The sequence below is a fragment of the Stegodyphus dumicola genome, chromosome 6 (genome assembly GCF_044657685.1).
Source record: "Stegodyphus dumicola isolate Sdum_Otavi_A_Nest chromosome 6, ASM4465768v1".
Lineage (NCBI taxonomy): Eukaryota > Metazoa > Arthropoda > Arachnida > Araneae > Eresidae > Stegodyphus > Stegodyphus dumicola.
In genome coordinates, this window is record NC_140773.1 from 46,053,540 (window position 1) to 46,581,756 (window position 528,217).

Below are 528,217 nucleotides of genomic sequence, written 5' to 3' on the forward strand. Positions count from 1 at the left end.
TTTCGTAGGACTTTTTTTTTTTTTTCCTGCAAGAATTCTGCAATTAGAATTAATGCTTTATCTCTTTTAAACCATCGATGTCTAGTAAGAAGCAGCATCGCAAGCATAGCCACCAAAGGGAATTTCACGGATTCTCAATAGTCCCATTCTTTTCTGAAGCTCACGGTTATTCAGTTAGAATGTCTTTATGTAGCATAAGCCTGGACATAACGATTAGCAACAACAAGCAGAATGTAGATTCCAAAACTCTTTACAATATACTCAGTAATAAGTCATAGTTAAAATAATCCCTTTTATTAAATGTGGGACATAATATACGAACAGAAGAAATAGAGAAACGGAAATATTTTCTTTTGATTGGAGAAAATTTAACTCCCCTTTCTGATGCTGACGATTTTTTCTCTTCTGATGTAATAGCTTATGTTCGTTCTATACTAAAGTGATATCATAATTTGAATCCATTGCATTCAGAAATTGAACTTATTGAATTAACGACCAAATTATAAAATATACTTTTACTGCGCCAGATAAAAATATATTTATTTTTTAATTCGAAAAGATACTTATTAACAAAGATATGATCATTTTAGCTGTAAGTATTGAGCGTACTTTATAAATATTAGAGACTATCTAGTTTGATACACGGGTAGAAATTTCGAAATATACATTCAAGATGCTTATCTGAAGTGTTTAATCTTATTTCACATTTTTATGCTTTGTACGTGAAAAGGTTGCTGTCAAATATACATGTCTCCAAAGGTTGTTCTGAACGGTGTGAAGTGCTGGGTGTTTCCTTCATTCATGTAAAATCATAAAAGTACACGTAAATGAATTTTGTTTACACCATTGTATTTAAGCATATACGTTTCATTTAAAAGTTTCCAAATAATTTTAACGTTAACTGAAACTTGAATAATAAATATTTTGAATACAGAGTTTTCTGAAGTCTTGATCTTGTTCTTAGATTCTGATAAAATTGCAATTAATGCCACGTATGATTGGTTTTTACATTGTAAGGAACTTTCTTCTTCCTTATTGCGTGCCTTTGTAGCGTAATTCGGAGCACGTCTGGCTGAAAATCGGAGTCGGAAGGTTCGGAATTTTAATTGTTTTACAATTGCCGCACGAACAAAAAGTATAATGGACGATAATTCAGGACCATATGGATTTGACGTCTGGATCCCCTCTAGTCGCTCTTTAAGTGTGAGAGAGAGAAAGGAATTTTCTCCTTCATCATTGCGTGTTTTAGGATGCAAGTGGAAAGCACGTCTGGATACTAATGGAGATCCGCACTTCGAACCCAGGTGAAAGCATTGCTGATTTTTCTTGTTTTGTGCCCCGAAATAATTAAGTGATTCAGTAAGTGGCACCCAACCATAATTCGTCAACACCAGAATTTGTCAACTGCGTCCTTTACTGTTCAGTCTCATTTTAAGTGGGAGAGTTTTTCTTTCAATTACTGCGTGCTTTCGTGTTGTAATAAAAAAACACGTCCGTCTAACAATTGGAAGGTCTGGAATTCGAATTCCTGGCTAAGACATTGGTGATTTCACATGTTTCCTGTTTCTATAAATACTAATCACTTTACAACATGAACTTTGCCCACAAATTTCCAAAATGAATCAAGTACCTGCTCTGAGTTGGAGACTCTTGTAAATATCAAGTTAGGTTAGATTACTTGAATATGGCAAAGCCATAAAGGCTATCTGCCTCAGAAGAAGGATACTTCGAGCAGCACTTTCTGAAGGTAACAAGCTGGTATTCACGCTACACGTGGGAAAAACCACGAAAACTAAACATACAGTCAACCAGTTCCGCCAAGGATAGAACCCAAATCAAATCAAATTACCAATATACGGGAGCTCCACAGTATAGAAGCTTTATATATGTAAGTTAAAAATATGTAAGGTAAACTTTCTGATCTCAATCGGCAATAGCTGTTTTTATCTTTCATTTTAATTTGGGTAGTTTCCATTATAGTCCAAAATATATATCCAAAAATAGTTACAATTTATAGTATATCTATTTGAACTGCGTCATTTCAAAATAAATCTGCATCATAGGATCTTACTTAACACTGCATTCCAAGTGCGTTTTAGCCAATCCCTTTTTTTAGACCAAAATCTTTTTTTTATACTCTCCCACGCTTCTTCTAAATTGTGCAGGCACTTTTTCGCTTGTTTGCTTTGAACTAACAAGCCTGGCTTGCTGCTCTGTATCACCCATTTTCTTAAGATTTGCTAAGAAAAAAATGTAGGTGCATATTGCAGCCATAAAGATGTGAATCAGAATATGCTTTTGGAGAATTGCTTTATCCAGAAATAAAATTATATTGCATCTACGGCTACGTTTGACTGCAAGTTTTATCCTTCTATATACGGAATAAAGCTCTTCAGTCAATTAAAACTAGTCGACATAGATTTTCAATCGTCTCGTGAAATTTCAATGAAAATCAACGCTGGCTTAAAATGCAGTTTATCTATAGAATCCAAATTGAAAGTTCTAACGACTAATGATGTGAAATGTCTATTACAGTTACTTCAATTCATAGCTTATATATATATATATATAAGCTATATATATATACATAACTGTAAGTGTAAAATGTAATTCCTTATTTATTTGCAAATTAATAACTCAGTTTTTCATATGCATTGTAACTTCTGCAACTACTATTTTATACTGTTTTAGTAACCCAAAACAATGTTGGAGATGGAGTGATAGGGTGACTAAGGTCACTTGTTGAATTATAATTAAATTTTTATACCTTTCATAACTTTCAGAAACATTGTATTGGATTTCCTGTAGTGGAACGCTACTGGTTGTGTTGAGTTCGACTGTTACTTTGACAACGAACGGCTTCAAGGCGGTAACATTCCGTTCCAAGTTTTAGCTTTTTAGCTTAAGTTTCTACCTTGTTATTTTCCACCTATTTATTCGTCTCTTCCATTTTTAAAATTAAATATAAGCATTTTTTAAATTCTTTTTTGTGCGCATTTTATCTGCTTCTGGTGACTGGAATATTTAAACGTTTAAAGAATTTTTGTAGAAATTTCTACCCTTTAATTAAGTAATACCTCAGTTGCGCTTATTTATATAATTGTGGAATGATTTAGTGAGTTTTTGCTTGATTATTAAATTAAGTTTCTTTTTATTACACATATATATATTCATATAAACAACTTTGTTTGATTCCATTGGCCATTGGAAAGAATAATATGCTATTTAAATTTTCTTATGGAAATTTTTACTTTAGACTGAATTACCAGCTATGAAATATTAAATATTGAAATGAAATAACAAAATCTTTAAACAGTTGAGACGCCATAATACCGATAACAACTTTAAAAGGAGAAGCGTGTAATTTATAAATATCTTAGAAAAGTTTATTTGAAAAAACCTCTGTGCTGCGTTGGAGAGTCCTCTTGATAATAGTTCTAAAGTTGATTGCATTTTCAAGGATGCACTATCTTATCAATCAGTTCCAACCAGATGATAAGGCTTTAAATATTGAAAGTAGGTCTGATTTTAATAACAATGTCCATCGTAATCAATTTAACCTATAAAAAATTATTTATGACGGAACTTTAAACTCTGAGATAGCAATGCTAAAACTTTAATGAATCAAGCCTTACAGTGAAAGTGAAAGTGAAAATGAGTTATTTGTGTAGATGAAATGAAAAATGAGCTGGCATCTACTTCCATTGCCAAAATGGAGGAAAAAAATCATATGTTTCATATTAATTGCTTGAGAAAATTGAAGTCATTGCAAGAAACAGGAGGGGAAAAAAAAAAAAAAAAGAGATAGAAACATGAGTCTTAAAAAATTTAAACGATAAATACATCGAAGAAAACAATTAGCTTTTCGTAATTAAAATATTACTATGTTACTATGTTATAAGTACTGAGGTTTTATAAACTAGTGATTTCGAAGTATAAAAGTAAGTTCGTGTAAAATGTTCGCAGTTTTTCTCTTAGATATATACATCTTCAAATTTAAAAAAAAAAAAAAAAAATATCAGTACAGTCTTTCAACACATGCGATCTGAGAGCTGTATTACTACTAAGAACATAACAGTAAGTACAGAAAGCAGTGCTTCCTTTTACTCATTTAGAGCAAGCTCTTTCAGTGGCATAGAACAGTTTTATATTACATGTTTTTTTTTCAATGATTATTAAACACCAATTTGTAAAGAGAAAATTCTTTTAATAAACCAAAATACATACACAGTATTAGAAGAATATTAATCTCAGCGATGAATAGAGAGTTAAAACGAACTTGTAAAAATAGAATGGAAGTGTTCTTTCTGATACACCCGCAGTATCGAGATTCTTAGCGCCCATGTGCTATAGGAGGGAATCAGGACGTGACTTAACAGTGGCGTAGCGAGGGGGCGGGGGGCAAGGGGGTGCATGATGCCCCGAACGCCGCTCGTAGAGAGGGGCCAAATGGTCTCCAAACAAGATTTTTCGGAAAATTTCAGTTTTTATTTTGATCGATTTCTGGAAAATATATTTAAAATTAATAACTATTATAATATAATTAATTATTTATTTTCTTGATTTGCCTGATAAAATGTATAATAAAATGTTTGCAGTACATCAACCAAAACGTTTTTTCTGACCACTCTATTTCTCCAAAGTAGAGATATTTGTATTTTTTTAAACAAAATCCACGTATATCTCCCGCTTTTTATTTTAAAACGATAACACAACCTTGTCCCGAATTTCTCAAACATATCCAGTTTCCAAAATCCGATTCCATAATCTGGAAATGACAATTTTGGGAAAATCCTAACGCTTCCGCTACAATGGATTGCGTTTGACTCTCTGTAAACGACTGATTGCCTTCCTGGCTACCGATTCAACTAAGTCATCTTGCTGAGACGTCGCATATTCACTGCTACGAAGCATTCAACGCATGTCAATTGCTTTTAATCTCCTGTTACAAAAGGAATACTGCAGGTCCTTCCTTGCTGCTTATCTAAAACGCATAGTTTTTGACGTCACAGACTAAATTTGCATATTCACAACTTTATAAACGCTATAATTTTCCTTTATAATCTCTTCTATTTCTTTTTGTTCAAAAAGGTTATCGATTATATGGTTATTTCATACCGAACCCACAATATCCCCTAACTGTTTTGAGCAGTGAATGTGACTGCATGACGTTACTCCGCAGTAGAAAAGAAACGGAACCTAAAACTCCACTACAGATCTATAGAGAAAATGTTTTTCCAAATCTAAGAGTCGCACTTCAAATACTACTTACTATTTCATTATCAAATGAACTATCTATGAACGTTGTTCAGCAAGTTAAAATAAATTTTCATATATTTACAATCAACGATGAGACAAGATCCCCTAAGTCAGTGGTCGGCAAACTTATTAGCCAAAGAGCCAAATATGAACATTACAACAATTAAAAAAGAATTGGGCTGCTTGTTTAGTAAACTTTTATTACACTAAATAAAACTAAATTTAACACTTAATAAATATTTATTAAGGCGAACTAGGTGCTTGTATCTCCTTGGAAAGTTTGAGTGAGTCAGGTTTGTATGTTGTTGTTTTTAATTTTAGGCATGATTCCCAGCTCTCATCAATAAGGCGACTTCTCAGTTTACTCTTGATAATGTTCATGCTTGGAAAAGATTGTTCGCATATATATGTAGAACCGAAAAGGGAAAGAATAGCAAACGCGAGCTTTTTTAGCTAATCGTAAGAGTCAGAAATCCTGTTCCAAGGTTGAAAATGATCATGTCTTCCTTCTCCAGTTCATTCAAAGCAGACCACTTGTGTTGTGAACTAAGATTTTTTTTTCTTCTCCAATATTTCCAATTCCACACAAAGACGTTCGAATATTAGAGCGCTATATCTCCTTGTTTTTTAAATCCAACAATTGTACTTCAAAGCTACCAATGTCAATTTCAAAAGGAGAAAATTTCAACTCGGTTATCGTAGCATTAAGAGGATTTTTGACAAATGCTAAAGTTGCTCTGCTGTTTTTAAATTCCTGAAACCTGCTGAGAAATGCTTCTCTCATATTTATAATTATTGTTTTAAAATGGTGTTTATCAATAGAGGAATTATTTTCTTGGCGATGCTTCAGCAGGCTTGGAAAGTGAAACAATGTTTCCTTTTCAAAATCCTGTGCAAAAATGGATAATTTGTTTTCGAATGTTATTACTTCTTCTAACATCGAAGAAAATTAAGTTTACTTTTCCTTGTAGTTTACGATTAAGCTGATTTAGATGAGACGTAGCGTCTTCCATGAAATAAAAGTTTTGGATCCACTGATCGTCTGTTAGTTCTGGAGAGTGAACGCCCTTCTCAAGGAGAAATGCTTTAATTTCCGGAAAAAGGGACGCGAAACGTTTTAAAACGTTCCCTCTTGATAACCGACGTAACTTGTTATCAAGCAGAAGATCAGCGTACTCACTCTCCATTTCAAATAAAAATTCTTTGAATTGGCGATGATTAAGAGCTTTAGCTAAGATGGAGTTGATAATGGTAATCACTAATTCCATAACTTTACAATTTCTTCCGGAAATGTTTGCGCACAAACCGCTTCTTGGTGAATGATACAATGGTAAACAAGTGTCTCGTGATTAATTTTTTCTTTCAAAATAGCAACAACCCCTTTTCTTACGCCGGTCATACTTTTGGCCCCATCTGTTGAAATCGAAACAATTTTATCGAGGGGAATATGATGTTTATCCATACACTCAATTACAGTATTGGCGATATCTTCTCCACGCGTCTGACCTTTGAGTGGCAATAATCCTAAAAGTTCTGATTTAGGGCTTGAATGAGACACAAATCTCACAAACAGTGAAATTTGCACTGTATAATTTATGTCACAAGACTCGTCAATTGCTGTTGTTAAAGCCGAAACTAATTTCAGATCTTCGATATGCTGGGTGGTTATATTCGAACACATTTGTATTTGTACCAGAGCCGCTTTTAAGGAGTCAAAGAGCCACATGCGGCTCTGGAGCCGCACTTTGCCGACCACTGCCCTAAGTCATCTAGCATTTTTAAGTGTGGAAAGAGAAAAATGAAAGGATCGACTTTAAAGTAAATGATAAATTTGCGCCATTCAAGGTAAGAAAAATGTATACATAGTAATTAATTGTATTTCATGTATTATATTATTATTAATAAGTTCCAGACCAGGTCGAAGTGCACGTGATTGAAGCGAGATGAGGGCAAATTAAAATTTTTAAGTTGGCTGGTGGTGTGTCTGACAATTTTCGATCTTTGGCACTCCAAGCACGAACGTGTCCAGTTGGCTATGTCCTTTTGCATGCTAGGCGATACGAAACGTTGCTGTATCAGTTTCCTCGAAGCTTTGATGCCAGGATGTGACAGACGATGTAACTCACTAAAAATGGCATGGCGAAGCCCGGAGGGAACATAAGGTCGAAATCTTAAATCCTGAACATCACAATGAAGTGATTTTCCAGATGACAGCTGCATAGGTTGCAAGTTGAGATTGGTGGAAGATTTGCTTTTCAAGAGGGTTTGTAGTTCTGAATCCCGGTGTTGTTCGTCCGCAAGGGCAGCAAAGTTTATTGGCGAAGGAACGGCTAGTTCTTCAATACGAGACAAGGTGTCAGCTACAATATTCTGCAAACCCTCAATATAACGGATATCTGTTGAAAATTGCCCTATGAAGTCTAGGTGTCTCATTTGACGAGGAGAAGCTTTATACGAACGCTGTTGAAAAGCATAGGTTAAGGGTTTGTGATCTGTGAAGATCATGAAAACGCATTCCTATAGCATATGTCGAAAATGTTTAACAGCTCCATAAATTCCTAATAATTCGCGATCGTAAGTGCTGTATCTGGTTTGCGCTGGTGAGAGTTTTGATGCGTCAACGTGTAGAGACATTAGGTTATTTTTTGGAAGCAGAAGAGATGAAAAATATGCAACGCCTTCGCCGGGAATCGAACAGCAGACCTCTGGAGTACCGGCCCAGCGTGCAGAATCACTCCACCACGGAGGCACGCTAGGAAAGCGGAGGAAATACCTTATATACTCACCTATATAAAGGGCGACTGGGGTTTTTAGGGGACCCAATAGCCAAATCCTGGGTGTGGAGATTCCTCATCCAACACCCCTTTTAGTTCGGGCGCCACTGTAGAGACATTAGGATATTTGGAAGCAAGAGAGATTGAAAAATTAGCAACGTCTTCGCCGGGAATCGAACCGCGGATCTCTGGAGTACCGGCCCAGTGTGCAGAACCACTACACCACGAAGGCACGCTAGGAAAGCGGAAGAAATACCTTATAAACATAGAGCGATAATGGTTTCAATGCGGAAGGATACTGCAAATTTGTTGTCGAAATTAAATCATTTTTGCATTTTTGGAACGCTTCGCGAGATTCTGTGGTCCAGGTTATAACATTTTTATCGTTTTTCTTGCTTCCAACCAAAAAAGAATTTAGAGGTGCTTGTATGGTTGCTGCATGAAGTAAGAAACGTCGACAAAAATTGAGCATAGCAAGAAATCTTCTTATGTCCTTCACTGTAGATGGTTCAGGGATATCGTGGATAGCGGTGACTCTATCTGGAAGGGGTCGAACGCCCTCAGCGGAAATTTCATGACCAAGGATGGATGCTCTTGGTTGAGCAAACACGCATTTGGAAGGATTAAGACTGACACTGTACCTTTGAAAACGTTCAAAAACTGTTCTTAAATGTGATAGGTCGTCTTACTCTGAAGAGGAGGCGATTAAGACGTCATCAAAATAAGGTACACAAAAGTAGAGGCCGTTTCACACCTGATTCATAAGCGTTGGAACGTTTGAGCAGCTTTACATAAGCCGAAAGTCATGACCGGAAACTCAAACGCAAAATTTATATTAAAGTCAATTTTCTACATCCGCAGTTTGACAATATTCGATTCTCTAGAATCTTCAACGAATGCAAAGTTTACTTCCCAGCTGTAGACACCATACCAATGGTTGCATTTAAATATCAAAAGACGTTAAGCAGCTATCTTACTAACCACCTTGAAATAGATGAGTCAGCAGAATGATATTGCAAATTACCTATTTACAGTACTTACGTAGATGCTCATCACCAGCACATAATTACTGGCAACCTGGATATTATACAAAACGTTCAACTAAAAACATTAATGAGTTATGGAGTAAAATATAGACCATTGAGACACATAAACAAAAATTACTGGTACAAGACTTTCGAAAACAGCATCAACGAATTTACAGTTAAAGCAAGCTGTCAACTGAATTTACCTATAGATACCTTTCTAAAATGGAAAGATGAAATACTTAAAACATATTTCCACAGCACTTAATCACCTCAAGTTTCAAAGTACATTAAATTGGTCACAACTACTGTCTGATATTAAAAATTAAAAAAACTTTTTTCTATTACCAAAATAAATACACCAAATAATAACCTTAGCATTACATGAAAACAATTCTACACAACAACTATTAATAACGAACTTTTCAATGCAACTACTTATCAATTAGCAACAATACAGAAACATCTCTAATTAACAGAATTAAAAATTTTCAAAAAAAAATTATACCTCTTTAAATCCAAGATACAACAGACTTACTAACCTATATGCTCTTTCCAAATTCCATAACACACCCTTAAAATTCAGGTTCATAGCAAATGGCACTAATAACTACAAGAAAAATGTAGACTATTATTTTGTACTTGAGCTTAAAAAAATTTGTAAAATTATTTTCAACGTCTGTAACACTAATCATAAATATTGCTGGATCATCCAAAAATCACATTCCTGTCATTAATGCCATTCAGTCTATCGAGATACAAAACATTAGCTGCTGTGCCTTTGAAAACTTATATACGTCACTTCCATTAAAAGAAATGCATACAAGACTACTAGATTTGCGTAAACTCTTCCTTGCTATGCTCGCAATTATGAGCTTTAATAAATGGAAAAACCGACCTAAAATGCATCGTTTTTCATAACCACATTAAATTTCAAAATCAACTTTTTAAACAAGTCAGAGGTATCCCAATGGGCGCACTTTCGAGTATTTCCGTCTGAAATCTCTTTTTATTTATCAAAGAATTTACCTTCCAAAAAAATTTACAACATCAAGATTTAAATTACTACACGCACACTTACAGATATGTAGATGATCTATCTTATTACAATTAATAATTTCAATAAGATTGAAAACTCAGAGATTTATCTAAAATCCTCTTAATAAAACTAATCATTCGCAAAATATCATCGACTATCTTGATCTTCAAAAAAATTAACTACCAAAAAATTCTACTTTTTGAGAAAACAACAGACTTCAATTTCAGTACTAACGAATTAATAAATTGGACTTCTAACATCTCCAAAAAGTTATTAGTAATACTATTTTAAATCAAATACAACGTATTAAAAATGTTTGCACTGACAAATCTACAACGCGAAATCATGTTACTTATTGAATTTCTCAAAAATAATCGAGTACCTAATCGTTTTATTAATAACTGTCTTAAAAGAAGAGGGCGTTAAACACTCTCTCTAAATTATTTAACTTATAAGAAAATTTGCTCCTAAACCTGAAGAGGCAATATAAATCGGATAACTGTCAGTTGGAGGATTTGTACATAGTGCAATTACAGAAATAATTGCATAAAATGTCAAAATATCTTTTTTTTTTTTTTTTGATTTCTCTTATTTCTTTTGCTGTTACTAAAAAAAAAAAAAAATGAGCGTATTTCATATATCCTGAGTCTGCTAAAAGTTCGTTAGTAGTGAAAATTCTTTTTCTTCTTTTCTTCCTCGTTACGCCAGGACTATTAGCCAGAAATTAATTAATTTTCATTCACTAGTCAGTATAATATCAAAATTTTAACCGACGCATTTACACTCGCAGAAGTGTTCCGCAACCACTTCCCTCCCACATACCAAAAATAACTTCTCAATGTTCACCGACGGTAATAATTCACAGCATCCCCACTGCCGATCCTTGCTATCCGATAACACAGCCTACGACACATTTTTTGAGTAAGAAAACGACGCGCACACATCACCATCATCCCACTAGAAAGAACGTAAGTTAATTAATTCATATTCTGGCCTTTTTGCTTATTATGTACATTTAATTTTGTACATTTCCTTATACTTTTTTATATATATATTTAAATTTTTCAACTTATATTTCATTAATTTTACAAAGATTGCATTTTTTTATGTCTCTCATATTTATTACGATTGAGTTCTATTTCATAAATATAGCAAAGATTAACTTCTGTTTATTATATTTATGAAAAGGGTTTTTAAATAATATGCATGAAAGGGAGCGTGTTGGGGGACACTTTACTTAAGTATAATAAACTATTTTTACTACTTAATTTGGATGTATACGAGCCAGTTTCACTTAGAAAGTCCTCCATGAAGGCATCCCTCCTCTTAGGCAGATAGCCTTAGTGTGCTTTGCCATAATTAAATACACCAACACCAACTACTTAATTTGGCGATATTAACTCGAGATTTCTAAAAAAACCATTAACTTCACAAAAATGCTACATTCAAAATGAATTCTTTATAGTACTCTACTTAATTAATTTGGCTATTATATCTCGAGATTTCTAAAAAATCCATTAACTTAACGAAACTACTTAATCCTAATTCGTCTCTTTAATCTCACTAATTGAATTAAAGCTCGACTACAATTTTGGCCTTATCTAAAATTGCCAGTTTGGCATCATCATTCTTACTTGAGTAAAAGACGAAATACCTTCGCATTTATTAATTATTTTTAATTGAACGGGAGTTGGTTTGTTCCCCTTGAAAAGTCAACCAATTTCCGATCAATGACGATAATTAGGTGGTTTATTAATTTTCATATTAAAAGTTTGCATTTCTATTTTTCATGATTTAAATTCAAGTTCCTTTAAAAATATTATTAGCGGGATTAAATTTCCATACTTCTGGATTACTTCATGTAGATACATTTTACTAAATTTATTTTAGATGGTAATATAATTAATCTTACTTTAGTAAATAAATTACTTTAGTAAATAACTTTAGTAGATACATTTTACTAAATTTATTTTAGATGGTAATATAATCAATCTTACTTTAGTAAATAAATTATTATATATATATATGTATATTTATATACTTTTGGTACGGTTGATTGAAACCCAAATGGGAAGTGCACATCTACATGTTATAGCAGTCTTATATACAAAAGTTCAACGTTCTGAGGCTACTCGTTTGTGAGTTACGCGAGATATATACATACATGCGTACTTACGTACAGACGCCACAAGAAAATCTTTTCAGAATTCATTTTAAAACAGTTTTATAATATTTTGGGGAAAAAAAGGGTCCTATATTCGGTGTTTACGTACAGATGTCATGCAAAAACATTGTTAAACTGCATTCGATAGCGGTCAAAATGGATATTTTCGTTGGAATACGATACCCGAAATCTTTCGCGATTACAATACTTCCTTTTTACTTCATACAAGGAAGTAAAAACAGTTTTATTGTTTAAAGTGGATGTAAAATCGTCTAGATGCCTAACTGGATAAATATCTGGAGTAGTGATTGAATTTAATTTAGGTAGTCTCTACAAGGTCGCCAAAGCGCATCTTATTTTTTTACCTTGTGCAGAGGATACTCCACCAGCTTTTATAAGCCTTTTTGCATCAAATAACTGAATTCTGCTTTTGCAGCAGCTAATTTATCAGGCGCTAGGAATATAGCCTTAGCCGCTATTGGAGAAGCTTTAGTTTTCATTACGTGCGTAACACCATGAGTATGCTTATCCAGATGCAGTGTTAAAACAAAGAGAGAATTATACGTTTTAAGTAAATCATTAAATTCATGTAATGTTGTAAAATTGTAATTCTGGGTATAATATCTTGGCATACTTTGCCATCTGACGCGATGTTAGTCATACTCTTTATTAAATTTTTTAATTACACATTTATAGCGCCTGCATAATTATTTAAAACGTCTGCGTCCAAAATTGGTTGCGAGCCATTAGCAAAAGTGCATGGAGAAATATAGCATAGACCTATGTCTAAATTTACTAGATGAGTTTCTATAGACATAAATTTTTGTACCATTTGCTGCAACTGAAGTGAGCAAACATCTTACTTGTATTTTGCAGTTTTTATCGAAATAACCGATGAGCTTCTTAATAAAACATAAAATTTTATTATCAATTCATGTATATAGATAATTTAAATACAATTTTATCCGTTACAGCTTCGTACTCCAGCTTATTATTGCTGTTTCTTTCTCTATAAATTTTTCATACATGTCTAAACTAGTAAAACTTTCAGAATTACAATTTTAAACATTTTCTGACGTTTCTGAGCAACGGTTTCACGATACAAATATGATGTTGCCACTCCAGTATAAAGGATAATAAATATAATTATTTGTGAAATAATAAAATATTACAACCTCTTTCCCCTTAAGATTATCTTTAATTCATATTTTTATAAATTAATGTTTACAATTTTTTCCCAGACAACACAATATCAACACAATGCATAATTGAAATAAAACAAATAACATAATAACATACAATCAGGAAGAGAGGAAAGAACAAATTAATTTTTTTTGTCTATATAGAGAAACAAATTCTTTAATCAGGCCAGGGAGTACGACTTAGTGCGTCTACACTTTTATAATTTTCACCACTTCGATGAACGACAGTGTAATTGTAGGGTTGTAATACTAGTACCCATCTCATAAGTCTTGGGTTTAGACTCACATTATTTTTGAGCCAAAATAAGGGATTATGATCGGTCATTAAGAGGAATTTAGTATGTCCGTCTAAATAACTAAGTTTGTCCGTCTAAGTTTCTTTACAGCGAATATTATGGCGGCGCATTCCTTTTCTGTTGGTAGAGTACTTTTTTTCAGTTTCTGTAAACTTATTACTGAGTATAATACTGGCCATTGTCTCATTCATCTTTCTGAACTAAAATAACACCCATACCAGAGTTTGAAGCATCAGTTTGCAAAATAAACTCCTTATTGAAATCAGGTGCATGTAGTATACTAGACATCTTTTGAAACAGGTTTTCTTTAGCTCTTCAGATGCTTTTATGGACTCTTCTGTCCAATTTATTTTAAGTTTACTTTCAAAGTTTTGGTTAAAGGTGCTATTATAAATCAGAACATGGGAATATAATGATTATAATATCCCGCTAATCCTAAAAACGCTCTGACTTGACTTTTTGTGGATGGCACGGGAAAATTAAGAATAGCTTTGACTTCACTTGGCGTTCTTATACCACGACCTACAATATGTCCCAGATATTTTACTCTATCTTGAGCAAACTTACATTTTATAGGATTAATGGTTAAATCAGCGTCCTTTATTTTTGTAAAAACGGCTTTTAGATCTCTTAGATGTTCTTCCCAGGTGTTTGAAAAGATTGCATGTAAATATGGAACTGCAAAGTATTTACGACCGTGAAGGAATTCGGCCATCATTTTGATAAATGAAAATGGTGAATTTTTAAGTCCGAAACCCATCCGTAGAGTCTAAATGTGCCAAAACTTGTAACAAAGGTGGCTAATCTTTAGACATTAGGTGTTAACGGTATTTGCCAGTATCCCTTTGTTAAATCCAAAAAAGTTGTATATTTTGCGCCTGCTACAGTTTCCACTCGTGGTTCGTTATTAGGCAAGGAGAAGAATTGTGTTTTATTCAATTTATTCAATTTTCTATAGTTGATACAAGGTCTAGGATCTCATCCTGCTATTTCCATTAAAATCATAGGAGAAGTGTAATCTGAATCTCCTATTTCAATTATTCTATATTGAAGCATTTTATCAATTTCTGTTTTTAATATATCTGTTTGTCTGGTTTACAATGGATCGGTATGTTTTCTGTCAACTGAATATCATGCTTTATTAAATGCGTTTTCCCAGACCTATTAGAAAAGATATTTGCAAATTTCAACAGCAGATCATGCAATTCTTGAATTTCTTGTTCATTTAGCTTATCATTCAAGGAACTATTTTCTTTAATTTCCTCAAAATAGAACAATGTTGATTCAGAGTCAGTTGTTGAGAAATTTTCCTCCATTTCATCAGTTTCAGATTCATCTTCTGCAATCTTAAGGTTAGCCGATTCTGCTCGCTTATGATCAGGTTTCAACATGTTAACATGGTAGACTTAATAATGGTCTTTTTTTCCTTCGAAACTCACAACATAATTAGTGTCGGATAATTTCTTCTCAATCTTTCCAGGACCTTTACATTCAACTGCTAGTCAATCTGGTTTACTCGTTGATACAACTAATACTAAATCTCCTTCAGAAAATTCTCTTTTGATAGATTTACGATCGTACCATACTTTTCTTTTAGTTTGCATTTCCAACATTTTATCTCTTTGTATCTTTTTAACTGATTTATCAATTGGAAAACATATTCAACAGCATTATTTCTTTCGTCTGCAGGATTCATCCATTGTTCATATAATAATGTTACAGGTGTTCTAAGATTTCGACCATATATACTAATTCTGCAGGTGTAAATCTCGTACTCTCGTGCTTGTTCTTTAAGCAAATAAAAGCTGCGGGAACTTCTTTCTTCCACTCTGGGGCTGCTTCAATACACAAGACTTTTAAAATTCGTTTGATTGTTCGGCAAAATCTTTCAATAGGGTTGCTTTGCGGATGATGTATTGAACTCCTAGTTACTTTTATTCCAAATTCAATGTCTAGATTGCTCATGAAGGAAGTACCTTGATCAATTTGTATTTCTTTCGGGAAACCCATTCTACTAAATATTTATTTATAATATGTCTTCAATTACAGACATAGTGCCAATATTAGGAACAGGTACAGCATCCAGATATTTTGAAGCTAAATAAATAGATGTAATTAAATGTCTATTGCTTTTCGGTGTTATCGGTAAAGGGCCGCATGCGTCGAAGTTAATTTTTGAATATACTTCTGCAAAAATTGGACTAAAGTCAAAGGTGCTTTCGCTTTATCATTAGATTTTACCACTCTTTGATATGGATCGCAAGTTTTAACATTCTCTTCTATTTGTTTATAGCAATTAGGCCAGTAAAAGTATCTTGCTAATCTATCTTTAGTTTTGACGACTCCTAAATGTCCAGATGTGCTATCATGATATAATGACTTTATTTAATCCCTATAACTTTCAGGAATAACAATTAATTCCCTTTCATTTCCATTTTTATCTATTTTCTTTTACAACAACAACCCGTTCTCTTTTACTTTGAAATAATTTGTCTTGCTGACATTTTCATTTTTAGCTTCTAAGCAATAAATCTAGATCTCTGCTTAGATGTTGAGATTCAATTAATTCCTTAGAAATAACATTCATTGCTTTCTTAATTTCCTTGTCTTCCTCATCAGCTTGCGGTAAAATGACTCAATAAACGTCAGTTCTTATAGTTTCTCCATTTCGGTGTCTGTACTTCGATCTTCTTCACGAGTTCCTTTTACTTGAGATCGTGTCAAAACCGCATTTTTCCTTTCTAAACTTAAGAATGATTTATCTTTGAACAGTTGAGCAGTTTTGTTACTTAATACGTATCTGCCAGGATTATGTGTAACAACGGCTGCCTTTGTCTTTATAAGATCAAGTTCACAATTAATTTCAACTTCAGCTAACGGTACACCACTAAATAACCATTTAAAAGATACTGTACCCAGACATGTATTCTCCAGTCATTTTTGCGATATCTATGTATTTTCGAGAAAAAATATCTACTGTGGCTCCTGTGTCTCTAAGAATAAGCATTTCATACCCATTAACTAAACCGTTTATTGTATATGTCTCTAACAGATCATCATTCGAAGATACGCAATTTACCTTTTTATTTGGTTTTAAAAGAGGGCATTTGAGGCTTAAAATGTTCGTATGACCCGCACTCGAAACAACGTGGTCGATATCTTTTCTCATATAAAGGCTCTTGTTTCTTATTTTGTAATTGATTTCTTTGTTGGACATCTTCTCTTTGTCGGTAATCTTTCTCGTATTTTGAATCATGCCATTTATCAGAATGCTTAAATTGAGGCAGATGCTCTATTTTTTTCACAAAATTTTCTTAACCAGAAATTTTTGTAAATGATTCTTTGTTAACTCTCAGTTTGATTGGCAGAAAATTTTGGTTTCATTATTTTTTCTCACATCTTCAAAATCTTCAATTTTCTTAACCATCTCAGTAGGAGAAATGATGGTAGTCCATTCATCCATAAAATGTTCTTTGAAATCAGAAGAAGTAAGCTTTTTAATTTGATCAACAGCATGAGATCTTTTAGCTGTTCAAAAGTTTTAATGTTTAAACCGTTAAGCCATCCTTCTAAATAATTCTTTAATGCTTAGTAGAAATCCTACCAAGTACTTTCAGTAGACTTTCGGTGTTTATTTAATAGTTGTCGAAATTTTTCCTCGCTCAATTTAAATCGATGTAAAGTTTTTACATATTCATACTTTTTCGTGTCCTCTTCTGGTTCTCTAGCAATAAGTTGAACACTATCAGGAGGCACCAATGAAATACGTTGAGACACTTGATTTTCAGCAGGTATATTCATAATTTTAGCTTGGCGCTCAAATAACACCAGAAATAAACTTATTTCATCTTCTTTAGGGTTAAGGGGAGTCATCACTTTTGCGTAACACAAAAAGTGAGAATTTTGGCTGATTTTCGAGTTTTAATAAGTCAAATTGTTATGGTCATAGATATATGAAATTTAAAGTGTTTCATCCCTATACATACATGATTATGTTTCTTGATTTATTTTATTAAGAGTGTATAAGAATTTGTTTTATATAGGAAAAATAAACTATATTTTCCGAAAATTTAAAATTTGTACTGAAGCACTGGGCGCAAACTGACAGTAGTACAAATTAAGTTACAGTAATAATTTTTAGAATTTTGTGATGAAACATTATTAGGTTCACCTATGTAAATTTTAAAATATCAAAGAATATTAATACCATTGCAAAAAAGATCTTAGAAAAAAGAAAAATTATTAAACTTTTTTTAACTAAACTTATATAAATACTTAAAAAATAATTAAAAAAAAAAAAGTAGGTTCAATTTTTAAGCAATATCTTCATGTACTTACTCTGAATTTTGTAAATAAATAGCTATGATGGATTTTTTTAAAGAGTGCGTGCAAGTATGAAGGTTTGGTTTGGTTTATTTAATTATGGTAAAGCACTCTAGGGCTATCTGCCTAAGGGAAGGGATACCTTCGTGGAGGACTTTCTAAAGGGAACTGGCTCGTATACACGTTACACATGGGGAAAACCACGAAAACACCCATGCAGCCAGCCCGTTCGCGGGATTCGAACCTCGGATCAAACTACCAGTGTTCAGCGACTTTACCGCTCGGCCGCTGGTGGGCCGCGCAAATATGAAAATCACCATTTTGAGAAAAAATGGTTTTAAAGTTTAAAGTTTCAAAATTTTCAATATATTTTCTTTCAAATAAAACTAAACAGTTTAAAACTACCCAGTCGCATACACCATACCCTCCTGTTCTTCAACAGCTGTTACTGCAACAAGTTGTTTCGCTCCTTTTCTTGCTCTGCGGTCATCTATCGTAGATATCTCTGCCTCTATTTCGGCTTAATAACTACGACGTTGATCAGTGTCTGCTGCAAACTTGACTGCAATATCACCAACTCGGTATTCAAGTGGATTCATAGTATGCAATCGTCCAGCTTGACCACCGTTGTATATAATAACTGTCTCATTCACTGCTGTCTTAATAATATTATAACCACACCCGGAATTTATAGGACACAATTTCCAAATAAAAGTATTCAACGATTCATTTGGATTCTGTGTATGTCCTCCTAAACTCTTTTTTAAAAATAATGGCATGCTAAGATTTTAAAATATATCTTTGATAACATCCATTACAGGTGGTTGAATTGAATTTTTATGTTTGCACGATTTCATATTTCCACTCGCATTCGCTCTTTGATATGTACACCACGAATTATAACCACACCCGATTTTGCCAATAATTTGGGCAAAATTTGTAAGTAGGTTCCACGTCGGTTGAACGTTTGTGGTAAAATGTTGCCCACACTGCCTTTTGCATATCTTTTACAGAATCGAAATGCTTTCTAATTGCATTTCCATAATAAATTGTCAATTGGTTTATAATATCATTCGTAAGGCGACCTTTTCCACTGTGAGTTTTACCGTCACTAAGTTTCTTTCGCTTTCGTAATCTAGCGCCCATTCTTTTATGAATTTTTGAAATTAAAACAATCTACGTGTGAACGTTCGTAAGCTGCTGCGCGTACAAATGTAAATAAACGTCAGGTGATGAATTAAATGCTTGACCTGGCAATATTAACCTCAGAATCGTTTTCTTTATTTCATAATTTTTGAGGTTCTAATTCGAATATCTTTATTATGCCGTTTGTTTTAACAAACTCAAAAATACCTACAGTTTCTAAAAATGCACCCCCCCAAAAAATTTTTTGATTTTTTGAGTGTGTAAACTTAAAATGATAACTCCCCTTAAAACGGGGCATGGCACTGTAAATTCTGATTTTTAAAGGCTGCTGAAGTAACTGCATATTTTCTACCAGCTGTAGTCTTGCAGTCATTGCTTCCAATTGAAGATTCTGTAGCTTAAAGGCTCTAATTTGCTCTTCTCTTTCGCGTTCTTCTTTTCTTTCTCTTTTTCGCGTTCTTCTCTTTCGCATTCTTCCTTTCTTTCTTTTTCTTCTCTAATTGCAGCCAGTAGTTCTCGAATAAATTCCTCATCAGAATCGGGACTTTCAGTAATCAATTTATGCAACTGAGCAATCTTAAATTCAGGTCTCACAGTTAAACTTAACTCTTCTGCCAGTACTTTTAAATCCTGTTTTCTACTCCTAGCTAAAAATGACATGTTGAACAAGTTACCTTTAATAGGCTTTCTTTTAAAATTGAATCTTAAACATCGTACTTGTATTAACAATATATAATTTTTGGCGAGATTTAACTGTTAACCAGAGAACAGGGGCTCCATTACCTAGCTGACATGATGTCTACCTTACACGGATTAAAGCCCCTGCCTCCAGAAGCTATTTATTATAACTAAGCAGAATAAGTTTACAGTGGCATACAAGGCCTTCAAGAACACAAGGGCATAAGTAACATAGTCATTAATAGAACCTAAAGAAAGCATGTTACAAGTAGTACCTATAGCATACAAACAATAAACCGAGTATACTTTCATAATTTGTACTGAAAATACGAAATACTTTCAAAACTGAGTCCAACTAATTTAAATAAAAACTATGGTACAAACAAACAAACAAAATATAATACATCCATTACTGTATTATACACAATTAATTTCAATTAGATTCACAATATCAAGAAGAACCATTCAATTTAGAAAAAATGCATAAAGATAAACTAAGACAATAATAAACTGCCAAATAAAATTTCTTCATATGAATTCAGAATTAAGAAACAATAACTTTGATAACTGAACAATATTATCATAAAATACACTGAACCTGAGATATTATTACAATACAAAACATAAATTTGGTTTATAAACAAAACCACTCCAAGTAACATAAAACTCTACATCAGGTTTGCTGGCAACGCGATAGAAATACAGTACAAGAATAATGCAAACATAATGATATGAAAAATTTCAAATTCAAAAACCACATTCATTCAAAAATAAGTCAAAGAAAATTATTATAAAATACTGCCTTAAATGCACATTTTACAATAGAGAACTCAAGTAAAACCAATCAAATTCACAAAAACAGGTCAACTATTCAATTCAGAAAAGTGCAAAAAGGTATACAAAAAAATTATTCTAGATTAGGTTTGCAGGCATCGCTAAGACAAATGCAATACTAGAAAAATGCCGACATAAAATTTTACAGAATTTTAAAATCAAATACAAAATGCATTCAAGATTAAAGTAAAGAAAATTAATATAAAATAACTATCATGAATGCAAATTTTTATAATAGAATTCACATTTAATGCTTATCAAATTCACCAAAGCCAATCAATTCAAATGAAAAAAGAATGCATTAAAGTATGCAAAATAATTAAAATTGTCACAAAAATTTTCTGTTAAATTTAATTAACAATTGCAAAACTGAAGAAAATAATCATGATATATATATATATATATGATTAAGAATGATTTCAGTACCATACAACAAATACTATGTGTGTCACAAATAAAACCGACTATTTGTACAATATAAGAAAGTAATAGGCTACAAGTAACCGTTACAATTTATTAGAGCATAGATGCATTCAATATCAGATACGTCTGTTCTACGTAAAACCATTTCTAATTTTAAATCAGTAACATAAGTAGTGGAAACAACAAAACTGACAATAATAAGCATCAAACACAATAAGTTAAACAATTACCATTATGCAGTTGTAGGGTTTATATTTATTTTAACTAACATTTATTTTAAGTTTAAGCTATCTTTCCTGTCAAGCCTTTACTTTCCCCTGGAATTGCCAATGCCAGAGTATGTAAATCGTAGTAGAACGCGCAGAGTATTCAAATTTTAGCAGAAGTAATTTGAGTTAAATAGAAGGGAAACGATATTTGTAAGTGTGTGCTTCTTGAATCACGAGCGTGAAGGTTGCTAGGTATAAATTTAAGAACCGCGCGTTTCGGTCTGTGTGCCTACTTCGGCAGTTAGTTGAATCTTTCAACTTCTTAATCAGAAAGTTTGCTGAATCTCAGCTGTATCTTAGAACGCGGTTAAGATAGTTACAATTATAGAGCCTCGTAGATAGTGACTTCGTGAGTTATTCATCCTGTCATTCATTTTTAGTTGTACTTTTCTATTTTTGTTTAACCGCCGGGTCGGCGTAGTTTGTGAGCGTCGAGGGAACGCAACTGTGACTTCTAAAGTGAAATAAAAAGGGAGTTAAACCCTTCTTAAGAGTCTGTGTAATTTCCAGTTCATAGCAGTCACTACTACTATTGCTGACAAGTTGGGGCCTCTGAACATCACATTGGCGCCCGAACACTTTACGATCTGAAATGGCCGAAAACTGGATGGAAGCTCCTGTACAACTCCAACAACAAGAAATGGCGAACCAATTAGAAGGATTTGGATACCTGGTCCAGACGATGAGAGCATCAATCAAGCCAAACGTCAATTTCGACGGAAAAAATTTGGTGGCGATATTCTTAGAAGGCCTCGAAAATCATTTCCAGCTATACCCTGTGCCTGAAAGACAAAAAGTTGCCACTGCCACATCTGCACTAAGAGGACAGGCCTCACTATGGTGGAAGAATATAGGAAATTTTTATTAGGGGAATTCAGAGGCCAAACATATACCTTTGAAAATTTCAAAATATCATTATTAAAGGCCTTCCCCATAGTGAAAGACCGAGCAAAGCTAGAAGCCGAACTGTATAGTTTTTATCAACGTAATATAGAAGATTTGACGGACTTCATTCTGCGAAAAGTTAAGCTGATAAACATGCTGTATGGGTAGAAACCCGACGCAGAGATTATTGAAATAATCTTACCAAGATTGCTACCTGCTGTCCAAGATTACGTCGAAATACGAAACCCAAGCACCTTACAAGAACTCTTCGAGTTGGCGGTCAAGTTCCAAAATCGCAGAATAGCGGAAAAAGCTAGAGGGGCATCGTCAAGTCTCAAGGTCTCCGAAGGCAATCCTGAAATCAACAGACCGGAAACACAAATCGCTCTTATGGGGAAAAGAGCTATCAAGCCAACTCATCGAAGCTCGAAGGTCAAGGCCCCAAAAGGAAATTTGGAAACAACCGTCTGCGTATCCAGAATACAGAAGTTGAAAGGAAAGCTTTAAACGAGTAGAGGGGCCTGTAAAAGCGAGGGTCCAGACCCCGGAAGTTTCGAAAAAACCCTCAAGAAGATACCTAAATACGGTCGTGGTAAAGAACTCACAATTACCGATTATACAAGTCCTGGTTGGCGATGTACCAGTAGAAGCCCTCATCGATACAGGGGCAGAAGGTAATTTATGAATGATACATTTTTTAAGAAGAATTTTAATAGGTTACTAATATTTAAAAATAAAAACACAGAAATTATAGCAGCGCAAGGAAAAACTTGTCAATGCATTGGGAAATTATCATTACAAATACAGGTAAAAGATGAAAGCCTCAAAGTATTAATTTTTGTGGTCAAAAATTTGCAGAGTCCAGTCATTTTAGGCATGGAGTTTTTAAAGGCCGCGAAGGCCAAACTGAATTTTCAGGAAAATTCGATTATGCTGGAAATGGATCGGAGGGTGGTGGAGCCAGTGAAACAACCGCAAGTGGATCTTAGCCATTTGAATGACCATGAAAGCCAAGCCATCCAGCAAGTGGTGAGTACTTTTTCGAACTTGTTTTCAGAACGGGCTGATAATTGTCAAATTGTTACGCATGATATACAATTAACTGCCGACAAACCCTGTAGGACTAAACCTTACCGGTATGATAAACAGAAAGAACAAATAATTGAAGAACACATTCAGGAAATGTTGAAGAACCAGATAATAACGCCCATAAATAGTGAGTACGCGAGTCTAGTCGCACTATGCAGAAAAAGAATGAGTTCCCTCCCTCGGATAAAAGGGCTTGGAGGTTTGCTATCGATTACAGAAAACTTAATAGTGTTACTAAATTCCCAGTTTACCCTTTGCCGGTTATAGAGGAAATTATTAGAAAGATTAAGTCTACGAGATACATGACTACGTTGGACTTAACGTCTGGCTACTATCAAATAGCTATGAGACCCGAAGACATACATAAAACCGCGTTTATCACAAAATCGGGCACTTATGCATTTTTACGCATGCCCTTTGGGTTGTGTGGGGCCCTGTCAACATTCCAGAGAGCTATGGACATTGTTCTAAAGCCTGTCCTAGGAAAATCGACTTTAATCTATCTAGATGATATAATTATAACGAGTAGTATGTTGTAATAACATATTAAAGATATAGAAGAGGTTTTTAAATTATTAAAAGAGGCCGGTCTTACAATTAACGCATCAAAATGCAAGTTCGCGACTAAAGAACTTAAAGGGTTGTAAAATTTCGCAAAAGGGTATAGAAACTCAAAATTCAAAAATAAAAGCCATCAAGAATTTCCCACCCCGCAACACCGCCAAGAAACTTTCTTCTTTCCTTAGGTAATGTTCTTATTATCGGTCGTTCATAAAAGATTTTGCGAACATTGTTGAACAGTTGGTAGTAATTAAAAGAAAGAGAAGTAAATTTACGTGGACAGCAGAGCAAATACTGCATTTGAAAGGTTAAAAGAAGCACTCATCAATCCCCTGTTTTGAAATTCCCGGAAGGGGACGAAAACCTGGAAATTGCAGCAGATGCGTCGGACTATGCCGTAGGTGAGGTTCTCATGCAAAATGGCCATTTGGCATTTTTTAGTAAAACTTTACGCAAAGGAATTATACAGCTACAGAGAGAGAAACATTAGCCGTATTAATGGCTGTACACAAATTTCGAGTTTATTTCGGCAAAGCGCCAGTAACAGTCTTTTCGGATCATGCGGCTGTTGGTAGACTTTACTCGGGGAAAAACCTAAAGCCCAGGTTAATAAGATGGGCTTTAAAACTTCAAGAATATAACCTAATAATTAAATATAAACCGGGGAAGGAAAACAATGTTGCTGACGCACTATCTCGAATAAAACTGGATGAGGAAGGCAATGAACTCAAATGCGCTGTGTTGACTTCAAAAATTTTAGATTCTAGAGAAACAATTATTGCTGAATTGAAAGCTGATCCTGAATTTGGAAGTATCTATGCGTATTTGAAAGATCCCGAAAGCTTTGAACACACAGATATCGAAGCAATAAGAAATAGAGCAGAAAACTATGAAATAATAGAAGCAACAAACGAAAATTTCGAATATAAACCAGTCATCCCAGCCTTGCTTCGATTAAGCATTTTGAAGGAATTACACGACGCGAAAACAGCGGGTCATTTAGGGGTCAGAAAGACTTAAAAAGGGTACGCGAGGCGGTATATTTCCCGCAATTATACAAAATAGTAACTGCGTATGTCAGGTCCTGCAATCAATGTCAATTAATAAATGATATTAATTACAGCCCGGTCGTGTACTTAAATAGCATTCGCGCTTACATTTCCGAATGAAATTTTAGGCATAGATCTTCTTGGTCCTTTCCCCCAGAGTGAGTTAAATAAAAATCGTTTTCTTTTAGTAATTGTAGATCATTTTTCAAAATGGACAGAAACTGTTCCACTTAAACGCGCGTCAGCCAAAACAGTCGCAGATGCATTCTTACACAGATACATTTTAAAATACGGTGCACCGATAAAAGTCATTAGCGATAACGGTAAACAATTCGTTAGCCAAATTTTTGAAAACATTTGCACTTGACTTGGCATACGCCATATCAAAATGGTTCCGTATAGACCACAGGCAAACATCGCAGAAAGAGTTAATAAAAATATTGTAAAAATAATTCGAAGTTATGTTAGCACACATCACAAGCGCTGGGATGGTTACATAAATGAGTTAGCTTATGCTTTAAGAACAGCAAATCATGATACTACGGGGAAAACTCCAGCAGAATTATTTTTAGGACGGAAATTAATTACGCCACTAGATAAATTATTCTTTGTGCAACAAAGAGAGGAAGAATTCAAACAAAAAGATATACAGAAACTCATTGATCAGGCGATTAAAAGTTCGGATACGGCAAGAAATAGACAGAAACTGTACTATGATCGAAAACGCCGTGAAGCAGATTTTAAAGTTGGGGATAAAGTGTTAAAGCGGAAATTTTCTTTATCAAGTTCCCCAGACAATATCACTGCAAAGTTGGCTCCAAAATTTGAAGGCCCCTATGTAATTCAGGAAATCAAGGGAGTTGTATTGTACATTAAGAACGAGAGAGGGGAAATCTGTAAAGCAAGTCCCGACCAGGTGAAAAAATATTATAATCAAAATGATTTTGAAATCCTTAAAAGTTTCTTGCAGGACTCAAGCGCAAAAGAAGTGGAAGGTCCAGAAGTAACGCCACCTGCTCCACCACCCAAGAAGCAGAGAACAGAAGAAGAACCTAGCCCTTCTACAAGTCATGCTAGGGTCCCAAAAAGAAGGAAGGAAAATGGTCAGACTCCAGCATTCAAGAAATGCAAGAAATCAACGCCGTCGCGTAAAGAATCTTTGGTAAATAGGAAAAGACCAGTTACAACGTCCCGCAGTAGGAAATCTGAGTCGAGGAAACCACTTCCAGGGCCGGATAGTCAGGAGGAAACAAGACCGCCGTTCACGAGAACAAAAAGACAGAAGGAGGAACGAAAAGATTGCCACCAACAGAAGAAATTCAAGCAAGATTCCAGACCGGAGGCCGCCAAGACCAGCCGTCCAGGGGCAAAACGGAAAAGACAGGAACCCGAAGACTACCACCCCAAGAGGCCGGCGTACAGAGGGCGAAAAAGAAAAGTCACCATGGAGGAAACTCAAGAAACTCAAAAGCGGAGATTGACTTCTATGAATTCCATAACTTGGGACCAATTCTGCCAGAAGAGGATGTCGGAGTTTCAAGCATTGAAAACTCAAAGATAAGTTAAAATCTTCTATAAATTTTTTCTTTTGTTCTGAAATGTTATGCGTAAATACGAAGTTCTATGTTTTGACGGAAGTAAATTTGTCTCGGTGAGACTTAGTTTTGTTTTACTTTATTTAGCTAAGGCAAAAGTATTATTTTCTTTAAGTGCAAAATCTAAGAGCAAGCAGTTCCTGTTGGTCGAAAGACTAATTCTGTTATGTTAAAGCCAAAATTTGGTCGAAAGTAAAATAACTTCGTATTCTTGCATTAATGAAAAATTTAGTTTCAGTGCCGCCAGCTTGGCGAAGAAAGCGTGAAGTAAAATTTTATTTTTATCTTATTCATTTTATGGTAAATTGTAAAAATCATATGTATTAGAATTTTGTAAATATAGGTAAATACTTGAAAGTTCTGTAAAAGTAGAATTTAGTCTAGAAGCATAAAATTTTAGATGCTAAAATTAAATGCTCGAAAGAAATGAATTCAAATTTAAGTACTAAACAGCAGATAAAATCATGCTTTAGAGCGAAAGCCTGCATGTCTAAAGATGAATGAGGGGGAATTTAGAATGAATGTGTTTTGTAGGGTTCTCCACCCACACTTGAATTTTAAGAATGTTAAACATAGCTCATCGAGTTTCAGTATGTCGATTAAGGTGTGTCTATTTGGTTGTTGGAATTCTAACAAATCATTGTGGTTAGGGGAAGTGTTGTAATACTAAAACACGAATACTCCCGTTTGACACCATACATGGTGGAGAACCAGGGTAAAGTTAAATTCATGTTTGAATACTTTTTAATGAATGTGAATTAAGCAGTTAGTTAAGGAAAATAAAAGGATTGAAAACGAAAACTTTATCCAGTGTTAAGAAAGTGTAAATCATAATGTATTTAGAAGATACTGATACTTATTCCTTCCAGATGCTGGAAGGAAGGGAAAAGATTGATTGCTGAAGACCAGAAAGGATCCTGTAAGAAGAGATGGTAAAATTATGCATCTACAGAAATTTATTGTAATTTTATAGGAAACAGTTGTTTTATGTAAACGGGGCTCTTGAGTTTTAGATCAGAACGTGGAAACGTTTTCAACAGGTCGTTTCTAGGACCTGCTTCCAAGTTTACCAAATTCTGGCAGCGCAAATGTAGGGCTTATATTTATTTTAACTAACATTTACTTTAAGCTATCTTTCCTGTCAAGCCTTTACTTTCCCCTGGAATTGCCAATGCCAGAGTATGTAAATCGTAGTAGAACGCGCAGAGTATTCAAATTTTAGCAGAAGTAATTTGAGTTAAATAGAAGGGAAACGATATTTGTAAGTGTGTGCTTCTTGAATCACGAGCGTGAAGGTTGCTAGGTATAAATTTAAGAACCGCGCGTTTCGGTCTGTGTGCCTACTTCGGCAGTTAGTTAAATCTTTCAACTTCTTAATCAGAAAGTTTGCTGAATCTCAGCTGTATCTTAGAACGCGGTTAAGATAGTTACAATTATAGAGCCTCGTAGATAGTGACTTCGTGAGTTATTCATCCTGTCATTCATTTTTAGTTGTACTTTTCTATTTTTGTTTAACCGCCGGGTCGGCGTAGTTTGTGAGCGTCGAGGGAACGCAACTGTGACTTCTAAAGTGAAATAAAAAGGGAGTTAAACCCTTCTTAAGAGTCTGTGTAATTTCCAGTTCATAGCAGTCACTACTACTATTGCTGACAAGTTGGGGCCTCTCAACATCACACAGTAAAAATCTAACAGTCGCTGAAAGTCAATTACTCACTCCCAATAGAGATGATCTGAGAGAATTATTTACAGAAAAATTTAATTCCTGACAGAAAAGCATAATTTCCTTAAATTTCTTACTCTCACTAGAGTTTTATAATATCAATTCAGCCCATTTTGGCCTGTGTTGATCTAAAGGTTTATTCAAGTGAAGTGTTTTAGTAAACGAGCAGTGAAAGATAAAGTGTTCAGGGCTCCCAACTCCCCGCAAGAACAAAGCTCAGTCGTACGTAGTCCAAATCGAAAGAGATATGTATTAAAAGGTCCATGAACAGTGAAAAATTGAGTATAAAAATTAGATGTGCTTCTTTGACTGAGTGAAACTTTTGGAAAGAAAGAGAAGACTCGTCTTCCTGTGGAGTCATTAGTCCATCTTTCCTGCCATTTCACAAGCAGTACATTTAAAGTCTTGCTCTTCAAGTGTGAAAAAGGCAATTTTTTTGGATTTTCAATTCTGTTGATATCATTAGCAGCCCATTTAATTAAAATATCTGCTTCTTCGTTGCCCAGTATGCCAACATGAGCTGGCACCCAGGTAAGAAGTGGTCTTTCAGATGAATTAAATCTTATCAATTTCTCTTGAATACCTTGTACAATCGGATTTCTATTCGTAATGTCTAAGATAGCCTGCAGACTAGATAATGAATCACTGAAGATCTTAGTCTTGCCCGATAGATTTCTTTTAACATAAGTGAGAGCAGCGTTTATCGCTAAAAGTTCTGCCTGAAAAACAGTATTTCTGTTATCAAGTCTTCGAGTCCATGTATATACCTTTTGAGTATTGTTAAATACACAAAATGCACAACCTGTTCCACGTTCAGTTTTAGAACCATCTGTAAATAGAGCAATGTCATTGGCTACTGGAGCCGTGTAGTATAAATTGACTGCAGGTTTGAGTTTTAAAGAGGCAGGATGGCCAAGATTAGATGGAACCCGTAGTTCATAATCATTTACTAGGTGATGTTGGTTCCATAAATCCCCATTCAATCGTAATCGTAGGATCCGTCCTAAGAAAGAGTCTCTTTGAGCCTGCAGATCTAATGGAGGTATACCCGCCAAAATCTGCAGTGAGGCTGTCGAGGTTGTTCTATAACCTTTGGAAATAAGCAATAGCTGATGCCTCTTTATTGAATTCAGTAAGCCACTCATAGTTTTGTTCATATCAGAACCCCAAATGGAGACTCCGTACAGTCGCTGAAAAAGAACTCTTTCAGTGATTGTTTTATACCACAGCCGCAAGATTTTTGGGGAAGTACCCCAATTAAGGCCCATAGTCTTTGTCATGCCATTCGTAAGAACGGCACATCTCTGTTTAAGATGTTTCACATGTGGAAAACAAGACAGCGTATTGCTGATAACAAAGCCTAAATATTTCAAGGTGTTTGCACATTTTATGGGCCTTCCATGGATTTTTATAGACGGATTTCGACGCATTTTTCTTTTCCTACCGATAAACAACATAGTAGTTTTTTCTTCGGAAATTCTTAATTTATGCATGTCTGCCCACTCTACAAACTTATTAATCGCTTGTTGAGCTCTTACTTCAATGTCCTTTACGCCTGAGATAATTAACAGAAAATCATCGGCATAAGCTTGCAGAGTTACTTGTTCAGTATTTTCAAACATACCAAAGGCCGTATTAGCGACTAAGTTCCACAGGGTTGGTCCTAAACAGGAACCCTGTGGACAGCCTCTTTGCAAATCTTTTATTAAAATTTCATTATCAAGGGTTAATTGAATTTTGCGTTGTTCCAAATAATTTCGAATTAAATTCAAAATTTCTACGGGGCAGTTTGCGCTATCCAATGCATCAATTATGTCAGGCCACTAGACCGTGTCAAATGCCCCACGTATATCAATGGAGATGATTAACGTGTGCCTGTTCCATCCCTGTTGCCTTTTACTGTGTTTAGCAGATTAAAAACAGCCATTTCAGTTGAAATCCCCTTTTTAAATCCAAATTAAAAGTCGCTGATCACTTTATTTTCAGTTAGAAAATAATTTAGTCTGTTCAATATTAATTTTTCAAAGAGTTTATTTAAAGAAGAAAGAAGACTCACTGGTCTATAAGAAGACAAAATAGCAGGATCTTTACCTTTTTTGCCAAATAAAACTATTTCGGCAATTTTCATCTGCCGTGGAAATAAAGCCAATTTCCAACATGCTCGATATAAAGATAGCAACAATTGGGGGAATTCTTTGAAAAGTATCTTTATGATAATATTATCAAGACCGTCTGGTCCGGGGGCCTTCTTAGACGGTAGAGAACGAATTGTATTTTCTAACTCCTCAAGCTCCAGCACGGCAGAGTCACTTAAAGTAGAATTCCAAGTTTGATTTTTAAATTTTTCTCGCATTACTTTATGTAAATCCATATCGTCAATCTCCAAATCCAATGGAAATAACTCATCTAAAATTTTTTATGTTTCTCTCCCAGAGAAGTACACCCCGGAGCTACCTCTACTGGCAGCTGAAGAGGTCGAAATACTCTGTCCACTTCAATCTTTTGAGTGATGCCATAAGGATTTTCAATAACTGCACGAAATGCCTTCCAAGATTCACTTTTTATCTTTATAATCAATCTTTTAAAAATTGCTAGTTCCTTCTTATAAGAAATTTTAAGTGAATGCCTTATATTGTCATCCCTTTCTTTTTGCATACGTCTCCTCAAAGCACGAACTTTGTTCCTTTTTATGTTGAGCGAGTCAGACCACCATGATGTAGAGGTTTTAATCCGTACTCTTTTCGACTTATAGGACGCTGTTGCTGCATCCATCAATGAACCAATAAAAAAGTCGTAGTTATTTTCTAAATCCTCTCGAGAAGTATTAGATTCAAATAAATTGAGAAATTCATGGACGAAGTTTCTCAATGAATTTTTCATGTCCACCATATGAAGTTTTAAATCTACGTTTCAAAATTATGTCTTCCGAGATTCCAATTTCAAACAAAATAATTTGATGATCACTGATAGATAAACCTGTCAACACCCTCTAATTTGTTATAGAAATTGCAAAAGGAGATGAAGCTGATGTAATATGAGGTCAACCCTTGGCTCTGACAGTCAAAAATGTTGGTTCTGAATCGGAGGAATTAAGAACACATAGTCTGTTTTCGAGGATAAAATCAAGAACTTTAGCAGCCCTATAATCTTCTTGATTCCCACCCCAAAGAGGACTCGTAGCATTAAAATCACCCGCAATAAGCAAATGATCATTATGAATAATATGTGAACAAAGTTCAGTTAAATTTCTATCTAAATCCGCCGTCGGTGGAAAATAAACGTTAGTAATATTAATACTTCTATTGATAAATTGCAAGCGAATTGTCACTGCATCTAAAGTTCTCGCCACAAAAAATGGATTTAGAGAGCCGTTATATATTATCAACGCTTTAAAAGAACCAGAAAAGAATATCTTACTACAGTTTGGTAATCCAATGATCTTGCCATCTTTGACATAAGGTTCTTGTAAGAGAGCGAGCTGTATTTCATTTCTAATCATAAAATCAATAAAATTTAAAGTAGCTGCCCTTGATCTCTGTAAATTTACTTGTGCACAAGTCAGACCCGAGATGCTCTGAGTAACCGGTATGTTCATTAAGCCTGTCAATTCTGAGTGTTGCTGAGGCGAAGAATCTCCTGCCTGTATAGCGGACATTGTGATGAGCTAGCCTGATGTGATGTCTCGTACTTCGTTCCTGCAGAGGCGTTGGAGTGAGTACAATTGACGCAATTTTCAATGCTTTCGGAGCACTCCTGAGTAAGGTGGCCCTTCCCGCACTTTGCACAGGCCGGTGGATATTTGCAAATTAGACTTAAATGACCAAAGGCTTGACAGTAATAACAACGCGTCACTTTATGAAATTCTCGAAAGAAGCACGATGCGAAACCAATAAAGACTCTCTTCAGGTCCTTCAACAATTGTGCCTGTTCTCTAGACACCTCAACAAGCCAGTTGCACGTACCGTCTGTTCTGGGTCTGGGTTCCCTTGGAAAAACAAACTTCTTCTCACTTGATGATAAGAGTTCTTGAAAAGCTATTTATAGTTCCTCAGAAGTAGTATCCTGAGGAACGCCCAAAACTATGAAAGACACCCTTGGTAGTCATGGAATTCTCAGGTCCAAATGTTCCTTCAAATCAGAGTTTTCCAAAATGGCTTTTTTCAATGTCACTAATTGCTCTTCCCCTTTACAACGAACAAGTAACTCTTTGGCTCTTGTTGGACGAACTTGTAAAATATTTACTCCGAGCCTTTGCGGTTGAATATTCTGAACTAATTGCGTCTTAATACTGTTTGGCGATCTACTTGTATCTTTAGGCTTGATAATCAAAACGTGATCCTGTTGAGCTGGAATCTTCCTTACCTGTGAAGGCTTCGAAGGCGAGACTTAACTTCTCATTTACGAAATTCACTCTAACCAATTGAAGAGAATTATTTAAACAATTTTGCCAGTTTAGCACAAAATAAAATAATATTACGCCGGGTTGAAGTGTAATACACAAGCCTATACACAAGCCTATACACAAGTCACTATACACAAGCCTTGTCGGCGATAACTCCTTTGCCAGTTAGGCAATACAATGGAATTTTAACCACATCAGTTTGACGATTTTACAATCTATCTCCACACCTGGTTGGAGATTACATAAACAATTTTTGCCAGTTTAACAATATAATTTAGCTGTAATACATTGGGATGACATTCTTATATCTAACCACACGCCTGGATGGCGAGAACTAAGAAAAGACTTTTGCCAGTTTGACAGTACAATAAAATCACAGTACGTCAGTTTGACGTTCTACTTATTTTTACATATTTATTATTTTGACGTTACTACTTATTTTCTACTCGCCTGCTTGGCAACAAATTAAAAACACTGTTAGCAGTTCTTTTTTTTTAGTCCAAAGGGGCAATTTGCCCTGAAAGACTATTAATTTCGTTTTGGCATTTTGCGTCGAAAATTTTAAAAGGCTGTATCACTTTTCAAATCGTTGCCACCATATATTATCGCCCTGTCTTATATTTAAGGAAATTAACTGATGAAGAATCTGCATAAATGTATGTGTCTTTCCTTCATTGTGATTAAACAACGGTACCTAGAACCATCAAAATTTGAGTAACGTAATCTTCCATACAATATGGGACAAAATAAACAAAAAAGTTTATACAAAGAACAGTAAAGCTCAAATAATAAGTTTTTAAATACTTCTTTAAGACAAATGTCAATTATAATTCTAGGCTAAATATTTTTAGTATCAGTAATTTTAAACAAAAACTTAACACTATTTAAATATAATTCTGAAATGAAATACTAAAACTCAATAAACACTTTTTTTATGAAAACCAAAAGTTAATCTTTTCTTCGGAGATCAGCAATATCCTGTTCTGACAACTCTTTGCTCGCAATCTTGTTTTCAAAATTTCAGCACTTTTTGGGATTAGGAGACCAGCACTATCGAATTGATAACTGCAATCTTTATTTCCAGTATCTCGGTGGAACCGCCAAAAATGAATGTAACGTATTTTTCAGTTTTATAGAAATAACCGACGAGCTTCTGAATAACACATAGAATTTTATTCTCAATTCACGAAAATAGATAATTTAAATAGAATTTATCCGTTACAGCTTCACACTCCACCTTATTATTACAGTTTCTTTCTCTATGAATTTTTCATACATCTCCAAACTAGTAAAACTTTCAGAATTTCAATTTTAAACATTTTCTAACGTTGCCCAGCAACGGTTTCACGATACAAATATTGCGTTGCCACTTCAGTATAAAAGATAATAAATATAATTATTTGTTAAACAATAAAATATTACATTTAAAATAGATAATTTAAATAGAATTTATCCGTTACAGCTTCACACTCCACCTTATTATTACAGTTTCTTTCTCTATGAATTTTTCATACATCTCCAAACTAGTAAAACTTTCAGAATTTCAATTTTAAACATTTTCTAACGTTGCCCAGCAACGGTTTCACGATACAAATATTGCGTTGCCACTTCAGTATAAAAGATAATAAATATAATTATTTGTTAAACAATAAAATATTACATTTAAAACGGCTTTGTGGAGCAGGAGGTAAAAATCAGTTCCTGTGTCAACCAAAAAATGTGTGAAATCACAAAGAATTTAATGATTCAGTTCCGACAAGAGATCCACCCAATTCTTGCATTTGTCGCAATAAAACAGATGAGGGTTTACGGCTGAAAGCCTAAATCGATATCTGTCAAAATCATTTTTAATTTTTGTAATTTAGAGTCGGCAAAAACTTCAATTAATCTTTTTTTAAGTGTGTCATTTGCATTAATTACTGGGGAAGAATCAATTATGTCACATACCTGACTTAAAATATCGATCGAAATGAGGCCCACCACGATATGATATTTCCTATCATCGGCAGTTATTCCCGTTAATGATCTGGCTTTCAATTTGTTGAAATCATATACTTAGATTACTTAGATTTGAGCTATGGGAACACTCGTGTCCATGTGGGCTGAAGGAAGCCTCCAATTCTTAGATTATTTTTCTAGAACGGTGGTACTTTAACGGAAATTCTGTTGATTTCAGCTGCTTGCACTGAAACAATAGTATCTTCGTTTACATATATGTCATAACTATTAAAAACGCTATCTTCTTATGTCTGGAGTCGCCAGTTTGGGTTTTTAGGTGATTATTAAACACCGATTTGTAAAGAATAAATTCTTTTAGTAAATCAAAGCACATACAAAGTGTTGTGATAACAATAATCAGAGCGATGAACAGAATATTGAAACGAACTTGGAAAAACAGAAGGCAAGAGTTCTTTTTGACAGTCCTGCAATGTTGAAATTCTTAGCGCGCATGCTGTAGAACAGCGGTCTTCAACCCTTAGAACCTCACGGACCACTCCATATATAATTTTATATTTGGAGAACATCTAATATGAATTTAAATAAAGGTAAATGCATTTATACAATAATAGTCAGCAAACAGTATTGGATAGGGACGGCGGGCGACCAGGCAGAGGCCCTGTAGGCCAGAGCGATTTCGGGCCGATCAAGAAACTTGAAAGACCGAATCGACACAGATGACTAGCCGAGACCATGGAGGTAGGAAAGGGAGGAGGGGCCATTCCGCGCTAGAAGTGAAGCACTGCTTTGAAGCTTGGGTCACCAGACGGAGTGTTCTTTGTTTACATTCAGAAGCTCGCTTGACAAGATTCTGATAGTATTTCGACACACGACAGTTCCATAGAAATCGAAAAAGGGACACTCTCGCATGAAAGAAACATTCATAGTGTGATGGATAATAGCAATTTGTATACTTTACTGACATTTACGCAAAAATCACATCTTGGTTATTTTTCGATAACTAACAACAGCGATTTTGATTATGAATTTGTTTTATAAAATTCTAAGCTGTTGCACTACAAAAATATAGATTTTAAGAAAATTGCTAAAAGAGATCTGCCAAAATTTATTTTCTAGAAGATTTGAAAAGTTTGAAACTTGATCGCTAAATGTAAATATAAAATTATGTATGTTAAAATATTTGTAATTAGGCACATAGGTCAGATTAAGTTTTTATTAAATAGAGTAACGCATGCATGGGCTATCTGCCTAAAGAGAGAGATGCCATCGTGGAGGAATTTTGAAGAAAAACTGACCTTTGAGTGGGTATTAAAAATAATACTTATAATTTTCATTCAAATTATATTCATATATATTTTTATGTAAAACTTTCGGGTGTATGCTAAATTAGTGTTATTTCAAACTTATTTTATTACTTTACACGAAAAATATAGTGAATGCTCAGAAATTAAAGATTTGCACATGCCGGAAATGATAAATAGGAAATATGTATGGGTATTTATGCATGTGCTTGCAAAAAGGATGTATCTGCCTTTGACAAAATAATTAAATATTCATTAAATTATTTATAAATGTATTTGAAATGAAGAATTTATTCACTTATAAACAACTGTGAAAGTACTGTGAAGAAATCTAATGATTAAATGTATCTAATTTATAATGATTATAAATGTTATCTAAATATATAATAACCTTAATATTGAATTGTAAACATAAATTGAAATCCTGTTGACAAATACGTTATAAAACTATTTAAGCAAGCATTGTTCGTATTGGAAAGCAATCTGTTAAAAGGTATTGTAAAGCAAATGCTATGAGATGCGCACTTAAGAACGTAATAAAGAGTTTTGGAATATGTATTGTTGAAATGAAGGGTAAAAAATAAATCTGATAAGTATAATTAAAAGAATTAATCCCTTTACATTTTATAATAACTCAGTTACAAGTTTTAAATAATACTTAAAAAAAAAAAAAAAAAAAAAAAAAAACTTATTTTATTTCCTTTCAGAAATGTTCAGAGAAAGTCAAATACTATTTAATACCTATTTTATTATTAGGAATTAGCGAAATAATTATTTAATTCCTAATAATTCTCTAATTTAAAATGAACCGAATAGAGCATTAATTATAAATTGACTTACATTTTTCGATTTAAAAGAAGCCAAAACATCATGTCATATTTAAGAAAGTATTTTAGGAAGAAGCTCTATAAATAGAAAAGAAATAATGCATAATTTTAATATTAATAATACAATAAACTTTGATCTTAATTTTTGTACCTTAACCGAATAAAATCGAATTACCTTAATTTTTTTCTAATGTAATTAACGAAAACTTGTGAAAATATTTCATTCAAATTAAACCATTCTGAAAAAACTGTCCTGTGAAAAGTATAGCATTTAATTCCGTGCAGAATGAAATGTTGTTTAAAAATATGTTGTTTTCACATACTTAAGACTCTGAAGTGTTGTAAAAAAAGAAAATATATACATTTATATGTATATTTGCGACGTAATTACAAAATATTTACACCCGAACGCGTCAAATCCCATAGAACTCAATGGTAAATGACCCAATGTTTTGGTCACCACGTAGGGATCGCCGGTGCTTCAGAGCAGGGTACGGAGAAACTTGTTTAGGGCGACTCCATCTTACTTCCTACCTCCATGGCCGAGACAGCCCTGCGCTTGAGGGAGATATGAATGCGCGAACCGCATATCGCACTCAAACTTACATGAGGTACGGTAACTGTAGACTGTATTGTAGAGGTAGAGTAGAGCCTATAGTTGACAGTGGTTGACAGTCGTAAAGTAGATTTATGAAAATACAGTACAGTCACGTTGTAATTTAATTGTGAAATTGAAAATATTGCATTATAAGTATATAAGAAATTTACTATACAGTATTAAAAAAGACTGTACAGCAAATTTTACTGTGACACTGAATAAAGTAAGATGATGACAAAATATATTGCAGTTGAATTTTTCTACATTACCTTTTAGGCATGTAGAATGGATAAACGAAAAATCAAAGGAGATGCACAGTTCGAGAAAAAAGACAAAACAAATGAAGGATTCTGAAAAACATTGCTTAGAAATCACGGATATGTATCCTAGATTTTTCAAAACCAGCACCTTCTCCCACTACAGTTCCTGCGCAAACACAGGAAGGAGAGGGCACCACTTCAGAAACATTTGAAGCTAAAATATTCAAGACACGTGAGGAGAATTCGGTGCTGCTAACAACGGAAGTAACCAATATAAAAATATTACCGCAGCAACAGCAAGAGCATCACCATCGTCGTTTTCATTATTTGTAATTAACATATTATTTTTCATTATTTGTAATTAATATATTTGTATTAATATATTATTCTAGTTCGCACGACTGACAGCAGTTTAAGATCGACAGGATTATATTAGCAAACATCCTTTCCAGCCTTCAGCTTCAAATTATTTGCCTTTTGTTGCTCATCTAGTTCCTCATCTATCATCTTAACGGACGTAATAGAAAATAGTTGAGTTTCTGTAAAGGAACAAACGGATTATTCTGCTTCATTTATTTACTTTAATCCTACAGCTCTAACGAAAGTACTAGGAGGTTAACGGAGGAATTAGAGATTGGAGCCATATAATACAGCAAGGAAATGAACATGAAGCGAGTATAATTCATAATAAATGTACAAAAGCATATATTATGAATCTAAAACAAAAAGACATATATAGTGCTTTGTTTTCAGAAACGTCGACGGTCCTTCAAAAAAGAATGCAATAGGCCGAAAGCGAGTTTGGAAGTAAATACTGAGGTCGTTCAATTTATCGGAAAAAGAGGAAGTGCTTTCCGAAGTCATAGGAATGAAAATGCGCGAAACTTAACAGATGTTAATGTTGATGACGGAAATTTCCTGGAAACAGTGCTATTAATTTCAAAATACAAAACTGTTTTTTGGCATATCAGTGTTATAACGAAACATGCTGATCGTCAACGTAAAGGGAGTAGCGTAACATTGTTATCTAAAATGACGATAGATTATGCCATAACTAGCATCAAGAATGTCATGAGACGGTTAATTTAAGCTGACATTCAAGAAGTGAATTTTTACTCACTTCAAATTGTTACTATTATTGACATAAATGGACCAATGTTCAGTTATTATTCGGTATCCTTATAAAGAAAACATATACGAAAGAGTGATAGTATTTTATCTGGAACAGATTCCACTGGACTCGGTATGAGCAATATGATCATGAACTTCTTAGAGAGCATGGACAGTGATGTCAGAAAATGTATCGGCAGTTCTACAGATGCCTCGTCAAATATGCGCAGTGCTTACAATGGTTTTACTAAATGGTTGAGTGAAAAAGGTACCTCACCAAACTCATCTTTGGTGTTGCTCCCATACTCTAAATTTAGTATTGGTCGATTCTATGAATAGCGTTTTAGAAGGAACTTCTCTTTTTTTCCCTAATAAATGAGTGTGGCAAATTCTTTAAAGAATCCTATCAAAAAATGGATGTGTGGAGAGGAATCGATGATAAAACCAGATCTAGGAAGCTTCATCTCATCGGTGAAACTAGATGAAGTTAGAAATACTACGCCCTAAAATAAATTTTTGGCTCTTTCGATTGCAAACAAAATTGTTTATACGCAGAATCAATACTTGCACTCTAAAAGTATTGCTTCCAATGATATACAAAATACACAGATAACGACATATGACTGCAGACTAAAGGACTGGATTACATTATAGCATATAATATGGTTAGGGAAGCTACAAGCTTCTTTAAAAGCCATTTCTGGAAACTTTGATTTAATATTTAACACATCAAAATCGTTAGCAACTAATTGCAATAATAAACGGTTGTGATATAATTATAGAAGTAGAACTACCTACTAGAAGATGTCGAAATGTGAAGCAAATGGACGATGAAAAATCCTCCAACTATAATTTCAATTACCCTATCAAACTATTCGAAGTTACTGTTTTTAATTCATAACATAATTTTATCGATGGAAAGTACATTTAAAAGACGTAGGAAGTTGCATGAAAACATATCTCTTCTCGAGCCCCTAAACTTTCCGAAGCCATTATCGCCAAACTCTTTCGACTATTTCGACTGTCTATATTATTATGGCACTATGCAGGTGTAACAATTGGTAATCTGAAGGATGAATATCAGGACCTAAGACGCAAATGGGAAATACTAAAAAATTCAATTGAAAATCGTTATTTTTAATCTGATACCGAGTCAGAATTAGAGTATGCTTTATCTATTAATGAGCATTCATCCAAAACTAAATGCAATTTTTGCAAAAATTGCGTCTTGTGTTTGTATAAATTACTCTTGTAATATAATTTAATATATAACGCGTACTCCAATTTCTTTTTCCTTATAAGTTTGTAGTTCCTTATAAGTTGATGAACATAGAGAAGGCTACTTTGGCAAAAGCAAAAATTGAAGATATAATGAAGGAAATATTTTCTTAGATGCCTGGAATTTAAGAATATTTAAATGGCTAATTATGAATCAACCGCTGTTTTGTTTGCATAATTTGTGTGCATTTCCCCTAAACTATCGTCAGCACCGCGCATATTTGACGCGCCATTTGTAGAACTACCGATACATTTTCTGACATCAATGTCCATACTCTTTAAGAAGTTGATAATCATATTGCACATACCGAGTCCACTGTAATCTGTTCCAGATAAAATACCAAATAAGATACCTAATAAAAACTGAACATTGGTGCATATGATTTACGTCGATAAATAGTGTCAGTTTGAAGTCACTGTTATTTATTGTTTGTAGGTTATTTGAACATACACACACACATATATATAATTGAAGTGTTATTTTTATGGTATGTTTTATTATAAAAGGTTTTATTATTTAACGTATACTTTTATTTAATAAAATTAATTTTTTATGATTATGATGATGACAATAATAACTCATATGTATGTATAATAACCCATATGAAATGTAATTCATATGAATACCCATATGAATACAATACCCATATAATAATAATATCCATACAATAATAACTCATATGAAATGTAACTCATACATTCCATATGGGGCCTTAGGACCGGTATATGTTTTCTTGCCAGGGCCGATTTCTTTGGCCAATGCGCCACTGTCAGCAAACTAAACATATTTCGTTCACATTGAAAAATTACATGAGAAGTACAAAAATCTTACCTTCTTGTATAGAAAGCTTCACATTTCCATATCACTGAAAAGAAACTTCACGAAGAGCAAAATCAAATCGGCAAACTCAAATCAATATCAATAAACTGATAATGTTATGCCTTCGATTTTTATTTATTGTAAACATAACAATAATCTCTTACTCAGAAGTGGCGCCATCGATCAAAAGTTAGACAAAACAAAAACGGAAACTTCCAGGGATGGACTTAAGAACAGGAATGCAGATGATTCAAATAAAAGTCCATCAAGTTGCCTACTGACACGGAGAAAAACTGTGTTATTAACGACTACGATAGCATATGTTTGTAATTCAAAAGGTAAAGCGAATTCCAGTTCGCGCTAATATTGATAACAGCAGCATATCCATGGATGCCAACTCTCACTTTCAAATGTTGCTAGATACATCTGCAAAAGTAGCTAAAATTCGCTGAATTCAGAAGGAATTTCGCTAAAAGTAGTAGCTAAAATTTAAAAAAATATAATCCATACTCTATAATATGTTTTGTTAGTCGTCATTTTAAACTCAATCTTCATATAAACATAAATATTGGATAACCAAATTTTTCTACGGTCCAGCAAAAAGTTATCACGGACCAACGGTTGGCGACCACTGCTCTACAGAGAGAGAAAGAAGCACGTGACGTCAGCTTCGATGTTGAGTGGGTAGGGGGGAAAACCCCACAGGTACAAACCGCAAATATTGCCCTAAGTGGGTTAAAATCGTTAACAAATATCGTAAAATTTGCATCATCTTATTATATATTAAATTAAAATGCTTTACAGTTTTAATTCTATTTCTTATTACTTGTGCATATTTATAAATTGCCTAAAATTAAAAATGCTGATATTGGTAACATGAAAAAGGAAATCAGATTTTACTACTTACATTTCAGTGGACTTATGTCAGCAATTTGAAAATGAAAGTTTATTTTTGCTTTTAAAAATTTTCAAGTTTATTGATTCAGTTTAATTTTTTTTATAAAGTTGGAAAAAGTTAACCTCAGTTTGGTTTAATCTAAATACTTGCTTAAATTTCAATGTCTTCGTCACGTTTTATGTATCAAAATCGAAAAATAAAATAAATAAAACCGAAACGAAAACTAAAGATTTATTTTTGACTTCAGTTAGGTGTATAAAATTAATTAATACAAATTAATTTTCGATTCTCGCTGGAATAACAGACACAAATGATTAAATTGCTATTTCTAGGAAGTTTTTCTATAGTTGTTTATGGTGACAATGTTTGTGGCTTCATGGTATATTGTTCAGGCGAGTGTTAAACTGTTCTATAGTATCATCAGTATCTTAGTTGTTTGACATTCCATTTAGCTCGTTTTTAAAGAATGCTATTAAAAATAAATCAACTTGCATCAGTTTTAATCTTGAGCTACTTAATTTTAGTAATACCAGTGCATCTGCGATCAGGATGTTGTCTGAAATGAGCGCATCCACACTATTTATTGCCACAGGCCATATTTGCAAGAATTGAATTAAAAATATCCGTCAGTCTCTCTGGGTAGTAAAGTGTATACATAATTTCCTGTGGCACATAAAGATCATGCACACTGTGACGGGAATGATATGATGCAGATCATTGCCACTTATATTAGTATTTTTGGAACCCTATTCGGCATGCTTGGCATTTAAATTCCGGCCTACAATAATAGGTATGTTGTGGAGGATAATGTAGGAAACGGTGCTTTTAGTAAGCCTCTTATTTAAAGAGTTTAAAGAGTTGAACTGGAGGGAACGGTTACAGCCGAAAACATCGCGGCAAAAACAACGCGGACGAAAACGTCGCGCAGAAAACAACGCAAGGCGAAAACGTCGTGCTACAAAACATCGTGGGAGAAACCATCGCAAAGAGAAAACATCGTAATTCTAAAACATCGTGGTACAAAATATCGTTGCCGAAAATAAAGCGATTCAAAAACTTCGCAGTTTAAAAACATCGTCGTCGAAAATATCTGGTAAAAAATAAAGCATCTAGAAATGATCGCATGACGATAACATCGCTGATACGATTTTTTTCAGGCTTTAATAACTGTAAATGGATATTCCCATAATGATTTGTGAGCGCAAGATGGAAAGAAGAACAATTTTACTTTCATATTTTTATTAACTAATAAATTTTTGCTGATAAAGTAAGAAGGAAACTTAAAAAAAAAAAAATTAATGCAACTTATAGCACTTAATGAAATTTTAAACCGACATAGTTAACTAACAAAGGCCAGTAATAAATCGTTTTCATAAAGTTTTTACTGGTAATTTTTCATGAAAAAGTGCAATCTAAAAAAGACAAGAAAAAGGAAGGCAAGTAACTACATGTCCTTATCTATAAAAAAAAAATTGCTTCTGTAAAAAATAAAAAAACTTTATAAGCAAAAATTTATTAGTTAATAATAAATATAAAAGCAAAAATTATCCTTCTTTCCATCTTGCGCTCACAAATCATTATGGGAATATCCATTTACAATTATTAAAGCCTGAAAAAAGCCACTTGTCTGCGATGTTATCGTCATGCGATGACTTGTAGATATTTTATTTTTTACCACGATATTTTCGACGACGATGTCTTTAAACTGCTTTATTTTTTATATTATTAAGTTTTTGAACCGCTTTATTTTCGACGACTATATTTTGTACCACGATGTTTTAGAAGTGCGATGTTTTCTCTTTGCGATGTTTTCTCCCACGATGTTTTGTAGCACGACATTTTCGTTTTGCGTTGTTTTCTCCGCGACGTTTTCATCCGCGATGTTATCGGCGGACACCGGAAGGAACAATATGTCACGTGGTCTAGAAGCATGATTTAGAGAACCACAATCCCGTAACATTTGCTACTGTCTTGGAACAGCAAAGAAAATTTAAGAATTTTTTATTTACATAAATAAAAATCTAAAAAGACGTTAGAAATAAAATTTGGCATTTGCGTTGTACCTAAAGAATTGAAGACTATTTTGTTTGTCTCTCTATCGAACTCCTAACATTTGATTGACAGTGTTTTGAATTATGAACCTAATAAAGCAGCTGCAACGAGACTATTTAACTAAACACTGGGACTTTCCCGGGGTGTAGATTCCATGATGGAATCGGATCAAGGACAAAGAATCCCAATGAAGGCAGACTATGAGAATATATCCACCGATATTCTAATCAGTGTTGCTGTAACTGTAGAAACCCATAATAACTGATTGCTTCACAAACAAAATGAACTCCACTTCATGACCAGGATACTTTCAATTTAATTGCCTATAGGCGCATGAAAGAATCAATTACTTCCATCTTAAACAATACTAGTAAGTCCACACCAAAAGCTTAGGATATAACTTGTACAGATGGCAAAATTATCAAAAAACGAAGCAATCTTCCCAACGAAGAAAAAATTAACAATAACGCAGAAAATAATGAAAATTAGTTTAAACCCAAAATAACTTATAGAAGATTTTCATTAATTCAGACTTCTCAACCAGACACTGAAGAATAGAACAGATTTGTAATCCTGACATAGAAGATGAAATGGAGCATGAAACCACCAATGGTGAAACAGAGAATAATGAGAAAGCAGATGCTGTTATCATCACGAAATCACACAAAATAGCCAATCAAATACTTCCAGTTGTTATTTCTGAAGAAAGGTTCTAAGTTTTCCTCGACTGATCACAAAACTTCTTCTAAAATCGCTACTGCTAGTTAACGCTACAAAAAAGTTTGGTACTTCCCTTATTATAACGGCCCCCCAAGATTGAATCGCTAATCAACCGAGATATATCGCCTCCTCTTCTTGTACCTCGCTACACCTTCGTTTTGCAATTACCAACAAACATTTAAAAAATAAAATAGAAAATACAGTCAAATATCTATCTCCACAGGCAAAAATTTATGTGAGCACTAACGTAATTAATGTCAAAATTCATTTTTGAAGCTGCAATTCATCTAAAACTTTTATTATCTAATTATCTTAAAAACAAACCCTTGCAATAATAATGATATAGTAAAAAAAGGGAAAAGAAGAGGAAGAAGATACAAATTCATATAATAAACTTTATCTCAAAGAACTATTATGAACTGTTATAAATTATGACTGTTAGTCTATTATTATTATACTAATTACAACAAATGTCGATATACTATTTATACTGTTATATTATGCTATATTATGTGTTAAATTATACTATGTACTATTTTGAATATTAACTTTAAAAATAAACCGAAGTGTAGTGGGACTACACCTATATTACTTATAGTAAACATTGGGTGTCCCGCTACATTTCCACCTGAACCTGAACCTGTACCTCGCTACATGTTATATCTCGGTTGGTTAGCGAATAAATTTGGGGGGCCATTATAACAAGGAAATACCAAAGCTTTTTGCTTCTAAATTCGAAAGATCTCATACCACCCAGTCATCTAGTCCCACACGGTCTATTATTATTCCAACAGTTAATACGAATTTTATAGTTAACATCTTTAATATTAATCTTTCGGAGGACCAAATGAATATACTGAAGTATAACTTCAAGTTTTCACAAACTTATAAAACTTTAACTCCCCAAATCATTAATTATAGCGATAATACTGTGACATTGAGCAAAATTTCATAAGAACAGAAAGATAACACTTGACGCTTAATTATACACACAACGTTAACTTTGTCTTTAATCTTACTCAAAAGTAAAAGAAGGCCTTAAGTAAAATTTATTCTAAATCAGCCATTATTATTTCCAAAGCTGATGAGGGTGGTTAAATCTTTATTATGGAGTTAAAGAAACTAATAAGTGAAGGTCGGTACTGCTTAATCCTTAAACATTCTTCGGCCTATTACTTCATATGAACTTAATAATTAAAACCAGTACAAATCATTTAATATACTTTTAACTCAATTAAACGTCTCTTCTTCCATCTACCTTTTACTACGCTAGATTTATGTTCTTTTCAAAGTTAAAAAAATTTTCAGACATTTTATCCATTAGTGTTTATCTTATGAACACTATTATGACCTCTATTAAATTATATGTATTATATAGAAATTAAATTATATATATGTGACGACGTATCCATTTAGATTATTATTAGTCCATTGTTGGTGAGCGGTTCAAAAGTGTGGAATATAGGTCACTCATCTTGAGGTCGGTCTCCGACTGCTGAAAGATTGGGTTGTGTTAGTAGTTTTACATACAGAATACAGAAATGCGTCATACATAAATGACAGCTAGTTATTTCTTCTCGGAAGTCTTACTCGAAAGCAATAAGTGCAATAAAACCTCTCTAAGATAACCACTCATAGCTCTAGATGATTTTTAGGTCCAAAGGAGCTTTGTCTCTGAAGGATTATTGTTTCCGTTTTGCGATTTTGTGTTGAATCACTATAAATGTCAGTTTCACTTTTCAAACTGTTGCCACCAAATGTTAGATATTTGAAAAAATTAAGTAAAGAAAAATCTGCATAAATGTATGTATATTTCTCGCATTGTGATAAAACAATGTACACAGAGCCATCGAATTTTGAATGACGTAATTCTCCTACGAACATGGGCATGCGGAAGACCAAATTTGAAATTTGGAATTTGTTTTACTATCGATTTCATATTTTGTAAAACTTTAACGAATTTTTGATGAACAAACTCAAGGATTTCAAAGCCAGTAATGGAAACACTCTACGGGTGTGTGTGTGTGGAAACCTTTTTATCTCCAGCGCGCGAAACTGTGTATCGGAGTTTATAAAGATATGCTTACTTTAAAATTATTTTGCGACATTGCTATTGAACTGAATTTTATGGTTTGAGTGCAAAGAACATGATATTTAATAAATAAAGGTAACATACAAAACGTTAAAAAACACCCCTTTGGACGTAATTTAAAATCTGAAACCTTTCAGATTTTTTTTTTTTTTTAAATAGTTGCATTAGCTGTGATATTCAGTATTGACGTTTATTTATGTTTTCAAAAACAACTGTCTCTTAAGAAGATAGGAGTCATCTGAAGAAGATAGTCTTTATGACAGGAATCGCTGTATATAACTGGACTTCTTTTATCCTAAATTTTAAACAAATACCTATACATTTTGAAATCCTTGACAAGGAGAATATTTTACATAGATACCTTTTTTCTGTTCATAGACAAAACGTGCCTGATTTCATGTGTTTTGTATTTTCATACAATATAGAAAACTAGAGTTGATGTTTTAGGAAGGATCTATTGCAATAAATTTCTGATGTATTAAAAAGATATGATCGCCATTGTTGATAGATATGATCACTCAGGACAGTTTTATAATTCAAACAAAAGCAGCTGTTTCTTCTAAAGCACAGTTCTTTTAAATTATTAAAAAGAAAATGCGTTCTAAAGAAAGAAAAATAAGTTTAACTTTTTAATTAATGAAAGACAAGTTAACCTTTTGAATTCACCCTTGTCTATCGAAAGACGATCTCAAGAGGTTGCAGTTCTCGGGCTCTTGACGTTTAAATAAAAAAATCTGAATTCTCCATAAGGAATTTACTGAGGATTTCATCATGCGTACTCAGTGGGAGATTTGTTAGTCTGAATCTAGCATCGCAATGATGTGGTTGGGGTGTTCGGTTCTTCTTTGTTTGGTGCTGTTTTCAACAATCAAAGCTCAGTGAGTAGATTTATTTTCAAACATGTCTTTAAAATAATCTGTTACGGCAATATCGGAGTGACATTTAATGTGCCTATATACATATGTATAGATGTATTTTTTTCCAAGTGTTTCAGAGGTTGAACGAAACCTAAATTAAAAAAGTTTTCGAATCTCTAGAATTATTTTGATTAGAAGTGGAAATAAAAAAATGTAATATTAAATTTATTAATTAAATCAAAATTTAAAATTTTCCTTTAATAAAAAGCAAATTTTATTTATTAAGGTAATGCAGATGAAATTTAGTAAATGAATTACATATTTAAAAACTTTTGAATCTTGAGTTTCATTTTCTCATCATAGCTAAACAAGCTATATTTGATTAATAATTTAAATTTGTGACATTCTTCCGGAATTTTTTAAAAATTACAGTGAGTGAAAAGGTGGGAAGAAGAATTATTTCGTAAATAAACAAAGAGAAGCTCTTAACATGGAACGCTAAATTCTCTCCCCAAAATTAAGAAAAAAGTGGTATATTTAGGATTTTTCAAGTATATCTATCTATTGATGATCCAAATAAAAACGCAACCTTTTATCTATATTGCTTATAATTAAGATATATGGCTTAAAATTTTATTATACTGATTTTTATGTAAACCATTGTCTACAAATTAAGCAAGGGCATATGTTGAATATTCAGAAAGGGTTTGTTGTTTAACACCAAATTTTTGGTAAATTATATTATTGTATTATATTATTTTTAGTAAATTATTTTATCGACTGCTTTAAAATTAACATAAAAGTAAAGACATTAAGAGAAACTGCAGTTTTTACTTCCTTGTGCGAAGTAAAAAGGAACTGTAATCGCGAAAAATTTTGGTTATCATATTTCAATGAAAACATACATTTTGATCGCTATCGAATACAATTTAACGATGTTTTTGCGTGACATTTGCACGTAAGGACAGAATAAAGGACTCTTTTTCCCCCAAAAAATTTATAAAACTGTTTTAAAATGAATCCTGAAGAGATTTTTTCGTGGCGTCTGTACGTACGTATTAAAAACGAGTTGCCTCAGAACGTTGAAACATAGGACTGCTATAACACGCAGATGTGCACATCCCATTTTGGTTGCAATCGGCAGCACCAAAAGTATATAAATATAAATATAAATTTAACAAACATTCTCTATTCGTAAAAAGCAAATTAAAGTTAATAAATTTAAATGAAATTTATTATTGTTGCGAACTAATCTGCAATATCATTTAATAAATTCTGAGAGTATATGTAAGTCAAGTGCAAGTATAAAAATAAAATTCCAAAAATTATTTAATCCTAAAAAACGTATTTATAAAATCGCATAAGTGAATGATTGTTGAGCAGGCAGGAGACAGACTTATCAAGGGAAAGTTGCCTCCAAACATAACTCTTCAATCATTCAATTCGTGTTTCGTCATACTTGCACTTGATTTACATATGCTCTCAGAATTTAAATGATATTGTAGATTAGTTAGCAACAATAATTAATCATTTATTTGTTTGCATTAAATTTCATTTAAATTTATTAACTTTAATTTGCTTTTTACGATAGAGAATGTTGTTAAATTCAAATTTCATTCCTTGCAGCAATGGCACAAGAGAATTATTTAAAATTAAATTTAACTTTACTTTATTCTTTTGAAGCAAATATATATATCTCCATTCTGTTACTCCGCTCAGTGAGCTCAGTTTTTTTATTCTTTTATGTTTATAAATTGTGCATTTTAAAAATGATTGATGAATTATGTTGTTCTGGTTAAGATTTTTATGCTTTTTGTTAACCTGCATCCAATAAGCGTGGAATTATCAAGAATTTAAAAGTATTTTTAAGTGCGGCTAAGCCTAATTTTTGATTACCATGGCAGTCATGTTTGTTTACATTTGTAACTTAGCAGAATAGTGGATTTGTTGCCAATCTAGAGAAACTAAGCTTCGCAACAACACAGTAACATCTTCTTTTATTATTGCAAATTAAATTATGTTTAATTAATTCTGGACTTATAATTTAAGTTATTAGCTTGTTTTGGCGTAGAAACTGTAATTTTAATTGTAAAATTTTTTTAAAATTGTTTTAACTGTATATGGTGTTTTATGTTTTTCTATACCTTTCAATTTTTAATGAACATATTTTGAATTTTTATGAATTTTTGGTTTGCCGAGAAGTGAGAACTGATTTAAATAGTAGCGCATGCGCATTAGGTAAGCAGCGCTGAAATCGCCTTTTTCCTTTTTTATTTGTTTAATTCCTTTTATACATCGTTTTAGGCTTATTATAGTATTTGAACAAAACATGTAATTCTTCAGATGACATAATTTTTGAGCACTCTGAGTTATAAAATGAATGCTAATGCTATTAAGTGAACGTAGCGCCGAAGTGTCGCTATGGTAAATAAATATAGTGAACTTTAAAGAGTGCATTTATTCTATTGTGGTTTATGCGCTACCGACGAAGTTGATTTAATTCAAAATTCGTTAACTGTTAATTCAATATGCTTAAATTAAATGCACTAAAATTGTGTATAATTTAATATTCCGTATAAGGAAGTCATGTGGTATACACATCAGATTTTTTAGTGTTGTGATCATATGACTACTTTATTTCATACTTTTTAGAGCGAATCAAGGTAATAGGAATAGCCTTAAGATTAAAAAAAATAAAAAATTATTTTAACGTTTTTTCCATTAAAAATATATTTGAGATGAACTTTTTTTAAATTTACAATTTTATTTTAAATTAAATTTTTTTTGGAAATTTTTAATGTTTTATTTATTATTAATATCTGATTCAGCAAGCAACTTTCAGTGCGGCCGTTATACTTTATTAGGTAGTAGTGCGCGTCATCTATTAATGAAACGCTACACGAAACCTTTTGTATGCTATCGCACACAAGCAGATTCGTTAGAATGTAGTTTTATGACAGAAATCTGTACCTTAAAAATAACCTTTAAATAAGAACAATAAATTAAAATATTTCGTGGTTCGGATTATTGCTAAGTTTATTTAATAATTGTTTAAAGTCCAGCTTTTTCTAAACTTCAACAAAAAAAAAAAAAAAAAAAAAAAAAAAAAAAAAAAAAAATTGGGGATATTAAAAAAGAAATTGCTTTTCATTTAGAGAGCTCACAAATTTAGTTTTATTGTAAGAACCAGATCTTTTGTCTTTCTACTGGGATATATTATAACTTCACGGTAAACATACATATAATTTCGCAATACGCATAAGTATAATTTCACTCACAATACACGTTACAAATTTTTAATTAACATTCTAATTAGAACAAAAATCCTAATACTGTTGTGTACTAACTGATTATGCTTTTTGAGAAGCAAGCTACGGAATCGCTGTTTTACTTCTATAGTATTCGTTTGCATGCCGCCTAGACGGTATAGTGGTTAGGGTCGCATAACTGCGAAACCGAAATATGAAACTCCGGGTCCGAATCCCGGAGAAAGCATGGACGTAAAATTGTTTATTCTTTCATAGGAGGTAACGGTGGCCGGCTGTTAGGTGCCACCACAATAAAATGGGCTTCACCTCTGACCTTAGGAGTGGCCAATGCCTTTATAGGCAAGTGCCTGCCATTGGAAAAAAGTATTTATTTATATTATTTGGAATAGAAGACTAATCAAAATCTCTAAAATCCAAATGAGAAAGATTCTGATCATCCTTGCAGGAATTTGTTTTTGCTGATTCAAATGAAGATCTCTTCTAGATTGGTCTTGTGCTGAAAGGTCTGGTCTTATTTTAACACTTTGCGGGCCGCGCATTTATCGAAGCGCCGTTACGCTGCCGTCGGTTCACGCAGGTTCTACTGCTCACCAACGGTGATATTTACGCAATTTTTCGAAACATAAGTAGTTGGTATATAATTACTATTAAAGAAAGCACTAAAATAACTGTTACACTATTTTATTCCAATTATATTTTTTAATTAATACTAAAACGTTTTATTTAAAAAGTTTAACTCCTAGGATCTATAGTTCTTTTTAGTATGATAATTCTAAAAACATTTTCCAACATGCAGAGAAACGTTGCAGGAAGCACACATGTATGTATTGGAACTTCTTTTCTTTTCGGCAGTGCAGACTTTACAGGCCCTTCGCGGGTTTTGAATTCTCCCATTATCACTAATACGTGTTATTCTATGTTTTCTCATGTTCGTAGTAAGTCTGCCTGGTGGATCAAACCTCGGCGATCTTTTATCACATTGAGCAGCCGATCTTGATTGTTGCTCCTCTTCATTCCCATTAATCCATGCTAGTGCAAGGTTTAATAAAAATTGTTTGAATAGGATTTTCAGAATTTTTGATGTATATCTGGAACACGTTGAGTAATGCACAGTTTATGAGATATAAAACCGTTTTTTTTGTCCATTTTTGTTTTGCGAAGTATGGAATAACACGATAGGTATTGATCGGCGTGATCAACACCTTTCATAAATTTATTATACTCTTGTATGCAAATTGGTTTAATGCACTTCTTTTTGGTTCTTTTACTCACACATTCGATCATGTCTGCTGAAGTTATCGTACAAATCATCATTATCAATTTTTTGGCCGAATTCCATTTTTGTACCATAATTTTCCCTTTTTTACGAAATTCCATCGACTTAGCACTCCTCTGTTTACTCTAATTGTGCCACAGATGTTTGTTTTATGCTTTAGTAACTCCTCTGCAACCTTTCCACATATACATTGTGCCATAAATTTAAATATGGCGATAGCACGGACAATATTGTTGCAATTAGCGATTTTCCTTGCGCGCAATATATTTCTAAATTGCATATATAACCAGATGTTGCCTCACACACCATACGAACTAAAATTCCATATTTTATAATTTTCGCAGGATTATATGTACGAAAAGATAGCCTGCCCCTCCATGGAATGATACCTTCATCCAGCGATAATTCTTTCTCGGGTTCATAAATTTTTTGAAACTTTTCTACCAGGTACGAGTAAACTGGTTTTATTTTATCAAGCCTTTCTTGGCAATGCTCATTATTATTGAAGTCCCAATACTTCTATAACTGCCGAAATCGGTTACTTGACATAGTATTCCCAAAAATAGGTGTATGTAATCCAGGGTGAGTAGACCAATAATCGTCTTGTTCTGGTTTTCTTACTATTCCCATTAGGATATCAAACCCCAAAAGTTTTTTGATTTCTACAACATTTGTATCAATACAAGCTTTATTCTTTTTGATTCATTGTTGTTATCATTATTCTGCTGATTATGCTATAAGTTTGTTTGTGTGGCAAACAAATTAAATAAATCGTCCATAATGAACAATTCCACAGTTGATAATATATCTGGTGTGTATGGTACCTGTAATCCAAACCGTTCCAGGCAAGCATGAAAGTTAGGTTTAAAATCAACTTCTGACCAATCATTTGCCACAGAATTCTCTTTATCACTTTCAGATTCACTAATTATTGGTCTTCCCTTATTTTTGAATCGTCTCACAATTATATCGCTCCCACTGTCCGAATCACTTTCACTATCAGAGCAATTATCCTCTTCTGATAACAGATCAGCATATATTTCCTCATCGAAGAACATTTTGAAGGATATCTTTAAATCTAACGTAAGTTTCCGATATTTGAAGGCAGCGAAAGACAGTCTCAAACTAACAAAACAAGCGTCCATGAAAAAAAGATTTCAATAATAGACAGTCTGGTCAATTGGAAGAGGAAAACAGTTGAAACCAATGTTTCCTGATCGTCAAATGTTTTGCTATAGTATGTCTATCTATACAAACGTCGATGTGAAGCATCGTTGTTGACGAAAATAAGTCACGCGTACGTGACAGCGGCCGAGAACTGTTGCCGAGCAAAAGTCACGCCAGCGTGACAGCGGCCGATAACCGTTGGCGAGCAAAAGTCACGCCAGCGTGACAGCGGCCCGCAAAGTGTTAATAAAACAGCGATATTTTTCGTGTATTAAAGAGATACTATAAGCACAATGGAGTTCATAAATTCATCCTTGGTCTGCGCACTTATTCTGTCACTAAAAAACAACTAACAAGACCAAAACACAAACAAAAAATAAATAAATAATCCGAAAGCTTTCAGATTTTATATCACGCCTAAAAGGGCGTTTTTTTAACATTTTGTGTGTTACCTTTAAATATCATGTTCTTCGCACTTAAACCATGAAATTGAATTCAACAGCAATATCGCAAAATAATTTAAAAGAGCGTATTTTTAGAATTTCCGACACACACTCTTGCTCGCTAGCGATAAAAAAAAATTTTCTTTTCGTACAGTGTTGCCATTGCTCGCTTTAAAATCATTAAGTTTGTTAATAAAAAAATTCGTTAAATTTTACAAAATATGAAATAGATAATAAAACAAAATCCAAACTCCAGATTTGGGCTTCAAGATGCCCATATTCAAGTGGAGGATTACATTATGCAAAGCATCTAGATACACTACACACACACACACACACAAAAGAGGGGGGGGGGCAGTTCTATATCTCGCGTTCTACTTGGCCGATTGACGAAATTCAACTTGCGTTTTTCATGTCTCGAAAGCACGATTTAGGATATATATTAGACTTATATATAGCATTGTTCTAATATCGGTATTTTGACACAAAATTGGACTTTTCCTGAAATAACATACCAATTTTTTCCACATTTCCATTCTATTACGCCAAACTACCAGGTTTTGTAAAAATCGCAGAAGTAGTTTTTAAAAAAACTAGGTCTCAGAATTTTAGCTCCTCAAAGTTAATTGAATTTGGTATATATTTATTAATCTCTCTTTTTTATTAAACTTATTCGATTCTTCCTTTCACATTTCCAAATTCAGGTTCATTCCAAATAAAATTCACTCATTTTTTATGATTTATTTTTAAAATTTGTAATTTTAAATAATTTTTATAAATTTTTCAAAAAAAAGTTTTTGAATTATAATCTATAAAATTTTTACCATCATCTTAAAGTAGAAGTTTTTCTAAGCATACCTGCAAAAAATTACAATTTTTATTTCAAAATTTCCGAAGATATACGTGAATTTATATATTGGCGTATTTTGAAATTTGGCATATTTGTTGAAAGCGATAAAACATCAGACACTTTGCTAAAATTATTTGGAAGTAGAAAGGATGCGACTTTTTTCCGTTCATACACAATGTAAAAAGATAGGAACGAGGGCCCTTTTATTCTGCTCCAGCATAATGGAAGGGAAAGGAAAATTGGTTGCTATATATTTGGAAGTTCGCCAAGTGAATTATTCTCGGCCAAGTTGAAAAAATTTCTCCAAGGTAAATTTTGAATTTTTCCGTAAATTTCGGAAGAAATTTTACAAAATTTAATATCTAGGCATAATTTTAGTCGTAGAATCGAAATATGGAAAAATATTGGTATGTTATGTCAGAAAAAGTCCGATTTTGTGTCAAAATACCTATGTTAGAGCAATGCTATAAAAATCTAATATATAACCTAAGTCGTGCTTCCGATACATGAAAAACGCAATTTGAATTTTGTCAATCGGTCCAGTGGAACGGGAGACATAGAACTGCACCATTTTTTTTTCGCAGTGTAACGATGTTTTATCACAATGCAAGAAAAATACATACATTTATGCAGATTCTTCATTATTTATTTCCTTTAAATATAATGTAGGGTGATAATATCTGGTGGCAACAATTTGAAAGTGATACAGCCTTTTAAAGTTTTCATCGCAGAATGCCAAAGTAAAATTAATAGCCCTTCTGGGCTAACGCCCTTTGGGTTAAAAATTGATAACTCTAGGTACCGTTGTTTTATAGGAATGCGAGAAATACACATTTATGCGAATTCCTCATTATTTAATTTCTTTAAATATAATGAAGTGCTCTAATATTTGGTGGGAACAATTTGAAAAGTGAACCGACATGTATAGTGAATCAACGAAAAAAAAAAAAAAAAAAAAAAAATTCTGAAAGCTTTCAGATTTTATATTACCTTTATTTATTAAATATCATGTTCTTTACACTTAAACCATAAAATGCAATTCAACAGCAATATCACAAACTATTTAAAAGAGCATATTTTTAGAATTTACGATACACAGTCTCCCTCGCTGGAGATAAAATTTTTTTCCCCGTACAGTGTTACCATTGCTCGCTTTGAAATAGTTTAGTTTCTTAATTAAAAATTCATAAATGCTTTACAAAAAATGAAACAGATAATAAAACAAATTCTAAATTTGAAATTAGGCTTTCAGATGCCTATATTTGGGTGGAGACATACGTTATTCCAAAATTTGATGGCTGTAGGTACCATTGTTTTGTCACAATACGAGAAACATACATACATTTATGTAGTTCATTCATTATTTAATTTCTTTAAATATAAAACAGGGCTCTAATATTTGGTGGCAACAATTTTAAAAGTGATTCGCCGTTTATAGTGATGCAATGCAAAATGCTAAAACGAAGTTAATAGCGCTGGGCTAACGCCTTTTGGGCTAAAAAGAAAAACTCTTTCTTTATCATCATCATTTTAAGCTACTAAATGGCTAATATTTTGGATTTGTGTAGTATGAAAATAGCTTTTGCTCTTATTTTTATATTTACTGCTTTTACTGCAAATTCCCAATAAAGAAAAACCTCCCTATAATTTTAAATATTTTTTTGTTCCACAGAAATTTCAAAAGCTAAATATCTGTTGAATTACATCTTTTAAAAGTACCTCAGTTTTATTTTCACTCGCGCATCCAGTTTTTATAAAAGGTACTTCGGAACTAAAAGATTAAGATACAATAATCAAGCTACAATAACACGCTGAACAAATATTAATTCAGAAGTCAAACAACAAAAATCAGCGTTATATTTTCAAATATCCACAGGACTAGTTTCGATGGTTTAACCTAACCATCATCCTCAGCTGCAAAAAAGCAAATGGAATTTCTGGTTCAGAAATGAAAAGTAATCAGATTTTAATTAAATATATAGTATAATATAAATCTAAAGCAGAGAAATCGCCTCTAGCATACCAAACTGAAGTGAATTAAATTTCTTGGTAAACAATGAATATTCTCTCCATGTAAGCTGTAACGCAGTAGAACGCGATTCTCTTACTTCATGTACTGCGCAATGAAAGGAAGAGAGAAGTCTTTTTTCGCTTCTGTTTTGTTGATTGAATATGGTACGATCTTTAACCTACACTGTCGTTTTTTTATAGTCTGTTATTTAAAACTAGGCAATTCAAAGTCGTAGCGCCTCCCACCCTGCAACGTGTACCATCATGCCATCATTACCGCACAGAAGGAATTAAGGGATTTAAGCAACACATTACAGGTTTCGACTTTTTTCCGAAGCAGTCATTGCTGTGGTTATGGGTCATGGTTTGGGGGTAAGAAACAGCCTTAAAGTGCTTATTCTAAAGTAACAGGCTATAGTGGGGGATCAACAGAGAAAGGCGGCACATGGCAGTGTGCAATTGTTTCATTTTCAATTTCTGATTAAAATGAATGATTCAGTGCATAAGTCAGATTAAACGCAATTCACAGCGATTTTATTATACGAATGAGTTGGAAAACAGTAAGTTTTTCCCTATATTTTAAATTTACAGGTATGTGGTGGATGCATTGCATACCCTCAGACCCATTGGTTATAAAAACACAATATAGAATCTACTGTATACTTACTATATATTTTCTTGGTTTGATATGTATTTTTGTTTGGTGATAATGATCCGAGTCATCGATACATTTTCAAAGTGTTTTTGATGTTTTATATCGTGTTAAAAGAGTGAAATTCCTAATAAATAATTTAGAATTTAAAAACACTTAGTCAATTTCTCCGAGGATGCCATGCCTACGTTTTTCTTGAAACAACTATTTGTTAGATTCGGGGTTTAGGGATTCTGATAGGGACTCTGATAAGTGTTTTTTGAAGGTTGTTTGTTATGAATTTCCCTCATCCAAAAGTACTGAATGTGGTATTGTGATTGAATTGGAAAGTGTGTTACCCAATGAATAGAATAATTTTTATTTTATACAGATTGTTTTCAATGTATGGCCAGTTATTTATAGAAGTAATAACAATTTCTTTTCAAGATAAAATGAACGCAACATATTCTCACTGAAAATAGTGAGGGCACAGCGGTGTACATGAAACTTTGTAGGTAAACAAGTCATTGAGTATGGAAATACTTGGATTTCTGGGACGCATACCGTATCAGTAAAAGTTTAAAAATTTGATATTGAATACAGGCTCATGCCTAAATTAATTATTCAAACATAAAGCCGGTAGTTGCTGGACAGACAGAAATATGACAAATCAAAAGAAATAAAAAAGCTTTGTGCATAATGATTGACGCTCTTTGGCTGATCCGCAGTTCAATACCTTATATCGGTATGATAACTGAATATGCTGGTAGTGAATTATTTATCCTTATCTAAAGTTTTACAGCGAATGAATGCTCATAATTCTGAGATTATAAATGATGCCAGAAATTAATATCCTCATATAGTTAAACATTTAAATATTCGAGCACTACTTTTTTAATGAAATTTAATTATAAAATAAGATATATTATTTCTCTCCGAAACGTGGAACTGATTATAAAAGATATTTTTGTAATGAAGGATAATTCACACACTGAATTGAAAAAAACCGAAAACCAAACCAGTATCTTATTCAAACTGATAATTTGGTTTTAGATGATATTAATTCTCATATTATCACTTTTAAATTTCATTCAAGTTTTCCTCAAAGGCTTTATCAAAGGATACATAAGAACAGGCCTTAAAAGTGTTCGAATTTTATTACGAGAGCAAGGATTTTTATCTAGGAGAGTTAAAACTTAGTTTTTAACAAAATTGGAGATTTTGGTTTTAACAAAATTAATTATCATTATACTTCATCATGGAAACAAATAAGCTTTAATCCCATTTGCGAGATAAATAGGGATAATTTTGTCGACTGGTTAAAAAAAGGCTTGAAGAAAACTTCAAAAATCTAGCAGTCTATTTCGAGATTTTTAAAACCCTGTCGTAACACTTTAGTAATAAGAAATAATTGAGTGAGAAGTTTAAAATAGTGTATGAATTTTGATGAAGGCTAGAAAATAGGCAGGTACAATGGATCTTCCTCCCTTACTATGGAGGCTCAGTTTTAGAAAAATTAATATAAAAGCAGTAACTTTTCATTGTATTTTATAACAGCAGTAAACTTTTATTGAAAATAATATAATGGAATACATAGTCATAACTTTCCTGTTCCTTATTTTTGACTCGTAGAATTCTGCGCAGGAAAGTTAACTAGAATAATTTTTATCCTTTTTGTGAAATTAAGAACGCGTTAGAGATCATAAATTTTAACTAAATGAATCCTATTATTATTAAATTGCGAAAGTTATAATAGAGCATTTTTTAGTATTTTTGATTTCTTAATAGGACACTTCTTAAAGAAATTTTGTTGACACTCTTTTGGTTTCTTCTATACTTCGTCTTTAAACAAATTTTATTACCAAGGAAGGAAGTTTTTAATAATAAATGAGTATAATACAGGGTGTTTATAAAGTCCCGAACCCATTTTGATGTTTAATAACTCATAAAATAATGAAAATGTAAACAAACTTATTGCATTTATTGATGGAATAACTTTTATATATTCCGTTTCAGGTTTGAATATCTTTACTTTTGTAAATATCGTCTGAGTGTGTGTTTAATTTCAGATAATTTCATTTTCCAGTCTAAATATCTGTACTTTTCTAAACATCGTCTGCTTATTAATTGAATTTTTCTCTCTTTTGTTTTTGGCAACTATTGCAATGTCATGCTTGCTTTTGATGCGTTTGTTCTAGTATTTTTGTATGTGATGTTTTATTCGACCGGATATTAAGGAGAATGCATGCACCACAAGAGAAAGCACAGATTTTATGGTGGTTCATAGAAACGAAATCCATAATGCAAACACAGAGAAATTTACCAAAAAGATCCTCCATCCAAAAGCAGCATCTTGCGGTGGAAAAAGAGTTTCCTAGAAACTGGAAGTATCGCAGATAAGAAACGTTCCGGACGTTCCTGCACAAGTGATTTTAATGTTGAGCGTGTCAGAGAAACATTTTTACACAATCCTAGAAGATCTGTGAGATCAGCGGCAATATAATTGGATATGCCAATTTCGACGGTATACAAGGTAATTAAGAAAAAATTAAAATTGCATGCATACAAAGTTCAAATTGTTCAAGTTTTGGAACCGGACGATAGGCCCAGGAGGATGGCCTTTGCAACAGATATGCTAAGGAGGATAGAAGATGATACTGTATTTCTGACGTGCATAATGTTCTGCGACGAAGCATCCTTTCGTTTTTCTGGCATTGTTAATCGCTATAATGTGCGCATATGGGGATCTGAAAACCCCCATGAATACCGTGAGGCACAAAGGGATTCCCCAAAGGTTAATGTGTGGTATGGACTAATGCACGACCGAGTCATTAGACCTTTCGTTTTTACAAAACAGACGGTCTCATCAGTCGTATACTTAGACATGTTGGGAAACTTCGTATTTCCACAACTAGAAGAGCTTCAGCCACATGTCTTTTTGCAACAAGATGGTGCACCAGCTCATTGGGGTACCATCGTTCGTAGTTCTTTGAATGACTATTTTACGGGAAGATGGATTGGGCGAGGCGGTCCAATTCCTTGCCCACCCACATCACATGATATCACGCCGCTGGACTTTTTTCTTTGAAGACTTGTAAAGGACAACGTTTACAGGAGGAGAGTGTCTCGAACATTGACGATCTAAAAGTCAGAATTACAACCACAATAGCCTCTGAGGATGCCGACATGCTTGCCGGTACCTGGCGTGAAATTGAATATCGACTTGATATTCTCCGTGCGACGAAGGGGGCACACGTGGAAGTTCATTGACAAGGGTCATGAAACATTTTGAGTCTATCTAACCATTTATGTTATTAATTTTAATCTATATTTATTATTTTATGCGTTATTAAACATCAAAATGGGTCCAGGACTTTATAAACATCCTGTATTATTAATATCTTATTTATATAAAATTAGCAACAATTATTTATTAATGATTAAGCATTGTTCTGTGAGAGGTTTGGAAAGAAAATTTGTGGAATGTGGATTGCCTTCCTCTGTTCCTTTACACTGCTGAAATGAGCTTTAAAGATATGAATGTCCGAAAGAGCAAACTTTATGGGTATCTTTCCAACGCTTGAAAACCAATTTACCAGTTTTAAACCAAAGCTGTAGTGACTAATTCTGCAGATTGATCTTTTAATGGCAACGCTCCAATCCATCGTGTATAACGATCCTTGTTATTTAGAAGATATTTTAATCGTTTGCAAATAGGTAACGGACCAACCAAACCTATGTTTAAATACTGGAATCTGTGTGGAGGTACTTTGAATTTTCCAAAAGCTGACTGTGTATATTTATGGACTATATACAGTGGATGGACAAAAATATGGAAACACCTTGTGAAACGCATGTTTGAAAAGAAAGATTGATTTTAATGAAATATGTAGATGGCGCTGGCGTTTTTGACTACTGACGCCACCTATACAACTTCATAAATGTGCTAAACAGTTCAGTTGTTGTCGGAGTACTGTTATGTGAGGTTGGCATTGCATTATGTCAGAGTTAACAGACTTCGAATGTGGGTAAATTGTTGAGCACTTATGGTAGCTGCTTCCGTAAGCAAGGTAGGCGAGGTGTTTAATGTTTCAAGAGGTACTGTATCGAAGATTTATTCCGCATATTTGAAAAGCGGAAAAACATCATCTGCTAAATCACAGCTCGGACGAAAGTGTGTCCTGAGCGATCGTGACAGACGATCATTAAAGGCAATTGTGACGAAAAATAAGAAGACCACAACTGCAAAAGTTACTGCTGAAATGAATGTTGTGTTACCGAACCCTGCGAGTACCAAAACAATTAGAAGGGAGCTTCATAAACAGGGAATCGCTGGCCGTGTTGCAATTGAGAAGCCACTCATCAGTGATGCTAATGCCCGTAACAGGAAAAGGTGGTGTTTAAGTCATAAAGCCTGGACTATAGAGCAGTGGAAGCGAGTAATATGGTCTGACGAGTCTTCTTTCACATTGTTTCCCACTTCTGGCCGAGTTTACGTCTGGAGAACGCCATCTCAAGCCTATAATACAAACTGCTTGTTGCCAAGAGTGAAACATGGCGGGGGTTCTGTTATGGTTTGGGCAGCCATATCGTGGTTCTCTGCTAGCCCCATGATAACTGTGTCAGGGCACATGACTGCCAAGACTCATGTGAACATTTTGGCCGATCAAGTTCATCCCATGGTACAAACTTTGTTCTCCGATGGTGATGATGTCTTCCAAGACGACAAAGCCCCTGTTCACACAGCTCACATTGTCTAGGACTGGTTTTCTGAGCACGAGGATGAGTTGTCCCCTCTCCCCTGGCCACCACAGTCACCAGACCTGAATATTATCGAACCTTTGTGGTCTACATTGGAACGGAAAGTGCGTTCTCGTTATCCACCGCCAACATCGTTATCTGAACTTGCCACCGTTTTGCAGGAAGAATGGTATGATATTCCCTTGGCAAACATACAGGAACTGTATTTATCCATTCCGAGAAGACTGCAAGCTGTTTTGGATGCCAACGGGTTTCCTACACCATATTAAGCAAAGAAACATATTTTTTTAAAGGTGTTTCCATATTTTTGCCCAACCCCTGTATATTTGGCATGGTAAACATGCTGTAGTCCATAGTTGACGGCCTTTTTTTCATGTAGGCCATATGAAACGTTTCGTTACCAACTTTATTGTAGATCTTATTCTAGGGTGAGATAAGTTATGAATTTATGAAAACATTTTCTGCCGAAATTCTGCAAGTATGTACGGACGATTATAATTTGTATAAATATTGCGATAGATTTTCTTATCGCTGTCCGGTGTAGGGATTTGTAAGATTTGTTTGGGTTGCTTCTCAATATCTCCAAATACTCACCTTTTTGACTCTGCTATATAATTTGCAAGTCTATTGTAGATGGCACAGAAATGGTGTATATATGGGGGAGTATATTATCAACGGTATTTTAATCTCCTTGGATGAATATTAGTTGAGAATTTGCCAGTGTATGAAAGCTGACTAGCTTTACTTGGGGAGGCTTTTTCGAAATCTTTTTGGAAAGCAAATGCTATTAGTTTAGTATCAGTATTTATTGTAAGAGATCGACCGTTTAAGACGTATTTAAAATGTTTCATTGCTGTATAAATGGCTAATAGTTCTCTGTCATAGGCACTATATTTTCGCTGTGTTGGTGTCAAAGCTCGGGAGAAGAAACCTAAGGCTTTAACCTTCAATCACCTGAAACACCTAAGGGTTGTTTTTCATTGTCCGCAATCTAATGTAAAAGAGATCCAATGACAGTATCGGGGGCATCAGTTGTTAATGATATTTTGGCCTTTTCGGATGGGTGAGTTAAACTGATGGTATGACTAAGAACATCTTTTAAAGCTCGAAAGGCGTTCCTGGTTTCTTCCGTCCAGGTTATTTGTTTTCTGCATTTCCCTTTGATACCACTGAGCAATGCTATTAAACGTTGCTGCAGTTTCGCACAATTTGGTAGGAATCTGTGATAAAAATTCACCATCAATTCACCAATCATAAAAAATTCACCTAAAAATCGTCTTAAACTAGTGAATGACTTTATTTCCGAGAAATTACTGATTGCATTAACATTCGTAGAAAGAGGTTTAAGTCCTTCATCTGAAACTTCGTATCTCATGAGTGCAAGTTTAATTTGACCAAATTGCAGACATCATGTCAGCTAGGTAATGGAGCCCCTGTTCTCTGGTTAGCAGTTTGACCGAATTTATACTTTTCCGCATTAATGCACAGATCATATTGTTTAGTCTCTCACAAACTGCTTGCACATGCTGCCGATGAGTTTCTTCATCGAGAGAGGCTATGCGGATGTCATCCAAATAGCAAAATACGAATTCTAGTCTTTTCAATACCTTATTCATGAAACGCTGGAAAGTTTGGACCGCATTGTATAAGCCGAATGTCATGAATGAGAACTCAAATAAACCGAAAAGTCTGAGAATTGCTGTTCTTGGTATATCTTCTTCGCGAATCAGAAATTGGTGGTACATTGTGATGAGGTATATGGATGAGAATAATGTTGTTCCCGCTAAAAAATGCAACTGCAGTCTGTTAAAAATGGAAGACAGTATCTCTCCAGAATCATAACGTTGTTTAACGCTCGGGAGTCCTCGTAAGGTCTCCAATCATTTGATTTCTTCTTAGTAAGATGTAGTGGGTTCTCCAGTTGCTCTTAGATGGTCTGCATACATCCATTTGGATAAATTCAAATCCTTTTTAGCTGCTTTCAGTTTATCGGCTGATAACCTCCTAGCTTTAGCAAAAACGGATGGACCTGTTCGCTTCCACAATTACAAAGGGCCAGTTGAACAATCGTCTGAGTCCAAGATCAAGCTTGAGTAGATTTCGGCCATATGTTTTGATTTCCGTGCCATTTGCAGCCAACAGTTCTGCCCTTGTATACATTTTAAACCAGGTGGCCGATTCTTTGTCGCCAACGAAAAGACGTCTCATCTCCCCCCTTGTCTCTCTATTGTTAATGAGAGACAGGGGTCCATATTTCGCAGGTTCTTGTCCGTGATCCTGATGAGAAGATGCACGGTGTTTACTCTTAAATGACTTGTCGCTGAATTTTTTGTAATAGTAACAGGTATCACTGGACTTGTAACAAATATAACTTTTATCTCTTGATTTGGATAAGGAACGATGATTGGGACGACTTCGCTGTTGTCTAGATAAAGTAGAAACTTGTAAGCTGTTTTCGGAAGCTTTCAGTCAGTCCTGTGTTTACATTTATGGACGAAGTAGCAGGTACTTGGGGGGGGGTCGTAGGATTTAATTTCCAAATCTTATCAGCCATCATTGCCACCTTCGATAAATTTTCGCCAGTAACAGATATAATGCTGCACGTATTAACTGGTAGACGTTGGAGCCGCTATCTCTTTAGGAAGGTATCTGATACTTTGTCGCCTGCCGAATTACGCATTTCACACAGCAGCTAAGTATTTTTTATCACCAAGTTCTAGTTCACTCAATATTTTCTGGGTTTTCTATCACCAAATCTGCATATAATAAAGTTAATCTGCCCTTAAACGCCTGATATTTGCCGTCTTGTTGGCAGACTAAGCAAAATATCGGATACTTTTGACAAAATATCGGGTTCGTTGGAACTTATCACATTACTCTGTTTGGTCAATAGCTATTTTAGCATATCTAAATTGTGCTTCTAGTTAGAAGAACCATATTTTCCGGTCTGATTTCCAGGAAGAAAGAAACTTCAATGCTTACCCTGGTGACAGCCGCGGTTGTTGCATCAGCTTCAGTTTCTTTACTTTCATCGTCGTCCGCCATAGTAGAATTAGGCGTAACGGATGTAAAGTTGTCTTTATTCAGTTTATTTTAAGTTTTTTTATGTTTTAAGCTTTTCCAGTTAAAGATTTTTTAGTAAAATACATTTTTTTAAAGTTCATTTAGTTTTAACAGATTTGATGCATTTTCAAAGTTTTCAATAAATTTATCAACCCAATTGTATATAATATCACCAAAGACATATTGCACTATAGAACAAAATTAAAATTTTTAAAGTTGACTTAGTCGTTTCAGAAGTATATTAGTCCCGCGTACTCGGAATTTTATACTTTTCAAATGAATAAAATTAATCGAGGTCAGAAAAAAATACGGGGTTTTACAGTGGGCAAGTAGCTACTTACAACGCTGTCAATAACACATATTTAATAACGGGTGAATTATTTATAACATGCGTATAATGACATTTCCCTTCTTACACATCATAAATAGAATTGGATCACATCCAGGTAAATCAGTTAGGTGCCTAGAATGTAGGAAAATGATAAAAACTCTTCTCTGACTCCGATAAGACTAATATTTATTTAGGTGTATAGAATATAGGAAAATGATAAAAACACTTCTCTGACTCTGATAAAATTAATATTTATTTACATTTATTCATTCGTTGTTGCCAAATTCTGCGTTACAAGGGATGGAAGAAAAATGCATAAAAGATTTTAAATTGCAAATAAGGTGAGATTGACTTCTTTGTTTTCTAAAGATGCTGTATCTGTGTATGATAAACATTTATTATTAGGAAATATAAAAAATATACAAGGTTTAATGATATCTCCTTTTATCTATAAACATCAATCAAACATTTCGATGATTGCCGATGAACTATTCGAAGAGTCATTTTTCCAGCATTATGTTCAGCTATTAACAATCATTTTTTTTAAAACTTTGACTCCTGAGCAGCTCTAAAGTTCTGCTTTTGAACGAACATAAAGCACATCTTGCGGCATCTAAGCTATCGGTAAACTTTAACATATATTCCACGTAATATAATGGTCGTTTGATGGTCTTTTCACCATCTGGATCAAGATTTTACTGAACAACTTAAATATAGGGACTCGTTTGTGCAAAATTTATTGACCTTCGACTGCTGTATCAATTTTTTCCAAATTCAATTTAATATAAAAAATACCATTTTCACAGCTGCGGTTACTTGGGAAGAGAAAGCAATAAAGTGTTATCAAAAAGCATGGCGAAAATTGTGGACAGAAGTATTTAAAAAAATTCTTTCGAAGAAGATGTAATTATTGAATATCCAGTGACCATTTCTTCTGAGTTACTGAAAAGTCTTCCTTCGAAATTTTCTTATTTTCGTTTTCTGAAACTGAAATTATTGAATGGATTTAAGATGTAAAAATTGAACCAGTTTTCGAACAGTTGGGTGAGAAGAAAACAGTAATTCAAAATCTGAATCAAAAAAAAAAAAAAAAAAAAAAAAAAAAAAAAAAAAAAAAAAAATTGAATCTTAACATAAAAAAAAGACAGAGAAGTGACTAATCAGGAGTTTCAGCAAAAATCATTTATCGTTAGGCTGATGAATAGTTAAACACATTTGTGATAGTTGTTAAAAAATATAATTTTGGAAAAATAGTGAATATTCATTGTCTACGGAATGATTTTTCTAAACATGTGACATCTTCATTGTGGGCGTAGCTTACGTTTGCTCATTGTGTCATTGATCAAACTCAAGTTGCTATATCTGCAGTGTGCAGTTCGAATATTTACTTTATTCCATGGTTTATCCCTAGTTCGCTTTTCGAAGGAATGAAAGGCATCTTTTTCCTTTTCCTACTTCAGGTATATTAAAGAGTAATGAAATGTGAGATGAGTGAATTTAATATCTTGCATTCTGTTACTTAAGCAATTGTTGTGCTAAGTATCAACCAATCTAATTCTTACAGTTTCTATGCCAGAAAAGTTTGAAACAGGCGTGTTAAGGTCGGAACTGAATTCTTTGCTTAAAATAACTGCGTCGCTTTGAGGATTCCAGTATCATAAGCTATTTAATAATCATATATTTATTTATCGTTATTTAATTTTATCGTCATTTAATTATCAGATCTTTTCTAATCATATGGGGCCTTCATTAGCTCAATGAAGTGCAGCAGATTGACTTAGCACAGACTCAACTGATAGGCGGAGATATTTAGTCTTGTAGATGAACGGTTTTGTAGATCATGTTCTAAATATGCTCTACAGGTTCCATGTATGGCGGTGTTCGCAGAAAACATTGCAGCAAAAACATCGCGGACGAAAACATTTCGGAGAAAACAACGCAAGACGAAAACGTCGTGGTACAAAACATCGTCGGAGAAAATAAAGCATCGCAGTTCTAAAACATTGTGTACAAAATATCGTCGTCGAAAATACGTCGTCGTCAAAAACTTCGCAGTTTAGAAACATCTTTATGGAAAATATTGCGGTAAAGAATAACGATAACCAGTGCATGACGATAGCATCGCAGACATGCGTTTTTCAGGTTTTAATGATTGTAAAAGGATACTCGCATAATGACTGAGAGCGCAAGATAGAAAGAAGGATAATTTTTAGTTTCATATTTTTTATTAACTAATAAATATTTACTGAAAATGTAAAATGGAAACTTAAATATAGAAAATTAATCCAACTTATAGCACTTAATAGAGTTTTAAACTGACATAGTTAACTTACAAAAGCCATTAATAAATTATTTTTTTATAAAGTTTTACTGGTAATTATTCAGGAAAAGCATAATCTAAAAAAGAATTGACAAAGAAAGATAAGTAACTGCATGACCTGATCTGTAAAAAATTGCGAAGTTAATTATGAGATTATTTTCTTCACTTTTGTTAATCTGATATTCTTATAGTGAAAATTATTTCTTGTTTTGTTTAAATTTCTTCTTCTGTTTTTTTTTTTAAATTTATTAGTTAATAAAAAATATAAAGTAAAAATTATCCCGTAACCATGTCTGGCAATCTTAGATGGCCGTATCTTCCTTTAGAATTGCCCCAAATGCTCCTCAAACAAATCGCGAACGATCTGGGCGCGTCCACATGGCGTATTAACAGCTGTTATGAATTGATAACACCCGCTTATTGCTTGTGGTATTCTATCTTCAGAATAGTTTTGGTTTTCGCAAGCATGAAGTGCAGTGATGAAGGTTTAAGTCTAATAATTCGAAGGCGTTTGCCTAAAAATACTTGTTTTAAAATGCTATATTACTATAAATAAAATGTGTATGTTTGTTAACCAATATCATGATTTACGCGAACATCACATAACTCTGTAATTAATTCTTCGTGCCAAACGAAACTTCAGTTTCGTCGTTGCACCTGCTTGTGATTATTTCATCGCTATTGGGTTTCTATAACCTATAAATGGCTGCAAATGGTCACAAAGCAACTAAAGATAGTAGTTTCCCTTTAAAGATTGACTTAGTTTGACTAGTAAACATAATTCATGCCAGGCGAATACGCCCATGTGCATGTTGGGATTACCACCAACATGCACAATACCTTGTTGTAGACTGGATTCACAGCTTCATACAGTCTGCTTTACTTACAAGACCAACAATTAGCTCGTACCAAATGGAAACATGATTTGTGGGACAATGCTACGTTTTCCTATTACCTAGGGCTTAGTGCATGTATTTCAAAGCCTTAGTGAGTGTTGAAACCCAATCAGTGTTACAAGTAATAGTACTAGATTCGTTCTTCTGCCTGTTGTACCTATCAAATCCAAATTTTGCTACTGGGTTCTCATAGACACATCTCTCGCGCATTCTTCATTGACTGCAGCAATCAGTTTGTATAATATCATTTATCTCATATGGCAGTGATCATTTATCTCATATGCTTCGTTATAATACGGTATGAAGCGAGGTATTTTAAGTTTCAACAACTTTCGAAATGCTATAATAACTGGAGCTTCAATTATCATCTTCTATATTTAAAATAATTTAATTCTTATTTGATAGCCATCATCACATTATTAAATATTTCGTAAAACCTTCAAGAGTCAATAAACAGCACTGAAATTTTTAACGCGAAGCCAGCGTCGCTTTTAAAAGCATTTAAACATTTTGGTACTTACGTATTAACGCAACCACCTTCGTGTAATTTAGCGATTTGTTACAGATGGAAAGGTAAAATTTACTCATCGGGTGCAAATTTGCAATTTTCGCGAGTTTTTTTAGGAAGATTCTCTAACTATCGTTATTTATTGTTAGTTGGTAGACATCAACACATGAAAAGTAAATATATTTTAGCAATTTAAAATACAAATTTTAATAATTAGATATGAACTATATGTTACATTAAAAAACAAAATACTTGAAATTTTCGCGAAGTCTTTCTGTAAATTTTTGGCGTTGTTCTTCTACCCATATACATCGTGATCTCTTCTCGCTTAAAAATACATCAGAGAATTGCACAAACTTGGCCATGCGCATTGGCTTCTTATCGAACTCTCCTCATGATTGTTTCCTTTAGCAATTTTCTCGAAATATTGTATTTTTGCTGAACTTTTACAGCAGTTTCTTCCATTATTGGAAAATTCCACAACCGATAATTTAAAATAGATTTGAAGGCAAAACATGATGTCACGATATGTATATCAAAACCAGTGGAACTTGGAATACAACAAAAAGAACGCTTTTGATGTATTTCCAAGTTCCACTGGTTTTTCTGAAAAACTGCGTTATCTGCCTGAAGAATGTTTATGTGCATAGTTGCAAGAGTTTGCACATTCTGAAAATTTGCCGATTTCCACTAAGGTGGTTGTAATAACATGTAAGTATCTGCCGCCCAACCGGGATAGTGGTTAGCGACACTGTCTGCCATACTGAAGAGCCCAGGTTTGAATTCCAGAGAAGGCATAGATGTTTTCATGTGCGGCATGGGGACACTCTAAATATGCGGCAAGCCGAAAGTCCTCTTGAGAGGTTCAGGGTAGGGAAAGAGGTGTCGGAGAACCTCGGACCTATCCCCACGGTGTGCTGTTCTTCAAAATTAGTGGCGGAACTAAGCAAAGCCGTTTGTCACCTTTACGCTTTACTTCCCATTAAGTCACTAATCTTTAGTGTCCAAGCCTTTTGCCAACTATAGGCGCAATCTTGCCTGCTTGTCACGAAGAATTTCGTGGACTTGCTTTGATAACAAAAAACAGTCACAAAAAGCAATATTTAAATACCGCATTTTTAACCTACGACTTTTTGTATTTTTGCCTACTTTTATATATATATATATATACCGAAGAGCCATTACATTATGACCACCTTCCATCTATAATAATGTGTTCATCCAGGAACAAAACCACTGCGCGTGCGCGGTTGATGTTGGAGTATATAAAGCGCATTGTCTTTCCAAACAAAGCGCGATTAGTGACTTAATGGGATAATGGGATAAGCAGCTGATTTATCAGACTTCGATAAAAATCAAATTATTATGGCTCGGCGACTGGGACATCAATATCAGAAACGGCGCGTTTAGTGGGCTGTTCGCGTGCAGTTGTTGTGAGCACATATCGAAAGGGTGTATGGATCGTGAAACGACAAGTCACCCACCAGCAGTGTGTCGTCGATAGCGCATTTATTCCAGAGAAGAGCGGAGATTGCTGTGTATTGTTTGCTGTGACCAAAGAGCTGCAATAGCCGAAATCACCACAGCTACAGCAGTGGCGACCCAGACAAACTCAATAAACGGTGCAGCGTACATTGCTGCGTATGTGCCTACGCAGCCGAAGGCCGAAGCATGTCCCTGCACTGACGGCACGCCATCGTCAGCTGCGTCTGCAATGGGCCAAGAAGCACAGGAATTGGACATTAGAAAAATGGAAGAAAGTTGCATGGTCCGACGAATCACGTTTTCTGGCCCATCATATCGACGGGCATGTGCTAATATATCGCCTCCAACTATATATTAGCATCTTGTGGAGTCAATGCCATGTCGGGTGCTGGCAGTTTTGAAGGCTAAAGTTGGTCCTATATGTTATTAACAGGGTGGTCCTAATGTAATGCCTGTTTAGTGTATATATGCACAAAAGATATATTTATCTGTACATATTTGTGTGTGTGTGTGTATGCTGTACGCGTATGCCTATGCTAGCTGTGCTTTTTAATTTTTAGTACTTTGAAAAAAAGTACTAAATATTAAAAGCTTCTCAGAAAAAGTTGTGTACCTTTACAATATTTCTTTATGTTGAAAGAAGGATTTCGTGAAAGAAAGAGGGTAGATTTCTTAAATATTTTATCTCATTCTGTTGTTTATTTTTAGGTCTTTTTACATAACTGCACCAAATTCTTTACGAGTGGGTTCAGACCAAATAATAGGAATTGCCATTGATGGCAGAAGGAAAGCTTTGGTTAATTTCTACATCCAAGATCACCCAGAAAAAAGGAGAAACATAACACAGTTACCGATAGATGTTAATCCAGGTGAGATAAAATTAATAAGTGGTACTACTAATTATTAGAAAAATCTCTCTTCTGTATCTTTGAGATGCTTTCTTTTAGTGTATGAATTTTGAACAGTCGCCAATCTTTGGTTAGCATGATAAACATATAAATATGGCTAGTTCTTCACTCAACAGCCCGGCGTGTGACGACTTGCTTTTACGATGACCAGAAACTAAGACTAAATATCAAGTCTGCCGCCAGCATGTACACACATGCATAGCTTTTTAAGACGCAAAGTAGCCCCACTGTTAAGCATCGCTTCGCCTACAAAATGCCCTAAGTGATATTTGTGGATGTTGTTTATTTTTTGTCATTTGATTGCTGTGATAAAAATAAATAATATTTGCAGTAATAATATTGCAATATAAATTAATATTAATATTGCAATATAAATTAATATTAATATTGCAATATAAATTGATAAAATATTTGCAGAAAGGCATTATGCAATTATTTTACAATTTTAGAGTACTCAACTGCTTACCACAATAAGCAAATAAGGAAAAAGAATTAACATAGCAGTGAATTTTGTAGGCGTAGTGACAAAAAAGTGTTAAACGAAGTTCATTAGCAGCTGCTAAGGACCGAAGATTCCTATTTTTTTATTCTGTGTTCCTCTAGTATTTTCTGAGTCATTATAGAATGCGTAAGTCTTGGTTATATTTCATCTTGATGACTAATAAACAAAATAATATTTATGAAAATTCTATCGTAATAAAAAATATGATAAAATACATAAATTTAAGTTTTAAAATAAAGATTATAAAAATGAATGGAAAAAATTCAGGGAAGTAGCTATCTAAGAAAGCTGTCATATTCAACTACTTAAATGACAATAAAATATAAGTCTAGAATAAAGGAAGTAATTAAGCATACAGTGGGCATTTATTATGATGTTCAATTTTGACAAAATAAAGAAAAGGCCTGATTCATGATATGGAAATGCTGTCAATTATGTGAATAGATCATCACATTAATAGGAATAATCTTAGGAATTTACTAACAAAGCAAATAAACGCAAGCAGTCTATCTGATAATTTAAAAAATTGACGAGATTGTAAACACGGCAAGAAAACATTTAACGCTATTAAAGTTAGTTTTATTGAATTTAGTTGATAAAATTTACATAATGTGTGTGTAACAAGAGAAGAGTCTAGTTCTAAAAAGAAATAATAAAAGATGAAGTTTATTTTGTAGAAATTATATTTAATGTAGATGCATCCGGACTGCCCTGGAAGAGAATGAGAAAATTCGCTTATGTCTACAAAGTGCATCGAATCTTAAAGATAAGATTATGCTTCTTCTTGCAAGCATATTATACTGGTTTTAAAAGAAAACTATTTTTTATTTACCGTTCACAGAAGAAGAAAAAAAAAAAAAAAAAAAAAAAAAAAAAAAAAAAAAAACCATAGCTTTTAAAAGTACTGAGAAGGATAAATTTTCGTATTACTTCAGGCGTTATTCCAAGAATTGGATGATAGCTGTTTTATTTGACGACTTGCTCTTAAATTGTTTTATTTCAGATGTACTTGCCTACAACCTTAAAATACCTTTCTTTTAAAATTAATTTATTGCTCAATGCTGCAGGTCATCCTGATCATACGAGACTTGGGCAAAAATACAAGTGCGATATATCTATTAATCCGAACAATTGTGATTTAACACATGGATCAAAGTTCGAATGCTAAATTCAAGTATTTATTATCTAAGAACTATATTTCCTGAAACAAGGACTCTATTGCATCACTCAATTTTTGGGAAATTGAAAGAATAAAAAAAAAAGGAAAGTTGCGATATTTGTTTATCTTTGCAAAGAATTAGTACCTCACTGAAATAACTTCAACGTGTGGGCGAGGACTTCGTTGAAAAGAAATGTTGTTGTCTCACAAAACACTGGAAGAGTATAATGAGCATGGTATCATGGAAAAAAATTAGCAAAGATGTTGTTTAAATTGCTCTACGCAAAATCTAGGTATCCGTACAGTGGATGTAGAAAAATAAGTGAATATCGTAGAAAGTGAACTGATTGAGAACGGTTTGGTTAATTTCCAGTATGAAATAGCTGTAGAAAAAGAAAGTAATTACAGGAAAAGGAAGAATAGAGATTTTATAATAAAAATACCATAAAAGGATTACTTGAAGCTCTTTTTAAATATAGGTTAAATCAAAGTTGACAAAACTGAAATGCAAATCAGAGCAAAAATTGATGGAGATGCAATCAAATGTTATCTCGAAATATATGGGGGAGGGAAAATAACGAATTTTCTGATTAAAGAAATACCCCCGGTTGCAATGAGCTATCCAAATGAGTTACAATTACGTAGCCGTTAATTTTAATGAAAGATTTCATTTACATATTTTCTTTGATTTTAAATGATTTAAATAACGACTATGTGTTAATTTAATAAATTATTTATGTAAATAATACATGTGTATACAAAAACTGTTTATCAGGCTTACAGAATTTTACACTTTATATTAATGTTAATAATTTATAAAAATATTATCAGCGATATCAAGAATAAAGTAAATTGAGGAGTACGTAGGAAGATATTTAAATCCTACAGAGGCTTTTAAGCATGTTGAACATAATCTCTGCGATACCTAAAATTCGACAAGCATGTTACAGTAAACATCGCTTAATGTGATCGCGGTTGATGTTATAATTCAGAAATTATTATCGAATTGTCAAAATCACAGCTCTTTATATAAGGAAACATGGGAAATATCGTGAAAATTTTATCGTGAAAATTTTAAATTGAAGTCGCCAAACAAGTTCAAAATGGGAGGCCTGACAGTGCCACACCTTTATGCAAGTCGACTGCTGTTCCAGAAAGGCATAAATCTTCATAACGGTGCCGTGGAATAACACGACGTACACAAACTGAAGGTTACTTTCTCGCTTGGAAACTGACAGTGGGCATCCTTATGCGAAACAGGCGTTTTCCATAAAGGTGCGCATACCTTTATGCAGGTACGATTTTCTTTTTAAATTACTGAATAATTCCCTAAGCAGAGGATGAAATAAAGGTTCGGCGCTCTTATAAAAAGGCTAAATTTTCATAAAGCAGCTCGTATCTTTATAAAATTGTCGGACTGGCATAGTCGAAGGGATCCATTATTCAAAACAATTCACTATGTAAATATTTTACATGCTAATATTCAACTATAATTTTCGTTAGCTTATGATTGAATGGTAGAAGAATTGGGAGGTTTTTAACATAACTTCTATCACGTTGTTTAAGTCTTCCGCGTACTTTCAGCAATCCATCTTCATCAGTGAATAGATGCAAATTACTTAACTATTTGAACTTACAACCCCGTTTTTACGAATGCAACAGATTTCACTCAGAAATGATTGCTTCTGTATTAATTTAATTAATATGGTCTCCAATTTTTTAATTTCCTATGTTCCTGTTAACCTTTGCCTTTTTTGAAAATTCCTCAAAATTTATAAATAAAGCTTGAAACTTGAACAATTTAAGAATAACTATTACTTGTAGCAGTAAAATTAGATAAAATATATTACTAATAATACTAAATAATTTTAAGCAAGAATCAGCATTATTCAGTTTTACGTTGACTAGAAAAGTCTTTTTGGATCACGGCATCCGGAATATCTATGTTAGAGTATTCTTGAGTATTAAAGAACCGAGGTATGCAAAACCTCAGATTACAATGAAAAGTTTGTCAGGTTCGTTTCCACTTGAAATCAGATCTGAAGGATTACTATCCGATGCAACGTGTCTGCATTGCCAGGTGGCTGAACGTGAGTCCTTCTGTGGTTCATAGACTTTGGTGACAATTTCTTACTTCAAACTCGGCATCCAAGAGGTTCAGCCAAGGAAGGCCAACCTCTACGACAAGTGCTGATAACCGATGTTTGTTGTTATGCTCACGAAGGAATAGAACTTCAACTCAGATTTAACTCAGATCCTCACTAGCTCAGGCACTGGAAGGTTGGTGTCAACGTTAATCGTAAGTAGAAGGCTTCACGAAGGCGCGAGGCGGCCGTCCATTTACATGCCCCTTACATCATGTCATAGAAGGGAACGTTGAGGTAGGCACGTCAATATGTCCACTGGATAACTATTAATACTAATCAATACGGGCTGTTTCCTTTATGGATGAGTCCAGAATTAGCATCCACATGGATGGAAGGCGTTATTTGACTTGAAGAGAACTTAGAACCCTTTATCAGCCATCAAACATACGCGAAAGAGGTGCATACGTAGGAGGCAGTGGTCTGTTTTTGGAGTAGTATCTCTTTGAGTGGACGCACAGACTTCCATTCTTTCCACGTAGAACCATGAATGCTCAGTCCTACAGAGATGAAATTCCTGATGCGTATGTGCCCCCTTATGCCGGGGAAGTAGGTGATAATTTCCTGCTGTAAGGCAACTATAGACCGAACAGGGCTCACATCGTGGATGATTATCTTCAGTAGCAAACAACTCAGCGCATGGAGTGGCCAGCTCGATCATACGACCTGAATCCTCTCAAGCATGTTTGGTAAGCTTTAGGAAGACGTATAGATGCTTTTAATACTCCTATTCAGACCCTAGCTACGATTGCAATTGCTTTGGAATAAGAATGGCTCTCACTTTCTACAGAACTGATAGACTGCATTATTGACAGCATCGCTCATTTCTGAATGTGCTGTATTGCTCATAGGGCAGATCATAATCCATACTGAACGTATTGTTACTATACCAAACTGACACATCCGACTTGTTCATTTCATACATATGCTAATTTCTATAACTCCATGATTGTCTGGCAATTTCTTTTCACGTTATTTGATACCTTATAGTGTGTTGCATATTGTGAGTCAGTTGCATTAAATTCTACATGTAACATTTTGAGTAATCGTCATTTTTTTATGTTTCCTTAATTAATGATAACCAATGTAGTATCTCCTTGAGTTAAAATTTGTAGTAGCACCACTCATTTTGTTAAAATTTGTAGTAGGAAAATATGTTCTGTGTGTGGGAAAAGATACCACGAGAATCTCCATTTTCCGTTGAGAAATAAATCATCATCATCATCGAAACTTTAGAATCTGAGTATGAAAAATTTAAAACGAAACATCAGCGAGAAGTTCCAGTGCACATCTCCTTCTGGGCCCAGACTTTTGGTCGAAGAGTGGTAATGGTCTGTTTGTATTGGTTCACTAAAGTACCGCGATATGCTTTATTAATGATTTTATGGGAAAGTTACATACAGTTAAAACAATGCTAGGCATGGGCAGAACTTCTTGTTTCAGAATCATCAGAGAATGTGCGAGTAGATTCCCAGTGAAGGCACATAAAGTATACATCTTAATTTCTGGGTTAAATAATTTTTTATTTATAATTCCAATGAGAGTCTCAGCATGAGTTAGCAGTAAAAATAGAAGTTATATGAGAAGTTTGGACTTTTCAGTAATACCAAAAATAGCGCAAGATTTGAATAATTCAAGGAAAATTGATACTTTAGTATCAGTTCACGACTTTTGTAACATAAAATTAACTGATGAAACTTTTAATGTACCAGAACTTGCAAAGGGCATTTAAGGACCAGAGGATTTCTTTGAAATATTAAAACCGAGACAGATTCACTATGAAAACTCGAGTTTTCTTTTGAAAATCTATGTATATGTGTTTATTGTGTCAGGAAGACTACATCAGAAAAACGAAATTGTGTACATTGTGAGTTAATGAAGCAATGAGAAAGTTTTGGGAGGTAGAAGCTGCCGAAAAGAAGAACATGAAAAATAATGAAACCATAATATATGAGGATTTTCAGGAAATTTATAAAAGGGATAAATCGGATAGATATGTTGTAACTATGCCTTTAAAGGAATATTCCTCATGCCTATAAGAATGAAAGGACATATGTTTAAAAAAGTAACAGCCTTAGTGCAAAAAAATTCTGTTTAGATCCTGGTTATTTAAACTTATACATAGAGTTTTTAGCAGAGTATGAGCAAATGTGACCCATGTAATGGAAAAAGAAAATGAGAGTTGTTCATACTTTTTATCCAAATTAGGTGTGTATAAACCTGAAAGAAATTTCACTAAACTTAGGATGTATTTATCACATAATATCCTACAACGAAAGGAAACTCGTTAAACTTACTACTATATAACGGATATGCGACTCAATGTTGCCTTATTGATTAGGTTTAGGAACCATAGCTTTACATTTACTGTCGATGTAAAAAAGTCTTCCGCGTGATCTGGATAACTCCAGAACAGAGAAAAAATTGGATAGAAAAAAATTGATGAACCAGCAAATGTTGTAGGGTTCTCCACTCTTTTTCTACTCAAATGAACATTGAGGAACCTACTGAACAGCTTAGAGACTTATCGCTGAGTTCAAATAATTGAAGATGTAGACTCAGAAGGGTTAAACTTCTTTTATTTCACTCAAAGTAAGATAACAGTCGAATAAAGCCTCCACTCAGGCTTAAACTCAGAATAAGAAATAAAAACTAAACTATTACTGAACTAGGAGAGACTTAGCCAAAGCTAAACAACAAGTATCTAAGGTAGTTGGCCCTTAATTTAAATTAGCCGGCGAATATCGAAAGGTACGTAATATAGGGCCGAGCGTAACAGCTTCAAGAGAGACGTAGCTCGAAGGCAAACAGGCGCTAATCAGAATTCTCTCTCTCTCATGAAGTAAGATGAATCTTCCTTACGTACTTCTTCGAACTCATTTGTATTCAAAGGGATTCTAAAAACTCATTCTGGTAGGAAATTGTAAGTAGAAACAAGAACTGATAGGAAAGGTTATCATAATTAAAATAACCGTTATAAAATTAAAATATACCTTACAAAGTCTTTGAATTAGCGACTATGACGTATGCGGAGCATACTTAGCAATGCATATGCTATGAAAATTAGACATAGATGAGTTCAAGAAATTTTTATTAGCTGCTTCGATAATAATGTCTGATATATACATGGACAGCATTTAATCAGGATCTGTCACGATAATTTGGGCTAAAGGAGTACAATATCAATTAACTGTAATTTTGAAAAAAGGTAGCATATGCCTTCACAACGCGTATGCTACCTTTTTCTATTTAAAGACTTTTAAATAGAAAAAGGAGGTAAGTGTTTTTTAATCTATTTTCAATAATAATGAGTTTAACAACAGTAGAGAGTCAAATTACACATTTTTAACAACTAAAGACACCAAAACATTAGGAGTCTTTTGGAATCCCAAGGATCACTATTTTACATTTAAGATGAAACATGAGGATGTAATTGGGGACATTAAGAGAACTGTATTGTCAACGATCGCGCATTTCTTTGACTCACTGTGATTTCTAGGTCCTATTATATCAAAAGAGAATGTGCTTATGCAAACGTGGTGGCAACTGAAGATAGATTGGAATGTCGTTGTACCAGAAGAAACTGAAAATGTGTGGCAATGATTTATGAAGTCTTTACATACAATAAATAACATAAAGAGTCATAAGAGAAGATGCAGTAAATATTGAGTTGCATAGATTAGCAAACAGCTTTAAATTGGTTTAATAGGCAGTAATATATGCCAATATGTCAATGCGAATGGAAAAATGAAGATAAAGCTGACTGAAAGCAGGTCCAGGGTTTGACCCATAAAATAAGTCACTGTACTGACACACTATGTAATGGTTCTCCCAATGATATATAGCGCAAGGAGCATTAAAATTCGACGTTATTAGAATGATCCCATGATCGTTTTATGGTGTTTGAACAAGGATACTGAGCAGTTAAAAAATTTAATGGCCAATAGAGAAGAAAACCATTCAAGAGATGTCGGACATGTAGCAGTGGAGACAAGGTACATCGGAAAGTAATCATGCAGATTTGGTTTCGCGGGGAGTAGAACCTGACAAACCTTTCACTATAATCTTTGGTTTGTGTACTTGAGTTCCTTAGTATGCAAAAATATTCTGATATAGATGTTCCAGATACTGTGATCCAAAAATGCTCTTCTAGTGTACTTAAAATATTCAATGATGTTCACTCGTATATAAAATCATTTAGTTTCAGCGTTATTTACAGAGAAATGGGGAAAAAGGAAAGGCGAACAGAACGCTTATCAACAGAAATGGTAAATCTGAGAAAATATGAATCAAACTAATATAGAAGCAATTAATTCTTTGTGAAATAATTTGTATTCGTAAAAACAAGGGAAGGAATTTCAAAAGGTAAGTAATTTTCATCCATTCATTGATGAAGATAGATTGTTAAGAGTAGGTGGAAAACTTACACAGCGTAATGTAAGTTATGCTAAAAATACTAATTCATCTACCATCCAGTCATAAATTAACTAAAATCATAGTTAAATATTATAATGTAAAAGATTTACAAACAGGACCTAATGCTTTTTAGGTTTTAGGTAGTGAAAGGCAGAAATTTGTGCAGAAATGGAGTGCAAAAGTGTGTAATTTGCTTTAAAACTATCTCTAAATCAATACAACTGTTAATGGGTAAATTACCAAAGGGTAGTTGGAATATTACCAAATGATAAGGAATAATTAAAAACTATCCATTCTGCTTTATAACCAAGGCCATACGTTCGGAATTAGTCACAGGTTTTACTTCAGCAGCTTTCGTAGATACACTCAAGCTGTTTATGTTAAGAAGAATGTAGTGTAGTAAGGTGCACACAGACAATGCGAAAAACGTAATAGGAACAATGCTTAAGCTGGTAAATCAGGCAAATAACCTTTTGTCATAATATATGAATTCAGAGACTGTTCATTATTACTTTTCGCCTTCTAGAGCTGAAAATTTCGGAGGCCTCTAGAAGGCAGACATTAAATCCCTTAAATATTACTGGAAAATTGTCCCAGGGAGTCAAGTCCTGTCCAATGGAACGACAAGCGATTACTATTTTTAAGTGTAATACTGATACTGAGTGTTCTGAAACTCAACGGGTTTCACGACCCGGGTGAGCAACTAACTCTCACGCCCGTCGACTCAGTTGATGTCACTCGAGCGGTTTTAAATACCATCCGAGCGCAAAGCACTCCACCATTGGCATTTTTTCCCAAAAGACTTTCGCCAGCAAAGAAAAATTATAGTACTTTTGAAAGACAGCCATTAGTCAATTACTGTGCTGTAAAATACTTTAAGCATAACTTAAAAGGACAAAATTTTATTAGCTACACTGATCAAAAAATATTTAACCCGTGTGTTTAATGTTTAATTCAAGTCTCATTCCATGTCTCCTCTCTCGATAGCGTATGTATTTAGATTTTATAGCTCAGTACAGCACAGAACATCAGTACGTTTCTGAGGCGGCTAATGTAGTCGCTGATGCACTGTCTCGGATTGGTGCAGGGGACTCGGTAGATTTTTCAGAGATTGTAAAACAGGAACAAAATAATTATGAGTCTCTTTATAGCTTAATCTCTTTATAGTTTAAGTGACTTAAACCCCCAATTACGCTGGAAATTTTTTGTGACAAAAGTAATAACAGAGTTAACCCATACGTACCAGCTAGTCTGAGACAGATAATCTTCAGATCTCTATATAATCATTTCCATCAGGATTTCCCTGCTACAAAACGCCTTATACAAGATGTTGGACTGTCAACAATGCAAAATTGCTAGACATAAGCACAGTCCACGTCAACAATTCGCCTTACCAACCGCAAGATTTGACCACATCCATTTAAAATTGGTCGGGATATTACCTTCCTCTCAAGAATTTTAATACCTACTTACATGTATTGATTGATTCACCTGACGACCTGAAGCATTTGCTATCAAGGGAATATTTTCAGAAACTGTTGTTCGCACATTCATCTCGGGCTGGATATTTCGTTTTTCATGCAGTAATAACGGACTCTACAATAATAACGGACCAGGGTAGGCAGTTCCATTCATCTCTGTTTTACTTGCTGTCAGCCTTTTTGGTCATAAAGCACATACCAACAACTTCATATAATCCAGCCAGCAATGGTTTGCTTAAGCGTTTCCATCGCTTCTTGAAACAGGCACCTAGATACCATATTAGAAACCAATGTACTGATTCACTGCCATTAGTCCTGTTATGAATACGACCAGCCTTCATATCTGAACTAAAGTATTCTATAAATGAGTTGGTATACGTTTCCACTATACGTCTTTCTAGAGAAGTCCTTGTTCCATCTACGCAAAGCAGCGTTGAGCCTTCAGAATTCGTACACAGGTTCCAAAACATTATGTGGAACTTGTCACCTACTCAAACTTTATAGCACTCCTGTCATGCCATCATTCGGCACGATGCAGTGCGAAAACCATTATAGCGACCTTATGATGGTGGTTGAAGGTAAGGTTGGAATCTAAGGTGACTTCAAGGTTCGTAGTCTTGCTTTCCGAGGCAATTGGTCAAATAGGTTGGGTTTAGACACATGTTTATTTGAATTTCCTTTTCGGAAGATAATGGCAAAAGACATTTGCGTGTTTACGAAGATAGCCATTCTAAGTTTCAATGTTCATGGAGGTCCAGGTAAATTGAACATTTTGACGTACTGTTTTTATATTCATAGTTTGTATGAGTACAGCGGTACATCCCCAAACACTGCAAATTGAATTTTGTGTTCATGTAGGATGTCATGAGTATAGATACTAAAGAGAATGGAGCACAACACGCTGCCATTGGAAATTCCAGCTTGATGTTGCAAATTGTGGAAAGTTGCGATCATATTCGAGCATAGAACTTGTAGCTGTTGAGGAATGAACTGATGATTTCGATGATATAATCAGGCTGTAGGGTTGTACATGATCTGTTAAGGCTACGTAGTCCAATAACCCTAACAGGCATGAAGCGAACTATCGCTATGTCTGAAGCATGAAGCGATGAGAAAGTCGTCAAAAGGTTAAAAAACTTTTTTATTTAAACAGAGTTTAGAATAGAAACGCCCTGTCTTGTTCTACAATGAAAGCCACAACTCATGGTGAATTCAGTCAGATTTAAGTGAAACGTTGAACAGCAGACGACGATTGCTTAAATAAATATTTTTGGAAGTTGATTCACTATTTTACCGGAGTGTTAAAATCAAAGTGCCAGCAGCGATAGAACGAAACGCGGAACAATTACATTTACCAGAGGTGGCAGCAAACTTAACACATAGCCCGTATTCAGAAACACACTCTGTCTTAAAATCCAAGAATATATACTGACTACTCATTTGCATTCTGGTGAGAAATACGGAAAGGAGAAGTAATAGTAAAGACCGAAATTATAATAACTGGTTTATTTAAAATAAAAACATTTCAAGACAGCGTGAGTTGGGCGAACTTATACAGAAAGCTACTGTACTGCACCCTCTGAAAAGCTTTAACGATGTCTAAAAAGACAACACCAGTGAGTAATTTGCAAATGAACTGCTCTGTTGCTGTGTTTATCACAGGCCTTGGTGTGGAATTCTATGACTTATTCTGAATCCAAATCATTCAAGAGGAAAGTTCTTAGTAATATTGTAGTGGTGGTGTAGATGACGCAGGATGACCTTTAGCGATCTTAGAAAGGGCGCTGTATAAGCTCGTGAGCCTATACTTCTGCTGGAAAGTATGATTTTATTGAGCTAGGGAAAAATAAATATCGTGCATTGTATAGTTTTTATATATATAGTATATAGCTTTCTAGCTTTGAGGGAAGTAATTGAGCTACAAGCAGAAATTTATGTTTCTTTAAATATTGGTGATGGCATTAGGAGCAGAATGCTTCGCAGCCTTGTTACTGATTCCATAATGTTAGGCAGCTTTTCTATTTTTGACTGTTTTGTTGATGCTCACAATTTGCGAGGAAGTGGCAGTCGAAGGGGGGGTCACATGGTCTAAGTTGTATAAAGTTGTTCATTTTTCTATTGACTTTAGTGATAATATTATAGTCATATGGCCAGGGGTTTGTGTGGATGATGTTTTCCAGCTCATCAGCAAGCCAGTCTACTTTATCATCATCAGAATAAATGATTTTCGGTGAGCCGTTGAGTGGAAGGATTAGCATCTACCTTTTAGTAAGTTTTCTGTTAAAATCTAATAAGGAATTATTTTCAGTCGTCAATGATTTCAGGAATTATTCCCATTTCTGCTATTTGGAAGTTTTCAGTTCTATTTTAAATTATAGGATCTAACACTCTTTGGACTCATAAACTAATCTAGATCCTATTAATGAACCTGGCGATTTCTCGCACAGGCGTGAAATATACCAGCACAGAAGAAGGGTAAAAATAACCCTTTATTAATTTCAACTATGAACAGAAAGGCATGTACTTCGTGCTTTACCAATAACACCGACAACTTGCTGTGAAACTAAGAATTTGTAACACAATAAATCCAACTGTGTAACACAAACAGAATTTGTAACACAATAAATCCAACTAAATAAGAATTTTTTACCTAATAAACCAATAATACTAACCTCCACTCTATGTCTATCTTCGATGTATCTTGTTTGGAGACTCCAAATTTAGTAATAACTGGAAGATGATCTGAGATGAGCTTGTTCTTGACCTCGAGCATCATGGGGAGATTGGTGTTTGTATGCAAAAAGTCTAGGATATCGTGCTTTTCTCCAGTGTAATTAATGTACGTAAGTTCATAGACTGCAGTGGGCCTGCAATATTGATGTACTCGGTAAATTGATGTACTCGGTTTTACGCTGTTATTTGTGGCACGACAGCCTCCATAAATGTGTGATATTGCTTTACATAGAATGTTATCCATGACAAAGTCAGTGAACCTTTTTATGCGAAGGATTGTAAGCACAGATGAAGAAAACACTTTTCAAATTAGGTAGATAACTAAACTAGTAACCTGCTCGTATTCCTTAGAATTATTGTCCATAACAAAACCATTTTTTCGTGTTTCAGTTATGATACACATTTATAATGAACTAAATTTATCTAACTATTTAATTTTTTCTATTTATTTTATAAAATTACTAAGTTAGAAATTTTCGGTAATTAACGGTATCTGTTTCAAATCCATATACTAGGTTTGGTGGTCCATAATTTGTCTCAGCTGATACATAAGTAGTGAAAATGCTTTCTGACAAAATATAGAACTAAGCTTATTAATTTTTCAACTATAAAATAAATTAGTAATTTCAAATAATGAAGTTTGGAAATTTTAAAATCAAATGTTTTGTTAAAATCTTTAATACTGGAATCATTTTGTTATTCCCTTTTAGGAGTTCCGAAAATATTTCCTATTCATTTGAATCCAAAGAATTTCCCACCAGGATTTTTGGAAGATAAAAATTCTGAGAAGACAGTCTCTCTAACTGCTCACAGTGAATTGTTTCACAAAGAAATCATTTTGCCTATAAACTTTAATGCTGGTTATGTTTTTATTCAGACAGATAAACCTGTTTACACACCAAGAGACAGAGGCAAGTTTTTTTGCTTGTTTCTTTAAAATGTATGTAAACTGATTTTATCTAAAATGTTTAAGATAGTCTTTAAATCAATAATTTAAAAAGTTTTCAATTTAGAATGTTTTTAATCTGTGCGATTAGCAGAGAAATGCATAATATTTTGTGAGCAAAATTTCTTGTGCAAATGTTTCAATTTGTGTTTACATCCAGTAAATGGCATCCTTACTGAAACAGTACATAAATTACTATGCTGTAATAAATTGTGAATGAATCTGCTGTCATTATTGAATATTTCGAAGAACAACGATGATATTCTGGCTAGCATAAAATTATTTCTGTGGGGATCATTGATACATGCCATTAACTAAGCATTGCTAGTTGTATTGGTGGGATCACAGAATATACAATGCTGAGTATACAATGCTATATAGTGGATATAATTTAGAATTATATCCAATATATGTCACTGTATGTGAAATTAGATGAGTATGGTACTGCAATGTATATCCATTATATGAGTATGATACTGCATTTGTATACCATAAACAATAGTGGGTACACCTTATTCAATATACACTATATGACATTGCATGTGGTATGATGATGCGGTATAAATTAGAGGTTAAAGCCGAAAACATCGCAGCAAAAAAATCGGGAACGAAAACCTCGTGGAGAAACGTCGTGATACAAAACATCGTGGGAAAAAATAAAGCAAGGAGAAAACATCGAAGTTCTAAAATCGTCGTCGGAAAGAAAGCGGTTCAAAAACTTCGCAGTTTAAAAACGTCGTCGAACGTCGAAAATATCGTGATAAAAAATAAGGTACCTACAAATTATCACATGACGATAACATCGCAGACATGATATTTAAGGTTTTAATAATTGCAAATGGATATTCACATAATGATTTGTGTGTGCAAGATGAAAAGAAAGATAATTTTCACATTCATATTTTTTTATAAATGAATGAATTTAAAAAAAAGCAAAACAAGAAATTTAAATAAAAGAAGTAATTTTCGCAATAAGAATATCAGATTAACAAAAGTAAAGAAAATAATCTCATTATTAGCAATTTTTTTATAAATAGAGTTATGCAGTTACTTATCTTTCTTTTTCTATTCTTTTTTAGATACTTTTCATGAAAAATTACCAGTAAAACTTATAAAAAATAATTTATTAATGACCTTTCTTAGTTAACTATGTCAGTTTGAAATTCTATTAAGTGCTATAAATTGCATTAATTTTCTATACTTAAATTTCCATTTTACATTTTCAGCAAACATTTATTAGTTAATAAAAAAATATGAAAGTAAAAATGATCCTTCTTTACACCTTGCGTTCACAAACCATAATGCGAGTTTTTACAATTATTAAACAAGTATTAAATTTTACAGTTATTAAAGCCTGAAAAAACGCATGTCTGCGATGTTTTTTTCATGCGATGATTTGTAGGTACTTTACTTTTTACCACGATATTTTCGTCGACGATGTTTTTTAATTGCGAAGTTTTTGATCCGCTTTATTTTCGACGACGATATTTTGTGCCACGATGTTTTAGAACTGCGACGTTTTCTCTTTGCTTTATTTTTTCCCACGATGTTTTGTACCACGACGTTTTCGCTTTGCGTTGTTTTCCCCGCTATGTTATCGTCCACGATATTTTTGCCGCGATGTTTTCGGCAGATACCAAATAAGATGAGTATGCAATGCCAGAATATGCAACGATATAAAAAACTGGGCCATTAATACTTGATATAGTAGAATTAAAAAAATAAAAATAAAAAAACTTCCTTACATTACACATATTGTTGTTATATATATGTTGCTAACGTAATAAAATATAATATTTTAAATCTTTGACTTTTGAATCAATTATATGCACATAAGAAAGTCAATTCGAAGTATAGAAAGGACTACAATGTATATTTTCGGACAATTAAGTTGCATTATTAATTTACATGACAACATCTATTCCTTTTATATGACAAAGAAATAAAAATTAAAACATTTTAAGAATATGTCACAAAACGACATTTAGAGTACATTTTTATTTTTTTGTTGTAAACAGAGGAAACGTTATGCACAGGATGTTGGGTATTGCTTGTATAGAAGCTGAATTCGATGTCCTTCTGACCCTATTAGACTGACAAAAGAGTTTTCGCATAAAGATAGTCTACTTCTGTTGGCTGAAATAATCAATAGTGCATATTTAAAGTCGACTAGCAAAATAGCGGAAGCCGGAACAGGTTTTGGCGGTAGTACATAATTGCAAGCGAGGCTGCCAGAAACTCTAACACATTCAAAACTTAACAACTAACTTATATTCTACAACTGATTTGTATTCTGGTGAGCACTAAACAAAAAAGAAGTATCAGCCCATAATAATTGGTTATAAACATACAATCCTACAAGAACTTTTATGTAATTTGTTTTCCAAATAACATTTAAGTTAAAACTGTTGTGGTTACATATTTAAAAAAAAATTATTTTCATTTATGAAAACATGATGTTCAGAATATTGTAAAACACAGACTAGGAGGTTAAATATAGAATAAAATAATTGTAAAATGTCTAAACATTTTTCAAAATTAGCGAGTAACTTACTATTTTTTCCATTCTGCAGATATCTTAAAATATTTTATCATTTGACAATAAAAGATTACATCACAATGAACTAAGAAAATGTACTCATCAGTGATTGGGATTAAATTAAAAAATGGACAAAAATCGTGTTGTATTAAGGATTCTGAAAGTATGTGTGTTTAAGCATAGCTAGGTAATTAGAGATTTTATATTTTGCTCTTATTGTATTTGTACTTTGTTAAGTATGCGAAAATTATTTACTGTATTTTGAATTGTTATTTGTTGTATGTGTGTAATATTTTAATGTTTTTCTGAATATTTTAGTACAGTGTGATGCTGTAGTGTGACAGTCTATCTTAACTAGATACCTACAAGTATTCAACGATATCATCCCTAATGAATGCGCTGCGTGATGTGAGAAATTTCTATTCTCACAGTAAGAAATCTTCGTATGAATGCATTATCATTTTTGAAAGTTACATCAAATAAAAATTAATTTACTGTAATGAATGACTCTCAGAAACAGACTGAAGTGACTTGAAAATATCATTTGCGAGAAGGAATCACAAACGGAAGCATTTTTTAAAAATTATGATTTAATTGACTAATTAAGATGAGCGGTTTCTGACAAACTTCAGATTGGTGTTAAGTGGAAATGACTTATAAGTCTCCATAACGTGGTATGCTTGTTGTTAAAGCAATGCCAAGAAATTGGCAGCATCCACAGAAGATCGGGCCAGAAAAGAAACCATGGAGTTTCGCGGAAAATGCTCTTTATGATCTTGTCAATGTTATTAGATCACAAAAATCTGAATTCCATGTGCCTGTTGTCTCCTACAATGTCTCGGGAGCATCTGTTAAATGGGCATCTTTGCTCTCCACCCTTAGAGATTTTGGAATGCCCTAAAATATTTATAGAATCTTTCTTAGTTATATTAACGAAAGGAAAGTTGTTTACAGATTTAATAAGGATATTTGTATTGAAAGTATAATTTACAAAGGATGCCCGCAGGGTTTCCGCAGTGCCCCGCTGCTCTGGAACACCGTAATGTAGAAATTGTTAAAGAAAGAATTTCCAAATGGTATAAGAATGTTTTGTAATGATGATGGCAATTTATATGTAATTCGTGAAAACTCTTTGGAGAAATTAGAGAAACTGTTTTCATTTGGTGTAGATTTAAGAATGTGGATTGAAAAAGAAAAGCTGAGATTAAATTTACAAAAACTAATTTCTTATTTTAGCCAAAGGGTGTGGAAAAAACTAGACCACCACTACAAAAATATGAAGATGTTAGAATTAAATATGTTGAAACCTTAAATATCTTGGTGCCTTTTCGATCGTAAACTGAATTTTAAAGAACATTTTAATAATATTTATAAAAGAACTAACTCTATTCTGACGTATTGTAAAAGCAATTTCTCAGCTGAGTCATTAGTACTGGAAAGTAACATTATTAGATTATTTTACAAAACAATTATAACGCCCATTATACTGGGGCTCGGAGTTCCAGAGCCGAAGACCTGCAGCAAATCAGAAATAAATTAGACACTATACAACGACCCTGGCTGCTGCTTCTGACCAGATACCTTAAAAAAGTCTCATCGAAAGTCGTTTGCATATTGGTTGGTATGCCGCCCCTCTCGATATTTTGTTGTTTTTATTATGATAAATTTAAATTACGTTCACAAAATGTTGATTTTGTTATTTATGGGGGTTTTACTGCATACAATATATGTTTTTTAGTCTTTAATATTAACAGTATACATCCTGCATTAGGAAAAGCAGTGGAATATCAGAGACGAAATATTTTCTTAGGAGAATTGGATATATTTACTTCAGGTTTCGGGTTATGATAATGGAATTGGTACGACATATGTGGTTTACTTGTTTGGTACAGAAATGGCAAAGTGTTTGTTTGGACTATGGCAAAATTAGACTTGAACCTTACAATTCGGTTTTTCAAGCCGAAATGTCTGCTTTCATATTTGCTCTTAAATAGACTGATAAAAACCTAACTATAAAAACATATATTAGTATAGTATATACAGACTCATTCTCTCATTTGGAAGCACTAGCAGATGCATGCTGATAACACAATATAAAAGATCTCCTACATAAAAGATCTCCATGTGAAAGTTGAAAAAATAACATCAACTGAAAATGAACTGGTTGAAAGCCCATATTGGTGTTATAGGCATGGCAGGGCCGACATAACCGGCCAAAAAGGCTGTCATAGGTAATGCCGGCGATCTGTTGGATATTAAAGCATAAAAGATAATTGTTATTGGCAAAATCAAGGATTTCTCTTATGATTGCTGGAAAGCGAAAGGGACAATTCCGCGAAAAAGGAAAGATTAATTTGTTGAACTTTGAAGTTTCTAAAACTATGAGACTGTTGATTTTGATTACAATCAAATAATAACTGGACACGGGCGCTTCCAGGCGTACCTGAAAATATTTAATTTGAAAAATAATAATCTTAGTAATTTTTATAGTGCACTTCAACGAAATGCACGACATTTCGTTGAAGACTGCGTATTATTGCGACATGTCAGGGAAAAATATGATAACATAAAGGAATTCTATTGCAGCAGAAAAGAGATTAGATTTGTAAAGGATTTTTGAACTTTATGAATGCCAATAAAACAATATTGGGAATTTTGATTTGATGTTTTTAATTGTATTTTAGTTTTAATCTGTATTGAGTGTGCTGCGTTAACCATGAGGCCGATTATTATCGGCCAGGAGGGTTGCAACACTCTCGTATATTACTTTACATTACCTTATTTCTTAGTTTGCCTCAAAAACACTAAGTTCAGCTTATTTTCATGGATAATAAAGCTGTGACACATGTAGTACAGTGACTTTAGAATTCCTTGAAAAAGGGTGTATTCACCAGTTAAAAAGGCAAGTTCGGGCTACGAATCTCAATTATACAAAGAAGGTTTGTATTGTTATGAATTTTATACATATTATTTAATCATTAGATTGTTTTGATACAGGAGGCATGAAAAATTTGCAAAGCTCTCGCCGGGACTCGAACCCTGCATCTCTCAAATACGCGTCGAGTATGCTTCCAATTACACAGCGAAGGCATGCGGAAAGGAGGGAGAAAGTAGTTTATAATATATAAATAATTTTAGGGAAATTACACGTGAAATTGTAGTATCTTTTGTACAGTGTAACATGAAAAGTCTGAAGAGAGTGAAGCTCTGCTGGAAAAATACGATTACAAGGCAAAGCCTATTTAGCATTGAAGCAAATGACTATCTCGCTAAACTGATGAGATAGCACCGAGCTGGTGATGGTTTTTGTGACTGATAGAATTCGCCAAATGTCGCTAAACTTGACAACCATTTCGCGACATTTTGGTCCCGTTCCTGTATAATTATTGTAATAACTTGACCCCTATATGTAATGTAATATTATCAGGCTCTTATATGTAACTTTAATCGTATATGCCTTCCGGTAATTTCGAGAAATGGAAGATACTAGAGATTTCTCTGCGGCCGTAGAAAAACTAAATAAGTGTGGAGAGAGTATGAGTTTTCAGTTTTCTAGTTGTGTTAAATTCGGAACATTGAAAGATTTCCGTGCCAGCTTCGCTCTTTAGATGCGCTTTACATTGGGTTGTATGTAATGTTCTTAATAGTTTAAAATGATAACTACTGATAGTGCTCTGTCATACCGAGAAGAGTTGTAAGAGTACTTTTGTGGGAGGTTCTAGAATTGTAAACCTTTTGGTAAAATAAATGTTATCAAGATATCATCGTTTCTGTGTGTATTCAATTTATTACGAACCACACGCACGCATCAGTATTATATCGAAACTCATTGCTTACCTTCAAGTCGACTTCGAACTATTCAACTGTTATATATTTTGTAAAAGATTATTATTTTATATTTTTTCTCTGTATTAGAAGATTGTAACTTATGTTTATGATGCAGTTTTCTTTTCTAGAAGAAGAGGGTCCTATGTCGCTTTTCTTCCATTATTGCCTCATTATACATTAATGTGTTTCTCTTTCAGAGAGATTTGTTGATGGTGCTTATCTCTTAATTTCGTTCATATTATATGATGTATTTTTATTATTCAAACTAACATTGAATTTAAATTTAAATATTTTATTTTCATGTACTTTTTAATACTGATATATCTTTCAGCTCATTTCCGAATTGTAGTCCTTGGTGAAGATATAGCACCATCTGACAAAACATTTATATTCCAAATTAAGGTAAATTATTTTTTCATTTTAATGTGTCAATACACAACAGTTCAAAGAAAAGGGGAGACAGTTCTATATATAACATTTTTTTTCTCCGAAAAATAATAAATTAGTTTTTATCAGTGTAATATTTCAAATATTTTAATTTAAAAGTCATCCATTTAATAACTTTTTAAAAAGAGCTGTATTCAAGTTTTTATAATTGTTATTTAAAGAAAAATGGTAATAGTTTTAAGTTTGGAAGTAGAAATTGCGTTTACTTTCACTAATATGTCGTCTGCATTTTACTTACTGATACATTAAATGAGCAAATTTTTTAAAGTTCTCAGATATCACAGAAATACATTTAAGTTTTGCTTCCAAATAATTAAATATTACTTACTAAAATAAAAGCAAATTGAATTAAAACAGCCGTAGAATTTACATAAAATCCAAGATGGCTTGCAACGGGAAAAGTTTCAAGTTCCCAAAATTGCATGCTTTAATAAATTTGACCTCTTTTAATATGTAAAGTTCTGAGAAATACCTTAATTATTCCATTTTTCCCAGTTTTATTAAATTCTTATTTATTATTTTATACCAATTAAATATGTGTAATTACTTAACTTACTTACTGCTAAACTTTAAAACCTGATAACCTTTAAAAGTTACATCGACTTATTGGAGAGTTATCATTTCTTATATCCCACCAGCGGCCGAGCGGTAAAATCGCTAAACACTGGTAGTTCGGTCTAGGTTTCGAATTCCTGAGAAAAGCCTGACTGCATTGGCCGTTTTCGTAATTTTCTCTATTTGTAATGTGTATACGAGCCAGTTTCCCTTAGAAAATCCTCCGCTAAGCACCTCTCCCCATAAGCAGATAGCCCCTGAATGTTTTGTCATAATCAAATAAATCAAATCAAACAAACATTAATGCAGTGAAAAACAAGTATTACTATTATTTATTGCATATTTATTGTTGACAGCTACTCGCAGGAACTTTAGAATATATTAGCTGGGTTACACCTTCGCAAAGCTAGAGCACTGACTAGCTCGGACAATAAAAAAAGCACAACCAACTTCCAACACTTGATAATGTCAGTCTTTTACTTCTACTTGGAACTAACGGCTCTCTAGCCAAGAAGAAGCACTAATAGTTGAGCTTTTATTCAGAATTATACCGGTTACAGTTTCATGCTAATATTAACCCAAGCTGTTTAGTATAAAATTTTCATAGAGCTTCGGATTGAGCGACTTCGTGACGAATAAAGTATAAAGGAAAGTAGCAACATGAAGCTAACTATTCTTAAAACTTGAATAAAACGCCACACTCGTCCTTTCCAGGGAAAAAGAAACCTCTGATATAAAGTTTTCAAACAGACTGCATGAAAAGTTTTTTATGTATGTGACCCTTGATGAAGCGTGGGTTTATCTGAATGACTACAATAAAAGAAAGTCTATTTATTATGGAAAAACGTAGAGAAGAAAATATACTAACCTTGTTCCGTCAATGCAGAGAAAATTTCAGTAAGGAGTTTAGGGTTGTCTACAGTGGAAAATAAAAAATAAGAAGAGTGGGAATTATGTGAAAATCAACTGAACGTACTATCAGATACAGTTTTACATCCGATATTTACAGAAAAAAATTTATTTCTTTATCTTAATGACTTTTGAAACGTGAAATTTTATCAAGGCAAGTAACAAGTCATACTTCGAAAAGTACCACCGCATTCCTTGAAAAAATGAAGATACATATTCCTTTTCGACACATTCCTGCGAATTCACATGACCATCGATAATTTCCTAATATTTGGACGCTTTCTTAATTGCCTCGCATTTACATCCTTAAAATTCTATGGCTCCTTTATATATTTAAATTTTTTCTACATCCTACAACTCTCTGTAACTCTCTAATGTGTATTACATTGAGTCTTATGTATTACAACTGATTTTAATCCCTTTCTGGTCAATCCTGTTCCTTCATAACACATCTACTACAGTGGTTTCGTTCACTAGATGGTCTTCGAATTTTAAGATATACTTTCGTATCTTCAAATTCGGCCTAATTATGCACGTGGAGAAATATTTTGCCGTGCACAGCTATGTAAGAGATACATGATCCACATGATCTTTGAAAGTCTTATTGAACCCGATGAAGATCCAGAGACCAGATTTCCAGTTGCTACTAGAGATGTGCATAAAATGCCTGACATCTTTGCTAACATGCGACAATCCATACGCCGTCTGGAACTGCTGTTGGTAGTCTTTCTTTCAAACATCTATTGCAAATAGTTTAATCGTTAAATGCGTTTTAGTTACCTGTCATTCATGTCTTCCTTACGTGTGAGCACTTAACACTCGCCATTTCCGCACACATATTCCATTGCAAAATCTCTTACTTTGGTCCCGTGTACATATCTCAAAGTTTCCCAGAAACGCGTATACATTGAATGGAGCAGCCAGCCCGCCTGCCCACGAAGTGAACCTATGACATAAAATTGGCTGTCTCAGGTTGAAGCCACAGAGCCCGAATAAAGAAAAAACATTTCCCCCAAACAATTTAGATTCACCCTGCATATACTATATCTGATATACAGTATATCGCATAGGATTTATACAAAAACCGAATATTTTGAAAAACCGGCTTTCGAATTCAGTACTTCCAAAAATTCGGTTTTAACCGGTTTTCGAATTTTTGGCGAAAAATATGGAAAAATATTTTATTTAATTTATATAAATAACAAAAAACGAAATCAATATCAAAATCAAAATATGAGAAAATAAGGATTACATATACATATTACTTACACAAAATAACGAAATCAATATCAAAGTCATATAAAAAAAGAATTAAGGATTAAACATATACACATTGCTCACACAAAATAACCAAAACTCGAACAAAAATTTCACATAATATTTATATTATTTTCACTAATTTTAATTTCTGACTGACTGACTGACTGATAACTTATAGCCAGAATACCACTGAGATCAGTAGTTTATTTCTCTCAAGAAAATAGATTTTTAAAAAACATAAAATATCCACAGAACGGTGGTTAAGTAGCGTTCTTATTTTGGACACAATATTGCCTGAAACTGAAAATACTCGTTCACTAGTTACTGAGCTTGATTTTTATAGTTTTCAGGGCATCAAATAACAGATCTAAGTTTTTAGTTCTTTTATTCCGTTGCTTCAAATATTGAAAATTCAGCTCTCAGTGTCGTTGGATTTGTAAGTTTTTTTTTTTCAGGGTCTTCAAGAAACTTATGAATTGATTTTTCCATGGCTTTTTTTTTAAAAAGCATTACTTTGATGAGTAGTTTAGGTTCTTCGATTTGCTCTTAATAAAAATCGGTTTCCACATAAGAATTTGGAAATATTCTAGACGAAATCTTTCCAGATAACTTGATAATTTCGGTTTTTGAAAGCACACTAGATTTCTTCGCTGAAATAGAAATGTTTTGTGGATTTTGCAAATACAGCAAAAGAATTACTAATTCTATAAGGTACTTCTCCCGTCTTGTTATCATGCCTTCGTAGTGTAGTCGGCGTGTATTCGAGAGGTCCGTAGTTCGAGTCCCGGCGAGGGCATTGCTTATTTTTCATCCGTTCTGATTCAAAAGTACCTAATGTCTCTACAGTGGCGCCCGAACTAAAAGCGTGGTGGATGATGATTCTCCACCACCAGGATTTGGAGATTGGTTCCCGTAACACCCAGTCGCCCTTTAAAAGGACGAGTATATAAGGTATTTCGCCCGCCTTTTTAGCATGCTTTCGTAGTGCGCCGAGTGTAGTGGTCAGCACGCTCGGCGTGTATTCGAGAAGTCCGTGGTTCAAATCCTGGCGATGGCATTGCTCATTTTTCATCTCTCCAGATTCAAAAGTACCTAATGTCTCTACAGTTCTACTTGTCTTTTTACTTGAATTCGTTCTTCCAAAGCATGTAATAATTTGAAACTTACTTCAGTGTTTAAATTTTTTAGTTCATTTAACAGAAATTCAACTATACCTTCACTTGTTAGAAAATTAGCATCCCGTCGCCCTAAGCCTTCAGTTGCTAGATGAATCGGTTCCAAGACGTCGGAAGTTCTAAAAGTTTATGATATTGAGTTTCATTCCACATATAAGAAGAACCAAAATCATTCAGTGCTAAAACAACACATTCTTTTACTGCCAGAAATCTTCCAATCATGTCATCCATACTATTCCACCTTGTTTTGAAGTCAAGAATTAAATTTAATCCTTTCCTTTTTTGATATAATTTTGAAGAATGGTGTTTCTTACTCGAGATTTTCTAAAGAACTTACAAATTTTTCGAGTTTGTGGAACTGATTGTAATTGTCAGACAAAATAGGAATAGAATGGCCTCGGATACAAACATAATAAAGAGAATCTTCATAATCGGTTATATTCGTATTCGTCTTCATCTTCCGATTCCTCACTTGAAACATTTATTTCGCTTCAGCTTCAACCATTTCTCTATGTTTTATAACATATCAGTAACTGCTAAGTGGATAGCGTGTGAATAGCATAGTTGATTAATTATAGATGATAATTTGCCAATTTTTTTCACAACAGCAGCACCATCATTTGTTGCTGCAACTATGTCAGTTTCTAAATTCAAGTTGAAATTTTGCTGCCAGTTGCATAGAGTGAACAGCAAATGAAATAAGTTGAAAATAAATTTTTACATAATAATATAAATTTTTTAAACCGGTGAATTAAGAAAACCACTTTTCGAATGTGACAAATTTACTTTTCAAATCCTAATATCGCAAAACGGGCTTTCGAAAAATGAAAAATTCAATTTAAGTATAGAATAGACCTACTGGAACGGGGAATATAGAACTGTTCCACCTTTCTGATTCACGTTAATACGTTGAATTATAAATGCATGCTACGTTGCAAAATTTATGGTTTAACATTTTCTTCTTCGTCATTCTGTCTTGGTGTGGTAGAAATAGATTTATTGAAAGTGGCGGCAAAATTGATATCTAGATCAGTGGTTCTCAACCTTTTGACTAACGTGTACCATCTAAACAAAAATTGAAAACCTTTAGTATCACCGTTACAGAGTACTACTACCACCACCACTCTTGAACAAAGCTCAGATCGCACAAATTTACGCGTGTTAGACAAAAGACTCAATCAGGATATTGGGTTTTAATTTTTGAATTCAATAATTAAAAATATTTTGCTTCTTTGAGTACCACCTATTCTTCTATTGCATACCACCAGTGGTACGCATACCACCGATTGAGACCCCCTGAACTAGATCACTGAACATCTTATGTGTACTCATAATAAGCCTAATATCTCCGAAAAATAGTTCGAATGCAAAAGCATATAGTTAAAAATGTAAAACATGTTCATTAGAAATACAAATATCTTTAAATAGATAGAATTCTCAACCCTATAAACTTAAATAAATAAAAAATAAAATAAAATAAAAGATTTTAAGTGCATTTTTTTACGATTGAAATGAAGATCACGTATACAGCAATTTATGTGAGATCTGTATAGTTTATTAAACAAATTTAATTAAACCATTTTTCTTTTTAAACACAATCAAATTTACGTTAATTCACAGCAGGGCAAAATGAACCAGAGAGAAGAACTACCTGACACAGACCGCCAAACAGCCTATACATGGTAATAATGTCCTGTTCCCAAATTTTATCTAAAACAAACACCTAGCGGGGCAAGCCAGGTCAGACTTGTAGTACCATTGCAAGTGCCTGCCTCGCCTGAATGGACCTACCCGATTAGCCGCGTAAGCAGAGCAGTCAACTCACGCTTTGCTGCCCCTTTGCCTAGTCAAGGGAAGACCCACGAAGAGGACAGCAGGATACGGCCGAACATTTCTCAATAAGAAATAGTTCCTTAATGTCTGAATGAACCCTCAAATTACTGTCATTTAGAAGAGTGATCTCAAATGGAGCAGCCCGAAACACCTTTACGTGGCATGCGAAAAATTTCTTGCAAGTTAATTAACATTATTATGACTTTAATTATTATGGAGAAATTTCAAGAAAAAGTTTAAGATTTTTATGATGTTGAGTCAAATTTTACATTATTTTCATTGGCATTAAATACAAACTTGAGTTTCAGAAACGAATCTGAATCTCAGTAGCAATGGGACAAACTTATTCAGAGATTTTAGGTACAGATTTGATTAACCATTGTTTGTACTAGTAAGAAGGCAAGTACCCTCAGTTACACATTTTTAAATAAGAATCATCTCTTTGTTTAGAAATACATTTATATGCAAAACCGTTTCCCCCCAGCTGAAAATTAATAAGCCTAAAATGGAGTTTAGGAATACATTTATATGCAAAACAGTTTCCACCCCAGATGAAAATTAATAAGCCTCAAATGGAATCAGACTAATTGATGATCATCTGCAATTGGTGGTAATAGGTTGTTATTATTTATTCACAAGTTTTGTCCCATTTAGAAAATTTTCATAAGTTATTTATTTTTAAGTTAAAATAGTTATTTAGTGGTTAATTCAAAATATTAGAATTATTTGAAATAAATATCATTCTGAAAATTTACTTTTTAAATATGAGTACCTTTGAATTGCGAAGTGTAATAGAAATTTCTTGCAGTTAACAACCTCTATTTTTCAGACAGAAAATAAACTGCAATTTTTTCCCTTGCGTGATTATTACTGCTGTTTATGTATGATAAAATGAATATTCAGCAAATAAACTTAAAACTCTAGTTTTAGAAATTGGTTATGTTAAAAAAATCCTTTTATGTTGGTGAAAAAAAAATTCAGTCCATCAGCTGATTTTTGATCGCGCATCAGGCTTGCATGGAATTTTAGTTTGGTTTAGACACATTTTCGGATAGCGATCAAAAGTTTGGCTTTGTGAGTATGAAAAGTTCAACTGCATATTAACGCGACTTCTGTATTTTATGTATACTGTCTTCCAAAATTTAAGCATGTGACTGCAAAATCAACAAAAATGGAAAACTAAAGTTTTGAATAACACCAAACTGCACATGAAGCAGCAAATGCATTTATGCATCACACAAAATAAATATTATGTACAGAGACGAAATTGTAAATCATATGATGACATGGATAAACAGATTTGGATCATTAAAAAATTGATGTTTAAAGCTAAAAACAAACTTTATTTTCTTTCCACCATCGACAGAACAGCTGGCCCACTGGTTTAGGTGCTTTTCATCCTGTTGGATTCCGCCAATGAAATAATACATTAAAAATTAAAATAAAATCTGCAGCTTAGTACTGTGTCCTTCGGGAATTGACTACGCTAAGTGAGGAGCACTGAAAGAAGAACCAGAACATGTAAAGAAAGTGCATGGTGGGGACTGTTGAGACTAAGGGGGAAAAAGTTGATGGTCACTTATCTTGAACACTGCAAAGTTGCTGCTGCTTGCAGGGCATGGAGGTAAGAAAGGAAGGAGTGGCCAACCGGCACTAGAAGTGAAGCACTGCTTCGAAATTTCGGTCACCAGATGGGGTCACCAGAAGATTTGCACATGCCGGAAATGAAAAATGTGAAATATGTATGGGTATTTATGCATGTGCTTGCAAAACGCATGTATCTGCCTTTAACAAAATACATAAATATTCATTAAATTATTTGTAAATGCATTTGAAATGAAGAATTTATTCATTTATAAACAACTGTGAAGAAATCTAATTATTAAATGTATCTAATTTATAATGATTATAAATGTTATCTAAATATATAATAACCTTAATATTGAATTGTAAACATAAATTGAAATCCTGTTGACAAATACGTTATAAAACTATTTAAGCAAGAATTATTCGAACTGGAAAGTCCTCCACGAACTTTTGTACCTTAACCGAATAAAATCGAATTACCTTAAATTTTTTTTATAATGTAATTAACGAAAACTTGTGAAAATATTTCATTCAAATTAAACCATTCTGAGAAAACTGTTCTGCGAAAAGTATAGCATTTAATTCCATTCAGAATGAAATGTTGTTTAAAAGTATGTTGTTTTCATATACTTAGAAGTCTGAAGTGTTGTAGAAAAAGAAAATATATACATTTATATGCATATTTACGACGTAATTACAAAATATTTACATCCGATCGCGTCAAAACGCATTGAACTTAATGGTAAATGACCCAATGTTTTGGTCACCACGTAGGGATCGTCAGTGCTTCAGAGCAGGTTACGGGAGAAACCTGTTTAGGGCTACTCCATCTTACTTCCTACCTCCATGTTGCAGGGAGAGGGAATGGGAAAAGTGGACGGAGCATCAGAACTTCGTCAGTGACTTTTACAGGTATTGCTCCGCCGCACTACTGTACCCGCTGGGCGTTCGGTTGGTCCGCATCAGATGCCAGCCTAACAGGACACTTACATGGAAACTTTACATTAATTCTAAATTTACGTATTGTATATACAATTACAAAAACACGGTATATAATTATTACAAAGAAATTAATCGATTAACAAAAATTGGATTATAGCAGATAAATATAACATAATTACTTCGAACATACATAATAAAAACATTCATTGTACATTGTACTTCACACAACCAATACATTTACATTAGTATATCTAATTACATCGAATTACATTAAACATCCTTTTAAGAAACTAATTAGTGAAGAATTTTGTTTTGTGCATCTCCTAGTAGACTGTCGTATTCCTAAGGTAATCTAAGGTATCTTATTATTTCCTATCTTATTATTATCCTAAGGTATCTTATTATTTCCTTTCATTTTTTATCATGTTACACACAATGGCATCATTACTGAAGTCTTACATTATTTCTGCAAATTAATGTATCATAATTACAGAAAATATACATTAGAAAAATCATATAATACTTATATTTACATTAATATGTCTAATTACGTTATATATTAAATTATTTTGTTTAATTAATGATTTAATTATTGTAAGATTTTACCTCATCTCCTAATACAGTACAAATTCTTGATGTAATTATTCTGTAAAAACAATTCATATCATATTTAGTCTGTTTCAGGCATTTGCAATATTTCTGAAATCTTGCATTATTTTTTTAAGTTCTGGAATAAGTGGTATTTATACAGACGTGATAGCCATCTTGACATAGGTCTTCTCTTTTGTATCAGAAATGTTTCTTCATAATCAAGGAAATCTTTTGTTGTAATTGAGGGATCGTTAGTAAGCATTTAATGTACTTAGGCGTAATTTGTGACCTTTCTTTGCAGTGTAGCTCTTTTGTGAACTGGCACTTGAAGATATAGTACTGTGGGTAGCCATTTTCCCCACATGAGCACTTGTCTGAATCTCTCAGATTTCGTGCAAAGTAGTATGTGGGGAAAGGACCATGTCCAGATAAAAAGATGTTGATAAAGAAATTACATTCAGATTAGATCATATGTGGGTTTTTTTGTAGACTTCAGCATTTTGCTATTCAGCTTGCCATTTCTTTAATGTAATTTTTTTCAAAATACGTTTCGCGTACGATTTTGGGAATGGGACATTGAAGGCAGAGATGGGTCTTGAGCTGCATTCTTAGAAAGCGCATCTGCCCTTTCATTTTGGACTTTTCCTACATGCGCTTTTACCCATTTTATTTTTATAGACGTCCTGTTGTGCTGTGATTTTAAATCGTAGATATCTTGTACTACACATAATTAGTTTTTTTGCATCATCAACAGCTTTAACTGCCGCTTGGTTTTCACTGTAGTGGTAACGCATGTTAAATGCCTTTGATGAGCCCATAGAATAGCATGCTTTATGGCTGAAAGCTCAGCTTGGAAAACGCTGTTGTTGTTTCTTAGATGTCCCTTCCCTTCTGTTGTTTCTTGTTCTGAGAGGAGTGTTAAGAACGCGCATTTTAATTCTTCGTTTATCTTTGACCCATCTGTGTACACTATTGGAAATGTAGATACAATGATGGTTTCTTCTTTTGTAGATATGAGTTTTGCATATACTGCAGGGTGTCTTATGTAAGGATTTAGAGGCTGTTCGAAATCAAGGGGGCACAGGTCTTGATCTTCTATGTTTTTCGAGGTGGAATAACGTGGCAAAGTCTGCATCTTCTTTTGCTTTCAGATGGAGGGGTGGGATGCCTGTTAATACACAGAGTACTGCCGTTGAGGTAGTTCTGTATGCTTTTGCTATTTGTAAGAGGAAGGGGCGTTGAATCGAAGCTAAGAGTGTTTTTTCTCACTGTCATGGGGTGAGTCCATGCTGATGCCCCCATAGAGGATTATTTTTTCGATCACGGTTTTATAAAGAATGTTTTGCATCCTCGACTTGAGGTCTCACGCTGTGCCTTGCATCCTTGCGAGGGCTCTAGAAATAGTCTGGGTCTTCTTCCGAATGTCCATCAGGTGTGGGATCCAAGAAAACTTTTGGTCAATTTTCATTCCAAGAAATTTTATTTCTTTTAAGATCTTGATTCTTGTATTATTCATTTTAATGCAAGGAAGCCTTTGTAGCGATTTGCACGGTTTTGGAAATAAAATAATTTCCGATTTGGTCTCTGAAGTTATTAGTTTTTGATTGACGGTGAAAGAATATAAAGTGGAGAGAATCTCATTACTATTCTTTTTAGGCTGTCTCTTGAATGCCCATTTGTTACAAATGACACATCGTCGGCAAAGACGACGAATTTTGTATGGTCCGGCCATTTGTAGAAGGTGATATAATTGAAGGTGACGTTTCACAGGTCTGCACTTAGACAAGAGCCCTGTGGACGCCCCCCTTATTATTCTTCTTTCTACTATGCAGTTGTTGCTGATGATTATCGTTGCTCCATTTGTTAGGAAACTATTTATTAGCTTGAATATGTTTTGAGGGCATTTACTGTGGCGCTAGGCTTCAAGGATACCAGGCCACCACACGGAGTCAAACGCATTTTTGAGATCCATGCAGAGTACTGCTGTATGGAGAGCTTAAGATTTATTCCTATGGGATTTGCTGTTGAAGTTCAATATATTTTTTAGTTACTTTTCACTATTATGATATATGTTAGGCATACAAATATAATAGAGTATAGATATACATATAGATGTAAAGATAAAATCTGAACAAATACTTATACATTATAAATCATGAAACAAAACAAATTACAAAGTAGGTTAATAAAACTGTGCATTTATACACGTTGGGTTTATATCGTGCAAAAACTAACAGCAAGTTATACTGGCAATATTGCAGACTCTTATATCCATATTATGCACTAATAGTAATTACAAATACATTAAATGAGTGCTGAACTCCAAGAATTGCATTAACATAGAAAATGTCATGTTAGGTTGTAGAGACATTAGTTGTTGACATTATTTGTTCTGGAAGCAGGCAAGAGAGATTGAAAAATTAGCAACGCCTTCTCCGGGAATCAAACCGCGGACCCCTGGAATACGCGACCAGCGTGCAGACCACCACACCACGAAGGCATGCTAAGAAAGGCGGGAGAAATACCTTATATACTCCCCCTTTTAAAGGGCGACTTGCATCTTTGCGAAGGCCGTTTTAGGGGACACAATCGCCAAATCCTGGGTGAGGAGAATCGTCATCAAACACCCTTTTATTTCGGGCGCCACTGTAGAGACATTAGGTATTTTTTGGAAGCCGGCAAGAGAGACTGAAAACTTAGCAACGCCTTCGCCGGGAATCGAAACGCGGACCTCTGGAATACGCACCCAGTGTGCAGACCCCCACACCACGAAGGAATGCCAAGAAGGCTGGAGAAATACCTTGTAAGGTACTAAGTGAATTAAAAAATACGATAAAATATGAGCGCGGACTGATTTCCGTAACATACATTATTAAGCATAATACCTGTTTGTATATACTTAAGGTACAGTGCTCCTTGGTAAGGTAAAAAAATTAAAAAAAATATGTACATATTGTGCTCAGTGCAAACGTTTAGTACAAATAGTACTAAGTAAGGTACTACATCCTTAGTATAAAACTAAATAATTAGACACAGATAATAACTGCGAGTAAATATTCACAACAATACAAGCTCGATTAATAATTTTTAATAATATCCAACATATAGCATCTTTTTTTGCTCTTTACCTTTTGTTTAATAAATAAGCTTTACAAATAAGTGAAATTTGTTTTGCTTCTAACTCTTCCTTTGCCTGATTTTGCATTATCCTTAATTTATGGACATGAGTGTAAATAATTGCATATAAATAACTCAAATGTAACAATTAGACTAAGAATATGAACAAATCAAATTTTAGAAATATAAATAAACTCGATTTTTAAAAATGTAATGGCAGCGCTTGATGTGTTAATGCATGTTTTTAAGTACTTCGCATGAATTTGCTTAATTTAATTCTTAAATCATCTCATTCCTGAATATTTGACATGTTTCTTGCTTTCTGTCATGAATTATTAACTTCACTTAAGCCTGCTTCCAAAGGTAAGAAAGGAGAAAAGTCAATAATGTTGGTTCGGGTAACTATTATTCTGAGATATTCCTCTCGTACGACTTTTAAATTTTTAAATCTAACGTACACAAGTGTTTCGAATCAGATTTGCTCTTGAACATCCTCTTTGAGTGCAGTCAACACTTCTTGCATCATAATTAAGATCAAATACATCGTAGTTCTGTGAGTCATACTGGTAAGTTCAAATTTTCAGTATCTTGGAAGCAAACATTAAAATCCTTTTTTTTTTTTTTTTTTAATTTTACAAGTGGCTTATATAAAACAATATATATTCTAATCTGAGGAAGTTTTGCGTTCTCCGCACTTCTTTGTTTGTGTTTTCGTGTGCTCTTGTTTTTTTCTATTGCACTTTTTGCATGAAATATGTGCATATTTAAAAATATTATCGATTATTAAATTGTATTGAATATTTTTTTACTCATCGTTATTTTATGTGATTTCTTCCTTATTTTATGGTCTAACTCTCCATCAATAAATAATTCATGATCGGTTTTACAGTATTAATAATTTTTTTGTAATCAATAGAATCTGCATTTTGCAGATCAATTAACTACCCGTACATATTCAGCTATGGACCCCTTTTGATCATCGTAGACGCCTTTAAAATTTCATTGACCTCCAGGGTGTTGATAATGATTCCTTTGGGAACCCCTATTGTAGTCCACTGACGACAGGCCACTGATCATTATGCATTTCATATTTTACAGTTAGCTTATGATACTTCTTAAGTTTTTTTTATTTTTGTAGGCGTAAAATTTGCAATTCGCAATGCATATATGTAATGCATTATTTTAAAAACTTAAGTAACGCAAGTAATTTAAATATAATTAAAAACCCTAAGTATTATAATAGAAACTAAATGCTTAAATTTTTTGCATTAATAAAATTATTATCCACGTTTTTTAACAATATATTTCATATTAAATGTAAGTTATTTTTTGTTTCTTTCAGAATCCTCAAAATATTGTTGTCGAAGAAACAACGTATAATAAAAAACCTAGGACTGCTTTCACTAGTCATAAATACATATTTCCAACTCATGCTATATTTGGGACGTGGTCAGCAACTGTGAAATTTGAGAATGAGGTACGAGATATTTTTCTATGAATTGTAATTTTAATTCTTAATCTTTCCAAATTGCATATATTGAATGGATTCCGTTTGTGCTTATTTAACAATACATTTATTTACCTGTCCCTCAGAAATTTATCATACTTTTGTATTGTAATTTCGTTCTTTTGTTTTATAAGACTAGCCACTTACGTGGACAGCTAACTGAAATAGTTATTACAAATATATATATAATTATAAGTAAGGTTGTAAGAACAAACGAAAAAAGACCAATATTGGTCAAAATTTTGCACATTGTGCTGCAAAATTAAAGAAAATTAGAAGATAAATTTTAGTAAGCACGCCAAAAAGTTACCGAAAACTGTGGTTCCGTGAAAACTCCAACATAAGCATATTTGGTTGCTATGAAATGTGTGAAAGAGGAGAAAAAATATTTGAATATTTACAAGTTAAATTAATAAAAAAGCTATATGCTAAACAAATTAGGTAATTTTTAACACAGTAAAAAAAAACAAATCAGTTGAACGAGGTAGAATAAAGATAGTAGGCTAAATGCTAAACGAAAAAAGTAGATTATAAAACACAGTAAAATACTAATCAACTGATCAAGGTAAAATAAAAAAAAATATATTAAAATTAAGAAGCGGTAAATGGTTAATTAGCCCAATTCGAAGTTCATTTTGGCTTTTCAAGGGAAATTTTTTAAAAATGAACTTCGAACCAAGCCAACTCCATTACGCGTTTCGCCGGAACAGACAATTGAAACTTTGTACGACAAATTTTTAATGAATTAAATAAACTATGTCAAAAAACGTTAGTCTCAATTCTCTGTTCCAATTTCTCGACGCGTCCGCATATATTAAAACAGTAAGGTGTAAAAAATGGAAAGGCAATTCCGATGTACAGAAAAAATAAATAAATAAATAGCGGTATGCTATTAGTCAAAATATACAAGAACTTATGGGTTGGACCTGCGAGCTTAAAGAATTAAAACTTGCAAAGGAACCGTAAATTATATTTAAATCCAAAAGGAAAAAATAACAAATAAGACGACAAGCAGCATGGATCTTGCCAAGACCTAGAAAAACTTTTAGAGAAAAAATTATAAAAATCAGACCTGGAACAAAGCCGTCTTCTTTGGTGACGTGGAAACTCGAAAAGCGCTTGCAAACCCCCAAGCGCTTCCATTGCCCTCCAACTTGTCGGATGACGTAGAAAGGGGGAAAAACAATGTCACTGGGCAATAGCCAATGCCAAGTGACTGTCCGTTGGCGGCAACCTGACTCATAGCAAAAGGGGGGTGAAAGGCGTTGAAAAATGTGGAAAAAGATCAAAATGGCGTCTTGTCATAGTAGTTTGAGGAAAATGGACTGGGTAAAAGTGAAAATGGCTAATTCAGCAAAAAAATACCTAAAATGGCTTCTTAAATAAGAGAAATAATGAAAAAAATAGTAATTTGTTAATTAAAGTCGTAATTCTTCAAGCTAGAAGGCTTTCAAGCTGCCAGAAACGAAAACCGCCCGTTAGTTAAGAACAGAATAGAATTGGCCATCAAAGTATTTTTAAAAGCTATTTAAAAATAGTATTAAAAGTATTGTGTCAAATTTTAAGAGGAAAAAAGACGTTGTGACAAGAATTATCTGTACATTTATACATTAGATCTTCAGAATCAGCCATCCACTTTATACCGTTCCATTGGGCTTTAAGTATAAAATTTCATTATCTAACTCAAAAAATCTAAAAATTGGTAATGCTAATGCCAGCTTTTTTTAAAGTATTTTAAATTATTTTTTGAGGAATGAGGTTATTTTTCAAAATTGTCACGAAGTATAATATTTCTTCTTCAAGGTGTTTTGCTGTATTGCAGATTCTTTTAATTCTAAGCAGCTGTGAGTAAATTGCGTTGAGGATGACTCTTTTAGAAATATTGGAATTCCAGTTGGTTAATTTAAGTGTTGAAAAGTTGAATTCTCTTCTTTTGTCATAGACTTTTAAAAAATTGTAATCTATAATATGCAAATCAAGGTAGACTATATTATGTTGCACGGTATTTGTAGTATTAAGTTTTAGGCATGAAGGGTAGATATTAGCATTTTCTATCTTGTTGAAATTGTTGAAGGCTATTACATCATCAATATATCGAAAGATGTGTTCGTAAAATTTATGATCTTCCTTAATGAGTGAACGTATAAAAGTTAATTCTTTTGTAAAAAGGAATAATTTGCAGACAGAACTTGAAAGATTAGCTATCATTGGAATTCCCTGTATTTGTTTTAAGATGTTGTTGTTAAATTGAATAAAATTATTGAAAAGTACGCATGAAAGAAAAAGTTGCCATTTTTCAGTATTCATTATTGTAGAAATTTGTGGAAATAATTCAGGAAGAGCAAGTAAACTTTTATGAATTTCTTCAAGTGTTAAAGTAGTATAGAGGTTTTCAAACTCGTAGCATTGGATATGTTCTATTTTAAGTGTATTTAAAGTATTTAGAACTTGTTCGTTACTTGAAATCATCCAGTTGCAATGTAGATCTTTAAAATCATAACTATTAATAAGGCCATGTATTAAACTAGTTTTTGCGCAAAGAGATAATCTATTTCTTTAAGATAACTTTTGGCACTATTGGCAATGAACCTAAATTTGATCGGAGTCTTGTGAAATTTTGGTAGTGCATATAGATTTGCCAATCTGTTATTATATTTCCCGGGGAAGGATTTTAAGTTTTTTATGTAGTGCATTAAATTTATTGAGAAGAATCTTAGTGCTGGTAGTAATCTTTTGGTAGGTGCAAGTGTTATTCAATTCATTATTAGAAAGTCGAAATAAAACTTTTTTCAAATAACACTAAAATTGTTGCTAGCTTTGTCAATCTTTGTGGTGATAAAGTTATCTTGCTGTTTCTGAATAAGAATTTCTAGATGCTTTTTATTGTGTAAATAATTGAAATTGGGTAACTTAAAAAGCATAACCTGAAATTCTTTAATTAGTGCAGCTTTCCATTCAAGAAAAGTAGTAGTAGGTAAATTGGATTTATTACTAGCTAAAATGATAAATTTATCAAGATCATTATTGAATTGTTTAAGGCTAAAGTGCTTATTAATACTGAAAGTATGACGAAATTTAGTGCCAAGTTGCATAAGGTCTCGCAATTGTCTATCTTCAATGATATTGAAATCTCCAGTAACAATATGTTGGTGATAAGGATCTACATATTTATTGTAGATAGGAAGTTGGCAATGACATATACTATCTCCTTTAATATTGTGGTGGTTGATAACAAGCTGACCTAAGGTCTTTTCAAATTTAAAACAGGGCTTAATTTGAAGTTGTTGGTCAGGTAGCAAGTGTTGATATTTTTTAAATATGCTTGGAAATTTTAACTGATTGTAAGAAGGGTGCTTGAGTTGTATTGTACAAAAAATTTTTTTCTGAAAAAAATTACTATTCTTTAGTTTAAAATTGCAAAAGTCTATTATCAGATCTTTGACTATTTGGAAACATTGAGATTGTTGATCAAGTATTTTAATAAGATTCCATAAGGTAATATTCTTAAAGGTATGAAGAAGTTTTATAGAATTTTTTGCGAACGCTTTATTTTCTAGGAAGGAATTTAGATTTTTAATAATTAATTTCAGATCTTGTGTTGAAAGAAAATTTTTGTTATTAGAATTACCTCCTCATGATCCTCTGGTAATAATATTGCTAAAAAATCTGAATTGTCCATACATAGAAACTTCTGAATGCTTATTGGTGGTATTACTTAAATAGGCATTAAGTCCGTAAGGATAAAGTGACCTTTTTTGAAGTATGTAAATGGATTCCTTAAACAGTCTTAATTTAAGTGTCCGGTACAACATCTAGCACACTAATTTCAATGTTATCAAAATTATGTATATGAAAATGCTCAAGAATAGCAGTACGTTGCCTATCTTTTGTGAGATTTGTGTTGTTATTTTTAAAATTTTTTATATGAGATCTATGGTTATTAATTCTGAGGTTGAGAGGGTTTTTGTTTGACCTATATATGCGACGGAACATTCTTTACATGTTATTTGGTAGATATATATATGAGGGGGGGGATCGCTCAGAAGCCAATGTGGTTAAGCTCATTTTTTGACATTTTCTCGTTTGTATAAATTTAAATGGAATAAGCTTCTGAATATGCTGCATAATAATTTCAGAAGCCATAGTGAATAAGTCCACTTTTTATCAATATTATTTTTACATAAACTTTGAAATAAAAACTTACGTCTTCTTCTCCTTTTGGTGTGCACTAATGAGAGATCTTGTATTACTTCATCGTAACCAGAGAGGTGGTTGAATGTCGTCTGTGTGTTGTTCTTATTTCAATAAATTTTTCAGAGTTCACATACTGTATTATTACTAGGATATAACACAGCCCGCAGTAGGCATTCACATTTGGACGGAAGCCAACACTGAACAATGGTTAGTGATACATAAACGTTGACATATTAAGTGTTGATGCTTCAAGCATTAGCGTCTGTTACAAAGAGTTGCATGATTCAACTCCTGTGATACTAGAAATTCGTTTGGAGCAACAACGCGACTTATAGTAACTCATTAATTCAGAACATGCTAGCCTGCGATGAGCACTTGCTCATCAGATGTTTCAAATTTACAACCATTGTATAATATGTAATACTAGTAAAGAAGATTGTCAAAAAATATTGAGTGACGCGTTAAAATTTAATGTTAAGACATGAATTTCAAAATTACCGCAGGCTGAAAGAGAAAATTATTAAAATACTTACGATACTTGGACACAAAACTAAAATTAAACAATTAATTATAATTATAAAATTAAGAATAAAATATTAGAGTCATTAATTTTCATATTGACAACGTGGCAACGGTGAAAGTTTGCTGACAGAGCCTTTAAGTACACGATTCATAGCTTTCATGTCTGGAACTCGCACTTTTCCATCAACTCCTGGATTGAGTTTAATCACTCTACCTGAGCGCAAACTTAAAGCTGGTAAATTACCATCTTCCACAAGTACCAAGAAATTTGGTTTGTCTTTTTGCCATTTTGGACGTCCTTGCAAATGAGACGAAAGTTGTGAATCAGTTTCCAACGTTCAACAGGCATTACCTTATCATTGATCACATTTGGTTCAGGAATGGTTGTGAGTGCAGTCCCAATAAAGATGTGACTAGGCGTCAAAGGAATTAAGTCATTGGGATCAGTAGAGATTGTCACTATAGATCTGGAAATCAAGCAAGCTTAAACTTGAGTTATCAAAGTGAGAAATTCTTCAGACGTGAGCAGGTGGGCTCCAGTTGTTCGTTTTAAGTGATTTTTCGTTTTCTAAATACCATCCTCCCATAGGTACCCGAAATGGGGAGCAGAGAGAGCACTGAATTTCCAAACAATGCTTTCTTGTGCTGATTGGTTTTGTAACTTTTCAGATGATGAAGTTGATTGAATAACCCCTTTTGATTCACAATCTGCACCAAAAAAGCTAGTCTCTTGATCAGAAAATATCTCCTGCGGTTTGCCAGACGGGCATGAACATTTTTAATGATACTAAAAAGGCTTCTCAAAAGAGATCACTCACAGCCTCCAAGTGTACTGCTTTAGTGGCGAAACATATGAACAGACATGCATAGCACTTGGTCGGCTCACTCCTCTTCCCTTTGTAGGATTTCAAAAGGAATGACCCAGCATAATCAAGGCCTACTTTGGAAAAAAAAAACTCTGTTTGGCACAACTCGAGATGCTGGAAGATCGGCCTTTATTTGAGATGCAGTATTTGTACGATTTTTGAAGCATTTTAGGCGTTTCTAATAACTTTGCGTACTTCGTCGCTATAGTTAATTATCCAATATTTATGTCGGATAGTTGAGATTGTAAGAGATGTTCTATTATGAAGATGAACTTCATGAAAATGCCTAGCTGTTAATTCAGTGACATAGCGTTCCTTAGGAAAAATTACCTGATGCTTTTGATTTTCAGGTATGTTTGCGTTTCCTAGCCTATTTCCAACGCAAAGAATATTTTCGTTATCCACAAAAAAATTCAAGGAGATAATTCTGATGTTGCAACTGATATTTTCCTCTACTGTTAATGCCAGGATTTCGACTTTAAATTCACTTTTCTGGACTAAGCGCACAATAGTATCTAAAGCTCTATTAAGTTCAGGATTTCTTAAAACTCCTTCAAATTTTAATGTTGAAAAATTGGTATTTTCATAAATCTAAGACACCATGTCATTACACGTTTGAGTTTATTCCAAGAAACCTATGATTACTGAAGTCACCACGAAACCAAAATTTATCGTCCATGTGATCTATCAACCTTGCACTTCATGATACAACGTCTGCAGGATTTTCAATTCCTTTGAAAAATTGCCATTGAGAAGGGGAGATTAAATTCTGCATATCTCTAACACGATATTTTTTTTTACGAGAGGCTTCCAATTATTGGCAGAGCTATTTATCCAGTGAAGCACTATTTGAGAGTAACTAAAGCAATTAATATTGCGTTCATTGATATTAAAGAGTGTTTTCAGATAATCAGCTATTCTTGCAGCAATAGTAGCTGTCATCAACTCCAAGAGAGGAAGCGCAAGCTTCTTTCGAGGAGCTACTCTGCTTTAGATGTCTCCTTGTCCTTGCAAAGTATGTCTTCTTTAGATAGTATAGATATACTCTGCTTTAGATAGTGTAAAGTCGTGTGAGTTTGAAGGTAGGCTATACTACTGTATCCTTTGATACTGGCGTCGGGGAACACAATTAGGATTATATATTCTGCATTTATTGCTGAAATACTCGAGAAGTATCTTCTAGGACTATTAATCTTAAAGAGTTCCTCGATTTCAGAATACCATGTCAAGAATTTCCTTCTTAGCTCATCAAATACCTCGAAATTCCGATCATAACCATATTCCCACAGTTCTTGTATCATAAACATAATTTCATACGTAGGAATTAATCCAATTGGGTCATAAAATTTGGCTGCAGTTTGTAAAATGAGTTTGCTATTTTCTGTTCATTAAATGATTCCCTGAATTGTGTTACATCTAAACTTAAATTGTTTTGATCTGCATCCCACTTCAAGCCTAGAACTTTTGAAAAGTTTTTATTTAAACTATGTTCCTCAATATCTATTCCGTTTTAAATCCACTATTAATTAAAAATTCCAGAATTGCTGTTCATTTTACGAAGATGCACCTTTCAGAATGTCCACCGCAGTTCTCGACAAATAAAAGACTATCATCGTTTTCTGTCCCAACAGAAGACCATCTGCATATAGAAAAATATATAACAATTCTGCCTCATCATAATGTTCCCCTTTATATTTTTTATATACCTGGAGATACAGAATCGTACCAACCAATCTCAGTGACTTCCATTATAGTCAAGACATTTCTTTATATACCTGGAGATACAGAATCGTACCAACCAATCTCACTGACTTCCATAATAGTCAAGACATTTGAAAGAATGATAACTGCAAGAGTAAGGTTTTATCTGTAATCAAACGAGATTTTGGCAGAAGAACAGACTGGTTTCCGAAAAGACATGTCAACTACTAATTTAGTTTTGAAATTGGCTCACAAAATTAAAACCGGTTTCAATTCAAGGAGAAGCTCTTTGGCTGTCTTTGTTGATTTCCAGGAAGCCTACTACACAATAACCAGATGGAGCAGGAATCAAATTATAAACGAAGTAAATTAGGTCTACTTCAAGAAGCAGTTAGCAGCTTTACACTCTTTAACATTTATATAAATAATGCGGTAACCAAGTTAAAAAGCGTTAAAGGTATTAATGCTTGTATGTTCGGCAGACAATGTTATTATTTGGATAGAAGCAGAAAATTCCAGAAAATACGATGACCAAAGGAAAAAAACTTGAATTTATAATGAATAATGCACTTGAAGTCCTGCAGACCTGGTCCAAAGAAAACAATATGATTATAAATAAAACCAAAACAATTTACCAGTTCTTCTCTCTGAGACACAGACTTTGAATTAAAAATAGACAACGCTTCCCTTCAAAAAAGCATTAGTACCACATATCTAGGTGTAGTGCTGGACAACAAATTAAACTTTACTTATCATGCGAATGCTGTTATAGAAAAAGTAGAGAAAAGATCCTCAAATTTGAAAAGACTGGCCGGTACCAAATGGGGAAGCTCACAGACTACCCTAAATAAAATTTACAACACTTACATTAAACTTATTTTCAAATATGGAAGTGAGGTGTTAATCTCTACCACACAAGGGAAAACTAACTCTTTGGAAAGAGCCCAAAGCAAAGCTGTTCGAATTACCACAGGGGCGGTGAAGACTACCCTGATTACAGCTATACAAAGCTATACTTCCAACCCACCAATTGCTACTGAAATCAAGAAACAAACAATTTGTACATTTGTTAAAATGAAATCATCGCATAGAGCGTATTGGATGAACGAATGCAAACCAAGTACTATGAAGACCCAAATGTCTCCCTTAGAGGCTTGTGAGAAATTATTACAGGAAAAAGATGAAAACAAACCAATGAATTGTAACAAGGTCTTAGCTAATCCCCTTAAATATACTGATATCAAATACCAGCTAGATATATATGACTTGGTAAAGAAAAACACATTTTGTATGTTATATGAACAATACTCTGAATCTGAATGGACCAGAGCAAGGTTTCTTAAACTGTGGGTCGCGACACTCAAGGGGGTCGCGGGACCTGCAGCAGGGGGTCGCCAAAAATCATAGCAGTTTTGGTATTTCTTTAACTTATTATAATAATTTTACAATTACCAAATATTTTTACACTATGTCTCTGAAAATAGATAAAGAAAAGACAATACAAACAGAGGAAAAAAAACGAAAGCGTTTCGACACATTCTATTTATAATATAAACGTTCATTTTTCTTGCTTTGCACGTGACGCTGTAATTTCGTCTGTTACTTATTTAAAATTTTTACGTTATTTAAGAGGCGTCCCAAGATTCACTGTCAGACGCAAGAGTTGCAGATGGAACGAAGTTGCCTGCGCGCGCTAAGAAGACGCATATTGTTGCGTGCGTACGGGTTGGTAATAGATTGAATGCACAAGTCCCATAAAACGTTAACAAAAGTTATTTTTATCACAAGAAATAACACAAAATGCTGGAATTTTTTCCTCAGAGATATTCTCACAATATCACAATATCGTGCAACATAATCAGTAGCTGTCTTTTAAACCACTAAAAACGTTAGAATACAACGCAATCCACAGCGCAGAGAAAGCTAATCCGATGAACAAAATTAGAGCAGCTACGTAAAGAACAACAACTGAGCTGAAATGTTCTCTCGCTGGCTTTTACAGCTTATAGAATCGGCCACGCGAGACAGTTCCAGCAATTTCTGGAAAGCAAAAAGAGTATAATTACGGTTACAGCTAACGTAGTATAGAATTACATTTATTCAAAATTAAATATAAGTTACAGAGATAAACTTTTATTCAATGTTAAACGCACGTGCTCTTATATTTTTAATTTTCCAGTGTGGCTTTCTATTAAAATATGTCTTGTACTGCATTGCACGGGGAAATAAAACAATTTTAATTATAATTCTACTAAAAATAGCTAACTAAATACAAAATCCGTAAAACTGCCCCCTTCCCAAGAACTGTAAATCCCGGGCAGTACAATCCCTGGACAGGAAGCCAAACTTACAACTAAGGCATCAATCTAATAACAAACATTACATTACAATAACAAACAAAAAAATAATACTTGAAATAGGTAACATAAAACAAATCAAATACTATATAAATTTAGAAACAAAAAAGGACCATGGTCTTAAACTAGTTACATTATATACACTATATACTATGGCCACAGTAAAGAGCCAGCCTGTCGTAATGAACGACTTTAGAGTTTGATGACTTACGGATCCGAACTACGACGTAGTGCAGCCTGTTTAGGACTGTGTAAAGACCATCCCGAGGTCACTGCAGTTTACATCAGAATCCTTTTCGTCGAATCGGATTCCACAAGCATATCTTATCTCCTCCGTTGAATCGATGTCCAGCAGCTGTCGTATCGTACCGGGTCTTCATCTTTTCCGTCGCCAAGTTGACTAGCTCTCATGAAAAACTGCACCACTACAAAACAGGCATGGATATCTTGGATGTATTTCTCAGGCGATGAAGAGGCATAGAGAGGACGACCAAACAAGAGGTCATAAGGCAGACGAAGGTCACGACCGAAGAGCATCTGAGATGGAGAACAGCCAGTAGTCTCGTTCGACCCTAGTATGATCTCGGCATCCTTCTGAGCAGGGTCTTTCAGGCAAGGCGTTGGCGTTTCCAGGTAGGATCCCTTCTGATGATGAATACTTATGTCCTCTGATACTGGAAGCAGTTTGTTGAAGTCCAAGGAAAAATTGTATTTCATAAAAAGTCCAATCCGAGTATGCAAGGATTTGTAATATCTGCCACATATGCCGTGTGGTGGTAGGCGGTACTTCCAAGCATGATGCTCACAAGTTCTCATCTATGTCGGTTAGAGTAACATAGGATGGCGTCCAAATGAGTTTATCTTGAAATTGTGGAGCTAAATCTTTCCGAATGATGGTAACATTAGCTCCTGTGTCAATGATCATATCGCATGGACCGCATGGACCTCCATTGATATGCCCATTGATGGATAGTCCATTACTGTTGCCACTCACTGCAGAAATCTTTAAAACAGAGTTTTTCACTATCGTTCAAACTCCGCTCCACGATATTGTCATTAATTTATTACTTGCGTCGTTGCTGGGTAATGGTCTTATTTTTCATGTCCTGGGATGTTCTACATGTCCTTCGTACGTGGCCTCTAGCTCCGCAATTCCAGCACTTTCGTTTCTTGTCACTTCTTTTACACCTCCCGTCATTTAAATTTTCTGTTTAAATCGTCTGTCTTATTTTCCGTGCTCTGTAGTTTTCTGGAGTTCCTTCGTATGTGGCCTACAACACAGCAACTCCATCACTTTGGAATTGATTTCTTTTCACTTCTGTTCGGTTTCAAGGCGTTGACTTGTCTCGTACGATCATCTGTTTTATTTTCCGTGACCTGAGGTGTTCTGCAATTTCATCGTATGTGGCCTTCAGTGCCAAATTTCCAACACTTTATAGCCAGTTTATTCTCACACCTACACTTAATGAAAGCATTGAATTGTCTGGATAAATCATCTAAACGAGCCATCACTTAATCTACTGGCTCGTGGACTTGCACAGCTCTGACTGATTGGCAGACAGTACGAGTTGCTTGCTGGGCTGCATGAAATTTCATGGCGTAACCAGAACAGTTTTTAAGTCCTTCACATCCGCCGTTCGCAGTGCTTTCTGTATTTCAGAATCCCGGAAGCCGTCGGTGGAAAGGGCTTCTCTTGTTTCTCTCGGGCACTCCGAAAAGGAATGTGGGACAGCCTTTCTACATCAGTGGCGAGCTCCTGGAGTATTCCCGTGTTCTGTCTTGACTGGATTTTAATTGAAGCTTTTAAAGACTTTTCGCCAAATCTCAGCTCCATCGCGCAGGATAGAGCTTCGAAATCTAGCCCTTTGTTTTCGGGGAAAATCTGAAGGATATCCGCAGCGTCTGCTATCAGAGAAGCGGTGAGATGACAGGCCATCCATTTGCGTCCGTCATTGTAGAATGTATCTTACATACTTGCCAAGAGGTCTTCCCATCATATGTGGATAGCTTCAGAGACGGACGAGTAGGCACCAATAAAAATTTAAAGCCCTCAGAATTGCTTCCTACTGTCGCTATGCATCGCTTTAATGTGTCAACTTCTTTGCTGACGACAGCAGAATCCCTGTCTTTAATTTGTTGTTCGATTTGTCCTTGCACGACAGAAACTCTTTCTTTAATTTGTTCTTCGATTTGTTGCTTGACGGCTGAAACTCTTCCTTCGATTTGTTCTTTCACAGAAGAAACTCTTTCTTCAAGGTGACCAACTTTATTTTCAACAGCGTCTATTACGCCTTCTATAACCTGAAACTTGTTTTCTGTTATAAAGGTAATTTCTTTTTTTTTTTTTTCTCTTGACCTGCTCCAGTCTTTACTTGAACGGCTTCCATGTCTCCTTTAAATGATTCTTGACAAGCTTCCATCTTTTCTTTAAGGGATTGTTGGCCCTCTTTTATCTCTTCTTGGTCTGCTTTCATTCCTGCTTTAAATGCAGCATATCATGCCACCAACTGCCTAACTGTTCCTCCATCGCTCTTGTTATTGGCACTAAAATCCCTCTTGTGACAACAAAAAGTGTTACGTGCGTACGGGTTCGTAATAGATTGCATGCACATGTCCGATAAAAAGTTAATAAAATTTATTCGTACTAAAAGAAATAAAATAAAATGGTGGAATTTTTCCTCAGAGGTATTCGTACAATATCACAATATTGCTCAACATAATCGGTAGATATCCTTAAAACTACTAAAAACGTTGGAATATAACGCAATCCACAGGGCAGAAAAAGCTAATCCGATGAACAAAATTGCAGCAGCTAAGTAAGAAGAACAACTGAGCTGAGATGTTCTCTCGCTGGCTTTTATAGCTTTTTGAAACGGCCGCACGAGACAGTTCTAGAAATTTCCGGAAAGCAAAAAAAGTATAATTACGGTTACAGCTAACACAGTGGTGAATTACATTTATTCAAAAGTAAATATATATTATCGAGATAAACTTTTATTCAATGTTAAATGTACGTGCTCTTGTATTTTTAATTTTAGGACGTAGCTTTCTCTTAAAATATGTCTCGTGCTGCATTGCACGGGGAATAAAACAACTTTAATTATAATTGTACAAAAATAGCTAACTAAATACATAATCCGTAACAATATGAACATTACCTGAGAAGTTGACTCATGCTAGTCTTTAACTCTCTTAACTTTACACGAACATAAAATTCCGTTAAGAAGGGTGGCTTTCTTATTCATTACACATGAACATTTCTGCCAGTTGTGAATGTATATTGACTTCGGGTTGTATGTATATTGGAAGAAAAGAAATCAGGGTACAGAGTGAGAGAGTTGGTTTTTAACACATCTTGCGCGGGATGTAACTAAAGTCATTTTGTGCAAATTGGTAGTCGAGCACAAGTAAGGACAAAAGTCGTTTTTTACGAATTATTGTTATAATATTGTTATGGGTGAACTTTTGTAATGTTTTTACAATAAGGTGGAGCACACACGAACACTAGACTCCTGCATATTTCAACGTTAAAACGCGCGTTGCAAAATTGCATTCCTATGAATGAGTTTTGCTGATGCTTTTATGCTACAACGAACATAGCTTCCAGCTATGCATTGACATAAATCTGGGAATTTGAGCGGCGTACGCACGCTATACAGCCGACAATTTCGCCAAGCGCACGCTGCTCGTACGTTGTCCACAAGTAGTGCGCATAATTGAACTTCGTCGCTAGGAGCGTCTATTTAGCCCTCGTGTGTTTCCAGCCTAATTTGAGTTTTTTTTACAGCAAATTTCTAAGGATTCGATAATGATAAAATAGAATGTGAGGATGAAGAATTGTGTGTAGATTAGCTTGTCGAATTGCGAGGACGGAGTTATCGATGATGATTCTGTTAATGACGATATTCGTCCGAGGACTATTATCCGACGAAGAATTTCAAGCCCGTATTCGGATGGTTTTGATTCTCAAGAAGAATGGTTGTCAGTCAAAATACCAGTCTTGAAAGAGTTTTTAGGTAGCTAAGAAAACGTTCCGGATAGTACAGCGGATTTTTGTAGCTTTATTTGTTAATCATGATTTTTTTACATTCTTTGTAGAGGAGTTAAATAGGTATTCTTAACGGTATCCGGACATAATCCCGACAGCCGAAATCCCGACAAGCCAGAATCCCAACAGACGGAATCCCGACAAGCCAAAATCCCGACAGGGTCAAAATCCCGATTGTCCAATATCCCGACAGGGTCAAAATACCGACACGGGCGAAATCCCAATAAGGCCTAATGACCCCTTAACATACTTCCACAGCTGCAACTAGTATATGCTTTGATGACTAGCAAATCTGAAGAAAATTACAAAAGATTATTCCAAGATTTATTTGATTTCTCTGAAGAAACTAATATTGAACTGAGGCCATCTAGAATCATTAGTGATCTAGAAAAGGCAGCTATAAATGCTCCGCGCACTCAAAATGCTGTCGAGGATTGGCATAGAAGATGGGAGACCTTAATTGGACGGGCCATGTTGGCGTTTATAACATCATAGAAGGATTTCAAAAAGAACAGGAGCATGTGGAATACCAAGTTGAATGCATTCTTCGCGGAGAACAACAACCAAAACGTAGGAAGGTAGATGATGACAGAGAAAGGAGAATTATGACTGTTGTGGACGATCGTGATAATCGACCTGTGATGGAATATCTTCGTGCTATCGCTCACAATGTGTCACTGTAAATATGTCGTTTGCATTAAGTGATGTTTTCTTTTTCTTAATAAAAAGAATTTTATAAATCTTCATTTCAAATTTTAACGGTCATTTCAATTTGTTAAAAATTATTTTAAGTAATGACATAATTTTTATGATTTTTTTATTTAAACTTTTAATTAGTAATATGTAATAGTTAGTTAAAAATTGTATTTTATTAAGCTAAATTGAGTGTTTGTATTTAGATATTAACTTGTCAGGATTTTGGACAGTCGGGATCTCGATCCTGTGAGGATTCTGGACACTCGGAATTCTGACCCTGTCGGGATTCTGGCTTGTCGGGATTTTGAATCTGTCGGGATTTCGACCGTGTCAGGACTTTGGGTTGTCGGGATTTCGGCCCTGTCGGGGTTTTGGACAGTCGGGATTCTGGCTTGTCGGGATTTCGGCTGTCGAGATTATGACCCAGACCCATTCTTAACCCTTTAATTAATATTGACCCATTCTTAACAAAATCACAACTTCCAAGAAAGCCCTTAAATGGAAAGACATATTACAACTCAAGACATGAAGAAATTTTTAGGTCTTATTCTTCTTATGGAACAAATACGTAAGGACGGAAAAGAGGATTACTGGAGCACTCAATTCGCGTATAGAAACTCTAATTTGTCCGAAAATAATGATAAGATACAGATTTCGTATGTCATGGAAAGCCTGGCACTTTAATAATAATAAAGATTTGGCTGATGGATCAGACAGGCTTTCGAAATTCAGATCACTACTGAATTACTTTGTTCCCAAGTTTATAAATGTTTACAAGACTATTCAGCAGTTGTCTTCAATGAAGGTATAATACTTTGAAGGAGGAAGTAATTTTTTTAGAGTTTACAAAAAAATATGTTTGTAAAATATGGAATTTCAGTTTCTATACTGGGCGAATTACTACAGGCTACATGTGCCATTTTGAAATATATTGGGCTCAAGAAAGTGATTAGTAGAAAAAATTCAGAGTTTTATGACCTTATACAGACTTGTGACACCATATCTATATGAATAATTATTAGAGTAACGTGGAGAAACGCTTTTACAAAATAAAATTATATTTTAGCACTATTCGAAAAAACAGAGGATTTCCGGTTTGCCTAAAAACCATTTTTTTAAAAGAGGAGAAATGGCCTTCAGAAGAAGAAGAGATATTTTAGTAAAGTATAGCAATCAAAGAAAACAGTGTTTCTCATATCGACAATACATTCATCTAAAATGAAAGGAAGTCATAATTGACAGAAACACAAGGGAAAAATAATGAAACCTAACACGGTGATTTACTTATAATAAGTACATGAAAGGCGTTGATCAGGCCGACCAATATCTATCACATTACTCCATTCTGAGGTAAACAATCATATGAACAAAACGAGTTGCTAAGTACTTTATAAACTGCACATTATTAAACTCATTTGTTATTTGTAATTCCGTGAAAGAAAAGAAAGTAAGGTACAGAAAATTTTGAAACTCATATCTGTCCATTGGCTCACTGATGAAATTCCACCAAAAGTTGATCAAGACTCAGAAGAACCAATACCATCAATATCTGGCATTAGAAAAAAGAAGAATCTCCAAGGAGACTTTCCATGGACATGAGGGAAAATACACCAGAAACCATCGTCGGAACCGAAAGAAAAATACTTTGCGACAATGTCTTGTTTGTTTCGTCAAGAAAATACTGAATGTAATCGATATACGTGCAAATTTTAAATAAACTCTTGCGCAAATGTAAAAGACTTTGTTCAGTAGTGATTAAGAGTTGCCGACAGGAGGCGCTGCTAACGCGTTATACTCTCGACCTACGTAATTTGAATTGAGTATTCTTTTCTTTTGTGTACTTGCTGTAACAGATCTTACAACTTTGTGATTGAGAATTTAAAATGTTTTGGAGGCAGATCGTTCCTCTACAACAACAAAATGATTAATAAATACATAATAAAGTAAATATCTTTCTGGTGATAATCTTTGTTATTAAATAGAAAGTCAACCAGCTCCTGAGTACAGTTCAAGTGGTCCGTCGAGAATCGAAGGTGAGCTCTCCCATTTTAATCACTATTAAATTCGAAGAGTATAACTGTAATAAATATGGAAGCTCTAAAAACTAGAAAAAGAGTGTTAAAAAGTTCACTGACGAGGCATAAAGATAAAGTTGTTTCGTCATTAGATGTTTCAGATTCAGTTGCGTTGCAGCTATTTGAAACCAAAACTAATGAAATTTCTAACGAACTTAAATCTGTATTTTATGCAATTTTTGAAGCATGTAAACCCGAAGAATTGGATAAATATGTTGAGGATAAAGAAGATACAGATGATATTGTTGATGAGTTGCTATTGATGATTAAACGTAAATTAGCAGTAGTAAAAAATAAGATGAATTCTGAACATTCTGTTTCTCCTGTGCCGAGTAATAATAATTCAAATGTGTTTTCGGATGTTAAGTTACCGACGCTATCGGTAACAACATTCAATGGTAAAATAGAGAATTGGATAATGCTTAAAGATATGTTTAAAGCTAGTATAATAGAAAACAAATCTATTTCGAGTAATGCAATGAGATTGCAAAATTTAAAAGCTAGTTGTAAGGACGAAGCTCTGAGAGTAATACAGTCTATTTCTATTTCGGATACAAATTTCGATATAGCTTGGAAACTTTTAGAAGATAGGTATTCGAATAAACGTGAGCTTTTAAATGCTATAATAAAAAAGCTTTTGAATCAGCCGAGTATTAGCGAGACATCTAGTTCTATTCTAAATTTAATTGATGTAACGAACGAATGTATTCGAACTTTAAATATTTTAAACTACAAAGTAGAAAACTTATCGGAAATAATGATTGTATATTTGATAGTGGATAAGCTTGATAAATCGACTCGATACTGGTGGGAAAAGGAATTAAAAAACTCGGAAGAATTTTGTACGATTGAACAATTACTTTCGTTTTTACAAAGCCAAGCGAGAACGCTTCAAAATAGTAAAATAAAGGAGGTAAAAAAGAGTAATAATTCTCCACATAAAAAACTTACGAGTATGATATCCACTTCTAATACGAAAAACATAAATTTGAAATGCATAAAGTGCCGTGGTGAAGAATTCCATTAATTATATAAGTGTCCGGAATTTATACATCTTTCTGTCAATGACAGGTGTGAATTCGTGAAAACAAATAAGCTTTGTTTTAATTGTTTGAAAAACCATTCCGTTCGAACGTGTTCGTCTAATTATCGATGTCAAAAACGTTCAAGAAAGCATTCAACGCTATTACATTTCGAAAATGAAAAACAAAATAAATCCGAAAGTGCTCATATTTCAAAGCCGGAAGTAGGGTGGGAGAAGACGACAGTCAGTCTAAATCCGAATGCTGAAAAATTGTTTATGACTCTTCTTCTACCAATAAAGAAAGTATTTTCGCCGGCACAGCTGTAAACGGAATGCGTCAGACCAAAAATGTTTTACTTTCTACTGCGAATATTTTAATCAGAGATTGTTACGGTGAATTAAAATCAGTTCGCGCTTTGTGTGATGTATGTTCGATGACGTCATTCTTAACGATTGAATGTGCTAATTCGTTAGGGATTAAAAGAGGAAAAATATCTGTTGCGGTTTCTGGATTAAATAACACGAGAATAAATATTAATTCTAAAGTATGTGCTTCTATTTCAAACGGTATTAATTTTGAAATGAGTTTAGAACTTTTGTGCGTGCCTAAAATCTCGGACTCCATACCAATCAATAATATAGAAGTTCCGACTGAACATTTTCCTCAAAACATTAAGTTTGCTGATCCAAACTTTTATAAAAAGAGGAAAAATTGATGCATTATTAGGCGCAGAGGTGTTTTATCAGATCTTAAAATTCGGTCAAGTTGAAGTACCCAATTCAGAGCTAAGATTTCAAAATTCTGTTTTTGGCTTTATAGCCACTGGCAGCATTTTAAGTTCAGATATTAAAAATACGCGAACGGTTCACTGTGGATTAATTAATAATTATAGTGATATAGAAAATGAAATTAAAAAATTTTGGCAACTTGAGTCTATAGGAATTAAAGATGATCCCTTTGAAAATGAGATAGATCAATCTTTAGAAACATTTGAAAAAACTGTTCGTTTTAAAGATAACCGGTATGAGGTTCAATTACCGTGGAAAAGAGATTGGGGAGAGCTCAATAATAACTTCATCGTTGCTAAAAACAGACTTAATTTACTTATGCGTAGACTTCAAAAAGATCCAAATCTTCATTTGCAGTATATTGAAACTTTAAAAGACTATGAAAATAATAATATTATAGAGAAAGTTAGATGTCCTAAGGAACCTGTTGATAAACCTGTGTTCTATTTGCCACATCAACCAGTTTTTAGAAAGGAAAGTGCAACTACAAAAATGAGAATAGTATTTGATGCAAGTTCCAGTCATAAATTTAAGCATTTAAGTCTAAATGATTGCCTGTGGTCAGGGCCAAACCTGAATTCGAACATATTCGACATTCTTGTTAATTTCAGATTAAACAAAGTCGCCTTTACTTCAGACATAGAGAAAGCTTCCCTACAAATTTTATTAGCCGAAAAGGACAGAGATGCAGTTCGTTTTCTGTTGGAAGAAAATGCTAAAATTCAAGTTTACAGATTTAATCGTGTTCTTTTTGGTGTTACGAGCAGTCCATTCCTTTTGACTGCTACTTTGAAAACTCACCTGAGAAAGCACTCTGAAGAATTCCCGACTACAACAGAATGCTTAGACCGCTGTTTGTATGTGGATGATTTTATTTCTGGAGCTGATAATGTGTCGGATGCTTTTAAGATCTCCACTCAAGCTACATCAATTATGAGCCAAGCTAGCATGGTGCTACGGAAATGGACTACGAATGACAATACATTGATGCAGTTTTGGACATGTGAAGGTTTCGATACACAGCCACAAGTCAACACTATTAAAGTTTTGGGGCTGTCATGGAATCCTGCTGAAGATTGTCTAATATTGGGAAAGCAGAGCCTAGTGAACAGTCTGTCTAAAAACGAAAGTACCAAACGATTCCTACTACGTACAATTGGAAGGATTTTTGATCCGCTTGGGTTGCTTTCGCCGTTTACTATTCGTGCAAAGTTCATTCTACAAGTCTTATGGATGAAGAAAATTTCTTGGGATGAAGAAATACCTGTAGATCTACAAAAAATATGGCTTCAGTGGTGCTCTGAGGTTCCTGATCTTTCAGAGTTACGAGTTCCTAGAAACGTGCTCAATTTAAATATACAAGTGCCAACCGATATCTTAGAACTACACTGCTTCTGCGATGCTAGCCAAAAGGCTTACGGTGCTGCTATTTATGCAAGAGTTGTGAAAGATAATAACATCGAAGTGAATTTATTGGTTAGCAAGAGTCGAGTGACACCACTAAAGGAAATCACTCTACATAGACTAGAATTACTCGGTGCTTTGCTTGCCGCCCGACTAGCGAGTAAAGTCAAGAAAACAGTGGATTTAAAAAAGCCCTCCTTAGTGTTCTTTTGGACGGATTCAAAAATAACTCTCTATTGGATTAAAGGATCTACGAAACGATGGAAATCATTTGTTGCCAATAGAGTTAACGAAATACAGAGTTTAAGTGATACCAGTGCCTGGGCACACTGCCCTGGGAAGCAAAATCCAGCTGATCTCCTCAGCAGGGGAGTCAGTGCTGACATTTTATTGAACAGTGACATTTGGTGGCATGGACCCCAATTTTTGAGAGAAAAGACTGATGTTCCGGTAGACAATAATGACATTCTAATTTCATTAGATGACTTTTCTGATGACTCTAATGATCATTCTCCTATTGTCTTTACTGTTTTAAATCATAGTTCTATAGTTGATGATATTCTTTCCTTGAGTAATAATTATTTAACTATTGTTCATGTTATGTGCTATGTATTTAGATTTATCAATAATGTAAGAAATGAAAAGCTTACAGGTCACCTTACATTTAGCGAGTTGAGAAGAGCGGAAATCTATTTATTTAGGTCAATCCAACAAGGTGAGTTTGTAGATGAAATAAAACATCTTGAGAGAGGTGCCTCAGTGCCCAGCAATAGCAAGGTAAAATCTTTAAACTGTTTTTTAGATAAAGACAATGTTTTAAGGGTTGGAGGCAGACTGAAACATTCTGACCTCAGTACATATGAGAAAAATCCAATTGTTCTGCCAGATAAGCATCCATTAACTTTAATAATTGTGAGATATTATCATTTAAAATATTTGCATGTTGGTTCAAATGCATTATTGTATCATGTTCGACGTAAATTTTGGGTCTTAAATGGCAGAAATGTTTGTCGTAAAGTTGTTTTTCAATAACTTGTTTTAAAAACAAACCTGTTTTTGAGACTCAAATAATGGGGGATCTGCCCAAAGAACGAGTAACACCTTCTTACCCATTTAGAAATGTTGGAACTGACTTTTGTGGACCATTCCACATTAAATTTAAAAATCAGCGTAAGGGTAAACTAAACAAAGTTTATGTGTGCATATTTGTATGCTTAAGCACCAAAGTTATCCATTTAGATTTTGTCTCTGATCTTACTTCAGATGCCTTTATAGCTTGTCTGGAAAGATTTTTTTAGTCGCAGGGGTAAATGTGCGAAATTATTCAGTGACAATGCAAAGAATTATGTGGGTGCAAGCATTGAGCTCAGAAAATTGCATAAATTGGTTAAACACCCAGATGAAACACTGACTAAATACCTGCTAAATGAAAACATTGAGTGGAGGTTTATTCCTCCTAAATCACCAAACTTCGGCGGCCTTTGGGAAGCCGGGGTGAAATCTTTTAAGTTTCATTTGAAACGAATTATTGGCAATGCTCATCTGTTTCTTGAAGAATTTCTCACTGTAATTCTAGAAATTGAAAGCGTATTAAATTCCAGACCTCTTACTCCCTTATCATCCGAGTTTGATAATTTTGAAACCTTGTCCCCCGGACATTTTTCATAGGGAGGCCTTTAACTTCAATAGCTGAACCCCAACTTGTTGAGATACCAGAAAATAGGCTCTCAAAGTGGCAAAAAATAACGAAATATAGTCAACAAATTTGGAAGTTATGGAAGAGAGACTATTTAAATAACCTTCAACAACGTAGTAAATGGATGTTTGCTAAAGATAATGTTAAGGTGGGTTCACTTGTGTTAGTCAAGGATGAGCATACGCCCAGTACAAAATGGTTAACAGGTAGAATTGTAGAAATAATTTTTGGAAAGGATAAAAAAGTTCGAGTGATTAACATAGTATTACCAGGTGGTAAAATGTTAAAAAGAAATGTGAGAGACATTTGTGTTCTTCCTGTGAATTGTAATTAGATTTATGTATTGTATATTGTAATGTGTTTCTTTCCAGTTTTTATATTGCATTTATGATTTAATGTGTATTTTAAAAATTTAACCATTGTATTGCTATTGCTTACAATTGTTTGTTATTACATTGTGCTTTAAAACAGTGTATACTAATTGTAATATTTTGAAACCCGTAAGGTTTCAAGGTCGGGAGTATGTTCAGTAGTGATTAAGAGTTGCCGACAGGAGGCGCTGCTAGCGCGTTATACTCTCGACCTACGTAATTTGAATTGAGTATTCTTTTCTTTTGTGTACTTGCTGTAACAGATCTTACAGCTTTGTGATTGAGAATTTAAAATGTTTTGGAGGCAGATCGTTCCTCTACAACAACAAAATGATTAATAAATACATAATAAAGTAAATATCTTTCTGGTGATAATCTTTGTTATTAAATAGAAAGTCAACCAGCTCCTGAGTACAGTTCAGACTTCACACGTCGAACAGAAAAAAAGACATCGCTTTGAAAGACATCACACTTTGAGAAACCTTTAAATTCTTGATTTTCTTAGTTTTCGATTTTTGAGAAAGATTTTTGCTTTTTTAAAATGAATAAAAAATTAATTTCTAAAGAGAAACTAAAAGTTTAATTAAACAAAACCTTAAGTTCAGAAACTACAGCTATTTTGTGCCGAAGTAATTTTGCGCAAGAATTGATAAAAATCGCCCACTATCTGGTGAATGTATTAATTTATACGCTCGAATTTATTCATGATACTTTTAGGAACTATAAAAGTTCAGGGCTAATCCCGTAACGCTCAGAGTGTTAAAAAAGCAAAGGTCATCTATAAGAAAAGTATCTACGAAGCAAAGCTCTGCTTTTGGAAAAAAGTTTTTACAGAGGCAACGCAACAGTATAGCCAGGCGTAGCATCCTTCTAACGACAAAGTGAATTATGGATGTGGTTGAATTTCTTCTCGATGGTATCTCTCGTGAAGATGACCCAGAAAATTATCTGGGATGTCAGTCACTTATACCAGCACGACAAGGAACTACTCCCTTCAAAAGTCAAAATAAACAGAATAGTTAATGTTCTTGCTCCTTGAAAAGCCCAGGTCCGTACGGGATTTACAACATTCTGATCAAAATCATTCACTAGACGTTTCTACAGTTTATCATGGCTTATCTCTTTTCAAGTTGGCGTTTTCGGCATTTCCTAACGAATACAATTACGATTATAGTTACAGTAACAAGTATATGACTCACCACGATATCGTCATTGATAAAAATGGTATATCCCACATATACTAACTAACTAGAGAACTGCACCTCCCTCATGGGCCCACCAGTACCAAGCTTGGGGTCTTTATTGGGTGCTATTAAAAAATTGCATTCTGCAGAATAGAAAAATAGTTACATAAGGTTACACGATATTCGTGGGCTCATGGTTTATGTGCACAGAAAAATAATTTGACAGGGTACTGAGAATTGGTTATGTAAATAAGCATAGTAATTAAATTAATTAAAAATCATAATTTGAAATACTAACGGAGTATGAAATACAGTATGAGAATAAAAAATACAAAAATGCCAAAATACAATTAACAAAAGCGTATATATTGAGAGGATTACATATTTATGAAGTTGGTGCTTTGGTATTGTGCATGCATACTTTTGTTTTGTAGTTTGATTTATGGGTTCACAGTTGATTCAGTCGTATGTTAGTTGTGTATTGTAGTAATAGAAGGCACTCTGTTGGATGAATGACTTCCTTCTTTTGACTAGCTGGCCATGTCTCTGTGGTCTTTCCCTACGAGTACCAAGACAGCGGAGCTGCCCTTGTTCTTGAAGGAAGATAAGACCCCCAGCGTACACGCTTCTTATGTATATGTGTTCATACGGCGCCAGGAAAGCTAATTGAGAGAGTGATGCTTATCAGGCCTTCTCTATTATCATGATAATTCCAGTGGCATGGATCGGCACCAGTATGGGCTCAAGGCTCGTCGATCATTCAGCTGAGCAAGCATTCTGCAAACGTTTAGATGTAATTCACATCAACAAATGAGGAAACAGGTACAGAGCAGCCATTGCCTTGGATATTAAAGGAGCCTTTGACTCCCTGTAGAGGCCTGATATCATTAACTGTCTGGAATATTAATTTAGAAGCCAAACACCAAAATCTTAATGTCTGGAATATCTCAGTTGCACGACCTTTATTCGCCATCTACTGCGCAACCATTTTGAGAAAAAAAAAAAAAAAAAAAAAAAAAAAAAAAAAACGTAAATCACCCTGAACAAAGGGACGGTTCGAAAGAAACTTGAGAGGGCGAGTACTGAGGGATCCTGTTTTGGAACGATCTCTGAAACATCGTGGCCAAGAGTGCCTTCTCTCTATTCCTTGCAAAAGGCTACGCAATCAGGCGCTTATGGCCTACGCAAATCATTTTCCGCTCAATGTGATCAGTCTGTAACAACTTGGAAAGTCGGATCTAAGAGTATCTTTATATATTTTCTTGATGTCTTGGAGTCTTAAAAAAGGGTTGGGTACTTTTCCATTTCTCCGGCGCAAATCTCGCCAAGCAGACTTTATTGGAGACAACACACACACACACATTATACACATAAAAATGTTAAAAAGTGTTACTTCTAAGAACGTTTTACTTTGGAGGCATAAACATTTTAATATCGTTTAAAACTTTTTAAAATGGGTTTTTCGTTTCCCTTCTCCACATAAATTGACAAAAGGGGCAGCGTCATTGACTTTCGTGTCCGAAATACAATTTCATTTCATGATTATTATCACAAGTAGCAACTTTAGGCAGAACACGCCTTTCGTTTGAAAAAAATTTGACATTTTATTTCTTGGTACCCGGCAAATCCCAAATTGTCATTGATTTTTCATCCATTTTTGATGTATTAGGAAAATCACGTGAATTTAAGAATTTACTATGCTTTCATGGTAGAACATCCTGATTCGCCGGTTCATATCACGTGACCTCAAGTGATCTCATCTCACGTAAACTATACTACAAAGTCTAATTCTCTCAATAATTATCTACACTAATTTCAAGTTAAATAATTTTGACTAGGAAAATACCTTCAATATAACTTATCAGGTTCAATGTTCCTCCTTACCTTCTTCGGGAACATACAAGGACCTGACTCGGAACAGAGAGCTTACTAAAGCTATGTTCACTAATTGTGGTAAGTAGACAGGATACAGACGAAGGGTATACAAAACCCTTTATTTTTCTCTATATACAATAAATTCCGTACTTCGGAATACACTGACCCGCTACTTGGGGTCTAACGTAAAAGTATAAAAATAAAACTAAACTCTAATTTAACTTTAGAATAATAAACGTGGAAGATTGGCCTTATATTAACAGGAAGCGTATGTAGTACAGAGACTGTGAACACTACAATACGTTTAAATTTATCAAGAGGATTAAAACCTCTGGCCTGGAAGGCAAACAGCAACTAAGTAACTTCTAAGGTAAGCGGCCTGCTTTGACTCACTGCTTCCTCTCTCTCGCTTGGCAAAAAGCCACAACTTAAATACTTGGCGTTCGCCAGACAAACTTTGCATAAAAACCTTAACGCTTATAATTCTGGCCGGAAGTAGAAAATAAGAAGTGATAGTAAAGATTTAAAATAAAATAAACGTTAGTAAAACTTAAGATCTTTACATACTTCCAGCAAGAGTTAATTAGTTTGAAACTGAGGTCTAAAACGACCTTGTTGAAAACTTTTAGCTATAGAATCTAACGCGAGGCCAATCTTTTACAAATATTTTTCGCTAGAAACTAGAAATTTAAAAGAAAGAAATTTTTTTTTACAATAGCAGCTCCCAGGATACACACTTTTTTTTCATCTGTACTGCATCTAAACAGGAGCTTTTATTCAATTCTGGTTCCTTCCAGATCTCTGGAAGGAAAAGTAGTTTAATGAAATGTTACACAATGAAATGGCAAGTAACATATATAATTATACTTCTCTTAACATTCTTATTTCATTCATGACTATTTAATTATCTCTCCCCGTGCTCTCTGACATGTGTTGTAAAAGAACACCAAACACGAATGTGTTTCTGTCTACGTGTTCCACACTTCCTCCTACAATAAAAACACTAACGTGTTAAAATTCAACATAACCAGACCTCTTGACACACCCTAATTTCAACTCTAAACCCTGAGGTACTATTCTAAAAGTGGCTAACTCTAAAGTGTAGCGTCAGAGAGCCTAACTACATCATTCAACCTTTAACACATATTCGCCATGTTTTAGTCGGGCCCACCAGCGGCCGAGCGGTAAAGACGCTGAACACTGGTAGTTCGGTCCGAGGATCGAATCCCGCTAACGGGCTGGCTGCATGGGCGTTTTCGTGGTTTTCCCCATGTGTAACGTGTATACGAGCCAGTTTCCCTTAGAAAGTCCTCCACGAAAGGCATCCCTCCCCTTAGGCAGATAGCCCTAGTGTGCTTTGCCATAATTAAATACACACGCCATGCTTTAGTCTTTTTACAGTCACACGAATACAAAAAAATTTTAACATTCACTTTTACCATATCACGGTATTTCTTAACATTTAAAATAACAGTTCACATTGTATATAAGAACATATCAACATGCCGTTAATTTTACACATTTGAAAACATACATTAGTAGTGCATTGTTAACTTCTATTCTTTTCAAAGCAAGTGCCAATTCTTTCTACATTGAAATAATACATTTCAAAAAGTCTTTCAGACTAAACTTCTTTCCTGCTAGAATGTTTTAAATAAAATTTATACAATAAATTTTACAATATTTAAGTCTTTATAAAACGCTATTATACATCAACTTTAGTTTTACGCGCGAGTAATTGAAAAACATAATACCCAAAATCGGTAACAACTCATTTCTCGCCCTTTTGGCGATAAAGGTAGACCTCGCATGAGGTAAAACTTCTTGAAATCTGCCACTTGCAGTAAGAATGAAAGATTAACTTAAGTTTGCAAAGTAACATAAAATTTTACTTATCTTTGTGATATTCGGACATCCTTTTCTGGGCCCAGTCTTTAAAGGTATTGCAGATAGTTGTTTGATTTATCCTCCTTCTTGTACGGGCTCGTCCTTCAGTGCCTTCCTCTGGAAGCTTCCTTTTTTCACCAGTTCGGTCACCCTTGAATACCTTCTTTTTCTCCTCTGCTTGTGGTCTTGGCCGTTTGATGGCAGCTGGTCTTGGCGGAACCGGGAAACTTCTTTCGTGTGCCTGCTTGGACCTCGTTGCTGGCCGTTCAAATTTTCCTTGTAACTTTTCCTCCGCCGCTGATGGCCCTTCCGCAGTTCGGCGACATTTACTGCGGAGAGTCCTGTCGGATGAGTAGATCTTCCGTTTTAGAGCCGGGTTATAGTTGCCGTCATTTCTCCTGGTTCTCTTCACATTCGTCGTCCTTCTCCCTTCTTCATTCTGGGGGTGTTCGTGAACTCTCTTTTCTGGACGGTGGAATGGCTTCTTTTTCTTGCTACCTTCAATTTTTCCGCGGGGCAATTTTCTTTTCACTTGCTCCTGCCTCTTATTGGCTTGCCCTTGTACTTGTCGTTTTTCCACCTCTGGAGCTTGTGCCTGCGGTGTCTGCCGTGCCGGATCCTGCAAAAGATCTGAAAATATTTGCATTTTATTACGATCGAAGTAGGGCTTGATTTGATCAATGTTTGCGGAACAGGTTTCACCATTTCTGGCTTTTAACACTACTACAGCGTGAGTTATTTTTTCTATAACATATGGTCCTTCAAATCGTGGAAAAAATTTGGCAGTTTTATCTTCTGGTGCTGAAGAAAGTGAAAGCTTAATTTTTAAAACTTCATCCCCTACTTTATAAGTTACTCCCCGTCGTTTCAAATCATAATAGAGCTTCTGTTTTCTTTGTGCTACTTCCGTATTCTTCTTTGCTTCGTTAATTAGTTTTTCTATATCACCCATTTTAAATTCTGGCGCTCTTTGTTGCACATAAAATAATTTATCTAACGGCGTTATAATCTTTCTGCCTAAAAATAACTCAGCAGGAGTTTTGCCCGTTGTATCATGTTTTGCGGTCCTAAGGGCGAAAGCAAATTCATTGACATAGTTATCCCAGCTTTTATGAAAATTTTTAACATAACTACGGATAATTTTCACTATATTTCTATTGACCCGTTCCGCTATATTTGATTGCGGCCGATACGGGACCATTTTTAAATGACGTATGCCCAGTTTTTAGCACATGTCTTCAAATATATTACTTACAAATTGAGGACCATTAGCCGATATAACTTTTAGGAGCGCCCCGTATTTTAAAATATATTTATTTAAAATAGAATCAGTAACTAATTTCGCGGATGCTCGTTTTAAGGGAACAATTTCGGTCCATTTACTAAAATGATCAACCATAACAAGGAGATAGCGACTTTTATTTAACTGACTTTTTGGGAAAGGGCCGAATAAATCGATGCCAATTATTTCATTTGGAAATTCGGATTTAATACTATTTAGAAACCCGGCCGGGCGGAAATTAATATAATTAACTGCTTGACATGTTGGGCAGGACTGGACATACGCCCTTGTTAACTTTTGCAGTTCAGGAATGTAGACTGCCTCGCGTACGCGTTGGATAGTTTTTCGAATACCAGCATGAGAAGCTAAAGGGCTGTCATGGAGCTCCTGCAGGATATTTAATCTAAGACTAGCTGGGATACCAGGTCGAAATTCGTTGTTGGAATTCGTAGTTTTTGTATAGAATAATAGACCATCTATTAGTTCGTAATGGGCCGCCCTATTTCTTATCGCCACAATATCTTGGTGGCTAAAATTTTCAGGATCCTTTAAATACTCATAAATACTTCCAAACTCAGGATCCTTACCCAGTTCGGTTATTACAGTTTCTGGGGAATTTATTGTACATGCTGTAAGCATTGCCACCTTTACGGTATTACGTTGTTCGTCTATTTTAATTCTTGATAGGGCATCTGCTACGATATTTTCCTTTCCGGGTGTATGCTTGATTACCAGATTATAATCTTGCAGCTTGAGTGCCCATCTTATTAACCTTGGGGATAAATTTTTCCCTGAGTACAATCTAGTTACCGCCGCATGATCAGAGTACACTGTTATCGGCGCCTTTCCAAAATAGACTCGGAAATTTTGCACTGCTAACAGAACTGCAAGTGCCTCTTTCTCGGTCGCGGAATAGTTTCTTTGTGTTTGATTTAAAGTTCGGCTAAAAAATGCCACGGGCTGCTGATTTTGCGAAAGTACCGCTCCTACCGCATAATCCGAAGCATCCGCTAAAATTTCTAAATTCTCATCCTTTTCAGGAAATTTCAACACAGGGGCTTGCGTTAATGCTTGCTTTAATTTTTCGAAAGCACTATTGGCTTCGACCGTCCACGAGAATCTTGTCTTTTTCCTTTTTAATTTTAACAATGGTTCAGCGATAGCTGCAAAATCTTTTATAAAGGACCTATAATATGAACAAAGTCCTAGAAAAGAAGAGAGCTTCTTTGCCGTGTTTGGAGTCGGATACTTTTGTACAGCGATTATTTTTGATTCATCTCTCTCGATCCCTTTTTGAGATATTTTGTAACCTAAATATTTTAATTCAGGGGCTGCAAATTTGCACTTTTCGACATTAACTTTCAGACCGGCCTCATTTAATAAAGAAAACACCTGTCTTAAATCCTGTACATGTTGGTCGAGATTATCACTAGTAATAATGATATTGTCTAAATAGATAAATGTGGACTTTCCAAGAACAGGTCTTAACACAATGTCCATGCATCGCTGAAATGTTGCTGGGGCCCCCGAAAGACCAAACGGTATACGCAAAAATGCATAAGTGCCAGACTTGGTTATAAAAGCAGTCTTAGGCACGTCCTCAGGCCTAACCCCTATTTGAAAATAACCAGTCGTTAAGTCTAAAGTCGTCATAAATTTGGTTGATTTTATGTTCCTTAAAATTTCTTCTATGATCGGTAACGGATATACCGGATATTTAGTTATGGAGTTTAATTTACGGTAATCAATAGCGAATCTCCATCTTTTTGGATGCGTCAAAGGATAGTCATTATTTTTCTTACATAAAACCACCGGGCTAGCATAACTACTTGAGATGGGCGTTATGATCTTTTTACGTAGCATATCGGTAATATGCCATTCTATAATTTTTTCCTTATTCTTATCATACCGGTATGGTTTTTGACGAACTGGCATTGCATCTCCGGTGTCAATACTATGGTTAGTAACCTGAGTAAATCCTGGAATATCACTAAATAACGAAGCAAATTCACTTACCACTTGTCGGATTCTTCCTTGCTCGTCATTAGAGAAGTGGTCAAGTTTTAACATCGGCGGTTCAGCGTTTTCTGTACGAACTGGTTTCATTGTCAGCTTAACTGACGCTTCATTAAAATCCAGCGTAGCTTGTGCTTCTGAAAGAAAATCTATTCCTAAAATTATATGTGCTTGCAGATTCTTTACTATAAAAAACATCACCTTTACTTGTTCGTCCTTGATACGGATATAGAACGGTACTTTACCTACGCACTTACATTTTTCTCCTTGCGCCGCTAACACTGTCGTATTATCCGAATTATATATGCGGTATTTGCGAAAATACTTCCTAAAAAAATCTTCTGCCACACAGGAACACTGCGCGCCTGTATCCAGGAGTGCGGTGGCTGGGATATTATTCACCAAGACTTCAATCTTCGGAAGAGTCAGATTTTTCACCATTACTGTATTTAACTTGTAGGAAGAGGGGTTTTCTTGGCCTTCGGATTTCCGCACCCTCCCTTCAGCAGAAATCCGTTTTAGTTTAAATTATTTTTCCTTTCCGTGCTTTCCTTCTTTTTCCACTGGCCTTGAGACTTTTATCCTGGGTTGCTATTGAACTGTCGACGTTCGCCGGCTGTTTTTGAATGCTCGGGTTTCCTTGCCCACTGATTCGCTTTTTCTCCGTAGCCGTGTGCTTGAGTTTGCTGTAGTCTTGACGTACCAAATTGGTTTCGCTGTTGATATTGGCGTCTTCTTTCGACGTCCGCCGTTCTTCTACTTTCAAACTGGATTGCTAGCTCAAATAACTTTTCCAGTGTAGTCGGATTTCTCAATTCGATAAAGTCTTGCACTTGGGGTAGTAACCTCGGCAAAATCACTTGAATTATTTCAGGATCCGGACGGTTTCCATAAAAGAGCTTGAAAACGTGAATTTTTCTTAAAATAAAGCTCGAGAGGTTTTCGATTCTTTGTTGATATATACTGAAAAGTTCCGTTTCTAATTTCGCACGATCCCTTACAACAGGGAAGGCTTTTAGTAGGGCAGTCTTGAAATTTTCGTAAGTATAGGTGGGACTTCCTGCTTGACCCAAGAGACTTCTGCCTATACATTTGAACCAGTTAAGCGCTTGGCCCCTCAAAGCGCTGGTAGCTAAGGTAACTTTTTGAAACTCGTGCACGGGGTAGAGCATGAAGTGGTCATCCAATTTTTCCAAAAAACTGGTTACCGGTGAGTTTCCATTAAATGTTGCTTCTGGTTTCATCGAAGCGCGCATGGTCTGGACGATGTAACCAAATCCTTCCAGGGCGGCAGCTGGCATTTCTGGATTCTGAGCCGTTTCTGCAGGCAGCACGGGTTCTTCTTGAAACTCGGCCATGGTTATTCTTCTTCGTTGGGCGCCACTATCAGGTTCAATGTTCCTTCTTACCTTCTTAGGGAACATACAAGGACCTGACTCGGAACAGAGAGCTTATTAAAGCTATGTTCACTAATTGTGGTAAGTAGACAGGATACAGACGAAGGGTATACAAAACCCTTTATTTTTCTCTATATACAATAACTTCCGTACTTCGGAATACACTGACCCGCTACTTGGGGTCTAACGTAAAAGTATAAAAATAAAACTAAACTCTAATTTAACTTTAGAATAATAAACGTGGAAGATTGGCCTTATATTAACAGGAAGCGTATGTAGTACAGAGACTGTGAACACTACAATACGTTTAAATTTATCAAGAGGATTAAAACCTCTGGCCTGGAAGGCAAACAGCAACTAAGTAACTTCTAAGGTAAGCGGCCTGCTTTGACTCACTGCTTCCTCTCTCTCGCTTGGCAAAAAGCCACAACTTAAATACTTGGCGTTCGCCAGACAAACTTTGCATAAAAACCTTAACGCTTATAATTCTGGCCGGAAGTAGAAAATAAGAAGTGATAGTAAAGATTTAAAATAAAATAAACGTTAGTAAAACTTAAGTTCCTTACAAACTGACATAAAAAAAAGACAGGCCAACAATGTTTAAAAATATAAATTAAACGGAATTATTTCCTAATGGGAGAAAAATTAGAAAAGAAACAAAAAAGACATGCTGAATTTACAAAATATATACTTTCAATTAAACACAACTTTTGCATTATGACATTAAGAAACACAACATTAAGAAAAACACGTGCAGACCGAAATTTAGATTTAGGTAACTCGGGGAAAGAAAATATTTGTAATAAATAACCATCAAACTGATCACAAAAAATGTTATTGTGCTATTTTAGCATAAATTTCTTTCTTTGTTTAGTTCTTAAAAAGGGCTTTTAAGATGCTACCACTGCCCAACAAATATTTCTATTTGTGTTCATATCTTATTTTGTTGCACATCTGCACTTTGAAAAACGATTTTATATACTTTTCTGATTAAATTAATAAACCAAAAATTAACTGTATGCATTATGACATTAAGAAACACAACATTAAGAAAAACACGTGCAGACCGAAATTTAGATTTAGGTAACTCGGAGAAAGAAAATATTTGTAATAAATAACCATCAAACTGATCACAAAAAATGTTATTGTGCTATTTTAACATAAATTTCTTTCTTTGTTTAGTTCTTAAAAAGGGCTTTTAAGATGCTACCACTGCCCAACAAATATTTCTATTTGTGCACTCTATACATATCTTATTTTGTTGCACATCTGCACTTTGAAAAACGATTTTATATACTTTTCTGATTAAATTAATAAACCAAAAATTAAAAAAAAAAAAAAACTCATGGATTAAAAACATTAATTTTCTGAACTGTTATTTCCAGGATACAGTTAATCGCACTGGCTTCTGATAATACAGTTAATCGCACTGGCTTCTGAGTCATTCATATAAAGATTTTAATGAATCCAGATAATTTTATTTCATGGATCCAGCTAATAATTAATAATAATTGAAATGAATCTACGTTTATTGCTTTTAAATTTCTTACTTTGTATGCTAATAGCAATATAAGTTCGGAAGAAAAATTAAATGTGTTACTGTATGCTGAATGACAATACACTGCCGCGTAGGAGGTAAAAATATATTTATTTCGGCAGTGGCACCAATTTTCTTTTAAATCATTCACTTTCTCGATTTGAAACAAAAATATTTTACGCTTTGCAGAGTAGCAGTACAAAGCTTTCAAATCAAAGTTTTTTTTCATCAAAAGCTTCTTAAATTCATACAAAATATGAAAAAATCAAAATAAAAATTCGGGCTTCGACCTGCACATGTTAAGGGTGGAGATCTACTTGTGTTCAAAATTTGGTGTCTCTAGTTGCCCCGCTTTTCCACAGTGCGAGGAACGTGCATGCATGTATACATACAGATTCTTCATCGTTTAATAAAGAGAAGGCCAAGTACATTCTTTAAATTTTCATTACCGCTAATAAATTAACATGGCTCGATAGATAAAGTTCTTAGGGTCTTTATCTTTAGTCTTAGGGATTTAGTTATCGCGGTACATCTGCGAAAACTTAACGATAAATTCTTCAAAAATGCGCAGGAATGTAACTTTATGAATCATTTCAACATGTTTCATTATGAAGTTCTCATCGATGATCGATTTCTTCGACCTTTCGCAGCTTACATACTCAGTGGAAACGAAAATTTCCCCACCTAATACCAAGTTAGTGGAAATTTTGATCTGTACATAGTGATTTTACTCTTATTTTCTTTTACTTTACTCCAGAATACTGCTTTTCTTCAATATTCAAGAAGCACTTTTAAAAGTCAGCGCCTGGGAGAGTGACCTCCCCCGTGACCTAAGAACTTGAGTTCTATGTTCAGCCTTGTTGTAGGACTTTCTGCATTTTTTAGGACTGAAATTTCTGGTATTCCTTATATTTATCATATTGAAGAACATGAGAAAAATAGTGATTTTTCGCTATTGCAACCCATTATTTAATTATTTAACTCTTTTCATCAGTTTTGGACAAGTTTACGCTAAGCGAATCAGAATGCCTGATTCCGCTCACGTGATATGTGACTTATTCTAAGTATACTCTGGGATAGACATTTTGAATTTGTAATATATGTATTTTGTGTTAACATTTGTTCTGCATTTATTTTGTTATTTTGTAACTTTTACTAAAATTATTGCTTTCCTGAAACATCTTCGACTGTTGTAATGAAACCATGATTCTGTTTACACCACCCCCATCACGTTATCATGGACTCAGAATTTCAACTTACAGGACTGCTAGACTGTATTATGTGATGAAATTTGGTTTATTCCATATGTTGTTACCCTGATGATTACTAGAAAAATTTCCCTTTTATGTAATTATTTCTGCAAATTTGTACATTTAATGTTTTCTTCAGCATTTCTAACCTAAAATCTCGCAACGTATTAACGACTTCTTCACACCTCACGTGACAAGGTAGTCACGCCCTCTCAACATCTGCAATCCTGACTTAGGTCTCACTCATGTATTCTCCTACTTTCAGCGCTCTATAGCAACTAACTCAGACAGCCGGAATTCTTCCTTTTCGAATTCTGAAAATAGCAGTTAACATTTGCATTCTGAACTGAGTAAAACGTTGAAATGTTTTCAAAAAATTGATTTTAAAATTCAAACCTAACCTTTATTAATGTAAGAATAATTTTAAGGTAAAAATGTGCTTTAGCCCACTGCTTGGCAATTTTCAGCTGTGACGATTTTTTGAAAATCGCTAGTAAAAGCTCAGAAAATGTTGCATAAACAAAGTTGCGAAGGCGGAGCTAAGTAACGTCCATAAATGGGTGGGACTAAGCTTGTGATGTCACAATGTATTCTCTATAGATATAGATACAAGTATAATAAATTGTTTGTATTCCAAATTACCATGATACAGTAAGTGAATTGTACCAGTTATTAAAACTGTAAACAGCGCCTCAGTCTCTCCTACTTGTATTTCATACAGGGTGAATATTTTTGCCCATGTGCAGAACAATTTGTATTCGCTCGAAAAACATCAAAGAATTGCACAAACTCGGTGTCCATGTACACACCGATCTATTTTTCATTAAAAAAATATCAGAGAATTTCACAAACTCGGCATTGCGCACTACATTGACTTTACCCATGTACACTTCGATCGATTTTTCACTTAAAGAGAATCAGAGAATTGCATAAACTCGGCATCGCGCACAACCTTGGCATTGCACACTGCCTTGGCTTTGCTCATGTATACAGCGATCTCTTTTCACTTATAAGACATCAGAAAATTTCACAAACTCGATATTGGCTTTGCTCATCTTCTAAGATTGAGCCGAAAAGATAATAAAATATTAAAAATAAGCAGCTTTAAAGAGAAAGTTAAAAGAAAAAAATTTCACTTACCCTTTTCAGGAAAATGTGTTTACAAAAAAATTCTTTTTGAGGGGCTTTTTTTTTTTTTTTAAATTTATGTCGGGGGTGGAACCTCCCCCGTCTTAAGAAAGTTTACTCCTTTTTATTAAGAAAATTTACTCCTTTTTATCGGCCGTTTCCGGCGGATAAATCTTTATGATTGCCGTTAAAAAGGCACGATAATGTTCATCACTTAGTGAGCGGTTGTGCCATTTTCGCCACATATATTCCGCAAAATATGAATCAAATTCGCCATCTACGTGGATTGTATTGCGACGTAAATGACGCTTAATTCCAGATCAAGTAACCTCTATGGAATTAGTGTGCGCAGTCTCGGGATCAAGGAAGTACAGACTGTGGTTGACAGTCAGATGGCCATAACCTAATTTTTTTAGTCCACCATATGTCTTCCAGCAGTCTGAAACCACAGTTGATCCCGGCAACACCCATTCAACTGTCACTCTCTCCAAACTCACTTTTGATCTATTCTCACCCTCTCTAAAAAACATCTGTTCGTCCCTCTTTCTATACCACCAATTATCCAATGACTGTCCACGGGCTTTCCTCTTCCGTACTTCATTTTCCCGAACTTGTTCTCATCCACTTCAACTATTACTCCTTCACCACCAGTTGGAACGCTATCATTTATCACAGTCGTCATACACACTTCTCTGCAAAACATAAACCAATCAAGAACAGCATGTTCATGCAGTTCTTGAATCACAGATTCATTTCGCATTTTCGAAAACCAACACCTCGTAATTCTCGAAATATCACATATACTCAAATGGCTACGGCTAAACCATGAACCTATCCTTATACCCCTGCAAACATCATGCGCATTCACTTTTTCTTGCTTTCTACATCACCATTACACACCCATCGATACTTTCCTTTCTCTCACACTAACGCATATCACCACATTTCGAACAAACAAGAAAAGTAGCAATCAAACCAAATTTCACACATCATCCAATGACGACACGATTTATTTGCACTTCCAATAAAGTAATAAATGTACATGTACATTCACTCACCTCTCTCAGCATCACATAGAAATCCATAGCGACTGTTTATTTAACGAAATATGTGCAGAAAAATGGCAAAAACACACAGGAAAAAAACCACTCGATTTATAACTACCACATAAGAACATTCGGTACTTTTCCGTTTCGCTGGCGCAAATCTCGCCAAGCAGACTTTGTTGGCGACAACGTACAGTATACACGTAAAAAATGTTAACAAATGTTAGGTCTAAGAACTTTTCATTTTGAAGGCATAAACATTTTAATATGGTTTAAAATTTTGAAAAAAGCCAATAAATAAAGACAATAAATTTGTAAAAAGACATTAATTAAAGAATTTACTATAGTTTCATGGTTTAACATCCTGATTCGCCGGTTCTTATCACGTGACCCCAAGTGATCTCATCTCACATAAACTACTAATTCTCTCAGTAATTATCTGCATTAATTTCAAGTTAAATCTTAATTTGGAATACAAGTTTAAATGTAAGAATTATTTCAATTCGTACGAACAGCTTACTCAGAAATTATGTAAAACCGCAGTGCTTTACTTTACTAGTGTATTCTCATTAGAACTGATGAATTTAATCCTTGATTTTTGCCTCTTCTATATTTTCGCCAGCGGGTGTGTTGATTGCATCATAATTGACTTAATTACCGCGAATGGTCTTAGGGAATAGCATTTAGCTATGTCTTGTAAAAATTCTATGTAATTGTATGGCAGTATTGAAAGACAATCAATTTGATAAGAAATGGCTGCGACTTGTTTTGAAAATGAGGCGTAAAAGGTTACCAGCGAAGATATTCCGTTTGGCATCAGTTGTACCATTATTGGCGACTTTACCGTTTGCGCCGGCAAAACGGAAAAGTATCGAATATTCAAACGACAATTGAATTAACTGCTCAAATTAGCAAGTAAAAATTCCAAAACAAATCGTCTGTTTGGAAATTCTTTTTAACTGCAGGTATATTTTTAAAAGCATAAATTATCGCCTGCTACTTGACAATTTGTCTTCGGATATTTGTGCTCTTTCCGAAGAAATTTATTCGTATCTAGTTATTAAAAAACGCTGTGAAAGCCATGGCTTTTCGATATCTAAAGGTACGATAGGTAATATTGTCAACAGGAAATTAAAAAAAAAAAAAAAAAAAAAACAGCAAATATAATTAGATTAAAAAACAAATAAAATCTGAAATTTAAGATTTTACATTACTCCCCAAAGGTGCGTTTATTTAGCATTTTGTGTGTTACCTTTATTTATCATGTTCTTCGCACGTAAATCGTAAAATTCAGTTCAACAGCAATATCGCAAAATAATTTTAAAATGAGCATATTTTTAGAATTTTCGATACATTTCGCGCGCTAGAGATAAAAATATTTTTCCCCGTATAGTGTTGACATTGCACGCTTTGAATTCGTTGAGTTTGTTAATCAAAAATCCGTTAAATGTTTTACAAAATACGAAATATATAATAAAACAAATTCCGAATTCGGGCTTCCAGATGCCCATATTCTTGTCGAAACGTACGTTATTCAAAATTTGATGGTTCTAGGTAGTGTTGTTTTATCACAATGCGAGAAACATACATACATTTATGCAGATTCTTCATTTTTAATTTCTTTAAATATAATACAGGGCCCTAATATTTTGTGGTAACAATTTAAAAAGTGAATTAATGTTTATAGTGAATCATAATATCGAGTTAGCCATGTTGGCGCATTTATTGCCCATTCAAAAAAAGTCGCCAAGCAGTGGGCTAAATTGCATTTCAGCCAATTTTAATTTTTTTAGAATGCTGAGAAGTTTAAAGTTATGTGCTTGATCAAAAGAAAATGTCCAATGTGAAGTGCAGGGTAAAAATTTTATGTTATACGAGTAAAGCTGAAGCGAATAAACCATGTTATAAAAATTATCTTCTGAGCTTTCTTGTTTGAGTGGATTATTTTCGCTTGTCGCAGCTGACGGCTGTAACAACGCTTTGTTTCTCATTAGTATAGAAACATGTCAAATCAAAATTCTTGCCAAGACTGCTAAAGAAGACAGGTACCAATATTTCTAAATCTTCTTTCTAGAAGATGCTTAGATAACATTTAAAATCCTACCGTCTATATACATTTTATGCATTCATAATCTACTCATTTATATTTTTTCTGTGCTTTCTATCTTCAATTAATTATACAAAGAATTTTGTTTCACTTAATTATCGAATTAATTAAAACTTTCAGCTGGCTGAAAGCACAACTGTACATTTTGAATTTCAAGAATATGGTAAGTGATAAAATTTGTTTTCTTTTAAATTTAAGATCAATTTAAGTTTCAAATTTATAGAAAAGATGATAATTGTGATCATAAGCGCTGGTTAACATTAATTGCAATAGTGTAACTGTAACGTGTTCTCTCTGATTGTAATACAAATTAATATTTGTATGATTATTATCTTTTGTATACTTACTTATTCGGTCATTAGATTGAAATCTTTCGTCTTTTTCAGTGTTACCAACATTCACCGTTGAACTCAAAACCGAAGATGTAATTCTTGAATCTTCTGAATTCATTACTATTTCTGTGAAAGCAAAGTATGCTCCCATTATTAATAATCTTTAAATTCTTTAGGTTTTTTATGAGTATCTTTAAATTAATCACTTATCTTAAATATCCTACAGTTATTTTTGGAAATATATTAACTTAAAGTCGTATCATATAATCTCCTCAAAAGGAATTATATAAAGATGTATGTAAAATGATTATAATTACATACATTTTTGAATATTTTTGAAGAAAATAAAGAATGTTCTTAAACAAAATGAAAATGCATATTACTGAAGAAAATTAAATAAAATACAGTGAAGACGTAAGATGAATGTAATTTACGCTGTAACCATGCACTGACTTTTCTAATGTTTTGAATATCCAGATTTCTTTTTTAAAATTTGATATCAACTATATTACTATATCTCTTTTAATGATACCTTCAGTATTATCATTAAAATTTATTCTGTTACTTTATTATAAATTTTTAATTTCTTAAAATTTTAATTTTATTTTTTAATTTTCTCTAATATTTCACAAAGTTAAAAAAATTCATTCCAGTAATTAAATTTATTAACTTTATCATTGCGTTTCTCTCTACACCATTTTATTTTTTCCCTTTTGTCGGCGAATTTTTTCAGCTTAATAATAGATCCCAAATTTTCATTTTCCATCTTATTAAACTACCGTCCTACTAATCATCTCGTACAACACGTATTTCCAATTTTCTTTCTTTCCAGTTACATGAATGGGCACACTAAATCCAAGAAATATCACAGATTTTTAATTTCATATTTTCTTTTCCATTCCCTTTCTTATTTAATTAACTGAAGTAATTATTAAAATTATTCTATTCCCTAATTTTAGGTCTATCTTTGCTTGTTGAAGTATTTCACAATAATAGGCTAATAGCTACCCTTAAAGTTTTTTTTAATAATTTCATTTGTAACAGTTTTTTTGAGTTTTAAAAAATATTGATTTAACTTGTTGCTTTTCAGTTCCCTAACTGTTTAATTAGTTTCCAGAATTATTGTTTTGAACTGTTTATGTTTTTTCACGAACTATTACGTTGAACTGTTTAAGTACAGTAGTTTTAGTTTGTCGGAGCAGATTATATCTTGACGATTGGTTTCAAAAATCTTAACTTTTTAAAACTTTTATTCTTTATTTCATGCATTCTTTCTTTGTATTCTGTAAAAATTTGATGGCCTTAAATTATTTTTATTAGTTTCAATTTTTTTGGCATTTTCTTTTATAATCATCCACATATAATTCAGAAACGTTGCACTGTTGAAAATTTGTGGACTTCTCCTTGAAAAAGACCAAGGAATTTTCAGCTACTTGTTTTGCTGTAATTTTCTTAAATATTTTGTATAAATATTAGCTGTTTCTGTTAACCCAGAATTACTGAACCTGATAAGATCATCAGTGAATCTAAAAGTAAGATTAAATTTTGCTGTTTGATCATGATTTTTTATGAAATTGAACTCTTGTACCCCCCCCCCCAAAAAAAAAGACTGTAAATAATAATTGCTTCCACGGGAATATCATTAATCTGTAGGTATCTTTAAGATAAAATTATGAAAAAGTTAACATTTAACATATATATATCTATATACATACATACACAGTCTCGTCCACAAAAGCCCTTAAGCAGACTTTATGTCGCCAATCGTTGGTTGCAGACATATACTTGCAATTATAAAATGTTTTAAATGATGCAAAGATTCATGTTTTCATCATTTTTAAATTTAAAGAAATCAATTTTATAAACATTAACCAAAACTAACTTTGTGTACGTTTCTCCGGTTCCTATACTTATATTTAGGAAAATTTTGTATTCATAACAAAATTAAACACAGCGAGTTTGTCCCCCGTAAGACAAAAATTGATTGAGATATTTAATTTAAAAATTTGAGACTTTTGACGTCATATTCAGTTTGTACTAAAATTCAGTTAATACATAAATTAGAATAATTCGGGATTAATTTTCCTTTTAAATACCATTCAATGATTTCGTTTTGTGATTTAATACCGTCTAATTCATAATTTTGTTTCATTTGGTACGTCAAAAAGTTTTTTTCAGACGTAATTCAGACGTCTAAAAACACGTTATTAGTATTCTCATGAAGTTCTATTACTTCAGAATCATAATGTAGTAATCGTAAAAAAAATTCATTAAACTAAAAATATTTAAAAATTTTTAATTAATGCAAATCGCATTACGATTTGGTTTAGATCCAATATCGTAGCCAATCTTTTCTAGAACATGAATTCTATACGATTCTCTAAACAAGGTATCTATTTCGCATTTTGAAAAAAAAAAAAAAAAAAGTATATATATATTATTCAACACTTTTTATTATGATTTGTATGTAAATGCTCGTCACTTGACCTCACAACAGCAGAATTTTTTTTCTAAACTTTTGTTTTATTTTTAATTGCGTAAACATGCAAACATTTCGTTCTTCTGTTACGTACGGCTTCTGAATATAATACTCGACCTACCGAATATCTCGGTCAATATTTGTCATACGGAAGTCAAACGTTAGACCGGCTGAATATAGTATAAAAACATTAGATTTTGCATTTTATATAAAACTGAATTGTCACACGTGTGAAGTGTGTGATTATTAAATATACGATTACAAGTACTTAAAGTAATAAAAATTTATATAAAAGGAAATTATTAAAAAAAGAAATTTAAATTATTCTCTCTCTTAAATAAAGAACACGAATATAATAGAAATAAAAAGGTACTTCACTGTTCACCAAAATCAAATACAATGTGAAAAGAGCATAGAACACCAAATATAAAAAATATATATGTAAATTACCTATAAATATATAGTTATATTTTTATTTCAATTAATACTATTGGTGAGCGAAAAGGGAAATGAATTACTAAGCAAATCAACATTTGTTAAAAATGAAATAAAATGTAGGTGAAATCTAGTATATGTTGAAGCAAAAAATGTGATTACAGTTTAAAGCTGTAACTTGGTTTGCTGATTTTGCTTTCCAGCACAAACGCGCTTAAGATATATTAAACTGCTTGCCCTCTCAGAGTCTGGGGATTAATAGAGGAGTGTTAACAAGAACTAGGAGCTGTATTGGTACTTATTTTTCGTAGCGAACTTGGTGAGAATGTTAATTCGATGTGTTTCTCCATTGGCGAGAAATAAGCGGTTACCGATCTGAGCTTGTACGAGGAATGTTAACAGATCTAACTGGTTTTTCGTAATTGCAGTTTTAACAATATAGCTGGTGTTCATTATCAAATACTTATTATTTTCACTATTTTCAATCTTCCATCAGCGAAAAAAGAAGCTATAGCTAATGTTTGAGGCATTACTAGCAGTAATAGCTAAACTGTGGTCACCAGAAAGAATCTGTAAAAATTGAATTTTATCGTATATACATATATGTTTTTTAATAAATTGGTAATAATATTATATTAGGTAAAAGAATAAATAGAATTTTTTGGTATGTTTAACAATAAAAAATTCCGGCATGTTTACATATGCTGTCATTTTCAATAAATTGCTTATACACGCTATAACATAAAATGCGACGTGCCAAGAACGAATTATCCAAATGGGACGAAACTCGGTAGATTCGGCGCACATATTTTGAAAACAAAATGTTAGCAGTATCATAGTAATTGAATATTTTATTCATGGAGTTAGCTACACTTTGATCTTAGCCAAAAGACCAAGAAGCTAGAAGAAAAAAAATTAGTAATGAGTATTTTCACTTCTGGCCCTGATGCAAGCTGTTATCTGGGTGCTTGCCATACACGTTCCAAATTGCGAGTTAGATCGATATGATCCTCGAATGATCGAAGACACCTGCTGATCAGAACCTAAAAGTGGTCTCATGGGGAGAGATTTGGCGAATGCGCCACCCAGAAAAGCGTTGGAGAAGCGCGAAGAAACGATGCAGAAAAGTGTGCTATTTACGGCTGGGAATCTGTTGAAATGTAAGTCTGAGATCTGTTAAAGTAAGGGCAAAAATACAGGGCGTAGAACCTCGTCAATGTGCCGCCCTGCTGTAAACTTGTCACGGATGACAAACAAATGGGGTCCAGTTATCAAATGAAATAACGCTCTATGCCATAACTGCTGGCTGTCGGGCTGCGTGGTGGGCGGCAGTAGGTGACTATCGCGTCGCTGAGCTGGACGACTTGAGAATCATCTTCGCTGCTTATCGGGGCTCAGTTTGAAGAGGGACACATATGTATCGATCCTGCGATTTGACAATTCTGCTTTCTTTAGTACAAATGCACGTTCTCTCTCAAATGGTGATTTCTGCTCATACTATCCATGAACCCTTCTACGAGGAATTGAAATAATGCACGTGGATCGACGGCCCCACATTCGCATGGATGGTATACACCTTAGCATAGGAATGTCTTCTGTTTTATATACTATCCGGAAATGAAATTTTTGACACTGTCTTTCTAAAAGATGATCCAACTGAAGATTCTCCTACTCAAACCACAATCCGTAACTGCAATGACATTCCACAAACAGACAACGATATTCTGTTCTCAAAACAAGAAATCAAGCAAATAATTAAAAACCTAGCTTTAAAAAAAGCACCAGACCCAGATGGCATAGATAATGACATTATAAAATTAATCAATCAAGCCCATCCTGACATAATCTGTTGTTTTTTGCAATCGATGTATACAGCTCTCGACCTTTTCTCATTGTCCGAAAATTTGTAATAACTTCAATAAGAACAATAAAAGCAAATCTTATCATCCGATAAATCCTTCCCCAGCCCTGGGAAAAGTTTTAGAAAGATGTCTTATTGGCCGCCTAAAATTTCATGTTTACAGCAAAAACTTAATATGAAATAACCAGTTTGGATTTCAAAAAGTCATGCAATTAACCTGCTTTCAACAAGTCATGCAATTAATTTAACTCTTGAACAATTTAGAAACAATAAAATCAACCAACTTCATTTTGCAGTAATATGTCTCCACTTAAAATTAACTTTTAATTCTTTATGGTGGCCAACAATTTTACAATCGCTGCGTTCCTTTAAGTGCCTCAAAATTTATTTCTAATTATTCAAGATTACTTTCAAAAACAGGAAAAGTATGATTCTTTACAACAACACGGAAATTGTGAGTAATCAAGTCAGAGGACAGGGGTCTTGCATGAGTGAAGATCTTTAGAATATCACTTTCAACAACATCATTGCCTATCCATGGCCAGATCACTCAAAAATCGTAGCTTTTGCAGACGATGTAGCTTCGTATAAGTGGCCGTACCAGAGACATTTTACAGGATAATTGCAACGAAACACTTCATATATTTAACCAACTTTGCAAAATTCAAAAACTGCTAATTTCACATACTAAGCCCCAAGTCTTTGTCATCCATAAATCACGGCAAAATATAACTAAAGCTTTAGCTCTAAAAATTGAAATCAAAAGATCAAATCTGTGAATACAATCAAGCACCTCGGTTTAACAATCGACAAGAAATTCTCCTGGATTCCTCATCTACAAAATATTAAAATTCGTATAACATCAATAGCTAACTGCCTACAACGATATTAATGGATATAACTGGGGCTTAAATCACCATATACCACGGATTCTTCTAAAAACAGTCATATCAAAAATGGTAAATTAAGGAGCCGGAATTTGGGCACAACCAATGGCAAGGAGAAAGATTAAATAATTCAACTCAATTCAAAGGCCTTTTACTCTTCGCATTACTCGGGCGTATCGCACAACTTCAAATATAGTACTTGATACCTTAGCTGGTACTCTACCACTATCAGTCAGTGCAGAAATGGAAAGCGCCTATATGAAAGTCCTTCAAGTTAACCAAGCCGCAGAATTTAACAACCAAACCTTTCGGCCATCCGACTATGAAAAGAAAATTAACGCGAATCGTATTTATCCAGCGCTTTGCATCAGCAAAATAAAATTCCCCATGTCTGCATCTCCAGTTTCTTATATTGATGGACCAAAAAATTGAAGGAAACGTTGGTTCCGCGGTCTATTTTCAAATTATCAAAATATCATCAAATGGAAAGGCCATCTCCATAATAATAATAGTGTTTTTCAAGCGGAATTGTCAGCCATAAAAGCAGCGATTGAAATGGCTATTCTCAAAAATCTCCACGAATGTAGCGTAAAATCTGTCTCCCAAGCAGTTATTCTAGCGATTAAGATTCCCTTGCCTTCCTCTCCATTGATATCCGACATAAATTCTCTTCTTGGCAAAATTTCAAACTAAAAAACACAAATTTCATAGATCAAAGCACACAGTGGCCATTTTGGTAATGATCAGGCAGATGAATTAGCCAAAGAAGCAGCTATTAATCAAGATGGTACAGAAATCATCATTCCGTGGCCTCGCTCAAATTTTAAGTACCAACTAAAGCAACTTGCTTCAAAGTCTTGGCAAGATATGTGGAACAATGCTCCACAGGGAAGATGCACATATAACTTGATCCCCAATGTAAGCTTCACATCTCTGTACTCGAATTCTTCATTCAATTACTATATAACAGGACACGGACTTTTCCCCACATATTTCTACGCAAGAAATATGGCGAACTTTGATATCTGCATACGTGGGGAACAGGAAACTCCTGATCATTACACTTTTTCATGCTCTTTACCTGAGGATATTCACATAAAATGCCCACGAACTGATCTCCTGGCATTCCAGAGCTTTGTAATTAAAGATAAATATCAATATCCAAAGTTTCAAAAAATTATGCAACGACTCTCTTCCTACGGCCTAGATCTCTGTCAAGTCCACATACTGCATAAATTTAGTGAACATTTACATGCTGTGATTATGGACAAAATTACTCCACTCGTGCATTTTATAAACTGCAATAAACCTTTATATCTGAAATGACCCACGGACACCCACCTCTTCAGCATTATTATTACAATTCATTATAACATTGTGTTGCTAGTACTAATTATAATTATCTCATTATGTTTATCTGTTTACTAATTATGTTTATCTCTTATTTTTGTTGCACCAAAACAGATGTTCAATTTAATTTGCGAATTTCAAATTTTATTCAGAATATTTTGTAATCTACTTATGTCCTACGTCATTATTTTTAACAAATACTGGATGCGGGGCGTACGGTGGGGTTGCACGATGTATCATAATAGCCAAACTGTAGACCATTTGGAAAGCTTCAGACTATGTGAATTCTTATAGAACTTGCAATTTCCCCATTTTTCTAAAGAGTAAGTATGGGAAGGCATTACCAGTTGACCTATGGTACATCGCTGTTGTCCCACGTTCTTTTACCTATACCTATAAAATGCTCTGGAGCTCTAGCTAGTCAGTCATTGGCCGCCAAATGTTAATAATTTGTATAGTCCGTCGTAAGTTTAGGAGTATACGCAGTTTCGTCCCATTCAGATAAGTCCTTCTTGGTGTGTCGCTTTTTAAATTATAGAGTGTATAATTATATTAAATACGAGAGTTAATGTAGAGTATATTAAATAAGTTCTGTTGAATTATGTTGTTATTTTAAATAAACTGTTGACAAAATTGTACAAAATACTATAATGAATAAAAACAAATTTATAATAAATTCCTTCTCACTTTATCTAATAAAGTAACTTGCGTTAAGTAGATATTGAATAAATTGCCGCTTATTGTAATCAGTTTCGTTTTCGTGCAAGCTTATAATATTTTCCAACCAATCGCATTTTCTTAAGCCGAAACTGAGCCAATACCCTTTACTTTCGCCAAGGCTGCTTCAGAAGATAAGTACCTCTTTGCTTGACAAACATTGGTTTACATTGAAAAGATATGATACATTAAATGTTTTTCTATTCTAATGTTTGTGAATTAGTAGCTCAATGGAATGTGTATAGACAAACAAAAATTAAAAAGTAATGGCTCACGTTGTTAATGCTTTGGGATTTATCAGAAGAAGGAAATATATATCAGTGATGGCCAGTTGGTAGCTCAAGCAGAATATGCAGTCCTTGAGATCGCTTTTGCATCCCATCGCTAACGAAGATTTATATATTCATAGAAGGATAAGTTGAAGTTAATAACACAAGAATCTTGAAATAATCAGCGCTTATTAATATTTCTAACATGATCTTAAACATTTGCAAAACTTAATATATTGTGTAGCCAGTTATATCAAGACGCGAGTTAAATTGGCTCCAGACATACAGCAAATGGCTGCCTTTGTTACACTACCTGACAATGAAAATGCAGCACCAAGAAGGAGTGGTTCGAAAGTTAGGCAAATTTCAGGGTTCCAGCGCACGTTGAAGGATATATAAGGAAAGGAACCTGCATTAAGTTCAATATTCGTACCGTTATTTCTACTAGGGAAATCATCGTAGGAAATTTTTTTTTGTCTCAGAGGACGCGTGTAATAGCAAGCAGTTCCAGGCCGTCGTCAGCGGAGGCAGTTCAAGCAGACAGACGATTTTATGAGGGGCATGTTGATTGGACTGAGAAATGCAGTCTGTCGAATTCTCTCCCAGGATTAGGTTGGACCTGTGCATAATATTTTTCTTTCATGATCGGTGTCCAGAGCCTCACGCTACCTCTCTCCCCCTCTAATTAATCCTGAAACACTTTCAGCCCCATCGCCATCATTCATAAAGTCATTGAAGGTGCTGTATGTCCAAACAGAAAGGTACGGAAAAAAATCCAGGCTTCAATTTACATATGCATGTAAAGCACAGTAAAATGACATACGGCCAATGTTCGTTATACCAAAGTTCATTTGCAGCGATCAGTGCATCAAGTCCCCAACGGATAAGAGTATATTAATTTCACATTTGTTCTAAAACCTAATCCTTGTAACATTCATTTTCTGTAGAATGCAAGGGATCTTTATAATAAGCTTCAATCAATTTCACTTTTATTTAACAAATTCATGTAATACATTGATGGGAAGTGAAATCTCTAGCACCAAGAAGAAATTTAGAGAAACGAAATACAGGCAAACTATTTGTCCAAGTAACATATTTATTCGATTAATGTTTTAAATTAACGGGTTAAAGTATGCGTGAGAAGAACCATTTCAAATGTGAAATGGTGGTAGATTAATAACCGTTATAGACACCATGTTGTTGAATGCAAACATGCAGACAGGCATGCATTGTGTTCCACAGGTGCCGTGTGTCATTTTTTGTGTGAAGTTAAATGTCTGCTTCACTTCGTCAGTCAAATTAGCAACGGTGAGTGCTGGTTGCGGATGACGATGGATTTGTGGTTCAGTCATATCCTATGCGTATTCGATGGGAGAAAGAGCGGGTGATCTCGCAGGCCAAGACAACAAGTCGACACTCTATAAAGTAATATAGTATATAACTGGGGTATATGTGGCGACGAGCTTTATCCATTTAGAAAATGCTCCATGGATCACTGCTCGAGAATGGCGTCACAACCAGTGCAATCACTAGTCTGACGGGGAAATTCGCTTTCAAGGAGTGTGGGATAACGACCGATTTCAGCTTCTGGTGTAAATGTAATATATATACGGCGCAAACAGCTTGGTTCCAAGCTCTCAGTTAGCCTTCTTTTAACCAACATACAATCATCACTGGCATAAAAGATACAAATGGCTCTCACTTGACAACACACTCCAGTGAGCTCTAGTGTGACACCATAGAAGTTGGCAATGATTTGGAGTCAGTGACATGACGGTTGGAGAGCTACGGTTGCTCGGAGTTTTCCCTCAAGTAATTGATTTGTTTGCTGTGCCATTTTGGTACCAACAAAAGTTCAAAAGTCTGCAGTGCGATGTGCCACAGACATGCTAAGATGATGGCGATCTTCCTTTTGAATGGTGGCAACAGTGCGGCAGTACCCCGGCCTTCTTGAGACAGTACCTTCCCATGACCACTAGTACCACCACGCATGCACAGTAGATACATCCCTGCCAAGTGTTTCTGTAATGGATCGAAAAGGGAATATATCTTCTCATAACCATAATACACGGCCTCGTTCAAACTCAGTAAATTGCTGATACTGCCGTCTTCGTTTGCTTAAAGTCATTCTTGATTAAACTCCAGCTCACAATGCTCAGTCCGGAAGATAAATAAAACACAGGAAGTTCACTTTGCGTATTAAAAGCAAAATAATTTGCATGTTCATAATGGCGCTATTAGCGCCAACTTTAGTCGCCTAGAGCGAAATTTGAATAGACATCATATTTCAGGTGTGCCAAACACGTCTCCCAAATTCTGTTTACCCAGCACAAATCTTTCTTGGTGTTCGAATTCCATTTTCCATTAGTGCAGTTTAAATCTGCTTGAAAACAGACCTTTTTTTATATGAAATTTCAGGTATGTACATGGAGAAAAAGTTAAAGGTTCAGTGAAATTTCGTTTAGCGGTCCAAGGTGAAATTCCTGAAGCAGTCATATTTGGTTTATTAGATGCTGAGGTAAGAGGATTTATTGACAAATAGTTTGAAATATATGTTCTCAATAGCCATCTTAATTATAAGGGAACAGACCTTAGATTTCAATATATATTTCAAAGTTTTTCTAATAGATATTTTACTTTTAATTGTATATTTTAGTTAACTGTCTATCAATTTATAATCTTAATATATCCCTTCAAAATTTTGGTAATTTATATGTGAGTCGGGCACTCATATTTTATACACTCGTGCTTACCTAGTGTCAATGTCAAACATTTTCAATATAGTCAACATCCATAGCAAAAGTACAAACAGTGCAAAAACAAGCTGAAATATTAAATTGCATCATCGTAGACTGGAACAACTCAGTTAATGATTTATTGCATTGTTACAGAAATATAAGTAAGTAAAAAAAAATGGTTCAAAATTGATGGTCAAGGTGGGTGCTAACATTTAACTCCTGGTGTGTGATTCAACTTAAAGTGGATATTCAGCTTAATAACTAGCACTGCTATCTTGACGTATTGGTGAATTGTTGTTTTGAACAACTATTTAATGGTAAACACATATCAAATTCAAAGTCCTATTTATATTCTTAAGTCTGGTGTTTTACAAGTAAAAATTAATGGAAACTAAAGCAATGTTTTGTCGAATTAAAATTGTAATAAGACAAGGATGCTTGCCTTAGCTATAATGTAAATAACTAACAACATTCTAATTTTAAATATTCACCTACGTTACAGCTAAATCTTTAAACCGCTAACCAACAGCACAGTTACTATCAAAGCTTTAGTCTTTCTCTGATTCAGGTTGAACTAGTTATAGGTGAAGCACATCGGCGATGTGGCAAATGTTCCAATGGGCAGCAGTTAATGTTGTACAACTACTATTTTTAAACCAAGTCTCATGCGCGAAGGCTTTAGCTGTAATGTAGCCATACAAAATGAATATTTTAGATTAAATTTGTATACCTGTCCAATCTGATCGAATATTGTGATATGATATAAGAAAGATAAGATAAATCTTAACGCAAATCTAACTGTTAGTCAAACCACAACATTGATTATTACAGGCTTGTTTTCTGCAGTTAAAAAACTAAGTAGCCATATTTGTCCGGAGCACGAGTATTTAATATTATCTGCAGTGAAAACAAGCGGAGATTTCTTCCCTTAAGTATCGATTTATTCAAATGAAGAGTTCTTAGAATATCAGTTTTTAGGAAAATTACATAAGTTATAATGCAACTGAACTGGTATCTAAACTTCAGACTAAATGATAAATATAATTTCACAGGCATCAAAATCGATTATTCAATATATATTTTTCTGAGTTCACCAAGCGTACTTAAGGGACTTCTTCTAAGTGTCACGAAACCATTTTACATCTAGCTAAATGAGCCCACCAGCGGCCGAGCGGTAAAGTCGCTGAACACTGGTAGTTCGGTCCGAGGTTCGAATCCCGCGAACGGGCTGGCTGCATGGGCGTTTTCGTGGTTTTCCCCATGTGTAACGTGTATACGAGCCAGTTTCCCTTAGAAAGTCCTCCACGAAAGGCATCCCTCCCATTAGGCAGATAGCCCTCGTGTGCTTTGCCATAATTAAATACACCACACACACCGTCTAGCTAAATAGTAATTTAAATGCGATTTGTTAAAATAATTATGTTGTGGTAATAATTTATTTCATTAAAACAACTGTGAATAATTTTGGAATATTGTATTCAACTGCGTTTGAAAACAGAAATAATTTTTTAAAATTATTATGTTAATAAACTAAGTTACTTATGTAACTTAATTTATTAACATAACACAACATAATGAGAAAAAGGTGTTATTATACTTGAAAAATGCTTTTATAGTTTTTAAGTTACTGAGAAAATATTAAGAAAGCTATTGTTTAAAAAGCTGTGGTATTAGTTTTACTTATGAAATTCAAGTTTTGAAAAAAAATGTTTTTTTTTTTTAATTAGTGATGTATGTTTTACAGAATATGGAATTTGAATTTTAAAATATATTTTTTATTTAACATTTGTAACAATTATCAAAATTTAAACTTTTTCTAAATGAATTACTGATATTTCATTTTGTACTTTGTTCTTTAAAAATGTGGCTAAGTTTCAAAGACTGTTTATATTTGATAAGGCGTGAAAGTGTGTTTGGAGAATTAGTAATAAATATTAATTTTATATACAATTTGTAATTTTTTCCCTTAACATTCGTAATAGCAATCAAAAGCCTTTTTATAATAAATATTTATTCTTATTACAGCTGGAAAAAGGTTCCCATATTTTGAGATTAAATACAAATCAAATTAAGAAACGTAAAGATATCGGTTGGTTTCCAGAAATAGAAGGATCTCGTTTTGTTGTTGAAGCAACTGTTACAGATGAAGTAACTGGAAATAAAGAGAAAGCTATCAATTCTATTCTTTTTTCCAAATCCCCATTTGTTTTCTCATTTAAGCGAAGTTTGTCAGATTTTAAACCTGGTCTTATTTCTACATTAGAGGTAAGAAAATCTCTTCATGGAAATTTTGAACTTTCGATGTATAAATTATGTCCACTGACGACAGTCTATGGATTTATGAGTGATTATAAGTTATGTTGTATTTATATAATAATTTTTGTAATTTGCATGAAAAAAATACTTTGTGGATATTGGATCGGTTTAGCTTGTAAGGATCTTAAGTTTTACCAACGTTTATTTTTATTTTAAATCTTTACTATCACTTCTTATTTTCTACTTCCGGCCAGAATTAAAAGCTTTAACTTATTTATGCAAATTTGTCTGGCGAACGCCAAGTACTTAAGTTGTGGCTTTTTACCAAGCGAGACAGAGGAAGGAGTTTGTCGAAGCAGGCCGCTTACCTTACGCAGTTTTACTCAGTTGCTGTTTGCCTTCCAGGCCAGAGGTTTAATCCTCGTGATAATTTTTAAACGTATTGTAGTGTTAACAGTTCTCTGTACTACATACGGCTTCCTGTTAATATAAGGCCAATCTTCCACGTAGGCCCTTGTTTATTATTCCAAAGTTAAGTTAGAGTTTAGTTAAATATTTTTATATTCTTACGTTCAGACCACAAGTAGTTGGTCTCTGTATTCCGAAGTACGGAAATTATTGTAAAGAGTGAAAAATAAAGGGTTTCGTATACCTTTCCTGTGTATCTTGTCTACTTACCACATTTATTGAACATAGCTTTAGTAAGCTCCCTGTTCCGAGTCAGGTCTGTGCATGTTCCCAAAGAAAGTAAGACGGAACATTGAACCTGATAAGCTAAATAAGCTTATATTAATTTTGTGTGTTTTAATAAAATGAATTTAATAATATATATATAAAACTCAATAGACAGTAGACAAAGCTTTCTTAAAAGACTCCTAAAACAAAGTTTAAAAAGTAAGAGACGATCTGCGCAATTTATATATTTATGTATATATACATATACAAGTGCGTGAATGCTTTTACATTAATGACTGTGCGTGAATGCTTTTACATTAATGACTGTGCGTGAATGCTTTTACATTAATGCATCTAAATGTATTTTATCGTATCTTATTCCTGCCGCACTACTTTTTTGCCGCTTTCCCAGTGTTCTGGACATCTGATTCTCATTTTTAACTTATTATTTCTTCTCGTTTTCCTTAACTCTATCTCTGAAATTTCTTCATCTCTTCCTTTCTGCACATCTTTCTCTTTCTTACATTCTAACCAACTCATTATTAAATTCCTTTGTATTGAATTCTTAAAATATCGTAACATTGCCTATCACCACTGCCACTATCGTAGCATTGCTTATCACCATCACCTTATCACTACGTATTCGTAAAATATCGTAACATTGCCTATCACCTCTGCCTAACTTCTCAGTTCTCTTAAAACGAGCATATCACCTCAATGATAAAATTTCTTGACATGATTCACATTCTTGGAACTTGCCCCCCCCATATTGTTTGGTAAAAATACTACAGTACATTTGATATTGTAGCGAAAATTGTTCTTTTCGAGCGAGCTTCTCATAGCTTAGCGGAGAAGGCGCAGGACTCGAAACCCAAAGGTCCCGGGTTCGAAACCCATCAACGGCAAGATGCATGATAATTGGTTTTTATGTAAATTTCCTTCTTGTTAATGCTATCTTATTTATGTAAATTTCCTTCTTATTCTTCCAGTGTTTCAGCATGTTCACCAGCTGTACACTGAAGTGACAAAAGTCATGGGATAGCAATATGCAAATATACAGATGGCAATAGTATCGCGTAGAAAATGTATAGTGCTTTGGCAGGGCTTTCATTTGTGTTCAAGTTGTTCATGTGAAGAGGCTTTGACGTGATTATGGCCGCACGACGAGAATTAACAGACTTTGAACGCGGAATGGTAGTTGGAGCTAGACGCATGGGTCATTCCATTTCGGATACCGTTAGGGAATTAAACATCCCGAAATCCACAGTGTCAAGAGTGTGCCGAGAGTATCTAATTTCAGGCATAACATCCCACCATGGACAGCGCAGTGGCTGACCACGTGCACTGAACGACCGAGACCAACGACGTCTGCGTAGAGTTGTCAATGTTCACAGACAAGTAACACTGCGTCAAATAACCGCAGAAATCAATGTGGGACGTACGACGGACGTGTCCGATAGGACAGTGCGGCGAAATTTGTCTTCTTGGGATATGCCAGCAGAAGACCAACTCGAGTGCCTTTACTGACAGCACGACATTGCCTGCAGCGACTCTCGTGGGCTCGTGAGCATATCGGTTGGTCCCTAAAAGAATGGAAAACCGTGGCTTGGTCAGATGAGTTACGATTTCAGTTGGTAAGAGCTGATGGTAGGGTTTGAGTGTGGCGTAGACCCCACGAAGCCATAGACCCAAGTTGTTAACAAGGCACTGTTCAAGCTGGTGGTGGTTCCATAATGGCCTGGGCTGTTTTTACATGGCATGGACTCGGTCCTCTGGTGCAACTGAACCGATCATTGACTGGAAATGGATACCTTCAGCTACTTGGAGATCACTTACAGCCATTTATGGACTTCACGTACTCAAACAACGATGGGATTTTTATGGATGACAATGCGCCATATCACCGGGCCACAATTGTTCGCGATTGTGGTTAGAAGAACATTCTGGACAATTCCAGCGAATGATCTGGCCACCTAGATCTCCCGACATGAATCCCATCGAACATTTATGGGACATCATCGAGAGGTCAGTTCGTACCCAAAACCCTGCAACGTCAACACTTTCACAATTATGGCATATATATCTATAGAGGCATCATGGATCAATATTCCTGCAGGGGACTTCCAACGACTTGTTGAGTCCGTGCCACGTCGAGTTGCTGCACTTCGCCGGGCAAAAGGAGGACCGACAAAATATTAGGAGGTATCCCATGACTTTTGTCACTTCAGTGTATATAAGTAGCTCTTCATTCAGTTTGAGTTAATAAAAAGTCTTGAGTTTAGACTTGTACTTGCCTGTTCATATGTAGGATCCCCTCATCTACGCGACAATATTCTCCACGACATACGAAACCTCAAAACCTGGGATTAAATTTACTCGTTTCATTTTCCTCCCAAATATTGATAGCTTGGGATTTACTTTTAACGTCTTCCCTTCGACTCTATCTACTTTTCTCCATCTTTTATCATAATACAATTTTTGTCTGTTCCTGGCCTTACCCAACACTTTGAGTTTAATTGATCTCATCGATTATCTGCTGATTATATTTTTCTTGAAACTCAGCTTTCTTTTCCTACACGAAAACTAACTTATCTAAGGATATTGTACACATTATCTGTCTTCACAGAAACAATTCTGCTGTGATTTTTCTTTTATTTCATCTTTAACGGTTTCAACTACGGTTAATATAATCAACTGTAGAGACATGAGGTATTTTTTAAAAGCAGGAGAGATGGAAAATGAGCACTGCCTTCGCCGGGATGCATATTTCACAAGCGCACATCTGTGTAACTACCGAGGGAGTGGCTTCTAGGATGGACCAATGAGCATCCAGTAATATTTCTGTCATGTCACACGACCTTTCGCGTGCTTTAAGATTTAAGCAAGATGATTGAAAATATTCTGCCACGCAATTTTCTGTACAAAATAATTAAAGCATCGTCGATTGCTTCTGAAAATTTTCATTGCGAAGTTAAATCAATTATAGGAAATTATGAAGATTTCACTACCTGGTTGAAATAAATACAAACATATGTTGGATACTTCGCAAAAATATCGATGTGAAATATTTCTTAATAAGTGGTAAATAATATGAAGAAAGAAATATGTGATAAACATCGGAGCCCAAATGCAATCTTTACATAAAACTATGCGTATAAGAAATATATTTACACCAATTATATATGTAAATAGAAGTCAGCACTTTTTATTGTGTCTATATGAAAAAGATGTTGTATAACAATAACCAATGCAGAATTTTATTCAAAGTGAACTTTACTAATTTGCATTCGTATATATTTAGTGTGTAAAATTTCGCATTTAATAACTCCTCACTCTTAGATGTACTGTCTACACAAGAAATACTCATCAAATAGAGTGAATTTATCGTATTCACAACGAGCATATTCAATTTAGTCACATATAATGTTTAATGTTAACAATGGATATAATCAGATCATATGTACTCTAAATCTTACACTTTAAAATCAAAAGAATGCAAGCACTGAAATAAAACACTAGATTCATTGTAACACTTTCAGTCATTCTCACCTGAATCTCTTAATTCACATAATATGCCGTGAACATCATTCCCAATATTAATGCGTGATAAGAATCGCGAAAGTGAAATGTCAGCGATTAATCAAACTCAAAAAACGAAAGCACTACGATGTTTTCTATTATTACGCCATATATTTATAACTGCGAAACAAATGCAAATTAAAACGTAAACAACATATGCTCACATGCACGAAGATTTAGCGTCACAAGAGCAATAGCAGCTCATTGGTTCATTTTCGAAACCCCTCCATCAGTAGCAATGCAGATGTGCACTTGTGAAATATGCCGCCGGGATTCGAACCACGGACCTCTCCCATAGACGTCAAGCGTGTTGACCGCTACACCACGAAGGCGGGATAAATACCTTATATAACCATCGCCTCATAGTAGCAACAGGAATGGAATTCTGCAGTACAAGGCAGAACACTTCAAGAATTTTCTCCCAAAGCTGATAAAGAGAGACTTCAGTACGACCAGGTTTTGAATCAGTATAGCACAGGTTACTGCTATATTCCAGTGTACTTCCATGAGAGAAGCATATGCCCCCCTGTCTCTGCGTAAGGGGTGACACTTTGATCATTGTATTTTCGATTATGTTTCAAGAGAACATAAAGCACCTAATTAAACCTCGCGATAACTTAATACCCTTCAGAAAATACGCTATAAAGATTAAACTTACTAAGAAGTCCGAGTCTCTTAATCTATTTGGGGAATTATTTTTTTGTGTGTATGTGTGCGTGAGTGTTGTGTGTGCATTTGCTTTTTGTGACCTGTGACTGTGCTTTTTGATTGAAATAAACTACTCGAAATTATGTGAATACCATATAAAAGAAATCGCTATTTCCTTTATATGTTATTCACATAATTTTTTAATTGCAATAAGTACAGACATTAGGTATTTCTTTGAAACAGGAAAGAGGAAAAATGAGCAGTATCCTCGCCGGGACTCGAACCACGGACCTCTCGAATACGCGTCGCGAGTGCTGACTACTACACCACGAAGGTATGCTTAGAGGGCGGGAGATTACCTTATACAATGACTAAACGAATTCTTTAGTATTCAAATCTCAGATGCTGTAATATTTTCGCACATAACAATGGATTATCTGGGCTATGTTTCTATTTACTCCAACAGTTACATTCGATTGAGGTCTGTACGCGGGTCATTTTTATGAGTGTTATTTCCAGATCTACTCACAGCTTTTCAAAAATGTTACTTATAAATTGAGCTTCATTATTAGAATTTATTTTTAGTGGGGCCCAGTATTTTATAATATACTTCTTTAAAAGCTAGTGTTCTATAGCTGAAGCATGAGGTAACAGTATTAATTCACATCACTTAGGAAAATTATCAATAGTTACCAACAAACAACCTGGTTTACCTGACCTCTAAGGACAGAGGGCAATAAATTTACTACAAAAATTTTATTTGGAAAATCAGATTTATATTATTTAAGTAGCCGCCCATTTGCGTGGTTGCAACTTCAGGAAGAACACATCTTTCTCACTTTCTGTATTGTTTCCTGATCCCTCATATGCGCTGAAATTTGATTATGATACAATTCATTCAAAACTTTTAGTATCAAAACAGTTGTATGGCTGGTTTGAATTCTGTGTTTCCGTTCACTGTTTTTTTTTTTTTTAAATTAAAATGTAGTAGATTATTTCATAATGTTTAGCTTTATCCTTATTTTGTTTACTGCTTAAAAATCTTCTAGAAATGAATAAATTTATCTCAATTCTAAATTCCGCTGCAATTCCATAATTAGCAAATTCCTTGAATCTAAAACTTACATGTGTTAACAAATTACTTTATCGTTATTTTCTTCTAATTTAATTCTTGATAACGTGTCTGCTTCTTTATTTTCCTTTCCAGGGCGACGCTCGAAATTCAATCGTGTTTCTGAAATTTCAAGGTCCATCTAATCATTCTGAGTGTTAAATGTTTCGCATTTTCCAACTTTGTTTAACGGCGCATGATATTTCTACTTGTTTCTTCGAAAATTACGCTCTAAATGTTTTCGCTGCACCAACATATGCAAAGAGCCCGTATAGTACAGAATCGTTTCTTTCAGCCAGACACATAATTCTACTAAAATGCGCTATCGAGTATCCTTTTGGCAATAGAACTGTTTCTATTGAAAAGACAGATGTAAATTTCCATGTAAATTTGTATGGCCACTTGTGAGTCGTGCGCTTTCATAACAGAGTCGTGATCGAAGCTTGATTTAGGTCCTGAAATGATTTGTCTGTTTTTTCAGACGAATTAAATCGTGCTTTCTTTATTTTTAATATTGAGAGATGTTTGTCAATATCCAAAAATAATATCTACAATGTTCCTTATTTTTAAACGACGATGCGAACGAGGAACGATGCGAACGTTCCTCGTATTAAATTAATTTTTTACAAGCTGGTTTACCTTTCTTTCGATATTCTCTTTTAGTTCCGCATCTTTTAATAATGGAAATACTTAGCGGAGGCCTTTTACATACTCTTATGTTGATTCTGAGGTTACTATTATATCATCTATATGTATAAAACAATTTTTGCCCTGTACCGGCCGAAGAATAATATTCATTGCCTTCTGAAAGGTTACTGTATTGCCTGTTTATTAGGTTAGGTTAGGTTAGGTTAGGTTATTTAATTACGGCAAAGCCTCGAGGGCTATCTGCCTAAGGGGAGGGATGCCTTCGTGGAGGACTTTCTAAGGGAAACTGGCTCGTATACATGGGGAAAACCGCGAAAACACCCATGCAGCCAGCCCGTTCGCGGAATTCGAACCTCGGACCGAACTACCAGTGTTCAGCGACTTTACCGCTCGGCCGCTGGTGAGCCTGTATTGCCTGTTGAATCAAACAGCAATCGCCAAAAACGCATAAGTTTTTTGAGAATGTGATAAAGGTCGTTTAATCTACGTCTTCTTGTCTATCAGCTATTTGAAAGTATCCGTTGGTTAGATCTAACACTCTCATATCCCACGTATGTTTCATTCAGCGAATTGTTTTCTCTGCAACAGACAGTGGATATACGAAGTAATTTTTACTTTTATATAATTTACGATAGTCAACTGCAAATCTCCAGTGTCTAAAATCCATTAACAAGACTACAGAACTCGAGTATGCGCTTCATACCACGGTTATAATTTTGTTTTCGAATGTGTTTTTGATGTAATGTGATTTTTTTTTCAAACGCATCGTATCTAACGTATCAAACGCTTTGACCTTCCAAGCAAGAATTTATCTTGTCTCAGTTTGGTGAACTACTACATGATTTAGTCCAGGTTTATCGCTAAATGACGCCGAAAATTCTGTTACGACCACTGTCATTTAGTTCTTATTTCCTTCCGCAAGGGATGTTGGAACTTAGCCTTTGTCATAGACTTAGGCGCTTTACCCATTTCATACATTAACTATCATGTTTACTTTAACGTTAATTTGTGATTTACGTTTTTGCAGGAACTCCGCCCTAAAATAACTTTAATATGTAATCTTTTGACATTCATTTTTACGTCCTTGAACGAAGTAAAAAGGAAGTATTGTAATCGCGAAAAGTTTCAGGCAGCATATTTACACGAAAATATCCATTTTCACCGCTTTCGAATGCAATTTAACGATGTTTTTGCGTGATATCTGTACGTAAGGACATAATAAAACACTCGTTTCCTCCAAAAAAATTATAAAGCTGCTTTAAAATGAATTCTGAAGAGAAATTTTCGTGGCGTACGTATCTCGCATAACTCAAACACGAGTAGCCTCAGAACGTTGAAATTTTTTACATAGGACTACTATAACATGTAGATGTGCACCTCGTATTTTAGTTGCAATCGGCTGCCCCAAACGTATATAAATATATTTATATATATATCCACTCTGTTACCCGGCTCAGTGATCTCAGTTTCTTTACTCCTATATGTTTGTGAATTGTACATTTTTTGCTTTAAAAGTGATTGAATTATGTTGTTCTTATCTTCCGGTTAAGTTTTTTATGCCTTTAGTAAATCTGTATGCAATATTTTTGGATTTATCAAGAATTTTAAAGTTGTTTAAGTGCCGCTAAGCCTAATAATTTTTTTTTTTGATGGAGGCCATTGCTCGTTTACATTTGAAACAACAGAATAGTGGATTTGTTGACAATCTAGAGAAACTTAGCTTCGCAACAACAAAGATAACGCCTTCATTTATTATTGCCTGTTAAATCATGCTTAATCTTTTCTGAAATTTTTTTGAGGAAATAAGTGTTTAAAAATTACTAAGTAAATTTTAAACTTACTTAGTAATTTTTAATACAGATATTTTGAGTTTTTATGAATTTTTGTTTTGTCGCGAAGTGAGAACTGAATTAATTGAATGAGAAATACTCAATCGTCTGTGAAAAACTGTTTCCTTTTTTGTTTTGTTTGCTTAATTTCTTTTATACATCTTTCTAGTTTTATTATAGTATTTGAATAGAACATGTGGCAACGATTAGATAATTCTTTAAATGATATAAATTTTGTGCATTCTGAGTTATAATATGAACGAAATATAATACTGTTAAGTGAACCTATCGCCAGAGTGTCGCTATGGTAAACAAATAGAGTGAATTTTAAAGAATGCATTTATTCTATTGTAGTTTATGTGCTGTCGGCGAAGTAGATTTAATTCAATCCACTAAGTTTAAACGAAATGCAAGAAAAAATGCATATAATTTAATATTCCGTACAAGTCATGTAGTGTACAAATCAGATTTTTAATTTTTAAATCTGACGGTGTTATACTTTGTCCACCTCGTGCAAAAATTATTTCAATATCTTACAGTTCAAATAATCCGAAATGCAGAAATTATATGAATATCTTACAGTTCCGAAAGTATTTGAAAAGAAAATTTAACAGACAACAAACTTCTTTTACTACCACTATCCAACAGAACTCTGGTTTGTACACCGTTCTGCAGCAGGTCTAATGAGGGACATTCAAAGTTCTAAATTACAGTAGTATTCAAAACTATCTTAAAGGAGGACCTTTTTTAAGAACCTGAGACGCCTGACATCCTTTTGTAGTTTAAAGTCTTGGTTTAGCCTTTCTTCTCATCATTATGGTTTTTCCTATCGCCACTAGGGACTTACCAGCGGCCGAGTGGTAAAGTCGTTGAAAACTGATAGTTGGATCCGGAGTTCAAATCTCTTCGAACGGACTGGCAGCATGGGCATTTTCATGGTTTTCTCCATGTACATCCAGTTTCCCTTATAAAGTCATCCGCGAAGGTATCCCACCTTAGGCAGATAGGTCTCGAGTGCTTTGCCATAATCAAATAAACCAAACCTTTTTCACGAATTCTCGGGTTTGCGATTTCCGTTCGCCCTCTTGGCAATTTCTACTACTTCTACATCTTGATGGAAATCTTCAGCATTGCTTGCAAAATCTACATTCGGCGTTTTACCAAAACTAGTTTGTATCTGACGATATTCGACTTGTGTACTTATACTTTGATATTTATTTGCCAATGAAATAAATCATTTAATGTTTTGGGGCTTTGTAATTCTGCAAAATCTAATGCTTTTGGTAGCAATCGCGGGACCACTACCTCCAAAATCTTATTTTCTTGTATATATCCATACAATAACTTCCAAAATTTCACTCTTTCTTTGTACAGATTTCATTAACTTCTCATGCTTCATTTGAAGTCGACTATCTAACTCAGTTTCTAACTCAATCCTATTTTTCACTGGCGAAAATGCTATCAAGAGAGCTTGTTTAAAAGCTTCATATGAACAACTTGGAGCACAAATAGGGTCTAACGACGTTTTCCAAAAACTTATATCACTTCAAAGCTTGACCCTTTAAAACTGAGGAAACAAATTATATCTTCTACGGTTTCAGTACAGCGTACAAAATAAAATGTGCTTCAGGCTCTTTTAAAAACTGCGATACCGACCTTTTTTCTATCAAATATGGGCACCGATAAAAGTTGCCTTATTAAGCTAGATAAACAAAATCATGCCACTGAGGGCATATGACTTTGATGAGCTAGCAGTTAAAATTCCAGATGCGTTCCAGAAAGTGAGGTAAAAGTGTGGAGACCATTGTCCTCCTTTACTGCATGTGTAAAATCTAATGGAAAACGACTAGAGACAAAAGTTATACCGTGAAAGTAAACGTTGGCAGTTAAATCTGTATTACGAAGTTGTGATCTTAAAGCATGTGAGTAGCAAACGGCCTGATCAAATTACCTTCTGGAATGATTTGGTAACTAAGAACTTCTGAAAAATTTGCAGTATCACAGCTAAGTCCGGTTTTGAAGGAACGCTTGTTAAGTTTAGTAAAATAATCCACTATAGGGGCTATTTTCAAGTCATCGTGGATCAGTTTGTTTCTAGTCAGGCAATGTGCATTTACAAATGTTCTCAGAATCTTATTCTGTACTACCTGAAGTTTGTGGAAGTCTGTCTTTGAGGCTGACGCCCAGGCTGCAGATGCTTAGCCTTATAATGGATAGGTAAATCCTTCTCTTTTTGTTGAGTTGTTGAGAGACATTTCAGAGTACAGAGTAATTTCCAAGGAGCACACAAAGTTTGTTGATGATACCACAGGCTTTTCTTATGATGTGCTTAATATGATAAGTCCATGTGAACCTTTGGTTAATAATAATCCGCAGATAACTTATATTATTTGTATGGTTTACAACTTCCTCTGAATAAGTAGAGGTTGTCCAATGCTGTATTCCGAATCTTGCGTCTCCTTACCAATAGAAGCTTGGACTTACAACCATTTCCTCTTCATTTTCTGCACCAATCCTCAATACCTAAAACGAAATCCTGGAGTTTGGAAATGGGATTATTTAGATAGAGCTCAGGGCTACCGACTTATCGTCGGGTTAGCAAGCTAACGTATAGTTACGATCTAGTTTACCTCTGCGGAAATCCGTTACGTAAAACAGGCATACACAGCTCTTCGTAATTTTTCTAAATTTACAATAAAACTGTTTGCCACTCAAATCTTCGTAAATTTTGGAATGAGCGAGCTTCTTGACGAAATGAGTCATAAAAAAAAGATTTAAATTAAATAACTAAAAGATTTAAACATATAAGTTATATTAAGCAATTTAGACATAAAATAATTAATTTAAACAAAATTTATCAGAAATTTCGAATGAAACAGCACAACAAAAGTGTTGTGTAATACGTTTGTACAAAGCTGTTTAAAAAGTAAAAATAGTCAAAATTATGAAACGTGTTTTATTTAATTATTATTCTTTAAGGAAATTGACCCATTCACAGAAGATTTTGATTTGTTTTTCTTACCTAAGCTTGAAGAGAAAAAATCTCTTTCCTTTTCTTAAACTAGTTTCCCTTATGTTGAGTTGACCAGAAAATTTATAGAAAATTCTGTTACTCTTCTTTTAAACTTCAAACAGTTTTACAATTTTTCGCAAATTTTAAGATACGGATATGAAAGTACCTTGACTTTTGTTCTCTGTAGTTATTTAAAAATTAGTATTTTTGCATTATAATCTTGTTGTTAACTATGTTTTGGATTCCTTCCTTATATCTTATATGTATTGTGCAAATGTTAAAAAATCTCACCTTTGCAATATTAGATTATGTTTTTTAATTTAGGCCGATGTGAAGTATGTTAATGGTAAACCTGCTTCAGGAATCAGAACAAAAATAACAGCAACAGTAAATAATGTACCTTTAGATATTGAAAATAACATTGCAATTAGCAATGAAGAAGGCAAAGTGTTTTTTAGACTGCAACCAGACATGCATCATGAAAGTGTTTCCATTAAGGTGAGTTGATTTTCGTTAGACTGCTCATAATTCTGAGCTAAATTTTTATATCACTTATGTACTTATTATTTTTAGTTGGAAACAATTGACCCAAAATACAAAGGCAGCCAAGCTGTTGGTCATCATGTACAATATAAGTTTAATTCAAAAAATGATGCTTTTCTAGCTTTGGAAAGAAACAGGGATCAAACGCTGAAGGTAAGAAATATTCACTTCTCCTGTTTTATCAGTTGCAAATTATGAAATGAATTTATTGTAGAATGTCTACTGTTATAGGCTGTTTGATATCTAATGTTATTGGGCGAAAAGCAGTTAAAATATGCAAAAATAACTTCAATAAAAATTGCAGGTAAATCCATTTTTAATAATTTTTTTTTGTTCCAATGGCGGATTCTAGGGGTTTATAGACAACGGATTCTACTAAGGCCGGTAGTGGTGGTCTCTTTATAATGGAGGCACCGGAATAGATGAACCACGGTTACCTCCTATCAAGGGACGTACAAATTAGTACATCCATGCCTTCTCCAGGATTCGAACCCGGGCCCTGCTGTATGGCAATCAGAGTTACTAACCACTTTCCTGTCTGGGCAGTGCGCTTAATCAAGCTTATTGCAGGAAGGATTGTGAATAAAACTCTACTGATTTCAAGGATGCTCAGTACCTGAATAAATCTTTACCGATCTTCGAGGATTCCACTTCTTCAGGAGAGGAAACATTTTTTTTTTCTCTTGAAGAGGAAGCTATACGTCTAACGAATATTAATTTTTTGCCTAATTTTGAAACCTAATTTAATGAATTTTATTAATTTTACGTTTTATTAACCTGTGGCTATAATATTTTCCATTTTATTAGTATTACGCAATTAATTTTTGTATTTAATGTTTTCCTTTTTAAGCCTGGAGATGTAATCATGAAGATAGTTCATTTTCACCCATTGGAGATCAGTGATATATATTATATGGTAAGGTCTCTTTGATGTCACGTTTGTCTTTATATTTTAGAAAATATTGCCGTAATAACATATAAGATTGATATGCTTAGGTGAAATAATCATTTATAATTTTCAATTGTATTTTATTCCCATTTATGTTGATACATCATACAATCGTAGTATTCACTCGTAGTTCATTTTCAGGTCGTTTCTAAGGGTCAGATTATTGCTATGAACAAATTAAGAAAAGGCAGAGTCATGTATCAAGCAGTGGAATTTCAAATTACGTATGAAATGGTCCCTAGTTTTAGACTGGTAGTATTTGCTCACTACAGAAATGAACTTCTTGCAGACTCACTAAAATTTGATGTTCAAAGTGTATGCCATCCTGATGCTGAAGTAATTTATAATTTTCTTAATTTTAATCTTTGATAACTCAGATATAATTTTATATATTTGTAATATATTTGATTTGTAGTTTTAGAAAAAATTGATTGCTATATAATACAATTAAAATTTTAGCACGAAAGATCAGTTTATAATATATATGTAATAATACCAAGGAAAAGACCGAGCAATGTTGATGGGTACGGCAGATCCATACTGAAGAGGAAGAACTTCGATTGCGTTCTATGCTAATATGTTGACTAGGTAATATCTAAGAAACTTGGCAGTCGAGACAGTTTTAATTCTATTTTTTTATCTACAGTTGACATTTTGTGGCCACAATTACAAGGCACATTCGTGCCTATTCACAGAACGCTTACATTTTTGATATTATTGCGATAGAAAGCAAGACCAGGGAAATTACATCCTAGCAGGGTATAGAGCGAAGCTGACGTGCGTAGGTATCCTATATGGAAGCACACAAAGAGAAAAGTTTTGGTCTGAGTTAAAAGTTTCAGTTCCCAATTACTACGTCATCAGCACAGCACAGGCCATGCAAAATGACGCAATGAAAATGCGGGTTACTATTTTTAGAATAGAGAATGGAATTTAAGCTGCTAATTTAATCGTTTTACATATTTTTTATATTTCTAACACATCATGTGTAAGAAAAATAAAGAATATGTAAAAGGTTCATTCGCATATCCCAACATATGGTATTTGTCATTGAAACTTAGCGTTTGCTACATGCCACCTTCATGGAGTAGTGATTTCATTGGCCAGTGGAGTAGATAATTTAACAGAGAATTGAGTTGGAGGAAAAAGCCGATGGCAATTATCTCTGACCTGTTACTTCATCCTAAAAATTAATTACTGAAATCAGCTTTAACTTAAAAAAGAAGATTAATTCTTAAAACTGTGACAGCAGAGCAACAGTTGCTTTGAAACCAAATTAATTAATTTCGATATAACAAGTAGAATAAGACTGAGAGGATTAACTCTAACATATGCAAGGTAATAAAATCAGTATCAAATCTTGAACTGATTAATAATTAAATAATAATCAGAAAAGCTTCTAACGCAACTCAAACACTATGTAGAAAATTATATAAACATATAAATTGGCATTTAATTTCCTCAGTGACTTTTCTGTCTTTTTATTTCGATAATATATTGATTGCATTTATAGTATATCTTATTTTAGGATGACGTAAGAGCAAATTATAACCTGATGACTAATTAAAATTTTAAAAATATATATTTTTATTGTACATTATATAGTTACTTTTAATGCCCTCTAATTCATAATTTTAAATTTGTTTCATTTAATTTCATTTAACATTTTTTCCAATTTTTCTTCTGAATTATTTTAAGAATTGATAATCACCCAGGTATAATTCAGGAACTTCGCTATGTTGTAAATTCGTTGGCTGCTCCGAAAAAAGGAAACACTAAAGAATTTGTTATAATTTTGTTAAATAAAATTATAAGAAGAATGACTCTTGTACGACAAATTCACCAGGATATTTAATTTTAAATTTGCTATTTTTGATGTCATTTTTAACTTTTCTTGCGGGCAGGTTAATAAAATTGGAATAATTCGAGGAAAGAAGTTTATATGAAGTGCGGTAAAAAATGTGTAGAATTTAATTGGCCATATAAGGAAGTCATGTGCTGTCACTTTGCCCCTTTTCTTATATAATTACTATATCTTGATTACAACTCTACAGATATATGCATATATAGTGTATATATATAATAAAACTGCGGTTCGATGACACGACATGAATGATGTGATTGTGAATGCGGCACAAAATTGCATTAAAATTTTCGGTGAAACAGGATTTTTCCCATGATTCACTGTGAACATAGCCTAACAATCTCGTGTAGATTTCTGCATAATGAGAACTGGCCAAAGAATGTAATGACAGAACAATTCCGGAAGCACTGAAACTAGAACACTAAACGTAGAAATACTAATTGCGTAGAAATATTAATTGCGTAGATATTTGATGCTTAGAGCGTCCATCCATTTTGAAGAATAAGCAGTCGAGCCGTATTAAATTCCTTCTTTTTATTTAAATTCTCATTTTGCGGCCACAATTCACTAGGTACTCTACTCGTGCCTATAAAAGAACATTTACAATTTTGATATTATTGCTATAGAAACGAATATAGCAGCATATACATGATTGCAGAGAGGCGTCTGACCAAGACGAAAGGACAAGCAAAAGTGACACATCAGTTCATAGAAAGGAGGGAGTCAGAAGTTTTAGTTTTAGTTTACAATTTGGTAATTGGACAAGAGGCGCATCTGCATTAAGGGTTACGTAAGATCGCATGATTAATTTGAATGACGCAGTTTAGACTTACAGCACTATTTTTAAGACAGAGCGATGAAGTTTCCAAATGAAATAAAAAATAAAAGAGTTTAAGTGAATTAAATTTAGAAGTTTGCTTTCATATTTTTTATCTTACACACAAACTCACACACACACACACACATATATATATATATATGATGCGAATGATAAGTTTTATATAATAAACTTGGCACTCTACTCGTGCATAAATAATGTGTAATGAGCATAAATAATGTTTCATGTTCTGCGCAACATCTAGGCTATCAGTGTTCAAGGATGGTTTTTAATTAATTTCATTGTATATACACACAAATATATTATATAGGTATATAATATACTATATATTTAGTTATATGTAATTTAATTATATGTGTATATAAGGTATAAATAAATGAAGGGAAATTATTAACAAATTAAATTAACTTTTAAAGAATTTCTAACTTAATTGGCAATAGCCTTTTAAATTCTTAATTTTAATAAATACAAATAATTTAATAAAGTACATCCCATCTTCAAGAATGCGTGATGCACCATTTAGCGTCATCATTTCTCTGCGTGGAAAAACCTCTTTCCCAATCGCTATCTACAAAATATTTCTGAGTGTAAATACTCCAGAAGCATTTTGTTACGAATTTTGTATTCAAATAGGTAATTTTAGTAGAATTATAATTAAAACTATTGCATTTCCCGGTGCACTACAGCGTGGCACAAACTTTAAAAGAAAGCTATGCTTGAAAAGTAAGAATACAAGGGCACGTGCATTTAACATTGAGTAAATGGACATCTCGGTAATTTGTATTTAAATTGAATAACTGTAATTGACCACTGTGTTAGCTGTAACCGTAATTCCACACTGTTTTTGCTTTCCAGAAGTCTGGAGAAGCAGAAATTACTAGAAATACCTCTCAGAGTCGGTTGAAAACTATTAAGGCCGAAGAGAGAGCACCTGCTCTTAGTTGCTTAGTTACTGTTGTTCCGAGTAAACTGAAATATCCGAATTAGCTTTGCACTGCGTTGCGATTTAACGTTTTTAGTAGCTTAAAGTATAACTATTGATTATACTTTGTGATATTGTGAACAAATGTACGAATAACTATGAGGAATTTCCAGCGTTCTGATATATTTCATTCACAAGAATAAATTTTAAATTTAGTAACCTTTTATCTGACTTGTGCATTCAATATATTACAAACCTGTATGCACACAACACTTTTTGGTGTCAGGAGTGGGGTTGAATGCCCGTAACAAGAGCGGTTTTGGAGCAGTTAAGGCAGCTGGTAGCAGCCTCTGTTGCTTTAAACGAGGAGATGAAAGCTTGCCAAGATTCCATTCAAGAAGTGATGAAATCTGTTAAAGCAGAAATGAGAGCCTGCCAAGAAGAGATTAAACTGGCTAAGAATCCATTAAAGAAAAATGAATGTGGTCCAAGAACAGATGAAAGCTGGCCAAGATTCTGCTAAAATAGTGATGAAAGCTCCGAAAGAAGAAATGTGAGCAGGCAAGAGGAAATGAAAAGAGAAATGACCTGCATAATAGAAAACAAATTTAAGGTTATTAAACGCAGAATAGAGTTTCTGCCGTCCAGCAACAAACCGAACAACAAATTGATGACAGGGTTTCCGAGGTCGCCAAAGAAGTTGATACCTTGAAGCAATTCGTACCGACGGCAGTGAGCAATACTAATCGTTTGAAAGTTTTACCCATGACTGCTCGTCCCTCTCTGAAGCTATCCACGTAGGATGGGAACAACTCCTCTCATAAGACATAATTCTCTATAGTCGCGGATGTGAATGGATGGGATTCCCAAGCTTAGACCTGTTATCTCGCCGCTTCTCTGCGAGCAGACACGGCGGATGTTCCTAAAACTCTTCCAGAAAACCAAAGAACTCTATCCGGTGCGTTGGAGCTGCACTTTGGCGAGAAGTGCTTAAAAGATTACAGCAAGACACAATTAAAATCCCGTCGACAGGAGCCAACGGGAACGCTCCAGGAATTTGCCACGGATGTTGAAAAGTTGTCTCCTCTTGCCTCTTCGGAATACCCGACAGAAACAAGAGAAATTTTGTCCCTGCAGTGCTTCATTGACGGCATCCGCGATATTGAAATACAGAAAGTTCACCCAATGGCGGATGTCAAAGTTTTGAAAAGCGCTTTAGTGTACGCGACGCAATTCGAAGCAGCCTACCAAGCAACTCGTAGAGACCGCCACGCAATCAGAGCTGCCCAACTTCAATAGCCTCAAGTGACTGCTCGTCTAAAAGATTTAATAAGACAAGTCAATGCTTTGAGACGGAATAGGAGTGACAAGAAACCGGCAGTTAAGTCCTAGAGCTGCGGTGCTCAAGGCCACGCAGGAAAGAGCTGCAGAACACCCTAGGGCATGGAAGGTAAGACCGCCCATAGGAAGAGGAAGGAGAGAAACTAATTAGTGGTCATCTCGCTGGGGGGGGAGGCTGTCAGCTAATGAGAATACCCATTTTTAGGAGCTTCTGATTTCTGCAGTGACTGGCGGCAGTAATGGAGGATTTCCTTATCAGCAGTAATGGATTATCAACGGATTTCCTTCCAATATAACCATCGATATAGTAGCCAATGTTACCATTATTCCAAAAGATTAGCCTCAACAATTGAAAGGTAAACTCATCTGAAACGCCCTCCTGCGTTACCCTACAGGCCATGTCCGTGATAAAATAGACATTAATGGAAAATTAAACGTGAACATGACATTTGGAATAGCCGCTTACCGTCATATTGCATTTGTGGCAGATACAGATCTTACATGCTCGGATTGTACTTTCTAAGAAAATGCCACTTTGAAGAAGAAGAGCTACCTTTGAAAGAAGGAGAGCTACCGTCTTCCTACAGCAGACGGCGTTCCTTGGACTTTAAAAATAACGAACTCAATTCTGTGTCTGAGGACATAGCCTTATTCGAAATTAATGATAAAGGAACTAAATCTCTCCAAAAAATCATCGCACAAGACAATCACAATACCAGCAAGAACAGAATTTTTAATTCCTGAATCCATAGCCAAAATTACAAATTTCCTCTACGGCTTCATGGAATATCCCAAGAAATGTAACAGCTCGAAAGGAGTACGTAGCTCGTAGAGACCACCGCGCAATTAGAGGTGCTCAACTTCAATAGCCCGTGGATCAAGTGACTGCTCGTCTAAAAGATTTAACCAGACAAGTCAGTGCCAGACGGCGGTTGATGGGAATGCTTTCAGACGGCAGCTGACCCTTGCAAGATGTCGGATCCCGGACGTCCTTAGAGAATTACAAAGCACTGCTACAGGAGGTCACTTCGGAATAATGAATAACTTGCAGAGAGTTTGAGAGCGCTTCTATTGGAATAATGCAAAAGCTGACATGACTGGAATAATGCAAAGCAGCCTAAGAACCTATCGACCTATCTAGGACCGTTGTCGCGGTGAGAGTTGCCAATGCAACTGACAAGGTGAGAGTTATTAAGGAAGGTAAAGTGATTGCAGCAAGTACTCCAGTGACTAGCTTTAAACGAAAGAGTAACATCCCAGAATCCGTGTTTTCAGAGTAGGATACATAATTAAAGATTGAAAAGAGGATTGCCGAATATGTCATGCAAGAACTTTTGGATGATTTGTCCCATTCGTCTTCTGACATGGCTCGAACCAGTTTGACACATCATAGAATCGATACCGGGCTTCATCTACTAATTAAACAACATCCGAAGTGAGAGCAATGTTATCGAGCCTTCAGAAAGCCCGTGGGCATCTCCGAGCGTTCTGGACAGAACGAAAGTCGGTTCAATTAGATTTTGCGTTGACTATCGCATGTTGAAGAAGGTTACGAAGAAGGAGAGCTACCGTCTTCCTACAGCAGACGGCGTTTTGGAGGCAAGTGGTTTTCGACGTTCGATTTAAAGAGTGGACATTGGCAGGTAGAGACACATCCTGATAACCGAGAAAAGACTGCTTTTACAACCGCACAAGGATTTCGGAAGATCAAGGTGATGCCCTTTGGACCCTATAATGCGCCGGCTACATTCGACCGGTTCGTGGAGACTGTGCTGAGAGGTTTTACGTACGAAGCCTGTTTAATATATCTGGATGCCATCATTATCGTCGGGATGAATTTTGAAGAACATCTAAAACTCTTAGATAGGTTCTCTCAGAAAGAAGCCGATCTATACCTCAGTACCACTAAATGTGAACTATTCAGACAGGAAGTGACTTACATTGGACATCTCATGTCTGCTGAAGGTGTGTGGACTGATCATGAAAAATTATCAAAAGGTAAAGACTGGAGAGGCCCCGAAAAGAGGCTGAGACACATTCTAGGGTTCTGCACTTACAATGGAAGATTCATGAAGGACATTTCTTTCATTGCAAGACCCCCTTCACAAGCTGACCGAGAGAAAGCAAAAGGTTTTGTGGACAAATGAATGTGGGGATGCATTTAAATCCTAACATGTGCTTCAATCCTGACATATCCTCAGCTTGACACACCATTTATTCTCGACACGCATGCATGCGAACAATGAATGTGTCGGTGTTGGTTTGTTCTAAGAAATAAACAGCCTAAAATGTATCATGGCCTACTGGACCATGTTTCTGTCTAAACCAGAGACGATTTACTCTGTGACCAAGAAAGAGTTGCTCGCCAAAGCCGTAGAAGTTCTCCATCATTTTCTGAACGGATGAAAATTCCTGCTTCGCAAGGATCATACATCGTTGGCCTGACTTTTAAATCTCAAGAATCCTGATGGTCAAACAGCCAAATGGATACAGAGACTCAAGGAATATGACATCATCATGACCCTTCATGGGAAGGGATCATCACACGGAAACGCCGAAGCCCTGTCTGGAAGACCTTGCCCAGAAAGTTGTCGATAATTTTCCAGATCGAAATGAAATACGAGCTGCTTAATCCGGACGCACGACAAATTACAGCCTCAACATCTAGTGATCGAGGCACATGGAATGACAAAGAAGTCAAAGCCCAGCTGAAAGAAGGCGACACTAAACCCATAATTGATTTAATGTACTTCTCGAACAGAAAACCGAATTCGCTGGACATTTAGATCTACTGTCCTACAACAGAACAATATTGAGCACCCTGGAAATCACTCCATATCCGGAACCGCGTCTTGTACCGGAAATGCAAATCAGCGGATAATGGGAATGCTTTTAGACGGCAGCTGACCCTTGCAAGATGTCGGATCCCAGACATCCTTTAAGAATTACAAAGCACCGCTACAGGAGGCCACTTCGGAATAATGAATACCTTGCAGAGAGTTCGAAAGCGCTTCTACTTTCTACTGGAATAATGCAAAAGCTGACATGCAAAATTGGTGCCTATCTTGCGATGCCTGTGCGAGTCGGAAAGGGCAGAAGAAACACATTCGAGGCTATCTGTAACTTTATAATATAGGAGCTCCTTTTGAACCTAACGTCTTTGACATCTTGCGACCTATACTACGAAATGCTAAAAGCAAAAAGTACTTCCTGATTGTCATAGACTACTTCACCAAGTCGCCTGAAGCGTAGCCTATTCCTGATGAAGAGGCTATCACAGTAGCAGAGATTATGGTACAGCATTTGATTTCCAGATTCTGAGTGCCTCTTCAGTTACCTTCCGATCGAGGAAAAAGTTTACCTCGGCTGTAATTAAAGATCTCTGCAAGCTATTTGGCAGTGACAAAACCCAAACGACACTTTTACATTCCCAGTCAGACGGCATGGCTGAGTAGTTTAATCGAACTCTCCTTAATAACCTCTCTATGGTGATTTCCAGAAGCCAACAGGACTGGGAGAAGAAATTACCTCGGTTTTTACTGGCTTATCGCAGTGGTGTCTATGAGACTACCAGCTATTCCTCATCCCACATGCTCTTCGGTCGTGTTCTTCGTCTGTCTTGTCATCTTTTGTTTGTACGCCCTGCGGATGCGCCTTCATCGCCTTAGGAGAACATCCAAGATCTGCAGGCCCGGATTTCTGGAAGTGATGCACAGTTTTGCATGGAAGCGAATCAGCTTGGCGAAGGAAAAGGTGAAGACCCGATACGATACAAGAGTTACAGGACTTTGGCTCAACAAAAGAGACAATGTGTTGTTGTGAAATCTGACTCGACGGAAAGGAATCTCTACTAAACTAGATTCACATTGAGATGGTTCTTACACAGTCATAAACTGGCTGAACGAAGTCGTTGTTCCGATCCGCCAGCCTAAATTTGTTAATTACGACAGCTTAGCTCCTTACTATGGCCATAGTAGTAAGTAGTGTATATGTTACCGGCAAAGTATGAAAAAGAATGCCGGGTTTCATACTTTGTTTCATTGTACATAATGCCGGACGATTTTAGGCAAAGTATGAAATAAGAGAATTATTGCGTACTTTACCTAGGCATTGTGTATAATACCCAGGCATTCTATAGAATGGTAAATGCTCTTTAGGCAAAGTAAAAAAGTTGTGATAAGGCTATTATTTAAAAGACGTTCATTCCTCTAAAATGCAAATGTTATTTTGAAAAATTAATGAAAGAGTGCCATTAAAAAACTGTTCTTCGAAATATGTAAAAACAATATAGTGAGGTGATCTTGATACAGCGTAATAAATTTGTTTTTTCTATCTGACTGTAACTGCGAATCGGGAAGATCTACCTGACAACGGAAGTTAAATTCAGAAACAATCATAAGTTTCACATCAATGCGCTTTTTAATTCCTTTTTGTTTTTTCTGGCAAGGCTCCCAAAGGTGGTTGTTACAGTTGAACATCATTACGTGTAACGTTTTTGTAATTGGTTGAAAGTTCTTTCGACATTCTGCCCCGTCATTCCTGTGCAGTAATCAAATGAGTTTTCATGAAATACGGAAAATAACTCAGCGTCCGTGACGCAATACTCCATAGTACTGACGCTTTGCTTAACAGGATAAATGAATGGACTTTTATTTTCCACAAACATCACAGCCTAGCGATTCGGCGGCCAGTAGTCCCGTGGTTCCTTCTTATTAGTCATTTTGGCCTTTTTACATCATTTATCATTTATTAACTTTTGCAAGTAGTTTCGGTTCTTCGAAACGAATCGGAAATCTATTTTATACTTTGCCAGTTTGTCATTTAGCATGCTATAGAATGCCTAGGAAAATGTGTGAAATATGAATCGTTTAATATATTGCCGGCTAGTTTTAGGCATTATGTACAATGCCTAGGCATTACATAGAATGCCGGATTTCATACTTTGCCAATAACATATGTTATGTAAAAAGTATAAGACTATGGTCCTACTTGTTTCTATATTTGTAAATTTGTGCAATGATTTATGAATTTAGTATTTGATTTGTTTTAAGTTACTTATTGCAGTTAGTGGTTATGTTGTTTGTTACTGTATTGTAATGTTTATTATTGCGTTGATGCTTTAATTGTAAGTATGGCTTTCTGTCCATGGAGTGTACAGCCGGGACGTGAAGTCCTTGGGATGGGGGCAGTGTTACGAATTTTGTATTTAGATATGTAATTTTAATAGAATTATAATTAAAATTGTTGTATTTTCCCATGCTATGCAGCACGAGAGAAATTTTAAGAGAAGGATATGCCGGAAAAATAACAATATACAGGGGCACGTGCGTTTAAGATTGAATAAACTGGTATCTCTGTAATTTGTGTTGAAATTTAAAAAATGTAATTGGCCATGCTATTTATAACCGTAATTCCATTCTCTTTTTGCTTTCCAGAAATCTCGAGAAGCAAAAATTACAAAAATATCTCGCACGGCCGGTTGAAAACTATTTAAGGCCGAAGAGAAAGCATCTGCTCTCAGTTGCTTATTTATTGTTTAGTTCAGGGTGAACTCTGAGATATCCGAATTAGCTTTCTTTTTTGATACGCTTTGCATTGCGTTGTGTTTTAACGTTTCCAGTAGCTTGAAGTATAACTACTGATTGTACTACGTGATATTGTGAACAATTGTACGAATATCTCTGAGGAAAATTCCAACATTCTGATGTATTTATTTTGATAAGGATAAATTTTGCTATGCTATTTATGCATTCAGTCTATGAACCCGTACGCACGCAACAATATAGTCAACCGCTTGATTGCCTCAACTATTGTAACAATGGGATTTGCATATTTAAATATGTGGGTAGCAGATTGCCTCTATTGTGCTACGTGATGTCTGTAGAATGTGTTTCCAAAGAATTGTTCACATCCTAAAAATAAAATGATATTTATCATCAAGCGAGTTGTGAGCTTTCATCTACTACACAGCGAATTCAAGCTACCTTTTATGGTGTGACAGCCACTCCAGCCATGATTGTTAGTTAATAGTTTTACTAAGTCCCTCATCATAGTACGACGAAAAATACGAAATTATTACAAAATCTGCTATCGTATTACAAAATCTGCTATCAACGCCACTCCAAACACGACTGCGGCAAAAATTGGTTTTCCCATCATCCCACCTGCAGCCCTTCAATGATAGAATTACGTAATGCAAAAATAAAAGTAACATTCACATTTGAGTAGCTTCGAAACGCAATTTTTTTTAAACAGGAGGACATGTCCTTTGTTTGGTCATCAAGTGTCATCCCTGTCTGGAGTGGGTTCTAATTCTTATATAGCCATAAAAGTTATAAAACAATTTTATTAATATGCATGAAATTTAAGGAAGGCAGTACAATATTTATTTCTGAAAATTTGATAATGATTCTTACTATAGTTGTGAATAATAAAATATCAACAATTTAGCAAAATTAAACAAGTAGCCATCCTTTTTGAACACTTTAACGGACGACACCTTGGTCAAAAATTTGGAATATCAATACTGTAAAGACAGATTTTAACAGTAATACTGATACTTGAAAGAATATCTAAATCCATATTTTCACAGAAAAAACGTTTTTCGCAAATTGATATGGTATAAGAAAAATCTCTTTTCGATAATAAAATCAAATAATAAAGTAATGCGTAGTTAGAAAGGAAGAAAAAAATGCTGAAAGGTGTTCATATTTTAACTTTCGTCCCAAAGGGTTCTATAAAGTTTAATATGGTTTTTCTGTATAGATTGTTAAATAGAGATGGCCTGGGTAGAATTAGCAAAACATTTTAAAGGATGCTAGCGGGCAATGGCCAATGCAATATTTAGAAGTTCAGTGTACTGCAAAACTGAAAATAATTGAACTATTAACTTAATGTACTGTATATAAAGTTTCTAGCTGCGGCAAAAGCAAAATTTATGAGTTCTATGTGCACCTGAAAAGAAAAAGCATAGAAACATTTAATATGAAATAAGTCAGTTCATTCTTTCTTAGCAATACCTCCCGGTGGTCGATGTAGAGAATTCTGCGAAGCTACTGGCTAGGATTTGTACCTAGGCAGTCTCGGCCACGGGAGTGAGCTTAGGGCGCAACCCGGTCCACCTTGGAAAACAAAGTTTTCCCTATGACTCTATACGGGCTACGGGGCCACGAGGGTATAAAATTTATGAACTTGGTGGTTCTGAAGGCTTCGGATAGGTCACTTATTGGACGGCCCGGTGGTCTGGCACGTCCTAGCGCGGTGTGGTTCTAGTATCCCGGGGAGTAGAGTTCTCGGGTTTGCTGGGTAACGTCCCACTGCGACGGGCAGCCCGAGTGACTGGTAGGTGGCAAATTAACGACCAGTGCCGTCTGGTAACTCCCAGGCGGTGCGTCGCTTTCTCTGAAGGGCAAGAGCGGAGGTTCAACTTCCGCGCCTTGCTCTGAAGGAAGAGTGGACCTGCAGTGCGATTCAGTCTCGCGAGGCAGGAAGCCAAAATCTTACTTACTTTCCTAGCAATAACCAGTTCGTTATAATTACTTAATTGCCAAACCAGGAAATAAAAACTTTTGATACTTTAGATTAATACGTATACGTATGACGTCATGATTTAAATTTAATTTAATAGAACAACTTTTTTCAATGCGAATACAAGATTTAACATTGCATTACCTTACTGTATCAGTTATCTTAATCTGAAACAAAAATGTTGCCAACAGCAGCTATTTATTTAAAATGCTGACATTAACGAAAGATTTTCGACATACAAAGACGTTACTAGAAATTACGTGCTTTCTTCAACGCCAGAACATGATCTTATATAATAATAATATATTTAATGTATAGTAATGCTATTTTTATTTCATATTTTGTAAAACTTACAAATTTTTTTGAATAAACTCTATGATTGAAAAGCAAGCAGTGGCAAAACTTTTCGAAATAAAGCAGATTTTTATCTTCAGAGTGCTAAACTGTTGCTACTCGGAAAATTAGCGTTTTAAGAGTTTTTAATTAATATATCGCCTGATTAAAGGCGTACGAAGATGAGAATGGTCGAAATGGTTTCCCAATGAATATTTGGAGTCCAAGGGTACCTCTCTCGAAACTCAACTCCCTGCCGTTCCGAAGGAAATTATACCATAAACAAACAGTAGCGCACATGTTTTACTATTATAGACCAGATGAATGTTATAACCTATTTCTCCCGCCTTGATAGCATGCCTTCCTGGTGTAATGGTCAGCGAGCTCGGCGCGTACTCGAGAGATTCGAGCCTTGGCGAGAGCATTGCTCATTTTTCAAGTCTCCTGCTTCAAAATAAACCTAATGACTCTACAATGTAACATTTAAGTTAGCACTTGAAAGGAATTTGAAGAAGATTTAATGATCATTACTTTCATGATTTTTTTTTTTTCTTTTTTTTTTTTACTTTTTAGAATCATTACGATTTTTGAAATAGGAAACACGAAAAATGAATAATGCCCTCGCCCGAACTCGCACCTGGATCTTTCAAATACGCTCCGAGTGTGCTACCTTTACGCCGCGAAGGCATGCTGAAAAGATGGAGAAAATGCTTTACCACTTTAAAGATTTTTCTATTAAAAACATAGCGTATCCTTTCCATCATTGTTGTTAATTATGCACTTTTTATGGTAAAAGTAATACTAATTTTATAATAAGATAATTTATCCATTATAATCAGATGAAAAAGGTAATTATCATTTTTTTAAAAGAACTTCATTGAAAACCTATCTCTGTACCCTCTTAAGCACTATTATTTATTAGTTCCCCCGTTTGGGAACAAATATTAAGTTACTTTAAGATAAGATATTTTATCAAGATGAGTTATAAGATCCCTTGTATTTAAACTTTTCATTCTAAAGTAATTGTTTCTTTAAAGGTAACTATTGAAACTGAATTTCATGATGTGTCTCCTGGTGCTAATGGAAAAATTAGAATAAATAGCAAAGGTGACACCTTAGTTGGCCTTTTAGGTATAGATGAAGCTGTGTATGCCTTGTCTAAAGGCGATCTGCTGACAAAAGATAAAGTAAGTGATAATATCTTTTTACCTAAAACATGCAAACATTAATTACAAATGTTATTACAGCTATATAAAAATTGAGTACTTTTCCGTTTTGCCGTCGCAAGCTATAAAGTTTCCAGTAATGGTACAACCGATGCCAAACGAAATATCCTCGCTGGTAACCTTTTACTTCAACTTTTACATTTTTAAAGCAAGTCGCAGCCATTTCTTATCAGATTGATCGTTTCTTTCAATACTGGCATACAATTACATAGAAGTTTTACCAAATAGTTTAATTTTATGCCCTAAGGCCATTCTCGGGCGATAATTAAGTCAATTAGGATGCAATCACACCGCTCACCCGATGGCGAAAATATAGAAAATTCAACGTCAAGGGTTAAATTCATCAATTCTAATGAGAATGCCGTAGCAAGGTAAAGTACTGAGGTTTTACATAACTTCTGAGTAAGCTATGCGTACGAATTGAAATAATTCTTGCATTTAAACTTGTATTCCAAATAAAGATTTAACTTAAAATTAATATAGATAATTACTGAGAGAATTAGACTTTTGTAGCGTAGTTTACGTGAAATGAGATCACTTGGGGTCACGTGATATGAAACGGCGAATCAGGATTTGTACGATGAAAGCATAGTAAATTCTTAAATTAATGTCTTTATATATTGCCTTTTTTACGAAATTTTAAACAACATTAAAATATTTATACCTTCAAAATAAAAAAATTCTTAGAACTAACATTTGTCAACATTTTTTATGTATATGCCATGTGTTTTCGCCAAAGATTTGCGCCGGCGAAACGGAAAAGTACCAAAAATTGTTGTAAAAATCGTTATAGTTGTAGAGTTAGTATCAGTGGTAGGAAAACAAACGAAACTCTAAAGTTGATGAAAAGAGAAAAGCTGTTATGTTATGACACATTGTTTCGAGTTTTGTATTTAAATAGCTAATTTTAGCAGAATTATAATTCAAATTTTGGTACTTCCCTATGCAACGCAGCACGAAACAAATTTTGAGAGAAAGCTATGTCGAAAAAGTAAAAAAAAAAAAAAAAAAAAAAATATATATATATATATATGTGTACTTAACATTGAATGGATATCTCGGTAATTTGTATTGAATAAATGTAATTGACTGCAGTGTTAGCTGGGACAGTAATTGGTTCTCAGACAAAAGCCCACTGGATGAAAGCGCACGCGACAAAAGCTCACAAAAAACCCCCACTGTGATAATTGCTCACGCGAAAAATACCCACAGCAATGAAAGCACACATTGAAAAAAGCCACTCAGATAAAAGCCGATGCTGATAAAAGCCCACGCGGATAAAAGCGCACACTGATAAAAGGCCACATAATCAAAACTTATGGTTTTTTATTACTATAAAATATATTTATAATTTTAATTATAGTAAATGGAGTATTCAGATCTGAATTTTAAATTTGTTGGTTTGGAATAGTGATTTTAATTTTTTTTGGGGGGGGATGGAACAACTATTAGAAATTAACATATCTACAAATTTAACTACAATCACACCAAACTATAGTAATAAATATGTAGCATTTTATTAGAGTTTGTGACATTTTATTGGGCAAAACCACGAACCACGAATTTACACATGGGCAAAACCACGAAAACACCCATGCAGCCAGCCCGTTCGCGGAATTCGAACCTCGGACCGAACTACCAGTGTTCAGCGACTTTACCGCTCGGCCGCTGGTGGGCCCAATTATAAGCAGAATTTCAGATATTGTTAGTTTCTAGAAACTAACAAAAAATATCTAAAATCCTCTTTATTTCTCACACACCTCTAATTGCTCTTCCGCCACCCCCTTCCTGAGGCCGTTCTTTGGCACCTCAGGTACGATAGGGGATAAAGCAATTAAGCAAGGCTGTCTTCTTTTTAATTGATTTTTCACTCAGCTGGGGGAAAAAGAACGCAATGGTTTCCCGCCTGAATAGCCAGCAGCCAGTTAGAAAACTGCTTGACAAAAGCCCTTAAAAACAGCACACATTTTCAGGAAATCCAAAATAGCTATTACTTTCTGAATAATGTTACGAATAATAATTATTGTGATTAAAAATCAAATTTCAAGTGGGAAGGAAATTGATTTATGTAAAATCGAAGTCGTCAAAATTTAAAAAAATTATTTGAAACCGTGCTTTTAATTCACTATTAAAACAGTATTTGTGATAGTGCTCACAAATGTTTTCTTAAACATAATAGAATAAGGATAGAATAAGGCACTTTTATTTTTTTCTTTGAAATTAAAGTTCGGCTTTAATTCTCCATATTAAATTCATTTTTCATATTCATTCATATGCAAAATTTTCTGAATTGTTAAATTATTCATAAATTATTCTCTGCATACAATTTATACTCCTTATAATTTTGTAGAATTAAAAGAAGAATGGCGAGTATTCCCTTTGTCGGACATATACGAGATCACTTCCCTTTGTCGCGTAAATATAATAACAAAGTTACACATAACAAGTATATGTTTTTAATTACATTATTTTTATTCAATCTTTGTTCTATATATATCTACAGGGTTTTAATTTAGTCGGAGCCCAAAATGAAATGTGTTCCGCTACTTAAATTTATTGTTCAATTATTTGTTATTAATTTAATTTATTTTTTTTACTGTATCTTTATTCATGAATCTGCTTTGTACAGCTGAAAAAAAAGGCAAAAAATATTAATTTTAACGTAATATATATATCGGTGGACTTTTTGTCAGTGTGGGCTTTCTGTCAGCGTGGGCTTATATTTATGTGGGTGTGATAAGGTCACATAAAGGAAGAAGAAACAACTAAAGAACAACTGCAGTGTAAGGCTACCTCTAACTTAAAACATTCAAACTCTCAGATTAAACACACAATAACGTTTAGCATTCTGGTTAGGACTACGTAAATAAGAAAGTAGAATAAAGGTTCTAATCACAATAACTGGTTAATTAACATAAAATGATACACTTTCATGTTTCATAGTTTATTAAGATTTAATTGGAAAACATTTTTTTCTAATTACTTATGCACATTACTATAGTAAACTACTCACAGTTTGTCAAAGTTATTGATTGGGATTAACTAATATGAAATTACAGCTTCAATTAGCTGTATTGGTTAGATTTTTTAAACTGACTGTTTCAGTATCGAAATAATTTCAGTTGGATTCAGACCTGGCAATTAGCCAGGTCATTGCCATTTTTAAACTAATTTATAAAACAAAATTGTTTGTTTCCTATTCATGTTCGATGGCGTGATGGCATTTGCATTCTGAAAGAAATGAACATTGCTTTGAAAGGTTAACAGTTGAAGAAAAATGGTATTAATAGTTGAAGTTCTTTTAAACACATTGATATACTGGGCTGCATTAATTTTTTCTTTTAAAATATGAAGTCGACCTCCTCCTATACCAACGCAGCCCCGTATCTATAACTCTTGCTGCAGTACAATATGATTCAAATCTTTCATTGTGATGGCATTCTTACTAATGTGGCTCCTTTATTAGATTTCAAAGTAAGTTTTGCTTCATCATTCCAGTTAATTTTATAGATCCACAGTCATATGATCATGTGGCCATTATAGTCACTTCAGTGTTTCATTAATGAAATATTTCTTCGCAAGCCATTTTCAGTCAATCTTCGGTTTACACCAGAAGACATACATTGAACATCTCATGTACAAATTTGAAATTCAATTCATCAATTTGAAAAATTGAGGCCTATCAGGCCTCAATTTTTCAAAGTTACCAAAATGATATTTCAAAGTCAAGCGAAAACGACTTCGGTCATATCGCATCATGCTTTTACTTGGCCTTCCCTTTCTGTGCCAATCATCCAAATCTCTAATTAAATTTAACGCATTAATTAAATGCTAACTGTCGAATGATGACAGCCAGATTTTATAGCAATTTGACGGCGAGATGATCTTTCATCATGCAGTGTAATTTTAGCACGCGAAATTACTTTTCTGCAAACGCTCTTCTTTAAACATACGTGGAATTCAAAGATCAATTTCAATTTCAGATATCTCAAAATAAAAAAAAAAAAGTCTGAAATGTTTCAGATTTTAAATTACGTCTAAAGGGGCGTTTTTTAACATTTTGTGTGTTACCTTTCTTTATTAAATATCATGTTCCTCGCACTTAAACCATAAGATCCAGTGCAACCAGCAATATCGCAAAATAGTTTTAAAACGAGCATATCTTTAGAATTTCCGATACAGAGACTCACGCGCTGGAGATAAAAATGTTTTTTCTGCACAACGTTGCCATTGCTCGCTTTGAAACCCTTGAGTTTGTTAATCAAAAATTCGTCAAAGTTTTAAAAAATAGGAAATCGATCATAAAACAAATTTCAAATTTCAAATTTGGTCTTCCACATGCTCATATTCGTTGGAGGATTACGTTATTCAAAATTCGATGACTCTATGTACCGTTGTTTTATCACAATACGAGAAATATACATACATTTATGCAGATTTTTCATTATTTAATTTCTTCAAATATAATGCAGGACTCTAACATTTTGTGGCAACAGTTTGAAAAGTGAACCGACATTTATGAGTCCGACGCAAAATGCCAAAACGAAACTAATAGTCCTTCGGGATTCAAATCCCTTTGGACTAATAAAGCTTGGATACTTGAATAATTAGGTAGATATTTTATTACTTGTTGCAAGCCACATTTTCTACTTTTTAGAGTAACTCAAATAACTCCAGCGTCAGTAATTCGTATAAATGGAAATCCTTTCATAACTTTAAAATAAGCAATAATCATTCTCTTACAGGCAGAATTCAGATGTTACAGAAAGTTACACTATTAAAAAGTTTCATTGATTTAACGTTTCATTAAATGTTGTATTGATAAATATCGACACAAAAAACAATTGCAAAGTTTTCAAATGAATTTGTAGCAACAATAAATAAATTAAAAACAAGATTTGCTACATTAAAAAGCTAAAAAACACGAAGTTCATCAGCTTTTATTTATGTGGCTCAACACAAAAGAGTTTCCCCGTGTGAAAACTACCAGTGTTTAGCAAAGATAAAAGGAAATACATCATGACCGTTGATGAATACATCATGATCGTTGGAAATGCATCATGACCTAATGACTGTTATGAAAGCGATTTATTTAATAACTAAAAACGATAAAAAAAATGCACAAATCTGATTCCGTTAATTGAAACGGAGTTTTAGTAAAATGTTTCTGACTATCGCGAGTTACTTTTGCAGTGAAAAAATTAGAAAACGAAGAGTGGGGAAAATATTAAAATCCACGCAACATACTATCCAGAGAACATTTTACGTCTGATGTTTACAAAAGAAATTCCATTTCTTTTGTAAACAACCCCTGTATAATGAATTTTCTTTCACGTCTAATTGATTAAAGCACTGGTCTCAAACTGTCTGAAGGTCGGCCACATGCGGTCCCCACTACAATTTTATACGGCCCGAAAATAAATTTTCCGTAAATTAATTAACATTACTATGACAAGAATCTGGAGGAAAAATCAAGATATTAATCATATGAAGTTCCAATTTTACATTATTTTCGTTACTAAAAACAAACGCATGTAACACCACAGAAAATATACGATAATGAAGCTAATTAAATTACTCTGTGGTAAAAATCTTATTAATATTTGAAGACAATGATTTAATTAATTTTTATTCGTACTTCTCAAAAGCTAAATACCATAAATCACGAATTTTCGTAATACAAATAATCACTTTGTTAGTGAGTATTTAAAAAAATTCCATAAAACAATAAGTGTGAATAAAAACATTTCAAATTATTCACGTATAAATATGCAATTTTTCTATATGAGTCATTGCAAAATGTAATAAATTAAAGAAAGAGAATAGTTAGTCATCATTTATTCTCAAGTTCTTCTTGTGAAGTTTTCATAAATTATTTTTGCTTTAAGTTTAAGGTAAGTTATTTAATAATTACTGAGTATATTCGGATTCTTTGAATAATGCCACTCTAAAAATTTAATATTTAGCTCTCAAGACGTTTGAATTTTAAACTTTGTTTAAAGTAACAACTAAATATTTTTTACTACTGTTAATTTGCAGTAGTAAGGATAAATGCTTTATGCTATTAATTTAATTCTAGGTTTTCAATGCTTTTGAGAAACATGATTCAGGTTGCGGAGCTGGGGGTGGAGTAAATATTAATTCCATACTTAGTAATGCTGGAATTATTTTAGCAACTAATAAGTATTCTCCTCCACAGGATACATGTAAGTGTTTTAAGCATATGTTTTGATTATTTTTATATAGCAGAATAAATATACAATAGTAAATTAAAGAGTTTGCTTTTGCGTATCACATGGTGCAGACAGAAAGTTCTAAAGCTATGGAATTCAGCAGAATTATTTTCCACAGGCCTGCATACACGCTTAAGAGAAGTTCTGCAAAATTCGTTTTAGATCCTTAAAATTTAATTTGGAATTATATATATATATATATATTTATTTTTTTTTATTTTTTTTTCTGTGTATTTTTCAAATTTGTTCTCTCATCGTGAATAAATAATTAATTGCTACGGAAAGTATTCCATCGCCACGGATAATTAGTAATTGCCACGGAAAGTATCCATTAAATGAGAAGATAATTTTCCGAATGAAGTTTATTCCAAATGGCTCTGGCACAATTTATTCATTTTTTCCTTTTTTATTCTAGACACCAGCCCATTTTTTCATGATGATTTAAAATTTTCATCCATTGCCAAGCGTATGGGCAAATATCATGCAATTTTTCTGTCATATTTCGTACGATTTTTAGCTTAATTTCCAATTTTTCAATTAGCTTTTGTTAATTTATATTGTATCGATTTGGATGTTTTAAATAGTTTCATTTTTACTTTGTGTACATATGAACATCGGTTCACTCTAATTCAGTTTTTTCTAAAACATACCGATTTCATTCTCTGCAGAGAATTGTATTTTCATAATTCATTTTTGTTTTATCTAATCTTTACGCATTGTCTATGCATTATGCAATATATGTAGCAGACATTCAGGAATATATGTTCGGAGATACGCCTCTCTATGGAAACGTAATTTGAAAGTGCTTTTCCTCATGTCAATAAAATTAGACTTTTCCTCATGTCAATAAGATTAAGCTTTTCTACTGAAAACTCATTATAATAGTAGTTAAAGATTCGTATGTACGAGTAGGAAAAAACTGTCTGTTCGTTAGTATTTATAAACCGCAGAATTGAATTTCATAAAAAGGTCAAATACACAAAAGTTACTGAAACAATCACAATATTATCAGTATTTAAATTCACTATGAAGTGACACTAAATTATGCAGCCAAATTTTATTTATATACTGGTAAATTTCGAAAAACTTCAGCGAATTCCAGGAATTTTTAAAGGTGTCGGAAACTTCTTTAATGTGCGTTTCGTCCACCAGTAAGCCAAATGGTTAAGACCACTGAATACTGGTAGTTCGATTTGGCTTAGGTTCAAATCCAGGCGAATGGGCTGGTTGAATGTTTTGATTTTCATGGTTTCCTCATGTGTAACGTGAGTACGAACACCTAATGTGCATTTTCAAGAAATTACTCGGACGTTCAGTTCCAGGAAGGATCCTTAGATGCTCCAAAGGTCAGACTAATCTTCTTCTGAGCCTCGTCGTCTGTTCATCTTACGTTACAATAATTTTGAAATTAGTGGCAGCAGAATGATCAAGTGTCATCTGTATGTGCTCTTTAACAATTTTTCAATTGTATTTTCAAGTTTGTAAAACTATTGGTAGTTTTTCTGACTTCCAATTTTCAATGCAAGAGACCGTCTTAGAGTTGCAGTGTTTTTCTCGATTCATCTGAGGTTGGCGTGTAGTCATTTTCTTCACTCTCAGTTTAAGTGTCTGTAGCTCTTTTAACACTTTCTATAATATCGTAATTAATATTTTCATATGCTCTCTCAGTTATCATCAATTGCAATGTTATTTTGACAACGAATCTTCAAAATGTTTCTTACTGATATCCAAAATATTAGAAATAGCCTTCAATTCCTCCGTGGCTTCTTCTAAATAAAAAATAACACTTTCCAAAGCAATTTCTACCTCTGTTTTCGAAGACTGCTTCCCATGTGTTGACTGTAATATGCTGAGTCTGTAGCAAAAATATCAACTTAGTTATCTCCTTCGAAGTGCATTTTCACAAGATTCAATTACGTTTATTATTTTTGGAACACCTTTTTTGCAACGACCTTTGAAAGTTTTTATAAGATCTTCGTCTAAGGGCTGAATGAAAGAAGTCGTATTTTCAGGAAGAATCGCTAAATTAATGTTTTTCAGAACGACATGACAGGGGTGAACAGCACAGTTATCTAACAGTGAAGCTATGTTTTTGTTTTTAGTTTTCTACTCTATTTTAAAAGGAAATCAGTAAAAATACGACTTGCCATCCATGAGTTCTTGTCGTTATGATAAGTTACAGAAAAAATCATGAATTCGTTTAACATCGAGGTTGTCTACTTTTTTAAATCCTTGTACGAAGTAAAGGAAGTAATGTAATCGCGAAAAATTCCAGATATCATATTTCAACGAATATATCCATTCTGACGGCTATTGAATGCAATTTAAATATGTTCTTGCGTGGCATCTTTACGTAAGGACATAATAAAGGAGTCTTTTTCCCAAAAGAATTATAAAACTGATTTAAAACGGATTCAGAAGAGTGTTTTTCGTCGCATCTGTACATACGTACGAGCAAGTAATGAATTCACGATAAACAAATATTTTGGTCTAAAACAAATATTCCAGTGATTTGCTTATCAGCAGGAAGCTTACACGAGAAGCAGAAAGCTCGAGAAAGGGATTCACCATCTTTTCTTTTAACCCTGGGAAGCAATCACTAATTTACATTCAAAGAGCTTGTTTCTGAAGCCTCTATTGGACTGCTTTTTAAATCATAAGCTGTCTCTCTCAGCTCTAAAGCAGACAAAGATATTTACAATCAGTGTCTGAAAATAACTTTTATGTATTTTTAATGTATGTGTATATGTATGTGTCTATGTAAAATCTAATGTTTGTATTCATATTGATTGCATGAAAGAGTTTTAGGTAAAAGGCATTTCTTTGGTTGCGCACTTGCCCTCCCTTGCAGGTCGCCTCTGAGGCGCCACTACGCCACTACGGGTTAGCTAATGGAATCGATCGGCCAACATTTGTTCGTGTGTGCTTCCCATACATTGTTATGAACTCTTAAGAGCCACTAAGGACTCTGTTCTGATTATGCCGTACATCTGAATTACGAACTTTCACTTTACATATTCGAAGACACATATTCGAAAATCGGCCATCAAGATTCCACAGCGATAGCGCTGTAGCGCGGGAAAACAACTGTTTTTGCCTGAGCCGACAATAACTAGAGAAGGGTACCCAACTTCTCTAGAGTGTCTTGGTTCTAACTGCACTGTCCGAAACGTTTACTAAACCCGTTTTATCGAAGCACCACATAACTCAAAGATATATAAATGAACAACAAACAGCTTTTATCAGGTGCAAACAGTTTATTAGGGATCTGAAGAATCGATCTTTTACCAGTTTGAGTTTTATAACAGGAGGAGCTGAGTTTAATTAACAGTGGCTTTTCTATTGATGAGTATATATTTGTTTTGGTTCCATATAATATGAGCGTAATAAGCGGCTGAGTTTATTAACAGGTCATTTGAATAAGTATCAAGTATTGTATTAGAAAAACAACAATAAGTGGATTTTTTACTTTTATATTAATACATTTCCTTTTGTAAAGATAGCCTCATGAAATCTCCTGCTGTGAAGCTCATTTGAAATACATAAATAAATAAATAAATAAAATAAAAATAAAAATAATTGAGAGGTTTTAACTGTCTCCCAAAACGGTTTGTTTAAGTTTTTTAAAGCTCTTGCTGAGCTCGCAGTCTACTTTGTTTTCTGTTGCACTCACTCCTGCTAACTCATTTTTTTCCTTTTTAACTTCATTATTTAGCATAATTTTATTTGCACTTGCGCCATATGCAATTCAAAATCAAAATTAATTTTTTTTTATTTAATTTAACAAAATTTAGAATTCCCGATGCAATGTTAAGTTCAGCATACATTTTTATATTTTTTCACACTTTTCTCAGTACATCATGTAACTGTTCAATTTTCTTAGTAAGATGAATAGCAAAATTGTTCCTGTATTTTTATTATTAACATTTTAAGTGTTAACTTTGTAGAAACATTAGGATTTTTTTTAAGCCGGAGAGATGAAAAATTAGCAACCGCCTTCGCCGAAAATCGAACCACGGATCTCTGGAATACCGGCCCAGCGTGCAAAACCACTACACCACGAAAAGGAAAGTGGGAGAAATACCTTATATACTCCCCTTTTTAAAGGGCGACTGGAGTTTTAGGGGACCCAATCGCCGAATCCTGGGTGTGAAGAGTCATCATTCGCAACCCTTTTAGTCCGGGCGCAACTGTAGAGACATTAGGTATATATTTTTGGAAGCAGGAAAGATGAAAAATAGCAACCGCCTTCGCCGGGAATCGAACCACGGACCACTGGAATACCGGCCCAGTGTGCAGAACAACTACACCACGAAGACACGCTAGGAAGGCGGGAGAAATACCTTATATACTCCCCTTTTTAAAGAGCGACTGGGATTTTCAGGGGACCCAATCGCTAAATCCCGGGTGTGGAGAGTCATCATCCACAACCCTTTTAGTTCGGGTGCCACTGTAGAGAGATTTGTATTTTTGGAAGCCGGCAAGATGAAAAATTAGCACATTGCCTTCGCTGGGAATCGAACCACGGACCTCTGGAATACCGGCCCAGTGTGCAGAACAACTACACCAGGAAGACACGCTAGGAAAGTGGGAGAAATACCTTATATACTCCCCTTTTTAAAAGGCGCCTGGGGCTTTTAGGGGACCCAATCGCCAAATCCTGGGTGAGGAGAATCCAACACCCTTTTAGTTCGGGCGTCACTGTAGAGACATTAGGATTTTTTTGGAAGCAGGCAAGATGAAAAATATGCAACCGCCTTCGCTGGGAATCGAACCACGGACCTCTGGAATACCGGCCAGCGTGCAGAACCACTACACAACGAAGGCACGCTAAAAAAGTGGGAGAAATACCTTATACTTTATTTATTAAATGTCAAGATTTTTGCATTTACGCCACATAAAATTTAATTCAAGAGAACCGAGCAGAAAAAACAGCATATGTTTAGAATAGCATATGCATTAAAAGCAGCATATGTTTAGAATTTTGGATAGACAGTCTCGCGAGCTGGAGATAAAAATGTTTTAGTGCATACAGTGTTGCCACTGCTTTCTTTCAGATCATTTAGTTTGTTAATCAAAAATTTATTAAAATTTTACAAAATACGAAATAGATAATGAAACAAATTTGAAATTCAAAATTCAGGCTTCTTCCAAGAGCACATGTTCGGATAGGGGACTACGACATTCAAACTTTGATAACTCTAGATACCGTCGTTTTTTCACATTGCAAAAAACATTCATTCGTTTATGCAGACTCTTCATTAATTAATTTCTTTAACAAGGCGATAATATTTGGTGAAGATAATAGTTTTAATAAATAATAAAAGGCGATAATATATTTACAAAAGTGATAATATTTGGTGGCAATATTTTGAAAAGCGGAAAACCATTTATAGTGATTCGATGGAAGATCACGTTTCGAGACTGATAGCTCATTTGAGCTAACGCCCCTTTTGGGATAATAACTACTTTTAAGAGTATAAATATTGCTAAATACTTAAAAAACAGGGTAATTGCATTTTGATATATAATTATTAGAGAATAGTGATAATCTGCTTTTTGTGTTTCGTGTTAATATTTGGTGCACTGACAGCTCATTACAATAACTTCACATTCAACTCATGAACCTCCGCAGATAGAGAAATATAATGATTTGCTCCACGTCAAACTTTCTCTACTTGCAACAAAAAGGTAAATTAATTATTGCTCTAAATATTATGAATTAGCAGAATTATACATCGGAAGTTGCATGTTATTATGGTCATTATTATTTCAGTTATCGCTCTGTTTATTGTCTCATTTTTTATTTTTGATTATGCTGGTCATGTTTATTATATCACATTAAATGTATACATCCTTTTTGATAGAATTGTTAATATGATGGGAAAAAAAGATATTAATTTAAAATTTAAAATCTAATTGTCCCAAAATACACTCCTCGATATTGAAAATGCAACACCAAGAAGGAGTGATCAAAAAGTGATGAAATTTGGAAAAGAGACAGAGACTGCAAGCAACAATAAGTGATCTTTATTTCAAAATGATAGTCAGAATACAGAGCGAGAACGGCGTCGGCTCATTAGGATGTAAGACTACCGTGGACAGCGATGCACGAAGAAACACGTCTAGGTCTAGTCAATAAGAGTGCGGATGGTGTCCTGAGGGATAGCTCTCCATTCCCTTTAAACCATTTGTCACAGTTTGTCTTTTGAACTAGGCAGGGGCAGAGTCTGCAAACGGCGTCCAATCACATCCCACGCATGTTCAATTGGTGGCAGGTCAGGAGAGTACGGTGGCAAGGGAAGCATATGTATATCTTTGCAGAGCATGTTGGCGGATGCGAGCACTGTGTGGTCGGGCGTTATCCTGCTGAAAAATTGCATTAGGCAGCCAGTGAAGGTAGGGGATTGCCACCGGCCGCAGTACATTATCCAAGTATCATTGGGCCGTCATAGTGCCCTGAATACTAACTAACGATGACTTGGAATCGTAGGCAACAGCGCTCCAAACCATTTTGCCATGTTGTCGCGCGGCGGGGTGTTCCACAGTTACTGCCGGATTAGATCTGTCTCCACGTCGACGCCACACACGTATGCGGCGACTGTCACTGGATAAACAGAAGCGTGACTCTTCTGAGAACACAACGTTTCGCCATTCTGTCATCCACATCGCTCCAGTCCGGCACCATTCTAAACGTTGGCGTCTATGCTGTGGGGCAATGGCAGGTTTCTTAACGGACGCCGTGAGTGCGGCCCACGATCAACCAACCGACGGGAAATGGTTCTGGTCGATACGGGAACATCCAGGGTATTTTGCACATGCTGCAGAATCGCGGTACAAGTAACTTGCGGGACCGCCACAGCTTGTCGGCGGATGCGTCGATCCACGCGTGCTGACGTCACGCTGGCAGAACCTGCACCCCTCCTTCTTCCCACATTTCCTTATTCCAACCATGTTCGCCATAGCCGATGCGCCGTGCTCGCATCCATTTGGGTATCAGTTGCGATTTGACGTAAGGACCAAGCCACGGCGGCCTGGCATTTTCCTTTATTACACGTATCCTCCGGCACAAAAACAAACTTTCTTCGATAATTCGTCTGGCAGACATAACGACACGAATATTGCCCATTCTGCACGTTCCTTCCCTTATATCTTACTTTACGTGCGTCGGAGAGCTGCGCATTTCACATCATTCGCATAACTCAGTGCCGTGCGTCTACTCTAAAATTTGCATACATTTCTGACCACTCTTTCTTCGTGTTGCATTTTCAATGTCGAGCAGTGTAATTATTAATAACTGTTTGTAACAAGTCGTAATGTGTACTGTCTTTTGAATCTTTGCTATCTTTCCAGCTTTATCCTGTAATGAAAAGAAAAGGAGAAAAAGAGACATAACAGCAGACATATGTAAGTTTTTAATATTTGCCCTAGCATTTTATAATTAAAATTTTTATTTTTACAATTTCAAGATGAAAGTAATTATTGTTTTCTAATCTAGACAATGATTTTGATTCATTTGAAACATTTCAAAAAACTTCAAAAATAAACAAATAATAATTAAATTTGAAAGGCCAGATATTAATGGTTACCTAAAAGGGTTTATTAAGGTTTTTTGCGCTCTCCTTGAGCTCGCAGTGTGCCAGTCTGCTCTTGAAATCACTCCTGCTAACCCTAATTTTTGTCTTTTTACCTTGATAATTGAACAACATTTTCTTCGTGCTTACACCACATGCAGTTCAACAACAAATTATAAAACTTTTAAAAGCTGCATAGGCAGCATATATTTAGAATTTTCGATGCAGAGCGAAGTGTTGGCATGCATTTTTATATTTTTTCAGTGTTTCTCCAATTCATCATATTGTTACAAATTTTATATATTGATAGCTAATTTTAGTAGAATTATAATTAAAATTGTTGTATTTCCTCGTGCAATGCAGCGCGAGACAAATTTTAAGAGATGGCTGTGCCGGAAAAGTAAGAATACAAGCGCACGTGCATTTAGCTTTGTGTAATTTATATTGAAATTGAATAAATGTAATTGACTAATGTGCTGGGTGTAACCGTAATTTCACACTCTTAGTGCTTTCCAGAAATCTCGAGAAGCAGAAATTACTAGAAATTCTGGCGACTATAAAAAGCTATAAAAAGCTATGAAAACTATAAAAAGCCAGACAGAGAGCATCTCAGCTCAGTGTTTATTTAGTTGTTTAATTACTATTGCTGCGAGTTGTAGTTCCGCGTGAGCTAAGATAAATCCGAGTTAACTTTCTCTTTGATACGCATTGCATTGCATTGTATTTGAACGTTTTTAGTAGTCTAAAGTATACCTACTAATTATACTGTGTGATATTGGAAACACTTGTACGAGTATCTCTAAAAATTCGAGAGTTTTGAGCTATTTCTTTTGATGAGAATAAATTTTATTAACCTATTATCGGACTTGTGCATTCAATCTATAATGAGCCTATGCGCACGCAACACGTTTTGGTGTCAGAAGTGGGATTGAATGATAGTGACAAGAACGCTGGAAGAACAATTAAGAAGGCTGGTGACTGCCTTTGCTACATTCCAAGAAAATATGGAAGCTAGGCAAGCATCCTTTAAAATAGAGATGAAAGCGGTTCAAGATTTTGTTAAAGATTAGATGGAAGCCGGCTAAAAATCCATTAAAGAAAAGATTGAAGCAGGTCAGGAGGAAGTGAAAAGAGAAATTAGCTGCATAATAGAAAAAAAATTTGAGGTTATGGAAGGCAGAATTAACGCTGTTGAAAATAAAGTTGAACACATTGAAGAAAGAGTTTGTTCTGTAAAAGAACAAACAGAAAACAGAGTTTCTGCTGTGGAGCAACAAATCGGAGGAAGAGTTCTGGCGTCCAATAAACAAATTGATGCTAGGGTTACTGGTGCCGTCGCCAAAGACGTTTACACCTCAAAGGAGCGTGTAGCTATAGTAGGAAGCCATTCTGACGATTTGAAATTTTTACCCATGCCTGCTCGTCCCCCTCTGAAGCTATCCACATATGATGGGAAGATATCTTGACAAGTGTATAAAATACAGCTTTCTATAGTGACGCAGGCGAATATATGGGATTCTCAAGCTAAGCCCTGTCATCTTGCCGCTTCTCTGAGAGCAGATGCAGCGGCTATCTTTCAGACTCTTCCCAAAAGCCAAAGCCTAGACTTCGAAGCTCTATTTGGCGCGTTGATTTTAGTGAGAAGTGTTTAAAAAATTACAGCAGGCTTCAATTAATATCCCGTCAACAGAAGGTCATGGAGATACTCCAGGAGCTCGCAAAGGATGCTTCATGGCAGTCTCACTTCGCCTTTTCTGAGTGTCCGACAGAAACAAGGAAAATCTTGAGCCTGCAGTACTTCGTCTATGGCATTCGGGATCCGGAAATACAGAAGGCTCAACAATTTACGCAACCCGGGTATGATCGCGTTAGTTATGCATACCCAACGCGACTCCGTTTTTTCGCCGTTTCTCTCCAACCTTTTTTCTTAAAATGGCTGATTATTCTTGTAACTGTTCTCAAGGTCATAACCTTAGAAGGAAAGAATAGGGGAAAGATTTTTAAAAATAAATATCTTGAAATCACCACTCACATTCAGCGCGAGCATTTCTGTTACAATTCTGAGTACTGGTAGACGCACTGAAATCGCTCTCTCATTCTGGCGCGTTTTCGAAGTTATGATGAAGAAATGTGACATTTAAGAAGTTTACTTGATGCTGTTTCTTCTGGTGAAGAAAGTCTTAAGGAAGGTAAGGAGTTTTCCGGTAATGAAAAGGTGAATGATGAAGAAATTTACAGTGAACACGACTTCGACTGAAATAGAGTCTGATTTAGAAAGCGGTCTTTCTGATTCAAATGAAAGTGATTATTTTATACGAAAGGATAATGTAACAAAATAAAGTAAAATGAAATTCCGTGGAAATATTAGAATTTCCGCTAAAAATATAATTTCGAAACTCCCTGGAAATACATGCGTTTCGAAAAATGTCGCTTCTACTCTGAAAGCTTGGAACTTACTTTTATATTCTGATTTGATAAAGAAACTAGTGCAATGTGCTAATATTTTTATTGGTTCGATTAAAAAGAACGTTTCTCGAGAAAGAGGTGCAAGAGAGACTAATGAGGGTGACATTAAAGCTTTTATTGGATTGCTGTATAACATTGTTTGTATGAATCATCCCATGTATATATACGAGATCTTTGGGCAACAGACGGCACTGGAATTGAAATATTCCGTACAACTAAGTCATCAACACGTTATTATTTTTTATTGAGACGCCTTCACTTTGATGATGCGAAAACCCGCCAGAGCGGGAAAGAATTCGATAAACTAGCTCCAATACGTGATTGTTTTGAAGTGTTTGTAGAAAATTTCGAAAAATCGTACAACGGGGGGAAATACTTCACACTAGACGAAAAATTGAAACTTTTCAGTGGTCGATGCCCATTTCGGCAATATATGGAAAAAAAAAAAAAAAAAAAAATCCAAATATGGAATCAAGATTTTTGCGCTGATCGATTCCAAAATTTTCTACACTTGGAAATTAGAAATTTACGCACGTTAGCAGCCAAAAGGTCCGTTTCAGGTGGATAACTCTCCTAGTAGTGTGGTAAAAAGATTAATAGCACCTCTTTACAAGTCAGGGAGGAATTTAACACTGGACAAATAGTATATGTCTTTTAGCGATCACCGGACTACATTTGTTAAAAGACGCGCTCGGATGAAGACAAAGGAGAACAGGCGGTGATGCGGCTCGAGGGGAGTAGAAACCAGACAGGCGTAGACTTTATAGCTCCTATTGTTTCGATTCGGAAATGTTGTAATATTCCCAGGCTCGCACAACTAATGTAAAATAAATTCAAGTGTGAATATGGACGATTGGCATCTTATTTTAGGAGGTTTTTATCATGCATTTTAATATATTTATAGTGAAACCACTAAACTGAAGACCCACTGTCTCAGCACGCATATGAACTAAAAATTGTCAATCTTATTCCATCGACGAATCACGAGGCTTGAGTGAATGTTTCCTTATCGGAACTTACAACTTGTCAGTTTCTCATCCGAAATAGTCGATTCATTTCCTAAAATGGAAAATAAAGGCACAGATCAAGGCACTGGAAATATAGCATGTGTAGAGGTAAAAGCTCCTCCTTTCTGGCGAGCAAATCCACAAAATCTGGATTTGGCAGATAGAAAGCCAGTTCGCGTTGGCCGGTGTTACAGTAGAGTGCACAAAATTCCACCACGTAGTTTCAGCTTTACAACCTGAAGAGTTAGCTGTCGTGGGAGAAATTATTTTTAAACTACCAGCCAAGGCTCCATATGCGGCTATCGAAATCCATCTCTCCACGCAGTATGCCGACACCGAGGAACAGCGGCTCAAAACCCTCATTTCCGGAATACAGCTGGGCGACAAAAAACCATCACACCTCTTACTGGAGGTGCGAAGTAAGGCTAGCTCACGAATGACTGAAGATCTTCTTGGATCACTTTTCCTGTAGCGACTGCCAACACATGCGCAACAGATTTTACGACTCATTAGATTTCCAACGACTCATTAGACAAGCTCGCCGAGATGGCTGATGGTATCATGGCAGCCACCGGAAACGTTTCATCAGTGTTTAAAGTAAAAACGGAAGACTCTGCTGTAAAAGAATTATTAACTAATATTTCATCTCGTCTTTCTCGGATTGAAACACATTCCAGATCGCGTTCAACCGAACGAAAACAGCAGACCATAAAATGCCGTCATTAAGCCGCCAACGACGAGGTAATACAGATCATTGCTGGTACCATCAGCGTTTCAAAGAAAACGTTACCAATTATATAAAACCCTGTACCTTTCAGGCGGAAAAGTAGTGCCGCCGTGACTATTTATCGTTTATAACTCTCAGATAAATTCACAGCGTCAAAGTATCTGATTGATACGGGAGCAGATATCTCGGTAGTTCCGCTTACGGAAACGAAGCGCAATCAGCCACCCACCAAGAGTCAACGGTTTGCTTCAAGTGGGACTCCAATACCTACTTTTGGCCAAACACTCATTAAACTGGACTTAAGTAGGGAATTTAATTGGCCGTTTGTCATCGCTGCGGTCTCTCAACCTATTATTACGGCTCACGTTTCTCGTCACTTTGGATTACTGGTTGGCATCCGACAACGATGTTTTGTGGACCACTTAACTGCGTTCCAAAGGAACTATGATTACAAAAGTTATAACTCGCATCAAAGCAGTAAGTGGGGATACTAAGTTTCACCAACTGCTCGCCGAATTTCCTGCGCTTACGGAAGCTAGCTCAACGCCACGGAAAATTAAACACGACATTACTCACTGTATTGAGACTAGAAACTCACCTGTGATTTCCCGGCGGCGCAGGCTTTCAGACGATAAGCTTAAAGCAACCATACAACAATTTCAGTACCTGGTTGAAACCGAAATTAGCAGACCCTCCAAAAGCTGCTGGGTATCTCCTCTACACATGGTTACCAAAAGGAATGGAGACTGGCGACCATGTGGGGATTATAGGAAATTATATAGTGTCACCATCCCAGAACGGTATCCAATTCCTCATATACAGGCATGTCTTCAAGTGTTAGATGGGGAGCGGATATTTTCAACCCTTGATCTGAGAAAAGCTTATCAAATTCCTGTGCTAGAAGAAGATATGCCCAACACAGCTGTTTCTACACGATTGAGTCTCTTCGAGTATTTGTTCATGCTATTCGGAGTATCAAATGCTGCGGCTACATTCCAGAGGTTTATTTATCACGTTCTCAGCAAAATGGAGTTTTGTGTACCGTACTTTGATGATGTATTGTTAGCATCTGAAAATGACATCGAACACATGCAGCATCTTAAGATTGTGTTCCAGCGATTTATGGATTATGGTATGGTACTAAATGCAGCTAAATGTGTCTTGGGTAAATCTACTTTGAAATTTCTAGGATATATGACAACTCCCGAGGGTATCACTCCATTGCCAGAGAAAGTTTTAGCAATTGGGAATTTCCGAAAACCAGAAACTGAAAGAACTTCGGCGTTTTCTGGCTATGTGCAATTTTCAACTCCGTTTTATTCCGCACGGAGCAAAAACTTAAGCAATACTTAATACATACCTAACGAGAGCGACGGAGAAGATCAAAGACCAATCGCATGTACCGGAAATAACCATAAATGCATTTGAGAAATGTAAGAAAGACCTGTCAGACTCCACGACCTTGTACCATCCATTATCGGATGCCCCATTCGCAATTGTAGTTGATGCTTCTGACACAGCTATGTGTGCAGCTCTTCACCAACAAGTTGAAAATCGAAGGCAACCTCTTGCATTTTACTCATAAAACTATATCCTATATAACAGAAATACAGTGCTTATGATAGGGAGCTCCTTGCATCGTATACTACCATAAGGAATTTTCGACATATGGTCGTAGGTCGTAACTTCATTTTATTCACCGACCACAAACCGCTTACATTTCCATTTAGGCAAAAAGAAGATAAATGCTCCCCACAACTAAGACAACTGTATTTTATCAGCCAATTTACGACTTAATATTCGCTGCTTAAAAGGTTCGGACAATGTAGTAGATCTGTCGCGATTTCTACTACTTTTAGCATATTCTACTACTATAGCTACTATTAGCATGCCGTCTGCTATCGACTTCTACCAGCTTGCCAAGGAGCAGGAAAATGATGCCGAATTTCAAAATATTTTATCAGGAATTTCCAATACCTCATTAGTGCTGCAGTCCTTCCGAATCGGTCAGCCTCCAGTTATGCTGCACTGTGATCTGTCCTTGGTCTCATTCGCCATTTCGTTCCACAGTCATTTCGTCGAGCAGTATTTAGCAGCCTTCACTCCCTCTCACACTCAGGAGTTAAAGCCTCAGTGAAGCTGATCGACAAGAGATATGTTTGGCCTTCATTGAAAGCGTTACATGTAAGACCGAAGAAACGCAGCCGAGGCAAGCTGCAGAGTTACAATGTAGAAGCTACCAGATACATAACTGTATTTCGAAGTTCGGAGTGCCTCTTCAGTTACATTCCGATCAAGAAACTAATTTTGCATAGACTGTAATAAAATAACTCAGCAAGCTACTCGGCATTCACAAAACCGAAAGGACACGTTTACATCCGCAATCAGACGACATCGTAGAGACATTGTAATTGAGCATCCTTAATAACCTTTCGATGGAAGTTTCCAGAAAACAACAGGACTGGCACAAGAAGTTACACTGTTTTTACTGGCTTATCGCAGTGCTGTCCACTAGACCAGCGGTCGCCAAACGGTGGTCCTTGAAAACGTTTTGATGGTCCGCAGAAAAAAGTGGGATATTATTTACATTTTTATGAAGCTTCAGTTTAAAAAATGACGAGTAACAAAACCTATTATGTAATATGGATTATACTTTTTTAAAAAAACTTAGCTACTACTTTTAGGGTGTGTTCTGAAAGAGTTCTTCAGAAAAACCACGTACGAAGGAACACCCCAGCGCACAAAGAATAAGGCAGATGATTTAACCAAACAAGTCAATACCTTGCGACGGAATATGAGTGACAACAAATCAGCCCTAAGTGATGGAACTTCGGTGTTGAAGGCCATGCACGGAGGAATTGCAGAACACCCCAGCGCAAGAACAATAACAGTATTGCCTAGGAACTACGCAGGAAACAAATTCGTAGCAAGCTCAGGCAGCGGAATTTCAAAGATATAGAGAAGCTCCCTTTTAAAGCGCTTAAGATTTCTGCAATGAGTGGCAGCAGTAATCGACTATTCATCAGTGGGCATATTAATGGAGTTCCTTGCAATATGACTATCGACACGGAAAATAATGTTACCATCATCTAGAAAGATTTAACTCGACAATTTAAAGATGAACTCATTTGGACGCTTTCCGGCGTCACCCTTCAAACTGTGTCTGGTGACAAAATCAAATTTGATGGGAAGTTAAACATAAACATCACCTTTGAAAGTGCCACCTACCATCACATGGTATATATGGCAGATAACCCTTGCATGCGTGTATTGGACTTCCTAAGGAAATGCAACATCTTCTTGGACTTTAAAAACAACAAACTGCATTCAGCTTCTGAAGACATCACTATCCGTCATCGGAAGGGATCATCACATGGAAACGCCAAAGCCCTGTCTAGAAGATCTTGCCCAGAAAGCTGCCGGTATTGTTGTTATAGGGCGAAGCGAAATACGAGCTGCTTAATCCGGCCGCAAAACATATTACAACATCAACATCGGCTGATCGAGACTCATGAACTCACAAAGAAGTCAGGAAAGACCAGCTGGAAGAGGGCGACATTAAAGTCATATTTGATCTAATGGAGTCTTCAAACAGAAACCTAATTTCGTTTGTTTGTCCTACAACAAAACAATATTGATCTCTCCATAGCTCACTCCATATTTGAAACGGCGTCTTGTATCTGAAATTCGAATCTGATGATGACTTTCCGATTGTATATGATACTTCCAAGATCGCGGACGTTCTTAAGGAACTATACGTACTTAGTAGCCCTATAGAAGGCCACTTCGGAGTAGTGAAGACTTTATAGAGAATTCTAGAACGCTTCTGCTAAAGAAATGCAAAGGATGATGTGCAAACGTTGTGCCAGTTTTACGATGCTTGGGAGGGTTGGAAAGGATCTAAGAAGCGCAGCCGAGGCAAGATGCAACGTTACAGTGCAGGAGCAGCTTTTGAACGCATAAGAGATTCTGCGACCTCTGCCACGAACTGCTGATGGCAACAAATACATCCTGGTTGTCACTGATTACCTCATCAAGTGGCTCAAAGCATATCTTCTCTTCATGAAGAGGCTCTCACGGTGGCAGAGGTAATAGTACAACATCGGAATTTAAAATTCGGAGTGCATCTTCTGTTACATTCCAATCAAAGAAGAATTTTTGGATCAGGTGTAATTAAATAACTCTTACCCGTCATTTATAAAACCCAAGCGACACTTTTACATCCTTTTGTGAATAACTATTTTCCTAAGAGTTGGAAAGTCGCTAAAGTCATTCTCTTACCTAATCCAGGTAAAGATAAACCTGAGGGTTTTCGCCCTATTAGTCTTTTGCCTGGTTTAGGCAAAATCTACGAAAGAATTATTTTAAGAAAAATGGATCCTTATCTGGCCAAATTACCACCCGAACATTTCGTATTTAGAAAATCACTCTCCACGACAAAGCAGCTTGTCCGTCTTAATGAATTTATTGGATCAGCGCTTCACAATCATCAGAAGGTACCCTTACTCATGCTAGACGTGGCAATAGCCTTCCACCGCGTCTGGCATGAGGGACTGATATTCAAATTAATCTGCTTAGATTTTAACAGGGATCTTATACTACTCATTTACTCTTTTATCAAAAATCGGAAGTTCTTTGTAAATATAGGCAAAGATAATTCTGTTCAGAAAAGGCTAAACGCAGGAGTAGCTCAGGAGTCCATTTTGGGCCCAATCATGTATATTTTCTACTTGGCGGATTTTCCGCGTGTTTTCAATGATTTAAATGGCTTCGTAGGTTGCTTTGTTGATGTTACGGCCCTCGCCGTAAAGTCACTTAACGTAGAAAATGCCTTAAATAAATTGCAGCGCATTACTCCACAGATAGAACATTGGTGCACAGTGTGGAGAATCTCTTTAATGAACAGAAGTCTCAGCTTCTAATCATTCAGAAAAAGGCCAAAAGAACCCTCGCCACTGCCAGACTTAAACCTTTCGATGTTCATATAGTGCAAAAAGCAAACTACTTGAGTGTCACTCTTAACAGTAAATTCACATAGAGCGACCACATTAATAAGGTTCGAGGCAGAGCTATCTTCACAATGAAAAATCTACTTCTGTTGGTAGGGAATACTCCAAACTGGATCTCCTGAGGAAGAGAAATGTATACACTGCTATTATTAGACCCATCTTTACGTGTGCTTCGCCGGCATGGGCGGCGGTCGACAAGAAGGATTTAAATAAATTGCAAATAGTTCAAAATAAATACTTAAGGCTCATCACCCAAGCACACTTCTACATGTCAAATGATACTCTACACAACGACCTTAAAATTGAATGCGTAGAAGAATTTATCAATCGTATGAATAGAAGTTTCTTTAATAAGGCTACGAATTGCTCACACTTACGAGAATTCAACACCTTCGAATATGTAATACTACCTGAGGATGCTAATATCAGACCTTACGCGGCCCACCTCACCCATGACTCGAATTTCCCGACTTAATTGCACCTTATGTATGTATGTGCATATAGTTATGTATATATTTTGCCTGGTTTAGGCATTTTTATTCTTTTTCATTTTATTCTTTTATTCTCATTTTACCGTACTGACTTATTTTAGTATATAAAACTTTGCATTTTATGCATTTTCTTATGTATGTTATGTTAACATCAGCCAGATACCGACACTCTTGTCAAGCCTCTCCTGGTCTTCATTCTTGTTTGGTTTTCTAAAACCTTGTGGCGTATGGTCACCCCCATTTTTTTCACCTCAGACCTCCTCTTACTCTGTCCGACTGTTACGACATGCGCCTCTTGGGCAGATTTGTCATTGAGCCGGCAACATCGCACATATTAGCGATAGCCCGGCAATACATGTATTGATTGATTGATTGATGCATCCCTAATCATACGGTTATCGTAGACAAGAAGTTATCTTTGTGTTTATTGGCTCATCGTAGTGCTGTAGAGGAGACTTCTGGCTATTTCCATTCCAGATGCTCTTCGGTCGTGACCTTCATCTGCCTTGTGATCTGTCGTTTAGTCGCCCTCAGTTTGCGCGTTCATCGCCTGAAAAGTACACCCAAGACCTCCAGGTCCGGTTTGAAGCGATGCACAGTTTTGAACGAAACAGATTCAGATTGGAGATGGCGAAGATGAAAACATGATATAACACGAGAGCTAGAGGTTATCGACTCAACGATGGAGACAAGGTATGGTTGTGGAATCTCATTCGACGGAAAGGACTTTCCTAAACTACAGTCACCTTGGGATGGTCCGCTCACAGTTCTAAAGACGCTGAGCGAAGTCGTAGTTCAGATCCCTAAATCATCGAATTGTAATAATCGAATTGTAAGTCTAATGTCGTTCAGTACGACAGGCTAGCTCTTTACTATGGCCATAGTACATGGTGCACATACCGCAAACATTAGAAGACCATGGTCCTATCTGTTTCCAAATTTGTAAATCTGAGCACTCATTTATTGATTTAGTATCTGATGTGTTTTGTCTTATTTATTTTAATTATTGTTTAAGTATTGCATTGATTTTCCTTAGTTGTAAGTATGGCTTCCTGTCTAGGGATTGTCGTATTGCGCGGGACGTGCAGTCCTTGGGAAGGGGGCAATATTACGGATTTTGTACTTAGATAAGTAATTTTAGTAACCAAACATGTTGTATTTCTTTTGTGACATGGAAAATCCTAAGAGAAGCTATTCCGGAAAAGTAAGAATACAGCGGCAAGTGCAGTTAACCTGGAGTAAATCGGTATCTCGGTTATATGGCGAGATGTCACCAAGCAGACAACGGTTTTCGCAACTTATTTTGTCTCAATTTGGAGAATATTCGCTAAACTCGGCGACAGTTTGGTCCGGTCTTTGTATCAACGTATGTATTGAAATTGAAATAACTGTAATTGACCCACTATGTTAGCTGTAACAGTAATTCCACACTCGCATTGCTTTCCAGTAATTTCAAGAAGCAGAAAGTACTAGAAATATCTCGGTGGCCGGTTGAAAACTATTTAAGACTGAAGAGAGAGCATCTGCTTTCAGTGGCTAGCTGTGTTGCGAAATGTAAGTTTCGCGTGAACTAATATCCGAGTTAGTTTCTCTTTAGATGCACTTTGCATTTCGTTGTGTTAAACGTTCTAAGGAGTTTGGTCTGTAACTATTGATCGTACTGTGTGATACTGTGAACTCCTACAGGAGTTTTACTGCGAAAAATTCTAGAACCTTGAAGTGTTTATTTTGATAAGATGGTTTTTATTAATCTATTATGGGAACTATGTTCATTGAATGTATTACGAACCCGAAAACAGTATTAGGAACAATTTAGAAAAGAATAGGAAAATGTTCAACTTAATTCCAATTACCGTATTTGCCGGCGTATAAGACGCATCCCCCTTTTTATAGACATTTTTGAAGGATAAAACTTTATTAGTGATCATTATGATGAATTTACAGTATTTTAAATGTAAAGTAATACAAATACAAAGTAATTATTTCTGCAAATACCCAATCTATCTGGGAAAGAAAATTTTTTAATTTTTTTCATCCAAACCCAGATACTCATCTCCAGAACTAAATGAAGAGTCACTTCAGACCTCTTCTAAATAAGCATCTGAGTCCTCATACAACCAAATTGTCCATCCAGTGCTTTTCTAATGCTACACAAGGGGGCTTTAGTTGATCTCGCATAGATGAACTGGAGTTTTAAAATGGAGTTTTTAGAAGTGCAAGTATCTTATATTTTCAATAAATATGGCAACTAACATTGTATAATCTGGCATTTTTAATTGTAGCATGGGTATTTAAATTATCTCCATTTTATTTCATCATACTAAAGGCATTTAATTTATGAAATATTAATAGTTCATAAAAATGAAATTATATTGGATATAGTCATTTGAAGAATTTTTAATATTTCTCCTCTCTCTCTTTTTTATGTACTTTAAAGTGAGTTCTTATAGTGGAAAAGAAAAGGATTGTTGTCTACTTGGAATGAATAACGATATATATAACAGATCTTGTGAAAATAGAACCGACATAGTTATTCGGTATTTGCAAGGAAAGCATGAGAATTGCTCTAAAGCATTTCTGAAGTGCTGCCTAGAAGAAGGTAACTTTGAATTCACATATATGAAGCTTATAACTAAGGAATTAATTTGTGTTTAGTTTTCAGTTTTTATATACAAATCTGTAATATGACTGTTTAAATGTTTTCTTTTGTTTACTACCTTGATGGAGATAAAGTTAGATGCATATTCTTTTGAATTTATTAGAGGGTAGTGTAAATACTTTGATCATGTTATATTAAACTCTAATTTGGTAAACGTTTCCTGAGATAGAAAAATGAGAACACTTTAGTTTACTGTCGATATCTCGAAATGTTTCATCAAGGGGGGCTATAATTGGATCTTTTCAAATACCTATAGATTAACGCAGTGAGAAAAGGCTACGCTACTGAAATGATGAAAGCTAAGTTACACATAGGAATGGTAGAAAAGAATTTTGTAATTTTAAGGAGCTCAGAATGAAATTACATACGTATTGAAAATTTGTGAAGTACTGAGCGTTTTCCATGAAATGATGCTGATTTTGTTTTTTCCTTTATTCTTGTATGATGTAATTATAACCTTCTTTAGATTGCAGAGTTTGTTAAAATACTTATTACTGTTAAAATACTGTTATTAAAGTATTTACCTTCATGTATTTGACGGCGTCATTTGTCTTCCTAATTCTGCGTTCATAACTTCTCAAGTTCCATGCATTTAAGGCAAGAAAATCGCTAAAAAAGACTGATTTTATTTGATCATAAGTGTACGTATTGTGCAGATATTCTAAGCAAACAGTATTCAAGTTTTCAAAGAAGTTTTCTTTTTCCATGTTTTCAATTTTTATGTAGCTCATTAGCTTTTATTGCTTAAAACTCAAGCGGTTTTAGAAATGAAAATCCATAGGGCCAATTTCCTGTAAAACTTGCCTTTGCTATGACCATCAATAAGTCTCAGGGGGTCAAACGCTTAAGCGTGTTGGCATTTTTTTTACCTGAGCCTGCATTTGGACACGGTCAACTTTATGTTGCCTGTTCAAGAGTTCGGGAAAGAACTCTAAATTAAACGTAAACTAACGTAAAAGTAAAAATAATTTATGGTCCTATGCAAGGCGAGCTTAGAAATGATGGAAAGATTTACACAAGATATGTTGTGTACAAAGAGATCTTTCACATGTGAATTAACATTTTATTATTTAAATCACCTTTATTTATTTAGCGGTAGCTCTTAAGAAATGTACCGCCAGTGGTTTCCTTCATTGTACTCTACTTTAAACAATTGAGCAAGTAGAAGGGGGAAACCACGTGGGGCAGTAAGCAAAGGGTCGTCCTCGCCGCCTACTCTGGGTAATTCAGTTTAAATTAGCAGACACCTTTTCACAAATCATTTTAATTACAATTTATAATATCTAGAACAGCGGTCATTTCGTATGACCGTCGGGCTTTCTAGTTTCATGTATACTGCAATAAAAAGTGCAAACACATTCCCTTACAGTCTTCTATTTACTTTTATTGCTACTATTTACATATATAATTTTGCTAATATTCGATCTAACCTCTCTGAAAGTTTTTACAAGAAATCCTCGATGCTTTAATAATTTTTTACAGGAAATTTCGTGGGAAAACGTTTTCAAGAATATTGCTTAAAGCGTGACAAACGCCATGTGAAAAAGACATAAATATTACTAGAAACCCATTGGTCCATTCAAGAAGCCACTTCCTCTGTGGCGATATAGAAGTGCACTTATGAAATATGCGTGCCATGATAACGCAGTTTCTCTCCTCTGCTGAATGTAGGTATCTATGTAATGCTATGCTTTGCTTGTGCGTGCGTAGAATCTATGTAATGCTATGCTTTCTCTTATGCGTACGCTGTCAATGGCCATCGCTGTAATTAAAATGTCGATTAATGTTATAACCTGTTTTGGCCCATTTTCCCTTCAGTATTGTTAAGCAATTTATCTCTTGTTTATTACTTTAATTTTCCTTATGTTAATTAAAATTATGTTATTGTAGTTTCACACTTAATTTAATTTATTTCTTATTTGTTTAAAGCTTTAATTGACCATTAATAAATGTAAACAATATTATTCGCATTTTAATGTTGAATGTTTCAATGCATCGTTTGCCTATAACCTGGAATGCAATTTCTCCAAATTTAAAGTTAAATTTGTTATTTTTTATTTTATCAAATTTTTTTGTTTGATCTTTGAAAATGAATACATATCTGATAGGAACTGATCAAAATTGATAATTCTAATACTTCTATATGAACATCATAAAATAAAGAGATTTAATTTATTTATTAAATTAAGCTTTATTATTTTCTACAATAAAATCTACATAAGATATACGTCAAGCATTAAAAAAAGTGTTACTTATTGAAAACGTTAATCAAATCGTAGAATCAGTAGGTTATTTTGAAGCAGGAGACATAAAAAATGAGCAATACCCTCGCCAGGACTCGAACCTGGACCTCTCGAATGCGCACCGAGTATGCTATCGTCACACCACGAAGGCATGGTGTAAGGAGGGAGAAAATATCTTACATAATCCCCCTTTTAAAGGGCGACTGAGGATGAGGGGCGCCGCTGTAGATTTGTTAGGTATTTGTTGATGCGGGAGGCGCGTGAAAAATGACCAGTGCCCTCGGTGGGAATCGAACCATGGACTTCTCGAATATGCGCCGAGTGTGCTACCGTTACACCACGAAGGCATGCTAGAAGGAGAGGGAAAATACCTTAAAAGTTGTTTGAAGTAATAAATTGCTTTAAGCGAAAGAGTCATTGGAATAGCAATCTGCAATAAAACATGGCTTCTGTATGTTTCGAATTGACTCGAAGGCAGATAATTTTCAAAATATTACTGATTATAAAAATCTGCTTTTTAGTAATTCCGAGTCACTAGTAATTTTGAGTAGTGAATTCTAATGGTAAGATCAAATTGAATGGGATTGAAGTACACATTAGAATATCCAGAAGCAAATCAAGTTACAAAAGAAATAAGCTAAGAAATTTATTTGTGGTTTCAATGTTCCTGTTTCTGCAACTACAGTTAAGATTGAGGGAGAGAAAAATGAAAGTATGGTAAAAATGTCGTAAAAGTTACCACAACCTAATTGCAACTAGTTGAACCATTTTGCGATGTCTTTATGACGCCTTGCTTTACTTGGGTTAGGACTGGCAAAATAACTATAATAAATTGGTTGCGTGAATGGAACAGAGACGTGGAGAAATGCTTTAACTATTCTGTTAAAGTCTCTTCATTTAAAGGCACAGGGAAATTTTTATCTCAACCAGTTATATACAGCACCAAAAAATTCACTGATTATTGAAAACATTTTTAAAATATACTTCCGCTCTTACAGTTGCATCTATTAATTGTTATTATGTCTGAAACCTGCATATAAGCAGTGTACCTACATCAATATTTGATTGAAAACTTGATTGAGATAAATATTGTTGCCTGCGTACGGGTTCGTAATAAAGTAAATGCACATTTCCGATGAAAAATAAATAAAATTTATTCTTATTATAACAAATAAAATAAAATGCTGCAAATTCTTCAGAGATATTCGCACAATATAGCAATATCTCACAGTAGTTATATTTTAAACTATTAAAACGTTTTACAGAACACAATTCAAAACAGAGAAAGCTAACCCGATTTCACCGCGAATTCACTACAGTCAATAACAGCAATAAGTAAACAGCTGAACTGAGATGTTTTCCTCCAGCTTTTATAAGCTTCTAAAATGCACGCGAACATTCTCGTATTTTTTTATTTTATTTTTCTGAATAGCAAGAGTACAACTGCGAGATATCTATTTGTTAAAATTTTAAATGCCCGTGCTTTAGCAAATGAAACTACATATATAAAATCTATAAACCAAAGAACATGGCTAGTATCCATCATCTGTCTGCCTTCCTTTCATCACGTGAAGGAGGTATGATCGATGTATGACATCACATTTCTTTACGCTCCCTACTTCGAATCATAGAATAAAGTAGTATAAAGGTATTTCTCCCGCCTTCTAGCATGTCTTCGTGGTGTAGTGGTCAGCACGCTTGGCAGGTGACAGGTGACGGAGGACGGAGACGCCTGGTGTTTAACGGAGGTAAACAGGCATATGTCCCACGCCCTCCCCTATATAGATACAAGAACTCCCTGGGGTCCCACAAGGGCGCACCGGGAGTTACTGAGCCTTTATGAAAAAGTTTACATGGCCATACAGGGGCTGACATTGGTTCTGTACAGATTCTTATGTTAATGGTTGACCTGGGTGTTCATAGGCCATAATGCATACATGAAACATAACATTACATACATGATATATGACATGACATTAAACTTATACATAATACTTGCATGAATTAGTACATACATACTTTACACTTCACATGACATTAGACTACACATACATAAAGCATGACATTAATCTACACTTATTAGAGTTATAACCTGACTGTATACTACGTTAAGCTAATTGTATTGCGAACTTGCTAAGTTACTTTATAACTGGATTACTTATAGTTTACATTATTGCTATTACTTCTTAAATGACATTATGCTATATAACAAGATAGGCACACATACTTTGCCTTATATATGCGTTACTTAAAATAATACACATGGGGCACGCGTTACACGCGCTAATGACTACGTTACCGATTACGTTATGTTAAAAGTACACATAGTACGACGTATTACACTCATTGATTAAATTACTTACATTACACTATTACTTACAATACTTACATTACACAGTTACTTATACACTTACATATTTACAATTTTAGACATAACACCTGCTAAGTTACAATATAGATATAGAATTATTGCGCTGTGTATGCTATTATTCCTATGTTGGTTGGCAGACATCCTGTCCTAGGGCGCTGGCCTGTAAACGTTCTTTATCTACTACAGGGTAGAATTCGAAAGTCCTTCTGCCGGTATCTCCATTCTCCCATTCGTGTTGCCATTGTTTATTCCATATGTCTCTTAGTTGTCTTTTTAAAAATGACGGCGGGATTAGTGCTGAGACAGCCTGTGCATTATTGTTGAGTGCTGCCTCATTGGCCAGTTGATCTGCCATCTCATTGCCTGCGATCCCAGAGTGGCCTCTTACCCATTTTAGCTTGATGTTAGATTGCTGGTTGCTATGCAATGTCTGTTGGATTTGCAGGATTATGGGAGATGTGTGATGATGATTCTTTAATGCCTGCAGCACTGACATGCTGTCTGTGCAGATTTCTGTTCGTGCAAGTTGTATGTCATGTGCGTACTGTATTGCCGCTTCAATTGCTATGGCCTCCGCCTGGAAGATACTATTGTGAGCTGCAAGATGACCTTTCCATTGACTGTGAAGTGTACCATGCTCATAATAAGCATAAGCACAACCCACTCCGTTATCATGTTTGGAGCCATCTGTGTAGAATTGCGAGGCGACTGGTATATCCTCTATTCGCAGCGTAGATCTCTTTGCTATTTTGACGTGTATGCCCGAGTTTTTATGTGCTGGGTGCACGTGCTGTGTGCTGCCTGGTGTTTCGTACTGCAGCGTGCTGAAGACTGTGGTGCCGAGTGCAGCATTCTCCTTTAATCTTATTACCCGCTCATACATTGCTTCTAACTTGGTCCTGATGTGAAGGGGTGTGAGCCCGGTAAGCACAAGTGCTGCATTTGTCGCGGTTGTTCTATATGCCTTGCTAATGTTGAGAGCAAAAGGTCTTTGTATTGTTGACAGGGCTTTTATTTTACGGCTGCCCATTGGTAGTGCCCAAATAGCTGAGGCATAGAGTACAATCCTTTCTGCAACCGTCAAGTAGAGCAGTTTTTGAATGTAAGGGTTCTGCCCCCAGTTTTGTCCCCGAAACTGCCTGGCTTTCTTTGCAATGTTGGCTGTTCTGACTTTGACTTCTTGTAGATGTGGTAGCCAGGCCCAGCCTTGGTCCCACGTGACTCCAAGGTATTTCAACGTTTTGGTGATTTTCAAGTTTCTGCCCATTAGCTTAATACAAGGTCGTCTCGTGGGGTTTGTACCTGGGCGCGGTATGACCATGGCCGTAGATTTCTGGGCTGAGATAACGAGTTTCAGCTTTTGACACGTGTCATAGAATTTGGAGCAAGTGGCGGAGCCGTTCCTCTTCAGTTTGTCTCGCGTACAGCCAGTAACTAGCAGTGCCGCATCATCGGCATACGCCACTACTTTGGTGTGGTCAGGCCAATTGAGTTGCAGTAGTGCATTGAACGTAATTATCCAAAGCAGGGGCCCCGCGCAAGAGCCTTGTGGGCAGCCCCTCTCCTGCTTCTTTGTATAGACACCACTATTGTTTGCGATTATGAGACTTCTTGAGTCCAGATAATCGTTGAAGATGTTATATAGATTCCTGGGGCACTTTGCCTCCCTGAGGGCCTGCTTGATTGCAGGCCATGGCACGTATTCGAGAGGTCCGTACTTTGAATCCCGGAGAGGGCGTTGCTCATTTCTTCAGTTTCTTGACATAAAAAAAAATCCTAATAGCTGTACAGTGGCGCCCGAACAGGGAGCTCTCGAATACGCACCAAGCGTTCTGACCGCTAGACCACGAAGGCATGCTAAGAAGGCGGAAGATATACCTTTTAGTAGAATATCAATTGTACCTAAATTAAACTAAAAACTAACTAAACACACTTAAAGTTAATTACTGTCACAAATTTAAAAAAAATGTTCTTGAATACCAAGTAAAATATAAAATAAGGCAAATTAATAAATTAAATGAAGAAATTACTAAATAGTCAATAAGTAAAAAATTATTCGAATTAAATGCTGGAACCAAGTCAATAGTTCGGAAGTTCATTCACAATTTCTAATGGATATAAGAGCTGTACGGGTATTTTCACTGTCCTTTGGACGTTTTTAATCACGAACGAACATGTTGATCTCGTCCTCTATACAATTCTGCTGTCTCACCAAGCTCTTCAAGCCAAGAGCTTGGATTTTGAAGACGTCTCCAAAAGAAGATCTCCAACTTTTATTTCTTTACTAGGGAGTATGTGAATGGTGGGGTATTCGTAAGCCAAGTAGATATTATTCCTTCCCCCTTTTCCAATGATTGTCCAAAAGTCTAGTTGGTACACTTGTCTTTTCATCACATTACATCTACCCGAATTCTTGTCGATCAGCTCGGTAAAATGAAGTGGATAAAAAATGTTGTTATGAATATTAAGACTTAACAGTCTAAGAATAAAAGGTAAAAGCCTATTCATTTTCAGAAGATCTGAATTTCAGAAGATTATTTGCCATGCAATCCAAAAGAAACCCAGATTGCTTTTATTAACTGAAGACAATCGAAGGCACTACTCATCACAAAAGGCACTTCTATAATATAACATATTTTAATATACAACACTAACAGAAGATATACTTTACGCAGAAGAACTGTTACGAATTACAAGTTGCATTTATGCGTTCATTATTAGTTCTATTATTCTGTTTCTTTTAGGCTACGCGTTAATCGTTTGCCAAGCGTTTGAACGGCGAGAATTTCAACATACTCCCACCTTTAAATTTGCTGACAAGTCAAATTTAAAACTGAAATCTTTGGACAGGCTTTACCTTTCGATCGCTTCTCGTAGTTATCGATGGAATATTTTCGCTTTTAAGATCTTGAGGTGAGTCATTACGAACATCAGGATCGGAGTAAGTCTCTCTAAAGATTCCTTGCCTATTGCTAAATTTAGACTGAACATCTGAGGATGTTATCTCCAAAGGATACAAAGGCTTGGTTGGTCGTAAAACGTCTTCAAACTTAGTCCTGGCCTTAACTAATCGTACATGTCCATCTCAAGATTTGAAAATCTTGGTTACTTTTGCCAATAACCAATCTGTTCGCTTTTTATTATCATCGGACACTAAAACTAAATCTATTTTCAGAGGCTTAGGTTTCTTTCATTTCATCCGCCGTAACTCTTCCAAAAGTTCTTTCATTAGTACCTAATCAAACATTTTGTGAGGCTTTTATGCGTTCATAAGTTTGCCTTAATTGACCAAGATATTCGATTCGAAATCTTTTACGTTGTTCTTGCAAACGTTTTTGTCGGTAAATAAGCCTTTTGTTTAAAGATTTTGCATCCATATTATCCAAATCAGGAATTCCAGTTTGTCGAATCTCATGGAGAAACATGAAAGGTGTGATCGGAGATAAACCTTCAACAGCTTTCGAAACATATGTCAATGGACGACTATTCATTATTGCTTCTTAGGCGCACAAAATTGTTATGATTTCTTCATGATTTAGAGATGATTGTCTCAAGGCAGAGTTCCTGTTAATCGTTCCCACCATCCTTCCCACCAGGGAGCGGATGGAGGAAGAAATTTCCATGTGATCCTGTGGATACTAGCATATTGTAAGATTTTATCCCAATTTAAGCTTTTGAATAATCTGTCACTTCCTGTGCAATTCGTTCTATTGCCGGAATAGATGGTATGACACGTCTAAGCGCTTGAAGGAAACTTTTAGTCTATAGGGAGAAAATCAATTCCAAATATACTAAGAGGAAAACAGCACAAAAACTACTGTCCATGATATTTGATTTCTCTTCAGTATCAATGTTCCAGTCAAGTCAACATCTACAATCACAAAGACTGCTGCTTCTCTTACTCTGTCTTCAAGGAGAGGTGCAATGGGTGTTTTCGAAGAAGTAGTATCGAACCTTTGACATACAACACAGCCTGTTATGACTTTCTAGATAGTCTTTCGTTTTTTCAAAATGCAATATTGTTTTCGTGCCGCCCAGTCAGTATAGTGGTCAGGGAAGCTGACTGCGATGCTTTCCTTGGAGAATTTATAGTATATCGTGTCAGTGTGGTTTAAGATATATTGGCCAAACAAAAAGAGCGTTGAAGTTTCGTATGAAGAAACATGAATCTTATGTCAGAAAAGGCTAAATTAACAAGTCTTTAATAGCGTATCATAGTTGGACATTTAACCATAATTTTGACTTTGGGTCTGCAAAAATTATCCCAAATGCTTCTTCCATAGGTGAATTGGATTTTCTTGAGGCTTTTCACATTCACAAAGATTTAGCAGGTTTAGTTAATGATTTGAAGTCCAATCCAGTCCTTCCTAATGCCTTTAAAATTCTACTATCTTAATTCAGTTATTTTTGCCGACAGATGGCGTTACCTCCTCGCGTTTGGTACTAGGTTTACCTAGGGACTAGGTTGAAATTTTTGTGCTCTCTCGCTTCTTGATTTATTTGTAAGTATGTCTCACTTGTTCTCGCATACGACAGCCAGCTAGAATAGGGCAGTGACTACTTCGAATTGCTTATCAAAAATTTCTACTTTCAATCACCGACCGGAACCTCTCTTGATCATGAATAAGAAAACGGAAAAAGATGACGAAAAAATTAAAGCCAGCCAAATGATAACTAAAAGCTTCGAAATCGAACGTGAAATTAAACTCCTAACTTATGCCAACAACGAAAAACCCACTGATGAAAATATAAAGAAAATAAACGAACTTAACACGGAATTAGCCAAATTATTTTCGGAATTACCAAAACATGAATCTTCATTATATGAAGCTATAAGCAGGATATGTCAAAATAGCAACGATACTTGGACCGCACCTAGAAAAAGAGCGCGCAATTTATCAAATGATAACACCCCTCCTACACAATTATCAAACCAATTCGACGCACTAACAATAGATCAAAATCTCGATAATCAGGACATGGATGATAATGATGACAATAATGATTCGACTAATACCTTACCTTTCAAACAACCTCAACAATCAGCCAATAAAATACCCCCCTTGTAATAACTCAAGTTATCAACTGGAAGGACATCAGAAAAGATTTCATAGAAACACTTAAATTTGGTAAATTCGAGGCTAAACTTGAAGGCGAAAATTTTGTAATCAAAGTTACTAGTATAGACGACTATAAAGCAGCCCAAAATTATCTAGAATCAAAACATATCCCTTACCATACGTATTTACTACACTCTGACAAAGCATTAAAAGGCGTTTTAAAAGGCTTCTCAACTGACTACACCATAGAAGAAATTAAAGAAGAAATTAAGAAACTGCAAATACCAATAATCAAAGTTATAAGAATGGTACGCATGCGCGATGGTATCCCTACAGAACTCCCCATGTATTACATAGAAGCTCCAAATAATCCTTCAGGAAAATGTATGTTCGACATAAAATATCTAATGGACATGAAGGTTAGAATCGTTCCATATAAAGGTAGGCCCGGACCGACATAATGCTTTCAGTGTCAGCGGTACGGGCATACTCAGAAAGCATGTCATAACCCACCAAGATGTGTCAGATGCCTCGAACAACATCAGTCTTTCGAATGCCCGCATAAAGGGAAAAATTTCACCCCTCAATGCGTCTTATGCCAAGGATCCCATGCATCTTGCGATAAAAAATGCCCTGAACATCCACTCAATAAACCAGATCCTAAACTAAAAAATATTAAAGAACCCATCATAAACCCAAGTGCAATGAAGGAAATCAAAACTAACAGTACGCGCAGTCAATCAAAGCCAGTGAACCCATTTACAATAGCCTATCATACGCCGCAGTCATTTCTGGGTCTAAACATCCGACAAGCCCTCCATCAGAAGCTCCCATTAAAATTAACAGCAATAGTAAAGAAGAAAAATCATTTGAAGAATTCAGAGCCTTCGTAAAATCACTTCACACACTTTACATAGAATATAGGAATTCTAACAGCTCAGATACTAAATTGGATATCGCCTTAAAGGCACTACAGGTTTTTGAATCACACCATGTATAATTCTCAACATAGCACCTCTCCAATCTATCGGCACATCAATTACGCTAAATTTGTTTCATTCAATTGCAATGGCATAAAAAGGCAGCTTTTCGAAATTAAAAATTACCTCATACAGCACAGCATAGATATTCTTCTCCTCAATGAAACCCGTCTTAAAGCAACCGATAATATTAAACTCCCCAACTATGATGTCTTTCGTTCTGACCGAACTTCACAACAGAGGCGGAGGTACTCTCATTGCAACTAAGAAATATTTAAACTGCTACCCAGCCACTCTACCACCTCTCCAAAGCCTTGAAGCCTGCGGATGTATTATGAAAAGTAATAACACAGATTATTTAATTGTTTCAGTCTACAAACCACCTAATAACCTTCTCAATATCACCGATCTCAACAATATCTTCAATTTAGGATATCCCACTATTATCTCAGGCGATTTTAACTGCAAACACCCGAACTGGAACAGTTCCACCACCAATGCTAACGGTATCATCCTCAACAATTATCTTCTCAATAGCCATATCGACATTTATGCACCTAATGAACCCACCTACATTCCCACTAATCTACGAGGAAGACCAGATGTTTTAGACATAATCATCATAAGCAAAATCCCTCAAGCTCCTTTTGTCTATGTCGCAAATGATCTCTCCTCCGATCATTTGCCACTTCACTTTACCCTTTATGGGTTAAAACATGGCCTACCTCCTTTGAAAACAAAAATTAATTGGAGCAATTTCAAATACATCATGCAGAGGAACGTCAATGCTGCTCCTAACCTCAGTAACACCACAGAAATCAACGAGGCTATTACTCAACTCAATAATCAAATCCATACTGCAATAAATAATTCAAAAATGCACAAAAAAGATGACTCCATTACCCTTCCTCTCCATATCAGGCAAAAAATCAGAGAAAAGAATAGACTTAGGAAAATAGCACAACGTACCCAACACCCTAATGATAGAAGAAATTTCAATAGATGCCATAAAGAATTAAAGAAAATCATCAAAGAATACACTGACCAGGCCTGGAAAAGCTTTGTGCAAAGCCTTTCCCACGACGATCACTCAGTCTGGCGCATCGCTAAAGCTCTAAAACACACTAACAATAGCATTGGACCCATCAAAATTAACAACGCAATAATCAACAAACCTGAAGAAATAGCTGAAATTTTTGCAAATAATTATGAAGAACAGTTTTCTAACAATCTCTACCCTTGTCCCAACGACTACAATATCTCTACTCATGTCAACAACTTTATTCAAGAAAACTCTAGAAACTTCAACCCTCCTACCAGTCCCAAAGAAGTTCAAACCATTATTAGGCACCTCAATATCAAGAAAGCCACTGGATATGATCAAATTTCCAACAAAGCACTGAAAAACCTTCCATCCAAAACAATAGTTCTAATTACAAATATTGTTGCGTGCGTACGAGTTCGTTATGAAATGAATGCACAAGTCCGATGAAAAATGAACAAAAATTTATTATTATCACAACAAAAATGCTTAAATTTTCTCAAATTATCATGCAGTATTACAATATCTCACAGTAGTTATCTTTTAACTACTCAAATGTCCAATAGAACGTAATTCAAAACAGCTAAAGATCGCTAATCCGCGAATTTGCTACAATCAACCAGAGCAGTTTTCTAAACAACAACAAACTAAGCAACTACTACAAACTGAGATGTTTTCCTCCTTTTATAAGATTTTAAAATCACGCGCTAGAATTTTCCAGTACTTTCTCGAAATCAAAAAGAGATATTTATTTATTTAATGCACGCGCTCTTGTATTTTCAATTTTCCGGCTTAGCTTTCTTTTAATATTCGTCACGCGCTGCACTGCGCGAGAAATAAAACCATTTAATTTGTAATTGAACTAACATTAGCTTTTTAAATACCAAATTCGTAGCAATATTTTTAACTCCTGCCTGAGGAAAAATTACTTTCCTGATGCATGGAAACATGCCATCATTTTTGTACTTAAGAAACCCGGTAAAAACCCAGCTCAACCCTCAAGTTACAGACCTATTTCTCTGCTACCCACAATAGGCAAAGTTTTTGAGAAAATTATTGCAGAAAGAATTAAATCCTACGTTTTTTCTAACAACATTATCAATAGCAACCAATTCGGATTTAGACCTGGATACTCCACCACACATCAAGTCTCACGCATCGTGGAATATATCGGCGAAAGTTTCAATAAAAATAAAACCGTAGCTGGTATATTCCTCGATATTGAAAAAGCTTTCGACAAGGTATGGATCGATGGACTACTCATCAAACTCATCAACTACAACTTTCGACCCAGCTTAATCCTTCTTCTTTCAAATTTTCTACGCAATCGTTCCTTTCAAGTTAGAATCAAAAATATCCTCTCTTCCACTAGAATTTCTAAAGCAGGAGTAGCTCAAGGATCGGTCGTCTCTCCAATACTTTTCAGCCTCTACATTAACGACATCCCTCCATGCACTAAAATTATAATTGCAAGCTACGTAAATGACACTGCACTCTTCAGCAAGTCTATGAATCCAGATCACGCCAGGAAAAACCTTCAAGAACGTATAAATACAATAGCCCAATACTTCAGAGCCTGGAAAATCAAAATTAATACCTCCAAATCAGCCCTCATTTATTTCAGAAGAACGGTCATCAGAAAAGACATAGGAAATATCCAAATTGAAGGACAAAACATCCCAAGAACCAATATTATTAAATACCTTGGAGTTTACATCGACTACCGCCTAACTTTTCGTAATCATATTATCAGTATTCGGAACAAAGCCTATCAGGCATTTATGGCGATTTATGCCTTAATCGGAAGAAACTCAACGCTAAATCTAAACACTAAACGCATCATCTATCTGCAGGCTATCCGCCCAATTCTTCTCTACGCAGCGCCGGCCTGGGCAGCCACCTCAAAAAATAATCGACAATCCCTACAAAGAATGCAAAATAAACTACTCAGAATTTTAATAGACGCCCCTTGGTACGTAAGAAACTCAGCAAATCATAGAGACCTAAACATCAAACCATTAGATAGTGAAATACTTAAACATAGTCATAACTTCTTCTCCCGCTGCAATAGTCATCCCAACGAAAATATTCAACAACTTAATAACTACGATAATACTCTAATTCAAAAGTACAAAAGACCACGAAATATCTTTCACGACGGAAATTGGTAACTGTACATATTGTATATATTTACTTCAGTTATTTTACTTATTTTATTTTACGTATTTAATCAAGATTCTTATTTTACTTATTTTTACTTATACTATTGAACTTTGGACTCTACTGTTGAGACAAGTAATTATCATATTTCCGAAGTGTAAAAAGTTTTTCGACCAGTCACAGTGTATGTTACCCATCTTATAAAAGGCTACGACCGCCCAGTCACATCATTCAGCCACGAACTTCCATCGGGGAAGCACGGTCGCCGCAGCGCACCTATATGCCATTCAATGCCAAATATGCCATTTCATAATTGCTTCTACAAATTCAAGTCTTCATAAACGCCATAGCCTCTATTTATGCCATTTCAACTTTTATGCCATTCAACTTTTATGCCATTTCATCTTTTTATGCCATTGCGAATTAAATTTTCTCCACAACCGCCAAAGGATGGCGCCACTTATGCTATCACCAGGATTACCATCTTTAGATGGATAAGTTTTTTACTAGGATGCCCTTATCAGGGTAAGATAACTATGTATTGGTAAAGGCCCTTCTTAGGGCCGAATACCAATCAGCTAGGCTTAGGATATGGATATGGATATGGCTTTCCATTATTTGAAGTTCAGATTTTGAGCGTGAAGGTGCATTTGCCCCTTGCTCCCTATTTTAACCTCTCTAATTTTTCTTATCCTTTATGCTTGATCAGATAGCCTGGCTCAGTAAAAGTAGGCGACCAGTGCAACTCTGATTAAAAATCCAGTTATAACCACGTGCAGTGCTGATAAGGACCACGTGTTTCTGAATTCCACGTTCTCTTTCTCCTTTATTTTCTTCTTTCTAGGTATTTCTTTCTTCTGATGAGGAGGGACCTTTAGCTGCCCTCGAAATCGATTGAGTGTTTCATTATACCTACGCTAAATACAAGGTTGTTTTTACGATTTTGATTGCTTGTAACTTCTTTAAAAATTAGAATATTTGAACTCGTTTTTTTGCATATGATGTAGTTACGTATGTGGAATATTACGAGAGTAAAAAAAAAAACAAATTCAATATTTTGCTTGATTTTTAGCTATTTTAAAGTCCACCGTCCCCTTAAATATGTAACTTCTCATTAGTTAATAAATAAAGGATTAAGTCCCAAAAGAATTACAGCAATTACTAATTGCTAGTGCAACAATCAGAGTGATTTGAAACCTCTGGTGCCTTCACCTTGAGTGACGGAACAGATTACTACTCAAATGCCGGTCGTCATTCGACTTTCTGCAATTTGCATATTATTCTTGAAGATGTGTGCGATAATTCTATAGGTGAAATTTTTACTTTAGATTTCAATTTCCATGTGATTCTGAGTTAGTTTGAATTTATGGACATGAATGTAATATAGGAATAAATTTCAGAAGAAGCTCTATAATGCAATTTAGCTAACTCTCTTTCAACTGCAGTCTTTTAATCCAAAGTAACAGATGACTACTCCTGACTCTAGGAGCTATAGTTATATGACATTTCACGAACTTCTGGAATCATCCTTAATAATCTGTGCTAGGGGTACAAAAATGCGTTTTCCAGAAAATCTCCAGGTTAATACGAAATCGCCATGTGCCACAGGTTTGGCGATTTAGGAGCATTTAATACCATATTCCGAGTTCAAATTGAAATATTTTAACAATTTAAACGCCTTTCGATTCAGAATTGAAAGATCTATATCTACAATCTTATGCAAATAATAAAAACTGTACAAACCATGTGCAAAATGATCTATAAGGCTATTAGTCTAAGTACAAGAAAAACAAATAAATTAAACAATGCGTAGTTATCTCAGTAATAGACAAAAACAGCAATGCAATAATTTGGACTTAAATATTTGCAGAAATTTACAGCAAATAAGTAATGTCGTTTAAATCCAAGTTTCAATACCAGGCATGCTGTCTTATTACTTTTTAAATACCTTTATATTTGTAATATTTCTGCATAAAACGCATTCATAAATGTCTTTTATGTCTACTTTTTTTTATTTTATTTTTATGTTGTCAGTACTTGTATGTCTTTTGACTTGCTTTGGAAATATAACGTACCCTGAATAGGAAAAGAGAGCTTACTAAAACTATGTTCCAGTATGTGTGTGATAGACGACACAAACAGGAAGGGTATACTAAACCCTTTATTCTCTATTACTTTACAGGTACTCCCGAACTTCGGGATACAAAGACCAACCACTTGTGGTCTGAACGTAAAAATATAAAACTACTAACTAAAAGCTAACTTTGAATTAGTATACAAATGCCTAGCACTAAGACTGGCCTTTATTTAAAAGGGCACGTATGTAGTACGCCGAGCTGCTGAAACTACAATACGTTTTCAAATATCAAGAGGGCTAAACCTTTGGTCTTAAAGGCAAACAGCAACCGAGTGAAAAACTCGTAAGACTGCAGTGGCAAGCGGCTCGCTTCCTAAATCTCCTTCTCTCTGTCTTACTCTTGGTCTTTGTCTTTGTCTTTTGAATGATTAGGAGGCAATTAGCAGCCTCTGCTGCTTTAACCACCGCTTTTGAAAAAAATGCCCTTAGGCGTTGGTATATATAATTGAAAAAATGGGCGTGTAACGCCGCGCCTACTAGGCGAAGCTGAAGCACATATAAAGGTATGTAGAGTGAAAAAGCATCTGGGAGCTGTTCGAGCTGTGACGAAAGATATAACTAGCTGAAAAGTTTGCTTAATAAAGCATTTGAAAAAATAAACATTAAGTAATTTAAATTAAGTATGCTTTTGAAACAGGTTCAGAATGAAATGGATCATAATTATACTGGTGGGAGTGGCTCAAATGAGGAATAAGTCAACAGTAACATATTTCTGGTGAATTTCAAGAGTTCTCGTACGAGAAATGTTAAAGTCATATAAATTAACAGTATTCACAAACAGTTCACACTGTACAAAGTTCTGGAATAAACACACTTTTTAAGAAACACTTGTAATTTTAAAAGACACAATATTTCAGCATAAGTCACAGTTTAGAAGGCGGGATGGTGAAACACACATAATTAAGTCAGTTTGTGTGTCCCTAACAAAGTCTTTTTATAGGAACACTAATAAAATATAAAATTCTTGAAAATAATAATATAAAGTAGTAATCCACTGAGCTTTTTTAAGTCCTAAATAAGTTGAAAAAAACACAAAAGTCTCTAGTGGGGAAATATTTACAGTATGTACAGCTATTTACAAGTTTCACCACCTTGGATTATTAAAAATGCTCCTAGGACGCTTAGCAGCATTTTCAAGTGTTGGATCATAATTGATTAGTTCCTTAATATGATCATATTGAGACTGTTCAATTTTACTATAAAAGTTGTGGCAGGTTGAAATAATTTGGTCAGCAATTGGTCTGATTTTTAATTCTTTGTGTATTTGCAAATTTCTAACGAACCAAGGAGAATTAACTATTTCTCTTAGAATCTTGTTTTGAAAGACTTGTAACTTGTGTCTGTACGTTTTGAACACTGTAGCCCATATGGGAATTGCGTAAAGTAGTGTCGGTCTAATCAGCATCATGTAAACTCTTTTCTTTAATTGAATGTTTAATTTTGAGTCTCTTTTGATGAGAGGGTACAGAGCCATTTTTGCGACTGTAGCTTTCCGTAAGGCATATGCAGTCTGTTCCTTGAAGAGGAGTTGTGAATCGAAAATGACACCCAGGTATTTAGTACTATTGACGACGGGGAGTGGATGATCTTCTATCTTTATATTTACGTTTACTGGAGTAAATTTTCTATACCTTCTAAAGAGCAGAATTTGACATTTAGCCGGATTGACTTTAAGTTTCCAAGATTTGAGGTAATGTGCGATGATGTTAACTGCTTGTTCTAATTTGTCTACGGCAAACTGTGGTTTTAAAGATTTTGTAAAAATACCGGTGTCATCTGCATATTTCACAAGTTTTGAATTTAGTGGGATTGGCATATCATTAGTAAAGATATTAAAGAGAATTGGCCCCAAAACACTTCCCTGGGCGACGCCGCTTTTGATTCTTTTTCTTGAGGATAAAGCGTTATTGATTTTGACATGAAAATTGCGATTTTTTAGATAACTTTGCATTAGTTTGATAAAATTTATAGGCAGATGAGCAAGGTGTAGCTTAAAGAGGAGTCCCTCATGCCACACCTTGTCAAATGCCTTTTCTAAATCTAGGAAACAGCTTGCAATAGTATTTGTTTTGGAAAAGGAATCGGCAATAAATTCAGTAACATTGAGGAGTTGATGTACTGTGCTATGCTGTGGGCAAAAACCAAACTGTTCATTTTGAATTATCCCTCTATCTTCCAAGCGTCTCGTCAGCCGTTTCTGTAGAACTCGCTCAAAAACTTTGCTAAGACTTGGAAGCAGGCTAATTGGGCGATAAGAGTTAACATTTTTTGGATCTTTGCCAGGTTTAACAAAAGTAATGATATGTGCCATTTTCCACTGCTGCGGAAAATAGTTAAGCCTTATGCAGGCATTAATTATGTTGGTAATTAGGACAATATATACCTTGGAGAGAATTTTGAGCACTTTATTTGTTATCCCGTCGTAGCCGGGGGCCTTTCTATTTTTCAGATTTTTTATAATGTTTTGAATTTCAATGGGCGAGGTGTAACCAATATGCTGTCCATCTGTTCTATCAGGAAGGTGAATAATGAAATTAAAAACTTCCTCTTCTGTATCTTCATCTTGTGAGTTATTTGTCGTGAAGGTTTTTTCAAGATGTGTTGCAAGAACTTCTGCCATATCTTTTTCAGAGTATGCGATTCCAGTATCAGTGTGCAACGGTCCAATGTTGTCGCTATGAGTTTTTCTGAGCGCTTTCCCAATACGCCACAGTGTATCAGGGTTGAAGTCCATTGAGTCTAATAAATTATTCCAACTATCAGATCTGTATTCACTTAGAAGATTTTTAATATTCCTATTTTTTCTGTTAAGAATTCTTTTGATATTAGGATCAGCAGTACGGTGCCAAATTTTAGCGGTGCGATTTTTGTTCTTAATTTTGTCAATAATGTCATCCGGAAGTTTTTCTTTTTTATGTTCTTCATATTTAGTAGATTTGTCAAGAGCACTTTTTATACAATTATTGACCTTAGTGGTTTGATACTCAATGTCAGTAATATCGGCTAAAGCAGGATGCGCTGGTAGTTTTTCCAGAGAATGAATGAATTTATCCCAGTTTGTGATTTTTCTAAGTGGAATATTTTTTTCAAAGCCGTAATAAGTAAATCTGACAGGGAGATGATCGGAAGTTAGCTGGTGTGAAACTTGTAGGAAGGGAATTTGTGCAATATTTTTTGTGATAACAATATCAAGAACTTCAGCGCTGCCAGTATGGCTGTATCTGGTGGGATCCGTTGGTCCAAAGATACTTAAATCATTTGTAAGGGCATAATTATGAAGGAAGTTCCCGTTTGCATTTGCACGTCGAGAGTTCCAGGAGTGATGCTTTGCGTTTAAGTCTCCGACTAGTATTGTGGGAAGCATAATGCTGCTAAAGATGCTCGTGTCACTGTTGCTGATATTATGTCCCGGGGGATTATAAGCAGAAATAATCACAATAGGTTCATTAGTGCGAGAGTGAGCTATGATGGCAGTAGTTTCAATATTACTAGAACTTGGGAGATTAAAATAGGTGGCCTGCAAGTGTCTTCTGATGAGAATCAGGGTGCCACCACCCCTGTTATTTTCTCTGTCTTTTCTAAGGTTCTATAACCTTGGATGTTAAATTTATCACTAGCTCGAAGATGTGTCTCGTTAATTAAGAAAATATCAATGTCATGGCAATTAAGAAAGTTTATGATCTCAGTGTTCTTGCCGCGAACTCCGTTGGCAGTAAAGAAGGCGAAATTTAAACTGTTGGAGGCAGTAAGTTGGATGCTTGCATTGTTATTTACAATATTAACACTCATAATTTAAATTTGCTAAAAGTTCAAAGGCTTCCCACCCTATTTGGAGCTTTTCCATTATTGACTTGGCTTTAAAAAAGCGTTCAAATAGCGCTTTGCCTTGAGTAAATAGATTTTTGATCCATTTCAGGAAATCCGGGGCGGAGCCTAATTGTTCTCTTTCGTGAGCTTCATTCTGGTTGACTGATGAGGGACTGGCTTCATTAACATTTTCGTTAGTGTTTCTCCTACTCGGTAATGGGGAGAAGTTCTCCAAGTTGTTTTCTGGAGGATTTGTTCTTGTCTTTCTCCAGGCATCTCTTTGATTTTCTTTTTCAGCAATCTTACGTTTAATATTGTCAGGGTGCATTTCGCAACCCCTGTAGGAACTGACGTGGGGTCCCCCACAAAGGCAACACTTTCCTGGAAGATTTCTATCTTTTGTACAGCTAGTGGTGATATGGTTTAATCCGCACTTTAAGCATCTTGGTTTATGTTTGCAGTGGGAGCGACTATGTCCATATCTCTGACAGTTATGGCACTGTTTGTGTCCTGGGGTTGGTTGGAAAGAGGTAATTTTGACCGCAAGGTCCAAGATATGTGTTACCTGAAATATCTTTTTTCCTTCAACAGTCCGTGGGAAACAGTTCTACAAGGAAAGTTGGCAATTTGACAATTTCATTGTCAATCTTTTTGGTTATCTGTCTAACCGTTTTAACTGGAATTTTTAATTGTTGGAGTTCTTCTAATATTTCTTCAGGTTTTGTATGCACTGAAAGCTTCTTTATTACTACTCTAATGGGCTTATCCCTTGGTAGGGGAAAAGTGTGATAAGGTATTTCCTTATTATCCAAAAATTTTGTGACTGAGCGATAGTCATCGTCAGATTTGACTTTTATGTGGATGTCTCCACCTTTTTGTACGCACTCCATAGCTGTGGTAAATTTTTTAATTTCATCTCTAAGGGGCTTCCAAGACGTAACATCAGATATTATAATCGGCGGTACACGGTTTGCAGTTTTTCTAGGGGCTATGAATTCGCATTCTTCTGATTGATCCATATCCTGAGGGTTTGTGTTGGGCGTTTGATTGACTTCCATGCTGTCATCTATTCTAAGGGTAGAATATCTATTTTTTATTGTTGTAACAGATGAGTTACTGCTATCACTTAAAGTACGCTTGTGCGTTTTTTTGGGTTTAATCCAAGTTTCGCCCTGCTTAAGAGAGTTATTGTCTTGCACATTGACATTATTCATGTTTTGTTGGGTAAGAATCTGACCAATTCCTACAATCTCATCAATTTCCTTTGAAGATTTAACATTTTTTAATTGCCGTTTACTGAAGAGTTTGACTACCATAACCTGAAATAATTTTTCAACATCTGGATCAACTATTTTTTGATCACTATCAATAAGATTTTTTTGGATTTGCAAACAGGTACATATAGCATCTAATTCCTCTTCTGAACCACTTTCAATAAGATTTTCGATAACATTTTTATCATTAATTAAGTTTAAAGTCTGAATGTACTCTAAATTTGGATTCATTGCAACAGTCCAAAACGCCTACCGTCCCTAACGGAAAGGCAAGTCCATCACGAAAACACTTGCAAAAATCAAAAACCAAACTCGAAAACTACTTACACGCACGATCGATCAGGAACACTTCACCAAGCGACCAGCTCACAGTAACTCCAAAGCTTGAATTTTTGCGCAAAAAGAAGCAATGAACAAGGACCGCAGCGACTATTTACAATAGCAGAAAATGACCTCACTCTTGGCAGAAAGCCACAACTTAAATACTTGGGCGTTAGCAAGACAATTTGCATAAACAAGTTGAAGCATTTAATTCTGGCCGGAAGTAGAAAATAAGAAGTGAAAGTACAGTTTTAAAATACAATAAACGTTAGTAAAACTTAGGATCTTTAAAATGTTACTTTTATTTTTCTCGTTTCATGTTATTTGGCGATACTCCTTTGTTATTTACTAATGGGTAGCATTCTTTAGTTTATAATATTGTTACAATCATTCTTACATAAGTAGTTTTCAAAATTTTAAATGCAACAATATTCACATTTATTTAGTTTTATTAGTTTAAGGTCATGTTGGAATTGTCATACCAAAAATTCCTTGTGAACTAGAAATACTTTTCATATTTAATTTATGAAAATACTCTCTTTGTGTTAGTAACTGAAGCATTTCACGAATTTCTTGAAAACAAATTCCATTAGATTGCGTGAACAATATTGTGTGATAAAACTTGCATTGATCAGAACTTTTTATGACAGTCTGCACAGTAATGCTTATTTCTTAACCTATTACCATCACAAGCCTTTTCCTAAACTGGGGTTTAATTTATTGTCACAAGGAAAGTTAAATATTGGCATGACATCATTTCATTTTAAGTTTCAATTGCTAACGTGCTTTTCCTACAATCTTGAAACGCAAAATAATTCTATTCTCACATAATCAAGAAATGCATGAAATTCATTGTTACGAGAGGAAAAAATCAAACAATGTATGAATGAAGTTACTGCATGGTCACTCTTTGCCTTGTAATTTCATTTTTCATAAACGTGTTTTGGAGATTTGTTTATTATTAGATCACTCAAAATGAATATGAGCCTTGTCTGAGAGTAATATATGTTTCTGGTAACAAAGGATGAAATTTTGAATGTTATCGGAAAGTTTAAAAGAAATGCTGTGTTTAATAGTTTCTTTATTAAAATTTTTAATAACTCAGCTTATACCATAGGCTAGCTTGTACTTTTATTTTCTAATCAATTTTGCTTTGTGACTTAAAACAATTTATTGAAATTTTTATTACAGAACCATCATATAGAGAAGACGAACCATATGTTCCAGGATCGAATTTTATTGAACGCCATCAAGAACATATCTTTGAAAAGAATTTATTTTTTCGAAGTGATTTTAAAGAAGTTTGGATTTTTAAAGATATTGCTATAAAGTGAGATGGTTTTTGAAAATTCTATAAAATGAATTCTTGAAATTACATGTTATTTATTCTGATTTTCCAATGTTCGGAGATTTGACTGTCAGGTTATATAACCTATTTAATAACCGTCAGGTTTTTAACCTATTTACCGTCAGGTTATATAACCTATTTAATAATGATAAAACTTTCTGTTGTATAGTCAATAAAAGGGTTTATTTTAAATCTCTTTCTGGGTTTACAGTCTTTTAATTAGAAGTTATGCCGGGATGATAAGTCATCTGACTTGCTTTACAGTTTTAGAAGTGAACATATCAGAGTCAATGTTCCTTCTTACCTTCTTCGGGAACATGCAAGGACCTGACTCGGAACAGAGAGCTTACTAAAGCTATGTTCACTAATTGTGGGAAGTAGACAGGATACACAAGAAGGGTATACAAAACCCTTTATTTTTCTCTATTTACAATAACTTCCGTACTTCGGAATACACAGACCCGCTACTTGGGGTCAAAACGTAAAAGTATAAAAATAAAACTAAACTCTAATTTAACTTTAGAATAATAAACCTGGAAGATTGGTCTTATAATAACAGGAAGCGTATGTAGTACAGAGAACTGTGAACACTACAATACGTTTAAATTTATCAAGAGGATTAAAACCTCTGGCCTGGAAGGCAACAAGCAACTGCGTAACTTCTAAGGTAAGCGGCCTGCTTCGACTCACTGCTTCCTCTCTCGCGCTTGGCAAAAAGCCACAACTTAAATACTTGGCGTTCGCCAGACAAACTTTGCATAAATACCTTCACGCTTATAATTCTGGCCGGAAGTAGAAAATAAGAAGTGATAGTAAAGATTTAAAATAAAATAAACGTTAGTAAAACTTAAGATCCTTACATACTTCCCGCCAGAGTTAATTAGTTTGAAACTGAGGTCTAAAACGACCTTGTTGAAAACTTTTAGCTCTAGAATCTAACGCGAGGCCAATCTTTTACAAATATTTTTCGCTAGAAACTAGAAATTTAAAAGAAAGAAATTTGTTTTTACAATAGCAGCTCCCAGGATACACAATTTTTTTCATCTGTACTGCATCTAAACAGGAGCTTTTATTCAATTCTGGTTCCTTCCAGAGATCTGGAAGGAAAACTAGTTTAATGAAATGTTACACAATGAAATGGCAAGTAACATGTATAATTATATTTCTCTTAACATTCTTATTTCATTCATGACTATTTTAATTATCTCTCCCCGTGCTCTCTGACATGTGTTGTAAAAGAACACCAAACACGAATGTGTTTCTGTCTACGTGTTCCACACTTCCTCCTACAATCAAAACACTAACGTGTTAAAATTCAACATGACAAGACCTCGTAACACACCCTAATTTCAACTCTAAACCCTGAGGTACTATTCTGAAAGTGGCTAACTCTGAAGTGTAGCGTCAGAGAGCCTAACTACATCATTCAACCTTTAACACATATTCACCATGATTTAGTCTTTTTACAGTCACACGAATAAAAAAAAAATTTAACATTCACTTTTACCATATCATGGTATTTCTTACCATTTAAAATAACAGTTCACATTGTATATAAGAACATATCAACATGCCGTTAATCTTACACATCTGAAAACATACATTAGTAGTACATTGTTAACTTCTATTCTTTTCAAAGCAAGTGCCAATTCTTTCTACATTGAAATAATACATTTCAAAAAGTCTTTCAGACTAAAACTTCTTTCTTGCTAGAATGTTTTAAATAAAATTTATACAATAAGTTTTTACAATATTTAAGTCTTTACACAACGCTATTATACATCAACTTTAGTTTTACGCGCGAGTAATTGAAAAACATAATACCAAAATCGGTAACAACTGATTTCTCGCCCTTTTGGCGATAAAGGTAGACCTCGCATGAGGTAAAACTTCTTGAAATCTGCCACTTGCAGTAAGAATGAAAGATTAACTTAAGTTTGCAAAGTAACATAAAATTTTACTTATCTTTGTGATATTCGGACATCCTTTTCTGGGCCCAGTCCTTAAAGGTATTGCAGATAGTTGTTTGATTTATCCTCCTTCTTGTACGGGCTCGCCCTTCAGTGCCTTCCTCTGGAAGCTTCCTTTTTTCACCAGTTCGGTCACCCTTGAATACCTTCTTCTTCTCCTCTGCTTGTGGTCTTGGCCGTTTGATGGCAGCTGGTCTTGGCGGAACCGGGAAACTTCTTTCGTGTTCCTGCTTGGACCTCGTTGCTGGCCGTTCAAATTTTCCTTGTAACTTTTCCTCCGCCGTTGATGGCCCTTCCGCAGTTCGGCGACATTTGCTGAGGAGAGTCCTGTTGGATGAGTAGATCTTCCGTTTTAGAGCCGGGTTATAGTTGCCGTCATTTCTCCTGGTTCTCTTCACATCCGTCGTCCTTCTCCCTTCTTCATTCTGGGGGTGTTCGTGAACTCTCTTTTCTGGACGGTGGAACGGCTTCTTTTTCTTGCTACCTTCAATTTTTCCGCGGGGAAATTTTCTTTTCACTTGCTCCTGCCTCTTAATGGCTTGCCCCTTGTACTTGTCGTTTTTCCACCTCTGGAGCTTGTGCCTGCGGTGTCTGCCGTGCCGGATCCTGCAAAAGATCTGAAAATATTTGCATTTTATTACGATCGAAGTAGGGTTTGATTTGATCAATGTTTGCGGAGCAGGTTTCACCATTTCTGGCTTTTAACACTACTACAGCGTGAGTTATTTTTTCTATAACATATGGTCCTTCAAATCGTGGAAAAAATTTGGCAGTCTTATCTTCTGGTGCTGAAGAAAGTGAATGCTTAATTTTTAAAACTTCATCCCCTACTTTATAAGTTACTCCCCGTCGTTTCAAGTCGTAATATAATTTTTGTTTTCTCGTTTTCTCTGTGCTACTTCAGTATTCTTCTTTGCTTCCTTAATTAGTTTTTCTATATCACCCATTTTAAATTCTGGGGCTCTTTGTTGCACATAAAATAATTGATCTAACGGCGTTATAATCTTTCTGCCTAGAAATAACTCAGCAGGAGTTTTGCCCGTTGTATCATGTTTTGCGGTCCTAAGGGCGAAAGCAAATTCATTGACATAGTTATCCCAGCTTTTATGAAAATTTTTAACATAACTACGGATAATTTTCACTATATTTCTATTGACCCGTTCCGCTATATTTGATTGCGGCCGATACGGGACCATTTTTAAATGACGTATGCCCAGTTTTTGGCACATGTCTTCAAATATATTACTTACAAATTGAGGACCATTATCCGATATAACTTTTAGGAGCGCCCCGTATTTTAAAATATATTTATTTAAAATAGAATCAGTAACTAATTTCGCGGAGGCTCGTTTTAAGGGAACAATTTCAGTCCATTTACTAAAATGATCAACCATAACAAGGAGATAGCGACTTTTATTTAACTGACTTTTTGGGAAAGGGCCCAATAAATCGATGCCAATTATTTCATTTGGAAATTCGGATTTAATACTATTTAGAAACCCGGCCGGGCGGAAATTAATATAATTAACTGCTTGACATATTGGGCAGGACTGGACATACGCCCTGTGCCCATCTTATTAACCTTGGGGATAAATTTTTCCCTGAGTACAATCTAGTTACCGCCGCATGATCAGAGTACACTGTTATTGGCGCCTTTCCAAAATAGACTCGGAACTTTTGCACTGCTAACAGAACTGCAAGTGCCTCTCTCTCGGTCGCGGAATAGTTTCTTTGTGTTTGATTTAAAGTTCGGCTAAAAAATGCCACGGGCTGCTGATTTTGCGAAAACACCGCTCCTACCGCATAATCCGAAGCATCCGCTGAAATTTCTAAATTCTCATCCTTTTCAGGAAATTTCAACACAGGGACTTGCGTTAATGCTTGTTTAATTTTTCGAAAGCACTATTGGCTTCGGCCGTCCACGAGAATCTTGCCTTTTTCCTTTTTAATTTTAACAATGGCTCAGCGATAGCTGCAAAATCTTTTATAAAGGACCTATAATATGAACAAAGTCCTAGAAAAGAAGAGAGCTTCTTTGCCGTGTTTGGAGTCGGATACTTTTGTACAGCGATTATTTTTGATTCGTCTGTCTCTATTCCTTTCTGAGATATCTTGTAACCGAAATATTTTAATTCAGGGGCTGCAAATTTGCACTTTTCGACATTAACTTTTAGACCGGCCTCATTTAATAAAGAAAACACCTGTCTTAAATCCTGTACATGTTGGTCGAGATTATCACTAGTAATAATGATATCGTCTAAATAGATAAATGTGGACTTTCCAAGAACAGGTCTTAACACAATGTCCATGCATCGCTGAAATGTTGCCGGGGCCCCTGAAAGGCCAAACGGCATACGCAAAAATGCATAAGTGCCAGACTTGGTTATAAAAGCAGTCTTAGGCACGTCCTCAGGCCTAACCCCTATTTGAAAATAACCAGTCGTTAAGTCTAAAGTCGTCATAAATTTGGTTGATTTTATGTTCCTTAGAATTTCTTCTATGATCGGTAACGGATATACCGAATATTTAGTTATGGAGTTTAATTTACGGTAATCAATAGCGAATCTCCACCTTTTCGGATGTGTCAAAGGATAGTCATTATTTTTCTTACATAAAACCACCGGCCTAGCATAACTACTTGAGATGGTCGTTATGATCTTTTTACGTAGCATATCGGTGATATGCCATTCTATAATTTTTTCCTTATTCTTATCATACCGGTATGGTTTTTGGCGAACTGGCACTGCATCTCCGGTGTCAATACTATGGTTAGTAACCTGAGTAAATCCTGGAATATCACTAAATAACGAAGCAAATTCACTTACCACTTGTCGGATTCTTCCTTGCTCGTCATTAGGGAGGTGGTCAAGTTTTAACATCGGCGGTTCAGCCTTTTCTGCACGAACTGGTCTCATTGTCAGCTTAAGGGACGCTTCATTAAAATCCAGTGTTGCTTGTGCGTCTGAAAGAAAGTCTATTCCTAAGATTATATGTGCTTGCAGATTCTTTACTATAAAAAACATCACCTTTACTTGTTCGTCCTTGATACGGATATACAGAGGTACTTTACCTATGCACTTACATCTTTCTCCTTGCGCAGCTAACACTGTCGTATTATCCGAATTATATATGCGATATTTACGAAAATACTTCCTAAAAAAATCTTCTGCCACACAGGAACACTGCGCGCCTGTATCCAGGAGTGCGGTGGCTGGGATATTATTCACCAACACTTCAATCTTCGGAAGAGTCAAATTTTTCACCATTACTGTATTTAACTTGTAGGAAGAGGGGTTTTCGTGGCCTTGGGATTTCCGCACCCTCCCGTCAGCAGAAATCCGTTTTAGTTTAAATCCTTTTTTGTTTCCATGCTTTCCTTCTTTTCCCACTGGCCTTGAGACTTTTTTTCTGGATTGCTATTGAACTGTCGACGTTCGCCGGCTGTTTTTGAATGCTCGGGTTTCCTTGCCCACTGATTCGCTTTGCCTCCGTAGCCGTGTGCTTGTGTTTGCTGTAGTCTTGGCGTACCAAATTGGTTTCGCTGTTGATATTGGCGTCTTCTTTCGACGTCCGCCGTTCTTCTACTTTCAAACTGGATTGCTAGCTCAAATAACTTTTCCAGTGTAGTCGGATTTCTCAATTCGATAAAGTCTTGCACTTGGGGTAGTAACCTCGGCAAAATCACTTGAATTATTTCAGGATCCGGACGGTTTCCATAAAAGAGCTTGAAAACGTGAATTTTTCTTAAAATAAAGCTCGAGAGGTTTTCGATTCTTTGTTGATATATACTGAAAAGTTCCGTTTCTAATTTCGCACGATCCCTTACAACAGGGAAGGCTTTTAGTAGGACAGTCTTGAAATTTTCGTAAGTATAGGTGGAACTTCCTGCTTGACCCAGGAGACTTCTGCCTATACATTTGAACCAGTTAAGCGCTTGGCCCCTCAAAGCGCTGGTAGCTAAGGTAACTTTTTGAAATTCGTGCACGGGGTAGAGCATGAAGTGGTCATCCAATTTTTCCAAAAAACTGGTTACCGGTCAGTTTCCATTAAATGTTGCTTCTGGTTTCATCGAAGCGCGCATGGTCTGGACGATGTAACCAAATCCTTCCAGGGCGGCAGCTGGCATTTCTGGATTCTGAGCCGTTTCTGCAGGCAGCACAGGTTCTTGAAACTCGGCCATGGTTATTCTTCTTCGTTGGGCGCCACTATCAGGGTCAATGTTCCTTCTTACCTTCTTCGGGAACATGCAAGGACCTGACTCGGAACAGAGAGCTTATTAAAGCTATGTTCACTAATTGTGGTAAGTAGACAGGATACAGACGAAGGGTATACAAAACCCTTTATTTTTCTCTATTTACAATAACTTCCGTACTTCGGAATACACAGACCCGCTACTTGGGGTCAAAACGTAAAAGTATAAAAATAAAACTAAACTCTAATTTAACTTTAGAATAATAAACCTGGAAGATTGGCCTTATAATAACAGGAAGCGTATGTAGTACAGAGAACTGTGAACACTACAATACGTTTAAATTTATCAAGAGGATTAAAACCTCTGGCCAGGAAGGCAACAAGCAACTGCGTAACTTCTAAGGTAAGCGGCCTGCTTCGACTCACTGCTTCCTCTCTCGCGCTTGGCAAAAAGCCACAACTTAAATACTTGGCGTTCGCCAGACAAACTTTGCATAAATACCTTCACGCTTATAATTCTGGCCGGAAGTAGAAAATAAGAAGTGATAGTAAAGATTTAAAATAAAATAAACGTTAGTAAAACTTAAGATCCTTACAAACATTTAGAGTAGTCAGAAACTGTACAAAGATATATGAAAACAATTTTTAATTCTTTGACTTCTTGATGTTCCAGTTGTGGGCATACTTTCTTTATAATATTCTGCTGAGTTTATTCAAGTATGCAAGATTTGAAAAAGTTATATTTTGCTACGTATATTAACATAACTGATAAAAACGTATGAAAAATAATAAAAAGTTGAACTAACTATTCAACCGAATATTTGATGAAGTATTTTTAGAATTCGGTACTTGCAATATAACTTTATTTATATATTTTTTTCTTTGAATGTCATTTTTTTTAAATGTGTGTATTAGTAAGCGAGTTTTATTCCGAATAATGATTGCAATACCATTACGAAATGTTTTGGAATAGTAATTATATGAAAAAAACATCATTTTTCGCGAAAATAAGTTTTTTTTTATTCAGTCCTTGATCATTTACAGTTTTAAATATTTTGAATAGTATATGGATTCCACCTTGTCACCAGTTTCATCAGTCACAATTGTAAGAATCGCTTTTATTTTCTCGTTTTATTTATGGTGTTAGCTTCCCCTTTTGACTCAAAATGTCTGTCTTAAAAAGAGAGGATACATTCTTTGATGATGATAGTGGGTGTGTTGCATTCCTAACATATTAATTTAATTATTTTATGCAGTTGATCTACATCAAAGAATGCGACATTTTCGTCGTGCTCTTTTTAACAGGCTTAGTTGATTTTTCTTAGTTGAAAAGAAAAATAAGAACATATTTAATAATCTAAGTTTTTTTTAATTAAATCTTGGGAGTTTCAAGCCTATATTACTATAAATTATCTTTCTTGGAAGAGGCTCGCCAACTTCACTGGCTGATAAAGGCAGAATCAAATTAAAATTTTCATAAACTGCTGTAATAGCAAGCTCTTTTTTCTCTTTGTCTTCTTTTATCATATTGTTCTCCGGGTTAACATTTAAAAAAACACAATCTCGTTCAGTTAAAAAATCCTCATGAACCGTATTTAAAATCATCCAAGTTTGTTGCATTTTAAGTGGATAGAAAAACCTATTGCTTTGACTTCTTGTCTGGCTGCAATTACATTTTAGCTCATATGCATCCTGATGCCAGAATGACCTATTAAAATGTCTCAGATTATTATTTTCTATAATATTTTTTCTGAGAAAGAAATAACTTTTGCTTTCTTTCGCTGGTTTTGCTGCGCTGTGAACAAGTGTTTCTTTTCAAATAGCATTTGATATACTTTTTTATTCACAAAACGTTCTTGCTTTCCTTTTGTGGGGTATTCATTGAAATCCAGTGCCTGAGCTAATTTTTCTTCTTTCAGTTTCTTGTATAAAGCGTTGCTGGTCGTATTCCTTGCTTAGCTACAGAAAAGAAACATCATTTTTCTCAACTTACATTTTGCCCTTTTTTTTTAATTCTTCTTCTAGACAATTCTTTTAATTTTTTCCTCCATTTTTCTACAAGAAATCTTTTCTCTGTCTGCTGCGTGCCCTCGGGTGTAATTGATGGCACATGCTGCTACTTGAAGTCGAAAGATTCAGAGATCTCATAAGCTGATTTTTCGTATTTCTTGCTCCAAATAAATAAATAATAGCTCCACAGTGACGCCGGACTAAAAGGTTTTGTATTACTACTTGAATTTGACTAATGGGTTACCGTCTTTTCTCCGTAGCCATTCTTTAAGTGGTGAAAAAGTAACGAATCATGGCTTTACATGCCTTCATACCCATTACAGTCATACGGGGACCGGACCAAAATCTTGCCAAACGCTCTCCAAGTTTGGAGACTTTTGGCGATTTCTCACCACATTTGGATACAAAAACCATCGCCAGCGTACATCCAAGCCGTGTCCGTGATTCTAACCCGTGTCGTTTGGTACTTCAGTTAGCGTCACTAACCGCTGTCCCGGGTTTGAGGCAAATTTGCATACTTATATGCAAAGAAGGCCATGGTTTTAGTATGTTATTTACATTATATACACTATGGGAACTACGTATTATGGCCATAATAAGGGACTACCCTGTCGTAAGGAATGAAATAAGGCTTAGAATTTGATGGCTTACGGATCCGAACTACGATGTCGTTCAGCCTGCCTAGGACTGCTGTAAGGACCGACCCAAGTGATACTAGGGTCGAACTCGGTTTCCGCCGAACTAGTAGATTCCATAATCACACCTTGTCACTTTCGTTTAATACATGTCCTGTAGCTCTCGTACTGTATTATGTCATCATCTTCTCCGTCACGAAAGTGACTCGCGCTGGTGCAAAATTGGGCATCATTTCAAACTATGCCTGGAGTTTTTGAACATACTCCTCAGACTATAAAGGCGAATCTGGAGGCCGACCAATGCAGGTATCACAAGGTGGATGAAGGTCACGACCGCAGAGCATCTGGAATGTGGAATAGCCGGTACTCGTTGACAGCACTGCGGTGGGCCAGTATGAACAAAGTCCCAGTCCAGTTGGTTTCTAGAAACCATAGGCAAGATGTTATTAAGGATGATTAGATTAAGCCTCTGAGTGGGGATGTAAAGGTGTTGTTTGGGTTTTGTCGATATCGTGTAGCTAGCAGAGATCTTTAATTACAAACCAGGGGAAATTTCTTCCTTTATGGCAATGTAACTAGAGGGCGGGCACTCCAAACCTGAAAATCCAGTGCCCTACCATTACATCTACTCCCGTCACAGCCTCCTGATCTGGGATAAGATGCGCTTCAGACCACTTTCTATAGTACACAATGACAACGATGTTGTATGTGTTGCCATTAGCAGTTTGAGGCAGATGTTCCAAAATGTCAAAGATGATACATTCAAACATTGCTTCTAAGAAGGAAAGTTGCCGCTTCCTTTGGCTGCATTCTTCGGTCCTTTCCGACCCGCACAAGTGTCGTAAGATAGGTAGATAGGTACCAATCTCTATACAAAGTCTTCATTATTTCGAAGTGTCCTTCTGCCGGACTGCTATTTAGTTCTTTAAGGACGTCTGAGATGCGGGATTGGGGAAGTATCAGCTGTCAGAAAGCTTTTCCATCTTCTGATTCGAATTTCCGGTACAAGACGCCGTTTCGAATATGCAGTGAGTCCCAGAGAGCCCAATATTATTTTGCTGTAGGACTATAAATCTAAATGTACTACCATGGTGGTTTTCTATTTCAAGATTCCATTAAGTTAATTATGGGTTGAATGTCGCAGTTTTACGTTACTCCATGGTGACTTGGTCAGATGATGTTGAATTCGTAACTTGACTTATGATTAGGTCGTATTTCGCTCCGACCCTGGAGCAATATCGATAGCTTTCTGGGCAGGATTTTCTAGATAGGGCGTCAATGTTTCCTTATGATAATTCCTTCCGATGATACTTCCGGATAGTGCTATCATATTCTTGAAGTCTCTGTAAACGTCTTGCTACTTGGCCTTCGGAATTCCTAAAATTTAAAACCCAAGTAAGCGATGCGTAATCTGTGTGGATCAAAAAATTTTTTACTGTACAGATGATGATGGAAATGTTCTACGGCTTTAACTATGGCGAGCAACTTTTTCCTCGTGACACAATAATTTCTCTACTGTTTAGATAGACACTTGCTTTAGTATGCTACAACACCCTCTTGACAGTCTATTTCTTGGAAAAAACCGTGCGGACACTCTCATTTCTCGCATCGGTCTCAAGAGTAAATGGTGTGTCGATCTGATTGCCTCAGATGTTAAAACTTCTTTCAGTTTGTTAAATCCGTCGTCACATTCTTTTTTCCACAAGAACTATTGCTTCTTTTCTGTCAGCTGGTAAGGAGGTCTTATGATGGATGAAACGTCCATGACAAAATTCCTATAATGGGTGCAAAGCCTCAAGAAAGTTCTCTGTTAGTGGACGTTTGCGGAGCATCTCCAGTCTTTAACTGCTTACACTTTTTCTGGATCCGTACACGCAACTTCGGCAGAGATGATACGTCCAAGATAAGTCACTATCTGTCTGAACAATTCGCATTTGCCGAGATTTAATTTTAGATTGCTTTCGTTCAATTTCTGCAGCGCCTTCCTAAAATTTTCTAAATATTTTTCAAAACTCTTCCCGACGATAATGTCTGCAGGTGTATCAGACAGGTTTCATAGAAAAGTTCTCTGAACGTGGTCTTCATGAAGTGTTCGAATGTTGCTGGCGCACTACATACTCCAAACAACATCATTTTGAACTGCCAAAGTCTTTGACTGGTAGTAATTTTGTTCTTTTCCGTCACCAGGATGTATCTTTACTGCAAATATTCACCCTTTAAATGAAGCGTCGAAAATCGTTTACTTCCAGAAAGATAGTACAGGATATCGTCAAATCCAGGAAGAGGATAGATGTCTTTCTTCGTAACTTCGTTCAATCGGCGATAGTCAGTGCAGAATGCTTCCGTCATGTCAGTCTTTCTTTCTGACCAGGATGTTGAGGCAAGCCCAAGAACTTGCTGAAGGCTCGATAACGTCGCTTTTCGCTTTCTTGCACGTCGTTTAGAAACTTTCGTACCTTCTTCTGTTTAGCAGTCGGTAGACGTCTTGCGTATTACTTGATCGGTGGATGATCTCCTGTATCAATTCTGTGATGTGTCAAACTGGTTTGGCCTACCTCAGAAGATGAGCTGGAGAAAACCTCTCAAAATTCTTGAATGAAGCGTTTCTGCAGTATTCTTCTCTTTATAACTTTAGACGTGCGTTTTACAGTAACTCCGGTATTAGATTTTCCGAAGACACAGATTCTGGAGGTTTAGTGTTTCACTTAACACACTGGAGTACATGGTGCAGCCATTTCAGCTTTCCTAATGCTATTCGCCTTATGAGTTATATTGGCAACTCTCACCGGGAAACGATTCCCGATAGGTCACGAGTGCTGAGGCTATAAGTATTCCTTTCGGGTTGTTACAATTCTTGAGTAACTTCATGCGAAACTGTTTTCAGGTATATAACCAGGAAGTAAAAATTCTGTTGTTGCTGTTACTGTGATGTATTCTTGAGCTATTATTTAATGGACGGATTTGACTCTTTCATATTTAGTTCCGAACAGGCTGATGTCTTCCGAGGCAGATCGCAATTCGTTATTCATAAAGTCCAAGGAAAAATTATATTTCCTTAGAAAGTTTAATCCGATTACACAAGGGTCGGTAATATTTGCTACATATGCCTGTGATGGTAGGCTGCACTGGTTCCCGAACGTGATGTTAACGTTTAACTTTCCATCCATTTCAATTTTATAACAGCACATAACCTGGACAGTAACGCAGGGTGACGTCCAGATTAATTTACGCTGCAGTGCTATTTTGTCTAGTGCATGTGCATTTTATGAACGATTTGCAAGTATTTTCTTTGATGATTATTGATAATCTGTTGAAGAATGGTCTTTACTAGTTGTGGACCTAATTGTTCAGAAAAGTAAGCAAATACTGAAAATTTCGACTTGTTTCCATTTCCAAAATTGTATTTTATGTAAAAGAAATCATTTCCTCGGCAGAATTTCAATCCATGAAAGCATTCTAAGGTAGGTAATGTCTTTTTTTATAAAAAATATCAGTTGTTTCATCCTTTATAAATTTTTAATTGAAAGAGATACTATAATAGTATTCTAATTCATGTATTTAAAAATTATGTATCTCTCGGTAGTAAGGAAATTAGGCTTTCATGTGTGATATTATTAAACTTCTATAATATTTTGAATTCAGTAACATCTGAAATTAATTATTCGCTAACAAATAAGAATACAGTTAGTCAACAGTGAAAAAGCATTCATTTAATCTGTAATGAAATATGTTACTAATTAATGTATAACATTTTCGTTAATAATATGTTTTTCACAAATACTCGCAATTTTTTCATAATGTCGGAGTAATGAGTTAATATTCTGTAGTTCAGCTGTACGGCATTTTCCAGTTCCGCAAATGTATTTCTGAATAGATACTTAAGTCCTTGGAACAAAACAGCATTTTTATTTTACATGATCTGTTCGTAAGATGTCCTAGTGAATCAAGAGTGGTAATCGATATTGAATTTGTTTCATTTTTAATTTGGGAAAAAGTATTGCCTTGAACCAGCCATTCTAAGATTAATCGCGAATTTTTATGAGTAAAAAGGAACCTCTATAAAAATAAATTTGGTTTATCCAAACTCCATAAGGATGCCTTACCTTCAAAACTGTCCAAGATATTTATCAAGTGCATCTTCAGCTCTTTAGTGCTTTTAGATAGAATTTATAAAAACAATTAGTAGTTTGCAGTTTTCTTACTAGAAAAACACTTTATGATAAGAAAAAAAATATTTTTACACATTTTCAATTTCTGATGCGCATAAAAACCTAGGAAACTTTATAATGCTTCGCCAATTATTTTGAAAGAGGATTGTAATGTTTCAAATATGGATATATTGCGGTGTCGAGTAAACAATGACAAATAGGCAGCGAAACGCTGTTGTTTGTTTGCATCGGTTTGTGAGCAGGGTACCCACTTGCTAAACTTGTATGTCATTCCTATGCGTTGCAAATGGAGTCTGATCGTTTCATCAAATACCTGGAAGTGTGCAGCAAGCTCACCACATGTTTGCCTACTGTCACTTTCTATGGCTGTTCTCAGGGCCTCGTGGTCCAGCGCTTGTGGCCGACCACTGCGTGGTGCATCACTAAGAGACATATCCCCTGCCTGAACTTCTGGAACCATTGCCTTAGCGGTTCGTTCATTAACAGCAGCATCCCTAAAGACCTGGCAAATTCGGCGATTTGATTCTGCTGCTGACTGGCCCACTTTAAAATCATTTAAAACCACTTTAAAAATACAGCAAACAACTCCGAACGAGCGCCTTTGAGGCGTCCATTTCAATCAGTCGCTGTGTGAGTTATGTTTGAAGACCGATGCAACGCGTTTTTATACTCTTGCTCAATGTCCGGACGCCCATCCTAACCACTTCTTGGCCAGATTCGTCGACTGTTTTTATGTTGGGGTTCACTCTTCAATGTCATATTAGAAACGGCAAGAACGTTTTTGGTTACCTTGTGTTTTACCTAAAGAAACACTTCACTGTTCTGGAACTTTCCACAAAAATAGTCGTACAGCTCTTCACAGTATCGCAGAGTATAATCAGTAATTACACTTAACAAAAATATTAAGAACGTTAAACACAACGTAATGTACAACGCTTTAAAACTGCCAAGCTATCTTCAGTACTCCGAATTTAACTCTAAGAAATAACAACCAAGTGAAGATGCTGTTCCAGTTGTATATAGTTTTCAACCGAGCGCCGAGAAATCTCTAGTAAATTCCATTTCTCGAAATTGCTAGAAGGAATATATGATTAAAGTTACATCTAAGGGCCAGATACGGTTACAGCTGCATATAAAAGTTAATTAAATTTTTTTTCAATTATAATACCCTTTACAGGAACTGAACTAAAATGTCGCCAAATGGTCGCTTAGTTTGGCGACTGTTGACAATTTTTTCCCAAAATATGGCAAAGAAAATTTGTCACCAAAACCATTGCCAACTTGGTGATATCTCTCCAATTTAGCGAGACAGCTATTTACTCAATAAATAGACTTGCTCCTGTATTCTTACTTTTCCGGCAACGTTTCGCTTCTTAAGATTTTCATGTTACATTATACAAAAGAGTAGTGCAATTTCACATATAATTTCACAAAAATTATCTACCTATATGCAAAATTTGTAACAATAAGGTATGTCTTTCAAGTATAATATGTAATATACTGTGAATACAGTTGAATTAAGTATTGATACTATAAATGACTAATGGCGGACAAATGATTCAGTGTTTACAGAAAAACATATTGAAAGAAAATTTACCGGTTGGAGTAAGTAGCAAGATTGAGCCGAAATGCTTTTTCAACTAGCCACTTCTGAAAAGCTGGCTTAGAGCTGGAAAAGTAGTGGGCTATCGAGCTTGTGTTTTTTAAGATAATATATAAATGTGCTAACCAATCAGCTGTTACTCTGTAAATATCATACTGAAGCTCAATTTTTAATTTAAAACAATTTATGGGTTACTATAGACATATTTATCCTGTACAGGTTTCAAGAATTATCTCTCTTTTATATAAATCCATTGTGTCTTTAAAAAATGATCATCCCATTTATAATTTACACTATTTTTAAATACAGAATTTCTTTATTCCATTTTAGTGCTGGTAAGAAATATGAATTATTACTAAGCTTACCCCACAGTATAACTACGTGGGTTATTCATGCCATATCAGTGTCACCATCACATGGAATATGTGTTGCAGAACCGAAAAACGTTGTGTCCTTCAAAAAGATTTTTCTACAGTTGGATCTACCATATTCTGTGGTACGAAATGAACAAATTGAAATTGCAGCCACTGTCTTTAACTATGGTGATCAGACACTACATGTAAGTTCAACTTTGGGTTAATTTTTATTTATTAGACTTTATTTTATAGATAAATATGAACTCTTATCTTAAATTAGAAATATAGAGTACTGTTTTAGGCAATCAAGAAAATTTTCTTTCTTACTATGCACCCTCCCAAAAAGAACCATAACTTATTTTTGAGAGGGGAAGAGCACAATAGTACTATTTTATTACGATGGTTCCATCAATTATATTATTTTAGAAAAAAAAATATTCCCAGTTTTGTCTCATTTTGATAAATATTTCGAAGTACAGTGAAACCTCAGCTCAAGAATTTAATTCATTCCCGAAGGCCGTTCGTTAATCAGAATGTTTTTAAGACGAAATAATTTTCCTCATAGGAATTAATGTAAAATTGATTATTTTGTTCCTTATATATTTTTGCAAGTTCATAACCAATGGAGATCATTAAATGTAACGCAAAAAAGTTTAAAAATATTAAATAGATAAAATAGACGAAAACATAATTAAATTTTACGGTATCTGACAAAACAGAGTGAACGGCCGACCATACGTGGAAAGTGACGAGGAAAATGTTATTGTTTGGATGAACGTCCTATTCCATAAAATCATTACGTAACTATACTTAAGATGAATCTTCTTTTATCTTTTCCTTTTCTTTAAGCAACATTCGATTCTTTCTTAGACTCACTGAACCTTTAGTTTCACTCAAAATCTGTATAAAGTGTTTGTCGTTACCTAGGTTTTAAGATGTTTCTAAAGGTAGATATGAAAATGCTTGTGCTGTAGCCTGCTGCTGCTTTATCAGAATGAAATCGTTGCGTAAAGACTTTGCATCTTACCCCTTTTGCCCAAATTTCTCGGGCTAGAAAACTAAAATAAATTTTCTTTCTTCCTCTTCTGAAAGCATTTTCCCCCAAATCCGTTTTTGTTGTTGCTTCTAGAACTTTAGTTCTTTCTTGATTAGTTCATTTTACGGTCGTCTAACAACTAAACCGCGTTTTTATTATTAACTTCTTACCCCATGGTTTTGCTTAAACTGCAAGTATCAAAGCAATTACAGTTTCTGCCTGAAATCCAATCTGACCATAACTTCCTCCAGGTTGAATTCATGATCCTGTAAGCCACTTTCTGCCAGGCCTCTGTTAATGAGAATTCATATGAATTAAGCAATGGAAAATAATAAAACGATGTTTATAGATGTCGCTGAGTGTTAATTGTGTGGCATAGGTTACCTCAAAACACCTATGAAAGTCATATATGGCCGACATAAATGTTCGTAACTTGAAACACCATTCGTGATCCGAGGCGTTTTCTGTTTAGATAATTTAGGAGCATGATGTTCTGCTCTACTGTATATGCTTCCTGATCAAAGCATAATCTACACTACGTGTCGTTTTGAATTTTTCGTTATTTTATATCCAAAACTCTAAGATAATAGAAATGACATGGAAAGAGCGAATACTGCTTATTCAGTAATAACCTTTAAATTCATGAAACTGAATAAATTATGTTGTGAGAAATCAAAAGTCCCGCATTACTCCTGTAATATATATTTTTCTATTCTTATTTAAGGTGCAGCATTCATTGCTCATGAAAAATGGAAAATATACACTGAATGTGAACGAAGATATGGAGTCTCTCTTCATATCAATGTAAAAGTGTTTGTTTGTACTGTGATAAATTATTTTAAGTTAACATATTGATGCGATAAAAGGCTGTTGTAAGTCATATTGTTTGTTAAATTCTCTATCTATGCCACTTTTGTTTGATGAACTAGCTGGAAGCGTAATTTTAAAGCTACACAAATTTACACAATAATTCTTTTTAATCAGCACAGCTGTTACATTTCTCGGCACATTGTGAATAGCAAAATTATTCTGCATACACAAACAGCTACTCAAAAATTCCGGAACGCCTGGACATTTTCTTTAATTACTCCCTGTTGTAATGTTTTAGTTTTCAGTTTGTGATACCTTCTGTAAATTTTTAAGATATTTCTCCTGCCTTCCTAGCGTGTATTCGTGGTGTAGTGATCAGCACACTGAGCCGGTATTTTAGAGGTCCGTGGTTCGATTCCCGGCGAAGGCGTTGCTAATTTTTCATCTTGCCTGCTTCCAAAAAAATACCTAATGTCTCTACAGTGGCTCCCGAACTAAAAGTGTGTTGGATGAGTATTCTCCACACCCAGGATTTAGCGATTGGGTCCCCTAAAAACCCCCAGTCGCCCTTTAAAAGGAGGATTATGTAAGGTATTTCTCTCGCCTACCTAACCCGTCAAAAATGGGGAAGGTATTTAAAGAGATATTTTTTATTTTTGGTTTCTAAACCACATTTTCTTCAATATTTTCACGTTTAGTAAATTTAGTTTTTACTGTTTTTAATTCTTCTCTTAAGTGTATTGTAACCTTATTGGACTGTATTCCACTAAAAACAAATAACATAACTTTACCTATACTTATATTTTTTCAGCCTTCTATGAATTTAGTTTTAGTTTTTATACATAAGTGAATGCTAATGTTTGTATGATAATTTATTGGAAGCCTTTTGTGCAAAAATATTTTCTAGGGTACTGTGTATATGTATGGTGTGGAGCATCTGTGCACTGGAACTGCAAAAGGTGAGAAAAGTGACCCGCAATATCTGATAGTTGAGGGACAATCAGCAGTGACTGCGACGTTTCCTGTTATACCGCTGGCAGAAGGAGAGTTCGATATTAGAGTTCTTATTTTAAGTACTGAAGGAAGCGATGCAGTGACGCGAAAGCTACATGTTGTGGCAAGTATTTCAGTTGTTTATTAAGGAACTATTCTAATTTTTTCTGTTGAAAATTGTTCATCTATCAGTAAAATATTTTTACTGTGTGGTTAGTTCATTTTAATAAGATACCGCCATTTAATCGCCTATTTTCCCCTTTTACTTCCTTGTACGAAGTAAAAAGGAAGTACTGTAATCGCGAAAAGTTTCAGGCATCATATTTCAACGCAAATATCCATTTTTACTGATATCGAATGCAATTTAACGATGTTTTGCTTGACATCTGTACTTAAGGATAGAATAAAGGACTCTTTTCTCCACTAAAAACTGTGAAACTAATTTAAAATGAATTCCGAAGAGAATTTTACGTACGTATCTCGCATAACTCAAAAACGAGTAACCTCAGAACGTTGAAATTTTGTATGTAGGAATGCTATAACATGTAGATGTGCACCTCGTATTTTGGTTGCAATCGACCGCACCAAACGTATATAAATATGTTTATACATATATCCACTCTGTTACCTGGCTTAGTGATCTCAGTTTCTTTACTCTTATACGTTTGTAAATTGTGCATTTTTTGCTTTAAAAATGATTGAACTATGTTGTTTTTATCTTCCGGTTAAGGTTTTTATGCCTTTAGTAAATCTGTACGCAATATTTTAAAGTTGTCTAAGTGCCGCTAAGCCTTTTTTTTATGGCGGCCATTGATGTTTACATTTGAAACAGAAGAGTAGTGGATTTGTTGCTAATCTAGAGAAACCTTTTTATTTTTAGCAAAATACAATTGTTTTGAAAAGTTAATCTTACCTGAAGCAGCCCCTTTACTCAGAAAACATGCTACTGCTTGCACCCATTTTCCTTTGAATGGCTGAAACATAAAAACTAACACATGGTCTCCTTGCTGCTCCTTTTGATGATCAGGTGTGAAATCCCCTAAATCTGTGAATCCTTGAACACTTAAATTTGTTCTGTCAAAAACAATAGATGGGGATACCTTCATTTCATCAAGAAGCAGGATTCCTAAAAAGAATATTAGAAAAATATTTTTAAATTAATTTTTCTACTTAGAAATGGAAAAAAAATGCATTTTTGTTGAAATGCTTCTTTGAAGAGGATGAAATTATCACTGTTTTAGTTGAAATAAGTTCTTTCTCATAATTTTCCTTGTGATCCCCAAACTTCATCATACATTGGTATAGCAAAAAATACACATTTACACATGGATTTTTTTTTAACTTCCTGGTTATCAGCACACCTAAGGAAGAGTCACAAACTTGTTGCCAGCCTTAAGGAGCATTTGGTATCTTGTTAGGGACTTTAGACTAACATTTATATGGGTGTCTTTACGTCTACTTGTACAATGCATTTTTTTTTACATTCTTTGTCCTGCATGCTTAACTCCTCAAAAGTAATTACACTAATTGATAGTTGTGTTTGGAGATAATTAATTCCATTCCTTCCAAACAGAACTATCAATGCAACGCTCCCCCCAAAAAAATAATAATAAAAATAAAAAACTATTTTCAAAAGTGCAAATTAACATGTACTCAAGTTTTTCTCTTAACAAGCTTTCGATATTTCCAAATTATTGGTACTCTTTTAACCTCCTTCCAAGCGGTGCCATTATCTTAGTGACTCCTGCGCTGATATTAAAAAAAATAATGAACAAAATTTGACCCACTTCTCAAAATGGTTTGCCATGGCTGATCTATACTCACAACACCACTGCTTTCCACGCCGTAAACAAAGAATTACCTCTCTTTGGAGCACCATAATGACTAATACAGTCCAAAGTTTTATGCTATAAACGGCATTGAATGGAAATTTATTGTGTCACGGGGGTGTCATCGATTGCTGGGGATGTTGAAGGGAGCGTTTAATAGGATTAGCTAAACGATGTCTCAGAAAATCGCTTAATTGCTCCTTGCTGGATTAAGAAGCACTCTTTACTGCATTGCTAGGGGCAGAGGCTACCTTGAACAACAGACCATTAGTGTGTGAGCAAGGAAATGACGATTCCGAAGAAACCTTGGATCTAGGTTATTTTAAAACTTGTCAGAAACTGTCAACATTGCCATCGAAATCTGAATCCGAAAATACGAAACTTAAACGAAATTATAGGATGCAACAATTTTGGAAGAGATATTCTAGAGAATACTTTCTGGAACAACGCAGTTATTATCAAGTTCGGGATACCACATATTAGTTCCCTCAGGAAAGGAGATCTGGTACTTCTGCAGGGGAACGTAAGGCATACGTGGAAAAGAACTCTTGTTGAAAGAGTAATCGAAAGCCGCGATGGAAAGTACAGATCATGTGTACTGTGTGTTGATCGCAAAGAAATGATTCAACCTCTGCAGCTAATCAACCTCTTGAGGTTGATTTGTTAGGACTTGTGTTTCTCTTGATTTGCTTTGGAAACATGAATAATCCTGAATAGGAACAGAGAGCTTACTCAAGCTATGTTCAAGAAGGTGTGAAGTAGACAACACAAGCAGGAAGGGTATACGAAACCCTTTATTTGCAATCTTTTACAGGCACTTCCGAACTTCGGAATACAGAGACCAACCACTTGTGGTCTGAACGTAAGAATATAAAAACTACTAACTAAAACTCTAACTAAAAGCTAACTTTGAATTAGTATACAAATGCCTAGCACTAAGACTGGCCTTTATTTAAAAAAAGGTACGTATGTAGTACGCCGAGCTGCTGAAACTGCGATACGTCTGCAAATATCAAGAGGCCTAAACCTCTGGCCTTAAAGGCAACCAGCAACCGAGTGAAAACTCGTAAAACTACAGTGGAAAGCGGCTTGCTTCCTAAAACTCCTTCTCTCTCCCGCTTGGCAAATTTTAAGAGATTTGACACCTATGTAAGCTAAGAATTCGATGGTTAATCCCAGTATTTAATAGTAGCACATTTTTTTAAATAAAGATATCATTCCAACGTAATCTTGGTAGTCCACATAACCTAGCACCTTTAAAGAAAATTAGGTATTGCTTCTTTGTGATAATAAATTCAAGCTTAAAGGACACCAATTATGAATTTTTTCTTAGATGCAGCTTAGCTCTGTTTTGAATTTGATTTCTACTTTTGTAAGACTACAACTAATCAACTACGGTTAGTACTAATAAACGATAAGTCAGCAGAATAAGCTTGAAAAATTACACCTGCTTTATGAGATTTCTAAAGCAGAGTCTTCAAAAATATTCCACGATGTATGTGCAATACAGGAACCTTGTGGGACTTTTTTTTTTTTTTTTTTTTTTTTTTTTTTTTACGCTAGAAACATTTTCTTTGTGATACATTATAGTACGATCATACAAATAATGTTTGATTAACGCAAAAATATTCTTTCGGCAGTTTAATGCTTTTAATCTCATCAATGTAGATAGCCACCATAAATGGTTGAAACCTCACTTGACATCCAGCTAAATTATACTAGTATGTAAAATACTTCTTTTATTTTGATGAACCGAATACCCCACATTCAGCACGGCATCAACGGCACATTTGCCCAGAACAAATTAACTATTGTGTCTTTGATAAGTTACTAAAGATGAGATAGTGTGATAACTGTTGATTTATCATTTTATCAAGATTTTTCCTCAAGTTGACAAGAGACAAATTACCTGATATGCTGGTGAATCTTCTGAATTTTTAGCGATTTTAGAAAAATAAAATCAAATGGGGTACTTTCCGACAATTAGGAAAATAATGTGTGTTTAAAAATGTATGGAAGATTTATTTGCGAATAATGTGGGATTTACAATCCTCGGCTTATTAATGATTTCTAAGGCTAATCTGTCTGGATCTGGAGCACGATTCTTCTTAATACCTAAAAATAGAGGCTCTATTTCTTCTTCCGTAAGATTGATATCATCCTCAGAATTTATCAGAAACTTTCTCTGATGGCGTTACAGTGTGATATAGAATGATAATGAATGGTGATATCATGGCTCTTAACTCTTTGAGGAGATGGGATACGTAATAACAGGATATTGGATTCTAATCATTATGTCTTCATGTTTTACAATTTTCTTCCACGGGAACTAAATAATTATGGCAAACGTACGCAACAAGCTTGGTTACAAGAAGACGGAAGACCACCCATTCTTCTGTGGAGGTGGCTCGTGAAATGTTTCCCAGCCATGTCGAAATTATGGCAGTTCTCAAATCCAAGGTGCAGTACAGAGCGTATTGAGAATGTGTATAGAAAGAAAGCGAATATCTAAATGACTTCATCTTTAAAAACGTTGTGAACATAGAATATTATTTTTACAATTTTAAGTTATTCATTAGTATATCTGTTAAATAAATCTTATTACTCTACGCAACTTAGCTGTATTCTGTTAATTTCAAACTCGTCAAGTCTCTCTGTTAGATCTTCTAGAATACTAATTTGAATAACAGCACTTATTTTATCATTTCAGCTAGAGGGATATCGTGAAGAAATTGCTATTCCTATTAGACTAGATCCTTCAAACTTACAACGCAGGAAAACAACACACATCATTCATGATAGATATACTGGTATGTAATATCTAATTTGATTTTTAGATCCTTTTAAATATGTATTATTTTCATATATAAACCAGCTATTCTAGAATTGTACATCTGAATACATGTAATTCAATTATTTAATCAATAATTAAAGGGAAATAAAATAGAAAGTTATAGGTATTGTAAAGTTAACATATTAAAAATTATTCATCGCATCAACTATGATGTTATTGTATTTTGTGTAACTCCAGATATCCATAGCAACTTGGAACGCATCTCATCTGAATATTCAAAAATTTCTAAAAATTTATTTGTTTATTTGTAGGCCAAATATATAAAGAGTGCTTCAGATAAGAATGAGTAATTGCATTACTTAGGCAGAAACTATTAAGATAAAAAGGCAAACTTTTCAAATTGCCATTAAAGAGTGATTCTTTTCCTTCGAAACATCAGTTTCATTTAAACGCTAGAGTCGTTTATGAAAAGGTATTTCGTATAATGAAAGTTATTATAAATTAAATTGTACGCTTTTATAATTGTAATGTTGTAATGCAGCGATTCTCAAACATTTTGTTTTGAGGAGCCCTTTTTTAGAATCAATTTATGTGGCGGAACTCCCCCGAAACTATATGTTAAACAAGTTAATAGTGTTTAAAAACACAACTCCAATGCTAATTTATGATCCTTATGATGCAGTTAACAAAAGACGGCCTGGAGCCGTTTTCAGACATTTAGACTGATTAGAGTATTCAGTTGTGCTTTTACTTTATTTTACTTGTATGATGTTATAGCATATTATATTATTATTCGTAACAAAGCCTGGGGTTTTCTGTGCTCTGGTGTTTTCCTTACTTTCAACCAATAGCTAAGGTTCCGCCAGCCAATCGTTAAACTTTCAGTCACCTGCACCATTTGACTCATCTCGTCGCTCCCACTTCTCCATCGCTGCTTTACATGCAAGTTTCGACATCTGATATGCTTCATTTCGTATAGACTTTATAAAGTATTTCTCCCACTTTCCTAGCGTGCCTTCGTAGTGTAGTGGTTTTGCACGCTGGGCCGGTATTTCAGAGGTCCGTGGTTCGATTCCCGGCGAAGGCGTTTGCTAATTTTTCATCTTGCCTGCCTCCAAAAAATACCTAATGTCTCTACACCTTTATTAACGAATAATTTACCATCGTTTTTTCACCTAACCTTGGGATTTCTACAAAGAATATTCTGCTTATTAAACGTTATGTTTTCATTCTACGTTTATCACATATTTTATTAGCTTGGGATAGGGCTCCGGCCCAGGCATGCTTGTTTTGTGGCCTCTGGCCACCTAAGAAGTGTTTAAAAACAGTGTAAGTAGATGGATGAGGGGATTGATAGTAAATGAACGTCAAGTAAAGAAATATAAACACATATGAATAACCATACAATGGCCGCCTTGACCAGGGGTCGGCAACCTTTTGAAACGGAAGAGCCAAAATTTACAATTTACAAAATTTCCCAGTTTTTAAAGAGCCACTAAAAAGTTTCGTTTCAGTATTATAGCTTATATATATTTGATTTTTGACTTAACAGCTTTGAATATGGAATAGCATATATATATATATTATTCCGTATATATATATATATATATATATATATATATGTATGTATATAAACACAAATATAGACAGTTGTATCAATGGGAGCATTGGTTTTGCATGCCTTTTGGATGTTTGATTAAATCTGGCTTATAACTTGTTGTTTTAAGTTTCAAGCACGATTCTAGATTTTTATTTGTTAGTTGACTTTAAAAGTTACTTTCTATTATATTCATACAAGAGAACGCTTGCTCGCACGAATATGTCGACCTGAAGATCGTCAGTACTATGCCAATTTCTTCACCTCACTGTACCACTTTGAAATACTATTCCATGCTCTGAATATGAGGGCTTCAATTCGCGGAATTTCTTTTAGAGTGGTCCACTTGTGCTGCTCGATGTGCATGCTTTTCTGGACCTCAAACTCTTGCAATTTGCTCTTGAGTCCTGTGAACTTGCCACTCCACAAGTCTTTGGTTTTCTAATACAGCAGTTGCATTTGAAGCGATCCAGCATCAATTTCAAATGTCTCATTGTTGATATAATTTATATTTGCGTTGAGAGGATTTACTAAGAACGCAAGAGTACTTGTGTTTGTTTTGAATTGCTCGAATCTCTCAGCGAATCTGTCCTTCATATTTTTCAAAGCTATGTTGAAGTAATTCATGTCAATAATTGTATTGGTCTCATTGCGATATACTTCAGATTTTTAAAATTTACCGCTCTCCGTGTCTTCAACAAAAATAAGTAATTTGTTTTCAAAACAAACTACTACTTCAAGCAAGACATAGGCTGGGTTGCCCTTTCCTTGCAGTTTTAGATTTAGTTCATTTAGTTTCAAACATTCTACATTAAGTAGAATTTTTGCAGCCGTTTGTCTTCTTCCAATTCGGGACGGTTAATGCTTTTTTTCATTGAGGAATTTTTTTATTTCACTCAAACGCTTCTTGGTGAATTACACAGTGACAAGTTAGAATTTCATGGTTTATTTTTTTCTGAAGAATTAACATTACCCCTCTATGTATTCCTGTCATACTTCTGGCTATCGATAGCAATCCTACAGTTCTTCGTTTGGACCTTAGGAGGACATATTAACCCTACGAAAAGGGTAACTTGTGTCGTGTCTTTATGTCACAAGACTCAGCTATAGAAAGTGATAAGGCAGACGTCAGCTGAATGCCTTTCACGTGCATATGTGTTACATTTGAAAACATCTTAGCAGTTCTACCTTGTACTGTTTTTGCAGATAACCTCAAATCTTTGATTTTTTTATGATTTTTGCTTTAATTTTAATCTCACGAAACAGTTATTGAGATGCACGTATAAAACAATCTCTGACGTATTTGACGTGAATGGTTTTACTCTTTTTGCAATTTCTAACGATACTGCAATGCTTGGCAGATTTACATTATTGAAAGATTGTCCCCAGTTACTTAGAATGGAATATGACTGCCTTTTTATTTTTTGGAGCTCTTCAAGAGCTTTGTTTGTGCTTTCCCGGTTGTATATTTACCAGCAAACTGGGTATATTTTGTAGTGAAGTGTCTTCCCAAATTCGACTTATTTTGTGCGAGTTTTTGGTGGTAAATGAGACAACTCGGAAGGCCATCTCTGTTGCATATGAATGCAAACAACTCCGCCCAATCCTGATTGATTTCTCGGTTTTCTTTTTCAGTTCTTCTCTTTTTTTTTACCAGCTGCCATGCTGACGGCAGATCTGAAAAAATGATCAATAGTTCAAATTAACAGCACAGTAACAATGGTTCAAATTTATCTCATCACGGTCATGTTAAGCGTAATTAACGATTATGAAAAATAGAAGCTATTGAGAAATTAGGTACTTAAAAGTATATTTTCTTATTTTTTAAGGGTTTTGATAATGAATTATTAATTTTTCTCTATAGAACTGGAGAGCCGCAACTTTAGTCAAAAGAGCCGCACGCGGCTCGCGAGCCGCAGGTTGCCGATCCCTGGCCTAGACGGTACAGTGATTAGGGGAGCCTACTGCGGTACCAAAGCGTCCGAGTTCGAATCTTGGAGAAGGCATGGATGTAAATTGTCTGTCACTTCATAGGACTTAGCGGTGGCAGCTTAATTATTGTCTCCATAATAAAATGACCACCGTTTCCTGCTTTAGTAGTGGCAAAAACCTAAAAACGGCTACTGCCCGCTGTATAAAAAAATCCATAAAATGAAATTATTTTAAAAACTTTGAAATTTATCTTAGTGTATCAGTTTATTCTCAATTAACACCAGTATTCACAGTATACTGTAAAATCTTTGCCGTACAAAAAATTTTATTTCAAATTCAATATATCACACCATCAGCGTTGCAACAGATTATCAGCGAGAGCAACAATAAATTAGATCCATAAGATAGATTCAAAATGATCATTCTGGCTCACTTTTCTGAAAAGCTGAATGACTATCTCCTATCAAGTTCTTTTGGCAGAACATATATGTTTTTACCTATGAGTATTATTATGACTATTTATTATGACTCCCAGGCTCTAAATCTTTCAATTTTAAGTTTTAGGGTAATATCCAAGACTATTAAACATTTCCATTTCTTGGTAAACATTTTTAAAAGTTTCTATAAAATGATAATTCAGTAATATGAGAAGTAGTATGATAGTCTGTTTATTTAGAATTATTTTTTAGAAATAGATGTTCTAATCTCGAAAATTGTCAGTATTCATTTATTTAATTTTATAAAGGTGATTCTAATGTTCAGGAAAGTCATGATGTAAAGAAATATATTCCCAATCACCTTTATCTTGAAATATTTCAGTAAATTCTTCAATTAACGCATATCTAGAAGTACATTTCTAATCAATTTTATCTTGAAATATTTCAATAAGTTCTTCTGTTAATTCCTGATATATAGAAATACATTTCCGATCAACTTTATTGTAAAATTCTTTCAATAAATTCTTCTGATTTTTTTTAGTTTAGAAATACAAAATCAATCAACTTTATCTTTGAATTTTTCAATAAATACTTCAATAAATACTTTATGATATTCAGAAATATATTTCTAATCGACGTTATCTTGAAATTTTTCAATAAATTCATTTGATAGTTCCTGTCTACCCAAAATATATTCCAATCAACTTTATCTTGAAATTTTTCCATAAATTCGTGTGTAATAATTCCTGATTATTACAAATTCATTTCCTATAAAGATTATCTTGAAAGTTTTCAATAAATTTTTCATATTCAGAAATGAATTTCCAATCAGCCTTATCTTGAAATTTTTTTATAAATTCTGTTAATTTTTTATTTCTATAAATAATATACCAATGAACCTTATCTTGAACTTTTCTATAAATTCTTCCGATAATTTTTCATTTCCAGAAATATCATCCCCATGAACCTTATCATAACATTTTTTCTATAATTTCTTCCGATAATTTGTGATATTTAAAAATAAATTTCCAATCAGCCTTATCTTGAAATTTTTCAGTAAATTATTCTGATAATTTCTTGTGCTTAAATATTAATTACCAATCAACCATATCTTGAAATGATTCTGTAAATTTTTCTGACACTTTTAAGAATTAAGGTATTATTCAGGCACAATTAATCACATCCATTTATTTAGAATTATTTTTAGAACATTGTTATGAATGCTCTTGCAGGAATTCCATCTTCTAATACAAATCTTTTATCATCTTTTTGAAATAAAGCTTATTTATTCTTTACAGTTGAATATAAATCATGTTTCTTACTTCTAATAAGGTTCATGGAACTATATTGTTCACATAGATTGAATAAACAGTTTTTATAATCTTCAAACGTAATTCGGTTTTGAACTACACATTTCTTAATTCCTTTAGATTTCTTCATTATTTCTTCTTCGGTTTTATTACATGTAATTTTTATCTTAATCCTACAAATTTAATAAATACTTTACCACTTTTTTCATTTTACATAGAGCATTTTATATTTTTTAAATGCATATTATATCTAAATTCTTTAGGATAATTTGATGTTCCCAAATAATCAATCATACCTTTCATATCTTCAAAAAATCATCTATTTTAATATCATATATAAAATTAAGTGTCTCCACTTGAAATAATGAAAGGTCTTTTTATTTAGGCTTCATAAATATTATAATAAAAATCATACATTGAATGTTTTGATAAACCTAAAATACACATTCATATATAAATGGGTTTATCTAATTTTACTTCTGTTTTATTCATATGAACAGCTGCTATATTTTCAATAAATATTAAATATATATTTACTAAATAAATATTGTTCTACCTTCAAAATTTGACTTCAAACTAAATTTTTGAACTTGATCATAATAGGTACATAATTTTGCATTCATTCTTTTTCTAACGTTCTCAAAGGATTTTCCATATGACATATTCTCAAAAGGTTTTTCATATGGTATTTATTAATTTATAAAATTCTATCTCAAAATCATTAGCAATCCCTTTCCTAATTGCAGTATTTAAATCCATATATTTTTAAGCAATCTGATTGTTTAAATTTTAAAATTTTATATTTTTTAAATTTTAATCCCATACCTAAATAGTTTACAGCCGTGGTACCATTTGCACTTCAAAAGCAGATTAGTCTTATCGTAAACATGGCTTAAGAAAATCACTACAATGTGTGAATAAATCAACAGACGAAATAACTATTTACAAAGTTTATTTACAACATATTAGCTTTTTTAAATTACTCTCAAAACGAGAAATCTAAATTATTATTATTACCAACTCAGCCGGTTCTAGAAACAATTCTAAAACCAAAGTGCAAAAGATTTGCCACAAAAAAACGTGTAAAATTAATGATGCACTTCAGCGCTGTCTAACGGCCAAATCGGCAGTCACAACGCACTATCCCAGTCTGAATAATCACTGTTGTTCATCGTCAATAAAAGGAAATAATTAATTCAAAATACAACAAACTAAATTAGTAGTTAAGTATTCAACATTTTCAAAGTAGCATTTCAAATTCTTGAATAAAAATAAAATGCAGCTAAATTATACTTTCATACAGTAGGCAAACAAATATTCAAATTCAAAACATAATGTAAGGTTGGTATCTAGAATAATAAAAATAATAAATGAATTATATGAATAAATAAAATGAAGAAAATGAAAATAATTTTATGATTGTCCATTCAGTCCAGTTCAAGCTTATATAGTATTTGAATGGGTATCTTTATAATTCTTGTTGGTGTTTGAAGAACACAGGACGTAACTTCTGAATCACGTTATAAACACAACTCGTTAAGACATCTGACTTCCGAAGATGCTTTGGTAAATTTTCGTCATGGATCAGCACTACGTCACTAACTTTAAATGATGAGGATTCTGATGAAGTGACTCGATACACAGAAAGTTCTAACAGATTTTCTTTTCTCCAGCTTTTCCAAAAGTGTTTAATGGATTGCTGTCAGTATTTAAATTGTTTTGTAGGCATTTTTCTCTTGGATTCAGATCCAGTGATTACAGGCAATCCATGAGGCAATGATGTTAGTCTTTTTCCTGCTAAGAAAAGGACCGGAGTTAAAGGTCCTGCTAAAAAGGACTCTGGTTCGGAGGGCTGTTCATAGGTAGGACACAATGGTCGAGAGTTGATAACTGCTTCAATTTTAGTCAATGGCGTTTCCATTTCTTCGAAAGTAAAACAAGTCCTACCAAGGACATTTTCTAGTGGTGTCTTTGCGGTGAGAACCATCCTTTTCCCAGTTTCCCCCACCATGAGGCTCTAAGCACAATAAATTTCTATGTTACTTTGTTTTTTGAGAAGTAGTCTAGAACTTCTTCTTCTGAAGTGTTCTTCCAAATTTTCTTCAGTACAGAATCAGCTTTGATAAATGTTTTAGCATTGCCACTGCAAATTATTTTACAAAGTCCTCTTCGTGCTTTCAAAGAGCTAGAATAACTTTCAAAGAGCTAGAATAAAGGGTGTCAGTGTTCAAATTTCTTACCAATTCTAGATCCTTATATCCAATTCTAGCCTTAAATAAAGCGAAAGCAAATAATAAATTATAAGCCTTTTCTGAACGAGATGAAGTTTTGATATAAATCAGTTCCCCAAAATCTGTTCCAGTTATTTCAAATAGTGGAGTTTCTATAATTCTATTTCTAGGTTAGTGGGACTATTACTTCCTTACCCGGGTAGCATTAAACCTTTTACAAACTAAGCAAGATTTTAGGACAGATTTCACACATCTCCTTCCTTTGATAATAAAATATTTCTCTCTAGATGTGATGATGTGGTAACTAATCCAAAGTGATATAATCTCTCATGTGTATCCATAATCAACAGCTTAACAAATTTAGATTTGTCAGGAAGCACTCTAGGGTAGTTTTACTAGTTCTTGGAATTCAGAGAATTGCCGTCTACCTTTCAGCACAAGTAATCTATTTTAATCTAATTCAGGATTAAGGTTATATAAATCTGATTCCTTACTGATAGATTTTCCACATTTTAATTGATCTATTTCAATGTTAAATACCGGTTTTTGAATACATTGAATCCAGTGCATTTCTGCCTTATCGAACTGTGAGCTGTTAGTGGACCGGAGACCTTAGAGTTTCTTTATTTGAATTATGCATAAAGCGCATTATCAATCTTGTGATACGGTAAACTCTTCTAAGATGCTAAATTTATCAACATTTAAAACTGTTTCAGATATTACGTGCAATATAATTGAGTAATTTGTGGTTTCAAACTTTTCAGTTAACGCATCTTCGTTTAATTCAGTTACTAATTTTGACGGCCATGAATGTTCGTGAAGTGGCAACCAAACTAGACCTTGCCACCACACGTTATTTCCTAAACGTTATCAGCTTTTCACCTCGCGTCACTAAGCATCTGGATTTTCTCTACCGATACAATAGTTCAAGTTTTCTGAATCTGTAAGGGATTGAATTCCTCTGACTCTGTTGGAAGCAAAGGGCTTCCAATTCATAGCAGATCCTTTTATCCAATGAAGCGTTATTGTTGAATGTGTCCACAACTTTATCTTCGCACTTTGAAAGACTAGTGCCATCTTTAAAGTTGCAGCAATTACGGCACCATTAATTCTAATCGCGGAAGCGCAACTCGTTTCACAGGAGACATTATACCTTTTGTCCAGATGAAACTTGTTTTAATTTCATTATTTTTAACGAAGTACCTAAAATAGGATGCTGTATCAAAATGCCTTAGGACTAGCACCACAGAAAATGTGGATTTGTACCTGATCTTTTATGGAATTCGTTCCTTGTTAGAATATTTCCTAAGTATCTGTAAAGGTAGGAAATATTTCCTAGGTATCCGTTTTAGAGCACCAAACTTTCAATTCATTTTCCAAATCTAGGGATAACTCATTATCCCATGCTAACCCTTTCTCCAAAAATGTCAGCAACAGATACTAATTTGCGTACCCAATCTTCATCATTTCAACCTGTCGCGTAGCCAGTAAAGAGTTACGATCCATGTTGCTACCTCTGTGCACAGTTCCATGAAACTTGTCAACATACTTTTCTCGAGACAACTACCTTGTTTTAGTATGAAGCAAGAGAGTCTCATGGTGGCTTCTCGTGTTTTTACACTTTAGTTTAAAAAGTATGTTTTTAAGAAGTTGCGATTTCATATAATTTGTGGTTTTTATAGTGCTATTCTAATATCATAAATTCAGGGCAATTTTTTTCAAGGGGCATTCGTGCGCGTGAAGAATGCAAGGGTTGTTTTTACATTTCTTTGCCTTATTTTTCTTTTTTAACAATTGCTCCTGCATTGGATCTATCACTGCCATATTATCATCAGTTCATATATTTATGCAGTTTTCCCACGATTTTTCTTATAATGAGATGGGTTCATCTAAAAGACGTACGGTGGCAAATTGTCGTAGGTGGGAAATTTTCGAAAGCAGAAACTTCTTCCGCGACCTCAAAAAACAGAGTATCAGCTGTCTAAAACATAACATCGATATAATATTGTCTCTCAATATTTCGAAATTCACCTCACAGCGGGATCAAACACGACAGCAAAAGGCAGCGCCGCCTACCTCCTTCCTACAATATTGTTCGCAGTTCTTAAATTTAAATAAATACCCTCGAATCTATATGTACAATTTAAAAATACAGTGAACAGCAAGAAATGAGGAATATATTTTACTTTGTAATGCTGAGGTCACCAAAAAATTCTTTTCTTCTATTTACCATAGACTGCATTCCGAGTCTTTCTTCTTTGTAAATTTTAAAGTTTCTCAGGTTTTGGTCACGGTAAATTTGCAAGTTACCTGTTTCGTTTTAATCTCAAACAATTTATGTGAATGTTCAGAAAGAGTACCTCAGGATGTGGAACATTTTATTTTCTCATGCCCTACGTTTGATGGACCTAGATTATGCTTAAAGAACGATTTGATAATTTTCGGAGTGACTTGGCCAGTGAACTTATCTGTTTTCGTGAAATCTAGACTGCTGTTCTCTGCTTTTGTTAGTTTTATTTATGCATGTAACTTTTAATGTTTTAGTTAACTTACTTCTGCAAGCCCCGTGTTGTACATATGTGGTGCACGGTGAGTCTATATATTTTCAAAAAAAAAAAAAAAAAAAAATTCCTACTACAGGCTATACAGATCAATTATTTAATTGATTATTTGAGATCGGACTTGTAAGTACAACTAATTTTTTTCTTACTTTCCGTTCTAAAAGATAACGAATAAAGTGTTGATTCAAATTGATTTTGTGCATTTATACATTAATCCTTTTCTAGTAAAATAAATGAAATTATTGCCCTTCAATATTGTATTATAATTATTAGAAATAATGTCTTTCCGTAGCTTTTGTAGTATTTTTACTTCCTTGTACGATGTAAAGGAAGTATTGTAATCGCTAAAAATTTCGGGTATCATATTTGAACGAAAATATCCATTTCGACCGCTTTCGAATCCATTTGAACGATGTCTTTGCGTGACATATATACGTACGGACAGAATAAAGGACTGTTTTGCCAAAATGGACTTAATATCGATTCAGAAGAGATTTTTTTTGAAGTGTATAAGTGCATACGTTACATATGAATGTATCTCGCATAACTCAAAAACGAGTAGCCGTAGAATAATTGAAATTTTGTATACGGGCCTTCCAACAACATACAGCTGTGCACCTCTCTTTTTCGTTGCAATGGGCCGCACCATTGTATATAAATATATATTTATTTCGAGTACATATATTAAACGTATATATATATATATATTCCCACCCTGTTACCCCTCTCGGTGAACTTAGCATTTTCAGCATTATATGCTGGTAAATTGTGCATTATTTTACTGTCTGTAAAAAAAAAAAGAATTATGTTGTTCTTATGTTACGGTTAAGTTTTTATACCTTTATTTAAATTGCATGGAATAGTTATAGAATTATCAAGAGTATGGTTATCGAATGCATGGAATATAACAGCTATAACTAAATGGAATAGTTATAGAATTATCAATCATATAGTTATATCAACAAGTGGCGAGTTAAGCCTGAAAAGCCCTTCATTTGTTTACATTTGAAAGTTTTAGCAGAGTATTGAAGATAGTAAGTAAGTTAGTCTCTTAGTCACAGAAGTCTGTTGTGCACCAATCTCAATGTCTTTTTGCACGGAGGAATCAAAAACTTAACTTTTAGTTTTGAGCACCGACACTTTTGCCTTCCTGCCCGTTTGGCAAATTGTTTGTTTTCACACAAAATCTCTAATTTTAGTTACAAAAATTGTTTTCTTAACTCTATTTTGTGTTTTAGGTTTTTTCTGTGTTATACAGACTTTAATGAAAATATTTTGAGTTTATCTGTATTACAGTTTTACAATTTCTAACGAAGATATTTTGACTTTTTTTTTTTTTTTTTTTTTTTTTTTTTTTTGTATTTTTGCCTTCCTACGAACCTGAATTGATTGAATGAGAAATATATCTGTCTATAGTGAAACTTATGGAAATAAATTTAATAGAAGGGCAGCAAAAATAATGTGTGTAATTCTATAGGCCGTACAAGGAAGTCATATGCTGCCCACAACTGATTTTTTTGCAAAGTACGTACGTACGCTGCGCAAAAAAATGGGACAGTTCTATATTACCTATTGTACTGGACCGATTGACGAAATTGAAATTGCGTTTTTCGTGTCTCAAAAGCGCGACGTAGGATATATATTAGATTTTTACATAGCATTGCTCTAACATATGTATTTTTTGACACACAATGGGACCTTTTTCTGAAACAGCATTCCACTTTTTTTCCATATTTTGATTCACGTAGGGCATGAGAAAATAAAATGTTCCACATCCTGAGGTACTCTTTCTGAACATTCACATAAATTGTTTGAGATTAAAACGAAACAGGTAACTTGCAAATTTACCGTGACCAAAACCTGAGAAACTTTAAAATTTACAAAGAAGAAAGACTCGGAATGCAGTCTATGGTAAATAGAAGAAAAGAATTTTTTGGTGACCTCAGCATTACAAAGTAAAATATATTCCTCATTTCTTGCTGTATTTTCACAGTTCTTCACTGTATACAGTTCTTCACTGTATTTTTAAATCAAAATATGGAATTTGATTCCATATTTTGATTTTGAGTCAAATTTCGCCCAAATGTTAAATTTTGTAAAATTTGGTGCAAAATTTAAGGAGAAATTCAAAAATGTGTCTTGGCAATTTTTTTTTTTTTTTTTTTTTTTTTTTTTTTTTTTTTCAGTTTGCGCCAAGAATAATTCACTTGGCGAACTTCATAATATAAGGAAACCTATTTTCCTTTCCCTTCCACTGAGCAGGACCGGGAAAAAAGTGACTTCATTCCTACCTTTTTACATTGTGCACGAGCGGAAAAAGTCACATCGCTCCTACTTCCAAATAATTTTAACCAAGTGCCTAAACCACATTTAATATTATTATGGCTTTTAACAAATATGCGAAATTTCAAAAAGCGCCAATATATAAATTCACGTATATCTTCGGAAATTTTGAATAAAAAAACTGTAACTTTTCTCAGGTATGCTTACAAATACATGTAATAAATCAAAATTCGGCGAATTTTATTTGGAATGAACCTCAATTTCCAAATGCGAAAAGAAGAATCAACTAAGTTTAATAAAAAAAAAGATATTAATAAATATATATCAAACTCAATTAACATTGAGGAGCTAAAATTTTGAGAGCTAATTTTTTAAAAACTACTCGTGCGATTTTTACAAAACTTGGTAGTCTCGCGTAATTTGAATCGTAAAATCAAAATATGGGGAAAATTGACATGTTGTTTCAGAAAAAATCCGATTTTGTGTCAAAATACCTATATTACAACAATGCTACATATAAATCTAATACATACCCTAAGTCACGCTTTCGAGACATGAAAAGCGCAACTTCCGTCAATCGGTCCAGTAGAACGGGAGATATAGAACTGCCCCCTCTTTTTCCTACTGTGTACATGAAAATACATGGCTGATACAGCTGAAGATGTTATTTTCTTTACTAGTTACAAAACATTACAATGTGACTGACGCTATTAAATGACGAGTCTTATATCCATGTAATAGTGAGAGCGTGGGAAGTGCCTAAATGCAGCATATTGCAAGTTTGTTTTTGCAGATGTTAGTTGCCTATCCATCACAACTCTCAGCTGCTGCCTTCCGAAGATGGTAGTCGAAAGTAAATGAGCAATGAAACACATAGCAATGAAAATTGAAATTTTGCATATGGGACCGCTGTAACATCTATAGTTTTGCATCTTCCTCATATATTATTTCCCAGTATTCCCAGTATTTATATCGAACGTCTTACCCGGCTTGGTGAGCTCTAATTTTTATTCTTATGTGTTCGTAAATTTTTCACTTTTTCCTTTAAAAGTGATTAAATTGTGTTGTTCTTCTCTTCGGCATGCCTTTAGTTAATCTGCATGCAGTTGTTGTAGAATTATTCAAAATTTAAAAGTATTATTGGAGCTAAGCCTAATCTGAACGTGTGGTAAAACTTCAGTCCAATAATATTTTTCTTGAGGAATGTCTGCGTTTGATATATTGATTATATTTTTTTAGAAACCCTTGTCATAAGAGCAGTTACAGAATTTTTGCGATTTATAGATTGTAAGTCTGCTGAATTTCTTGGATTATATCGTAATGGAAACATTCTAACGGCAGTGGAACTGTTTGCCGAATTTGATCCATTCTTGAAAGAACATCTAAAGAATTATGAGAGACTGGGTAGCAGTCTCTCATAATCTCTTGTGAGGAACTTGTGAGCCACTTGTGAGGAAGTGTATGTGGTACATACACTGGCCCAGAAGTGCAGAGAAGTTATATTTTACAGTGCAAGGATAGCTAAATACGTCTCCATAATTGTGAATTCAACATATGACATCTCATATGTATAACAGTTATCGATTGTTATATTTCCAAGAACGCCAACAGAGGTGTTCCTCTGATGGTGTTCTTGGACATACCTCATTCGTACCAAATACTGGAAATAAATACGAGAAACTGTACATTGCTATAACGAACACCTCGGCATCCCTTGAAGTTAATGTAAACAAATGTAGAGACCAGTCATACGATAATGCTGCGAAAATGGCATGAGCCTATACCTGTCTCCAAGCAAAAATTAAGAATGGAAGCAAATTTGTTGAATTCTTGCCCTGTCCAGCCCATTCTCTGAATCCAGTTGAAGATTCAGACACTAATTGTATTCAACCTATAAATTATTTTACACTTCTGCAAGAAATCTACAATATTTTTTGGCATTCGCGATGCGTTGGGAGAAACTGAAGAATAACGATGTGCAGAGACATTGGGTTATTTTGAAGCAGGAGACATGAAAAAATTAGCAATGCTCTCGCCGGGACTCTAACGATGAACCAGTACACCACGAAGGCATGCCAAAAAGGCGGGATAAATAGTTTATACACTCTCCCTTTTAAAGGCCGACTGGAATTACCAATACCCAATCGCCAAATCCTGGTGGTGGAGAATAATTATCCACCACCTTTTTTAGTTCGGGTGCCACTGTAGAATCTATTAGGTTTTTTACTTCCTCGTACGAAGTAAAAATGAAGTATTGTAATGGCGAAAAATTTCGGGTACCATGTTTCAACGAAAATACCCATTTTGACCGCTATCGAATGCAATTTAACGATGTTTTTGCGGGACATCTGTACGTTATGACAGAATAAAAGGACTCGCTTCCCCCAAAAAAATTATAAAACTGATTTAAAATGAATTCTGAAGAGACTTTTGCGTGGCATCTGCGGGTACGTACGTACGTATGTATATATGTATCTCGCATAACTCAAAAACTAGCTGCCTCAGAACTTTCAAATTTTGTATATATGGCTGATATAACATGCAGATATGCACCTCCGATTTTGGTTGCAATCGGCCGCACCAAAAGTATATAAATATATGTAGATATATATATCCACTCTGTTACTCGGTTCAGTGATCTCAGTTTCTTTAATCTTATATATTTGTAAATTGTTCATTTTTTCTTTGAAAATGGTTGAATTATGTTGTTCTTATCTTCCGGTTAAGGTTTTTATGCCTTTAGTAAATCTGCGTGCAATATTTGTAGAATTATGAACAATTTAAAAGTTGTTTAAGTGCGGCTAAGCCTAATTAGTTTACCATGGCGGCCATATTTCTTTACATTTGAAACTTAGAAGAATAGTGGATTTGTTACCAATCTAGAGAAACTAAGCTTCGCAACAACAGAGATAACGCCTTCTTTTATTATTACGAATTACATCATGTTTAATCCATTCTGGAATTTATTCGAGGAAATAAGTGTTTAAGATTTACTTCGTAATTTTTAATATATATATTTGGAGGTTTTATGTATTTTTCCCTTGTCGCGTAGTGAGAACTGAATTAGTTGAATGCGAAATACTGAATCGTCTATGAAAAACTGTTTACTTTTTTTTTTTTTTTTTGTTTAATTTCTTTTATACAACGTTTTTGATTTATTATAGTATTTGAATAGAACGTGTGGCAACGATTAAGTAATTCTTCATTCAAATGACATAAATTTTGTGCATTCTGAGTTATAAAATGAAAACCGTGCTAAAGAGAAATTACAAGTTGCTGCAGATATCCTCTGTAAGTGGTTATTGCGTGTAAGATAAAGATTAATACTTTCAAGTCCCAATTAATATTTTTTTTAATCAAACCTAAAAGAAGTTAGCAATATCACACTAGATGGCGGCACTGTTCCCAAAGTAAATTACGTAAAATACCCTGGAGTTATGTTAGACGAAAGGTTAACTTTTACACCGCAAACCCTGTATGTCAGAAAAAAAGCACATACAGCTTTTATATCCATTTACGCTCTACTTGGCAGAAATTCCCAGCTACAACACAGCACCAAAAGAATTTTGTATTTACAAGCTATCAGACCAATCCTGCTATATGTAGCGCCGGCGGGAGCTGCCGCGGCCAGATCAAATCGACAACTGCTTCAAAAACTTCAAAATAAATTTTTGAGAATAATAACAATTTCACGGTGGTTCGTAAGAAACACTGTAATGCATCACGAATTAAAATGTTTGCCATTAGACAACGAAATTCTAAAGCATTTTCACAATTTCTACACGAAATGTGGCAATCACGAAAATGCCATAGTAAGAAACATAGGAGACTATGACTGCACGGTGATATAGCGGTTCAAATGACCAAGAAGGATCAGACACAACGAATTGTGGTGAATTATACATAGTGTAAATACGTTATTTTTCAATTTTATTTCTTCATTTTTACTTATTTATTTTATTATAATTCCTGGCAAAACAGGATAAGAACTTTGCACCCGTCAAAGCGGGTATAGACATTGATCATTGTATGTTAATTTGTTTAAAAATTACGCGAATCACCGATTGGTCAGAGCCTGTACTAGTTCTGCACGACGATATGCAGTCTCCGACGAAACGTCATAGAAGTAGGTCACTACATCCCTAGCGCTCAAGATATGCAATATGCAAAGATATGCTAACTGCCATTGTTGATTGCTATATTGCTAATCTACTACAATTGCCTTTATGGAAGACTACAGCACGAATGATGCATAAGTGAGTTCCAAAATTTTGGATTTTTATTTTCTAAAATTATCCGAAAGGGACAAATATAGAATGGTAAAGACCGCTTGGTCGTACACCACTTACTAAAGTGATAACCTAAGACCTAAGTTATAAAATGAATGAAATGTAACGCTGTTAAGTGAACCTAGCGTCAGAGTGTCGCTATGGTAAACAAATATAGCGAATTTTAAAGAGTGCATTTATTCTGTTGTGGTTTATGTGCTATCGACAAAGTAGATTTGATTCAATGTAATAAGTTTAAACGAAATGCATAAAAAATGCGTATAATTTAATATTCCGTACAAGGAAGTCATATGGTGTACACATCAGATATTTTTTTAGAAGCAGAAGACAAAAAATGAGCAAGGACCTCGCCGTGACTCGAACCACAGACCTCTCGAATACGCGCCAAGCGTGTTGACCACTACACCACGAAGACACGCTAAGAAGGCGGGAGAAATGTCTTATAGATGTAGAAAATCATACCAAAGGATATGTATTCCATGGATAATCATGCAGCCATGATACCTGCAAGTGTTTATTCAAGTCATGGAAAGACATTCACAATATTCTGAAATCAATCTCAAATGACAGATCAGAAAAGGCGATTACAAGGCTGAAGCATAAGGATTAATTAAGGGAATGATGAGATTTGAAACGGACGTTTGTAACTGTTTTTGGAGAAGTATTTTGAATCGCATCAATGAAATCAGTAAAAAGGTATAACAGGAAGACGCTGATATTGGATTGGTCATCGATTTGTACAAATCCCCGTGAAAATTTCAAAACTTGTGAAGAGAAGGTGAAGGTGCTAAGTGTTAAGCGTAATTACACTGCGCATGAAAAGCGCATCAGAAAGGGAAAGTGACATTTGATGAAAGCGACGATGATGAAGAAATTCTGTTCACTGCTAAGACTCGTTTCAAAATTCTTTACAATTAAGGAATTTACAATCTTGGAACTGGACTGTCGAAAATGTGCGTACGTCAGCGTGTTCGAAATTCTCTATGTTCTCTTTGAATTTCGCGAACTCTCCGTTGGAGAAACAAGGAGTGAAGCATCAAAATTGTAGAGTCATAAGTTTTTTTTACAATGCTTCTGCCAGGGCTCGAATCTGAGCCTCTCGAATATGCGCAAAACATGCTACCATTACACCCCGAAGGCATGATGGAAGGATGAAGAAAACACCTTAGATGGGGGATTAAATTTTCGTTCAGAATAAATCCAGACTAAAAGTGTAATGTGAGCGAAAGGAAAGGTAATTTTTATTTGGTTGAATTAATATGTAAATATGTATATATGAAATTTTATATTCGGGTGGAATGGCGCTTAATTTTCATTTTATTGTGAATCTAATAAACGTTTACATAACTTTCTTATTCCTTATTTTATTACCTATTTTCAGTTTTCTCAGAAATATAGCATAGGCAGCGATTTGTTTCAGCCTATAGGCGGCACATCTACGCGCAACAGTGGTATTTGACAAACATGGTGAAATGTGGTACAAATTACCTAGACATACTATAAGCATATTCTCTCTTTTATAGTCAAGTCGCCTCATTTCAAGGCTAGCAGCTATGGAAAGGCCTTAACCATTATTTTACATACAGGAAAACTGATTTATTTTTTAAATGAAGCTGAGTGTATGCAAATGTTATTTTCTCTATACGAAAACTGTAAACGTAATACTTTACGATAGCGGATTTTTAGTTTCAAAATTTATTTTAGTATAAAATTTGTTGATTTTTTATAAAAACGAACTTGTTAAACATTAAAAGTATCTTTCTTTCCTTTTTAATTAGATACAATAAATGAGAGAGAAAATCTACAAATCACAGCTGTAAAATTACATATGCCTGAAGATTTTGTTCCAGGAACAGAAAGTTGCATAATTACAGCTTTGGGTAAGTACTGGTTGTTGAAATCATTTTACACACTTCATCTCTTTTCCAGGCCTTTAATTACCGGTAGAAATAATTTTTAATTAATGTGTATTAATATTTGGTAAACGTGTGTTTAGGAATAAAAATGAAAAGATGCTTTTCTGTATTCTACGTGGCACGTAGGACGCTTTCTTTCTTTCTTTTGGCCATCGACAAAACAGCTTGTCCATTGGGTTAGTTGTTTATCACTTTATAGATTCCGCTGATGGAATAAAAGAAAAGTTAAAGCAATGTCCTCTGGAACTTAATCGGATTGACTTTGGGTTAAAAGAAAGGACAAGATAAAAAGAAAAGTAAAAAGGTACAGACAGTTCTATTACAACATTATAGTATAAGTCGGGCATATAAATATGATAAGACTAGAGTGTAAGTACAAGGACAGATGTATAGATGGGATCAGTACAAATATATTTAAATACTACGTATCACATAAGAGAAATGTATAAATTAAATTTATAGGAACGTACTCTACGGGAAAAAATGGGACAGTTCTATATCTACCGTTCTACTGGGCACACTGATGATTTTCAAATTGCGTTTTCCATGTCTTGAAAGCGCAATTTAGAATGTATATTAGATTTATACATAGCATTGTTCTAACATAAGTATTTTGACACAAAATGGGACTTTTTCTGCAATAATATACCAATTATTTTTCCATATTTTGATTCTACGACTCAAATTATGCCTAAATATTATATTTTGTAAAATTTGGTGCAAAATTTAAGAGAAATTCAAAAATTTATCTTGGCGAATTTTTTTCAGTTGCGCCAAGAATAATTCACTTGGCGAACTTCTTAATATAGGGCAACCTATTTTCCTTTCCCTTCCATTGTGCAGGAGCGGAAAAATGTCACTTCGTTCCCACCTTTTTACATTATGCATGGGCGGAAAATTCACATCATTCCTACTTTCAAACAATTTTAACGAAGTGCCTAAACCACATTTGATGTTATTATCGCTTTCAACAACTATGTCAAATTTCAAAACGCGCCATTATGTAAATTCACGTACATCTTCGGAAATTTTGAATAAAAAACTGTAATTTTTTTCACGTATGCTTAGAAATACATCTACTTTAAGATGACGGTAAAAATTTTATAGATTATAATTTAAAATCTTTTTCGTAAAATTTATAAAAATTATTTAAAAATACAATTTTTAAAAAATAAATCATAAAAAATGGGAGAAAGTTATTTGGAATGAACCTAAATTTCCAAATGTGAAAGAAAGAATTAAATAAGTTTAGTAGAAAAAAAGAGATATTCATAAATATATACCAATCGCAATTAACACTGAAGAAGTAAAATTTTGAGAGCTAATTTTTTAAAAACTACTCTTGCGATTTTTACAAAGCTTGGCAGTTTGGCACGATTTGAGTCGTAGAATCGAAATATGGAAAAACATTGGCATGTCATTTCATAAAAAGTCCGATTTTGTGTCGCTACATATAAATCTAATACATATCCTAATTCACGCTTTCGAGACATGAAAAACGCATGTTGAATTTCGTCAATCGGCCCAGTGGAACAGGAGATATAGAACTGTTCCCCCTTTTTTTTTCCGCAGTGTACATGAAAATACATGGCTGATACAATTGAACATGTTATTTTCTTTACTAGTTACAAAACATTACAATGTGACTGGCGGTATTAAGTGACGAGTCTTTTATCCATGTAATAATGAGAGCATGGGAAGTAAAGCCTAAATGCAGGATATTGCAAATCTGTTTTTTTAGATATTAGCTGACTATGCATGACAGCTCTCAGCTGCTGCCTTCCGGAGATGGCAGTTGAAGATAAATGAGTAATCAAACACATAGCGGTCGGGATTGCTAATATGGCCACATATGCAAAGATCGTTTTCCATGAAACCGATCCGATTAACACAGGTCATAAATGTTTTGTTTGCAGCGAAGAACTCTGTAGGTTCTTGGATGCCACTTTTGAAAATTCCATCAACTTTTAGAATGAAGTTTAATTTTCTTATGCCTGTAAATTCATTGATCCAATCTAGTTTCCATTTATTATAAAGAAGTTGACATGTGGAAGAGTTTTAGATCAGAAGCTGGTAGTTTTATACTGAGGGTGTCTATTCATAAGCTCGGTCCTTCAGAATGAAATACTTTGAAAACGGCTGTATTTTTAGCTAACAGCGCCCTCCAAAAATTCTTTTTCGCTTTCCGAAGTCCCTCTAAGATGGGCCATTGCCTAGGGCGGTATGTTCGTTTTTGCTTAAGGGCCGTTCAGATTCGGGTTTATCTGAGCTAACGGAGTCAATTCTATGTGTCGACTAGCTCCGCTATACCTGCAGTTCAGAACTTTCAACTCGCCCCCTATGCGGAAAAGACTGGTTTTCGAGATGGGTCGACTATGGCAGATGTCTCCGTTACCTCAGATAAAACCCAGTCTGAACGGCACTTCAGAGCAATTGTACTCAACCTTTTTTAGTGCTAGGGCACATAAAGCAGTTTCAGAAAGCGAAGCGCCACCACATAACATTTCTGTCCCTGGTGATATTCAGGCCATCCTTTCGCGATATTGTCACGTTAGTTAACGCAAGCCAAAATATGCATTTCATGCACAAAGTTTTTATTACTTACAATATAGCCGGGTCTTTTCTGTTTATGGTGTTGCACTTAATGCGGTTTCTGGCACTGAATTTCGTTCACCAACATATGTACGTTAAGTGTATACGCTTAGGTTTCCGCATGCAAGCAATTGTCAAGATGTGAATCAGTGAGTCCGCTCCGGTTCTTCGACTTGATAATGCTCATAGTTGAAAATAGTATTCGTAGAGGTAGGTAGACCCAGAATAAAATTTGATTTTATATGCAACACTTCTTAATAGTTGAAACCTGTTCTTTTCTACAAGTTTCCAGAAAGTCTACATCCGTGCATTGGCTTGCAGGCTTCTTCAGTTCCAGAAAGTCTACTTCAGTGCATTGGCTTCTTCAGTTCGACCTTTTCCAGCTTCAGGTTTTCCACTTCTGCGGCAATAATTCTTGCAATTGCTGTGGCGGTTTCAGTGGCTTCGTGGTGAATGGGTTGACAAGAAAGCTCGCCACTGGCTCCAGGCAACTGAAATCTTGAAATCGCTTTTCAAATTGGCCCACAAGCGTCTCGAGATGGCCGGAAAATCGCGAGGACCCAAAATTGTCGTCATTCGCTTTTTTTTTTTTTTTTTTTTTCATGTTCGGAAAATGAACCAGGGACATGGAATTTTAAAAGAAGCCCAGAAATAAGAATAAAAAATTATAAAATTAGCCAACTTTAAATAAATAACTCATTTGAGACATCCATAATGTAAATTTGGCTTTGAAAGCTTTCACAGATCCCACCAATTGAGCCAGTTCCTTGTCTTTACACTGAAGATCCAGATTTAAAATGTTGTTTCTGAGTGATATCGGCGAGGAAAGCCAGATCATGTAGCCACAAAGTGTCAGTTAGTTGTCCAATGTGTTTACTGAATTTGGCAGGGTTAGATTGCATGAACTCTTTTATCTGATCGATTACAGATAAAAACCTTGACAGAACTTTACCTCTGCTGAGCCATCGGAATTCTGCATGCAAGATGAGGTCGACTGGTTTATCTTCGGAGTCTTCCAGCAGTGCTTTAAAAAGTGGGTATTGCAAAGGAGCTGCACGAATAGAATTGATAATCGACGTGACAACATTCATGATGTGTTCAAATGGAAGTATATTTGCGCACAACGCTTCTTGATGAATGATGTAGTGATAAGACATGAAGTTTGGAAAGCACTCGTCTTTCTTACACAAAGCGGTAAAGCCGTTGCTTCTTCCTGTCATGGCAGGTGCTCCGTCTGTGGTAATTGCCGATAGCTTTTTAAGCGGCAAGCCAATTTCTGCCGCAAACGTCTTAAAAACGTTGTAAGTGTCCTTTCCTCGGTTTCTAATCTTCAACGGCAGAATTTTTAATAATTCTTCTTTAACAGAAAAGTCGTTAAATACCATTCTTATCATAACAGCTAACTGCAAGGTGTCGGAAATATCTGTGGGCTCATCAAATAGGAGAGAAAACTCTCTCTTCAGTTGAGAATGCGTGACATCAGCAATTGCTCCTATTCTCCGTAAAACAGTGCTGTCTGATAATTAAAGGTCCTGAATCGCATTGATGATTTCACGCTTGTTAGAGAATCCGTCAAAGAGGCTTACGGCACCTGCAAGAAATGCTTCCTTCAGCAACTCACCGTCTTGAATGGTTTTCTCTTCTTCGCCAACAAGTGATCAATTTTAAACGAAGCTGTTGTTGCATTTTTGGACTTTGAAACTGGCGCAACAAATACTGATTGCTGCGCTGGAAGCTTCAATTTCAACTCATATACTTTCTTCCTAATTTCCGATCCCCCCCCCCGAGTAGTTCGTTGAGTGTGCTTTGTTTAGCATTGAATTTAGCTCAATTTATTATTACGTTTTAGACATTACTATTATGCAATGGTGAGTTTTCTGATTCGAAGTTTATATTTAACTATAAAAGAATATACTTTTGTTTAAAGTTATTTATTTAAAGTTGGCTTCTTTTAAAATTCCATGTGATAAACTGTAATATTACGTAAGCACATTTTTTTTTATTTGAAACATTACTCAAAATGAAACAGAGAGCATTTAAAGGATTTAATTCAACTGTTTTGAGTTTGATTACCCTCTAAAAAATAGAAAGTACTTAAATATGACAAAATTTAACAATCATATTCAGTAAATGTAAAGATAAAAATGCGAGATAATTTCAGCAGCTAAGGAAAACAAATCAGTTTTGTCAAAACACGATTTCAAAACGAAATTTTTATAGACTATATGAATTTAAAATGTCTTTAACTGCATTAAAAACTAAAATTAAAATGCACATATATCTCAGTCCCACTGAGCTATTAATGCTTTTTTGATTACCCTGAATGAAAATATTAATTTTTCTTTTATCGTTCCCCTGGAATATACAGCTTTTAGTGGAGGCTGATTATTTGTCTGAATGGCAGGATGAGGATTTAAATCCGGCATAAGGACTGGTTAGTTTATATGCTCTTACGTCTTCTCGCGAGCGTAATATGAAATTACTCCTTGTGATTCTTGGTGATGAGACGGCTATAGGATTGTTCGGCTATTTTCGACAAATGCATGAGAAGTATGCGTTCGGCTATTAAAAAAGTAATAATAATAAAATGATAAGGTATTTCTCGCGTCTTCTTAGCATGCCTTCGTGGTGTAATGGTTAGCACGCTCGAGAGGTCCGTGGTTCAAGTCCCGGCGAGTGCATTGGTCATTTATCACGTCTCTCAGCATCAAAAATCCTAATGCCTCTACAAAATAAAATTTAAATGCTTTCAGATTTTACATTACCCTCAAAGGGGCGTTTTTTAAGTTTGGGTGTGTTACCTTTATTTATTAAAAATCATGTTCTTCGCACTTAAACCATAAATTTCAGTTCAACAGCAGTATCGCAAAATAATTTTAAAATGAGTATGTCTTTAAAATTTCCGATACACAGTCTCGGGCACTGGAGATAAAAATGGCTTTGTTTCCGTACAGTGTTGCCATTGCTTGCCTGTTAATCAAAAATTTGTTAAAGTTTTACAAAATATGAAATAAGAAATAAAACAAATTCCAAATTTGGGCTTCCAGATGCCCATATTCGGGTGGAAACGTACGTTATTCAAAATTTGATGGCTCCAGGTACGGCTGTTTTATCACAATGCGAGAAACATACATACATTTATACAGATTCTTCATTATTTAATTTCTTTAATGTAACACAGGACTCTAATATTTGGTGGCAAAGCTTATTCCTTTTCATTTAATTTTCATAGTATTTTAATTCACTATTTACTTATTATTATTAACTTAATTTATTACTATTTCCATTCCTTTATAATTTATTTAACTATTCATTATTTATTGCTTTATTATTTTATTTATATATTTTTTGTTTCCGTTTCTGTCGCATTCTGTGGAGTTACAGCACTTCCAATTTTAGAAATTAATTCCTGTGTGCGGTATTAGAACATGTTTATACCTTTTTACATGTGAGCGATACAGAATAAATCATAAGCAAGCACATTAAAATATCTATAAAACTTTATAAAGCTGCTGTAGTAACAGCAATAAAATATTAAATTTATTGATAAATGATGTATATATGGTTTCATAAAACAGGATCTGCCTTAATCAGTCTGCTGAAAACATAAATAGATAAAATTACATAAAACTGATAAATTGAAGTAAAATTGGAAAATGTAGGCACAATTTTAGCATGTATATATCTTATTGCTTGAACTTAATGATTTTATATTTATAGGGTATTTCTCCCGTTCTCTTAGCATACCTTCGTGGCGTAGTGGTCAGCAAGTTCGACGCGTATTCGAGAGGACCGTGGCTCAAGTCCTGGCTAGGGCATTGCTCATTTTTCATCTCTCCTGCTTCAAAAAATACCTAATGTCTCTATATATTGCAATTAAAAAATTATGTGAATATCATATAAAGGAAATAGTTATTTCTTTTATATGGCTTTCACATAATTTCGGGTATTTTATTTCAATCAGAAAGCAGAGTCACAGGTCACAAAAAATCAAATACACACACACAACACTCACCCACACATACACACACAAAAAGAATTCCCCCAAATAAATTAGGAGCCTCGGACTTCTTGGTAAGATTAGTCTTTATAGCGTATTTTCTGAAGGGTATTAAGTTATCGCGATGTTTAATTAAGTGTTTTATATTCTATTAAATAATAATCGAAAATACTATGATCAAAGTATCACCCTTACGCAGAGACAGAGGGGCATATGCTTCTCTCATGGAAGTACACGGGAAAATAGCAGTAACCTGTGCTATACTGATTCAAAACGTGGTCATACACTGACTACGAATAAGTATTTGAACACCTATGCAAATGACGATATCTGCGGTCCTAAGGTACGTCACGGACTCCGCCGGTATATATCGCGTAGGAAACAGCATCGGTTTTAGTCGCATGCAAGATGCCTCGCAGTTCGGAGCTCTCTGATTTCGAGGAAGGTATAATTATCGGGTATCACAAATGTGGCCGATTCTTAAGGGACATATCTAGCGATCTGAAGTACCCAAAATCGACAGTGGCCTATGTGATTAAGAAGTGGAAGGTGAGCGGTGATTGTCGGAATGTGCCGCGAGTCGGCAGACCAACGAAACTGGGAGATAGAGACCAACGAGTGCTGTCCAGAGAAATTCGGAAGAACCGCACCCAACCGATGGCCCTCATCCGCGAGGAGTTTCAACAGGCATCCTGGAGTATTGTTTCAATGAATACCATCCATAAGGAAGCACATCTGCTTGGTTTTCATGGTCGTGTTGCTGCCCATAAGCCTTTGATCACAAAGTCCAACCGCGCTGCTCGGTTAATGCGGCACGAAGCACATCGAAATTGAACCGTAGATCAGTGGAAACGGGTTCTTTGGAGTGAATAATCAAGGTTCACCCTTTACCGTTCGGATGGCAGGGTCTGGGTATGGCGTCTACCTGGAGAACGTCTCCTGCCAGAATGCATTGTGCCAACAGTCAAGTTCGGCGGAGGTGGAAAAATGGTCTGGGGGTGTTTCTCCTGGTATGGGCTGGGGCCCTTGGTCCCCATTCATGGTAAGCTCAACTCCGATGCCTACTACACTATTTTTGGATGACAATGTGCTTCCTACGTTGTGGCAGTTTTACGGGTTGGACCCCTGTTACTTTCTGAACGACAATGCCAGTTGTCATGTTTCGACGTTAACCAAGGCTTGGTATGGTGCCAATGGAGTTCATCGAATGGACTGGCCTGCCCAGAGTGCAGACCTGAACCCTATCGAGAACCTCTGGGACGAGTTGCATCGCCGAATTCAGGGGTGCACTACCCGTACAAAATCGGTTAAGGAACTTCTATGTCTTCTCCAAGCCGAGTGGAAGAAAATACCACTAGCTATCATACAAAGACTTGTGGAAAGTATGCCCCGGAGGGTCCACGCTGTAATTACCTCTCGTGGAGGCTCTACCAACTATTGATTTTGAATAAAGTTAGTTTTTCTTTTCTATCACAGGTGTCCAAATACTTATTGGTAGTCAGTGTTCTAAAGTCCCTCTTTATCAACTTTTGGAGAAAATTCTTGAAGTGTTCTGCCTTGTATTGCAGAATCTCATACCTGTTGCTACTATGAGTCGAGGATTGCATTTAAATTAATTTTATGTGGATCTTGAGCCACGGGACTTGAATTACATTGCTTTGATGTTAGTCGTAGCATTCTTTGCAAGCAAGTCAGCCGCCTGATTGCCGTCGTTCCCACTTTGGGCTTTCATCCAAGGAGGGGCTATATGTGATGCATAAAAGCTATATGTAAGCGGCGGCGTTAACTGAAGCTGATCATATTCTGCTTTTGTATACATTTCGATCAGTGATGGACATATCGGAAATCCATGATATTACTTTAAGATACTTTATTCTTATTTATTTTTTTAAATTTCTGTTGGAAGGTAGCTTAAATAATGTTTTACTGTATGTGTTCTACCAAAGGGAGAATTTTAAGCGTTTCAAATTTTAAGAATGATACAGTTCATATCAATAATTACATTTTCTCGCTCACTTACTTTGCTAAGAGCATGTTTTCTCTGCTTTTAATGTTTAGTATTCAAAACTGAATTTACAAAATTATGCTGGGTAACCTTCTTCTGTTTTAAATTGTTATTATTAAAAAAAGATATTTTTAATGAAGCTTGCAGATTTAAATAGAATATTAATTTGCTTAAAACAACATTAAAAATCCATGCGAAATATTTTAATAGAAATTTCATTTTGGTAAAAAACATTTTGCTTATATTTTTATGTAAATTTGTAGCTTTCTAGTAGTTAGCAGTAAATTATTGTGTAAATTCATGCAAAATTTTGTAAGAGAAATTATTGATCTCATTTATTATTAGTTTTAATTATTAGAAACTATAAACTTAAATGTGTTACTTTTTTCTTCATTCTTTGTTTTCTGTTTTTAGTTGAAGATTAGTAATTAATGCATACTTTAATACTTCAGGGGATCAACTAGGACCTGCAGTGGAAGTTACTATTAATAATCCTGACAAACTACTGCAGAAACCTCGTGGCTGTGGAGAGCAAAATATGATGTTCTTGGCTCCAACTTTATACACAATGAAATATTTAAAAGTTAAAGGAAAAATTACTCCAGAAATAGAAGAAAAAGGTTATGCATACATACGCCATGGTACGAAAGAAAAGTTTAATTCAATAGTTCTTCGGTACTTTTCCATTAACACTTGGCGACAAATGCGAACTTTGGCGGAAAATCTTACTAAATGTCAACAACCCTAACGATACTTAAATGTTCATGGAAAAAATGGAGTTATAATAATAACACTAATGTACTATATAATAAATCTAATGTGCTTTCCATCTCATGTACTGACCGCTGTATACGTAACGATGTGTATTCGCTTAAAATATATCAGAAGAATTGCACAAATTCGGCCTCGCGCACAGTTTTGTCATTCCGTCCTCTACATAGTGAAGAGCGATTCATGGGGTGATGTAAAAAGGCTGCCATATCTCCCGCTTTGTCGCCCATTTGGCGCTCCGTTAACAGAAAAGTACCATTTCTCTTTAAAATTTTCAGTATTTATATTGTTTATTAAAAGGTACTTCTATTTTAGGTCAATTTTTAAAAAACATGTTTAAATACCGTTTATTATTCTAAAGTTTTTACGTGTTTGTATCGATATGAAATATTCACAGGACTTAAAGTTGTCCTATATATATAAAGAAAAAAATTTAGAACCAATTTTTCACAAAGACCAAAAATTGAAATTCATAAGTAATAAACCTCCATAATCCTATAAATGCAGAAACCAAATCCTTCAATACCCCACTTAAAAACATAAATGAAATTGAAAGAAAAAAGAACACGATAGAAGAGGAATTCAATCAACTTCAATGCTACTTCGTCAGGAGTAGGAACGTTGAAATCAACTGAAATCTCTGTTCCACAAAAATCTTTGCTTTTCTATATCCAGAATTAGCAGATAAACCATTTCAATGTATTTTAATTATAATAGCTCACCCGAAAATTCTAGCCCCTCTCCAAAGCAAGGGAAAAACAAAAGAAATTCTAATCAATATTTTTTACCTTTAAATAAAGAAACCTATTTATGAAAACGTTTTGAGCATCCTTATTGAGTCTACTAATTTTAAAGTATAATTAATTCTAAAATTTAGTTAAAGTTTTACACAGAATCACATTCTTTATTCCCTATTTGTTTTAAAAATGGTCAGAATTTACTTAAATTTGATTTTAATTAATAAAGTAATATTTTTCTTTTTTAAAAATTCTATTGTAAATTGAAACTTTAATTGAAGTTTTAAAATTTTATCTTTTGTTCTTATTTTTAGCCTTTTGAGAGTAGAAGGCTAAAAATGATTCAATAAACCAAACCAACCATAAAATTAGGCAAAGCAATATCGTTACTTTTGATAAAGAATTTAGTCGAGGCTTTATCGATTTCGTGGCCTCTAAACTGATAGAGCCTTGACTAAAGTCTACGCCAAATAGAAGGTTGTTGCTTTGTCTAATTTTATGTAACAATCTGAATTCTGAAATTTCTAAACACTTGTATAGTACATATTTTTTTTCTAATTTTTCTATATAAATTTCTAAACATTTGTATAGTACATATTTTTTAAAAATACAATTTTGTGTTTTATATTTATACTATATATCCTACATTTTTATCGGAAAAATTTCCGATTGAACATTTTTGCATCACATGATAAAAGTAATCTTTCTTAAATGTTATATCATCACCGAAGTGCTGGGATACAGACATGACATGCCTTAAGTTCGGTGATATCGGCGACAAATGCTTGTGGCCTCTTTTCGATTTCTTTTTCTCCGATGAGTATTTAGTTTTCATTTTCCTTATTAAGTATCTATAATTGCGCACCGCGTACTGAATTCCATAAGCTATGTGTAAGTTATAAATAAGAGTGCTTTAATATTTTTACTATATCAGAATTCACGAAACGGAATAAAATGGAGTGTATCGGTCAATGCAAGCAAGTCTTAACTATTTTTAGCGAAACGGCATGGCACAAGACAAAACGTGAAATTCTTATTGAAAATCTTTTATTGAAAAACCAAATTAGACTTTGTTCACTAGCGATTAACTAAAATTATCTTTTACTTAAATCTCATTGCTATTTTAGCGGACGGGCATTTGTTTGCTACACCAGAATTTTTTCAGTCTTTTTTCAGTTCTTCATCACATCAGTGTTCAGTTTCCTTAAGTTCTCATACGTGAAATTCAAAACCAAAATCATAAAATTTTCGAAAGCAAAAATTGCCAATGTAGTGTACTTATTGCCATTAATTTATTTTTCAGTCGTTTCTTAGTTCATTATATCAGTATTCAGTTTTCTTAGTAAAATTGCGTACACAACGTTTTTTTGCCTATTTATTATCAACTTTTTGTCTTATTTATTTAGCAACACTTTATTGCACTTACGCCGCTTAAAATTTAGCAGCAAAATCACAAAATATTTAAACACAGCATATCTTTAAAATTCCTAGTGCAGTGTTAAGTATTGCCATACATTTTTTAATGTTTGTTGTAATATTTATCTACATGGCGATAACATTTGGTGACAACCTCGTTTTATTTGTGTTACTATATATTTTGCTTTATTTGGCTATGTTACTTTTTTTAAAATAACGCACGAAGATAAAATTTGGTGGCAGCACACCTTTATTTGAAAAATGATGCGGACAAAAATTTGAGAATTGAGAATAATAGCACTTCCGGTGCTAAAAATGAAAAAGAAAATACTTATCTTCGGAATCCAGCTTAACATTTCAAACCTGGTGTGAAAGGTTCGTCAAATACTGCTGTCCTATTTTTACTTCCTTGTACGAAGTAAAAAGAAAGTATTGTAAACGCGAAAAGTTCCAGGCAGCATATTTCAACGAAAATATCCATTTTGATCTCTATCGAATGCAATTTAATAATGTTTTTGAGTGATATCTGTACGTAAGGACAGAATAAAAGACTCGTTTCCTCCAAAAAAATTATAAAACTCCTTTAAAATTAATCGTACGTATCTCGCATAACTCAAAAACGAGTAGCCTCAGAATGTTGAAATTTTGTATATAGGACTACTATAACATGTAGATGTGCACCTCGTATTTTGGTTGAAATCGGCCGCACCAAACGTATATAAATATATTTATAAATATATCCACTTTGTTACCCGGCTCAGTGATCTCAGTTTCTTTACTTTTATATGTTTGTAAATTGTACATTTTTTGCTTTAAAAATGATTGAATTATGTTGTTTTTATCTTTCGGTTAAGGTTTTTATGCCTTTAGTAAATCTATATGCAATATTTTTAGAATTATCAACAATTTTAAAGTTGTTTAAGTGCCGCTAAGCCTTTTGTTTGATGGCGGCCATTGATTGTTTACATTTGAAACAGCAGACTAGTGGATTTGTTGCCAATCTAGAGAAACTTAGCTTCGCAACAACAAAGATAACGCCTTCATTTATTACTGCCAATTAAATCATGCTTAATTCTTTCTGGAATTTTTTCGAGGAAATAAGTGTTTGAGATTTACTTCGTAGTTTTTAATATAGATATTTTGAGTTTTTATGTGTTTTTGCCTTCTCGCGAAGTGAGAACTGAATTAATTGAATGAGAAATACTCAATCGTCTTTGAAAAACTGTTTCTTTTTTTTTTTTTTTTTTTGTTTTCTTTGCTTAATTTCTTTTATACATCATTCTAGCTTTATTATAGTCTTTGAATAGAACATGTGGCAACGATTAGATAATTCTATTCTTTAAATAATATAAATTTTGTGCATTATGAGTTATAATATGAACGAAATATTATACTGTTAAGTGAATCTAGCTCTAGAGTGTCGCTATGGTAAACAAATACTAGAGTGAATTTTAAAGAATGCATTTATTCTATTGTGATTTATGCGCTGTCGGCGAAGTAGATTTAATTCAATCCAATAAGTTTAAATGAAATGCAAGAAAAAAATGCGTATAATTTAATATTCCGTACAAGGAAGTCATGTGGTGTACACATTAGATTTTTTATATCGTGAAATCAAGAAGTATCTGTTTACATATGATATGATAATACAATTAAGACTAATACATAATTTACTTGTGCCAACATTGTAAGATGTTTTCTATCTCCTTCCCGCGTGCCTCCGTGGTAAATTGAAAGCACGTTCGGTTAGCAATCCGGAGTTCGAATCACGGGGAACACATTTCTAATGCTGCACGATATCTGCTCCGATACGTACCTCCTAATAAATTCTACAACCTATAATTTATCTAACTGAGAATTATAGTAATTCTGAATTCTACGAACTGAACTTCTGGGAAATATTAGATCACCGAGATACCATACAAATATTTTATGTCGTTAAATAAATATAATTAGTATCAACTTTCGACATCTGAAAAAAATAATATTTGCAATTAAATACAGCCAAAATTTACCTCATGAATGTTTCAGTGTAAGAAGCTCTGTTTGATTAAATTACTAGAACTGGTTAATTTTGCATTTACTTTTTATTAAATTATTTTCTTACAGGTTATAGTAATCAATTGGCATTTAGGAAAGCCGATGGATCATATTCAGCTTTCAAGCACTCTCCACCCAGTATATGGTATGTTTAATACTAAATCATATTTATCAGTTCAGAATTTTAAAAAGGGTGAAATATTATTTAGTCAAATTTTGTTTAACTGAAATAATAAAGAAATACTGAATAAATGAATCCACAATCAAATCGGTTTCAAGCTTTTAAATAGACACATTTTTCATTCTTTGAAAGTTAATAATATTTCGCAAGAAAAATATATACAGTACGAAGTTCAATTCCTGGAATAATCCACTCGACCACCAACAATCCGTTTTTTTTTTTTTTTTTTTTTTTTTTTTTTTTTTTTTTTTTTTTGAAAAGCAGTTTTTTGCGAAAAGGAAGAAAGAATTAGATTCGGAAAGTAGCATATACTTAAAGATTCAAGCCTTGCGTAGTAGACATTTTTTGATAATAAAACATGCACAGCGTTCGAATTAATTTCATTTCGGTATTAAATAAAACACCACCATGTTGAAGATACACAATCATGTATTATGACAGATCTGTATGCTCTTTGCTTACCTAAGTGGCTAGCCAAGCAGATATTGCGCTCTTCGACACATACAACACAAATTGTACACTTAACCAATGCGCATCAGAAAGAAATTCCTGTAGATTCTTGAACACACAGTAGTTTCTGGTACCGAATTGGTGGATGAGGTAGAAAACTTTGCGATGCAGATTCTAGTGTAAGCTTAATTTGTATTGATCTGCCAGGTTCGCACATGAAATCAGCCTCTCAGTTTTAGTTTTCCTCTTTAGTTAAATTTTTACCTGATGCTACACACTTCTATTTGATTTGTATCTGTATACAAAAGAGGCCAATGCTAAGAAATCTACTACTTAGGATTTATTTCATACATGATTAAGAACTGCCACGAATGTTTTATAATTGAAAATATTCCACTGTAAATGGCTAAAATTTTAAAGCATGAAAATATGACTAAAACATTTTGGCTAAGCTTGAATCAACCAAAAATATAAACTAAGTATCATGAATCCTGACTTACAAGTTGAAGTTATTAATTATGCAACTGTGCAAATATCGGGTTTTAACGAAAGCTTCCCGCCACCACAAATATCGTCTGTCCAAACAGTTTGCATTGGAGTGTTTGATGATACATTGTCAAACGATATTTGACATTTGAAAGAAAGCGACTTGCTTTAGAACACTGTGTTGTGAAATTTGTGAACAAATATCGTTATCATTAAGTACAAGGTGTCTGAAATGGAACTATCCCGCTATCAGATTAGAGCCATGATTTAATTCAGGTTCTGTTGCAAAAAGTTAACTACAGAATGTCACCAAATCATATATACAGCTTTAGGTACTAATGTTGTATTATATATGACATGTGAAAGTTTGGTAACCAAAGTTCAAAAACAAGGACTGTGCCATTCAACAAGCAGAGCGCTCTGGCCAGCCTACTGATATTGATGTGGCCCGCCTGCAAGAAATTTAAGAAGAAGATCAGTATGCAACTACTCGAGAGCTTGCTAAGGAGTTAAATGTTAGCGCTATGTCCATTAGTCGAAGTATGCATCGCATAAACCTGACGTACAATTTCAATCGTTGGGTACCGCATGAGCTGACTCAAGCAGATAAGGACAGATGTGTTCGGGCTTGCACTAATCTGCTCGAATATCAACGTAGGGAGAAAATTCTGGACCGAATCATCAGTTGCGATGAAAAGTGGATTTACTTCAATAACAAAGGTCGGCAAGCGGATTGCTCTGCGCCCAGCAAGGCCCGTCGGCAGTGTCGCAGAGTGCAATTTGACTAACAAAAAGATCATGCTTTGTATCTGGTGGGATTGTCGTGGTATTATCGATAAACAGTTTTTGAAAAAAGATAAATGCTTCGACATTAAGATGTACAGCGAAATTCTAGCCCGTGGTGACGCTGCTACCAAGGAAAAACTTCGAATTGAAAGAATTGAGCCGACGCCCAAGGTCATGTTCCATCAAGAAGATAATGCAAGACCACATATTTCTTCTGCATTCACCGGCAGTACTCTGTACTGACTCAAATTCTTCCACACCCACCATATAGCCTCGAATTTTCTCCTTTGGACTTATAAGTCTTTTCACACCTGCAACTACATCTTGCTAGTGCTACCTTCCACTCTGCTCAGAACGCCCGAAATGCGGTTTCGTCTGTTTTTGGACTCGAAGCCATTAAGTTTCTGGGCCGAAGGCTTTGAAAAACTACCAAAACATTGGCAGAAAATCATAGATTTGGATGGTGATTACTACCCACTTTAAAGATGCTGCTTTCATGTTTCTTTCTCTAATTTTATTGAAAATGTTTTTTAGCAAAAAAAAAAACATTCGTTACAGCCAGATATATGTTATCATTAAAGCTATTCAATTACTTCATAGACTAACTATATATTTCATAAATTAACTAGCCAAGTCGGTTAAAGTGTACAATATATTAATAATTTCACGTTTTACCTAATTATTCTATAAAATAGCTTGTTATTCTATAAATAACATTTTACCTTTTGCCTTGATACCTTTTTACGCATTCGCGAAAACGATGCCGAGCGGATGTCGTACGTCATGTTTGTAAAGAATTCAAACTTATGTGACACCATTTTTTCGCTTCGTATCGACGTAAATCAAATTAGTGATCCGCGCAAGTATATTAATTCACAGCTTATTTATTTTGAATACGGAAATCTGTGTTTAAAATGTGTCACAAACCATTTTGTCAACGAACGAATCTTGGAAGCTCTTTGGTTTTGTATCGTATTCTTCAATTTCATGTACACTTAGCTATTTGTCGAAGAGGATTTGTTCATCCACGCTTTAACCCTGTTGCACAAAACTGGTTTGCATTACGGCTGTGGAAGCTTTCGTTCTTTATACGCACGTTCTTTGTTAAACTATAATATACTCCTCGACAGATGTGTCGTGTCACCTGAGTGATATCACTCCCAACAAGCAATGGAAGTGTTTTTCCTCCTTGGCCTAAACTGAAATGTATTCAAGAACCTTCCTCTGTAGCTTTTCTTTTTGAAGCATCACCGAATCTTGGCATTTTCTTTTCATTCCCGGAATCCATCTTTTTCCTTGAGGATCTTGTGACACGGAGGCCAACTCTGTATCAACCGCATTCTTTGACGGCCCTTCCGTGCTAAAGCCAGGCGATTCCCAAGCAATCAGCATCATACATTCGCTTTTACGACTTCACCATTTTGTTCTTTTAAATATAACGCTCTTTCTCTTATTCTCTCAAATAAAAATTTTGTTTTGCATGGGTCATATCTAGATTACTCTTTACCTCATCCACTAATTTTTGGATATTTGCTAACTTGAAGTCTTCAGACCTCTTTTCAACAACAACAAAAATTATCGATTGACGTAATCACCTCTCTGCCAAAAAATAATTCAGCTGATGTCTTTCTCGCGCTATCGTTTTTGGCTGATCTCACTGCATAGGCTAAGTTGTACCAGCGTTTGTGGTAATTTATTTCCATAGCTACGGATAATTTTAATTTATATTCATCCACTCTGCGATATTCGATTGCGGTCGATAAGGGACAATTTTAAAATGTTTTATGTCAACACCCGTACACATTCCCTCAAAAATTTGACTTACGATTGTTTGCTATTGTTTGAGACTATTTTAATATTACCTTAATATAAATTTATTAAAAAATAAATCTGAAGCAATTTTTGCGAACGTTCTTTTGAGGGAAATTATTTCTACCCAGTTCGAAAAATGATCAACGATTACGAGTAAATACCTGTTTATTTTTTCTTTACATGTGTACTTTATTTTTTCTTTCCAGCGATTTCGTTACAGAATGGGGTTTTTATGCTATTTAAGTGCCCAGCAGTGCTATAATTAATATCATTAACTGGCAAGTATTACAGGATTTTACATATTGCGCCACAAATCTTTGGAACGGTGAAAAGAAAAACAACTTCCCTTATTTTTTTAACTGTTCTTTTAATTCCGATATGGCGCTAAAGGCGAGTCGTGCAGTTCGTGTAAAATACTTAAACTCAATGGAGTAACCGATCTTAATATACTATTATTATGTCTTGTATTATTACAGAATAGAAAATTATCAATGACTTCGCAATATACAGCCCTATTCGTAATTCTCGTTATGCTCTGATGTTCAGAATTATCGGAATCTTTTAAATAAGAGAAGATAATTATTACTTCCGGGTCTACTTGCATTTCTGAAATAATTGCTTCATATAAATATAAAATTTTAGAAGTTACCATGACATATTTTAATTCTTTCCCCTCATCATTTAGTTTAATTTGTGATAGGGCATCTGCTGCAAGATTTTCTTTCCCGATGGCATGTTTAATTATAAAATTGAATTCTTGTAATTTAAGATCCAATGTTATGAAGCTGGGTGATAAATTCTTCACGGAATACAAGTGTATAATGCTCGCATGATCCGTATATACAGTAATCGGTTTTCTGTCAAAATAAACTTGAAATTTTCGTGCGGCCAATAGAATTGCTGTTTCTCTCTTGGTTGAATATGAATTGCTATTTGAAATGAATTAATTGGTGAAATCATTCATTTCAACAATGATTCCTTTCAACAGCATTCATTCATTTCAAATAGATTTCCGTACTCAAAATAAATAATCTATGAATTAATATACTTGCGCGAATCACTAATTTAATTTACGTCGATACGAAGGGAAGAAAGAGCAATTCTAAGAGAGAAACAGAAATTCATTTCAATTTCAATTTCAATTTTTTTTTAGTTGACCTAAGTGTTTTGCCAAAATATGAAGCATAGCAGCATTATCAGTGTAACAGCGTTTTCAGTGTAATTGCATTATCCGTTTACTATATCAGTGTAATAGCATCATATACCTTGTATGAAATATACCCTAGTTCTTGTAAGCCGGCCGGGTGTTCGGACTCGCTCTTACCTGTCACCTGTCGACCTTGCTTATAAGCACGGTTCCTATTGCGAAATCAGGACATCTGCAGCGATTTCTAAATTTACTGTCCACTTCAGGAAATTTTACGACGGGTGCTGCGGTTAATAACGTTTTAAGATTATCAAAAGCTGTGTTTGTTTCTGTAGACCTTGTAAATCTAGCCTTTTTTTTTTTTTTTTTTTTTTTTTTTTTTTGCAAATTTAATAAGGGCGCTGCTATGTGAGAAATAGCTTTGATGAAACTTCTATAACAGAAGCTCAAGCCCAAAATAATTATGCCTATTTTTTCGCCATGTTAGTTGGTAGGTTATTTTTGACAGCCGCAATTTTGGAATCTCCCATTTCTCTTCTCTTCTCAGATATCTTATAACTCAGGTATCGAAGTTGGCTGCGAATTTACATTTTGCCGAATACACCTTTAAAATTGCTTCTTTTAGAAGCTAACAAACTTCGTGCAAATCCTGAATGTGTTCATCAGTTGTCTCGCTTATGACTATTATGTCATCTAAATATATAAATGTTGATTTTCCAAAGATAGGCTTTAAGATTATGTCTAAGGCTCACTGTCACTGAAACTTAACGAGGACTCCCCAAAAGCTAAACGGCGTTCTAAGGAAGGCATAAGCCACTGATTTGGTAATAAATGCGGTTTTTTGCACGTTCTCCGGTTTCACACATGTTTTTGACACATGTTCAGACGTGAAATATAGCATCGTCCTGCATTTTATAGATTTAATTTTTCTTATTATTTTCTCAATTATTGTTAATGCGAAACCGGATATTTTGATATAATGTTTATTTTTCTGCAGTCAATCGAAAAAAGCCATGAGAAAACTGTGCGTGGCAGATTATTTTTTTCCGCCATAGTTCTACAGGCATGTTCGGGGGGATTATAATTGTTTTCAGTATGCCTGTATGCTTTAACTTCCTGTTTCTATCTTTTGTGAACCCTGAGTTATCATCAAATAAATCTGAAAAATTTCTCACCAACTGCTACAGTTTCGTCTTCTCTTCTGAATTCCGTTCTTTTAGGTCCTAGATCGCCGGCTCGATTTCTTGTCCAATTAGCTTTTCATATCTACCCGATCGTATCTTTCTGGGAACTAATTTTCTCGGACAGATAAAGATTTTAAAAAAACCAACCGCAGTATTACGTTTTTGATATAAAGATTTAAAATAATGATTTTAAATAACTCCAACCGCAATATTGCTATTGTAAGTTTCTCACCCCAAAAATAACACCGATAAAGGTGTTGTCTTTGTGGTGTTACATTTGATCTGAAGGCATGCTGTTTAACACAATTTGAATAACTGAGAGGGTCAAATTTTTAATTAGCACCATAGTTAATTGGATGTGACAGGCTTTTACTTTTCTCTGAAATGACGGCCCTCTCTGACCCACAGCACCTCTAATCTGGTTTAAAGTTTTTTTCGCCTAGACCAATTTCCTGTTTTAAGATTTGTCTTGGCGATCGCCTTTAGCGGAGGAAACATTTTCCCGATTGCCAAACCTCTGTCTGCCGTCAAACCTAGTACTTCCTTAAGGCTACATGTTTCCGAAAATTTCGCTGAATCTTTCTTCGCCTTCCTACATACGGGTATTCACTGCCATTCACTTACTTTCAAATTCCAGCACTAGTTCAAAAACTTGTTCTAGCTTACCAGGGTTTCTTTGCTACAGAACATCTTGAATCTGAGGCTAAAGTCTGGGTAATATTATCTGAATAATTTTTGCATCAGATTTTTTCCATACAACAAATTTATCATCTGCACTTTTCTTAGAATTAAATCTGTTAACTCATCTACCTTAATCTCATATTTACCATAAAATTCGAATTCTAACTTCGCTCTGTCTTTCACCACAGAGAATTCTTTCAAAAGGCAGCAGTTTTAAATACTTAAAACTTATAATTTTCACTCCTTGGTTCACCTAATAAATATTTCCCGATGCCTTTCCACCAGCTCCAGACCTGACTTCAAAGCGCTGTGGTTGCTATGGTTACCTTTTGCAGTTCTCCAACAGGGTATGTAAAAAATACGCTTTTATATTTTCCGAAATGGTCAACATCGAACTTATATCGTCAAAACTGCTGGACAGCTTCACTGATGTGCGCATAGTGTCTACAATAAAGCCGAAGCCTTCTGTCGGACTTACACTGGTGCAATAGGATCTTGGAATCCCGGCAGGGGTGTCTAAAAGTAGCGCTATCCTACGGCATAGTTCGTAATTAAGTTGGGCGCCAGATGTAGGATTTCTGTTGTAAATGGGAGTACTACAGACCTTACTACACTAATAGCGAGTTATCGCTACGTCTTACACAAAATACAAAAGAACGTTTAAAACAACTTTTAATTTTAGCTTTAATGTAACAGAACAGGTAGAATTTTTACTAGAGAAAAACTTCCACCGCTTACGGATATTAAAATAAATATGACAGACAATTGAATTATAATGCTAGTAATGTAATCTAAGACTACACAATGAGTAGAATAAGTTAGCTGAGATATTTATCGGCGCCTAATTGAAACATAGGCTAGCGAGAATGCTAAACCGGAATATAGCTTTTAAATAAAGTTAGAGAAAATGCTAATAGTAAGATGGGAATTGCCAAAAGCTCTGATCTAAAAATTCGAAAATCTTATCTTAAATGCATACAAATCTAATTTGCAATACGAAAAGCTGGACATTGGTAGTTCGACTCGGATTCGAATGTAGGCAAACGTGCTAGCACTATGGTAAGTTTCCGTTGTTTTCCACATGTGTAAAGGGAATATCAGCCAGTTTTCCTCAAACATTTCTTCACAACCTTATGCAGATACCTATGTGTGCTTTGCCGTATTCAAATAACCTAAATTATCCTTACCTTTTCTAAAAACAAAATGGCTGAAAACATTCAAGAAATCAGTTATCTCATGTCTTTCAACCATCCCGTTTTTTGAATGGGTGGCTGAAAAGTCTCAGATAGTTTGCAATTTTTCATTAAATTTAGTTTCAGCTTTCAAATTAATATTGTGTTTATAACTTATTTCGAAACTTATAACGAAAAGAGCTTTATTTTTAGGTTGACAGCCTTCGTTATGAAAGTACTTTGCCAAGCAAATGAATTAGTACATATTGATGAAAATGTGCTGCACACTGGTGTAAAGTGGCTTCTTGACAATCAACAAGATTCTGATGGTTCTTACATTGAAAGTCACCCTATGTATCATCTTAATATGATGGTAGGCATTAAATTATTATTTTTAAATAAATACAAATTTATTTGCTCTAATTTCAATATTTTCTTTTTCACTTTAGTCATTTCTTATTTTTACTGAATTTATGTCAATAATTTAATTAACATATATGATACTGGTGATAAACTGCTCTAAATGTTTCTAAATGTAATTCCACATAACAATTTTATTACTGCTGAGACTTTGGAAATTATCTTCTATTTAATTAACCCATACAAAGGCCATGTATCATATCTGCACATTTCATCTTGATAATGACAGTTTTAATAATATAATAACTAGCTAAAGAAAGATTTATTAATTATTTGAGATGTACTTCAGCATCTATATTATTCAGTGATGAAATAAGTGGAATTTATTTTTAGTGCTAACATTAACATTAGTACGTTTTTGAAGAATATTTAGCAGTGAAACACAAATCCCATATATTGAAATTTTGAGATTTTTCTTTCAGCCAACTGTTTTCTCTAACTCTACCTTTAAATTCTGAGACATTAGCAATCAATAATTAAACAGTTTCTTGAGATGGAGCTCAGTGTTGAAGACCGTCCTTGTGTATGTCATTTAAGCTCTTCGCCATTCATTCCGTTGTTACATACTGTTCAGATCTATACTATACTCGAATTTTTCCACTTTAAGATATAGGATTTCTGTCATATTCTTTCAGTTATGAATCAAAGCCAGACGGTATTTATACAAAGAGAAACTGTTTTTAATGTCTAGCGTAGGTTCCGTTATGCTAACTACCCATTCAGTTGCAGAAATCATCGGTACAGAATTAATTTAAGGCTTGATCCATATCTTTAAAAAATAACCTTAAGCCTACTTTCTTCATTGAACATCACAATACGTTCTAACATTCAAGTTTCACTTCATTCTCAGCATCCATTTTTTTTAAGTTACATCGTTCATGTTACCCCTTTATGTTAAACAACTATTTTTCATTCTGCAACAGCAAATTGTCTAAGACAGGTGCAACAAGGCAGATATGTTCCAAATATCTTTGTTGCAGAAGTTGCGTCCTGTAACTATGTCACAATGAAATTCACTGGGCTATATGAGATAGTTTGTTTTATTGATACAGTTTCTCTGCGACGAACATAATGCAATGCATGTGAGCAAACTGTAACTAAAACGAATTTCTAATAATTTATTAAAATACGAAATGAAGAAAAGTTTAAACTTTAATAGTGTATTTCAATGTTGTATATAATGTATGGTATCTTTTATATCTTTTATGACCTTTAAGAACAGATTTCTTACTAATGTGTTTATTATCTAATAACGTGCATATGAATTGTTTAATGTGTATGTTGCAGATTCACTCATAATTTGAAATTTTAGTTTCCATATTCACATAAATTTTAATCTATACTGCATGTAGGGTAATTTCATTCTTTGAACGATCTCTTGCATTCTTTGAATCATGAGCATATGTCGTAGCTAAGGAATTATACATGACGTATGTAATATTTAATTTTATGTTTTTAGGGAGGTGTTCAAGGAAACATCGCAATGACAGCTTTTGCTTTAATAGCCTTAGAAGAATGTAACTGTGATGTTGAGGTAAAAAATAAATGTTATCAAAAATAAATTTATCTTTCTTGCTAACCTATAGCTGTACTTATACAGCCATAAAAATAATAAGTTTTCTTTTATAGAAATTGAAATATTTTGCTAGCAGAATTTTTTTATTTTTTACAGCTTCCTCTTAAGTTCCCTTTCAAGAACAATAACAGTCTCATGTCAAGTTTATATAAAAGATAGCATTTGTTTATTTATTTATATCGAAATTCAGGACACTGCATATTCATTCACTTAAATAAAAATTTGCAATGTCTTGCCGGTTAAAAGTAAAATCCATGACAAACAATATCGTCCTACAATCTTGGGCTCACTTTGACTGTTGATACGTTTTTTGCATATAGTTCCTGCACAAGCAAATGATTATCCTCATTATACTGTCGTATTCATATAATACAATCATATTCACTTATGAGTTGTAACGGAATAGGAATTTTAGTCTGCAAGATGGTTCAGATTTAAAATTCCATCCTCGTCTGTCACAGAGAACATTGCTATTGTGATAAACGTGCTTGACACAACAGATAATGATTTATACTCAAGTAGAGAAATGTTTGGATATTCTTGCATAGCAATTTCCTGATCATCGTAGAATTCCTATTTGGTTTCTCAACTCGTAGAGGAAGTTCATAGAGTGTTCCTCTTTGCACACACAATTTCTTTGTTAAGGAAGAGATAGCACAATATATTTTCATGGTGCCACAAGATCTAAAAAAGTTTTAAAATGGAACATTTTACCATGCCAAAATTATTGCAACAAGCAGCAGAAACATTCTGACTTTGATGCTACATCATGTCTTCAAAGCTCTAGCGCAGTGTCTTGATAAAGCACACCCAAATTTATGTGAAAATCACGATTTGGTAAGCGTCTATCTTCTTCTGCATTAGGCGAGTTGTGGAATTTCACACATAAGACAATCATAAGACAATCACAATAAAGTAGATGTGTATTTACCAAAGTTCAAGCATTCCAAGTCAAAATGAGAAGCTTCTCGAACATGTCAACATTCCTGACCACCACTTCAAATTCTGCATGCATCATTTCATTAGTAATGGGTTTTTGATAATGAAATATCCTCCGTACTTTATTCCGTATGATTGATATATTTTTTATTTATTTTTATACTTTTTTCTTTCTTATTTTTATTCTATATTTTTATTTTATCTTCATAATTACAATTTTAATAATTTAATAACGATCTGAAGAAAGATTTATTAATTGTTTGAGGTACTTCAGCATCTAGGTTATTCAGTAATGAAATTACTGGTATTTAGTTTTAGTGCTAACATTAACATTAGTACGTTTTTGAACAACATTAAACATTGAAATCCAAACTCTTACATATGGAAATTTTGAGGTGCTTCCCTGAGCCAACTGTTTTCGCTAACTGTGCCTTTAAATACTGAAATATCAGAATCACTTCACATTGTTGTCGTATATTAAGACTATGTTACTATGTAAGTCGTTTTTTAATGAATAGGATGTTATAATGATGTGAATACGTTCCTAAGGAAACATGGAAGAGCTGGTTTTTCAAAGGATGCAGAAGTGCATAGGGTGAAAAGTATTTTGAAATACTGTAAAATAAAGCCACATTAGATTATTTCCTAGTGATAAATTTGTACTTCTATACTATGACAATGAGATAAAGGTAGGCATCAAGAATAATTAAAATGATTATAAAAATAAAATACTGCTTTGAAATGTAATATAGGTAAATATAAAAAATAATTTTTGGTCGTATATAAATTGATAGTAAGATTTTTAATCTACTTTAAATAAACGGCAGAAATGCCAATTCGCGCTTCATTGTTGTACAACAATAATGGCAAAGCAGTATTCCACGTTACAAAAGCATATGATTATATATTCAATGATGTTAAGTTTTAAAATGCTAGGTTTCATTGAGACTTTAAGCACTAAAATTAATATCAAAACTGGTGAATAACAGGAGACTGGATAAATTTTAAATAAAGGCGTGAGAAATAGACTGGCATAATTTATAAAACCAAGAATAATTCAGTCTTCTGTAGGAGAATACAGGTACAGTTAAAAAATGAGCATATTTTTGCGTTCTGTACGGGTTCGTGGATTTGGAGTGAATAACGACGACATTTGATGAAGAATGAAAACACAATTTGTTAGCCAATATTACTCAGGGCAGTTCCAAAACAGGTTTACAGCCTTATAAAAATTACTATAAACACGCTGAAACAATCAGCGACACAGTCTTCAGGCTATAACGGTGAAGACAGCTTCACGGCAAAGCACCAGAGTACAGCTCTCGACTCGGTTCGGTCGTTCTCGGAACTCAACTTACTCTCGAGACTCTCCACGCTAGAACTGGCGATGCACTGAACGATACACTCGATAGCCTCAACGATGCCCTGACGAGACACTCTTGCGATGCACCAACTCGTGAAACACTCGACGACCAACTCGACACTAGACTGACGATCAACTCGCTAGACTACGAGCCACTCTCACTATATTCGCGATGAACTCACTAGACTAGGCACTGACTGACTGACTCTCCACGTACCAGCAGGGTTTATATAGCTTTCGGCTTGCGTTCGAGAACATTCTGAGCCAAACCGGTGAGAATTCGTTCCAGAAAGTTCTCCATCCGTCTATAGTATATCGTCGCCAGTTTTGTCGTCAAATGGGCGACTTTGCGCCAAATATGGCAGCCCTGCCTTCCCTTGCCATTTTCTGGCTACCCTAAGCCCGCTCTGCGGAGAAGCTACCTTAATGCGTCTGGGCATTTCGTAACAATATTATTATAATTTAATATGATGATATACGTATCTCATACACATAATATGGTCCTTTATGAGAATATATCACCAATAAGAAACAGGAAACCACCAACTTTCCTAAGAATTCATTATGTTGATTGAATGAGATCAATAATTAGATTTTCAATTTATTTTTTGGGGGGTAATTTATTTCATTCAAGTAGTGTTTTGAGGCTTCTTAATGTAAACTGATAATTGTAAATTATATTTTAATTACTGTACTCATTTCTGATATTTCTTTCAGAAACTGAATTTAGTGAAGGCAAGAGCTTTGACTTTCTTAGAACTTCATCTGGCAGATGTAACTAAAGCACTTCCAGTGGCAATAGTTGCTTATGCTTTATCTTTAGGGGACAGTCATTTAAAGAGAGACGCGCATGAGAAATTGTTATCTTTAGCAAAGCAGGATGAAGGTGTTATCTTTTCTTTTATATTTCGTTTTGCTTTTTCATTCTTTTATGTTAAACTTAAACGTTTACTGATGAAATAAGAGTGATATAGTATATGCACATAATACATAATACACATTGTTTTATTAAAGACTAAATACATAATAAAATTATAAGCTGAAGGAAAAATTTTACCTCTCTTTTATGTGTCTGAATGCATTTTTTCTAATATACTACGTATCAGGCCAAGTATGTAGACCACTAGATGTCTCTAGAGGTGTGGAAATTATTTTGATTATCAATAGAAGGCGCTAGTATCGCGCATAAATGTGATGTGCCTTTTTCGCTTCTCGAAGACTGTCCAATGAACCCTTTTTTTTTTTAATGAGACACGAATTCGATAGGAGTAATTAAGTTCCTCTTAAACGATTTGTTCTTTGTTTATCATCATACTTGACTCTGTTTGATTAAATTTAAACAGAACCGCCAATTTATACGAAGGTAAATATTAAACATCTTCTGTTTTAAACTTTTTAATATAGATCATTTTCGTCAGTTGGTATCAACTTCCTAGAATATTTTTAGTTAAGTTATTGTATTTTTGATATTTTCTATGGGCCACAGTCATCGCTAAGCATAAATATTAGCTTGCCTAAAATAGTTATGGCAATTTTATGCAGCGCTATTTTGGTGTTTCCTTAATACTAATACATAATTTTATCTTCTTGTAATTTGAACACTGTTTTTCATTATAAATTAATTATTTTTTCTGACAGAATTTTGCGGCATTCGCCAATTGCCAGATCGTAATATACATGACAGTTCCTTCATTAAAGAATCGATGTTGAATTTACATCTCACACAAGAAACGTGTCTGAATAAAAATAGAAATGATGCGACTCGGTATCCGTGACAGTCTATGTGAGATTGTGACATTTAACATACTCATTCCAGAGGTTTATGCAGATTTTAGGAAAAGTGTTGTAGTTTAAATTGAGAGGAAGAATCTTAATCGGCATGTATCGTTGTAGACAATAAACGGGTTGCCTTTTGTTGCCACCCCTGAAAGGAAGCCACTGATTCACAAATAGAGGTGAACGTCGACATCTGGTATGGATAGTAAACGTTATACATTGATTGAGATTTGATCGGGCGACTCTGTTGTAACTGAGTAGCTGGAGTTCTTAACTGAGAATCACTGAAGACAGTCAGTTACATAAAGTTCCAACAAGTAGTAGTTGTCTAGGAAATTCAAATTTTGTGTTGTATAATTTTAAGTTTTGTGTTGAATAACTTTAATTAACTCACGGTTTGGAAATAAAGCTAATTTTTACATTTTGTGTTATATATTGTATCTGATGGCAGATTAAGTAAAAGGCGATAACTCAGCTTTAAAGGTAGATAACTTCTAAAGGTGAGCAGTGAGTAGAAGTAAGTTAATTTAACAATTCGAAACCCTTAGACACTGCAGAATTGCTATTGTGTATTTTGCAGCTGTTTCAATAATGGAAGTTTACCCATTTGCCTGATTATTTGAAATATTATCAAAATTCTATCTTTTAACATGAAACGTTGCTTTAGAGAACATAATATAATTCACAGGGATCAAATTTTATAAGAAAATGAGATGATTAAAAATCGTTTTCATATTTTTCTGTAATGAACTATTTGATACTAGTGCATAATGTAAAGAGGTTTGCTTCTCGGTTTAGAATTTTGAATCTTTACAGCATAACATCCAAAAACAGTTTTGGGTTTGATTTATTTAATTACGGCAAAACACTCGAGGGCTATCTCCCTAAGGTGAGAGATGCCTTCGTGAAGGACTTTCAAAGGAAAACTGGCTCGTATACACGTTACACGTGGGGAAAACCACGAAAACACCCATGCAACTAGCCCGTTCGCTGATATTCAAACCCCCCAAACAAAAGGACATGTCAAAATTTTTTTAAAAAACAAGTTTATTCAAATTAGTTTTTTACGCCCAACTAAGTTTGCCTTTTATTGGGAAACAGCCTAATTTTAAATTTTATACTGCTGTATTTTTCTTCCATTGGATATTTGTTAGTGTTAATGGGCTGGTAATGATTTTATAATGAAATATTTGAGGAGCAAAGGTGGCTTTCCGAAGCTAAAGCTGATAAATTCAGACAGACTGATGTCAATAAATGCTGCTGAAAGTTCTTTTCAACTCAAGAATTCTGTGCTTATTTCTACTTTAATTAATTTAATTTTCATCCTGTTGGAAGCTGACGAAAGTAGTGAAAGTAAGGCAAACTAATAAGAAACTGAGTTAATTAACATAAAACTTACAAAATTATTTTAAACTTTTTTTTCTCTCTTTCTTCAATTCTTGTGTTTACTATGCAGGCTTAAAAAGCTGCAGATTTAAAAACAAATAATTTGTTAAACCATAAATATATGTTATTCAAATTAAGAGCTTTAAAATTTCGCATTAAAGAACAAGAATATTACGGCAGAAAAGTAAAATTAATAAAGCTTCTATTGCTAGTTATTGTTCGTTTCTTATTTACTTTTATAATCTTTCTAACATTTTTCTAAAATCTTCAAACTTTGAATCAGAATTCCACTAAACATTTTGCGTATATCATAAATGAAATTAAGTAATATGTTTTGATCCAAAAATTTTAAAAGTTCCTAAAAGCCATTCTAATTGTTTTTCTCCTAACAAAAATATATCATTTATTAGTATATTGTTATTGTTCTCCACTTAAATACTTAGTTAGAATTTGTTTTTAAAATATTTATTCTTCATGGTATTTCACCATCATAATATTATTTCTTTGTTTTTCTTAATAAATGCAAAAGTTCATTATATATATGATTGTAAAAATTGCAAGATGTACAGATTAGTTAGAAATTGTAGATTTTATTTGAAATCTAAGGATTACTTTTTCCTTATCGTAACATTCAATTTTTTCTTATATTTTAGATGCAAATACAATGTATTGGGACACAGGAAATCCTGCTAGAAATATTGAAGCAACAGCCTATGGTCTTTTAAATTTACTGCGTTTCAATGATATGGTGAAAAGTTCTTCTGTTGTCAACTGGCTAAATTCCCAGCAGTTACAATCAGGCTCCTTTCAGTCTACCCAGGTACACTTTTGTTTTAGAAATTACCAAATAATTCATTGTTCAAAACTCTATGACTCACAGTAACCTAAGTTTTAAAATTTATGTCCTTTTAAATAAAGTATTTCTGAGAAACTAGTTATTTACACTGGTACTTGAATATTAGGAAGTTATAACACCCGCAGAGCTGTACAGGTACCCGTAGGCCAATACCCCGTAAAACATTTTATGGGTTTCTACGGGGCATTTTTAGCAGGGTACACAGATAACACACAAAAAATTAATCAGTCGTTGGCTACATCTTTTGCGTGATCTTCCTAACTGAATTTTACATCCGATCATGTGATTCGAGCAGCTATTCAAGTTATTTAGTGAGTCACATTTACCGAATTACGTATCACGTGAACCAGAGTAGATGAAAGATTAACGACGACAAGCTAACCAAAAACGTTCTTGCCGTTTTATACAGTCAGAAAGAAAAAGTCATAAAACAAATAATAATCACCGCTAATCATCAAAGTAATCACCATCGGCATCTAGGGCCTTTGGCCAACGAGTGGCTAGCTCTACGATGCCATCGCGGTAAAATTCAGGAGTCTTGGACACAAAGAAGCCCGTGAGCCCTTTTCGAGGTCTGGCCAGTTGTTGAAGGGTTTCCCACAGAGATGGTTGTCCAGGAAAAGGAAAAGGTAGTAGTCTGTTGGCGCGAAGTCTGGGGAGTATGGTGAATGGGGTAGTGTCTCCCAGCTCAGTTGCTGGATGGTGTTCCTGCCCTCCCGAGCCACATGCGGCTTCGCATTGTCATGGAGGAGGAGTACACCCTTACGATTGACCAATGCTGGCTCTTTATGCATCAGTGCCTGATGCACACCTTCCAGTTGCTGCGCGTACAGGCCTGCTGTGATGGTTTGGCCCACTGGAAGGAGCTCATACTGTACCACTTGGTGACTAGTCAACCAGATACAAAGCATGATCTTGCGTTTGTGGAAAGTAGATATCGCAGTGTGAGGCACAGTGTCCCGTGGTGACAATCAATGTCTGGAAGGCCTGGATGTATCATACTGGACCTGCATTTCATTGCTGATGAGTACTCGATCAAATATGGATGCATTGCAGTGCCGAGTAAGCAATAACAAACAGGCAGCGACACGCTGTCGCTTGTTTGCATCGGACTGTAAGTTGGGGTATCCACTTGCTCAGCTTGTATGCCTTTCCTATGCGGTGCAAATGGACTCTGATCATTTCATCAGATGTCTAAAAGTGTGAAGCAAGTTCACCGCATGTTTGGCTACTGTCACTCTTAATGGCTGCTTTCAGAGCCTCATCGTCCAGCGCTTGTGACCGGCCGCTGCGTGGTGCATCACTAAGAGGCATAGTATCCCCTGACCTGAACTTCTGGAACCATTGCCTAGCGGTTCATGAGTTAACGGTATCATCTCTCCACCAACGCAAGATCATGCTTTGTATCTGGTTGACTAGTCACCAAGTGGTACACTATGAGCTCCTGCCAGTGGGCCAAACCATCACAGCAGGCCTGTACGCGCAGCTCGGCGACTTGATTTTGCTACTGACAGGCCCACTTTAAAAATCATACAGCAAAAATCTCCGAACGAACGCCTTTGAGGCGTCCATTTCAATCAGTCTCTGTGTGAGTTATGTTTGAAGTATCCTAAACCTAATCTTAATAGTCTCTGGTATACTGGTACGCAATCACATTAGGGTTTTAACCAGTTCGTTTTGCATATTTCTTAGACCAACTGCGTATGTAAATAAATGACATTGCTAACGCACCCAACCGAAGACGAAGATACTGTGGCCGTGGAAAAGGGAGTCAAGGTTTCGTGAAAACAATTAAGTTGCATGAGGAGAGCGAGCGTGCATTATCTTACTAGTTGAAATTCCCAATTAAATAATATGAGTTAAACATAGAAGGCAGCACAGTACGTTGAGTAGTAATGTGAAGGACATAAATCATTGAATGATTCAATTTGGTGTTGGTGTATTTAATTATGGCAAAGCACACTAGGGCTATCTGCCTAAGAGGAGGGATGCCTTCGTGGAGGACATTTTAAGGGAAACTGGCTCGTATACACGTTACACATGGGGAAAACCACGAAAACACCCATGCAGCCAGCCCGTTCGCGGGATTCGAACCTCGGACCGTGAATGATTCAATTTGTAACTAAGAGAATTTCGAGTCGGGTCTTGAGCGCACGTGATTCGAGAATTCCTATTGTGAGAGGCAGTTGATACACAAATATTTATAATATAATAATGAAAATAAGCATGAAAGGAATAATATAAAAATTATTAGCATAGTCCATAGCCTGCCCTACCAGGCACAAAGTCCATATCTTTGCAAGTTTTCATATATATAACACATGTTTTTAAAAGATTTTACGAATAAATTTTAAGCAGAGTCCATAATTGGCTCTACCAAGCCACAAAGTCCATAAGCAGTAAGTTGTTTGAAATAATTAGTGAATGAAATAATAGTGAAATTATAATACATATATACTGTTGTGCAGAGAATTTGTCTGATAGCGTTTTAAAAACTAGGTGAATGATTTTCTGATTTATGGAAATTTTAATTTTATTTGATTCTGAATTATTTACTTTAATGCTTTAATTTTGGGGAAAAACAGATGCTTCTGGGAATATTATTTATTTTCTTTTATTTGCAAATTTTGTACAAGCTTTGATTCATTGTGAAAAGAAGCAGGGAAAGGGAAGCAATTTTTTGCTGAGTCATGATTTCGCGCGCTTTGTCCTTTAGAATGTTCTAGAAGGAATTTTCATTGTGTAGTTGACCTTAAGAGAGGAAGTACGTGACAGAAAGGTCAAAGGTTGCTACTGACTTTCGATGTAAGTCATTCAGGTTTTTGGCGATTGAGGGTCCGGTTGTTGGCTAAGTGAAGAAGGGCGCGCATGCGCGATCACCCTTATTTCCGCATTCAGGGGTTGAAAACGCAAATTTTGCCAAAATTAAGGGGGCGATAAGTGAAGCCATAGTGGGAGCCCGCGTTTGTGAAGGAGACGAAGGAAATTTGAGTTGGACTCACTTACGGGCTTGCTGGACTTTTGGACGTTACTCTTGAAACTTGCTTGAGGGCGATGGAAGGGATGTAATTTACGGAGAGAGATGTTTTCCGGCGGGGAGCGGCAAATATGCTCCCCGGCCGCGTTTTGGTTAAGAGGCGAGACTTGCTGACTGGCTTGTGGAACTTACTGTGGACGTTACTCGTGAAGCTTGCTCTTGGGATGAGCAAGAACAGGCGAGCCGTAATTGCGTAGAAAAACGTTTCTGGCCGGGAGCTGCAAACATGCTCCCTTGCCGCGTTCTGGTAAAAAGGCGAAATTGAACCGGGATTGTTGACTTAAGACTTTCAAGACCAGGCGGATAGCCGTGCTGGGCAGCAGTGCTCCTGTTTCTGTTTTCCAGACTTAAAAATAGCTTCGTCATTATGAAAACCAGTTACCTGCGTGTGTGTTTTCGCAAATAGTGCCAGGACAGGACGATGTCTTCTGAAACTTCCATTTTGTGACCGTAAAGATGAGCCCCGCCGACGTCAACGCTTATTAGGATACGAGTCCTCCACTTCAAGATGTCCACCCAAGATAAGTTTTATTTTTTATTGTGTTTGGACTTTAAGTAAGTTTTCAACAACTTCCTTAGAATGTAAAAACAACGTCGAATCTTAAATTAATTCTGAGGCTTTCAATTGTTTCCCTTTCCCCTTTTAAATTACCAAGACAAACCTTAAAGTTTTTATATGAATTTAAATAAAAAGAAAAAAAATGTAAATGACAAATTGAAGAATTCTCCTTAAACTCTCTGATGAGGATAAGATTTTATTTTATTGTGATGAAATTGAATAAACTGATATTTAATCTGGAAACCTATTACAGTATGTTTTCTTTATATATTTAATATGTTTTTCCTATATATCTTGTATATGTTTTTCTTATGTTTTCGATCCTCTCACGGCGTGGTCCCGGGATGCAATTTTTACAACGCAAATGCATTAAAATTCACTATACGATCACTAAAAGTTTGGTAATTAGCAAATTCTTAAGAGTTTAGTTTCCTCGCTAAGAGGAAGTAGAAACCTTTCACGGCAAGTATTTTCTTATTTAACAATGGGTATCGTGAAGAAAGCTATATAACATTGGTGCCGTGAACTAAACATTCTTAAATACATAGCAATACAATCATCAATTAATATTATGGTGAATAGACCTAAGTCGCTTCACTACACTCTCAACAGTAGGATCGTAGTTAATTACTTCACGTAAGTAAGGATATGAGGAATTTTCCATATTTTCAAAAATATTGTGTGAATCCATAAGTATTTGCTCATGAATTGGACGAATCTTTACGTCTGCGTGAATAATATTGTTGCGAACCAAGGTGCATTTACCAGGCACGTAGAAGTCTGTTCTATAGAATTTCGATTTTCTTTCGTTCTTTTTTAAGGCTGTGACCCACGCCGGGGCAGCATAAAAAAGAATTGGTCGAATAAAGCGTGAGATATAAATTTCTTTTTACTTTAAAGCGGAGTTTTGATTTCCTGCCGATAAGATTACATAAAGCCGTAAATGCTGTGTTAGGTCTGTAAAGTTTGTCTGTTATGTGATTTTTAAACGTCATTCTGCTGTCAATAGTAACCTCAACATACTTGTAAGAATCCGAAACAGGGATAACTTCATTCAATATAAATATTTGTATCAACATGCATATAGCTTTTGATTCTTCTATATAAAACAATTCTGCATTTAGATGTATTTAATGTTAACTTCCATGGCCGACACCAGATGACGACGACGTTGACGTATAGCTGAAGATTATCGATAGCTTTTGCCTTTGAAAGAATTACGATATCGTTAGCATACTTTAATAATCTTCAATTTAAGGGATTGGGGAGGTCATATATGTAAATTACGAAACGCTTTGGTCCTAAAATTGACCCTTGGGGGACGCCACTGTGTATTAGCTTCTTCTGTTAAAGTGCATCACCCACTCGTACTTGAAAAGTACGTCGTTTTAAGTAAGACTTAATGAGCTTAATAAAACTAACAGGCGGTAAGAAGTTAGTTAACTTGTATAGTAATTCATTATTTCATACCTTGTCGAATGCTTTCTCCAAATCGAGAAAGCAAACGGCAACTCTGGCTCTGTGAAATGTGTATCAGATACATATTCAATCAGGTTCAGGATTTGATGTGTAGGCCTGTGAGATTTTCGAAAGCCAAATTGAGATGGGTCAGTCAACTCCAATCTCTCCAGGTGATCATTCAATCTCCGCACTATTCGATAATCAATTGGATTCTGAAGTAGTCAATGATTATAATCTTCATCGTTTTCCTAACGCACTTGAGCAAACAATCTCGCATTTAAGGCAAATTTCTTTTGATTCTTTTAACTGCTGACATAATCTAGGGCGCCTTGCAAAAGTTCACTAAGATTACAGTCGACCAAATGTTGTCGAAGAATGACACAATGTACATATAACGCATTCAGTTAAGCTTGTTTTATTTATGCCAGAAAGCTTCGGTTTCGTCCTACCATTGTCTGAGCACTGTTAGTGGCAACAGATATAATATTAAGACACAATAACACGCCGAATAAATACTAATTCAGAAGTCAAACAACAAAAATCAGCGTTAATTTACAAAATTTTGTAAATTAACGCTGATTTTTGTTGTTTGACTTCTGAATTAGATATAATATTACTTACAGGATATAGGGGGTATATCAGGGGAACGGACATGCGTATTTGTTATCTTTGTGTGATCCGCCACTCACGTAAGGGCGTTGCGAGCGCCGCCCGTAAAAAACATTGCTATTTACCCTTACGCCCAAAGAAGTTCATCCGTTCTACGGAATTAACGTTTTTTAATTTTCGAAGTTTAAACAGCATGTGAAATATGAAAGTAAAGGCCGTTAGGTCGGAAACTTCTGACCTGACGGAAGATCCAAGAAATCCCTTACGCCAAAGACAGCTGCTTTCGGCGTGATTGGTAAAAGGGTCATGCTGAAGACCAAAAGCTACTAGATGCTATCCTAACCCAGCAACATCAGTCAGATGAACATGCACTTCACAGGCACTCTCTGTTGGCAATGATAACCATAAAAATGTCTACAAAACAAATTGCGTAGACGAATTGGTTCGTAATACCAATTTTAAATGGTGTCACTAGAGAACTGTTATACGAAGCATGCTGTCAATCATCGTCTCGCTCAGATAGTGTCACTAACAATTGTCACAATAGCGGTGTCTCCCAACATTTTTAATTGACTTTTTATTTAACTTTCTTTAAAAAAGTTTAATTTTTATCTTTTCCGTCGCTATGGACTTTTATTAAATGTTCCTTAAAACTTAGTAGTTGAAACTTAGTTATTGATTCATTCGACAACGTTTTGTTACATATATAAGATATTATTTGTTACAGATAAAGTACTATTTCTCGGTAATGAAAATAAAACCGTATTTTAAATATTCAGTACTTTTATTACGTCTGCATTTTTTCTTCGGCTCATGCCGTTATCTGTGAAAAAAAAGGATAAACATTTTTAAAAATAAGATAATTTTTTTCTTTGCAAGAACCACCGCTTATTAATATTTAGTTTTATTCTGAAAATGGAATTCCACAAAGTAATGTTCGCATCAATTAATTACTTAAAATATGAGGATAAAATTACATAAGTGTCACATATTGTATAGCTAAGCAACAAAAAATTAAGTTGTAGAGATTTATTTTTATTTTAAATAACCAAATTAATTTAATTTTATGTTCTTTCCTATAAACCTTCATTTCCCTTATTGTCCAGAATATTTAAATGTGGTAGCGCATGTGAAGTAATGCAAATTAAACGTTGACGAGAATTAATTTTTGTGCAAAAGTTATTTCCCTTTTTTTTCGCTGGAAGATTTTGAATAGAAAGCTGAAGAAGTCTGAAAATAATTTAACGGTAAAAACAATAGCCGATACTAGATGGTCGGTAAGAACAGATGCCGTATTGGCATTAATAATGATTAATGGGTTACATTCATGTAAAAGAAGCCTTATCTGACATTTATGTTTCAATTTCGAAAAAAAAAACCAATGTGCAGATATGAAACGATACTCATGACAATAATTTGGAACACCATTTTACAGAGAATCAATACCACCAGCTAATCGCTACAATCAACTCAACGCAACCTATATAAAGCAGCTGATTTGTTAAAATCTTTGGAAAATTTTGTTACTATGATAAAAGTATTGAAGAATCTAAATCGCTTTCACAGCACGAAGAATTCTTCTATTGCTATTTGTGATAATAGTATAATAGCGGAACTTGCTCATAGAAATGAAGTATGTAAAATAATATAGAAAATTTTTAAATATTCTTTAATTCAAATTTATCGAATTTAGAACAAAAGGTCTGCATAGAAAAATCAGAAGAGATTTATAAAGATGATATAAGTGCTATGGAACTTGATGATGAAGTACGACAATTTTTATTATTTTTAAAAGAAGATGAAGGCAAATTTAGTTCTACCACAGAAGTATACCATGTTTCCCGAGAAATGTCATCAACTTTTCCTAATGTAGAAATAATGTTGAAAATTTTCTTGACCATTTCAGTTTCCAATGTGTCAAGAGAAAGATCTTTCTCTTTTTCAAAAAGAGTAAAAAACTATTTAAGAAGTACGATGTCAGAAGGAAGGTTAAACTGTGTTAGCCAGTTTAGTAGTTATTGGTTAAACTGGATTATGGAACAAGAAGTGTTAAATAATATTAATACCTAAAATATAATTGATGAATTTGATAGAACGAAAAAAGGAAAAAATTTATTAAACTTTCTGCTTAATAGTTATTTAATTTAATAATCAATTATTTTAACGTATTTCAGAAATTATAGTAGCTGTTTTATGTTTTACGTTTATTTCCCATGGCATACTTAATTTTTTTTAATATAATTTTAAAATTTTATGCATTTTATTCTTAATATGCAGTATTTTAGTCTTGAATAAATACACTAATATTTAGAATTAAAAATATATTATTCAGAATTTTATTAAAATATTAATAATATTAAGTAATAATATGCATTCAATTATGTATTATATTTCAGCACTAATTGCGAACCGATATTTCAAACATATAGGTAAGTAAAGATTTTTCAGTTGGCCCCAGAAAATTTTTGCCGCCAGGCGCTTCCAAATGGTTTAAACCGCCCCTGCCCTTACTTTTGTTCGAAACTATTAAAATTTGTTACTTGCAGTTCCCGCACAAAACAGAATTAAGTAGCTGATTAGATGCACGACTTTTAGACAAGTTATTAAATGCAACAGTGAAATTACATTCTTGTTTAAACCTGCACAGATATGTAGATAGACGGTCACGGCCGCTGTTTCCTAAATAAATGGATATGAGTTTTAGAAAGCAATGCTGCCGTCGGCCTGACAACAACTGTGCGATGCTTGTATTTTATGTACCTGTCTATATTTGTATTTTACTCAGGGTGTAAAAATCCCTACCAATTTATCTATTGTTATTTATTTTACCTTTGATGATAATGAAAATCGATCACAATTAATTTACTTAATATTAAAACATTCGCGGACGCACGACGTTGTCCACACACCCCTAAATTAATTTTAATTTTCCATGAACTCTCTCAGCGGTCACAAAGACCCCTGAATGGCCATTAGAGCCACTTTGCAAGCTAACAGTCTGACTCATAATGGAAGCATAGGAAATTTTTTGTCTAACGTTAATTGATTCAACAAATATTATATCATTTCAAATGTAAAATATTAATTTTTACTTCTGAAGAATGTAAATATTTTCAAGAAAGTTAAATAAATTATAACAAAATAATAAATCAATTAATTAAACTTATTTGTTTAGACGTAAAATCCATTTTTATTTCAAATTAAATTAACTTTATCTGCATGAAATATTATTTTAATATCTTCATAAAGGAATCATTTTATATTAATTGAATCAGTATAAAAGGATAAAATAAGACTATAACACTGTTTTCAATTATTTTCAAAATATTAAAAATCATATAAATAGATGTATCTTCCCTTTGTTAGGAAGCTTGGAGATAAAATGTTTCTAAATGACAGAAATATTTTTCTTAGATTAATTTAATAAAAAAGAACTAAAAAGATGACTATTTTAAAAACGAAAAACGTTTTGTTGAGAATATTAATTTAAAAATGAGAACGCTCTTAAAAGCGACAAGATCAGGGCCATCTTGAAGCATGTGTGAACCAAAAGGCATATCATGCACTCAAAACATTTCAGGAGAACAACTTTTTCGTGCAATATTTTTGCTTTGTCACGTGCTATACAACAGTCAACCATCCCGCGTCACTTTGGGGTTACCATATGCTGGGAAAACCATGAAGGTAGGAAAGGAAGGAGGGGCCATTTGACACTAGAAGTGAAGCACTGCTTTGAAGCTTCGGTCACCAGACGGGGTGTTCTTTGTTTACATTCAGAAGCTCGCTTGACAAGATTCTGATAGTATTTCCACACACGACAGTTCCATACAAATCCAAAAAGGGACACTTTCTCATGAAAGAAACATTCATAGTGTGATGGATAATAGCAATTTGTATAGTTTAGTGACATTTACGCAAAAATCACATCTTGGTTATTTTTCGATAACTAACAACAGCGATTTTGATAATGAATTTGTTTTATAAAATTATAAGCTGTTGAACTAAAAAAATATAGATTTTAAGAAAAATGTTATGCTTAAAGAATGAAAAATACTTTACGGTACATTTAAAATTGTATACGTCTTTCGATACCCTTGATAGAGTATTCGCTACTTTTATTTTTTTTCCAAACGCCACAATGTTTTAAATAAAACAAATTTTTTTCACATCCATATATTATTGTTGCATATTATTGCAAAAACCATGTATCTGCCTTTGACAAAATACATAAATATTCATTAAATTATTTATAAATGTATTTGAAATGAAGAATTTATTCACTTATAAACAACTGTGAAAGTACTGTGAAGAAATCTAATTATTAAATGTATCTAATTTATAATAATTATAAATGTTATCTAAATATATAATAACCTTAATAGTGAATTGTAAACATAAATTGAAATCCTGTTGACAAATACGTTATAAAACTATTTAAGCAAGAATTGTTCGTATTGGAAAGCAATCTGTTAAAAGGTATTGTAAAGCAAATGCTATGAGATGCGCACTTAGGAACGTAATAAAGAGTTTTAGATTATGTATTGTTGAAATGAAGGGTAAAAAAAAATCTGATAAGTATAATTAAAAGAATTATTCCCCCTTACATTTTATAATAACTCAGTTACAAGTTTTAAATAATACTTCAAAAAAAACTTATTTTATTTCCTTTCAGAAATGTTCAGAGAAAGTCAAGTACTATTTAAAGTATTTCGCTAATTCCTAATAATTATCTAATTTAAAATGAATCGAATAGAGCATTAATTATAAATTGACTTACATTTTTCGATTTAAAAGATGCCTCAGAAGCCAGAAAAACATGTCATATTTAAGAAAGTATTTTAGGAAGAAGCTCTATAAATAGAAAAGAAATAATGCATAATTTTAATATTAATAATACAATAAACTTTAATCTTAATTTTTGTACCTTAACCGAATAAAATCGAATTACCTTAATTTTTTTTTTCTAATGTAATTAACGAAAACTTGTGAAAATATTTCATTCAAATTAAACCATTCTAAGAAAACTCTCCTGTGAAAAGAATAGCTTTTAATTCCGTTCAGAATGAAATGTTGTTTAAAAATATGTTGTTTTCACATACTTAGGACTCTGAAGTGTTGTAGAAAAAGAAAATATATACATTTATATGTACATTTACGACGTAATTACAAAATATTTACATCCGAACGCGTCAAGTCCCATTGAACTCAATGGTAAATGACCCAATGTTTTGGTCACCACGTAGGGATCGCCGGTGCTTCAGAGCAGGATACGGGAGAAACTTGTTTAGGGCGACTCCACCTTACTTCCTACCTCCATGGGGAAAATTGCTAATGCAAAAGAGATGGTTCTGCATTTCACAAATATAGAGACCACCAGCAAAGAACTCCCATTATATTTTAATTCAGTGCTAATTGTGTGAAAAACCTACAATCTACAACTTTCTCAGGAACAGAGGAAAACATCATGCTTCTTTATTACGATGATAAAGTTGGTAGAAAAACTGTTTGAAATAATTTCGTCGGAAATAGATGAATGTTTGAGAGCGCCCTTACTGCTTCCCTAATTTATTCGATCAAGAACCCAAAGGAATAAAAATACGTTTCGTTTAGAATTTTAATACAATTAATTTATGCAAGGCGTCAACTGTATTGGCAGCTTATGGTGCTGAGAATGCTGTAATCAGGCTTGGTTAATTTAATTTCTTCTAATTAATTGTTGGAGACAGCTACCGACACACACATGTATCGTAGTAAAGGTCCTGGTACTCCTACTGGTTTCAAGGGTGTCAGGAAGGATCACACGGCTCTGATTCGGTTGACTTCAGGATATTTAAGGACCTTCAGATGTTCCTGTAGTACTGAATACTGAAAATTCTCCCACTTGCGCTAAATGTAAAAATTATGAAGTTACTGCGCAACTTCTGCTTCGTTGTGTTGGCTTGATGCGTGAAGATCTGATAAAGAGACCTAATTTCGTGTTGAAAATTATGAAGGCGAATGTACTTATCTGATCCAAATCAGTGGGATTAGTAATAACAAGAAAATATTTAATTTAAATACATTCAATAAACAATTGTGTCAACTAAGATGTGTTCAAATGACATTTTATCTTCATTCCTGCGTCTTCTCGCGAATTGACATAAATAATAATTAAATAAAGTGTGTTTATTACCACAATGCATTCTGTTGTAAATTGAAGCATTATTCCATTCTGCAAAAAAATTGCTTGGCATGTACTGTTTTTATCGTAAAAAAGATTCAAATAAAGAACAATCGTGTAGCGAATTCAAGAGCCAATCGAACGCTCTCATTACAAAGGAGTTCGAATACCAGAATCTATCGCACAAAAGCTCTTTTGCATTAGCGGTATGACATTCGACCGTCATTTTACAAAGATCAGATCCCAAAGTCATTATAATCTTCAAGAGCCACCACCCTCGTGCGTCCTCATCCATGCTATTAGATAGTGACACGAGCACACAACTGTATACACTTCACAGTGCCAAGGGGGCATACCACCACGTGATCGCTACAATAGGGTTAATTTACTTGGCCTGCATGGAACGATAAGAAATCTGGATAATCTGGAGTTCTATTGTATTTTTCTTTCCTCTAGCTTCTTCAAACTATTCTATATTTGTATACATCTTTACAGAATTCTTCTGTCAAAAGATGATTTTATTAATATCCAATCTGTTACAGTCTGTGTATAATTCAGATATTTATTTGTATTGTTTATATGTCAAATCGTGATATTTCAAACTACTACGCTCTTTATGTATTTCAATTACAGGATACAGTTATTGGTCTTCAGGCTCTCTCGGAATATGCTATAAGATCTCAAATGCCTTCAATCAATTTAGTGATAAATGTTACATCAAGCAACGATAAAAATTTCCATCAGAGTCTGGTTATAAATGAGGATAATGCAATGATCTTGCAGACTTTGGAAGTAAGTTTTATTTTAATTAAGTTTTATTGTTATAAAGACATTTTATTTGGTCAAGCAATTATACCATCGTTGCATAATTTCTAAATGCTATGAATGGGATATCTTTTGTTGCTTTATTTTCAGTGCAGATTATTTTTTGATTTATTAATTATTTTTTTATGTCTTTGTTTTAATTTTAGGTAAAAAACATAGGTGGCACTTTAATCATCAAAACAAGGGGATATGGAATTGGCTCATTATTTGTTACATTAATGTACAGTGTGAATCGTCCACCACAGCAGAACTGTAAAGTAATTATACTGCTTTCTTAAAATTACAAATATTTTCAATGTAATGTTGGTATTAGATCACTATTCTTCCCCATTTTAATAAAAATCTGCTTTACTTAGCCGCTTAGCATAAAAGCGTTTTAGAATCGCTAATGAAATGTTGTATTTGCATGGTTATTTTATGCTTGCTTTTTTATAAACTAGAGATAAGTTGAAGAGATCTAGACTTTTAAAGAGAGAAAAAAGAGATAAAATTGTTTTTAAAGAGCAGAACAATACATAAAATTAGTTTCCCATCTTAATTGACACGTAGTTTCATAAATGTTTATTCTTTTTATTCATTCCTTTTTCCTCTTTTTTGTTTCTTTTGAATTATCCAAAAAATTCATTTTTTTGTGTAACTTACTGAATGTAGAAAACACAGAGCTTTTTAGAAGCTGATTTCGGCTTCAAGAATGAAAAAATACTAATGAAGTAAATTTCTCGATAATCTTTGGTATTTGTTGCATTAATCTTAATTTAAAATATGCAATCGTATTTGCATTATTTTCCTCAGAATTTGAAAATAAAACATTTAAATACTTTATGTCAGCTTGTCAGGACTACTGTTCCTTCTAATTAACTTGGGAAACATCACAGAAATGTGAAGTGGGAACAGGGAGCTTACTTAAGCTATGTTCGTGTGTGCGTGTAATAGACAAACAAGTTAAGAAGGGTTAACTTTACCTTTATTTCGCATAGCGTACAGGTGCTCCCTCACTGTGGGATACAGAGACCAACTCTTTTGGTCTAAAAGGCAAAAAATAAGAAATATTCACTTAATAATTCACATAACTAAATAAGATTAAACGTAAATGCTTAACATAGACTATTAACGCGAAGATTGGCCTTTTGACAATGCGTAAGTAGTGAGCTAAATGCAATGCCTATTATATCAGCAGTAACTGCCTAAAAGGCCGACACGAACTGACTGAAAAGCACGCACGTAGCAGGGCAGTAGGAAGCTCTCTTGGCTAAAAGCCACTTCTTAAATACCTTTTACAGTTTGCAGCTCATTAGCATGAAAATCCTACTCGCGCTTATTCTGGCTAGAAATGGAAAATAAGAGAGGATAGAAAAGTTTAAAATAAAATAAACGTTAGTAAAAACTTAAAAATCCTTATAAGCTTAATTAACACTTACTGTGTATTAATGAGCACATTATATGTTTTACCATTAGTTGCGTATTTTAACTCTTCTTTTTTCATTTAACTAATTTATTCTGTAACTAAACCTGAAATGTCTATTCGTTTACTTAAATTTTTCTATTTAATTAAATAGCAGGCGTTATATGAGCATGAAACCAGCTTTTTTTAGCTATTTAAAATTGCAATTTAACCAAGAATAAAAAATAACTTCATATCATTATTTCTGGAACTGATCAGAAACTTTAGAATTGTAAGCAAAGTTTGATGTACTATTTTTTATTTAGAATTTCTTGATTTAAAAAAATGTACATGCTATTACATTTATATTTTACAATTTTTATTACATTATATTCTTATTTATGACGTTTATTGTACGCGCATTTGCCGATACTCTTTTCAGCTTAATGCTGAAGTGTATCATTCCGGTTTGTTTTAAACTTCTCACTTCCGTTTTAAAAGTAGCCTCCAAAATAGCTTTACAATGTTTATAAAGTCATCAAATGTTCAGGTGTATGCGTTAATTACTGAACTAGTTATTTTTTATTAAATATTATTTTTAAAAATGAATGATGAAATATTATTAAATAATAGATACATTTATGAATCCCTAACACACTATACTGCAAAAAAGACTGTAGGAACTTTATTATGTAAATATAACTGACAAATAAGATATTTCACCCTTAAATGTTCGATGTGTTTGAAAATATAAATATCTGTATAAATGAATTTGTTAAAAATACATAATGTTTAAATAATTATGCGGGAATTGTTGCAGACTTAAAAAAAAACTGCAGAAGTAAAATGATGCTAAGGCAGCACTATTTTGTGATATTTAAAATTTTTAAGTGTCAAATAAGTAAGCCTTGAAATAAATATAAAATAATAAATAGGTTAATTATGAGCAGTCTGTCTGAATTTGAGTATAGCTATGCTTTTATGTTATAAGGTTTTTCTCCCGCCTTCTTAGCATGCCTTCGTGGTGTAGTAGTGAGCACGCTCGACGTGAATTCCAGAGCTCGGGGTTCGAGTCCCGGCGAGGGCATTGCTCATTTTTCATCTCTCCTGCTTCAAAATAACCTAATGTGTATACAATGTGTTCCATCTCTTCTATTAATTATATATATGCATGTCAATATGTTTATTCTCAATCACCATCTGCTCATATTTTGGCAAAAATTAATGCAAAGTTATGTATATTTTGCTTGGTAATGCATGCTAACTAAATAAATAATATGAAACGGTAAATATAAGTTATTCTGGAAAACATTATGATGTTATTTCAGTCATCTTCCCAAACAAATACGGGTTTCATACGACAATCAGTTTGTTTATTATATTAATATAGTACATATTAATTGCATCCAAACAAGCGTATCATAATAACACTATAGTTGGTTTCGTAGACCAGCTACATATAATAAACTGGACCAAATTCGGATAATTATATATAACTAGCAGCGACGGGGCCAGCCTTCGTCTGGCTTTAAATGTACCGAAAAATTGCCAAAAGTTAAATTAAAAAACAACTTCATTAAAAAAAACATTTTTTTAATGTATTACATATAACAAAATTACAATGAAATAAGCAATATCCTTTAATACAAATATTAATTATCCTAATAAATAAATTAAACAACTTCCCGTTGCCTTCTCTCAACAAACGTCCAGTATCCAAGAGAAGCATTAAATTTAAAAATTCCACAGAATTATCGCCCTCATTTTTCTGAGTGGCAACAGTGCTGATTTTCAACAGTCAGCAGTCGAGTATACAATTGAATGAAAAACTGTTGCCAAAACCACATTTCTAAAAGAATAAAGCTATTCAAAATGATGCGATAAAATCGAAAAGATAAAATTTTAAAAAATCTGATTCGAATTTGGAAAAAAATCGCTTCGAAGTGCACTGGCTCTTGTCTAGATGCACCCATGTACCAAATTTCGTAGCCCTCGGTCTATTAGCTTACGTGCAGCACGAACGAAGGACACACAGACTCTTTCTTTTATTATATGTAGAGATTACAGTTTGTATCAAATCCATAAATAGGAAGTCAAATCAGTTACATCAAATTTTGAGAACATTTGATGCCCACAAGTGATTCAGACTGATAAGACTGCTAAATATTAGTAGCCCGATTTGGTTTCAAATTCTAGAAATAGGCCAGCTGTATTGGCATTTTCATATTTTCCCGATGCATATTTTAAATAGAAGCCCTTTTTCGTAAAAGACATCTCCGTGTAAGGTACCCTTTATTTTAGGCAGATAACCCTGAAATTCTTTGCCATAGTTAAAAAACAAACAGTTCATCTTAAAATTCGTTCTTTCGTTGATCAAAAATTCTGTATTTGTGATTTTTCGGCATTTTTTGGAAATACCAGGAATTAACTTGTAAGGATCCTAAGTTTTACTAACGTTTATTTTATTTTAAAACTGTACTATCACTTCTTATTTTCTACTTCCGGCCAGAATTAAATGCTTTAACTTGTTTATGCAAATTGTCTTGCTAACGCCAAGTACTTAAGTTGTGGCTTTTTGCCAAGAGGGAGAAGAAGTAGTTATAGGAAGCAAGCCACTTGCCACTGTAGTTTTACGAGTTTTCACTGTGTGGCTGGTTGCTTTTAAGGCCAGAGGTTTAGCCCTCTTGTTATTTGCGAACGTATTGTAGTTTAAGCAGCTCGGCGTACTACATACGTACCTTTCATTAAATAAAGGGCCAATCTTAGTGCTAGGCATTTGTATACTAATTCAAAGTTAGATTTTTTAGTTAGTGTTTTAGTTAGTAGTTTTATATTCTTAGGTTCAGACCACGAGTGGTTGGTCTCTGTATTCCGAAGTTTCGGAAATACCTGTATAAGATAGAAAATAAAGGGTTTCGTATACCCTTCCTGCTTGTGTTGTCTATTTAACACCTTCCTGAACATAGCTTGAGTAAGCTCCCTGTTCCTATTCAGGACCATTCATGTTTCCAAAGTAAATCAAGAGAAATACAAATCCTGATAAACTGATGTCATTCTTTTTTGACATGCAAAGTTTACCAATTTTCTTTTCTAACCGCATTAACAATTCTTGTTAGAAGACTTTCCTTGTGAGTTAGTCCCTTTTTTACTGTCTTTACCTTTTGAGCTTTGAATAAACATTCGTTTTATTTCAAATATATTTGCAGTCAAATTCAGTAATATGTAAATGTTGAATCTGACTTTGATTTAGAAAGGTTATAAGTTTTATTTTGTATAGATTGGAAATTAAATTCCAAGATATAAATTTTGTAGAGACATTAGGTTATTTCAAAGCAAGCGAGATACAAACTGTGCAACGACTTCGCCGGGACTCGAACCACGGGCCTCTCGAATACGCGCCGAGTGTGCTGACTCTTGCAGTACGAAGGTATGCTAAGAAGGCGGGATAAATACTTTATATACTCCCCATTTTAAAGGGCGACTGGGGTTTTTAGAGGACCCAGTCGCCAAATCATGATGGTGAAGAGTCGTCATTCACCACCTTTTAGTTCGGGCGCCACTGTAGAGACATTAGATTATTTCGAAGCAAGAGAGATAAAAAAGGAGCAACGCCTTCGCCGGGACTCGAACAACGGGCCTTTCGAATACGCGCCGAGTTTGCTGGCCACTACACTACGAAGGCGGAAGAAATGCCTTATAAGTTCATTAATTTTATAAAAGCAAAGAAATTTTAATCTTCTGTGCAGGATTTTCTTTCTGTTTTAAAAATACTTATCCATCAATCAGCTGAAATTTTAACTTTAGTTCTACACTTTTCTAATCTGATTATGATAATGTTCCTCACTCCTTGGTTTATGCTGAATGTCGAGGAAGCTGCTGAACTGTATAGCGACTTATCGCTGAGTTCCAAGTGTAACGACCAGCGAAGGGTTAAAATACCCTTTTATTCACTCAAAGAAATAATAAATTCGGCCCCTTGTCAAGCGTACAGGGAAGCCTCCGCTAGGGCTTTGAATCAAGATAAGAAAAATAAGAAACTAATCTAATACTAAAGTGACTGAGCCGAAGCTAGACACAAATACCTAACGTAGTTTGCCCTTAATTAAATTAGCCGGTGATTATCAACAGGTACGTACAGTACGGCCGAGAGTAGTAACCTGACGTCAAGCACGCGCCACTAAGGACTCCTAAGATCTCCTACTGAAGGAAGCTGAACCTTCCTTAAATACTACTTCTACCTTATTTATATTCAAAGCGATTCTAAGAACTCATTCGGGCAGGCAGTTGTAAGTGGAAAACAAGAACTGAAAGCAAAGTGTTTCAAAATTAAAAATAACTGATATAAAATTAAAATACACCTTACAGCATCTTATAGTTTATGATCCGTATCCCTCATGTGATCACATTCTTCGTAAGCATGGATGTCTCAACCTCGGGGAGCAGTGATCTTTCCTATTTCTCTTTTCCTTTTCAGGTTGGGCTCAATGTGAGTTATTGTTGCACACCTTCTGTTTCTGCTTCTCATGTAGAGAAACCTGTTTACATGTTCCCGTAGCATGAATACTCGTAAGGCTGAAGGCCGAAGCTTGACAGCTGAGGGGCGAGTTACTATCCCTAAAAAGCTGCTTTGGCTTCGGCTTCTGTTGAAACGGAAACCATTTAGCAATGTCATCTGATGTCAATTGGCTGGTTACTACACCTTAGTAACAATAGCTTGAGGGTAAGCGATCGGGAATTCAGCTTTGGGAAATCCGACTATTGGGCTTCAATGAGTGTATGGACCCTTTAGCCCCGACATAGGAATCTGAATTTAATTGCTGGGCTACATGGTGGGTGGAACTGTCGGGTCTGAATCTTCTTTCAAATCTGGCTCAGTTAAATTCACAAAGTCCAAAGGCTTTTGCTTATACAATTGTGAAAACAAATGTAAATGCAAATCCTTAAAGAAGATTATCACGTTTTCTTGTTATCAGCAACGCTGCAAGTAGAGACTAAACTACATGGAGCACCAGAATTTCACCTTTAATCGTGCATGCATAGTCCCATCCCACTATCTATACAGAATTACTTTGTGTAGCCCGCCCGGATTTTGTTCGAAAACACCCCACGGAATGGATCAAAAAGTCTCATATTTCTCTTCTCCTGTCGTGAAGTTATTAGAAAAGGTTCTTGGCTGGCCACTGTTTTAAGTACCCTCATGCAGCACAGACATTATACACCTGTAAGCATGCATGCTTTCTTCAAGATTCGAATCTAAACTCAACAATATGGCAGCCAGCATTGTCAAAACTACACCGATTAGAGTAGTCAACAACTCATTTATGATTTCCAAAAAGCATGTTCATTATTTTATTCATAAATTCATACAGGCCTGGGTTGTGAACCCAAAAATATGAAACGGCATCGCTCTAGAGATCTTCTTTTTGAAAATACTTCCGCAACTCAATCCACTTCCCTCCTTGGATTAAAAAAAATGAGCAAGTCGACGTCAGAGTTTTAGAGGACAAAACATTGAATTACAGTTATGTTATTATTTCAGAGATCGACCTACTCTTCCCATCAGAAGAGAAAATTGTCTCTGAGCTTTTCGTCCAGAACGTCTACGCTGCTGGCGAATCAGGATACTCAAAGAAGGTCAGTTGGTCAATGTGATATATGTAATCCAGACCTTTTATTCGCCTGGCCCACCAAAACATGATTAGGCGGGATATTTGCATTGCTCTCCAAGATGTTATAAGATATTTCTCCCGCCTTCTTGGCATTCCTTCGTGGTGTACTGGTCAGCACACTCAGTGCGTATTCGAGAGGTCAGAGGTTCGAGTCCTAGCAAGTGCATTGCTCATTTTTCACATCTCTCCTGCTTTCAAAAAGTACCTAATGTCTCTACAGTGTCGCCTGACCTAGAAAAATGGTAGATGATTCTCCATCACCAGGATTTGGCGATTGGATCCCCTAATCTCTAGTCGCCCTTTAAAAGGGGGATATATAAGGTATTTCTCCTGCCTTCTTAGCATGCCTTCGTGGTGTAGCGGTCAGCACACTCGGCGCTTATTCGAGAGGTCCGAAGTCCTGTCGAGGACACGAGGACATTGCTAATTTTTCACATCTCTCCTGTCATACCTATTTTCTCTGCAATTTTAGATCCCAAACCTAAAAGAATGGTTATTCTTACATAATTAATTTGTTTTAAAGCAATTCAATGTTATTTTATCGATTGAGATTTTACCTGATATGTTTCTGAATTCATCTTGCGAATCTTAAGCATCTCTTAATCACTGCATTAACTAGCACTCAATAATCTATTAATTGGTTACATAAGTTTGCTTTGTTTCTTTTTAACATTAATAAATTTTCATCAACATATTCTTTTTTTATAATTTTATGCTATGCTTAAACAAGAAAAATAAATAATAATATACCTATGCGCCAGAAAATCCATCATCCATCCTATTATTTATATGTACAATAGTTATTAGTGTGTTTTTTTTTTCATTTAATTGGAAATAACTTAATTATTTCAATTTTAGTTCAATGTGACTGTAAATGTGGAAGAAGCAGCACCAAAAGCAAAAATAGAAGAACCTCTTGGAGAGGATGATATTATAGGATTGGCGAAAGCTCTAGGTAAATTAAATATTGTTACAAAAATTACTTGCCTATTATTCATCTCGTGTGCCGCTCCCTTAAATTCATAAGCAAAATTTCTTTATCATTCGTAAATGGTTAAATGCTGTATTGTTAAAATCCTAAAAACGCAGTTATTATGATTTTTTTTCTGTTTATATTGCAGATTTATTTAGGTTTATCGATGCAGGAGACGTGAAAAATGAAAAATGCTCTCACCGGATCGTGAACTCCAAACCTCCCAATTATAGGTCAGACGTACGATCCAATTACAGCATGAAGGCAGGCAAAATGGAGGGAGAAAATTCCTTACATGCTTCCCCTTTTAAAAGGCGACTGGCGGGGAAGGGGCCCGATCACCAAATCCTAATGTGATTATTGTCCACCACCTTTTAGTCCGGTCCCAAAGAGTCATTAGGTTTATCGATGTAGGAGGCGTGAAAAATGGACATTTCCCTTGCCGGAATTCGAACTCCGAATCTCCCGATTACGCGTCGGACGTGCTATCAAGTTACACCACGAAAGCCCGCTTAAAGGACGGAGAAAATACCTTATTATCTCTATTTTTATACATAAATATATTTCCGGAATTTATTTCCCGTTTCTTGGCACTCCCATCTTTTTGCTGATCATAACTGTGCACATCATCTTTGGAGCACTTTACGATGTTTCATGTTAATTAATCCCAGTTACCTGATTACTTTGGTTTTACTTTCACTTCTACTTTCATCAGCTTTCATCAGAATGCAAATTAGTTTAAATATAAATAAGAGTAGTATTCTTGAGTTTAGAGAGAGAGCAGCATATGCTGATCTCAATTCTGCTTCACTTTTCCGGTATTTGAATTTAATTCATCGCCTTCGCCTACCTGTGTTCACCTTACGAACACTTATGGCCAAACCAGCATATAAAATTTGTATTTCGGATTCAGTTTGAACTACCAACAGAGGAATTTTATTTTTGTTATACTTTCCAGTTTATGCAACCGTTAGCTGAGAGCTTATAAATAGTTTTTATTTTAAACTTTAACTTAGAATTCTGATACCTTTAGATAGAAAGCAGACAGACAATAAATCATTTGACAATTTTCATATATCATGTTCTTCATGATTCTTGGTTTTTTATTGTTTCATGGTTTTCGTGGTTCTTTATTTTTTAGACAGTTTCGTGGTTTTCATAGTTCTTAGCATGAGCACTTAATAAAACTTCTACGCCACATAATATATTCTTTAAGGTAGTCATGATTTACGTAGCAAAATACTTCACCGGACATTTTGTGTGTGGAACAATTCACACACAGTTCAGTCAGTATAGCAATTTGCTTGAATTTTGTGTCTAAGAGTACTTTGCCTGATTTATATGTGCATTGAAAACAAACGCATACAACTCAATAATTATACGTACTAAAGAACTCTGCATATTATGTTGCCCAGCTTGAAATCAGCATTAGAAATCTGCAAGCAATTTTTCTCGATTTACTGATATTGCTTGTCCTTATGAGCATAAATAATTGAAACGTTTCTGCTCTGAAGACGATGTCAGTATCACCTGAAAACGTTAGATGTATTATAAAAATGCATGCATTTGCTGAAGAATATAGTTCCACGATTTCAAGCAATAATATATAAAACTTCTAACTGAGATATAAACAGTGCTTGGAAAAAGTTGAAAAACAAAGCAAGCTTAAGGGCAAAAAGGCATCATTTCCAATTTTTTTATTATAAATGCAATGGTGTATAAAAATATTAAATGACAGGAAAGAAGAAGAAATTAGAAAAGAAAAAAATGTAAATTCAATCTAGAAGAAAATAATGAGTCTCCTAAAATCTCTCGTAGAAGAAATACGTAAAATTACTGCTCTGACCAGGCCATTTTCTCTAGAAGATGTGACTAAGAATCCAACCAATCTCCAATGCAGTGGTGGAAAGTTCTCCTTTTTAAAGGTCTCATTTGTGATGAGCATTATACCAGTGAGTCATTAGGTTATTTTGAAGCAGAAGACGTGAAAAATGTACAATACACTCGCCGGCACTCGCACCCTAGAATTCTCAAATACGCGTCGAGTATGCTTCCAGTTACACCACGAAGACATGCGGATATGAGAGAGAAAATATCTTATATACTGCCCTTTGAAAGGGCGACTTTGGATAAAAGGATCCAATCCCCAAATACTGGTGGTGATGAATTGTCCATCACCTTTTAGTTCGGCGCCACTTGGAGAGTTACCAGGTTTTGTGAACCAGAAGACATGAAAAACGTGCAATGCCCTCGCAGTGACTCAAACCCTGGACCTCTTGAATACGCGTCGAGTACGTATCTTTCCAATTACACCACGAAGGCATGCGGAAAGGAGGGGAAAATACACTGGTTATCATAAATTAAGGAAAAATCACAAAAATCACGATTACTGAAAAAGTTAAATGTAGAATTTAATGAAACTTACCCACAATACACAACACATAGTAAGGTATCAAATAACATAAAAAGAAATTACCAGAAAAATATGGTAGTATAGAAATTAGCACATGTATAAAATGAACAAATCGAAGGTGTCAGTTTGCTATAGGAAAAGTACCTTCAATATGAAATATGATTCCCTGTAGAAACAATACAGCACATACAGCGATGTGTGATGCTTTCAATTATGCGGTCTATCAGTTCCAGAGGAAGCGAGAGCCATTGCTCTTGCAAAGCAATTGCAAGCGCGACAAGGGTCTGAGGGGGCGGATTGAGAGCAGCTAGACGTCTCCCTAAAGCATCCCAAACGTGCTCGGTAGGATTCAAGTCCTGGGATCGAGCTGGCCACTCCATGCGCATAATTGTTTCCTGTTGAAGATAATCATCTACGATGCGAGCCCGGTGTGGTCTTACGTTGACGTCCTGTAACAGGAAAGCATCACCTAAAGCCGCGGCATATGGGCGCACATAAACATCAAGGATGTCATCTCTATAAATCTGAGCATTCACGGTTCCCCTTGGAAAGGCATAGAGGTCTGTGCGTCCACCCAAAGAGATGTCACCCCAATCACAGACACTACCTCTTCCGTATGCATCTCTTTCACAGATGTTTGGCGGATGATAACGGGTTCTAGGTTCTCTCCATATCAAATAACGCCTACTATCGCTTTCTAGACTAAACCTGGACTCATCCGTAAAGAGAACCGCCCTCCATTGATCAGGCGTCCAGTGGACATGTTGTCGTGCCTACTGCAAACAGTCCCTTCTATGGCGTGATTTGAGCGGCACGCAAATGGTTGTTCGCCTTGCATACAGACCAACTTGGTAAAGCCTTCTACGCACAGTTGACGTTGACACAAACTTTCCGGTAGCTGCAGCATGGATGGACACAAAAACCAGCTTTGCTCTATTATCCCTTTGGCAGGTGACAGGTGACAGCAGGACAGGGCACCCGGACGGCTTTCTATGACTACTCGGGTATTACCCTGGCCCTGCAACCATCTTGAGTCTTCACAGTTGTAAGATGCTTTTATGTTTATTGCAGGTGCCCTATTCCGGCCTGCAGAGGTCTATGCCGATTTTTTCTAGTTTGGCCATTATGCATTTAAGCTTTTGCCGCGTGCCTCGATGTTTTATGAGAAGGCGTTTGAAAGGCAGAACATTGGTAGTTGGGAATTTTATGTGCCATTCTGCTGTTAAGGGGCACTCCGTGACATAATGGTCTGGTGAGCCCACGTTGCCACAAACACACATATCAGTTGTTGCTAGACCCCTTTCTGCAAAGTACGTCGGAAAGGGGCCGTGGCCTGTTATATATCGCGTGAGGTAGGGCGATGAGATGAGCCGGTCCACCTCTACCTTGGGCAGGAACTCATATGCTCTGCGGCCTTGCGGGATTTGGTCCCATTCATTCTGCCAGTTTCCAATGGCGGACTCCTCTATTTGCCTCTTTAGGCATGACCGGGGCAGGGGCACCTGAATCTGCTCCGTTTCCTCATTTTGGGCAGCCTTCTTGGCAAGAGCGTCTGCTGCTTCATTTCCCTGGATTCCGGCGTGCGCCTTCACCCAGGAAATTTGGATTCTCATTGACTTTTCTTGTAGACGGAGGACTTCTTGCAGGTGCGAGATTAGTGCGGAGCGCTGGAGAGGGTTGTTGATAGCATAAATGCTTGACAGGCTGTCAGTAAATATCGTAGCTCGACTCTGCCGTGTGTCAATTGCCCATTTCACTGCCTTTGTGAGGGCAACTACTTCCGCTTGGAACACTGAGTTCTGTGCTCCCAGACGGCCCTTCCATTCCTTTGCTATGTTTCCATTTATATAGGCTATATAGGCACTGCCTACAGCGTTATCAATTTTTGACCCGTCTGTATAAAGCACGGCCCCTGGTCCGTCTAAGCGCGGGGTTAACGCTGGTGAGTGGAAAGTCCTTATGCCCAGTCCATATTCCGACGGATGTGTGCTTAGTTTGGACCTGCGTGTTTCGTAGACTTCTGGCAGATAGCATGTATCCCCATATGTGCATGGCTGTTGGAGTTGCGTCACCTTTGCAATTGAGGCTTCTTGCTGCGCTTTGATTGGGAGCGGCATAAGCCCTGCTAATACCGAAGCGGCCGCAGTCGACGTTGTCCTGTAGGTCTTCGTTATGGCCAGGACAAATGGTCGCTGTGCACTACTTAGCAATTTTGCCTTTCTGACTGTCATCGGGGCTGCCCAGATGGCTGCTCCGTAGGTTAAGACCCTCTCCGCGACAGTGGAGTAAAGTATCTTGTAGATATTGGGCCGAAGGCCCCAGTGCGGGCCTTGCATTTTTTGCAGATTGTTTGCGATTCGGCGAGCCTTTTCTCTTTGGGCTTTAAGGTGAGGCAGCCAGGTGAACTTTTCATCCAATATAATACCCAGGAGTTTTAGTTCTCTGACCCTTTTGATGGTCTTCCCATTAAGCTGGATGGTTGGGTTTCTTATTAAAGTTTGGCCTGGCTTATGATAAATTATATATTTCGATTTTGCCTCAGAAATTATTAGCTTTTTCTCCTGACATAGCCGAGAGAAGGTATCAATTACATCATTGCAGTTTTGCTGCAGTTCATCTCTACTCTTGCCGCCCACCACAAAGGTCGCGTCATCCGCAAAGGCTACTATCTGGGTATGGGACGGCCATTCGTATCGTAGGATGGAATCGAAAGTTGCATTCCACAAGTCTGGACCCGCGCACGATCCCTGTGGACAGCCTTTTGTCTGGCTTCTGGTTATGACACCGCCAGTGTGTGTTACTATGAACTTTCTATTGGACAGGTATTGCTTGAAAACCTGCAAGAGGTTATCAGGGATCCTTGCCTGGTGCAGTACCTCTAAAATTGAGGGCCACCACAGAGAGTCAAATGCGCTTTGCAGGTCCAGACTTAGGACCGCTGCATGCTGTTTCCTTTCATGCAAGTGGCTGATATAGTCTATTATCTTTGATAGGGCAGCAAACGTTGAGCGTAGCTCTCTGAATCCATATTGTGCGTCAGAGATTGCCCCACTCTGCGTCATATGAAATTTAAGTCGCTGGACTAGGAGCTTCTCATAGAGTTTCCCTATTACCGGGAGAAGACAAATCGGCCTAAACGAGGATGGGCTGTTTGGATCCTTCCCTTCTTTCTTAAAGAGCACAACCTGCCCCGTTTTGTAAGGTTCCGGAAAGCTTTGCAGTGCTAGCAGTTTGTTAAAATAACGCGTGAGAAAGCCAGATCTTGCTTTATGTATTGCTCTCAAGATTGGATAGTCTATTGAGTCCGGACCAGGGGCTTTACTTTTCGGGAGAATTTTGATCGTTGCGGAGACTTCCTTCTCCGTAAATGGCATATCATCTGGGACAGATGTGTGCAGCGTATAAGCCTGGTGGTCGGACGGATCTGTAATATCCTCTTCCGGAAGTACGGCGTCAAGAATTGTCCTGAGCGTGATTTCTGTTATGTGTCCAGCCTGCTGCCCTGCAAAGGCTCTTAGCTCCGGTGGTCTGTAAACTTTGTTCGAAGCTATCTTGTGGAGAGCACCATAGACTTCTACATTCTTAGTACAGAACTCCCTCCAGCTGGCAAGTTTTGCGGCTGCAATTGCCCTTTTGTACTGAGCTTGCTCTTTATTATAAAGAACACTCAGGGCTTGCCTCCTGTCTGGGTCTCTTTCGCTCTTCATCTTACGCCTAAGTGCCCTGGTGCGACTGCGCTGTGCACGGAGCTCTTTCGTCCACCAGTTTGCCACTCTTAAAACCTTTGGTGATTTCAGGCCTAGGGTGGCATCACAGATAGATTGAATATCTCGTATCATACTGGTGGTTAAGTCGTCAGCATCCTTTATGTTCTGACATTTCATAAGTGCCTCGTCCACCTGCCCTAGTACTGGTCCTAGCCTGCTTACAAGTTGTTTTAATTTTCTGCCATTGGTTCTATAACGCTTGTTCATAAACTGCGCATGTGGCTGACCTATCTGGAACGTTATATAGCGATGGTCCGAGTTTGAGGGAGTGTCACTTACGGTCCAGTGCTGTATTTTCTGAGCCAGACGCGCTGTTGACAGAGTGATGTCGGGCCATCCTTTTCCCATTTGGGTCTCGAAGGTCGGCAGACTGTCCGGCACGTTATGAAGAATGAGTCCGTTGCATGCAATGAAGTCCACAACTTCTCTACCTCTTGGGTCTGTGGTCGGATATCCGAAGTCCTCCGCATGAGAGTTAAAATCTCCTGCCAATACATGGTGTGCATGCGGGTAGGACGTAAGGATATTCTGCAAGGCATCTAATGTGGGAGAAACGTCTACTGTAGGTGGAATGTAAACATTCGTGACCAGGACACTCAGTCCCATAGCCTCGACTGCAATTGTGACCATGTCTCTTGACTTTGCTAGCACAACTGGCAACTATCTGCTGTGGCAACAAACTACTGCCGCTCTTGTTCCCTCACTTCCTGAATCCTGGATGACGGTCCATTGGAGGGGAAATTCTGCTGCTTGCCCTGCATAAAGAAAAGGTTCTTGAATTAAAAGGAAGTCCGCCTCTTCCTCCATAGCATATTGCACTAGCTGTGCAGTAGCCGCGCGCGCTCTTTGGAGGTTGATTTGGACAAACTTGAGCACATTGCTTTCCTCTGTTCTTGAATTCACTTCCATTACTTTTGTAAATTAATTGACTTTTAAGGTAAAATTACTAACTGTGAAAATACTTGACTTGCTTCCTAGAGAGTTGCGCTTGTTATTAAGTGAACTGGCTGTTGTAGTAGGTAGACGATGCCTTGCTTGCTGGGCTATTAAATTAGTTGTCCTCGCCGTAGTCAGTACGTGCTTTAATCTTCTGGATGTGCGCATGGAATGTTGGGCAGTTTGCTGCGTACGCTGCATGGTGTGTATCCACTTTAACTTTTGAATCTCTGTTTGCTATGATGCAGTTAACGCATTCAGGGCAGTCCGCCTTACATTCGTTAATGTCATGACAGCCTCCGCAGTAAGCACAGTAAGGCCTGTGGCAGCAGTCTTTCGACGTATGTTCCAGGTCCTGACAGCGGAAACAGCGCTTGGCTCCTGTAAACTCGTAGATACTATGTTCCCTCCATCCTTGGAACAATCTTCGTTTGGACATGAGGACATGAAAGGCACCAGGGGTACATTCAATCACCCACTTTGTGGCTCTATTCCTTCTGTCCGGGCGCTTGAAGAGGACTCTACACTCTTCATTCCCAAGATTGCAAGACTTTTGTAGCATTTCTTGTACTTCCACCTCCGAGGTGCCGTACGGTACATTGTCGATTGTGCATTTCGGTGTTCTCTTCCGTGGTATACGCGTGCGTACTGTATCCTTTAGGTTATCGTGCTGAGCTAGGAACTGACTTATCTTCTGTACTTCATCCTTGTTGTTGCATCGCACCGCCACACCTCCACTACTTAAGTTCGTAATGCCCCGAAGGTTGACACACAGATCTTCAATTTGGACATGCTTTTCTAGTACCCCGCGTATATCCGCACTCTGTTCATCACGTTTAGGGAGAATCAGCAGTGTCGGCGTGTTCGTGACTTTCCTTTTCCATCTCCGCTTTACCGCTTGCGCGTACGTAGGTTGGCCATCTTTGCCCTCTATAACCGTGTGCTCATCCTGCTGTATAGTATCTTTGCTTGCATGGAGCTGCTTCACCTGTCTTTTTGCATTTTGCTGAATCGAGTGAGCAAGTTCACAACAAAGAACCGTCGACGTGTTTACTCCTATGTCTGCTAGGGTTGAACTCTCTGCAAGGTGTGGGCCTCTCAAGGCTAGCGTTTCCAGAGCGTCCAGAGCACATAGCAGTCGCTCACGAAGATCTTGAGGTAGGAGGAATTTGCCCCTTCTATGAGTGCTGGCTGTCTTTCTTATAAATTCGTAGAGCAGGTGAACTTTGCCTTGATGGTCTTGGTCACTGTCGAGTATCTCTTGCGGATCGAAATCCGACCTTTGCATCTGAGGCTCTCCTTCCGACTGTGCAGATGAGTTACGTGTCATTCTTGAATCACCGATACACGTTGAGCACTTTTCACTTAATAACACATTTATATCACTTTCACGTTAACACTTGTATCACCTTAATCACTTTAAATCAGTGTTGATGGAATTCACCACGTAATATCACTTTCACGTAAACACTTTGGATCACTTTTAAATACGTTAAAACACTTTAAATCACACTATAAATCACCGTTGACAGAACGTAAAATTTTAAATCACTTTTCGCGTAAATCACTTAACACTTGAAAACACTTTCACCATACAATATCAACACTTAATAACACTTTAAATCACTTTTCACTTGTGCCACGTACATAACTTTCACGTTAATTTTACACAATAACACACTTTTCCACTTTAAGAACACCACATAAATGCCTTGTATATTATTAGAAAGTTCTGGAATTATTGCTGGGTTGGATGTAACAGGTACATTTTAATACATAAATATTGAGTGCTATAATCAATAGTGACCAGCAAGTAAATTGAAGACACGTTAACACTTTGGATCACTTTTAATCACGTTAAATAACACTATAAATCACCGTTGATGGAATGTAAACACTTTAAATCACTTTTTGCGTAAATCACTTAACACTTGAAAATACGTACACCATGCAATATCGAAACTTAATAACACTTTCACGTTAACACTTTAAATCACTTTTTGCATAAATCACTTAACACTTGAAAATACGTACACCGTGCAATATCGAAACTTTAAATCACTTCACCTGTGCCACGTGCATAACTTTCACTTTAATTTGACACAAAAATATACTTCTACTTTAAGAACACCACATAAATGTCATGTATATTATTAGGAGATACTGGTAATATTGCTGGGTTGAATGTAACAGGTACATTTTAATACATAAATTTCAGTGCTATAATCTATAGTGACGAGCACGCAAATTGCAGACACGTTAACACTTTAGATCACTTTTAATCACGTTAAATCACTTTAAATCACACTATAAATCACCGTTGACGGAACGTAAACACCTTAAATCACTTTTCGCGTAAATCACTTAACACTTGAAAACACTTTCACCATGCAATATCAAAACTTGATAACACTTTCACGTTAACACTTTAAATCACTTTTCACCTGTACCACGTACATAACTTTCACGTTAATTTGACACAAAAACACACTTCCACTTTAAGAACACCGCAAAAATGCCTTGTATGTTATTAGGAAATACTGGTATTATTGCTGGGTTGAATGTAACAGGTACATTTTATTACATAAATGTTGAGTGCTATAATCAATAGTGACTAGCAAGAAAATTGCAGAGAAATGCGCTTGGCTGCGATACTTCTTCTGTGCATCAGCTGTACACTATAGGTAGTTCTGCGGAGTAATCCAATTGATAAACACAGGCACAGAATTAATTAAAAAGCACACACACACTGCATTAATCACTATTGTAGAAGACGATAATCCTAAGTCCTGGTAATGCCGGAAAAACAGTAACTTTTGAAGTAGCAGACCGATCTTCTTCAAATTTACAATCTCATACAGCCCATGGCTTGAATCAGAAGAATCCGTTTGAACAAAATCGCTAGGCCAATTAGGGGCTTAATTAGCGATTCGTTTAATTGCCTCCAGTACCTCTTTCTCCCTTTGTTGACAACAGGAAATCACTCGGGTTAACAGGCGACGGGGGGTCGAATGCTTCTAACTGACCATAGGGACGGGGAAAAGGTCAAAGTTCACGGTGAAAAACTTGTAAAAGCAATTAAAAATCAATTACTCGGCATCCATTGACCGCACACATACATAATTACTGTCAAATTGCTCAGCGTAAAATACCGCATCCGACGATACTAAACACCAGTGACCCTTTGGCAAATGAGCGGAACCCTTATCCCTTTGGCAAATGAGCGGAACCGTAAAGTTCTTTAGGACATGGAAGAAGCGTTCACTGTTCATTTTATTCCTTTTAACAAATAGTCCACCAGCGGCCGAGCGGTAAAGTCGCTGAACACTTGTAGTTCAGTCCGAGGTTTGAATCCCGCGAACGGGCTGGCTGCATGGGCGTTTTCGTGGTTTTCCCCATGTGTAACGTGTATACGAGCCAGTTTCCCTTAGAAAGTCCTCCACGAAATTCATCCCTCCCCTTAGGCATATAACCCTAGTGTGCTTTGCCATAATTAAATACACCACCACACCACCTTTTAACAAATAAGAACCTGCTACTTGAGTTGATATTCCACCTCACACCGTTAATTTAGGGCTAGACTGCATTTTTTTTTTTTTTTTTTTTTTTCAGTAGTAGCACCTGGATCTACTAGTAACAGTTATGCCTATTACAAAACAACTAATGTAAAAAATTCTTTTATGGTTCCATAAAATGTCTTCATACAGATCAGGGTTATCTTCCTTCCATCCTAACATGATTTCTGCAAATTACAGATTTGACAAATTTGAGAAAACGTTACTGGACGTTCAATGGGACTTCCAGGAATGGAATTTCAAATCCTTCATTAACATGAAGTGAATAGCATGCCGTGTTAGCCCGCTTTCTGTGGGTGTCTGACTGAGAGACTTTGAAGAACTTCCTTCAAACATGGCCCGTACTTTGACATTTTCTGCAAATTGCGAAAGTGATTATCGATCCAACCGGGCAAATCCAATACAGAACTGGTTGTCATTAATTTATTTGACTTTGGTCATTTGGCAGCTTTTAATGATTTTTGGGTTCAGTGTTGCATTTCTTCCTTTCTCAAATTTCCTTCTACGCTAGACCTTCACGACGAAATTCCAAACCTCGTACCTTACCGCGATTTTAGCTCTCTCTTCCTTGCCAAAACTGGAGGTATTTTGAGTTATCGGATACATAAATGGTAAAGAATAAGCTTCTGTCATGTACCATAGTTGACCATTGTTGAAATGGGCGTGACCTGTTATGACTATGAAACCAACTTGTTTGGTTAGGTAGGTCGGGCTGCACCCATTACTGATAGTACTGATACTGATACCATAGTTGATCTTAACAGTACGTTTCAAAAGTACATATTTTCTTCTTGAAAATAGGTATTGACTTTACTTCAGCCTTTACTTCTTATAAGAATAAATGTATGCATTAAAGAAAATTAATTTCTTGATTTTAGTTTAATAAATGTAAAATTGTTGGCGTCATTTTCGAAAACTAAAAGTATATGATTTTTTTCATGAGACGCTATGTATCTGCATATTTGTTTAAAACATTTTAAATTTGTTTAGTACTGTAATGAGTTAAATGAAATAATAAATCTGATGCTATTAATATAATTTCTAGATATTCATTTTTCGTTAAAAATTATTTTCAACAAATTACATATTAATTATAGAAATAGCCTTATAATAGTAGACGTAATTATAAAAACAATCGTTTAATGATTATAGAAGTAATTACAGAAATAACTGTTCATAATTAATTATAGAAATAAATTTTAATTTTTTTTATCTTCAAGGCGGTTTTAATGTGACTGTGATTTGTTTTTAAGGAGTTAATGCAAAAAATGACTTCTTGACAATATTTAAAAATAAGGGAATTAAAATGCAAATACCAATACAATCAGCAAATTTTATTCAAAGAAAGTGTTTATTTCCTATTATGTTAATATCAGCATATTAATTATTCATTTATACCACATTTTATTGCATTAAACACTTGAAAGTGATCATTAAAATTATTTTTACAGTATACTGTTAATGTTAAATATGTTCATGTTGTTTAATTATATCCTTATCATTTTGTAGAAAGTGATGTTGGTGAATCAGACTTAGTTGAACCACCGTATATTGAAGAATATTACTATTATTATGATGATGAAATTCCAGGTATTTCACAAAGCAAATTGCCTTCAAACTGTTTTATATATTTAACATAGTTTCTTGAATTAAAATCTTGAATTATACAGCAATTTGTTATAGGTTTGCTTTTTATACCAATCTTTATGTTTTATGTTAATTACTAATAATATACTGTTGCCATTCATTATGAGAAGAGCAGTTTTATAAACTTCTTCCCTGCACTGATTTTTGTAATTTTTTACAGCAGAAAGAATATGAAAATGAACAAAATGCATGGTTCTTTTTATGTGACCTTTAAGAAAGCAGTATTTAATGTTATTTGCCAGTAACAATAAAATATATATTAGGTTATATTTTATTCCATTTTATCATTTTTAAAGTTGTCAGATAAATTTTTGTAACATTGATAAAAGAATGAAAATTTTACTTTTAAAATTCTCATTAAGTTATTTCATCTATATCTTGTAGAGACATTAGGATTTTTTTTGGAAGTAGGCAAGATAAAAATATGCAACGCCTTCGTCGAGAATCGAACCACGGACCTCTCAATTACGCGCTGAGCGTGCAGACCACCACACCACGAAGGCATGCCAAGAAGGCGGGGAGGAATACCTTATAATCTTTAAATTCTGCTGATGTCAGTCTAACTATCCCTGACAGTTGCTATACTGATTTCCGTGATTAGATTTATGTACATATCCACGCAAGCACTTCATCTTTGTGCTCTTAAACTTTGGTTTGTAAATGAGCTCTCGCATAAAAGGCAGCCATGTTTTATCTATCTGACTAATATAATAACTCAATGTAAAAACGTTGAATGATGTTTGTCTTGCTGTTACCTTATATTTTACATACCTATATTCTAACCATATTTTATTGGCCTTTTTCTCGGGCATCTTTAATATAAATTTTATTATTGCGTTCATCCTTTGAGGAGTAGTGGTTAAGATACCTGGCCAACAACTTCAGAATGCTTACTATGAATGGGCTTGAAATAAGGGCAATTAAAGTAGATGCAATAAAGCCGAACTGGAGCGTTGAGCTGTATAGGGCAATGCTGAGCGATAGTGTTTATACGCACGTTACACTTCTTTCTTGCTGCTAATTATTAGTATCTTTAATATTTGTTCTTCAGCATATTCCTTTTGTCATAATTTTTCTGCATTGAAATAAATAGTAATATGAGCTATGCGATTGGTTGCTGCAAAAAATATCAACACAAAATTAAATATTTTATGGACATTTATGCACAAATCTGATGACGCTGTTGAAACTCGAGTAAATAATCTTAATATTTTGTCTGTCTGTAAAAATCCATAGCTTTCTCTTCAGATGCGGTAGTGTTTCTCCTATACCCCCATGCTTCACTCTTCCATGACAGGTTTTAATAATTATATTAGACAAGTTAATAGAACTTGGAAATAAAACTGAAAATGCTTCTTGGTGGGAAATATTATCATACATAAGACGTCTTCCAATTCAAATTATTCCTCATTCATCTAGAATAGATTTGAAAGACCTAGTAACAGAGTATGTTCTGTTGGTTTTCCATCAATTAAAGTCAATTGTTCCTGAGGAAAGTTTCTCATCTGCATCTTTTTAATGCAATACTGCTCGGCAAACTGAAGCTCTTTTGCAGCTAAACACTGTATGATTACGGACCTCGACTGGCATTCAGATAGGTTCTATTGTTCGCATTAAACTATATGATAAATTATTTTTTCTCCTTTTAGTTCATTATTTTATTTTTTATACAACTGCTTATTTTTTAGAAACCTTTTCTTATTTTTTTATTTTTAACTTTTTATTTTAGATAACACATTATCAATCAAATTTTTCTATAGAATCGTTTTTCAATAATGACTAATCATTCCTTTACTTCCAACAATACTGTTATGTCAAATAATCGAAACATCGAGCAATTTTGCCAACACATCAGATATTACGTAAAATCTGGTATAAACTTCATTGAAAAATTTTTTTCCGCTCTATTCAATGGTGCAAATAGTAAAATTCTGAGAGTTTAATTTTTTCATCAAAAACCGTTTCAGCATTAAATTTGGAAAAGTCTAAATATAAAATTTTTAAAAAAAAGGGGGGGAACTCTTCAACGCATTGTATTGCCATGTGTGTGAAAAATTGGGAACTCGATAACTTTTCAGAAAATAGTCTCAGCATGAATGGCAAAGTTCTGGCCCAATAAATAGTTAAATAAAAGCGCATAAAAGTGCAATTAGTTCAAAAGAAAAAATAATGGCAGTCATATTTTCGCGGGCGATTTCCTCGGCGAAATTAGCTGTTATTTACGTTATGAGTGAGGAAAACCTCGACATCGCTTGTGCAACCAGCCAACTTGCTGAAATTCGAACTCTTGAACTGGACTACTAGTGCTCAGCTGTTTTTCCACGTTACCACTAGTGAGCGCATTCGAGTTTAAGTTTGATTTAACGTATTTCCCGATGTATAAGGCGTAATTTTTCTTTAAAACTTTCTTGTCTAAAAAACTTAATGCGCTTATTTAACGGTGACGCCGGCGCCAACGGCTAAAGAAACGACGACGGCGTGCGTATTAACCCGCAGAAAGCCACTCACCCGTTTCTTTAAAAAAGCGGAAGGAATGAAATTCGATTTGAGATTTACAATAATTTCTTCCACCACCCCTCTTCATTAATGAACAGAGAGGTGTGAAGGTTTCAATTGATTTCAGTTTTAGTTCGTAACAAAGAAGCTCCCCACCTCAGTGTATACTAAGTCACCTTTAACGGTAAAGGTACCCGAAAGTACCCTTTTAAGGACAAGACTGTCTACAATACAGATGAATTAATACCATGCATTTTGGGAAACTGCATCTTAGGCTCTGTGTACTTTAGGCGGCGCTAATGGACGGGAGCTCTGACGGTGATGACGAGTTGTATACTGAATAAATATTAATTCAGGTAATATTTCCTTCCTATTATATCGTAATCCAGAAACCTAATAAAAACCAGTCCATCAACCCCTCCCCAAAAAGAAGACCGCAAGGTTTCCGATTTTAATTGCCGTTGAAAAGGGTTTCTTAATTTTTTTTACGCTCTCACTGAGTTCGCAGTCTACTAATACACTCTCTCCTACTAACCCATTTTTTTAATCTTTTTAGCTTTATTATCAAGCGTTCTTCGCAATGAACGCCATGTACAATTCAACAGCAAAATTACAAAAATTTAAATTAAGCAGTATAGCGGTATACGCTTAGGATTCCCAATGCAGCGTTAAATGTTGGCATATATTTTTGTTTTTCTTTTCAGTCTTTTCTCACTTCAACATGTCAATTTTTGTCTTTTTATCATTAATTCTTTGTGCGTTTACTTTATTTATTAAATATCACTTTCTTGGCGCTTGCACCACATAAAATTCGTTTCAACAGCAAAATCCCAAAGTATTTAAAAACAAAATATTGTTAGAATTTCCGACAGGCAGTGTTGCGCGCTGGAGATAAAAATGTTTTTTTTTTTTTTTTTTTTTTTTTTCCTTACAGTGTTGCCACTGCTCGCTTTGAAATAGTTGAGTTTGTTAATCAAAAATTTTTAAAGTTTTACGAAATATGAAACATAACAAAACAAATTCGAAATTCAAAATTCGAGCCTCTAGGTGCCCATGTTCGGATGAAGTACTACGTTATTCAAGTTTTCATCCTCTAGGTACCGTTTCTTTTCCACAATGCGAGAAGCATGCATACATTCATGCAGATTCTTCATTAATTTACTTTTTTAATATAATACAGGGCAATAATACTTGGTGGCAACTACACTGGTGGCCACCGTAAAAGCAACACCCTGAAGGAAGCATGCAAATAACATGAAATTTACAACATGCATTAGCGAAGGTGAGATATGCAAATGATTAGAATTTCAGCGCAGACGCACATCACGTGCGCCTGAAGCGCCACTTCAAAACGTTATTTAAGGCTTGGAGTTTTCGACGATTTCAAGTTCGGCAATTGTGTTTTTTTTTTTTTTTTTTTTTTTTTTTTTTTTCAAAAAAACAATCAATTATGCCTCGTAGTAAACAGCGATCATCGTTTGATCAAGTATCCGAGTTCGACAGAGGAAGGATAGTGGCCTACCGAGAGTGTGGATTATCTTTCAGTGAAATCGGTAGTCGTGTTGGACGAAACCAAGCAACTGTAATGCGGATATGTGACCGTTTTGATGCAGGAGGGTACGACGGGCCGACGTGTTCGATCGCATCCGCCTCAGTGCACCATTTCACGTGATGACAGGAACATTGTGCGCATGGCAGTGACGGAATGCTCAGTCACATCACGAACCATAGCACAGCACATTCAATCTGTAACGCATCATCCAGTGTCTGCGCGTACCATTCGACGCCGTTACAGAATGGTCTGTCCTCAAGACGTCCATTGCTTCGTCTACCCTTGACGCAGAACCACAGATGTCTCCGCCGTCAGTGGTGCGATGAAAGAAGGATGTGGACGGCAGAATGGAATGAAATTGTCTTTACTGACGAGTCACGCTTTTGTCTGCAACACCACGGTGGTCGGATTCGAGTCTGGAGACACCATGGAGAGAGGATGCTGAACAGCTGCGTTATGGACCGCCACACTGGTCCTGCACCGGGTATTATGGTATGGGGTGGTATTGGATATTACTCTCGCACTCCTATAGTACGCATTACCGGTACTTTAAACAGCCAGCGCTACATCTGCGAGGTGTTGGAGCCAGTTGTTCTTCCTTACCTTAACAGGGCTTGCCCACAGCCATATTTCAACAGATAATGCGCGACTACACGTGGCACGCATTGTCCAAGGGTTCTTCGTCAATCGCCAGATTGAATTGCTTCCTTGGCCGGTTCGCTCTGCGGATCTTACGCCGATAGAAAACATGTGGTCCATGGTTGCTGAACGATTGACCCAGATTACACCCCAAGCTGCCACACCAGATCAACTTTGGCAACGTGTGGAAGCTGCTTGGTCTGCTGTACGAGCAGACCCAAGAACACATCCGAAGTCTCTTTGAATCAATGCTGAGGCGCATGGCAGGGGTGATCTCCAACAATGGCAGCTACTCTGGCTACTGATTCTATAAGGAAACACACTTCACAGAAGTCTATAAATTTAATCATTTGATACTTGGTCAACATGTTATTTACTAAATAAATTTTGTTGTGATATCTCTTGTCTTTCTTTGGTGCTGCAGTTTTGGTGGCCAGCAGTGCATTTGAAAAGCGATGCGTCGTCTATAGTGATTTTTTGCAAAATGCCTCTTCGAGACTAATATCCCATTCGGGAGTAACTTCCCTTTTAAGAAAATAGTTCCTTATTTTTTTTTTTTTTCTTTGGGTCCCAAAATCAAGCTGCGTTTTGTACAAGAGGAAATACCGTGTTCTTGATCTTAAGTCGCTTGCACCACTGTGACTCTAAGTCTTGCTACGCTGTAGCTGCAGGGATATGTATGCACGGATACCAAGTGGGCCACTTTTTTAAAATCTGTCTCTTTTAAGCAATTGTTTTTAGAAACAGTCACTTTTCAGGTAAAACTAATTCTAATTTTGAAATTTTCAAGATTTCTATCAAAATAACTAAAAATTAAAAGGTAAGAAATCAGCCATTATTATAGGTAAAAAAAATTATTATTTAATGCTTAATTCTAATTAATTAGAATAATTATATTCTAATTATATTTTTTATTCAAAGTTAATTTTACATATGGCCATAAAAATAATTACATTTATTGGTGTTTTGGTAATGATCATAATGCTTTTAAATATATTTAGGCAACTCATTGATATTTAATAATAATAAAAAAATTGTCTTGCGTTACTTAGCATTATTAGTACCTTTTTTAATCATTTATTTTTAATAAATTGATTTCTAATACTTTTAAGAGAATGTAATCTGATATTTATAATGAAAAATAGTGTAATTTCGATAGTTTTTGAAATATTATTCTGTATTCTTGTCTTGTTAGTTTAATGCATGCTATATATATTTGGTTTACTCCCATTATAAACTCATAGTCTTGTTTAATATCACTAGTAAAATTTTATTAATGTTCTAGAGAGCAAGACTCGAGTCAGAAGACAAAATCCAGCTGCAAAAGATAAACTGATATATGAGATTTCAATATGTGTTAGGTAATTTAATAAGTTTGTTTATCTTGTTTCTTATTAGAATAATTTTTCTTTAAATTTTATTGCGTTGACTTTTATTAAGATAACTTATAACAACTTTTATTTTATGTACGAGTATATGGCGAAATAAATTTAGACTAAATGGAACATTCCAGTCCTAAAGCATACCTCCTATGCGAATGTGGTTCCATGGATCCCCGTGGACTATTTCAATGCCTCATAGATGGGGTCACGAACAGTATAAGCAGATATCACAATTAGAGAGAGGATGTACAATTGGACTAAAGGAAACAGGGTTGTCAGATCTCAAAATTGTTAGATATTTGGGTCGGATGGATACTGCTATTTGACGATAATGGCAAAAATGAGTGAACCGTGGCCGTACAGAGCGTCAAGGAGGTAACGGTTTGACCGAGGGCCAAACGTGAGGACAGAGTGATAGTTTGATCAGCGCTCACAGACCTTGATGTGTCGTAATCAACGATCCGTCATATAACTTGGACACCTTTGATGCTTTAGTTGCGTATTCTGGTGTTCAGCAGGAATTTATCCTGCTCTTACCAGAGCTTATCACGGAATCCCACTAGGGGCCTCACACATAACAAATCTTCATAATTTTTTTCACCATAAAGATGTAAACACTTGAAATTAATAAAACGAGACATCTTGTCTCTGCAGACTCGCTGGCGGGTGAGAGTGCGATGAGCTGAAGTCTGATTATGAGCGAGAAAATAGTCATGTGAATCCTACTATGCAGTCATCAAAAGTAGTAGTGTCCTAAGTGTGATTTTCAATACAAATGAAATAATATAAATAATGTAGAAAAAAATGCATTATTAGAAAAACATAACCCTATGTACATTATTTACAAAGTTCAACGTATGAAGTAAAACCAATTCTCAGCATCTTAAGATGGAGCACTGGCCAATCACCATAGAGACATAGATGGTAGCAGTCCTGTTTCGAACACTTACGTTGCTGCAGCAAAATAACTCATAGAGTTCGTGCTTGTACATTTTTTGCAGAATATATATATATATGCAGTATGCCAAAATGTTCAGAAAAATGCCCCCAATTCAGAGGCACTGACTAACTAAAGTCTACTGATTGCCTGGTACGATCAGGTGATGTTTTGAGTCTGCATTCTACCTGGCATCGTGCGGACTGGAGTGCAGTTGTTTTCAGCGATGTTTCCCACTTTGAACTGAGCCTCAATGAATAGCAAAGTCGTGTCCATAAACACCCATAACAGCATTGGGATACTCACCTGACTGTCGACCGCCACACAGCGCGTTTATCGGGAGTTATGGTACGGGGTACCACTTCATTTGATAGCCGGACCCGTGACACCCTTAAAGAACGATGGTTCATCGACAAGATTCTATTCCCCGTAGTGCTGCCTACCTTTCACGATCCCAAAGGCATACATTTCAACAAGATAACAACTTTTCTACTGCTTATCTTCGCGCTTCTCGAACATTTCCATAGCCAGGGCAATTGCCAGATCTCTCCCAAATAGAGCACGTTTGAGCTCTGATAAGCAGACTGTCTCTAAACGTCTGTCGAAAGCGCTGATCCAAATCCCCAATCGGAATGTGTTAGGCAAGCAATTAGGAAGGCAGACATCCGCTAACTCTGCGAGTCAGACTGCAGCCGCATAACTTGTTTGCATCAGGGCCAGAGGTGGGCCAATACATTGTTGACATTTTTTGTTTCGCCCTTCTAGCTGTATTTCCTGAACAAAACACTCATTTCCTACGAAGCGTTTTTTTAGATACACATACATCACATCTACCGATTTTCATCTCATTCGGATAACTCCTTCTTGATGCTTCGCTTTTTATGTTCTCGAATGTATATTGAGCTGCTTTTCCCTTGATAAATCCGGCTCAAACCTCGAGTTGAGCTATTTACCATTTGTTGCAATTTTTTGTACATATCGTGTATTTTTGAAATATGCTTAATTTTTACAAGAGTCCTTTTAAAATTATTTGTGCTTTAAAATTTATTAATTTTTTCTCCCTACCACCCCTTTTTGATTTTAAAGTCATCTCGATTTGTAATTTTAGTATTAAGTTTTTACGAGATAGCTTTTACTACTTTATTATTGTTTCTGGTTGTTGAATGATTTTACATTTTTGCTAAGGAACTATAGAGTCAAATGTATTTTTAGCATAAGCTTTTAGATGTTCCTCTTACTTCTAAAATTTTAAAACATTTTTGCACCTCAATGCGCAAAAATTCTTGACCACTAAGGTCTCTCTAATTCATGTTGTCTTGCTACTTTTATATATATATGTATGTATGAATATGTCGCATAGTGCGGCTTCACTCAGTGTACCCTTTTACAGTACGGTTAGTAATTTGAGAAACAAATTTCATTAAGTGATGCTTGATTGTCTTATGCGGTTCAGAAAGGTTTTGCGCCAAAATAATACAACCTAAATCTGCGCACTAAAATATGTACTGCCAAATTGCTGACTGGTTATGCGTGTATGCGTATTCGTCGAGAGACATGGGAGACTCACAGAGCGAACTTAGTCACTATGATAGCCATGTCGCATGATCATTTGTCATTCTTATCATCTAATTCACGTCACCTGATTCGCTGTTTTAAGTGTGGTGAATATCCAGGCCAATCTCGTAAAATAATTTTATTCTCCACCATGACCTTCTGATAGATTTCGATTGTGGCATGGAACCAAATCGTATTGAAATATCCTACATTTCCAAGAAAGGCACAATCCTATGTTTTTCTATATACTTCGATGAATTCATCATTCTGTCAATAGGAGCAGAATTTCTAGGCCCATCTGCAGGGGGGACACCCAGAATATTTGTTTTTTAGGACATTTTATTGTTTGTTAGATATGTTGAGGTTTTACTGATTCACCCTTGTTTCGCCTAACAGTATTAGATGTGTGACCATGATCAAACAAATAAGTCTCAACTCAGAAAATGACCTTTTACCAGTCAATTTGTGGTCCAATTTTTGTATTTTCTGGGTTAAAATAATCATTTTTGTTTCATTTGATGGGTTAAAATTAGTATTTAATTAGCGTTCTCTCCTTTCGACCAGCTACGAAAGTCTATTCTGCACATTTCAAGGATGCATATCAATAGCAATGTACAATAGATCTGTTTCTAGGTCTTTTTTAGTTTTTTTTGGGGGGGGATTAATAATGCTCTTTCGGTATAGGGATCAATCACATTTTGGGATTTTTTTCTTTTGCTTTCGTATTTGCCTTTCCTTTCAGGAGAAAATGATCGAGTTTCACTGTGTCTCCTCAGAGTTGGAGAAACACTCGATTTTCCAACTCCCACCGCAGAAACAATTATTTTTACCGGTATGGATATGTGACTGTTAATTGCGATAATCTTTACTCACTTTTTAGACGTTATACTCCTTTTTATTACACTAAAATGAACGAATGCAAAACATATTTAAAAACTATGCAAAAGCAACTTCCTCTTCTCACGCAGACGAGCTTAAGAATGATACAATAATGCTAATTTATTGTCTAAACCAGTTCTAAGTAGTCGAAAGCAAACATTCAGATGACATTAAGACAGATAAAACTGCTTTGAGGGACTTATTAGAGCCATCTAGTTACCAACTTAAAATTCTGTAAAAAAATTTGCGTTGACTCAGTCGACTTGCACACTCTTCAAGGTCGGAGAAAGACCTGTTGTGATACCAGGGTATATCTTTTTGATTGTTGACGATGGCCGTCTTTCTTGTCTTTTGATTCAAACTTTCTTTATAAGCAACGATTTGAGATTTTCCCCATTCTACTACTGGAGATTTTAACCATATTGGAGGTTGTAACCATCTTGTTTGAATAAGGTATCGAACAGAACTTCACCTACATGAAATGTCCGCTAAATTAAGATTTCCCGGAATGTGATGCCGGTCATCAGGGTGAGAAAACTCTCGTATTTCCTATACTCTTTTGATATTACCCATTTTTTTATATTACCTTTTGAACAAATATTACCCAATGTTAATTTCTTTTGATCAAACTTAAGAGATTGCTAGAATTAGTCCAACAGTTGGTTTTTAAACTCCGGGCTATTTAGATCTTTCTTAATGTAGACAGCCAAACGAGCAACAATCAGGCACGCTAGGAGCTCCAGCCTGAGAACTATGATTGTTTTTAGCGGAATTATTTTATTTTTAGTTCTAACGAATTCGCAAGATACGAACTATTCGATTTCTATTCGGATAAAAATACAAGCTGCTTAAGCACTCTTGCTTGTATCAGCAAATACGTATAAATTACACCGTTTCGCTGGAGAAGTTCTCTTCATCATCCATCTGAAAATATAAATATCTTTCAGAAGTGTTATGTGCCTTTGCCAGTCTAAAACTTTCTTCGTGATAGCCTCGGATAATTCGCCCCATGGTATCTTCTGTCTCCAACATTCTTATAGTAGCAGTTTTAGCAACAAGGTAAATGGGCATACAATTCCCAAATGATCCATTTGTTGCCCGGTGGCTAAAATTTTCCTTTATGTAACAAGATCTATAGTTTGGTGGCAAGTGGAATTGCAAAACAATGTACCCTCATGTCAAATTTCACTTTAATCCTAAAACCGACACTACGTTTTCTTCATTTGGATTCTCCAGTTCATCATTATTCTTACTAGGAAACTTGGCAGTACCTGGCATGGAGTAATTGCCTCGCTAATTTCTTAAATGAATTTTTTCTGGAAGTAATTAATTCTCTAGAATGTTCAACGATCAGTTATGACACTTTAACATCACCGAAACTAAAAGGACAATTGCCGTCATAGAAGAAGTCCAGTAAAATCAAATTAGTGTCTTTAAACTGAGGAGGAGCACTCTCTAAATGATGTTATAAAGTGGCACTCAACATGAAAGGACTGGAACGTTAAGTCCAAACACGACATATACTTTTACCCTATTTGGATCACCTTCTTCTATCCAGATAAATTCAAGGTAATTTCTGTCACTTCTAGAAACACTAATTTCTAACGAGGTTATATCTGCTGTAAAAGGAAATTCTTTCATTCAGAAACAAGTTATTATCGCTGGTATGAGTTCCGTAAGATTCAGATCTTTACATTTAGAGATACTGAATTGTTTGTAAGTGCAGAGACATCAAATACGAGCTTAATTTTCGTTGTTGCTGAATTCTTAACTACCGCTCAATGATGCAGGAAATGGCCAGGAGCCATTTACATTATTTTCCTTCAGTTGTTCGATTATTCCGTACTTTAACCACGTTTGTAAGACTTCTTAATAGGCTTCTAAAATGTTAGCTGCTTTTAGTCTCCTAATGTTAATTCGCAATATTCTTTCGGCTTAGTCTTTACCTTTAGGGTGTGTGAGATGCAATATGAGCCAAAATAATGTTACTTCGTATTTTCCCTCATCATTAACTTTGAGGCTACGTTGAAAATTTTCGAGTGCGGTTTAGTGGATTGCTTGATCGCTTGTTCGATTTTGTGATCTTATGATTTTGACAAATAAGCATTTGGTCATATTTCACAGCTTTGTAGGTTTATGAATTTAGTATGTCATACTTGTTAACACAGTAAGTTGTTGGTCTATCAAGAAAATTAAATCAACTGTAAATATACACCCATTTTTATCCTTCTTCATTACTCGACTACATATATGATATTTTGTTTTTCTTATTATGTTTATGGAACATGCATTTTTCAGAAACTTCTGGTGACATTTTAACAATTTTACATTCATATATTTATTTATTATATTTGTATTGATTTTTATAACTCTGATTGATTATATATAATTATAATGTATATTATTCCGGAATAATTTCTAACTAATTTATTCTTCTCGAACTGTGTATTTGTAATTTTTTGTACTCTCATTATTTTAATTAAAATGTATAAATAACTTCATATAAACTTTTCTTTTATTAGATATTTTGGTGAAAATACTGCAGAAATGAGTATTGTGGAGGTTGGATTATTTTCTGGCTTTCAACCAGAAGTAGAAGACCTAAAATGGGTAAAAAAAACTAAATTTTAATATTTACTAAAATAAAGTTTTGTAAAATTGTAAAATAAGTATAAATCGATAGATATGAGTAATGAAATGTATAACTTAGCATTCTATTTAACTTTTTCAGTTAACTTAGCGTGTTAACTTCAGTTAACTTTATATTTCCAAGGTTTGTTTAAATCTTCTTGCCAAAAATAATTTAATTATGCCACTATAGAAAAATGACTTTGCAATATAGTATTGTGTATAAATTTACAACACACAGAATTGACATATAAATTCAATCATCAATAAAACGAGTGAGCAAAGTCAAATCTACATGATAAGTGTTCAGATCTAAGCATCACATTTTATTCCCATTTTGATGACCTTCTTGAAGTTTGTTATTAGGTTATTTCGAAACAGGAGATATGAAAAATGAGCAATGCTCTCGCTGGGACTCCAACCACGTACCTCTTGGATTTGCGGCGAGCGTGCTGACCACTACACCGTGAAGGTATGCTAAGAAGGCGGTAGAAAGACTTTATAAGTTTTAAATCCTTTTTTCTAGGATTTTTTTTTTATAAAATTTTGTTTAATAATCTCACATTCCTCTAGTTTTTCTGCTAGGTCACATAGAGTTTTTAATTTATCCATTCGTCAAGAAAATTCTACCTTATTTCCATTATAACCCAATAGTTAATTTGCTCAGTAACTATTAAGTCTTTCAGTTTCTCAAATGTTTTAATTTATAAGTTCGCAATCCACTCCAAAAACTATCTGTAAAGTTAATAAGCATAATTTCTCCAAGACTCCCGCTTTCCTAGCGTGCTTCGTGGTGTAGTGGTTCTGCACACTGGGCCGGTATTCCAGAGGTCCGTGGTTTGATTCCCGGCGAAGGCGTTGCTAATTTTTCATCTTGCCTGCTTCCAAAAAAATACCTAATGTCTCTACAGTGGCGCTCGAACTAAAAGGGTGTTAGATGAAGATTCTCCACACCCAGGATTTGGCGACTGGAGCCCGTTAAAACTCCAGCCGCCCTTTAAAAGGTGGAGTATATAAGGTATTTCCCCTGCCTTCCTAGCGTGCCTTCGTGGTGTAGTGGTTCTGCACACTGGGCCGGTATTCCAGAGGTCCGTGGTTCCCTGCGAAGGCGTTGCTAATTTTTCGTCTTGCCTGCTTCGAAAAAATACCTAATGTCTGTACAGCTTAACTTCTTTAATTATTTCTTTGATTATTTAAATAATTTAATTTTATACATCGTTTTAGATTTATTATAGTATTTGAAAGAAACATGTGGCAACAAATAGATAATTTTTCAAATAACATAAATTTATATGCATTCTGAGTTATAATATGGGCGAAATGTAACGCTGTTATGTGAACCTAGCGCCTGAGTGTCGCTATGGTAAACAAATATAATGAATTTTAAAGAGTGCATTTATTCTATTGTGGTTTATGCGCTATAGACGAAGTAGATTTAATTCAATCCAGTAAGTTTGAATAAAATACAAGAAAAAATGCGTTAAATTTAATATTCCGTGCAAGGAAGTCATGTGGTGTACACATCAGATTTTTAATGGTAATGAAAATAATGTAATCTCTAACTTCAAATACTTAAAATCTTTCCATCACCATATTTGCAACAAATACGTAATTGAAATGTATTCGCGGGCCGCATAAAATTGCTTTGGGGACCGCATGTGGCTCGTAAACCGCCAGTTTAAAACCTCTGCACAATGCACTGACTGGGACTTATTTCCTACGACCTTGTGTGACATTCATCATGCCCAATTTAATTAACACTGTTTGCCCATCCTATTTGAAAATTCAGCTAAACTTCTGCTCATTTGCGTTTACTTAATAAACACTCTATGTACTGATGTTTTAAGCGCGGTCTGGTAGTTTTTTTCTCCGTACTGCTGCTTCCCTTAAAAGCAGAACAAAATTCCAAAACCACATGACAAGCACGTTAACTAATTAATAATGAAATAAAAGGCATAAATATTTTATTTTTATTTCTGAAAGTATATTTCAGTAACAAACTTTGTATTTGCTTTCGTTATTTTTACACTCAAAAACTGAAAATTTATTGCATTTAAACTTGCAGTTGCAGAAGAGTCCATATCATCTGATTCAAAGGTATGAGACAACTAACAGAGGAATAACTCTTTATTTAGCGACAGTAAGTAATTCGCTTAGTTATATCATGCTGAAATATTACTTTGCTTTTGTTTTTGCTTTTTAGCTTCATGATTAAGTTAACCCTCAAGTACATTGCATAGTAATAAAAGCTATCTTAGTCTTCCAATTAAGTAGGTTTAATTTCGAATAAACATATCACTACATTATTCAGTAATTTTACCTATTTGTCATTAACTAGATAATATAAATTAAAAGCATTTCAGCCTTACAATCTCCTTTTCATGTATGGAATACTTGTGGAATGGCAGTATTTTAAAAAATAATAGGCTTAAACAATATAATATTTTTATAGTAGTTTGTACACAATAAATAAGAATTTATGCTTTACATACGTATATATATGTGTGTGTGTGTGTGTGTAAAATGTAAAAATTGAAAGACACTTAAGCGGCAACAAACCTTTAAATTTCTAATTTTAAATTAAAGTACAACCCCTTCAAGTCATCATCTGATTTTTTCTGCCATAACTGCAATGCGAAAACTCTTGCCCAGTCGTTGTGCAGGATTAAAACGAAGATTTTCCAAGCTTGCAACTAACTAAGCATCCTTTTTTGTTGCCTGCGCTTGCTAGATAAAGGACGTCTCTTGCTTGGGCGCTTCTGTTCAATATTAATAATGTAATGCGTTATAATTAAAATCGAGGGGCGCAAATTATCCCAATTGTGCTGTGTTATGCCACAGAGTAATCAACAAGTAATAAAGATATGTTCGCATTATGAAGATTTTGTGATTCTTCAAACGTTACATTTAGTAAGACGCTACCAGTAAATCCGCCCTGTCTAGTTATGTACAACGCAGCAACTTCGAACCATGTGTGTTAGGTTCTATTAATGGTTCTATTAAATTCTACCTTTGGACCAATTTATACATTAAGTCGACAGGATACAAATCTCTGTCGCTATCTCCTGTGGATGAAGTACCTACAACGAACTAAATTATCATCACAATTTAGTCTACTCCACGGTTTTCCTTTATCTTGTGTTTGAAAATTCCAATGTAAAATTCATTTGAAATTAAATAATTGCTTCTTTCTTTACAGAATTACAACGGCAGCAACAAAAGAAAAGATAAAAATTTCCGCCTCTGTTACTGGTTTTATACTTCGCGAATTGCGCGCTAGAAATGCGCGTTATGATCGCAATTCCTGTTCATTTGCCTTGAAACTTTGATCATTTGCATGTTCGATCAAGCTGTTTTGGCACACCAAATTTTGTCACGATCGCAAAAGTCCTTCTTGGTGCTTCGATTTTTTTGCAAAAGAGTGTATATAATTTGAATAGTAAATATGCTCCGAAAGAATCTACATAAAAACTGCAGAAGAAAGTTAAAATACAGTTAATTTGATACAAATGTACAAAGAGCATAGGAAACTGCTGGTCATTTTCATCCGAGTACTAAAATAATGTCCTGTAATACCTATAAAGCACTTTTCTCGTCTGTAACAAAAATATTGTGCAATTTTTACGAAGTTTAAATACAATAAGTCTTGTGTGCACTAATGTTTCATGAAAGCACACATGTGCTTAAAAGTTAAGAGAGCAAAATTTACAAATTACATGCTTCTATAAATTTATCTAAATGTTTGATTAACGCATTTGTTTTTGCCTTTTCTTGGCATTGTTGTAATGTTTTGTATTGTTTTTATTTATTTGTTTGTTTAACTGTTGCTTATTGGGTTACAATTTTGGGCTCTATTTTTGAGTAACTGAATTTGTGGCTTCGTGTGCTAAGTGCTAATTTAATAATTGTAAGTGCTAATTTAATAATTTGTGGCTAAGTGCTAATTTCTGAAGTAGAATTGTACATTTTTATGATAACTGAACCTAACAAATTTCAAATTGTGAAAATAGCCCATATAGAACCCAGGATGTAGGTAGCAACTCTTCGGATATGCTTGGCGACAATTGTTGTTGCCATGTGGGCGCTATTTGATGATTTCTTGCCCACTAGGAGTTTCGGAAAGCTCATTTTCGTAGCTCTAAGGGCGATTTTTCCGAAAGCTTAACAAGTTCTCACTGGCGTGCATCACCGGTGGGTCACTCTTGAGTCTTCCACCAAGCTACATGCATCACCGATGGGTCATGCTCGAGTCTCCCGTCTGGCGACTTGCATCACCGGTGAGTCACTCTTGAATATTAGATCAGATTCTACTATCTTTAACAAAATCCTTGTCTGAAGAGGTTGAAGGTATTCTTCATCTTGATGCATTTCTCCTGCTTCCATTTGCAGACTCATCAGACGAATCATTTATTTCCATATCCATGTTATCTGTTATTTATATGGGCAAAAATTAAAAAAGAAAAAACTGCTAGGCACCATTCTAGTCACATCTACTGGACGAATGTGGGGTCAGGATGAGAAAACGGCACATGATACACAACTTGCAAAGTCAGCTCAGACATTTTGTTACTATCCGAAGAGTTGCACATATAGTGTCTGAATAAGCGAAAGTATCACGTCGCCTGGTGAAGCAAAGCATGAATTCGAGCGTCGTCTCACAGCATTTTTTTGCTATGTGAATATTGGCGCGGCGTGAACGCGTTAGATAAAGTTTGGCAGATATTCCATAACCACGTGGAAAATGCTGGGATATGGATTTGAACAATTTTAGAGAGTTTTAAATGAACGGATTTGAATATTCGATATGCCATTATGGGTTACGGTGCATCGGATAACGATTTATGGTGTAAACATAATCATAGTGAAAATGTGATTGGCGACTTTGCTGACTATTTAAGACATCGTGTTAAGCTTGAAAATGATATTCAAGAACCTGAGGACCATCTCGAAAGACTCAAAAAGGATATGAATTTATCTATTTCCAGCTGTTCGTCGTATGATTTACAAATAAGTCGCAAGTTTCGGAAATATGTACAAGATAAGTGCGTTTTACACTACAGCAAATATGTTCAAAGTAGTAGTGAGGAAATTTGTAGTTCTGTTAGAAAATCTCTTTCGAACAGTCTCTTCCGAGTAAAGTCGTCATGATAAGCCCATGACATGAAGACTTTTTACTTTTATAACAACAGTTCCTTTATAGGGTTTTCCTTATTTTGCATAACAAATTTAAGTTTGATTTCCTGTTCTCAACTACCCCTCACATTCTCTCGCCAGGATGTAAATTTAAAGTTAAATGAAGTGCTATTTAAATGTGTGATTATCTCAGTTTATTCAGAGCGTGTTTCGCTAGCCAAGCGCACGTTTTGTTGCTATTTCACGATCACGCTAGTAAGCCTCTTTCTTGGCCCTATCAGATTAGTATCACGCCGGTTAGATTTCTGTGAGTCCACCCTTTAGGCGTAAACTTAAGTGCGCGTTTGCATTATTTATTTCAGGTTTGGATTGTATTATATTCTATATTTTAGTTCCCACCGCAAGTGGACTGTGTTTTTGTAACGAAGTCCGTGCCTTTATGTTAAATTAGTTTGAATTATAAAGGGTTATTTTTCACCTTCTTCTGTGCTGGTAATTTATTTACGTCTGTGCGAGAATTGGCCAGGTTCATTTAGGATCTAATTTAGTTTATGTGGAATAATAGAGATAAGTCTTACACCTTCACTTCCTTTTTGAATCTTTTTCTATAAAAAATTAAAAAACTCTAAAATAAACTTTATGGATTTTTCTACCCATATCTACAAAACAATTATTAAAAACTTTTTGACCACTTTTTGGGTACCTTTTTGAGTCTACTATTTTTAAAGATTAATTTAAAGTTTTACACTGAATGATTTTCTTTATTACCATTTTAGTTTTACAAGAATCAGAACTTGATTAAATTTCATCTTTGTTTCAGTTTTTAGCCTTTTGAGCGATTACTTCTCGCCAAGGTGTTTTAGTTTCGACAATGAAGCCAAAATGGCAGACCTATACGTCACTACTGTAACGATCTTTATAATTTCGATTGTGTTCTAATGAAAATGCTCGAAGTTTTTAATTGCTTCTTGTGAGTTTTAATTAAGTCTTTTCACTAAAGTTTTATAATTTCACTTAGGTTTTAAATTCTACGGATTATATTCTATTTGTGTAAAAGTAAAATTTTGATTTGAATGTTTCACTGAAGTATTTTATTACTTCACTTACGTTTTCATTTCTTAACTAAAATTATGTTTATTTAATGCGAAAAATTCTGATTAGAATTTACTTTTTCCCCTTGCTTTGAAGAGAGGCCAGAATTTTTGGGTGAACTATTATAATTAAAATACACTTATGTCCATAAATTAAGGATGATGCAAAATCAGGCAAAGGAAGAGTTAGAAGCAAAACAAATTTGACTTATTTATAAAGCTTATTTATTAAACAAAAGGTAAAGAGCAAAAACAGATGCTATACGTTTGATATTATTAAAAAAATTAGCGATTTTTTCTCCCTGGAGCAAATTACAAAAAACACCTATTTACAAATAAACCAATATTACATGGTTGGTATGATTGTTAATACATTGTATGTCTCCCAGACGATGCAATACAGTCCGTACAACGCCTAGGCATGCTGAGTATCAAATTATCGATCTGATCTTGGGGGATATTACACCACTCAAAAAGCAATGCTCTCCGAAGTTCCGGTAGACATGTAGGAGGAGGTTGACGGGCTGCAACTCGTCGGCCAAGCATGTCCCACACGTGTTCTGCTGGATTCAAGTCCGGTGAGAATGCTGGCCAGTCCATACGGGTGATATCCTCCGATTGAAGGCATTCGCTTACGATGTTTGCACGGTGAGGACGGGCGTTGTCATCTGTAAACACAAATTGTGCGCCCATGGCGCCCCGAAACAAACGTACATGTTGTTCCAGAATGACGTCCCGATAGATTTGGCTTGTCATGGTTCCAATTTGAACATGCAGGTCAGTTCTAGAAACCAGAATAATTCCACCCCAAACGAGCACTCCTGCACCACCGTTCAATGATGTTTTCTTGGTGGTAACGGGTACCTGGAGCTCTCCATATGAAAGTCCGGCGAGAATCAGACTGCAAGCTAAACCTGGACTCGTCGGAAAACATCACACAAGCCCACTGTTGCGGTGTCCACAATGCATGCTCTCTAATCCAGGCTAACCGCAGGCGACAGTGAGTTGCAGTAAGTGAAACGCATCTGACAGGTCTACGAGCATATAGACCAATCTGCCCTAAGCGTCTGTACAGGGTCTGCCTTGAAATTGTCGTACTAGTGGCTGAAGAGAGCTGACGAGACAGGTCTGAGGCTGTGCTCCCCCAGTTTCTTTTGGCAGTAACTTCCAAATACCGGTCCTCATTCGGCGTTGTAACTCTGGGGCGACCTGTGCTGTAACGTCTACTCACATTACCATCATCTTGGAATCGTTGCCAAAGCCTGGAAATGACACTCTGGGCAATTCCAAGTTCGCCGGATACTTCCAGTTGGGTACGCCCACATTCCAGACTGCCAATAATTCTACCACGTAAAAAATCATCCAAATGCGTCATTTGTGTCATAACTATTCGGTTATTGCACTTAAATGCCTATAAAGCGCCTGCGAACAATTTTACTTCTTTGCCTGTATTCCTTATATATCACTCTCTTACACTCTCGTCATTGTGACGTACCATCGGTGTTATCTGGTTACTTCCTGAAATTTGCATATGATTCTTGAAGATGTGTGTAGTGATTTTACAGGTGATATATTTATTTTAGAGTTCGATTTCCGCGTGACTTCGAATTATCCTTAATTTATGGACATGAGTGTACATTGAAATGGTTCATTGGCTAGTTCTGGATACAGAAAAGCAAGGATTTTTATGGAAGAGAGATTTCAGTTGATTTCAGTGTTCTTTCTCCTGACGAAGTGGCATTGAAATTGATTGAATTTCTCTCCTGCTATATTCGTTTTTCTTTAAATTTCTTTAATTTTTTTAATTGGGGTATTGCTTGTTTGAAATGTTTTGGTTTTAACATTTTTTAAATTCTTTATTGCATTTATAGGATTAATTGAAATTTTTTAATTATTAATTTCAATTTTTGCTGTTTGTGAAAAATTAGTTCTAAATTTCTTATTTTATGTCTTGTCTTTACTGATAATTTTTCAGCAGCTTAATATGCGAAAATACTAGGCATGTTTATATTTTGTTTCTAAAACATTGTTTAGTAATTATGAAATATACTGATATATCAGCGTCTATAATAGTGTTATAAAGCAAAATGTAAAAAATATTTGGGAAATGTTAACGAATTTGGTCTTTTTTTCTTTATGTTCAGATTCCTAAAGATAAGGAGTACTGTTTCAGTTTCCACGTGACCAGGAAATTTACTGTAGGAAAAACACAAGCAAGTGTTATAAAAGTCTATGATTACTACAATCCAGGTAATTTAATAAATATGTGATGCATTCCATGATACTTAAATAATGTGGATAATTTTAGTTAGATTGGATTTCTGGATGATTTAATTAGATTTTTCAGGTGAGAGTTTGTTAAATTTTGGTTATTTGCAAATTAAACTTTAAAAAATTACTTTGTTCATTTTTAAAAATTGCGTTTGTCATTTTTTCCTTGATTTTTTTAACTGGATTAAAAACTCAGATTTATTTATTAACGCATTTTAATGTTTATTTTTATTTTTCACAGATATTTCATGCACTATGTTTTATAGCCCTTCAAAGAACAGTACTTTATTGAATACTATATGTGATGAAAACCGAGATTGTCAGTGTGCTGAAGGTAAATTATATGTTTCCAAGCTAATGTTATTGATTTTTTATATTGCATTATAAAAAATAAAATCTCTTTTAAATCTCTTCGGTAAATATTACTTATCTAATGCGTATTCAAAATATTAAATCATGTAATATCTAAAAAATCAATTAAAAAATTCTTCGACAGCTATATAATACATATTTTTGTTGTAATAAGAACGAGTACTGTAATTTATTTCATGGATAAATCAAAATGTTTTAAAAATCAAAATTTAAAAAAATTAATGAATAAACTTTGAAAGCTTTCAGATTATACATTACACCCAAAGGGCCGTTTTTTAAACGTTTTTTGTGTTACCTTTATCATGTTCTTCGCATTTAAATCATAAACTTCTGCTTAACAGCGATACCGCAAAATAATTTTAAAATGAGCATATCATTAGAATTTCCGAAACACAGTCTTTCGCACTGGAGAATTTTTTTTTTTCGTAGAGTGTTGCCATTGCTCGATTTTAAATCATTAAGTTTGTTAATCAGAAATTCTTTAAAGTTTTACAAAATATGAAATAGATAACAAAACAAATTCCAAATTCGGCCTCCCAGATGCCCATATTCGGGTGGAATCGTACGTTCTACAAAATTTGATGGCTCTAGGTACCGTTATTTGGTCACAGTGCGAGAAGCATACATACATTTATGCAGAATCCTCATTATTTAATTTCTTTAAATATAATACAGAACGATAATATTTGGTGGCAACAATTTGAAAAGGGAACCGACATTTATAGCGAACCAAGGCAGAATGCCGAAACAGCATTAATAGTCTTTCTGGGCAAATTGCCCCTTTGGACTAATAAAAAAGCTTTTGCACCAAGCTGTTTTTTATCTATATCACTAAAAATAGTTTTATAATTAAAATAATGACGCAAATGCTCATTATCCATTTTCTATTGCATATATCAGAAATTAAACATATTTTAAATTATACCAATTAAACGTATTTTTAAAAAATAAAATTAAGTTTTATGTAATTAATGTATTTAATGCTTTCAAATTGGTTATTAAGGAGTTATAATTTGAAAGATAAACTAAAGATCGTATACCACATTTATTTCCGAAATTGGTTAAGTTTTGGGTTACATAGAAGGCACATAAAAGCCTCAACCTATCTCACAGTGCTATCATATTCTAGATCACAAAAATTGCATCATAATTAGGGTTAGGTTTCTTCCAGAACTATGAAGAAACCTGGAATCAGCAAGAACGAATTGGAGGAAATAAGCAGTGTACATCCGTAGAAATGCTAAAGGGGATCAATCTAATAACAAAAGTATAACTAATTCGAAAATAAGTCTTTTATTATTTCTGTAATAAAATGCAAAGTAGTTACAAGTCCCTCTCCCCGCCTTCCTGCCAAAATCCAACGAAAACTGTGACAGAATATCTATTTATTTATTTGGTACTAGCCGCTAGGCGGCCAGCCTTCGTCTGGCTTTTAAATGTACCAGAAAAATGCCTGAAGGGAACATTAAAGATTAAATTTAAAAACTGCACATAATTTTACTCTGCAAAACAATTTTATCAAAAAAAACAAATAACAACAAAAATGAAAAAACAGAAATTTCAATAAAAATGCATTATATATATATGAAAAAACTACAATGAAATAAGCAATATCCCTTAAGATAAGTATTAATTATCTAATAAATAAATCAACCAACTTCTCATTGCAAAATCTTGAGAATTCAAATGGTATAAAGGAAGTTAAGAACTTTGTTTTCCAAAAAAAAAATCATGCGAAACTTTTTACTGAATTAAAATTATACATAAATATAACATAAAAAATTACAATGAAATAAGCAAAAAAATCTCATATTTTCAAGAGAACAGTCAGCACTCCATTATCCAAAGCAATGAATGAAAAACTGTTGCCCAAACCACATTTTAAAGAATGAAACTATCATCAGAAAGCAATAACCAATCAAAATTGTGCTTTGTGGATGACAGAAACAATGGGTTTCAAAAACCACCCCTAGGTGACGTATCATAGCTTTATTCTGAACACATAAATAATCTACAAAAGTTTACAAAACATGCTTGATATGATGTTCACCGTTGTCTGCTTCCATCTGGAAGCGTAAAATCGCATGTCCAGCTGTTGAAAGCAGTATGAACTGGGTAATGTTACGCACATGGCGTTCTATGCTTTCTTTAAGATCGGATAGACATGTGATGGGATTATGGTAGACCTTGGCCTTGAGGTATTTCCACAGCCAAAAGTCGCAAGGATTCAGATCAAGAGCTCTAGCAGGCCAAGCTGTAGGAAATTGCCGGCTGATGATTCTATCGTCACCGAAATGGCGGCGGAGCACTTGTTTCACTCAACGGGCGATGTTTGGAAGAGCATCCTGCATAAACACTGTGGTTGTATCACATCGCCTTGTCTGAACAGCCGGAATAACGGGTAGCTTTAATAATGAAGCGTATTGTTGCAATAGTAGGAGGTACTGATCATTGGCATGGACCTTATATGAAATAGACCAACCCAAATGGGCTTTCTCCTTTGTCCTGGCGCATTCCCGGCTGTCAACTTGACCACATCCGGAGGAGTAGGGACGACTTGCAGAAACTTAACAATAGTTGGCTATTTCAGCGCATATAATTTTCAAGAAAAAGCTGGTGACAGCGCCTCATTTCACAAATTAGAATTTTTAGATATTTTTATTTTTGAAACTGAGATTGATTTAAAAAATTTAGTATGTTTATCAAGCGTAATTAATGTTCTAAATAATTATAAAGCTGTTGCAGGCTTTCAGGTCTGGATATTTTTTTAGCTTTTCCTATGGTGTAAGGAAATTTGTATCTACTTCTTTTAAAAAATAATATTTTAAATCTGAACTAATAAAAAAAATTCAAACAAACAATTTTCTCTTACAATTTTTATGCTGTTTACGGGTGTAAATAAGAAAAAATATGGATTTTAGAAAGTTTTTGTTTAAAATTCTTAATTGTACTGCTTTTTTAAAATTATAAGTGAATATTATAGCATAATATTCTACAAAGGAGTTTTATTTCAATAATATTTCGTAATACATCATAGTGATAAACACTTTTAACACTTTAACAACTTTTATGCTTTTATTCTAATGTTAAAAATTGTATTTTAACTGTAATAATTAATTGTGCTAGTATTTTATAGTGATTATTTTTTTAATTTATTTCTAGTTCTGCATAAGTTTTCTTATTTATTGTGAATTTATTTTATTAGCCCAAAGGGACGGCAGCTCAGAAAAGCTATTAATTTCGAAACGGTATTTTCCTTTGTTTCACTATAAATGTCCGTTTTACTTTGCAAACTGTTGCCACCAAATATTATCCACCTGTATTATATTTAAAGAAATTAAATAATGAAGAATCTGCATGAATGCATGTATGTTTCTCGCACTGTGAGTAAACGACGGAATTTAGAGCCATCAAATTTTGAATAACGCAATCCTCTTCCCGAACATGGGCACCTGGAAATTTCGAATTTGTTTTAACCTGTTTCATATTTTGTAACTTTAACGAAGTTTTGATTAACAAACTGAACTAGTTCAAAGAGAGCAATGGCAACCCTGTACCGAAAATAACATTTTTATCTCCATCGCGTAAATTCTAAAGATATGCCATTTTCAAATATTTTGAGATATTGCTCTTGAATTGAATTTTATGTGGTTTACTTGCGAAGAACATGATATTTAATAAATAAAGGTAACACACAAAACGTTACAAAGAAACGCTTCTTTGAGCCTAATATAAAATCAAATCTGAGTGCTTCCAGAGTTTATCTTTTTTTTTTTTTTTCCTTTCATTACACTCGCAAAAGTTTATGCTCCGAATTTTTTGAACTACTAAAATAAATAATCATGTTGTAATGTTAATATTTAATGACCACGTAATCAAATAAATGATCGTCTTGTTATGTTATAAAAATTTTAAAAACTACTGACTGAAAATACTCATAAAATCAAAGAAAACTATCAGATCTTGTTTAATTGTACCTTATTTGTTTCAAAGCATCATGTGCTATCAATATTATTTAATTTTACTTTATTTTTACACAGAAATAAGTTTATAAGTTTTGCGTTTAGAATTTTTACCGTTTTGCCAAAGTAAAGATGATTGTACAAGAATTACGCGTGAAAAAAATGCGCAAAATGCAGTAAAAAATGCATTAATGAGATATATTAAATCTTATTTGCAAAAACTGTGACTTTCATAATCTCATCACTTATACAAAGTATCACATTTAATAATTAAAAACAAGTTATGTGATACAAACGCCATAGGTTTCCGTGTTAAAGTAAGCCAGATCGTCCCTACTCTTTCTTGCGGACATGCGGGTGACGCACGCTCCGCCCACTGGGTTAGTCTATCTCTTATAAGGTCCATGATCGTTGGCCGGCGACGGTGCATGTCACAGGCCCTGCGGCGCTGTGATCTTCGGAAAACAACGGACCCACAATGAAGGTTGCAGTAAAGCCGCACCAAACCGTTACATGCGAAGAGTGTAATGGAAGAATTGATATGGGTTTGTAGCATTCCAAATACGGCAGTTGTGCGTGTTTACCTCACCTTCGATATGAAAGTAGGCCTCGTCGATTCACAAAATGTTATATGGCCATTCCGCCTGGAACTCAACAGGGGCAAGAAACCTCAACGCAAAAGTTTGTCGACTATCCAGATCAGCTGGTAAGAGCTGCTGCACTAGCGAGAGTTTATAGGGATAGTAGCGTAAGATCCTTTGAAGAATTTTATGAACCGTGGAACGAGGTTGGTCAACAGATGCTGCAATACGCCGAACATTGGTGCTGCCGATGGTTTGCGATCTGTCTTGTTGGTCGTTCCCTTCCTGTCGGAATTCCCAATGTTGCCGTTGCTTCAAATTTCCTAATCATGTTTGTTAGTCCTTGACTAATGAGTGGATCTTTTCGTAACCGCTTCAAAGACCGAGATTTCCGCAAAGCTTCGGTAGCAGAGTCTCCGTTTCGGCAAAACAATTTCACCAGTAAAGCACGTTCCTGGAGAGTCAACATTATCTTCCTTGACTTGGAAACGAGTATGACTGCGGTTCGCCTCTCTCATCTTTATAGGGTTGCTGTGCGAGCACAGGATTACTATGGTTACGACATTTGGGTATGCTAATAGTTTACATTGCCCGACGCCATCTAATGGTAGTTTTTGAAACTCATTTTTTCCCCTCGATAAAATTCCCGACAATTCTTATATTATTAAATTTCATATAATTTATTTTTGATGTCTTTGCATGCTTTCACAAACGGGATATTGTACTACGATGACTATTAAATTTCATCACTGCTGCATTTATAGCATCATGGTTTAGTTTATAATTTTTCAAATGTTGCAGTAAAAATTGCAATACATCGTTACGCTCTTTATTATCATTTCCGTCTTTAGAACGTTTTCTAAATTTTTATTCATAACTACAATTATCGTCACTTTTTTATTGAGTCACATTACTTGGTATTCGCATTACTGCAAATTCGAGTTAACACTGGTTCTAACACCTAAGCTCCAAGTGCCGCTGTGTGCCGACGGTTAGCTTGTAGTATGTCAAGCTTTTTTCCGGCGATCTTTAGTTAGTTGTGGCGCTGTGCGCGACCATAAGCCAGGATAGAAAGTAAATGGGGCATGAATACCTTGTCGCGCGATACTTGAGAAATCTCATTGTAGTACATTGTATAATTTTACTGGTGTTGATCTACTAAATTGCATCGACAGTGATTTGTGATTTCACCTACTTGAAATAGAGCAACTAATTTAGGACGGTGGGAGGATTTTTTATTCCTTAGTTGCATTTTTGTTTTTTCAAATTTCCTGACCTTTTGGAAAAAGTTTCAGTTTTCTCCGAAACTTTTGAAAAAATGTTTATACTTCATTTGGCTATTTATTTAGCTTCATTTGGCCCTGACTTTCCAGTTAAATGGGAATCTATTTTTATACTATGTTACAGTATGATCAGAGTTTTGTTCTAAACCGGAAGGGGGGAGATGTTAAAAAAACGTTCGGGAAAAGTCAGTTTAACTAAAGTAGAAGAAATATTAGATTCTGATTTTGAACTTATTTTATATTTATAGTCAGTGGCGGACTGGCCAAAGAAATCGGCTCTGGCAGTAAACATTATACTGGCCTTAAGGCCGCATATGAAATGCCATTATATATATAAGTTATCGTTGTCATCAATAAACTACAAACAATAAATAACAGTGATTAAATAATTATATAAACAGAACAGCAGCTGATTCATAATTAGCCATTTAAATATTTTTTTAATGTCAGGCCGCTTGGGCAAATATTTCCTCCATTATATCTTCAGTTTTTGCTTTAGCCGAAATATCCTTTTCTATGTTCTTCAATGACAATGACTCCAAATTTACTTGCTTCATAGTACTCCTTAATCTACTTTTTAAATTTTTTAGTTTTGAAAAAGCTCTTTCGCGTTCAACTTGCGTTATAAATAGGGTGAGTACAAACTCATATGCAAAAAAGAAATTGGCATACGCATAACTATATAACTATATTTAAAGAGTAATTATATACACACAAGACGCAATTTTGGCAAATATTGCATTTAGCTTTGGGTGAATGCTCATTAATAGATAGAGAACTCTCTCCTTATGACTCTATCAGATTCAAAATAATGATTTCCTATTGAATGTTTTAGTATTTCCCACTTCCAACACTCACTTTCGTTCTATAGCATTTTTTGACGAGTCGTCGACGTCTCTGGGAACACAAGACTGTATATTCACAATATGTGCTTCTGTACATTTATTACGAATTTTACTCAATTCATGTTCATTCATGCGTTGTATTACGTGATACCAATCTCTCATTCCTCCATTAACAAAAGTACTTTCGTTAGAGCTGTCGGAATAAAGTAAGCAAATGAAGCAGAATAATCCGTATTACAGAAACTCAACCATTTTCTATTACTTCCGTTAGGACGACAGAAGACTGGATTAGGAAGAAAAGGTAAATGTTTTGAAGTTGAAGGTTGGCAGGGATGTTAGCTAATAAAATCCTATCAATCTTGAGCTGCTGTCGATCGTGCAAAATATAAAGCCGACAAATATGAAAATTTTGTCTGAGGCTCGAATCTGGCAAACGAGCCGGCTGCTTGGGCGTTTTCGTGGTTTTCCGCAAGTGTAAACAAACCATCCGACATTTTTTTTCACTATAGAAGAAGACTTTTCAATTCTGATCGTACTGTAATATAATGTAACAACAAGGCTTCCTTTTAACTAGAAAATGAGGAAAATAATAAATGGCCAGTGAAGTATAAACTTTTTTTCCAAAGGTTTTCGTAGAAAATTGAAACTTTTCCGAAAAGATGAGGAAATTTGAAAGAAAAAAAAGTACATTTAAGTAATAAAATTATTTGGCTTTCAATTGTATTTAATTTTTTTCTTAATATGTTGTACTTAATAAAGTACGTTTATATCCAAATTAAGCTGTGAAATTTACTTTATTTTAATACAGGTGGCTGTCCAACAATAGATCCATTTAAGGAAATTAGAAAAATACAAGCAACTTCTGAGAGACGAAAGAAGCTACTTGATGCTGCCTGTGATAATTACCATTACGGTATATATATGTACTTTTTGTATGTATGTAGTATTTCAATAGTATAACATTAACAAAGAAAATAACAAAATAACTTCTAAACCTTGTAAAAGATATCCTCAAATAATTAGCTAAGTAGGAACATTTTAGGCAATGTACTTTGTGTTATGATTTATTGGAAAAGAGCAGTGACTTGCAGAGTTGAATTCTTTTCCAACACAGGATTAGGTGTTAGAAAAGAATTCAGCAGTTCTTAAGGCACTCATTGCTGATCGTAGTGGGATGTAATCATGGAGTGAGATAATGACTAAAAAATGGAAAAACTGGTGGCAAAACGCACAGCAGGGCAAAAGAGCCTTTAGATTTAACTTCAACACATACATAAAATTTTATATTAACGATGTGTAACACGTTCGAAAGCTACAGCTCTAAATCCCCACATATCTTCATCTACGAAGCATACATGAAAGGGACACATGCGTATGTGGAGAGAAGGGTGATACGGACATTTTTTATAGTCCCGCAACAGAGGATCTACGCCTTAATAACCGAATCAGAATCCGGATGCAGTTTTGAACTGTGCAGTAGCAAATAATCACCTTTGAAGGAAAAGTTATAAAAATAATCGCGAATGTATCAGCAAAAGAACAAGAATTATGTGCCCCCATGTAACATAAGCATTTCTCCACTCTCATCCAAAACTCACAGTATTAATACGAAGAGTACGATAGTGCATATTGTCCACAGTTACGAAGTATATATAAAACAGAACTGATTAAAAGAACTCTAATCTTCAATCCATAAAATATTGTATCCGACGAAAATGTGTCATCATAATTCAAATGACATAATAATATGTATCAGGTATGTAATAGCTATTGCACCACTAATTTAATATTTTGTACCACATGCATATGTGATTAAGTAACGACTTATAGCTATAAAGCACTCCGAACAAGCGGATGAGCCCCCAGATGCCTCTTGCATTGCCTCCTAAATATATAAAGCTGTCGGCTAGTTTAATCACGAGCACCAGGCCGTAGAAAATCAAACAGCAGAATTTCCGATAGCGATAATTACTCCGTGCATGCAAGCATCAGTTTGCGTAAAAGAATGAGCTCCGAATAATTCAGAAACTCTGCTACCGGGGAAAAAATTTTATTCTATTATCGGAATAGCTTTGAAAACGGTTTTTAATTTATTATAGAGTTAAAATTAACTTACAATTAAAACAGTTTTCTTCAATAACTGAGAATACTTGCAGACTATCCACAAATCTCTGCTCATTCTTCAACGTTTTTTATATCATAAACAACCATTTTTAGTTTTTTCACAGGAGTATCCACTTTCTTTGCTAACTCGTAAAACGAGTAGTTTCGCTTTCGTGACATTTTCCATTAGCTTACTTAACAAAGTTTCCTATTCAGAAAAGAAAAACTGTATCTACTTTTGATTTCAATTATGTCCTCAATTTATAAGCTGGTTTTTTAACTCCGGTACTAGACTGTGAATCTCATGCTTTTGTTTCCTTCTTCTATCCCCATTTCTGCGAAAATACTTGAAAGGTAGGACTGCAAAATGTAAACCCAATGCAGTATGTCAAACAAAAGCGACGTATAACTGAAGTTATGAAACGTATAAAAAAATATTTTATTATTAAGATAAACAAGATTGAATCGGGAGCAAGATGAAATGACGTATAAATGTAAAAGACGTATAAACGAGAGACGTATAAACGGTGTTGCACTGTATTTAGCTGCTGCTATTTTACTATCAGCAATGGCTTTTATGATACGGTTTGCTTCTCTTTTAATTTTTTTTTCTTATTAGGACTTTCTCTGGAACTAGCAGCTTTCGAAGACGCATGCGATAGGCAACCATCAAACACGCTAGGAAAAACATCTCTTATCAGTCTACAGAAGGTGTTCACATATTTTTAGACTATTTTGCTTTGCTGTTAAAAAATCTTCTGCCTGAATTTTTTTTAACTGCAACTATAATTTTAATTGCAACTACTAAGTGTAAATTATGGTCTGCTAATTGACAGTTTTGTTTTCGAGCAAAATGTTGCTTTTAAAGAAGCAGTGGATGGAAGGCGATGTTTGTGCTCTTTCCGAAGAAAATTATTCGCATTGAAAACGCTGTGAAAGCCTTGATTTTTCGGTATCTAAAGCTATGATAGGTAATGTTGTCAAAAGAATAAAAACGTCAAAGTTTGGCTTCAAGTGGAAACATAATGTGCATCGTCTTTCTCCACGACGTATCGCCGAATGCAGAAAGCAATGCAGAAGTTTTTATGAGAAACATTTATCTGGACAAAAATCGAAAAATTGTGTCACAGTGGACGAATCTTGGGTATACTTAAATGACTGGAATCAAAAGCGATCCATTTATTATCATTAAAGGAAAAGAAAAAAACCCTTAATACATAGTTCAAAGAATCTAAAGAAAATTTTTCTAAGGGATTTATGAATGCTGCTAATTTTTCATATAACGGAGTGTAATTAAAATAAACAGAGAGAGGGAAAATGTTAAGATCAACTCCACATATTATCAGAAATATATTTTTACCCAATTTTCAAATATGAAATACCTTTTCTATATCCACTTGTTTCATCAATGAGTAGAACTGCATGAAGACAAAGAAAACAGCCTCACATCAAAATCCACTATTAATTTCTTGGAAAGATGTAACAAGAAACCAGTATAAAGGCCATAACCGTCACTCATATCCCTAATATATCTCCTGTTGTATCACCCGCAGGTTTCTTACACTTTTGTACTTTTAAAAAGCGGATTGCCCAAACATCGACCTACAATCTTCCATGGACTTCGGAAAGCTGCTAATTTCCTGGCCGCCTCGCTCACCTGATCTTTCATGTGCAGACTTTTTCCTTTGGGGCCACCTGAAGCAAGAAGTTTTCTGAACACGTTGTGCCACCATTCACCTGAGTCGAAGGATCGCATCAGAACTGCCGTCGGCAATGTTCCAGGGAATGCGTTACGCCGAGTTATGGCAAGCTTCTAACGCCGCCTAGATGAATGTGTTGTGCAGAGGGGGTATCATATTCAACAAGTAATTCACGCAATGGACAATGATTTACACATTATTAAATGGCATACCTTTAACTATAGATTTTTAACTATTAATTTTACTCTTAAATTAATTTAACTATTAATTTAAGAGGTAATAAATAAATTACAGTTACTGCCTTATGGTGTGTTTTTAATATCCTACTGCGAACGCTACCGCACCTTGTACCTACCCGAGAATATGAAGTTGCTTATATATATTTTATGGGAAATGAAAATATATGCACCTTTTCACTACCTCGATAATTTCCACCAAGACCAGTTATACAGCATTTAAAAGGCATATTTCCTGTAAAAACAGTACACAACTCAGATTATATAAATACTAAATTTATAAGAATTTCAATTTACACATTCGGAACATTGAATGATGTACATTTGAACTTCTGATGCACAAAAACCGACAGGAACACTGGAGAATTTCAAATGTAATTGAAGATTTGAGTTGACGTGACTTTCAAAAAGCTACACCTGAAGAACGCCTAAGCTTCTATAAAGGTATCTATTATTATACTGAAACTATTTCTTTCACCAATGATAATAATTCTGGTATTTAAAAAATGCTGAAATAATCAACAACAGTGTAATGGAGATGGTGGCCAAATGTTATGGCAAAAGTTAGTTTTAACATGCAAGATATCATCTCCTCGAATAATTACTTAAAGTGCATGGAATGTGCTAAATGAGCAAAGGTTATCCGACTAGAAATAAATCTCAACGCATTGCGAGGGCGCAATAACCCAATTGTTAAAATATCTGAATTAATGACAATAATAATATTAAATAATACTTAAATATGTTACTTACCGAATCGGGCCAATTCTTGAGCTAAAGGACACAGGAAATATATATTTTGCACATTTTGATAATTTTATTACTTATGGAGCTCTTTCCTGAATTTGCTAATGTCTTGAATAAAGATATATACAGTGTGCCCCGTAAATGTTGCGACAAATTTCTGGCGGAGGTAGGGCACATCATAAGGATTAAGAATTGCACCCATGCCTAGAAATGTTATTGTACGCCGCCAGGGGGTGTTGTAGAGGAGAGTGCTAATGAAAAGGGAGGGTTGCCTCATTCGAGCGGTAGGTACCATACGAAGAGAATAGAGCGCTGTACGAACGGAGAGCGTGCAGACATGCACTTAGTGTATGGAATAGCTGAGAGTAAGGGACAAGCCGCTGCACGCATTTATCCAGAACGCTTCCCTGACAGATATTAACACAGTTTGTTTGCACGTCTGCATTAAAATTTCTCCGACTACGGGTCATTAAGAAGTGGCAAGACAAGTGAGGGCAGGCAATAATCGGCTTACTCGGTCGTTAGGGAACAAAGTGTCTTGGATACGGTGGAGAGTAATTCAAGGATCAGCATACATGCCATTGCAACTCAATTAAGAATGTCTCGTACCAGTACCCAGCGTGTCTTGAACGCCGAGTTCTTCCACGCCTTTTGTTTACAAAGGGTTCAATTAGCGCTTCCCAATTACCATCCTGAATGTGTGCATTTCGTACAGTGGTTTCTGCTAGAAAATGCCTATAGTGTTAATTTCCCAGCTTATGTGTTGTTCACAGATGAGGCCATATTCTATAGGGATGGCGTATACAATCAGCATTTGTGGGCTCAAGAAAACCCTCCGGTTTGCGGCCCACGCGGCACAATAACGCTTCAAAGTTAATGTCTGCGACTGCTTAATGCTGTTTGTCGGGAGTCATCAAGTGTCGTGTAGCACGATCCTGTTGTGTCTGAAATGGATCTTCTGGCAAGACTCGCCGGCCCAGTTGCTACAATCACAGAAACTCCCGGTGTATTTGAACATGTCCGGCAATCAATAGTCCGTTGGTGTCAGGCATGTTTGGCGGCTGATGGTGTAAACTTCAAGTATCTATTGTAACATTCAAGCTGGCATACACCATTTGTATTAACGTTCAATAAATATTTCCAAATTAATCACTCTCATGTTTCCTTTCCCATCTTCTACCTCTGCTACCACTTACTCCTGACATTTCCGGGTATGGGTTCCTATGCAATTCTTAATCCTTATGATGTACCCTACCTCCCCTAAAAGTCTGTTGCAACATTTACGGGACACCTTGTATATAACACTTTATCGTTACACAGAAGTTATCGTTCATAATTAAATGAAGGAAAGGGCAGATCGTGATCGTATTCACGGCCTCGATTTGCAAGCTTGTACGTGCACAGATCTATATCTTAAAACATCTGGATTGCGGCGAATGATATGTTTTTCAAATCACAAGTCATATTTTAGCATGTACGAAGCATTATTTATGCATTACATATGCGTTCACAATACCTGCAGCACATGGTAACGATGGATGAAGCTGACTGCAGACTTCGGTAATAATTCGTCTCAACTTTCATTGGATATCAAGCAGTGAATATTTTTCATTTATTAATACATGATGCTTTTGTAGAAAATTTTGAATCTGAAGAAAATATCAACAAGACATTCACTTCAACGTGCGCATGGCGAAAGAGAGCTCTCGGTAGAAAATGTGTTAAAAATCTTTCTTTCCTTTTGCTGCTATTGCCGTGTCTAGCTTTCAGATAGCAAGCTGTATACCTTGCTATCACGCTGTATACCTTGCTTTCAGATAGCAAGCTGTGTAAGCTTGACGTTTTGAGAGACGCTGCAAGTATAGGAATGCCTAAGTGAGATTGCAGCACAAGACGTAATGTGAAAGAGGGAATGACCACTTTGTCACGTGAAGCTGTAGAGGCATCTGGTAGGCTGTAAAGATGCTGGGTCTAAGGTTTCGGAACAATATGCATTTTACATTATGCTATGCGTAGTATCATCAAAATTACATTTTTCTCACAATTAGGAAGACTATTTGCATAAAATAAGTAAGCAATTATAAGGGAAACTAGGCAGAGAATCCATCTGTGTTATAAAATAGGTTCGGTCCTAATTTATTCTTTCGCGTTTAGCAATAACGATTAATTTCATCGAGTGGCAGTGTAAAAGCTACTTTTTACATTCATTCTGGCCAGAGAAGGAAAAACAGAGACACAGTCTGAGTTGGAACGATGATGAAAATCTGCAACCATCTGCACTTTTCACACTTTTCAACTTTCATAGTCGTGCTTTATGAACTAGTCTTGCTCTATGATGACACTTTTAACACTATTTTCACACTGTAAGTCCAGGTACTTGAATTGGTACAGCGATATTACACTATAGCAGCGATTCTCAACAGGTGGTATGTGTACCAGGTACGCAGGAGAAAAATAGGCGTTACGCAAAAAAAAAAAAAAAAAAAAAAGTATTTTTAGCTATTAAATATAAAAATTCACTACCCCAAAACATCCTGTTTAAGTTTTTTCTCTAACGCTCGTAAATTTATACGATCTGACCTTTGTTCATGGTCTATAGCCGCTCATAGACTTGATCAAAAGTAAAGTAATCCGTTTTATTTCCTCAAATATTCTTTTAGCCATGCATATAACAAATTTTGTCTTAAGCGATGTTTTTAAAAGAATAAAAATGGGTATTGTATTTAACAGGAAATAAAAATAAGTTCCTATAAAAAGATAATAGTATCTCATTAATTCGTTTAGTTGATCGATTTATTAGCATGTCTACATTTTATATAGCCACCATTTCCAGACTCCTATTGCTCTATTTTCAATTAGAATAATTTTTTTACTTCCATTTGCTGTCTCTAACAGCAGGTATTTTGTCTTCTTGTTTCTTTGTATTCCTTACTTTTCTACACGATTTGAGAATGCCATCGTTTGTTTTTGAAAGACTAGTAATATATAGTGTATTTAAATATTTGTGAAAAAATAATAAAACAAACCTAGATTTTTAAAAATAGAAAATTGGCTAGATTTGACTAAGCGGAAAAGTGATGATGGATCCAGTACAGTCTACTAGCACTGAGGATATTGAAAAGAAAAGAAAAATTATTTACAGAAAATATAATGAAAGTTATTTATTATCTTAGTTTACATGGAATGAAGGTGAAATGGACCCTCAACCTCAATGCTTTGCTTGCCGTGAACTATTATCCAATCAATGTATAATCATCGTTTCTTAAAAAGACATCTTGAATCAAAGCATGCCAATTTAAAGGATAAATCTGAAGAATATTTTAAGAGGAAATAATCGGCGTTCAAGAAATAATGAAGGGTTTTGTTACTTGAAATGAAAAAGTTTTGGAAACTAGTTAACTAGTTAGCCCAAGAATTGCCAAGACTGGGCAGACTCACACTATTGGAGAAAGAAAACCTTATATTACCAGCAGCTAAAGATATCGCTTTAACATTATTCAACGAAAAAGCGGCTTAATGAACTTGATAATATTTCGTTATCAAATGATATAGTAAGTCGACGAATTCATGAAATGGCAAATTCCATAAAACAGTCACTTATTCAAAACATAAAACACAAAATAAAATACAGTGAGTATTTCGCATTGTAACTGGATGAAAGTGATATAACGAACTTTGTTGAATTAATAGTTTACATACGTTTCGAAGAAGGTAAACGAATTGCCGAAGAGTATTTCTTTGTGAATCTCTCCATGACAGTGCAACTGCAAACGAAGTTTTCAAAGTAATTCACAGTTTTATGTCTGAGAATGAAGTGCATTTGCTTAACGGAGCTGGGGTTTAACAGGAAACGTTCCGGTGTTATTTCTCAAATAAAGAAAGTCGCACCCTGAAACAATTTACTCACTGCTCCATTCATCGAGCAGCTTGAAAATTGCCGAACTTTAAAATTCAAGATTATTTACGGTTTTATACCAAGAGGCGAATAGTGAACATGAAAGGCTTTTATTACATTCCGAAATAAGGTGGTTATCCACAGGCAAAGTTTTAAATCGTTTTTAACTTAGATCAGAAATTCAAATTTTCCTCTGTGATTCAAAATTTGAATTGCAAAATTGTTTATTTAGTGAATTATGGTTGGCGCATTTAGCACATTTAACTGATATTTTTGGAAAGTTAAATGAATTAAATTTAGGACTTTAAGAATACTGTTAATTGTTTACCATTAGAGATAAAATAAATGCAATGATAAAAAATCTCGAGCTAATAATCAAATAATTGGATAATAATATTTTAAGCTTTTTACCATTTTTAGAAAATTCTGTAACCGAAATTAATTTGAAAAATAAGAATAATTAACATCCGACGTTAAAAATCATTGTTTTTCATTGATAAATAATTTCAACGTGTATTTTCGTGAGAATTGTGAAAAAGAAAATTGGATTAGAAATCCATTTTGTTCAAATATACCTGAAATTTTATCTTGCGAAGAAAAAGAACAAGATAGAAATTTCCTGTGATCGAACTCCAACTGAAGATTTCAGAAAATAACACAATTTTGGCTAAACCGAAAAAAAGAATTCAAATAATGCTATCAAATGCATTTCAAATAATGCTATTAAATATTTATTGCCTTCTTGGACAACCTATTTGTATGAAAGAGTATTTTCTTCCATGTTATATTTGAAAAATAAAAAAAAGAACAAAATTAAAAGTGGATCCTAATTTACTGTTAAAACTAAGTGAAATAAGGTCAGACAATGAGAATTTGGTCTCTCTTAAACAGGCCTAAATTTCGCACTAAATTTTAAAATTAAAGTTAATTGACAATTAAAATGGTAACAAATTTTTAATGTAATATTTTTTATGTGTGTATATTTAATACAAATAGTCAATATATTATGCAAATGGCAAAATATATTTTTTAAATATTTCTATTGATAAAAATTGAAAAATAATCATTGTAAAATGTAGTTGTGGTACTAATGCTTTTCAGTATTTGTTTAGATAGTCCGCGTTAGTCTAAAGATTGAGAACCGCTGCACTATAACATTAATTTTTATACTATTTTGACATATTCATTAATTTCGCAGTTTACAAAAGTACAGCTACTAGACATGTGATTCAGAATAAAATTTTTTTAGCTGATATATACAATTTATATCATACACATGATATAGCAATCAAATAGCTACTTGGTACAATATAACATTTTTATGTGTAATATGCAACATACAAATGGATATTACTGGTTACAACTTTATTTTCAAAGTAATGTAAAAGATTTCAATTTTTATTTCAACTTTATTTATTTTCACATTTTTCACTTTTATGCACTACAAACAATTCATTTTATATTACATTTGGTTTTACCTTTTGATCACAAATTTTACATTCAGATTTTCCTTATATTTCTATTAATTCAAGATTATTAGATTCATTATATTTTCATAGGGAGACTTAAAATCTTTTTTTTTTCTTACATATCTGTATACAAATCTTTTACATAGCCCAATTAATAGATTACGTGTAGCAAAACTCAATTCTTTTGGTATATGGACCAGCCAACTCTACCAAAACTGTGGAATTAGCGCTTTAATACACTTAAAACAGAGCATTTGCCACCTATAATCCTTATTGAATTGCCCATTTTGTACTCATCATGAATATAGTGAAATTTAATTTTATTTTTTCATTTTAAATCAAACCCGAATGAATTTCTTGAACCTAATTTTTTTTAAATTCTTATCAGAACCAATTCATGAAGGTTTTTGCAAAAACAACTTACTTACGGGGACTTTAATTGTTTTGTTACCTAATTGTGTTGTATAATTATCAATTAGTAATTTCTTAATAATCTCATATAGTCCCACGTGTTTTGGTTGTAAAACCTTATTGTTATTAAACCCTTTTGCATAAAAATTTTACCCCCTAATTACAGAATTTTTCTTCCTCTTAAATATTTTTTGTATGATTAAAATACTCGTCTTCATTCAATTTTTCTTGTTCCGTATTGTTACTTAATTGGTCCTTTAGTATTTTGGAGTAATGATGGAAATCTTCTGCTAGTTTAAGAGAATCGTTGTTATTTCTTGGAGTGTTTAACGTTCTAACAAAAAAGAGCGCTGTTGGCGAAAATTGAGTTACTGAGTGTTTTGCATTATTGTAATACAGTTTAATCATTATTACCCTTTTTGGCCACTCAAACTTTTTTTTTAAAATTGCTGCAATAGATTCTTTCATCACTCTGTGTACTCTTTCAGTCATTTGCTTGCGGGTAATAAATCGAACTCTTTCTGTGCTCTATATTTAGCGATTTTAAAAACTGATTAAATTCTTTAGAGCAAAATTATGAACCGTTGTCTGATGGAACTGTTTCCAAACACCCGGAATAGTGAACACATAAAACTTATTATCTGTGAATCTTGGCAGTTTGCCAGCTATTTCTATAGCTATCATCTCCCCAGGTGCAAGATCTTTCTTAGGAATTAAACGTAAAATAGTGTTTTGTGGTTTTGATTTATTCTGTAAGCAATCTGAACAATTCTCTACATAACTTTTGGTATCACTGTACATACTTCTCCAGTAATACTTTGTTTTCACAAACTATGTTTTTTTGAACACCGAAGTGAGGCGCATGAACATTTTGTATTACACATTATTTTGTATTTAACTACTATCCAGGTTCGAGTCCCAGCGAGGACAATGCTCATTTTTCATGTCTCGTGTTCAAAATAATATAATGACTTGTGCTAAGGTGGCATAAAGGTTCTTTGTCTAGAATGAGTTTTCAGAGTGCAATAGTTTTCATATCCGAGTTGAAATCCTGTGCCTTTCTTAACGATTACGGTTGCAGCCTCGAAGGTCGCTTTAGTGGACAAAGAGGTAAAAGAAGTCTTTTCATCAGGGTTTCACACTTTGTAAAGTATGAATGAAAGAATCTCCCCCCCCCTTGGAGTTCAGCGCAAGTAAACACAGGGAGATATATAATATGGTTTTCTGAGAAGAGAAAAAACTTTCCTGTTTAGAGCTATGGGCATGTTGGCCTGCTAAGAACGATCATAATGCGTTAGAGTATTTTTCCTCTAACAGAATTCTGAAATTATGGGACTGAATATAGCAAAGTCCCATACTGTCAAGATATGCAACTGTTAAGGTTATCGTCTTATTAACTTGAGTTTGAAGCTGATTTCAATTTCAACCACAACCCAGGGTTTGCGTAGCGGTTTTCGCCACTACACCACAGACTCTACAAGTTACTTTGAAGCAGGAGTACCTGAAAAATATACAATGCCCTCACCAAGATTCGAATCTGGATCTCTCAAATATGCGCCGAGTGTGCTACTGTTGCACCATGAAGGCATGCAGAATGGAGGGAGAAAATACATAATAGAGACTGAACAAAATATCGTGTAGACATTTCGCGTAGAAAGCATTTCTGGTTGAGAATCTTAGCATCATAGCTGTCATCTTGGATTTTTCTCCTACTTTTTAAATGCGTAGAAGGGCACACAGAAAGACGCGAATGGCCGATTTTTTCCTACTTTTGTAGACTTTTCCGATAATGTGTACCCTTCTGAAAGAATCTTCATCATTCTAATCTCTACATATAATAAAAGAGAGTCAGTCTGTGTGTGTCTTTCGTTCGTGCTGCGCGTAAGCTAATAGACACAGGGCTACAAAATTTGGTACATAGGTACATCTAGACAATAGCCAGTGCACCTCGAAGCGAGGTTTTCAAAATTCGAATCAGATTTTTTTTTATTTTGTCTTTTTTGATGAAATCGCAACATTTTGAATAGTTTCATTATTTTAGAAATGTAGTTTTGGCAACAGATTTTTATTCAATGCACTTAGTATACGGGACTGCTGACTGTTAAAATCATAAAATGCTGTTTATTTTTTTTTTTTTTTTTTTTTTTTTTTTTTTTTTTTTTTGGACACACAACACGCACATCGCAATCTTCTTATTCTGACTCGGATGTGTCTCGCGAGGCACAGCAGAAAGAATTTCCTTTCTCTCTCTCTCTCTCTCTCTCTCTCTCTCTCTTTATTAGCTAATGGCAAAGAACCATTAGCTAATGCTTATTTATTATTGCTAATTTCGCTACCACATCTGATGACAGCTTTTAACAGAGCAGAGTTGAATTATTTTATAAGTATCCACACGTCCGTAAGATGACACTTCTGAAAGTGATCAGTATTTCTGGGAGTACAAACAGACAATAGTACTGAATTTCACCTCTCTAAGACTACCAACTTCACTGGACCACATTAGAGAGGTTTATAATTTTCCTTCGTACCAAGTCCCGCTGGTACTGTATATGCAGAGCTACATGAACATTAGGCAAAATAAGCACGCGCTCGCATCAAAGAAAAGAGATGCCACAAAAGTTTCCCATTATCGTTCTACCATGGAATGTATGGTTCAATTAAACCAACATCCAGAGAGAAATTGACATAGGAAAGCCCAAATCTTTTAAGTGTTTAACCCATTTTAAAGTCTTAATTCGACACTGACTGAACGCCAAAGTTTGTGCTTCTGCTTTAATAGTTTTCTTCTAGCACATGAACCAGCCATCCTGCAGTGTAACTGCAGGATGGCTGGTCATTCTTGTTCTCTCGCATTCTTCAAGGAGTCGCATTTTTCTTGAAGAAATGATAAAACAAATTATAGTTTCAGCTCTCGTTTAAATGAAAATAATGTACTTCTTCATTTAATGAAAGACGGTGTTTAAAGTTTCCTGATAGGTTGGGAAAAATTGTTTAATAACAAGTTCTAGCTATAAAGAGGTAGATGCTTATTTTTAAATTTACAATAATTATTATACTTATTTTGAATTTCCTTTAGTGTGATAGTAATATATCATTTCAATTGTATTAAAGTGCAGTGCTACAATATATCTATCGATATGTTTCAGTATGGAGAGGCAGATTACAAGAACGTGCGACGAAAGATGGAATATTCTTAAATATTAAGTTTATAATAACAAAAGTGATTAAGGAAGGTAAGTTCCGTGTATGTGTATCTATGCATCATTTTTCTTAATATTTATAGATCATGGTTTATCATTTGATTATTATTAATTTACTGAATGCTATCAGAATTTCAAATCTGAACACTTCAAAACAAACTCTCGAATCTCAGACGAAATACATATTATGCAGGAGTCGATGTCTTTATGCAATTATTTAAAAATCTATGATAAATTCCCAAACACCTGAATATTTATCATATTTGGGTTTTGAAAATAAAAAATTTTGATAAAAAATAATCAATTTCCTTGAAATCCAAAATTTTTTGCTGTGTTTTTATTGGTAAATTCTAAAGAAAAAAAACATCAATTAATTTGAATAAGCGTTTATATTAATAAACTCATTTTATAGTACATATATTCATAAATGTTGTTGTGGGTGCAGCCCCGACCCCCCTAGCCGATTCATATCAGCCATAAGGCCACAAAGGAGAAGGCCCGTCTAACACAAAACGAGGCAGCCACCCAGCCAACCGTGCCCCAAAAAGAAACACAATTCTTAATTTTAAAATTCTTAATCTTAAAAAAATACAGACAATTCTTAATTTTTAAAGCCATAAAATATCAAATGCTCCCGCGAAACCAGGCCCGGGCCCCGAGCAACAAAAAAGATAGAAAAATGAAACATAACAAACTAAAAAAAAAAAAAAAAGTTCAAATGGTTCAATGGTTTTATTGTTATTTTAACAATTATAACAATGTTAGTGACTCATAAATATATAAAATTTATATTGAAGCAATATATTAATTCGAAACCATATAGAATCTATAATTTTAAAGTTTATGAATAGGAAACTTATATTTTTAGAAAAAGAAAATGTTTCTCTTTAAAACCAATATAATTTTATTGCAATTTGATGCAGTGTGAGGTCAAAATCTTTTAAAATCTCTTTTAAAAACTCATAACATCCAATTTTAATTCTCTCCTAACTACTAATGGCCACAATACTTTTATTTTTATTTATCACAGTCATAACATCTCGTGAAAATTTCAATAATTTATCATATTTCATTTGTGTTATATCTAATCCTGTTATTCCGTATTTTGCCCTCACCCCTCGGGTAAGAGTACATATCTCAACGAAATGTTCCGCATCTCCAATAAGATCACATTTGAGGCATCTATCGTTGCCCTGGAGGTGGAGTATATTCATAAATGTATATTAATAAACTATTTACGGTTTATATTAATAAATTTATTCAGTATTTATATTTATCAACATATTTTACCGTTCCGTTCCGTCTGCCGTTGTCGCCACGGCTAGCTTGCAAAGGTGCGAGCTGTATACCGGCTGTCTCCAGTTGGTTGCTTCATGTAGCGATGCAGGGACAGAAATGCCTAAGTTCTTTGCGATGTTTTCTCCCACGATGTTTTGTAGCACGACGTTTTCGCCTTGCGTTGTTTTCTCCGCGATGTTATCGGCGGACACCTTAAGAACACATATAACGGTAAATTCCACACATCATTTTATTTTTCGATAATGAACATTATAGCTGTGGATGCTCTATGCACTCTCCAATTTTCTACATCTCACATTTTAAACAATGGACGAATTTAGAAAATTAAACTTTGGTAGCCGAAAGCAGCACAAGAGACAAGCAAAGAGGAAAAGAGAGAGTTGGAACTTTAGAACTTTGTGGCTATATTGTCCATCAGCAGGGAAGCAATAATATTCTGCTCTTGCTAGTTCCTGATATAGTCCCGTGTAGGGCCTGACAGCGAAGAAACCTGAATGGAAGATTCCTACGTGGAGGTGGAAAGTTCTGAATTAGAGTGTGATAAATAATCTTGATAAATCATAGTTGATAAAGCCTTGATAGTATTCTTACATAAATAATATAATTAAGGAGAAAATGCTTTTACGATGAAAATAAGGTATAATTCTAATGTAAATAAATAAGATTAATATTTCTTCCGTTGCCAAATCCTAGTGGTATAATATACTAAAATAAATATTTTATTAAATGCTCAATATTATTTCAGTAGAAATTATACATTTGAAGTATTTATTGTAGGAGTACAATAAATACTTCAAATGCGTATTGTTACCATTGCAATTCTTTGGATTTTAAAAATTAAGAATACATACTAAAAAGTCAATAAATACGCTATAACGTTAAATATGACAATTAAATTTGGATAAAAATTATATAGAAAAATAGGAGAAATTTTACTCTATACATCCATCATAAATTTAAGATATTTTAATCAAAAACTCTTATGAAAGTATTGGAAATATTGCAAAATCCTTACAGTTATTGTTATTCTAACAATTATAACAATGTTAGTGACTTATATAAATATATAAAAATTATATTTTATATATTTATATAAATATATAAAATATTGAAGCAATATATTAATTTGAAACCATATAGAATCTATAATTTTAAAGTTTATGAATAGGAAACTTATATTTATAGAAAAAGAAAATGTTTCTCTTTAAAACCAATATAATTTTATTGCAATTTGATGCAGTGTGAGATCAAAATCTTTGAAACTATTGCTTATTTAATGGTTTAACTGTTTAGTGATTGCTATTGATATCAGACTTGTAGTGCAATCCATGTTCATCCTTCTAGCTCACAGGTGGTTTAGATAGCTCTGTGGCAGAAAGACTGGGGAGAAATGATCCACTACATGTTTTCAATTTTGTGTGAAATGATCTACTACATGTTTTTGGTGTTGGATTTTCATTATAAAATATGTTGCCTTGTAACATAATACAATGAAAAGAATATTTTATAATGCAGTGGCTGGGGTTTTAGTTCTGATCCTACTGATTGCATTATAATTATTAATGAGACTTCTTAATTAAAATTTCAGTTTAATCTATGTTCTGAAATTTTCTTCTTCTTAACATTAGTGTCAATGTTTTTCTAGGTACAGAAAAAGAGGCCCTTATAGAAGGAGAAACTAGAACTTTACTCTTAAGAGACATCTGTAGCACTTCTGAACCCCTTCCTGATGCTGAATATCTCATCATGGGTCAAGATGGGAAAAGGTACAAAGATGACCATGACGGGATGTGGTGAGAAATTTGATTTGTAAATATTTGAAGCAAAAACTCTTTTTCACAACTGTGATGAAGATTCTTTGGAATCATTTATTGACATTTTATCAGTTATACGTTCTATTAAAGAAAAGATGACTGTATGCACTTTATTTCCTTAAATATTGGGTTGGCAACTAAGTAATTGCGGATTTCATTCATAGATGGCTTCAGTTGAATTTTTAGGGTTGCAAACGTAGTACAAATGTAAAACACATTTTGTTATTTGATAGTTGGCAATTCAGCTGTCAATCAGTAAAAAACGTTTTTTGATCGGTTGCGTAGTTTTCGTTTGGCATTCGTTAAAAAATGGAAAATCAAAAGGAACGTTTTCGTCATATTTTGCTTTTTTATTTCCGTAAAGGGAAAAACGCATCGCAAGCTCATAAAAAGTTATGTGTTGTTTATGGTGACGAAGCCTTAAAAGAACGGCAGTGTCAAAATTGGTTTGCCAAATTTCGTTCTGGTGATTTTTCACTCAAAGATGAAAAACTCTCTGGTCGTCCAGTTGACGACCTAATCAAAGCAATAATCGATTCGGATTCACAGTACAACACGTGAGATTGCAGAGAAGCTTCATGTATCACATACATGCATTGGAAATCATTTAAAACAACTTGGCTATGTTCAAAAACTCGATACATGGGTTCCTCACGAACTGAAAGAAACGCATTTAACGCAACGCATTAACAGCTGCGATTTGCTAAAGAAACGTAATGAAAATTATTCATTTTTAAAACGACTGATAACTGGCGATGAAAAAATGGGTTGTTTACAACAATATCAAGCGGAAAAGATCGGGGAGCAGGCCAGGTGAACCAACTCAAACAGCATCAAAAGCTGATATTCATCAAAAGAAGGTTTTGTTATCAGTTTGGTGGGATTACAAAGGAATTGTCTACTTTGAACTCTTACCACCCAACCGAACAATCAATTCTGATGTCTACATTGAACAACTAACGAAATTAAACAATGCAGTTGAAGAAAAGCAGCCCGAATTAACAAATCGAAGAGGTGTTGTATTCCATCATGACAATGCAAGGCCACACACATCTTTGGTCACTCGGCAAAAATTATTGGAGCTTGGTTGGGATGTTTTGCCACATCCACCATATAGTCCTGACCTTGCACCATCTGATTACTTTTTGTTTCGATCTTTACAAAACTCCTTGAATGGTAAAAATTTCAATAATGATGATGATGTCAAATCGTATCTGATTCAGTATTTTGCTAATAAAAACCATAAGTTTTATGAACGTGGGATTATGATGCTGCCTGAAAGATGGCAAAAGGTCATTGATCAAAATGGGCAATACATTACAGAATAAAGTTATTTAGTTCCATGAAAAAATTGTCTTTGATTTTCTAAAAAAAATCTGCAATTACTTAGTTGCCAACCCAATATTATTCATGGATATTCACTTTTACTTGCAAACTCTTTCAAAATAAGAAAGAAAATTTTATTAATGTATTGCTATGAGATGAGTAAAAAAGCTTAGTAAATATAAAATATAACTTTTATATGCTGTCTGCATAGTAAATATTCCAATTAATAAATCGTTCATTCAATTTTAATTAATTTAAACAGAATGTTTTATATTTTTACAAGGACAGTTTCTAAATATTTAATAAATACTTTAAAGTTTAACTGTACAATTAAAACTGATATTTTTTATCAATAATTGAAATTTTTTATTACGAGATCTGGCATTTTACTTTATAGCTCTTTCTTAAATATCATCATCGATGTCTTGATCTGTACTGATAATGGATAATGGTATAGATAGTAAAATTGTTCATGGATATATGCTAATTTTGCACACAAAGTTTTGACGTTATGCAGCCCTTTTTAGCCAGCAAAACATAGTATATTATTATATGGGTGTTTTATTGCATAGAAACTATAAAGAAGTTTTTCTTTTTACATATTTTGCAGATTCAGCACTATTTTCATAAACCCTTACCTTATTTTAAAAAGCGGAATGGATCAATTTACATGGTTACAATCAGCTAGGTAACTAGAACCTGTAACTGCGTTTTTCTACACTCTTCGTATTGTATTCCAGTATTATTGAGAAAAAAACTATACTATTTGATCAAATTACATACTTTATTTTGAATTTTTTATATAGCAGTAGGAAAACAGGCCATTACTTCTTAAAAATGGGTACTAAATCATTCTTCTCTTTTTATCTCTTTGTTTTATGTATTTATTTGAATTTAGATTTCTGTCTATCGTATTCTCCTGAAATTGAATTCATAAGTAATGTTTCCATACTGGTCTGCATGTATCGGGATTTTCTCCGAAATGGACTTGTAAAAGTCATCCTTGTTTCATATACAACGCTAAAATAAAATGGTAATATTTATATTACAATAAAATGCATTTACATTCGATCTTTAATGTCTATGTATTAGATGTTTGCAGCTTTGTTTATATACAGATATTTCTCAATAAATATATTGGAAAATGTTTATATTTACCGTAATTTGAAAAACATTGCTGACAAGCTACTTAACTTACGAACACCAAGAACTTTTATTTAGTTTTTAATGTTATAAATTTATGAAATGATGTAGATATTAATGTGTTTTACATTTTACAAATAGAAAATAAGCAGAAACGTAATAAAATTTAAAAACTTACCAAGGTGTTTAATACATTAACACGAGAAGTATTCATGCAGGTGCAATTCACAATGAGACAGCAAAATCTAAGTTAACTGCATTAGGCATTTTCTTTCTAAGCAGGAGACGTGAAAAAGGGCAATGTTTTTGCCGAGACTCGAACTCCGGAATTCTGGATTACCAGCCAATGTGTTTTCCAGTTACACCTGGAAGGAAGACGGTAAGGAAGAAGAAAAATTTTACATTGTTCCCCACTTAAAGAGAGATTGGTAAGACCAGAAACCTATCGCGAACCCTGGTGCTGGCCAATTATTGTCTACCACCTTTTAGTTCGGGCGTCACCTTGTACAGCGGTTTGTAAATTTTCGGAGTATTAAAAGAGGAAGTAATCAGCAATGACCTTGCAAGTGTGACCTTCCGATGCTATGCCGGATGGACTTTTCAATTATATCGAGAAGTAAGGATAAAATATAAAGGAGTAAAGATATACCAAGGGTAAAAGTCTTACAGAGTTTATAATTAAAACTTTTGAATCTTGAAGTCCATTTTCAATAAAATTTCATAAAAAGTGTTTGAGTAAATATTCAATTTTTTTATTATTATTTAGACTTTATTTTAATCAAAGAAGGTAAGATTAATTCACGAGTTAGCTTAAATAAACATTAAAATTGAAATTCTAAATCCTCTCCAAAAAATTGAGAGCTTCTGCTATTCACAACCGTCACGAGCTGATTGGTATGCGGACTCAAGTTCACCGAAATGGCGAAAATCACATTCTGTTTATGAATGCTTCCATTGAACATTAATAAACTTATTATCTTTCCAGAGTTTGAATTAAAACGGTTAACGGTTTTCAGGTTAGGATTCGAAAGTTTCAAATGATGAAAAGAGCAGAGATTTGAGTTTTTGAATCTTAAATCTCTTTCGAAAATTTAAAAGTTAGAATTCAAATGTTTCATCCCTTACAGTAAGATACATAGCTATTTTTATTTTTTCTAAGCATTTTTAAATGTTTTTTACTAATGCATTTCACTTCTTTCTAGGCATTATAGGTACATGCTTGACAAAAAGAGTGTTATTTATTTGTGGACTCCGGCAAATGAAGAACTATATCGTGATTTGAAGCATGTCACTAGAAAATTAGATAAATATGGTTGTAAACAATAACAGAAATATAAAAGAAAACATATTATTAAATATTAAGACAGAAAATAAACTTAAATTTTTACCTCTGGTCATTATTATTCATGTTTATGTATGATTTGATAAATACACTCTGTTACATAAAAGGCGATGCACCAAGAAGTTATCTGAATATACGAAAATTGATAGATATGTCATTATACAGTAAACCCTTGCAGAATGCTCGGTTTACATCATTAACATACTGCAATGTGTTAATGACGCATGCAGCAAATTCGCTTTCCGCAAAGTTAACTTTTTACGGAAACAACGCGTTAAGTATAGTTCGAATTAAAATATGTATAATTTATGCAAATCTAAATATTGTTGTAATTTAAAGGAAAAATAAAACAAATATAATTGAGAGGATTTCTATTACTGCTTAATACGTAGGTATAGTATAAGATTATTTTATTAATAAGTGATGTTTTTTGCTTGGAACAGTGTCTGAAGAAGTTCATTAAACGTATGTTAGGTTTTCAATACCTCTCATAAAATGTCTTCTTTCTTCATTTGGATCAATCTCTATTACAAAAACAGACAGTTAGTTCCTGTACTTTTTTTAATAATTCGTTTAACTTCTTGCACGTCAAAGGCTCTTTATCTTCTTCACTATCGCTGCTTTCATCGTCGACTAGTATTATAAGATCATCCAATTCTTCGCTTTTCAGTTCATTGGCCGTCCTTCTCTAATTCTTCGATTTCTCCTCCTCTTCTATGAGAACATTCTTCGCCGCCTATTGCTTTCGCAATCTGTAGGACTTCCTTGCTTCATTCTCAATACAGGGAGCTTCCTTGGCTTCAATTTCAGTCAGAGCTAATGCCAGCAGGTATTCATTATTCATAAATTCGCTTGTTCCCACCCGAGTTTAATCATTTCTGTGCCTTGTCTTATGTTGAACTGCTTCCAAAATGCCATTAGTAGTTCCAAAATGCCATGAAATTTCTAGTTGGATATTTAACAGTAAAATCTTTTCTGTGACTGCAAACAAATAGACACATATTTTGCGTGACTATTCGTTGATGGGAAGCAAATCACCGAACTGAACGCAAGCACATTTTCCCTGGCAGTGTGACAAATAGAAGTAGCAGAACGACAGCTTTGTAGAGAAATTTAAGAGGTTGTTTAAAACTTTATGTTCGACTATGTTTACGGTTGGTTTTATTGCAATGAAAGTTACATCTAGTTGAACTCAGCTATTTCTGATAAATATTCTGTGCAGTCGACAGCATATATATTCATAGTTTAGAATGCTATGGTTAAATCTTGTTTCAAGATACTGTTTTAATGTTATATAATGTGAAAAAGTAAGAACAATGTTACAAATGAATACACCGAATATTCATTACAACTGTAAATAATAGCTATAGAGAAACTTTTTCAGTTCACTGATTCATAATCAAACTCTTTTCTGTATATTTTAACCATGATTTTGATAAACAAGTACCTTAGTTCTTTAAAAAGTATGATCAGAGTTAATAATGTTATCTCGTAACGTAAACCTATGCATTCAGTTTGACTTTGCTGTCAAAAGTAATAAAAAACCGTAAACAATACAAAGTTTATGTGAAACTTTCAACGATTTTTAAAATGATGAAACAATTTAAGGATTTTAATGAATCGTGTAAAAGTTTCAAATGAGACAGCTGTTTCGTATTATATATGTTCGTAATAACTGAAATAATACTTTCAGCGTATATCTTGTTTTTCTTCGTCTAGTGCAGCGGCTCTCAACCTTTTGACTAACACGTATCATTTAAGCAAAAATTGAAAACCTTTAGTACCACCACTACAAAGTGCTACTACCACCAACACTCTTGAACAAAGCTCAGATCGCATAAATTTACGAGTGTTAGAGACAAAACTCAATCAGGAAGTTGGGGTTTTAATTTTTGAATTTAATAGTTAAAAATACTTTGATTCTTTGCGTACCACCTATTTTTCTCTTGCGTACCACCGGTTTAGAACAAATCGTCTAGTGCTTTATTTGCACAGATATAAACGTAACAGGTTTGAATTGTTTTTATGATTCCTTGAACCAGCGCTTAAGTACGAAAAAGTGATATTTAATAAATAAAATCAGGCACACGAAAAATTAATAATATAAAGACAAAAACGTTCTCTGAGTCATCTGGTTAAGAAAACTGAGCATTAGTATGAAGAACTGAGAAAAGATTGAAAACTCTATAAAAATGTATGCCCACACTTAATATTATGTGAGGCTTTCTAAACATATGCTGCAATGCTGCCTTTAAAATTTTTTTGATTTTGCTATTGAACTATATATGCCGTATGGGCAAAGAAAGCGATGCGATAATAAAGCTAAAAAGACAATAAAATATTAGCAGGAGTGAATTCCAGAGCAGATTGTTAACCTGTGATGATCAGTGAGAGCATAAAGAAAGTTAACAAACCTTCTGGTGCGATATTAAAATCTGAATCATTTCAGATTTTTTTAACTCTCTTAGCTTTATGTTATCCAATTTTTTAGATATATAGAATTTCTTGAAAATTTAAAATTTCATTCAGTCTGTCATCTTCCCTCACGCCATAGATAATTTAAAATACCTGACAATTTAAGACAATTCCTCGCATTTGTTGGTTAAGAGATACTACAACTAAGTTGTTATAATATATAACTTCATTTATGTCTATCTATCCGGTTTTGTTAAACGCTTTTAATCGAGCGTAACCTAGAAATAAAGACTAATTTCAATTAAATAGTGAACTGTAATAAAAACAAGGTAATAGTATTTAATTATTCTAATACATTGATATAATCTGTTTAAGTTTTGAACAACAGATTTTTATTAGCATAATTTCTTGTTTTAAGGGAAAATCTCATCAGTTTCTTCTAAAAATATGAGCTGAAGAAGTTAAAAAGGGCAATAAGCCCCTAGTCTTAATGCATTACCCCTGTTGTTCATATGCATAAATTTATTGTAATACATTTAACAATTGTCATACATATCATGTTCCTTATGACTTAACAAACAAAATTCTCCACAATTTAAATACGAACCTAAACAACAAGAATTCCTGTTCTTTTTATAGAAAAAAAATTTAATATCTTGGAAAACACAACACTAAAAAATACATATAAAATTAATTCCGAATAAATGGGAAATATCTTAAGATTGTAGCATTTAATTAAAGTGGGTTATTTATCAGAAGTTATAGGAAACCACTACAGTGGGTGTTTACACATTTTTAGAACGATTTCGGGGCCATTTAATTGATGTTCAAAATGTAAAGAGTATTTTCTTCTTTTTGTTTTTTAATTTTCGATCTGATAGCCTTTTTCCTGGACAATAAGTCTACGTCGTGATTTCCATGATAGAAGGGCTTTTCATAAAATTTCCACGAGCATTGATTCCCATTCCTCTTCCAATTCTTTCCAGAGTTCATCAATCGTGGTGGGTTTGCGCTTAGAAAGAACTCTTTTAACAGATCGAAAGTACAATAGTCCATAGGTGAAATGTGAGAGGACTTCGCAAGTATACTTTAATAAGTTAGTTTTATCTGCAATACCCGTGTCAGTCCTCAGTTTTTCAAGGAGTACAGTGGTACTTTTCAAAGTATGATTTTTTGCTTTGTTTTGATTAAATTTTACTCTTTCAAAGTCATTCTGGTAAAGAAATGAAATTTCTCCTCTTAATGTCGGAGGTAAAAACCTTCTCTTGGTAGTACGTTAAGTTTATTTTAATATTTTTTCGCACTGTTCTTATTTTTTAATTTCCCGTTGCAAGAGAATTCTGCTGGAATTATAAACCCGTTACTATTGAGTAAGGTATTCAAAGTCTTCATAAGCTTATCGATAAGGTACTTCACAAAAACTGTTTATAAAAGCAGGATAACATCAAAGTTATCATTCTGAAAATAACTTCCGTGAAAACTGAAAATTTCATGCTCAAAATTTTACTTGGTATGGAGGAAAAGAAACGCTAAAGGATTAAAAATGAGGATACTCATGTAAGTTTCCGGAAATGAGACGTACAGAATTTTCGGAAAATATTCATTTAATTTATGTGTAATTATGTTAAGTCTTTGTAATGAACGTATGTGAGTCACGAAATTCATTTGGATGAGAAAATAGTTGGCAAAGAATCAAATTTCACTGTAAAAGAAATGATCGAAATGTCGAAAAATATCCATATAGAATATCTTGACCATAATGTTTGAAATGTGTTTGTTTCGAATAGAAACTCAAATTATTAAAACAAAAAAGGAAAAAAACATAATTTGGTCCAAATTTTATTTAAAATGCAATAAAGATTTGTTTACTAGTAAAAATGTTACTTAAATTCTGTAGGAAGAGTAAAACATGGCTTCCCTGAAACATTCGCATGATATGAAATAAACGTCAATGACAAGACCAGCGGGTGCTAAATAAGTACAAGGTTAATTGTTATATTTTTAAACAATTACTTCAAAAATACTAAAGATATAATATTTTAGTCAAAATAAGGATATTCTTAAAAAATGCCGTAAACCATGACCAATATTGTAAAGGGAACTATGCTATAATTAAATAAATACATCGTTAAATGTCATGAAAAACGATATAATGTTTCCGAAATGTTTCCGAAAGGTTTATATAATGGAAAATAGTGGTCATAACAAATTTTAAAAAGTTCATAGTACGTTATAATTTTGTTACCAGTACACGAATTCCTAAAACAGCAAAAACATTATTTATCACTTTCGCTTGGCTACGGTACATTCCCTTGTCGTTCTAATCTTTTTGCTTTTAAGCTGCGATATTTCTGAACCTGTATCTTCAGAAAGAAGTAAAATCACTCAGCTTGTGTTTAAATGTATAATACAGTCTTCAGGCAGAAGATTTTGGAATAAAGAATATATTATAGACAAGAATAAGATTAAAATACTTTGTAATGTATATTTTAATTTTATAACAGTTGTGCGCAGAAGTTTAGTAAAAATATTAAACATAGCAAGAGTAGAGACGATTTTGGCTCTAAATATTAAATTTCTGAAAGTTATTAGTTTAGTTGAAGTTCTGAAGCAGCTTTTTATATAATAAACAGTATAAATATTTTATATAAAATTAATTATCGTCCGATGCCGAAAAAATAAAGCGTAAGAAGAAAATGCAGGAAGAAACAAATAAACAAAAAATGCTCTATTTAAATATGTTTTTAATACAAAAGCAGAAAATATTGATGCAAAAGTTCAATCTGAAGCAAAGATTAAAGATAAAGAAGTTGGTGAATATTCCGGAAACCAAGAAGTAAACGTAGAAATGACATAAAGCAACGAAACCGAAATTGTAGTAATAGAAATGAAAAATATAAAAGGCATATCAGATATTGTGGGGGGGGGACAAAAATGCAAGTGATGAAGATGAAATTCCAAATATAGAATATATACCTAACACCGTTAATGACATTTTAGTTTTGGAAAATTTGGACATTCCTTTGTGTCTTTTAAATTTAACAACAGGCATGCAACATAATTTGCTTAAAAATAAAAATAAACCACCAGCAAATATTATTGCTATGTTTGCAAGATATTTTCAATCAAACGAACAACTTTTACAGAAGGATACTCAGAGTGGCAAAATACAAATGTAAGAGTGCAAGAACAAGAAAATTCTACTGATCCATAGACATTCTATTAAATTTTTAATAGCAAGAAATTTAGTTGACAAGCATATAGACACTATCGTTGAAACAAAGTATTTAGAAGCAAAAAAGTATTGAAGAAAAGTACTGCTACGAGTAGTAGCAACAGTAAAATTTTTGGCTAATAATTCTCTTGCATTTCGTGGAAGTAATGAGCTCTTTTCTGCTTCCCATAGTGGAAATTATATAGGAGCTCTAAAATATTTGGCAGAATTTGATGAGTTTTTAGCTTCGCATAACAGCATTCTTGTCAGCTGGGAGAGACAACGTGAGTTATCTTTCGTCAACTATTTGCAATGATGCAAATGTGTCGTTTGAGTTTCGTCAATGCGGAGTAGCTTGAAGAGTTCTTTAATTACAGCCAAGGTAAAATTCTTCCCATGATCGGAATGTAACTGAAGAGGCACTTCGAACTTGGAAATCCAAATGCTGTATGATTTTTTTTCTGCTACTGCGATAGCTTCGTGATTATGAATAAGATACGCTTCAGGCGACTTGGTGAAGTAATCTATGACAACAAGGATGTATGTGTTGCCATCAGCAGTTCGTGGGAGAGGTCCCAAGATGTCAAAAGCTACACGTTCAAAAGGTGTTCCTACATTGTAACGTTGCAGCTTGCCTCGGATGCGTTTCTTTGGTGTTTTCCGACCTGCACAAGCATCGCAAGATCTGCACCACTTTTGCACGTTATCGTTTGCATTAGTCCAATGGAAGCGCTCTCGACTCTCTGCAAAGCCTTCATTATTACGAAGTGGACTCCTGTAGGGCTGCTGTGTAGTTCTGAAAGGACATTCGGGATCCGAGATCTTGGAAGTATCAGCTGCCATCGGAAAGCATTATCCATCATTCGATTCGAATTTCCGGTACAAGACACCGTTCCGAATATGGAGTTGGGTCCCAGAGAGCCCAGTACTGTTTTGTCGTAGGACTATAGATCGAAATATCCTGTTAGGTAAGTTTTCTGTTTGAAGACTCCCTTAATTCAAACATAGGTTTAATCTGCATGTTCCAGCTGGTTCCTGACTTCATCATCACTCCACCGGTTTCGATCAACCGATGCTGATGTTGTAATTTGTTCGTGTGACCGGACTCAGCAGCTCATGTTTCTCTTCGACCCTGGTACGATATCGGCAGCATTCTGAGCAGGATCTTCCAGACAAGGCGTCAACGTTCCCTTCTGTTGATGGATATTTATGTCCTCAGATGCTGAATGCGGTTCCTTATTATTAAAGTCCAAGGAAAAATTGTATTTCGTTCATTTTCATTCAAGTCCAATCCGAATAAAAAAGTATCCTGTCACATATGCCGTGTAACAGAAAGTTGCATTTCCAAGCGTGATGTTTACATCAACTTCCCATCTATGCCGATTTTATCACCAGACACAGTCTGGAAGCTAGCACCCGGTGGTGTCCAGATAGGTTTACCTTCCAGTTGTTGAGCCAAATCTTTCCGGATGATGGTAAGGTTAGCTCTTGTATCGATTGTCATATTGCAGGGAACTTTATTGATATGTCCCATGATGAAGAGTCCATTACTGCCGCCACTCATCGCAGAAATTTGAAGTGGTTTAAAATGGGGCTTCTCATCATCTGGCAACCTCCGACCCGCGAGATGGCCACTAATTAGCTCCCTGCTTCTTGCTAGGAGCAGCCTTAATATCCGTGCCCTAGGGTGTTCTGCATTTTCTTTTTATGTGGGCCTTCAGCACCGCAGTTCCAGCACTTTAGGGTCGGTTTCTTGTCACCAATATTCCTTTTCAAGGCATTCAGTTGTCTGGTCAAATCAGTAGACCAGCAGCCTTTTGATCCTCTGGCTTTTGGAACTGAGCAGTTCTGATTCGGTGGCGGTCTCTACGAAATGCTTGCTGGGCTGCTTCGAATTTCATGGCGTACACTAGAGTGCTTTTTAAGTCCTTGACATCCGTCATTTGCAGAGCTTTCTATATTTCAGAATCCCGGATGCCGTCGATGAAGTATTGCAGGGACAGGATTTCTCTTGTTTCTGTCGGGCATTCTAAAAAGGCAAGATGAGACAGCCTTTCAACATCCGTGGCAAGTTCCTGGAGAGTTTGCGTGGGCTTTTGTTGACGGGATTTTAACTGAAGCCTGCTGTAGTCTTTTAAACACTTCTCCCCAAAGCGCAGCTCTAACGCGACGGGCAGAGCTTCGAAATCTAGCCTTTTTGTTTTCGAGAAGAGTCTGAAGGGTATCTGCTGTATCTGCTCTCAGAGAAGAGGCGAGATGACAGACCTTAGATTGGGGATCCCATCCACTCGCTTCCGCCACTACAGAAAACTGTGCCTTATACATTTGCCACGATGTCTTCCTATCATATGTGGATAGCTTCAGAGAGTGACGAGCAGGCATGGGTAGAAATTTTAAAACTTCAAAATTGTTTCCTACTGTCGCTATGCAGTTCTTTTAAGGTGTCAACTTGTTTGCCGACGGCACAGAGTCGTAGCTAGGGTTTTCAGCGCCCATGGACAACTGAAGATTTCGCGCCCCCTAATGCTTGCCAAGGATGGAAAACATTTAATTCTAAAATTTCCTAACATCAGTTTGGCACCCCTTGGATTCTGCGCCCGGGGACAGATGCCCCCTCTAGCTACGCCCTTGCGACAACAGCAGAAACCCTGTCATTAATTTGTTGTTCGACGGCAGAAACTTTTCCTGCAATTCGTTGATCCACAGCCGAAACTCTTTCTTCTCTTTGTTCTTTTACAGAATAGACTTGTTCTCTCACAGAATAAACTCGTTCTTCTATATCAGAGGTGGCCAACTTGCGGCTTGCGAGCCACATGCGGCTCTTTGAAGGATTATTTGTGGCTCTCGATAAATGAACCAGAGTTCCCTTTTCATTTTTGTGTTATTATATTTTCAAAAATTATCGTTCCGTATGTGTTTCAAAATGTCTTTTAAATTAATGACAATAAATATGAGACTAAGTGGAACGTTGTAACAAATTTCTTTTCCCTCCAAGTTAAGAATGGTATGACTCATTGAAAACTGCGCGAACGAACATAAACAGTGGCGTAACAGTTCCCGTTCGTCGGATTTTCTTCCCCTTCGACTGCCTCGTGAATTATAAGAAACATATGGGAGCCAAGGCCTTGTCCGGCCGATTGCTTCTCGGCGAATGACGATCTACGTAATCGGCCGACTCCAGACCGATTTTGAATTTCTAATCTTCCATTGCAAAGGACAGCTAACATTGTACTCTGAAGAAAACAGTTTGTATAACTCTTGCTACAGTTATAATTTGTAATCTGGAATTTTTAGTTAACTATAATTTATTTCGTAGTATGTAACACGTGTTGTTATTGTTTTAATAACACAAAACTTGTATTTCCTAAATTTCTTCATTTATTTCCAGTTCTTTTAAAAAAATAACGGCAGAGAACGAAAAATAAAAAAAGAAATTTCGAGCAAGAAAATAGAAGTTTTAATAAAGAGTCGGAGGAGAATTTCTTTTTTATTGATAATAACGGAAAAGCATTATGTGTTATTTATAATTCTACGGTCAAAAATTTTAAAGCTAGCAATTTACATCGACATTATGAAACCAATCATCCTCAGTTTTCTAATCAGTATCCACCAAATTCCAAATTAAGATCAGATAAACTTACTTCTTTAAAATGAAATTTAAATAAACAACAGTCAATTTTGATGACCTTTAGCAATCAAGCTAATAATGTGGCTGAAGCCAGTTTTGTTACTGCCTGGAATATTGCTCGTGCAAAACGCCCGTCTGGAGAGGGAGAGTTTATTAAAAAAAAAAAAAAAAACTTGGAAGATGTACTTAAAGATTTAGATCCAAATAATGCAGCATTGCACAAAGTTTCGCAAATTCCCATCTCGAGACACACAACGGAACTACGCATAACTACAATTAATCTGAGAATTACTTTATCCTACGTTAGTCTTTCGCTAGCTGAGTTACTCATGCAAGAGGAATTGAGCCAATGATTTTTAGACCTTGTGAATATCCAGCATCAAATTATTTTGAATTTTAATTTCACATATTATTTTGCCTGAAATCCCAAAAACTACGGAGATTGAACTATAAGCCGAAGCCACGCATTTGTAAAATTTTTAAATAAAAAGGTTTATAGTTAAACCTTTTGAGTTGCCACTTACAAGACGGACAGCTAAGTCGCCTAATAGTCTCAGAAGAAACCAAAGTAGGTTACATAACTGAGCGGAACCCTACGAATTAAGCAATGGAAAATGAAATGATATTTCTGGAAGTTTTCAAGTATTAATTCCATGTTGGAGTTTGCCTTAAAACACACTTGAAAATCTGTTACCGACTTGAAGTTTCACAACTTTTGACGTCGTTCGTCATCCGAGACTTATCTTGTTCAGATAATTAGATCCGGAACTGATTTGTTCTCAATGACGGGCATCCGTGATCCGAGGTTTCCCTGCAACATTTTTTATCCGTCATTCTTTTATCTGAACAAAAATAATAAGCTCAATTTTATCATCTATAACAGCAATTCTGAGGCATGCTTTTAAAAAGGTACCCAGGATTCTAAGTGAATTGAAATAACAGAAATGAATACTATACTCCATACTAAATTAAAAAAAATATTTTTTTTAAATAACGGCACATCAAATTTACTTCGGTTTTTTTCCCTTAAATTAGATATTTATGCATTCTTAAAAAACTTAGCAAAAACGGGAAAAAAAGTTACAAGTTAGAGAAGTTAAAAAATGTGTTTATATGTATAGTGCTCATAACCTGCGTTCATAATATTTGTGCTGGAATATATTAGTACCAAAGATATCTCTATGATGAAAGCATATATATAAAAAGAAATTAATTCTATGACAAACATGAAAGCATTAGATTAGGAAATTGTTAATGAATTAATTGCAAAGCTTTCAGAAATTCAAATAAAATGTCTTCAGTTAGAATAAATTGATTAATTAATCTTCACTTCTAATTAAGAATATTTTTTGGATGAAAGGAATGTCTCAGATTTCCACTTTTATGTGGCCAGTATCACTTTTTAACACAGATTGACACGAAAATATAGTGCACACGTATTTGTATTATAAAATGTGATATGAGAACCCGAGAAACGTTAAAATTTCAGCAAAGAATGACCTGATGACAAGAAATTCTTGTGGTTCTTTACAGAACAGATTAGTCTCTTTCAGCATGACTGAGAATCGCGTCCCATTATACATATTAGCTGTACATAAATACATATACTATGTCCCATTACACATATTAGCTGTACATAGATACAACTAATGTTTTAACAATATGAAATTAAAATTCGGCAAAAAAGAAACTTTTGGTTTGAATAAAATTTTATCAGTTTCTAGGGCGATTATCAGAGTTAGATTACCCATTATGTATAATAAGTCCGTGTTGAAGGCATCAAGTAAAAGAGGCACTACCAAGAAGGTCTTTAAGAAATCAGGAAAGACAGCACCGCAAAAATTCCCTATTTCCAATTTTACCACGGAATATATGCGATGCAGGAAACCTTAGACCAAAAGATAGTAATGGGGAAAAAGGAATAATTTTTTCTTGAAGATACCAAAAATCTTTTAAGTGCTTAGGGCCTCTAAAAGTCTTAATCTCGCTCTGGCAATCAGACACAGGTCTTTTTCTTTAGAAGCAAAACAGTTTTGCAAAATGTGACCTTTGATGTTTCCTTGATTATTCTGGTGTTTAGCAGAAATTTTTTCCACTTTTACCAGAGCCTCACTGAACTTCAAATAGTGTCTGACTCGTAACAATTCATGAGATAACTATATATCGTGAAGATGCCGGCTAAATGAGAAAAATAATTGCACTTTGCCATTGTAAAATTTGTTCGTACTGGAAGGCGGTGTCGGCGTCGAGAAATATCGAATAGGATATAATGAACAAATTTACTGGAAGATTCGAAAATATGCGTATGTTGCACAGTGATGTCAATCTCAGAACCCAATGTCCATTGCAAAATAAGACCGTTGACCCCTGCTTTGAAACAGGCATGCAACCACATGGTTTTTACCAGAATTTCGAAAAGCTTTAGGCCGTTGGCTTAATATAATATATACATAAACCCAAAGCGACGCCGTAATCGGCGAAAGCTTAAGTTCTGTGGTAAATTACTCTGGCTACCATAGCACTTTACTCTTGGATTCCATTGAAGAAATAGATGCCAGTCCGACCTGGCTATAAATCTGTTCGAATAAGTGATTGTGATTTCTTACGATTCCTGTGGTGGAAAAACTCCGGACTAAAAGAAATAAGAAAATTTGGCCATTGCAGAGTAGTCTTCGGACTAAAATGTAGTCCGTTTCTTTTAGCAGTGATCAACTCTCATTTAGACCAATGTGAACTTTCTTTGAAGGAAGCGGCAACGAAATTGAAAACTTGTTTCTATCTTGACAACTGTGTCACTTCAGGGAATTCGAATGAAGAAGCAGAATACTTTATTACAAAATCAACTCAGTTAATGGCAAGTGCTAACTTTGACTTAAGAGGGTGGGAATAAACAAACCTGAGCTGTGAAAAATCTACAATTAGTAAACCATTGAAAGTACTTGGTCTTCTGTGGGATAAATAGGAAGATTCATTGTTTTGTGACATCCGTAATATCGACTTCATTGATCTTTCAGTATTATCATTGTACTCGTACTATCATTGTATCTCAGTACTATCATTGTATCTCAGTACTATCATTGTACTCAGCACTCGTACTATCAAATGTGCAGAGAGTTTTTGACACAATAGGTTTAACCTGCCCTTTTACACTTCTTCCAAAGCTATACTTGCAAAAGCGCTGTGAAACTAAACTGAGCTGGGATGCAGAGCTACCTGAAGATATCAACAGAAAATTCCTGAAGTGGGTCAAAGAACCGTCCTTGTTATCGTCTATGAAGATTCCCAGACTAGTTCCACTGACAGAAGAACAATCTTTTAGTTTGCTTATGTTTGCCGATGCTTCACAGGGATCGTATGTAAGTGTAGTATATTTGAGAAGTCAAAATAAAGAAGTCAAAGCCAAAGCACAAGTAGCTCCCTTGAAAAAAACTATACCACGACTTGAATTACTTGTCTTGTTGGAATGCGACTACCCTCATTTGTCAAGAACCTTAAGATCCAAATTTCAAACGAATATTACTGGGTCGATTCTTCAACAGCACTCTTCTGGGTAAAGAACGTAGAAGTTTGGAGCACTTTTGTAAATAACAGAGTTTCAGAAATTAGAATCCTATCGGATCGTGAAAATTGGTAACATGTGCCAATCTTAGCTGATATGCCATCAAGAGGATGTTCTGTGAAGAAATTATTGAATCAAGATGGTGGGAGGGCCCACCTTAGTTGGCATTTCCGGAAGAATAGCCTCATTCTATCCCAATCGATAACAAAGAAGAGGTTAATACTGAAAAATGTAAAGCAGTTATAGTTTCTTTACGCAATGTTAACAATATATCTTCACGAATCTTTGGCTATTTTTCAAAGTATAAGAAAATAACTAAGAATGATCACGTGGCTACATAGATTCATAGGAAATACCCGAAAGAGGACAGAAAAAAGAGAAGCCGGCGAGTTAAAAGTTTATGAATTGCCAAGAGCCGAGAAATCTGTTGTGAAGTTTATTCAGCATGATTCCTTTTCATCTAATGATATTAAGAAGCTGAAGTCAATTAGTTTATTCAAAGATAACGAAGGCATTTTGTCTAGTCTAGTCATTCAAGTCTAGGTTGACTGAAAAAAAAAGACTGTCAAAATTTTATTTATCCGATGTTACTTCAGAAAAAACGTCTCATGCAGGAATTCACGTATTGATCTCAAAACTTACACGTTTTGGATCCTAAAATACAGAGTTATAATTGGAAAAACTTTATATGCATGTGTGTCTCCGTGTGACATGGAAGTAAACGATTATGGACTGTGCCTGCTACTCTACCAGAAAACAGAAATTTAAGATAGATATTTTAAGAAATTTAAATTTTAAAATTAAAGACGGTAGCGTTCAGAGATTTTCGGAGTTGATTTAGCTGGCCCATTAATTTTGACAAATAAAAGAAAGGTTTGAATTTTGCTTTTCACCTGTTTATTTTCAGGGCGGTTCATTTGGAACTGATTTCGTCCCTTTCAACTGAAGGATTTTTACTTGGCCTTAGAACATTTATTGCTCGTAAAGGGAGACCATCGGTATAGCGACAAGGGAGGCAATTTTGTCGGATCCAATAATCTCTTGCGTCAATTGATTGAAATACCATCGAGATAGAAGTGGCCACAAACAAGATCGACTCTTGTTTAAGAGTGCCATATTCAGTCCACCCGCAGCACCATGGTGTGTGGGGGGGGGGTTGGGAAACGACTTGTTCAAATGATTAAGAAGCTTTTGCGTAGAGTCCCAGGCAGTCGTGTCTGAACTACGAACTGATTAGTGTGCTGTGCGACTGTGAACGCCAGACCTCTCACTTATGTGTCAGAGGACTCTGATGATCTCATCCCTTTGGCACCGTCATTGTTATTAGGTGAAACTCCAGTCTTTGAAGTTCCTGACTTAAATCACCTTGATAAAGTTGATTTCAGCTAGAGATTTAGACATCTACAGTATTTACAAGAGCTCTTGAGAAAGAGATTTATAAGTGAATATCTCGGCCTGCTAGTGCAACATCCATCTACAGTGCCGCTTTCTCAACACATAAAAATCGGAGATATAGTTCTCATCAAATGTCATGACAAACGCAAGATGCTGTGACCTCTAGCAAAAGTGATTGAGCTATACCCAGGAAAAGACGGAAACATTCGAGTAGTTTTTGTCAAAGCCATGTCTGGAGAATTAGTTTGAACAATCGATAAAATATTTCCTCTTCCAAATCTCGAACAGGCACCACCATGCACGTATAATCCACAAATCGCTTAATCGATAGCACACTGTACAAATTAATGCTAGTATAACTGATTCCTATAATTATATTAATTTTAATTTAATTTCAGTTACATCTGATATATTCTTACTTGTAGAAAAGATGCTGGTCAATTCATTTAATGTCACTTATGACACATCTAAACAAACACGTCCAACATTTTCATCAATACTGTTTGTTTTTTGTTTTTTTTTAATTAATGGAATATCCCCGCTGGCAATCTTTTACGCCACATTTTCAAAACAAGTAGCAGCCATTTCTTATCAGACTGATCGTTTCTTTCAATACTGGCATATAATTACATAGAATTTTTACCAGATAGTTCAATTTTATGCCCTAAGGCCATTTGCGGTAATTAAATCAATTAAGATGTAACTTCGCTCACCCGAATGCGAAAATGTTAAAAAAGGTAAAGTCAAGGGTTAAATTCATCAATTCTAATGACAACGCACTAGCGAGGTAAAGCACATTACATAATTTCTGAGTAAGCTATTCATAAGAACTGAAATAATCATTGCATTTAAACTTGTACAGTCAAAAGTCTCGGCGATTCCGGATTATCGGTTTTTCCGGATTATAGATCATCAATTTAAATCTGGTAAGATGGCATGCAGAAATTATAAAATTAAAAATATGAAACCTCCTTCATGAAATAAAGAGCAATTATGATCTAAAAGGTATCAAAATTTACAAAAAAAAAAGCTTAATATTTATTTGTTTACTTTATTAAACATTTCTTTCAACGTGCGAATGCATAAAGCCTACATTACACATAGTCGAAATTAGAAAATTGCAACCAGAAAACTATTTGATGTGTATTCGTGATATTTATAATGACGAGGAATTTTATTTAAATCATATCAAAGACGGAGTACATCGAGATGAAATACTACATTTAGTAAGGAATTATAAGCCGAATAAAATAAAAACATCTGCCCTGAAGATGAGGATAGTGCTGACAGATCAACTTCCCGTTCATTGCACGTCGCAACATTTCCGCCCCTCCCCACAGAGCAGCGTGAATTTGATAAACAGATTTCGGAATGGTTAGAGAAACAAAGGCTATGTCTTTATCCATTTTTTGCAGCAATTCCACATTTTGTTTGATGGACATCGAAGCGTGCTTTCGCTTTGTAGATCCTTCGGCAGCTCCAGAATCGGAAATTCTTTTTGACATAATCGAAAGTTCAAGCTTACTTTTATAAAATTGCTCTAACAGTCTGCAAAAAATAATAAGACGGATCCAATTAGAAGATTAAGGAACAACGCAATCTGCAACATTAACTGAAATAGATAATTAGATAATGTTAGCTTAGCTTATACCGTCCACTATACATTAAACGCGCATGTGTAAACGTATTATGTGCATGTGCAGAAAGTTTGTAGCTTTGAGGTCCGGATTAAAGACTTTTAACTGTATTCCATATTAAAATTTAACTTGAAATTAACATAGATAATTACTGAGAGAATTAGACATGAGATGAGATCACTTGGGGTCAAATGATATTAAATGGCGAATCAGGATGTTGTACCATGAAAGCATAGTAAATTCTTAAATACGTCTTTTAAGTAATATGTCAAAAATGGATGAGAAAAACCAATAAAAATTCGAGATTTGCCCAGAACAGAGGAAGAATCTATCAGATTCTTTCAAGCGATTTGCCTAAAATTGCTACTTGTGACAATAATTATGAAATGAAATTACATTTCGGAGACAAAATTCAGTGGCGCTACAACCTTTCAACTTGTCCCAGTAAAAGAAGAATACGGAAAGCACATAGTTTGAGTCATCGAGATTGAGTTTCTTGAAGTGTGTGAGCTCTATTTATGGTTGGAGTGAAGAATTAACTTCAGTTAAATGGTGTGAAAAGTGGTTGGAAATCAGTCATGGAACAGTTGTGGACTGGAATATCTACTCGTACATGCGCGAGGTTTGTGTGGATTCTTTGCTTAAACGTCAACAACGGAAGGACCCGGTATGATCGTGGATGCTCACGAAGTGCAAAAACAATACAGGACAGATTCTACCATAACAGTGGATCTTTGGTGGAGTTTGCCGTGAAAAAAATTAATGTTTCCTTTTGAAGGTGCCAAACCAATCCATGAGTACTATATTAGAAGCAATAAAGAAAAATATTGAAAAAGGAACTACAATTTATTCCATTTTATGGAAATCATACTGCACCGAAAAACTGGAAGAGGAAAGTTTTGAACATTTCAAAGTGAAACATAAATACAATTTTGTCGATCGAGAAACTGGAACACACACACAAAAAATAAAAAAACTATGTGGTAGTGCCAAATGGCAAAATAAGAAACACAGGGCAACGGCACGTCATCATCCGGAAAGTTATCTCACAGTATTTATGTGGAGAAGGTAAATAAAAGACCCATCTTAAAACAAATTTAAATGATATTAAAATGTTTATGCCTCCAAAGTAAAAAATTCTTAAAGCTAACATGTGTTAACATTTTTTATGTGTATACTGTGTTGTCGCCAATAGTCTGCATGGTGAGATTTGCGCCGGCGAAATCAAAAGTACCAAATATACATATCTGTTGGTAACCATGTCGTATAACTTAAGAATGCCAGATGAATGGAATAAAGCCATTAAAATTTATATCAGGTTATAGTAAAAATGAAGGAAATTCAGTTTCAAAATATTAAGTGTTGATTTACATGTAAATGTGCACGATAAACTGCAACAATTTTCAAAATGTGCCGCTCCAACCTGCTGCATTTTTTGCAATTTTTTGCTCTATTGGCTCAGCGAAAGCAAATATTTCATAATCACATAACTGAATATTGTTTGAGACTTAACAAATGCATTCTCATTAAGTATGTAAAACCTAACTGATATTATATGAAGCTGTCTTTTTACAATGGAGCCCTACCCCAGATAAGATTTAAGTATATATTCTTTCACATTGAATTAAATTTAAGAGAAGTACTACACTATTAATTCAGTTGTACTACTTAAGTTTATTTATATTCTATTCATTCATAAATTTATCGTTGATTTTTTTAATATCATAAGTAATATAAAAATCATAATACCTTGCATGCACTGCATTAGGTAAAATCAACTAATTCATTGCTTGAGTGATAACTGGAAATGTTAATCAGCACTGGATTACTAGAGTGTATATGAATAAACAGACACACAAACAAAAAATGTTATAACACCAAAACTTTCATTTATTAATAACTCATTGATATGTACATGAAAAAATATCTGGGTGCAATTTATTAAACATTATGAGGTCTAAAATATACAGTTGGAAGTAATCAATTAGCAATTAAAATAGTCAATATATAATTACTTTGATAGATTGGAAGTAACCGAATATTCTAATAAAAATAATAGAAATTAATAATAATTTGCAATGTTTTTCCCTTTCTAATTTGGCACTAGAACTAATTTGTTCAAAGTGGAAGACAGCAAATATATTTTTCTTGATTTAAAATGTGGTCATTTATCAGTGACATTAAATAACTAGGCTGGAAGATTCTAAAATACTCCAATTTGCATTATAAAATTCAACTGACTAAGACCACCAAGTAGTGATTAAAACAGAAATCAGGAAATGGGTTTGATATGTAGGAATACATGAAATTCTGATTAAAATTTAGATACAATTAAAAAATTGCAAAAAAAAATTAAAAATATAGTGAAAACGTTTTTAAAAAATACAAGCATAGAACAAAAGTGATTTTAGTGTTTAGAAAACTTAATATCTGCAGTGCAAACATTAATTTTCCATTTGCATTAATCTGATGTAACTTCTAAAGTTCTACGTGTTATTAAAATATAAATATATTAAAATATTCATCAGCATAATCTGCTTTTTGGCATGATGTATACTGACTGTTCAATGACCACATTTAATTCAATACAAAGTGCATGTGTCTCATGAACTAGTGAAATTGGCACATACTAGAGAAAAAGAACAGTAATAAACTGTACCTCATATTGCAACAACAAATTTGACAACAGAATGTTGAATCTTGAATGGAAAATTTGATTTTAAATACAATAAGTACATGTAGTAAAACCTGATATACATTAACAGTGCAGCTGACATTAAATATGCACTGAATATTCACATTTTTCTTATAATAAAGTGCACTTCAACATTAAAATGCAATTAATAATCTTCATATAAATGGTGTAATCATTCAACTACAATAGAATGTTAAAATTCTTTACAGATTTTAGCAACAAACAGCTGAATGCAGCTTAGTGACTGTATTATTACTTATTATTATGAAAATATTCCATTCAATTTTCTTTTAATACATCTATTTAGAGTAAAAAATTTGAAATATGCATAACTAAAATGTAAACATGATAATAATAAGGCTATGTTCAGTTCTCAAATAAGATATATATACTACTAATATAATTTTTTCAGTAAAAGTAAGTTGATAATAACACCCAGCTGAAAATAAAGTTACAATTAATGCAAAATCAAAAGAAATATTTCTCCTTTTAAAATTTTATCATTTAAATGTTTGAACTAAAATAATAATCACAAGCAATATCATGAAAACTATATTCAGGATTTTAACTAAAAAATCATAATATTAGTTTATGAGTCAAAATAATTTAATGACTCTATTTTAAGCTTTTTATAACAGCTTTAAGAACTCAGCTAGACCCCTTCCCCCCCCAATGAAAAAAATTGGTATTTAAATGTTTTACAGAACTTTATAGAAGGATTTGAAGCTTTTCTGAAAATTCTTAACAATGCTGACTTTGTGTTAAATTTAAGTTGGGTTAATGCACATCTTGAATATAAAAAAAAAAAAAAAAAAAAAAAAAAAAAAAAAAAAAAAAACATTAAGTACTTCAACCTTCCAGCATAGGAAAATATCATAAATAACAGCACACAGTATATGGGCTTACATGTATAAATATAATAATAATATTTGAGTTGAGAATAAAATTTTTCTCTGATTTTTTAACATTTCCTTTAAAATATTTTTTTAAAATCTTCTTAGTAATTTGCATCTTACGTTTATAAATTTAAAAGTAATTTTTATTCAGTTTATACTATTTTTTTTCAGGACATTATAATCTGTTTCTTCTAATTTTTAAATTTCACATTTTGTTTGTAATTATTATTATTCAGTCTATGCAGGAAGACTATGAAAACATTCTGTTGATGACTAGACATAAAACTTACCCTTTTTATATTAAAATATTGATTAAATTATCAAATTCTTGAATTTTGAATGAAATCTGTGCAGAAGCTGAAATTTTTCAGAAAAATTGTCTTAGTATTCAGTAAAGTGTATTTCTTTCATATTTCAAATAATTTTTATCTACATATACACAGTAGAGGGGGGGGACTGCATCATCTAGAAAAATTAATATTTTGTACTGTTAATGCATTATTTTGCTCAAATTTAATAACTGTGGTTGCTGGAAAGCACAATGTAAGGTAATTTTATGTTCATATTACATTATAAAGCACTTCTGAAGTATTATATAATATGATTTCTGTAAATATTGTCAAAAGAGGAAAATGATCATTCCTCTCTTTCTAAAACCCTCTGAGTGATGCAGGTTTTTGGATCTGTTGTGAAGACTTGCATTTACAGAGACTTTATTAGGAAAATTTGCATATTTATTTGCTTTAGTCTTCATTTTCATAAACTTATTAAGATGACATTTATGTTAAAGAAAGTAAGAAAGCTAAATATCTTAAACTATAAGCTAATATATACCAAGTAACAAAAAAATCTCATGACCGGATAAAGGCAGTCATGGTGCTCGAAGGGTTAAGCAATGAAAGGATGGCTTTGTATGTTTAAATGAATACAAGGGAAAAAGTGTTAAGGTGGTTGCTTTAGCTTAAAAAGTATATTTGACACTCGTTATCACCAAGCTGCAATCAATTTACTGTTTCATGAACGATTAAATTGCAGCATAAAACTGATTATACTTTTGCGAAAGAAGGGACAAAAGTGGGGACCACAAAAACCTGATGATCAATATCTAAAACTGATGTCTCCCCATAATCACCACATAAATGCTACTGATTTAAAAGCTGAATGAACTGTCCAAAGACACCTTGCAGAATGTAGTCTACATGCATATCGCCCCAATAAAAAAAAGTCTTTTCTTACACAAAACATTATGCAGAAGTGACTTTCTTGGGCAAAAAAATATGTTTCATGGACAAAGGTTTATTGGGACTCAGTATTTAATTGAAATATTTATTTTTGCAAAAGCTGTTGATGACACTGATGTGTTTGCTCATTAACGTCACCTGTACAACATCTTCACTATGTTGCAAGTGTCATTCATTACTGAGAGAGTGTTCTGTGCTGTTGTGAGTGCATTATGTCAGAGTTAAATGAATTTGAACATGGGCAAATTGTTGGAGCTTGTATGGTGGGTGCTTTTGTAACCAAGGTAGCTGAAGTCTTTGGTGTTTCAAGAGGCACAGTACAGAAGATTTTTAAGTCATACAGGAAAACTGGAAAAATCACATCCACTAAATCACAGCATGAACAAAAATATGTGTTGAGTGATCATGACAAACGATCATTAAAGAGAATTGTGACAAAAAATAAGAGGACTATGACCACTAAAGTGACTGCTGAATTGAATGTCGCACTACCAAACCCTGTCAGCACCAAAACAATATGAAGGGAGCTCAACAAGCAGGGTATTTTGGGGCAAGCTGTAATTCAAAAGCCACTCATCAGTGATCAAAATGCCTGTACAAGGAGAAAGAAGTGCCAAAATCATAAAACCTGGACTGTATACCAATGGAAAATCGTCATTTGGTCAGATAAGTCTTGCTTCACATCATTTTTATCTTTTGGACAAGTTTAGTGTCTGGCGAAAGCCATCCCAAACCTATGATAAAAACTGTTTGCTGCCGAAAGTAAAACATGGTGGCGGTTTGGTCATGGTCTGCACAGCCATATCCATAAGACTCATCATTACTGTGCAAGGTCATATTACTGCCAAGGATTACATGACCACTTTTGGTTGATCATGTCAATCCCGTGGTAAAATTTTGTTCACAAATTTAATGGTAAATTAAACAAATTAATGGGTTTCATGCTAAATTTTGTGCAGAAACAAGTGGTGATGCCGTATTCAAAGACCACTCAGTTCACATCATCGAAAACTGTTTTTCTGAGCATGAGGATGTCACCAGATATCAATATTATTGAGCCTTTGTGGGTTATTTTGGAGAGAAATCTGCATGAGCGCTATCCACCGCCATCATCGTTAACTGAACCAGCCAATGTTTTACGGGAAGAATGATACAAGATTCCCTTGCAAAGCATATAAGACCTATTCATTCCGAGAGGACTGCAAGCTGTATTGAATGCCAACGGTTTTCCTACACTGTATTAGTTAAAGCAATAATTTTTTATTTCTGTGTTTCCATATTTTTGTCCAACTTCAGTACATATATACACATGTACATATATATAAAGCTTACATATACATGTGTATATAATATATGTGTGTGTGTGTGTACACACGAACATATAGATAATGCTTTTAAAAGATATGGCTTAATAATTTATAATCATTAAAGAATGTAACTTGATTTTCAGCTTTTAGGGATTTAGTAATTTGGTTTTTATTACATATTACACATTTGTGATATGAAATCTATGAATTATATATACATACACATTCCTATTATATAACAGTGCTCTTTTGTGAACATGTTTTATTTTATTTTAGAATTATTTTTTGGCAGTTGTAGAAGTAATGAAGTTGTTGCTCAATCTAAAATATGCATTATAACTTTTAAGATTTCAATTTTATGTTGATAATTCTGATTTACAGTTGAAAAACCTTGCTTGCTTATACTTGGAATGCAAAATCTTGTCTCAAATGAATACATTAAATATCTAAAAAACATTAATGTAAAGCATCTTTAATATCATTTGAGTGATAATAGTTTTAAGCAAAATGATGAAACAATTAATTAATTTAAGTGATTTCAAAATCAGAGAACTTTAAAAGACAATGACTAATATAGCCTTCCATGCAAAATACATCACTTTTATTTCATGCACTGTGTAACATGTACGAGTCTTAGATTGTCTAATTCATCTGATTTAAATTTTGAAAAGTGAAATAAAATATATGCAGTATTTATTAAAGAAGCATTTATAAGAAGCACAGATATAAATCCGTGAGAAAATATATACTGTATTTGGTGCAACATTTGTGCGTGAAACTTTGAATGAAATATGCTTACTCTTTAAATTTTACAATTTATAGATTGATTCATGTTTAAAGCATTACTCAAATTATTCAGAATTTTAGTAGGTATAATTACAATTACATGAAATTTCCAATAAATTGGGGAAGGAAGTTCAGGTATATTTCTGCCAAATTCACAACACTGAATCTTATAACTTGAAAAATGTTGATATTTCTTTTCTCAAACAGTCAAACAACTTCAACAACAGTAAAGCATGAAGAAGTATAAATGTACATATAACTCAAAAAATCTGTGTTGTTAACATTTCTTGACTTTTAATCCTATATACATATTTGTGCCATTACAGTTTATTTTACAGTATATACAAGTTTTAAATTATGATTAATATCTCAGCTAAAAGTTAATATAATTTTGAAAAAAGGCAAAAATAAAACCAATATTTTAGATGCAATGACTTAATAATTATTATTGCAATGACTTAAAAATAATTATTGAAGATTAAAACTAATGTAGCATATATATATATGGAATTTATATATCATAACAAAATAATTAAATTTTTCAAATTAAAATCTTTTTAGCATATTAATATAATTATCATACTTTTATTCTAAAATTATGATCAAATTTATCATTTTAGAAATATTTTATGATTTTTGAAAAATAATGTGCATTAATTTCTATATAAAGACAGCTAATCAAAAACACTGCTACAGAAATCTAGAAACTAATATAAAATAGTCATGGTATACATTTATAGCAATTATAGAAAAAAGCAATAATGTAGTAATATTAAAAAATAATAAATCTGTAAAACAGAAAGCTAGATTAATGACCTAAAAGTAGATTACAAGAAATCAAAACACACAGTACATCACAGAAAATGACACTTTTTACACATTTTTATATAACTTCTTCGAAAAACAATAACTTTGCATATTTGGCAAGTATCATAAGATATACATAGGAAAATATCTTACTTGAGTTTTTATTGCTTAGAATAAGGAAATAATTTAATTCCTATAAAAAATAAAACACTGAAATAACAAGAAAAAGAATGCTTAATAAAATTTTTAGAAAATGTTATTAATTTTACAATGAAAATATTAATAATTTAATTCACTGAGCAATTTGAATAACCATTTTAAAGACAATTTTTTAAACATTTTATTTACAACAAGATATCAACACAAAAGGTAAATATTTCAATCAGAAATCTCACGTATCTCTGCATGACTGCATATAATAAATGTACGTTAAAATGTATACATATCAGTTACAGAAAAAAAAAATTACTTTTTCCACCATTTATAAAAAAGTATGCATTTCTAACCTACTGTGAATATGAAAACTATAATGGGAGAAGGCAACTTAAAATAATTTTTGTATTCATAAGAATGAAATAATTATAGAAATTTTATGAAACTGAGCACTATTAACCACAACTTTACGTAAGTAAGTTTTTTAACTATAATAGTTTGATAATTAAAATTCATAAAACTGTTTCACATTCAAACCAAGCAATTCACTTGAGGAAAGAAATAATATATTGAAAATAACTATAAATGAGACATCTCTCTCCATATATATATGTTTATAAACTATTGGGTTTGGGCCTGTGCTACCACTCATGATTTCACCATTCATACTGTGTTTCTCTTTCCTCTATTTTTTTTAATGAAATGAGTTTGGAAAATATACAATCTTAATAATGAATGTCATTTAAAAATAAGAATAAAACCATAGCATGCAAGTTGCTATTCAAAATACAAATATTTTGTAACAATCTTTTGACACTGAGAAATAATAAGATATTAAGAAACATCCCAACAACTTTTGCAACAATGATAAACAAATCACAGCAGCAATTTGAAAGACACATTAAAATGTGGCTAAAAATAACATTTTAATTTCCTATGCTGTCACTTTTTTTTCTTTCTTCTTTTGGCAATTTGTGTTAGAATATGACATTTTGTATAATAATATATATTATTACATCACTGAATACAAATTACATGAATATGAAACTAGTATCAACTAGTTTGTCAACATAATGCAAGAGACATTTGAGATACCTGATTGAAAGAGAAAAAATAATAATAATAATTTTAAACATTCTGAAATCAGTGTAAAATTTGCTATGCAAGATTTTTTTTCTGACATCATAATAATATTTAATGCTGAAAAGCTACGAAAACTGCAGAACTATACTGAGGTAGGGAAAAACATTTCAGATAGAAATGTTTCAGAATAAAATATAAATTAGAAGTTTCTTTACATAAAATAAGATTAATAAACTTATAAAGTTAGATGAAAAGAGATGTGCTGAAAAGTTTTTTGTTGCATAGGATTCAGCACTAATAATTCAGAAATAGATATCACAGCTAGCATACAGGTATTATGTTACAAACAGTAAAAAATGCTATTTCATGTCAATGCGTGATTTGCTCATAAAGAGTATAAAATGACACAACTTTGCACTTTCTACACACTGCAGGTTACATTTGAATCAGAAGTTTGCTCTTTAAAGCTACAGTTATTAAAATGAACAAGAATACTAACTTATATTAAAAAGTATTTGTTCAGATACATTTCCATTCTTCTGTACCTTTGAATTTGTAAAACGTAAGTTGTACCCCAATATCTGTGGTTACAGTAACTTAACCCTAAAAATACTGGTTTAAATTCCAAAATGCATGACAGGCTATAATATGGCAAAATATAGTAGTTCAAGCATGCAATTTCTGATAATAATAATTTGGATGCTCGTTTCAGAATAGAAAATGAAAATTGTCACTCCAGATCTTTTGCACGTTCTCACCTTGCTAGTCTCTTTTTAGGTCTCTGCATTTCTCTGCAGATTTCCTTCTTAATTATGATAAATGAAAACTGCCAAGAGATCATGATTGTAAGTGATCACAGTATTCAACTCGTATTTCTTAATTTTTATATCCCTACTTCTCTGTTAAATCTGTCTCTAATGTCTAGCATTCTCCCTATTCTAATCAGAAACAAATGAATTAAATTAGTTATTAGATTGCTTTGTTAGAAAAAACGATGATATTTTAATTTCTACCATTCCTTGAACTGAATATTTTTATCCCTCCCAAATCTTTTATGAATTATGATCCCTTATTTTTAAAGAAACCAAGCATTAGAAAATTAACTGTAGTACACAGTGTGTTTTGCATTATATTATTTGGTAGAAAAGTATGTAACATAACTTAATGTATAATATACATTAATTTATTTAATGTTGACTGCATATTACAATGCAAAATTTATCAATATCACTGCATTTATGAATTTTATAGAAACATCCTACTTTATATAATGTTTGCTTTATCCAGTTTTCTTAAAAGTATATCCACAGATATGAGGGTCACTACTGAATTATATACTTGGATTACATGATTTATGATCTCAGTCAGAAACAACATTCAGTCAGTATTACAGAAAATACATGTATGTAACAATACAGGAAATCAAAATTAAACACAAGAATATTATTACAAATAATAAAAGCACACACATAAAAATATGTAATGTTTTTATTTATATTATTAACACTCTAAATAAAATTTAAAGTAAAAAAATGGAGTATTTCATCATAATTTGTACATTATATTTAATCACATTCAACGTCTAACTAAGGCTGAAAAAGAATTATTAAATTATCACACAATCAGAAAGTCATCAGCTTAAACACATTTGAAAAATTCTTCCTTTGCCAAACTATATTAATCACATAAAAATACACATTCTATTTATTAACTGATTTTAACCAGATAAATATTAAATCATTCAGCAAAAATTGTTAAGAAACGTTTACCCAATTTTTATACTGATCACAGACTAATGTTTTAGGGATCAATAATTAAACATTCAGTTACAATAGTTTATCGATTTTTTTAAATGTATAATTATAATTTTATTCAGTCAAAAAAAATAATTTCAGCTATTACTAAAAACACAAATAAATATATTTAAACAAAATTCAGCAACATTTTAAGTTACAGCGAAAGAAAGCTAGTGCTACCTATGGTGGATTAAAAATTTTAAAAAATTATATCATTTTATCTTCAAAGAAATTTATCTTTAAAACTGTTACTTTATTCACTAATAATACTATAAACATTAAACTGAAAACAATAAAATACCCCTATATTTTTAATATAATTCACAGTATCATGTTTAGTATTATTGAAACAATATTTTTGGCATGAGAAATCTGTAATATTCATAACTAACATTACAGTGGAAACAACAACAAGATATAGAATTAAAAAAAAGTTTTAACAATACAAGCTTCAATAAAACCAAACTTAAAATGAGCAAATAATTTTCAACAAAATATACATTTTTCAGAAATGCTACATAGTTGCAGTTTCCTTTTAAGTATAATGATTCATGTATTTCACTATACTCACATTCAGGAAACAATTTTTAAAAAAAACATACACTGATCTCAGAATTTAGATTTCTTTTACAAGAGTTCAATTATGGAAGACATTGGTAATATGATATTTAACTAAAAAATAAATAAACTTAATCATTAAAGTCAATTAAAACTGATTTGAGATTCAAATGTCACTCCTCCTATCAACAACTTTGAGCTCTAGGGGGAAACAGATATATACACTACATACTACAGAACATACAAAACACTAAAATGAAGCAAAGAATTTATTTGAGGCATATCATTACGTTGTATGTAACTATTAAAATTTTATTATAAAGCTTTACCACACCAGATTACTTAAAGAAATATAATTATATTATTGCTTATTATATATAGTCACAGGTAAAATTTCATCATTAAGAGACTTTCCTACAGTTCAATTATAAAAAATATAATAGTAAGCTCAAAATCAAAATTGTATTTAAGACACAAAGAAATTTTGTTACATAATTTTGAAATATGTAATATAAGCATTGACAACAGCTATCTAAATATAATAGTATATTCTTTAAAACTGAAGATAACATTCATCATATTTAGAAAGCATATTTGTGCCTTTCAAAGTACTTTTATTTTCATTACTAAGTACTTTTTTGACAGCATGACTTTTTAAATATCTCAATTAATTTATCATCAATGAATGTTCATACATTCAGAAATATCAAACACATTCTACACATTATAATTTAGCAGGGAGGAGGTTAAATAATAAATACATTATAATTTAGCAGGGAGGAGGTTAAATTATGTAAACAAGCATGATATGCTTAGGAAAAAAAAATATATAAATTGTTCCAATGCTTACAAAATCAAATCTAGTTTCAGTTACTTTAATCACAATAAATTATATTTAGAGAAAAAACATTTAGGCAGCTGCCTAAATCATGATATGCCCCTAATTATAAAAAGTATTAAACACATATATTCATACAAGAATAAAAAGTATTCAATAAACCACTTAATATATATTTTCCCTAAATTTATAGGCATTTCAAAATGAAAAGAGTCAAATAAAAGAAAATTTCAATCAAAACACAAACAGGCTTCTTTATATTTAAAGTAAGAAACATAAACAACCATAAGTAGCCATTTTGCAAGGTTAATAAATTATGCACCAAAACATAATGCATCTGTATTTTGTAGGTGCACATGTAAATCATTAGTTTATTGCATCAATAGGCACTCAATTTTTTTTTTATGTATCATTTAGATACATTTTAACCAGTAAACAACAAGTAAAATTTTCACTTCATAATCAAATAGAGGCTTTAGTAAAATGAATCAGCATACAAATAATGCAATTTTCATTCTGTTAATAAAATACTTTGCCCCAACAATTGAGCTATCAAATGAGCACAGTATTTAAGAAGATCAAATACAATTTCTCTCAATTTGAATGCAATGATATGCACATAAAGTATTAAAAATATCAAGCTATTAAACTATACTACAAAAATTACATATAATAAAACAAGAATCAGAAAGCTTTTCCTTTCATTTCACAATAAATTAACTATGAATGAAAGTTATTCAAATATTCAATAAATGCTCATCAAAAGATTTCTGTACATTAACTCTGCAAACTGGCATTTTTAACGAAGCTAATGACAGAAAATACAAGACACACACAGAAACAAACATGTAAACTTTTAATCTCAAGCAATTATTCTCAAGGAATATCTTCAAGATGATTGTACTGAACCAATGTATGATTTGCAAAACATTTTACTCACGAACCCTTGATGTTTACTTTACGTAACAATCTCTTTGATGCTATCTCAGCCAAATTCATTAGAGCATGAGCTCCTTCTTCTTCTTCATTTTTTCGGGAGAATATTCCCTGTTTCGAAGAAATGTTAGCATCATTTGAACGGCAGATTTCTTCAATGGTATTTTTACTGTCATCAGACCAATGCTGTCCATCTTCATCAGATGCAGGATTAATACTAGGGCAACAGTCTTGTTGATCCAGGCAGGCACTATAGGTGTGGTCTTCACTAGGGCTGTTAGTTATAACAGGTTTGCAAGTTTTACTCCTCTTTGCACCACAATGTTGAGGTCCTTGCCTATTAACAATTTAACATCACTACATCACTTATAACACAATTTATATGTTCTCTTAAAGGAAAATAAGCTAAAATAAATCAGTTTTTTTGAAATCACTTTTTTAAAGATTAATTTATTTTAAAGAACTAAATATCAATAATATAAATGATATAATACAATCAATTAACAGGCATCTTAAATCACCATATTTTATCATCTTAAGCTTTTTTGTAGTCAAAAGGGGCAATTAGCCCAGATGGACTATTAATTTCGTTTTGGCATTTTGCATTGAAATGTCAGTTCACTTTACATATTGCTGCCACCAAATATTAGAGCCCTGTATTATATTTGTAATATAAAAAGAATTATGTTTTTTTTTTTTTTTTTTTTAACTGTGTAAATCTTAAAGCAGCATAAATGTATGTATGTTTTTCACACTGTGATAGAACAAGTACCTAGAGCCACCAAGTTTTGAATAACGTACATTTCCACCCAAATAAGGGCATCTGGAAGCCCAAATTTGGAATTCGTTTTATTACGTATTTCATATTTTGTAAAGCATTTATGAGTTTTTGATTAAGAAACTCAATGATTTCAAAGCGAGCAATGGCAGCACTTTACGGAGAAAAAAAAAGATTTTTATCTCCAGCATGTATTGGAAATTCTAAAGATATGCTCTTTTAAATATTTTGTGATATTAATTAATAAACTCAACAATTTAAAAGCGAGTTATGAGAACACTGTGCAGAAAAAAAAAATATTTTTATTTCAAGCAAGCGAGAGACTGTATTGGAAATTCTAAAGATATGCTCATTTTAAAATGATTTTGCAATATTGCTGTTGAACTGAATTTTATGGTTTAAGTGCGAAGAACACGATATTTAGTAAATAAAGATAACACATAAAACGTTAAAAAACACCCCTTTGGGCATAATGTAAAATCTGAAAGCTTTCACATTTTTATATTTTTCATTTTCTTTCTTTATTTTATTATTAAAATTCCTGAAAAGATTTTAAATTTACTTTTAACATTTTATTCTCTCTCAAAGTTGAGGTTGAGAGCTGTGAAATGTCTAAATGCTTTCTATTTTTAATTATCTAAAAAAATTCCGATTAATAATTTCGGCATTACATGGCCTTTAGAAACTTTAGGTGGGGGGGAGAGAAAACAGAGAGTACACAGAAAGTTTAGTGGAATATAATGTTAGGGAAATATACAGCTGGTAAACTAGAGATGTAAAATGCAATAAAAAAGTCCTCTAATAATTGCTTTATCCCAGAGACTAATTTTAAAGACAGGCTTCTAGCCATAGTATTTTCCAATGATTGTACACATATTCTATACAACTCTGTGCTTCACCTAAGTCAACCAATCAGAAAGAAGGGATAATTATATGGCATAATTAATTTGTCTAATTATTTGAAATTCTTGGAAGCAATGGTTTCCAGTAAAGTTTCCTTTAACAAGGTACTGAGGGAAATTTTGTCTGGTTGGATAGCCATCTAAGAAGGAGCTTTTAAATCACAATAAAAAGGAAGAGGGTGGAATAATCTGCAGTTTATTAGTACCACGGTTGCTATTAATCTTGAACCTCACTTTTTTGTCTGCATCACTTTTCAAATAACAGAATGTTGTCACACCAAATGTTATTCCCAAATGTTATGAATGTTATTATTTTCAAATATAAAAAAATGTATGGCAACACTTAAAGCTCTATTTGGGAATTCTAAAGATATGCTGTTTTTAAATACTTTGTGATTTTGCTGTTATATTCTATGCAGTATAAGTGCAAAGAAAGTAATGTTTAATAATAAAGTTAAAAAGACAAAAAGTTCAATTCATGGCAACATCTAATGCTGTACCAGGAATTCTAAGCAACTTAATTTTACATGGCGTAAGTGCAAAGAAATGCTTAATAAAGTTAAAAAGAAAATAAAGTTGTGTTAGCCAGAATGAGTACAAAAGCAGACTGGTAAACTGCAAGCTCAGTGAGAACATAAAAAAACCTTAACAAACCCTCTGCTGTGACATGAAAATCTGAACCCTTTCAGATTTTCATTTTATTTATTTATTATTATTTTAACACTGGTATAAATTTAATATTGTTTATATAGCAATTTATATAGCACGTTATGATAACTTAGTATCAGAAGGGAAAAAATATTAGAAAAACATTACATTATTCTGGCAGCTGGAGATTCGTATATATCGAAATTAACTCATATTGTCAGTTGTTATATTAATTTTCAAATTTATTATAAAGCTCTTGATTAAAAGCAACAATTTTTTTCCTACTAAAATTTATACTTAAAAAATGGCACATATCACTTAATACAGCTGTTCCTAAAATTTTCCCATTCGTGGCACCTTTTTTTCAATTAAAATTTTTTCATGGTACCCTACCTTAAGCAATGACCATGATTAATCATAAGTAATCGTAAATAAGAGATAAAAAATAAATAAAACGTCATTATTTAACATTTCTTTTACTTTGTTAACATTTAATTAATAATTACTGTGATGGCTTAGCCTGCAAATCACTGCACATTTTCTCAAATCATGGAATAAAACTGGACACATTTACCCTCATTTCTTCTCCTCGTTGATTTTTGCTTTATACTACAGTAACAGTGGAAAACCCAGCTTTGCACATATATACAATGTCAAAAATGGAATTAAAATTCACTGAGATCTATTAGAAGGGAATATTCATCTTCTATTGAAATCCAAAGTTCTGTTAATTCCATGCTGCCAAGTTTTGCTTTCAAACTGCTGTTGCAAGATAACTCGATTATCTTCTTCAACAAAAGTAAATTCAGACAAAGTACTAATGCTAAATGGATCTTGAATGCATACAAAACTAACAAAATTTTCATTTTAAAAGTATTTATCAAACCAAATACTTAGTAATTTTTTATCAGATGAAAATATCAATTAACTTCAAAAACTCTCGGTCATAATCTTTGTCATAACTTTGCTAACCAAATGAAAATGTTCCCTAAAAAGAATGCTTAAAACTTACAATATTTTTTAAGTGTAATTAAGAGGTTATTATTGCAATATACCACCATGACTTGTAGTAAATCAAATTACTTAGAGAAAATTTAGCAAAAGCAAATCAATACCACCATGTTTATCAGATAAATCTGTGAATGAAATCATTTATCATTTGAAAAAAATTCACAAAACATGTACCTGTTTCAGAGCAGAAAGACTAAAATTAATGCTAGAGAAACGTCATTTAATGCAAAAATACATTCAAAAAAAATTTATACAACTTTTTCTTCATTTGCAAACATAAAATAGGATCATCACAAATGGTATCTTTCTCCAGTTGAGAGAATGGCACTCTTTAGAAAGCTTATTTTACACAGATTAGTTTTAAGATATAACCAGTGAAATCTGTATCATGTGAATTTCAATATCATAGATCCTAAGGAATTACCAGTTTAATTTTATCAACAAATTATCATTATTAATGAAACCTGGTAACATTTTTAAATATGTTAAAATTATCACATTTACATATAGAAGAAAAGACAAAATAAAACTAATACTGATAGCTTATCACTCTCAAAAATTTGTATCTTAATATTCAAATTAAAATTTTGTTTTTATAAAAAAATTTCTAATTTTATTATATTTGAAACTTTAATTAGGAATTTAAATTATTGAAAGCTTTTATATTTTTTACTTCAACACCTCACAGAACTGTATGTTGGCGATTTTCAACAAGCCTATGATAATAACTAATTTGTGCATACAAGTACCATACACATGATTGAATACATGTGAATTAAATGCATTTTATATTCAAACATCATTTCGACAAACAGTATGCACTGAAACAATGGCCACACAGATTTTTGATTTTTTCTCATAAGATACTTTTTAGTATCATTTATGAATAGAAAAACACGTTTAAGCCATAAAGAGACAAAAATGTTTCTTGCTATTTCACAAAGTTGTCAACAGGTTGGTGATTTTTGTGGGGTTACTGGTAATCAGAAAGTATCATTAAAATATTGTTGATAAATCGTATAAATCCTGATACATTTTAATACAAATATGATGATACTCACTTAAGGCGGAATCTTTTACGAAGAAACCTATGATTGCATTGAATGATATCACTCTCAGAATCTTCACTGACATCTAAGAAATACCATACATTAAGTTAAATATTAAGTTACTTCATTTAAAAAGTTTGTAAAGACATATGATAAAAATATTAATTTTTTCTGGAGGGGGATGGAGAAAAAACTAGAATTTGTTTCTACAGTGCATTATTATACTATGAATAACATAACAGTGAATTAATAAATAAACATTCAATACATTCACATAATATATGCTAATAAATAAACATTAAATATATTCACATAATATATGAAAAGCAGAATTCTTTCTCATACAAGCATTCAAACAATATAAATGTTATTAATTTATAACACGAAAATAAGTAAAGGATATATTCTATATATCAATGATAATAAGTAAAATAATTCTTGGAATTTAATAAAACAAATGTTTAGTCATTATATTTTCTATTTGCAAAGAATATATGGAAATATCTTCACCAGTTGCACAGTCAGTCTGTGTCTGTATTTAAATGACAGAAATTTATTTTCTAAATCACTGAAATTTATATGAAACAACCCTAATTCATATGTTTTCAATTATACATATATAAATCAATAAAATTAAGGGATGCAGCAAGCTTTGCAATAGCTGCAATAAATTTAAGTAATCTCATTTTCATATGCATATTTAAAAAAAAAATAAAGTGAGCCATTCAAAAAAAAAAAAAAAAGACTTACGCTGAACTGTGACACTTGGACCATTTTTCAAAGTGAGCATTGTGGCTGCAGCATCAACTTCCGGATCTTAGAAAAATTTCAACAAATGCAACACAAATTAATGAAGAAATAACAAATTAAAACAATTCAGGATTTTAAAAACATAAAAACTGCATAATGCACACACATACACCTCAACATGCTGATAATTAAAAGCACATGACTAATATATTGCACTCTTTTTTCATATGTTTTTACTTACTCATCTTCAGAAAATTACTTTCTCATCATATAGGTAATATTGAACACATTAACATACATAAATGTTCAATAAATTTAAAATGACTTCAGGTAATTATTAAAAAAGAATAATCTATTACTTTAATTACAGGAAAGAAATATCACTCAGAAACAATTTTTTTATTTTATGCAATTACTTCTGAAATGTGCAAAACTGAGAACAATCAAGAAAATTGTGAAATACAGTATAAAGTCCGAGATAAGGACATCCAGTATCCGGAATGATCTAAAATTCAAACCTCAAAACCACCAACAATGTTTTTCTCGTAGGCTTTACACATGCGCATTTGATCCCCCCCCCCTTCGTGCATGATAAAACATCTGGAAAGTCCCGATTCTTAATTTCACTTCGAGACTAAATAAAATACCTTATTATTGAAAATTTTAGCATAAATTTGCACAATCAGTAATTTGGCTCCATTGCTGCGTATCGCGTATCTGGCACACATCTCAAACCAAAACATTCCACATAGATACATAATTGATTTGACGCCAACCTGGTAAATCATTATTATACTTTCCTTTCATCACTGCATGTTTATAGAAACATGACAACTTAAATAATGACTCATGTAGGGATGACTAAACAATTTGTTTTATGTTAGTAATTAAATAATAAAGAAGTATGATAATTTATGTTGACATTACGCTTGGTGATGATTACAGAATTAAGTTAAATGCCCTAAAAAATATTGATGAGGAAAAATTTACCAAAAACTTCTTTCCATGTGCTAAAAATAGATTTTGTTGATGATACTCATAGACCCAAAGATTACATTTAAGGCTATTTAAATTAAGAATAACTGATTTGTTATTCACATAAACCCAGAACCAGCGCCAGGGCTCATATGACCGCGCCGAGTCCAGAATTTGGGACCCACAGAGACTGCATCAGGCATTAAGATATCTAGCACCAACCCTAATTAAGGCTTAAGTATATGTGAGAAATTATTTATTTAGAACTCTGATAAGCCTTAAGCATGTGCAAGAAATAGACATAAGTATAATAAATAACTAATACAATTCAGGCTTAATTGTCTCAGTGCGCGATAGAAACAAGATAAAATTTGATGGAATAACTTGTTAGTCGCCAAGCTCATGATGCATAGCCAAACATGTATAGTGAAGGATAGCTAAATTTGATGATGATAGCCGCTAATTTTGAAGGTTTTCGGATATCGCAAAACAAAGGTGAAATTTTCCAATTAACAGATTTTGTAAAGAAATGTGGAAAAGCGGTAATAAATGAAGATGACATAAATGAAGCTTTTCATTGTGATGACAATGCTTCTCAATCATCAATCAATTAATGAATGGCGAAATTTGTAGTATGGTTCTAGATCCATAAAATACCTCTACCGTTAGTGAAGGAAGTGACAGAGAAGTTACTGAAAAACGAAAAAATTTAGATTGACGAGTTCATCGGAATTCTCGAAACAGCAGTTACAAGACTTCAAAAATGTAACTGAACAAGAAATTATGTCTGTCTACAGAATTAAAAAGAAAATATGATCACAAAAATGAAGCAGCTTAAACAAATTACATTGAAAGAAATGCTTAATAAGGTAAACAAATAAATATTAAGCTTTTTTTTTTTTTTTTTTTTTTTTTTTTGTAAATTTTGATATCCTTTAGATCATAAATACTTCATTAAATCACAATTTCCTTTTCTTAATTTTATAATTTCTACATGCCATCTTACTAGATTTAAACTGATGATCTAATATCCAGAAAAATATCAAATCCAGAATCGCCGAAATCCTGATGAGTCCCGATTTCGGACTTTGTACTGTATACATTTTTAATGTAGTCCAAGGCTTCGTAGGAACTGAAAAATGATTGTAAATTTTTCTAACTGTCCCCCCCTCAAGAAAATGATCGTTTCTAATGAAGCTTTAGCTTCCTCATTTACCAAATTTAATAAATGTGTAACCTATTGCACTAAATAAATCTTCAATTTACTTGAATGATTCTAAACTCCCTGAAATTCTTTATGCTTGTTTTGTAAATTAACAATAAGATTGTTCATGTAAGTTTCAAAAATTATTATTCATTAATTTTAAATCATTTATAATAAACTGGAACAATCCCTGATAAGCAGTACATGCACAATCTAAAATCTTAAAAAATATTCTAGAATTTGTGATTATTATGATGAATAAATATTTGACTTTTAGCATGATGAATAAATCTAGCATACTAATAACACCAACATTCTACAGCTTAGGATAAGGGCCATAAAGAAATAAAATTTTTGGGCATCTTTAAAATATAATAGTATTTCAACTCTTAAATCATATTGATTTTTCCCCCTTTATGTTATTGAAAAATAATATGGAAGATTTCCTTTTCACATTCGATCGCTTATTGTTCTGCCACTATAAAATCAAATTTAGCAAGAATTTCTATTAATTTAAAAAAAGTTAACAATATTACTATCAAAGAGATTCTAAAAAGATATTCTAAAATCCTGTCAGCACTACAACAATATAAAGTTTAACTGTTATACATTAACAGACTGCCAACACTCCTTTTTTCCCCAATTTCATATAATCTTTACAATGCTGTATCAATCATATACTTACTTATCAGTAAGTCCAACTAGTATCGTGTTAGACTTTAACAGACACTGACATGGAACATAACATTATTTGTATTACAGGAAGCAGTCAAAGCAGAAATTGTCTCTGAGAATGCTAAGATCACAGATCACTTAGTATGCTACATCTAAGCGCTGAGTACATTCAAACTTACTTTAATGCACCACATTTATAAAGTAAAAAAAATGTCACTAACTTGTTGTCACATTTGTTAATTTTTTATCACCTTATATTTAATCACTGTAGTAAAGCCTTATTTCTTGAACAGATCCACTCTACAAAAATTCTATATTTCTAGCAGTGCCAAACAGATTCATTATACAGAAATTTCTTATGTATGTTCCTAGTACTGCCAAATTAAAAGGAAGGTGGCTGCCTAGATGACTTTGGTGATCTGGTCACGAGATCTAGGCACCAGGGAAGAGTCTGATCCTGTGTGAATCAATGTGAATAACTGATAGCAATTTATGGCTAGCATGATGATGAAAGTGAATTTAGAGTAATGAATTACTCTAGAAGGAGAAAGCAACACTAAGTCAGTGAATCGTTGTATTTTAGTTAAAAGATGGCAAGCTCCAGCCACAGACCCACTGAGAAAACCATATGGAAGAGCTGTGGTAGTAAAACAGTGATGTCAAAAGCAGGAGTTTAGTATAGGCTGGGAGTAAGAAGTTTAGAAAATAATACTTCTGGATTAGAGCGGGTTGGACTACTTTAGTCATAACAATTTAGTATAAGAAATACGAAAGCCAAAAATAAAAATAAAGAGATGGGGGGAAAACCAACAGTAAATGGTAGAATAGCGTTTAAAATTAGGAGCCACTAGTAAAGTAATTATTAAATCAAATAATTGAAAATATTTAACCATTATATATTAATATAATATAAAAAAATATAATTTTAAATTTGGTTGGATTCAAACTGTCAACCTGTTGGTCCGCAGTTTTAAGTCATAACCACTAAACTATCCTTGACAATCTAAAAGTATAAGCAAAATGAAATGAGCATAAGCAGTCTCTATAAGTGAATACAAGGTTGTTGAATACATTCGTGGAGGGCCATCTATTCGTCAATATTAGAGCTTAAACTTCGACGCCATTTTCATATTTGTTCTTTCTTAGGAACACGTCAAAAGTTTCATTTCGATCTGTTAATTTATTCATAGTTTAACCGCCCTTTATATCTAACGTGTTGTGGCTTTTTTCAGGTATGGATATAATTGAGCAACGTGCAGTTATCAAATTCTTTGTAAAGAAAGGTTTAAAGGCAATGGAAATTCATACCAAAATGGTGAATGGGTTGGGTGAATCTGCACCTTCAAAAACAATGGTTTGCAAGTGGGCTAGTTTATTCAAAAGTGGTCATACCAGCCTTGAAGACGATACGTGAGAGGGACTTCCAAAAACTGCATCAACACAGGAAATCATCGGAAAAATACAAGATATGGTATTGGAAGACTGTCAATTGACCAAAAGAGATTTAACAGAAGCTTTAGGCATTTCATTGGGCACAGTGAGCAATATTTTGAGTGTTAATTTGGGTTTCAAAAACTCTGTGCAAAATGGGTGCCTCATTCTCTAACGATGGAGCAAAAACACATTCGGATGCGACTTTGCCACCAACATTTGGAGCATTTTAAGAAGAATAAAAGCGACTTTATCCGTTGATTTATCACAATGGATGAGACTTCGGTCTACCATCATGATCCTGAATCAAAACAGGAGGCTAAGGAATGGTGTGAAACCGGTTCTTCGGCGCCAAAGCGAGTTTGTGTGCAAAAATCAGAAAAGAAGGTGTTAGCATCAGTTTTTTGGGATGCGAAAGGAATTTTGTTTATAGATTACCTTCAAACTGGCAAAACAATTAATTCGGATTATTATTGTAACCTTTTGAATCAATTAGACGAAAAAATTAGTGAAAGAAGACCCGGATTACAGAAGAAGAAAATCATTTTCCACCAAAATAACACACCTGTGCTCACAGCTAAAAAAAAAACCATTGCTAAAATAACTGAATTGAAGTACGAATTGTTGCAACATCCAGCCTATTCGCCAGATTTAGCTCCCTCCGACTTCTGGCTCTTCCCACACCTCAAACAATATCTCCGTGGAAAACGATTTTCTTCAAACGAAGAGGTAATAGCTGCCGTGGAGGGATATTTTGCAGAGCTGCCAAAAAACCACTACAGTCAAGGGATCCATAAATTAGAAGACCGTTGGAATAAGTGTATTGAAGTTGAGGGAAACTACGATGAAAAATACAGTCATTTTTACAAATAAAAATTGGTTTCTTCATTTACGTTCCGCAAACTTATCGAACAACCTGGTATAATTAGAAAATGGATTCAGTCAATTTGAGGATTTCTCAATTTATGAGTATGAGTGAGCTATCAACGTGATGAAGAGTACTGCTTCACACTTGTCCATATTAATATCGATTTTCCACTTTTGAAGCCAGGACTCCAGTGAATGTATATGGCTGCCTAGATGCCAGAATTAAAAATTAACAGAACAGCAAATATGTCAAAAAATTCAATTTTAGTTACCCGTTTTCTTGGTCATAAGGCTACATAAAAGGGGCCAAAGACACTTAGCAAAATCATGGAAATGTTCTTGGGACAAATTTACCACTCAGAAATGATGCCCCTCATAATCAAGCAACTTCACAATGTGCACAACCGGCACACTCACACACACAGGTGATTCCATTCATAACTTTGACAAGTCTAAAAGAATGTGTAATTCTCAGAGACAAGCAAAATGAGCAAAAAAAATGTTCTGTAACTATGGTAAGACATTAATACACTATGATTTTAAAAGGTCCATTTGGTACATTTTTTCTGTTCCAATCCATGTATGATATAAAAAAATGAAATGACAGATTTTAAAAGGTCCATCTGGTACATTTTTACTGTTCCAATCCATGTATGATATAAAAAAAATGAAATGACAAAGTGTGATCATCTAATGATAAAACAGCTCATTAGACAAAATTTTGCTGTTGTTATAATTGCAAATCTCAGTTCATATTTTATAATTGCCTTTCAAATGTAAAGCCAGTGACTTGACCATTCATCAAGAATAACAGAAACGATCTATGTTCCCATATCTAGCAAGCTGCACCTTAGCATCCCCAAGCACATCATAAACAAATAAAGAAATTCAAAAATAGCAAAGCAAAAATAAACAGGGGAAGCTTTCATTTAAGGGACACTTTATGAGTCTTTACAAATGTAATTTTGTATACAAAGGACATGTTAGTAAATTTTTAAAATTCAGGATGAGCATATTTTAGATGTGACATGAAAAAAGTAGCAAAATAAAATAAAAATCCACCACAAAATTCCACTGTTGGGATAAAAATTATAACCCTCAATTCATTCAAGACCTAAATTATTGCTAACACTAATTTAAATTTTTATTTAGATTTCTTATAGCTTTTGAAATTTTCAACCACAGCAACCTTGCCAAACGGTACAGCTTCTGCTCCATTCTCTCAGACATGGTGAAACCTGTCTCGAGCATTATCTCTTTCATTCAACCAAGTAATCAAAATCCTGCAAGTGTTAGCAGTAGCATCAAAACTTGGATAAAGTTGCAATGAACTGCGACCATGCTTTCACGCAGAATTTCTTCACTGGTTTATCATTCACATTGCAGAAATTATTCGTTTCAAGAGAATTACATGATCATATTCAATGCAAAATACTGGAGTGGATTAATATCATTACCTGATAATTAAATTTTAAGATTAAAAAAAAATTACACATGCAAGTAATAAAATATTCTCTAAAAAGGAAGATACATTTTAATTATTTTTAAGCAGCTACTACTATATAAGCACTTTGTAAAATTAAAAAAAAAAAAAAAAAAAGTACATGAGAGAGATGAATAAAAAACATGAGAATTGCCCTCCCCCCCCAAAAAAAAAACTTCATTAAACACATAAATAAATAAATCTAAAAAATTATACAGAGTTTCTAATGACGGTTTTACTAGATTTATACAAAGACAAAATAAAGGAAAACAATTTCAATGCTGTCATACAGTCATTCAGTGATTACATAGGGAGGAAAACTAACAGGAAAATTAATACACAGTGCTTTAATTACCTTTTATACTGTTTGCAAGGCGCCGAGAGAGATATGGAAAAAGCTCTAGGGGGGAAAGAGAGAAACTATTAAATTAATAAAAGAACAATTAAACAATTATTATGAACAATTAAATGTTTTACAATGCATAAAGAGGGTTACAAGAACTATGTTTTATACAACGTAAAAACAACTTTTGAAATAAGTAAAAGGACATCAAACTTTTGCAAAACATATGTTGAAATTTAAATACTGTAATATGGCTCTTTTCACTAAACTATATTTCAAAAATACATGTAACATGTCTATAAATTTTACATACATTTAATGTAGAATCATTTTAATTAATAATTCAAGTGTAAAAATAAGAAACAATGAACAAAATCTGAGTTTATAAACACAGTCATTACTTCAATTTTCATTTCCTTTTTATTTACAAATATGGATAGTTAAAAGCAAAACATCTGTCCAAAATTTACATGCCTATTTTCATTCAATTTCAAAGAAGTAAATCTTTTATCTCCCATAAGTTTAGAATTAAGTGTATAAATAGCTAAAGTAACAGTAGCTTACCAGGAGAAGGAATCTGTAAAGCTTGCTGAGAGGAAACTAAAAGACATGGCTTGACATCACTAAAAATTAAGAGAAACAATTTATGAACAAATGATACACTTTTTCTTTGTTTTTCAAATATTAACAGTCTTTGAACATAGCACGATAAAATGAAAATAAAATAAATCAAAAGCCAAAATTAATATTTGCAATACACAACATGTTAAATATTTTAAATACAGTGGGCCTCATAATATGAACATGAGGACAGCTAAAAAAATTACCTGCACAACAAACTCCATATGAATATGTTTGCATATATTAACAATTTGTTTTACATTTAAGTAGTGCATAAAGTACATGCGTAAACAAAGGCGCAGCTTTTATGCATATATTTTTTAATATTATACTAGTGGGTAAGCCTACACCTAAAAAGAAAATGCATAAAAACATTTCAATATAAATACATTCTTTCCAAGGAACGACCAACTGGTAAATAATTTTTTGCTGCCAAACCAGAAAACAAGAACCTGGGACACTTCTGGTTAATACATATGACATCCTGATTTAAAATTAGTGCAATATAACAACTGTTTACTTCCTTGTACGAATTAAAGGAAGTATTGTAATCATGAAAAAGTCTGGGTACCATATTTCAATGAAAATATCCATTTTGATCGCTATCAAATGCAATTTAACGACGTTTTTGCATGACAACTGTACGTAAGGACAGAATAAAGGACTCTCTTTCTCTAAACAAATTATAAACTGAGTTAAAATGGATTCAAAAGATATTTTTTTCGTGACAACGGTACATACATACATATCTCACGTAACTCAAAAACTCCTTTTTGGTTGCAATCAGCCATAATAAAAGTATATAAATATACACATACACACACTCTGTTGCTTGGCTCTGAGCTCAGCGTTTTGTATTCTTATATGTTGGTAAATTGTGCATTTTTTTGCTTTAAAATGATTGAATTATGTTATTCTTAATCTTCCGGTTAAGTTTTTTATGCCTTTAGTTAATCTGCATGAAACAGTTGTAGAATTATCAACAATTTTAAAATTGTTTAAGTGCCGCTAAGCCTAATAATGTTTTTGATGGCGGCCATTGCTCTTGTTTACATTTGAAAGAGCAGAATAGCAGATTTGTTGCCAATCTGGAGAAACTTAGCTTCGCAACAACAAAGATAACGCCTTCATTTATTATTTAAATCATGCTTAATCTTTCTGGAATTTTTTCGAGGAAATAAGCGTTTAAGATTTACTTCGTAATTTTTAATTAAGATATTTTTAGTTTTTATGTAATTTTTGCCTTGTTGCGAAGTGAAAACTGAATTAATTGAATGAAATATACTCAATCGTCTGTGAAAAACTTTTTTTTTTTTTTGGTGGTTGTTGTTTTGTTTGCTTAATTTCTTTTATACATCGTTCTAGCTTTATCATAGTATTTGAATAGAACATGTGGCAACAATTAGATAATTCTGTAAATGATATAAATTTTGTGCATTCTGAATTATAATATGAACGAAATATAATACTGTTAAGTGAATCTAGCGCCAGAGTGTCGCTATGGTATGGTAAACAAATAGAGTGACTTTTAAAGAATGCATTTATTCTACTGTGGTTTATGCGCTGTTGACGAAGTAGATTTAATTAAATCCAATAAGTTTAAATGAAATGCAAGAAATAATGTGTATAATTTAATATTCCGTACAAGCAAGTCATGTGGTGTACACATCAGATTTTTTTATTAAGCCTTTACCTTATATTGTTAGCCCAAACTGCCCCATAATGTCCTAAAACCGAAAACATTTCAACTCAGATTAAAATACAGTGGAGCATCTTTTAGTTACCACCTTTCAGTATTTCTTAGAATATTATTAAATACTGGCAATGAATTGACAATCTTTTCAAAAGCACCACCCCTAAAATTGACTAATTTAGATTGTATTCAATTTAACAACTTAAGGGCCGTTTCTGAAATTTTGACAGCAATTGTGAAAATCAGAACAACAATATTAAGTTCAAACATTTACCAACTAAAGATTAAGTATGCATGATAGAAAAAATTATATAGTGTCATAAAACTGTTTTCATAATAAAACCTTTCACTTTATATGAGAATTTCAGTCAGTTCATAACATTTCAGAAAGATTGTTTTCAATGCTTCAAATTTCAGAAAATTCACAAACCTTTCTAATTTTCCATTCTGACAATAAGAAGGTGACATACAAGAAAAATGACTGAATTCCACATTTGCCATGCTAGGAGCTTTTTGTAAGGCCTGTATAAGATTAGGACGGAACTCAGGGTCAATACACCACAATGACCCTTTTCCTACATTCTAAGGGAGGAAAAATATAATTAATACACTTTGTACAGATAGGAAAACTTAAAGGATTTTCCATTCATAAAACTAACATAAAATAATAGTACTAGCAACAAAAAATAGCAGTTTTAATTACAAATCATGAAACAGTTTTGGTACCTGCTAATTATCTTGTACCCACCAATACACTAATGAACAATTTATTGATTTCCAGAGTGTTATGTTCAATAATTTCATTCAGAATGGCATTAAACAGATTGTTAATGCAGCTAGTTTCTGCTTCTAAGTGAACTCAGATAAATAAGACAAGTGATGATGAGACATACCACAATGACACCACTTATTCTTCCATTCTGCTAATCCTTACATGCATTACACTATTTGCATACCAATTAAAATAAAAAAGAAGGCATTACCCTCTACTAGCACCTCTCCAAAAAACAGATAAATAGCTTTGATAAAAAAATGGAAATATAAAGAAATAAAAATTTCATCTTTGTAAGAAAAATCCAGAACAGTTTCTAGGGCTGCCAAACACTTACAGGAATCATAGTCATGGATGATATTTTTGGCAGTATAAGTGGGTACCGAATAACCAACAACCACTCAGTTTTCTATTACGATTTCATGTATTTTATAATTTCCCCCCAAAAAAGATAGTCATGAACAAACAAAGTCAGCAGCATACGTTCTGTTAACAGCATCTTTTAAGTCTGAAAAATTCCTATACAACACCAATGTTTAAAACAATATAAGCATATGCTGCTAGCATTTCAGAAAATAAATGATAAAAGAATAAATCTACAAATAATAAACCACAGGATAATAATGTTATGCATGTTAATAATAGATATAATAATATATAATTTAGTTTAAAAGTTTTGGCAACACAGTGTTTTGCATTTTGGAGTAAACTCGCTTACCTTTTGCAATACTGTAAAATTTCAACCATGTACTTATTTTAATAATTCTAATTAAACTTCTTTATTTTTGCTCTGCTATTTGTTTTCTTCTTTAGTTTAGAAATACGTTTTCAGATAATATAATCATACTCACTTTAAAAGAAAGGACAGCCATCTGCTAATTCACATAATTATTCAAGTTAACGAGTTCAAATGTATTGTATTTTTAAATTAGGGTATGTTATGATACAGTTATCATACAGTTATGCAAAAGAAAATTCATTTGCGTATATCATAAAATCAACATAACTTCCATAATAAAAAAACAACATACCTTTTTGCCCTCAAATAAACATATCACTCTTAATTTTAATCACACCCCTGTAATACATTTAAGACAAGAGTGATATTTTATGTTACAAATAAACATACAATATTCCAGACATTCAACAACGACAAATATATCTTTACTCGCTCATCTACAAATGATCATAAATATGCATATACATATGCTACTATACATTTTACATATAACTACAACATCCAGTCTGAAGAATGCATTCCGTATTCATTAATTCTAAAATTTTCTGCATAAGTTATTACTGGAAAATCATTCAGCTTCAAAAAACACACATGTGCATGTACATTAAAACAAAAACTTATGTTTAAAAACCATATATATATAAATAAATACAAAGTTAAAAGCAGTTCAAAACCTAATCCAACCTGTTTCTGAACAGACAAAAACACAAATTAAAGTTTAAAATTTAATTAAATTATGATAATTTTAATGCAAATTTGATTTTTTTTTTTTTTTTTTTTTTTTTTTTTAAATCTGGCTTATTTTAGACTTGAAATTTTTCTCTAAATTATTACTGTGGAGCAATGTTAGCTTCTGTTTCCCAAATTTCCTAGATATAGCTTGATCATACAATTTTGTCTAACTTAAATTTTTAATTTTGTGTCTTTAATTTTTTTATTTATTTCAAGTACAATTTAAGCAGAATAATTTTATGGCCATAACTATTAAATAAAAACTTCGAGGTTTTTTTTAATATACAATGCTAAAAGCCAGTTACTTTGTATAAGGATTGTAGGTTTTTATATATGATTGCATTTATGCATCCCACAGCCATCAGCAAGTTGTTATGTTGATTCGCTTGTAGAGGACTTGCTAGTTCTCATCAAAGTTTATTATTTATACTGCATTTTGTTTGTTTCTGTATATTAATTATTACACTAATCTGCAATAAGAACATGTGATTTTGTTTTAGAATGCATAAATAAGTACTAATTTTACTAGAATATCCTATATATATAATTGAAATATTTTGATTTTATATTGATTCTTGAAGGGGGGCACCCAGACGGTATAGTGGTTAGGGGAGCCTGACTGCGATACCAAAGGGCCCGGGTACGAAACCCAGAGAAGGCATGGATGTAAAATTGTCTGTCTCTTCATAGGAGGTAACAGTGGCTGCCTATTAGGTGCCTCCACAATAAAATGGCTACCACTTCTGGCCTTAGTAGCGGCTAATGCCGTTATAGGCGAGTGCCCACCATTTGTAAAAAGAAACTTGAATGGAGGAATATGCAAGATAAAAATATATAAATAAAAATTACAATTTAAAAAGCCTCTTAATTGCTCCTTTTTTAATTTGAGTACTTCCTCTCAAGTAATAACTTTCTTGAAACTGCATCATAACTGAAAACTAATTTCACATTATGTCATCTTAGACTTCTGCATTGCCTGAAAATTTCAGCCAATCAGATTAATTTACTATATATTTTACTATAAATGTCATTGTAATCCAACTACCCTCTCTCTTTCTCTGCTTACTAAAGGATGCTTACTGCTTACTTTCTCTGCTAGCTAAAGGATGTCTCTTCCTTGCCTGCTTCTGTAATTCTTCATCATCAAAACTGTGAGGTGCAGATTGGCCCCCAATGTGATGTGTCATGCCATAGGGCAATCAAGATATAATAAAGAGATATTTGGATTACCAGATGCTTTTGTAATTCTTCGAAAATTCTCCGCATTTTCTACTATGTAATTGATATTTTCAGTGATCTTCTAACCTCAATCCACTTGCGACTGCAAAACAATGTCTTCCCTAGTCAAACACTCATCTCATCAAATTACTGCAAGGAACTAAATTATATCTTCACAAATATATACACACTGCACAGCATTAACTCCTTCAGGATGGACATATCAAATATGCATCAGCAGCTAATCCTCTTACGAAATGGCATGGCGCTTAACGCAACTCACCTTGGAGACAGTGCGTTGCACCAGTGCAATGCAGTGGGTAATGCACCAGTGCATCACACGGCTGCTAGCAACATTTGGGACTGAGGCTTATATGACACATCCGTCTGCAGAGGGTTTTTATAGTCCACCACGCAACACCACGAAGGATTGTTCTGACGAATGTCAAAATCAGATGAAAGAAAGAAGAAGTTGGAATAATATGCCAATAATTAGTATTTCAGTGTATTTAGACAGTGCAGGAGGAAGAAACAACATCTGAAGCACTGCATAAAAGAAAAGTTGTACAATAGATTTCTCGCTCGGTATGCACTTTGTAAGCTCGGAGTTTGGTCAGAATACAGTGTTATGCCTCAAATAAGAATTGCTTATCAGCAAGTGCTGGAATTCGATAGAGGCAGGATCATTGCCTATCGAGAGTGTGGATTATCATTCTGTGATATCGCTCACAGCACTGGTCGACATCCAACCACTGTCATATGAGTATGGAATCAAAGGGTTGCTGAGGGTAACACTGAACGGCACGCAGGATATCAACGCCCTCCCTATACTAAGGCCAAGAGAATAGGCATATTGTGAGTTCAGCCCTGCAAAACCACACAAGCACACATCGGACCATTAATTAGGAAATGGGCAGGTTTGCAGCATGCTCAGTATATGCTCATACAATGTGTTGACATTCAGCACGTCAACCAATACTTCTTTTTCTTTTGACAATGCAGCATAGAGAGAGATGGTGACTCTGGTGTACCAAAGGACAAAGCTGGATACAGGAGTGCCACAATGTCATCTTTTCAGACAAGTCCCGGTTCTGTGTGCAGTATTCTGATGGCCGCATACATGTGTGGAGGCTCCGAGGAAACCTCATGTAGCCTGCTTGCATTCGATATTGGCATAGGTGCCCTGCACCTGGTGTGATGGTTTGGGCAGCCGTTGAGTAAACAACATGCACATCTCTAGTTCGGATTGAAGGTAATTTGAACACAGATCAGTACCTTTTTGACATCTTACGTGAGTGGTTGAGCCTTATCTTTGAGGCCTGCCAAACGCCATCTGCCAATAAGAATGCAAGACCACATATTGCACATCGTGTTCTGACCTTCCTCGATACACAGGTTGATTGCTGACCTGGCCTGCATGGTCCATATCTGTCACCCATCGAATCGAAAACATCTGGTCATGGGTTTATGAGAGACTGGCACACACCCCTCTCCAGCTAATATGGTTGATGAAGTATGGAGGAGACTTGAAGTAGCATGCAATGAATTGCCTGTTTCTGTCATCCAAGCCCAGTTCAACTCCATGGCTAACCAGGTAAGGGCCATTTTACAGGGTTCGTACAAATTTCTGCACATGAAAATTAAGTACTTCTTTTCAGGACCATTAATGAAACAAATTAAGGACCTATGAGCAAATGGAAACTGAATAAATTCAATTAAAAATATTATCTATACTTTACTTTTGTAATACCATCCTAAAAACAAAATAGATCCGTAATTAGGATGCATTATTATTAAACATAACTTAATTAACATAATTATTAGTAAGTTTGAGAATAAAATAAACTTCATGAAATTTATAAAGTAGCATTTCATATTTTACACTTACAATAGCTGGGCTTATTTAAAAGAAGATAAGTGACATTTTATTTACGTTTTACTAACAGTTAGTTTTATGTTGACTTTTTTTTAATGTCTCATTTTGTCACATTTTTGCTCAATCTAGAGGTTTAGTAAATAGCAAGTAGATTTTATGTCACTAAAGCACCAGAGGTGATAAGTTGTTTTGTATTACTTGTCTAAATCCCACTAGACAAGTAAGTGATAAGTCTCGCTAGATGTGAAGAATAAGTTTCACATGAATTTTTACACTTTTGTGTCTTATCTTGTGACCATGGTAAGGATTAATGAAAGGCGATAACTTGCATTAATATGAAAAGATGATTTTTGAGGGTAAGCAGTTTGTTATAAATAATTAAATTAGGTAGTTAGATAACCTTAGACGTTATGGATTTACAAGGCCACTATCAAATTTTATTTATTTTTTAACAATATTTGTTAAAAAAGCAGTATTAAAATCACAATCTAATACAATTTGACAGTTTAAAATACATGTAATTTATGAGATTGATTCTTAAACTTTATTTGGATAAACTATATTTGGACACATTATACAAAATATTTAAACGTCCTTTTAATTTGAAGCCTTCCCAGACATTTTGGCTAATTTATACTGATTTCCTTCTCTTTAAGGACCTTTTCTAACAATTAAAAATTTGTCTCAATATGCAAACCACTGTTCTCACTAGTTTCTGCGTGCTTTATCTCCTAACTTGTCAAACTGTCCACAATGTACCTATGAGGGTTCACTTCATATGGTAACAGTTAAATAGTCCAACCCCCCCCCACCCGGCAGGTGTGAAGCAAATTATCACTACTTTTGAAAGTAACTACAAAGTCATAAGCCTCTTATTTAAAAAGAACTTGGAACATAAAGGCATATTTTTATGCTAACAAAATCAGTTGCAATTCACGGTGATGTAATTAAACAAGAACAGTAAAATTCAAGCTAAAAATATGAACTAGTGGTCAAAGACTATAAGCTGGCTCAGTAACTCTATTGTCATAACCAATTCAAATGTCAGCAGCGAAATGAAAAAACTAATAATTACAAATTATCGAAGCTAGCAGGAACTAATGCACCGAACATGCGGAGGTCAGAAACACATACTGTCTTACACTCCAAAAACGTCAGTTTAAAAACTGTCTCAGTGATTTGCATTCTTGTGAGGAAATAGTGGGGAAATTATAGTAAAGGCTGAAATTATACACAACTGGGTAATTTACATAATAATAACTGTACATATCTTTGAAGAATAATTTTCTTTCTCTTTATGCATTTAGTCTCTTTCTTCAACATGTTTTCTTTTCATTTTAGAATTTTTGGATTTAATTAAAGATTTCTGTTATTCTAAAAAAACTAAATCCATTTAGAATGTATAGAGAAAAAGCTGCTAATCAGTGAACCATTTCTTTAGTAATATGAACTTTCAGAAAAAATATGAAATATGTATGGTAAGGGCCGGTTACAGAGCTGGTGTGGCATAATTTTTAGAATTCAGTGACACACCAAGCAACAAAATCTAGAAATGGCAAAACTTTTAGAATTTAGAGCAGGCACTGGAAGCATAATTTAGAAACGCACAAGGCAGCAGAATTTAGGATCCATACAGATTGCATCAGGTGGGAAAATGCCTAGCGCCAGCCCTATGTATGATGCATTAAGACAAATTAATCTTAAATTGTCAGTATTCAATTTATTTATTAATAAAAAAATGCCTTTCTATAATTCCTGTCCATGTGATTAGAAGTATTTTTAATATTTTCCGTGCTTGCGTCTAGTAAAAAATAGAGAAAATAAAAGGAAGATAAACATGTTAAGAAAACGATTCTAGTATCAGAAGTAAAACATTCAAATATCACGTGTTCAATTGTTCTTCTAGACGTTCTCCAAAAAGCAAAAATTTCATCACAAACTTTCTATAAAATACATCCATTATGTGTTAATACCAAGGGGACATTTTTCATTTTGTCACATTTTTCTGGAATCTTCTAGAATCATGGGTCTATAAGACTTGCCTTCAAATCCTTTTTAACTTTCCACGCTGCAATGTCTAAAAGCCTAAAGAAAAATTACCCCTACTGATTCTGTAACACCAAAAAGTCAGAAATAATTTGAAAAAAAAAAAATTAGAGGGGAAAAGTGTAAAATGAATTTTACAGAGAAAACTGATGCATACTCTCAGAATTCTGAACATTCTGAGACAATTACATGGGAAAAACTCTTATGATGAAAAAAATTCAAAACACATTTTAAATAATTACATAGCTATTTTGCTTTTGCTAAGAGCTGTTTCGTAAATTGGCTTTATAGTATTATACTTTATTTTTCAGATTCAAAATATTGTATAATAAGTGGCCAAAATAGAACTTTATAATGAGACATCGAAAAATAAAAGTTTTATTTTATTGTTATTTTTAAAATATAATTTCAATATATTAATCATTACGATATTTATTAATTGTTAAATGTTACAATATTTTTTTTAAAATCCCAGATCTCAGAATCAAAAATTTTTTTTTAGAAACTCATCTTAAAATCGCCAAAATGTTGATAAGATACCAAATTTAGAGCAGTTTAAAGAATTCACATCCCCAAAAGCAAAAAGGTGTTTAAAAGTTCTCCGTTAGAAAAAAATGAAATAATTTCGAAATACTTATGTTTCACTTCATGCTTAGAAGCTCAAGTATTCCACCATTTATATTAGAAATCAAATTATAATCCACGAACCCGTTTATCCATCCAAAAGATAACCATATTTATCAGTGAATTGCCAAAAATGTTCCTCCAAAATGCTAATTCACACTCAAAATGGCAGTTGTAGAAACAGATAGAAATTTCAGATGATTAAAATTAAGGACCTTCTTCCGATTTTGGGTGAAATTAAGAACTTTTAAGGACCAAAAATCGTTCCCAAAAAAAAAAAAACCCTAAGGAATTTTAAAGACTCGTAAGGATCGTGCAAACCCTGTTTTTAGCTGCCAGAGGTGTTTCTACTAAATTCACACTCCTGTAAACTCCTAAACTGCTTACAAATTTGGTCATTTTAGCTTCATGTCATACTGTTTACAAATAACTGCCATTACTGCCAACAAATACCTTTTTTGTATTTGCTTTCCTTCATGGTGTTGCCATTTTAATGGCCAGCAGCAGTTCAAAACCTAATCCAACCTGTTTCTGAACTGAAAAAAAACATAAAGTAAAGTTTAAAATTTAAAAATAATCTTACAAAATCAATAAAAGTACTTTCATTTTGTTTTGCTATATTTTTGTCTTAGTTTATCAATGTGCTTCTGGTTATTTTGATTTTTTAATCTGATTTATTCCGAAAAGGAAATTTACATCCTTTGCTGCATTATCTTCAGGGGGCTGAAGCAATGAAAGAAGTAAATAAATGAAACAGCCTGCTTCTGAACTAAGCACAAATTCAAGTTTAAAGTTAAAATAATCTTTAAAAAACAAAGTAAACTGTCTCTTTTATTGCTGCTATCAGACCACAACTGGATTAGGTTTTGAACTGCTATTTACTTCGAATTTATTCATTTATATACAGTCAAAAGTCGTTAATTTGGACACCCATGATCCGGACCTCAAAGCTACAAACTTTCTGCGCATGCATCACGTTGACGCATGCGCGTAAGACCTTTACGGCTGCGAATATGCTTGTGCGTGTGCGCAAAATACGTTTACGAGTGCACATTTAATGTATAACGGACGGTATAAGCTAAGCTAAAATTATCTAATTATCTATTTCAGTTAATGTTGCAGATTGCGTTGTTCCTTAATCTTCTAATTGAATCCGGCTTATTATTTTTTGCAGACTGTTAGAGCAATTTTATAAAAGTAAGCTTGAACTTTCGATTATGTCAAATAGAATTTCCGATTTATATTTACTAATGTGCAATGGATCTACAAAGCGAAAGTATGTTTCGGAGTCCATTAAGCAAAAAGTAGAATTGCTGCAAAAAATGGATAAAGGCATATCCTTTGTTTATCTAAACTTTAACGTATGTTTATCTAAACTTTGTTTATCTTTAACACCACAGCGCGCAATGAATTGGAAGTTGATCTGTCAGCACTATCCTTATCAGGGCAGATGCTTTTATTTTATTTGGCTTATTATTCCTTACTAAATGTAGTATTTCATCTCGATGTACTCCGTCTTTGATATGATTTAAATCAAATTCCTCGTCATTATAATTCGCTTCCAATAGAGAAGAAAGTGACAGAGGTTATTGAAAACGAAAAAATTTCGATTGACAAATTAGTTGGTAGACACAGCAATTATAGGACTTGAACAGTGGAACTTTGTAACTGAACAAGAAATTATGTCACTGTATAGAATTAAAGAGAATGTATTATCACATAAAAAACGAAGCAATTTAAACAACTTACATTGAAAGAAATGTTTAATAAAGTAAACAAATAAATATTAAGCTTTTTTATATAAATTTTAATACCCTTTAGATCATAATTGTTCTTTATTTCATAAATTTCATATTTTTAATTTTATAATTTCTGCATGCCATCTTACCAGATTTAAACTGATGATCTATAATCCGGAAAAATTGATAATCTGGAATTGCCGAAGTCCTGACGAGTCCAGATTAACGACCTTTAACTGTATATACAGCGTGATTATAATTAAAGTTTAAGTTTCAAAACGCTATAAAAAAAGAACCACTGATGAAAATGATGTGAAATTTGAAAGGAATGTTATTGAAAAAGGCGGAAAGCATATGGCAGAAGAAAAATTTTAGTTTCAAAAGTTAGCAACAGATGGCGCTGTAAGCGGCAGAATCACGACGAGAAACGAGAAATGATTCGTAAAACAATGGCTAAGGTGGAAGTTACACATTAAAACGCATTGACAAATTAGAATTGTTGAATAATTTTATTTGCATGACTGTACATATCACATCGAAAGGGACAAATCGGTTTCAAGAGTTTTGCGGTGACATACCGCATAAGAACCATTCATCAAAGAAGTTCGGAACTGTCGCGAGACTGGCGCAAAACACGTTCAATATGGTGTCCACCGTTGTGTGCAACAAGTTGAAAGTGACAAACAGCATGTTCCACAACGGATCGCAGTGTCTCCGGGGTGATGTTCAGAATGTGTTGCGAAATGCGTGCCTTTAATTCCGCTAAATTTGCAATTGGAGCACGGAACACAACATCCTTCAGATACTCCCACAGCCAGAAATCACACGGAGTAAGATCAGGCGATCGGGATGGCCAGGATGTACGGAAATGACGGCTGATAATTCGAGCATTTCCGAAATGGCGCCTCAGCAGCTGTTTCACGGGATGTGCAATGTGCGGAGGAGCGCCATCTTGCATAAAAATGATTTCATCCACACATCCATGCTGTTGCAGACCTGGAATCACGTGATTGCACAAAAGAGACGCATACCTCTGACCAGTGACGGTTGCGGGAACAGGACCGGAAGCACCCGTTTGCTCGAAAAAATATGGTTGTAGGATGAATGATGCCGTAAAGCCACACCATACCGTGACCCTTTCAGGAAGAAGTGGTACGGGGTGCGTTGCCAGTGGATTTTCTGTTGCCCATATTCGACAATTCTGGGTATTCACGTATCCTGTCAGATGGAAATGGGCTTCATCTGTCCACAAAATTTTCCACGGCCATTCATTATCCACTTCCATGCGAGCCAGGAATTCTAACGCAAACGTCTCCCTAGCTGTCAGGTCAGATGGAAGCAACTCCTGCACATGGCCAATTTTGTACGGATAGCATTGCAGAATGTTTCGCACAATTTTCAGCACTGTGCTCATAGGCCTGTCCAATGTTCGGACAATTCCTCGTGCACTGCACGGTTGCACACCACCGGCCGACCCCTCCTGTAATGCTGTGGCCACTTCTTCAACTACCGTCGAATGCACTCGTTTTCTCCCTCTACCAGATTGCATATCAAGCGAACTTGTCGTTTCGAATTTTTGCATCATTTTCTTTAGACCTAGGACACTCATTGGACCAACGCCTTCTTTTATACCCTTCAGTGTCCTGAATTTTTGCAGAGCTACTCTTGACAATCATCATTCTTGTAATACAGCTTTACCAGCAGAGCGCGGTCCTGCAGCGAAACACCCATGGCGAACGTCTGAGACGCGAAATGAGGAACAGCCTGGTACCTGGTGGCTTTATAACACTGAAATTTAACTAAAATTTTAATTTAAGTCTTCTTTCGCTTGCAGCGCCATCTGTTGCTAACTTTTGAAACTAAATTTTTTCTTCTGCCATACGCTTTCCCCCTTCTTCAATAACATTCCTTTCAAATTTGACGTCATTTTCATGAGTGGTTCTTTTTTTATAGCGGTTTGAAACTTAAACTTTAATTATAATCACCCTGTATATATATATATAATGTTGTATGATCTTAAATTAACTTAGTTTGAAAACAACTTTTTCATATGTGTGTGTATACAAAATATAAAATATTGTTACGAAATGTCCAGCCAGGTTAAAATGGCTTCCCCACAAAGCAGATTTTAGGGTTGCCAGAAAATGGAAAGGGAAGACAGGGTTGCCATATTTGGTGAGAAATTACCCATTCGCCAACATTTGGTGCCAAAATTGGCAATATAACATAGACGAATAGGGAACCTTCTGAAACGAATTCTTACTGGTTTAGCCCAGAATGTTCTCAAACACAAGCCAAAAGCCATATAAACCCTGCTGGTATTCAGAGAGTCAGCATCTCATCTCATCAGCTGATAGTCAGACAGTTAGTGAGTGTCTCGAAGTCTAGTGCCAAGTTGGTCGTTGAGTGCATCAAGAGTTTTTTAGTGTATCAAGAGTTAGTGCATCGTCGAGTTTTATCTTAGGATGTGTTGACCTCCGAGAACAACCGAACCAAGTAGGAAGTTAAACTCTAGTGTATCGTTGAGTACATCGCGAGTTGCATCGTGGAGAGTCTCGAGAGTATGTAGAGTTTCGAGAACAACCGAGCAGAGTCAAGAGCTGTACCCAGTGCTTTGCCGTGAAGGTGCCTCCACCGTTATAGCCTAATAGCCTGGAGGCTGTTTCGCTGATTGTTTCAGGGTGTTCACAGTATTTCTTCGACTGTAAATGTGTTATTGGAGCTGTCTTGAATAATACTGGCTAATAAATTGTGTTTCGATACTTCATCAAGTGTCGTCGTTATTCACACTAAATCTACGAACCCGTACGTGAAGAGGAAAAAAAAAATGTAACACTATGAAAGAAAAATTACTGACAAATTAGTAATTTAATTTAGCAATAACCCTTTTTCTTCCTGATTTTAATTTAGCTACATCCCCTTCAAAGAATCTGTACTGCACTTCATCACTTTCATTTGCATCCATAATGCTGTAAAAGTCATGACCAATCACTATTCCAGATTTAAACAAAGGATTCTGGTCTTATTTATAGGCCATGCTGAAGACTGCATTCACTTTTTTCTACTTGCTGGGGCCTGGGTAACTCAAATCTTCTTGATTAGCAGTACCTTCTATTATTTAAAATGTGATCAGAGTACAGAGAATTATAGGGTTTGTCGCACCCACAAAGATGTGAAGAAACGAAAATATATATTAAGAAATTATTCTTCAAGAAAATTAAATCATGTGTCTTGTTATCTATACAGTATTCAATGTCTGGATGTTTCTTCTTCTATCACATATCCTATTTGTATGGGACAATATCTCAGCTGTGATCAAGAAAAATAATGGGTACCTTTTCTCCTCAAGTCATCACTAACAACAAACATATCACACACACACATACATAATATATATATGCATAATAATTTCCTTGGTACATCACTAGATCCTTGAAACCAATCAATGTTTTCTCATGACCAAAAAAAAAAAAAAAAAAAAACTGCAGAATAGATGCCTGGAAATTTTGGTGTGGTGGATGAAATTTTGGAAGAAGCATGGCCTGTTTGGTAGTTAAGCATTTAATTTTGGATGACAAATTTCTTAGCATATATCTTCTTAATTGGCAAACACTAAGGGTACTAAACACACCCCCACAGTTTTGGATACATAGTTACATTTCAAATAATGGAGAATAGCTAGCAGAAGTTACGGTACTACACTAAAGGTACTCTTTATTTAATTACTTTAATTTCTAACTTTATTTAGAACATTTTTGGTAGAAAACTTTCATTCCAACCAGATAGATATTTCCGTCTACAATGAAAGAAATTATATTTTTCCAATTTTTCATAAAGTGTTTTTTCTACTACATGTTTTTTCATCAATTAATAACACATAGACATCTGAGAAGAGTCAAATTATTTTATGTGAAACAAACATCAAGTTAATTTTAAAATATAGCAGTCAAACACCTTACTTATAATATTGTGAACTCAGTATCTTTCATTATTAAGTGAAATTCACACTACTGTTAAAATAAAAAAAATTAAAAAAAAAAAGGGGGTGCATAAAAATTTTATAACTATTATGATGCTTTTACAAATTATTTTCACTTGTATTCTTATTACAGTTTAAAACTAATTATTGATAGTTAATACATTTTGTTTTCAACAAAATATTGATGTCACAAGTTTAAATTAAAAAGCTCTTTATAATTTTGGGGGGAGGTAAAACAATGAATCTGTTTCAAAAACAATGATCATACTATATTCTTATGAGGTACCACAAAAATAAATAGCCACTGCATCTTTCAAACTGATTCATTATTTATTACTAATAAAATATTAAATGAAAATTTTTAACAGTGAAAGAAGCATGTGTTTTAAAAATCGATTGTGATAATTTGATATATAATAAATGAGACTTATTAATAATCATGAATTATAGAAATAGCAGTAAATTTCAAACTTAAGTCATTTAACCTACAAAATACTTTTATGCATATACCGTATAACTTATTGTTTTGAACTAAGATTTTTTAGCAAGATGATACTACTTTACTATTTAAGGGTTTCTTCATGAAGTAGTATTTTTAATGTATTAGTAATAAAAAAATAATAATTGCTTATCTGCAAACTAATATACATATATATTTTAACAAACACGTATATATGTAAAAAAGCAAATTTAAAGTTAAACTAATTAAAAAATGTGCAAACATATAAAAGATTTAATTTTTGAACTAATCTACAATATCATTTAAATTTAGATAGCATAAGTAAATCAAGTGCAATACCAAACCATGAAAAAATTCCCCAATTTAGCAAATTAAAATTAATCTAAAAAAAATTTTTTTTTTAATGCATAAGTGAATGACTGTTGAGCAGGCAGGAGACAGACTTATCAAGGGGAAGTTGCCTCCAAACCTAACTCTTCAATCATTCAATTCGTGTTTCGTCATTCATGTAGGCAAGGGTAAAAGTCAAAACCAAAATTAAAAACATAGTGAAGAATGTCTAAAAAGAAATACCAATAAAGTGGTACCTTCAGAAATTAGCAATTAAAAATTAAAGGTCTAAAAGGAAAATACCAATAATGAAGTATTTGAGAAATAAGCAATTGCACAAGTAGTAGAATTAAGTTATTCTACTACTTGTGCAATTGCTGCAAAGTAAGTTATAATTAATCTTAGGAGATAATTTAATCAATATTATTTAGTAAATAAATTTATATATATATATATAATTAACTGTTTATAGTATGCTAGTTATCAATTTTACATTATAAAAGGCATGCTGTTTGTTATGAGAGTTTTCTTAGAATGTTGGATGTATATATATATAGACATGCACATGACATTTTGATATGTGAAAATGATAAAATGTGAGCTGTGCATTTATCCTGGTCTACAAGAGCACTGATTATCTCATACTTTGTAATATGATTTCAAAATCATATGCACAAATGATATGTCACTTTATATGTTGATGTCTTTCTATTCATTTGCATAGACAGAGAAAAATTAGCAGAATTTTGCAATTCATTATTGGTTAGCTAATATTTTTTCTTTAAAAATAAAATAGCTTAGTTTTGCTCCTACTGATAATTTCATAAAGATTATTCAAAACATAAATGGCCATATAAATGAATAATCATAAAATGATGTTGTAAGTAACTACATTTATCTGATAATAAATAATAAATTTCAAAAAGATTATTCAAAAACATAAATAGCCACATAAATGAATAAGAGTTCTCCTCCTACTGATAAATTTTAAAATTATTCAAAGAAACAGAAAAATTTAACAATTCTCTTGTCAGGACTCAAACTACACATCTTCCAGTTGCCAGTTAAATATGCTAACCATTTACACCACAAGAGCATGCATAAGGGATTTTGATTATTCTTTACACTTTCCTATCTTAAGAGTGACTGGGGAAAACAACTAGCTCTATTCGACCAAATCTGACTCATATTTTAGTTTGGGTGTTACCATTAGTTATATTTTTTGTCATATTCACAATGAGAAATCAGTAGGCTTATACTGAAATTAAAACCATGGATCTCCAGTTGCCAGCTGGATAGGGTAACTACTTTTATCATGTACAGAAAGATGCAATAATTCCTTGAAACTATTAATATATAAAATCACATGGACAATATGTCGCACAAAAAATTACCTTGAAGTAACTAGTGTATAGCAAGCCAATCCCATATATTATAAACTTAAATTCAATGGATTTCTTAGATCTTGTACACTTATAAATACGTTAAACAATGCCAGATTAAAAAAGCTTAATATTATAATTGCTAATTTTAGATACTGGTTATCATAAATTAAGGAAAAACCACAAAAATCATGATTACTGAAAAAGTTACATGTAGAATTTAATAAAACTTACCCACAATATACAACACATAGTAAGGTACCAAATAACATAAAAAGAAATTACCAGACAATTATGGTAGTATAGAAATTAGCACATGTATAAAATGAACAAATCGAAGATGTCAGTTTGCTATAATAAAAGTACCTTCAATATGGAATATAATCCCCTCTAGAAGCAATACAGCACAATCAGCGATGTGTGATTCTTTCAATTATGCAGTCCATCAGTTCCATAGGAAGCGAGAGCCATTGCTCCTGCAAAGCAGTTGCAAGCGCGGCAAGGGTCTAAGGGGGCGGATTGAAAGCAGCTAGACATCTCCCTAAAGCATCCCAAACGTGCTCGATAGGATTCAAGTCCGGGGATCGAGCTGGCCACTCCATCGCATAATTGTTTCCTGTTGAAGATAGTCATATACGATGTGAGCCTTGTATGGTCTTGCATTGTTGTCCTGTAACAGGAAAGCATCACCTATTGCCCCGGCATATGGGCGTACATAAGCATCAAGAATGTCATCTCTATAAACAGGAGCATTCACGGTTCCCCTTGGAAAAACATGGAGGTCTGTGTGTCCAACCAAAGAGAAGCCACCCCAAACACAGACACTGCTTCTTCCGTACGCGTCTCTTTCACGGATGTTTGACGGATGATAATGGGTTCCAGGTTCTCTCCATACCAAACAACGCCTACTATCGCGTTCTATACTAAAACTGGACTCACCCATAAAGAGAATAGCCTTCCATTGCTCAGGCATCCAGTAGATGTGTTGTCGTGCCCACTGCAAACAGTCCCTCCTATGGCGTGACTTGAGTGGCACGCAAATGGTTGTTTGCCTCGCATGCAGACCACCTTTGTGAAACCTTCTACGCACAGTTGACATTGACACCAACCTTCCGGTGGCTGCAGCAAGGGAGGATTTAAGAAGAGTCGGAGTAGCGGTTCTATTCCTAAGTGCACATAATGTCAAATATCGGACATCGACGCTCGTCGTAGCAGTTGGCCATCCTTGGCTGAACCTCCTAGGTGCCAAATCTGTGATCTGAAATTGCCTCCAAAGTCTATGAACCACAGAATCACTCACATTTAGCCATCTGGCCACTTCTGTTTGACTTTGTCCTGCTTCTAGTCTCCCAATGGCTTTTTATCATAGTTCTGCAGGCAAATGATGCCTGGAGATCATTGTTACGAATTGGCTATCTCAGATTTCTGATGTCACTATCACAGTGAAATATGTGGGCTTACTCTCAAACATGGACTTTTATCCTCCTTGCAGATGACATATTCCGAGTGCAGCATCACTAATTTGCATATCGGAGTTTTACTCAGCTACTCTTACTTGGGAACATATTCAAATTTTAAACAATTTGGCTTATTTTTGAGGGAGTTATCGCAATTTTTGTGATTTTTCCTTAATTTATGATAACCAGTGTATGTCGTTTCTTAAGTAATAGATAATTGTCAAAATTTCACATACTTTATGTTTATGGTCTTGTGCTCATAGATCATATCAGTAGTCCATAAGCAAATGAATTTTGTCCACCAATCAGTCAGCCTACAGCTAGCAGAGTAGTTTCTTATGTTACATGGTAGGGCGATACTTTAAATTTTTGCAGTTTATTCTAAAATACAATCTCAGAATAAAGTTCCAAATATTGTAACACTATTGACTACTGCAAACTTTTCCCACAATTTCTGTAAACACTGCTAGTTGTGAGAACAGTTTTCTAAATAAAAATTATTTAGAAAGTATTTTATAACAATATATGTTTATTTCGTATTTAAAAAGTATATAAGAACTATAAATGTTTATGCCTTTTACAATTTTTTTTTTTTCCCTTTCTGCCTACATTACAGAAACTGTAGCAATCAAGTAGACTACTATGTCATCGAGGGTTTTGAGAAAAAAAAAAAAAAAAAAGCAAAATAATACTAATGTTGGAATTTAAATTCTTCCAAGAATTCCAACGTTGGAATTTAAATTTTTCTTCAAAAATAAGCAAAGTTACTGCCCTATATTTTAACTTTTTTCTTTGTTTCTCTATCAAAGGAAGTGATAAATTCAGAAAACAAGGGGCAAAACTCTAGTTATGCTACTGATCTGTCCATAACAAAAGGATGGGAGGAAAATATTCATATTTGTTATTTGTTTGTCTATCAAGGGGGTAATAAATTCAGGGAACAAGCAGAAAGAGCTCTAGCTATGCCACTGACCTGTCTATAGTAAAATGCTGGGGAAAAAATATTCCTAAGTGTTTTAAAAATTTTCTACCTAGTGGAGTGGCTAGAAAATTTCGGCCACCGTGTACTCAAATAAATATTCCTAGAGCAGCTGCCCGCCAAAAATTACATCACTTGTCTGTACTATAATTGGTCTAAAGATGTTTGAAGGCTTGTCCCCTCTCAATGAAGTCAAAAGGACCCAATCATGTACCAACCGAGGGGCAGAGAATGGTTTTCTCTGTAAAATTGGATGTGGTAGATGATATCGTTTCTTTTAGTCAATATTGTTTGCACTATAATAGATCCAGTGATCATAATCAGCACTATAATAGATTCAGAGATACAGTGATCATAGAACAGATATTCAGATAAGAGAGGAATTTTTCCAGTGAGAAAAATTTAGCTGTTTGAGTTGTTATATGCACATTGGGGGGGGAGGGGAATCCTTTCTTGGAACAGATGATAACTGGTAGTAAAAAAAGGATCACCCATGAAAACATTGTTGGGAAAAGAGTATACTGTAAGCCTAAACACCCCCCCCCCATCTACAAACCAAGCCTGAGCATGAATATAAAAATGTGTGTATAGTGGAACACAAAACACTGCAAGTCTAACAAACCAAACAAAAAGCTCAATTCAGAGAGATATTGTCAGCAAATGGATAATTTAAACATAAGCAATCAAAGAGAAGAGGCCAGCAATGTTTACAATAAGAAGCACATCATGATAATACCAGACCACATGCTGTTTTTATGACTCGTCAGAAAATCACAGAGCTAGGCTGAGAAATTCTGCTGCATCTAACAAAAGCACCCTCTAATTATGATTTGTTTCTCTCCTTGAAAAATTTTTTGAATGAGAAAAAATTCAAAACTGAAGCAGTTGTCAGATGTCAGTTTTTGCCACCCAGGGCAACCCCTGAACATGCTGGCCCACTTCATATATAAACAATAAAAAAAAATGTCAAAATGGCATATAGGGAAATTAATCAAAATTCTGTGACGATGAGTATGTTTTTTCCTGGAAGTATCAAGTTGTTGCACACTGGTTTCTACAGAAAACTATCTGGCATGTATTGTTCTTACAACGATGATCTGTTCTTATAATGATGAATATGATCTGAATTTCTTTTCCTTGGAAAAAAAATTATTCTCTTGAATATGATCTGAATTTCTTTTCCTTGGAAAAAAAAAATTATTCTCTTCCTTCAAAAAAAAAGAAAGGTTTAAAAAAAAAAAAAAAAAAAAGATAAGATATATGCAGAAATCTGTTTGAAATAACAGTAAGTTTAAATGACCGAGACACTTTCAAGCTCAAATATCTATTTAACAGCACTGTTACATGCATAGATGGTTTTTTAAAATATAAAATTCAAACTATTGTTTATATTATTAGGGTTATTTAGCTGAAGACTTTTGATCTCTCATCAATATGATAAATTACAAATACATAAATAGATATTCATTTTTTGTAGGCACTTACACATTATCCCATCGACTGGTCAAGGAGCATGATTTAGTACCAATTGTGGATGGCCATGTCCTTTAGAATTCTGTAGTAGCAATTAGCAATTGGTGACTGTTGCCAAAATTTCTGCCAATGGTCGATGGAATAATACATAAATACCGCTTTTTGCTTTACATTTAATCAAGAACCAAAAAGTATATTTTCTTTTACTTCTAATTTGGATATCTATTAAAGAATGAAAAGTACCTGTCCTTTCTCCTTTTCAACTTTACGGAAGCACTTGCTCAGCGACAGATTGTGTCTGACAGAATTTTTCCATCCAGTTGGAGCATTTTGAAAATATGGAAAATGAGTCAATATCCAATTGTAAATGTCTTTGACAGGTAGCGCTTTATTTATAGAATCCTCAATGGCCATGAATATGAGACAACTGAAGGAAAATGGTGGCTTGGAATCTGCATGAAGAGTAGGATTATAAGGCGAATGTGTTGATATAGTATCACCACCTTGCTCACCCTCTTCTCCATTGACAGTAACATGTTCAACAGCTTCATCCAAATAATCACTGGATGGGCTGTCACTGAGATTTTCTTCATCAATCCCATAATTTCCCATTGGAAATTTACTAAGCAAATCAGTGTCCTGTAACCAGGACAAGCTTGTAAGCTCATCATCTTCAACTCCATTTGCTTCTTTTATATGTATTCCACTTAATAAACCATTAACTGATGGAGATTTTTCAAGCGAAAATACACCATTATGGCCATTTTTTAAACCAGCTGACATGGCAAGGAGAGCTTTGTCCTCTTCAGAATGTTCTTCAACAGCCATGAAAAAATGAACTTTATTTGCTACAAAAAAAATTATCATTATTAAAATATATCAAAATTAAGGACATCATACAGAAAATGAGAAAAATGCAACTAAGTTAGAAATTTTTCAGCTATATATTTATAAAACCAATACCAATAAACAGTCTGACATATATACATAAAAAAAGCATAAATAACAAGAGCCAGATACAATCCATTTAAATATCAAATAGAATTTCATTTCTTGTGAATACATACAGGAGGACAGAATCATTTTGAATACTACCATAAAACAAAATGGCCTGCACTAATCTGCTTGAATATTAATGTAAGGACAAAATTCTGGACAAGATCATCACGTATGATAAAAAGTAGATTTACTTCACAGGCTGAAAAAGGGGTTTGGTCTGTGCTTGGTGAGCCTATCAGCAGCATTGCAAAGCTCAATTTGACTAATAAAAAGATCATGCTTTGTACTTGGCAAGATTGCCATGATATTATCCATAAAAAGTAACTTGAAAAAGGTAAAAAAAAGAAAAACTGAACAGTAAGGTGTACAGCGAGATGCTAGTCTGTGTTGATGCTGCTACCAAGGAAAAGTGTCGAACTACTGAGTTCCAGCGCAAAAAAAAAGTAATGTTTCATCAAGATAATGTCAGACCACATGTTTCTGCATTCACTAGCTGAATTCAAAGATGATCTTTTGCCACATCGCATAGCCCCGACATCACTCCTTTAGACTTTTACCTTTTTTCCCACCTGCAGTTACATCTTGTTAGTGCTAGCTTCCATTCTGCACAGGACATGCGAAATGAGGTTTATCTGTTTTTGGACTCATGGCAACCAAGTTTCTGGGTCAAAGGCTTTGGAAAACTACCAAAACATAGGCAGAAAATCATAGATTTGGGTTGTGATTACGACCCACACTATAGATACTGCTTTCATGTTGTTTTTTTTTCCCCTAACTTTATTACGAAGATTTTTTGGTGGAAAACTTTTGTAGAACCAGATATATTAAAATAATCAATCAAATCAATTAATAATTATTAATAAAACAATTTCTTTTAAAAAAATAATTTTTTAAAAATTGTAATTATATAGCAAGAAATAAATATTTCAGTAAATAACGTCTGTAAAATAATTGTCAGTAAATATGTTTTCAATGAATACATGCTCTATGGCATTTTTTCTATTAATAAAATTAAGAAATATTTAGCTTGGTAACACAACTGTTTTATCATTCAGATAAAATAGCTTTGTTTCTTGCACTTATGTAGCTCCAAATAATTAAAATCCATTTCTTGAATTCTGTATGAGAAACATTTTATTTTTTAACTAATTTCATTTGTGTTTTTAACATGAAGCTCCGTTGAATTATTTAAATGTAAAAATACCAATTTCAGTGAGAAACGGAATTTCACAGTAATTTTCAGACATCTGAAAATTAATATAAATGAAATGTAAATTCAAAAAGAGCCACAAGCATTTATTAACATTAAGCTGTGTTTAGAGGAATTGAAAAAAAAAATCGAAATTTTTATAATTTAATCTCCCCATCTCTTCTGATTTTACAATATATGGTTAGGTGGAAGAAACAAAGTTTAACTTCATTTAATACTTTCTACCACTACATTTTATGCAGTGAAAACATATGAAAGCATGGTTTATGTTGAGATCATTTTTGACTCATTGGTACTATTGCTCCTAAAAATAGTAAAAAATCTAGTTAACAGTTTGACAACTTTATTATATTGCAAGAAGTATAAAAAAACAGTTATAGTAATATAAATGAAATAAGTGTTTAAATAGCAGAACTACATTTATTACAGAGGGAAAAGTATGAAAAAAAATTAAAATTACAAATTCTCAACATAAGTATTCTTGTTTTTACTTCTAAAAAATAATTTAATGTTGTTATTTTGTTCCATTTTTAAAATGTGTTTGCCAAGAATAATATTCAGTTCCCATTTTCATTTAATGTTCTTAAAGTTAAGAAAATAATAATTAAAGATATATTTCTTAAATTTAAAAATAAGTAGTCAAATCTATGAACAAGCCAAGAAATAATCACTGAATTAATTCTAATAATTGTAATGTTTACAACAGGTGTTACAAGTTCCTCTAAACAATAAACATAATTTAAAGATAATGTTTAAATCAATATAAAGAGTCGTTTATATCAACTGATATAAAAGTTGATTTTTACTTTAGTCATCAAAAGTTTATTAAATTTATTTTCTCAAGTTTGTACATGAAAGTGAGGGAAAAAAATATAGTAACAAACTTTCTATTATTAATTACCGGAATTGAGAAAGAAGAAACCATTTTAGTAAAAACAGAAAAATTAATAGCATATGAATATATTTAAGTTTTAATCAATGAACCAAATCACCAACCTTTCCCGAAACGTACGTCGCGCTCGTTGCCATGGAAACGGAGACAGCCTCTGCGCTTTCCCTGATCGGCGAAAAAGATAAAAGCGAAAATCTACGATTGGTAATCTAAAATGTTTAATCACTTTTACTAGTGAAATTAAATAATTAATGACATTATGAAAAGTTATCAGCAATTTTTCATTCTTCGGTCAAAAAAAATGTTTACATTTTATATATACCGTACTGGATTAAGAAGCATAAGAATTACGGAAGGAAAACATTTCGTTCCTTTTAATCACATTTAAATCACAACACAATCAATATTTCTAAAGTTACTTACAGTAATAACATCCCCCCAAAGAAAAGCAGCGACGAATATATTTTCACGTGGCCTTTCTAAGGCAAGCTTCGATTCTGACGACAGCAACTCTTCCTAGAGATGGGATGGAGATGCGTCATATCACCATGGCAACGAAGGTGAGCTCGATGGTATGCTCGCAACCGCCCAACAAAGGTCGAGATGGCGCTTTTCAGATTGCCGAATGCTCACACAGTTAAGTAACTGTTCCTTTTTATCAATCCATTCTTTATAATGCGTTTTCGATACCTTTTTTCAAAATCCATAACGACTTTGTTTAAAAGAGATCGGCAATTAATACCATTTCTGAATTTCTTCTTATCCTAAGTACGAGTAAAGTATCTTATAAAGTTCACAATCAAACTTTTTACGCACACTGAACTGAGAAAATTAATTACAAATGTATTTAGCGCTGAAATAATACAATTTTACTACACAGAGGATTATGAATTTATACTTGACAGGAAAATTTGCTATAGAAAAGAAGAAAAGCGACTTCTAAACCCCAGACACATTTCTTAAAACGAAGAAAATATCATTTTTATGCAAATATGTTATATAGTTAGCAAATATCTTGAAATATAATCAAATTAAAAAGCTTCCAATAATTATTAAGGTGTGAAATTTCTAATAAGAAAATAATGGCATTTTCACATTCTCTCATGTTTCAGGGTTTCACCTACACTAAGGGTTCGCAACCCTATGCCCGAGGGCACCATGGTGCCCGCCGATCGTTTAACGTGTGCCCGCCGCTGTGCGATCACAATAAAAATGTTTTAGTTTTCAATAAAATTCTATGTGAAAGTTTTCTCATTTTGCATGAAATAGAAATTCCGTCCAACACAGATACCAGCACAAAGCAAAATGCGACTGACCCCCACCCCCCCTTTTTTTTTTTTTTTTTTTTTTTTTTAATGTGCATGTTTTTATTACCTTTATCTAACTATAAAGTCACCTTGGAAAAGTAAATGAAGCCCGCCATCCAAAATATATTCTAGAATGTGCTCTTAGGGACAAAAAGATTAATAACCCCTGACCTACACTATCTTGCACACTTATTAAGTTTTCGGCTTTTACTTCTCAATAGGATCTGATTAAGAAGGATCTAGGATTTTAGGAACAACATTTTTTGGCTCTCAGAGGCCATTTTTCTTGTTTTCATGAAAGAAAAACAAGGCTATAAAGAAGTTACAGAATAATTTTGGAGCCCCCTAAAATTTGGAGTCCTATGCTCCGACCTTGAAATGAAGGTCGACGCGAAAATCAAGCTTTTCAATAATGAATACACATCAAGGATGTGCAGTTAGGCGAGCATCGTCTGCTTATAAGACTCAAAGTCACGTGGCAAAATATCCACTGTATACCAGACACTTACATACACATGAGTAAAAGGTTCATGACGGCTAATCAGCCCCTCCAACCTTTTCCGATTAATTAAACAAACAAACTTATTAACATTTCTTTCATCTTCCCTCTGAAACCTTTGTTATTATTTGTCCATTTTAATACAATTCTTCCTACATAATCAGTTTTTAAAATATTTAAACTAGTTTAAAAAATAGTTTAACAAAAATTTAAAAAGTTAACATCATAAAACACAACTGTTTCATTAAAGAAAGTGGACAATCAGTTATTAATAGTTAATAAAATTAAACAATCGGTTTTTAAAATAGTTTAATAAGTTTAAAAAAGAGTTTAACAAATTTTTTGAAAAGTTTATATTATAAAACACAACTGTTTTATTTATAAAAAGTGGATATATGAGAAACCCCTCCTCCACATATACACAAATAGAAAATTTTAAAATGTACTTTACCAATTCAGAAAGTTCTTTAAATATTAAACTGGTGTTTTTAATTTATTCACTAGTGACAACATCCTTGAAACTTCTGTTAAAATTTCCTTATTTATAATTTTCTGTAAAAATTTCCTTACTTATTTTTCAGCACATCTCTCTTTGTATTTTTAAACATTTATACTTTTCATAATTCATTTTTAGTCCTTTTCTCTTACAAAATTATGTTGAAACAATTGCATTATTTATCACTTTCTACATTCTGAATTTTATATTGTGTGTATTTGTTCAAAAGAAATTTTTATATATATACATACAAATTAATTACCTACACAACAAATTATTAAAATATATACTGTCATAGCAAAGATTTTAATAATTAAAAATTTTGATTTAATATATTAATTGTTTAATTTTGACCTACAGGACTATATCATGTTCAAAGATGATCAATTATTCCAATAAATTTCATTATAAATCATCTTTTATAGGCTGTAATATTCAAAATTATAAAATTAGGCATAAAAAATCAGAGAATTATAGGTATGGAACCAAAGAAGTACGGGTGTCCCATAAATTTGAATATTTTAAAAGAAATATCAATTAGCAATACATTAACGAAATCTATTCGACTTCTTGAAGGAAATCTGGAAATTTGAACGTCCCTTGTCCCCTTTAACTTTGGATGAGTCCATTTTCGATTTGGCCCCTTCACAATCGAACTGCCCCCTGTGGGACGTGCAGCCCACATAGGGAAACACTGTTCTAGAGGCATCAACTCCTTGAATCCACAAAAAGCTGCTTTCAGAGTTAATTGCAAACTATTTCAAAATTAAATAGCCTTCCAGAAGATTTTTAGAAATCAACACCTCAGCCCCTCCGAAAATGATTACCATAAGTGAAATTTTTATTACATCTAGTTTTATTAACTGAACTCATATCTCCTTACTTATAACCTTCTTTGTGCCTATTATAACAACACTACTTTAAATTAACATATTCATTAATATTACACACAACCTTTCAGAAACACAATTTTCTGAAGAATCCCAATCAAAAAATTTCCTTAGTTCCTTAGGCATAGTCCACTTGAGTCATTTAACAAACTTATGTTATAATAGAAAAATATGACACAAAATTGCTATTATGAGTATATTGCACAGAAATATTGCAATATATGAATGCAATTTCAATTCATAAATATACACTAGTATTCTCTATATCAGGGTTCCCAACCCTATGCCCGCGGGCACCATTGCGCCCGCCGATTGTTTAATGTGTGCCTGCCGCTGTGCAGTGATGATAAAAATGTTTTAGTTTTCAATAAAATTCTATGTGAAAGTTTTTTCAGTTTTAATGAAATAGAAATTGCACCCAACACAGATACCAGCACAAAGAGAAATGAGACCAATCTCTTTTTTTATATGCATGTATTATTAACTCTATTCAACAATACATTTACCTTGAAAACGTAAATGGTGCCCGCCGTCCAACATATATTCTAGAATATGCACTTAGGAACAAAAAAGTTGGGGACCCCTGCTCTATATGAACTAGAACTGCATAGATCATTATACTATATAAATGCACAATGCACGCTTTCCACATATATACGAAATAAGACAAACTAAATAAAATTCACAATGCAAAAATACGATATTAAATCAGGATCCACGTAAAAGATGCATGAAAACAGCTAAATAGGCTGGAATGGATTTAATAAGATGCTAGAAATTCTTCACAGGGATATGGGACGATACTGACTGTAGTGAAATTGCTGTTGGAAGATCTGTGGTGGAGGATTCAGGGTAATATTCCTACCGATATATTCCTTACCGGTGCAACACATTGCACTGTCATGCTGTGCGTGGTTTGCAAGGATCAATTAATGCTTAATGTCACCCATGAAAATGAGTCGATCAACAGTAGACAATGCCACATAAACATTCCTCAGAAGAAATCATTTAGCCCATCAGCTTGCATTTATTTTCCACAAATAGTGGAGCGATGTTTCTTTGGCATTTCTCACCTTATGCAAATGTCTATATCAGCCGTGGCCAAACTGCGGCTTTCAGTTTCCTTGAATGTAACTTGCAAACTGCATGAGGCTCTTCAGCCCTTTAAATATGGCGCACCTAGAACAAACAGTTATTTTACCGTCTTTTTCTGAAAATAAGACATCCTCCGAAAATAAGCCCTATCGTGATTTTCGGAACTTTCTGTAAAATAAGACATCCTCCGAAAATAAGCCCTATCGTGATTTTCGGAACTTTTTGTAAAATAAGTCATCTCCCCGAAAATAATCCCTAGTTAAAATAATGTGACAAAAAAGATTCGTTAAGAAATGCTGTTGATTTATTAAGTATAAGTAATAATATGTTTAGCTTTCCTAATACTCGTATTTCAGAGAAATGTTTGAAACAAAATATTCCGAGAAATTAATTGTTTACCTCTACAGTTCGTTTCAAATTAATTCTTGGAATTTATCTTAACCAGTTCACCGTTTGCCCCGAGAGAGATAAGTTCACAGGAAAGGCATCGTCATCCGTTAGCGTCGGCAGACTCTCGTCGGGGTGAAATTTGAGCTGAACCGTAACCCCCGAGACACATACGACGCAGCGACCTTTTTCCAACCCCCACAGAATGAGTCGAAAATCAAAAGGGGTGATTGATGGGTAAAAAATTCATGGAACAAAATAACTGATAGTGATATTTCCAATGCACTACGAACAGGCTACTTAAACAAGAAGTATTCATTTAACGATAGCTATATCGCAAGACATGAGAGATTCGGACCAATGATTCAACAGGAAATGGATTTAGAAGAAAATCAGAATATAATTCAGAATTTTATTTATGACGATATTCCAGAAGATGATGACATGACTGTAATTGAATAAATTTAAATTTCTGTATTCTGTGTAAAATAAATATTAAATAAAAATATGCTTTTATTTTTGCCCTTCCCCGAAAATAAGCCCTAGCACGTATTTTGGACCAAAAAAGAAAGTAAGACAGTGTCTTATTTTCGGAAAAAGACGGTATTTCTGAAACAGAAATGGTGCAACAATATACTTCATTAACTACTATTAGTTTAATTTCTTAAATTACACTATGTGTGTAATGATTTAATCAGTTTCAAATTGTCCATCACACACTAATTATCATACTAACAGATGAAATAACAAATAATTCAGTTTTTGTGAATTTCAATAATGACCATGTTAGAATCGGTACTGATCATCGGAACAGTACAAAAGATAAATGCAAAGATAATTTTAAAGTAATGCACTTTTTTTAGGTTTCATATTATTTCAGACAGTTTCTTTCTGCGAACCTTCTCCGAAGTTTCTTTACTTAATCTTAAAGTAATCTTAACGTAATCTATGCGTCTGAGAAGCTTTGCTGTTCTTTCCTTGTACAGTACTGCTTTCTTCCAGTCCTCGTATAGTTTACAAATTGTGAAAAAAAACCTTTCAGGCAGAAAAAACGCAGTCCATATTATGGCTGTTTCAAACTGGGAAGTACTTAAGGTCTAGTGGGTTCTTACATACACCTTTCAGACTGATAACATTTGGTCAGTAAATCTGTCACAACTTTTCCATGTCCATTCCTAAACAAATTAGATGGTTTCTGTATTTCCCCCCCCCACAATGTTTGCAATTCCTCACAATAATATACTGCAATCACAATTTTTCCACCTGGTAATTCTACTTTTCATAATAACTGTTTAGTAATGGTGAGCGTAATCGTTAACATCATCTGTGATTGTGCATGCCAAAATTTTTTTAATCCTCTGAAGAATGGATTTCTTTACTGGACTGATCCCGATTTCAGCTATAGTTCAAAGTCTCTAACCAGGCTTCGGCAAATTTTCAACAAATTGTTCTTTCAATGAGTTTGCATCAAACAATACAGAGTGCTTTTCCTCCATGTGTAACTAGGACACAGGACAATTTTTTTTAAAGCCTTCCACAGAGGCATCCCCCCAAGGGAGATAATTTTGGTGTGGTTTGCCGCAATCTATATAACAATACTTAAGTGCTAAGGAACTCATTAAATAAAAACATTTCTTTTCTATAAAACCTTTCTCAAAATATGGTATACTGATGCTGGTGGGGTGACAATGATGTAATATGCTGATAATGAAGACTCCACATAAGGATTGGTGATGTAATCCATGTACGGACGACTAGTTTGCGATTTGTTAAGGTTGTGTGTTATAGAACATAGCAAGTATGTCCTGGATATAGAACTAAAATTTATTTATTACAAACCTATGAGAAGCTCTATTAAGAACATATAAGAACATTGAAGGCATGAAAACAATAATTATAAGTATTGTCCTCATTATATGATAGCAGCAAGAGTCTCTCTAGTTGAGACTTTAAAAGCATTCTCAGTTCTTGCCTTGCCTAAAAGTTTGCAGATGTCTTAATTTTTCAATTTTATTTTACATCTTCCGATTCATTTTAGTTGAAATGATATCGGAGGAGAAACAGGACTGTCTGTCCCTCATTGACCCCGAAATTGAGAGACTTTGGTGACAAACATAGTGCAGATCACTAAAACCCCTTGACACTGGCCAAGAAGTTATTACTCCCGAAATATCAAGTGAACAAGTAAATATCAAGTAAATGAATTATTGCTTCTGAAATATTACAACCCGTCATCTTACACCTCTTAATAGCTATGCGGTCTGATGTCTGCTAGGCATTCAAACTGACCCTATTTCCAACTAACCTCTTAATAGCTTGAAAAAAAAACGGTGACCTGTAGGGGAGCACACACTGAATTTCTTATTTTTGTGTATTCCATCATACTGGCAAAATCATTGCAGCTTCAGATATTTCTTCGCACGCTGCTATGTGATCTTCTTCCTTTTTTAGCTTCATACAAATATAACAATTTTTTTTATGTTGATAGTTCGGGTTTTCCTTTCCTTTGATCATCTTGTAAGCATCTGATATATTCTTCATATAAAGTGCGCAGCTCAACAGAAGACTCTACTACAATCCATTGCCTAACTCAGGGGTTCCCAAACTTCCTCTTCACAGTGGCACCACGAAATATTGCAAAAGTTTCATAATTATTTGAGTCAAGACATTTAGCCTAACTAAACAAAAAAAAAAAAAAAAAAAAAAAACTGAGAAGGTAAAAATATCTATATATTTTTGTGTGGTTTGTTTTTACTTGATCCTGTATAAAAATAAGGTCACTGGCACAGAATATCCTTTTCACATGGGCTGTTGTAGAGACTAATTTTTGATGTTCTGGAAGTTCTTATGTTTTGGATTATTCTGGAAAATCTTGTTGAAAATATATTAGAAAGTGTTGAACTTCATCTTTCTCAAGATATAAAAACCACGTTTGAAAGGCATTTATCATAGCTAATTATCTGGTTTGAGAAATACTTTCAACTTTACTTTTACATCAATTTCGATAGGTTTATATGGATTCAACATTCATTTAATACTAGTGCTCCATCTGAATTTAATTCTGCAGAAAAGAATTTGATCAAACTATCATGCAAAAACAGTTTGAAAGCATAATTTGGCAGCATAGAGTACACAGAATTTTGGATTTCAATAAAAGATGAATATCTCTTTCTTAGTGATACGGTTCAGGGGAATTTAATTCCATTTTTAGTGTCGTATTTGTGCTAAGCTGGGTTTTCAGCAGTCACTGTAGTAAAAGCAAGTATAAAGCAAAAATCAACATCGAAAAAGAAATGAGGGTAGCCAGTTTCATTCCATGATTTGCAGGCTCAGCCATCAATATTAATTATTAATTAAATGTTAATAACTGTAAAGTAAAAAAAGTTAAATAATGAAGATACATGAGTTTTATTTTTTATCTCTTGCTCATGATTACTTAAAATTTTATCTCTTACCTTTGAAAAAATTTCAATTGCAAAAAGGTGCAGACTCGGAAATACTACAAACTTCACGCAATGCACTGTAAAATTTGGTTGGATTCTCAATATGTTAACATTCAATTCTGAAATACAATCTTTAATTTTCTACAATCACACTATCCCAGATACCTGCAGACTATATTTCAAACACCTCCTCTTTCAAAATGTATTTCGAAATTTCATATTCTAAAGATTTTAAGCTGACATATGTTTTTGTTTCAAACCTTCAACTGCAAATAATACATATGTATATAACTAGTCCAGCATTAACAGTTGCCAGATGTTAATATGTGACTTTAGCGATAAGTTAACTAATATAAGTTAAGCGAAATGCATCTATCAAAACTAAGTGGATGATCTATGGCGATGCCTTCAAATCTGGAATTCAGATAGTCCAAAATCAAGCAAGCTTATACCCAAAGATGTGGTATTAAAATTACATAATAGAAATATATAAAAATTATATATATTATGTACAAATGGTAGAATTCTTCTTTCGTCACCCATTATGTAACATTTGTAATATTTAATTATTCCAGACATCCTTCTTCTTGTGTAGTCCACATTTTAAAATTCCTTACCATTATTTATCACAATCTCTCCATATACTATGAATGAGTGGATTCCAGAGTATGGCATCTGTGCTACAGCATGAATGCATAACATTTTATATTAAATCTTCCACAATATAACAGAAAATGTCCATCATAAAAGCTCAATTCAAGTATCAATCTGATGAGTATTTCTTTTAAACAATATATTTCAGATGCTACCTGAAATACATAATTTAAAGAAAATTTTGGCAGAAATACTGATGAAAATCTTCCTTTGGATGGCTGATCTGCCATTCAGTCAGTCATATATTCTTCCATTCAGTTACACTTAGCTCATGAAACTTTTATTTCTACTGTACTACTTGGAATTTTTATGAAGCAGCTGATAATAGGAATAATAATAATAATATGTCTTACGTGATCTACCTATTCGGCACTACACAGACTAGTCCCAATCAAGAAGCCACCATATTAGTCAGTTGTAGCTCATCAGTCAAAGTTCCTAATAGGTGGAAGTATGCTCCTGTCCTGACACCATTCCTGAGATAGCAGACTTTAAAAATTTTCTCTGTAACCATTACTACATCCCCATGCACATGGGGTCACTACTTCCATTTCCCAGGGATCACACCGGCGGGAAACATGAACCCCTGAAGATCTGACTGGTTGTCAATAATGCTACCCACCCGTAACTACATAGGCCACCCTGCCCTAAAGGAATTGAAGAGAATTCCATGCACAATGGACCAGCTGCTGCACTGTTACTGATAACTACAGTTTGGAAACTTACCCGTGAAGAGTTGGTGTAATGCCTTTTCCTCTTAGATCATTGGGAACCAAATGCTCATTATTTTTAGACTTGGGTGCCGAGACTGCCATGGTTCATATCCGAGATAGTACAATAAATGATTGCTGGAGGGGACTGATAGTGGGAAGTAAATTTTATGCCAACTGCATCACGCATTTTGCACTCTTGTTAACTAGTACACCATTTCTTTTTAAATGAAACCATATGTATTTGCATTACTATGTACTAAATATTTATCTTACAGTTTATTTAAATCTTTTTGAACAGTAATAGGTAAATGCATAGTTTTTAACTTGCAACAGTGAGAAAAGAAACTAAAGATACGTCTCATATTGAGTTACTTTGATTTTGAACCTGAAACCAAATATTTTTGAGTTTTTTTAATTTCAGATCTCTTTAATCCTTCAAATGAGGAAGGGAAATAAATTTTGTTTAATTTTAAAAGTTTTTATATAAAGCAAAATTTGAAATCTGCTTTAGATAAATAAAAAAAATTAAGAACAATTTTTTTAATATATCTATATTTACACAAATGAAATTTTGTCATTGGAGTACATAATTACAGTCAGGAATCTTCAAGGCCTTTTTTTTCAATACTATTTAATAAATATATATGAGTGGCATCTCAAATTTCAATTAACAGTTCAGGATTCAGCAACCATGGATGATCAGTACAAGTGGTAAGCAACCAGAGTCATGTCTGCATTGTAGCATTTATGTACCATGCTATGAGTTTTTGGTAGTAGGCTATCCAAGTCTACAACTATCCAAATGACTCAAAGGCTAACTTCAAAATTTTCTACAAAGTGTAGTAAAGAAATTATTTGACAGATTTCCTTTGATGTAATAGTACTGAAGTCCGAAATCCGGACTACTTGGGTCTTCGGCGATTCCGGATTTGGGATTTTTCCGGATATTAGATCATCAGTTTAAATCTAGTAAGATGGCATGCAGAAATTATAAAATGAAAAATATGAAATCGTGGTTTATGAAATAATGGAAGTATTTATGATCTAAAGGGTAGCAAAATTTACAAAAAAAAAAAAACTTACTATTTATTTGTTTATCTTATTAAACATTTCTTTCAATGTAAGTTGAGTAAGTTACTTCGTTTTTTGTGTTAATACTTTCTCTTTAATTCTGTAGACAGACATAATGTCTTGTTTAGTTACATTGTTGAAGTCCTGTAACTGCTATTTCAAAAATTCCGATATACTTATCAATCGAAATTTTCTCGTTTCAGTAACTTCTCTGTCACTTTCTTCACTATTGGTAGCGGTATTTTCTGGATATAGAACCATATTACAGATTTCGCCATTCATTAATTGATTGATGATTGAGACGCATTGTCATCACAATGAAAAACCTCTTTTATATCATTTTCATTTATTACCGCTTCTCCACATTTCCGTTAATTGGAAAATTTCACCTTTGTTTGGCGATATCCGAAAACCGTTAAAATTAGCGGCTATCATCATCAAATTTAACTGTTTTTCAGTATACATATTTGGCTATGCATCGTGAGCTTGGCGACTAACAACAAGTTGTTCCGTTAAATTTTATCTCGCTTCTATAGCACACTGAGACAATTAAGCCTGAATTGTATTAGTTTAGTTACTTCGGTAAAATCCTAAGTAACCGCCTATTTCTTGCACTTGCTTGAGGCTTATCAGAGTTCTGAATAAATAAATTCCCACCATATACTTAAGCCTTATTGAGGGCCGGCGCTAGATATCTTACCGCCTGATGTAGTCTCTGTGGGTCCTAAATTCTGCGACTTGGTACGGCCATATGAGCCCCGGCGATGGTTTTGGGTTTATATCTATTTTTAGCATGCGGGAAGAAATTTTTGGTAAATTTTTTCTCGGGAACATTTTCAATGCATTTAACTTAAATCTGTAATCATCGCCAAGCGTAATGTCAACATAAAAGGTTACCACACTCCTTTATTATTCAATTACTAGCATAAAAAAAATTGTTTACCGCTACTTAAGTCATTACTCAATTCGTCATGTTTTGATACACATGCGGCGATGAAAGGAAAGTATAATAAATAATGATTCGCCAGACTGGCGTCAGATCACCGATGTATATATGTGTAATGTTTCGGTTTGAGACAAGGGGTTTGAGATGTCTGCCAAGCAGACACGCAGCAACGGAAGCAAATTACTGATCGTAAAAATTTTTATGCTAAAATGATTGTTTCTTCAATAACAAGGTATTTTACTTAGTGTCGAAGCGAAATTAAGAATCATAGACAGACAGACAGATCTATATTACCGAGCTATTGTAAGCGCAACGTTGTCGGTTCTTTAAATAAAGCCCAAGGAGACATGACATAAAGAATTCTGGAAATGGGAAATATCTCGGAAGAGAAAACAGAGAAAGGAAAAGAGATGGGTACCAAAAGGAAAAAGGCATCTGGCAGATGAACGGAACTTGACAAGTCGAAGAAAATCCGAACGGATCCTTGACAATACAGAGAAACGACAAATGCAAAACATGGTTCAAAATACTATACAACAACAACAAAAGTTCAATACTACTGCATAACAACACAAATTCAACCCATACAACAGAAAATCAACACACAACGGTCATTACAACATCACACTTGCAAATCCAAACAACTTAGAGTACAGCCCTGTCTTCATCAGATAAAATGAAAGAAATTACAACCACCAGCTGAGGAGCAATAGAAGAAGCAGAGACTTCATCCCATGAAGGTGTCAGCTGCAAGTGGTCTTATGTTGCGGTCTTCATTGAGAATTTCGTAGTTGAAGACTCAAGAATAGTTCACATAGTCGCACTGGACAGCTTTAGAGAAGAAATTCTCATTTATTCTTTTAATAAATTCTGTGATAGTTTCAAGCTTAAGATCTCTATGAAGAAGTTCATTTTGGATGAGAAAGTCAGCATCAGTAATAATACGAAGAAATTTATTCTGCACTACGTGAAAGAGATGTAATTGATTAGGAAAGGCAGTATTCCAAGCAGGAGATGCATAACAAAGAATAGGTCAGATACAAGAAGTATAAATATGTCTCTGGTTCTTAGGTTCAAGTTAGAAAATTTTCCAATTACTGGAAGAAATCTGCACATAATTCCAATGGCTTTATTTTTAGCATTCTTAATATGGTTGGTCCAAGTGAGATTATGGTTAAGAATCACTCCTACGTATTTGGCTTTTGTAACAAATGGAACAGGCTCTTGAAAGAGTTCTTTAAACTTGGTGCGTTTTTTGTTTTTGAGAAGTATTAAAAGTTGAGACTTACTGGCATTAATTTTAACTCTCCTACTGGTGCACCAGTTGTCTACAGTGTGAAAAAAATCTTGCATTTTATCAATTGCATGATTAGGGTTGATAGGCTTGATGGCTATCGCCGTATCATCGGCATAGCATGCAAGAAGAGAGTAGTTGTCAAGTCCAGCATGAGGAAAGTCCGAGATGTAAAACAGGTAAAGAACCGGTTAGAGGATGCTTCTCTGTGGGACACTAGATCTTATAGGTCTCAGAGTAGAGGTTTCATTGCCTAGTGAGACGAAGAACTTGCGATGTTGCAAAAAGGAATAAATCAGGAGAATTAATTCTCTAGGCAATCCAAGGTTGATGAGCTTGAAAACAAGTCCTTCATGCCAGACGCGGTCAAAGGCTTTTGCACGTCCAGCATAAGGAGAGCTACACTTTGCTTGTTATGAAATGCAGAACTGATGAATTCCACAATCCTGACCAGTTGACAAGTGGTGCTGAGATTTTTACGAAAACCATATTGATCATTAAGCAGAAGATGCATATAAGGTTCTAATCTTCTGAGGATAAGACGTTCATAAATTTTTCCAAGATTCAATAATAAGCTGACTGGTTTAAAAACATCTTTGCCTGGTTTATGCAGAAGAAAAATTTTGGCTTGCTTCCAAGAATCAGGAAAATAAGACTAAGGCAAGCATTAAAGATACAAGTAAGTTTACCAATCACTTTTCTTGGGAGATTTCGAAGCATTTGACTGGTGATTTGATCTTTTCCAGAAGCCTTTTTAACATTTAAATAACGAATGATGTTAGTAACCTCTAATGGAGTTGCAAACTTGGGAAGATTGTGAGCAGCGGAAGAATAGAGCCATGAATGTACACATAACTTTCAAGAGTATCTTTAAAAATAGGATTCATCGGGTCCATGTTTGGAGTCAATTGCTCTTCAAGGTAATCAGCATATAAAATTCTTTATCATGAATCGAATATACAATAGTAGAACCAGAATGGAGAGGTCTATTGTAAATGGTCTTCTTTTTGAGATTTTGAAGATATTTCCAAAGTGAGCCATCACTAATGTTCAGTTTGGATATGAATTCTTCCTTGGATTCTCTTTTGAAATCAAAAATAAGTTGTTTAATTCTTCTGTTTAAAATGTTAATTTCTCGTTTTAAAGCTGGGTCCCAATTACGAAGCCAGAGTTTAAGTTTTCTATTGAGTTCTTTAATAATTTCTCTTACGCTTCGAGGGAGTTTAACATTATTATTAGTCAGCTGCATAATGAGAGTCGCATCACGAAAAGCTTTCAAAATGTTGTCAGTAAAGACCTTAATGGCATGATCAATGTCCTATTTGGTAGAAAGAGCATGGAAATTAGAGTGCTGTTTAATCAGGATGTTATGGAAACTGATTCAGTCAGTATAGCTTTTAATTGGAGGATCTTCTTTCATAATGCCAATAAGCAGCGATAACTGGTACATGAGCAGAGGTAAGCTCAGATTTGATTTCGAGAGCGATGGGAATAGAAGTATTAGAGACAATAATGTCCAAGATATCTGAGAGGCTTGGATTAGCTGGTCTATAAGTAGATTCAATCGGGACATGCAGTGCAATTGGGCGGTTACATATGAAGTTTTGTAGAATACGTCCACTGGCATTTGTTCGGCGGCATCCAAAATCAATATGTTTGGCGTTAATATCTCCAGCAACGATTACTTGTTGATCTTCTGGGAGTAAGCTGTTGAGCATGTTATCAGAGAGTCTATGTTTTAGTAGACTGTAAATAGCAGTAAAATGTACGACTTCTTTATTTGGAAGCACAACAGCAGCTGCCACACTTTCATATCCATCAGTACAAACTGAGGAGACATTGAATAGAGTTTTTTATAAGGATTGCAGCTTCACCACATCGTTGCGTGGTTCTATCACCTCTGTATATACAGTAATTTGGCACATAAAGTATATCGGCAGGAAGAAGATATGTTTCGAAAATCATGCCGATGTCGATGTTATATTCGGCTAAAAAGTTCGTGTATTCATCAATTTTGTCAAAATATGCCAGCGGCATTCCAATAGCACAATTTGAGTGAATGTTTGAGATTATTGAATTTGCTCATTTGATTTGGAAATATCTGATTCTGTGAGAGTTTTTTGTTTTCTGATATTTTGTGCTGAAAGTTGTATTCCTGAATTTTTCAGGAAATTAACTTAGGTACTAAGATTTCCGAAGATCTTTTTAGCTTCACTGATGAAATTAGGTGTGGATCCATTTGTGGTTTTGATGGCTTCCGCAAAGGACTTGTTAATGATAAATCTGTCAGCATAAGTTTTAACAGGTTCTTTTTTGGTTTGTTTGGGAAACATTTCGCAACTTTTAAACAAAGCGGTATGATCCAGTCTGCAGTTCGCACATTTAGCTGGAGCGTTCTTATCTCTTTGACATGTTCTAGAATCGTGGTTGTCTCCACATTTGACACATTTAAAAAATTAAGAATCGGGACTCTCCAAATGTTTCACTCAGTCTAGAGGTTTAAGTAAATAGCAGGTAGATTTTATGCATAGGTTATATATGTTATTAGATGTTAGTATTTTATGCATAGATTTTATGCAAATGACATAGGTTAAAATGAGAAATAAAATCATAATCAGCATGATCCGTAACAGAAGATTAGCTGTTGCTAGTGCTGCTGCTTACTAGAAAGAGACCTGTTGATAAGAAAAACCTGAAAGCCTGATGTAGTCAAGTCTCAATAAATGCAAAGAATAAGTTTGCAATAGCTTTTACTTTTTTTTACTGTATCTTGTGGCCACAGTAATGATTAATGAAAAGCAATAATAACTTTCTTTAATAGGCAGAGACAACTTTAAAGGTGAGCAGTTAGTTATAAATAATTAAATTAGGTAGTTAAATACCCATAGTTATTATATAGATTTACATGACCACTATTAAAACCACAATCTAATAACACAGTTTAAATACATGTAATTTATGCCACTGATTCTTAAACAGTATTAAGATAATTACACATTAAAAGTTACAAACAAAATATTTATGCGTCTTTTTTAATTTGGAGTCTTCCCAGACATTTTGGTTAATTTATATCAATTTTCTTCTCTAAAACATCTGTTTTAACAATTAGAAATCTGTTTCAATACACAAACCAATGTTCATACTTGTTTCTGCATGCTTTATCTCCTAACTTGCCAATCTCTCGACGGTGAACCTAATGAGGTTTTACGTGATCTGGTAAAAGTTAAATAATCCAAAACCTCTGACAGACATGAAGCAAATTATCGTTATGTCTGAAAGCATCACATACAGATTTAAATAAACCTCTTACTTAAAAAGAACTTGGAACATATGAGCACGTTCTTATGTTGACAAAATAAACTACAGCTTATGGTGATGCAATTAAAACAGGAACAGCCGAATTCAAACTAAAAATATGGACTAGTAGTCAAAGATTACACAATTTAAATTAAATCTAAAATGGTTCAGTAACTTTATCGTAGGAGCAATTCAAATATTAGCAATGATCATGCAAAGATGAATAATTACAAATTACCAGAGCTGGCAGGAACTAAGGCAAATCCAGTGGAGGGCAAAAAAATTCTGTCTTACAATCCAAAAATATCAAGTTTAAAAGCTATCTGATTTGCATTATGGTGAGGAAATGGAAAGGGGGAGTTATAGTAAAGGCTAAAATTCTAAACGGATTAATTTGCATAATAATAACTGTACATAGCTTTGAAGAATAATTTTCTTCCTCTTTATGCATTCAGTTTCTTTGAAAATGTTTCCCCTTCACTTTAGAATTTTAGTAATTAAAGATTTCTGTTATTCTAAAAAACCAAATGCATTTAGAATATAAAGAAAAAGCTGCTAATTTTATTTGAGTAATATGAACATTCAGAATAAATATGAAATGATATGTGGTAAGGGCTGGTTTCAAAGCCGACGAGGCAGAATTTTTAGATTTTAGTGACACACCAAGCAACAAAATCTAGAAATGGAAAAACTTTTAGAATTTAGGACAGGACTGGGAGCAGAATTTAGGAGATTATTAAGCAGCATAATTAGGAAGGCACTAGGTGGCATAACTTAGGATCCAAAGAGACTGCATCAGGTGGGAAAATGCCCAGCACCAGCCCTGTGTATGATCCATTGAGGAATATAAGGTGAATATTTTAAATTGTCAGTTTTCAATTTCTTTATTAATAGAAAAATTCCTTTTTATAAATGCCTGTCCATGCGAAAAGACTAGAAAATTTTTTTTTATTTTTTTTTTTTATTTTTCATGCTTGTGTCTAATGAAAAGTTGAGAAAATAACGAGAAGATAAACATGTTAACAAAAAGACTTCTAGTATCAGAAGTACAACATTCAAACATTATATTTTCATTGTCCTTCCAAAAATTCTTCACAATGTAAGAAATTTATCATAAAATTTCTGTAAAATACATCGATTGTGTGTTAATAAATGAAGACATTTTGTCACATTTTTTGGAGCCTTCTAAAATTGTGGTTTGTAAATCTTTCCTTCAAATTCTACTAAACTTTCCAAGTTGCAATGTCTAAAATCCTAAAGAAAAATTAGCCATACCAATTCTGTAATAGAAGAATGGCCAGAATTATTTTAAAAAAAAGTCAGTTAAAAAAACTGTAAAATTAATTTTATAGAGAAAACTGATGCATATTCTGATAATTTTGAATATTCTGAAACAATTACATGGGAAAACTTCTTACCATGAAAAAACTTAAAGGAAGAAATTTTTAATTAATTACACAGCTATTTTGCTTTTGCTATGAACTGTTCTCTAAACTGTGCTTTATAGCATTTTATTACCTTGTTTATCTTTCATATTCAAAATACTGTATAATAATTCGCCAAAATGGAAAGTAACGTCTCTTCATAATATGACAGCAAAAAAATCACTGTTTTATTTTAACGTTATTTTGTAAATATAATTTCAATATATTACCATTATTTTCGTAAAATTTATCAATGTTATAATGTTTTAAAAAAAAATCGTCGAAAAATTCCCAGATCTCCGATTTAAAAATTTTCTATAGAAACTGATATTAAAATCATCGAAATGTTGATAAGTCGCCAAATTTGAGCTGTTTTATAAAAGAATTCACATTCACAAAAGAGGAAAGTTGTTTAAGAGCTCTTCATTAGAAAAAAATGAAATAATTTTGAAATCACGTCTTGCTCAGAAACTCCAGTATCCCACCTTTCATATTAAAAACAGGAACAAATTATAACTCATGAACAGATAGATAATCATATTTGTCAGTGAATCACAAATTTTTCCAAAATGATAATTCACACTCAAAATAGCACTTATGTAAACAAGACATATATTTCAGCTGATTAAAATTAAGGACCTTTGACGATTTTGGCTGAAATTAAGGACTTTAAGAACCAAAAGGCGGTTTAAAAAAACTTAAGGACTCTTAAGGACCATACGAACCCTGTATTTAAGGTTAGTTTTGATCTTGGTATGTCGATTAGCTGTGTGAGAAAAAATAAATTACTTTTCGTACAAAATCCTAAAAGAATTAGCTTTCTCAAATAGCACATCTACAAGACAATTTCCCTCAAAATCCTTCAAGAAGGTATTCTTCTCTTTAAGAAGATAGTCATCATATATTTATTCATATTCAAATAAACAAAAAAGCAAATAAACAAACCTTTCTCAAATAGCAATGTCTCCTTAGCATATGCTGTCCCATTTTACATGGTTTCTTGTTTCCAACATACTGCATATGAATTACTGGATTTATTTTTCAAATTGATGGTTTATTCTTCACTCAAATGAAAAGCTCTATAATGTTTTTGCATTCCTAAAGATAATTACGATTCATTCTTTCAATTTTAGTTTATTTCTTCTCAAACAGTCAACAATTTAAATATTTGGATGGAAACCAGAGAGAAAAAAAGGAAAAAGTGAAATTCGCATTAATTTAGTTTAAGTGTTACTTTTTAAGAAATGTGTTTCCACTTTTTTTAAAAGATGTAAATACAAAATTGTGGCTTTTTGAAAATATCTAGTTGCTGCTCTCAAAATTTCCTAAATCCTAATATGCAACCCTTACAGTTACAAAGTTTGGCCACTCTTAGTCTAGTAAAAAAATGTGATTTGTCACAGAAAGCAACATTTTGCCAATTGCTGTACTGCTCAGCCTCTTCCATTAATAAACAGTCATATTGATATCATACAACTCATCTAGAGCCCCACACACAGCAAGGTTCACTGAACTATCATTTTGAATACAAATGTGATAGCTTCCAGTTCCATTTGGATGGCATGTTTCTCTATTATAGCATGCCAACCGCAGCAAATATTCTAATTGATGTTGCTTCCCCCCAATTTTAAATTCCATGAAATTATTTTAATAGTTTTCAAGTATTTCCAAATATCCACCATAACATTTAAACATTTTATATAACATGTTTGTCATAATTATACATAATTCAACAGTTTTCTTTAAAAAAAAGGAGGAGAATAATTACTGAATTACTCTCTCTTTTATCATGATAATTATGCTTAAAAAATGCATATTTTTAACTTTTCCAACTAGAAGCACAACAAATGACTGCAATTCGTTAGAAAAAAATTAAATATCGGAACTAAACATCAGCCCTCTAACGCAAAGCTCTCCACAGAATACTAAAATAGTTTGAAATGATGCATAGCCATCTAGCTGTATCATAAATGTAATCTACTAAGATTTAACAATATGCCTAAATTATAAATGAAGCATTGAGAATTACCTACACCAGGGCTGTCCAACTGGCAGACCGTGGGCCATATACGGCCCACCAAATTATTTTTATAGCCTGCGAGTACATTTTACTACGAATAAATTTATGTTACTAAATTATTAGTATTAATATTAAAATAATTTTACTACATGAAAATTTAAATCTAATTTGAATTTAAAGTAGATATTATTTAGTTTGCGTAACTTCACTTAACCTGGCTGAATACAGCAGCAATCCGTTTAACGTCTGATGATGGTTGGCTCAAAGTTGGCGCCACACATTATATTTTTGGTTGGTTGTTGTTTATGTATGGTTGGCGCATGTGATGCGCACAGTACCCTGTGCTATATGGTTGATTCATGCAATCATGTGAGTACAGTCTTGTCCAGAATTTGTTGAAGGGTGACTGTGTTATAATATTATCAACTTAATTTCATATTTATTTATTAATTAAAATAATTATTGAATATGAGTGCTACTAATAAAAGAAAAGTTGACCTCAAAAATCAAGAATTTCAAGATTGCTGGGAGATAGATTATTTATTTATGCTGGGAGATAGATTATTTATTTATTCTTAACAAAAATGGTAAACCAGTGTATGGAATGTTTACAAATCACAGCTGTGTGTAAAGAATATAACTTGAAGCGCCATTATCTTTCCATGCAAGAAAAAATGTATCATTCGTACACGGGAGACATGAAAATACCACTAATGAAAAAAATGAAAAAGCAGCTGAATCATCAAACGATTTATTTTAATCAAGAACCAAAATTTCAAGAAGCATCTGTAATGCATCATTTGAAATTTGTTTAGAAATAGTAAAGGCAAAGAAGCCATTTTTGGATGGAGAATTCATTAAAAAAGGTGCCATAAAAATGGCTTAAGCATTTAATGACAATGAAATGGTAAGAAAATTTCAAACAGTATCACTTTGTCACCAGACTGTAAGCCGACGTGTAAACGAGATTACCATGCATGTCACTAACAAATTAGAAAAACCTAATCAATAGTTGCTGCTATTTTTTGGTAGCATTGGATGAAAGCACAGACATTTCCGATACAAGTCTCAAATGCTTATCTTTATAAGAACTGCAAGTGAAAACCATAATTATTCAGAAGAACTTTTAAAATTACAATCATTACACGGAACAACAAAAGGTGAAGATATTTACAAACAATTAAAATGTTCAGTAGAGCAGTATGGCAGATTTGACAAGTGCACTGCTATTGTAACCGACGGTGCTAGAGCTATGACGGACAAAAATATTGGGCTCGCGGGACTTTTGCAAAAAGAAGGAATAACATGTTGTATGTTACACTGTATTATCCATCAGGAGGCATTATGTAGTTTATCCCTACAACTAAAAGACATAATGGACAAGGTTTGCAAAATTACTAATTTGTGTGTGTGTGTGATTATGGCAAAGCCTCGAGGGCTATCTGCCTAAGGGGAGAGATGCCTTCGTGGAGCACTTTCTAAGGGAAACTGGCTCGTACACACGTTACACATAGGGAAAACCACAAAAACGCCCATGTAACCAGCCTGTTCGCGGGATTCGAACCTCGAACCGAACTAACAGTGTTCAGCGACTTTACCGCTCGGCCACTGGTGGGCAAATTACTAATTTAATTCGCAGCGGAAATCCTTCTCTTACACACAGAAAATTTAAAACACTTTTGGATAAATTGGAAACTGAGTATGGAGATCTGCTTTTACATAATGACGTTCAATGGTTAAATGCTGGAAAGTGTTTGAGGAGATTCTTTACACTTCGAAAAGAAGTTCATCTTTTTCTCACAGAAATTGCAGTCGATGAAACTTTGACAGCAAATTTAGTTGATAAAAATTTTATTTATTCACTTGCTTTCCTAATGGACATTACAAATTATTTAAATATATTGAATAAATCCTTCCAAGGACAAGATCAAAATGTGTTTTTTCTTTATAAATATGTTACTGGATTTAGAAACAAATTAAAACTGTTAAGGTTTAATTTGGAGCAAAATAATTTATTTCATTTTGAATCTTGTAAAGAGATCTATGAAGAAATGCAGGAATGTAATATAGAAGCGAATTTTAAAATATTTCTACCAAAATTGGATATGCTAATTACAGATTTCAATGAAAGATTTTCTCAATTTGATGTTCTTAAACCTCGTCTACTGATTTATTTTGTGATCCAATAAATATTGATATCAACTCCATTGATCTTAAATATCGAATAGAATTATGCGACCTGCAGGCTGACTCATTTTTTACATCTCGTGGAGTAACTGGAATAGAAATATTCAAATTTTTAGATAAAGAGAAATATCCGAAATTGAGAGATTTTTGACTTCAGATTGTATCAATGTTCGGAAGTACATATTCTGCGAGCATGCATACTCCGATATGAAATATATAAAGTCAAAATATAGAAACTGTTTGAAAGATTCCACTCTTGAAGATATAATTAGATTTGCCACAACAAATATTGCTGTGGCATAAAAGATATTGTTGCTAAACAATTACGGCCACAATGTTTTCATTAATATATTACGAATTTTTTGAAGTTTTCTTTTTAGTATAAATAAAATATATTAATTAACATAAACTGACTTTTCATTTATCAACCTTCTTGACCCCCGAAATTTTTGGTAAAGAAAATATGGCCTGTGGGCTATGATAAGTTGGACAGCGCTGACCTACACAATAAGTAACCAACTTGTCTGTTATTGTTAACATTTTTATGTTAAAAGTATTATGAAATGAAAAAAAAATAATTTTGAATTAAATAGAATGCTGTGGACCACTAGAATCACAGCTCTTGAAAATATTCCTTTACTTCATATCTAGATTTGAAACACATTTAAATGTTAACAATATAAAATGGTGATTTTCGCCCTCTGATTTATACAACTGTTTTGAACTAAATACATTGAAGTGTTTCTTTGTTACAGAAAATTTATTGTTCTTTTAAAAGACACTCATACTAATGCTGCAACATCTTTTGCCTTACTACAGCACACAATATATCAAAGATTTAAATGATTAGGGGAAAGAATATATAATTTATACCAAAAGTAACGAAGATGATTTAGGTCTCTTTAAAACCAAACAAATATGCAATTATAATTCATTACTTTCAAAATACATGCTTTGTGATCAAATACAAGACAGAGATTCCCACACTGCTGCACTCTTCCCTTTCCCAGGTGAAAAAAGTTTTCATTTTAGATGCTGCTCAAATTCCTCATTGAAGCTGTTTGTATAAAATCTGCCCTACACGGAAATGTTCTGAGGTTGATTTTGAGCTTAGAGAATAAAAGAAATAACACTAAGCATTGTGCATGTTTTAAGCAAAAAATTATCTCACAAGCAAAAACTCAGTGCTTGTAATTTCATGAAGACTGCACAATTTTTTTCCTCAAATACCTGTAAGTACCTGTACTTGTACATATCACATGAGTTTTTGAAATTGAAAGATGCTGGTGTACACTGTTCATCCTCAACATACTATTTCCCATACATGAATACCTTTATGACCTAGACTCAGTTCAATGATAAAACAGTATACCTAGAAGCTGTCCTTGGTTGTTCAAATCATAGAAAAGAGTACCATAGCCCAAAAGGTTGGACTTCTGCCTGTTGGGTCTGCAATATTTCCCTTCTACCACCCAAAGAAAAGCCAATGGAGGCAATCTATCTGCTACACCTGGAGACACACTTTCTAGAAATTACAGGCTTCCCAATCCTTGCTGAATCACAAAAAGAATTGGAGTCTTGTTTAAGACTCTATGATGATAGCATTTTGCAGATTGCCAGGGCTGTCTGCCCATGGCACTATTTGAATAGGCTTTATCATAGACATGACAACAATAATTAAAATGTTTCAGAACCAAATTTTGCATGTTTCATGCAGAACCTCTCATGCTGAAGGTTCCTCTACATTTTTTCTTGTAAGAAGCTACAAAAAGTACCATGCACTTTTTTAAAATTGCTACAAAGGTGTGAACTCAAAGAATATCAAATTGTTTATCTGAGATCTTTCTCCACTCCGACTTTCCTTTGCTGGTCCTTACACATTACATAAAAAATTATTCTAATAACAGAGAAAGACCATGAGTAGCTATACAGGACACTCTCCCTGCGGTCCAATCTCCCATTACCCAATCAATTTTATTGATCAAATGGTGTGTCACCAGAGATACCAGTTCAGGAAGCATTACCATATCAACAATAACTCTCAATCAAATTTAGTCCAAAAACACAAATGTCCAAAAAAATTCTTGAATAAATTGCATAAGGACTGAAAAGCTGTTCAAGAACAAACTATACTCAGCCATACCTATTAATAAAGGCCATAAAAATATAAAATTTCCCATAAATAAAATTTCCATTGCTATTTCTAAGTACAGTCCAATACACTCCAAGACAAATTAGAGAAGTGAAGTTTCTCAAATTAGAAAGTGAAGTAAGTAATATAACAGCAGTGCTAATCATAATTTATAAAACTTCCAAACTTATGTTTAGTAAATATGGTTTATTATCTGTTTTTTTTTTTTTTTTTATTTTTATTTTTTTTTTTTATTTATTTATTTTATTGTAGCCACAACATGAACATATATGTTTCCACCAGTTCTTGTTTCTTTGGCCAAACAAATATTTTTAACTAAATAAATAAAATTTAAAAAAAAATAATATAAAATATACATACATTCCTTTTTACAACCTCTAAATGCTATGCTTTCTTAATTAACTATTCATTTATTTTTCATACAGGCTATTAATTTAGAGTCAAAAATATACATTATAGTACATAAGACAATACAATTGCTTTTTTTATATTAAAAAAAATATATTATGCTTAATTTATTTTCTGCTTCTGAACATGTTAATTGCAAAATGTACAAAATGAAAGTAGATGTGTATCATTACTTTCAATGATAAATATTTATGGCTATGCTTATAATGAGACTTTGTAATAAAAAGGACTACCATTTCATCCAGAACACATTATGTATGATACTCTCAGTATACTTCTAAGACAAGTTCATTAATTTTATACATTGATCTTCTATAATATTACTTCATGCTGTTTCTATTGTAGGCTAAAGTTAACTGAGAGTTTTTGGTTTAAAATTTATTAATCCTTTACTATGCTTTTTAAGTTTTCAAATGGATATAAGGCAGATGACTGTGAACTGAGGATGTAACAGGTAATGCAGACAAATCCCCAATCAGATATAAGATCACTTAATTCAGAATATTACATTTTTATGCATTGAATAAATGTATGCTACTTCAATGTTCAGTGTCAATAATACAGTGTCAGATCTAAATTATCAGCATTACTTTTACAGTTATACATCAGTCTAACAACCCAGAGCATCTGTTATATTAGTATCCTCCCCCTTTAATAAGCTTATTCTTTTTGTTTGAGCTTTATTTAGCCCCTGTACTCACAAAACAAAAACAATCAGAAGTGAAGATAATAAAGCAGCAACAAGCAATTTTAAAAGCAATTTTAGCCTGAATTTTGAAATTTGTTTAAAATGATCATATGATATGTACTGAATGAATAAGGATCATATAATTGTACTGAATGAATAAGGATTTCGACCACATTCCTCTTTCTGAATTGGTCAGAATTTTCAAAAGTTAGGCTGAGACACTCTATATGAATTAATATACGTTTATATACAAAATGATATTCAGATGTGGCAGTCATATTATTCTGATGGCAATATTTCATCAACAGATGCATAAGCAATCAAAACTGATGATGCTTTTAATGACGAGAGAGAAAACTATAATTTCAAAAAGAAAAAACAACAATACCTAAAACTATGGCATTAAATACTTTAAGCAATATAACAAGACTTTTAACTGCAACACCTATAGCATGCTAGTTAGACTGCTCATAAAATGTGTGTCATAATATGGAAAAAGTGCTGTTTCTGATCACACAGTTCAAAGGTGGTCTAAGAAATTTAAGTGGGGAAATTTTAGCCTCCAAGGTGATGCCCACTCTGAATGACCATCCTCTCTAAACAATAGCCTATTAAATGATGTAATTTTTTTAATCCAGTTTATACAATTCGGGAAACTATCAGACATACTAAATACTCCAAAAAGTTCAATATATGGTCATTTGTAAATTTGCATTAAAGAACTATGATGCAAAGGTACCCCATACCTTAACAAAGAATATGTTTGCTTGAATTTCAGTACTTGATTCTTGCTGAAGGAAAAAATTCATTTTTTGAAATGACTTTTTACAGAAGATGAAAAGTGGATACTATACAATAACAACGCAAAACAAAGATCATGGAATAAGCAAAGTTCTGAATTGTTGCCACCAAAACAGGTAATAAAATTTGGAAAAATCATTTTCCTAAACAACAGTTTTAAAAGCAGGAACTGAAGCAAAGCACCCAGAATTGACTAACTGCTGAGATGGTGTCTTTCATTACGACAGTGTTAAGTTCCACTTTTCTATAAGTGTCAGAGGAAAACTTACGAAGCATAGGTGGGATGTTTTCTTCATTCCCCCCCTCCCATATTCACCAAACTTTGCCTCCACATTAAAGAGGTCACGTCACGATAGGTGTTGAATGGAATAAGCTTTTCAATTTTTGCTTTAATTTTGTATTTCTAAGTTCATTTTAATTGTGACTTTGTGTGTTTAGTATAATTTAAGTGACATTCCACTAGTGTGACTTAATATTTTTGATTTTGAGTGAAATTGGAAAAATAATGAACGTTTTTGTACTGTGTGATACTACACCTAATTAGGCTTAATGAGTACTTAGTAGCATTTCCAAATTTGTAGCTAGTAAGATTTTGGTGCACTTCCTGCACACCAGGTGATTTATGGATTCCATGTGTTTGAACTTCCTTTAAGTGTTTATTTTCAAGACATAATCACAAGATCATGCACCTTCCCTCGTGTTATTACTGTACTGATCTTTCTATGTAATAATCAAACACATACATATCAACAGAGTATTTTTTTATCTTTTGTTATCACAAATTAAATAAGTAAGATTTTTCTGTTAGATATCAGTATAGAAAAACAAAATACCTTAGAAAAGATTAATACCTCTAGAAATTAATACCTACAGAAAAGATTAATAATAATTCCTTTTAGAAGCAAACAAATGTATGGATAATTTAAATGCTTGTTTAGGAAAACAATTAATTTCTAAAGAATGTGGTTTAAAATATGTCATATGTTCTCTCCTCTTCTCAATTTAATGGCTGAACAATGTCTATGAATGGCTGATGTAGAAGGCAAAACCAAACTTTTTAAAAACATGGACAAGAAATTTGTAAATATTGTTCAGATGAGCAAGAAAGAGACTTATGCCGAAAAGGCAGCAAAACCAACATAAGAAAGAGATAGATCCAAATCTAGACACCTCTCATGCAGTAGAAACTTCAGAACAAGTAAAAAAACATTTAGTTCAAAATACCGATCCGAGTAGCCAGAAAGGATGATATGGTACTTATTAAACAAGTAATTCAAGAAAATGAAAAGCTTAAGAATACAGAGGAGGTTAAAAGACCCAATAAAATTAATCCCAAAATGACAATATATAAAGTAATAGAAGAACTTCCAAAAGAAAGTTTTGTCGATAGTATATGGACACAAAACCATGTATATGGAGACTCTGTGTTGGATGTAAAATTTTCAGAGAAAGGAAAATTTGGTAACATTTGGGAGTTGGAGGTGGACCCCGATTCTACCAAGCTTATGGTTAAGAATTGTAAATCTCAAATGGACAAGGAATACGGTATGAGAATTCCTTAGAGTGACTCAGAGTCAAAAATACTTTAATTGCAGGCATCCTTAAAAGTACTGCAATGATCAGTAAAGATGCTCTAAATGTGGAGACAATGGACAGTAGATTATCTAACTGTGGAATCTTGTTGTATCAGCTGTAAACAAGCAAATCAAAAGTATAAAATAGATCTCAGTATTGTTCATGATGCTAAAGCCACATCATGCAGTCGTCTAAAATGAGAATTAAAATTATACAAAAGAAAAATAAATTATGGATAAATTATATATTACCATGTTTATCTGTGTAATAGTCCCCCTTGCATAATAGCTGTACTCCTGTTTAGAACTAATCGTCAAAAGTTTGCAATATTGTGCAGTAGATTTCCCTGGATAATAGTCACACCTAGACTTTCACAATGACAAACTGGCAAAAAAAAGTCTGACTATCATGCATGTAAACACTCTATTCGATTAAATATACAGCACTGCAAAAGTAAGACTCTACAGTTCAGTGCAAATTTAGATTTAGAAAAATTCCCAGTATAGGCTTGTATTTATGAACCATATATTTTTAAAGAGAAACTTTCGGGTTTTCCACTCAAATATAGATAGTACAACAAAGACTCTAATCCTAAATCAGCAATCATAGTACAGTAGAGAGTTCGAAATCCGGACTGGTTGGGACTTCGGTGATTCCGGATTTGGGATTTTTCCGAATAATAGATTATCAATTTATATCTGGTAAGATGGCATGCAGAAATTATACAATTAAAAATATGAAATCATAATTTATGAAATAAAGAACAATTATGATATAAAGCAGGGATGGGCAAACTACGGCCGGCAAGAACAATTATGATCTAAAGCAGGGATAGGAAAACTATGGCCTGCAGGCCAACTACGGCCTGCCGAAAGGTTCTATCCGGCCCGCGGATATAGATATCGTTTTTAAATTGCCAATCTGAGGCAAATTAAAAGAAAATATATATTTATATATTATATATATACATATCCTTTCCTACTTTGTTTAAATATTAATTTTTCTTCCTTTTTTTCAAAGGACTGAGGATCTTTTTACTTTCTCTATTTTTGTTCTACAAAACATAAATCGACGGAAATAGCAAGCACAGATAGCTTTAAATCCGTAAAGTGTTAAAAGCGGCACTCACAGGCAATTTTGAGATTTTCTTCAGTCAATGCAATCTGAATACCCTGATGTACTGTATTACATGAAAGTAAGGTTGCTTAATGCATGATGTGTTTTCCAGCGAGTGTGGCAGCTGAAAGACGACACTGTGTTGTTCTTCTAGGAGAAACAGTATTCTGCAGAGTGTGAAATGTTAGAAGATACAGATTGGCTTTCAGACATTGCATTTTTCACAGATCGTCTTTGTTATATTAGCAACTTGAATGTCAAGATGCAAGGGAAAAATCAGTTTATCGATGATATCTGGGCCCATATCAAAGCTTTTAAATTAAAACTTAATCAGTTCGCTGGGCAGCCAGCTAAGAATGACTCGTCTCATTTCCCGAAGGTTAAATTCAGTACCCTCAGTAAATGAAGAGAAGTTTAAGAACTATGAAGATGACTTAAAAAAAAATGTATTTTGTGTTCGAACACAGATTTGAAGATTTCAGTGCCATTCAAACAAAACTGTATATTTTTACCATGCCTTTCAACGTAAAATGTGAAGCAGTGAGGACAGATCTGCAGCTTGAATTAATTGAGTTTCAATCTAACAATCATCTCAAACAGTGGTTTTTAAATATGCCAAACTTAGATTTTTACAAATCATTATCGAAAGTAAGTTTCCCAAATTTAATATCTCTTGCATAGAAAATAAGTGCTATGTTTGCTTTATCTTATATACGTGAACAAGTGTTTTCAACTATGATCCTTAGAAAGAATTATTTCAGAAGTAGCCTGGCAGATGAGCATTTAGCCTCCTTCCTTAGAATCAGTACATCTCACTTCGAACCTCAATATAAGGAACCTTTAAAAATGAAATCTCAATTTCATTCATCTCATTAACATACCTAAATTGTAATACTCGTATATTGTTTTTAAAACTTTTATATATATATATATATATATATATATATATATATAAAATTTTGGCCTGAGACTGAAAATGTTTGCCCATCACTGATCTAAAGGGTAACAAAATTTACAAAAAAAAAAAAAAAAAAAAAAAAAAGCTTAATATTTATTTGTTTATTTAATTAAACATTTCTTTCAATGTAAGTTGTTTAAGACGCTCCCACAAAAAATTCAAAATGTTCCTTTTTCTTTTTTTTTTGTGTCATATACAGTGGACTTTCCAATGCCATACTAATGCCATACTCATCGCATAATTTTGAGACGGACATGCCTTTATCCATTTTTTGCAGCAATTTTATTTTTTGTTTAATGGATATCGAAACATGGTTTTGCTTTGTAGATCCTTTAGCAACTCTAGAATTGGAAACTCCTTTCGACATAATCGAAAGTTCAAGTTTAGTTTTTATACACTGCTGGCCACCGATGCAACACCCTGAAGGAAGCATGCAAACAACATGAAATTTACAACATGCATTAGTGGAGGTGAGATATGCAAATGATTAGAATTTCAGCGCAGAAACACATCACGCAAGCGCGACTGCAGTGCCACTTCAAAGCACTATTCAAGGCTTGGAGTTTTCGACGATTTCAAGTTCAGCAATTATGTTTTTCTTGTGGTTTTTTCAAAAAAAATGATCAGTTATGCCTCGTAGTAAACAGCTATCATCGTTTGAACAAGTATCTGAGTTCGACAGAGGAAGGATAGTGACCTACCAAGAGTGTGGATTATCTTTCAGAGAAATTAGTAGTTGTGTTGGTTGAAACCAAACAACTGTAATACGGATATGTGACCGATGGATACAGGAGGGAACGGACCAACATGTTCGATCGCATTCACTGCAGTGCACCACTTCACGTGATGACATTGTGCGCATGGCAGTGACGGATCACTCAGAGACATCATAAACCATAGCACAGCACATTCAGTCTGTAACGCATCATCTAGTGTCTGCGCATACCATCCGACGTCATTTACAGCAGTGTGGTCTGTCCACAAGGCATCCATTGCTTCGTCTTACCTTAATGTAGAACCACACACGTCTCCACCACCAGTGGTGCGATGAAAGAAGGATGAGGACAGCAGAATGGAATGAAATTGTCTTTAATGACGAGTCACTCTTCTGTCTGCAACACCGCGATGGTCGTATTCAAGTCTGCAGACACCGTGAAGAAAGGATGCTGAACAGCTACGTTATGCACCACCACACTGGTCCTGCACCGGGTATTATGGTATGCAGCGGTATTGGATATTATTCTCGCACTCCTCTGATATGCATTGCCGGTATTTTAAAGAGCCAGCATTACATCTCCGAGATGTTGTCCTTCCTTACCTTCAGGGCTTGCCCACAGCCATATTTCAACAGGATAATGTGCAACCATACGTGGCACGCATTGTCCAAGGGTTCCGTCAATCGCCAGATTGAATTACTTCCCTGACTGGCTCGTTCTCCGGATCTTTCACCAATAGAAAACATGGGGTCCATGGTAGCTGAACGACTGACCCAGATTACATCCCAAGCTGCCACACCAGATCAACTTTGGCAATGTGTGGAAGCTGCTTGGTCTGCTGCCCCCAAGAACACATCCAAAGTCTGTTTGAATCAATGCCAAGGCGTGTGGCAGCGGTGATCTCCAACAATGGCAGCTACTCTGGCTACTGATTCTGGAAGGAACCACACTTCACAGAAGTCTATAAATTTAATCATTTGATACTTGGTCAACATGTTATCTACTAAATAAATTTTGTTGTGATATCTCTTGTCTTTCTTGGTGTTGCAATTTCGAAGTCAGCAGTATAAAATTTCCGTAATAGTAACAGTCTGCAAAAAATAATACGCTGGATCAAATTAGAAGATCAGGGAGCAGCACAGTTTGCTACATCAATTCAAATGCCTTAGAATGAGTAAAGATAATTTTAGCCTAGCTTAATAGCGTCCATTATACGTTATTGGCTGTGTATCACAAGATTGGCGACGAAAGCCAAGTTGTTTCGCCAAATTTTGTCTTGCTTCTATTGCGCACTGAATTAAGCATGAATTGTATTAGTTTAGTTACTTAGTATACCTACGTTTATTTCTTGAACATACTTCAAACTAATCTGAGTTCTGAATAAATGAACTCCCATATATACTTAAGCCTTTATCTAGGGCCAGCACTCGATACCGCCTGGTGCATTCTCTACAGGTCCTAAATTCTGCTACAAAGCGCTTTCCTAAGTTCTAAATTTTCGCCCTGCCTAAACTCTGAAACCAATGCTTTCCCTAAATCATAAAAATTTCTCATTCCTTAATTTTGCCACTCGGTGCTTCTCTATATTCCGAAAATTTCGTCTTCCCTAAATTCTGCTGTCTGATGCCGACATATTCTGCCGTCGCTTCTGGGTTTATAGTGAATAACATATCAGTTATTCTTAATTAAAATAGCACTAAATGTAATCTTTTGGCTTATGAGTTTCATTAATAAAATCTATTTTTAGCATATGAAAAGAAATTTATGTTGAATTTTTCCTTGTCAACATTTCTTAAGAGCATTTAAAAATCTATAATCATCGCCAAGCGTAATGTTAAGCATAAAAGATTGCCATACTCTTGTTATTCAATTACTAATATAAAAAAAGTTTAGACATCTCAGCTTGAGTTATTACTAAAGCTGTCATGTATTGATAAACATGCGGCGATGAAAGCAAAATATAATAAATAACTCGCCAGGTCGGCGTCAGGGATATAAAATAGGTGAATGTTTCAGTTTGAGATGTATGCCAAAGAGATACTCGGCTATGGACCCAAATTATTAATCTCACAAATTTATGCTTACATGATTGTTTTTCTCTAATGAGGTATTTTATTTAATGCCTAAGTGAAATTAAGAATCGGAATTTTTAAGTGAAAATCTCCGCATGTTTTATTATGGAAGGAAAAATCAAATGTGCATGCATAAAGCATTAATAAAAAAAAATGTCTGTGGCTTTGAGGTCTGGATTTAAGATCATTCCAGATAATGGACGTCCAGATTTTGGACTTTGTACTGTCTCTAATTTCAGTCCCTCAGTTTTAGAGGTTTATTGTTTAGAGCATATTACAGCAGTTTTAATTACAGGACCTGATCCATTTATAGTGTGCTTTGTCTATTGCTCACCATCTTTGCCTTTAGATGATAAACTAATGGACATACAAATTCTTCCACGGAAGTTTAGTAATATTTCAATTATCATTACAGCTGACTTAAATATCCTTTCTGGGGTCCTTCTCACGCAACCTCAGAGGGATTAAAGTATGTGATTCTGTAGCTGTTTCAGTTTTTATGCTGTGCAATGATCCAAACAGTCCAACCACATGCTTAGCCAATCAAGGTGAATCATGGTATCATCTCATTATGGTAAAAATACATCAAAATTATGGTAAAAATCCCAATATATCGGGATTTATATATTAATAATTGGAAGATGAAAGATAATATTGGTCTAAGTGACCATCAGGTCATTTCATTTGAATTAGACTTTGTCTTAATTCTGCAAAATAATAAGCACAGAATGAAACTGTATTGGGCGTACTATATATCTTTGGAGTAATGTTTATCTATTAACTTCCAATATTCTGGAGATTTACATACAGAAAAATCAAATAGGTAAATTAATTACACAGACTATGGAGGAACTACATAATCTGTATAATAATACAAAAAATACAAATAAAATTTCCAAAACTTTTCCTAAGTTGCATCCTTACTGGGCAAAAGAATTACCAATTCAAAGGGAAAAGGTAAGGGTGTAAGACGAAGGTATCAGAGTGAGACTTAGAATGACATGGAGAGAAATAGACTATGCATCATTTACAGTAAAGAAGAAGTGCTTTATAATCATAATATTCATAAAGGCAAAGTTAATTTTTTTTGGAAAATCTTTCTCCTAAGTTGCTATTTGGCACTTACTACAACTTCTCAAAAGGGAAAAGCATCTCTCCTTTGCAACTTTATCAAATAAAGAAACAAGATAGTTCATTAACAATGAATGTCTAAGAAACAGTGAAATACATTATTTCATTTCATTTTCCACAACACGATGTATTGGCAGATATTTCAGAACATGCTTCAATAAGAGAATAAGCTGAGTCTAATATTAGAATTAAAAATGATCTCTACTTTACACATAATGAGATTAATGATATCTTTAAAATGGCAAATAGAAGTAAAGCACCAGGTATCCATGAAATTACTTTAGAAATAGTTGAAGAACTTTCTCTGGCAAATAGAGAACTTTTCTTACATGTCATGAACTCTTGCCTTAAGTTTAGCTATTTACCTGAATTATGAAAAATTGCTAATTTAGTGCTATTTCTCAAAAAAGAAAAAGATAAATCAAATCTTAGTGCTTACCGATCAACATGTCTTCTTTCTACACGAGGCAAAGTATTGGATAAGCTACTGGCATAAGACTTACATACTTTCTCTTGAATAATAAACTGTTACATCAGTAGCAATTGAGATTTACTCAGATTAAAGGAACAGTGGATGCACTGGACAATCTTATAACCATCATTAAAGATAAGTACACTCAAAATGGGCACAATATAATTTCTCTGGCCAGGTATATCTGTCACACTTTAAGATCTTAATTCAATACATCTGTACAATATACTGAAGCATTATCTTCATAAGAGAAAAGTCATCTACAAAAGAGATAGTTTCAATGTTTTCAAAAATGATTACAAGTGCACACCTTAAGGATCTAATTTAAGTCCAATTTTGTAGAATATTATAGTTAATACAGCATTAAAGTATTAGCCACAATGTTCATATAGGAAATGATGTCACTCTTCAAGCATATACTCCAAGATTATGATGGAAGAATGTCCATATCTAGGTTTCATTCATGATAAAAAATTAACCCAGATTCCACACCTCTCAGAAGTGCTAAACTGAACATGAGCAACTGTACACTATTTAAATTGTCCTATGGTGCACAAACAGAGATTTAAGGGGAAAATATGGAAAGAACTGTATTTAAGAGCAACTGAAAGATTAATATTATACAGTTGCCCTGTATGGTGGCATTATAGCAGCATGGTAAGAGCAACAAATAAGTTGCTACAAATTCAACAAATAGTATTCCTGAATATAACTAAAGCGTTTTGTACTACACCAACAATGGCTCTTCAGGTTCTTGTTGGAGCACTTCCACTAGATATTAAAGAAGAATGGGAATCAAAATTATTCCTTGGCTTTCACTTTCAAGAGCATTGCATAGTAAATTGGAGGATTGCATGGCATGAATTAAATATTCCAAGTTCCACAGTGGAATTAGAAGTGCTAAAATTAGGCAAACATCCAGCTCAAACCACAACAATCATTTGGCATATGAATGTTCCCAAAAGAAAGGAAATAGAAAATTTTACAGATGGATCAAAGATCCAAGATAAAGTTGGAGCTGCATTTATAGCTTACGAAGATAAACAAGTTATAATGTGCCAAAAAAAAAAAAAAAGAAATTAAAAAATTAAAAAATTGCCATTAAAAATTGCCCTGCCATTAAAAAATAATATGTAAAAAATTCTGACTAAATGATTCACGCACAGTTTACCAAGCCAAAGCAATAGCTCTGAAGGAAGCCTTCTTATGACTGAATGCTTTTCTCAAAAGTAATAAGTCGTAATACACGAGCATTTATACAGATAGCAAAAGTGTTTTAAAGACATTATGTTCCACTAAGAAAACATCAAACTCTTCAAGAAACAATAATTATGGAAATGAATATTCACCTAATTGGCCTAAATTGGATATGGGGATATGCAGGTATGTCTGATCAATTGTCTCAGCAATTTTGACACAAAATTTTAAATTTTCTCCCTGTAGTATTCTTCACTTAACATGGCAGGAGTTCCTAAATATAGATAGACAAATAGATCTTGCCTCCTCACATTTTCATCTCTCTAGGTCACTTTAAAATTTTCTCAAAGGCCTAGAGTTCACTTCTTTGGAGACTCAAACAGCACATTAATAACTTCTTTATGAGTAAATCTAAGGGCATTTTTAAAAAAGGAACTCTTAGGCTGTCAGAGACATGGTAAAAAAATCACAAAACAGAATGGTTCTTATGTGATTCAATGAATTTTATTTTTTATACTGCTTCATTTGCATTTACCATATTTTTTTAATTTAAAAAATTTAAATAAATTAATAATAAGGTGAGTTTTACTTAGAAGGGAAAAAATTATTTGGATGACTAGAGTTCTATGTTTATGATATTTATGTAATACAAACTAAATATTTCAAATTAAGGGGTTATCACATCTAGTAACAGTCCCCGCTAGACGGACTTTTCTGAGAAATGAAATTCTAGTAGCACTAGTTTAAATGGGAGGATTCCTAGGAAAAAAAAACTGGAAGAGAAGTCCCACCTAGCTATGGAAACGATGTCCCAGCTACACAGGATATTTTGAAACTTCGCCAAAAATGTTTCATCTGCAGCTCTGTCCCGGGTAGAGATCAACCAATCGGATGAAAGTTCTGCTTCTGAAGGATCACGTGATCCCAATCTGAGCGATAATCAATTAGTGTTTGGCGGTCAAGTCTGTTTAGTAAGTAAAAATAGTAACTTAGCTACATAGGGTATCGTGGAAATGAAGGGGTTCTGAGAAATGTCCCTTTCAACGTCCAGTCCCACATAGAGGAAACATATGTGACAAGGACTTAAGTCTACAGGATATGAATGCAATGGAACCTCTTACAAGAGAGCCCTAAAAAAATGAGTTCAATAAGAAAGAACTACCACTAGCACTTGTGAATGAAATGTCTTCAGAAGAAAAATTATCTTAGTTCTCTGATCTGGAAATTTTCTGCAAAATGGGGTAACATAATAACTCTTAATGTAATAATATTACCTGATAAAGTAGCATTGACTACAGCACAAACACTTTCAATGACAATGCTATGTCTCACTTTAGAAATACTTTAAAATTCAGTTAAAAATCAATCATAGTGGACAACTTTGACTGAAACAGAGACCCGGTCCAGCAGAATTGAGTGGCACTTAAAAGGAGGAAAGAAGAAATAGAAGAAGCCTCTTTAAGACAATTATCTATGATCCAGGAATGAATTAATCTATTTTACATTAACTCCTATGGCAAAAATTGTTTATAATATTCTGGTTGACGAACACCTTTCAGGAACATATTAAATTCGAGAGCCAAAGTTTTGTTGCAGAAGTAACTCTAAATAATTATTTTCTATAAACTTTAAACCAATTTCAGAATTTCCTGAAATTTCAGATCATTTAATAGCTTTCCCTCTTCCCATTACTAAATTAACAACAGTCTTTCATAAATAAAATCTTCATTATTTTTAAAAATGATTCAATATTTTATTCTTAAATGGTCTAATAATAAATATGCATAAACTTCATCAATATGCCACCGTATTTAAAAAAGAATTATATGAAATTTTGTCTTAAGCATTTGGAAATCACTTCTTCACTTAAATTCCTTTGTTTTAAATGCTACCTTGAAATGCAATATTATGGAAAGAACTGAAATTTCAGATTAAGTAAGTAAATGAGTTACAAATTACTAAATTATTCATGATAATAGTTTTTTTAAAATATACATTGCCTTGAGCAATAATGTAGTTAGTGTAGGCTGACTGCTACCCCACGAGTAACCAAAGATATTGGTTTAACCCTTTGTTGCTCAGTGTTCCACTACATGGAACACCCAACTTGAATCGCTTCTGAAACCATTGAATTCAACCATAAATGGATAAAAATGCCTTTATAAATATACTTTGAACTTTTTTAAATAGTATATGGCAGCATATCACAAGGAGACCCAGAATTTTCAACTATGATGTGATATTAAAATTCACTTATTTTTAAGTAATTTTCTCTATTTTTTGTGATACAAAAGTAATTGTTTGAAAAAAAAATTCTGTATAATTTTAATGGCTGTACTCTATATTATTTGTTCTATATTTTTTTTTTTTTTTTTTTAATTTTTCATACAAAAAGCAAGCACAGAATCATCAAATAAAACAGAGTGTTCCATCAGCGGGAACACCTTTAGCGATCTAATGTTATTACGCATCAGAACATCCATTCTTAGGAGAAAACATCTGTTGTATATGTTTTCTGTTTCTGTTGTTTTGATGGGAATGAATTCAAACAAAGAAGTATTGAGGGTGAGGTGTGGTTTGTGCTATGAAAGCCAATGGGCATCTTGAAATTTTTGTGAGTTCAGGCGGGAATTTTATCAGTAGCTCGTCATCCTTTCAGCAGCTCAAGTCATCACAAAACAAGTTTTATGTTGACATTCTCCAATTCCAAAACAAGTTGACATTCTCCGGTGTGCAAAACCTGCAAAGGTTGGTTTGTGCTTCTATCAAAACGGTGTGACATGCTTTGAACAATTTCATGAAGCTAAGAAATCGATACCTTTGTAAATATTTTTTTATATAGGACTTGTGTACATGTTACGGTGAAACACCGAAATCTAGAGAATGTCGACTTTCACCGGTGAATGTCAACATTCACCATGTACTAATGATGAATGTTGAAGATATAAGAATATTATATTTCCTTCTCCGTAATTCGTTCGCGAAAAAACGCACTTGAGACTCAGAATAAGAACTTAAAACACACAGTACATTGAAAATTAGAAAGGAAAATAATAGAAGTTATAAACTTACCAAATTATGTGATTCAAATCTTATTTATTGCAACAACTTAAACTATTATGACACTTTGAATTGCACAAGAGGCCCTTGCTTTTACAACTGCATTTATTTGTGAAACACTTCCTTTTGGAATGGCAGCGTGTACATATACTCCTCTCTTTTCGACCTACACCAGAGCATATCTGTGATTGTCGACATACACCGGTGAGGGTCCGAATGTAAAGAAATGTTCGATCTTTCACCGACGTATTTGGTAAATGTTGACATTCTCCGGTGAAAGTCGACAATCTCCAATTTCGGTCTTTCACAGTAACATATATACATATATTTATCCATATATATATTCAAGAATATTGTATATATCCAGAAAACCATGTATACAGACATAATACATTGTTTTTTCATTACTATACAAAAGCTTCTACTCATTTTCATGCTTAATTGCAATGCTCACGTAGTCGCACTTTAAGAGCTCTGGCTGCGCAGTGTTCTACTTCATGGAACACCCACAAAATTACAATGTTAAGTCCAATTTTTACAAAATTTTACATATCTACTCCTTTAGGCCTAAATAGGCTGAATACAACTTTTTTTGTTGAAATTCTGACTTTAAAGTATAGTGTGCCAGAAAAAGTTAATCTCAATATAAACCATGGCCATATGTGTGTCATCCTCCCCTTCATGAATCAGTCTACACTTTTATAGTGCACTCTGATCAAACAAAAGTTATATAATCAATATATTTAAACAAGTATCTAGTTGTTGGAATCCTTAAAATAGTGTATCTATATTCAAGAAATCTGCGCTGAAACATTATAAAAGAAACTTGTGAGTTTTTGTATTGTTCCAATCTGTATTTACAAGGAAATGTCAAGAACAGACAGAAAGGAACTCAAAAAGATTACAACACACACATTTGAATAGTTAAAACTCATAAACCAAATACAAAGATTTTCAACTTCTGATTTTCCTTTCTAAATAACTGTTCCTCTGACTAAAAATTCTTATAAAATTTATATACATGCAGGGTTATTTATTGTTTCTATATTCAAAATGATTGTTTATTTTTTTATTTGTACAAGTTCATTGAGTATTCATTTTACACACAAATACAGCTTCTTGAATCTATTCATATTAGCAAACACAGAGTTTAGCACAGTTAGAAAATACAGAAAATTCATATTTATGCTGGATTATATTTATGCTTATTCATATAGGAATAAAAGTTGTACTTCCTTTGCTGTATTAATTTTGTTGATATTCACATCTCTTTTCCTGTATTAATATTTTACCTGATAGCAAATTTTGTAAAATAAACTTAGTGATGTAGAGAATATACCTACCCCTTTCACTGTGCCATTTATGTTATATAATATGATTTTCTTCACTTATCTTTTCGCTTTTTTGCAAGAAAAGACGATCCACATTTTGGTTCAGATAGTCTGCAGCTTTCATGGCCTGCTCCACCACAACTAAGGGTCTCAAAGCCACCCATGACAATGCCCTCAAAGCATAATATTGCCACCACCAGCCTGTGTATGACCTGCAGTACAGAAGAATGGAGACATCAATGTGATAAATGAAGAATTGTGATGCATCAGACCAGGCAACTGTCTTCCACTTATCCACGGTCGACTCTCAATGTTCCCGAGCCCACTGTAGGCATTGTTGACAAGGATGCTTGATTAACAGAGGCACTGCTGCTCAGTCCCATATCCAACAGCGTTCACTGACCTGTGTGTTTTTAAACACTTGCAGTTGGACCTGCATTATATTGGGCTGTCAGCTGAGCCACCGTCTGGCCCAATTTTGCTGTACCAAGCAGGACAGTTTATGGTGTGTCCATTTCCTCTAATGACATGTGGATGTCCGACACCTTGGCACCTACTGCTGGTTTCACAGTCATTTATCCACTTTGCATAAATACTAACAACAGCAGATCACAAACAACTTACCAGTCTTGCAGTTTTAGTGATACTCGTTCCGAGTCCTTGGGCCATTACAATCCACTCTCTATCAAATTTGTTTAGATCAGAAGCTTTTCCCATCACTCACAAAAGTAAGTGCAAGAATGATTTCTTACCTCTTCCAGCACCAGTTAAATACCATTCCCACTTAAACACGTTTTTGTTAATTATCACTTAAAATGTGATAATTAACAAAATTTTTGCAGGCAAATAACTCAGCAATTCTTTCGAATGTTAAACTACAGTTCTAATTTAAAACTTAAAAATTTAAAGATAATATTAATAAATTTGACATTTGTAAAATTTGTAACAATTATTCAACCTGAAATGACAATATTGTGCATTTCTTTTAAATTGATCACACATGAATCAAAGACTGAACGATTTTGAGATGAAGCATTGTTATTAATAACCAATAAATAAAACAAAAACGCACATAACTAGATGTAACTGACATCAAACTTGGTAAAAAGTATTTTATTCTTATAACAAAAATTTTGAGGATGAACCCCTTTTCATTGTTGTATCTACAATATTACTATCCCATATAACTAATCATGAAGGAACTGGGATATGCTTATATTACTTGATAAATGAATAGTACAATAATAATTAGTACTTCAACTGTAACAGATTTAAGTGTCTTTTTTCTCTATTTCTGACCCAATTTAATAATACTTGACTCACCCACTCAGTTCACAGGAAATATTCATAATCATACATTTTTATTTCCACAAAAATCACTAAAATTAATTTAAAATATTTAATGGAACTATCATCATGTAATACACTTCTGTATTCATAAATGTGATTATAAGAAGCATAAAACAAAAATCAAATATTAATATAGGGTTCCATAGAAATATTTATTGCTTAGTAGGAAAGGCTTTCTTGGTGAACAGTTGTAGAAACTCTAACATTAATTTCTACTTCATACAAACACGTCAGTCGCAGAAGAAGTCATGGTGGGTAACGTTTTTACAAAACATAAGTTGAAGGCTATATTGTTCAAAACTGCCCCAAATAACCCAAGGGGAAAGTTAGGAGGATCTAAACTTTGCAATACACTTCAATTTTACAACTCTCTCACCTTTTGATGCTTAAAAGATGGAAAACGAATGGGTGGAAGAAATTTTTTTGCTGGAGGTAAAAACACTTTGAGACACCCTGAGTCTTGAAGGCAAGCCCATTTTTGAGGACAAAAGAAAAAACTTTTGTGAGACATTTTGGTCTATTTTTGCCATTAAAGTAAAAACCGGCAATGGGTTCCTCCTTTTTTTTATAAATTCTGACTTTCACGATTCTTCCTCAATCTATGGAAGCCAGTTACTATAATTAAACACCTAATATGCAATTTTTGGTTTTCAAATTTGCACTCTTCATCATTAACACTTATGGAGTATATCCAATGCATAGTCGACAAAAAAAACTCAATTAGGAAAATACTGCTCTTTTTTTTTTTTTTTTTTTTTTTTTTTTTTTTTTAGAAAACCACAAGAACACACACATATAGCACAAGGATAGACTCAGTATTGAAAATTTGAATTTAGAAAGAATTAGAATTGAAATTAGAAAATCTGAGTCCCCGTAGCAGTTTCACATAAAGCTTGTACCCTCTGCTAAGATAGATTAAACTGCTTGACTTCAGAACAGTTCTGAAGAAAACTAGTATTTCAGCCGGATCCAGGTGGCTAACAATTTTGTGTAGTTTATTTTTAATTTAAACCTCACAATTCGTAAAGGAGAGTAAGTTATCTTATTCCTGTTTCTATTTGCTTTAGAGTTAAGAAATTCTAGTGGTCAAAATTTATCGGTAAAATTTATGTAACACCTTAAAAATCATCTGTAACTGAACTGTCATCTGCATCCTCATTCCTTTAATCATTTATATCGAGAATATAATACACAATGCAGTTAGATAGTTTGTTACTGATATCATACAATATGAAATGCATAATTCAAATATATCTGTCAAAAATGTTAATAAAAGTACAGAGGACCAAAATCAGCAGATTTTGTAATTGAATGTGTGTGTGTGGAAAAGGAATATCCAGATTATACAGGCTGTAACAGAGCAAAAAGAGAAAGTATTTTGCTGGCCTAAATCCTTATTCTGCATGTGACTACTTCAGCACTAAGCTTGCAACATGCAAACTGTCCTTGGAGCTGTAGCTGCAACAGAGCAGTTACTCAAAGAATGTACAAAGACTAGTTCGCAAGTACCTCCTTTGAGAAGCTGCTCTGTTCGTGTTTGCAACCCCATAGATAAAATGCATGTTGGCGAGCATAGCATCCATATAACAATGCATATTCCTCAAAATCTGCATGGGAAATGACAATTTATGCCAGTAGAATACTTTTGTCTACTGCTCAAATAGCACCCTGTCTCGATGCACTATATTCACATGCTCATTCCAGAACAAAATCTGCTTATTTTGGTCCCCTTTACATTTCTGTCATATATTTTTTAATCATGCTATATTTTAATGTTCAACACACACAGACAACATGCAACAAAACATTAAATGAAACAATTTATGATTAAAAAATTTATTTTCACTATAAAATATCCATAGTAGTTAAATGGATGGGCAATATTTGCATTTCTTTAGTCAATTAAGAAAGTAAGAGAAAACTGTTATTCAGATCATATACTTATTCACTTCTAAGAATCATCAATTAAATTTTTTAAGGAATGAAATTCAACTTCTATTTCTAGTTTTTTTCAAGTTGAGTTTTGAAGCAGTGAAACTGTTGGATTTAATAAGCAAATTTAAATAGTACAAAATTCAATTGAAAATTTCATATGAATACATTAGATAATATCCCTGAATTTATGAGTAAAAGAACTATATTCCATTTTTAATACAGTTTCTAAAAAAATTAACAGAGAATAAAATCAAAAATAAGTAAAACATAGATATTTTTGGCTAAAATCAGTTTTATGAAGCAACGAAAAAATTGGCTTTGGTGACCTTAGTTCGCTAAAAAAATTATTTGTAATTATAACAGAAAAAATATCACACAATATTCTATGCTAATAAAGCATGGAGAAATGGAGAATACCGTATATAAATAGTTCTATACCTTTTTCCCTCCAGTTTTAGTTAACATTCTTAATACTTTAATTTATAAAAGTATATAAAGGTATTCTTACCATTGAAGTTATATACTTTGTTAAGCAAATAATCGAGTCTATACAGCTGAACAGGAAATGAGATGAAACATCATTCTAGAAAAATAAGTAACAAATATTATGTTTTTATTACACTGGTATTATCAGCATTTTTAGAGCTTAAAAAATATGTCAAAACTTTTGAATCTGTAAACAGTAATGTTATTAATGTAACAAAAATAATATAAACTCTGAGAAAAATTCTCTCGTGAAACACAATGAAAGATTCTACAGTGAAAGGGCTATATACATGTGCTCAAAATTTAAAGATGAATGTATTATACAAAGTAGATGAGTCAATTTGATTCAGTTTACATACTTAAAGCATGCAGAGGCCATAAATATGCAAATTTCTGATCCTTACATTTCAGAATAACATGGTAACTCGAAAGTAAGTGAAAAAGAAATTAAAAGTATTAGTGCCTTTGTCAGAAATTCTAAATGTGGAAGAATACATTTATTAGTGTGAAATTTTCATCTTATCTCAAAGGCATCATCTTGATAATTTTTCAGATTAGTTTGATAGGTAGGTTCTTGTAGATAGTTAAGGGAAGTTGGAAAACCTTACAAAGTGTTGTTGCCAGACAAAGTGTTTACATAATTAGAATATGATCCACATCCTCCATATGAAATTATCCTCCTTTTATAATTCTATAAAAGAAAATTGACTGTTTAGCAATAACAGCTTTAAGAAATTGATGGTATATGGCAGCCAACTTATAAGCCGCTTTACCTGAAGCACAGAAACACGGTTACCTCATCAATCTCTGACCTAACATTTGAATTACATGGGGTTACATGAACAAATACTGATCATCTGTGCAACAACATTCAGAAAATACCACAGAAGGTTTGAAGAATAATAGAACAGAAGAAGAATAATGTCAGATCCATTAAAATTAAACAATGTAGCAATGGGCTAATGTGTTGTTCTATCATTAGAGACTATACCTTCAGCATGAAAAGGATAATATGTACCAGCAAGGAAATATAAATGGAAAGTGCCATTAAACCACTGTAAAGAGATTACTGAAATCCTATGATCATGGTGTTAGTGGTAAACTATTTCTTTTTTATAGGTGATTATGCTGATCTTCACTGAAGTGTGAAGCAATTAAGAATCCATTGGACAAGTGAGAATACCTACTGAACAGACTGATCTGCATGCTCTTCAGGCCTCAGTCCTACTGAGTGTGTATGGAATATTGTGGAAAGACAAACTCTCAATGTTTTGTTGGGAAACAAACAATATCTAATCTATACTTTAAATGATGAATGAAAGAATATGTCTCAAGCACTCAAGAAGTCTTATATTAGCAGATAATGAGAATGGCACAATATTCTTATTACTATACCACAGTTCCAGAAAGTAATACAGTACAAAGTCTGAAGGCCAGACATTCATTATCCGGAATGATCTAAAATCCGGACTTTAAAACCACCAACAGCATTTTTCTTGTAGGCTTTACACATGCGCATTTCATTCTCCCTTCAACGCATAACAAAACATCTAGAGAGTCCCGATTCTTAATTTCACTTCGACACTAAATAAAATACCTTGTTATTGAAGAAACAATCATTTTAGCATAAATTTGTACGACCAGCAATTTGGCTCCGTTGCTGCATATCTGCTTGGCACACATTTCAAACTGAAACATTCTAAATGGATACATCGTTGATCTGGCGCCAACCTGGCAAATCATTATTTATTATACTTTCTTTTCATCACCGCATGTTTATCAAAACATGACAACTTGAGTAATGACTCATGTAGCGATGCCTAATTATTTTTTTTATGTTAGTAATTGAAAAATAAAGGAGTATGGTAACCTTTTTTGTTGACATTACACTTGGCGATGATTACAGATATAAGTTAAATGCGTTAAAAAATGTTCACGAGAAAAAATTTACTAAATATTTCTTCCCGTATGATAAAAATAGATTTTGTTGTTGATACTCATAGACCCAAAGATTACAATTAGGACCTTCTGAATTAAAAGTAACTGAGTTGTTAATTCACATAAGGCCAGAACCATCGCCAGGGCTCATATGGCCGTACTGAGTCGCAGAATTTAGTACCCACAGAGACTATATGAGGCGATAAGATATCTAGTGCCGGCACTCAATAAGGCTTAAGTATATGGAAGAAATTTATTTATTCAGAACTCTGATAAGCCTTAAGCATGTGCAAGAAATAGAGACAGTTACTTAGGGTTTTACCTAAGTAAGTTTAGGGTTTTACCTAAGTAACTAAATTAATACAATTCAGGTTTAATTGTCTCAGTGCGCGATAGAAAATTTACTGGAACAACTTGTCGTTAGTCGCTAAGCTCATGATGCATAGCCAAATATGTATAGTGAAGGATAGCTAAATTTGATTATGATAGTAGCTAATTTTAAAGTTTTTCGGATATCGCAAAACAAAGTTTACATTTTCCAATTAAGAGATTTTGTAAAGAAATGTGGTAGAAGCGGTAATAAATGAAGATGATATAAAAAAGGTTTTTCATTGTGATGACAATGTGTCTCAATCATCAATCAATTAATGAATGGTGAAATCTGTAGTACGGTTCTAAATCCAGAAAATAACACTACCAATAGTGAAGACAGTGACAGAGAAGTTACAGAAAACGAGAAAATTTTGATCGACAAGTTAGTCGGAATTCTCGAAACAGCAGTTAGAGGACTTCAACAATGTAACTAAACAAGAGATTATATCTGTCTACAGAATTAAAGAGAAAGTATTAGCACAAAAAAACGAAGCAACTTAAAACAGATTACATTGAAAGAAATGTTTAATAAGGTAAACAAATAAATATAATTTTTTTTATAAATTTTGATACGTTTAGATCATAAATACTTATAGATCTCAAATACTTTAGATCATAAAATACTTAGAGATCTTAAATACTTTAGATCATAAATACTTCATGATTTATTTCATAAATCATGATTTCATATTTTTAATTTTATAATTTCTACATGCCATCTTACTAGATTTAAACTGATGATCTAATGTCCGGAAAATTCCCAAATCTGGAATCGCCAAAGTCCCGACAAGTCTGGATTTCGGACTTTGTACTGTAGCAGATTTTCAACTATTGGTTTGTTTTGTTATTTTGAACCAGTTATTGGCTACTCCCTTGAGTTAGGTGTTGGGAAATAAGAAGTTGCTATCTTTTTTGGCTTCCATTCAGACATAATTTCATTTCTTAAGTCATGAGCATGTGTGTATTTACAGTGTTCTTAATACTCAGTGGTAAGCTTCCACATTTTAGTTTAGTTCTTTAGTAATGTTTGTATCCTTAAAGTTGAAATAATCTGAAAAACTATTAAACTATCTAGTTAGACTGATTTGTGTTTAATCTGTGTAATTTAAATAACATTCTAATTTACACATATGCAGAAAAAAGATTTCACCCTATGCACTAGGAAAATCATAATTATCAGAAAAAAATTGAATATGTGATGTTATTAACTTGCAATTTAATAACATAATAACAACAAATGAAGTGGTTCAAAGTACAAATTAGCACAAATGAACAAAAATATTCTCATTCATTGCGATTTCACTGGAGATCAGTCTAACTTGAATCAAAGTACTATGATGAATGCAGTGAAATTTGTAGTACACAATCAAAAGAAAAGAGGTGGGGTTAACAAAAAAATTCAATTCATATCTGACAAAAACGAATAGAAGTTGAATCATGTCTTAGGCTGCTATAACACATCCATTTATTTTGGAAGAACAATTGTTTGGAACAATTTCTCTGCTTTGTCAGAACAGCCAGTCACCACAGATCACCTTGGGATTAACACAGGCAAAAAATTGCATGTCTTTCTTTCAACAGTAAACCAGGCAGAAAACTTGTCTGAAACAATTGTGCATGAGAAATAAATGCGTGTGTGATATGGGCCTTATATTAGTAAAATGACATTCACAAGAAATATCACAAATTTCTCTTAAAAGAAGATCTAAAGATTACATATTTTACAACTGAGAATTTCATTTTATTGACAGATTTAAAGGAAACTAGAAAGCCATACTGTTTGAAGCATTTAAAAAAAATATTGGATCAAATCAGATTATTTGGATGTAAAGCATGCAAGCAATATCTGCCTTAGAGAAGGGATGCCAACCTGAAGGACTTTCTTGAAGAAAATGGCTTGTATTCAGATTAAATCTCAGGAAAATTATGAAAATTCCAGCGCCAACCCTTCACGAATTTTGAACTCAAGTTGAAATATCAAAGTTCAAGAGTCTTTCGGCCATTAATGAACTTAAAAAAAAAAAAAAAAAAGGATTGATGAATGATCACACATAAATGGAAATGTCAAACAAAAGAAAAGGTCTTCTACAGCATCTTGTTGAGCTAGCCCTTCAATTTGGATTTTTAGGAGTTTCTAAATTTTCATGCATGGCAATCGCAGTAATCACTTCACTTTGATTCAATTCCAGTTGTAAATGTGGAAAAACCATGGAGGTCAGAAGTATGAGGAGAAGCCCTAACTGGCTTTCCCAGTGCATTGCCTTGAAGCAGTGGTGCACCCCACATGGAGACATTTGGTTATTTGTCATTAAGAACAATAGGTTTTGACATGATTGGAGGCAAACATTTTGTAATTATATTGTAAATAGACACACAAATGTATACATTTTCTTTTTTTAGTATTTTTTAGTATGTGAAAAGAATACATTTTTAAAAAACATTTCATTCTGAACAGAATTAGTGCTATACTTTTCCCAAAACAGTTTAATCTGACTGAAATATTTTCATATATTTCTGTTAATTACATTAGAAAGAAATTTTATGGTAATTCAACTTTATTCATTTAACAATGACAAAAATTAAGATCAAAGTTTATTGTATTATTAATATTAATTATGCATTCTTCTCTATTTGCAGAGCTTCTTCCTGAAATACTTTCTTAAATATAAGATGATTTTTTTAGCTTCTGAGGCATCTTTTAAACTAATCAGAGTCACTTTATAATTAATATAATCAAAAATCAGAGTCACTTTATAATTAATGCTCTGTTTGCCGCATTTCAAATTAATGCACTTTTTATTTTAATAGTGAAATACGTTTAATATTGTTCCTGATTTCCATTCCAGATTATCGATTTTTCCGGATTATAGATCATCAGTTTAAATATCGTAAGATGGCATGCAGAAATTCTAAAATTAAAAATATGAAACCGTAATTTATGAAATAAAGAACAATTATGATCTAAAGGATATCAAAATTTACAAAAAAAAAAAAAAAAGCTTAATACTTATTTGTTTACTTTATTAAACATTTCTTTCAATGTAAGTTGTTGTTTAAGTTGCTTTGTTTTATGTGATAATACTTTCTCTTTAATTCTATAAACAGACATAATTTCTTGTTCAGTTACAAAGTTCCGCTGTTCAAGTCCCGTAATTGCTGTGCCGAGAATACCGACTAACTTGTCAATCGAAATTTTTTCGTTTTCACTAAACTCTCTGTCACTTTCTTCATATCTTTATCCATTTTTTGCAGCAATTCCACTTTTTGTTTGATGGACATCGAAACATACTTTCGTTTTAGATCCTTTGGGAGCTCCAGCATCGGAAATTCTAGTTGACATAATCGAAAGTTCAAGTTTACTTTTATAAAATTGCTCTTACAGTCTGCAAAAAATAATAAGCTGGATCTAATTCGAAGATTAAGGAACTACGCAATCATCAACATTAACTGAAATAGATAATTAGATAATTTTAGCTTATACCGTCCGTTATACATAAAACGCGCACACGAAAATGTATTCTGCGCTTGCGCACACGCTTATGCGCAGTCATGAAGGTCTTATACGCACGTGTAAACGCCTATGTGCATGTGTCAAAGCGGCGCATGCGCAGAAAGTTTTTAGCTTTGAGGTCCAGATTATAGATCATTCCGGATTATGGGTGTCCGAATTAACGACTTTTGACTGTACTTAATAAATTGTTGGACACAGCTTCAACAAAACTGCAAACAAAGAGAATTTTTACCTTTTCTAAAAACATATTTGGGCTAATTTTAACACTGCACCTCTTCATTTGTTTACTAATAAACTGCAAAAAGTTTACAATTCAGCTTTCAACTATTAATTCAAAAATAAGAAACAAACTTCCCTCATGTAACTGCTCAAATTAATTATTGTATTTTCATCCTTATTTAACTATTTACAATAAGATCTGATGGAAGTTATAGTACCATCTGTTGGTCTAAAATATCATACCACTTATTAGAGAGACTAATTAGACTCAACAGAAAGTAAAACATAGTCAATAACTTAGAGAGAAAAAATAATCAATAAATGAATATCACACAGTCTAAACTGACTTTAGTAATACTGAGAGCCACTCAACGCTCACAAATTTGAAAGCATCAAATTTTTTAATTTAGTGCACAGGAGCTCTTTTATGCTAGTAGAGAATTCGACCTGCATGAAATAGATCCAGGATAAAATCCCAAGGCCATTATCATCTCCAAGGACATGCGAAACTTGCATGCTGCTGCACTTCTCATTTGAGCTAATAGATGGCAACACAAGCAAGTCGCTAAATACCCGTAGCCATAAAGGTCTCTGTCACCACGTGATCACTACAATGGCAGGCCAGAGAACTACACACACTTTACCAATGAGGACAAATGATGAACTATGTCACACATGGTCAGAGTGCTGGTTCACACACTTAAATGGTGACACACATGCCAACAAATGAAACTCTCTCAACCATGCTCCACATGCATCAATGGATCCAACTGAGTACGTCCCACTCTGAAGCTGCAGCCCTAACCCATCACCGCACTGAGCTCACAACCACGCCCAAAAACAAGGCTTCTTCCTCATACTGCATCAGAAATGAATGGAAGGGAAGTGTATAGAGATCTCAAGAGCCACTCAATGCTCACAAATTTGCAAGTCAAAATTCTTTAATCTAGAACACATGAGCTCTTTTGCGCTAGTGATAGAGAATTTACCTCGTATGAAACAGACCCAGGATCGAATCCCAATGGCATGTGAAACTCATGTGCTGCTGCACCTCTCATTGGTGCTAATAGATGGCAACATGAGCAAGTATCTAAATACTTAAAGCCACCGAGGTCTCTCGCACCTTGATTGCTACATGAGTGTGAAAATCAAATATGTTGCATGATGTACCGTATTCTCGTGTGTATAAGCAGTACCTTAATTTTTTCCTCTCTAATTTAAAAAAAAATATATATATTTGAGGATAAGCCATGGATAGCCTGTCTACCATCTAGAATATTTTTTTATTGTTGTGGAGGTATGAAAGCAGCTAAAATTAAAACAGTACTTAGCCACACTCTGAGACTAAAGTAACGAGTGTCTCTGCTTAGTGCCTCTAATTTATTATCACTGTTGGTACCTGAAGTAGCTGCCTGCACTGCCAGTATCACCATCACTGGTGCCGGTACCTCACAGCAGTGGCAGCTTATGGGTTATTTAAATGGAGATTCACAAAACAATTTCAAAAATTAAATATGCAGAAGTGACATAACTTTCAAATTAAAATGCATCTGCATTTTCACAAATTAAAGGAAAACAAGTTCTCACAGATTTTAAAAAAAAAAAAAAAAAAAAAATTATAACATTTTATTTCTTACAATGGAACGAAATAAAACCATAATATTGCTTGCACTACACCTACAGTTTCTGTAAATTAAACCCACTTGTCTTTTTCTTCCCCCCCCCCCACAGTTTGCTCAGAAGGGCTATTAATTTTGTTTTGCCATTTTGTGTTGATTCACTATAAACGATGAATCACTTTTTAAATTATTGGGACCAAATATTAGAGACCTGTATTATATTTAAAGAAATTAAATAATGAAGAATCTACATGAATGTATGTATGTTTCTAGCACTGTGATAAAACGGCACCCACAGCAATCAAATTTTGAATAACATACGTCTCCACCCAAATATGGACATCTGGAAGCCCAAATCTGGAATTTGTTGTATTATCTATTTCATATTTTGTAAAGCATTTATGAGTTTTTGATTAAGAAACTCAATGATTTCAAAGCGAGCAATGGCAACACTTTAAGGATAAAAATAAAGATTTTTATCTCCAGCATGTATTGGAAATTCTAAAGATATGCTCTTTTAAATATTTTGTGATATTGCTGTTGAATTGAATTTTATGGTTTAAGTGCAAAGAACATGATATTTAATAAATAAAGATAATCCACAAAACATTAAAAAAAAGCCCCTTTGAGCAAAATATAAAACCTGGAAGCTTTCAGAATTTTTTTTTATGGCAAACAAATTAATAATGCTTTCAGTGAATATAGCAATGTCATTTATCATGCTTTTTCTGATTGAGAGCATGGCTAAAGCACTTAGTCTGCCCTTAGTCACAGTGCTTCTTAAAACTGTCTTAACTCATTTTAGAGTTGAAAAGAATCTCTTGAGCTTTAGCAGCAGTGATTGGATTAGTAAAAATAATTAGGAGCAGTTTGTAAGTCTCTGAAAACCTCGTCTTAAGTTGCTCTCTATAATAAATTGTAGAAGACTAATGTCACCAGGAATATTTCTAAAATCTGATCTTCTGTAAATTACTTCTATTTCAATTTTTGAACAATCCCACTGTAACACAGAATAAACATCCATTGTTTGGGCAAGAATCTCAGTTAGAAACTTTTTCTTGTACTCCTGGAATTTTGTAGTTTTGAGGAGAGAAAGAGCATTATGAGAAATAAAACAAAAATCTCTCTTTTACTTGATACATGATTTACATATATTTTTAGCTGCTACAGTTCTAGACTAGAAGAGAAACACGCTAATGTGACAATCAAAATCATAAAAACAACCTTGTATTTAGCGTAGGTATAATGAAACACTCAGTCGATTTCGAGGGCAGCTAAAGGCTCATCAGGAGAAAGAAATACCTAGAAAGAAGAAAATAAAGGAGTCACAGAAACACGTGGTCCTTATCAGCACTGCACCTGGTTATAACTAGATTTTTAATCAGAGTTGCACTGGCCGCCTACTTTTACTGAGCCAGGCTATCTGATCGAGCATGAAAAATTAGCGAAGTTAAAATAGGGAGCAAGGCGCAAATGCACCTTACGCTCAAAATCTGAACTTTAAAGGCCATTAAAACCATTTAAAGTAAAAGTAAGTAACCATTTAAAGTACTGGCTCAGTAAAAGTAGGCGGCCAGCGCAACTCTGATTAAAATTCTAGTTATAACCACGTGCAGTGCTGATAAGGACCACGTGTTTCTGTGACTCCTTTATTTTCTTCTTTCTAGGTATTTCTTTCTCCTGATGAGCCTTTAGCTGCCCTCGAAATCGATTGAGGTTTCATTATACCTACGCTAAATACAAGGTTGTTTTTACGATTTTGATTGCTACAGTTCTATTTATATGAATATTTTTTTGAAGTTACATGATTTTGATGTGTTTTCTGCTACTGTGTCCATTCTCTCCCCTTCTTTCTCTAATGACCGCTGGAAAACATTTACTTGCTTTCTAGTCAGTGTTGGATCAGTTAAATGTTTTTAGAAACAGGACGTATAACACATCATGAGGCATAATAATGTGAAAGCCAAAATACAAGTTCTGATTCTTCTAACATATGGTGAATAGTCTCTGTTTGATTTATTGTTACAGCTTGTTGAGTCTATTTTTTCCAGGTATTCAATCAACTGTTCCATTCACACACTGTGCTGATGGTTCAACTCAATAATATCATTCAGGTTGGGGAAAAATACTCAAACTTGTTGATTCTGACTGGTTGTTTGCCCAACGATCAAACTGAGCTGATGTGTGCAGCAATGTACAAACTGTGCATTCTTGTGCGTATATTGAATAAAAGCTTGAACACCAACGAACAATCATCGTGACTGTACAGTCATAGGTCTGAGACATTAATTTCTTATGTTTGTCTACTACTTTTTAGAAACTTGCTTGGATACACTCAACTACAGATTTGTACATCATGCCCAAGTAGATTTGTGAAACTCCAAGATGTTGTGCTTTACTTAAAATGTAGCGAAAAACAACAACCAATTTAGAAGTGGATAACAAGTCGGTATTTTCATCCGCCATTACTGAAACAAAACTTGCTTTTGAAATCTCATTTTTTATGTGGTTCTGACAAGCAGTGAACATTCAGTCTAATAAATTATTTTGAATACCTTTGATGTTTCTTTAAAAATAGTGGCATTAATGAGATGATCTTTAAGAGACGAATCAAGTTCTGCAGAAAAGTTGATAAGATTTGAAAATTTTCATTATTTAATGAATACTCACAATCATCATGTTCTCAAAGTGCAAGCTCAAATGCATCGCAAAACAGAATGCAATCAATAATTTTTGTTGGAATATAGGAATTTTTGGCAACCTTCTCATTGTGTCTTTCAACACTTGAACAAAATGCACTGTTGAACTGTTGCCGAATATCCATCTTTCATATCAAATTAAATTCTAAGATGGAGTTTAAATGTGATCGTGAGAATTCGTGACTTTTCATTTTCTGAGTTAGATGTGATAAATCAGCAATACTGTAACTCACCCAACTTGAATCACCATTCTGTTTTTCAAACAAACAACATGGAAAACAAAACAGCCTGTTAATTGATTCGCATTTACAAATAATAAACATTTCTCATATAATTCAGGTTAGAATTCACTTTTGAAATATCTGGTAATACATTTCGTCCCCTGGATAGGGTTTAGCAAAGCATTCATCTCAAGCCTGAGTAATTTAATTTCAATTTTTCTTCCCAATGACAATGTTAGAAAATGTAACTGCTTTAGTTCCGAAACACTGATTTTACCAAGTGTCAATTTAACTATTGATACCTGTTCGTAAAAATATACACTGAAAACTGATGACATTAAAAAAATAAGAAGAAAATGGAAAAACATATTAACTAACCAAATATAGCTAACTAGGCAGAATTCCGATGAGGTAACTGTAAATAATGTGAGCTCCCACACTGAAGATGTGTGAATGGAATGGTATCAGTGGTGCCTTTCCCCTCGTGCTCCTCTGTCCCCATAAAATGGTTTTCAAGGACATTTCTTCAATCACACAGGCGATCAAAGAAAACCAAGTACTCTATGCTATAGCAATCTACAATACAGTACGTTAACTATGTATTAGCATATTTAAAAAAGTGAGGGACAAAATCATCCTTGAAATTGACCAAAATCTAGAAACATATTTAATATAATTTTATTTTATTTGTTAATAAATTCATTTCTTCATTTTTCTTTGGGAGCTCCATGTGCACAAATAGAGGAGCTACCACTGCCTTACAGTATGTTATCTTCATAGCCTTCTACAGCACTGTATATTCCCTATTCAAAACTGCTTTAAAGACTGTTTCTGGCTTTACACTTTCTCAGGCTACAAAAATCTATTCACAAACATGCTGCATACTTGGATGTTTGATTTTTCCTTTTATTAATGACATTATTTTTTAGTTCTAAGAAGTAAACTCCTCTACACCATTGCAGATAATTTTTCCTTCAGGTGTAAGGTCATGCTTTACTCCTCCAATGATTATGAAGTGAATTCTAAAGAAGTTATTTTATACCATCTTATGTAGTATTTATGTAACTACATGGATTTTATGTTCAATAGTTAAATACATGCTGCTGTTCTGCCACATGTTTGTAGATACCTATTTCAAAGCATTTGCATGTATACGCTGAACCTCCGATTTTCATCAATTTTTTATGGAAAAAGTACAGCTTGTAAAGCTGATCACTTTAATGAAGAAGTATCCAAAAAAGACTTATATCTTTTATAAATTACTTTAGGTATTGATTGTAAAGCATTATTTTAAACTGAGAGAATTAAGATTCTCACTTTTAACCTTGTAACATACTTTCAGAGATCATTACATAAGAGCAGAGTTTCCCAACCCTATACCCACGGGCACCCTGGTGCCTGCCAATTGTTTAACGTTTGCCCGCCGCTGTGTGATTACATTAAAAATGTTTTAGTTCTCAATAAAGTTCTATGTGAAAGTTTTCTCATTTATAATGAAACAGAAATTGCATCCAACAGATACCACAAAGCAAAATGCGACCGATCTCTTTTTTTATGTTCATGTATTATTAACTCTATCCAACTGTAAATTCACTTTAAAAAAGCAAATGGTGCCCGCCGTCTAAGAGATATTCTAGAATGTGTCCTAAGAGCAAGAGTCCCCAACCTTTTTGTCCCTAAGGCCCCGTTCAGACGAGGGCGTAAAGGGCATAAGTGGTTAAAGCAGAGCTCCGTTGCCAAGGCAACCAGTCACTGCTACATCACAGAATCTGGTTTAGGGCTTGTGGCACAAGGTTCCAAGGTTTCAACTTTACGCCGAGTTTGGGATAAGCGTCGACCAATCAGAGCGAAGTGGCTTTCTTAAGATGATTTCGCTGTCACATCGAAGGCGACGTTTTTTTTTTTTTTTTTTTTTTTTTAATATGGAACACATCGTATTCGAATGAGTTGTAATTGTATCCGAACAAAATAATGAGTTGTAATCATATCCGAACGAAATAAAGAGTTGATCTCGCAAGAAATCTACGATGATGACATGCATTTTTTAATGAGTTTTTAATGTATTTTTTAATGAGTTTTTCAATTTATTTTGAAAAATATGGATGAAACTCGTAAAGCGAAAGTTAAGCTCAGGATTATGCACGCTGGGTATGATCTTGTAGATGATTGATCCCCTCGAATATTTTTCATTTTATTATGAAAATTCTTTAAAAAATGCATGCTTGCAAAAATTTTATTTTTTCTGTGTAAATTATTATTATTACTTTCTTTCTGTCTATAATTTTTTTTTAAATTATTACTGTAATTTTTTTCCTGTTTAATTATTTTTGTATTTAAGAATAAATTTATTAAAAAAGCTGGAAATATTGTATTGGTATTTGCTTCAAATGCTGATTTTCTTTCCAAACAAACTTCATGAATTAATTTTACTAAAACATCAAATCAATATCAAGAATCTGCTGTATTTTTAAATGTAAAAATATTACTTAAAAAAAAAAAAAAATTATCTTCACTTATTTAAGAATAGTCACAATAGTCAATTCAATGGTGTAAGCCTTGTATAAGTAATAAAAGATTAATCTTTTGAGAAAAATGCTCTTATGAATTCGAAGAAAGAAAAAATGTAGTGAAATATCCTTAAAACAGCAGTCAACAGTCTAGACAGTTTTGTCTCCTGTTGAAGTCCAGTTTTGTCTGTTCTGTTTTTTAATTACGTTCTCCATGAAAGGAATTTACTTTTAATGAAACTAAATAGCACACATAATTCATAACATGGACTATAATTTAATGAATAGTATTTGTTATTATTATCCACTCTTTATTACTATCATTTGAATGGAGTTTTAATCATTAAATTCATGCTATTTCTCTGGTAGAAATTCCTGGATAAGGTATGAATGTTTATAATTTTGATGTATTTGAAGACTTGGGTACCTAAAATTTGTCAATGTGAAATTACTTTTGAAATTTGGTCGTAAATAGAAATGACAGCATATCTTGAAATTAAATTCAGGGGTACAGCTTATACATGCAAATTATTAAAAATAGATGTATACAAACAGCTGGCAAGACCGCAAAATGTATTTAATGATTGAGCATAAAATACATTGTTGGGTGAACGTTTCCTAGTATTGTACTAGTTGTGTTTGCTGGTCATTGTGACCAGTTGTGGGATACTAGTACTAGTGATAATTGATACTGGTAGTGCAGCAAACTACTATAGTGATCGACAGGGACAGTGATAGGGAGTGCTAAGCACACGTTTCACTGTCACAGAAACATGTTCCTTTTGATTGAACATTTAAAAAAAATAATAATAATAATTTATGGTAAGTACTGTTTTTAGCTTAACTGCTTTCACACCTGCAAAATAGAAAAATACTATATATAGGCTATCTGTTAGTTATCCTCAAGATTTTTTTTTTTTTTTTAAATTAGGGATATTTAGAATATTGTATTTCTCCTAAGAGAAATTATATATAAAAATTGAAGAAGGTTTGATATAGTATATAAATATGCATATGCATGTTTATAGTATAGAGAGTAAGTACTACAGTACAATGCAGAAATATTCCATACTGCTTTGTACAGAAAGATATGTGCCAACCAAGTATTGGTCTTTCAAAAAAATATCTCCAGACTATTTCGTTATTTTTCTTTTTTTACCTTCTTCCGTTGCCTCTTGGCTAATGAGAAGGGCAGATAAAAGATCATTCTGTTGATCCAGTAAAACTTTGAGGCTAGCTGAAAAAGGCCATGACACAACGAAAAAACAAGCAGAGCGAACGCGGGAAATCAATCGAGCGGGAGAACAGCGTGGGAAAGTTGTAGACATTCCACGCATGCGCAAATTTAGCTTCTCTCATTGGCCATGGCTTACACCTCGTTCTCGCAGGTGTGAACGGGTCTCCCGTATTTTATGTCCTTATGACTATGCCTCTATGCGCTATTACGCCCATGTCTGAACGCACCTTAAGAGCACATTCTAGAATATCAGTTGGACGGCAGGCACCATTTACTTTTTCAAGGTAAATTAATAATTGAATAGAGTTAATAATACACGCACACGAAAGAAAGGCCATCAAACTGGTGTAGTGGTTAGCATGGCTGACTGACGTGCCAAATGGCCTGGGTTCGAATCCCGGAGAAGGCATGGATATTTGTATATGTATAGTGTCCATGCAGCATGGGGGCACTCTAAATATGCAGCAAATCGAAAGTCCCCTCGAAAGGTTGATGAGGGGTAGCAGCCCCTTGGACCCATACCCCACCCCTGGGTGCTCTTCATCATAATTGGCTGCGGAACTGGGCTAAATCGCACTGTCACCTGTAAGGTGCTCAAGGCTGTTGCCAATGGCAGGTGTAAAATTGCGCTCCTTGCCACAAGAAATTTCGTGGGCTTGGGCTGACAATTGGTCACACAAGTGAGCATTAGCAACAACATAAAAAATGAGATTGATCGCTTTTCGCTTTGTACTGGTATCTGTATTGGACGAAATTTCTAGTTCATTAAAAATGAGAAAACTTTCACATAGAAATTTATTGAAAACTAAAACATTTTTATTGTGATCACACAGCAACAGGCACAAGATAAAAGATTGGCGGGCGACATAGTGACCATGGGCACAGAGTTGGGAACCCTTGCATTATTTGTATATTCAAGTTGGTATTCCTTTAAGAGGATGTGCAAACATCTGCACTGTGAAAAATAAAAAGTTCTTAAAAGCATTGCAGGGTTGATTGTGACACTATTTCCAATTTCATTAGTGAAGTGAAAAGTATAATACTTTTCACTTTATTAAATGTTAATTTAGTTAAAAGACTGTAGAGTTTGTCAAAATAGCACAATAAAAGACATCAAGAAACAGTATCACACCACTTGGATTTACACATTTCAAGTGAATTTAAACAATGTCAACTTCATAGGAAGGTGACAGGTTTTGTTATTTTCAATTCCATTAGAGACATTTTACCACTGAAATGATTGGCATTAGTTTTTTTATGAATAATTTTTGTCTGATATTCTCAAAATTTGTATCTGAAGATGTAATTAATAAAGAACATTTTGTTTCCTCAGCTTCTACCAGGATCAATGATGCAGTTCTGGCAGAATCTCTGCTAAATGTTACAATCAACGAAAAAATATAAGTATCATGCAAATTTTTAAAACAAATATCTAGAATAATTCCTTCGGAAACTACTGCACAAAGATTTAAAAAAAGTGAAGCAAAGGGCAAAATAAAATATGTAACTCAACTGGGGAAATTATTATACAAATATTCCTCTATCAATTTATCATTTGTACATAACAGCAGAACAGAATTATTAAGCTACATACTAAGAAACATCCATTTTACACTGATTACAACAGCAACAAAGAAAGCAGCAATGGTACAGAGCAACGAAGTTTGTGCAAATGTGTTTAACAAAACACTATTTCAATCAAACACAAAATAAAAAATTTAGCATTAGACAGAAAAAATGTGGAGAAATGCTGGGAAGATTTTATACTAATTATTTAAAGCATATTCAACAAACAGAAAAATCTGAAAAGGGTATTTCACAAATTTTTACACTTCTGTTCTAAAAAGGTTTACAGTAAAAAACATTAAAACATGATTATCAAATAGAATGTTGTTACAAAATGATTTAAATGATTCAATAATTTAGACATCTCCATATGATTCATTAAAACCTTTAAGAAGATATGGCTTATATCACAAATAAAAAATTTATACAAATTTATAAATCTATTAGTAATTTAATGAAAAATTAATCTATAAGTAATGTAATATATTTACACTAACTTGTAAAATTCTTAAAAATTCAATCTGATTAACATATGTTAAGTTTTTATTCTCAAAAGAACAGAAGGTACTTTAAATCTCATCAACAAAGTAACTCAGTTTTATTTTATAATATAACACAACAGTGGAAGAGTTTTTAAGAACTCATAAACATTGTCTTGTAATAAGTATATTAAAACTGTACATTATCCGCACTGAAACCTGTAAAAAAGAAAGGTATATTAATTTTAAAAAAAAATAGTAAATATTAGTTTTGATACTTAACACACTAATAGCTTAAAATGAACATCTTCCCTTGCAAGCAATCTAAATTGAGATCGGCGTATGAAATACAAATAATACTTATATATATATATATATATATAGAACATGATTAACCTAACTCCCTATTTTTTATTTCGGCAGGGTACAAGAGTACGTCGTTCTACATTATTAATTTCCATCGCATTGCAGGCCACATCGCTACATTTTCCAAATCGTATATGTAAACACTTAAAAGATATGATTTTCTGATTAATTCGTTAATTTTATTATAGTATAAAAAAGAATGAACCTTGCTCTACATTATTAATTCCTGAAGCGGTGAACTTCGTCAGACGCCTCATCGCTACCACGTTTTCTTAACCCTAAAGTTTTAGCTGGAATATTTAACATAATGAATACCATCTGCAATAAAATTTTCAGGTAATTGAAATACAATCTTTTGAAATGTTATGTTGGATTACATACTTACACGATCTCACATTACGACATTTGTTTGATATTTCTAAGGCCTTCAAATTATGAACTGAACATACAAGCTTAGCAGTAAATTTTAAAAAAATCCTGCACTTAATTATGTGTAAAATTAATTATAGAACATATATTCGTTATAATTTTATTGCATACCACGGTAAAATAACCTTACCGATAATCTTAAATTAAACTGCTAAGTTGTAAATAAAAACACAGCCATCTCACAGCACGAAACACGCACCACCCGGAAATTGTTGCCAAACAAAAACGTCATGTCCTGGAAGTTGATGCCAACTATACATTCTCTGAAAACTAAAATTCTAATTACGAACAACGCCAAACTGGTAACACAAAGGTTAATAAATCTTGACTTTGACTTCAAACACCACTTAGGCATTGAAGCATACATATAGTAATATAATGCATTGAAAGCCACATCTACTATAAGGACAACGGAAATCGTTACTAAAGAAATGATTTTGAGAAAACGACAGACATTTGAATCTTTTCATCTCTGTTTATGAAAAGGAAGATTCATACATGTCGTTTTCAACGGGACAGTACCGTTTGATAACATATCAAGAATTATTTTTTTTAATTACAACATTTGCCCATTTCATGCATGAAATGGAAAACATTCTGCTTTAGCAGTGGTCTGTGCTTATTTTTATTTTGTCCTTGAATGGTAATTGACGACTTTCTTATTCAACGTTGCTGGTTTAATTTCCCATTCTTTTAATAACACAGGTATCCACACACACACACACAGATCGTATTTTATTCTCGAGTGTCAAGATGTAGAAACATCTTTTTACTTGACTTCTGATAAAGATCGGGTGGGGGGAAAAAGAGTAGGGTGAAAGGAGTGTGGGTAGGTATGAAAGAGAGTAGGTTTAGATGTATCCTTGGCCGGATAAGGACCTTTAGATGTTCTTAGCATTTTAAAGATTTTAGTGCCCCCAGGTATGTTTACGCCAGTTTTCTCCAAAGTCTAGAAGAACAGGTTAGCTCATTTGGGTAAACAAATGGAAAAGTATAAAAGAAAGTCCCTCAAAAACAGATTCGAACACCTGCATTATTTCAATTTTTTTAACGATATATGAAAAACGTTAGTAAAATAAAGGTTTTTGTCTAACATATTTTTCTCTATTAATTTCAATTATTCTTTTACCTTAAGATGGACATAAGGAAAAGTTAATGTGAAATAAATTCTAAAGGAAAACATACATATTGTACACAGATCGTATTTTATTCTCGAGTGTCAAGATCTAGAAAGATCTTTTTACTCGACTTCTGATAAGGATCGGGTAGGAAGAGAAAGAGTAGGGTGGAAGGAAGTGTGGGAGGCGGAAAAAAGAGAGTGAGGTCCGCACTAGCGGCAGCGACAGAAACGGGGGTGGCAAGTCCAGTGTCGTTATAAGATGCAGCCGCGGGTGGTAAACCGCAGAGTCAGTTTAGCGTGAATGAGTCAATTAAGGTTGTAATTCTTATGTGGGTAGGACAACAATTTTAAGTATAAGTAGAATTATAATTACCAGTGTCTTTGGAAACAGATTACTGATAAATAATTTTTTCTAAACATTTCCCCTGTTCTTTGTTGAAATTTATACCGTGCTTGACAAAATCATCTTCGTGATAATTGATGACAGTGTTCCAACGTTCTTCTTCTTCATCTTTTCCTTCTCCATTATCATTCTTTACCTGTTGCAGCATCATATCATCAGTCCCTCGGTTCGCTGCTAATAGTTGATCAGGCTTGTTCGCATGATCCACGACCTATTTCTTAAGGTATCTATAATACGCGATGGCATCTTGAAAAGAGCAATAATTGTTGGATCCTAAATGCTTGAGCCTGCTGTTAATAACTGTAGCCTTCCGTTAATTAAACGAGAAGCGATTCCATTTTATCGTAAGGAAGATGTCCGTCGTTCCATGAAAATCCGTTCGTCGTGTACGCTAAATGAAGATGAGTAGAAACAAATTGTCATCTGACGGAACATGTTAAGTCTGACAATGCCTTTGGTTATTTCATGTACATGACTCCTCTGGCATTATTACTCGCTACATATGCTTTCATCGTATAGCTTTCATCGTTTCGTTCGACCAAGTCAAAACTTTCAAAATTGAGGACGACAAAGGATTCCATAATTTAGTACATAAATTGATCGTGATCAATAAAGGAAGTTGAAAAAACATAATTGTAAGTTGGATTTACATACATTTCACTCATCATTCCATCCCATACAGTTTAGCTTCGTCACAGATTCATTCAATTAAGACAAAAAAAGCTTTTATCCATTTTTCACTTATGTATACTAACCTTCTAAATATATGCATTGGGATTTCTCAGAAATATTTAGGTTGCGTAGACAAGTTTAAGCAAAGACGTGACATTCAATCAGATAGCTATCATCATTCCTATCACTTGTAACGTAATACTTCCGAACAAGTACATATATCAAAGGGTCCTACTCTTTTAGATCATTTATACCCTTTCTATCTGTCGAATAGCAGTAAGAAAGCGAGCTGATTTTGTTATATTCTACGATTTGCTTGTCTCTGTATCTGAATGATGAAGTTCAAGTTCTGATACAACGAAGTACGCACTGTTCTTGTGTACGTGGACTCCGGACGTCCTTATTGAAATGTGAATAACTTGGTAAAACTCTTGCCTACCGACTGTAAATGCACGTTGGATGTTTTAAGTGCGTTCTGCATATACGAAATGTTCTACAGACTAAAGAACTTGAACTGCTTTAATTGTCGAATGCTACCGACATTGTAACATTTTTATATGTTATGCATAAGTTCTAATGATGATTACAGGATCTGCTAAAACATCATTTATTCTACATTGCTGCTCTATGTTCTATATTACAATTATTGCTATTAATGACAATAAATATGCTTACATACATAACATCTCCCTTTTTTAAGAACAATAAGATTAATAAAATATACATATTCTTTTAAATAATAAGATTTTATAACAGTCCTACCAGATCGAGTAACCCAGTCACACTCATTTGCAGAATTTAGTGATACAATACCTCTTTCAGTATTTGCTGGCATCCTGAAGAATTTACAGGCACACCTAAATTTGAAGTACCCCTACTAATCTTCATGACTTTCATTTTCATAGTTGTTTTGCATTGTAAACTCTTTCCGATTAGTTTGTAAAGTCTGTGTCGCTTTGAAAACATAAACGTTTAAAAAGGCCTCTTGAAGAATTATCTTCTAGCCTTTGTGAAACTAAACAGAGATCAGAATAAGGGTTGTATAAGATCCTTTTATTGAAGCATAAAATAAACAAATGGCCCAACTTGGCTTACAGGAATCCAACACTTCTGGCTTAACAGAAATGCCTAACAAATAATAATTTCAGGGTGTGGTAGGTTAGTCTAACGGCTCCCAGAATGCTTCAACGCGCAAGAAGAGCTGTAGTCTATAGTAATCAGCGATACAAGCATAAAGGCGAGAACACATCTACACCGCTACGCATGTTGCTAATAATCACAGCACAACGTGGCCTGGAATAGGCAGATACGCTCTAGAACTAAGTTCTGAAACTCTTGCTTAAATAGTACTTCATTCTATGTACCTTAATCTGAACAAAATCTCGTTATCTCATTTACATTGTGGCATGAAAAGCGTGGGTGAAAAGAAAGTAATAGGAAAGGCTTTGCAACTTTAGTTACCCTTTAGACTATTAGTTAGACTATTAGTTAACCCTTTGCGCTCGCGGCGCTTTTCTGTCGGGTGAACCAGCAACTTGAGAGTAATCAGCCACTCCCGCTTATATCATGAGTTCTTTATTGTTAACTTAAAATCATTTTAGACACAATAAAACTTTAAACTCGTATATTTTAACATTATACATATTTTTTTAACTTAATGAAACATATGTATTAAACATTACGTTCTAAAATTTTGCTTCGTATGATATTTTACAAAACAATCTCCAATATGCATCCTTGGCTGGTCGAGGCATGTGTCACAGTAGTATACAGTTTGTCGCCTTTGGGACGTTCTTTGGGAGCAAACCTTGCAATCTTTTTTTTTTCCCATCAAAATAATATGCAGCTTCCCATTTAGTCGGATCGCTTCAGAAATGCTGTGTGAAGCAGAAGCTGTGCTGAGTTGTTTTTGTCGAAAGTCTCCTCTCAGTTGATCCACTAAAATTTTCAAATATTGCAGGTGACTAAGCGGCCGTTCGTTTCTCTGCTTCTTTACTGATTTATAAAGAATGTATGAATTGATGGAGCAGATCTCCAAACCCCCAAAAAATAGTTTTCGCCACCACTTTACGGATTTTCTTAAAAAAACAATATGTCGAAGCCAGTTGGTCAGCTCAATCAACACCGCTGTAATTTACAATAACATTGGGTTTTTTATAACAACTTCAATACCGGCTCGTAGAGTTCTTCTTACAGGAGTTATTCCCGCATTATTCCAAGTAATCAAAGCCGTCACAATCTTCTTGTCCTTTCACGCAAGAATGATCGTCCCAGTTAAGTGGCACTTTTGTTTGCGTAATTCTTCCGCCAATATGTAACTCGTGTAATAACGGTCTGTGAACATGTGGTGTCCCTGAACACCGGGAATTTTATCCTGTATCATTTTGTATAGATGTAGCGGTATTCTGGTTGATACCCGTAGATCGGATCTTATCAAAGTCTCTGTTGTTAGAGATCCATAATACGGCAGAATAGCACAAATGAAGCCGATATTTGAATCTGCGAGCGTGTTATGGAAAATTCTTATGTATTTTTTGTTGTGTATAATTATTTCGTATTATTTTACTGTGCATAATGTATTCTTAGTTATTATATTATTTTGCTGTGTTTAATGAATTCGTATTGAGCTTATTTTAAATTAATATTTAATATTGTTAAAGTTTACGGCAAAGCTCCCATTAAGTTTGGCAGAATTGTGTTACAATTTAAAAGGGCGCGGGTGTATTTCCGTTTCTCACGCGTAGGCTTCTTTGGAGTTTAGAGGTCACTGTCCAGCTGCATTTTCTCCTTTTTTCGCGGGGGTTGAAAACACGTGTTTTTCTCGTTCAGAGGCGAATAGTTTTAAGGGGCGACGATTTTTTGAGTTATAGGTTGGAAACATTCTTCTGTTGCGTGGGAAAGAAAGGGTCTGTCATCTTGCAGAAAGTTCTGAATTTCTGAGAATTTCAGTGGCTATTTATTACTTTTCTTCTGGTTGGTGAAAGGGAGTCCAAGTTTCCTTAAGATTGGCTAAATTTTTAATTTATTGTTGTTTGAGCCAATAGTAATTTTGAGGCGTTTCTTGGTGTGTGTAAACCGAGGTTTCTTAAGCCATTGCACGGAAGGCAGGGGGAGATCATTTTGGACTGAAAAAGGGATTTTTAGAGAAGACTTTTTAGCAGGTTTTTTTGGAGCCTTAGCGGGTTTGCTACTTTGACGGCGGCCCCTAAGGGGCCGGCCGCGGTCAGTGAGGTGCTGAGATGGAGCGGAGGAAAATTTGGATGGAACGGTTCTTCGGGGGTCGACCGCGGTATACAGTTAAATTTTTATCTCCGAGATTCTGGGTACGGAGGGTCCGAGACAGTGCGGGTGCTCGACTTGTTGACGGCGGCAATTCTTGCGGCCTATTATTTTCAATTTCGTCTCTGAGGTTTCTTTTTCCCATTTGTGGAACTGTCTGAACTGCTCGTTCGTGCTGGAGTTTCTATTTTGCTTTACAAAAGATGGAAATATGGAAAGTCGTCATCGCCTGAGGTCTGCTTTGGTCTTTTGTCTCCAGTTTCGACCTCCTTCTCTTGTCTTCAGTGGAACTTCGAAAACGGGAAGTTGATTGAGTTAAAGTGCTGCTTCACGGAGGAATTTGAAAACTATGAATTGCAACTATGAAAAGGCTCCGGTTCCGGAAAACAACGATGAAGATTTGGCAGTTAATGTTTCGGCGATTGGATCTGGGCAGCTCCTTGAGTCTCTCAAAGGTGGTACGCCGATTTCGTGAGTGACTTTATATTTTCATTGGTGTTTAATTTTGATAATTAATCTTTTTAAATTTGGAAATGTTTAATACTAAAGCAAGAGTTGTCATGTTAAGTAGACAAAAATTGAATATTTTTACTAAATTTCTAGCTGAGAAAGTAACTTTTTATTTAATGTTTAATAGTCGGAAGTTAATTGAACTAATTGGAGGAAGTGAATCTTTGTTTTAATGTTTAAGTGCTATGTTCAATACGATTTATTCTAAATTAGTTTTTTTTAAATGAGTTTAATCATCTTGAGTTCCTGTTTAAATGATTAAGAACTGTGACGTGTTTCACTATGATTTTTGTATTAATGGATTAATGTTAAATATGAGATTGATATGAAAAAAAAGTATGAGTAATTTTAAAAGATTTTGAAAGGGGTAGTCTGGCCAGCTATCTTAAGTTATAATGTGTGGGAATTTTCAATAAATGTGTTTATTATCTTTAATATTGTATGTTTTTTTTGTGTGTGTGTGTATTAATTGTGGTCTACTATAGGTCACCCATGTGATCCTTACGGAACATGGTTATTTTATTCGAACCTGGGTAATTATATTGCGGTAGTAGGAAAAAAAAATCAGGTTTAAGTGTCGGTGACTATACGATCTGTTTACTGAATTTGTTTTGATTTGATGAGTAGACTTCTTAATTGGGAGATTGTATCTTTCCCCGGTGTTTTGAAGAGTTCTGTGTGGTATTTAATGTTAAAGGTTTAAGGCTATCTCTAGATTTTGTACTGAAATTTATGTGTTTTCAGGTTGGAGATCTAAATTAATTTTCATTTAGTGAGATATAGCCTGTTAAAGATTTTGTTGTGGAAGTGCATTTTCGAATTTTGTTTTTGTCAATTAATCGTGATTCTACCTAAACACCAGGGAGGATATCTTTCTTTGATGCTTTTAGATTTAAAAGTTTTGATTATGTATGTACAAAGTTTAGTAGTTAGTTTTTTTTTTTCTTTTTTTGTCGCGGCACCAAGCAGTCACTTGTAAAGAGATAAAAGTTAAGCGTAAAAATATTATTTTTTTTTACCACGTAACAAATGGTGCCGTGACCTCGCGACTAGTAGACCACTGTAAATATTTGTGTATTTTGAATTATGTATTGAATTTCTATTTTTGTGTATGCTTATACTGTGTTTTGAATAGAGCTGAATTTTTATGTTTGTGTTCACCTAGCTCTCTGACACACCTTAGAGTTAATTTAAAGTACTATGTGTTAATGGAATTTTTCTGAATTGCTTGCATTAACTGCATTTTTTATTTGTTTGATTTGGTTAGTTTCATTTTTTTGTGAATTATTTTAATGTCAGAACAATTGTTTGTTTTAATTTAACAGTGAAGTTTTTTTAAAGTTCGTAAATGGTGTTGATGGATTAGGGAATTTGTACAACAGATTAGGATTTTATTTTGAGTAATTGAGTTGCTTTCTTAACTTTAATGCGCGTTAGTTTTGTAAAGTTGCGAGGGACCAGTGATAGTCTGTTTAGAAATTTGACTGATTTTTTTTTTTTTTTTTTTTTTTTTTTTAGATTTTAGGAAAATGTTTAGATTATCAGCTTGAGTGAAGTTGTTTAGCTTTTGTGTTTGTTCAGTTATTCTATGGTTTTTGTTTGGTTTAATGAGTTGTACAAGTAGTAATTGAGATTCCACCTAATTTCTGAGTTTTGTAGTTTGATGATTAGAGGTTACTTTTTGGTGAGAAAAGTTTAAACAGTAGACGTGTAGTGTTTTAAGACAATTTAGAATTGCGAGTTATGAGAATTTGGGGGCAATTTGTTTTGTGAGAATTTTGTGTGACAAGGTAGAATATTGTTGTGTTGTGAAATTTATTAAATTAGGATAATTACTCTTCTATACTCATTGTGTAGGTGTTCAAGGTGTTTAACTGCTAGTCTGGTGAGGAAATTAACAGTAAGTTGTGTAATATTGTTTTTAATTGTGAGTTAAATTGTTAATGAGTAATCTATTTGATTTTTATTAGTTTTTAATTTTTGTCACTGGATTTCTGTTCTTGATTGAATTTATTGCAAACTTATGGTTTTAATTCTAACTCGGTATTTGAGTTTTGTGCTGGTTTGTATCATTGGTGTGGAATGAGAATGAATACTTATACGGGAGACTTCAGGTTGCTGGAGCAGTTTTTGTGTGAATTTTATATTATGAGTTTTTTTTCATTAGTATTATGCTATGCATTCTCAGTTTATTGCCATTGTTTTAAACTCACAAGACTTCTTGTTGCTTTTATACTTGGGTAGAGACACTGCCAGGTTTCAGTGTAGATTTTTACTTGGAGCTTAGTGTATGCATTTGTGGAGTTATTGATTTTGAGTTGAGTTTATTTTGGAGATTTTGAGTTTTAAAGCACTTCCTCCTTGTTTGAGATTTTCACATTTATTCCTTGCAGGTATTTTTGGTAGTCTATTTGGTAGATTTTTTGTGTTTATGCTAAAGTCTGCATCTCACAATTGCAGTGCATGCACTTTTGTCCTTAATAGACTGCTGTCTCGTTTTCCTAAATTGGCGTTTTGTATGTTTCATTTCTTTTTGTTTACTTTGGGCGTTTTTGTATAGATGTTGCTCAATACTGCATTTTCTCAAATCAGTGCACATTCCCTAAACAGCTTTTGTAGGCAAATTTTATGTTTCATACGGTTTAAATTTTAAGGGTATTTTGAACACCTTTTGTTATTTTGAGATTTTTATATGTGTTTTTAACTTGCTTCGGTTCGGTCTTGATGTAGTCCTGGTGACAAATTTTTGTCTAGATTTTTTTTTCGGTTACTGATTTATTATTGAGTTTTGATTACCTTACATGTGTCTTGAATTTTCTTTGGCTCTTTGAAGAATTTTTTTTAAAGTTCCGAGTTTATTTAGCTGGTTTTCACTCTGTTGGTGGTATGCGCTTGTTCAGAGTTTTCTTAGTTTCGGTTTTAGTGCGTGACTCCATAATGGTTTGCATTTAGGGATTTATTCGGCTGGTCCGAATTAACATTTCCTGTTTCAAGTTAAGTTTTCAAATTTTTTTTTTCCCTTTCGTTTCTAGTTATGCGCTAGACTTTTTTTGGCTTAGATTTTGGTCAAGTTACTGAATTCCGTTTCTGGAGATTCTCTCTGCGTGTTTGTACTTTCTTTCAGTTTAGAGGTTATTTGTGTTAAACTTTTCTGGTTCATGTTGTTTGCTTCTGTTGTTGATTAGGATACTAAAAGCTTGTATTTATTTACTCGAAAGTGGTTTGGTTTGTTTCTGGTTATGAGCATTGTGTTACTAATTTAGTAATAAAAAGGTATCAGTGACACTTCACTCTTGCTGTCTTTGTAGCTACAAATTGAATTGTATTTAAATTTGTTTTAGTTGAATTTTCTTAATTTGTTGGTTCAAGTGTAGGTAAATTTTTAATAGTTGTGTGTACTTATCACTGTTCTCCGTGACTACATCCAAGTGTGTAATAATATTCTGCAGTTATGCTTAATCTTATGCAATTATTAAGGTGTGTGTAGAAAAATTTTGAGCAAAATTTTTCTTTTTCCGTACCGTGGGGGAATTGTTATGGAAAATTCTTATGTATTTTTTGTTGTGTATAATTATTTCGTATTATTTTACTGTGCATAATGTATTCTTAGTTATTATATTATTTTGCTGTGTTTAATGAATTCGTATTGAGCTTATTTTAAATTAATATTTAATATTGTTAAACTTTACGGCAAAGCTCCCTTTAAGTTTGGCAGAATTGTGTTACAATTTAAAAGGGCGCGGGTGTATTTCCGTTTCTCACGCATAGGCTTCTTTGGAGGTTAGAGGTCACTGTCCAGCTGCATTTTCCCCTTTTTTCGCGGGGGTTGAAAACACGTGTTTTTCTCGTTCAGAGGCGAATAGTTCTAAGAGGCGGCGATTTTTTGACAGAGTTATAGGTTGGAAACATTCTTCTGTTGCGTGGGAAAGAAAGGGTCTGTCACCTTTTAGAAAGTTCTGAATTTCTGAGAATTTCAGTGGCTATTTATTACTTTTCTTCTGGTTGGTGAAAGGGAGTCCAAGTTTCCTTAAGATTGGCTAAATTTTTAATTTATTGTTGTTTGAGCCAATAGTAATTTTGAGGCGTTTCTTGGTGTGTGTAAACCGAGGTTTCTTAAGCCGTTGCACGGAAGGCAGGGGGAGATCTTTTTGGACTGAAAAAGGGATTTTTAGAGAAGACTTTTTAGCAGATTTTTTTTCGAGCCTTAGCGGGTTTGCTACTTTGACGGCGGCCCCTAAGGGGCCGGCCGCGGTCAGTGAGGTGCTGAGATGGAGCGGAGGAAAATTTGGATGGAGCGGTTCTTCGGGGGTCGACCGCGGTATACAGTTAAATTTTTATCTCCGAGATTCTGGGTACGGAGGGTCCGAGACAGTGCGGGTGCTCGACTTGTTGACGGCGGCAATTCTTGCGGCCTATTATTTTCAATTTCGTCGCTGAGGTTTCTTTTTCCCATTTGTGGAACTGTCTGAACTGCTCGTTCGTGCTGGAGTTTGCTTTACAAAAGATGGAAATATGGAAAGTCGTCATCGCCTGAGGTCTGCTTTGGTCTTTTGTCTCCAGTTTCGACCTCCTTCTCTTATCTTCAGTGGAACTTCGAAAACGGGAAGTTGATTGAGTTAAAGTGCTGCTTGACGGAGGAATTTGAAAACTATGAATTGCAACTATGAAAAGGCTCCGGTTCCGGAAAACAACGATGAAGATTTGGCAGTTAATGTTTCGGCGATTGGATCTGGGCAGCTCCTTGAGTCTCTCAAAGGTGGTACGCCGATTTCGTGAGTGACTTTATATTTTCATTGGTGTTTAATTTTGATAATTAATCTTTTTAAATTTGGAAATGTTTAATACTAAAGCAAGAGTTGTCATGTTAAGTAGATAAAAATTGAATATTTTTACCAATTTTCTAGCTGAGAAAGTAACTTTTTATTTAATGTTTAATAGTCAGAAGTTAATTGAACTAATTGGAGGAAGTGAATCTTTGTTTTAATGTTTAAGTGCTATGTTCAATATGATTTATTCTAAATTAGTTTTTTTTAAATGAGTTTAATCATCTTGAGTTACTGTTTAAATGATTAAGAACTCTGACGTGTTTCACTATGATTTTTGTGTTAATGGATTAATGTTAAATATGAGATTGATATGAAAAAAAAACTATGAGTAACTTTAAAAGATTTTGTAGGGGTAGTCTGGCCAGCTATCTTAAGTTATAATGTGTGGGAATTTTCAATAAATGTGTTTATTATCTTTAATATTGTATGTTTTTATTTGTGTATTAATTGTGGTCTACTGTAGGTCACCCATGTGTGTGTTGTATTTTATATGTGTTGGTTACGTGCTCAGTGATGATTACAAGATGTACACAAACATCGTTTATTCTACATTACTCATCTACTATTCTATATTACAGTTATGGTTAAAGATAATAATAGATACAGTTACAGTTACATATATAACATCTCCCTTTTTTATAAAAAATAATAATAGTAGTAAAATTAAACATATTCTTTTAAATAATAAGGTTTCTTAACAGTCCTACCATATCGAGTGACGTAGTTGTGTCCATTTGAAAAATTTGATGATACTATACCTCTTTCATATTTGGTGATACAACACTTCTGTTAGATTTTGAAGGACTTACAGGCACATCTAAATTTGTAGTGCTCCTACTATTTTTCATGTATCTCGGGTTCATTTATAACTTCATTCTCATAGTTGTTTTGTATTGCAAACTCTTCCTGATTAGTTCCTTTAAGAAGGTCTCTTCTTTTCCTTTCTACAATTCTTCCATCTGTTCTTATAATCCTATATGAACGTGGTCTTTCTGCTTCTTCTATAATTTTCCCTCTTTCATGTAGTTTTTTCCCTTTCTCTTTTATGTAAACATGATCTCCTGTTTTCAGTCGTTTTAATGGTCTTGCATTCCTATCATAATAACTTTTTTGTAAGGTTTGTCTCTTCAGTAAATGTTGTTTATGGTCTTCATATCGTTTAGCTTGGACAAAATTCTCTTTTATAGGCATCAATCCATTTACTTTTCTTCCAAACATCAATTCTGAAGGTGACTTAATTTCATCTGAAATAGGAGAGTTACGATATTCCAGTAAAACTAAATATGGATCCTTGTTGTCAACTACAGCTTTTTCTAACATTCGCTTGACAGTTTGAATATGTCTTTCAACCATTCCATTACACTGTGGGTATTTTGGACTTGAAGCTCTGGTTTCAAAATTCCATCTTCTTGCAAAATCTTTAAATTTTCTGCAATTATATTGTGGACCATTATCCGAATATACTATTTTCGGAATACCATGTCTTACAAAAATTGATTTCAATTGCTTTATCACTGCTACACTTGACAAATCTTCCAAATGTCCAATTTCAACATATTTGCTAAAATAATCTATAACTATTAGATAATCCCTTCCTTGAAAGTAAAAGAGGTCTGTTCCCAATACTTCCCATGGACCATTAGGTATTTCTTTAGATATCATTGGTTCTTTAGTATTAGCTTTTTGTAAACTTAAACATGTTTGACAATTCAGTACCAAATCTTCAATTTCTTTGGACATTCCTGGCCAATATAATATTTCTCTTGCTTTGATCTTGCATTTTACTACTCCTAAATGACCATAATGAATTCTGCTTAACATATCTTTTCGTAAACTTCTTGGTACAACAACACAGGAATTTTTAAATATTAATCCATTTGCTTCTGATAGTTCTTCTCTGAAGTTAAAATATGGTTTTGCCAGTTCTGGAACCATACATTTTTCATCTGGCCATCCAGTTTTAATTAATTTTCTTAAAACTTGTAGTTCTTCATCTTTTTCTGTTTCCAGTTGAAAAACTTCCATTTTACCATTAGACATTGGTATACATTCTACAACTAATCCAACATGAGCTTCTATTTCTCCTTCAAAGAAATCAGATCCTTTATCAGTGAATGATCTTGATAATGCATCCGCTATAAAAAGTTCTTTTCCTGGTTTATATTTTATCTCAAACTGATATGGCTGTAATCTTATACGCATTCTTTGTAGTCTTACAGGGCATTTATTTAATGGCTTTTTAAAAATTGTTTCCAGTGGTTTATGATCACTTTCCACAGTAATATTTTTTCCAAATATATACTGGTGAAATTTCTCACACGCAAATACAATAGCTAAAGTTTTCTTTTCAATTTGAGCATAATTCTTCTGTGTATCTGTTAATGCCTTAGATGCATATGCCACTGGTAAATTATTCTGCAGTAAGACTGCTCCTAGTCCTTCTTGAGATGCATCTACAGATAAAACTACTGGCATGTTTATATCATAATACTGTAAAACTGGTTTATTTACCAAGACATCTTTTAGTCTTCTAAATGCTTTTTCATGTGTTGCATTCCAGTTCCAGAAAACTTGTTTTTTCAACAAATCTCTTAAACATGATGTCAATTCTGATACATTAGGTATAAATCTAGAAACATATGTAATCATTCCTAGGAAAGTTTCTAATTCTTTCACATTTTTTGGTGGTTTTATATCTAGAATAGCCTTAATTTTGTCTTCATCTGGCTTTAAACCATCTTTAGAAAATATATGTCCCATATATTTCACTTCATTCAGCCCAAATTTACATTTATTTAAATTAAATTTAACATTCTTTTCTCTGGCTCAGTCCAACAACTTCTTTAATCTTGAATCATGTTCTTTTTTATCTTTACCCCAAACTAATAAGTCATCTATATATATTTGAACTCCTTCTAAATCACTAAAAATTTCAGAAAAACTTCTGTGGAAAACTTCCGGTGATGAACTCAGTCCATATGGCAACCTCAAAAAACAATATCTACCAAACGGAGTGTTAAATGTAGTAAATTCACAACTTGAATCTGACAGTTTAATTTGCCAAAATGCTTTGTTTGCATCTAAAATACTAAAGACCTTTGCATTTGTCATTTGAGATGAAATTTCTTCAAAGGTTGGTATGTGATAATGTTCTCTCAGTATATTTTGGTTAAGGTGCTGAGGATCTAAACACACTCTTAAATTTCCATCCTTTTTCCTTACTACCACTAATGAATTCACGAATTCTGTTGGTTGGTTAGCTTTCTTTATAATACCATCTTTTTCCATTCTTGCTAATTCCTTTTTTAATGGATTTAATAAGCTAAGTGGAATTTTCCTACAGGGTTCTATTTTACCAACAGCTCCTGGTTTTAATTTAATATGATATGTATATCCAGTTAAATTCCCAGTTCCTTAAAACAAATCTTGATATCCTTTTAAAAGTTCTGGTAACCTTTCATTAGAATCAGGATTTACTGTACAAATCCTTTGTATTAGGTTTAAGTTTTGCAATGTAGGTAAACCTAAAATAGCTGGAACAGTTTTATCACATGCTACAACTTAAATTCTATTTCCTCCTTGTCCCCTTTCGATGTTTCACATAATAATTTACATTTTCCAACTACATCAATTGTAGTACCATTGTAATTATTTAAAGTGACTTTTGATTTAGTCAAACATTTCTCTCTTAAATTTAATTGTTTAAATTTAGGCAATGGTAGCACATTACACTGAGCTCCAGTATCCAACTTAACAAATAAATATTTAGATATGTTTACTTTTAGTTTTTCAAACCATTCGGTTTTATTTTTAGAAAATGGATTTATATCTTCTACTGACCCTAAAATATATTCATTACCATTATTATGTAACTCATGCTCTAAATTATTCTGTACAACATTAACATTTTTAAAAGTGCACATTTTAGAAAAGTGATTTTTCTTTTTACAGTACAAGCAAATCTTATTATAAGCAGGACAGTTGTATAACTTATGAAAAGTTCCACATTTTCTACATGGTTTTGGATTATTGTACTTATTTCCTTGATAGTTTGAAAAAGATTTAGTACTTTGTTGCTTTTGTTTTACATGAAAGTCTTTCTTACAAGGCTGACTTTTTCCCTCTGAAGGTCGAAATTTATTACGTTTGATAGCTTCTATTTTATTTTCTTCAGTTAAAGTTTTCAGCTGAAGTTCTGCTAATTCAGAAGCTTTACACATTTTAATACATTTCTCCAATGTTAACTGATCTTCCCTTAATAATCTATCTTTGAGATTTTTATTTACAATTCCACTTACTATTCTATCCCTTATTAAACTATCTTTTAATTCTGCAAATCCACAGTTGCTACTTAATTTCATTAAATCGGTTAAGAAATCATCAAACGATTCACCTACATGTTGTGTTCGACAGAAAAATATATGTCTATCAACACTTTCGTTTGCTTTCGGTATGCAAAAATTTTCGAAAGCTTCAATTACTTTGTCAACATCCTTCTTATCTTCTTCACTTAAATTATAAGTATTAAATTTTTCAAGTGCTTCTTCACCAATTATATGCAATAAAATAGCTACTTTAATTTCAGGTGATTTAGTAATACCACCAGACGCTAACATATAAATTTGGAATTTTTGTTTCCATTTCTTCCAATTTTCGCTTAAATTTCCTTCGAAACTTAGATTACTTGGTGGCTTTAATCCATCCATATTTAATTTAGGACTTTAAATAGTTTATATATAAGTATTTTTAGCCACTTCCAATAAAAATAAACAACTCACTTACCAGGGATATAAGTTTCGATTTCACAGTAAACAACTTCCCATGATGTTTTTGTTTAGAACATCTTTACGGAGGCTGCATGGTTCTTCAAAAAAGATTTTCTTTTTTAATCAACGACGGGCTGCGCCATGTGTTGTATTTTATATGTGTTGGTTACGTGCTCAGTGATGATTACAAGATGTACACAAACATCGTTTCTACATTACTCATCTACTATTCTATATTACAGTTATGGTTAAAGATAATAATAGATACAGTTACAGTTACAGTTTATAACAATGTGATCCTTACGGAACATGGTTATTTTATTCGAACCTGGGTAATTATATTGCGGTAGCAGGAAAAAAAAAAAATCAGGTTTAAGTGTCGGTGACTATACGATCTGTTTACTGAATTTGTTTTGGTTTGATGAGTAGACTTCTTAATTGGGAGATTGTATCTTTCCCCGGTGTTTTGAAGAGTTCTGTGTGGTATTTAATGTTAAAGGTTCTTCTTGCTATCTCTAGATTTTGTACTGAAATTCATGTGTTTTCAGGTTGGAGATCTAAATTAGTTTTCATTTAGTGAGAGATAGCCTGTTAAAGATTTTGTTGTGGAAGTGCATTTTCGAATTTTGTTTTTGTCAATTAATCGTGATTCTACCTAAACACCAGGGAGGATATCTTTCTTTGATGTCTTTTAGATTTAAAAGTTTTGATTATGTATGTACAAAGTTTAGTAGTTTTTTTTTTTTGTCGCGGCACCAAGCAGTCAGTTTTAAAGAGATAAAAGTTAAATGAAAAATATTTTTTTTTTTTTCTCTACGTAACAAGCGTATAAACCCGAATACCACATTTTGTAGGTTTCATCGGATTGTACGTAATGAATGATATGCGGCCTTTGAATTTGACAGTCGACTCATTCACACAAATCTGCTCTCCGAATACAAAATAATTCAAGAATCTTTCATTTATATACTCGAGGAAACCAGAAACAAACGGGTTCTAGGGTTTGTGTTTTCTGAGGGTATTGTCTTGAGGTGAAGTCTCCAAAATATTTGACAAAATCGGTCTCTCGTAAACGTGTCTGAGTAAAACGGAATATAACTAGTATCATTTTTCGACCAGTATTCTTGTATGTTTGCCAGTGGCATTGTCCCCATATTTATGATAGCCCCAA

At 34.1% G+C, this 528,217-nt stretch overlaps 2 protein-coding genes across 4 annotated transcripts; one reads left to right on the top strand and one right to left on the bottom strand.

The window, feature by feature from the left end:
- The first annotated feature begins 47,377 nt into the window (after nucleotides 1-47,377).
- Nucleotides 47,378-384,910, top strand: LOC118183538 (venom factor-like). Its single transcript, XM_085818275.1, has 41 exons — nucleotides 47,378-47,526; nucleotides 71,224-71,384; nucleotides 84,569-84,769; nucleotides 91,503-91,573; nucleotides 104,930-105,064; nucleotides 143,667-143,709; nucleotides 143,933-144,017; nucleotides 154,295-154,394; nucleotides 156,640-156,879; nucleotides 168,698-168,871; nucleotides 168,947-169,069; nucleotides 169,767-169,832; nucleotides 170,007-170,201; nucleotides 183,728-183,877; nucleotides 189,996-190,122; nucleotides 197,503-197,556; nucleotides 209,861-210,022; nucleotides 232,669-232,807; nucleotides 247,734-247,962; nucleotides 250,513-250,726; nucleotides 255,142-255,237; nucleotides 273,640-273,741; nucleotides 282,827-283,015; nucleotides 287,408-287,483; nucleotides 295,451-295,610; nucleotides 297,117-297,191; nucleotides 300,253-300,421; nucleotides 303,351-303,517; nucleotides 316,013-316,171; nucleotides 316,351-316,461; nucleotides 324,113-324,209; nucleotides 336,428-336,508; nucleotides 342,538-342,613; nucleotides 348,527-348,614; nucleotides 350,698-350,772; nucleotides 357,001-357,106; nucleotides 357,369-357,461; nucleotides 364,979-365,083; nucleotides 377,878-377,964; nucleotides 380,876-381,023; nucleotides 384,716-384,910. The coding sequence occupies exons 1-41, from the start codon at nucleotides 47,465-47,467 to the stop codon at nucleotides 384,837-384,839; spliced, it is 5,115 nt and encodes a 1,704-aa protein (XP_085674401.1). The 5' UTR covers nucleotides 47,378-47,464; the 3' UTR covers nucleotides 384,840-384,910.
- Nucleotides 384,911-402,570: 17,660 nt separating this feature from the next.
- LOC118183539 (forkhead box protein N3-like) lies at nucleotides 402,571-511,685 on the bottom strand. Of its 3 annotated transcripts, none has more exons than XM_085818277.1 (9): nucleotides 511,601-511,685; nucleotides 494,330-494,404; nucleotides 448,279-448,883; nucleotides 428,660-428,811; nucleotides 426,480-426,538; nucleotides 425,928-425,972; nucleotides 418,938-419,003; nucleotides 418,200-418,272; nucleotides 402,571-414,136 (listed from the first exon to the last, which is right to left on the bottom strand). In XM_085818277.1, exons 3-9 carry the CDS (start codon nucleotides 448,861-448,863, stop codon nucleotides 413,800-413,802), a joined length of 1,317 nt encoding a protein of 438 aa, XP_085674403.1. In that variant the 5' UTR covers nucleotides 448,864-448,883; nucleotides 494,330-494,404; nucleotides 511,601-511,685; the 3' UTR covers nucleotides 402,571-413,799. The 3 variants fall into 3 exon arrangements, with proteins under 3 accessions (XP_085674403.1, XP_085674402.1, XP_085674404.1); XM_085818276.1 differs by having other exon boundaries at nucleotides 511,427-511,679; XM_085818278.1 differs by lacking the exons at nucleotides 494,330-494,404; nucleotides 511,601-511,685 and adding an exon at nucleotides 451,560-453,016.
- Nucleotides 511,686-528,217: the final 16,532 nt, after the last annotated feature.

Coding starts and splice junctions, on each gene's coding strand:
- LOC118183538 (XM_085818275.1), top strand. CDS start 47,465: ATGATGTGGTTGGGGTGTTCGGTTCTTCTTTGTTTGGTGCTGTTTTCA. Junction 154,395..156,639: donor TTGGTTTATTAGATGCTGAG/GTAAGAGGATTT, acceptor TTCTTATTACAG/CTGGAAAAAGGTTCCCATAT. Junction 210,023..232,668: donor GAAGTGCTGCCTAGAAGAAG/GTAACTTTGAAT, acceptor TTTTTATTACAG/AACCATCATATAGAGAAGAC.
- LOC118183539 (XM_085818277.1), bottom strand. CDS start 448,863: ATGGCTGTTGAAGAACATTCTGAAGAGGACAAAGCTCTCCTTGCCATG. Junction 425,973..426,479: donor TTTACAGATTCCTTCTCCTG/GTAAGCTACTGT, acceptor TTTCCCCCCTAG/AGCTTTTTCCATATCTCTCT. Junction 418,273..418,937: donor TCCAAGTGTCACAGTTCAGC/GTAAGTCTTTTT, acceptor GGTATTTCTTAG/ATGTCAGTGAAGATTCTGAG.